General features: G+C 39.3%; 9 protein-coding genes across 12 annotated transcripts; 4 read left to right on the forward strand and 5 right to left on the reverse strand.

Annotated features, from left to right (window-relative positions):
• Positions 1–26545: 26545 nt before the first annotated feature.
• On the reverse strand, positions 26546–74241 carry LOC143732921 (tumor necrosis factor receptor superfamily member 14-like). 2 transcript variants are annotated; one of them, XM_077224395.1, is made up of 7 exons: positions 74157–74241; positions 56559–56652; positions 41337–41519; positions 36765–36890; positions 27521–27673; positions 26997–27078; positions 26546–26841 (listed from the first exon to the last, which is right to left on the reverse strand). In XM_077224395.1, exons 3-7 carry the CDS (start codon positions 41503–41505, stop codon positions 26628–26630), a joined length of 744 nt encoding a protein of 247 aa, XP_077080510.1. In that variant the 5' UTR covers positions 41506–41519; positions 56559–56652; positions 74157–74241; the 3' UTR covers positions 26546–26627. The 2 variants fall into 2 exon arrangements, with proteins under 2 accessions (XP_077080510.1, XP_077080511.1); XM_077224396.1 differs by lacking the exons at positions 56559–56652; positions 74157–74241 and having other exon boundaries at positions 41337–41644.
• On the reverse strand, positions 73686–78583 carry mad2l2 (mitotic arrest deficient 2 like 2). Its single transcript, XM_077224404.1, has 8 exons — positions 78242–78583; positions 78033–78151; positions 77815–77886; positions 77581–77681; positions 77410–77504; positions 77224–77297; positions 74689–74781; positions 73686–74324 (listed from the first exon to the last, which is right to left on the reverse strand). Exons 1-8 carry the CDS (start codon positions 78279–78281, stop codon positions 74286–74288), a joined length of 633 nt encoding a protein of 210 aa, XP_077080519.1. The 5' UTR covers positions 78282–78583; the 3' UTR covers positions 73686–74285.
• Positions 78584–79618: 1035 nt separating this feature from the next.
• On the forward strand, positions 79619–80538 carry smim1 (small integral membrane protein 1). Its single transcript, XM_077224540.1, has 3 exons — positions 79619–79724; positions 80129–80251; positions 80379–80538. Exons 2-3 carry the CDS (start codon positions 80160–80162, stop codon positions 80500–80502), a joined length of 216 nt encoding a protein of 71 aa, XP_077080655.1. The 5' UTR covers positions 79619–79724; positions 80129–80159; the 3' UTR covers positions 80503–80538.
• Positions 80539–83127: 2589 nt separating this feature from the next.
• lrrc47 (leucine rich repeat containing 47) lies at positions 83128–88166 on the reverse strand. The gene is made up of 7 exons (XM_077224539.1): positions 87445–88166; positions 86381–86848; positions 86142–86258; positions 85294–85409; positions 84772–84874; positions 84561–84650; positions 83128–83449 (listed from the first exon to the last, which is right to left on the reverse strand). The coding sequence occupies exons 1-7, from the start codon at positions 88024–88026 to the stop codon at positions 83228–83230; spliced, it is 1698 nt and encodes a 565-aa protein (XP_077080654.1). The 5' UTR covers positions 88027–88166; the 3' UTR covers positions 83128–83227.
• Positions 88167–90123: 1957 nt separating this feature from the next.
• cep104 (centrosomal protein 104) lies at positions 90124–116244 on the forward strand. Of its 2 annotated transcripts, none has more exons than XM_077224390.1 (22): positions 90124–90194; positions 90961–91080; positions 91321–91494; positions 91593–91731; positions 91819–91881; positions 94165–94241; positions 94329–94509; positions 94750–94905; positions 95964–96176; positions 98294–98500; positions 98854–99021; positions 101357–101530; positions 105893–106069; positions 108507–108707; positions 108824–108919; positions 109769–109829; positions 110656–110734; positions 111048–111156; positions 111239–111377; positions 112143–112210; positions 113900–113990; positions 114292–116244. In XM_077224390.1, the coding sequence occupies exons 2-22, from the start codon at positions 90968–90970 to the stop codon at positions 114456–114458; spliced, it is 2853 nt and encodes a 950-aa protein (XP_077080505.1). In that variant the 5' UTR covers positions 90124–90194; positions 90961–90967; the 3' UTR covers positions 114459–116244. The 2 variants fall into 2 exon arrangements, with proteins under 2 accessions (XP_077080505.1, XP_077080506.1); XM_077224391.1 differs by having other exon boundaries at positions 110659–110734.
• A 582-nt stretch (positions 116245–116826) lies between these two features.
• b3gnt7l (UDP-GlcNAc:betaGal beta-1,3-N-acetylglucosaminyltransferase 7, like) lies at positions 116827–118795 on the reverse strand. The gene has a single exon (XM_077224393.1). The coding sequence runs from the start codon at positions 118282–118284 to the stop codon at positions 117028–117030; it is 1257 nt and encodes a 418-aa protein (XP_077080508.1). The 5' UTR covers positions 118285–118795; the 3' UTR covers positions 116827–117027.
• Positions 118796–122623: 3828 nt separating this feature from the next.
• Positions 122624–126559, forward strand: cunh1orf174 (chromosome unknown C1orf174 homolog). Its single transcript, XM_077224406.1, has 4 exons — positions 122624–122934; positions 123777–123854; positions 124027–124413; positions 125365–126559. Exons 1-4 carry the CDS (start codon positions 122920–122922, stop codon positions 125464–125466), a joined length of 582 nt encoding a protein of 193 aa, XP_077080521.1. The 5' UTR covers positions 122624–122919; the 3' UTR covers positions 125467–126559.
• Positions 125572–129670, reverse strand: dffb (DNA fragmentation factor, beta polypeptide (caspase-activated DNase)). The gene is made up of 7 exons (XM_077224394.1): positions 129434–129670; positions 129194–129320; positions 128917–129102; positions 128539–128618; positions 128219–128392; positions 127944–128044; positions 125572–127301 (listed from the first exon to the last, which is right to left on the reverse strand). The coding sequence occupies exons 1-7, from the start codon at positions 129551–129553 to the stop codon at positions 127091–127093; spliced, it is 999 nt and encodes a 332-aa protein (XP_077080509.1). The 5' UTR covers positions 129554–129670; the 3' UTR covers positions 125572–127090.
• An 11347-nt stretch (positions 129671–141017) lies between these two features.
• nphp4 (nephronophthisis 4) lies at positions 141018–363827 on the forward strand. 2 transcript variants are annotated; one of them, XM_077224388.1, is made up of 29 exons: positions 141018–141590; positions 142452–142598; positions 172787–172950; positions 173790–173854; positions 189617–189775; positions 194592–194728; positions 252514–252707; positions 256580–256694; positions 285333–285503; positions 288134–288263; positions 297761–297816; positions 303970–304104; positions 308284–308432; positions 311283–311474; positions 317567–317757; positions 321287–321447; positions 323039–323219; positions 329639–329770; positions 342651–342865; positions 343665–343891; positions 347575–347764; positions 348931–349014; positions 352549–352708; positions 352848–352912; positions 353535–353620; positions 355045–355216; positions 357026–357205; positions 360806–360949; positions 363131–363827. In XM_077224388.1, the coding sequence occupies exons 1-29, from the start codon at positions 141456–141458 to the stop codon at positions 363269–363271; spliced, it is 4278 nt and encodes a 1425-aa protein (XP_077080503.1). In that variant the 5' UTR covers positions 141018–141455; the 3' UTR covers positions 363272–363827. The 2 variants fall into 2 exon arrangements, with proteins under 2 accessions (XP_077080503.1, XP_077080504.1); XM_077224389.1 differs by having other exon boundaries at positions 194595–194728.
• The last annotated feature ends 212889 nt before the right edge of the window (positions 363828–576716 follow it).

The following is a 576716-nucleotide window of genomic DNA, read 5'->3' on the forward strand; positions in this document are numbered from 1 at the left end:
TTACTATAGCTTATTACCATATCTATCTCTGTTTTTTTGGTTGCATTTTTGGCATATTTGTCTGCCATTTCATTTCCTTCTACTCCTATATGAGCTGGAATCCAGATGAATTTTATTACTACTCCTACTCTATTAACTCTATAAACAGCTTGGGCTATTTCCAACAAAATATCATGTCTTGCTTCGGATTGCATGTTCTTAATACTGGTTAACGCACTACTTGAATCTGACCCTATTAACACTTCCCTTGACCTACTATTTTCAACCCACTCAAGGGCTAAGAGAATGGCCAGCATTTCTCCTGTATACACTGACATTTTATCATTTACTCTCTTATTTAACATAACATTCACTTCTGGTATAATGAACGCAGCTCCTACTCTATTATCTTCTGTTTTTGATGCATCTGTATATATCTTAATAAACATATATCTCTATATATCTACTAACCTGACTCCTATCAATACTATTCTCTTTTTTCCACTCTAAAAGGTGCAAATCTACCTCTAACTCCCCTAATAGCCAAGGTGGAACATTAGATAATGGCACAGTTGGACTTACCGTCATATCTCCTATCCCTATCTCATCGACTGCAACCCTTATTATCCAACCAAAGCTCTTAATCTGTCGTCTTTCCCTTTCTTGACATGGTTGTAACACCTTCTGAGTCGGGTGACTTTCCTTATGCCCTTTTAAATTTGCCCAGTACGTTAATGCTATCTGATTTCTTCTAATCTCTAATGGCATCTCATTCATTTCTACTTGTAATGCCGCTACTGGGGTTGTTTTAAAAGCACCACAACAGAGTCTCAACGCCTGACTTTGAATAACATCCAACTTTTTCAGTAAAGTTTTTGAAGCAGACTGGTAAACTGTACATCCATAATCTATAACTGCCCTAATTAATCCAATATAAACTACTTTCAATGAAGTCCTATTTGCTCCCCACTCTACCTCTCAGACATCTTACTACATTCAATATTCTTTTACATTTTTCAACAACTTTCTCAATATGTATTTTCCAGATAAGTTTTTTGTCAAACCATATCCCGAGATATTTAAAACATTCCACTCTCTCTAGATTTTTATCATAAAGTTTAAGTTGAAACTGTTCTTGATTTTTCCTTTGAGAAAAACAGATTACTTTGGTCTTTGCCACTGAAAACCTAAAACCCCATTCCATTCCCCAACTCTCTACCTTCCCAATTGCCTCTTGCATCTTCCTCACTATATAATCTATATTTCTTCCCTTTTTCCACATAACACCGTCATCTGCGAATAAAGCAACCCTTATAGATCTATCAACTCTACTAAACACTTCATTTATCATAATTGAAAACAAAACTGGACTAACTATACTCCCTTGAGGAGTTCCATTTTCCACTAAATACTTTGTACTCAATTCTGTCCCTACTCTTACTGCGATCCACCTATCAGTTAAAACATTTTTAATCCAACTATACATTCTCCCTTTTATTCCCAATTGATAACTCTTAATCAAAAGTCCTTGTTTCCACAACATATCGTACGCCTTCTCAACATCAAAAAATACAGATAATATACTTTCTTTATTAATTTGAGCTTTTCTAATTTCACTCTCTAAACATATAGCCGGATCTATTGTGCTTCGTCCCTTTCTAAACCCACTCTGGTAATCCTTTATCAATTCCTTTGTCTCCAAATAATACTTTAATCTTTCATTTATCATTTTTTCCATAATTTTCCCTACATGTGAAGTTAAAGCAATCGGTCTATAACTTTCTGCCAAACTCGGATCCTTACCTGGTTTACATATAGGTACGATAATTGATTCTTTCCACTGTTTTGGCAAACATCCTACTTCCCATACCTTATTATATAACTTTAATAACGTTTCTTTACTCTCATCATTTAAATTTTTAATCATACAATAACTTATTTGATCAATCCCTGGCGTTGTTCTTCCCTATTTTCTTAAGACATTATTCAACTCACCCATTGTAAACATCACATTTATGGTACTTTCATTTTCCCCACCATCCTGTATTACTTCAACACTATCTCTTATTGTTTTCTCCCTCTGCGTCTTTTCCTCATTACTCAAATTACTATTGCTATGTATTCTAACAAATGTCCTTGCCAGCAACTCTGCTTTCCCTTTGTTCTCTATTATTATTTTCTCAACTTCTTTCATTATAGGATATCCATACTCTCTTTTATTTCCTGACATTCTTTTAATCATACCCCATACTCTATCTAGTGGTGTACTTCTTCCTAGAGATTCACAATACTTCCCCCAAAAGTTTTTCTTAACTCTCTTTATTGTCTTCCTTACTACAGCCTGCTTCCTCTTATAATCAATTAAATTCTGAAAGTTATGTGTTCTTTTCAGGATTTTAAATGCTTTATTTCTCTCTTTAATTACCTTTGTGCATTCTTGTGTCCACCACGGAACAATTTTCTTTCTAATACTGCCTCCTCTTTTTGGTATCGACTCTTTTGCTGCACCTAAAATAATACTACTTATTTTTTCATTAAGATCTTCAACTCCCTGATTTATACAAACCTCCTTTAATTTTTCTTTGGACAATATTCTAAAATTGTTCCAATCTGCTTCCTCAAATTTCCACCTACTTACTCTTTCTTTCTTTTGCATATCCCTTTCTATTCCAATTTCTATATATATAGGATAATGATCACTCCCAATAGTACTTTCCTTTTTCACTTCCCAACTACTTATCCCTCCCAAAGACTGGGACACCAACGTAAGATCAATTGCAGTCTCTATACCCTTACTTAAATTTATTCTTGTACCAGACCCATCATTTAGACATACTAATTCCTTTTCATCCAATATTTCTTCTAAAATTTCTCCATTCAAATCTTCTTTTTCACCCCACACCTTACTATGTGCATTAAAATCCCCGCACCAAATAATTTTTCCTCTCCACTCCTCCAGTATTGACTCTAGTTGCACTCTCTCTAGTTTCTTACATGGGTTATAAAAGTTAATCACTTTGATACTTTCTTTCTTATTCCATATTTCAACAACTATTACCTCTAATTCTTGTATTGTTTTTAACCTCCTATATACTATACCCTCTTTAATAAATATTGCACATCCCCCTCCAATTCCATTTCTTCTATCTTCACGTACGGTATTATATCCCTTAATAATGAAATCCAGATCAGTTTTGAGCCATGTTTCCTGAATGCAAATGATATCAGGTTTCTTTCCTAGTTTATCAATATATCCCTTAAACTCATATCCATTTGCTAACAAACTTCTAGCATTCCATTGAATTACCAACATTAAGTTATGCTTTGAGAAGCTGTATCTCCGTTCCCTTCTCCATGGTTAAGATCAGCATGTATCTTTTCCCATGACAAATCTCTCATGTTTAGGAATTTTGCTGCTGCCTTAACTATGATTTTTATCTTCTCTGTTTTTGTTTTTGCTTGTTCTGAACAATTTATGACATATGCTACAAAAAGCACTATCCTATCCATTGACATTCCTGTATTTTCCTGTTTTGACCCCATTCCTTCTTTATTCGTACCAATGTCTTCTTTTTCTCTTTCATTATTATATATTTTCACAGCCTCTGCATATGTTACTTTCTGATTTGATTTTACTTTTTGAACCTCAACTGCCTTTTTTCGGATTTCACAGCCCCCATATGCTGCTGTGTGGTTCCCTCCACAATTACAACACTTTATTGTAACATTACTCCCACACTCTCCATATGCATGTTCTCCTCCACATCTACCACATCTCTGTTTCCCTTTACATACATTTGCAGTATGTCCATACCGCTGACATTTATAACATCTTAATGGAGGAGGTACATATTCTCTGACGTTAAAGCTCATGTATCCTACCATCACTTTCATAGGAAGTACATCATCTTTAAACTGTAGCAGTACAGACTCACTATCTGTTTTTTCTCCATTTCTGAAAGCCTGCATTCGAGTGATTTCTGTGATCATTCCTCCTTTAATCACTTTCCTTAGTTCTTCCAGATTCTCTTCTACAGGAATTCCTGTTATCACTCCCTTAGTTCCTCTCTTCTCACCAATTATTTTTTTCTCCACTATTTCTTTCTTACATACTGATTGCAGTTTCATAGTTTTATTTTTCTGCTCAATATTTTTGCATTTCACCAATAGGCTCCCATCACGCAACACTTTCGCCATTTCTATTTCCCCAATCGCTTTCTTCAATCCATTTGTAAGAGTGATCGGGCTAACTGATGTAATTTCATTCCCCTCTTTAAATTTAAGAATAATCTTAAACTCTTCCATCATTATCTTTTTCCTTACTTCTAGAATTTCTTCATCCTCTTGTAATGTTCTCTTCTTTGTCATCTGCCTATTTCTATTTTCTTTTTTCCCTCCTCCTTTCCTACTAGTACTCTTTTCCCAACCCATCTGCATATCTTCATCCTCTGAACATCCACTATAGTTTGCCATTCTGATCCAGTCACAAATCAGATTATGCCATGAACCCGCAAACAAAACAAACAAAATAAACCTACAACAACTAAGTAAGAAACAAAACAAAAACTTTCCTATCCAGCAATGTCTCTTCTCCCGGTTCCTCACTTCAGTCAACGCCGGAAGTAGTTTTTGCCGCCCCAGCTAAGAGATAGGATCACCTTATTGGGAAAACCAGCTTTCCTCTCCGACGTGTACTAAGTACATTGATCTCTGCGCAGACGGCTGAGACAGACACGAAGGGACCGTCTGCAAATTGCAAAACCCGAAAATTTTACCTCAAAAAGAGGTCAATAACTTTAATGTTACACATTATACTGTCACCAAATTCAGTTCATACATCACTGCTGTCCTGCTAGTTATACTACAACAGTTTTGATAAATGTATTTTTGTATAGTTCTCTATGATTTTTATTATGAAAAATATTCAATAACTTTACTGTAATACACTGCTTCGTTGCTAAATTCAGTTCACACATCACTTTATACTGCAACACTTTGTTTGGATAAATGTCTTTTTGTATAATTTTATTGTACTGGCCTTATTAGATTTCTCTGGCATCTAACTATCCAGTAAGTTAAACAGTGACTCAAAAACCTCGCTGGACACCACAAGTCGTTTCTGAAGTTTATGATTCAACTGTGAAACTAAAAATATACAAAAGATACAATCACTAAAAATGAAATTGGAAAATTACAGATTGACAATAACGTAAGGATAATTAAACTAAGAAAATATACATCTTAATATCAAATAACCTTCTCAAATGCATTACACAATAAATTTAACACTGTACTTACAGACATTGCGTCTAACAGATGCAGAGAAAGGAGATGCTCAAAGATGTCACATAGCTACCACATTTTGCTGAACTATTGCAGTACTACTAGTACTTCCTGCTTCCTGAACTAAAAGGTTGTCTGTGACTGCTTTTCAAAATTAAAGTCCTCACTAGAATAGACATTTTCAAAATAATAAACCTGAGAATCCTAAATAATTTCAGTCCTGCACACTCCCCGCCTGGGGTTTTTAGAATCCCAAATCAACTTTTAACTTATCTTTGGGAGACAGAAGAAGGACAAGTTCAGAGACAGGACGTGACAGGATTTTCTGAATGCCATCCTTAGTCACTTTAACGTCAACTTTCCTCACCAATCCATCTTTGCTTGGTGATGTTTTCACAACGATTGCCATTGGCCACTCATTTCTGGTGACTTGAATGTTCTTTACCAAGACAATATCCCCTTCTTTCAAATTAGTTTTTTTGTCTTGCCACTTTCGTCGGTGTTGCAAAGTACTGAGGTATTCTTTTTTCCATCTTGTCCAGAAGACATCTGCTAACCTTTGTACTTGTTTCCATTCTTCCTTAAGCAACTCATTATTCCCAAAGTCTCCAGGTGGGGGAGGTGTTGCACCTGTCTTTTGTGTCAAAAGAGTTGCAGGGGTGAGAATAAAGGGAAATTCTGGGTCAGAGGACACTGGGATTAAAGGCCGTGAATTCATCACTGCAGTAACTTACGCCATGACCGTCGTCAAGACCTCATGTGTGAGACGGGAAGATTGGTCTTTAAGTAGCATGCAATCAAGAATTCGACGTGCAATCCCGATCATTCGCTCCCAGTGACCACCCATATGAGAGGCATGAGGTGGATTGAATATCCAGGTGCAATTGTGTTCTCTCAGATATTTCTGCACATTCTCTGAGCTGACACAACAATCGTCCATTTTGAGTTCACGAGAAGCTCCAACGAAATTTGTACCAATGCAGTTGTTTAACTGGCCCTCTGATTGCAAAAAAATCTCCTTAAGGGATTGATGAAACTACTGGAGCTCATTGCTTCGATCACTTCAATGTGGACAGCTCTTGAGCACATACATGAAAACATAACTGCCCACCTTTTGGAATTAGCTTGACCACCTCTGGTCTTACGGGCTGTCACTTCCCATGGTCCGAAAACATCAACACCGACATAGGTAAAGGGTGGAGCTACTGTCAACCGTTCCACTGGCAAATCAGACATCTGCTGATGCTCTGTCTTCCCTCGCAGCTTCTTGCAGATTACACACTTGTAAAGCAAACTGCGTATGCACTTCTTACCTCCTACAAGCCAAAATCCAGCAGCTCTGACAGCACCTTCTGTAAAGTGTCTGCCCTGATGTTTCACAAACTCATGATAATGTCGCACAATGAGTTTTGCCACATGATGTGTACCCGGGATGATAATAGGGTTAACTTCACAAGTTTCCAGACTTGACCTCACAATACGACCCCCTACTCGAAGTAAGCCATTGCTGTCAAGGACAGGAGATAGTTTCCTCAACACACTCTTATGAGGAAGGTTGTGAGATGCAGTGATGCTTTTAATCTCTGTTGGATAACTCTCCTTTTGAGCATTCTTCAACACAAGAATTTTTGCCTTCTCCAGCTCTTCTTCAGAAGGACCTTTGCAGCAGACATGCCATCCTCTGCAACTATCATCTTGCGAGCCTTTGGAGAAAGAGCTGGCAATGTGAATCAGACATGCTATTGCTCTGATGAGAGTGTTAAAGTTAGAGAATCTGCTAAATCTCTCAGAATTCCATGTGACCTTGGGAACTTCAGTAAGGTTTGAAACCACATGTGGGCGTATTTCAGAATCTGAGGTTGGATCCACAAGCACAAATGACTGTTGTGATTCAGACTGAAGCTGAGAAATATGCAAGAAGTGTGGGCCTGTAAGCCATGAACTGGCACCTAGCGATGCTGCAGGTACAGATCTAGACCCGTGGTCTGCTGGGTTAAGGTCTGTGGGAACATATCGCCATTGTGCAGGCAAACTGGATTTATGTATACGTTGAATCCTGTTGTTCACGTATACATAGAACCTCCGTGTTTGATTACAAATGTAGCCTAGTACTACCTTGCTGTCAGTATAATACCAGATATGATCAAAGGTCATGTCCATCTCTTCCACAATCAACTCTGCAATCTCCACTGCTAATACAGCAGCACACAATTCCAGTCTTGGGACAGTAATGTCTGGCTGTGGTGCTAATTTGGATTTCCCAAATAAGAAGTTAACAGCTGTGTGACCATGTTGATCTGTCACCTTCAGGTATCCTACAGCAGCTTTGGCTTTGACAGAAGCATCAGCAAAAACACAAAGTTCTTTACACTGGACATCGTACAGAGGAATGGGTATACAAACACGTGGTATTTGCAGTTCTTTCAAATCTTGAAGAGATTTTTTCCATTTTTTCCACTCTGCCTCCATGTCCTCTGGCAAAGGGGAATCCCAGCCCTCACCTTGTTTGGTAAGTTCCCTCAACAATAACCTTCCTTGTATGGGACCGGAGCAAGGAATCCAAGAGGGTCATACAAGCCATTCACGGTAGATAGGACTCCTCTCCGAGTGAAAGGCTTGTCATCATCCGAAACATGAAACATGAAAGAGTCTGTTGCAACATTCCAGGACACACCAAGACTACGTAGGATGGGAAGGCCATTAGAGAAAAGCTGCAGATCTTTAATGCCCTCAGCACGATCTTCCAAAGGAAAGGCTTCAATCACATTTGGACAGTAAGAGATAATCTTGTGCAGTCTAGGGTTGGACACTGCAAGCATTTCTTGTGTACGTTTGAGGAAGTCAATCGCCTCTGCCTGTGTAGCGCATGATTTCAGCATGTCATCAACATAGAACTCCTTCTCCACTAGCTTTCTGGTGTCACTGCCAAATCTCTCTTCATGTTCTTTGGCTGCTCTCCGTAGGCCATAGATAGCCACTGCTGGTGATGGGCTATTCCCGAAAACATGCACACGCATTCTGTGATCCACAATTTCGCCATCAAGGTCATTGTTTCTGTACCACAGGAACCTAAGATAATCCCTATGATCCTCCCTAACCAGAAAACAATGGAACATGTGCTGTATGTCAGCAGTAATAGCCACAGGCTCTTTACGGAATCTCATCAGGACCCCTAGCAGGCTGTTATTCAAATCAGGGCCTGTGAGAAGTACATTGTTCAGTGAAACTCCCTCATATGGCGCACTTGAATCGAAGACAACTCGAATTTTGCCGGGTTTTTTAGGGTGGTACACCCCAAACAGCGGCAAGTACCACACTTCCTGACCTTGCTGAAGAGGTGGTGCAATTTCTGCATGCTCATTTTTTAACAAGTTGTCCATAAAATCCAGGAAGTGCGCTTTCATCTGTGATCGTTTGTTCAGAGTCTGTCGCAGCGCGAGAAGACGTTTGAATGCATAGTCTTTGTTGTTGGGTAGACTTTGTCTGGGCTCACGAAAGGGTAGCGGAGCAACCCAACTATTGCAGCTGTCTTGAAAAAACTCTTTGTCCATGATCTGAAGAAACCTAGTGTCTTCCACAGATGGAGCAATCTTATGATCATTTGCAGTGTAGGAGAAAACTGAATGACCAACACTTTCACCATCAGGCACTATCAGAATGGAGTCCTCAGATGTGGTTTCTAAAGGTTGTTGCCATTGTGGATTAACGTCCAACTTCTCTTTTACCTTGATTTGACTATAGCATGGACTCAGAAAGCTGTGACGGCCATTATCTAAGATGAAAGTCTTGTAAGTATGAACTGAAGATGGCCTATGAGCTCCTCTGAGACACACATCCCCAACGACAACCCAGCCCAAATCCAGTTTTTGGGCAAAAGGGGCGTTATTTGGACCATTGATTTGTTTGCGTACTTTGTGTACTTGCAGGATGTCTCTGCCCAGTAACATAAGAATCTCAGCATCAGAGTCGAGAGGTGGTATTTCTTGTGCTATTTGTCTCAAGTGGCCGTGATGAAACGCTGCACTAGGAGTTGGAATCTCTGTACGATTGTTTGGAATCTGATTACATTCTAGAAGAGTAGGGAGAGGTAGACTTATCTTTCCATCGATGGACTCCACAATGAAATCAGAAATGCGTCTCCCCGATGTCTCTAAAAGGCCTGCACATGTTTTCAGTGTGTAGGGCAATGGAGTTGTTTTGATGTTAAAGATGTCAAAGAAATCTTTTCTCACCAAAGAGCGGTTGCTTTGCTCATCTAGGATAGCATTCATCCTCTTTGCTTTCTCTTTGTGTCCAGCTGGATAGACGGAAACTAGACACATTTTTGAACAAGACCGTGCACTCAGACCTTCTCCGCAGACTTCCGTGCACTCAGATGTAACCTCATGGCTTTCTGATTTGTATTTCTCCCCGCCATGCTCTGAGGTAGGGGTAGATGCCTGAGATTTCCAGGGGGCAGGGCCTGGATGAAGAGCCGAAGGATGACGGTCACTACCGCACTCTTTGCACTGAACTTCTACAGTGCAGTTTTTCGCAAGATGGTCTGTAGAAGAACAGCAACGGTAACACACAGACCGCTCTTTCAGGAACTGCATTCTATCTTGTAGAGATTTTTCTCTGAACCCTCTGATTTCTTCTCAATGGATGAGGTTTTCCATGTATTGGACAGCTTTTGTTCGGGCTAACTGATCTCTTTTCCTGTTCAGATGGTATTTTAGTTGAAGGATAAATTTGAGTCTTGTGAAGAGATATTGGCATTTGTCTTTGTCTCTCAAATCTTTCTCCTTTCTCGTATTTCACATGAGGAAACGTACTGAAACTCGGATCTGTGCGTGCTTTTGCTTCTGAACGAACAAAATTTGCAAACACTGAGAAAGGTGGAAAAGCAACATGATGTTCTTGCTTATATCTGAATCCAAATGACATCCACTTTTCTTGAATGTTATACGGAAGTTTTTCCACAATAGAATTTACCCCCTTAGAAGTGTCCAAGTATGCCAGACCTGGTAAGTATCCTTCAAGCTTAGCAGCTTCTAGTTCTGAGAGAATGTCTCCTAAATCTCGAAGCTTTTGTGGGTCTTTTTTCGTCACTCTGGGGAAATCTTCTAGTTTGGCAAAAAGAGCATGTTCAATTGCTTCTGGAGAACCTTATATTTCTTCAAGCCTCTGCCATGTCATTATCAGTGCAGCTGACGGATTTCTGATGTGAACCGCTTTCAGTCTCCGTGCATGTTCAGAAGATTCTCTACCCAGGTATTTAATTAAGAGATCAAGCTCTTCTGCTGGGGAAAGACCCAAACCAGAAATAGCACCTTGGAAATATGATTTCCATGCCCAGTAATTAATGGGCTTGTCATCGAAGTAAGTAAGCCCTGCTGTCACAAGTTGCGAACGAGCTAGATACTTTGCGAGGTCATAGGTAATGGACAAGGAATCTCCTTTATCAGGAGGTCTACTCTGCATTTGGTAGTGATAAGGAGGATACTGCATTTTTGTGACATTTTGATTCATGTCTGCTCCAAAGTCCATGTTTTGTGAACTAATCGGTACATTTTTTAAATCTGACTCACTTTTGATTAGACTTACTAAGTGAGAAGCTTGAAGTGGTGGTTGAGTTTCTTTTCCTCCACTAGATGGCAGTGTACCACTACTGACTTCGGATTGTGTTTTCACATAATCCGCTGTTCTGATTCGACTGTCCTCGATGGGAACAGGAACTGATACTCTGCTGGCTGCGCTACATTCTGTTTCTAACAATGCTTCCTCCAATACCTGAGCTTCTACCAAAGCAGCATCCTTTTCTTTTTCCTCTTGCAAAGCCTCCAGTGTTGCTTGAAGTCGTGCCTGTTCAACTTTCCATTCTATTTCTCTTTTAGCATATGCTGCTCTGGCTTGTGAGGCTTCCGCTTTTGCTCTTGCTTTGAAAACCGCTATGCTGGCGCTTGAGTGGCGACTGGATGCCTTTGAAGAACGACTTGATGCTTTTGAGGAATGTGCGCTGACAGAGTGCACATCTTCAGCTGTGCCTTTAAGATCTGCTGAGTCTGTCTGACCTTCTGCCATGTTTATATGCGACTTAATCACATGCAGAAAAATCTGATTGATGTGATAGAGACTTTGGAATGTTTAAATCTTGATTCCACACAGTTCTTGAGCATCTTTCTCAGTCTGTTGTATTGATGTCTTTTCACTGTACTGGCCTTATTAGATTTCTCTGGCATCTAACTATCCAGTAAGTTAAACAGTGGCTCAAAAACCTCGCTGGACACCACAAGTCGTTTCTGAAGTTTATGATTCAACTGTGAAACTGTAAAAATATACAAAAGATACAATCACTAAAAATGAAATTGGAAAATTACAGATTGACAATAACGTAAGGATAATTAAACTAAGAAAATATAAATCTTAATATCAAATAACCTTCTCAAATGCATTACACAATAAATTTAACACTGTGTACTTACAGACATTGCGTCTAACAGATGCAGAGAAAGGAGATGCTCAAAGATGTCACATAGCTACCACATTTTGCTGAACTATTGCAGTACGACTAGTACTTCCTGCTTCCTGAACTAAGAGGTTGTCTGTGACTGCTTTTCAAAAATAAAATTCTCACTAGAATAGACATTTTCAAAATAATAAACCTGAGAATCCTAAATAATTTCAGTCCTGCACATTTATTATGAAAAATATTCAATAACTTCACTGTAATTCACTGTATTGTTGCCAGTTTCAGTTCACACCTCACTGATGTCCTGCTGGTTATACTACAACACTTATTTTGAAGAATATATATATTTTTGCATAGTATTCATGATTTATTTTTATTGTTAAAAATATTAAACAACTTCACTGTAATACACTGCATGATTTTTATTTATGAAAAATAAAAACAGTCAATAACTTCACTAGAAATTACTTTATTGGTGCCAAATTCAGTTCACACATTATTGCTGTCCTGCTGGTTATACAACACTTAGTTTGGATGAATGTCTTTTTGTAAAATAAATTATAATTTGTATTATGAAAAATATTCAATAACTTCACTGCATAGACTGCATTGTTGCCAAATTCAGTTCACACATCACAGGTCTCCTGATATTTATACTACAACACTTTGTTTGTAACTTTTTTAAGTCAGTAAAAACGTTTAATTTGTCTAAATTTAACATAATGGTTTATGCAACTGGCCACTGGGCAATTTTTTGAATTTGTACTTATTAGTTAGGCTAAATGTGTGGCCGGCATGTGTTATGGAAATGGTGCCTATCTTATGAGCAGTTTAAGTGAACTCTGTCCTTTATGAGCTATATTTGAGTATATGGAAGAAAATCAATGGCAAATGTTTTTGAAACAAGAAAGTTTGCTGAATTGCACTACTTGAAAAAATATGCATTGCATTTTAATGCATTGTATTTTTAGGACTTGTATTTTTAAGGGCTGAAATTCAACATGGTTGTATATTTAAGCTGTGAATATTTCAATTCAAAACATTTCACACACATTTTCATTATTAAAAATTCAACAATCTATTATTCACCTTTCAAATTTCATTTACAAAATATTCATTCTGTTTAAAAATACAAGCTATAATATTCAACAGGGAATTTTTAGGTCCATTTTATTTCGCATTACAAATTTGCTTCCAAAAATTCAGTTCAAATTAGACAGAAAATTCAACATTTCACATCCGGGAACTGCAGGAATAGCAATAGATTGCCGATGCATGATATCCTGCGGTTAGTCGTCCTCACCAGCAGGCGGTGCAAGCATGTGTTGATGAAGACCAGTGAAGAGGGTTGAGAGGGTATTTCATTCTTAAATACGGATTTACAAAAATAGAGCAAGCGGTAGGCTAAGGCTACGTTCAGACTGTCAGTCCAAATTTTGATTTTACTGTATATCCAATTTAGCTAATGTGAACAGCAAAAAAAATCACATGAAATGCGACTTTTACAAATCTGTTTCCAGCTTCATCCATATGTGGTTTGAAATCCTATTCAAATCGCATTTCTTGAAAATCCGTTTCAGTCTGTCCTCTCTGATTTTCCTTTTTTTATGTGACTTTCTCACGCCACGTAAAATGTAAATGTCAGACGTTGTTGTGAAAATGCTGAAAGTCGCAGCCGAAACAATGCTGTGTTGTTGCAAAATGCTGGACGAGCAGAAAATATGACTATTGCACCTGTCCCATAAAATATGGAATTTTCCTTTATTTTAATATCTATCTATCTATCTCAGCCCAATTTCACCTGAAAATGAGAGTAGCCTATTACCTCCCAGTCTGACACTGTATGTTGTAAAATTCATAAACATGCTGTTTTGTCTATACATTCAGAAAATCGTTTATAAAAACTCCTAGTTTCCACAGGCCAGTTTCACCTCAGATGGATACACCTTCTCACAGTGTCAACTTCACCATTTCAGGACATTCTGATGTTGTATGTCAAAATAAGAGTCCTCCAAAATTCATAAATACGCTGTTTTGTCTATACATTCAGACGTATCACGTATGAGGTATTGAGAGAAACACTAGTACTGCAGCAAAGCTCTGCAATATAAAGTTAAGAAAACTAAGCGATCGAGAGAAATATATGTCAACCTCAGATTTAATGTTTTGTTTTGTGATCAATATTTTTTATTTTAAGTTAACATACCAGATACAAATCAGAGCTCACTGAACTATATACAAACAGATGCCATGAAAACTCTCCACATATAAGAGTATATATATATATATATATATATATATAAATATATATATATAAATATATATATATATATAGTAATAACAATAATAATAATATATATATATAAATAAGGAATTACAGAGAGAGGGAGATGTAGGATGTCAAAATCTTAGTTCTTCTGACAGAATGTTTGCAATTTTTGTCCAGCTCTGAATAGTATTGTCATTTGCGCCATTGACCTTGGCAGTGGTGCCTTCCAACATTACAATGTCTCTGAAATACGATAACCAGATGAAAGATGTTGGTATGGATGGCTCTATCCATAGCTTTAAAATAGTCTTTTTAGCAGCCGTACTAGCTGACAGTAAGGTCCTTTTTTGATGAGCATTCAGCTGAAGGGCGGAGTCATCTAAAAGTAGAAAAATCAAGGGGTCTTGAGGTATGGACTGCATTTGGTAAATGGACTGCATTTATATAGCGCTTTCACAGACCCAATGGCCACCAAAGCGCTTTACATATATGCCTCTCATTCACCCATTCACTCACTCATTCATACACCGACGGCGGTGTCAGCCATGCAAGGCGCCACTCAGCTCGTCGGGAGCAGCTGGGGTTAGGTGTCTTGCTCATGGACACCTCGACACTTGGTCAGGTGGAACCGGGGATAGAACCACCAACCTTTCGGTTTGTAGACAACCTACATGAACCACTGAGCCACTGTCGCCCAGGTATGTCCAAAAGAAGGATTTTCGAAAGAACAGTATTTACAAAGGTCCAAAAAGGAACCACCTTTGGGCATTCCCAAAACATGTGTAAATAGGAACCTATTGTAGAAGAGTTGCATAAATGACAGTATGGATCAGATCTAACCTTCATCCTAAATAATACACTAGGAGTAATATAAGCCCTATTCATACATTTATAATGAATCATCTGGTGAGCCAGATTCTTAGATGCAGTGAAACATCTGGCCCATACCACATCCCAGTCAGGTTTAGCTAAACCATCCCTTTCCCAGGAGTGGACAGCTGGAATATAAGCTATGAGTATTGCAGAACAAGAATTGAATATAGATCTTAGAAACTAAGCCCTTGGAGGAGGTATTAGGGTCCAGCCATTTCCATAATGGATGAGGTAAAATGTCAGTGGTCCAAGGAACGCCATAAGCTTTCAGAGCTTACCTCATTCTCAAATAAAAAAAAAAGAAAATCCAGGTAAAGAAAATTCTGAACTTAATTCCTGAAACGATCTGATGCCATTTTCACAGAAAATGTCCTTCAAGGTAAAAATTCCAGCATCCGACCAAGCTTTATAGACAAAATGTTTTTTACCAGTACACAGACAAGAGTTGTGCCACAAAGGTGTAACTTTAGTGTATAAGAAGGGGCCTCCCATACTTTTCTCAACCTTTTTCCATACCTCGAGGGAGTACTCTATGATTGGTCCATACATTTTCTTAGAGGATTTAGAAACACTTACAAAGGGTAAATCCTGTAGGCGAACCGGATGGGTGATATTCACTTCTAAATCTCGCCACGGAACCCGGGAATCAGGGTTAACCCAGGTTTGGATTGTTCTTGTTTGGAAGGCTAGATTATAAATCTTAAAATCAGGGAATGAAAGACCTTTGATAGTTAGATTTAGAGATAAGATGAATTGAAGGAGATATAATGATGCCCAAATATGCAAACTGTTTGACTATGGGGATCAAGGGAGGTAAGTTACTGGATTCCTGATTCGCTGCGTCATTAAGGGGCATAAATGCTGATTTATTCCAATTAATTTTGTAACCCGAGAGAGTACCAAATAAATTAAAAAGTTTTAAACATTCAGGAACAGACTCAGAAATATTGGAAACATAGAGCAAGATATCGTCAGCATAAAGAGAAATTTTGTGCGAGGTATCTACACAGATAATGGGATGTATGGTTGATGACTGACGTATTGCTTGAGCCAAGGGCTCCACTGATAAAGTGAAAAGTAAAGGCGATAATGGACAGCCTTGACGAGTACCCCGACTAAGAGCAAAGGGTAAAGACATTAAGGATCCCGTAAGAACACGAGCTGAACAGCTATTGTAAAGAGTTTTAACCGTTTTAATAAATCCTTGTCCAACCACTGCGTATTCAAGGACTGCCCAGAGAAAGCTCCATTCAATTCTATCAAAGGCCCACTCCGCGTCCAGTGAGATAACTGCAGAGGAGGCTGGATAAGAATCGGATCTATGAATGATATGTAAAAGTTGCCTGATATTATCGGACGCCAATCGGCCTTTGAGAAAACGACTCGGTTACTAACGTAACCTCGGTTCCCTGAGAGGAGGGAACGAGTATTGCGTAAGTAGCTTACGCTATGGGAAAACTCCTTTTCTCGAGAATATTGAAGTCTTTATGTAAAACGCATTGCAGCTGCACAGCTGACAGCAATGAACGAAGGCAGCTCGGTCATTGGCTGTGCTGCGGCAACTTGCTCGAACCAATGACGGGGCGACTCTGAATGCGCGACCAATGAGCGCGCTTCGCGCCCGCGCGCGTCAGAGCCCGCCAAGATGGGCGTGGCCAAGAGCTATATATTGGGCGCCCCGTCATGAGAGTTCTTTAGGTTAAAACGACTGAAGCGAACTAACCAAGCACAAGCACGGCAGCTTACGCAATACTCGTTCCCTCCTCTCAGGGAACCGAGGTTACGTTAGTAACCGAGTCGTTCCCTTTCGAGAGGTCTCTCCTATTGCGTAAGTAGCTTACGCTATGGGAACACCATGCAAAACGCCGTGCGTGCTGAACTTCGCCTTATGATAGCCAGAGGCAGGTGCCTGAGCTAAAAAAGCAAAGTTATCATCCAACTAGCCGGCAGAGGCGAGCTTTATATGTGGGAAAGAATACAGAGCGGCTAGAAGGCGCTCAGTGTGACACAAGCACATACATAATCTAGATACGAACTCGTAGTTCAACTAGCATCATGCTGATAGTACATTGGAATGCAGTGTCGGGACCTGTAGGTTGTAGAACCTGATAAATGTGGACGGTGAGGCCCAGCCTGCCGCCGCACAAATATCCTCGATCGGTATCCCGCTCGACCATGCCCAGGAAGAAGCCACACTCCTGGTGGAGTGTGCTTTGACTCCCCAGGGGCATTGAAGTCCCTTAGCTTCATAAGCCAGCGCTATAGCTTCAACTATCCAGTGAGAGATTCTCTGCTTTGAAACGGCGGAACCTTTCGTACGGCCGCCAAAGCATACAAACAGTTGTTCTGTCTGTCTGAATAGGGCAGAACGCTCCAAATACACTCTGAGAGCCCTAACGGGGCAGAGTAGATTAGCGTCGTGTTCGTCTGCTGGGGACGATAGCGCAGTTAGGGAGATAACCTGTGCTCTGAAGGGAGTGGTGAGCACTTTAGGAATATACCCATGTTTCGGTCTAAGGACGACCCTGCAGTCGTTAGGTCCGAATTCTAGGCAGGCAGCGCTTGTCGAAAGCGCGTGCAGGTCGCCCACTCTCTTGACCGAGGCGAGTGCCAGCAAGAGCGCAGTCTTGAGCGAGAGCTGTTTAAGGTGCACGGTTCGGAGTGGTTCGAACGGAGGCCCTTTAAGAGCGTCTAGGACAGTAGCTAGGTCCCAGATCGGCACTGAGGGGGGGCGTGAAGGGTTCATCCTCCTAGCGCCCCTTAGGAAACGAATAATTAGGTCGTTTCTTCCCAATGGACGTTCCATTACAGGGTCGTGTGATGCTGTGATGGCCACCACATATACTTTGAGCGTGGAGGGGGCGCGGCCCGCCTCCAGAAGCCCTTGTAGAAAAGCGAGTACGTTCGTAATCTCGCATGTTTCAGGGTTCAGGCCCTTGGCATTACACCAGACACTGAACAGTTTCCATTTCTGGGCATATAAGCGTCTCGTGGAGGGCGCCCGCGCCTCAGCGATGGTTTTTAGTGCTCCGCTCGTGAGGTTCCTGGGAACCCGTTGAGGGGCCATGCATGAAGGGCCCACAGATCGGGGCGGGGATGAAATATCATCCCGTTGGCCTGACTGAGGAGGTCTGGCCTCAGTGGAATCGGCCGTGGTGCAGATTGCATTTGCATCAGATCTGGAAACCATGTTTGGTTCTTCCAGAGTGGGGCTATCAGCAGCACTGCGTCTTTCTCCTCTCTGACCCGACTGATGACCTGCGGTAGCATCGCGATCGGGGGAAAGGCATATAAGGGACGGCTCGGCCAGCTCTGGGCGAGCGCATCCATGCTTTTCGTGAAGAAAAGAGGGCAGTGCGCGTTCTCCTTGGAGGCGAAGAGGTCGATCTCCGCTTTGCCAAAGGTTTTCCATAACCAGTGAATCGTCAGCGGGTTGAGAGCCCATTCTCCTGGGAGAATTTTGTCTCTGGATAGCATGTCCGCCCCCTGGTTCAGGGCACCTGGCACATGCGCTGCTCTCAGCGAGCGCAAGTTGTGCTGGGACCATAAAATGAGTCTCCTGGCCATTGAATGCATGGAGCTCGACCTGAGTCCACCCTGGCGATTTATGTACGATACTACCGTCATGTTGTCCGTTCGGACCAAGACGTGTTCGTTTCTCAGCTGTGGGAGCAGGGCTCTGAGAGCCAAAGCGACCGCTTTCATTTCCAGACAGTTTATGTGTAGGCGCTTCTCCGGGTTTGACCAAAAGCCGGAGACAGGCCTGCCCTCGTAAAGGGCCCCCCAACCTATTTTGGAGGCATCTGTCGTTATCATCTTTCTCCTTGTGTTCACACCCAGACTCACGCCTGACTGGTACCAGTCGGCGGCTTTCCAGTGCGTCAGGGCTTTTATACAGCCGTGGTTCGCTCTGATTAAAAGGTGGCCCGAACGCCACGCGTGAGTAGGGACGCGGCTCTTGAGCCAGCGTTGGAGAGGGCGCATATGCAACAATCCTAGCTGGAGTACGGCCGATGCTGAGGCCATGAGACCGAGCATCCTCTGAAACCGCTTGACGGGGGCGAGCGCGCCCGCCCTGAATGATGTTGCAAGGCGCCGGATGGTGAGCGCGCGCTCTGATGAGAGACGCGCTGTCATTTGCATCGAGTCTAGAACTATTCCCAGGAAAGAAATCCTCTGGCTGGGAGATAGTATGCTTTTTGCAAAATTGATTCTTAGACCCAGGCATTCTAAATGGCTGATAATCCAAGATCTGTGTGTTATTAACTGACTCTCTGATTGTGCTAGAATCAGCCAATCGTCGAGATAATTCAGTATTCGCACTCCCCTTCGCCTTAGGGGGGAAAGTGCTGCATCCATACATTTCGTGAATGTACGGGGAGCCAGGGACAGGCCGAACGGAAGTACTGTGTACTGGTACGACTGTCCCTCGAAAGCGAATCTCAGAAACGGCCTGTGATGAGGCGCTATTGGAATGTGAAAGTAAGCATCTTTCAGATCCACTGAGAGAAACCAATCTCCTGGGCGTACTTGCGCGAGGATATGCTTGGTTGTTAACATTCTGAACGAGCGAATCATTAGTGCTTTGTTCAGGTGTCTGAGATCTAGGATGGGGCGGAGACCGCCATCCTTTTTCGGGACGAGAAAATAGCGGCTGTAAAAACCTGCCTCGCTCAGAGAGGGGGGAACAGTTTCCACAGCGCCCTTTTCTATTAGTTTGCGCACCTCGGTGCGTAGAACATGTGAGCACTCTTTTCTCACTTTCGTCTCGACCACAGTCGTAAAACGTGGTGGTCTGCGAGCGAACTGGAGCGAGTATCCGTGCTTTACTATATTCAATACCCATTTCGGCATATCTGGAATATTTTCCCATGCCGCTGCGTGTACAGATATGGGCTGAATACAGGCTAGGGGCGGGCCGCTGTGACGCAGGGACCCGGCCAGCGAATCGCCTGAGCTCATAGCTCTCAGAGGCGCGGGCGCGCGCTGAGCAGCTGAGTGAATGGGCGCGTGTGTGATTACGGCAGCGCGCGCTGTGTCTGTAAAACTCGCAGCCTGGGCTGGGGTTGTGTTTGACACTGTAAGGACAGTGTTTATAAGTGGGGGTGCATAAACAGTGGTAGGCACACGCGTCACTTTTATAATGTTTCCCGCTTTTACTGGGGATGAATTTATAACTGTGTGAACAGTGCTTGTGTGTAGTGGTGCGTACATGACCGTAGGCACGTGATCTACATTCATGGGGTGCGCAGCTTGAGCTGGGAATGAATTTGGCACTGTTTTGACAGTATCTGGGAATGCACACCTTGTGGACATGTGAACCCTTAGTGACACAGGCAGAAAAAGACTCTTTTTGTGTTTTCTGTGCGTCGCCGTAAAAACGGCGTTTGTTTGCAGGTGAGCGAGCTCTGTGACTGGCCCATTGACTGCTGTATGAACATATCCAGCCGCCTGTAAGGGGACTGGGTAATGCTTGAGCTTTTGCAGAGAGAGTGGTCCGGCTTTTGCGAGACACGCACTCTCTCTTTTCATTCTTGTGGCTAGGACGGCTTTCGAGGCTCGGGGTTCAGCACAATCTTGGGCCGAGGACCCCGTCGCTCAGAAGGCGGCTTGCGGTTGTGAGAGCGCGAGCGGCGTCGAGCGTCAGCCTGAGGCGCGGGCTGAGAGGCGGTGGGGGCTGTTCTAGCCCGCTGCGGCTGCGGCGGCCTCTGTCTGCTCTGCGATGAGCTGGAGCGCTTGGGCAGGAAATGCCGCATAGCTTGTGAAGCATTCTGGGCCTCAGTGAAGCGTTCGGCGAAACCCTTAACCGCCGGTCCAAACAGCCCGCTGGTGGAGATAGGCGCGTCGAGAAATGGCGCCTTATCCGCGTCCTTCATCTCAGTCAGAGTCAACCACAGATGGCGCTCGAGAACAGTCAAATTAGCCATGGCACGGCCGATAGACTGGGCGGTGGCCTTCGTGGCTCGCAGGGCTATGTCAGTCGCGCTGCGTAGGTCCTTAAAGGCTTCGGGTTCGGGGCCAGACTCGTCCATAGAGCGGAGAAGCTTGGCTTGGAACACTTGAAGTACCGCCATAGAGTGAAGCGCTGATGCAGCTTGGCCGGCGGCGGCGTAGGCGCGACCGGCGAGAGCTGAAGTAGTGCGGCAGGGCTTCGAGGGGTGGGAAGCTTTGGCTTTCCATCCGGTGGTGGAGGGCGGGCAGAGATGATTGGCCACGGCCTCCTCGAGGGGCGGTGTTCCCTCGTAGCCTCTTTCCTTTGCGCCGTCCACAGAGGAGAGCGAGGAAGAAAAAGAAGGCTTTAGGCGCGCAGAGTGGGGGGCTTTCCACGACTTGGTGAGTTCGTCGTGAACTTCCGGGAAGAAGGGAGAAGGCCTTTGCCGAGGGGCCTGCTGGCGCCCCTGCAGAAACCACTCATCCAGTCGGCTCCGGGTTGGTTCTTCGGGAGAAGACCAATCGAGCCCGAGGTCTTCCACGGCCTTAGAGAGAACGCGGATAATCTCGCTATCCATGGTGGAGCCCCCGCTCGCGCTAGCTAGCGTCGACGGGGCGGGGTCGAGAGTGGAGCCCGGCCAGTCGTCCGATGCAGCGTCGATTGACAAGCTGTCATCCATTCCCCCGTCGTCCTCGGACGCGCCGAAAGTCACAAGGCCCACCGCTCTGCTAGAGGGGTGTGGGTCCGGCTGGGTGAACTGAACCGGCGGTGGGGAGGGCAAGAGCGGCGGTGAAGCACGCGGAGACTGGCTCGGCGTGACGTCACTGAGCTCAGGTTCAGGAAGCCTCTGTGAGCGGCGCTTTTTCTTAGTGCGCGGCTCGAACAGAGGGATGGCGGCGATGGGCTCGCTCACGGTGAAAGCGGCGAGGCGAGCCCGCAGTGCGGAGAGACCCAGGTCGTCACATTCGGGGCATCCGCCCTTGGTCAAAGCAGCTTCTGCGTGGTCCCGGCCCAGGCAGCGAGCGCAGATGATGTGACGATCCCCGTCCGGGAGAAGGTCTCTGCACGACGCGCAGGAAGGCATTTGAAACAACGCCTTGGAAAATTTGCTCTTTTACAAGTGTCGCAGAGCGAACAGATGTAAATACTTGCGTGAGCAGTACGCCGGATGGCTCAGTAGGATCGCGTTAGAAGGCGGCTGAAGGTGCCGACGTCCTCGTAGCAAATCCCGCTGGTATGCTTTTCGACGGCGAAGCTTCAATAATCCGGAGGATCCAGCGAAGAAGGTGTTCGCTGAAGGAGATTAAATCTAAAGAACTCTCATGACGGGGCGCCCAATATATAGCTCTTGGCCACGCCCATCTTGGCGGGCTCTGACGCGCGCGGGCGCGAAGCGCGCTCATTGGTCGCGCATTCAGAGTCGCCCCGTCATTGGTTCGAGCAAGTTGCCGCAGCACAGCCAATGACCGAGCTGCCTTCGTTCATTGCTGTCAGCTGTGCAGCTGCAATGCGTTTTACATAAAGACTTCAATATTCTCGAGAAAAGGAGTTTTCCCATAGCGTAAGCTACTTACGCAATAGGAGAGACCTCTCGAAAGGGAACCAGACTGATCAAAGTGAACGATACTGTGTATGCATTTATTCAGTCTGAGAGTTAGAACTTTAGCGAAAAGTTTAGCATCGGTGGTGATTAAACTAATAGGACGGTAGCTAGCACATTCTAAAGGATCCTTTCCTTTTTTAAATAAAAGGGTTACCAGAGCTGTGTTTTGGTCCCTATGTAGGGCTCCGTTTTCAACTGCAAAATTAAATGAGTTTAAAATAAGTGGTGATACTATATCCCAGATAGCAGAGATTAATTCAGGGGGGATTCCATCAATTCCTGGAGATTTTTTCTTGGGCATAGAGTCTAAAGCCAACTTCAATTCTTCAAGAGACAAGGGACAATTTAACATCTCCTGATGATGTTCATCAATTCTAGGAAGATTAAGCTGTTGAAGAAAGGATGTATGTTACTGATAACTTGAAGAATTCAAAGTGTATAGTTGTTCATAATAAGTTTTAAAAGTCTGATTTATATCTTAAGGTTGGGTGCATAAAGTGTCTTTATTCTTTATAGCGTGTATGACTGCTCTATATTCCATTTGTTTGATTCGGAGTGCTAATAATTTACTTGGTCTCTCACCGTTGAAATAATAAGATTGCCTTGTTCGATGCATAATGAATTCAGCTCTATGCGAAAGCAATCCTTTTAGCTCATATTTAATTGCACAAAGTTCTTCCTCCTTCCGTCGACAATGCTTGTTTTTAAGGTCCTGTTCCAATGTCTTAATCTGATCCTCCAACTCATTTATGCGGCCAATTCTAGATTTTTGACGAAAAGAAGAGAAAGAAATGCATTTCCCTCTAATAAAGCATTTTGTTACCTCCCATAAGGATTGCGGGTTGTTTGAAGAACTCCTATTCAAATCAATAAACTCAACTAAGGAGGTGCGCAATTGTGATATACATTTTTGGTCATGAAGTAAGGATGTGTTAAATCTCCAACGTTTACGTCCAGAGGGAGAGGAAAATGGGAAAAGACATAAAGTTACTGGTGAATGATCTGAAAGAAGAAGGGGTAATATATCTGCGTTGTCAATAAATGGAATATATACAGGTGATACCAGCAGATAATCAATGCGTGAGTATGATTTGTGGCGTGCTGAAAAGAATGTATAGTCCTTAGCGCTATCATTCTTTAGTCGCCATATGTCACACACATTGACTTGTTTTATAAAATCATTAAACAACTTTGAGGGGGTTAGATCAGAGTGAGATATTTGGGACCTTTCAAGTAAAGGATTATGCACAGCAATGAAGTCACCACCTAACACAAGATAATAGTCACCAAAACTTAGTATCATTCGAACAAGCTGTTGATAAAACTCACTATCATTTTCATTTGGGGCATAAACTGAAACAAAAGCGCATTTAATATTGGACCATGTACCGAGTATACAAGTAATACGACCTTCTGCATCACTCTTTGAACAGTGAATGGAAAAGGGAACGAGCCGAGCTACCAATATCAAAACCCCATTAGTTTTCTTGGTAGACGAAGAAAAGGAAACTAATTTATAGTGCCTATTCTGAAAACGATGCACGTCACGAACTTACAAATGAGATTCCTTTATTAATACAACCGATGCTTGTTTAGTTCGTAAATAATCCAAGCATTTAGTTCTCTTAATGGCACCGTTTAAACCATTTACATTCCAAGATACTACTTTAAGAGCCATAAACAAGTTCGTCAAGCACAAAAAACTTTAATGTAGCCTACTAGGCTACTATGTTTGGGATGTCATGTTTTCATGGAGATTGACAGGCTGAAAGGTGCTGTTATTATCATTGTTTTTATAAAACATTTACTGCTAACAATATCCACGTGGAGACATTACCCCGCAATGTATACCATGACACGACACGCACGCACGCACGCACGCACGCACGCACGCACGCACACACACACACACACACACACACACACACACACACACACACACACACACACACACACACTCTGGTGCACTATCTTTGTAGTTGTCTTCTTACTATCCTACCCCTAAACCTACCCATCACACAACTTTCTGCATTTTTACATTTACAAAAAAACTAATTATGTATGATTTATGCATGAGTCTGTGTGCATTCAGGTCTCCACCAGGATAGAAAAACATGTACACACTCAAACATTGCATAGATGTTTCATTATTTAGTCACACTGGCTACACAGCAGGTTGTGTTGGCTGTAGTCAGATGAATTGAGCTGGGTTTTTTTTAAAGTACCAGTGGCCACTCTCCTACATTTACAGCTGAAATAAAGTAAACTAGGCATGTTTAACAAGATTTCATCTTTAATATGAATTAGTTTGTCTGAATTTTTCATATTGTTTTCTTGTATACTTTTAAGTTCCATTTATTTGGTGCTTTGTTCAATCTCAAACCATTATTTTATTTTTATTATTAAGATGTCTGCACAAGAGTTAACTGTAATCTGGGAAAACATTAAACTTTGCTGAAATTAAGCGTCTCGTTTTGGTCTACATTGGAAGTGCTCTGTTTTCTCCACTAAACTATAATTACTAGAACTAAAACTGAAACTAAATAAAATAAAAACTGAAAAGAAATGTGTTTGCAAAATAAAAACTAAACAAAAACTAACAAAACCATTAATAAAACTAACTAAAACTAAACTGAAATTTAAAGCAAATTTGAAAACGATATTAAAATAAAAACTGATTTAAAAAAGCAAAACTATAACAACCTTGTTCCAGCCTCGCCATTTTGTCTTGAAGCGTATCAACGGCCAACTTAACTGCAGCCGAATCTTGCTTAACTTTCCGAACTGCCGTCTGAATGTTATCAAAGCTGTTGCTAATCATTCTCATCTCTTTCTCCAGGGAACCAATTCTTTCTGCGATCGGTTGAAATTCCTCCTTAAATATTTCTCGCACGACACCAAGCTGTAGTTTCAAATGACCCGCATTGTGTCGTTATCAGGATCCTTCAATCGTTTTTTCTCGGGAGAGGCTGGTAAAAGTTGACGCTCAGCCATCACCACTGGTAACAGACCTATATGCTGCGATAGAGCCAAAGTTAGAACTTAAACGGATGATTAATTGACGCCGAGTTGGGAGCTCAAGACTCAAGCAACAATCTCTGTCAGAGGGTCACGTGATCCCCTCAGATTTAATGTTTGATCTGTAGGCTACGTCAGCATCGGGAAACAACTACAATCTAGTTCACGGTAGAAAGCTGCTTACATGTAGGCTACACAGGGAAGTAACCGTGAAGACACAGAATTAAACATAAACACAGCTTTTAACCACAGTGTCTTTATCATCTTTTCCGCATATACACTGGCCCTCATAATCATCACATAGCCTAATTACCGCTTGCTCCATTTCTGTAATTCCGTTTTTATGAATGAATGACCCTCATACCACTTGTTCTGGTCCGGTGAATATGGATTATTAAATTTTTAACAATGAAAATGTGTGTGAAATGTTTTGAATTGAAATATTCACAGCTTAAATATACAACCATGTTGAATTTCAGCTGATAAAATTCCAAGCTGTAAAAATGCAATGCATTAAAATGCAAGCACAGTTAATGCATTGAATATTTTTGTCCAAGTAGTGCAATTCAACAAGCTTTTTTGTTTCAAAAACATTTGTCAATTTTCCTTCATATTTGAGTTTCTGTGTGCATATTCATGGAAATCAACTTTCATTTAGAGTAGAGAAGAAAATAACAGTGAACTGGATTGTTTAACATCTGGTTGCAAACTCGCGCTCAGCTTTCAGAGATATGTCATGTGAAAATGCTGGGTTTGTTTTGGGAAAGCCTGTTAATTCCCAAGGGCTTGCTGGAAGTTTTGAGATGAGCTACACTCATGAAAAATTAACAAACTGGTCTGTTAAACACATTTAGTTATACAAACTTCTTTTTTCAGCTGTTTAATAAAACTATTTTAGTCCAAGAAGCTGTTTCAAACAGTATGGATCTGGGCACATCAGTACATGTAAATAATCATGACTGAAGATTATCTGCTTTATTCAGCAGCTGTTAGATTAGCAGTAAGAATATATATAATATATATAATTGCCTAGCAATAAAAGTTTAATCTAAAGAGGGCTTGGTCAGATGGAGGACTTGAAGACATTTCATGGAAAAATATATAGGCTACTAGTAATTACTATTCAAAGACATTAAATTATTGTGGCAGACAAGTAACCAAGACTTTATTAAAACTTTGTCAAATGGACGTCTTTTTACACTGCGTTGGGAAACAGAGTTTAAGCACGCAGATTCAAATCTTGGAGAGAAGTTATATTATATTGATTTTTTGTTTTCTTTATAACAATAATAACAACAACAACAATGATGACAATTAACACCACACACACTATAATCACCGACACCACAACCAGTAAAGGTGTTCCATCACTGCACTCAGCATCAGACGTCTCTGTTCCTGACTTGACTGTTATTTTGCCAAGAGATTCACACCTGTTAGAGTTAGGCGCAAAAGTTAAACTATATATATCTGCGAAAAGAGCTTGATTTAACCACAAAATCTACTGAAGCAAATAAAAAACAACAAATGCACAAATTTCATTTTAAGAAAGTGTGGAAAATCAATGTTGTAAAATAATAATACTTACTTTGTATGTAAATTACAGAGTGTACCATCTGAATATGAACCAACAGGACAGTCATTACAAACTGTATCACTAAATCCAGTTCCTATAGAAACATTCAGAAATATAAAGTACAACTCCAGGAGCAATAAAGGAAGTGACAGGTCTCACATTAGCTAGTGACATCATTATTCAGTAGGCTATAGCATCTGACACACAAAATGAATTATCACAATCATAACTAACTAATAATCTACTTCATCATAATTCAATAGATTTTGTCAGTTGGTTTTGTCAGGTGCTGCTAGAGTCAAAAGCAAACAATATGTCTGTCATAAGGATCTGTAGTAAATCCACATTCATAGAAAGGATTCTCTTTTCCATGTGCGATGAAAAGTTGTCACACGAATTTGGAACAATATGCAAATGTCAATTTTTACAGTTATTTGATATAAATGCAAGCAGAGTTATTGTTCTCAGATGTCATCTTTGCCTATCAGTTTTTGTGGTTGAATAATAAAGCAGCTATCGAATGCTAAAAGACTGACCGGTTTGGTTGACGTATTGTCCAGGTGAGCAGGTTGAATGTTTCACAGCCTTTGGACAGCTTAAGTGCAGATCTATACAGTAATAACCTGGCAAAGGTTCACACACTGTATTTGATTTTAATGTACATGCCTGCTTTACTCTCAGCCCATTACCTTTGTCAAGAAAGGAAACAAATGAGTCAGTTGTAGTAAACCGGCCAATGACAAGTCATTTGGAAAAAGATGATTTGAAAATGTTGCATTATTCCAAATAAATAGATTAAGATTTAATCTATAATCTATAGGAGTTTCACAAAAAATATAAAATTCACAATTAAAAATATTAAGATCCACAAATAAATGTAAAGAGTTTCACAAAAATTAAAAAAATTCACAAATAAAAAAAATGAGATTAGCAAATAAAAAAATATTTACACATTTTTTTTATTTTACAAACACAACTCTGCCTGGCATTTATTTGTGAACCGCTTTCTGTGCCTTTTTAAATCGCTGCACACATTTGTGAATAGCTTCTTGTGCATTTGTAAATCCCCAGACGCATCTATGGATTTTTAAACACATCTAGTGTCAACATGCAGACAAATCCACAAATAAGTGGACTCCACCCACCGTTTACTCAAGCCAATCAGATAACGGCCACATTGAGCTGGCCAATCATAGCACGTTCTCGCTACAACCAATCACGTTTGGGTTTACACTCGGGCGGAAACTGATTCTTGCACCCTTGAAAGGAGCAAGGGGGTAATCCATCAGCCGAAAACTGAAGCCTCCCTGGGGGCCGCCATTGTATCAGACGATCACCTGCTGTTAGTTTTCCATTGACTCCCATTCATTTTGGCATCACTTTGACAGCGAATAACTTTACTGAGACTTCATTTGTCCATTATTTATTTCTAAAGAAACATGACAATGTATAAAAGGCTAAATTACTTTGTATCTTACGTTATGGCCCCGTAGAAGCCATTTTTGTAAAAATAGGCTAACGATTGCGTCATAACCACGCGACTCTCTGTCGCACAGTATTACCGTATAGACAGGAGGAGAAGCTCGCAGGCAATCTTTTACTGTCTATGAGGCAATCGGGGGACATAGAGGCATAAAGTCAAGGGAGAAGCCCATAGATAGAGAGTCCATAAAAGCAACGGGACAAAATATTTCAACAACGTTTTTGAGGAATTAGGTGATTCAGATTTGTCTTGGCACAGCTACTAGAACATTTACAACTGTCAGACAGGTTGCTCATGTCACATCTACGTCGTCAAGCTCAGTTTGAGCCTGCGTAGTACGCTCACCCATCAGGAAGTGAGCGCTTCTAATGGGCTTCACTTTTCTCCGTTGAAATCAAGGGGCTCGCTGCATGTGTCCATTTCTTTTACTGTCTATGGAAAGGAGCAGTAATAATCTTTGGGCGCTTCATTCAAATTGAGGTGAACTGTTTGTGTGGTTAAAACACTCTGTGTTCAAAAGATTTTTGGATTTTAATGCCTCTTTATATTTCCATCAGGATGAACTCAGGGAATTATGATCATCACAGATCCCGAGCATCATGATCAGTAACACCCTCTCTACACCGGCAAGAGGCGCGACACAGCGCGATTTGCACATTTGCTTTGCCCAGTGTAGACAGCCTCGCACGTGATAGACACGATGTAAGAAATTACAGAACATATGATTTTGCCTTTCATAGCTATTTGTCACCGCACAATAGCGGTGACAGATAGCTATAGGACATACATAAATGTCATGTAGAATACCAAATATGAGGCCAAATGACCACCCGCGATGTAACAGTACGAGCCTCAGCATCAGCGTGTGCTGGGGTTGGATGCTGCAAATAAAAATCTTGCAATGGTGAAAAATACATGCATTTAGCCTACTTTAGATGCTGTAAGTAACTTTTACCATAAAAAAACTATTAAGTCTGATTCATATGAAATATTATATGTGTGATTTTTACCTATCAATAAATGCATATCGCTTGTCTGCCGGGCATATTTCACTTTTAAATGCATGATATCTCTTGGATTGCAACAACCTGTCACACGTTTAAAAAGAACCTACCTAAATCTTTTCTACAAACAAAGGGAATTGTAATACAGGTATTTAATATTTAAAATTCCATTTATAATGCTTTATAGATTGTTAGATCCACAGAGCTGATCATATGCGACATTAAAACTCCTTGAATGAAGAAGTGGGAAAAGCTGTTGCTCTGTTGTGTACAGTAAAGTTTTTCATTCTCAAATATTACATGTACACACACGCACAAAAGTAGTTATAAACTTTACATAAGGGATGTTTTGTCGTACAACACAATTTAGTTGTTTTATTTTGTGACTCTTCAAACATGTTCTGCAATATTTTTGTCTTGTTTGCATTAGTAGGCAGAGGACTACTAACAAACAACAGAAACAAACTTTCTCTGTGGAGCACAGTCCTGCAGCATAGAGGTGAAAAACAACTGTATATAATATAGAACAAGAGTGGAGGGCTTTGGGTAACTGGCTGTGCTATGGACCACCTAAGTAAGACCCTGTTCAGTAGGTTAAAGATAGAGAGTGGAGTAGCCTAGGGGTAGGGAGAGTACGATAGAAAATGTGGGGAGAAGAGGTCTAGCTGATAAAACAAATGTCAAAACTGTAAAAACAACAGAAAACAACGTGACATGGTTTATGTCATCCCAAACTCTGTAGCCTTTAATATCCCACTGCACACGTGGTTGCTGAACTCCTCGTAGCTCCTATGTATCGTTAGGCGGAGCATTACGTCACACGTGTTAGCTTCTGGGAAGTTGTGGTCTGTGTGTAAACAGCATCCATTTTGTGGAAACCTGCATTCTAGTGTGGAATTTTTCTACAATATTCACTCATGGCAGTAAAATAGGACATTCTAAGTCAATCTATTGCAATATTTTCTCTCTCAATCAGTAGAAAATGTGGTTGACACCCAGTCATGCTTGGGAAAATATGTATACAGTGAAACCGGTTTAATTTTGATATCAGAACATGAGGACGTGATTCCATCAGAAATCTCTACAGCCTGACAAGGTACAACTGTGGAAACCCAACTCAGATGCTCACTCCAGTGTACCATAGTATGTCAATTTACCCTTATAAGATGATAATTCATATTATGTTCAAGATGAACACATTTCTAACATAGACCTCCTCTGAGAAAACCTAGCAATCAGGTGTTTAAAATCTCATCTGCAGTGTTGGGGGTAATGTAACATGCATAACACAGTCAGATTACTTTTTTATGTTACGAGTAAAGTAATGCGTTACAAGTAACTTGCGTTACTTAATCAGATTTTTTTAATGTTACCAGTAAAGTAATGTATTACAAGTAACATGCATTACTTAAGCAGATTACTCTTTGATCTAACAAGTAATTCATTACAAGTAATGTGCATTATGCAATCAGATTACTTTTTGATGTTACGAGTAAAGCCATGCATTACAAGCAGCATGCATTACGTAAACAGATTACTTTTTGATGCTATGACTAAGGTTATGCATTAAAAGTAAAGCAAAAAAAAAGTCACAGTAAAATACACGTAAAAAAAATGAGGTTGAACGTGTCAGTGTCATTGGCTGCTGATGACTTGGATCCAACCATTTCATAGACTAGGCTACCACCAGTTTACATGCTATAGATCAGCTTATTCAGCCTATTTATTTAGTCCTTTTTTGTATAACCTATAGAAATAATATATTTAAATTGCAGTTTATGAAAATTTTGATAAAAATAAAATTGCCTTGTTTTTCTCCACTCATACCTTTTTGTAAATAAACACATTAGTGGACATTCTAGCTTTAACATCAGAACATTAACATTTGTGTGGCGAAATCATTTACAGTGGAGGTAACCAATCAATGCAGGTTTAAGATACAGACCACTGTAATCAATATCTGTCTTTGGAAAACAACATGAGCTTTTGTTGTGCTTACATTTACAGCTATTGCAAGCAGGTGGCGCTTATTGAAACCTTTTTGCTCTGAGATTGGGCACTCATCAGACAAACCGTAATTAGGTATGCAGGTGATATTATCAATTTAAATGAATTTTGAAAAAGGAATAAATGAAAAAGGAATCTTGCAGCAGCATTTTGCACTAATTGAAGACGAGTAATTTGAGACTTTGAAATCCTGCAGTAAAGTGAATCGCAGTAGTCTAAACGTGAGGTGATAAAAGCATGAACAGACATCTGTAGAGTTCTATGATTAAGGAAAGGTTTGACTTTAGACAGCAGACGAAGTTGATAAAAACTTGAACTTTTAAAATACAAATACAATGTAAAAGCATGTATGTACACAATAAGTGCATTGTATCAAATTATTTTATTATTTCAATGCTAGAAGAACATAATAGTTAAGGACACACTTAATATAAAGTGGGTCCCAGTTTATTTATTTATTTTCAGTATATACTTGTGTGCATCATGTACGCAGCCATATATCAAGGTGGGCCTCACACAGCAGGGGTACATTCACAGTTTCATTACATGGACATTTATCTACTTTGTTCATCATAGAAGGATTTAATAAAATAGCTAACAAAGATACATTGACAGGTGACACTGCACTGACTCCCCTTTTAAATTGCTAATTTTACCCTTTACACTGTTACAGTGGAGGTAACCAATCAATGCAGGTTTAAGATACAGACCACTGTAATCAATATCTCTCTTTGGAAAACAACGCCAGCTTTTGTTGTGTGGTCCCGTCTGGACCAACCACACACACACAAATTATTCATTATATTTAATGAATAGTCCGGCAAACTCACTCTCCAAACAAAGGTCTATGTAACTTCCCCCGAAACTAACATCACAATGAAGCTAACACCACTGGCAGAACTCAGTGTCCTGTTACATTGATAAGAATTTTTACGACCCCAAAAAGGGAATTCCTGAGAGATGCGACACTATTCTTACTGAGGAGAAATAAACCCTGTTAATCCTATATATTCTATATATATAACCACTTGAGAAATGTATAAACATGTATCTCATTATCCCATCTTATGATTTTCCTTTTAAGTAGTTTGGCCTGTTTTCTTGTAAACTCTAATGGGTTAATGTTTCAGACTTCGCATATATGGTTAACCAAAATCATATGTGTGGCATGTTTGGTCTCTATAAACTCCAATCTTCATTCCCCATTTGTTAATTTACATAACATTTTGCAAACTTTGTGACGCATGGGTATTATAAGAATCTTGAAGATTCTTTTTCTTAAACATCCAATGAAATTACAGATTCAAATGTCTTGCTCGAACACAAAGGGTCGTAAAATCTCCCTCCAAAGGGACAACTTCTTATTGGCTCCAGAGGGTGTGACATCTTCACGCTCTACTGCGAACCCTGATAACAAGATCAGGCCTTCTCTTAGCCCTCTTACTCTCTTGGTCCTTCCTGAGAAGTCTCTCTCAAGATGCTGAACTAGAAGTTTTCTCAGGTTTGCTCAAGGCTGTTGATCTGATGAATTTCAAACAATGCTATAACTTCTTGCTTTCCTGTATTCTGCTTCAGCTCTATCTTTACCTTGGTAAACTGTATGCATGTATGTATATGTATGTTAGTTTAAGTGTTTAGTCTAGTTAATAAAATCTTGTTTATGTCACACGTAAAGTTGTCCGTGTATCAAGCTCATATATCTGGAGTCACTAATAATTTAGATTTTGACTACTTGCTATTAGTAGTACTTAGTAAGAAAGACATTTCCCATGCCCCGGAAATTTACATTTCTATTAATTAATTAATAACCAATATTGAGGGTTCACAGGATGAACTGAGTAATTGGTTGTAATGTTAATGTAGCTACATCAAGTTAATCCGATTAACTGACCCAAATATTCATAATCAATTATAACAAGTTATGATTGGTTATTAATATTTCATAGAGCTAATTTGCTACATCAGACAAACAGTAATTAGATACACAGATGATATCATCAATTTAAATTAATTTAATGACTTAAAGTATTTAAATATGGTATTTAAGGCTTTATAAGTATTTAAGACTTTCAGGATTAGAATGAGAGCTTGTGCTCAGGTCAGGTATAAGAACTTGATTTGGCTTTCCTGACAGTAGAAGTATTTTACTGTACTAAAGTCTTAGGCCACCTTGATAATTGGTATTAAAGCAATTTATCTGTAAAAATTATTAGGCAATTTGTTAAAACACCATATAACATTTAGGTAAACATAAAATACTAAGTAGCTTATTATGTTTGTTTTTTTAGAACCACACAGATAATCTGCAAGTAATCTGGATTGTTGCTGAGAATCTTATTGTACACTTCATAACAGCTAGAATTAATTTTACGGCTGCTTTTGTAACAGTTTATATGCTTGTTTAGCAATGTGATGGACTTGATTAGCTTACTGAAAGTATTAAAAAGCTAGGACAGAAGACTAATTATACTGCGTACTGCTCAAGGACCTATACCATGAAGGTAGCTGAACAAACTCAGGGTTAAAGGATTAGTTTTGAGATGACAAAACCAAATCAAAACAATCAGGCTTTGTTGATGCCATGAAGCAGCTCATGAACGGTCTCTGTCAACTTTGATCTTGAAGCTATGAACCAAACCCCTGCAACGACTCAGTGTTATTGGCACCAGAACAAGAGAAAATATAATTCAAATTCAAGTATATTTCATAGCCTTTTTTGATTCATTTTGGGGAAAGTCACCTGCATGTTCTATGTTACACTATATACAGTGACCACGCTAAGGCCATAGTTCATTGTCTGAGTGCTTGTTTTTTAGATATTCCTAAGAACATGTCCAGACAGAGCGAAGCTGATACAATATAGAACAAATCAAGCTGTTTACTGTTTAACTTATTCAAGTAGCAAGTCAGTTGTGTATTTTGCTGAAAATTCTTCATGTGTATATCTGTAATATTTAATGTTATTATTACTCCGCATTTTCTGTTTCTATAGAAAACACTAAATACACCCACAACTAAGGACAACCATTCAATCCTTGATAATAACGGAGTTGTTGTGGTGACAAATAAACAGGTTACTCTCAAATTTCCAACATCTTTTCACCAAGACTCTAACCGGACACCCTGTGGCAAATTTCAAACCTAACCAGCAGTTTACTGAAATGAGACTGTGCTATTAAAGCTAACTCGTTTTTTTCAGTTCCCCACTTACTTTACGTTCCTCAAGCACAGACAGAACACAATCAAGCTTGTGATCATACATTTATACAAATCATCTGCATGATAAAATGTACAGTGGGTCAGTTTGTTAACATATGCATTACTATTTTAAATCAGAATTGATGTCACTGAAAATGTATTACATTTAGAAAAAATTAAATGAAGCTGAACTCTGCAGGGCATATAAGGCATTGACCCTCCAGGACCGTGTTTGCCCAGGACTGCATTAGGAGCATTCCAAGTGAAACCTGCTGATGTGGGGGAAAAAAAGTGTAAAGGGTAAAATTAGCAATTTAAAAGGGGAGTCAGTGCAGTGTCACCTGTCAATGTATCTTTGTTAGCTATTTTATTAAATCCTTCTATGATGAACAAAGTAGATAAATGTCCATGTAATGAAACTGTGAATGTACCCCTGCTGTGTGAGGCCCACCTTGATATATGGCTGCGTACATGATGCACACAAGTATATACTGAAAATAAATAAATAAACTGGGACCCACTTTATATTAAGTGTGTCCTTAACTATTATGTTCTTCTAGCATTGAAATAATAAAATAATTTGATACAATGCACTTATTGTGTACATACATGCTTTTACATTGTATTGGTATTTTAAAAGTTCAAGTTTTTATCAACTTCGTCTGCTGTCTAAAGTCAAACCTTTCCTTAATCATAGAACTCTACAGATGTCTGTTCATGCTTTTATCACCTCACGTTTAGACTACTGCGATTCACTGTACTGCAGGATTTCAAAGTCTCAAATTACTCGTCTTCAATTAGTGCAAAATGCTGCTGCAAGATTCCTTTTTCATTGATTCCTTTTTCAAAATTCATTTAAATTGATAATATCACCTGCATACCTAATTACGGTTTGTCTGATGAGTGCCCAATCTCAGAGCAAAAAGGTTTCAATAAGCGCCACCTGCTTGCAATAGCTGTAAATGTAAGCACAACAAAAGCTCATGTTGTTTTCCAAAGACAGATATTGATTACAGTGGTCTGTATCTTAAACCTGCATTGATTGGTTACCTCCACTGTAAATGATTTCGCCACACAAATGTTAATGCCTTGATGGTTAAAATGGTTAGACCCAAATCTTCAGCAGCCAATGACACTGACCCGTTTAAACTGATTTTTAACATGTATTTCACGCGTATTTAACTGGTTAAATACGCATGATTGATGTGTTAAAATTCACGTGTTTTTGGCCCTCTTGGCTTTCTCCGCTTTTACGGCAAATCGCGCCTATCGAAAAGCATGCTTTTGACGGGTCAGTGTGCAGTCAGACGTCTGACCAGGCATTTATGAATACTTTGGCTTGCCATACTAGAATGAGGCGAAATCGCTTCTATCGCACCACAGGACCTCCAGACGCGAGTCAACGCGTCTTTACATTGACTTAACATGGAAATCACTCGCTCCAGACGCTCAATTCACGTTCGGTGTGAACGCTGTACAATGGTCTAATTCTAACAAAATACAAATTTTAAACATCTTTTAGCAATTTTATGGGCCTTACGTGTACACTTCCTATTTGAGCCAATGCAGATGAATGATGAATGAGCAAAGCTATTTCAGAGCAACATCGCCCAGAGTGTAAACTTAAACGTGATTGGTTGTAGCAAGGACGTGCTACGATTGGCCAGCTCAATGTGGCCGTTATCTGATTGGCTTGAGTAAAGGGTGGGTGGAGTCCACTTATTTGTGGATTTTTCTGCATGTTGACGCTTGAAGTGTTTCAAAATCCACAGATGTGTGAGGGAATTTACAAATGTACAAGAAGCTTTTCACAAATAAATGCCAGGTAGAGTTGTTTGTAAAATAATAAAACATTTGTAAATACTTTTTTATTTGCAAATCTCATTTTATTTATTTGTGAATTTTATAATGTTTTGTGAAACTCCATACATCTATTTGTGGATCTTAATCTATTTTTGTGAATTTGCTAAATTTTTTGTGAATCTCTACATTTATTTGTGAATATTAATCTATTTATTTGGAATAATGCAACAATTCTAACCCCATAAAAAATGACTCACTAAACGAGATAAAGTGATTTTTACTCACTTGGATCACAGACTGAACATGGCATACATTTGGACAATCCATTAGGAATGTTAGTATAGGTCATCACAAGGCACGAATCACATGTAGTGCTTGTGGTCTCATCACAATGCTTATGAACTCGCTTTCCTAGAAACAAATTACCAACAAATTCATTATTGATAGTCCTAAAGCCTTAAATGCTGCATTAATTATATGTCTGTGTATTTCTGTAAATTTTGTAAACAGGGTCAGATATAAACAAGTTAAATGTAAGACTTTTTAAGACCTTTTTATTGCCACCTTGTATGAAAAATGAAATTACATGCGTATATGTAATATTTAAAGGGTAACTAAACCCTAAACCAACTTTTTTTAGTTAATGATCTGTAAGAATTGGGCTTTATTAGTGCTGGTCATTGATTCAAGAAACTTTTTGACATTTGGCTATAAAGTGTTTTAATTCTACAATATATGGTGTAAAAACGTCTGAGTGCTGCCCTCTTCAAGTTGAACGGTGGCTACTGCAGTTGAATTTTCCTATTGGATGTTTTCGGTGGTTCGTGATGTAAGGGGTGGGAGGTATGGTAAGCAGGGACCAGCTCACCACGCCCTTGGTACGAGCTACCACGCCCTTGGCAGTATAAAAACCATCTTGTTTCGTCATAACCACTGTAGCAAGTCAGGAGTTGTAATTGCAAGTATTGAAAACAATCAGGATAGAGTATTTAACTGCCCTTGGTTCGTCCCCTCTATCTCAACTGGGCTCCGCCCACTTTTGTAGCATTTTTCAAAAATTGCCAGTGGGTGGAGTCAGGCTCTGACCAGGGGTTTAGTTACCCTTTAATGTAAAAAGAAAACAAAATATCATTGCTGTCATAAATGCTATTTATTATTATGATATCCTACAGTGAACTTTTCACATCAGTAGATAATATCCCATACAAAAAATCCAACAAAAGCACTGCATCACCGAGATCTTGGTTGTGTAAACCGTTTATTCTGAAGAAATATTTTCATCAGTGTTCTATAAGCTTTTACATACTTAAATCTGCATATTTTTTATCTAATTTCTAATATCATAATTTTTATATCTTTACCTTTATAAAGGCCAATTTTTTAACCTTATTAAATGTATGCGTCATCTTTCATGTCAAATTCTTACATTTGTTAAATGAATTAAATATACAATATAGGGCTGTTACCAATTAAATTAAATAATGTTCACAGCAAAAATCACAACTCCAATAAACAATGTTATGAGATTCATATTTTAAAGACATTTCTGAATATACAATAAAGAAATGTTGGAAGAAATGCATACTTTTAAACAAGAAACTACACAGCCAGTAGGTGGCGGTAAGTCAGTTAAAGGGTAACTAAAGCCCTGGTCAAAGCTTGACTCCACCCACTGGCAATATTTGAAAAATGCAGGAAAAGTGGGCAGAGCCCAGCGGAGGGGGGGCGTGCATCTGAGACGCAGCTCTCTGTAGGCAAGGGGGTGGTTAGCTGGTACCACAACTTCCAATAGGAAAATTCAACTGCAGTAGCCACCGTTCAACCTGAAGAGGGCAGCACTCAGACAATTTTACACCATATATTGTAAAATTAAAACACTTTAAACCCAAATGTCAAAAAAATTTACTCGAATCAATGAACAGCATTTACGAAGCTCCATTCTTACAGATCATTAACTAAAAAAAGTTGTTTTAGTGTTTAGTTACCCTTTAATGAGTGAGTTATTGTCTATAGTTGTTATATTGTTATAGTCTTTCACTCAACTGATTTGTTCAAAAAGGTGAATCATTCAGTAACAAAACACCCCTACTGCTCTGAGATAAGCAATAGTTCTGCTCTGATCTTTCTTTGGAACTATTTTCGTTGGTAAAACAGAACAAAAACAGTCAATATTGTGTCTAAAATGTAAGTAGGCTAATTTAATATTAACTACTTTTTTAATTAACTAAAATCAATGTAACATTTGCAATCAGGGTGGGAAATTAGCACCCGCCACCAGCCAATGGCTGGTACTTTTTCAAAGTGGCGGGTGACTTTGCCTTGTATACCAGCCACAGTGGCGGGTAAATTGTAAAACATATTTTTATTGGTTACTACTTAAAACATTCCTTGTAACGGATTGGACATCTTTTGTCAAAGAATGCTGTTGCTAAGTAAAAATAATGCACTTTTGTCGAGTAACTAATTTGATTGGTTTTCAGCGCTGTGCTTTACGGACACAGCGCACGGACACGGCGCTGAACGGACCGTGACACATATAGCCGAGGTACAGACGGAAGGAAAATTAAAAAAATATACCCGGTGTTAAGAGGCCCGCCGCGGAGTCAGCAGTATATGAATGTACAACCTGTTGAGGGCGAAGTAAATAAAAAGTGAAGGTACTTTTCGAACAAGTGGCGCATTGATGTCGAAGGGAAAACGAGGGTTCGCTTAGTTCGCTTACTGTCGAACCTATGCGTTGTCCGAAAATGCAAACAATTCGTTCGTTAGAGGAACAACTAACCTTAAAATAGAGTCAATGAATATGAGCAATTCTATTCAGAAACATCCATGCGATCGGCAAAAAGGGCAGACCTTCTCGGGACTACGTTTGGATGTGCAAGTAAGTAAATTACTAACTTGAAGTTGTGTTTTGTGATGGCTAGATAGCTATCGTTTTTTTAGTTTAGCGATAGTTTTAGCAGCGGCGAGGATAGGAGCCGATACCGTGGGTGCTCCGGAGCTCGATTACGTGTCAGTTAAACTTTTCATCTCCAATCCTATCTGTATTTGTGAGAAGTGGTGCTGTCCTGAGTTGAAAGATAGCCTACTTTACGGCTTTATTATCGAGTTAACCCTCTGGGGTCGACAAACGCGCGGGCACGTTTTGCTGGATTTTTTTCAAATAGCAGCAAAATACATTTAAATACTCCATCGTTTATGGTCATACAGAGTTAACTAATATTAAAAAATAAACTGTAAAATAACCATGCATAAAACTCTCTCAAAAATACAAACATGTACATACATGTTGCTTACATGTTTGTGCTAATAGTGCTTTTTTTTTTTTTTTTAAAAAGGGGCGTGCGTCCGTGAGCATCCACGGGGGAAAACATAAATTGGCTCCTGAGTGCAGCATAAATCATATTGTTAAATGGATAAAACGAATGACATATTTGTAATGGACGTCAATGTTATCAAAGTCACAGTTCTCATTCATAAATTTGAATTCCAGAAAAAGTGGCTGGTAAAAAATACAAGTGGCTGGTAAAATTGGGCATCCACCAGCCATTGTGGCTTGTCGGCAAAAAAGTAAATTTCCCACCCTGTTTGCAATCGTGAGAATATTCGGCAAATAGCTCCCTTGTCATGTTGTTATTTAACTATGTCATGTTATGAATTAAAAAACTCAACATTCAGAATTTTTATCTCAGGAGCCTACATTTCTTCAGAGTTTCTTTAGGCTATGTGTGCTACTATGCTCATTTGTTTTGATTTCTCCACTGAAGTCTCTCACAGGCAGCAAGAGCCTCAACAGCGTTACCAGAAATCAATTATCAATCGCTGTTTATGTAATAAAATTATAATCATTCTTGATGCTTCACTGGTTATTTGACAGACATTGGGTCCATCAGACTGGAAAAATTTTTAGCAGTAATGTGACCAAAAATATTTAATACCCATCGAATTGAATTTATACAGCTCTGCTTGTCCTGTAGATGTCAGTGTTCTGCTGGTCAGAGTTGTGAATTCTTAAATCAGAACTGAACAGAATGGAATTGATAAATCTATATAACGAAACCCAGCCCTAGACCAGAGTCATGTGTACATGCTACATAATGCAGTGATGCAGGCTAACACACTCAAAACACATTACATTTTTTAAAATAGAACAGGTCTATAGTGATATATAAATTATACTCTACCAGTGGTTCCCAGCCATGTTCATGGAGGCCCTCGAACAGAACACATTTTTGAAGATTCCCTTATCTGAAACAGGTCTTCAAATACTTAATCTAAGCTGATGAAGCTCAGGTGTTTTTGATTAGGGAGAAAAAATGTGTACTTTCTGGGAGCTTCCTGGAACATGGTTGGGAATCAATGACGTATAGATTTTAAAGTCTAGAGATCTAACTAACTAAAATATTATTTGTGACATAAAGGGGTCATATAATTAAAAATCAAATATCTAATGACATTGTGAAATAAATCTATATATACATTGTGAAATAAAACTACATATAAAAAATGGATATAAATAGAATTCACAACAACTTGGCCTGCCCAGTCATGGGAGAAAATTATAATAGTTACTATATTATGACTATGCCAGATGAATGGAAAGTAAAGTACCCAACATGTGTAGTTTCTGCCAATGGGACTGCACCTGCCTGCTTTATATAGCACACTGAAATTACCTGTGTCTGGCTATGACCAGATCAGTCAAAATGTAAAAGATTGTTCATGAGCATATTAGAGTTGTTGGGCTCATCAGTACTGTTGAGACAGTTTAAAGCCTGATAAATCATATGACCCCTTTAAGTATATGACTTCATCCACATCTGTTGTGGCGATAAGATGAAGAACAGTTTGACTTACCTGGATCACACATTGGACAACACTCTCCATTAATTTCATATTCTGCATTATTACAAGTTGCCAAACAAAGCATGATTTTCATGATGAGTAGTGGTAGTAACGTTGAGAGATTATAGTACACATATTGGGGGACTAATAAAGTCATCATCACTGGTCCAGCGGTGATCATTTTGTCTCATGGAGCTGAAAAATAGATTTGTGTTACATGCCTTTCAGAAAAAAAACAGAAATTGTGCCAGACCCTAACATCTCCCCAGTGTTCAATTATTAAACATATCTTCAATATGACCAATAGCGCTTTTGTCTCAATACCCACAAGTCATCTATTTTAAATCCATTTTATAAAAATGTATGGGTCTCAAAACATTATGCTTACATGAATGAACAAGCAAATGTGACCCTGGATCACAAAACCAGTCAAAAATCACACGGGTGTATTTGTGGCAATGGCCAATAATACATTGTATGGGTTAAAATTATCGATTTTTCTTTTATACTAAAAGTTATTAGGATATTAAGTAAAGATTATGCTACATGAATATATTTTGTAAATTTCCTACCGTAAATATATATAAAAAATATTTTTGTGAGCGTATATATAGTTGTATAGAATAGTTGGATCTCGGCCAAATATTATCCGATCGTAACAAACCATACATCAATGGATAGATTATTTATTCAGCGTTAAGATACTGTATACATCACAATTTAAAAAAAATGACCCTTGTGACTGGTTTTGTGGTCCAGGGTCACATATAACATGTCTACTCAGAAAGACAGAGGGAACTGAATTTACAAAATGCCCATCTCTCATATAACATATCCAGGAATGAAAGGTTAAGCATTCATTTTTTAAAATTTTTAATTTTTTAGATGCTAGACAACAGCATTCACTACATTCTCTCAAAAGACAAAACTATTCTATATATAGTTACACTACCTGGTTCAACTAAATTATTGCCTTAAAGCAAGGCTCGAAATTGCGATCATTTTGGTCGCATATGCTCCTGAAATTTAATCTGTGCGACCTATAAATATATTTGGGAGCATTTGTGCGAAAGCAAATAATGGTTGTGGTGCGACCCGTTTTAATTTTTCTACAAAACGTTCGCATATGACTGCACAGTGTGTACCTTATGTGCGCTGATACACCGTGGCCGGACCATCACTTCGTCACATAACCAATCAAGCTTCATCCTTACGCTCTTAACTTTAAAGCAGATTTTAGATTGGTTAAAGGGATAGTTCACCCAAAAATGAAAATTCTTTCAGTAATTACCCCTCAAGACTTTCGTTCATCTTCGGAACACAAATTAAGATATTTGATTAAATCTGAGAGCTGGATCACTCCTCCAAGCCTAAGGTACAACACAGAAGCACTACGCTATTACACTACGTGAATTCACTCGAGGCGCACAGAAAAGGAAATGAATAGTTGAAATAAAGTAGTTATTTTTGTTTGTTTTTTGTGCACAAAAAGTATTCTTGTCGCTTGATAAACTTAAGATTGAGCCACTGTAGTCACTTGGACTATTTTAACGATGTCTTTAATAACTTTTTGGGGTTGGCAAGTTTCAATCCCTTAGAAGCCTATGGAGGAGTGATCCAGCTCTCAGATTTAATCAAAAATATTTTAATTTGTCTTTCGAAGATGAACGAAAATTTACTGAGTAATTACTAAATTTACTGAGTAATTAGAGTAATTACTGACAGAATTGATTTTTGGGTGAACCATCCCTTTAATATTAGCTGTCAATCACTCCCACTCCCTTTCACTGCGCTCCGTTGTCACTTGACAGGGAGCTGACTACCGCGCAAAATTTAAAAGGCTGAATAAGAGAGAAGATGAAACGAAAGCTGACAGATTTCTTTTGTAAGCCGTCACCTAAAGTCACAAATAATCCTGGAGTTAGTGATGTGGTTAATGTGGATCCACCAGCTGAAAAGAAATCGTACAGCTTTCAGAGAGAGTGGCTAAAAGATTTTGAGTGGCTCCGCTATATTGATGGTTCAATGCATCGCATTGCATTCACTATAAAGCCTGTGGGACAGTTTGCAGGTTCATCCAAAAAATGAACATTTTGTCACAATTTACTCACCTCATGTCGTCCCAAACCAGTAAGACTTTCATTTTCATCTTCGAAAGAAGATATTTTAATAAAATCTGAAAAGAATTCTGTCCCTCCATAGACAGCTACACTAGCACCACTTTGACGCTTCAAAAAGTTCATAAAGAGATCGTAAAACTAATCGAAATTTTCTGAAGAAACACAATCACTTAAACAGATTGAATTAAGGCTTTTATTTGTATAAACATTCTCAACATATAACATATAAACATCAGATATGGTAAACGGAAGCTCTAACATGTTTGCCTGATGTGCGAGAACCAATGAGGTTCATTTGTCATGTTTTACACAGCACGTTTGAGCTTGCGCAAAAACCAATAAGCTTTGTTCTCACGTGTCAAGCATGTACGGTTGAGCTTCTGTTTATGATCGCTGATCAATGTTATATATAAATAGAAGAATAAATTCAATCTGTTCATCATATAAAGCGATTGAGTCTCTTCAGAAAATGTGGACTAAACCGCTCGATTCATATGGATTAGTTAAGTTTTACAATCTCTATGAACTTTTTGCAGCGATAAAGTGTTAGTTGCGTGGGCTGTCAACGGAGGGACAGAAATCGCTCAAATTTCTTTTAAAAGATCTTCATTTGTGATTCGAAGATGAACAAGTCTTACGGGTTTGGAATGACATGTGGGTGAGTAATTGATGACAAATTTTTCATTTTCTGGTGAACTTTTAAGTGGGAGGAATAGAAATTAATCTGTCATTTAAATACCAGATGAATCATATGGAAATCTCACAGGTAAACTCCCACATTTATACCAAACAGAAAAGTGGTTGAGTGTTAAAAAAAAAAAAAAAAAAACAGAAAAGTGGTTGAGTGGTGAAAGAACAGAATGATAAGTAATTATTTTGTGTCACATAACTCTCTCTTTTTTATTTGTTTCCCATTATGGGTTGTGTAGTAGAAATTTTACTATTGGCTAATTAATAATAGACATTACATTGAAATATCATATGGTCTCTTTATTTGTATTCCTGAGTTACGAGAACAGAGCCTTGTTTTCTACTATTATGTTTACACAGCTGTGAAGGCATGAGTAAAGAAAATCAGAAGATGGTTGGGTGTCACCTCTGTTTTCACAGGTGAGAAAACCCCTGGGGTTAGGAGATCTAAAGGGCAGTCATAAAGTCCCTTTTGGTCCTCTTGTCTAAACAATTGACGAGATAGCTTTGAAGTGAAACACTACAAGACTGCCAGTTAAATCTTCCTCGGGTGTCTTTCACTCACCCTGCAGCTGGACTGTGTGGCGACTAGCGTCCTATTCTTGCAAGAATAAATACTTTTAAAATACAATTCGGATCAGAATGTCTCTTACGCGGTGATGCTGTTTGTTTAATAATTGTTTTTGCCACAACAATTGGTGGCAGAACGTGGGATCTCAAGGCAGTTTCTTCTGGTCCTGAAGACGATTTGACGACTGATCATCCAGAAGCACCAGGCTTCTGGTCTTACCTCGAAAAATTGAGAGAGAAGAGCCAAACTGCTTTCAGGGCCAGGAGTGACTCGACTGAGATCAGAAAGAACCCGGTGGCAGTAAAGCATCTTGGTTGTTTTGTATGGTGTAATTTGATATGACTGTGAGTGAACCATAGTGGCTGAAATTATCTCTTTGGTACGGGCAGATAAGGTTTTCGAGGGGTGAATTGTAACCTGAGGAAGTCAAGTCAATTATGCCGAAAAATAGCTCGTAAGTGGACGGAAGAGCCACAGAGTGGACGGAAGAGCCACGCCTGATTAATTAAGTGAACCAGAATCAATCGAGCGCTGGAAAGCGCTCACGGAAAGATTTTGAGTAAACCGTAATAATTACAGAGCATATTTGCTAACCTTGCCGAATCGAGGTGACAGAATCGGATCTGTTGAAGACGTTTGACAGATTATTAGACGCGGTGTCGAAGGAAAATCCAGGAAAGATAGAGTTCAGCCAACATGGGGTCATTTTACAGTAGGCCTAAGCTAGATAAAAAATTTTACACACCAGTTTTCGATCAAATGAAAAAGAATTACGGAGATAAATGTATGTTGGACATAGAAAAAAGTTTATCAAATGCATGATTTTCCTGAAGAAGGGACACTGAGCAAAATAAGACTGAATGTTGCTGGGAGTACAGCAACAGTGCTTGCTTATTTAGCCCGGCTTCCAGATGTTAATATTTGCTTGTTTTGTAATCAGTGTTGTTGTTGATAATACTAAATTAGTAAGATGTTAAGACAGTCTGTTTTATAAAGGAAATTCTGTGTCGGGGATCATTTCCCTGGACAAGTATGACTAAAGTTAAACGAAAACTTTGTGAAAACAATTTAAAATATTTTGAGCATTTACGTGCAGCTTATGAAAATTAATGTTCTGCCAATGATAATGATGAAGATTATGATTCAGCTATTGTGATTGAATCCGCCACTGTTGCACTGTAAAAGAATACAGAGAACTGCTTATCAGCTCGGTTTGCATTCCTGATTGGGACACACTGCTTCAAGTTAGAGCCACTGCTGCAGTAAGTTAGAGCCGTTTGCAAGCTTACAGTGATTAAACTATAGGCAAGGGGTCTGACGCTGTAATCGAGGCTGTTGCAGAGAGTGTAAAAGAAAGTGATAATGTGAGTTTGAAACTAGATCAGTGTTCAATATGACGATATGAACATTTTCGTCAGAGAAAGAATAGATAAAAATAAGGTCAAAAGATTGAAGTTGTAAATTATCCTTTTAAAGGAACGATCGATAATAAGTAACGGTTGATGTAAAATTACAGATAATGACTACAAATATGAGTTGTAAGATTGTAAAAGTAACTAAAAGGATGATTTAAAATGATAACTGCAAAAGATGTATGTGTATCAAAATGTATCATAAGCAGAGTGTGATAGCCTCGTAAAAGTTAGTGTGAATCATAATTGGAGATTGATAAACTCCTAGGAAAATTTAAGTCAGATATTAAACTATGGTAATTGAGAAATTGACAACTAAAATTGAGTACAGTAGTACGGTTGCTAAATGTAAAATGTGTAGAAAGGCATTTGATTAAACAAACAGTTTGAAAAATGTTGGCCATGAAAGAACTAGAAGCTGATGTTTTGATTTTAGAAGATAAGCTTGTGATTTGGCTGAAACAGTTTGCTTATCTGAATCTGGTGTGTGATGTGGCTGAAACTGCCAGTGCGACAGAGACTCAATCTGAGTTGAAATTTGTTAATGTCTAATTTCCCTATTTGGGCAAAAGAAAACTATAAAAAATTATGCCTGTATTGAAAATACATGCAATTCATGAAAAAAATGCCTTAAGCTGGGCTAGAGTTAAAAGATGGTAGATAAAGTTTGATGTTAGAAGTTCATGAAAATGCAGTTGTACCAGTCTTGAATGCCTCAGAGTCTCTCTCATTCAATGTCAGCTAAAAGCTGTTATCTGAGCCTGTGTCATAAGTGATAATAAGCTATTGATAGTAAAGCACAGTGTTTCAGTTGACAAATCATAGACATGGAGATGTTAAAAGAAATCATTGCCATTCAGAGGGCAGTTTGTATTTAAATGTTGTAAATGTAAAACTGAATGATTTTAAAGAAGTCTTTAAAATAATGCAGACCTTAAACGATAGAAGTGACATTTTTGATTAATTTATTTTAGGACCAGTAACTTCTTTGTCTCATTTTAGTCTCCACCATTCAGGGCCGATGGCTCCGGCTACAGATGTAGATGTACACCAAATAGACGGTTGTGATAAATAAATTCACTGAGTATAATCTAAGCATTGCGATTTTGCTGAGGATGTTTAATAGATTGATTTGATGAAATACTGCTGTTATTAACCTGTCTCCTTGTGTTAAGACTATTAGGCAGTCCAAATGGCTCTGGTGACTCTTGAATGTGACTTTCCTAAGCTCCAGAAAACAACTGATTATGTTGAAGAGAATGGTCAAAGATTATTGGAAGAGCAGTTACCAGTGAGCACGAAGGTGATTACTCAACGATGGGTAAGATCTTCTTTGGCCTAACAGAAGACAACCTAAGGCAGGGGGTCACCGCAGACACTGGGCATCTCCTGATAGGACGTGTATTATGTGAGATGGGTATGAGAGTTGAGCAAGATGAGCTGTGAGGCCACCAGCTTTCTGATATTGTTAGGGGGGATGAGCTGTAAGGAATTATGGCAGTCTGCCCCATAAATGTAAAGTTCCTCTATACCACTCACCAAAAACCGCATTCAATGTATGACTTGTTTTTCATTGTGACAAGTGTGACAAGTGTTTCAAGAGCCAGCTGAGACCATGTGGTAATCGTCATTATTTGTTGAGGAGACAGTAACAAAAGTTCTTAATTTATATTTGGTTGTCTTATGGGCAAGAAAAAATTATAGAAGTGTTGATTGAGCTAATATGTCTATAACACAGTTTTAATTCCTTAAGGTCGTTAGACATGGTGGCGGCTAAAGATGAAGACAGCTTTTGAAAAAGTCTGGATAAACAAAGGTAAATGATCAATGGTTATATTAATTAAATTAATATTACATTCTGTATAAATGACAGTTTTAGGAGGCTGTTGAAAAGATTATTTGTGTATAGAGAGAGAGACTGTTTGAGTGGAGAAAGGGATGGTACTGTCTGTTTTTCTGTTATCGGCCTGCTAAAGCAAGCTTGAACAAAATAGTGATAATGAATCAAAACAACCCAGTTGACTTTTCTAAAATCAAATGAATAATGAACAGACATGTGTTGTGTAATTCGGGTGCATTCGGGGGAGACAGAGGGGTTGCTTAGCCATAAATGAAGACTTTTGACCTCACGGGTGTGAAGACAGTGAAGCCCAGGGGGGTTAGAAGAGAAACTGTCTAAAGGCAGAGGGGTTATCTGGTCTTTTGACCTCACGGGTGTGAGGACAGTGGAGGCCCAGGAAGGGGGGTTAGAAGGACCATTGTGTTTTCTGGGGCCAGCTGGGTCTGGTTTTGCTGGGTGAGGGGAAAATGACAGAAGAAGGGATTTTTTAGAGATGATGTGAAAGCGAGGATTGAAAATGAGCAGTTAACATATCCGTGTCTAGTATGAGTGTGTGTGATGGTGACTGCACTTTATGTCTTGTATGTGTTAGTTTGGGGTACTAATACTCTGTCTGAATAGTGTGTAAATTGTGTCATTAGCCACTAGAATGTGGCAAGGCAAATAAATTTTAAAGAAGCTGTTAATTCTCTTAGGTCAATCTGATGGGACAAGCTTTAAATGGATTAGTTATCCAGCTCTGTCTGCTACTGGTAATTATGCATTAATCTATGGATTAATCTATGGATTAAAAGCATTTATGTAAATGTGGATATGTAAATGTGGATATGTAAATTTGGATATGTAAATTTGGATTTGTAAAGTTGTTGATGGCAACAACAAAGTGACATTGTGATGAGGGGGGCGTGGTTTTGCGGAGTTTGCAGCGGGAGAGTGAGGGAGGAGCCGAGCGGTAAGTAAGCGGTAAGTAAATTGAGATTTTTTGCAATATCGTCATATTGAACACTGATCTACTTTCAAACTCACATTATCACTTTCTTTTACACTCTCTGCAACAGCCTCAATTACAGCGTCAGACCCCTTGCCTATAGTTTAATCACTGTAAGCTTGCAAACGGCTCTAACTTACTGCAGCAGTGGCTCTAACTTGATGAACACCTGTGTCTGATTGCAGTAATTGGCGTGGGGAGATTGCATAAAAGATGGCTGGTGCAGGAGAGCGAGAGAGAGAGAAGGACTGGGGACTCGTACGAACACTCACGACCTGCTGGCTGACAAATGGAATGAGTTTGCCCATCGGAAAGAGTTTTATGAACGGACTGAGTTTACACATCGGAAGAGTTTGATAAAAGTGGACTGAGAGCTGAGCCCAGCAGGAAAGAGTGTCTTTATATTGTGCTGTAGTTTTACCTACGGTGAACGCGCATGTGGCGCACCTTTTCTTTGTTTTGATGTTTGTTTAATAAATTGTACGAGTCCCCGTTAGGCCGACCCTTGTCTTCTTTCATCCCTCACAAAGAACCCTCGTTACAGACATATTGGCTAAATCAATATCAAATTGTCCAGAGAGTCCTTCACATTTATGATTATTGTGAACAAAGGGGAAGAATGTAGATGACTGACATTGACCAAGTCTGTACAGCATGACCTGACCTGACAGAAACAATATATGACTTTGAAAATTAAGAGACCAAGCAACGGGCCTGGAGGGCAGGATACACTGTAAGACTGAGGGCCGTTGGCCTTCAAATGCTCTGATGAGAGGGCACCATTGTGTTGACTGGGGTCCTATTCTTGCAAGAATAAATACTTTTAAAATACGATTCGGATCAGAATGTCCCAGTCAACAGTTGCCACAGCCATTTGGCAGAGGTTTTATGCCGGATGCCCTTACTGGCACAACCCAGTGCTAAGAGTTCACCAACTCGTGTAACTCCAGTGCTGGGACACTGTTACGTCCAAAGACATATTTGATTGTTTTTCTTTCTTCCTGTTTTTCTCTCTCTCTACTTCCCGTTAACAGAAAATAATGGCTAGCACCTGACTCCAATGATTGTTTCTCTGCTGTGATTGGAGGAGGAGAGAAAGCTTTGGGGATTTAACTAGCAGCATTCTACTGAGTGGTGTGTGGGTTTTGCCATGGAACAGGTTACTAACTGTTTTGTTTTGTACAAATACAGCTAAATTTCATAGGGATTGTTAGAAGTAGGATAGACTAAGTGGAGAGATTATTTTGCGAGAGTATCGGCCGACGGCCTGTATAGGTCCGGTATACGATATAATTGCATGTATTCTCTATCATGGCAGAAAATCAGGAAGATAGTTATTGTAGTATGGATGAATTGGATCAAGAAGATGGGAACTGGCAGATGAGGAGGATAAATAAAGCAAAACGGATTAGAGGAATGAAAGAGAGTGAGGAGAAATGGACTGTTGTTGTGAGGTTTAAGAACCAGGAGTGAAGAGTTTGGATCCATTAAAATTGACGAAAATAATTAAGAATCAAATTAAATAAAATGAAAAGGTTGATAAGTTGGCCAATGAAGCTGCTCAAAAGGAAACAATAGATGTCAACTTAAATCTGTCCAAAGCGGAGGGTAAAAGTATTGTGTGGCAGGGAACAATTTTGAAATGGCAACAGCTCTGGGAGCAAGAAAACAAAGGCAGGCACCTATTCTCTATTTCTAGTAGGGTAACTGATTCAGTTAATGTTTGTAAAGGAGGAGAGATTAGACGTAAGGAAGAGGTTATTATTTCTAGAATGAGGATTGGTCACACGTTTCTGAACAGCACTTTATTTATTTTAGGAAAACACCAGAGTGGCTTGTGTTCATTTCAGGGACCTGAGACAGTGCAACATGTTTTGATTTCTTGTAGAAAGTATGACAACCAAAGAAAAGATCTACCCAGAGAAATGAGAGTAATCGGCTTGGAAGAAAAATCGCTTAAAAATATTTTATAAGTAGGGTCAAGCGCAAGGGGAAAGTGGTGTCTTTTCAAATTTCTAAAAGATACTGGATTGTATAAAAGGGTATAGTGCACTTAGGTGCTAGTACCATAGATGGCAGCAATGCAACTTATTGGATGCCGGCTGCCGTAAAACCCCAAAGAAGAACAAAAAGAAGAAGAAGAGTGGTGTGTGTGGAGGCTGTGTTGTTAGGCTTTTCTTAACCCAAAAGCTTTTAAAGTTGTTTTTGATTTAAACTTTGTTGATTGTGTTTCTTTAGGGTTAACACTCTTGTGGACAAGAAATCCATTTTGTTTTGTAAGTTACTTTTTGTTTGTATATACTTCTGTTATTGTCCATTACCTGCTAAGTTTATAATGTTTATTCTTTGGGAAGGGGTCAGTAGAGAGATGGGTGCCAGAGGTGGGCCATATTTTGTTTTCTCTTGTTTAAGCTAGTTATGGTGTTATTCGATTCTTATTGGACTTTTGTTTTCTTTTCTTTTTTGTACACAACTTAGTTAGTTTCTGCCTAATAGTTAGAGGGTTTATGTTTGTTGTTTTGGCTTTGCTCCCTCTTGAAGCCTTGAAATTCTCCCACATTTGTTAAAGAACTTGTTTTGCTATTGAGTTGTTTTTGGTCATTGTTAGGGCATTGGGGTTGGGAATTGAACCTTGAGGCCTCCACACATCAGACAATTTGTATTGTTACTTGTCTCTCACACTCACACACACCAGTGATGCGCGGGTTGATCCAAAATGACGGGTGCCTGCGGTCACCCGCGGTTACGAGTCATCCAAAAATATTTGTAATGATATTCGGGTCGCGGAAGATTCCAATTAAACCTTTGCAATTTACATAGCCTAGTACTAGACACAATTTTCTATGAAATACATAGGCCTACACTTTATTGGCTGAATAACTGGCACGAAGATGACGCACGAGCTCAGTATGCCTGTTCGTGTTCAGTCAATAGCCGCGTGTGGTGTCCAAGTTTGTAAATAAAGACTAAATGGCAGCGTCTGATATATTTGTATAGCGATTTATTCAGGAGTGCCGAGGCATGATTTCGGCCTCTGTGCTCGCGCTGGCCAGTGGAAAAGCGGTTAATGGGTGAAGATGGCATAAAGAAGACTGTACATTCGCGAGATGGATGTATGCGCATTAGGCTACTCTATTTGTTCTGTGTTTTCTTTCTAAAAAGTTAGGCTATGTTTATGTGGTATTTTTCATGTTTTCATCACATAATCATGTTTTTGATGCGGTGGTGACGCGTTCACATAACAACATGATGAGGATGGCGGCGGCGCTGCCGATAAAACACCTGAAAGCTGTCACAAAGAACCGGCAAAAGCAATGAATGATTATGAATATGTCAAATATAGCAAGGAGACATTTTAATTGTTTATTAATAAAGATGAAGTTGACGTTGCTGCCTCGCGATCTTCGCAGTAGTGAATGCGCCAGAGAGAAATGGACATTTCATACAGATAGGCTAAGCAGAGAGCAGTCCGTCTTTCGTTTTGAATTGTTCTGTTTACAAGTAGACATTTCAATATAGATTGAAATATATTTTTCAGGTCTGTGAAGTAGGCCACCTTATACGCAGAGTTTCGGCGCAGGCGCCTCCGTGTCATGATCTATTGTCTGCTATATTTACTTCTTATTTATTAAATTCAGGCAATTGGTTGATGGAACATTGATTAAAATTAATATACAATTAGTACAAATCGAAATTCACTTTAAAGAAAGGCTTTGTGTCTTCTGTTTGAGGTCTCTGTGAAAGTTTTAAAACAGTATTTTAGTGCCGCTTCAGAGCGGTCACGTCCGTAACTGAGAACTGTCACGTCCTTACATTGTTTTTTCCTCATAAATGCGAATAAATAAAATGAATATTTTATGTTCTGTGGAGAGCCAACCCTTCTTCATCCAGTGGAGTATAGGGATGGCGAAAACTAAAAATTTTCTTGACCGACCACCGAGCCTCATTAGCCGGTTGAAACCGGTTAACCGATTAGTTTAAAATATGCCACGCTATTTGAAATAACAGCCATTTCGAGCCGCGCCTGCAATTTCGCAACTCTGTCGCATCTCTCTCTGCCTCCCGCTCACACACACACACACACACTACCCTGGCGCCGCGCTTCCACACACGTCACTTTTTTAAAATCCCCTACAGCGCGAAACATGAGTCCCGCAAACGCGGAGCCGAGGATCTTGTATGTAATCGGAGGACAAATGGCTCCTTAGTTTCGAAATGGTTTGGGTACAAGGTGATCGCGTTGAAAATAAAGGCGTTGGTCTAGCGTTAGAAGCTCATTTGAAACATTGCAGCGTCTCATTTAACAAAATGACAGCTCCGAAGTAGAGCCCGACCGATATGGATTTTTGGGGGCCGATGCCGATACCGATATTAGGGAGTAAAAAAAGCCCGATACCGATATATCGGCCGATATTATTTATGTGTATATTATAATACAGTAGCAATATTATTTATGTGTATTATAGTACAGTATACCAGTCAAAAGTTTGGACACTTTCCTATTGGTGTGTACAAACTTTTGATGGGTACTTTACACAGTAGCTATAAACAGAATAAATATATTTTATAAACACGTTTTGCAATGATCACTCAAATGTGGTAATCAAACACTTGTGTGACACAGATATGTAATGGAGGCAGGGGGAATGATAGAATGAGAATTATACAGCTGAGCTGTAACCAAACTAGTTTGCATTGCATGTTATATTATATTATATTATAAATACTTTTAATTTAGTCATAACTTGTATCAATAAATATATGAAAAGTGTCACTGACAAAACCTTATTATCTTCTATTTTTACTCTTAATTCCTCTAATCTCTACCAGTGAAGGAAGAACTCAGATCTTTTTCCTAAAGTAAAATGAATAATATCATAATGAAAACGTTTTTAATTACATATGTACAGTACTTTTATACTATTTTAAATAATTAGTAAGCAAAATGTACTAAACGTGAAACTAGGCTACTCTTAATGCAAAATGGCCCTATATAAAGTGTTATAATTATATACATTTTTGGAATATTGCTTGATGTTGTAACGTAGCGTTATCAGGCAGAATGAGCTTTAACACTGTGTCTACACCGGACGCGGCCGTTACTGCTCGCGTCGCAACAGCTGTTTACCCGAGACAAAGCAGAATCAGTTTACTGTCGGAGATCGCTCGCGCCACGCATTTTAATCAATGTTTCATCAACCAATTGCCTTAATAAATAAGAATAAGGCCTAAATATAGCAGACAATATAATCAGGACTTCTCAGCTGCGCGCTTGCAATAGTCACAAGCTCACACAATACGTGACAGAGGCTTGTAGCAGAGAAATCAATTCTGTGAATTACACTGCGCAAATCACAAGTAGGCTACTACCCACCGGATGAAGAAGGGTTGGCTCTCAGTCTCCACAGGCTACATAAAATATTCATTTTATTTTATTTTATTTTATTTTTCGTGTTTGCATTTATGAGGAAAAAACAATGTTACAGACGCGACAGTTCAGCACTACAGACGTGAGCGCTCTGAAAGCGGCACTAATGCTTTGAAACTTTCACATAGACATCAAACAGAAAGCACAAAACCTTTCGTTTCAAAGTGAATTTCGTTTTGTATTAATTGTATCTTAATTTTAATCAATGTTTCATCAGCCATTTGCCTGGATTTAATTTATAAGAAGTAAATTTAGCAGACGATAGATAATCTCGACACGGAGGCGCCTGCGGGTGAACTGGAGCTCGTCTCATGAACCGAAACTCAGCGTATAGACCTGAGAATTGAAATATATCTATATTGAAATGTCTACTTTTAAACAGAACAATTCAAAACGAAAGACAGACAGACTCATGTAATCGTATGAAATGTGCATTTCTCTCTGGCGCGCGCTCACTGAAGATCGCGAGTCAGCATCGTCAACTTCATCTTTGGCTGACACTGACTGAAAACACGTGTTTATTAATAAACAATTAAAATGTCTCCTTGCTATATTTGTTGTATTCATAATCATTATTTTTGCCAGTTCTTGTGACAGCTTTTAGGTGCTTTATTGGCAGCGCCACCCTTACATGAATCACCGTACCCGCATTTTTTAAAATATTCATTTATCGGCCACTATAAATGCCGATACCGATAGTTAGGAAAATGCCTAAAATCGGCCGATAATATCGGCCCGCCGATATATCGGTCGGGCTCTACTCCGAAGAGACTCCACTTAGTTTGAGGTAACATTAGTGCTAACAATAATAAAGAAAGATGATGATCATCATCACCTTATCGGTTACAACTGAAATGTAGATGTAATGTATTTCTACAGTATTACTACTGTATTTAAGCACTGTTTCACACAAGTTGCAACTTACTGTGTCATTCTTTTTGGTGAAATGGTCCCACACACTAACGTTACGTTTCTTTGCACGCTTCATCCTGTCGTCTGCCCTTGCTTTAACCTCCAGTGTTTTAGCCTGTAGTTACTTTTCGCAAACCTTGTGAGTGCGCGAACCCAAACGCTGTGACCTCGCGCCAAATGTTTTTATTGGTTTATTAAGTACAAACAGGCGAGTTATGAAAAATTGAGTGTGAGGGATTTGTTCACTTCACACAAAAATATCTTCGAATAAGATGGCTAACTGTAGTAGCGTTTAGTCCACTGTCTATAATAGCCTAATTTAGAGATCACTTTTTTTTTTTAACCGACTACCGACAACTTTGATCGGTTAACTTTGAGACGGTCAACCATCGGTCAAACGGTCATCGGTTAGCATCCCTAGTGGAGTATTACTTTTGATTTGCGCAGTAGCTAGTGGCTATAGAGAGCCTAAGTCCCTCAGCTTTCGGCTCATGGGACCTTATTTCGGAAAAAAAATGTATGGTAGGCTAGTCAATGGCGAGAGACACCTTATCTTTTTATTCCGTCTGAACTGTGCCCTGAATTACGCATATGATGTTTGTCAATTTAAAAGATAATTATGAAATTCAAGAAAGTCACAGTTTGTCATAAAACAGAAGAGTAACATTTAGTTTTATGTGAAAATCACTCAATGAACTACATCTCTCGTCTCGCACTATGTACGTCACCAAGCTCGTGTGTGTGTACAGTCTGGAACAAAACACACAGGCACGACGGCGTAATGTTACGATTATAACGTTAGACTATAGAAAAAATGACAGACGTTAGCTTCAGTAAAGTTAGCTTCATTCATTGAGCGAAAAGGTAAGACGTCACATGCGCGCCTATTAGGTTTGTAGTCTTTGTAATTACGTATTTTCACAGTCTTATACCTCAACAGTTTTACATCAAACTGCGACTTTCTTGACTTTAAAATGTATCTTTTAAATTGACAAACATCATATGTGTAATTCAGGGCACAATTCAAACGGGATCCAAATATTTGTTGTCTCTCGCAATTGACTAGGCTACAATATTTTTCCGAAATAAGGTCCCATGGTGGTCCACCGGAAGGGGAGGGACTTAGGCTCTCTATAGTATAGTGACTTCCTACGACAAGTCATTAGTCCTATTTTTGGACTTTCCGGCCCGCCATAGGGTTGTTTATACATTGACCCGCGCATCACTGACACACACACACTCACACTCTCACACTTCTAGGGCCAATTCATACCTGCATGTCTTTGGACTGTGGGGTAACCCATGCAGACACAGGGAGAACATCCAAACTCCACAAAGAAAGGCCGCTTGAGATTTGAACCGGTGTCCTGTAAGGAAACAGTCACATATAACTATAAAAAATAAAATACTTTGTGTGCACACCAAACGTGTATTTGATTATTTGTGAGAGTAGATACATGTCCGCGAGTTTGATGATTTGCGGGAGTCGATTAGGCTATATTCAAAGTCATTGCAAAGACCAAAAGGGTCGCAAATGACGTGAATTGGGCGACTCAGTTGCCGTGAATGCTGATTATTTGCCTCAATTGCGTCTTTCGTGAAAATTTTTCAAATTCGAGCGTGAAATTTACACGACGCGTTGCCAATCAGTTAACAAGTCCGTGCAATGGGCACCTGTCATTCAGGCACGGTTCCTGGAGTAGATGGTGATGGTGAAATTCACCGAGTTGTGTGCTCGGATGCTACTGTGAACCCCAGACATCTCGGAGTTTGGGACTTCCACAACAGGTAACTTGCAGAGCAGTTATCTCAAACATGGTTGATGACGGGAAAAATAAAAAACCTGCACTCTAATTTGACGCGCAGTCGGCAACATAAAACGATCACGTGCGTCTATAAAACTCCGAAAAAAAATTGAACTGTGGGCAGAAAAATGCATATATAAACCGGTTCCCGTTTTATGACACTTCTATAGCCTAATAAATATCAACTTGATATTAAAATTCACTTAATACAGCATATTTTCGGTCTTATAATTGCAAAGCACTGCAGAAACATACCTAACTCTCCAGTCACATGCAGGCTGTTCTGAGAGACAGCAGGCGCGACCGGTCCATTACCATTGACATCACTCAGAGAACAAACTCAAAATATTAATTATAAACAAAAATAAATATTTTCCTGTCTTGCAGAGCAAAATAAAGATGATATTAATGATGTAAGTATTTTTTTCAAATTCTATTTAACCAATTTAACACTTTAAACAAAAGTTTGCTGGAACAGTTAATGCAATGCTGGCGCTTGTTTTAAATTTCAGGATTAGGTGTAGAGTGAAAAATGTTCATGTTGAACTAAATTAATCTCTTGTAAATTAATCTCAAGAACTAAATTCTTGGTGCAAAAACTTTGATATAGAGGGAGTGGATTGTAGAGTTTGCACCAAGAACAGACATTAATTTAGTTCAACATGAACATTTTTCACACAGTCTACACCTAAGCCTGAAATTTGAAACAAGCGCCAGTATTATGTAGGCTAAATGAATTCTGTTATAATTATTGAACCTTTTCACTCGTGAAACAAATAATGCAAGGAGGGTAAACACATGGCTACATGTGACAATGACTCATCATTTAAAATTGTATTAACATGCCACAGGGAATTCACAGACAGCTCATATGAATTCTAGAGCTGCCTGTTCTTTTGGTGTTCTTCAATTGAAAGTAAATTATGACAAATGCACCTGCTAAATGAATACATAAACGAAAGAGCTGTTCTAATAAAAGTGGGTGGTCGATTATACTATTTTACAGAGGGATCTTCATCTGCAAATGAGTTCAATATTAAGAAAACGAACTGGAAAAAAGACACCCCATTTGCTAAGAATACAACTTTAGACTCCCCAGTTCACAAAAAATATGTTCTAAGAGCTTCTTGATAACGTTAATTTTGAATGTTCTCTGAATTGAAACTAAAGTTAGCCAAGTTCTTTGCCGACAATAATCGCTCATTCTAATGAGCGAACTCCCTACACCGTTATCAAAGAAACATCCTACACGTCATCAAATTACAATATTTATGTTATATCATCTGCGATAACGTATTTGTCATCTGCTTGTATGTATCCACTATTAATAGCCTATAAGTCTGCTGTTTCGGACCAGGTCCAAATGATGATCAAACATTTAGCCTACTGATGAGTTTAATAAAGTTTATTGTACATAACACAAAAGATGAAGCGTCACTTCAGAAACTCAACGTAAGAGCTGAGTAAACAGTAAGATATAAGAAGTGCGCAAGTACATAAACGAATTTCGGTAGAGTTGAGGGAGCATTTTCTTTAAAAACAAAATAATTCCACCTCGTCTTCAGGGGCTGCCTTAGATTTCGGGAGTAAAGGAGAGAGCTATGTGGATTAATACATCCAGCCACACAACACCTACAATGCTGGGAGACATCTCATCAGTGCAGCAGCTGTGAACTCGATCAGGGCGGGTCTATGGCCCTTTCTCAATATGCGTTCTTGTCTGTACTTGTGTTCTTGTGGACTTGTGAAACGTCATCAGTCGCTGCCCAAGTACTGTCTCAATACACAAGTTTGCATTTTGGCAAGAACGGTTAAAAATCCCGGAAGTGTTCTTGACACGCCCATTTTACCGAGGATGCATCGGTTGGTAACTTGTGTGAACTTGACGGCAGAAATATCCCAGCATTCATTTCGGCATTCAAGGAAGAAGCGGGGAGCAGAAAGGCAGAACAACAGTAAGTCGTTTTTCTTCAATTTCGTATGCTAATTCATCACTAAATGAACTTCTGGAACATTTGATGCGAGAAATCTACTGTGTAGATTTCAAATATTGCCATTTTTACGAAAATTTATGGCGAATCGAAAATATGCTCAAACATTTTCTGTAGTGAAGAATCTCCATAAGCGCACGCGGGTGTAGCTAGCGAGGCAACCGGCCAGTCATGCTAAAAAACGGGCTGTTATCATCTATAATTCTTGTTATGTTTGGGTACTGAAGACGGCGCTGTGCGGGGGTATAGCGCAATGCCAGCAAGAACACATCGCCTCAAACTGTCAGCAGCGTTCTGTGTGCTCGTCACCTTGTAAGTTCATTCTTCCAAGAACAACTAGCAAGAGCGTTCTCCCCAAGAACACAAGTCCGTTCTTTGCATTCTTGGTTTTGAGAAACGGCCTATGTTAGAACGGCAGTGTCGGTCAACACTCGTGGGCGGGGCCTGTACTTAGTGACGTCACTAAGGCTGCGTCCCAATTCGCCTACTTATACTACGACCTAAAAGTATGTACTCTTTTTGTGAAGAAAAAGTAGGCTACATACTTTTGAGTGTGTAGCAAAAGAGTAGGCAAGCTTTGGGACATACTACTTCGTCATCTTTAACGGACAGCTCTGTCGCGTGCGTCCAGCCACCATAAACTGCCCTGTCAATCATCTTGTCACAGTTAAAATCCTCCATTCAATCTAATTTAATTTCCTACCGTTTCGGAGAAATGTTGTGGCACTTTGGTCTGCAGCCGTGGGTCATTAATGCGGTGACTCTCCTCATGTGTTTGCAATTGGAATGTAATGATGCATTTAAAAGTGTATGGCTAAACTTATCTTTACAAAAGTTCACAATGCTGCTGCAGATGCAATATAATGTAGACAACATTGATTAAATAATGTTTTCACTCAAACCCCTTTATCTAAACCTTTCTACATTACCACCGAACTCGCGCGTCCTCCATGTCTGTAGTTTTTTAACACTTTTCACTCGTGTTTGTAGTTCTAATCGAATCCTCGTCCAACGCGCGATGGGTTGTGGGCAATATCATTCGTTAGAGTGCGCATCGATCTGCACTTCGGATTCTGACCGGAAAAAGTAGACCATCCGGGTATCTTTGGAACACTCATTTCAACATACTACGATTTGGGACGTACTAATTCTAATTTCGAATACTATTTAGGACGGATAGTATGCGAATTGGGAAGCAGCATAAAACAGCATTCTGAAAACACGTTGTTAGGAGCATAGACATAATAAATACATAGACGCCCTATTGGCCGCTTTGGAACTTTGCTGCGATACGTCAACGCGTCCGCCATTTTGCGGAGGGCAAGACTGGACTGTAATCAAATGCAAGTAAACGGTGAGCTGCGGTTCCCTTTCGAGAGGTCTCTCCTATTGCGTAATGCTTACGCTATGGGAAAACTCCTTTTCTCGAGAAATATTGAAGTCTTTATGTAAAACGCATTGCAGCTGCACAGCATACAGCAATGAGCGAGGCAGCTCGGTCATTGGCTGTGCTGCGGCAACTTGCACGAACCAATGACGGGGCGACTCTGAACCCGCTTCCAATGAGCGTGCTTCGCGTCCACGCGCGTCAGAGCCCGCCAGGATGGGCGTGGCCAAAGGCTATATATTGGGCGCCCCGTCGTCTGAGTTCTTTAGATTTAATCTCCTTCAGCAAAGAACCTTCTCTTCGCTGATCCTCCGGATTTGTTGGAGTCTTTTCGCCGCCGCCGCCGTCGACAAGCCTACAGCAGGACTGCTTCGAGGACGCCGGCGCCTTCAGCCGCCTTCGATCACCCTTCTGCTAAGCCATCCGGCGCGCATCACTATATCCTTTTCAAAGCTTCAGTGTTCGCCCCGCGACACTTTATTTCTAAAAGAGCAAATTTTCAAGGCGTCAAATGCCTTCCTGCGCTTCGTGTCGAGGCCCTCTTCAAGACGGGGATCGCCACATCATCTGCGCCCTTACAGGCGGCTGGAAATGTCTATACAGCAGTCAATGTGCCAGCTACACAGCTCGCCCACCTGCAAACAAACGCCGTTTTTACGGCAACACACAGAAATCACATAAAGAGCTATTTTCTGCCTGTGTCATTAAAGGGTCACGTGTCCACACAAAAGTGCGCATTCCCACATATCAAAACTGTCAACGCAGTGCCAAATGTTGTCCCAGCTCAGGCTGGACGCCCCATAAATGTAGATTGTGTGCCAACTGTTACGTTTGCACCACTACACACAAGCACTGTTCCCACAGTTATAAACACTTCCCCAGTAAAAGCGGGAAGTTGTATAAGAGTAGCGCGTGTGCCCGCTGTTATGCACGCACCCCAACTCACAAACACTGTTTATATGGCCAAAAACCCCCCGCCACGAGCGGGAAGTTTTATGAAAGTGGCGCGCGTGCCTACCACAGTATATGCACCCCCACCCATAAGCACTATACACACAGTGCTAAACATTTCCCCATCTCACTCTGTGAGCATTACAGCGAGCGTGCCTGTAATCTCACACGCACCCCTGCACTCGGCATTCAGCAGAGCTGCTCAGCGCGCGTCCGCGCCGCTGAGAGCTGTAAGCTCGGTGTTAACACAGAACGATTCGCTGGCGGGAGCCATACGTCACTACGACACGCCCCCAGCCAACCTTCAGCCCATATCTGTGCGAGCGAAAGCTTGGGAAAATATCCCCGACATGCCGAAGTGGGTTTTGAACATAATAAAACACGGTTACTCGCTTCAATTCGCTCGCAGACCGCCCCGCTTCACAGCGGTTGTAGAGACGAAAGTGAGAAAAGATGTTTCACATGTTCTACGCACCGAGATGCTCAAACTGATAGAGAAAGGCGCTATAGAAACAGTCCCCCCCTCTATGAGCGAGGCAGGTTTTTACAGCCGCTATTTTCTCGTCCCGAAAAAGGATGGCGGTCTCCGCCCCATTCTAGATCTCAGACATCTGAACAAAGCTTTAATGATTCGTTCGTTCAGAATGATAACTACCAAGCATATCCTCGCGCAAGTTCGCCCGAGGGATTGGTTTCTGTCAGTGGATCTGAAAGACGCTTACTTTCACATTCCAATAGCGCCTCATCACAGGCCGTTTCTGAGATTCGCTTTCGAGGGACAGTCATACCAGTACACAGTACTACCATTCGGCCTGTCACTGGCACCCCGTACATTTACGAAATGTATGGATGCAGCACTTTCCCCCCTGAGACAGCGGGGAGTGCGAATACTAAATTATCTCGACGATTGGCTAATACTAGCACAATCAGAGAGCCAGTTAGTGACACACAGGTCTTGGATTATCAGTCATCTAGAGTGCCTAGGTCTAAAAATCAATTTTGCAAAGAGCATGCTATCCCCCAGCCAGAATATTTCTTTTCTGGGAATAATGCTAGACTCAGTGCAGATGACGGCGCGCCTCTCATCAGAGCGCGCGCTCACTATCCGGCGCCTTGCAACATCGTTCAGAGCGGGCGGGCGCGCCCCCGTCAAGCGGTTTCAGAGGATGCTCGGTCTCATGGCCTCAGCATCAGCTGTACTCCAGCTAGGATTGTTGCACATGTGTCCTCTCCAACGCTGGCTCAAAAGCCGTGTCCCCACTCGCGCGTGGCGCTCGGGCGACTTTTTAATCAGGGCAAATCACGGCTGCATAAAAGCCCTGACGCCCTGGAAAGCTGTCGACTGGTATCAGTCCGGCGTGAGTTTGGGTGTAAACACAAGGAGAAAAATGATCACGACAGATGCCTCCAAAATAGGTTGGGGGCCCTTTACGAGGGCAGGCCTGTCTCCGGCTTGTGGTCAAACCCGGAGAAGCGCCTACATATAAACTGTCTGGAATTGAAAGCGGTCGCTTTGGCTCTTAGAGCCCTGCTCCCGTACCTGAAGGACGAGCACGTCCTAGTCCGAACGGACAACATGACGGTAGTCTCGCATATAAATCGTCAGGGTGGACTCAGATCGAGCTCCCTGCACTCGATGGCCAGGGAGCTCCTCCTATGGTCCCAGCGCAACCTGCGCTCGCTGAGAGCAGCGCATGTGCCAGGCGTTCTGAACCAGGGAGCGGACATGCGGTCCAGAGACAAAGTTCTCCCAGGAGAATGGTCTCTCCACCCCCTGACGATTCAGTGGTTATGGCAAACCTTTGGCAGAGCAGAGGTCGACCTCTTTGCCTCCAAGGAAAATACGCACTGCCCTCTCTTCTTTTCAAAGAGCACGGACGCGCTCGCCCAAGTCTGGCCGAGCCGCCCGCTGTATGCCTTCCCTCCGGTTGCGATGCTACCTCAGGTCATCAGTCGGATCAGGGAGGAGAAATGTGCAGTGCTCCTGGTAGCCCCACTCTGGAAAAACCAGACGTGGTTTCCAGAACTGATGCAGATGATACAATCTGCCCCATGGCCGATTCCACTGAGGCTAGATCTCCTCAGGCAGGCCAACGGGACGATGCTCCATCCCCGCCCCGATCTGTGGGCCCTCCATGCGTGGCCCCTCAACGGATTCCCGGGAACCTCCCCAGTGGAGTGTTGAGAACCATCACTGAGGCGCGAGCGCCCTCTACGAGGCGCTTATATGCCCAGAAATGGAAGGTGTTCAGTGACTGGTGCAAGTCCAGGAACCTGAATCCTGACACATGCGAAGTACCGAGTGTGCTCGGTTTCTTACAAGAGCTGTTGGAGGCAGGCCGCACCCCCTCCACGCTCAAAGTATATGTGGCTGCCATAGCGGCATCACATGAACCGGTCGAAGGACGCACACTAGGGAAAAACTACCTAGTTGTTCGTTTCCTGAGGGGCGCCAGGAGGATAAATCCCCCACGCCCCCCCTCGGTGCCTATTTGGTACCTGGCCACGGTCCTGGACGCACTTAAGCGTGCCCCGTTCGAACCCCTCCGAACTGTGCACCTTAAACAGCTCTCGCTCAAAACTGCTCTCTTGCTGGCTCTCGCCTCGGTCAAGAGAGTGGGCGACCTGCACGCGCTGTCATCAAGCGCTACCTGCTTGGAGTTTGGACCTAACGACAACAGGGTTGTCCTCAGGCCAAGACACGGGTATATTCCTAAAGTGCTCTCTACTCCTTTCAGAGCACAGGTGATATCTTTGGCCACGCTATCGTCCCCAGCGGACGAAAGTGACGCTAATTTACTCTGCCCGGTCAGGGCACTCAGAGTATATTTGGAACGTTCTGCCCTGTTCAGACAGACAGAGCAGTTGTTTGTATGCTTTGGCGGCCGCACTAAGGGTCTGGCTGTATCGAAGCAAAGAATATTGCGCTGGATAGTTGATGCTATAGCGCTGGCTTATGAAGCCAAGGGCCTTCAGTGCCCCTTGGGCATCAGAGCTCACTCTACGAGAGGCATGGCCTCCTCGTGGGCGTGGTCGAGTGGGATACCCATTCAAGATATTTGTGCGGCTGCAGGCTGGGCCTCACCGTCCACATTTATCAGGTTTTATGACCTACAGGTCCCCTCATTGCACTCTAACATACTGTCGGTCTAACTATGCATAGGCTGGGGTGTGTACATGCTGAGCATTATCTCCTCCCTCATAAAATCACATCTTGCATCTGATGTGGAGGATTTTTCATACATAACAGTACATAAAAATGTGCTTGTGTGTATCTTTGGACGCCCCTTTGGGCCGTTCCACGTTGTCCCTTTATAAAGCCCACCGTCGGCTGGCTCGTTGGATAATTACTTCGCTCAAAAAGCTCAGGCACCGGCCTCCGGCTTAATAGAAGCGAAGTCAGCACGCACGGCGTTTTACATGGCGTTCCCATAGCGTAAGCATTACGCAATAGGAGAGACCTCTCGAAAGGGAACGACTCGGTTACTAACGTAACCTCGGTTCCCTGAGAGGAGGGAACGAGTATTGCGTAATCTGCCCTGCTTGTGCTTGGTCAATTTGCTTCAGTCGATTGAACCTAAAGAACTCAGACGACGGGGCGCCCAATATATAGCCTTTGGCCACGCCATCCTGGCAGGCTCTGACGCGCGTGGACGCGAAGCACGCTCATTGGAAGCGGGTTCAGAGTCGCCCCGTCATTGGTTCGTGCAAGTTGCCGCAGCACAGCCAATGACCGAGCTGCCTCGCTCATTGCTGTATGCTGTGCAGCTGCAATGCGTTTTACATAAAGACTTCAATATTTCTCGAGAAAAAGAGTTTTCCCATAGCGTAAGCATTACGCAATACTCGTTCCCTCCTCTCAGGGAACCGAGGTTACGTTAGTAACCGAGTCGTTTTTCTGGATAAAAACAAAAAAGAAAATTACATTTATCAACTGATTTCAGTGGTTTGGATTTTAATTTGATAAACGTATACGTGGTGTACAAAAAGTTCCATCTCTATTTATTTAAAATCTCGATAGTTAGACAGATTTATAAACCATTTTTTTTAAATAAGGAATTGTCAAAGCTCCGGCTTGTCATGTAGGCTATCTGGCTTTTTATTCTTGGATAAGAATTGTGAAGATATAATTAATTATACTAGAGACATCAGAGCCAGCGGCAAACGTCAGAAGCACTAGCCGAGGTAAGGCTGTTCCAGGCGGGGTACACTAGAGCGCTGAGCGCGCGCTGATCCCTGCATCTCAACTCCGAGACCGTCAGATACAATTTTTAAATAGGCGCTATCTTTATAAATAAACCACATATTTGAGCTTTAAACAACTACATTGTCGCCTGAAATACTATTAAAACTACATTTCGTGACACAATAACAGTAGTATTTTTAAATTTCGCGGCTTTTCTCCTCTGGACGTTACTATTACTAATTATATCATGACCAAATACAACCAGAAACAAATGTTCAGTCTTGCTTGTGAAAGATAATTCCTCGAGACCTGTTTTCAATTGTGTGGCGATTTGTCCAGCCCCAAGCAGCACACGAAACAGGCATTTTTCTCAATTCTCGCTATGAGAAGTATGAGAAAGTTGCCCTCCGCTATATGGTGGCGCCGTTGACGTACGCTCCAGCAGCCAATAGGGCGTCTATGTATGTATTATGTCTATGGTTGGGAGACACTGCTGATGATTTATGGGGATTAATAAAAAAGGAGTGAGTGGATTTTTATCACTATTGGGTGGTTGTGTACACACACTGCCAACACACATTTATGTCCAAACAGCATGCAAAAGTGAATTTTGCATAATATGGGACCTTTAACAGTCACATAAGGATAATAAGCTATTCATTGTGGAGTGTGCATGGTGGGTTATCAGACCAAAACTGTAGGCCTACTGTATGACCCAAATACATGGGTATAACATTCAAATGTTGTATTTCTCTGATATGTGCATTTCAAGACGTTTGAAGACCATAAAAAAAGGATAAGAAATAGCTTTAAAACCATGTCAGCGGGCAGTAAATTATTTGTCAACACCTTCTCTCTCCTGATCTCCATCCTCCTTTCTTTTTTTTCAGTCTTCTCATCTTGCCCTTTCTCTTTCCCTCCTATAAAGCTGAGCTTTTTTAATTTACAAAAGGCTACAATTTGTATTATATTCTCAATATGTACACATTCATAATTAATCATGTGCCTAACATGATAAAAACGGCTATGTTAATGTTTATTGTCCCCTCACAATGACAGTAAACTAATTATTACATTAGGGCAGGCTAACCTTACTTGAGTTACAAAGGCAGTTCATGTGGATGGCGAAATTAAACTAACGTTATATTAGTTTGCCAGATTATTTTTTGTCATTCGTTTAACATTTATAATGACCTAAAAAAACTGTCAAATATGAAATGTTAAGTTTAGCTACTACTTACTTGCATCTTATCTCGCATTTCGTACTTTATCGTACACTGAAGCGTCGAGTTGCTCTGCTAAAATTTGAGGATTTCGCGCTCAGCAGCGTCTGTGAACATAAAGCCCGCCTACTTTGATTTGATTCGTCATCTCAAATATTCTGACATTGACGAGCAGTGACAGACCAATGAGGCTCAGATGAACACACACACACCCTGTCCTCTGTTTCTGACGTGCTCTCTGCTCGGCGCTGCTGCGGATTGAAGATGAAGAATGAGCTGAATCTGATTAACAAGACTGAAGCGAACACAAATTTTTGTATATTAATCGCCAAATTTTTAGCCCTGAAGCCCCCCTAAAAAGGGCCTAGTGACGTCCCTGTTTTTTACAAAGGTTTAAAGGAAATGAAAAAGTTAATATTACTAATAAATAAAAACAGTTGATATTACTCATACATATTGTTTTTTTAAATGTTGTTCCCCAATTAATTCTACTCAATTTTATTTGTTAATGTACCAAATGCAGTTACTCAGATCTACTTAATTTTTTTACTTACATTTACTCAGTTTATACAGTGTATGTAATTTATTTCACTGCTTTAAAATTAAATCAATATTTTTAAGTGTTAAAATGTTTCACCAAAAAAATTGACTAAACCATGGTTAAAGTTTTTAGAGTGTTTGCGCTTGTTTTTCAGGCCCGGTTGGATAGGATCAGTGAAAATGCATATGAACTGATTTCTGCAACCATTTAAATACATAGATTGATAATTATCATGTAATTATCAACTATAATTAGGCCTATCCTTAAATAGAAATATCAATGTATAAGGAGGAACATTCACAAAACAACTTAGTGACTAAAGATCATAGTTTGAATCTATAATGTAAAAGCTGTTTTGGAAATCTTTAGAACTCTACAGCTCTTAACCAAACTCATCTTCACTTTGTAAACGCGTATATGGAACAGTTAAAGAACACAAAATTGTGTTAAAAATAAAACAGGAACATTTGAGTGCAGTGATAAAGCTTAAAATATGAAAAAAATGAAATGGAGGCAAAATATACAGTAAATAGGTAAAAAATAATTCTACTTACTTAACAAGACACACAACTCAGCTTAAAATACTTTGTCAGTATATTGAAAACATTTTAAACAAACCTGATGTGAAAAAAGAAAATTCCAGTTCCACACTGAAACAAGAAGCTGCTTTCATTCATGTGACTCATTGCATCATTACAGACAAAAAACATCATGAATGTTTATTAAAGTGCTTATCCTGAAAATATTATTTTTATAAGATTGCTATAGCTAGAGTCTTAAAGTCCATTAGAGAAAATGTTTTTTTTTCTCCATTAAAAAATAAAATAATTAATGTCCCAACAATAAAGGTGTGTACATTAAAAGTTTCACATAAAAAAAAAAACTAAAAGAGTCAATATCACTATAAAGTGCCTTTGGTGTCCTCATCAGAATCGCTCAGTCATCATGAACATAATGAAAAATAATGAAATTCTGATGTTGTATTATAAATGGCCAAACATTTACAAACATAAAAATACAATGATAAGTCTCTTGAAATGTGTTTTTCTGATTTTATACCATTTTCTTTGATTGGATGTATGTGATTTTGGCATGTCCCACACGCTGCTCAGCTAAGTCAAGTGAGCGTAAAAAGCGGTTAAATTACATAAAATTAAAATACTTTTTGGATGTACGTATTCTTCTCAACAAGTTATTTAATAAAACAAGTCATTTATATTATTTATATTTTATTTCATAATAATATTAAGCATTTTGCATGTGTCCCTGAAATTGCTGTCAACCCTGTCATTATGGGGGTAAAAGCCCTTTAAGAAACCAACTGATGTAGTCAGTGACATCCCCTCCCCCATTTGGTCTTTCTTCAGTGGAGGGTAAAACATCTGCTGCACACAAAATAAGTATCTACACTTATATTTCCTCATTTTCATCATATTGTGTTTGTAGTTGTGTGTTGTCAAGCTTAACATGTCCACCCTATCATTGTGAAATATTAATTAACATAAAAACTTTTCAAAAATTAAATATATATATTTTAAACCGTGAACAGTCAGCTTCCACAGTGAATCACTTTGCTTACTGCAGGTGCACCATATGTTAATTAAATGCTAACTTTAGCCAAAAATGTCCACCCTGTCATTGTCCACCCTGTCACCAAGTCTTCCATGACAGGGTGGACATGGTTCATGACAAGGTTCATGTGCAGTTTTTGCCACATTTTGATTTTTTTTTTACATATTATATATTATAATACATAACAGTAGATTCTATACATGAGTGGACGTGAACTTTTTTGGCAATATCGCTATCAGCAGGTGTTTTGATGATGATGGTTGTTTGATGACAGTTTACAAACCTTTTTTCATGTAATAAAAGATTGACATGGATTTCATTGACTGTTTGAAAAAATACAGCCCGAACAATGTAAATGAATAAGACTAGACAAGCCTAGTTTAACTGTTATTTAACTGCAATTAAAGGGAAATTTGAGGAGGACGGCCTCTTTCAAAATTGGAGCCTCTCCCACCGTCAGGTCTTTTCAGAAGATGCTGGGCCTCATGGCTTCTGCATCTCCAGTACTTCAGCTAGGTCTGCTGAACATGCGGCCCCTTCAGTACTGGTTGAAATCTTGAGTACTAGCCCATGCCTGGTGTCGCGGACGCCTATGTATCAAGGTGAGCCAGGCCTGCGTGTCAGCCCTGGACCCTTAAAGGAATCCTTGTTGGTTCCAGTCTGGCATGACGCTAGAGATGGTTACCAGAAGGAAGGTGGTCTTGACAGATGTGGCAGCATGACAGTGATATCTTAAATAAATCGCCAGGGCAGGCTCACCTCAAAACTTCTGTTCAAGCTGGTGAAACACCTCCTGGTATGGGCACACCACAACCTTCACTCTCTGACAGTAGCGCACGTGCCAGGCAAACTGAACCAAGGGGCAGACATGCTATCTCGAAGCAACGTCCACTCGGAGGGAAATCTCACCAAATATGAGAGATCTTCGGAAAGGCAGAGGTCGACCTCTTTGCCACAGAAGACAACTCTCACTGCCCAACTTATTTCTCAAAAAGCAGGAATGCACTGTCCCACGTTCTCCTATATGCTTTCCCCCTTATCACATAGATCCCTCAGGTCATCAGACGAATCAGGGAATACAAACATACAAATAGTCCTCTTCCTGGCCCCTCTCTGGAGGAACCAACCATGTTTCTCAGAGCTGACGCGGCTCCTCACAGCAGCCCCGTAGCCCATCCCTCTGAGATGGGACCTCCTCTCTCAGGCGAACAGGATGATTTGGCAGCCCCAACCTGAGTTGTGGGCACTGCACTTTTGGCCTCTTGATGGGAGCCTATGCATCTCCCCGAAAGAGAGTTTTAAACACTATTTCCGAGGCTAGAGCCCTGTCTACACGACACCTCTATGTCCTTAAATGGTCTGTGTTCTATGCCTGGTGCACAGCCCGGAGCGCAGACCCTCTCTCTTGCGACATATCTTTGATGTTGTCTTTGCTGCAGGAGCTGCTGGATAAGGGACGTACTCCCTGCACGCTCAAGGTTTATGTGGCAGCCATTGCAGCGTTCCACACCCCTGTGGCTGGCCAAACTGTGGGCAGAAACAACCTTGTGGTTCGTTTCATGAAGGGGTCCATGAGGCTGAACCCACCTCGCCCCCTCACCGAGAGCAGCATTTACTCTGTCCTGTCAGGGCTTTGAGCATATACATAGGGCGCTCCACCTCTTTTAGACACACGGAACAGTTTTTGTATGCTTCGGAGGCCGCACCAAAAGACATCCGGTCACGAAGCAGAGGATATCCAGATGGGTAGTGGATGCAATTGCAGTAGCCTACTCTTCGACGGGCCTACAATGCCCCATCAGATATAAGAGCTCATTCCACTAGAGGCATGGCCTGGGCCTGGTCCAGTGGTGTCTCCATTCGTGATATTCATGCGGCGGCCGGCTGGTCCCCGCCGTCTACATTTACCAGGTTCTACAATCTAGAAGTCTCTGCTCTGCAGGCACAAGTCCTTTCTGTTTAGTGGATTTGGCCTCAGCTGAGCCCAAACCACTATGAACTTTTCCCCCTACTATATGGGGTAACTCTGTGGCTATCGCCTATTGCTATAATAACTTTGTGGCTCCGATCAAGGTCTGGGCCACTGGTAACAGGCTATTGCCTTCTCTTACCCAACCAGCTCTCGGCCCTTCTAGTGCCTAGGCACTACAGGTTTTCTTGGAACGATTGTCTAGGGGAGGATCGATCTCTGTGAGTTTTTCCTGGTTTACGTTCCTAGGTGGCTCCGACTTACATCTGACCCCCTAGCAAAATGAGTATTCCCAATTATGTCTTGGTTCCTCTAGGCTCTGCTGAGGGCTTAAGCCCAAGTATATCATTAGTCATTCCGCAGCCATAGCATGGCGTGATTGTATTGGTTCCCCATAACAGAGTCTAGCCACGCAGTACGAATAAAATATCGAAGGGGACATAACGTAACCTCGGTTCCCTGAGATATGAGAATGAATACTGTGTTTCAGGCCATGCTATTTTGCTGCACGACTCTCAATTCGTCGCTTCAGTCTAATTTAATCTGAGTATGCTATGCCAGATCGCCTGCTTTAAAGCCAGATGTCATGCCCAAATTGGTGCTCTCTGGCTGGCATAGCTCCGTTGCTTTGCCACTGGTTTGTTTTATTAGTCTGTACGAACCAATGGCCGTGCAGTTTCACTGCGTGATTAAAAAGACTTCAGAATTCGGAGTAAAATGAGTTTTCCCACCACATGCTCTGATCAAGCGCTCCCTACAGATTGATCCGTCTGTTTGGAAGTATGTGGAAGATCTAAGAGGATTAAAGTGATGCAGAATATGAATTCCTGAAATCCTTCTTTATATTGCTTTAGGGTTTCATTTTGTTCCTATTGTTTATCTAATGTTCCTGTTTTCTTCTAGTTCACCCATTTGTCCACCCTGTCATGCCAAGTTCCACCCTGTCATCTTTAACTTTTAAGAAAATAAACAAAATATTTTAACAAGTTAACGAAACATTGTGTGTGATTTCTTAATAAACAAATGAGGGCCAGTTAATATTGTTTTAAACTTTGACTAAATATCTTTTGTTGTTGGATTTTATTTAGAAAAGAATGTGCAACTATCGCATATTTTATTGGGCAAAACACATTTAGGCAGTAATTTCATTATTATCAAAAGACTTTTATCATTAACTAAAATGTTTTGTTGGGAAAGGGACACATTATATTTCTGCAGATCTACATTTTATAATAACTATGCAATGAAAATGTATTTATTCTACTTTAGATTTGTCCATGACAGGGTGGATATATTTTATGGTTTGCTCATATATTGTCATCTTGCAGTTAATTTATAAAAAGTGCTGGAGCTTGACCAATATGCATTTCTAACAGCCTAAAGTCTCCTTAATACAACACATATGAAGTTAAATGGAAAATCTCAGATTTTTATTTTATAAATTGTGAAGTCTCAAAGGCACTTTTTGGTGATTTTGACCCAAAAACTACACTCTGGAGATCTATTTTCATGACTGAAAATAGATATTTAATTATTTGAATGATCTATAGCATGACAGACGGGCTACCTTAGTATGCATGCCATGCCACGGCTAAAATTTTGTACTCTAGCATGGAGATTTGCAGGAACACAATACAAGAAATGTCACAATTAATTGCAAAACAGTGTAGCCGTTTTAATTTCCCTTTAAACAGAAATATTCTGTAGAACACAGAAATTTCATTTCCCTCACAGAACTGAAACAACCACTTTCTCTTCTACTTTTTTAACATAGTTCTACTAAATGAACAGGAATTTCTGCTTTTGTGAACTTAAAATACTGTTTACTTTATCTGGATTGAAGATATTTGTTTGTATTAGCACAGAGCTGCAGGTAGAGAGATAAGGAAATTTTAAGGATCTGTGTATGCGTTGACAGATTATTAAACAATGGTTTGGGCAAATAAACAGAACAATCATTTGAATTCATTTAAATTCAGTGGCTTAAATTATGTCTCGAAATAATAATTGGCCTGGATTCCGCATGTCACCGTATTTTGTTTTATGACCTAATGTCATTTTCATACATAAAAAGTTTGCTTTTCTGCAAAATAGTTGTGCATGCTGAAGTAAAATAGATTTAAAATGAACAGCATTCACCAGGTTCAACAATATGAATAAAACAGTATAATCACCTAAACTTAAAACAAATATGGCTTTATATTTAGCCTTTTTAGATTCTAAATGATTATTTACACGTCCCCATCAGTTTTAAAAACATCCAACCATCCAATCAGGCGCAATCAGAATGTGTTTTCAGGTTTGGAAAATTAACTAATAAGAAGTGTGGGAACAATGACAGCATATGCTTACTCTAATTTGGAGACGCTAGTGTTAATGAACATGAACAACAACTGTAGAAGTGAATTGAACAAACCACATAATGATGCAGGACAAGTGATAGTATGAAAGGATCACAAAATAATATCCAGGGTTCCTAAACATTTTCCATTTCAAAATCTATATTTGTCCACTCTGAAGATTTTTCACTATATTTAACATAAATTGTTCAAAGAGTATTATTTTCAGCATTATATTTGTTATATAGTACAGACATCTGTAAATATTATTTACTCATGTTTTCTTCATTGGTTTCCTCAAAGTGATAACATGGCCATTGTGCTTACACGATGAGAAGAAACATAAAACTGCATATATTTACCTCTGACACATCAGTTTTATACTGTAATCGTGGTTTGATGTTGAATGATCACCAAACAGCAAAGTACAGTGTGATTAAGGTGATCATTTGTTGCTTTATTTGTTGCTGGATTGAATGGCACATGCACATTCGATTAGTGAAGTTCAAAAGAGACCCGCTTATGGTAAAAGACAGAGAGCTTTGCGAAATTAAAATGTGCCCCTTGAATTTATTCAATTGTGTTTGACAATCACTAAAGGATCACTAAACTTTTGCCATGAAAACACTCTGCTTGTATGATACATTTATTTTTTAGAAATTCTTAATTCAGAAATTCTTAATCAAAAGCAAAATCTAATAAAAAAAAACATCTCATTTGTAAACATTTATTTATCTCACTTAACAAAATGTAGATGTTGCGCTGTGCAGTTTCAAAACCGTTTTCAAGTCTCATACTTCCCTGTAGCTATAGACAATTTCAGCACAATGACAAATCTTGAGCAAAAAGTGATAAAAATGAAACAGGCAAAGATACAGATATACCGATAAACATTAATTCTACTCACATAAAAAGAAGTAAAGTCCAGCTCAATATATTTCCGTTAAGTTTCTGAGAAATACATAAACATGACTTAAAACCACTTCCTGTGAAACAGAAACTAACAGAATCTTTTATCTGCTCCACTTGCAGTGCATCAAGTTTTCTGTGTCTTTTCTTCTACATAGAGCTGCATCTGTTTACAGGAAAGGAGAAAACACGGTTTGATAAATGTTCCAAGACTGTTACTAGTATAGCCTATACTTTTTTTTCTGACAACACATGTTACTTTCTTTTTTTACAAGAACATGGTGTTCTGTGTCAATGGAGTAGCTTTCTGGCTGCTTTGTAGTGAGATTGCTATGACCCAGAAAATGGAATATGGTCATTCTGAAATAGCCTAATTATTTCGAAGATTTTTTAGATACATGTGCATTTAATTTAATACTATCAACACAAGAATGTGTGAGGCTCAATATTTAATTTGTTCCTTTTTCACTCAGAATGATCCAAGAGCATTTTGTGCCAGCAATGAAATCGGACTGTTAGGAATGTCTCACCTTGAGAATATCAGAAGTCATCGTTTTTAGAGGAATGAGTTTAGCCTCTTCCATGTGAACTTCCTGCTCATCTGCTACAATCCATGGAAAATCCTGTAAAGCAGATAAGACAAGAGATGTCAAGATATGTGCAGAGAGTTTTAAAGGGATAGCTCACCAAAAATGAAAATTGTCATTTACTGTATGCATTAAGTCTGGATTTGAATGTGGCTACTGTTGGAGCACATCTCTTTTGGAAGCTGTTCCCAGCTATGGGTTGCATAATAGCAAAATTATATTTTACAAGATAGCAATATAAAAATACTCAAAAGCAATAATAAAGGGATCAAAAGGTAAAACAAAAACATATGTACACACAATATTGTTATACACATAAGAAACTTTAAAAAGATATGTCTTAACTGGGGATGTGCACAACTAATATTTCATTAACACTTAAACGGAAAATTTGCAACCGACTAGTCTAGCCCATAGACTGTGGTCTAACCCCGTCTGTATAACGTCCTGTATAACGATCCATTTAAAATAGACTACTTAATCTATGAACAGTCAAATCCCATACTGAATACCGCTATAAATAGGTCAGATACATGGGATGTGCTTGCCTTGCATTATGATCATTGTATATTAAACTGCAGCATTCACTTAAACAACGTTAGCCATTATATAGATTAATTCAAATCAACTGGAATCAATAGGCATCGCAGGACCAATAAGTTCAAACCAGTCCAGCTATATAATCAAATTTCCTCAAATAAAAGGTATTCCACATTAGTCAGTTAAGGTATTATTGTTACCATGGCAGCCACTTGCATATCAGAGTTTGAACGCGCTTCTCGTTCACATGACGGGTAGCAAAATCTCAAGTATTTTCTTTGTTAGTTTGTTGATATAGCAGCAGTTTAAGTGTCAATTAATGAATTTCATTCATTCATAATTTTTCTCCTTTAATCCGATAAAAATGTATCGGGATTTCCTCCTTTGGTATAGCCAAGGTACATTGTAAGATAGAGCAGGTGTAAAACAAACTTGAGCCGTCTTTATCTGAAGTACATTCCTGTCATGAATGACATTCCTCTGTCTAGATGTTGATGGCACATTAAAGCAGTGCTCCCGCAGAGTATCCATAACCCGGGAAAGTTTCCAACAAGGTTTTCCGGTCAAATAACTATTACTGCTTCTTCAATAGCCCCTGTTTGTGTATTTCTAAAACGGAAAGTTCATCCTCAATAGCGTATCTCAAGATCTCTTTGTTCTAAAAACTCCCTCCTGCAACGCTGCCACCATGTGGGGAATTATTTTTACTTATTTGCGGACTCGCCTTGCTTTGAGTGAACACTTGATATTTCTAACTGACTTGATTCCTAATGATTTTAGTGATCTGTTGTGTTTATATTTAGTGAGCATATCTGCAATTTATTGAGGTCCTAGGCCATTGAGTGATTTATATATATATATAAAAAAGTAATAGTACTTTAAAGTCAATCCTAAATGTAACTGGAAGCCAGTGTAAAGTCCTGAAGACTTTAGTGTGATGTGTTCATATTTTCTGGTTCTGCTCAGAATCCTCGCAGCAGCGTTCTGTATGAGCTAAAGCTGTCTAATGGTCTTTTTGGTAAGGTCAGTGAGGAGGTCATTACAATAATCCACCCTGCTGGTGATAAAGGCAAGAACAACTTTCTCTAAGTCTTGACTGGATACAAAATATCTAATTCTAGAAATATTTTTAAGATAATAGCATGCTGATTTAAGCTAGTAATTGGTGTGACATGACTACTGTCTGGCTCCAAAATCACACCAAGATTCCTAACTACATTTTTTTTTTTGACCCCTAGAGTCAAGGTATGCATTCACTTTGAGAACTTCATCTTTGTTTCCAAACCCAATGACTTGTTTAACTGAAGAAAGTTTTGCCACATCCAACTGTTAATTTAATCAATATATTAGCACAGGGAATCAATAGGGCTGTAGTCGTTAGGCAAAAGGGCTGAGTAGATCTGTTGTAATCTGCATAGCTGTGGTAAGCAAAGTAAGTCTTAAGTAAGTTAAAATTACTTAAAATTAAGTAAGTTAAAAGTAAGTTAAATTCCAGAAAAGATTGCAAATGTCAATAAAGTTCAGTCCCCTTATGTTGCATGTTTTTGCAGCCATGTATTTAGACCGAGCAATCTTAAAAACATATTAGTTTCTCTTTTTGGGAGTGGTCCACCGTTGAACGACTGAATTTTCACAGCAGGAAATTATACTTCAAGACTGCAAGTGCACATGAAGTGTGCCATTTGGGACAAGGCCTAAGACTTCACATCATTTTTGCATGAAAGCTTGTTTCCACCATGAAATAAAAAAAAAATTAAAGACTTTTTACCCCACAATTCTGACTTAATTAATAAAATGTTTTACTCCGTGGTGCAAACAAGCTTCCATAAGTTTGCATGTAAAGTTTTTGTTTTTGGCTTTCTGGCAAGATTCACTTAGATATCCAGTCAACAGAGTGAACAAAAGAAAAGAAAAGAAAAAAAAGGGGTTTTAACACACCTTGATGACCTGAATTTTTTCCATGTTTCTTGTGGCAGCTTCCCTGGTATGTACTAGTACTGTGAATGTACATCCTGCGGAGCGAAAAAAAAAAAGCATAGTAATGTAAATCTATTAAAACTTTATTCAATAAGTGTAAGGTCATTATCCAGGTAGCTTGGTTTGTGGTGTAGGCTGAGCACCTACCTGGAGGATTGGTGCCTAGAACAGCGTCACACACACTGATTTTTAGAATCACAGCTCTCAGCAGCTGCTCCACGTGGGACAGTAGAGTCTCTGAGCTGACACGGAAAAATCATACGTATGAAAGACATGCACAATGTTTGCTTCAGAAACACTGAACCAACTGTCACTCACCTGATGGACAGCAGTGGAGGCTGTGAGATCTCAAACACAAATCTCTCCACTGGATGATGCTCTTTATCCATAATCACCACTACAACCTTCTCAGCCTCATTCTGCACAAACAACATCAAACATGTCTTATCCACTACCTTATGTTTTGTAAAGATGGAGCGGTTTTATATTACATTGCTTAACCTGTTTTTCTTTCAAATGTGTACATTAATCAAAAATGAAATAAAAACTCACCTTCTCTATCAATGGCTTGACACAATGGAGCGTGTCTTGAATGTACTGATTTAACTCAGGATGGCATGACATCTGTCAAATTAAATATGAGTGGTCAAATCTTTTCTTCCATTCAGCACTAACTTTGTGCTCACTTGTGCGGACTAATGTTATAAGATTTCCAAAAACATTGATTTAAGAGTGCATTACAGAGCTATCATCAATCTTAAAAACATTACCTGCACAGGAACGTTATATTTCTTCCTTTTCTGAAAGATGCCAGAGGGATAAACTTCTCTGACATAGAGGATGAGGTGAATGGCCACTTCCAAAAACTCACACAGAATGTCAGCAACAACTGCAAATGACCAATATAATCAGAACACTCACAATGGTGTTATTTGAAAGCTGTACCGTGCAGTAAATTTATAAATGAACTGCAATTTACCTTGGCCAAAATTAAGGTCTTGCCTTGTCAGAGTGGCCATAATAAAATCGCCAAAAATAGATACAACAACCTTTAAAGAACTGATGATAGTCTCACATGTCAGCGATCATGCATGGTTGCTTCAGAATATCTGTGCATTCAGTAATAAATGCGAGTTCTCTGCGAAAAATCCTAGTGCAATACATTCAGTGCTATCATTTGAAAAACGTCTGTCATGGGCAAATAAACATTAAATGAACAAACATTTAATAAAACAAGGCAGCATCTCCTACATTTTTTTGATTCTTGGATCAGGATGTTTACAATTTTCTTCTGTAATCTGCAGTAGAACAGTAGCGCTATATGGTTTATCTGATTCTGCTGCCACCTACTGGAGTGGATGAACGTGACAAAGCCCCATAGCACTTAAACCTACAGATTTGAACAGGGGAGTGATTTTCTGTATGTATGTGAACCTATTTTTTACAGTCTATGATGTGAACACAAATAAACCGGAGAAGACGTGAATGACAGCTTTATGAGTGATGATTTCTATTCAAAATAACGAACGTTACAGATTAATAATTTTGCACTCCTGTCATAAATTAAGAAATTAATGTCACTGCAAACCAGTTTTATCATAAACAGTGGTCAACTATCGAAGCTGGAGTTTTAAATATTTCTAATGATGCTCAGTTTGTCCAGATCAAATAAGTAAGAGTCTGATGTTTTAACGAATAATGAATGTTGAACAATAACCTGGGGCCGTCTGTGATCTTTGCCGCGAAAGGGGTTAAATGATGAGTGTTTCCGGTGATCCAGTTCGGTAGGTGGCACTGTAACACAAAACTAGGGTCCTGAAACTGCGGTCCTAAAACTGGGGTCCTGAAACTGCAGCCTGCGGTTGTGCAGGAATACCCTTCTCTGATTTTGAGAATCTTTATAGCCTACACTCACTTTTTTGTGTGAATGAAAGGAATATACTAGTGTGATTATTAAATATTATATCTCATAGTAGCCTATGCAGTAAGTAAGCTGGCAGTAAGGCCAGAGTCAGAGATCACATAAAATGCATGGTTAAAGAACTTCTCTGTAAAATACATGGCTGTTTTCACCCCCTAAAGTGAGTAAACTGACAGGTGAATAATGAAAAGTATTAACATCAAGGAAAGACAACTATGATAACTGACAGTGTATTAAATTCTGCATGGATTTCATAAGATTTAACTTGTTTAAAGATTAGTTGATGCTTTTAATGAAATATTTATTTATTTAATCATATGGCACACTAGTTTTTCGCAATAATACGCCTGCTTCAATCAGGAAAACAAGACAAGTTTATTTTTATTAACCAAGACAGCAGTTTAGGGATTTCATTTATGACGGGCTGTGAGCAAAGGTTACCCAAATGTCCTCATGGACCCGCTGCTCTTCGGATTGACACACGTAAGACAGTGTGAGAGACTAAGGATTTGATGACTCCCAGTTGGTGTCCTGAGAACGTGTGAGTATTCAAATTACGCTTTGATCGACAGACAGATTTGCAAATAAAGCAGAATCATTCTATCAATATTTTGATTGTAACATTAATGTGATGCAGTACAAACTTTAGGAACTTGGGGGGAAACAACCACAACTCTTTAAGAGGGAAAGACTGAATATAAATACACAATAGAAGCTGTATACACTTCTTCATGTAATGGACCTCAGTCACTAACATAACATGATTCATATTATTCATTAACTCTTCTTTATCTTACTGAACTGCTGAATGATCCACTTTCCAAGACATAGCCAAGCCCATTACCTGAAAGGAACTTGAAATGATTTTATGTCTAAAAGTAGGGTAAGTTTTTGTTTAACAAGTTTGCTATATAGCTTCTCCTTTTTATTTACTTTATTTTTTAGCTGACTTTGAGGAGAAGAAAGCTGGAAGGAAATGGAGTCCAATGAGGCCAGTGTTCAGTACAACCGCTGGAGTGAAGACAACATGAATATGCCAGTACCGCGGTCACAGTCCAGACTGACTGGGTGAGAATCCATTATATATGATTCTAGTTTCAGAGAACTGAAAAATAAACAGTGTTAAAGCAAAGCTTCATAAGTTGTTATTGAAGTCAATCAGATAACTCATGTCAATCATATCTGTGCCCTATAGACTCTATAACAGTCTGTGCACTGGACGGCTGGGTATCGTGCTGAAAGTGGCAGCATCTTTGACTGTGATGGTAGTTATATACATAGCTGGATACATCACAGGATACTACGTTCACAGATGCTGATGAGGACACTCCACGTATCTCGAAGGAACTGGATATTAAAAACAACAACAATTATGAATTATGTCCATAAAGGAAACATTGTATAAGAGTTTTCCAACAATATTATTTTGGAATGTGTCATTCTGCAACACAGACAAATGCATTACATTTATTTTAACTCAATATATTAACCATTGAAATATATAGCAAATAAACAAAAAACAAATAAATAAAATTCTTCAATCAAAAAAAGACCAGATTTTTTTTGATCTCACCATCTCATATTTAAAAGAACATCAAATGAGTCGCAACAGATATATTCAGGTGTTATGGCAATATAAAAAATTCTTGAGTTTTAAAAAAGAACAGTAAACACTTTCAATTGTTAATACATAGTATGTATTAATCTACAGTAATATTAATTCCTATTCAAAAATTAGAAGCCAGTAAGAAATTTTAAAAGAAATTAATTAGTTTTAGCAAGCATGCATTGAATTGATTGCTGTTCTGTTTAACTTTTATTCATAAAAAAAATCATGAAAAAAATGTTTCCACAAAAAATCTAGCAGCACAACTGTTTTCAACATTGATGATAATAATAATAATAAATGTTTCATGAAATGTTTTTAAAAAATCAGCATATTAGAATGATTTCTGAAGGATCATCTGAAAATTCAGCTCTGCCATCAGTAAATTAAATTTAAAATATATTAAAAAAAGAAATCAGTTATTTCAGATTTTAATACTATCCCACAATATTACCATTTTACTGTATTATTGATCAAATAAATGCATCCTTGTGAAAAGTGAATTTCTTTTCAAAAACACTAAAAAGTCTTACTGACCCCAAACTTTTTTTTAAGCAATACTATAACTTTTCATGTTGAAGTTACTGTTTTAATAATGATCATGACACCTAATGCATTAACTGTTGTTTACTAACTAAACATTATTTTACACTGTTAAGAATTAACATTACACATAGACATCAGTCATGGTCATAGATGATTTTAATAGTATCCACATCCTGCTCTTCTAGTGTTTGATCAATAATCTCATCTTTTAATGGAGAAAACAAGCTTGCATTTACTTTGACGATCCACGCTGTGATCCTTTGGTTAGTATAATACTCGTCCTCCTGATTGTCTATCATTTCATTCACGTCCTTCTCATTTTCCATCTCAATAGCTGAATCTGAGAGCGTCTGCACAGGTTTGCCCTGGGATACACTCGCATAGTCCTTCATCCCTTCTGTCATCGCTTCTCTCTCATTGGCATTGACATTACTGGGCTCTACACCCAGAAATCCATGCAGTAGCTGCCCTGCTGATGGATCAGAAATCTTCAGGCTGTTCTGTCTCGGTTCTTGGTTTTGAACCTGCACTCGCTCATTAAAGACAGCCAGTCCGTTGCAGATCAGCTGACATCCTTGCTTTTGTCTGCTGAACAATGCCTTGTCCATCTTTATGCTGGTGGACAAGATATTGGCTTTCTTCTCCTGACATTCTACCTCCCAGTTTGGCACACAGTTTTTTGTACAAGGCATGGAGATGGTAGACATTCTTGGGCTGTATATTGGAGGCAGTGAGCTACTCTTTGCCAAAGTCTTGCCATCGCTCCCCTTCGGCATTAAAATCTTCAGAGTTTTGCAGGTTTGATCTTTACCATTGCCAGCCAATTTCCCCCCTAATGATAAATGGTTGGATCCCTTCGTTCCAATCAACTCCAGACAAATAGGCACAGATTGGCTAGTGGTCTTCAACGTCTCAAGCTTATTGAAATTCTCTTGGATCCCAATATGAGTTTTGTTATATCCACACTTCCATCTTCTCCTGTGGTCCCAATTGTCATTCCTCTGGGTCATTTTCATTACTTTTTAATAAGGCCGTAGCAAAATAGTCTGCTGTCAATGTCATGTGGCATGATGGACTGTACTGAGACAGAGTCCTGCTTGCATCTCTTATAGACAGCTCAGACTTACTCTCCTCCTCTTTACATTTCCCGAGTCCGCCAGTCATCTGATCTGTAACCAAACCCGGAGCATTCATGTGCTCCACGGGCACAAACAAACACAGGATGAAAACAATGCTAAGTGTTTACTAACAATATCTGAATAAGTGCATTTTTAAAATGGTTAATGCTAACCTTACTTACTAACCAGTTTGATGCAGATGTTTTCCTTCAGAATAAAATTCCATACGGAATGTCAACCTAATTGCATAAACATGATATAGAAAGATTTGTTTCACTGTTTAATTCTATAACTCACCCAATGGAGAAATTCAGTGAAACAAGGGAAGTTGAAAAAAAAGTGATGTTTATTTTATTGTCAAGGGCAAAATAATTCATATTAGAAGTATAAATCTGTGTTCTATAAACACAGAAGCTTGTTGTTTTATGTTTTTTTCTGTTGATATCAGTATATGTATATTTTATTTGCATGAAGTTCAGTGAAACTTAAAAGTATGGAAGCCTGTTTCCACCTCATAGAAGAAAATGTAAATGAAGGATAAAGTGTAAAAAAGGAAATTAAGTCACATTGTGATATATAAAGTCAGAATTGTTTTTATTTTTTCAGTGCTGAGGTGGAAACAGAAATACAAAAGATACCTTAAGGAGTGTAAATGAAAACCACTACATACAATATTTAAATTAATGTTTTAATTTAATTAGAGATAATTATGGAATTTTATGGGTTCAATGCATTACAAAATTACAAAGAAAAAACATCAACAGCTGAATTTAGTTATCGGATGACTGATAAATTGCTGAGGTCAGACATCAGGTCAGTTTTTGATGGATAGACCACTTTAAGGTTTCCCTCTACATCAAAGACCTTCACTTGTAAAACAGTCAGCTCAGGGGAGGCCGGGTTCTCCGCGGGACGATCTGAAATCACATCCGTCTCTTCGTCCGAGCCCACGTCGTCCTTTATGTCAAAGCTTAATTTATTAAGCTCAGCCATTTTCTGAAAAAGAATCAAGAATAGTCAGAGAAAATTCATGATTATTACTTCTGTTTTCCATTGTAAACTTTCATAGCTTGCAAACATGCTACAATGAATGCTTAAAGGAAAATGCTTTTTTAGTGTGCGAGTGCCTTAGGTCCTTTAGAGTAGGAAACTATGTGAAAACAGATGCATTTAATTAGCAGAACACATTTAAACATGCATTTAAACAGCAGAGTATATAGTAATAATACAATTGTTGATGAAAGTCAATTGAATGCAATGACGAAGTTCGATAACTGATTTTATGTCACTAAAAGTGTGTTGATTCAGAGAGTCTTATGTTGCCTTATATTAAAATATTCAGTAGTCATTTGAGCTGTCGTAAAAAAAGAATGTACGAAAGTGGGACAGGTCATTTGTATCATGGAGGAAATCTCACAGCTGCAATCTAAACCAAATCCTTGGTTTTATCTTCCATGTCACGTTTCATGGATTTCCATTAAGTCAGGTAAAAAATTTTTTTTTTACAAATATTGGAAATTTTAAAAAACAAAACTATAAATTAGGAACATGAATTAAACTAATAGGACAACTTTAATAATAAAATCAGCAGCATTCAGGGGCTCTGGAATTGGACTTTGTGATGGTGCAATGCCTCCGAGACACTGTACACCAAGTGTGTGTGTGTGTGTGTGTCTCAGCAGAAAGATGAGCTCATTTCTTCCACAAGGGGTATCAGCATTCAAAAGCTGTGCATTCAAATAGCATAACAGCGCTAATCCAATCCTGCACTCTTACATGGCAGACTCAAATCAGAGCCCTTACTGTAGAGTAGGTCAAATAGTTCATATAAAAATATATATTATTTACAGCAGAGCAATACTAGAATAAATCAATATGAAAATGAAAATCAGACAAAAGAACAAAAACAAAAAAATTGACAATCCTACTCATCTCTATTACAAAGACTGCTGGACTGATATTGATTTTGGATTGATTTAGTTGTGCATATTTGTGATAAAATTTATATTATGTTCATATGTGAATAAAATAATCACAAAATGCTAAATTAAATATATTTTAAAAATATAAAATAATAGATCAAAATAAAACACTAGTGGTATCTTACTATTATCAGTGCATCCATGACATCTTTACAGATCTGCAGACTAGTGGAGCTCGTCACTTCTAAAAACAGCTCCTGTGTGGTTTTCTTTATCTGCAGAGACAGAAGTTTATTAAAAATGCTGTTTGGCAAAAAACAAATTTAATGAAAAATAAACAAACTCTTCTCTTCTTAAATATATTTGCATTGACTAGAATGTATGAACATAAATTACCTTAGTCCTCTCACTGTTTGTGATTGGTGGAAATGAGACCACATGATCATCTGCGTCAACCAAGCAGGGGTAGAGATCTTTTCCATCAAGGAGTTGAAGGTATCTGGGGGTGAAAAATTAAAAGTTGGGAATATGTCCATGAAATGCTGAATAATAAATAACGCTGAATACTGAGCTCAGTATTTGTACTTAGTGTTCTGTGCAGCCAATGCAATTACATGGATGAAATTACACCAATTACCTACGACAACATAATAGGTGTCTGACAAACGAGGGCTATTTTTCAGATCACTTAGAAAGGGCTCAGATAGTAAACAATGCATTTAGGGAGCATAACATAGTCCCTGTTTCCTGCAATTGGAAATAACGTCACATTTATAAGTTTTCCACAAAACCTTCTGCATTCTTTTGCTTGAAAGATTATGCCCCCTAATGTTTCAATCTGTACACAAGACATTATAATATTAAATAATCACAGCAATTAATATGAAATAATCAGGAATGTAATGCACGTCTTCTTACTTGTGGAGTCCAGAAACGTTCTGTCGCTTTTTCTGTTTTCTCTGTTCATCTGCTTCCTGTTGAAGATGCTTCAGCAGCTCAGATGCCTTTATCTCCTTACGACCCAGAGGAACTATCTACACATATTTCCAAAATAAAACAATTCATATATGACAATATTATCAAAGTACTGTGATATAGGCATGTTTACATGTGGTGGTAATGTTTCAATGAAAATTTGTGTCATTAATAATTTCATTATGTAGTAAGTAAACATTTTATAAACCCAAAAGGGATTCGAGGACGTGCTATATTATGAATATAGTCAGCTGAAGGAGTTTCTGATACTCTATTTTTTATTTCTGTCAATATATCTCTTAGCTTATTGCCTAAGCCTGTTCTATCTAGCGTATAAATGAAACCATCAATTATGAGAATGAAGCCACGTAACACATCCTATTGTCCTACTGCCTGTGGCCTCTTAGAGAGGTGCCGAATTCACTGTCAACACAAAAGAAACAACAGCGAGAAAAAGGACTGTTCATTTATTATTAAAAACTGAGGATTATGGGACTTCTCTGTGCCATTAGTCAGCTGGTGGCTTTGAAACCAGATTCCCACCATTCATAAAAACAGTATCGACAACGGTTATCAAATATTCATTGTTCCTTCATTGTTTGACTGTTATGCAACTAGTGGAGATGCTCTGATTGATCAGTTACGCAACAAATTAGAGAGACGTGAAAGATAATGACTGTTAAATTGTGTTGAATTAAAGATTTATTCTAAATGTGAATAAGAATATGAGGTATAAATCATAACTAGTCAAGCAAAAAAAGATACACACAGTGATAAAATGCCTTAGATACCTTTAGTGTATCTGGTGACCTGGCGTCATACGTCAGAGGAGCCTTTAGTAAGCCCAGGTCATGGGTTGCGATGGTTGCCGTTGTCCTTTTGGCACAAATCTCATCATGGAGTTTGGTCTGCAGACAGGATGGTAATACATTCATATTTATAGAAGCTTATATAAAATGAATCAGAAACAGACAGACAGAGAGAATACAATACGTTTGATGGCTGAGATATTTGTTGAAACTTGTGTCACCTGAGCAACTAGAAATCGCTTGAGTGAATTTCCTTGTCTGAGGTTCATGCCTTTCACAATACAGCACACTATGTATGGCCGGACATCCTTAATGCCTGCGGAAACTTTCACCGTAACAGCTGTGGGCGCTTCGGATACGTGCAGAACTCTCACAACCATCCGATTAAGCTCATCCACTTCCTCTGCCTCTTTTTTGCCTTTCTGCTTTGCAGCGCTTTTCTTCTTGGAGACGTTACGGCCAGCGTCGGCCTTCTCGCCCACCTCTCCATCCTGCTGCTTGCCTTTGCCTTTTCCCCTCCCTCCTGCCCTCAGGTAGTCTAAGACTGATTTGGTCTGGCAACCATTCACCATCTTCTCAAGCCTTTTGTCCTTCAACTTGTTCCCTTTAAAATTTGTCTCTTTCAGCTTGGAGCAGTCGGCCAACTCGAACGGAAGCTCTTGGAGCTTGTTGCTGGAGAGATCCAAAACCTGAGATAGGAGAAAGTGGGATACACGAGAAGATGATGGAGACATTCTACCCTGGCATTTGAAATAATATTAATGCATATTAATATACAATAATGACCAAATATTCCAGAGACCACTAGTGAAATGTTTGCATCTTCTATTATTTTCTGTAATTTATTAATTTAGATATTTTTAATGAGTTACAAATTCTAATTCTATTTTATAAAAAAACATCCCCAAAATATGTCTAAATAATAAAACATTTTATTAGATTTTTTTTATCTGAGTATATAATATAGCACCTAAAATCTTTACAATTAGTTTGGGGGTTATTATTAAAAAAAATAATAATAATAAATAATTATAAATAACAAATTATAGGGCTTTATCAGCATAAAAATGGCTACAAATATATTAAAATGTTTCCATAAAAATAAATGCATAATATTAATAATAGGAAGTTGTTTTTTACTTCAGTACATAATACACCACCTTCACTCTTTGGAATTGTTTTCAAAATCACAACTGATTACAACTTGTATTTATTGAACCATTTACATATTCAATTCAAATACAGTATACTTTTCAAGTGGATTTCTCTAATAAATGAAACACACCTTCAATGCAGCCAGCTTATGAACGTCACTGCTCAGCTCCTCTATGGCGTTTTCTGATGCAATAATACTGCTGAGGAGCTCCAGGTTTGAGCACCATAAGTCTTCTGGGAGCCGTGAGAGCGCATTTTTGGACACATTGATGCTGGCGAGCTTCACACACTTGCTCAGACCATCCGGCAGAGCAGTGATGCTATTGCAGCTGACATTTAAAGTGTTGAGCTCGCTCAATGCACAGATCTCCTCGGGCAGAGCCTGCAGCTGGTTGACAGACAAATCCAGGACTTTGATCGCCTTCAGATCACCAATGCTTTTTGGGACTGAAGTGAGCTTGTTCCTGCAAAGGATCAGACTCTGTAGATGAGACAGATGTCTGATGTTCTCGTGGATCTCATGTAAACTGGGACATTGACTGATCTCCAGGTAGTTTAGGAGCGAGAGGGAATAAAGTCGCGGGTGAAGTCCGCAGCTGTCCTGGATCTTTTTATCAACCGCTGAACCTTGAAGCACCAGCTCACGTCTATTCTCCTTTTCTGCTTTTTCTATTTCTGGCCAAATAGCCAAAGAGCAGTTTTCTTCAGCCATGCTGTTCAGTGTAACCCGGAACGTGAATATAACCCGGAAGTAGTGATGTTACGTCTGACACCGACGCTCCGAAGCTTGCTTCAAACTCGAACGGTCCTTGCATCATGATGCTTGCAATGAACCACTGCTTTGGAGCTTGTATCATTACGTCACTAGTCACGTGAAAATGTCGTCTGAAGCAAACCCTCCTGTAGTGAACCATCTGGCTGACTGCTTTGACAGCCCAATCCAGTGTTGACAGGTTTGAAACCTGGCGGCAGTATAAAAATTAAGCCAAACCATGGCAACACCGTGGGTTGTAGTAGTCGGTGTTTGGATTGGCGTTATTATACAAAAAGAAAAAGAAAAAAAGAAATCGCCTTTCACCAAAGACTGGAGAGAATAATATTTCTGAATAAAAACCATACCATTTAATGAACACTTTGTCTAAGCCTTCTGCATGATGTACCCAAAGCACACCGTCTACCAAATGTTTATTTTTATTTTTTATTATTAATTAGAGAACATATGAACATTGTTACATAAAAACATGCATCAAAGACAGAAACTTAAAAAAAACTCTGCTACATTATACAAGTACAACCAGTTACACAAGCACATCCTTTTCAACATACAAAAATATCAGTCCCACCAGTTAACAAGTTATAGAGTTCTGCTTCCCTCAGCTAAATGAAGTTTTATGTAACAAAGTTCAGGGAGGAGCATAGTCAGCTAATCAGCTCAAGCAGAAGCCGGTATAAACAAAGCTTTTCCTCACCTCCTGTCTCACGACAAGTGTCTCAGTATCCCTCCACCACCCCATCACCTCACACTAGGCTGGGTCTACCCCAGTATAGGGGGGAGTACTCTGGGTTCGGGCAAAATCCCCCCGGACAGCAAGCCAAATACGCATTAATACAACTTTAGATTTCATGTACGTGTGAACTCGAGAAACTAGATAAAGCTTTCACACATGATACTGCCCTGCTAAAAAAAACTATAGAAACCATTACAGAAATTCTATTGGATTCAATGTTTTTCATGGGAATTTTATTAGTTGTAATGGGAATTATAGTGGCCTCTGTGGGTCTCTACTGATATGTGTTGGGTTCTATTGGTGGGGGCATTAAATCCTAATGGAATATGTCCCAAACACAATACAAAAAAGAATTCTGTAGTGGTTTAAATGGTAAAAGCCAATGGTTCCTATTGGTATTTTAATAGAAACCATTAGAATTTCTGTGATGGTTTCCAACTTTTTTTAAGCTGGTCTGATCTTCTGTCCTTGTCCAAAGAAATAATTACACACACACATCATGCTTAATGTTTTATTATCAAGGTGAACACATGAAATTCATCAGTATCTGTAAAATTCACCTACATAAATGAGTTTCGAAGCACTAACACTGTTTCAGCTTTGATCGCCTCGGTAAACACGTAATAAACGTGGCGTTAACATATGGGCCTACTTGCATTTTATTGTTGTCAGCTTTGTTGCATTACATTTACTTCACCAGGAGATGGTGCTGCAATTTCTATTTTGAATGAAGCTTCGAGTAATGAACCATTTTCATTTGGCCATCACTATCCGGAAGCGCTCATCTAGGTACCAGTTTTCATACATTTCCTTTTAAAGAAAGTTTCTTTTAAACGTTATAAGTATTTGATTTTTTAAAAAGAAATTTTCATAATTAAATATTTTTTATAGTTAAATCTTACACGCTGTTTTAAGATAACACACCTCCTTCTAGACTCATTCTAAAAGAACTACAAGTAACAGTATCCCGTTCTGCATGACAGCCTGGAGTTTTGATTCAGCCAAGTGAATCGAATTGTTTGAATCTGTTCATATAAAAGATTTGTTCACTGACCTTTCAGGTGACGCCATACTGGAAGTGGATTTTTTTTTGCCTCTGTATGTTTTCGTGTTGGATTGGGTTTTTGTGTTGTTATTTTTTTTACAGTCTATGGTGTTAACACAATAAATACTCCATGGGAAACACGGGTAGACCTTAGTTAACAAAAGTACTGTACATTGAACTGAACCAGCGATAATGATTCATTCACCTAAAAGATTCATTCAGAATCACCAGATTAATTCAAAAACGAAAAACCACTCGCGCATGCGCACAGGTCTCAGTTGTCAAACGGTGGTTATGGAGATGAACGCAGGCAACTTCTATATTTGGGTAAACAGCTTTGAAATTTCTTCCGTCAAATAGTGAATATTAAGACCGCCCATTAAGAGTTGTATGTGGCTAACGTGTGGTTTGTGATAAAGGTCCTTATTGTTGTTTTGGAAGAGTTGAAACCGTAATGTGACTGTTACTGTTTGATTAGCTAGATTGCACGCTAACGCTAAATACTTAAATAACAATCATTGTTATGATTAAGGTCCTTCATAACATGCACCAAAACTCAAAAACATAAGCAATATTTAAGTGTAACTTAGACCCCTTATATTACACTGTTACAACAGATATTTACCAATCAAATGTGGTAACTTAATGGACTATTTTATAGCTACAAATGCGTTAAAATAGATATACATTTCATTGTTATTGTCTAATTAAAAGTTAATTTTATAAATGTTATCTTTGTGTAATTTCTTTTCTCAGCCAAAAGATAGTTTGATTCTATAGATAATTGGTTACTCTAAACTCCTTGCTAAAAAATCCAGCATAAACCAGCAGAAAATTCCATGTTGATCCATGCTGGATGATCCTGGTTAGAGCTGGTGTAGTGCTGGTCTAGCTGGTCCATCAGCACTCCCACTGGTGCATGTAAAATGACCCCATTTTTCAGTAGGGTATACATCAAAATGACATAGTCCTGGAGGAAGGAACTTTGCAAATATTTTATCTTTTGTTAGAGTGCCGGGTGTTATTTCAATGTGTCAGGAGTGCTTTGTGATATTAAACATCATGTTGTGTTCATATCCCGATTGGATCTCAGGAACGGGATGCCTCATAAGATAGGCTTTACTGTGATCAGCTGGTCTGGTCATGAAGGAAACTACAATGCCAAAAAGCTGATGGTCCACGCGCCCACCGTCACTGGCTGGAGATCCACTAGGTTAATGAATTTTGTATTAGTTGTGTATGGATATATTTTATATTTGCATCTATTTTACTTAAGGTTAGAATCAAAGACAAACTATCAAAGTAGGATGGATTACTTTGATACATTAGAACTATCAAGGCTATTTAATAGCTGATAATAATCACTTTATTAGCTGTTTATGGTTGCTATTACAAAAGATTACAGTTCTGAAATGCTCTTTAAAAAATATTTAATTGTAATTATTTTGTGTAGGTTCTGTCCATTCCCTCAGGAAATCATTCTGGAGTTGGTTGAAAGATGTCGCATAAGAAAGCTCCAGCTACTGGCCCATCAGTACCTGGTCCCGTCCAAGATCGAGTTCCACATTGGAGATAGACTACCAGAGTCAAGCTCGCATCAGCAGGCTAATATTCTCCATAGATTGGGGTGAGGAAAGATTTAAACATGTTCTGGTTCTCTGTTCTGGTCACTATCAAAGGATAATGTGATCAATAAGACTGTATTGAATGTGCTGTGTTGTTCAGGTATGTGTCTCTGTCTGACAATGAGAAGACTGGTTTCAAAGCCAGAGAGCTGAAGTCAGTTCATGTTGATGCTGTTGGGACTTACCTGAAGCTCACCTTTCACAGAAACCATGTTAATCAATACAACAACTACAATCAGGTACAAACAGATTAACGTGGGAAATTAGGGTAGATTTGTTTATTGTAATTATGTCATTGTCATGTCATATGATTTCCTAAATTCTAGGTTGCATTGGTGGCTCTAAATATTTTGGGTGACCCTGTGGATGGAAATGACATTGGAACAGCAGTAAGTAACTGTTTGTTTATGGAATTGTTCTCTTCACATCCCCCAGGTGGCGATGGATTACTGTTAATCGTTTATTTGATGTTTCAGCTGGGAATGTTCAGCTTCACTTTTCTCATCTTTTTCTTTTCCTCATATGGCTGCACAACCAAACAAATTTAGCATGAGCTTGATTTTTTTTCTATTTTCTAAACTGTGGCTTGTTCAGTTGTTGTATTCACCAGAGACAAATGTTGCGAATGAATCCTCAATGTTTGGCTAAGCATTTGGATCAGTGTGGGGGTTATCATTCAGAACTGAATCGAGAATACTTTTGAATTCAAGTTCAGCTCCTGATTTAATTTGAGGAAGTATCATTTAAATAGTACAAAATGTTAAATTACTCACAGAGTATTTCCAGAAACATTAATAATGTCAAATAATCAATGTTAAATGTCACCTATAGAAATTCGTATTACATTTTTATATTATATTTTTTTAATTTATATATTATAATTGAATTTTCAAATATATAGCAAAACTATAATATGTTTTGTTTGCGATATAATGTTGACAGTATAAATTCATCAAAAAAAATTTGGTCCAAACCTGTATTAATTTCTTTCTTCTGCTGAACACAAAATAAGATATATTGAAGAATGTCGGTAACATACAGTTTCTGGTCCCCATTTACTTCCTGGGTTTTTTTTCTCTCCATACTATGGAAGTCAATGGGGTCCATCAACTGTTTGGTTACCCATATTATTCTTTTGTGTTCAGCAGAAGAAAGAAATTCATACAGGTTTGGAACAACTTGAGGGTGAGTAAATGACAGAATTTTCATTTTTTGGGTGAACTATCTCTTTAACTTAATAATGATTTGTGTGCTGGTGAAAAGGGTGAAAAGGACTATTGAAATTCCACGGCTTGCAATTGCAAACCATTTGCTGTCATTCCGGTTCGGAATTCAACATACATTGGCCAATTAAATTGAAATTCTACCTTGTGAATTGAAAAGAGAGACAATTAGTAGAAAGTAGAATTAGTAGATTTGGATGCTTCATTACCTCAAACCACTAAATGGATCTGCATTAATATTAATACTCGTATACATCAGTTTTTTTAGGGACTTGAGGATTCAATATTAATTTCACATTTAAATAGTCTTATATCAATAGCACATAACGAGCATTTCTGTATGTGTGTTGTGGTTCTTGAGCAGGTCTAAAGTTTTTTACTCAGTGTTGGAATGTGATTCTGTGTAATCTGAGTCTGAGCTCCATAAGCAGAGCTTCAAATCAGATCACTCATCAATATATCTACATCACTGCGACTCTCAGCACTCCCCCATCTCCTATTCACTCACTCCTGCTCCCCCTTCTTTCTTTCTCATGCTCTCTTTCTCCTCTTACTCTCACCTTGTCCCCCCCACCCCCTTTCCTCTATGACTTCCTCTCTCTCTCGTCCTCTCCCACCTTGCTAACAATCTCTGCATTGTTAATCTTTAATCCCTCTCTCTCTCTGTCCAGGCTGGAGTCTTATTGTGTTATCCAGGACTCTGATGATAATACGTTTTGGTTCACAGGCAGAAATCAAGATTTTTAACCTTTTTTTGTTGGAAAAAGATAATAATAGTTCAAAGACATTGAATGGATCACAGGATCATTCAGAATTTACTTGTATAAGTAAAATGTACATAAACAAACTATCATTTAAAAGTTTGGGATCTGTGAAATTTGTAAAAAACAAAAAACAAATGATGCTCTTATGCTCTCCAAGGCTGCATTTATTTGATCAATAACAGTACTATTGTGAAATATTATTAAAACTTAAAATTACTTTTTTCTAGTTTAATATATTATAAAGATTTATGTATTTTTTTTTATCATGTGATGGCGAAGCTGAACTTTCAGAAGCCATTACTTCAGATTTCAGAGTCACATGCTCCTTCAGAAATAATTGTAATATTCTAATTTATGCTCAAGGAACATTTCTTACTATAAATGTTAAAACAGTTGTGAACCTGTGCTACATAATATTTAGTGGAAACCATTCTACATCCCCCCCCCCCCCCCAGGATTTTTTAACGAATAGAAAGCTCAAAAGAACAGCATTTATTTGAAATTGAAATTGTCTGTAACAATGTAAAAGTCTTTAGTGTCACTTTTGATCAATATGCACCCTGCTGAATATAAGTATTAATTTCTTACAAAATCATTAAAATCTTACTGACCCCAATCTTTTGAAAGATAGTAGAAAGATATTTCTTTTTAATAAAACATTTTATGTTTCTTGTTTTTGTCCCAGCTAAGCAGGGATCAGCTGATTGATCAATATCTAAACAACAGCCAATACAGCTCAGCCTTGGATGGCACATATACTGGGTAAAAATTGAAGTTATATTGCATTACATTCAATTTGTGCATGCGGTCCTCTGTATTTCTCTTGGGTTTACTCTTGTTATCTTGCAGGCTCTCGAGTTATAAATGTGAATCTATCTCGCCCCTTGATGACTTGGCGTTTGACATGTATCAGGACCCTGAGGTGGCACATATCATTCGGCTGCTGGACAAGAAAAAACAGGACATGGTTCGGGAGGAAAGATTTGATCTGGCCAAAAAGCTTAAACAAGCTATTGCAGACCTGCAAAAGGTTATTAGAATTGCCTTCTTTGTCTGACATGTCTTGCACGTGGAGTTTAATAATGATATGTTACACAATGGAGATGTGAACCTGGAGTTGAGAGAGTTGAAATGCATTTCAGGAGAGCAGGGTATTGGACTCCTTAAGCCACGTTAATTGTAGCATGACAGTGCTTACTGGGCAAATCAAAAGGGTTCTCTTCTTCTAGAGTTTAACAACCTCTCTTTTCTTTTCTCTTTTTCTGTTTAGGTGGGCGAACGTTTGGGGCGGTATGATGTGGAGAAACACAGTGCCATAGAACGAGAGGAATATGACATAGCCAAGCAGAAAAAGGAACAAATGGAGGCTTACCGACTTACAGTCTACCAGCATCTGGAGCTCCACAGCCTGCTGGACATCAGTCAAGTAAACATTCATTCGTCCCATCACATTTACTGATACAGTGTACAGTACTGTTCAAAAGTTTGGGGTCAGTAAGTTTTTAGGAAAGAAAATTAATACTTTTTAATTTCAGCAAGGATGCACCAAATTGATCAAAAGTGTCAGTAAAGACATTTTGCCATGTTACGAAAATATATATATTTCAAATAAATTATTTTCTTTTGAACTTTCAATTAATCAAAGAATAATTTAAAAACATTGAAAAATGTATCATGATTTCAACAAAAATATTAAGCAGCATATATTTTACCAACATTGATAATAATAAGAAATGTTTCATGAGCACCAGATTAGCATATTAGAATGATTTCTAATGAATCATGTGACAGTGAAGACTGTACTGCTGAAAATTCAGCTTTACTTTATGGAATACATTAAAATAGAAACAGTTATTTAAAATTGTATTAATATTTCCCAATATTACTGTTTTACTGTATATTTGATTAAATAAACACATATTCGTTGAGCATAAGAGACTACTTTCAAAATCAAATTTATGACCCTAAACTTTTTGAATGGAAGTTTATATCCGTTCATCTATTTTCCATCTGTCCATCCATCCATTACACTTCTCAGAACTCAATGAATGACTTCCATCCATCCATATTCCTCTGTGTCTCTCTTAATTTATTTTTCTGCATTGAATACATGAATAATACAACTCTTGTGTTGTGAGGTCCCCAGCTCCAGTGAGATTAGTTTTCTGATATGGCAGTTTCCCAGCTCAATAGCGATTGTGCTGGTTCTCCTGATATCAGGTGCTTACTGAGGCCAGGAGACTTATACAGCAGACAATGAATGACTTGGAAAGTCATAGAGCGTTTTGTTTGTGTGTGACTTCCGTTTCTGTATTCCGATAGACCTTTATCTGTTCTGTGTGATTGGGTTTTTTTTTTTTTTAAACAATCACTGTCTGAAAGAGTTGTTTTAATTATTTCAGACATATTTATCTTTTTATTCAAGAAGCTTGAATATTGACCAAAATTTAAATAATTAAAATGTTATTTTTGTTGTTGTTTCAGATCCACAGAATTTCTGAACTTTCCAACTCTGAATTTCCCTCTCCACATGCTGGGACACAGAAACACAAACCTCATCCAGCGGACTCACCCACGAAGAGGAGACAGGGACAACATGTGAAGGAGACAAATGAGCAGGACACTTCAAAACCATTCAGCCCCAAACAATCAGTTGCCCCAACACCCCTCTCTCCTCCTCATGCTTCCAAAATTGATGTAAGTCTTGATGTACACTGATAAAACAGCATAAGAGAAAATGAAAATCTCATCTGCTTGCTCTAAATCATTACTTATGTGTCCACCTTCTTTTTTTTCCTCATTCATTAATATATCTTTCCTCAAATACAAGTTTTATGGGTAGTTTCTGCTATAATCCTCAGTCAGATTTATCTGCCTTAATGAAATGCTGCTTCTCTTTATTTCCATCAGTGGAGCTCCTTTTCACCAGTGCCATAGTCCAGCTCCATCTTCCCTGACACAAGGCTCTTTGTAGATTTATTATCTGAGCATGTGTGTGGCTTAACATGCTTGTCAGGGATTTGCGTTTGCTAGAGAGTTTTATGTTTCAACTTTTAATTAAAGGGGTTAAAGGTGAAGTGTGTAATTTCTGTGCTGCTAGCGTAGAACTGTCCCTAACCCTGCCAGAAGTCGAAATATCTGGGTGTGTTTACAAAAAGCTGGAAAAAATATTTTAACCAAAAAATGACACTCATAAAACTACAATTGTCTTTGAAAACCTATTCATTCAGATTGAATTAGCCTTCTCTGAATTTAAGCACTCTATTGATAAATGATCAAGGTTTCCACAAACATATTTAGCCGCACAATTGTTCTGAACCTTGATAAATAAGAAATGTTCATTGAGCACCTAATAAGGATAATTTGACAACTTTGCAATCTCAGAAATAAATTTAAATTTTATCACAACAGAATACAGATATTTTAAATGTAATAATAGTTAATTATATAAGTGTTTTTTTACTGTATTTTTAATCAAATAAATGCAGCCTTGGTGAGCATAAGAGGCTTCTTTCAGAAACATTATAAAGGGTTTATGCGATTATTTGTAAAGTCAGCTGACTAAGCGACGGTTTTTACAGAACGCGTTTTTTTCTGTTATAACGTGAGACGCAGGTCAGCGGAACGACAAAAAGCATTAGTCTAGAGACAAATTTTTTAAAAAGTTTAACTTCTTTTAACTTGAACGCTGCATTTTTAGAACGCTGCAAAATACGCAACAACGGTTAAAGACGCCCGTCTAGGACATGTTTACATAGAATAACAATGGAAAAGTAGCGCAGTGGAATGGAAAAACGTGTTCTGTGTGAACAGCCTTTTGTTAGTGCACCTTTATCACTACATGATCTCAAAGCTGGACAGAGTCACTTTTGCTTTCATTTTCGTTTTCCTGCAGGTCATTCTGTGAATTGGCTTTGAAATAACTTTTAAGATGAGAACACAGTTTGTGATGGGAAATTATGGGATTTACATTTACAATCATGACAGGTGTACAGGGATGACAGGTGCATCTGTTTTTCAAGTGTAATGTAAACCCTCAAGGTCTTTACATCTCAGTAAAGTATTATATTTATCCTTATCATGGAAGTACAAAAATATTTTTAGCATTTTATTTATTTTTGGCATTTCATTCTGTGCTGAACACTGAGCCAATTATTTTTCCTGATTTAAAGGGATAGTTCACTCAAAAATGAAAAGTAGCCCATGATTTACTCACCCTGAAGCCATCCTAGGTGTACATGACATTCTTCTTTCAGACGAATACAATCAGAATTATATTAAATAAATGTCCTGTCTCCTACAAGCTTTAGAATGAGAGTGAACGGCTGGAGAAAATTTGAAGCCCAAAAAAGGGCATCCATCCATTATAAAAGTAATCCATACAGCTCCAGGGGTTAAATAAAGGCCTTTTGAAGCCATGTGTTTGTGTAAGGAAAATACCCATATTTAAAACTTTATAAACTATAATCACTAGCTTCCGACAGATGGCCATACGCATCGATTTACGGTGAAAGACTAAAGCTTCAAATTTTTTCCAGCCATTCACTCCCATTATAAAGCTTGGAAGAGTCAGGACATTTTTTTATATAGCTCCTATTGTATTTGTCTGAAAGAAGAATGTCATGTACACCTAGGATGACTTGAGGGTGAGTAAATCATGGGCTAATTTTCATTTTTGGGTGAACTAATAACCCTTTAATAGCAAATAATTCTGGTAATGTTTTGTATATCTGAATTCAATGAATATTTTCTATGGGGACTTTAAGACCCCACTGTATATGAAACATAATGAGCATGTTCGTGTGTTTTCACAGATCAGCTCCCTTCCTTATGATGAGAGGCCTTTACCTGCTTTTAGGAAGAGGTTGAGTGATCAACCAGTCAGTGAGCTCGACGAGATGCCCCCTCTGACTGACACAAGCTCCCCACGTAGCCCTGAGTCCTCAGGACAACCAGAACCGCTCACAGAGAAAGCTCAGAGAGAGGCCAGTCTGCCCATCGAGATCTATGGAGACTGTCTGGTAAGACACACAACATTTACAGCTTCAAATTGGTTGATTTTATCCGTTTTTATTTTATTTATTTTTTACAAAACAGGGCTAAATTATTAATTCGCAAATTGTTCTGATCAAATTCTCAATCTCAAGTCAAATTGGTTTGGAATAAAATGAGATAAAGTAAATTTTGGCAGGGAGAATTATCTCTTGAAGTATTTAACATCACACTGAGATGTCCATCTATTACTGTTTTTTACAGTCTCACAGCACTGTGCAAACTCCTTACGACAAAGGTCAAAGAGCCAGCTGGTGTTTTCCATTTGTAAGTTTCTGGAATGTGATCCTCATTTATTTCTTTCGTTGTCTGTCTTTCTAAGGTGGCAGCGTCCTACTCTAAGACGTGGTCTTACAGGGAGGATGCTTTGCTGACAGTCTATAAGAAACTGACGGAGGTTCCACCCGGTACGCCAAAAGCAGAACTACGGGGCATGATGAGAGCAGCTGTGGTCCTCTGCAAGAAAGCGCTCACAGATAAACTGTCATCTGTACGAGAGCTCTCTCTCTCTTATCTTTATTTTACCTTTTTCTCTGATTTTATCGCCCTCTTATTTTGTTTCTCAGCCTCTCCTTCTCTCATTCTTTCTCTCACCCTCTCTTTCTAATTTCTCTCATGTTCCCTTCTTTTCAGTCTCATTTCAGGCCAAAGACAGAACGGCACCATCAGCACGACTGATAGTCGTGACTGTTTAGCAGGTGTCGTGTTCTGTCTAGTATTGTGGATTATCTGTTGAAGTGATACAGGCAACAAATGTAGTATAAAGCCTGGCTTGTCTATTCCAAGAGTAAACTGCGATAGAGCTGATTTTCTGCTAACGTTGGGTATGAGCGGGAGGAGATGGAACACTTTTAGAAGAATGAATGGGAGATTTGCTTAAATTGTAATTCTCAATATGGCGGTAATAGGAATGGGATTTCCTTAGTTAAACAGGCTAATAAGAGGAATGGTCTGCTTTTTTCCATTGGAACTTGGACATTCATTACCAGAACCTGCCTGTAAAATGTGTTTACTTTGAAAATTAATCTTGCAGTTTATATTTTTAAAAACTGTTAAATTCTAATAGTGATTTCTGTTAACTATGGCCAAAATGATCACTCAAAATCGATTTACACTGCAAGTCTTAATGCACAGATCCGATCTTTTGACCAGATCCGATTTTTTGGCCCGCCTGTTTACATTCACTGTAGACAGGACTGGTAACCGACATCTGTGTTTACATTAATGCCCTCACAAAATTATTTCCGGTGATAGTTTTACTATGCACATGGTAGACCCCGGTTTTGAATGGCCGTGCTATTAAAATTATTTATATGATTCATGTCGGGTGGTCATGATTATTTTCCAACATGGACAAGATAACAGCTGTCATGCCTCATGAATGTTTTGCAGCTCAAAATCTGACGGAAAAGATATATAGTCCGGAAATACTTGTTTACAGCTCAGATCTAGAATTCTGAAGTGAAGTAAAGTAGCCCTGTAAAATAAATAAATATATATATATATATATATATATATATACATTTTTATAAACCACTTTAACTTTTTTATAAGATTTAAAACCACATTTGGAAGTGGCTCAAATCGGATGCGGAAAAAAAATCGGATTGCAACTAATTCCGTTGTGTCAGATGTGAGTAAAAGATCGGATTTTTTTTTTGTGCCAGTGTAAACCCAGCCTTTGGTGTGTAACTTTATTGGGAACTATAACAATTGTTTAAATTGAATTTTAAGTCTGACAATCTGACCCTTTCTGATACAAGTGAAGGGATTGATTAAAATGAAAGACATATAGACCGTCTACTAAAGAAAATATCTGTCATCACTCATGTGTCTTAGAAAAATCACTGGTAAATTCACTAGTGGTAAATTCAAAATATTCTTTACATTAAGCAACCAAAATGAAAATATGAGGGAAACAATGACAATATTATAATTGTTTTTTATTAATATGCATGGCCAAAACAGTTAAAAATTTGAAAGCAATTTAAAAATAAATAAATAAGCAATTAGCAATTGTTTTGCATCCAGTATATGAGGCTGTTTTAAAAATGTAGTTTTCCTGTTCATTTTTGTACTGACCTCAGGCTAAATGAAATTAAAGGGTTTTGAACAATTTGGCATGAGTAAATTGCATTGAGTTTAACATGTTGATGAACCTTTAGCTTTTTTTGCATGCAAAAGTTCACTCTCTAGGCCTTGGGCATTCTCAAAGAACATGCATGTTTGTGGTTTTGAGGTGACAGCTGTGTTTTACCACCTGTCAGTCCTTGAATAAATCCCTCACGGTAAAAGTCGTGGCCTTAGTTTCAGGGTTTCATTCTAAACAGTTTTAAATGGTTGTACTGAGAGTCTGAACAATGTGCCCATTGAACATTCCAGTGACCCCGTGGTTATTTAGTTAAACTAACACAGCATAGAATTTAACTGTGTGCTTTAGCTAACCTGTTGACGCTACCCTACACCATGCGTTGTTGTAAAGGTCTCAGGCGGTTTCTTACACGGCTTCTGTGTGTATTTACTCCTTAACTGAAATTCTGAGGAAAAATGGTTCCAGATGGCTCTAAAATTAAACATGCAATGTTTCAAAATGTAATATTCAAGATTTTTTTTGGTTAGATGGTCATTTGTAGTGGGTACACAGAGGTGCTTACATTTAGAATCTCTTAAACTCTGTCATGAGGAGTAAAAGTTTTTAAAATAAATGGGAAACCTGATTAAATAAATTACATAAAATAATGTGAAATGTGACAATATTGAAAATAAACCCTGCATGTGAATTTTTGTATGTAAAGTAACAACTGTCTGTTTGTGTCGCATTTTAGGTATTTCTTACATCTATGAATCTGCTTCGAATGATTCTGAGTGAGTTTATTCCCAACCATCAGCTGGGCAAATCTGAGATCAGTCACTGTGTGGAACAGACTTGGAATAATCTGCTCTTTAGGACTGGAGACTCAATCCTGAGACTCAGAACACTTGCTGTCACCTTCATACGGGTCAGTACAGACTTTTGAAATACTTTATCTGTATTCTGTATGAAGTTACTCCTGCAGCTATTCAGGTCATTGGGTGTTGAAAGATAAAATTCCTTGCTCCGTACTGAGAATCTTCATAGATGAGTAGGAGTGGATACTATCTGAAGGAATGCCATACACTGGTGGCCTTGTAAAATGAAGTCACCTGTAAACTGTAATTCAATAAATGTATTTGTGGTTTTCTGTAAGCGCGAATGGAGATCTTGTCTTTTACCGTAACCCTGCTGTAAGATTTCCTCATTTCAATCTACCATTTTTATCTGATACAATTTTATAAACAGGTCTGGCCACAAAACGTCTCAAAAACTCTTAAAAAGAGTTTTATGGCTTTCCATCCAAGTTTATTAGGTCTTCCTCATTCTATAGTACAAAAGTTAAAAGAGTGAAGGACTTTTTAATTAATCATATCTTACATTTATTTCTCTTGCAGGATTAACAATTAATGCTTTTGAAACCTTAATGTTTCCATACACTTTGGTCAAGGTCAGTCAGTGTGTGTCTGAATCATCTCCGAATATAACAAAAGGAGAAACGAAACTAGGCAGATATCTACTAGATTTATAAACTCATGATTTTGAGTAATCAAGAAGTCCAGTTTGCTTCTGCCTAGTAACAGAAGGGTTTGCTGGATTATACATATGAAGAATTGTAGGGAATGATGTAATGAATCATGTCACCTTTGCTATGCTCCTATTCTATAAAAACTCTTGTATTCTTTTTGCTGGTGAGATTCTCTCTGAAATTAGTCTGAGATCCACTGGCCGTGATTAAAGGATATTCAAGGACATTGTCTGGAGTCTGTCTAGTAAATGCTGCGCAGCAGGTTATAGGACACTAGAGATCTTATTCCCGAGTACTAGTGTAAAAAGGGACGAGACGTCCGACTCGAAGCCGGTTCAGTTGTCGACTGTAGACGCAGTACTAGAGTATAAATATTATTAAGTGTCTACTGTAGACGCTTGGGTGTTGACTAGAGAGGCCCCAGGTAAACTTAAGTCAGGTGCATAGGGGAATTTCTACCACAACAGGTATAGCTGCGCATTTAAATTTTAATTTAATTTAACAAAAATATTGAAATATTGCATTGAGTGGCATGTCTGAAATTTTCATCCAAAAAATGCTCTCTAGGATGGGGAAAAGTCACACAAAAAGTTGTAAATTATGGTTACCTGTATTCATTGTGTTTTTAATGTACTTTAAAAGATTTTTGGTTTTGTCTGATAAAAAAGTATTTGTCTTTTTAAAAATGTAATGCAAATGCTGTAGTCTAATTGTTTAGCCCGTCATGTAGTCAATTACACAATTTGTCATGCATACTTGGACACATAGACACTCGTTTATACAAAACCTGCTATATCTCCATTATAAATGTTCATGTAAATGTAATTAGCATTTTATTATTTAGCCACTTACAGATAAACAGATACAATTGTGCACAGTTGGATATGACAAGCTGAAACTGCAGAATGTTTTCCAGGTAGATTGACTTGTTGTTCAAGTATAGATCATCTGAGACAATCCTGAACTACTTTATCTAGTCAGTCATCATGTTATATCTGATAGTTTTCTTGTGAAACTGAAGATGTTTTACCTTTTTGTTGTTCATTAAAATAAAATAAGCAATCCGTTTGGCATTAAAATAAAACAGTGTTTAAGTGACAAAATATTTCTTGTTTGGAAATTACTTTTCATAAAGAGGATTGTTGGTTTCTTCTGATTTGGCCAAGCATGATTATTTCTTGTTTTGTGTTCTCATGACCACAATTAATCCGCTCTCTCTCTCTTAAACAAAAAAAGACAAAAAAAAATCTTTGTTCACATCTTTTAATTGTCGTCTTTCGAAAATCATGCCTTAACCTAGACCATGTAAAAGTACTGGCCCCTCAAGTTGTCTGGCAATGAAAGGAACAATGTGTTTAGTGTCCATCACTTGTGACACTGATGACACTTGAGTTGGTTGTTGATGAACAGGTAATAACACTGTCAGCATTGTGTGGGAAAACTTCATTGTACTTCTGCACAATAGAAGTAAAGACATTTGTGACTAATGCTTCTGGATGGTGGAAACAGTATGTCAAAGGCCACACCTTCTGATGCATAATATAAAACTCTGATACCAGTGCTTCAGAATATTATAAATCATACAATCCAACATTGTTAAATCATATTCACTCATTATTGATTAAAGTTCTTAAAATGTCTTTAACATTCTTAAAATGTCAACTGACCATTTTCTATAAATAACACATTATTATTGCAGTCTCTCTTAGCAATATATATATATACAATACAGGTCCTTCTCAAAAAATTAGCATATTGTGATAAAGTTCATTATTTTCCATAATGTAATGATAAAAATTAAAATTTCATATATTTTAGACTCATTGCACACCAACTGAAATATTTCAGGTCTTTTATTGTTTTAATACTGATGATTTTGGCATACAGCTCATGAAAACCCAAAATTCCTGTCTCAAAAAATTAGCATCTTTCACCCGACCAATAAAAGAAGTGTTTTTAATACAAAAAAAAAAAAGTCAACCTTCAAATAATTATGTTCAGTTATGCACACAATAGTCAATACTTGGTCGGGAATCCTTTTGCAGAAATGACTGCTTCAATGCGGCGTGGCATGGAGGCAATCAGCCTGTGGCACTGCTGAGGTGTTATGGAGGCCCAGGATGCTTCGATAGCGGCCTTAAGCTCATCCAGAGTGTTGGGTCTTGCGTCTCTCAACTTTCTCTTCACAATATCCCACAGATTCTCTATGGGGTTCAGGTCAGGAGAGTTGGCAGGCCAATTGAGCACAGTAATACCATGGTCAGTAAACCATTTACCAGTGGTTTTGGCACTGTGAGCAGGTGCCAGGTCGTGCTGAAAAATGAAATCTTCATCTCCATAAAGCTTTTCAGCAGATGGAAGCATGAAGTGCTCCAAATCTCCTGATAGCTAGCTGCATTGACCCTGCCCTTGATAAAACACAGTGCACTAACACCAGCAGCTGACATGGCACCCCAGACCATCACTGACTGTGGGTACTAGACACTGGACTTCAGGCATTTTGGCATTTCCTTCTCCCCAGTGTTCCTCCAGACTCTGGCACCTTGATTTCCGAATGACATGCAAAACTGAGCAACAGTCCAGTGCTGCTTCTCTGTAGCCCTGGTCAGGCGCTTCTGCCGCTGTTTCTAGTTCAAAAGTGGCTTGACCTGGGGAATGCGGCACCTGTAGCCCATTTCCTGCACACTCCTGTGCACGGTGGCTCTGGATGTTTCTACTCCAGACTCAGTCCACTGCTTCCGCAGGTCCCCCAAGGTCTGGAATCGGTCCTTCTCCACAATCTTCCTCAGGGTCTGGTCACCTCTTCTCGTTGTGCAGCGTTTTTTGCCACACTTTTTCCTTCCCACAGACTTCCCACTGAGGTGCCTTGATACAGCACTCTGGGAACAGCCTATTTGTTCAGAAATTTCTTTCTGTGTCTTACTCTCTTGCTTGAGGGTGTCAATGATGGCCTTCTGGACAGCAGTCAGGTCGGCAGTCTTACCCATGATTGCGGTTTTGAGTAATGAAACAGGCTGGGAGTTTTTAAAAGCCTCAGGAATCTTTTGCAGGTGTTTAGAGTTAATTAGTTGATTCAGATGATTAGGTTAATAGCTCGTTTAGAGACCCTTTTCATGATATGCTCATTTTTTGAGACAGGAATTTTGGGTTTTCATGAGCTGTATGCCAAAATCATCAGTATTAAAACAATAAAAGACCTGAAATATTTCAGTTGGTGTGCAATGAATCTAAAATATATGAAAGTTTAATTTTTATCATTAGATTATGGAAAATAATTAACTTTATCACAATATGCTAATTTTTTGAGAAGGACCTGTACATATCAGTTAATGCCTTGGAAATTTTTATTTTGAGCGTGTCTGATGTGACATTCCAAGCATTCCATGTGGGTGTGCTTGACTATGTGACAGTTTAGTTATAATTATTAGCTTATTTATATCGGCCAGAATTTTAATATTGTTGCATCCCTATAAAATACATGATACACTTTCCTCTCCAGAATACTATTTTTAAGCAGCAACAGAGACAGTGTCAACCTCAAGCAATAAAATGACCTCAGAAAAAAAAAATTAAGAAATGTTAATATAAAATATTTAATGTTTTATAAAAAAAGTTATATATATATTTACAAATTTTTTACACTAGGCAGACTGGCTTTGATTGAAATACCTTTTTGATGATTTATAAATGCTTAAAAAAGAGTTTGTGTTCTGTAACTTCGATGTCGTTGTGTTTAAAGCTGACTTTTGGGTGTGTTTGCAGGAAATGGCTTCTTTTAAAGAGGTAAGAGCTCTGCAGATGGTTCCTTTGGAGCTTGTCAAGCCCTTGCAGAGCAGTGTACCCGCTAGACTGGCGCTGAGCAGACTGGAACTGTTGGAGAAGCTTCTAGAACATCTGGGCACCAAGAACTCTGGCTTCACCCTCGACAACGTCATGCGGGTACTGGCCTTACTTCCCCTCTTTCTGAGGAAATGATCTCACTGGGTGTCAACCCAGTGGCCCTCTTCTCAGTCAAGCTGTGTGCTTAAGTTTTAAAGCTTAAAAAAATCTTCTTTAAAGTAGTAGCTTAAAAACTGCAAATGGCTAGTTAGATTTATCGGCCACTTGATATATGAACGACTATGTGCTAGTCTGAGACCACACACACCCACTGGCTTTAGGTGCCAGCTGTGGTAGTGAATGTTTGTTGTTGGGTGCATGTACAAACCTTAACTGTAAGGTTTGCCTCTAAGAGCACACAGATATTTGATATTTGGGTTTTTTGGGCCAAAATATCACAAATTTAAAGGTTAATTTCATTCTCACAGCTATCAATAAGATTCTTGAGGGTTTCATTAGACTGAAACAAAGTGGCCTTTGTATGACAGAGTGGGTGTATTCTACCCTATGTAATGTCTGTTACGCACAAGGGCTGTTCTGACAGCCAGTTGCATATCCATGGCATAGTTTATGAGATTTATCCAAGCATTTTCTCATTCTCTCTCTGTCCCAGCAGTTAGATTTGGAAAGCTGTTTAGCTGTTAAACTCAGGGTCTCAGTTACAGAGAGAGTATTCTCTTTTAAATTGTTTTTATTTTGGGATTTGTGCACCCTAAAGTATATTTGCAATGCAAACTTGTGGCAGTACTGCAACAGAGACTGTGAAATTTCACAAGGATCTGCAGTGTGCACTGTGAGATTTCTGTCCGTGTTCCAGTTGGGCTTTGTTGTATTAAAACAACGGCTACTGATTCTGTGCTAGCTTGGAAATGTGCCTAGGTGGCCTAAAGTCTAATTTTCCTCCACGTGGTTAAGTAAGGAGGGTAAGGTATTATATGAAATAATAAAATTTATCAGCAAAAGTTATATATATATATATATATATATATATATATATATATATATATATATATTATCATATATTATCATATATTATCATATATTATGATATCATTTTTAGTTTTTTTTTTTATTAAGACAAAATAGTGTCAAATTTTAACATTGGCCATTTATTGTTACCTGCCATAACATGACAATAATTATTAGCTTATTTATATCGGCCAGAATTTTAATATTGTTGCATCCCTATAAAATAACTTATGGACTGGATATTAAAGGGGTAGTTAACCTAAAAAACAGAATTCTCATAATTTTTTCGCCTTCATGTTGTTTCAAACGTTTCAAACCTGTATGACTTTCTTTTTTTTATGTATATAAAAGCTGTTATATAACTTCAAAAGACTTGGAATATAACACATTAGCTGTATGGACCACTTGTGTATTAAAAAAACTTTTTGGTGCTGGACAGATGCTGGTCACTGTCCATGCTTTTGTTGTATAGAAAAAAGCAGCTTATATTTTCTATAGACAAGTCATACAGGTTTGGAACCACCTAAAGAGGAGTAAAAGATTACTCTTTTTTTTTCAAAAACTTCCAATAAATCAGCTCCTAAATCTCTTTTAAATATTTATTGGATCTGTCTGTTAGTTTGGCCCTTTTCATTGGTGATCTCCCACAAAATGGGTTGCTGTAAATTACATGCAGGGATGGCTGCTAAATGCCTTCTGCCTGCTGGTTTCCTGGGAGATGAGATGGGCTTCAGGGCACAGCAGAGAGGCGATTGAGTTTCCTTTAATTAAAATGAGAGACCCAGAGCCTGGGAACACATGAATGGGATCTGTATATGGAAAAGGGGAGAGAGAAAAGTGAGGGACAAATATTTTTAATATAATAACTGGAGTTCATATACAGCCTTTGCTTCACACATTGTAAAACATATTTAGGGAATATTTTATGTTTATTTTTTTTCAGTATGTAAGAATTGGTTGATTTGTTATTGTTGTCATACACTAGTCATTCACTACCTTTCAAAAGTTTAAGGTAGGTACGATAAAAAAAAAATGCTTTTATGCTATCCAAAGCTACATTTATTTAATCAAAAATACAGTAAAAACTGTAACATTAGAAATATTACCATTTAAAATAACCGTTTTCTATTTTAATAATATTTATTCCTGTGATGGCAATGCAGAATTTTTGATGATCCTTCAGAAATCATTCTAATATGCTGATTCGGTGCTTAAGGAAAGAAATTGAAAACATAATAAAATATTAATAGTTTTGTGAAAACTGTAATATGTATTTTTAGGATTCTTTGATGAATATAAAGTTCAAAAGAACTGCATTTATTTTAAATAGATTTTTTTTTAACAATGTAAAAAGTATTTTACTGATCAATTTTACACATTCTTGCTGAATAAGGTCATCAATTTCTTTCAAACAGACAAACATTCTTACTGGCCCCAAACTTTTCAAAGGTAGTGTATCTATTGTACATTTACTTCCTTATATTTAAGTTATTCATTTAATATATTTGTGTGATGTATGTTGTGTTAGTTTCTGTCAGGTGGATTAGAGCACAGCGCTGCCTCAGTGCGTGAACTCTCTGTGAGAGTTGTCCAGGATATGTACCGTCTTCACGGTAAAGCGGTTTTGAATTATCTTCCACCTGATGACATCAGCACACGTAAAAATGTCCTCTACAAGAACCTTTTCGACTCGTTTGCCAAGATAGATGGAAACAACAACAACATGCAGGTAAAATCGGTCTGGAGAGCATTATTAGCCTTGTGTTTCACCATTTAAAAACTTGGAATGTTTGTAAGTGGGATACTGCATTCGGTTTAAAGAGTCTCTCTATGTCTTTACATCAGAAGACAAAAAAAGTGTCAGAACGGGAAGATGGGGAGCGAGAGAAAGAGGAAATCAGGAGTTTGCAGGAGCAGCTTTCAGTGCTGAAGGAGATCAGTGTAGGTATAGTGGTCAAAGGTGGCCTAATCTCTCTTCTGTTTTGTTTTTATGGCCTTTTTTATACCTGGCATTAAAGGTGAAGTATGTAAGATTTTTTCAAATGTGAAAATACATTCTCTTAACCCAGTTTATTGTTCATTGAACACTATTAGTATTCTATTCATGGGTTTATTATCGCCCCCAAAAGTTTAAACGTTGAGCCCTCCAGGCACCATCAAAACATTAAGAGCAATCTGCTCAGATCTGTCGATCTCTGTCCAGCTCAATATATAATGAGAGTTTTGGCCGTGGCTACTGTAGCTGGCTGGTGTGGGACCATTGCTTTGTACACATTAGATGGGAAAAGACTTTCAGCTTCAGTTACAGAAGTGCAAGCCAAAATTTACTTGCACCTTGTGCAGATACGTTTTATGGGTTTATTATAAAGTAAGACGCTCGTGTTCGCTCTAGAAAGTGTTTGCCTACTCAATTGCTTACTCATGAAACATAGCAACACAGTTAAAAGTATTCCTAATATTTAACCTTTTATTAAAAGTACCCCACTTTTACCTGTTGAGACATGCCTTCACAGGCACCTGTAAGAGCTGTATTTGTGATGTTTGAGTTGGGGGAGGCGCAACACGCGAAAGGGGCATTTGCAAGGTTGTTTTAAGATATGGTTTATTTTTGTAATTCCACTAGGTGCCCCTAGTGTTGCAGAAACTACATACTTCACCTTTAACATTTCCGTTTCTGGAAGTTCTTTAGCTGGATTGCATGTGTACCTTGGACTCATTGGGTGAAGAGGCCATCAGATGTACAAATAGATAAATCCATAAGTGCATTAAAGATGTGAATCTGTGTTTTAGGAGAAAGGAAAGGAAAATTCCAAAGTACCTGAGAAAAAATCTGAGAAGGCAGCCAAATCAGGTGTGTGTAAACTGATGTGTGTGCGTGCTGCTGAGTGCATAATGTAACTGTCTTTGTGATCTGTCTTAGTAAAGATCAATTAAAAAAATCAATTTAATTGCAGCAAACACTGCAAATCATGCACAAGCTAGTCTTCCCACCATTCACATGTCAAGAAAATGTTGACAACATCTCGATTTTGTTCTTAATGTTTTTGTTTTGAGGCTTAGAAGCAGGAATGTGTCGCTACGTTAAAGAGTGAGGATCAGACCATCATTCTTACTTCTAGTCTGTCTGAATGCTCGATTCTGAATGACTAGAAGGTGTGAAATAAAATCGTTTAATGCACAGGTAGTTCCAAGTCAGTTTTATCACTATTTATTTTTACATGTACATTACAGAGTTATTGTAAATTATAACTAAAACTATTAAAAATGTGTTGATTAAAATAAAGCTGAAATAAAATAAATAAATAAAACTTAAACTTAACTGTAGAAATGTTGGAAGCTAGCTTTGGCAACTAACTGAAATAAAAGTTTAAGTACTAAAATAAATAATATTGAAAAATGATAATAAATAAAGCACATAACAACATTTCTAAAATTACTCAATATTACTAAATACTATAATAGTATATAAATAATACTAAACTAACACATGTACATTCCTGCAAACCTCGAACGGTGAAGTCAATCTGGGCTGCGTTTCTCAAAAGCAAAGTGAGCTAAGTTGAACTTAGTGACCATTGTTGGCAGTGGTTCTACGATCTACTTAGGCCTACGACGATTTTAAGAAACGCAGCCCTGAACTGAACGTGATGGATTAAATATGTTCCTCTATGTTTCAGCAGTTGTTAAGAAGGTAAACCAGTCTGTCCCCGCTGATGTGAAAGACAGCCAATCATCTGCAGCTAACTACTTAGACAAGTGAGCACCTCTTGTCACTTCTTTAGGGTTGATTCTCAACTGAGCAGTCTAATTCTCCCAGTCAGTGGAATATCCATTTACACAGAGTCTCTGGTTTAGTAGTGCTTTGCAAATGTCAAGTCTTTGTCTTGTATAGTTATTATAAATTTACAATTATAATCACACCAAGACATCTGGAAAATGATAGCATAATGTCAATGGTTTCTCATTTAATGAGTTTGTCTTTATACTGCTGGGAAATAGTCTTGATAGAATGGCGAGTGAGAAATGAAAGATCAGATCAGAGTTGATGCTGGTGCTGTTTTGTGTGTAGTCTGTGTATTTTCTGTGGGGAGAGAGATGCGTCATTCACTGAGGACGGACTCGACCTGCACTACTGGAAACACTGCCCGATGCTGCAGCGCTGCCTTCAGTGCAGACAGGTACATACACACACACACACACACACACACTACTTCTCACTGTCCAGAGTGTGTTAATGTAGTAGGTTTGTGTGTTTATTAGGTAGTGGAGATTGCGAGCCTGACAGAGCACTTGCTGACAGAGTGTGAGCGGAGGGCAGATTTCACCCAGTGTCCTCTCTGCTCCGAAGCCCTTCCCCGAGATAAGCTAACTGAGCACGCTCAGAGCACTGCTTGCGATCGTGAGTCCTTTGTGTGGATGCACATTGTTTTTACTTCATGCTCATCAAGAAACCACACTCAGTTCTTTAACAAATGTAAGTCCAGGGTCCAAAATTAACATTTGGCAGGTGAATTGATGCAATGCCAGTAAATATTTCTTACTGACCATGGAACAGTATTTTGGAGTGTATTTATAAAAACAATCTGTTGTTTTCCTTGCATATTGTGATAAACAGTTTAGCTTATTGAGTCAGTCGCCACATCAAATACTAGATGCTTATCCTCTCTTGTCAAGCACAAACATGCTTTTTTTCCTCATATTTTCTTTTTGGCAGCTTAGCGAGAGAAATAATTTACATGGCACGTCATGGATTCTTTAAGAAAAAATGCTTTCCACTCAAGTGAAAGATTTAAACTGGCGAGTAACTGAACCTTATACACTTGTTAAAGGCAATTTATACTTGCATTTGGTGCTAGCTAGTGTTAATTTTGGTCCCTGTCTAACACTCTAATTATGCATAAAACATTCACTGTCATCAGATCTATTCATCCATGTAAAGTTCACACTTTCACATGACATGACAATGCCAATAGGAATTTACAGTTTGCATAACCTTTCACAACTGCAGACTTATTTCCGAACAATGTTGGGTTATCTCTGTAAGCGGTAAATGTTTTTTTTTTTGACAGCCTGCTTTTTTCTTTTTTTTGTGTGCTGTTTTGGGGAAAAAGTAAGAGCAGTTTTTGTTCCTGGTCATGGATTTATTTTTTTGTCTTTTTGTCAGCACCAACTTCTGGAGAAAATTGTAATCACTGTCCTCTCTGCCATGAAAACTTCGCCTCGGGGGAGGAGGTGAGATCACACACAAACACATGCTACTTTACATCATCAACTAATTAACTTCAAAATCAGCTGTCACTATTTGTTAAGTCTAAATAACACTCGTATTACTTTATAAGAGTATTTAAACACAGGGTTCTTGCAGTCATGCAAAATCTGAATATATATCATGCAAATCATATATGCATTTAATTTAAAATGTGTAAAAAGTCATTTCCAGGCCTGGAAAAGTCATGAAAATTAATAAAACATTAAAATGAATAGAACATTCCTGTTCGGAATTTAAAATTATATTTATTTCTCTTTGAGCATTGTCTTTGACAGACAATGTATTACCCAATCAGTGTTTGACTTGTCCTCTGTATGAAATCGGTTTTAGTAATTTTAGTACTATTTTTTTTTCCATCTTCACTTTTATTGTATTGCAATTTAATTGCAGTTAATGAAAAACATTTTAATAGTTTTAGTTAACACTGGTGCTGGGAATACATTAGTTGTTCTTGATTTAGCTCTTTTGTGCATTACTAACTTCTTTACAATGGCTAGGAAAACACATCATCCTATTTGGTCAAGTAATTTCATTCAATCTGAAATGACAGAACATAGCAGAACATCACAATATATAAAGATATATATAAAACTTTTGAACAGGAAGACGTGTACATCTTATGTGTACAGCATTGTGTTTCCTTCTGGAGCATCAGTGAATGTGTGCACCTTTTGTAACAGTTATGTTTGAGTCTCTCAATTGTCCTCAGTGTACAAAAGATACAAAACATTTCCAAATCATACAGTCACTCCTGGAAAGAGTTTAAATATGCAAAATATGCTGGGAAACTAAAGAATTTGCATGACCTGGAGGATTTTTCTGAAGAACATTGGGCTGTTTAACGGTTTATGACAAACAAGGGACTCAAGAACAACCATCACAAAAACTAAAACAAAAAAACAGTCATGGATCATCCGGTTGCCGACAAAGTTTTAAGAATCAAGTGAATGCAAACTTTTGAACAGGGTCATTTTTTTAAAAACATTTTTGGACTAACATGACTTCTACATGTAGTCTTTTATGTAAAATATCTTATTCAGGACAGTACTAAATAAAAAAAATAACATCAATTTTTATGATGACTCTTATTATGTTAAATATCATTAACACTTTGCAGTTTCTGTAATGTATACAGTTAAGCCCAAAATTATTCATACCAAGGTCATATTTTGAGTTAAAGTGCAAAAAAGTTGTTACCATTATAAAGAAACGTTTGACAGCTGTGAATAAATGCTTTGCCATTGATTATTGAGAAAGGGTATGAATAATTGTGGACAAAAAATAGCCAATATTCTTTGTTAATATCTCTAACACAATGTCTTGCTTTCTGTTGTCTCCTTTTTGTGCCATTTCCAGCCAGAAGATTCCTATTGGTCACTTAAAAATTCACCATAATTAAAAGTTTGGCCTGGGTATGAATCATTTTCAGCTTAGAGAGAGAGAGATGATATTATATCTAAGGTTTGGGAATATAAGAACACTGATATGAAATCAAGTCTGAAACCAACACCATAGGCACAGATTATTTACACAAGCACCCATGATGATAAGTGAATGACTCCAGTATTAAAGTGAGATTTACAGTGTCTCGCTCTCTCTCACACACATGCACCTCATAGAGTAATGTAACAGTGCGTGTCTTGTGTGTGCAGGCCTGGAAATCTCACCTCACGGGACCTAAGGGTTGTAAACAGAACTCACGGAGGAGAGCGGTACAGCAGAGGACTCTCTCACACACACAAGGTGATCATTAATCTCTTTTAGCCTCAATGAGACCTTTACAACACCACACTGTCCCCTACAAGCCCCTATTGACCCACATCGCTTCATAAATCACATATAGATCCAAACTGCCCCATGTGGCCTCCACAATGCCCCAATCTTACCACGTGCACTGGTAATGAATGAACAGTTCAGCATTTAATTTTTTTGTTCTCGTCAAATTAAACATGGTGTTTACTTTGGCTAAACTCTATGCAGCATCACAACAACTAATGTACTCAGGTGTTTGTGTGTTTGCATTTCTCTTACTCTTTGCCCTCAGGAAAGACAGTCAGCACAGGTGTAGCTAGAACAACAATGGTCATTTCTGAGTCCAAGGTTCGAGGGCTGGCCCGAGGTAGTCGAATCCCGGCTCCTGCTTCCAGAAACAACAGACACACCAGAAATCCTCCAGGCAAGGCCTCTACCCTCCGACTACAACAGGCGTGACGCAAAGATTGCATGCTAACTCTAGTAGTATTGCTGGATGGAATCTAATGTAATCTAACACTCAAATCTACTTCATATCAGGATTCAAATAATGCATTATTGCACTCTTATTGCTGTACCGATTTAGGAATATTCATATAAGACACAAATAACAATCAGCATCATTTTCCTGAGCACTCGCTATATCAGGAACACCTCATATACAATTTACCCATAACTGAATGTACAAAATCTGAAATATGCGTTGATTGCTTGTGAACAAATTGAGCAGGTATGCAGTTTGTGTTCTGCCCTGTTTACCTTTCCAGGTCTGTTTGAGAATTTTATTCTTGTATATTGTTTTATACTTGTTTGTTTAGTGTGTGTATGTGTTTTATGTGAATATTGTTATTGTAGCACCTTGATATTTAATGGTTTTTAAAGCATTACTAGCACCACGGCCAATTAGCCTTTGAAAAAAAAAAGTGGTTTCTGTCCAAGAGATTTGTACTTTTGACGGATTATCATTGTATTGGATTCGGAAACATTCTTACATTCTCTGTTTACATTTGCCTTGAAAACAAACAAACAAACAAACAAATATTTCTTGGAAAGGCAGAGGCTAATTCAATTGCCAGAACTGCTTTGATGCTTTTCAGAGAATCATGACATGGAACATAGATTGTGCCAATACATGAGACTAAAGAGCCAAGAGTGATGTCATTGCTATTTGATGATGATATGTTTGGTCTTTGCGTTTGCTTCAGTATTAGAATAACTCTTGGCCTCGTTTGTTATTGTGCAAACTGTTTTGTCTGCTGTGTGTAAATCCCAGGGTATGATATGCATCGAACTATTCTGTTGTATTTATTGCGTTAAAAAGTGAATTATTCGGTCCAGTCATGCTTATAAAATCATCGAGACCGAAGATATGGAACAAAATGAAATATTGTCCGAGTGGAAAAGGCTGATTCTGTACCTGAAAATAAGCCATAATGTCACTTTTAAAAGTGTAGACTGAACACAAGTATGCAGTCTGAGTTTACCTATAGTCAAGGGACTTCAGGGATGGAATATTTAAAAGGTACAACCCCAAAAGTTATTTTTAAGAATGTTTGATGAGTTATATTACTGACATACATCAACTCTTACAGACATGTTTCACTCATGTATAGAGTATTACTGAGATGTCTAATATTTAAAAATCAACTATTTATTGATTTAAATAAGTCAACCTAAGCAATTTTTTCAGTGTAGAGAAAGTGTTCTAAAAGTGATAACTCTATTTGTTGCACAGATGGCGGATGCATACCCAAATAGTATTCATTTTGCAATCAAAAGTCTGAAATTCATTCTATATATAGATAATATAGATTATAATGGTAGAATATCATAGGATATTTTTTTGTGTGTTTGCTTTAATATTTAGATTTTAGTCATAGTACCAGAATTAAGAAGCACAGCACTGGTTCCAGTCAGCAAATGATGCACTAATGTGTATTGTGAGTTCTTAAGGACATGCTTGTGAATTTACAGGTCATTTAGTCTGGCCACTTTCCCTGCATAGCTTTACTATTGTCTGTACAGACTGTCTGCACTTAGATGTGTAACAAGAGTTTGAAGATTTATACTGCTAATTTTAAGTGTAATATTGTTACCATATAGAAATTCTTTATTGTAATTTGAATGGTCACAACACATTAATTATATGCCCCTCAGCTCTTTGTGCATTGATATTATCGGAAGCTAATATCTGCTTTGTAGCTTTATTTGTTTGAAGCCCTTTTAATAAATGTATTTGAATAAAGTTTTCACATTATTTTTTTTTATCTGAAAAATACTCCACGTTTAGCTTTGTAAAAGTTATTTGATTGCGACACACACCAAACCACAATAACACCAAAACACAATATGACAAATGTAAGATTGATGGTGTTGATTAAGTGTCATGGCCATGGGGTATTATTTACACAAAAATTAAAATGATGCATCGCAGATCAATGTAATAATTTACTCAACAGAGTAGCCTACCATAGAGAGCATTTCAATTAAATTATATTAAATTACGTTGAATGGAGCCTAAGATTTTTGACAAAAGCACCATAGGAGTGAACACTGACTTAAATTTCTGTCTGTTCCTCACTCAACGCTCAAGGTTTGACTTCACACATAAAAACACTTTTTATATATGGTGCTTAAAATCTATACTCCATTCTTTCTAAGAGTGACCAGAACATTCAAAATTTATTCTTGTGAACTTCACAATTGACATAAAAAGATAAAGTTTACATTTAAAAAGACATGTGTCTGTAGCTTTTTTCTAACTTTTACCTTTGTAGCCATATGGTAAATTTTACTTAGAAAAATAAATCTACCCTGAGAAACATTCAAATGTGACAACTAACTAGCCCCAGTTTATTTTAGAACAATATTTGTTCCCTGTGACAAGATGATAAAATGTAAGACGATAATAACTTGTGATTTACTACATTTGACAATTGATAACACAAGTCTAGTAACACATGGTTAGATCTGCAAACACGGCGCGTCATTTGAACGAATATCTTCTTTCTGTCTTTGTAAATAGCTACTAGTCTATTACGAATCGTCTGGCGCATCTCAAGTCCTCGTTTTGTACAAGATTCCACATGTGCATCAGCTCCTGCGGGACAAGTTTGTGCACCATGATGAGGTTGCGGAAAAAGCACGGCTCCCGGTTCAGCGGTGTCACTTTGCGCTTTATGATCCCGAATGTCCTGAAGCCCAGATGCAGCTCGGGCACGATCTGCAGTTTCTGAAGACACATGCCCAAAAACACATCATCAATGGGGTAAAGCTCCACGCTCTCCAAAACCATGAAGAGCCTGCGAGCCACCTGAGAGGACATGAGAAATCCTCCCCCACCCAAATAAGGTGGATAGCGCCTGTCATACAACTCTTTGGGAATGAAATATTTACTCTGGTGGTTTCTGATCGGTTTGGCTTCAAAAATAGTGTCCCCTACAATGAGGTTTTCCACCCTGTTCTCCTCCAACCTAAAGCCAATTAGTTCCACGAGGTTCTTGGTGTGGACAAACACATCATCGTCCCCTTTGAAGATGAAGGGAACCCCACTGCAGTAGATGTTGAACCACCTCAGAAAGTTCACCTCCTTTAAAGTGAGATTGAAGAAGGTATCCATGAAGTCCCATTGCAAGATGTCACCGTACGTTCGGTCTTCATATTGGACCAGGGCTTGTAAATTCCGCGCGTCTTTGCCAGTGGCCGGAGTTCCTAAAAGAAACAGCGTTTTAATTTTCAAGCCCTGGATTTCTTGCTCCTTTCCCCAGGTCTGTCGCACGGCCTCTCGTCGGTCATGTTCTTCAATAACCGATTTGACCACGACAAGAACATCCACGTCACCGCTACACTTCTCGGGGTGATTCAGCAACATTGGGAAGTATCTGCAATGTCTGTGTAGGACATATTCGCGGAACCTTGGGTTCAGACGACGAAACCAGGCTTGGGTCTTTATCGTGGAGTTTTCACTACATTTGATTCTAGCCACGTCCCATTGTTTTGGCATCGGTTTTCCCACACGCGCCAAGTCATTCTGAGATGCATCTTCAGCAGCCTCTATGCTTTTTCTTTTGAATGACGGACATTCATGGCCACACCATTTGTTTTTCACTTTGACACCTTTAATATTCGGGTCCACTGTTATTAATTTCTGAAGCATCAGTAAAGTGGCAAAAATCAAAGTAAGGCTGACCGCAGCTCTAACATTCTTTTTCTTTCTACAGAAGAATTCCATTACGCACGCGCTCCTCAGAGAACAGTCTGTTCTGGTGACCAGCGGATTTGTCATGAAAAGATAGTCATGTCACCGGTAATCAATTTCCGTGAATTTGTGTTAAAAAGTGTTATAAAAATATTTAAAAAATCATTTTGATTAAGCAGGAAAGGCTGTCGAAAGGCTGCTTTTCTCCCGTCAGACTGTGTTTTTGTCTGTTGTCCCGTCATATATTGTCGTAACAGGTCCTCTTCGCTTCAAGTCCATCGTTGAACTGCTGAAAATGGGAGGCACTCATCCTGTAAAACAATCGTCCGTCTGCCTTCCTCTCCTCCACCTTCAAGAGTCACGACACCTACCTGCTACAGGCTCTCTGGTTACACACGACAGCTGTGCAAGCGTAGTAAGTTAAATGAGAGTCCCGACGAAGAATTCGAGCGAGGACTATTTACGTATTCAGTGTAGTCCTATGTAAATATTGGAGTTGAAGTAACTTCTTGTTTCTTTAAAGGTTTTAACCCCGTTTTCACATCACTCCCACAAGCACATTGGAAGATGCTTGAATTTAACTTCCCAAGCAGTTTATTAGCACTAAACTTACTGAAATTATTTGAGTATTTAGCTCCCCCGTGTGGTTTCAAAGCGATAGAGCCAATGTCTTTTTGACAGCATTTGAAATAAATAGATGGCCTTACCAAATGTAAGTGTATTTACATTAGTTATATATTATTTCGGCATCATAAAATCCACAAACATGTCTTAAGAGTAATTTTTTTTTCTATTAAAAGTGATACAATAAGTATTTGATCTGTGTCTTAATGCTTGCTACTGCTCCAATAAACCCCATTCAGCTTAAAGGGATAGTTCACCAAAAAAATTAAATTGCCCCATGATTTACTCACCCTCAAGCCATTAGGTGTATATGACTTTCTTCTTTCAGATGAATACAATCGGAGATATATTAAAAAATGCCTGGCCCTTTTTAAGCTTTATAACGGCAGTGAATGGAGGACGAGATTTTGAAGCCCAAAAAAGTGTATCCATCAATCATAAAAGTACTTCACACGGACCACGGCTCTAAGGGTTAATAAAGGCCGTGAATTGGTGTGTTTGTGTAAGAAAAATATCCATTTTAAAACTTTATAAACTAATTCCGACAGACGGGAGTACGCATCGATTTACAGCGAAAGAGCAACCCCTGATGACGCATGACGTATTGACAAACGCTGAAGCGCAGACTCAGAGGATAGAGCAAAACAAAATGCCAGTCACAAATTAGAAGTCTAAAATGGGAATTTTTCAAGAGAAATCTCAGAGGATTTTAAGTTTGTTTTCTAGCCCTGTTTGTTTGACCCGTGAGAGGCGACAAAGCTACTTCTACATTGCATCAGGGGTTACTCTTTAGGCTTAAGTCAACTTGCATCTGCCGGAAGCTGGTTATTTTAGTTTTTAAAGTTTTAAATATAGATATTTTTCTCACAAAAACCCATTGCTTTGCTTCAGAAGGCCTTTATTAATCCCCTGGAGCTGTATGGATTCATTTTATGATGGATGGATGAACTTTTCAGCAGGGTTCCAGCCACATAATAGCTTAATGCTTTTGAAGCCTGTTAATATAAAACAAATAAACACGGCATGCAGTCTTTATTGTTGCTATAAAACTCAGGGCAGGGGTTGATAATAGGCTACTACCTAAAAAATGTTACTACTCTTTTTTATTTTAAATATAGGCATATATATAATTTTCAGAGGACAGAGCAGAAGATACAAGCAGCACACTGACTCTAAAATATATCCAAGTTTCATTTTTATTGTATTGTCCCTTGAGAAGATATAATAAAATGTTTGCTGAAATGTGAGGGGTGTATAGCCTGCCCTACTCACTTTCGTGAGATACTATATATATACATTTGCTTAACATTCTCATTTGTCAGTGAATTCTCCATGTGTGATCAGTTAGGCCTAAATGTTAAAGCTTGTTAATAGTGATGTCCACTATGACGATGTCAGGCAGCAGCCATATTAAAAAAATTTTTTGAATGACAATAACCTTTGAGGAAATTATTTAATGACTGCTAGGTCTACTACATTATAGCCTACATTGTAAAATATGTTTATACAAACTGCGCAATAATTCTTTAACGGATGTGTCATCAGTAGGCTGGTTCTAATATCATATTTTCAGGTCATATTAGTCACAATCACATGTATGACTCATTCGACATATTTCTACAATGAATAACTCGCCTTCATATAGCCTACTTTTAATCGCTTTCACTATGCCAATAACGGCAAACTAAACTTCAGTATTCTGTACAAACAGACTACAGACTACAGAAGCTTTGGCTTTCCATCCGGTGGTGGAGGGCGGGCAGAGATGATTGGCCACGGCCTCCTCGAGGGGCGGTGTTCCCTCGTAGCCTCTTTCCTTCGCGCCGTCCACAGAGGAGAGCGAAGAAGAAAAAGAAGGCTTTAAGCGCGCAGAGTGGGGGGCTTTCCACGACTTGGTGAGTTCGTCGTGAACTTCCGGGAAGAAGGGAGAAGGCCTTTGCCGAGGGGCCTGCTGGCACCCCTGCAGAAACCACTCATCCAATCGGCTCCGGGTTGGTTCTTCGGGAGAAGACCAATCGAGCCCGAGGTCTTCCACGGCCTTAGAGAGGACACGGATAATCTCGGTATCCATGGTGGAGCCCCCGCTCGTGCTAGCTAGCGTTGACGGGGCGGGGTCGAGAGTGGAGCCCGGACAGTCGTCCGATGCAGCGTCGATGGACAAGCTGTCATCTATTCCCCCATCGTCCTCGGACGCGCCGAAAGACACAAGGCCCACCGCTCTGCTAGAGGGGTGTAGGTCCGGCTTGGTGAACTGAACCGGCGGTGGGTAAGGCAAGAGCGGCGGTGAAGCACGCGGAGACTGGCTCGGCGTGACGTCACTGAGCTCAGGTTCAGGAAGCCTCTGTGAGCGGCGCTTTTTCTTGCGCGGCTCAAACAGAGGGGTGGCGGCGATGGGCTCGCTCACGGCGAAAGCGGCGAGGCGAGCCCGCAGTGCGGAGAGACCCAAGTCATCACATTCCGGGCATCCGCCCTTGGTCAAAGCAGCTTCTGCGTGGTCCCGGCCCAGGCAGCGAGCGCAGATGATGTGACGATCCCCGTCCGGGAGAAGGTCTCTGCACGACGCGCAGGAAGGCATTTGAAACAACGCCTCAGAAATTTGCTCTTTTACAAGTGTCGCGGGGCGAACAGATGTAAAGATACTTGCGTGTGTGGCACGCCGGATGGCTCAGTAGGATGGCGTTCGAAGGCGGCTGAAGGTGCGGACGTCCTCGTAGCAATCCCGCTGGTATGCTTTTCGACGGCGGCGAAGGCTTCAATAATCCGGAGGATCCAGCGAAGAAGGTGTTCGCTGAAGGAGATTAAATCTAAAGAACTCTCATGACGGGGCGCCCAATAAATAGCCCTTGGCCACGCCCATCTTGACGGGCTCTGATGCGCGCGGGCGCGAAGCGCGCTCATTGGTTGCGCATTCAGAGTCGCCCCGTCATTGGTTCGAGCAAGTTGCCGCAGCACAGCCAATGACCGAGCTTCCTTCGTTCATTGCTGTCAGCTGTGCAGCTGCAATGCGTTTTACATAAAGACTTCAGTTTTCTCGAGAAAAGGAGTTTTCCCATAGCGTAAGCTACTTACGCAATACTCGTTCACTCCTCTCAGGGAACCGAGGTTACGTTAGTAACCGAGTCGTATTCTGTACAAACAGACTATGCAGCTACTAATTGATGAATATCAGACAGCCGCAGCCTCAGAAAAGCCTGTAATAAAATGTTCAACTCCCATCTCGTGATATTCTGTGTAGCGTAGATTATCGGATGTGGGCGGGGCTTCAACGGTCTCCGGAGATAAACACTCGCAAGACTCAGGCTGCGTCCCAATTCGCCTACTTATACTACAACCTCAAAGTATGTACTCTTTTTGTGAAGAAAAAGTACATACTTTTGAGTGTGTAGCAAAAGAGTAGGCAAGCTTTGGGACATACTACTTCGTCATCTTTAACGGACACAGCTCTGTCGCGTGCGTCCAGCCACTGTAAACTGCCCTGTCAATCATCTTGTCACAGTTAAAATCCTCCATTCAATCTAATATAATTTCCTACCGTTTCGGAGAGAAATGTTGTGGCACCTTGGTCTGCAGCCGTGGGTCATTAATGCGGTGACTCTCCTCATGTGTTTGCAATTTGAATGTAATGATGCATTTAAAAGTTAATGGCGTATCTTTACAAAAGTTCACAATGCTGCTGCAGATGCAATATAATGTAGACAACATTGATTAAATAATTTTTCCACTCAAACCCCTTTATCTAAACCTTTCTACATAATCACCGGACTCGCGCGTCCTCCATGTCTGTAGTTTTTTAACACCTTTCACTCGTGTTTGTAGTTCTAATCGAATCCTCGTCCAACGCGCGATGGGTTGTGGGCAATATCAGCCTTTAGAGTGCGCATCGATCTGCACTTCGGATTCTGACCGGAAAAAGTAGACCATCCGGGTATCTTTGGAACACTAATTTCAACATACTACGATTTGGGACGTACTAATTCTAATTTCGAATACTATTTAGGACGGATAGTATGCGAATTGGGACGCAGCATCAGAGCCAATATCTCTATGGCTCTTGCAAGACTCCAGTCCACATCAGTTTTGGACGCTTAAACTTTTTAAATGAGGACAAAGCAGGTAAGATATAAGCAGAACTTTTGCTTTTAAGCAGTTTTTTCAGTTGTATGAACGTGCACAATTATTTTCGAGTTTATGCAGTTATTTCGACTTGTGAAGTTTACAATGTCAGCTTTCAGTGTGAAATGTAGGAATGTACGTACTAAAATAACGTTCACAGGTTTGGCGCGCAGACTAAGGTGGACCACGCGCTTTGTATTTAGTATGATACTGAAGTTGTTTTTTTATGGGTGGCTTTTTTGTTAAAAGCAAGTTCATCTGTGAACCATTCCCACCTCTTGTAGTTTTTGAGTCACCACTCACCAATGAGTCGAATCTTTTGAATCATTCAGTAAAAAGATCCGTTTACGGATTCATTCAGTGACCCATCGTTGCAAGTAGACGTAGACCGGACCAGTGCGTGTGTTCTTTTTGTGTTATGATTAGAGTCATAAATTTTTTCACTAAGGTCGTTTTAACGGCATGGTCATCTTTTATTTTTACATGTCCATTCCCTTTGCCTTTCTCTCCTCTATACGAACTGGACTGATTCGCACGTTTTGTCCCAGTTCATTCAGTTTGTTCACGAACAGGATCGTTTATTCATTTCGTTCACGAATGATGTCTTGTTTATTGAGTTGCTTATTCGTTGTGATATAAAGATATTGGTCTTTAAAGACTGGAGAGAAGAAAAATGCACCACTGAACAAAAAGTAGAACTATCTGTGCATGGAAGTGAACCGGTGAAAAAGCGGTGTTCGCTCAGATGTACGTTCACGAAACGCTAACGTTAACGTTAGTTATTTCGTTAGTGACGGCGAGGCGGATGCATTATTGAAGTCCTTGATATTGTCTTGTTCCAGACTGCCGTTGGGAACCACAGACACGCATTGTGTGGAGCTGTCTCTTTAAACCCGCCCGGTGTGAAAAGTTCAGTCAAGGTCAGTGTCAGTGTCTACCCAACCATCTCCTCCCCACAGTTTCCGTCTGACGACTACAGTAAAGCGCTATATTATGTAACAAGCTTTCTCACGATGTCTCAACCACGTCTAAAACCGGGCTAATACTGTATTCATTTAACATAAACGGTTACTATTGGTCTTTTATTCGCAGAGGGCGGTGAAGAGGAGAGATCTGCGCGGTTTGGTGCAGGGATCAGCGTCTGTTATCGCGAGCGCAGCGCGGCAGATGGCTGGCGACAGCGGCGAGGCCAAACGTCTCCCAAAGAGACCGTTTCACGGTGAAGTAGAGGAGAGCTCCAGCGCGAACATTGATCAAACTGTCAAGATTCAGCCCGGGAAAAAGACTCCGGGTGAACGGCGCGGTAAAGAGAACTCTGCCGTCAAGTGTACGGGTCTGACAAGCCGCTCTGCAGAGACGAAGATGGACCAGACCGTTCACAATCCCCAGACGCGAGATGACCCGAGCATTTTCTTCGACGAGGACAGCAATCACATTTTCCCAGTGGAGCAGTTCTTTGGGAACCTGGATGTTGTTCAGGTTAGCTAAACCGATTCCGAACGTTTTATTATGATTGGGAATCAGCAGAAATGCAGAGAAATAGCGCTGGATTTAAAAACTGAATTTAATTTTGCCTCGAACATATGTGGGCAACATTTACGTTTGATGGGTCTAAAAGAGTTAATGTTTCACAAATATAAATTCAAGTAAAAACCGTCTTGATTTAATGTGAACATTTTTTACGTGGCTGGTGAAAATTGTCACGTGACCAGAGTTTGACGTCTGTGTAGAGCTCTGTAAAAGGAAGCGTGTAGTACAACGATTCGGTACATAAAGTGTGTTCATATTTCTATTTATTAATGTATCTTTGTGCTCTGTCTGATATAAAATGCAGGAACATTACAAATACTGTATCTGTATAACTTATACAGTACATGTCAGCTTAGAAAGTCGTTGGGAATATTAAAGGAGAAAAAATCAAAGGGAAAATAAGTATAAAGTTGTAAAAAAGTCTATCTGTCTGTCTCTCTATTTGTCTAAATTATTACTTCCCTTTCCCCAACAATTGCCAGATAGTAAAACTTTACTAAAATGTTCAACTTTATATACTATATTTTATATAAGTACATGTGCTGACTTAACTGAGAAAAGATTGGAATTAAAAGGGTTAAATATCAGTTGTGGAGGGCCCATGCAGGATGTAAACTTTAATTTCCCTTTGCCCCAGTAACATAACTCTGGTCTAAGTTAAGCTTTCGAGATAAATAACATGCAGCCAGATGGCTTTGTTTGCACACAGTAATCCTGAAATATTGAGGTTAATACAAGACCATGTAGGATTATTAGAGTGAAGGACTGTGAATTCTCAATTGGGTGTCAAAACACAGCTGGTGTCAGGTTGATTTCATGATGCATTCACTCAATAGCCGGATGTCATTAATACAATTGTATGGCTTTGTTTTAAAACATTCTGACCTGATTTTTTTTCAGGATTACCCACGCAGAACCCCAGGAAGCAAGAGAATGAGTCGGAGAGAGTACAGGAGCATGCATTACTATGCCAAAGAGGACAGTGAAGATGAGCATCTATGAGCACACGAAATCTCTCAAACTGTCTGCCACAGTTTTGACCTGAAGCCTGCAGGAGTTCGACTGACCCGAGAGGAGTTTTACAGTATGCTGGTAAAATGGACTTGATTGTTTTAAAGCAAGCTATTTTATTCCAAGATCCTTCTCAATTATAATGTTTGAGATGCACTGCATTGATATCAGTAATGTGGTAATGTTTTCTTACGAAATTTTAATGAGGTACACAATGGCAAAAATGTTAGTACATCCGTAATTATAAACTTCAGACCATTATACGTGTGCAGCATTAATGGATTGTACAGTAAGAGGGTTTTGTGCTAGGCTAAAACCATCATGTGATTGTGGATGTGCTGAAAGAAAGCTATATAATATATGAAAAAGTCTCTTGACACAGTTTACAATAAGGTTGATCTGGCAGCACTGACCAACACACTGGGTTTTCTACCACTAGTAGAGCTTTAAAAAAATCAACAAACTTAATGTTATCAGAGTCAAGTGCCTCAAGATTGCTTTTCAGACTTTGAAACATTCTGAATTTGCCACTTTTAAACATTCTCTGTTGAGAATGAATAGGTTTGTTTTGGAAAAAAAACTCTTTATACTTCAGATATGGTGCTGTATAATTGAAAATTAAAGCATGTTATTATTTTGACATCTTTTTTTTTATATGCTTGTGATGTAAAGAGTTTTTTTTTATTAAATAGTATCTCAAATTAAGAGGGTTTTATTGTAAGATATGAAAAGTTATAATTTTTAACCAATCAAGCTCTTTTATGCATGTTGCTCCACTAGGAATTTGTCTGTATATGAAGATATTTGTGTCTTATTTGACTGGATTTGCACTAACTTCACTAGTAGCTCAATGATGTAACAATTTAATATGTAGTTTCTTTGCTACTATGTACAAATTCTCTGAGGTTAAAATTGTGATTAAAGTTTATATTTTTCTATTGAAGTGAAAAATCAAGTGCTAAGTTTTGCTACCAAATGCCTTGTATGTACATGACATGTCATTATTAAATCTTCAGTGTATTATCATACAAAAGTACAATACTCCGTCCAGAGAAAATAAACCTCATGAATGACTTCGGAAAAATGACTTTATATGCGTGTTTTTTTTAATTTTTTATATAAAATTAAAAAAAAGTATTACTTTTTTTCATATTTAACCTTGTTTAGTTTACTAAAATATGAAGAGTTTTTTTTCAGGAAGGCTTTATGTATTCTGTACAATAAATAAGACCATTGTTTGTTAATGAAAGGACTACAAACATTTGCTGTACATTTGCTGTGATGATACAAGATTTTGATGATAAATCACTGGCTTCTGGCAGGAACAGGAAAGAAAGATGAACCAAAGACTCTTTTCAAATATCTTTGGTTATTTAAATAAACCAGTAAAAATGCAAATGTACAAATATAAAATCAGTCACTTTTATAAAACCCTGAAGAAGTTCATTGTTTACATAATTTAAACACAAAGTTGCTTTGGTACAAACATTTGTATGGAACTAAAAGTTGTTACAATTAGAAATGCTGAAGCACAATATAACCCAACAATATAATAAATGGCTCTGAGAAGCTCACACTATGCTGCATATTTCATAAGAGTATTATGGATGTCCTTTCATTTCACAGTCCTCCTCACCCGCTTGTAGATTTTGCGGGAGTCACAGCTGAGCTCATGGGCCCCTTTCTTATGGCAGACAATGTGAACCAGCTTGAGATTTTCTCTTGTGAACAACAGTTTGTAGAAATAATCCACGTTTATATCTCCGCACTTACTACCCTTCAGTGCCTCAGCGAGTGCAGGGATCACAGTCCTCTTCTTTTCTATCCTGAACAATACATCAGCTTTTCTCATTTAACTGGATTTCAGAATAATTGATGTGCTTAAATTGCCTTTACCAGAGGACCTAAATACTGAAATTAAAATGTGTATCGGAAGAGAACATTAAGATTCAAGTCTCTTATGTTCACCAAGACCGCATTTATTTGAACAAAAATACAGTAAAATAGTAATATTTACTGTGATTCACAACCATTTAAAAGTTGGTGTAAGTAAGATTGAAAATAATAATAATACTTTTATTTAGCAAAGACATTAAATTGATCAAAAGTGACAGTAAAGACATTTATAATGTAACAAATAATTTTTATTTGAAATAAATGTTCATTTAACTTTCTATTCTTAAAAAAATCCTGAAAAAATGCACCAGCAGTAAATCTGAAGGATCATGTGACACTGAACACTGGAGTAATTGCTGCTGAAAATTCAGCTCTACCATCAGAAAACAGTTATTTTAAACTGTAATAATATTTCACAATATTTCCACAGTATTTTTGATCAAATAAATGCATGATGGTTGAGTATAAGAGACTTCTTTCAAAATACATTAAATAATCTTAATCATTCCAAACTTTTGACCGGCAATGTGATTGTTGGTTATAAACATTTACATGTAAGATGCACTACTCACACATGGTCCAGATTCCAGGTGCTGAAGAGGATTCTGCTCTCGCGGCTCCCATACGGGTTTATTGAGTGGAGAGATGTGCAGTTGTTCTCATCAAAAGCACCCTGTTAGAGTAAAAATCTTTTATAGTCTTATACAAGTAGAAACTTCTGTACCACTGCAACAAAAGCAGGAATTTTACATTTTAATGAAAGATCTTTTATATTATTAGGTTTCATTATTTTCCTTCGATGGACTGAACTGAATGAGACTCATTAGAAATGACTAAACTACAGCACCTGGCAGGAGAACCAGCCCTCTTCAGTGCAGAGCCTGAGGACGTCCTTCTCCGATCTGTCAAAATAGGTGCCGTTGTATCGTGGCGCCTTCAGTTTCTCTGCCAAGATCTCCACCATCTTTTTATACTCACTTTTTGTCTTGGCATTTGGAATAGTCTGCGTATATCCATCAACCTATAGACAGTGAAGAATATATCTCATTCAGAGTGATGGCAGGTCTTTTTTGCTGCATGAAATAAATGATAAACTCCACTACATATAATATCTTTAACATTTCAAAAACTAACATTTAAAGCAGAACTGAATGCAGTTTGTCACACCTCTTTCAAATATCCTCGGACTCTGTTCTCGCAGTTATACTTCATGTATGCAGACTTGGTTTTAAACCGGGTATCAATACCTGATATATAGACATGAGAAAACTGAGCCAATGCTCACAAAAACAACACATTTCAATACATTAAATATATGTATGTGTAACCTGGACATGTTCTTTGCAAGTTATATCCAAAAGCCTCATAACAATTTATATGCCGCATTAAAAAAACACAGAATCAGGATACAACATTCACAAAGGCCAGGTTAAGTTCAGGTCAAATGGAGTACCCCAAAAACGTCAAAACATAAATGTTACCTCAGAAGAAGAGTCAGTTACAGTGAAGAGTAAATGTCTACTTATATTCTTTTCCCTCCTTTACCTTCAAACCATTCCTTATCTTGTTCTCTGCTCTCCACCTCTGAGTTGTCCCTCAGGTTCCTCAGAAGGTCTCCCAGTATTCTGCGCCGTTTGGGAGACTGTTCATCTGACAGAAGGTCTTTTGCTGCACTGATCAGAAGGTCTGTGTGTCTGTCAAATCCCAGGACTTGATTTATTTCATGAACAACTGTAGAGAATGAAAAGCCAAAGCAATATGATTATTTTCAAGCAATGTTTTCCAGTTTCATACCAACTTTCAGTCTATGAAATAAACTCACGCCCATTCCAGCTCTGTCCCTCAGCCAGAAGAACAAGTCCTGTGTTATCGGGAAGATTTTGGAAATATTCTTCGGTAACTATAGTTCCATCCTCGTACAAGCAAACCTGTATTCCGGAGCTGGATACCTGTGCATAAAATATGAACTATGAATGTTTGACTGCTGTATCCAAACGTATTGTACAGTAATGACACTCTCTCCTTAATAAACCACACGAAAACACATTTTACTATAGCCTACCTTTAGTACATGACATCCTTTTTTAATCAGCTCCTTAAGGTTAACAGCCGCAATTCCGTATTTTTTGGACTGGTTAGCACTTCTGATCTTAACCAGCTTGGGTTTTGTTATTTTGTGCATGTTTTGTCCATAGACAGTAAAAGAAAGGTTTTGTCTTCCGCAATGACTAAGTTTCTTTTTCGCCGTATGCCTGCATGGGCGATAAAAACAACGACATGACGCGCGCTGCCATCTTGTGGATACAAAAACAAATAACACGAACACGTTTACAACATAAAGGTTTAAAAAAAAGCAGATCAGCATTTTTTATTTTTTAAAAATAATTTAATTCTGAAAAATGATAATTATAGAGCTTTTCATTTTGTATTACAAAACCCCCAGAATTAGCATTTTGAAGCCAGGATTTTCGCCTTGGGTCTTTTCCACATCATAATTTACAGATGGTCACATGTGAATCCTGAAGCCCAAGGACTACAACTAGCAGCGGCAGTTCTAGGATTTTACCCTCAGGGGGTGTATTACTATCAGCAGCCTACAGGTACTTAATTGGAACCAATTAAATACCAAAAATTTACAAATTATTCTAGTTTTTCTGCAGATATACGCCTAGTTCAAATTGTTAGGCTTAGGCTATAGGCCTACGTGTAGGCTACTGTTTGACTAACTCATCATATCATGGCTGCCAGCAGCCATATCACCCTGTAGCCCAATACTGGTTGCCCTTTGAAGCTAAGCAGGGTTGAGCCTGGTTAGTACCTGGATAGGAGACGTCCTGGGAAATCTATTGTAGGTTGCTGCTGGAAGTGATGTTAGTGAGGGCAGCAGGGGGTGCTCACCCTGTGGTCTGTGTGGGTCCTAACGCCCAAGTATCTGTCACTGTCAAAGAGCACCGTCCTTCGGATGAGACGTTAAACTGAGGTCCTGACTCTCTGTGGTCACAAAAAAATCCCAAGATGTTTTTCGAAAGAGTAGGGGTTTAACCCCAGCATCCTTGCCAAATTTTCCCAGTGGCCTCTGTCCATCATGGCCTCCTAATCATCCCTATATATATATATATATATATACTAATTGACTTTATCACTCTGTGATAAGTCACTCTGTGACTCAATAAGCTGGTGTGTTGTTGGCGTTCTTGCGCAAAATGGCTGCCGTCGCATCATCCAGGAGGATGCTGCACATTTGCACATTGGTGGTTGAGGAGATTCCCCCTTCTATGTAAAGCACTTTGAGTGCAGAGAAAAGCGCTATATAAATTTAAAATGTAATGAATTATAATGATTATTAACAAGCATTAGCCTACTAGCTAAAAAAAATAAAATATTGACTCAAGATACTAAGGATTTTTTTAGGTCAGATTCTTGCCCTGCCAAAACATTTACTGGCCCTGCTTAAATAAATAAATACATTTATTGCTTTTGTTGTTTTTGACCTATGCAACCTAACATTTTAGATAGCAATTGCACAAATAATTAATAAAATAAGAACAAATGAAAAAATTGCTAGCAATTGCACAAATAAATAGGCCTACACAAGAACAAAGATAGGCTACTTGTTAAATAAAAGGTGTTTGTGAAACCATATTAGCTGAAGTAAATATACAGATACCTAAGCTACTGAAGTTATTTGGTTAAGAGCAGTGAGTGATTCTCTCTCTTTCTTTTGATTTTTGATTAATTTTTTGATTAACATTATATGGTAGGCTGAATGTGGCTACTGTCTTTTTTAGATCTAAAGCTTTAAGATCCGTATTTCAAATGCCATCTAGACTGCACATAGGAATGCCGAACTGAAAAAAACATGCTTAATTTAGTATAGAAGCTGACACGATCAACCAATATCCGTGAATGCTTTGTGAAAGAAAAAAATATTATAATACCCGCTGGTAAGTTGTCATTTTTATAGGATTTTTGTTAATGAGTAAACCGCGTGACCTGCAGCTTTATTATATATAACATTATCACGAAAAAGTGTTGTCCGGATTTTGAAGGCAGTTGACAAATATCAACAGGCCTATATAAAGGTTATTACTCCCTTTTCTTGTTCGAATCACTGTTATCTTGTATCCACTGTGATACGTGTTATTTCTTTATTTCCCTAACATTTTTAAGTGAAAGTAATCATTTCCTCCTCCCAAGTTGTTGCTTGGCTTGTTTTCATTGGCTCAAACATTTTACATGAATAGGAGAGTAGGCTATATTTTACCGACTTGCATGCTTCATAAATTCTATGAAAACAATATGAAAATGTACTCGGTTACTAACGTAACCTTGTTCCCTGAGAGTAAGGCAACGAGTATTGCATAGCTATATGCTATGAGAAAACTCCTTTTCTCGAGAATATTGAAGCCTTTCTTCTAAAACGCAGTGCAGCTGCACAGCCAGCACAGCACAGAGCTAACTAGCTTGCTGATTGGCTGGGCTATGGGAACTGCACGAACCTATGGCGAAGCGGCGAGGACATGCAATCCTATCAGAATGGGTGTGGCTACTGACTATATAAGCGGCCTATTTCACCATAGGAATCAGATTAAATCGATTGAATCGACAGTACCCGAATGTGAAGCATAATAGGACAGCTGACTATATAATACTCGTTCCCTTACTCTCAGGGAACCGAGGTTACGTTAGTAACGAGTACGTTCCCTTTCGAGAACAAATCACTTTGTAGTGCGTAGCTATATGCTATGGGAACCCATTTCAATACGCCATACCGTTAGCTGATGACTTCGCTCTGAGCTATCGCCTGGGGCTGAGCAGTCAGAGGCTTATAGTAGAACTAAAGTCAGAGCCCTACGGGGACCAGACAATGTCGGAGCCCACAAAGGGATATCTAGAGGTTTGGGCCCCTCAGGGGACAAGACCTCTTATCAAATAGAAAGAACTCGTGCCTGCAGTGCTGACACTTCTAGATTATAAAATCTTACAAATGTGGACGGCGAAGACCAGCTGGCCGCCGCACAAATGTCTTTAATTTGTACACCACTGGACCAAGCCCACAAAGAGGCCATGCCCCTTGTGGAATGAGCCCTGACGCCTATGGGACATTGAAAGCCCATAGAAGCGTAGGTTAGAGAGATAGAGAGCGCTTGTAAGTTGCCCACTCGCTTGACCGATGCTAGGGCTAGCAGGAGTGCAGTCTTGAGCAAAAAAGGCTTTAAGTCTTTGAGGAGGTTCTTCCTCAGCGGTATCGGCCAGGGAGCTGCGAAAGGGTTAATCTGGCATCCCCAACCCGAGTTGTGGACCCTTCACCTATGGCTTCTCGACTGGAGGCTCCAAGCCTCCCCCAGAGTCATGAACACGATCTTCGGTTACTAACGTAACCTTGGTTCCCTGAAATAATGGGAACGAGTATTGCGTATCATACTGTGCTACAGCACACATGCGCGAGTCGGCATATCGCAGTTCAGTCGAGAAAATCTGACTAGATTGCTGTTTCTGTGCAACTTAGACAGTCGGCTCCGTCCATTCTTGCTGGCTGATAGGCCTTTCAGACGTGAACCAATCATGCTTCAATATTCGGTGAAAACTGAGTTTTCCCATAGCGTACAGAGAAAATCTCTGATGCAATGCTCGTTCCTGTTATTTCAGGGAACCGAGGTTACGTTAGTAAGTGTTTTATTTTTTTGTCTTATAGTTTTTCAAATCAGTATTTTTTTTAATTATTATAATATTAGAAGCAAAGTTTGTGAAAATATATTAGCCTACTTCAGTAAAAGTAATCATTTGTTTGGTTTGAAAAATGAAATTATAAAGTGCTTTTCTAATACTTATATTTCAAAACAGTAATAAAAATAATGTTCAGCTAGAAATCACACAATTTCATTTTTGTGCTGCTATAGGAAATTGTATACTTTGGCACTGCACAGATGAATTCTGTCACAGTGTTGGGTTTGTGTTCCCCTGATGTCCACTAGATGTCCTCCTTTCCCACAGGTGTCCTTCACTTATTAACTACATTTCCCACGATCCTTTGTCTCATCATTGCACTCAGCTGTTCCTTATCACTGATCATTGCACTCAGCCAATTCCCCATTATCATTGTTGATTCCCTGTGTATTTAACCCTGTCTGTTTCAGTATGTGTCACGGAGTCCTTGCATTTATCACGCCACTTCTGATGTCCTGTTTTCCTTGCGTCTTGTTTTGTTTCCTGTGTATGTCGGATTGCCTTTGGATTTTGACCCTTGCTTGGACTTGTTTACGATTTTGGATTACCCTCAAATAAAACTACTGCCTTTGGATTTGCCTTTTGTTTCCTGAGTGTGAATCGTGACAGAAGGACTTCGTCAAAACCCAGATCCAGCGGTATGTTTTCTAATATCTCTTCCCCAGCCACCGAGCGGGAGAGAAGGGAGTTTTTTAAGGGGACCCGGTTGGTCAAGTTTCGCGGGTCCCGTGGAGGTCACAGAGCCGGAGGTAGTCGGGAGATGATCCCCGTTCCGGTGGTCCTGAGTCCGGTGGTCCGGAGGAGAAGGAGGAGACACAGCCCGTCTGCCCAGTCAGAGACTGTTCACGTCCCGTCTGCCCAGTCAGAGACTGTTCACGTCACGTCTGCCCAGCGAGAGACTGTTCACGTCACGTCTGCCCAGCGAGAGACTGTTCACGTCACGTCTGCCCAGCGAGAGACTGTTCACGTCACGTCTGCCCAGCGAGAGACTGTTCACGTCACGTCTGCCCAGCGAGAGACTGTTCACGTCACGTCTGCCCAGCGAGAGACTGTTCACGTCACATCTGCCCAGCGAGAGACTGTTCACGTCACGTCTGCCCAGCGAGAGACTGGTCACGTCTGCCCAGCGAGAGACTGTTCACGTCACGTCTGCCCAGTGAGAGACCGTACACGTCACGTCTGCCCAGCGAGAGACTGTTCACGTTCCTTCTGCCTTCATGGACCTGGACTATATGGAGCGTCTGGCTCGGATCCTGGACATGCCCGTGTCTGCTGTCCCAGAGCCGGAGCCAGTTTCTCCTGTTCCAGAGCCGGAGCCAGTTTCTCCTGTTCCAGAGCCGGAGGCAGAGCCAATGCCCGTTCCAGAGCCGGAGGCAGAGCCAATGCCCGTTCCAGAGCCGGAGGCAGAGCCAATGCCCGTTCCAGAGCCGGGGGCAGAGCCAATGCCCGTTCCAGAGCCGGGGGCAGAGCCAATGCCCGTTCCAGAGCCGGGGGCAGAGCCAGTGCCCGTTCCAGAGCCGGGGGCAGAGCCAGTGCCCGTTCCAGAGCCGGGGGCAGAGCCAGTGCCCGTTCCAGAGCCGGGGGCAGAGCCAGTGCCCGTTCCAGAGCCGGGGGCAGAGCCAGTGCCCGTTCCAGAGCCGGGGGCAGAGCCAGTGCCCGTTCCAGAGCCGGGGGCAGAGCCAGTGCCCGTTCCAGAGCCGGGGGCAGAGCCAGTGCCCGTTCCAGAGCCGGAGGCAGAGCCAGTGCCCGTTCCAGAGCCGGAGGCAGAGCCAGTGCCCGTTCCAGAGCCGGAGGCAGAGCCAGTGCCCGTTCCAGAGCCGGAGGCAGAGCCAGTGCCCGTTCCAGAGCCGGAGGCAGAGCCAGTGCCCGTTCCAGAGCCGGAGGCAGAGCCAGTGCCCGTTCCAGAGCCGGAGGCAGAGCCAGTGCCCGTTCCAGAGCCGGAGGCAGAGCCAGTGCCCGTTCCAGAGCCGGAGGCAGAGCCAGTGCCCGTTCCAGAGCCGGAGGCAGAGCCAGTGCCCGTTCCAGAGCCGGAGGCAGAGCCAGTGCCCGTTCCAGAGCCGGAGGCAGAGCCAGTGCCCGTTCCAGAGCCGGAGGCAGAGCCAGTGCCCGTTCCAGAGCCGGAGGCAGAGCCAGTGCCCGTTCCAGAGCCGGAGGCAGAGCCAGTGCCCGTTCCAGAGCCGGAGGCAGAGCCAGTGCCCGTTCCAGAGCCGGAGGCAGAGCCAGTGCCCGTTCCAGAGCCGGAGGCAGAGCCAGTGCCCGTTCCAGAGCCGGAGGCAGAGCCAGTGCCCGTTCCAGAGCCGGAGGCAGAGCCAGTGCCCGTTCCAGAGCCGGAGGCAGAGCCAGTGCCCGTTCCAGAGCCGGAGGCAGAGCCAGTGCCCGTTCCAGAGCCGGAGGCAGAGCCAGTGCCCGTTCCAGAGCCGGAGGCAGAGCCAGTGCCCGTTCCAGAGCCGGAGGCAGAGCCAGTGCCCGTTCCAGAGCCGGAGGCAGAGCCAGTGCCCGTTCCAGAGCCGGAGGCAGAGCCAGTGCCCGTTCCAGAGCCGGAGGCAGAGCCAGTGCCCGTTCCAGAGCCGGAGGCAGAGCCAGTGCCCGTTCCAGAGCCGGAGGCAGAGCCAGTGCCCGTTCCAGAGCCGGAGGCAGAGCCAGTGCCCGTTCCAGAGCCGGAGGCAGAGCCAGTGCCCGTTCCAGAGCCGGAGGCAGAGCCAGTGCCCGTTCCAGAGCCGGAGGCAGAGCCAGTGCCCGTTCCAGAGCCGGAGGCAGAGCCAGTGCCCGTTCCAGAGCCGGAGGCAGAGCCAGTGCCCGTTCCAGAGCCGGAGGCAGAGCCAGTGCCCGTTCCAGAGCCGGAGGCAGAGCCAGTGCCCGTTCCAGAGCCGGAGGCAGAGCCAGTGCCCGTTCCAGAGCCGGAGGCAGAGCCAGTGCCCGTTCCAGAGCCGGAGGCAGAGCCAGTGCCCGTTCCAGAGCCGGAGGCAGAGCCAGTGCCCGTTCCAGAGCCGTAGGCAGAGCCAGTGCCCGTTCCAGAGCCGTAGGCAGAGCCAGTGCCCGTTCCAGAGCCGGAGGCAGAGCCAGTGCCCGTTCCAGAGCCGGAGGCAGAGCCAGTGCCCGTTCCAGAGCCGGAGGCAGAGCCAGTGCCCGTTCCAGAGCCGGAGGCAGAGCCAGTGCCCGTTCCAGAGCCGGAGGCAGAGCCAGTGCCCGTTCCAGAGCCGGAGGCAGAGCCAGTGCCCGTTCCAGAGCCGGATGCAGAGCCAGTGCCCGTTCCAGAGCCGGAGGCAGAGCCAGTGCCCGTTCCAGAGCCGGAGGCAGAGCCAGTGCCCGTTCCAGAGCCGGGGGCAGAGCCAGTGCCCGTTCCAGAGCCGGGGGCAGAGCCAGTGCCCGTTCCAGAGCCGGGGGCAGAGCCAGTGCCCGTTCCAGAGCCGGGGGCAGAGCCAGTGCCCGTTCCAGAGCCGGGGGCAGAGCCAGTGCCCGTTCCAGAGCCGGAGGCAGAGCCAGTGCCAGTGTTTATTTCTGTGTTTGTGTCTGTTCTTGTGACTGTTACAGTTCTTGTGTCTGTTCCTGTTCCTGAGCCGGAGCCAGTGTCTGTTCCTGAGCCGGAGCCAGTGTCTGTTCCTGAGCCAGTGTCTGTTCCTGAGCCGGAGCCAGTGTCTGTTCCTGAGCCAGTGTCTGTTCCTGAGCCGGAGCCAGTGTCTGTTCCTGAGCCGGAGCCAGTGTCTGTTCCTGAGCCGGAGCCAGTGTCTGTTCCTGAGCCGGAGCCAGTGTCTGTTCCTGAGCCGGAGCCAGTGTCTGTTCCTGAGCCGGAGCCAGTGTCTGTTCCTGAGCCGGAGCCAGTGTCTGTTCCTGAGCCGGAGCCAGTGTCTGTTCCTGAGCCGGAGCCAGTGTCTGTTCCTGAGCCGGAGCCAGTGTCTGTTCCTGAGCCGGAGCCAGTGTCTGTTCCTGAGCCGGAGCCAGTGTCTGTTCCTGAGCCGGAGCCAGTGTCTGTTCCTGAGCCGGAGCCAGTGTCTGTTCCTGAGCCGGAGCCAGTGTCTGTTCCTGAGCCGGAGCCAGTGTCTGTTCCTGAGCCGGAGCCAGTGTCTGTTCCTGAGCCGGAGCCAGTGTCTGTTCCTGAGCCGGAGCCAGTGTCTGTTCCTGAGCCGGAGCCAGTGTCTGTTCCTGAGCCGGAGCCAGTGTCTGTTCCTGAGCCGGAGCCAGTGTCTGTTCCTGAGCCGGAGCCAGTGTCTGTTCCTGAGCCGGAGCCAGTGTCTGTTCCTGAGCCGGAGCCGCCGTCACCGCCCTGGCCTCCCGAGGGGTCTTCACCGCCCTGGCCTCCCGAGGGGTCTTCACCGCCCTGGCCTCCCGAGGGGTCTTCACCGCCCTGGCCTCCCGAGGGGTCTTCACCGCCCTGGCCTCCCGAGGGGTCTTCACCGCCCTGGCCTCCCGAGGGGTCTTCACCGCCCTGGCCGCCCGAGGGGTCTTCACCGCCCTGGCCGCCCGAGGGGTCTTCACCGCCCTGGCCGCCCGAGGGGTCTTCACCGCCCTGGCCGCCCGAGGGGTCTTCACCGCCCTGGCCGCCCGAGGGGTCTTCACCGCCCTGGCCGCCCGAGGGGTCTTCACCGCCCTGGCCGCCCGAGGGGTCTTCACCGCCCTGGCCGCCAGATGGACTTTGCGTCTCGCCCTGCCCTCTCGATGAACTGTGCGTCTCGCCCTGGCCTCCCGATAGATTTTTTGTTTTGCTGTTCCTTATCACTGATCATTGCACTCAGCCAATTCCCCATTATCATTGTTGATTCCCTGTGTATTTAACACTGTCTGTTTCAGTATGTGTCACGGAGTCCTTGCATTTATCACGCCACTTCTGATGTCCTGTTTTCCTTGCGTCTTGTTTTGTTTCCTGTGTATGTCGGATTGCCTTTGGATTTTGACCCTTGCTTGGACTTGTTTACGATTTTGGATTACCCTCAAATAAAACTACTGCCTTTGGATTTGCCTTTTGTTTCCTGAGTGTGGATCGTGACAGAATTCAGCATAACTTGTCTTCCATGCCCTCCATTAACTTTCACTGATGAACCAAATGGCCTCCTGAAATGCTTTCCCTGTTCTGTATGCAATGCAAGTGAGTATTTCAAATGCAAATAGTTGAATAGTTGCAAGTTAGTTGGTCTAGGAAAACTAAAAAATTTAAGTTCCTTAAAATAATATAGTTGTAACTGTAAGTTACTTGTAGTGTAAGTAACTCAGTGCTTTACTGTTTCTACTAACTCATTTCCATCCTAGACCAAGGTTTAAGATTGAATAAAGCATATTCTCAGTCATCAGACACTGTTTGTGGGCCACTGGAAAGATTCTACAGCATTGAAAAAAAAAGAGAAGGAAATCAGCTGCATTTTTGCTGTGCAACACTCTGAACAATATATCAAACAATCAGGTAAATTATAAAAACCTATGATATAAATGTATATGAGCAAAGCGCAACACTGATTATTGGTATCTGCAAAAAAGGGGAAAAAAGGGGAAGTTTTTAAGCAAATTCACATTACACGCAGAAGACAATATTCCTCCGCCCAGGCGAGCAACCACCAAAAAAAGGTGCTAACACCAATTCTCGCCCAGGACAACTGGAAGCTACTAGGGACTGTAAGATGCTGGCTGATCTTGATCAACGGCTTATTTTTCCACCTGAGATTGCCACCACTAACCTACGACCAGATATTGTTTTGTGGTCTGGATCAGCACGCATTGTTCAACTGATAGAGTTAACAGTGCCATGGGAGGATGCGGTAGATGAGGCATATGAGAGGAAGAAACTTCGGTATGCTCATCTGGCCACTGAAGCAGAACAGCGAGGATGGAGAGTCCAGGTTTATCCAGTGGAAGTGGGTTGTCGAGGTTTTGTGGCACACTCTACCCGGTTCCTCAGAGATGTCGGATTAAGTGGCCAAGAGTTGCGTTGCACAGTAAAGAACTTATCTGAAGCAGCAGAAAGGAGCAGCAACTGGCTGTGGTTGAGACGGAAAGATTCTAGCTGGGTGTGTACAGGCCGCCATGCTACGGTTTCGTAGAATTCTTGAAAACTTGAAGAGTCTGTTGGTTTACTTGTATAGGTTGTATAGTATTTACAGTCATTACGTTCCTGTGTATATTGCGTGAATGACGGGTGGTTGGGCAGATATTGTGTTTTGCGGTAGGTGGTATCCCATACGGAACCGTTACCACTGAAACTGCATATTAACGCACCAGTGGGGCTCGACAGCCTTAGTCAAATGGGTTGGCGCGTATGGTTGGGTTGTGGAGAGATTCATTGTGAGATTGTGGTTAGGTCTCAGCAGCAGGAGGGATGTAGAGGTCAGTAAGCTGGGCTGAGTTGAGTGGGGAACGGAGGGGGGTGACTCTGGGATGCCAGAGTCACTGTCGAGCCCTCTTGAGGTGTCATGGGCTAGTCGACGAAACACTGAGGACGGAAGGTGTCCACTTGAAAACCCTAGAGATGTCCCCTACTCCGCTCAATCCAGACGGTTGTCATGGGGGGACCGCACTGTGGTTGCAGCCGTTGTGTTTGCTGACGCGTGTTAACACTAGACAGAAGGAGATTTACATCACCATAAGAAGCGACAAATGGATGGAGAAGCATAGGTTACTGTAAAGCTATGTCTTAGTTGGTGCTTATCTTGGCGAAAGCCGAGTACAAATCAGCATGAAGTTTTAACATCTACTGTCGTGTAATGGAAATCATTAGTGGCTTTATGTTGAAATTCTGTGCAGGTGCTGGCTCCACAGATACTGTGTGTGCAAAACAATTTTTAATACATTAAATGATTATCAGTAATCTATACGTTAATTCAAAATGAATAACTAACTCATTTACATTAGTAATTTTAGGGCTAATGACTGACAAATCAGCACGATCTGTTAAAAAGTGCTGTTGAAGAGTAGGTGGGCTTTAGCTTGGGTTGTTAGGCTGGTAGTAAAAAAAAAAAAAGATACCTAGAGTGAAGTTATCTGTGCCTGTAAATATTTGTAAATTGTTACATATAATTAATATAAACAATTATATATTCTGTAGATATTTTACTGCATTTATTATATTTGAATCTATTTGTATCTCATGTTATTGTCATGGATTCAGGCAGCATGCCATCAGCACAGGCAAAAAAATTAATAAGAGCATATTATGAATGAAATAAATTCGAGATGTTTTTTTTATAGCTTTCTTAGTTAACATACATTGAGATTGTATTTAAATACAAATTACATTTTCGTTTGATGAAGCGGGGTTTACTTTTTGTATATTTACATTTATAAATATAAAACTTTCCAATAAATAAAAGAAGGTTTATACAAAAACGTTCTTTGATTCGATTCTAGTCATTAAACCCCCAAAAGAACGTATCTACAAGATAGGAAAACAAAACACGTTTTGGACAACTCCAGAAAGACTGGGCAAAAGGACACTCCCAAAACATATGGCCTTCAGTAGAAATTTCACAACTGGATGTAACAAAGTAACTTCCAAATTTCTGCAGAAAAATGCTTGACAGGATAAAATCTGTAAACAATTTTATAAGATATTTTTATATTTATTAGCTATTTAACTAGCTATTTCTGAGGAAGTCACCAAATATTGGCTATGTCCTCTTAATATCATCAAAAATGTTGTTCCAATAATATAATGGATGAAAAAGGTTCAAAATTAAACACCTGATTTTGCAATTGGATTTTCGTACAGAGAAACAAACAGAACCAACCACAGTGGATTCAGGGAACCAGAAACAGAAACCACTGAGCCACTATTATTGTTTCTGAAGAAAGACTATAAAAATTTCCAAAGGGATGGCCTGGTATCTCGAAATAACTGCGAGTCAGAGCTTTGATTCACCACCGAGCCACACGGTGGCAATATGCTGCAATCCTCGCACTTCTGTCGTGCAGAAAAGCGCCAAACCGCTCTTTAATTCACCCTGGCAACGGCAGACAGACGCTATGGCAACCACTTCAGAGAGAATCCCTTCCTGACAAATAGCTAAGCCCAGTATTTTTATGATGTAGTATGATTATGAAAATAACAGGGTGTAGAGCGTGTGTAAAAAATGTCAGAACTATTTAGTCTGTAAAATTAGCCAAATGACTTGCGTTTGAAGCATTAGCAGGAGAAAAGAAAGAGACTGAGTCAAACTGCTACAAAAAGTGTCTCTGTGTCATTGAGCGTCGAATTTTGTCAATATCTCGCATTTTATTTGAATTAGGTTTAACAAGTACTCCACTTCAACTGCGGGGATGATTTAAAAACCCGTGAAGCTTTTAGACGTTTTCAGGGATGTTAGTTCACTGACCAACAGCCTCTAAAGTAACGTTCCCTGGTAACTTAGATTGTTAGTAGTGAAGAAACTTCGCACATGTCTGACTGGAAAAACGCTTTCGAGAGAAACCGAGTGATCCCACCTCACAGTCAAACCGCCAGACAAGCTTCAGGATCTTCTCAAGGTCTACAGCTGCTCTTCAAACAGATCGATGGATTTCACATAAGACAGGTGGGAGTTTCATTCAGATAACGTTAGGCCTAACTTACATATTATGTAAAAGTTAAGATGTATTGTTAGATCACGTTGCTAGTCATAATTTCTCATATTTTCTATATTTTAAGCACCTTATTTTAAAGTACAAATATTCAATATCCAGGGGTATTCTTAAAGGCTCAGTTCACCCAAAAATGTAAATTCTGTCAGCATTTACTCACCCTCAAGTTGTTCTAAATCTGCATTCTTCTGCGTTCTTTCTTATGTTGAACATAAAGGACGATAATTTGAAAAAAAAAAAGTGTTCCCTGTTCTGGAGTATTCTCTGTCTAGAGCGCACAACTGCATGAGCTTGTAACGTTATGGACAGAAGCACATGCCTGAGCTTGTATTTTGGGTTAAGCTGCGTTGCTCTGACATTGTGGAAAATAGAATAATAGAAACAAAATGTATTAGCCTTTTTACCCGTTATTATCAATCTAAATTAATCTACTGCGAAATATAGGAGTTTGTTAAAACTCAAACATGAGATTTTACTGTTGCGTCACATGCCCAAGTAAAATCGTCCATGAGTGAATGTCATGAATGTCATAATTCAGTTTATCTGGAAGAGAAGACAAAAATGCCGAAGACCTCAGTTGTGATTTTGTTTGTCAGAAAAATGTTAGGCTACCTTATTAAAATTTATGCTCTTAACAGACCTGTGTGTTTTGTATCAATAGTGCAGTGTCCATATATATATATATATATATATATATATGTGTGTGTGTGTGTTAAAAAAGGCAAAGAATGACTATATACAGTATTTTCTTGATTACAGAGATTGATATTTTCTCCTTTTTTCTCCTTTTCTTCTTGTGGTTGGTATGACAACAGTCAGAGTTGCCACAATCACTTCAGTATCATCTGCGCGTGACCCTGTTTGACTCGGGTCACCAGCACTTCTTCGGCCGCACATGGAAGAGCAGCTCACACTCTCTCAGTGGCACGTCAGGTCAGAGCAGTCGAGTGCTTTTCAATGAGGTAGGGTGACTCATTTCACACTGAATTATGATATTTAGTGTTATTTCATGATGCAAAACCTTTTCATGCTTAACAAAGGGTGCTATTTATTCTGAAGTCGTGTTATCTTCTTGCCCTATTACATGTAGAGATGTGACCTCTTTTAAGTAACCGCTCAGAATGAACACATTAATTGCAGAATTACAGTAGCTTGAGCTATGCATCTGTAAAATAAATCTGTTTTAGACTTGTTTTCCAGTATACTTGTTGAGTAGGAAGTTGCTCTTAGGCCCCTGTCTAGCTTTTGTCCAGTGTCAATCTTGTCTTGCTCTGTAGAGGAAATATTTACAGAATCAAGGGCCTCAGAAAGTCTGGGGATCAACAAAAGGGACCAGTTTAGATTTTTTCTTGCCGTGTCATTTCCCACATAAAATGTAAAAAACATTAAAAGGTGTAATAGCTATATAGTAAAAAAAAGGCCTATTATATATTAGAAATAAAGTGTAATAAAGAAAATCATGATTTTTTAGACACAATATTGCCAGTTTCTTTATCTGTTTTGACTTCATCAGTGAAATCAAATCAGTTGAGTGAACGATTCAGTGACTCAATGATAGAGACAGTTACACTTTGTCTACACTGGATGCGAGCGGCACAATGCAATGTGACAAAAGTCAATTAGAATCCATTATAATCAGTGATGTTGTCTGCGCGATGGGACACGACAAATCCCCGAAAGTAAACTGATGCCTCATTCTATTTATGACGTACTCCAAGCACTCGCGATACCTCTCATATGAAGGACAAATGGATATTCTACAGAGCCATTCCACCGAAAGGGTGACATTTCTGTCCCCAGGACATTATATGTATAAAATTGCATGACAATTAACTCTAAAATACATTTTATTAGTAAGCAAAATGTCCTGCGCATTAAGCTAACTACAAATTTAAAATGTATAATTAAAAACTTTAATAAAAACTACATAGAACACTAAAAATTTGCATTTTCTGCATGTCCCCACTCTCCATCTCTAAACTTTAAAATGAAATATAAAGATTCAAATCCTTCAGAAATCTGATTTTTTTTGCATTGTTGTGTGACTTTATATCCAATCTGCTTTAAAACAAAAAAAAAACAAAAAACATTTGATCTAATATTTTAGATAAAATACACATTTTAGTCATGTCCCCGGGTTTTCACTCAGTCCTGTTACCCTAACACATTACCCCCTCTGATATTCCACAAGACACATTTTCAACAGTAAGTTGCATCATCTGGATCTTCTGAAGGCAATGGGAAGACCATAAGTTAGTCTTCTCATTTTAATTTCTGTATATTTGATGAAATTGTAACTACGACTGAGAAGGTCAATCTCAACATATTGTCCTGTTACCTAAACTTTTTTGTAGATTTTTTTATTTTTTTATTTTTTTTTTTAAAAATATTAACTTTTGGTAAGGCACTAGAAATGGCTCAGTGTCCTCATGCTATTAGCATGTACTATGTGGCCATATGCCATGTATTTGATAACTGTTTGCTTAAAAACTCAATCCTGTTACTTTCAGTCCTGTTACTATTTTTTTAATTTTTCTAAAAAAAAAAATTAAATCACTGTTTTTATCAGTTTTGTTTGGCCAATCATTTATACAATTATTTAATAAATTAAATTATTTAAAAAATATATAAACTTGAGGCTTCGGTCTTCTTTAAAATGAAAAAAATGGCTTTGTGTTTTTTTTTAAATACACCTTGCCTTAATAGTGATTTTATTGTCACAAATATAAATTTTTGGAACATATAACCAACAATTTCTTTAAAATAAACACTTTCTTGTGGGAAAACAAAGGAATTAATTAACATGCTTTTAAACTTGCTTTTTAAATGGCATATGGTTTTCAGTAACAGGATTGAGAAAACATGCGCCCATCTTCTGCTTAAACCTTTTAAAAAAATAAAGTTGCCTGAGATTGACCAATACACATTTTGAATAATGTACTATGTGTAGTATTAGATTCAATGTTGAAAAAGATAAAAAATACAGCTTAATTTTGAAGACTTACAACAAGCAAATGTCACCCATTTGGTGGAATGGCCCTACAGTTGCTTTGTCACATCCAGTGTAGACAGCTTCTCGCTGTTGTGGCGCGTTGCGCGACGCGTCAACGGTCGCGTCCGGTGTAGACACAGTGTAAGTTCCTGAATGAACCAGTGTTTTTGAACCAATCATTTGAGGGAATGACTCACTCCTAACCGCACTTGTCGTCACTTACTGGTTTCGATGTAACCTGCATTAAAAGTGTTTATTGAGCCTTGTTTTAGTGGTAAGGTGTACCAAAGTTCCTGTAGGGAAGGTCATTTCACTCTGCTGCCATCTTTGAAATGCCTCTCAGGCTGCTATTTCAGTCATGCAAGTACAGCTTTTATCTCTTAGTTTGAATGGGAAACATCAAATTCTTCAGAGCTGTTCACCAAGCTTACGATTACATTTCATATTTGAAATCACCAATGAAATCTGACAAAAACTGTCTCACTAGATTATGTTTCTAAACGGTCAAAGTCAAACCATAACAAACAACTGCATTTTTCAGGCTGGACCAGCCAATGCACATGTGCAGTCATAAGGCCAATTTACACTGCACCAACAGACGACAACAGACACTTCATCGTGTTTTTGTTGGATCAGTCGGAGTCTGTTGGCATCTCTCTGAGCTTGTTTTCACCAAATGAAAATGGTGAATTGGGGTTTGAATGTCTGAAAAGTGTCATTCTGTAATCTGGTGGCTGTCAGCGTTGGTCTGCCTCTGTCAGACGCCTACAATCACACGTCTCAGAATACTGACTTTCCATAGCAATCAGAGCTTATAAAGGCAGCTACAGTGACGTGATGATTTTACAAATTTTATAAACTTTTATTTAGAAGGCGGGGCTAATTCCGCCATATTGTGCTGTGCACTTTCTCCCATTTATAATAATATGAGGGCACCATCTTTATAAATTCTTTGGGTATACGTACACCACCTCCACCCCCAGATTTTCCATTATGTCTTTGAGGCAATGCATTTAAAAAAAAGCAGTCATACTTACCCTGGGTGCACATTTATGAACAGGCTCTTTGTCACAGCTCAACTTCTAAGTTGTGCTGAAACTCTCAGGTTTGAGAGTGCTGGCTGTACACAGCACACTCAAACCAAACCCAGCAGAGTTTATTGGAGATGCTGAGAGAGGCCAGAACACGTCCATCAAGCACAATAAAGGCCCATCTGAAGCTGTGAATTTATTGTCCAGCTGTCCAGAAGACCACACGCACACACACTTCTGTCTGCATGCCTGGCACCACTGTGATTCACTTAAATCTTCCATTATGGGCTCTTAGATCCACCGAGTGGAAATAAAAGTTCTTGAAAATGTCCACTCTGAGTCACAGACCATGGAGAGCATGGTTAATGTCTGCAGTACGCTCCATTTCCAGCTACCCACTGTGCCTTTGTTTTATTTTTATTTATTTAATCAGGGACAGTACACATTAATAGTACGTATAACATCATGGAAAATACGCCAGATTTAGCCAACACTGGCTAATTTTCATCCGTTGTCCCTTTTGCACGTTGATGTTAAGGACATACACAAACAACACAAAAATAATACAAAACACTACCATACCAGAATATCTATAAATGTTCACAATTTTTGTTCAACATTAGCCATATTTTCAGCTTTTTTGAGATGCAACAATGACCTGTTATTTGTTTTAATTCTTTCAAATCCGTTGGAAGTCTATTCCACTCATGTGCTCCTCTAAAAGCCAAAGCTGACCAAAGGTAGTTCTTCTCAATGGTACCTTACAATCACCCATAATACCAGCTTGTGTATACCGTCCTCCTGTTATCTGATCAATCCACAGTATTCCTACGCCCCATGACGCTTTGCGCAAATTATGGGTGTAACTTCTGTTAAGCTGTAAACAATCTGTGAAGGACTAGCTGTATGGACACAATAATATATTTTAAACTTACTGTACAATGACATTACATTATTCTACTCACCCTTCAAACATTGAACATTTAAAAGGACATTTAAAAGTGTAAAAGCATAAACAAGGTACTTTCAACAGACCATGAATAACCCCAAAAGAGGGAATCTTTCCACAGCAAAATCGTATATCACTGTGGTAATCGTATTATGTAACATACGTTGCCTTAATAAAAATAAAAATATTTACTTCAGCATTGTGTGATACTATTTCAAAGTGATTTCAGTCATTTTGAAAGATAATAAATTGTATTTACCTGTGAAAACAAACCTGGAAAGAGACGTGAGGATTTGGAGAGGAAAAAAAGAGAGATTCTTCGTGCATTCCAGTGAATTATTAATGGCATATCGTAAATTAAATCGGGAGAACAGACCACAAATGTGCAGTATATGTTGACCTTTTTCATTACAGCGGAATGCAAAAGGAAAAAGGAAAATAGTCATGAGCAAAAGAATGCAGTGCTTGAAAAGAGCTTTTGCCATAGATATTCTTATGTCACGTTAAAATACCAAGTGTTATGTTATTCTCATGTTATTCTTAAATAAAACATGAAAGAAAACTGATAGCTCATTGAGTCAAACTGACAGATAAGCTTTATTTGTTGGGCAACCTTATGATTTGAAACGATTCTTTGTCTTTTTAAATGGAAGTTCCCCAAACCTGAAGTGCCACCCATAATTCAAAACACAGTAAGATCGTCAGGAATAAGTTGGATATAATCCTTAAAAACAGGAGGAGCAAGGCCATTTAGAATCTTAAAGACAAGTACCAAATCAGCATATTGAATCAAATGTTCCCAACTTAAAAGGGAATACTTGGCTAAAATACTACAATGATGAAAACTATTTGGCTTTTTGTCGAGAACCTTGAGAGTTTGTTTATATATGATTTCAACCGGTTTAAGAAATTACTTACATGTTTTTGTCCAGGTAGTCATACAGTATGTAATATGTGGAAAAATCATCGAGTTCATAAATAATACTGCTGCTTCTGTAGTCAAGCAATTCTAATAAATCTAAAATTTGCTAAATTAAATTTCACTGTGTTTATCACTTTCTTCACATGTTTTTTAAAAGAAAGCTGAGAATCTATTATTGTTCCTAAATATTTAAATTCATGTACTACCTCAAGTTTCTATCCCTGGGTGAATACTTCTGCTTTTGCGTCATGATCTGGCCTTTTAGTAAAAAACATACAAACATTTTGTTTTATATTAAGATGTAAACATGATTTAACGAGCCATTGTGAAACCAAATCCATGGTATCAGTCAATTTCTCTGCCGCCTGTTTTTGACTTTTTGCATGTACCTATACATACAGGACAACATCATCAGCATACATTTGACAAATAATATCTGGAGGACAAACATTTGGTAAATCATTTACATACATACTAAACAACAATGGACCCAAAATAGAACCTTGTGGAACTCCAATATTATAATCTCAATATTCTGATGTTGCATTTATAACTCTTACACACTGTTTTCTATTTTTTAAATAGGTTTTGAACCACATAATGGCCTCAGTCAAAAAAATGTAATTAAATAACCTAGAGAGTAGAATGTCATGATTTACAGTTTCAAAAGCTTTCTTAAAATCCAAGAACACAGCACCAACTACACCTCCTTTGTCCATCATAGATTTTATATTTTCCAGCATAAAACAGTTTGCAGTTTCTGTAGAGTATCTTTTTCTAAAACCAAATTGCATAGGGTGAAGAGAATGCACACTATTATTGAGGGATGTAATTACTTGCTCTGCTACCCATTTTTCAGCAACTTTAGACATAACAGGAAGAATACGTATTGGTCTATAATTACTAATTTCTACAAGATTTCCAGATTTATAAATTGGTGTAATTACTCCATATTTCCATGCAGAGGGACAAATTCCTTGCATTACTGATAAATGAATAACCTGAGTTAGTGGTCCTATGAGTAATTCTTTGAGTTAAAAAAAAAAGGAATCTAATCCATATTTATCTCTAGCTCTAGAAATTTTAAGAGAACTTATTATTCTGTATAAAATTCAACTTTTGTGCTAGACACCTGCTTAAGAGTGAGCAGTATCCACCACTGTAATACCTGGAATCTGTGGACAAACGGGACTTAGAGAGAACACTTATTGTGTCCACAAAATAATTGTTATAAGTATTTGCTATCATACCATGATCATTAATGCATTTTCCTTTTAACTCAAGTTCTATATTTCGCACTGATCTTTTATAATTTCCTATTAAATTCTCAGATTTTGTCATATGCATTTTGTATTACCTTTTCCTTCCTCTTTTATAGAAATATACAATTTTGCTTTTGCTTTTTTAATTTCACTTATTACTTTATTCCTTAATTTATTAAAATTTCGCTTCTCCTATTCCATCCTAGATTTAAGAAACTGCTTGCATAATCTCTCTGTTTCATAAGTGACCAGATATTTTCATTTAACCATTTGTGTTGCTATTTCTCCTCAAACAGCTGTGTGGCTCTGCATATAGAATTGAAAATTGTCTCCCTCTTGCCTTCCTGTCAACCAGTTTGATTTTTTTTGTCATGCAATCACCGGTTCACGATGGCATTGCCCTGTTTTTGGGACAGCTGTTTGTGGCAAGCAAATCAAGAAAATTTGCCCACCACAAAACTGCAATATTTTTATTAACAAGGATAAATTCAGTTTTCCCACTCTTTTTAACGTATGAATTTTAATGACTTTTCTAGTCATTTGGGATTTACTAGATAAGCATTATAAAAATCAGTTTGATTCAGACCAATTTGCTAATAAGTCATTCAGACCATTGGCCTGTTCCATGAAACCGGTTTCATTATATTAAACTTACTATTCATCAATGAATCCTTATTTTAATCCGTATATTAATCAGCACAACTGTTTTCAACAATGATAATACTAATAAATGTTACTTGATTACAAAAGTTTCCTATTAGAATGATTTCTGAAGGATCATGTGACACTGGAGTAATGGCTTCTGAAAATTCTGCTTTGCTTTAATGATTTTTTTGTATAATTGTATTAATATTAAACTTTTTAATGAAATGTAACAATTTTAATGATACTGAATAAAAAAAAATACAAGCCAATAAAATAAAATAACCACAGTTTTATTGAAAGTAACACTAAAATATAAAAGAATATACAGTATATTCATTTTCAATATCAATATATTATTCTTTATTCAGTTCTATATGCAACAGAATCAGATTTAACAGATTTATTTTTTGACCAATTATCCAAATAATGTATAGTCCTACAAAGCTATTATTATCAGAGCATATGAGGGTAGCGGGGAGCGTGTCAGTGAACATGAGGGTAGTGTCATTTTACCAGCATTGCCCAGCTTGTCTGCATGTTACTCGAGCAGACTTTGCTTGAGCTGTACATGAATGGAGCGTTTGCATGGGCCATGAGCAACTGATCCGAGCGCACGTGCATAGAGCGGAATATTGAGCGGAGCGTCACATAACGCAGTGATAATGGCTATATGAGAGTGAAACCTGAAAACCGCATTTTCTGTGCATTCCTATTTGCCACATAGGGTTCTAGGGAGAAAATGTTTTCAGACCTAGAAAAAACTGATGTGGTAAAAGAAGATTATTAGAAGATGCAAAAGTCAAGATGACCAATGTTTTCTTAAGTAAACAGTATGTCTTTGTTTTGAATCACGTGCTTCACTTACATAAGTATTATTATTATTATTTGTTTTGAGGCATTTATGATGTTGTAGTTCCTCATAAAGATACCTGAGGAAATACAATCCATAAAGATACGTAATTATTTACTTCCCAAAGCCAAAATGCTTGCTGAGAGTTAATTTTGATCTTGCTTATACCCCTATGTTATTCACTAATTAGCCTGGCTAATTCATTTTCTGCTGTCTAACACAGAGCGAGAGGTTCTTGTTTATGAAATTGTGATGAGCTAATTTCCACCGTTGTCAGTGTTAAAGCCGAATAAAACGACTGCTCTTTTGTGAAACCCCAGGAGCAGCAGCAGCACAGAAGAGGACTGCGAGATCACATAAGGTCTGTCAGACATGATGGATCTGTTTTAATATACGCCGCAGAAAAAGACTCCAAACAGGGGGAGTGATTATAGAGGAATGAAGATAGAATTAAAGTGTGGCTCTCCCTCTGGCCCGACTCTAATGAAGGGGTGTTATGACAAAACCCATGTTTGTGTGGAGACGTAGGAATCGATAGATCTAATTTGATCAGTGACCTTGAGTTTGAGGGTCGAACATTTGAATGCCTGTGTTGAATTAAGTGAAAAGGAAGCTATTTGTTGGATTAAGCCTAATTTATTATGAATTTTCAATTGGGAACCACGATCAGCCTGAGAGATGATGAGATGATACTTGGCTCCTTTAAGGAGCCCTAAAGAGTCAATTTTGTTGTACAGCTAATCATAAAGAGTCAATTTTGTTGTACAGCTAATCATATGTTTCTCTTCTAAGGATGATTTAGAAGTGATTTAAAAACTTATGTTTTTAAAAGTTCGGCCTTTTCGAACCCTATAAATCACAATTTGTGTCTGAGGAACATGGTTTATTCATGGTGGCTGACATAAAGCTCATTATCCTGTAGAGGGCAGTGCTGTCACACAGTTGAGTGGAAGTGTGGTTGGCAGACTTTTTCCATTATCTCCCCCTGTGTGATGTTAACCTGTCTCTCCTCACTGGCTGTATGATGGGCAAGTACAAAACGGCAGTGTCAATAGGGAGCCATGCTATCTATAGAGCCATAGCAGATATGTTCAGGTCATATTTCACCCCCAGATTAAAAGAAAAAAAACAAGAAATTACATTTTGCATTAACAAAATGAAGCCTGTTATGAAGGGCCATTAAGATATTGCCTTGTGATATTAGTTTCAGGACAATTAAACAATCTTTTACATCCAAATTCTCATTACTGAAATGCAGTGAATTATTTAATTAATCTAATTCTCATTACTGGGAATGTGGACAAAAAGATCATGCTTATTACTTTTTGGATACAGTTATAATGTTAATTTATTTATTCTTTATTTTTTTTTACCCCAAATCAAAAGAAAAGAATAAGAAATGTATTAAAAAAAATGACCTTTTAATATTTTTTTTATTTGTTTGTTTGTTTTTACATGACAATTGAGGACATTTTACTCTATCTATCTATCTATCTATCTATCTATCTATCTATCTATCTATCTATCTATCTATCTATCTATCTATCTATCTATCTATCTATCTATCTATCTATCTATCTATCTATCTATCATCAAAGTGAGTACACACCTCACATTTCAACAAATTTTTTGGTATATGTTCTCAAGGGACAATACTATAGAAATGAAACTTGGATATATTTTAGAGTAGTCAATGTGCTGCTTGTATAGCAGTATATAGTTACTGTCCTCTGAAAATAACTCAACATACAGGCATTATTGTCAAAATAGCTGGCAACAAAAGTGAATACACCCTAAGTGAACATGTCAAAACTGTGTCCAAAATGTCAATATTTTGTGTGAGCACCATTGTTATCTAGCACTGCCTTAATCCAATATTCCCCCAGTATCAGCACTGGAACCGTTTCACCGTCTATATCACTCCGCTTGCGGCGACTGTCACGGCAGTCGAGCAAATCCATTATTTTTTACAATTACTACTGTTGTTGTGTCACGAAATGTTGTTTTAAAGTAACCCTGTGGTGAAAATCAGGTTTTTAATGTTGTTTATATATGTCTTGTGGTGTTTTTAATATTCTTTAAGACAAACCATGTGGAAATTCACAAGCCAATACCATTGCGGAGTATTTTCTCTTTTAAAACGGCGGTAAACCAAAGACCGTCTCAAAAACGCGTTTTGAAATCGCTAGTGTTTCTGACATCACAAACTACCTTGTAATCACGACAGCTTTAGCATATCATTAACAGCGAACTAGCTGGGGAGACTCAAGAGATGCCAGGTTATCCCGGTATATTTGTCTGTAAATATGAAAAATTAGGTAGATTTAGCAATATAGTGGGTGTATGATATTTATTACGATGTTATGATTAACTATATGCCTTTTTTCAATGACATTCTGAGTTGTTCAAAGCATTTCTGATGATTGTTAGAAGGCAGCTGCCTGACTTTGAGATGGCGAACAGGAACATGGTTTGTGCAACATTAGCAACACATTATTAGCTGTCTGATAACATATAGTCAAGCAGATTTTTGAATCTAATTATATTAATTACCATTATGTGTCAGACATTGTAAAGAGCGATACCATGATTGTGCAGCGTTTACCTCAGTAAGTTGGCTGAGTGAATCTGTGAGCTGGTGTGAGTGGAGGCGGAGCTAATTAGCATATTCATGGCTGGACTACAGGGGTACTTTAAGAGCTTTTTTTTAAGCAAGAATATAGTTATTTAGATCTCAAATATGTTACTCATATATAAACAGCACCTATTTTACAATTTGTTTAGAATCTTTCACAGATGTGAGCTCCAGGCCGTCAGCAGCCGTTCAACGCTCATGTACCCGCAGAGAACAGCGTAATTTTGGCCAGTCCTTCGGGAATTTGCCGGGGAGGGGGGTTAGATTAAAAACCGTTAGATTAAAAAACGTTAGATTAATTAGCTGCCCAGTACTTGGTAGCCTTGTCCGCCTAAATGGATTATAAATAAACATACAAAACTAGTAGGCTATTTGCAGTACAGTATATTAAATCGTTTTTGACCCAACGTTAATTATTTTGCACTGAAATGACACACTCTGTCGACTCTGACAGCGTTGCATCACGTGCACCTGCGCAATATCATAGCCTATGATTTCCAAAAATAGTACTGTCAACTAGTGATATCAGCACAAGAACTGTTGAGGAATATGCAACATAATTTAGACAATTGTTTTTGTCATATGTTATAATAACTGACAGACATCATTTCAGCCGCTCTGTGCATGTCCTCGCACAGAGAGAGGCTGAAGCTCAGCTTCGCGGCTGAGACACGAATAGACTATTAACTTAACGCTTTTACTCTTAAACACACAAGGCACGTCCACTTCAATCAAAAAAGTCGACAATTCCTTCCGTGATACTATTTTTGCGCTTGGATGATAGAGGATGCTTAACATCCAGCGTTGTCTGGGGGATGCTACCGTCGTTGCGGACGGGTGCGCCTGCAGTTATAAAACGAGTATTAGAGAAAAACATGTGGCATATTCTAATATGTTCATATAGCCTACTCAAAACAGACAGGGCAACCTAACGCAGACAAGTTAGCTTACCGTTTTTAGGTGATATGCCATGTCTGTAGTCGAGCTGTGATATGCAAACTGTTGCTTGCAAACTTTGCATTCGACTTTTTTTCCGTAATCTATTTTTGTAAAATGCTGCTGCCTGCCACACGGCCGATGTCTTCGACATGGTGAGGAGGACTGATTGTAAATTAAACACTCACAGTTAAATAAATATTCAGCAAACCACCAGACCAAGGCCTTCTAGTACTTTCTTCAATCTGTCTCCAATGGGTTGGGCTAATCCCAAAAAAGTGAAAACAAGGGGGGTGTTCTGAAGACAGACTGTTACCTGTGAAACAGGGGTGCTGTGAAAACACCCCCATTAGCAATTAGTGCTTTCCACCTGATGAGATTAACATGGCAAAAAATCGAACAATCAGAATTTTGGTCGATCATGAACGTATCGACCAATAAATCGACTAGTCGACTGGGAGTTTACAGCCCTAATATTTAGGCTATATTTAACTTAATCCTGTAGGGCCTACTAGAGCGCTGCTTTTGCATGTTTGACTGAATTGTTTGCTCGTGTTTATTTTTATTGTCTTTTATAAGGGCTATTGTTGTTGTTAATATGACGCATTTGGTATTAAGCAAGGGTCCTTTAGTCATTTGGATTTCGACTTCAGTGACAGTTACATTGCACCATTAGAGGGCTGCAAAGATTGTCTTTATAAGTAGCTGTTTGTAAACAAGGAAGTATGTTTTAGCTCTGTCATGGGAAATCTTTTAAAAGGACAAAGACAAAGATATCGCTTTCCTCAGCGGACATTAGGGTTGTGAATCTTTGGGTAGGGAGTGAATCGATTCGATTCACGATTCATAGGTTTTAGATTCGATTCAAGAATGATTTTTGCAAATTCAGAAAGATTCGATTCGATGCGATTCGAATAATTCGATTCTTATTTTTTTATATGCATTCATAGGTTTATTTAAATGCTTCCCCCAATGGGTCTTAGTCAGGGTGTGAATTATACAGCTGCCTTCGGGGGTCAGAGTAAAAAAAAGAAAAAAAAGAATTAACGACATTTTGTCTATTGTTAACGTTAGTTCATGTTAGTTTTTAATGAATCTATTATTATACAAAATATTTCCAAAAAATGTAAACCAAGATGTAAAAAGTCTTTAAAAGTATAGTTAGTTCATCATGCAAACTATTTTGTAGGAACACTACCTTAAAGTGTTCCTGGTACATTAAACATCCTTCCATTGTGAGATTAAAAATACCATGAACTTTCCCAACTAAACCTTAACTAACGTTTCCTCATGGAATAGCCACTCTTTCTCTTTATCCGACTGAACATTTTCCTTGTGGTTCTGAAAGAAAACGCGCCGGGTGTCTACTTGTGCTATAGTAACGATTACGAATGCAACTTAAATGCGCATCTGATTGATGGATAAACCACGCGCTCTTATTTCAGTGTAATTAATGTTGTAGTTATTTCATCAGTTCAGTTTAACGACATTAAGTTACATTTCATTCATCATTCATGATTAATCGGAAGCGTGTGCATTTTAGACACCTATTATACGTTTTCTCTTTCCATGTAATAAATGCGCACCCTTGAATAAGTGGGGTTTTACTTTAACTGCTCAGGACGGGTATGACCCATTTCCGTAAAACTTCAGTATCTTATCTTAAAGAAAATGACGGTGACGTTTCCACGCAACGAGCGCGTTGTTTCATAGCAGTGCCCGCGCAAATATATGGCAGCTTTATCAATGGCTTGCTTTCTCGATAGAGAGCTGTCATCTGCTCATGTGAACACCAATGGCTGTCCTGAGGAGAGCTCAAACATGGACTGCTCAAAAATCTGTAGATGAGAGCTATATGGGACCGAGCGCGAGCGAAATCCAGTGAAAGATGGTAAGAGTGCAGCGAGTATCTGATAGCTGTGAGGACGCGAAATGACGCCGCACAACGTCTCAATTCGCGCATGTAGTCATTTAATGTTTTTATGTTTAAAAGCACTGAATCGATATAGAATCGCAAATTATTCGATTCTTAGCATTTTAAATCGAATATTGACCGAAATAAACGATTCACGATTCGAAATACATGTTTCAAGATCGATGCATATGCATCGTCAGGATTTGTAATCGATGCATCGAGAAAACGAATGAATCGTTACACCCCTAGCGGACATTCAAACTGAATTTTTATAATGGATATAATATTATGGACATCAACCTGAAGAATGAATGTTATATCAGATTCAGGTAATACTCGTTTAGTCGATCTCTCTCTTCTCTCTCTCTCTCTCTCTCTCTCTCTCTCTCTCTCTCTCTCTCTCTCTCTCTCTCTCTCTCTCTCTCTCTCTCTCATAATACCATATTACTGTCTCTACATAATACAATAATCTTCAATGAAGCGACTCAACGTTCCTTCACTGCTAGTTCTGAAGTGACGTTTTAGAATTAGTAATGGAGATTGGGCTCAACTGTCAAACTGAGATTTGAATCAGTGACGGAAGGAAGTAGTTCTGCAGAAAGAGTGTTTTTATAGACACTCTGTTGTTGTTCCTTATTTATTTACTCACGTGTGCCATTGAACTGTTGTATCAACACAACATCATATATCAATAATTCTCAGCTTTTGTGAGCTTTCATTGTTAGTAGGTGCTTCTAATCTAGGTCACACAATGGTTAAAAGCTTGATTCACACCTAATTGATCTTAGAAGCCGTTGACATATCTGTCCACCCAATTAGCACAACATTTTATGACATGCAACTGCACTCTGTAGAGAACTTTTAGCTCTTATTAGTGCTTATTTAGTTTGCTATGCTCACAGTCTGGACTCTAAATTAGAAATCCTTTATGGATAGCCAAGAGTTCATTAAATTCTGTAATTAGTTGAGGGAAAAAAGTGTTTTTAAATGCGCTGTGATGTAGCGTTCGGGGACGTCCATTCATTCCTCTGGGTTGGTCTGATTTTCATCCACGAGAGCCTCTCGGTAAACGTGCTGCCAGCGCCGTGCCAGGTGCTTCATCTCTTATTCAACTTTCACGGCGTTCAATAGGCTGGACCATAAGGCCTACTGATCTCCCTCTTTCAGTGTGATTCATATTCTCAGCCTCTAAGAGCCTTGTGGATGTTTCAATACTCCTTTTAACTCTTCCACCCAATCTGACACAAGCCTAGAGATTCATTTCAATTATATATGTGGTTCACCAGCTGCCCAGGAAATTATCAATATTTCAGCTCATGGAGAAGCAAACATGCCTGAGAGCATCCAGTCCTTAAAGGCACTTACACCCTTCAGAAGAACAGGGCAGCTCTTGATTAAGAGGAGGGTGTCACAGTTATGTTCAGTTAGTTTGTTGTGTTCCTTTGTTTGATTTTTCCTGCCAGTCATCAGTTATCATGGACACTCATCTAATCATCCCACCTGTTCATCATTTCACTATCTCTGTGTATTTAGTTCCTCTGTTTTCAGTCGTTGGTTGTCGGTTGATGTTTGCGTGTTGTGTGTGTCTACCCCATGTTTCAAACATGCACTGTTAAACCTTCTGTCTGTTAATGTGTTTGCTGTAATATTAAAATCACTTCGTATTGGTTCCTGTCTACCTTTGTCTTCATCTTCTTCGTCTTGTTAAAGAGGGATTGTGAGGATTATTATTATTATTTGAAAATGCATACATTTGACAGGCACTGTTATTTTAGTATTATTTATTTATTATTTATTAATATTGAATTAACTTTTATTTTATATTTTATATTTTCAGTTTTTACTTTTTTATTTTTTTATTTTTTATTTCTATACAGCTTTAATAATTTATTTCAATGGGAACTGATTTTACTTCAGTAAGTTGCTTGGGCAACATTCCTTATTTTCTTTTTTTTTAAGTTAAGTTTATTTTTTTCATCTGATATTTGTTTTTATTTGAATTTATTTCTATTAAAAAAACACAATTCTTAATACTATTAGTTTTAGTTAAACAATTATTATTAACATTATTCAACAGTATTGTTAACTATTTAGTTAACAATAATTTTGACAGATGGTTTTATGCTAAGTAACTTATATGGGTTAGAAAGTGTATTTTTTTAAAACAAATGCACTACTGTCTCATTTTGTCACCCTTTAATCAGTGTTTTGCTCACATTTTTAAGATGACATGCATTAGGCAGACTGTTGTGATGCATCTCGCTGTGTTTTTAGTCCTGCATGCTGTGAGCGCTCCGTCTTTAAGATGTTGTGTAAAGGTCAAAAAAGTAAAACTTTTAAAAAGCTTCTCAAGACGCCTGCATTCTGTTCCATTCTTTTGTGTTATCTGTTGTTGAGTGCAAAAACATTTATTTAGCTGTTTTTGAATGAACTGAATGTGTACATTTAAGCATTGGAAATCAAGCCCTTGACCTTTTGGATTTGTTATCGCCATTCTCAGTTCTTGTTGAAAAAGAGTCAATTTGTGCTTAGAAACCGGGAAAGGTGCGAAGGTACCCATCAAATGAGAGGTGGCAACCGAAAAAGATATCTTTGAAGCGAATGAATGTGATGAAGAGAGAGAAGGCGAGGGCGAGAAGAATGGTTTTGTCTCCGCAGTGTGTGGTGTGAAAATAATTCTGCAATCAGCACTCCCCATGGCTTCATCTGCTGCACTCCACTCCATTCCTTCTCATTTTAACGTCTCCACTCCTCTTCTTTATTCTCATCTGCTCTGTCTACTCAGACTCTCAAAGACACAAGAGCAGCCGGTGTCTTTGTTACTGCATTGTTCCTTCTTTTGAGTTTAAGAGCTGCTCTTAAATTGTGTTTTTTTTTTAGACGAGAGCGCATGCAGGGAGTTTTTATGAAGTTTGATATTATGGATTTAATGGATCTATATGACCAACTGCTGCAAGAGCTTGCAGCCGTACACTGTAATGACTTATTTAGCAGCCGTACGCCACTTAAATCTTGTGCGTGTTACAGTATTTTCACAGGAACATAGAGGGTGTTGACATATATTCACTCAGGTGAATGAATGCGAAGGCAGAACAATTGTGTTTTATACTTTAATGTCATTAGGAGAATTCATCATCCAGTAGTGTTTCAAATGGGTATAACTGTTATGCTTTTCGAGATATAGTAAGGATTAGTTAACCTAGAATGAAGATTTGGTCAATATTTACTCAATATTTTGGATATTTAAACCACTTTTATGATACTTTCATTGTGCCATTTTGGTGTTTTAGAGTTAGTAAGCTCTATTCTGTATTCCCTTTCATTCGTTATATTGAAAACAGTGGCAAATGCACAGAGGTTCTCAACCAGGAGCCTTGAGCAAACTTCCAAGGGGGCCCAAAGATGATTTAAAATTATTTCAAATGCGATCAAACAAGCATTATATTAAACCAAAACAATTACAAATCTTTACTGTTACTTTTGATTTATTTATTGCATCCTTGCTTAAAGTATTAATATACTGTAGTGAATAGTTTTCTATTCATGCTAACCTCTAAACTAATTTATGGAATAGATTAGATTTTTCACAAATCCTTTTCCAGTGAGTACAAAAAACCCTCCCCCCCGAAAAGTCATGGGGCCGAATATTGTTGTTGACATTAGGGGGCCGTAGGGTCAAAAAGGACCACTGAGAACCACTAGCAGTTGATGCATGTTATGCTTTTATATGGTCTTCTTCACTATTGTTTCCAGTCCTCACTGTATTATGACGACAGACTAAGAAGGATGTACAGTAAATGCGAACGGGTATGTTTAACACCCAGTCAACAATAAAGCAAGTGACGTAATTAAAAAAACAAAACATTGCTCAGAATAATCAACAGCTTTGGATGTCACACTGACAGCTTTGTTGATTATGGTGGGAAAAATCTATTTTTACTGTTGATGTAGCATTTCTAATAGTGGTTGACCAATATAATATTTTTTTGATGGACTATGCCGATATCTTAAAGAGCAGGGTGGTCCTTGGTCAATTTGTTTAACAGTTCTGTCTAATAACGTATTGGAGAGGACTGTTAAACCGAGACTGTAAACTATAATGAAGATGGAGAATTGGAGTGCTGTGTGTGGAGTGCACTTCATACAAACTTTTTAGCATTGTTAGAAGAATGTACTGTGAGTGGCAATTTTTTTATTTGCCAAGGCTATTGTGTACAATTTTCTTTTTTTCAGGTTAGTTTTTTTGACGATGCTAAAACTTGTTCCTTGCTTGCATCCTTGAGAGCAGCTGGTCTGTAAAACCTCTTTTTTGTTAACTGTCTGTGTATGTAGTTTGTTTGAAGGTGAGGAATGAGTCAATCTAGTTTCAAGCTCTTGAACACAAACAAGGGACAGCTGGATTGTTAGCGGCCCCTTACCGTGATGTTTCCCTTTGAAATGCTACAAAGAAACAACTTTATCAGGTCTAATTGCTTCTCTGCTCAAGGAGCGCTCTGAGCCAAGAAAGTCTCGCCTCTGTGAGCGAGTGCAAACAGCAGATCTATCCACACACAACTGTGGACATTACATCCTTGCCATTCTCCCCCAGTAGGCTTTTAGAGAGACTGGTTTAATCTAGCTTGTGTTATTCCTGAAATATGAAAATAGTTGCAACTCCAGCGGCACTTATGCCAATGTTTTGAGAGATTTTGTGTATTTAGCAAGCTGACAGAGACATATGCCCTTCTCTTCACAGAGGAAGGAGCTGGTGTGTGCGTGCATACAAGCATGTACGTTCTCAGAAACATTGCTGCCGCCTTTCTTCAATCCTGTGGCGAGTGCAGGCTGTCAGCAAATTTTCTAAGTCATTAAAGTAGGGCTTCATCATGATTTTTTTTGGTGGAAATGCAGACTGGGGCTATTTTTAGATAAATAATGGCCCACAGATTATTGCTTAGAACATGCAGGCTACCTGTTGCTTTAGAGGCTACTGGTGCAAGTAATGATTTTATAAATTGACTTGGTCTAAAAAGGATCCTGTCTTTGGATCAGAAGTTCTGAAAAGTATAATAAAGGAAGAAAGTGTTTTCTTTTAATTTGAGGATGGACCATGATTTGCAGCAAGAACATTACACATTTGTTATGGTATCATTTGCGAATACACCAATAACATGAGAATACCGCTGAATGGGGATTGGGGATGCAATAAAATATTTGGTTAAAAAAAAAAAAGAATTCTGGCTTTTTTACCTTTTCAGTATCTATTTCATGCACACACAACGTAAATGATCTACAACAGGTAAACATGTCATGAGTGTGTATTGTACTTCACTGTAACCAAAAAGGATGCTTAAGTAGCAATATGCAAACTGAAATGTTCGGCTGAAATATCGAGGAATAGGTTGCTTTACCCAAATTTCATTATCCAAACTTTGTTTTCGGTTTTGGTTTTCAGGTAAATTAATTTTAATTTTGGCTTCGGTGTTTTTAGGGATCTACTTCTGTAAAGTCCCCCCCCCCCCCCCCCCCGATTTTTTAACATGACCTTCCAATATTTTCACTAAACCCACCATAAAAGAAGTATCATCGCATTACTAGCTTTGTTGTAAAATGTTCCTTAAAGTTTTCTTTAAAATGTTTGTCATTCACAGTTATTATATTTTTTTCTTTACAAAGAAAATGTTCTGTAATTTCTTTTCTAGATTTTTTTTTTAAAAGCTTGAAACTATACAGCTATAATGTAACTCTGTAAATTCACGAATAAGCTTTGATTGTATGGTACTTTTAACAAAATTTTGCAATACATCAAATTTGTTTTTACATAGGACCAAAAATCTAACTTTTTTGAGGGTGGTGGGCGGAAGGTAAATGGTGTCCAAAAATTTACTATCAAAATCACATTCTCTACATTTCAATGCAAAAATAAAACAAAAAATGTTAAAACAAAAATATATGCTTCAATGGCATGTTTTTTCCTTATTTTTCCAACTCTTATGATGTGGCTTATAGTGGGCTAAATCAAAGGTCATCACAGGTCAATAGATCACAAGATGCAAAGAGTGCTACTGGGGTATAAAGTCCGTATCTTGGTGCTCCTAGGATGCGGGATAGTTCAATTTGCAAAAATCAAGGCACTTGAGTCTCAAAAATTTTGAAAAAAATATGGACCATGGACCACTTCTGACTGGCTCACCCAAGAACACTGCTAATTAATTCTAGGTGTAAACTGGGCTTGTGATTCTAAACTTCTAAGTTAAATGTCTCAAGGAGGATGATGCAAACTTTAGTATTTGCATTTACTTATCGTGTCAGTGCTCATTAAAATACTCATTAAACTTGTTTGTTATTGAGTTTGCGTGACTTGTCTGTGTGTTCGACACAATGGGAAGAATCTGATCTTCATCCTCCCCGGCATGTCAGGGCCAGGGGTTTTTAATTTGGGTGCTGTGAGCAGAGCTTCTCCAATTCCCACCTAAATAAACAAACCATGGCCTGGGCATCATGCCTGAGGGGCAGAGCTGCAGAAACAACACAGCCAAAGTAAATAGAGTCCTGCAGCAGTCAAACAAAGCAGCTGACAGACCTAACAGACTCTGCTCCATCAAATCACTACACGCAGACACGCACATGCATACTCACGCTCACCTCCATACAAAAAACATTCAAAACTCACATATGTTTGCAGCATACTGATTTTTTTTTTTTTTTGGTATGATGTTGCATTTTAGAATAATGAGAGACTAGAGTGGGTGACGACGAGTTCAAAGTCAGATTCATTTTATTGATTCGGTTTGTTTGTTTCATTTAACCATTTTAAGGATCAGCTTATAAAATGTATCCATGTTCTGATCTATTCTCAATTCCTCTTTGCATCTTAAAGGCCTCTGTGCACCACCCTAATAAGCCCCGATTTCCTTTTAATGCTTCAAAAGGAACCATTCTCCACTCATTATGCTTGACTCATCTTTCAGAGCTACAAAATTTTAATAAATCAGTTCTGTAACGCATTGATCATATTAATCCACTGTAAAATGACTAGGTCGTCTCATGCTGGCTCTATAGGCACCGTACTGTGTAATTTCCACACGTGTGACTGTGAGCGAGGGAAGTGGTGGGTGATCAGAGGAAGTTAACCCAGTTTATCCCGCCAGGAATACGGTATTGATCGGCGAGGTCAGTGAAGTTTACCTGTGGGATACAGATGTCCCTTAAACGGAATAAACTGCTCCCTGTTCCTCCCTTTTGCACATCCTGCTCAACTTAATTGAGTTGTTTGTATTGATTTGCGACACCTTCTGTCTGTTTGGGACACTCGTGGTCCATTGAGGCATTGTGTATTGATGGCTGGCTTCTAAGACTTCTTATTCTTTGCGTAAATGTCCAATACGGTACCACAGAGCACAAAGAAGGCTGATTTGTTGTTATGACCAAACATGGCCAAATAATGCTCAGCTGGTGCCATTTTGAAGGATGATTCACATTGTTATTAACAGAAATCCAGTCAACACATGAATTGTAGTGTTGAGAAGATAGTTTGTAACTGTAGCCTGGCAAGCTACACATAGTTTACTATAAATAGATGCTGCAGTCAAGCTATTTTTTTGAAAAAGTGGGAAGTTTATTTTTAGTCTATTGAATCTACACTTCAAGGGGTATTATCCCTTTACTCTTTTTTTTTCAAAATACAGTAAAAACAGTACTTATATTGTGAAATATTATCACAATTTACAATAACTGTTTTCTATTTTAATATTTAAAACTTATTAACTTATGTTGATAACTTATTTTTGTAATGGTAAAGCTGATTTTTTTATATTTGTACCTCAATTATATGAAACGATTTGAGTTCTTTGTTTGCCCAATATAACATAATTTAACATTTTATTTACAAAATATTAATCTCCAACGTGCTTTCACGCAACAAAGTTTGCTTTTGCGTCAACACAACGAGCACACATCGTGGTGCTCTCACGTCGGAAATTAATGCTTAATCTACCCCCCCCCCCCCCGAACCCTTTAATTAGTTAAACAAAATCTTATTGACCCCAAAATTATTAATGGTAGTACATAATAATGTTCACAAGTTGCTGCCCTGAAATTAACAATGATGAATTGAAAGGCATGTATAAAAATAATAATAATAATAATAATAATAATAATAATAATAATCCTCATTCTATAGAGCGCCTTTAAAAGCATTTTCTTAAATCGCTGCACACAAAATAAGCAGTACATAGCACAATAAATAAATAAATTAATTCATTAATAAAAATAAACATCAAGCAAAAGCTAGTTTAAAAAAGTATGTCTTGAGTTGAGCTTTTAAAAAAGTGAGATAAAGTGGGTAAAACCATCCAACTTCAATCTTAAATCACATAAAATCTTTCAAAGACATCAAAAGCCAAGTCTGCTGTAGTGCTGGAGTGTCCATAGATAACTACCACTAACAAGCAAGGTTTTCTTTCATTTGCCGTAGAACGGGAACCGTCAAATTACTGAATCCTATTCCTTTGACGCACCACATATGATTTGCAGCAAAATACATTTGTAACAGTGAACACCATGCAGCAATATTCAACCTAAGTCACTAGCAGAAGAGTACAGTTTGTGATACCAGCGTCTCTAACAACTCACACAGGGGTTTCGTTAAATGTAGCATTGCTCAGACATTTTGTCAACTTTAGTCAATATAGCAGTGTCTGTTTTGGCTTTAATTGTTGTTTTACCTGAAAAATGTCTGCAGTATCACTGTCCATGAGCTCCGATACCTGCAGAAACAGCCAATCAATTGACCTAAACTGCTGTGTATTATTTACAAATTTGTGACTAACAGATATTGTTTTTCTTTCATAAGACTTGTATTTATTGAAGTACAGTACTTGCTTTCCTCTTCATTGCTGTTTAGAATGTCAGGGCTGTTGGATTTCGACTTAAGCTTTAAGCTTTCCGCCATTTGTGGTTCCCTATGGGTTTATAACTGAGAAATTTTGTCTCTAATTTAAATGGGTCGCACTACTCATGCTGTGCTTTCCCTCTGGTTTGTGAAGCTTTGTACAAATTGGCCTGGTTTCTATAGTCGAAACCGGTTTGCACAGTGCTGTCTGTTGGGCCAGCAGATAATTGGCCTGCACTGCGTGGTTCAGTTGGGTAGCGCTGTTTCATCCCGCTTTTGGAGTGTTTGCCATTTACGCAACAGAATACTGCAGCACTGTGGAGCAATTTTGTAGTTGCCATAATTTAGTCACATCAACAGGAAAAGTGGTCACTTTTAATGTCAGTCTTGGAACCCGGAGACATGTTGTTTGATCAGAAATACCGTAAAAATGTGATATTCGTTCGGTTCACATGACGTCACTGTAGCTTTGCGCCGCCATCTTGACGACCGACGGTCTCAGTAATGCCTGCAATATGTTGTGCAGTTGGCTGCAACAGCAGCCGAAAGAGGAGCCCCGAACTGGTATTTTATTCTATACAAAAAGAAAAGGATAGAAGAAATGTCTCATATTGTATGAATGTCTAATATTGTATCATGTCTCATCTTTCTGTGCGCACACACCCGACCAGAAGCGTGCAGCCATAGAGCCCTATAACGTTACAGCGCGCGAGTAATGAATTGAGCTCTTTCGTGTCTGAATGGACAAATACACACAACATTATGTTTAAATGTCCGTTTTGGAGAGTATTCACGTAAAATATGTCGGTTATGTCCTAAACAGAGTTGTCATCCAGTCTCTTTGGTAGAGAGAGAGAGAGACGAGGAAAACTAAGCATGCAAATGGAAATTATCGCAGCCGGAAAAACTATCGAGCTCATTTTTTCCCTGTGCGATTAATTGATTTATTGACTATCGCGACAGGCCTAATCCCGATTAATGACAGCTAACCGTGAGCCGTGGCTAACAGCTGGCAAGCTTCCAGCTGAGCCACTTAGCTAGCTAACAACTCACTACCTAGTCAGAGCAAACTACCACCACAATCATACATTTGTATTTATTTTATAATACCAACATTTCCCATGATTAAATTTAAATCCTTGGTGGCCAGGTGCCGCTCTTTTACGGCTTTTACCCATCCAGCAAACAGCATATTGATAAGCGTCTGTACTCTTGAAAGCCTTCAAGCGATCCCCACTGTATGGGGAGGGGTTATGCACAAGATAAATATATATATCATGGAAGGCAAATTGGGGCAAGTCTGGGGCAGATAATAAAGGACAAAAGAAAACTGGGGGTAACAAATAAGGATCGGGGCCTAAAATTAAAATTTTATCCATGTATCGCTGTCTTTCTCTCTCATTCAAATGGGCAGTTTGGGCGGCCATACCGGGCGAGATCGGTCGTCAATATGGCGGCGTTCTATTTCTAGTGACGTAGGTGGCATCTATGAATATTATTTAAATTAAAGAAAATGTTTTCTGATTTAACGTGCCCCTATTTTGCTATTTTAAAGTTTACTAATTTTTTTGAAGGTCTCCTACAATAGGTTTACATGCATCAAAGGTCAAAAAACACTTTCATTTTCTCATAATATACATTGCGCATCACCATGACCATTTTTCAAAGATTCTCAAACGACTCGTCCGAAGATTCAGTCTCTCTAAACCCCTCCTTTCCGAGAGCACTGACTCTTACCACTGACTCTTCACATCCTCATCCTTTGAAAGCGTTTACTAAGAGAATTTATTTTTTTTTAGCGCAGAAAATAGTGTCTTCTCGACATGTATACAACCTGAACCAGCTACAGTGTTTGAGCGCAGGTCAAAGTAGACGTTGCTCACGGGCAGCCAATGAAGACCATATGGCATAATGTAAATTTGTTATGCATGTATATTACGAACAAGAGACTGTGATTACTGATAACTTGTTTCAGCAGTTCGGAATCGGTTCCTTTTTTTGGAGACAATAACTTTGATCTTTAAAACTTTGCAGACCTTTTACATTCACAAGCAGTTATGTTACACACTGCTTGAAAGGTAATATCTGAAAAAGCATAATATAGGGGCACTTTAATACATTTTAAAATATAATTTATTCGTGTTATGGCAAAGCTGAATTTTCAGCAGCCATTACTCCAGTCTTCAGTCACATGATCCTTCGGAAGTCAGTCTAATATGCTGATTTGCTGCTCAAGAAACATTTCTTATTACAGTGAATGTTGAAAACTAGTTGTTCTGCTTATTATTTTTGTTGAAACCATGATACATTTTGAGGATTGTTTAATGAATAGAAAGTTCAAAAGAACATAATAAAAGAAAGAAAGAATTGTTTTGTAACAATGTAAAAGTCTTTACTGTCACTTTGATCAGTTTAATGCATTCTCTCTGAGTAAAAATAATCTTAATACACCCTACACTTGAAAGGTTGTGTTATTTTATAGATTTATAAATTCAATATTGTTTAAAATGGTTTTATGTAAAACGTGCACATTTTTTCTACTAGCGTTTGATTTTTGTTTTATATGTGACCATGTATCACAAAACCAGTCACAAGTAGCAAGGGTATATTTGTGGCTATAGCCAACAATACATTGTATGGGTCAAAATTATAGATTTTTCTTTTATGCCAAAAATCATTAGGATATTAAGTAAAGATCATGTTCCATGAATATTTTTTGTAAATTTCGTAAATATATAAAACATTTTTGTGAGTGAATGCAGCACAATCAAGAACATAAATGGACAACTTTAAAGGAGATTTTCTAAATGTTTTGATTTTTTTTTTTTTTTGCACCCTCTGATTCCAGAATTTCAAATAGTTGTATATCGGCCAAATATTGTCTTATCCTAACAAACCATACATCAATGGAAAGCTTATTTATTCAGGATTCAGATGATGTATCTCAATGTGATCTCAATTTAAAAAAAAGACCCATGTGACTGGTTTTGTGGTCCAGGGTCACACACACACACACACACACACACACACACACACACACACACACACACACACACACACACACACACACACACACACACACACACACACACACACACACACACACACACACACACACACACACACACATATACAGTATTAATCTCAGGAGTTAACATATTAAACTTGACAGCCCTAGTACCTGGTATTTCCTGGTACCTGGTACCATAAAGAGCCTGGCCTTCATGGTTTTCATCTGCTGGACTGCAGCAGCAGACAGCATGAGCCCCTCAGCAAGAGCCATGCGCTCTGATTCACTTTCACAAGGTTAGTTAGAGTCTCTAGAGTCTGTGTTTGATATCTGCTTTCTGCTGCTTGCTTATACATTTTATATTCTCTCTTTCACTCACTTATATGCAGGGCGACTTACACAGTTCTAATGCAAGATTTTCACAGTCTTGAACTCGGTGCTTAAGAAGGTCCCTTTTTAGTTAATGAGCCCATAACAACAAAACAGCCTCACAATAATCCTCCTTGCAATCTCAAACCTGCCCTCAGCCTGCACTGGATCACAGTATAATACTACTTTACTAGGACTTGGTGCCCTTGTGAATTTTCAGGGATATTTCACAACTCTCAGCCTGACTAATGATTTGTTGACTGCATTTTTGGCGTCTGAACGAGTGCAAACTATTTCTGGCAGAGTGGATCAGAGGCCGTACTCTGATTGGCTTGTGAAGAGCGGGAGAGGGGAGATCTGTGTATTGATAATCAAAGCATCTCCTCCTGAATTTCTAAAGCCCATTTATTTTTATGTGGGTTTATGGAGTTGGCAAAGGATTAGGAGTCTTGATTGTGTCATGAGTGTTTGTGTTTTTGAAATATCCTGTCCTGTCTTTTAGCTAATGTTCTCGCCTCGCAATCGAATGGATTCACAGTTTACAGATTATTAACTGCTAATGAAAGTCAGGGGTTCAGAAAATTGGACGTGCTCAAAAATTCTGGCCTGTGACTCACCATTTGAATATGATCACATGCGATTTCTTGGCAGTCATTTTTAGATATTTGGTATTTATTGTGAAAGATCATGGTCTAAGGTAATGAAAATATGTATAATTTAATATTGCAGTTGAATGTAAATTTTAGGTCTCAAAATTAATATCTGAATTTTATTTTTATACTGTACGTTATAATGTTATGATGCATAGATTCACTTGTAGAATTTATCAGTTATAGGTTCATTTTTTAAATGTATTCAGACAAAATACTATAGAATTTAAATATTGGCCATTTATTCATTCTTGGCCTAACAAGAAAATAATGATTGTTATTTAAATATTGGCCGAATTTTTAATATCCTTGCATTCCTATCTGTGACACGGTGATTTGATCCACACACTTGTATTGGCTCTTTAAAAATGAGACAGTTATTTATTTCAGAACTAAAGGCAGAATGAATCCTAACTCATGTGCATTTAGGAGAAACAAAGAAACTATTCTTCAAAACTTAATCAACAGTCCACTGTGTGTCGAGAATATTCTAAAGCTATTTGGTCTCTCATGATGGTGTGCATCGCAGAATAATGGATTTAAAAGACATGATGATGTATCATTGATGCTATTCTCTTTATCTGTATCTATTGCACTTAGGAGGGGAAAGCAGTCTGAAAGAATGAGTAAAAAAGAGGAGACCCTGCCTTTTTAAATTGGAAATATGTATTCAGAGCTCTGACGTAACTAGTCCCACTGGTGAGCTGAGGGAATCATCTCAACCATACAATGCAAATCATTATTTCCACTAGAGAGAAAACACTCGGAGTACAAATTTTATCTAAGAATGTTTATTCCGCTCACTGCGGTTCATTTAAAGTTCAGAGTAAGACCAAAACAAGAGCATGTCACACAGGTTATGAGCAGAAGACAGGGAAAATGATGAAAGGAGCCATTTTGGAAAAGTTAGCTTTGTTTTAGATTTTACACGACCCTCGTTTCATGCTGAAAAACAGTGCTTGACCTGAAGTGACCTTCTGTTGCAGAAATGTAAAGGTTGTTTAAATAATACATTTATTACTAGGTGATTAGTCTCAGCCCCAGACGTCATGCCCACGGACCGTCGGCTTAAAGTCTGATGCATATGGTGCACAAAATTAAAAACATTTCGGGAGTTTCAAAGTCATCATCTGATTTTTTGAATTCTCCAGGATTTCCTGAAGACGTGTGTTTTGTGTTCTTTAACTGTCCACTTGGAAACAAAGCTGTTGTGAAGCCAAACCCCATCATGGAAGAGGAAAGCCATCAAGTTTACAACTGTGACAATAAGCACATCAGGATCAACTACCTAAATAATGGATTTTCAAAAACATGTGAAGTTCACAGCACCACTGTTGCAGTAAACTTGCATGACGTTCTTGAATGAATTGCACACTGGTCTCACGCCCCGAAACATTACGCTAAACAAAACAAACTGTGATTGGTTGCTTTACATGCCGGTGAGACGTCCTCTTGGGAGGTCCTTAGCCAATGAAAGCTGCTATGGAGTCCAGTACTTCTGCCGTCAGTCTGAAGATCTGGCTACATGAGACTACTAGGCGCTAGCTATAGCTTAAAATTATATCTAATATTTTTTTGTCTTTTATTGACATGTATCTTAATGTGTATTTGCGCTGGAATGCCTTAAAGGAGGTTTTTATTCTGATAGACCATTTTCTTATCAAGTTGGTATTTGATCAAGTTTTCTTTTTCTAAATTCCCAAAATATTTAGTGATAGGATTTTTTTTAATTAATGAGTGGACTAATAAAACACTTTCAAGGATGAATGAAGGACAAAATTATAAAGGGTCTCTAATCAACCCACTCTGTGAGCACTTCTTTCATGGTTGTATCATATGTCATTGTTTTTGCTGGGATTCTGATCTGTGTGAACCTATACTTTATTCTCTGCTACTTTACTGTCTGTAAGTAGTGTAAATTCAATCAATGGCACAACCTCTGCTCTGCATTTCAACTAACCTCAAGTTTAAAACCCTTTCAACCCACACAACCCAAAATTAGCAGGAGCTCTTGTGGTCTGATTTTAAGAATCAAGCACCATCGACCCACGTAGCCAGAAAAATCAGCCAGAGCACTTCTCCATGCTATTAAATCACTTGTTAACGGACACATTTAAATCTTTGTTGGCTTGGTATTTCAGGAACATGAGTTTGCCATGCAGAAAAACTACAGGCTCCATTAAAGATTAATGATCTGAATTTTGCAAGTATCTCTAATAATTATGCTGTGGAAATATTGCAGCCTGTCTTGTATTTGCAGTTACATGGACAAGGAGAGGGTCATCTTATTGGTTTTCAAATGTGAGATCTTGTTCGGATTATGCATACAAATGACCTAAGTAAATATGACTCGCTGTGCTGCGTGTGCAGGGGGCTAGTATTGATTGTGCTCTGCTCTTCTGCAGATATCTCAGAATTCTTTGCTTTGATGTTTGTGTAGATTGTTTTATCCCCCCCCCCCCCCCCCCCAAAAGCCCCTTCTGCATAATCAAAGCTGCTATTGCTGCTATTGATTGGTGTGGTGTAAGTAGGTGTTTCTTATAATTGTTAAACTGGTTGAGTGGTTGCTAGACTTTAATGGGGGCCGCATCTCTCATTTGGCTTCAAAGCTAAAGTAAGAAAACATTGTTATTCTGGGAATTGAATATTTCCTTGGGCTAAACATTGAACTTGCAGTCTGTGAGAGAATTTGTGAGTGTGAGAGATATTTTTATTTGCTGTAGAAGACAGTTTGAGGCTGGTGGAAACTGGAAATGGTAGGTGAGGGCCTGCGTTTTCTCATACATCCCTAGTGAGATTCTTTCAAGAACCACAGGATGCCAGACCAAGACTCTGTGCTCTTTTTAAGTTTCACTTTCCACTCATAAAGTTATGTTACAGGTTTAATATCCTCCTAAACAAATTTCTCTCTTTTCGCCACAATTTTTCATGTCCCTAACCTTGTGTTTCTCTCACTGCTTTCTCACCCTCTCACCTCAGATTCCTTTGTTTACTGTTTTATTAGTGGTGTTTGCTGAAGCTTGTAGCACTGTTATTATTGCTTGTATGTAAGGTTAGGAGTTTTTCTTATTAACCCCTATCCTTACATATAAGGCATACACTTTGATGGGTGATAATAACTCATCCCTCAGTGTTTGTGCCAGGGATAACAATAATACCTCAAATGATGTGGCTTGTGCAACATTAAATTACCAACACACATGTCTGGTTCACTATCTTTGTGGGGAATCTCCATAGGCGTAATGTTTTTTATACTGTACAAACTGTAATCCCTTTACAATAACCCTACCCCTAAACCTACCCATCACAGAAAACGTTCTGAGCTTTAAAAAAAAAAAAAAAAAAAAACCCTTCTGGATGATTTATAAGCATGATTCCTCACCTCCTCCTTGTTGTCCCCACTGTGACACGAGTCCCCATGAGTGCATGCATTCAGGTTGAAGTAGAAAAACATAAAGACACACACACACACACACACACACACACACACACACACACACACACACACACACACACACACACACACACACACACACACACACACACACACACACACACACACACACACACACACACACACACACACACACACACACACACACACACACACTCTCTCTCTCTCTTTTATATTTTTAAAAGAAGTCTCTTGTACTCACCAAGTCTGCATTTATTTGATCAAAAACACAGTAAAAACAATAATATTGTAAAATATTATTACAATTTAAAATAGCTGTTTTGTATTTTGAAATGTAATTGATTCCTGTGATGGCAAATCTGAATTTTCAGCATCATTACTCCAGTCTCAGAGTCACATGATCCTTCAGAAATCATTCTATTATGCTGATTTGCTTCTCAAGAAACATTTCTTATTATTATCAATGTTCAAAACATTTGCGCTGTTTAATATTTTGGTTGCATTTTATTCTACAGTACGTGCTAGGGGTGTAACAATTTTCAAACTGAACTGAAAAAACCTGATACACTACACACTAAAGTACCGCGATACTCTCATGGCATACCAAACGTGTATTTTGAAAAGTGCAATACAAATAAATTTGAATTAATTTTGCATGAGCAAACAACATAAAATCTTGTCTATTTTTTCTTTCTAGGTGGTTTACTTCCACACTTCCCTGTGTTTGAACACTGTGGTGGCAGTGGTGGAGTTGGTGTGTACCAGGGCAGACGGTTCCCAGGATGCAGTGGGGTCAGGGTTTGGACTCCTCCAGCTCTTCACAGGTCGTGCAGACTCCAGCATCTCTCAGGGAGAGGGCAGGTAACAGTTAACATCTCAGAGCGGTGCAGAATTTCCAGGGCATTTCCAAGAATCAGAAAAATGACACTCCTTTAGATTCCTTTAGACTGCAAAGCACAGTCATGAAATCCTGAAACCTGTAATGAGTGAATAAAGTGATTTTATAATAATTGTCCTACTATTCAGCAGAAGAAACGTGGGCCTCTTTTAATGAGTCTGTAATTTCATATTCTCAGTGTCATACAGAAAAAATGAAACATTTCCGTACAACACCGGAGTGTGTTGGACTTCTGAAATGAGTTGGAAGGGTCTTTATGCCTTATTTAAATTCATGCTGCCAAACACATTCCTTTCCTTTCACATGTTTGAAATCTTTAAAAAAAGTCAGTGCTTTATACAGTATTTTTATTTTATTTTATGTTTTTAAAAGAAATCTCTTATGTGCACCAAGGCTCTATTTATTTGATCAAAATGATAAAAAAAGTAATATTACAAATTAAAATAAATGTTTTTTTTTCTTTAAATGTATTTTAAAATGATCGCAAAATGATTTTCAATCATCATCAGTCATCATTAATTATTACATAATATTTTTTAAATTAGTTGTAAAATTCTGTTTTGGTGCGCAAGAAACATTTCTTAATAATTATGACAGTTGAAAACTTGTGCTGCTTAATATTTGATTATTTTGAACAATTTAATACAACCTTGCTGAATAAAATAATGTATTTATTTAATAAAATGAAAAATCATACTGACCCCAAACATATATTCGGTCCATAACATAATCAACATTTATGCATTTTCAAGTATTTTGACTTATTTATTATTTTCACTTTTAACCACCATGTTTTTCTCAGGTTGAGTCTTTTCAACGGAACCCCCAGAGCCCTCCTTCACCCAACGCTGAAAGACCCTCTGCAGTGTGAGTGCAACCCTGAGCTTCACATTCAGTCAATAGTTCACAGTCCACACTGTTAGCACCTCAGTTCTGCTATATGAATAGTGGATTCAGTCAAAGTTTATCCAGATGAAATCAAAATAGACCCGAATTATTTTTTACAATTCAATGCCATAAATTTCATAAACATTAAGTCGATGTATTCAGATTTATGGCAATAAGAGTAATTGACGATATATTTGGGGGAAGAAAAAGTGACACCATGGCCAATCCTTCTGTCTCCATGTTCTAGTCAAAAAGACTCAAAAATCGGTACTAGAGGCATTTTGGGAGGAATTCAAGCGTGACTGTTCTCATATCTAATGCCCTATTGTAGTAATCCAATTAAGTCTCTAATTTTTTTCCCTCATTGAATAACCTGTCATACCCAAATGCATCACATTGCTGATTTGTTTCAGGTTGACTTAGATCAGTCAGTATGAATGTGGTTTTTAAAAGATGAGATCATTCTCAGTTTTCTTCTAGGCAGTTCTTCGTGAGTTTTTTAGTTTGTTACAGTAGATGGATGTTTCATTGACGAGATTACCCCAGCAGCACAGCAGGTATTTGAAGGCTTGACTGAACTGGCCCTATTTCTGGGAAAGCGCATGTAGTGAAAATTGACACAAGATAACATATTCAACTTATGGTCTCAAAGGAGTCAAAGTGAGCTAGAGACAACAGCAAGAGCTTAGTAATAAATAGTTGATAAATAGCACTTTATGCTTTCTGACGCTAGTGATGAGAAACTATTTGCATGTGTGTGCATTTGCCTCATTTTTCAAATGCTTTCAATATTTAACCTGTCAGTTTGCCTTGACTTTCCCCATTTAGATTTGTTTCCACTTTTTTTTGCAGTGCTGTTCTAAGCAAACAATCTCCATCATGACGTTTCAGATCTTATTTTCCTGTCTTTTCTGACACTAAAAGGTGAACAGGCTGCTTCTGTTTGAGGAGAATCTTAAATGTGCAAATTTAAGAAAATAGTTGGGACTCACCTATAAATAATTGAAGAGATTCTTGAAACAGATTGAAAAAGTAGTGTTAATTGCGGAATGTTCTTTAATGTATATATATATATATATTTGTATATATTGTTTTAATGTAGTATTAAAATTTGAAGTACACTAAAGTATGCATTCAATACAATCTTTTTCACAACAAATAATTGAATAAGATATTGGTTGAAAGAAATCAAAGAAAATCAGGAATAATCAGAATTTTTTTTCATTCAGATATTTGCCTTAAACTAGTGGTTCTCAAACCTTTTTGGTCACGCCCCCATTTCAACCTTTAAAGGCAAGTCAACCGTCTGAGGGAGAACAATTCAGAGAAATTGGCATTAGGTGCCACTTTATAAAGGTAGAGCACCAACCGCTGTTGAAACGGCTGTTTTCTTTTTTCTTTTTCTGCTGATCGCCCCACACTTTGAGAACCACTGGCTTAAACAATGGTGTTTCTATTATCACGAATGACAAAACTAAACCAAGAAATGTTGTTTATAACGGGAGTGATGTAGATTTGTTGTTGTCCCATCATACTGCTTGCTTTGTAGATGTGTTAATCTAGAAACTGAGCGCACCATATATGACAGTGACTCATGGATGTGGTGTATCTGCAGGGTGTCCAGCTGTTGAAGTGTAGAGGGAGCAGCGCTGATCTAAAATTCTCTCTGAATCCAGCCTCTCCTTCTAGCTGTGTTTCTGTGCTACCTGCCATTCTGTCTCAATTATGCCTCTGCATGCTGGAGGGAGGAGATGCCCTGCTGTCTCTCTGAGAGTCTGAACCTCCTAGGGCCTCTCAGATCACACCCAAACTTGCTGTCAAACACTCACAAACATAGGTGCATCATTTTCCCATATGACTTATACATCAGTGCACAGACATCCAGCCATTCTGTGCTCATTAATGCCACTGATGCCACCGTCTGGATGGTGGAGAAACATTGGGAAAGTGGGAGGATGAGGGCAGTGCTTATCAACTGGTTTTATCAACTCAGGATGCAGATTTTACGTTAAACATCACACGATGACCCAGTTCAGTTCTGTTTAACCCTTCAGAGTCTTGGGCTATTTTGGCCGTTTTTGAGTGCTTTTTTTATTTTTTTATTTTGCCACATAAACAAATGTTTACCATACCAATGTTTGGTATTATTTTTTCCAGCACAACATCACCTATATGACCAGACAATTAGTTTTTCACTTTGATGTACTGTGTCAACATACTGGACCCAAAATCACACAAAAAACACAAAATCCGAATAGAAAAATGATTTTCTTTTCTACTACAAAAAACACAAGCATGCTCAATAAAAGGTTTCAAATGTAAACACAAGTTGTAAATGTCAACATATACAGGCACAATTCAGATATAATCAAGCTATATACAAAAAAAATATGATTTACAAAAAAAAGAGCGGGTGTAGCCATAGGCTTTTTTTCTTTCTTTTTTAGCTCAGCCACTTTTTAAAAAATGTTGTGCACACAATTATTCAGAGAGCTATATTTAAGGCCTTGCATTCCCAGAGTATGAGGGTTACCAAATAGTGCAAATACAAAATAAAAAATGTAAAATTGAGATGAAATGAAACTATATATATCACAAAAAGGAGGTGTGGCAATAGGCGTTTTTTCTTTACTTTTTTGCTTAGAAACTCTACAAAACACTTCATGTACAATTACACAGATAGCTAAATTACAGGGCTTTCATTCCTTGAGTAAGAGGGGTTCCTCAATAGTGCAAATATACCATACAAAAGGTAAAATTAAAACAAAATCAAACTATACATACAAGTATTTACAACAAACATCAGGTGTTTTTTATTTAATTTTATTTTTTCTCTGTGCCACTCCTCAAAACAGTTTATCTAAATCTACTCCTAAACTACCTAAACTACTCCTAAACTACCTAAACTATCTACACTACTCCTAAACTACTCTCAGAATCTACTCAAACTCTTCCAAAAACTAGCAATAATATCTCTCTATACATGATATATATAACCGTATATATGTCTCTCTTTGTCAACTCCGTAAATCCTCTGCCTTTCAATTTCGCTTCTTTGCTCAGTTGGCTCCTCCTCCATTCCCTAAAACGTGCATCCTGAAGAGCAGAGTCAGCAGATTCACACATTTTTCTCCGTTTTGTTTTATGACAAAAAACGACGAAGTTATTAGAATAAATGCAACGCCTGTCGCATCACATCTGGCGTTCTTTTACGGTCTATCAACACAAAACAAAAAGTAACATAGAATTTCAAGCCAGCACTTTCGACAGAAGTGGACGGCAGCGCTCAACGTGACTTTGTTTTTATGCTTCAACGTCTTAAACTGGTCATGTAACTTGATCACGCCGGCGTGATCGGCGACCCCGAAGAGTTAAACTGGTCATGTAACTTGATCACGCCGGCGTGATCGGCGACCCCAAAGAGTTAAATCAATTTAGTTTGATATTATTTAATTCAAATCTGTTTTATCGATTCAGTTTTAAGTTTGGAATCCAGTTCCATTTGATTAATTTTGATTTGATTTAAACTTCAACTTAGATTCAACTTAAAACTTGATTCAAATTAAACTTAATAAACTTGATTTTCATTTTATTTGGCTCAGTTCAGTTCGTCAATTGAACTCAATTAATTTAGAATAAAATTAGTTCAATTCTAATTTGATTCAAATAAGTCTGTTTTGGTTTAATTTGAGTTTACCTCAGTTTAATTATTAATCTGTTTTCATTAATTAAAATGAATTCAGGTTATTTTGGTTGCCTTCAAATAAATGTAATTCAGTTTAGTTTAGTTTAGTTCAGTTCAGTTTGAATTGCTTTAAACTTTTCACAATACAAATTTATTCGAAGCAGCTTTACAAAGAATAGTTGACAAGCCAAATTAACCACACGAACTTGGAAAAAACCCTTAACAGATGATTAGGAAGAACCATGGGAGAATTCAAGATATTTTCTTTTACCATGTATAGTTTTGAAGTTTTTCTAGGATGAGGGCATTCCATATAACCTACCCATGTTTCCCTAATTTAACATGTTTCTACCGTTTGACAGATTTTGATTGGATGCTCGACCTGTGATGTCCCCAAAAAAAGACATTTATTTTGCTATACTTAAATTTTCAATTATTTGCATGGTTGGTAAAAAAATGTTTTTCTATCCTGCATTGATTTTCTCCTGCTTTTTGCAGAAGAACATTTTGGGATGACAACCCACAAGTTGAGAACTAATGGCATAAAGGACGTGTAAACAGCACTGGCAAAGCCTAATAATTCTGGCTCATTGAAATCTGTGCTTTATTTGATGTGTTTGTCTGGCGCATGTGTTTGTGTGTGTGAGTAGAAGAGAGACACGGAGAGCTGTGAGAATGAATGAGCAGTTTTTCATCTCAGAAGATTAGAATGCCTATTTTGACACACTTCAGTGTTTGTAGATGGCTGATTTTGACACTCCTTCAGAATATAGGCAAATAGATGCAAAGCCATGTTGATGTTGTTACATCTGCTGTCCTTTCACCCATGAAAGAAATGCAAAATAACCTCGAAAGGCCAAAAAAACAGGTAATGTAAAATGAATTGTTAAATTATAGGTTTAATTATGAAGTATTCACTGGGAATCAGTGACAAAGCTGGTGGACAGAAAGCTGAAGGTTCTGGTACACTGATTGCTATTTTATATTTTAATGTTAACAATTATAGTACTGTTTTTGAAGCAGTGGCCTAGTGGCGTGTGCGTATGCTTCACACATGTTGAGCCTATATGGAGATACAAGTTTGAATCTACACTGCGATGTGTCCTGATCACTTTCTCCAAAAAAAGAACCCCCCCCAAAAAACGTACTCGGTTACTAACGTAACCTCGGTTCTCTCTAGAGAGGGAACGAGTACTGCGTAATATCTTACGCTATGGGGAAAACCTCTTTTCCACGAGATATTGAAGCCAAAAATTATCCTTTAATTTTGATTAATGTAAAACGCTGTGCGGCAGCGTGCAGACATAGGCAAGACGGCTCGCGCGCCTATTGGCTGCCCTGCGGCCACAGCAGCAAGCCTATCGAGAGAGGCCCTGCGTGACGTGACGTCCAATGGGGGTACTTCGCGCCCATTTCGTCGCGTCCCGCCAGAATAGGCGTGGCCTTGGCCTATAAATACGCTCGACAGGCTGATACAAACTGGTTTTCAACGTTGAAGCGAACCAGCGCTGTTGTATGCACGGCAAGATACGCAGTACTCGTTCCCTCTCTAGAGAGAACCGAGGTTACGTTAGTAACCGAGTACGTTCTCTTACGAGAGTATCTCTCGTACTGCGTAATATCTTACGCTATGGGGAACACAATGTAAGACGCCGTGCGTACTGGGATCCGACACCAAAGTCCCAAGGGCAGTAGCCCGGGGCTCATATAGTGCATAATCACCGTAGACTCACAGAGAGTCGGAGAAGAGAGGCTACCAGCATCATTCCCCACGTAATAGCATCCCATAGGAGCTAGTTATGTCAACAATATATCCCGCAGACAGGGTGAACGCGTTCAGCCTGAACTGGGCAAAAATACGGGCCATTCAACACCCATGGAGGTGTTCCATCGATCAGTGAGTGATACTCAATCAAAACTCAGCATTTTGCGCCGGCGCAGCGGGACAGATAGTACTGAATTCTAGACCGACAGCAGCTTGGCCTGTAAGGCGGGAACTTCTAGGTTATAGAACCTTATAAATGTAGACGGCGAGGCCCAGCCTGCCGCCATACAGATATCATGCAAGGAAATCCCACTAGACCACGCCCACGAAGAGGCCACGCCTCTCGTGGAGTGCGCTCTGACACCCAAAGGACACTGCAGGCCCTTAGAGGTGTAAGCCAGCGCTATGGCATCGACTATCCATCTGGATAGGCTCTGTTTTGATGCGGCCAGTCCCTTGGAGCGTCCGCCAAACAAAACAAAGAGCTGCTCGGTCTGCCTGAAGACAGACGAGCGGGACACATAAGCTCTCAGCACCCTGACGGGGCAAAGGAGATTAGCATCCGCTTCCTCATTGTTCACCGGGAGGGCGCACAGGGAAATAACCTGGGCCCTGAACGGTGTGTTGAGGGATTTTGGCACGTACCCGTGCCTTGGTTTGAGTATGACTTTTGAGTCATTAGGCCCAAACTCAATACAGGACGCGCTTACTGAAAGCGCTTGCAAGTCCCCCACGCGCTTCATTGAAGCAAGAGCCACAAGAAATACCGTTTTGAAAGACAGGTGCTTCATGTCTGACAAATGGATTGGCTCGAATGGGGCACCTTTCAGGGCTTCCAGAACCGTAGAAAGGTCCCACATAGGGACTGAGGGAGGTCTGGAAGGATTCAGCCTCCGCGCTCCCCTGAGGAATCGCACGACAAGGTCGTTCTTCCCCAGTGACTGGCCAGACGTCGGTTTTGCAAACGCCGCTATGGCCGCCACGTATACTTTGAGCGTGGACGGGGTTCTACCCTTATCCAGCAGCTCCTGAAGGAAGGAGAGCACTTCCGTAACCCCGCAGTCTACGGGTGTAAAGCCCTGAGCTTGACACCAGGTAGAGAACACTGACCATTTCGAGGAGTAGAGCCGTCTAGTAGACGGGGCCCTAGCCTGCGTGATCGTGTTTAACACTCCCTCCGGGAGGTTAGCGGGTACCCGTTGATGGCCCACACATGTAGGGACCATAACTCCGGGCGAGGATGCCAAATCGAGCCCTTTGCCTGAGAGAGGAGGTCTCTCCTCACCGGTATCGGCCACGGGGCAGTGCTGGCCAGCTGCATCAGGACTGGGAACCAGGTTTGGTTCGTCCATAGCGGAGCCACGAGCAGCACTGGGCATCCATTTTCCCTGATTCGTTCCAGCACTTGGGGCAGGAGCGAAACGGGGGGAAAAGCATAGAGGGGGCGTCGGGGCCATACGTGGGCCAGCGCGTCCCTGCTCTTGGAGAAAAAGTCCGGACAGTGAGCGTTTTCCTGGGACGCGAACAGGTCCACCTGCGCTCTGCCGAATGTCTCCCACAGCAGTTGGATCGTCTGCGGGTGCAGCGACCATTCCCCTGCTGGGACATTGTTTCTGGACAGTCTGTCTGGTCCCAGATTCAGGTGACCAGGCACATGCGCTGCTTTCAGTGAAAGCAGGTTGTGCTGAGCCCAGCCCAGGAGGCGTTTCGTCAGCCTGTAAAGGCTTCGGGACCTGGTGCCGCCCTGGTGATTTATGTATGCCACCACTGACATGTTGTCCGACCGGACTAAGACGTGGCGGCCTTTTATCTGGGGACAAAAACGCCTTAGCGCGTTGTCTACTGCCAGCATTTCTAGACAGTTTATGTGTAGGAGCTTCTCCCGTTCTGACCACTGGCCAAAGAACGGTCTGCCCTCGAGCAGTGCTCCCCACCCCGAGGTGGAGGCGTCCGTGGACACCACCATCACACTCGAGGGAGTCCCCAGACTCACGCCTGACTGGTACCAGTCGGCTTTTTTCCAAGGTTTCAGAGCCGAGACGCATTTCCTGTCGACCCTGAGGCGAAACAGACCAGCGGCCCAAGCCCCGGGCGGAACTCGTGCTTTCAGCCATAACTGCAGTGGGCGCATGCGAAGCAGGCCCAGCTGAAGTACTGAAGATGCTGAGGCCATAAGGCCCAGCATTTTCTGAAACCGTTTGAGCTGGACTATAGAGCCGCGGCGGAAGGATTTCACGGCGCGCTGAATGTTCAGTCCTCGCTCCGGCGACAGACGTGCTGTCATAGACAGGGAGTCCATCACTGTTCCCAGGAAGGAGATTTCCTGGCTGGGAGACAGCGAACTCTTCGCCCAATTGACTGTGAGACCCAAATTCTCGAGATGCTCGAGTAATGCGGTCTTGTGTTCTATGAGCTCTGATCGTGATCGAGCTAGAATCAACCAGTCGTCCAAGTAGTTCAAAACTCGCATGCCCTGAAGTCTCAGGGGTGCGAGAGCCGCGTCCATGCACTTCGTGAATATACGGGGTGCTGGAGACAGGCCGAACGGTAGGACTGTGTATTGATATGCCTGGCCCTCGAAGGCGAATCTCAAGAATCGCCTGTGACGTGACGCAATCTGTATTTGGAAATAGGCGTCTTTCAGATCTATTGACATGAACCAGTCTCCCTGGCGCACGTGCGCGAGGATTTTGCTGGTTGTCAGCATTTTGAACTTGCGTTTCAGAAGCGCTTTGTTCAATTGTCGCAGATCTAGAATGGGTCTGAGACCCCCGTCTTTTTTCGGTACCAGAAAATATCTGCTGTATACACCCCCTTCGCTCTGAGCCTGAGATAAAGGTTCTATGGCCCCTTTGCTCAGTAGTTTCGCTATTTCGGTTCGAAGTAGATGAGATACTTCGTTGTCCACCGTGGTTTCGACACGCGCCGTGCAACGGCGGGGACGTCGAGCGAACTGTAGCGAATAGCCTCTCTTTATAGTGTTCAACACCCATTCTGATACCCCGGGAAGCATTGCCCATGCATTCGCGTGGATAGCTAGAGGCAGAATGATATCCGGGCTCTGGCCGCGGCACAGCGGCGGCTGCAGAGCTTCGGTGTGCTGAGACATGAACACTGCGTTTAGAGTGCGCGAGGCGGGGGGCGCGCCGATCACGGCGGGCAGGCTGTTCGCACTCGCTTTCTCTATGACACATTGTGGAGAGAGAACGAGCGGGACAAGCCCCGTAGGGTTCAGCGTGTCTGTGAGTGAATGTGGGCGCGGGACAGCGGGCACATTTACTGCACTGAAAACACCGTCGGCTTGCGCTGACTGAATATGTGTTGGTTTCGTTTTTACAGAAACCGTGGGACACGCACTGTGTAGTGTTTGTGGGCACTGTGTCGTGGGCACATTCACTACGTTTGCACAATCGACATGAGTCGATTTTATTTGTGCTAGCCCTGAACTGTGGCGGGCTGTGTCTGTGTGTGGGAATGGGCACTGTGACGTGGGCATTCTTACAACACTCATAACACCATCGGCTATGGCCGGGACACCAGAAAATACACTCTTTATTGGATTTATCTGGGTAGCCGTAAAAACGGCTGTTGTGTGCAGGCAAGCGGGCAAATGAACCGACTTGTTGACTGCTAAATACACTGGAACAGTCACATCGCATGGAACTGGACGAGCGAAATGTTTCGGTGAAAATCCGGCCGCAGCGAGATTTGAACACCGTCGCTTTCCTAGGATGGCTAGGAAGGCTTTGAGACCTCGGGCTTGATCTCAATCCTCGGCCGGGGCCCGCGCTGAGGGGGGCGGCGTCCAGCAGAGCGAGAGCGCGGTCTCTGTTCTCGGGCCTGGCGGCGCTGAGAAGCGGCGGCCGGTGGTGCAGGCTGTGGCTGTGAGCTGCGGGCAGACGGCTGTTTCGAGCGACCTGCTGCGGAGCTAGAGCGCTTCGGGAGGAAGTGCTTCATAGCCTGCGATGTCTTCTGAACCTCCTGGAATCTGTCCGCGAAATCTTTGACGGCAGATCCGAAGAGGCCCACTGGCGAAATGGGCGCGTCGAGAAACACAGAGCGCTCCGAATCCGTCATTTCAGACAGCGTTAGCCATAGGTGTCTCTCAGCCACGGTGAGAGAGGCCATGTTCCGCCCAACGGCCTGTGCAGCAGATTTAGCGGCGCGAAGAGCCAGGTCTGTAGCGCTCCTTAAATCCGCAACGCTGATCGATCCCACGCCTTCCTCGTCCATTTTTCGGAGAAGGTCGGCCTGGAAGATCTGCAGGATGGCCATTGTGTGTAGCGCCGACACAGCTTGCCCGGCGGCGGTGTAAGCGCGACCGTGCATGGCTGACGTCACTCGGCAGGCTTTAGATGGCAACACCGTCTGTGCTCGCCGTCCAGCAGAGGGCGGGCAGAGATGTGATGCTACCGCTGCTTCCACAGGAGGAAGAGAAAGGTACCCTCTGTCTTTCGCACCGTCTACAGTGGAGAATGCAGCAGAGACAGATGTACGCATTCTGGCCGAGAAGGGGGCGTTCCAAGACCTCGCGACTTCTTCGTGAAGCTCAGGAAGAAAAGGCGCGGGTCTGGACTGTGATGGGGCGTGGTCCTTCTTGAGGAAACATCCATCCAGTCGGTTGCGCGGGGGTTGCGCGGGCGCCTCCCAGTCGAGGCCGAGGTTGTCGACGGCTTGAGAGAGCAGACGCATCAACTCAGACTCAATGCCCGCTCTTTTCCCGGAAGGCTCGCGAACAGCGGAGGGGAGGTCCACAGAGCTCGCCCAATCTTCGCTGTCCGACGCCAGGATAGAACAAGCCTCGGCTGTTTCGTCGATCTCAATGGCGGAAGCGGTGGCAGACGGCGGCCGCTGTCCATCGGTGAGTGACTCGAGCGATGCCGGCGAAGCTAGCAAGCGAACCGGCGAGCTTAGGCGGGCAGGAGAGGGCTCGGGAACGCGCTGAGCGCGGCGCTTTTTACGGCGCGGCGTCACAGCGGGTTGAAGTGCAGGCTCTGAGAAGGATGCCAGGCGAGTCCTCAGAGTCACCATAGGCTTTAGCTCGCAATGAGGGCATCCGCCTTCGACGAGAGCGAGAGCCGCATGATCCTCACCCAGGCAGGAAGCGCAGATGACATGACGGTCCCCGTCGCTGAGTGTGGCTCGGCACGAGCCGCAGGATCTTTGCATCTTTAAAAAGACGCTTGCTCTTTTAGAACAGATAGAAAACAGAGATAGAGTGTGAGTCGCAGCGGCGAACACACACTCAGCAGTGAAAAGGATATGAACGCCGGAAAGCGTAGCAGGTACGGCGGCTGAAGGCGGCGAGGTGCAGGCCAGCGACTTCAGGCTCGAAGGCTCGTCCCGCAGAAGGCTTACAATCAGACGGCGCGGCTTCTCACTCCGGATCCAGCGATGCAGTAGTGCTTCGCTGAAGAGTTGAAAATCAGTTTGTATCAGCCTGTCGAGCGTATTTATAGGCCAAGGCCACGCCTATTCTGGCGGGACGCGACGAAATGGGCGCGAAGTACCCCCATTGGACGTCACGTCACGCAGGGCCTCTCTCGATAGGCTTGCTGCTGTGGCCGCAGGGCAGCCAATAGGCGCGCGAGCCGTCTTGCCTATGTCTGCACGCTGCCGCACAGCGTTTTACATTAATCAAAATTAAAGGATAATTTTTGGCTTCAATATCTCGTGGAAAAGAGGTTTTCCCCATAGCGTAAGATATTACGCAGTACGAGAGAAACTCTGCTTTTTATGTTATTAAAATAAAAAATAAAAAAAAATACACAAACTTCCTTTCAGGAATATGTTTTTTTTCAAAGAAATGAATACTTTTAAGATTGATCAGACATTCGTAATTTTCCACAAGATTTATTTTTCAAATGCTGTTCTTTTGAACTTTCTATTCAACAAATGACATTTCAAAATATAATGAAATATTACACAATATTACTCTTTTTTTTTTTTATCAACCTTGGTGCGCATAAGAAACTTCTTTCATAAACTTACCGACCCCAAACTTTTGAACAGTAGTGTAATTGCAGTAATATTACACCTTAGCAGGTATCTCTTTTATACAGATATAGTGAAACAGGAAAATGCACACATATTTTTAAAATGCATAGTGCTGCATAATAAAGCAGCAGATGATTAACTTTGCTACACAGGCAAGAAATATGCCGGCCCACACTAAATCTGTTAACAGATTGGGGCTTCCATCACACATCATTCAGGTTGTCCACCAAAATCAGTGTAGAGAATAGAAAATGTGGGCTGATTCTTTTTGGGCCTGCTAATACGTAATCATTAGAACAGCATGCTTATTTGCTACTAAGTGGATGTTTTTTAATCCAATTTGTTGTACTATAATTGTACAGATTGGTCCATTAGATAAGTAATCTCAGCAATTTTGTCACCCTACTTGTGATTGAACCTGTAACCTTTCCTTTAAAAACCCTGATCCTTAATCATTAGGCAAGCTGCACTCAGAGCCGTTATTGAGAGTGAACAGAATGACATACTGCAGCTCAGTGATTTGCACAGTGGCACAGAGTAAGCAAAGTGCGATTGTGACCAATTAAAATGAGTTTGTCTGATAAAGTTACTGTGCTTGCTCTCGTGCAATGGCATTGTTCCAGAATGTGTGTGGGCCTTTAGAAGGATGTCTTTTTTCTTCGTCTTTCCTTTTCTTGCTTTTTGGAGTTTGTCTGGTAATGTTTAGTACATTTTAAATCCATCGCACAGATTTCCCTCCCCCAAAATCGACAGAAAATCCAAAATAAGTCAGCATATTCCGTCGTGACCTGCTCGTTTGGTATGTGAATGAAAATATGTGTGGTGTCACCTGGCTCCAGGTGTATGCAGGTGTCACCGACATCCATTTCCTCAAGTCAGATAGGTGTGCGCACACATGTTTGTTCCATTCAGAACCAGCCGGTGTTTTTCCGAGTGAGCGGCAGTGATGCACGGTTCTGTGTAATATGGCTTTGAAGTAATGGAGCGTAATGTGTGCGTGCGTGTATCCATGTCTGGGATAAATGGCCTAATGAAAAATGGAGAGCTCTGCTGAAATGTAATGACGCAGACTGGCTTGAGTGGGCCTGTCTTTCAGCGGTTTCACACCAGCCTTCTCTTTCTTTCACACAGATGTGCACAACAAAGAATAGCACATAAGCAATAAATCTGAAAATATATGGAACCATGTCCAGTTGTGTTGTGGAAAACTTTTCTTTGGCCTTGTGGACACATCTAAAAGCCTTATGGAAGGGGTTACCAATGTCTATCAGATCCTCTACCTCTGTAAACATGTTTAAAACTCGTCTTAAGATATATTTGATTAATAAGGCTTTTTCAACTTTGTAAGGACCTTTAGGCTTTGATTTGATGTTTATATTAGTATTATAACTATTATTTTTTATTTTTATATTGTATTATTTCTTTCCTTGTATTTTAATGTTTCATCTAATCCGTTTGAAATTGTACAGCACTTTGGTACACACTGTTTTTTAAGCTGCTTTATAAATAAACTTTGATTTGATTTAGATTTTATATAAGTTCTCTTACGTGTACTGCCTTTGTGAGATTTCAATATCTAAGCTTTAGGGGTGTAACGATACACAAAACTGAAGGTTCGGTTCTTCCCACGGTTTTGACGTCTCGGTTCGGTTCGGTTTCGGTTCGGTGGGATAGGGTTTAGAAAGCTAAAATTGCTTCTTTTTTTTTAAATTGTCTTTTTCTTTAAATTAATTAAATTACAATTAAACGTTTCGGATTAAAACGCAAGGATTAAAAAAAAAATCTCCTAATGCTGTAAACTAGGAGCCCGCAGATTACTATAACATTAAGGTTAACAACAGAGCCTAGACTTTTAGCCTAAATTCAGATGCTTTATTTTTTAACACCCAACACATTGTATGAAAACATGTAAACTGAACATAAGGTAGTTTTTGCACAACTTATTTTACTCTAATTTGTTATTGAAATATAATAATTTACACAGTTGCTGTCATTTTCATGAATGATATTTTAAACATACATTAAATAATCAAGATATCTAACAGGTTATGTAAAATATAGGCTAATGTAGTGCATTTATTTAGTGCAAGAGTTCATTTGGATGACTTGCCTGCTGAGGTAAATATATGCTATGTGAAAAACTAAGCTGTTTTATTGACGTCTTTCCGCTGCTGAAACACTGATTGAGCTATTACATGAGTTGTGATGCCTTATACTGTATCTTTCAACATACCTTCAGGTGTCCATTTATGTTTATTTTGTAACTGAGGAAGAAATGAGGGGCTAGTACAGCGATCTGTCACGCCACATCAAAGAGCGCCAAAACGGCATTTATTGTTTGAATTTCGTGTTCAAATAGACAGAATTTGAAAGACTACACCTTGCTTATTATCGAAAGTAACACAACATGGGGCTTGCTATTATATGGTGTTAATGGTGGTTAGGCTACAAAACTGACTTCGTTGTGTACACATAAGACATGAGAGGTCCAGTGAACCAGGGCTGGGCGGGGTAGCAGGGGGCGGGGCGGGGCGTGTTCGGTACGCCATGAGAGAATCGCGATTCGTAACGTGGGTTCTGTATCGCGGTTTTTCGGTTCGGTTTGAATATCGTAACACCTCTACTAAGCTTTAACTTCACTCATTGGTGTTGTTTTGCATGAGAACATAAGACATAAAGTGCCTGTTTTAAAAGTACATAAGATTTAGCAACTCAAATGGGGTTCATGTGGATATTTTTCCTTTGCTGTGAATGTGTCTGACAGTAAAAGTATTCTCAATATAATGTAGAGTGGGAAAAAATGTGGTGAAATTAAATTAAAGTGGAGATTGCTAGCATAGAAAATAGTTGTTGATTCTAGCATGAAATGAAACTCTCCGCTTGTGCCCTTGCATGTTGTCCCATTTCTATAAAAATCGTTTTTTGTAATATTTTATGATGGTGAGTTCCATTGGGTGCAGTCAACAGCACAGATTTGACAGGGGTGTTTTTCTTAGTATAGGACACAGTGGTTTAACAATGACGTGTAAACCTTGGGATCATATAAATCTAGATTTTTCTGTGCTGTGGTTTTTGACAGTATCCCGCTTTTGATCTGTTTATAGATATTAGTGGTGCTTGCTAAGACAAGCACCATTATTATTATTGCTCATATTTGAGGTTAGACGTTAACTTAAGTGTGTAATTTGTCCTACACTGTTTGAGCAACAGACATAGAAAATACCTCGAACCGTGTGGCTTGTGGAGAGACGTGATATTACTTTTTAGACTTATTAGCTGAAAAGATGTATGATAAACTGGGCAATAAATTCCCATAAACTAACACTGAAGGAGGGGCTGGAAAAAGCATATAGGTACTACTTTGACATCTGGTATGACATCAGAATCCAAACTTTACTTTTTAGCACACCTGCCAATGATGATTGAATTAAAATTTCTAACATGAATAATTATATAATTGCATATTTATTTGTTTTTATTAATATTTTTTAAATCAAACGTTTGGGGTCACTATGATATTTTTTTTGTAAATAAATGAATTGCTTTATTTAGCAAGGGTGCATTAAATTTAATAAATGTGACGGTAAAGACAGTAAAACATTTTTTATTTCAAATAAATACTGTCGTTTTGAGCTTTCTGTTCGTCAAGGAATCTATCACGGTTTCAACTAAAACCAGCACAACTGTTTTCAATATTGATAATAATGAGTACCAATTCAGCATATTAGAATGATTTCTTAAGGATAATGTGACACTGAAGACTGGAGTAATGGCTGCTGAAAATGTAGCTTTTCGATCACTGGAATTAATTACATTTTAAAATATGTTAAAACATAAAACAGTTATTTTAAATATTAATAACAATTCACAATATTACTGTTTTACTATATCTTTGATAAGAAAAAAATCTTACCACCCCCAAACCTTTAAACTGTAGTATGCATTTTTACTTTAATAAAAACATTTTTTGCGTGTTTTATTTTTTTAAATGGCTAATTGGAGTGAATTAGAATGAATTCCAGTTGGAATTAATGAGTAACTGGCAACAGTGATTTATTTCACTATTCTATGATGCTTTGCCGATTGTATCTATTACAGTAAGTAACACCTAGCAACCACCCAGAATACCCTAGCAATCATTAAGCGAAACCCAGAACATCTTATGAGCCACTTGGCAACTCTTTTACATTGTGGTGGTGAGTTTTGCACTCTAAGAAGATATGAAAATCTAGAATTGTGGCATATTCCTGTGAAGTTCAACAGTAATCATGACACTCTCTTTCTCTCTCTGTAGTGAATGCTGTATTATCAGTGATTGAGGGCTCTCAGCTGCTCTACTCCATACAGCCACACCCAGCTCTCACTCCCATCATGCACCTGCTCCCACCAAACATTCTAGTGTCTGGACATGACCGCATCCCTGGCGTTGTATTCTCCACGGACACAGGCACAGGTAGGCTTATCCACAATGCCCCTTTTCAGTTTATCATTTGAATGAGAATAAAGAGAAAAGGCTAGATGTGCTAGATGTTCACTACAGTTATACAACAATCAAATGGCATTTGATGACTGCTCATCTGTAATGAGAGAATGTGTTGCCATGGAGACAGCAGAAGGAACTCTAGAAGCCTCATGAAAGAGCACTCCCCGTTTCTCAGGACATTCCCTTGATTATCATCAGAATCGCTTCATGCCAAACCAGGTCATAAATGAGACTCTGAAGCCGAAGCATTTGAGCCTTTTCGCAAGTTTTCCGACTCGCAGCACTGTGCTCATGACTCGCCTCTTTTTGGATTTTTTGTTCTGAGCTGCTTTCAGGGCTGGGTAAAGACAGACTTTATGAGCGGTATTAATGAACCGTGGTGGGTTTCACAGAGGAGAAGGGATTGGAAGTTGAGCAAAATGTCACGCTAATCCTCTAGCACTCCAAATATCTCACAGGGAGCGTGACCCACGACCGCAGTTTAGATCCGCAGAGCGACGCAGGAAATTAGAGATTTATTCCACAGTGATATTTCTATCTCCCTCTCTCTCTCACCCTCATTATAACCGATGAGCAGATGTAGGAATGGGATTCCTCTGGAGCAGGTTTCTCTTTGAACTGCATCTGAAATGCAGTGAGTGCTATATTCTGCATCCTCCTGGGCCTCCACACAGACTGAAAGAAGAGAAAGAGAGATGTTTTCCCCCGATTGTTAATACGGTTAATAAGACATGATTCGAAGCAGTTCATTCCAAGATCCAAAAGCAATATATTCTGTCTAATAATGATTCTTATAAACTTTTCTTGAGTGGGTGTTATAAAAGCCAAATTTCACGAGCCGCCTCTTGATTTTATTGCTGTAATTGTATCTAAGTGAAAAACCACCTTCAATTTCCCATTAGTCTCAGCACAACATTGATCATCACTGGTTTGTGACACACCCACCAGTTTTGTGTAGGTTAACAGACATCAGTGTTTCCCACAGGATTATTTTAAAACTTTGGTGGGTCTGGGGGCATGCATTTTTTGTACTTTTTAAATTTAAATTCATATATCTGGTGCAACTCCAACCCATATTCAGTGTGCAAATTGAACAAAGAATATAGTATGCCCCAAAGCTTGTGCACTCTTTTGCTACACACTCAAAAGTATCTACTTTTTCTTAACAAAAAGAGTACATACTTTTAGGTCATAGTATAAGTAGGTGAATTGAGACACAGCATGAGCCTTATTGCTCTTTCGATTTTAGTTTGTTTGACAGCAGTGGTGCAAAACACGATATTAAAGACTTCTTATGTTATTAAGAAGTTTAACTAGACTGTGGCGGCCCGAAAATATATTTAATAAACGGGAAGCACAAATCTATTTGTGGCGGTCAATGTTGATATTGTGGTGGGACGCCACCGATATATCAATGTATGGGTAACACATGCTTAATGCCTGAGAAAGGTTCTGTTGCTCTGTAGAGAAGAGGGTTTCCCAGGGGATGTTCAGATTAATTAAATATGATGAGCAGTGTTAAAATAATTATTTAGTATTTAATTTAATATTGATATTTATTACCATCAATAATTAATTTGAAATAATTATTACCTACTGACAGCCATAATAAAAATCTGTAATATGTAATTGGGCTGTAACAGTAGAGTCAGTGGGAAAGTATTACATATATTATTTAGCTATTTTATCAATAGGTAATAATTAGCCATTCTGAAAGAAGTCTTCTTTTTGAAGTCTGAAAGACTTCATGGTGTATTTTTACTTTTTTTTTTTATTCATTTGTCACACTTCAGGACTATTTAATTGGGCTTCAGAAAATATAAAAGGTGAATATACACATGAATGTACACATTTATTATCTACCTCATTAAAGATGTATAGTTCAAGCTGCGAAAAATAACAATAGAATGATTGAGAATGCAAAAATGTGAAGTTGTGAAATACATTGTATTTATGGAAAGGTTAGCGTTACTTAAAATCTCAGGTGGTATTTTAAGTAAATTAATTTAGGTCTAGGAGTTTGGTTAGGAGGTCCCATAACTTTGAAAACAATAGGAAAACAATAGCAAACATGAGATGTTTAAGAGGCGCATTAAATGTCCTTAATTCTCCTATGAGACCTTCGGTAGCGCATCCATCTTCCTCTGCAGTGGTGGAGTGTTTGTGTGCTGTAATGTCCTGACGATGCTGCACTTGTTTGGCTGTCAGGCCTCAGTGCTGCTGTACAGATAAGCCTGGTTTGGTTTGTGTGGTTGAGTGTAGAGTGATTGTGCAGTGTGTTTGAGGTAACAGACTGTGTGTACAGTAAATGTCTGAGTGCGTCGGAGCTCTCCGGGCCTGGCTTTGATAGTGGCAGTCTGTGTGTGTGTGAGTGTGTTAAAGCTAAACAGTGATAGACTGTGTTTGTGTATGGCTGAGTGATCCGTGAAAGTGAAACTCTCCTGGTTGTGACTCATTCAAACCAGCGGGTCTGCTGTCTGCTGCCACAGCAACCTGTGTATCTACACACACACGCGTGCATGCACACACACACCATATGATAACATTTTGTGATAAACAGACCCAAATGTAGGTTGTTGTTCACTTAAAATCTTGTTATCGGTCCGAGCTCTGCTTGGTGAGAAAATATATAAATGAATAAATATCCAGCAAATACTTATGTTCAACTCACTTGACTTAAGTAATGGCTTAAAACCCAATGTCTTTTTCAGTCTGTTTCTCACACAAAGCAGTTGTATGGCGTCAGAAGAATTTTGAATTTTTATTTGCTTTTATTATATTGAAAAAGTGTTTAAGACGCACTGTTTTTGAATTAAATTCATTTATATATATATATATATATATATATATATATATATATATATATATATATATATATATATATATATATATATAATAAAAGTGTATATATATATAATAAAAGTGTATATATATATATTTTTAATAAAATAAATAAAAGGTAAGTGCAAGAGAGGTGTATTTCTTTGTAATTTGTAATGAGAGGTGTAATTTAGTTGTATCATATATATATATATATATATATATATATATATAATAAGAGAGGTGTATAAGAGAGGTGTAAGAGAGGTGTATTTCTTTGTAATTTGTAATGAGAGGTGTAATTTAGTTGTATCATATATATGATACAACTAAATTACACCTCTCATTACAAATTACAAAGAAATACACCTCTCTTGCACTTACCTTTTATTTATTTTATTTAAAAAAAAAATATATATATATACTTTTATTCAGTAAAGATGCATTAAATCGATCAAAGGTGACAGTAAAGACATTTAGGCCTGGCCTGGTTTCACAGACAGGATTAGACCGTAGTTCAATTAGGACATTTAAGTAGCTTTTATAAACGTGCCCTTGAAAAAACATTACTGGTGTGCATCTTGAGATAAAACAATTTTAAGATATATTATAAGATATAGATTAGGTTTAAGGCTCATCTGTGAAAATGGGGCTTATAATGTTACAAATGTTTTTTTTTTTCAAATAAATCTTTTTATTTATAAATTTTTTAGTTTTATTCATCAAAGAATTCTGAAAATGTTTTATTATGGTTTCCACAAAATTGAGTAGAACAACTATTTTCAACATTGATAGGAATAAATTAAATTTTCACTATATTACTTTTTTTTTTAAATCAAATATATTACTGTTTTTTTTATCAAATATTTTTGTAGCTTTGGTGAGCATAAAAGACTTGTTTCAAAAACATAAAAAAGTAAAGTTTACCTCACAAAATGTTGTTAAAAATTCTTCCTAAATTCCAGGTTAGATTTCTCTCCAAAAATCATTGAGCTTTGAAATGAATCCTCATGTATCATGTAAATATTTAAGTCCAATACTTCTAAGAAGAATCTGATTTATAGACAACTTTCACTGGGGAATGCACACCAATTATAGGAACCACAGTTAGCTTAGGGTTTAATGCTGTATAACAAATGTTTATCTTTAAATGAATTATGGAGGGTGATTCACTTAACCTGTCTCTACGTGAAGGGTTTATTTTATTGCATTCTTATTTTTCGGCATATTTCTCTGAGATGTCTAAATAAAACATCAAGAAGGAGTTTTTTTCAAAGAGCAAGTTATCTTCGCCGTAAGTTGAGCGTGTTTGGATGTGACCATTTTCATATCACTCAAATGATTTTTTAATCGGTTATAGAGTTGCTTAGACCCCTGTGGGTACATGAGCTAGATTTTTGTTTTTACCAAAAGAAACAAAAATGGCTTGGATATGCAGGAGAATTTCTCAATAGACAAAGAAACGCTCGTCAGCGAGCCCCCCACTGAGAGCAGAAATGGGGCCAGCCAAAGATCTCAGCTGGAGGAAATGTGTCTGTGGTGCTGCAGCCAGACACATACTCCAAATGACAAATTATCATTGGTCCTAATTCTTTTTTAAATCAGAAGAGGAATTTGGGCCACATGGAGCTCCATTACGTTGGCCCTACACTCCATGGATTTTTCACTACTTCTGGAACACGTTGAGCTCTCTTGTGCATTGCTCAGTAGTTTGTTATCCCATGCACTTGTTCTGTTTTTTATTCATATTTGAATTGATTGCCATGAGTAAGAGGATCTTGGCATCCTGAAGTGTGCTGATAAATTAAATTTTAATGTCTAATTAATTCCTTTGTTGCTGCAATGTTGTAAAAAATGAATAGCCATTAAATATAAAGGAAAATAATAAAATGGCTGGATGGAATTGGCTATGCATGCAGGAAATTAGTACAATGTTAATGTTATATTCACTCCATCTCTGTTGTAGCAGATGCACTGCGGAAGCCTCGTCTGTTGAAGAGCTTCGCGTGTGTGTTGGAGGGCCTACGTGTGGCACTCTTCCCCTCCGTGGAGGTCTTCGAATCTGACCTGGTCCAGCTGCTCAACAGAGACTGCCAGAATACAGTAAGCTATGACTCCAACCAAACGTTTAGGCAATTCAATAATGTATATTCAGTAAGTATATTTTTTTACAGAAGTTATGATGTGACTTCATCTTAAAGGGGTCATATCATGTGTGTACAATCTTTAAATGATTGTTTTTGTATTTTAAGGTACACATGTTCTAAGTAAAGGTTTATTAGGTCCTATTTTGACCATAAAATAATCTGTGCAGAAATGTGTTGCACCAACTGTTGTAATCAGACTGAAGTTGGGAGTATTGTAAATCAAGCATAACATAAACGTTTCCTTTTGTCATTGTAGAACTTCCCTATTTGCACACATTTTCATCACCCATAATTATTTATTTATTCAAGAATCTAAAGTTTCCATTAATAGGAGGGGTAATGAGATTAAGGGAGTTGTATTTGGATGACTGAAACAAATCACTCGATTTACCCTTCCTGACATCAGAGAAACAATGGCGTCAAGGGCATCGGTCGGTTTTGACGTTCGGCCCATTATCTTTTAATGTGAGGCGTTTTACAGATCAAATCTTAAACCTCCCAATCTGCCGCCCCGGCAATGTCAAACATATTTGATATTTAGGATTTTAAATCGGGATGATTACGTCAGTACTTCCACAATAGCCAATGAGAGAAGTATACAAGGAGACGGAAGTAATGGAACTTTTGAAATGGCGATCGCGAAACAACAAGCAGCTGTACAGGTCCGTTGGATAAAGGAGATGAAGGAACAGCTGGTCGAAATGTGGCAACAACACGACAGCCTTTATAGTGTCTCCTCATATAATGTCTACAGCAAAATGCCGCGACACGGTATCCATTTTGTTTACATTCGCTTCCCCTTGAGATCACGTGAGGTGCTAAATCTGGCATGATAATCTTAAGAATATCTTGTAGTGTGATGCGCCGCGATTTTCAAATCTTGTAGTTTGTGCAGGTTTGAGATTTGAAAGAAGAAAATCTGTGAAGATTCTCCTTATGTGTGTGATGCAACCAGATCTCCGTCCACACTACACGACATGAGCGGAAATGCATGTCCGGTGACCATTCATGCACACTGGGCATGTTCTTATTGTAAACAGTTGCCTATTGCTCTAATAATAGCTTGCCTCTTTGTCAAGCAAGCAAGCAGTATTACAAAATGCAGAGTTTAACTGCACAATGGCTCCTAAAAAGTCTCTGTTTTGGTCCATTTACACTGAAACGCAACCATGGAGTTTTCAAACTAAAACGAGGTCTGCAGCATTTCCAAAAGTCTTCATTTTAGAGGGTCGAAACTCTGTAGTGTAGACGGCAGGTGTAACCGTAGCAAAAGTTATGCATTTTAAAACGAAAATGCAATAGTGTAAAGAGAGCCTTAAAAACTCCTGTAGTCCGAGCTGGGCTTTAGTCTCTTGTATGGTGAAATATTTTTTTTTAAATGTGCTTTGTAGAGCATTGCCTTCAGTGCTTCAGCAAATGCACAGGTGGTCTGAACCAGTGTTGGGGGTAACTCATTACAAGTAACTTGAGTTACGTAGTCAGATTACTTTTTCAAGTAACTAGTAAAGTAGCGCATTACTTTTTCTATTTGCAAAAAAAATCTAACGCTAGTTACTTTTTCACATGCATTGACTGACAACTCTCCTGTCCTCGTGTTGAGAGAAGTGAGGAGGTGTTGTGCGCTGTGTAAACATGATGGCTATTGTAGTTCTAGACTAAATATGAACATGCATTTACTCCTCTCACTTTCACAAAAACATTCAGCATTGCATGAAATGCAATCTCAGAATTTTACGTAAAATTTTTATAATTAACTATATTAAATTACACAAATATATTTTATGTATTTAATCTCAATTTATTAACCAATGCTGCTAACCTTCAATGATCTAATTCAACTATACTAATAAGCAAAAATTTAGAAATAAGAGCTGTTATTGTTCTTTAATCCAGAATGGCTGAAAGGTTTGTTTGAGCGGCACCCTCTACTGTACAGGAGTAAACATGCATTTCCTGTGTAGGGCCTTAACATTTGCCAAAAATATAACTTTTTTTGTTGTTATTAAAAAACAAACAAGAAAGCCCAGCCCAGGTGAGAAAAAATAATGCAAAAGTAATTTAATGCATTCATTTTCATAAAAACTAACTAAGCAATTAGTTACTTTTTTGGGAGTAACGCAATATTGTAATTAGAGCTGGACGATATGGCCAAATTTTATATCACGATATATTTCTTAATTTCGGTCGATATTATATAATTCGGATATCGATATGAACAATATAAAATCCTCAGAAAAACTGCCAAGAACGCCCACAACAGATGTCTGTACATACAATCTTCTGAAAAATGAATTTACCAAGTCTATGAAGCCTGTTTGAGTCTTTTGGTACTGCACCATAACAAACTACATGAACCAATGCAATAACCCATCGTAACAATAACATTCTCTTCTCAATCCCTGCTACAAGACTATGAAAGCATATGGGTAGCAATATTCAATTTGAAATGTAATATGCAAAATGACAATGCTATATGTAAAATTGCAATGCATTTCTGTTTTTAAATTTACATTTGCCATTACATTTTTGCAACGTTTGGTGCAAAATTAAAATTCAATTATATAATTTACATTTGCCATTTAATACACTAGTTTTAATATGCCAATTGAATACATATTTTAACGTTTTATAAGTTGCAAAATTAAAATGTATTACAGATATGATTAGATATGTTTAACATGTTCAAGCAAAAACTATAGCAAACTGATCATTTAAATGTTATTTTTCTTAATTGCATTTACACAGTTAAGACACTTGCGATTGAATTTTCATTAAATGTCCCACAATGAATGTAGCAAAATTTAATGCATTCCGAGCCGAACATGCCCCCTCCCGCCCTGTCAATCACTGTATGAAGTTTCGTTTTCTTAGATATTACAATCATATGTATTGGTCATTCTGAGGTCACTCAGCATCCCCACATGCTCCAAATTCACGCAAAAAGTCTTGTTTGTTTGTGCTTCGTTTGTGCCGGATAAAGTTGTGTTCTATCGGGTCAGGTGGGAACCATTTTTTTACAGTCTATGGTGGGAACAGGTTTGATGTGTTCCCGCTGCTAGTCGGCTGTCACTCTCCGGCACATTTTAAAGCACGCTGAAAAACCGAAACACCGCTGAATTTATACCACTGAATTCGTCTTTCCTCTCTTATCAACTATTTTGTCTGCTTTCTCCTCACTTGTGGAAGCTCGTTCAGTCACATTTGTATTGCGGTCAGGGGCGCTCATTCTGTAGCTGAAACTTGCCGTGTTGGAGATCAGCCTACATCATACTGTGCTGAGCACTGGTTGCGTGTCTGTGGTGTACGTCATCACGAAAGTAGCCAATTGTGTTCTGCTCTTTCTGACGGCTGCGCGCCTAACATCAGTTATAGTGAAATATCGAAAATGTGTTTAAAAATCATATCACTGTTATCGAAAAAAAAAATTGCGATATATATTGATATTGAATTATTGTCCAGCCCTAATTTTAATGCATTACTTTTGAAAGTATCTTTCCCCAACACTGGTCTGAACACAGTCTGAATAAAGTAGTCTGTAATGGAAATCATTGTTTACAAACATCATTGTTTGTAATGGAATTTCATTGGCACAGTGTAATGGGTTTTGTATTAGAATGTAGACTGTTCTACAGACATGTGTGTTCGAGATTTCTGTGATTAGAGTTGCATTGTCTCTCTCTGAACAGCCTCATATATACATTATAAATCCACCAAAATTCTCGACAGTCACAAACACCATCTGCTCCTGTTTTTCCATAATAAAGATCTAAATGATCAAAGTGAGTGCTCAAAAACTTCAGATGAGGTTAGGGTTGGCTACTGCACGTGTTAAGTGTATTATTTACATTGCAATACCCATAAATGAAAACATAACTTTTATTTTAACTTATTAATATTTCTTTCGAATTTTTTATTTGTAAATAGATGTTAGTAAGCATGTGATGAGGTCAAATGTCCAGTTTGGGACATAATAACTTGTAATAAGGGATATGAATAATGTTACCCAATCTCAATGCTAAAATGTTGCACAGCAACATTTTGCAAAACGTCACCTGCCATCATGTCTATCGGCTCGCTTTCGGGTTAAACTTTCCGCGACTGCGCAACTGGGTTATAGGTTGCCAGGTTGAGGTGACGAACGGGTTGAAATTGTAAATGGTCTGTGGATTGTGTGAATATAATGCATTTAATACAATCTGGCAACTGGTCAATATTAGACAAACATATTAGTCCGATTATTCATAAAGGAGTTTGGGCCATGCAAATTACGGGAGTTTCCCGGGAAAAATAACAAACCGGGAGGGGTCCAGGAGATAGGGCTAAAAAACGGGAGAAACCCGGGAAAAACGGGAGTGTTGACAGGTAAGAGCTACAGTACCATTCAAAAGTTTGGAGTCAATAAGATTTTTTTTCCCCAAAGAAATTAATACTTTTATTCAGCAAGGATGCATTACATTTATCAAAAGCGATAGGTAAGGCTTTTTATACATATTTTAATAATAATATTAAATTATTATGATAATAATAAGAAATGTTTCTTGAGCACCAAATATTAGAATGATTTCTGGAGGATCATGTAAGACTGGAGTAACGGCTGCTGAAAATTGTGGAACACGTAATGTACTGAATAAGAGTGACATTTACATCATTATTCACTGAAAGTCTTGCTTAAAGAGATGTTATTTACCTCTGAAATAGATTTATTGCACACAGACATGTTGTTTATCACTTGATGCTTTGTGTCTCGCTTAAATAAGACATGATATAAGTCACTTTGGAAGGAAAGTGTCAGCAAATGAGCACAAATTAGTAATTAGTTTGATTTGGAGCCATGGTCCATGGCTTCTCCATGAGCACCTCGAGTGAGAAGCTTTATTATGGAAATTTCTTCTCCCCTCCCTTCAAATCTTCCAGGGACAATTTGGATTGTGGGAGGTTGCAGTGCAGTTTTTAAAAGATGGTCTGTATTCCAGTGTGGTTGTGTTTCAGGCTGGTTGGATCTGTAAAGGCTGTCTGCAGTCTTGTGTGTGCTGCTGTATGGAGCCTGAACCCCGGTAACCATGTTTGACAGATGCACTCATGCGTTTGCAATTATTTACACACTGCAGACACACCGCTTTGAGAGAGAGAGAGAGAGAGAGAGAGAGAGAGAGAGAGAGAGAGAGTGCGCGCGCACTTTCTCACTTCGGAGCCAGACGACTTCACCATCTCCACACTAAGCACTGTCTTGCTCTGTGTTTAAAGCAGAGTAAAATTGAATGCTTGGTGGTGGTGCTTTTCTGTGTGTATATGGTGTGAGGCAGAAAAAACTTTCAGTATTCTTTAATCTAGTGTCCCAAACACAGCTTTAGAAACCTAGACAGACAAATGCACCTACAGTACTTTACACAAGAGCCTGTTTTAATTGTACTCAGGTTGTGTCACTTTCCCTGCGGTGTCAGCGAAATGTCAGATGAACTATTTTAGCCGAGCTAAAATCAGCTTCTAGGACGTCACTTGTTGTCATGTTGAAGTAAGCCTCTTTTTGTTTTTCTTGGTGTATTTACAGTAATTTAACAGAGCTTGCAATTTATTTTAGTACTTTTTATAATAGTGCTTACAAGGCAGTACTCTATTGATATTCGTCAGACGTTCTGAGTTGTGTTTCTTTAAATTCTTAATCTCAGGTACTGTATTAAACTTCTGCTATTGATTCACCCTGAACCGCTTACAGTATAGACTCCAAACTTTGTTGTGTAGAACACCTTCAGCCTTAGGTGTTCTATATATCTATTAACTTTATACTTAAATTTAAAGATTAAATTAAAGATTAAAACTCTCCCATTGACCTACACAGTTGCTTAATGTTCAGCATTCACAATCTTTACCTATGCAAAAATGTTAACTCTATTCTTTTGCTGCTTAGAAACACTGGTATTTCCTTCCTTATTCCTTCCTAATTAAAACATTTCTACAATAAATAAATAAAAATCAGTGTAAATTACAGTGTTTGCTAATATTAAAAATTAGTGGTGGGCCGTTATCAGCGTTAACGTGCTGCGTTAACGTGAGACTCTTATCGGTCGATAAGAAAAATATCGCCGTCAGGGTTCCAGACTGCGACCAAATTGGTCGCATATGCGACCATTTTTTGAGAATGTGCGAGTTAAAATATTATGTGGTCGCATTTGTGCGAGTGGACGCTTGAGCAACAGAACGCCGTTGTATCAGCTGCTGCAGTCCGTAACTTATGTTCAAAATGAACGAGTAGGCTACATCATGAATTCATTTTCCAAACCGTGTTTTTCACTTATTCTGAATCACTACGGTACGCATATAATAAGTGTTTATATTCGGACTATTTTATCCCGGGGTCGTCTCGGCTGCGGAGTAGCCCAGTGCCTGCGTGACTCGCCATAGACATTAACGGAGAGAAGTTCCGTCTACAATTCTTCCGCAAGACACGTGCAGTTTATTTATTGACGAACGTAGACGTCACACGCATTGCACATTGATGTTGAAACGAGGCAATTAGGAATTCACGAATTAAGGCATATAAAAATGATAAAAAATGGTCTCACGAAACACAGAGCCCCTTCCTCCTACGTCTTTTCAGCGGTTTTATTTTCCTCTGTCGAGCGATCATGAGAGTAAAAGGAAAAGAAAAATATTATAAAATGCAGAAAGTAAGGAGTGTGAGATTTAGATTTATACAACTATAAACTTTGATAACGAAAAATCTGTATCAGTTACTCTAATCTTTCAAAATGTAATGCATACATTTGAATGTTTAATGATTTTTAAAAGATAGAAAGATGATAATAGACATATAGATAGATAGATAGATAGATAGATAGATAGATAGATAGATAGATAGATAGATAGATAGATAGATGGATAGAATATTATTCAAATGTAAATAGATAGATTGTATATAATTCAAATGTAAAATGCTTAAAATTACAGATTAAAATTACTGTCCAAAATCCATGAAAATCCTGAAATTTGGCAATGATAATTAATATATTACAGGTATTTCTGCTGCAACCCAGAAAGCCTTTGCTAGCCTTGGTCCATTAAAACCACTATTCATCAGCATGCATTGATTAATCCCATGGCATGTAGCAAAAAAAAGAAAAAAAGGTGCGACCAAATCATATGCTGGTGCGACCAACTGAGAAAGTTGGTAGAACCAGTGCAACCAGTGGAAAAGTTAGTCTGGGGCCCTGGCCGTTAATCTATTCTCAAAAGTTTGGTTGGGAGCTGGGTCTATACTACGCAAGCTATGATGACTTTCACCTTGATATTTTAGCGCGGATGTATACCTAGCCGAATTGCACTGAAGGGGGTAGGGATGGGAATTGAAAACAGGTTCCACTCGAGAACCGGTTGTAAGTTTTATGAACCATCGATATTGTATGCCCTCGACGTTAATGATTCCTCTTTTCGATGCTCCTGCTCCGTGTCCCAGCCATAATATACAGACCGTGAACTCACAACTTTCCCTTTTGTCCTTTATCGGGCACCATAGCGCGATGTCCTATACGCAACTCTGCGTCATTCATGATTTCAAAGCGATTTGAGCAGAGGAGGTAAACACGGAGGGGTGGAAAAGACGATCTAAATCTTGGCTTTATTTTACTAAACGAGACAAATTATGTTTGTTTCCTGTTTGCAATAACAGGGTTTTTCCTGCATTGAATTTTTTTTAGTGCCCGCCAAAGCGAATTTTTGTCCCGCCAAAGTCTTATTTGATCGGTGAGTAATGTAGATGAACTACTGCACTTGTGACAGGGCACATGTTTAACTGAAAGAACGAGCAGAGAGAGAGAGAGAGAGGAGAGAGAGAGAGAGAGAGAGAGAGAGAGAGAGAGAGAGAGAGAGAGAGAGAGAGAGAGAGAGAGAGAGAGAGAGAGAGTGAGAGTGAGAGTGAGTGAGAGTGAGAGTGAGAGTGAGAGTGAGAGTGAGAGTGAGAGTGAGAGTGAGAGTGAGAGTGAGAGTGAGAGTGAGAGTGAGAGTGAGAGTGAGAGTGAGAGAGAGAGAGACCCGGTCGCGCGCGTGCGCACGCACTTTCTCACTTCGGAGCCAGACGACTTCACCATCTCCACACTAAGCACTGTCTTGCTCTCTCTCCCTCACACATATTAACCAAAATAAATCGACACAATGTTTAAAGGTCGGAAGACCAAAGTTTCATGTGGAGCATTCTGAGATTTTGTTTTCCTGAATTACCGATGGGTGTGAAATGTGCTAAAATAAGTTACCTTATCTTCTCTGAAAAGCGTTCCACACATTCAGCTGACAGTCTCAAGTACCACCTAAACGCAAAGCATCCCTTAGCTAATGCTGTAGATGCCAGGCCAAGCACTGATGAAGCACAGGGGAAGAGTCGTCGTCAAACTACTATGTTTGAGTGCAACCGAGGCAAGCCCGTCAGCACAGCTCTATCAGTTAGTAAACCCAAATACATCTGATTGAAAATGATTTATTTTCATCACCAATTATCATAGTAGAACAGCTTTCTCAAGCAGTTTGATGCATTTTGGAAACAGGAGATGAGCCCCTGGTCTAAAGTAAGTCTTTGAGAACGGGTTTCTCAAGCCAGGTGGGCTTGAGAAACCCGTTCTCAAAGACTTACTTTTAGTCATTATTTGGGTAGCGCACATATTCTGAATACCTTCGGCAGAGTTCAGATGAGCCATTTTAATCTAGATTAATTCCAAGATTCCAGTGAGATTAATCTAGATTAAAAAAATTAATCTATGCCCACCACTAATATATATATATATACACTGTACATTTATTACTTATTAAATTTTAGGTTTTTTCATCATATTTTAGCAAATTTTAAATTTACATTTAGTCATTTAGCAGACGCTTTTATCCAAAGCGACTTACATCTGAGGACTAAAGCAAGCGAGTCATCGTGAAGAGGGAAGAACGACGTTGCACGAGTGCTCAAAATACAAAGTTCAGGCATTGCTCAGAGTAGCAAAAGCCAGACAAGGGAAGATTTAAAAGGGAAGGAAATATTTAAAAGAGAAGAATCTTTTTATTTTTTATTTTAATTTTATTTTTTTATATTTTTTTTATGTTAAGTACTCACGGAAGAGATGAGTTTTCAGTTGTCTTTTGAATGCTGTCAGGGATTCTGCATTACGGACGAGGGTGGGGAGATCATTCCACCAGCATGGAACCGTGAATGAGAATGTTCTGGAGAGTGATTTAGTGCCTCGCTTTGATGGCACCACGAGCCGCCGCTCCTTGGCCGATCGAAGGCTTCTGGTAGGGACATAGACTTGTAGTAGGGAGTGAAAGTAGGACGGAGCTGAGTCTGTGGTAGATATGTAAGCAAGCGTCAAAGGTTTGAATTTGATGTGAGCAGCGAGTGGTAGCCAATGCACAGAGATGAACAGAGGAGTGACGTGAGCCCTTTTGGGCTCGTTGAAGACAAGGCGGGCTGCAGCATTCTGGATCATTTGTAGAGGTTTAGTAACACATGATGGAAGTCCAGCTAGAAGAGCATTGCAGTAATCAAGCCTAGAAATAACCAGGGCCTGGACGAGAGGTTGTGTTGCATGCTCAGTTAGGAAAGGCCTGATCTTCCTGATGTTATACATTGCAAACCTGCATGATCGAGCTGTCTTTGTAATGTGGTCTGTGAAGGTCAGCTGGTCATCAAATATTACTCCAAGATTTCTGACCGACCTTGATGGGGTGATTGAGGATGACTCTAGCTGGATAGTGAAGTCGTGCTGTAGAGATGGATTGGCAGGGAGGACGAGAAGCTCAGTCTTTGCCAGGTTGAGCTGCAGGTGATGTTCCTTCATCCATGCCGAGATGTCCGCCAGACAGCTTGAGATACGTGCAGCTACTGAGGGATCGTCTGGTTGAAATGAAAGGTGGAGCTGTTTGTCATCAGCATAGCAATGGTAGGAGAAACCATGTGCCTGTATGATGGGTCCCAATGATGTGGTGTAGATGGAGAAGATAAGCGGTCCAAGAACTGAACCCTGAGGAATCCCTGTGTTCAGTTGATGTGCTTTGGATACCTCGCCTCTCCATGTAACCCAGAAGGACCTACCTGTGAGATAGAACTCAAACCAGTGGAGGGAAGTTCCTTTGATGCCCAGTGATGAGAGGGTGGACAGAAGGATCTGATGATTCACAGTGTCGAAGGCAGCAGAAAGATCCAGCAGAATGAGAACGCAGCTTTTGCGATCCGCAGGGCTTCTGTGACCGACAGTAGTGCAGTCTCGGTTGAATGGCCTTTCTTGAAGCCAGATTGGTTGACATCTAGCTGGTTGGTCAGAGACAGGAAAGATGACACTTGGTTGAAAGCAACTCGTTCAAGTGTTTTCCCAATGAATGGTAGGAGAGAGACAGGTCTGTAATTCTCTAAAAGTGATGTGTCTAATGTTGTTTTTTTAAGCAGTGGAGTTACCCGAGCCTACTTGAGTGCTGTAGGGAAAATGCCAGTGTGGAGGGATGAGTTTATGATGTGTGTGAGTGCTGGTAGAAGTGTGGGAGAGATGGCTTGTAGAAGGTGTGAGGGGATGGGGTCTAGAGGGCAGATGGTAGGATGACTGGAGAGGAGAAGTTTAGATACTTCTTCCTCGGTTAGCGGAGAGAAGGTAAAGAGAAGGTTTCTGGTAGTGGGAGAGGATGGTTTGGGTTCCTGTGTGTGTGGAGTTGAGAACTGACTGCTGATAGAGGTTGTTTTGTTGGTAGGAAGTTAGCAAAGTCATCAGCAGTTAAAGAGGAGGTGGGTGATGGTCGAGGTGGACAGAGGAGAGAGTTGAATGTCTTGAAAAGTGTTCGTGTTTTAGAGGCGCTGTTGATCTTGCTGTGGAAATATGAAGATTTTGCAGCGTGAGCATCAGCAGAAAAGGAAGAGAGCAGAGATTGATACATACTCGCGTCAGACATGTCTTTCGATTTGCGCCATTTCCTCTCCATTGCCCTGAGTTAGGTCCGGTGTTCTCGAAGAACCTCAGATAACCAGGGGTTAGAGGGAGTAGCGCGTGCTGGCCTGGAGGAGAGAGGGCAGATATTGTCTAAAGAAGAAGTTAAAGTGTAGCATAAAGTATCTGTTGCGGTATTCACATCTAGAGATGAGAATTGTAAGGGTGAGGGAAGTGAAGATGACACAGCAGAGGAAAGATTGGGAAGGAGAAAGTGCACGCAGGTTACGTCTGAAAGTAACTGGTAGGGGAGTTGGTGGAGCATGGGTAGTGAGTTGTAGATTGAAAGTAATGAGGAAATGATCTGAAACATGGAGAGGTTTCACCAAAATGTTGTCCGGGATGCAGTTGCGTGTGTAAACCAGGTCCAGTTGGTTGCCTGATTTGTGAGTACCTGTGGTGATGAGCCGTTTGAGATCGAATGAGGCTAGAAGAGAGATGAAGTCTGTTGAATACGCCTTTTCTAGATGAATGTTGAAATCACCAAAGACTACGAGTGGGGTGCCATCCTCAGGGAAAGAGGACAGCAGCACATCCAGCTCCTCAACAAAGCTTCCCAGTTGACCTGGGGGGCGATAAATAACTACAATATGGATCCTAATGGGAGTTGTCAGTGTAATTGCATGATATTCAAACGAGTTGTTATTGCATAGAGAAGAGAGAGTTGAGTATATCCAGTTGTTTGAAATGAGAAGACCAGTATCCTCCCAGACTGGCGAGGGGTGTGTGAGAAAGAGAAGTTGTTAAAAAGAGCAGCAGGGGTTGCTGAGTCTTCTGGACGGATCCAAGTCTCAGTAAAGCCCAACATATTAAGAGTAGAATGAGATGCAAAGGCTGGAATGAAGTCAGCTTTATTGACTGCTGACTGACAATTCCATAGACCCATAGAAAGAGAGAGAGGTGTTTGTGTGGTTGAGAGAATAGGACGCAGATTAGCAGTATTGCGTTGCCTTCTGTGCTGATGAGTGCACGTTGTCGAGAGACAACAGGAATGTATTGAAAGCACATGTTGAGAAAGGGGAATACGATAGAAGTGGGAAAGGAAAAGGAGAAAAGACGAGACTTAAGTGCCTTGCCGGAGTCCTTGCTCGGTGGAGTCGCACAGGTAGAGTCGACAGCACGCGCACTACATAGATATAATGCGTACTAACGCCTGAGTGAGGACAGCTGTTTCTGCACAGCAATTACACAGCAAACGCAAATTACTGGAATAATGGGAGAAATCGAAACTAGCTGTTGGACAGCGCTCACTTAAGTGCTATAAAATTTAAACTGCAATACTATTCAGAGCGGCTGTTATATAAAGTGGGAGCGCGTCTAATTAAAATACAAATTTGTGAGAAGGCAAAAAAAGAAAATAACCAGAGAATCGAAAACAACCTTACCTTGTGGTAGATACTACACTGAAACAACAGGAGAACTGGATATTCAGAAAAACGACTTGCGCACTCTTGTCTTGTTCACGGACAGACCGCTTGATTAAACCTGATTAAATTAAAATACATATTTGTGCGAAGGCAAAAAAAGAAAATAACCAGAGAAATATTAATTTTCTTTAAAAGCAAATATTATGTTTTCTTTAAAACAACTATTTGAATAATAGATGAAAATTACACAGTTATTATAATTATACAGGAAACTCCAACCATTCAAAGTTAATCTTACAATTTTGACAAAACCTCATCTTTAACAGTGTACATTAATGTCCCATTAGTTAAAGTTAGTTAATGCATTAACTAACATTCACAAACAATGAGCAATACATTTGTTATATTAATTAGCCTTTATTATCATAAGTAAAAAAAAAAAAAAGAAAAAGATTGTTCATTAATAGTTCATGTAACCAAGTCTATTAAATTATATTAAGAGATATAATATATGATTTTAATAATGTATTAATATTTAAGATGAAACTCTGGGTTCACACTATGAGTATCAATCCTGTTAAAAACAACAATCCCCTCCTTTTTCCTTCACCTGCCCAGATATACACACTTCTGCCAGTTGGGGGTTTCATACATCTTTCACAGAATGAGAGATGTGTTCAGAGCATCAACAATATCGTGATGACAATGCATTGAGAGTCACACTCTCTAAAGGTCAACCACCCACAAGAGGGCCAATTAGAGCCTGCTGTCAACTGCTATCACATGTGAATAATCACCTCAGAGCTGCAGAGAAGTGACGTCAGGTGATGAGAGTGCACAGATTTTGATGAATATTCCCTCATCCATTCTCTCATACTATTTATCTTGATTTCTCTTTTTGTTTTCTGTCACCATTGTCTCCATCTTTCTTGTTAACACAATGAAGAAAGTGCACTTTTTTTATTCAAAGCTGCTTGCCAATCACAGATGATGGATTCCTCTAATCACCTCAGACCCTGCTAAAGATCCTCTGCTGTACAGTAAATCTTTGAGCTGGAGGTCACCTGTATTTCATCACATTTGTTGAGCAGGAGAACCCTTGAACCGCAATGAGGACAAAAACAAAAACATAATGAATTATTGATTGATCTAAGATTAGAAATTACCTTACTATGAAATCCCACATATCTCTGTCAGTGTTTGTATTTCATTGACAAAGGAATTTAAATACAACAGTACTTCAAAAAGAAATTACAGCAAAAATATTAATTTGAAGATATTTTATAATAATTATATAATATAATTATGCATATATATATATATATATATATATATATATATATATATATATATATATATATATATATATATATGAAGATACTGTTTATCTAAAGTTATGTAGTTAATTTTGCTGCACATTTGCATGCATTTTTTTTATACCAAAAGCAGGTTTGCTGGTTTATTTAGTACACCACATTGAATATACCACTTAGTACTGTCAGACTTTGAATATTAAAGTGCAAAATAAGACCTGGCCACTCTTGTGGTTTTGCTACTGTTAAAATTTGAAACCGTATAAGGGTAAAAACATGCCAGGCAGACAATGATGTAGCAACACAGCTACGACTACAACCCCAAATCAGAAAAAGTTGGGACATTTTGTAAAATGCAATAAAATCAAGAATTTGTGATTTGTTCATTCTATTTAACCTTTTATTAGCTGACAAAAGTACAAAGAAACGTTTTCCAATGTTTTTTAATGATCAACATAATTGTATTTTGTAAATATGAACAAATTTTGATTTTGATGGCTGCAACACACCCCAAAAAAGTTGGGACAGAGACCAAATAAAAGTGAAAAGATTTTCCAAATTAGATTATCCAACTATTTTGATACAGTCCACAATGAGCAGGTGAATTAGTAATAGTTGAGGGAATCATGTTTGGGTGTAAAAGTGCTTGTCAGTCTTTTTAAGCAAAGATGTGTCATGGCTCATCACTTTGTGCCAAATATCATGAGATAATTGTCAAACAATTAAAAAAAAATCACATTTCTCAATGCAAGATTGCAAAAAATGTATGTCTTTTATCATTTTCCATACATAATATTGTCACAAGATTCAGGGAATCCAGAGAAATCTCAGTCTGTGTTGGGTAAGGCTGTATACCTCTGTTGAATGTGCGTGACCTTTGAGCCCTCAGATGGCATTGCACGAGATACCATCATGCTACTCTGTCAAATACAGCCACATGTGCTCAGGAGTAATTTGGAAAACCATTTTCACTGAACACAGTCTGACGCTGCATCAAGAAATGCCACTTGAATATCTGTTACGCAAGGAGAAAGCATTACATCAGTTCTATGTGGAGATGCCGGCGAGTTCTCTGGGCCTGAGCTCATCTCAGATGGCCAAGAAGAAAGTGGAAATGTCTGCTGTGGTCAGATGAGTCCATGTTTCAGCTTGTTTTTGGGAGAAAATGGACATTGAGTTCTCAGTCCCAAAGACGAAAGGGACCAACCAGACTTTCACCATTGACAGGTGCAAAAGCAAACATCTGTCCTGGTATTGAGGTGCATCATTGCAAATGGTATGGGTAACTTGCATTATTGTGAAGGTACCATTGACATGGAGGCATATATTTGGATTGTACAGAGACATAAACTGCCATCAAGATGACTTCTTTCCTGGGAAGCAAGACAATGGCAGGCCTCAATCTGCAAGTGCTACAACTGAGTGGTTTCTAGACACTCTGCACCATAGAAGGGATATGGTTGACTGTTTACTGCAGTCCAGATATGTCTCTTATGGGAAATGTATGACCCATCATGAAAAGGAGAATCAGGCAACGATGACCACAGACTGTTGAGCGGCTGTCTTGTATCAGACAAGATTGGGCAAATATTCCACTAGCAAAACTCCAACAATTAGTATCCTCAACTCCCAAATGATTAAAAAGTGTAATTAAAAGGAAAGGTGATATGACACAGTGGTAAACATGTCTCTGTCCCAACTTTTTTGGGGTCTGTTGCAGCCATCAAAGTCAAAATTTGTTCATATTTACAAAATACAATTATGTTGGTCAGTGAAACTTTGTGAAACTTTTCTTTGTACTTTTGTCAGTTAAAAAAAGGTTAAAAAGAATGAACAAATAACAGATTCTTGATTTTATTGCATTTTACAAATGTCCCAACTTTTTCTGATTAGGGGTTGTAATAAAATTGATAATGGGTGTGTTTTGTAGTCTGCAAATAATCAAGTATTGACAATAGTCAATCATATTGGCGGCACCATGGGCCCCCAAATAAAATTCTGCTTGGGCCGGCCCTGCATGTGATGGTCCTTCATCAGATCTGGATATGGCCTGGATCCGGCGGACTGCGGTAAAGCTCGGGATAAACAGAGAGACTAATATTAGTGTAGACGCAATCCTTCTTATGATGTACCAAGTACATCAGGATTTATGGGAAATGTTCCTGGTTCCGGCTGATCTAAACTATGCAGCCTAACATTGAATTATAGAAGTCTATAATGTGTTATGTGTATACTAAGCCAAAGAGATGTTTTAGTCTAGATTTGAACTGACAGACTGTGTCTGCTTCCCAGATAATGTTAGGAAGATTGTTCCAAAGTTTTGGTGCTAAATAGGAAAAGGATCTACCGCCAGCAGTCGATTTTGATATTCTAGGTATTATCAATTGGACAGAATTTTGAGATCGCAATAGACGTGAAGGACTATAATGGGTTAAGAGCTGCTCAAGTACTGGGGAGCTAAACCATTTAGTGTTTTTTGAGTAATCAGCAATATTTTAAGATTGACACAATGTTTAATAGGGAGCCAATGCAGTGTTGACAGAACAGGGCTAATATGGAACATACTTCCTTGTTCTGGTAAGAACTCTAGCAGCTGCATTTTGGACCAGCTGTAGTTTATTTATTAAACATGCTGGGCAACCACCCATTAGAGCATTACAATAATCTTGCCTTGATATCATGAACACATTTTTAATTGAGAGCATATGATATAATTTAGATATATTTATAAGATGAAAAATGCGGTTTTACAGATACTAGACACTAGGGATGCTAACCGATGACCGTTTGACCGATGGTTGACCTTATCAACGTTAACCGATCAAAGTTGTCGGTTAAAAAAAAAAGTCATCTCTAAATCAGCCAATTATAGACAGTGGACTAAACGCTACTACAGTTAGCCATTTCATTCCAATATATTTTTGTGTGAAGTGAACAAATCCCTCACCCTCAATTTTTCATAACTCGCCTGTTTGTACTTTAATAAACCAATAAAAAAATTTGGCGCGAGGTCACAGCGTTTGGGTTCGCGCGCTCACAAGGTTTGCGAAAAGTAAAGGCTACAGGCTAAAACACTCGAGGTTAGAGCCAGGGCAGACGACAGGATGAAGCGTGCAAAGAAAAGTAGTGTGTGGGACCATTTTACCAAAAAGAATGACACAGATGTAAGTTGCAACTTGTGTGATACAGTGCTTAAATACAGTAGGCCTACATCATCTCTGATGCATCACCTGAAAACGCGACTTGTTCTGTCCAGTATTAGAAGGCACACAGTGAGTTAGACCTGCCTTGGCCGGTGCATCTTTTACGCATTCTGAAGGTGCCTGTTTTATCCATTGGTTTTATCGTGTTGCAGTCTATTAGGCAACATTCCGCATAAGATGGGCTTAGATTTGGAAATACATTACATCTACATTTCAGTGGTTACAGATAAGGTGATGATGATAATCATCTTTCTTTATTATTGTTAGCACTAACGTTACCTCAAACTAAAGCGGCGTCTCTTCGGAACTGTCATTTTCTTAAATGAGCCGCTGCAATGTTTCAAATCAGCTTCTAACGCTAGACTAACGCCTTTATTTTCAACGCGATCACCTTGTACCCAAACCATTTCGAAACTAAGGAGCCATTTGTCCTCCGATTACATACAAGCTCCTCGGCGCCGCGTACTTTGCGGGATTAATGTTTCGCGCTGTAGGGGATTTAAAAAAAGTGACGTGAGTGGAAGGGCGGCCCCGGGGCAGTGTGTGTGTGAGCGGGAGGCAGAGAGAGAACGGACAGAGTTGCGAAATTGCAGGTGCAGCACGAAATGGGTGTTATTTCAAATAGCGTAGAATATTTCAAACTAAACGGTTAACCGGTTTCAACCGGCTAATGAGGCTCGGTGGTCGGTCAAGAAAATTTTTAGTTTTCCGAATTAAGTAGTAGGAAATTACTAGTCATCCATGTTTTTATATCAGCTATGCATTCCGTTAATTTTGTGGATTGGTAAGTTTCGTCAGGGCGTGAAGAAATATAGAGCTGAGTATCATCAGCATAACAGTGAAAACTAATGCCGTATTTCCTAATGATATCTCCTAAGAGTAGCATGTACAGAGTGAATAGCAACGGTCCTACTACTGAGCCTTGTGGTACACCATACTGAACTTTTGATCGATAAGACATCTCTTCATTTACTGATACAAACTGAAAACGGTCAGATAAGTATGATTTAAACCATGCTAGTGCAATTCCACTAATGCCAACATCATTTTCGAGTCTATTTAAAAGAAGGTTGTGGTTGATAGTGTCAAATGCAGCACTAAGATCGAGTAACACTAATAGAGAGATACAACCACGATCAGATGATAAGAGCAAATAATTTGTGACACAAATGAGAGCTGTCTCAGTACTAGGCTTGGGCGGTATCCAAATTTTGATACCGTCAAACCTCCTCCCTATTTTACCGGGGTATACGGTATTACCGTGACTAATTAAAAATTATGACATAAGGCTCAGACAGCGTCACCAAACTGTTGGCTTGTGTCTACACCGTTCAGAAACTGAATACCAGATCGGGCATAAAAACAGGGTTCGCACAAGGTGCTTAAAGTGCTTGAAGTACTTGAATTTGACTTTTTGAAATTTAAGTCCTGGAAAACCCTTGAAAACAGACATATTTTTGAAGAGGAACTTGAAAAGTGCTTGAATTATTAAAAATAGGGATGCACCGATACCGAGCTCATGTAAAAATACTCCGAATCCAACAACCGATAGGCCTACCAGGCAGCGTGTGTATAGTAACACATAGCTGTGGTGCGCAAGCTGATCAGAGGAAACCGCGCAGTGGATTGAGCGCGCAGGGCACAGACGCGCGAGCTGGTCGAGCACATCCCTTTAAACAGACATCAGTGGAAGGTGTGTAGTTCATTCGGATGTCAATGGCAAAGAAAATAAAACGAGGCATGTAGCTTATTATTAACGTTAACTGACGAGAGAGAGCGCAGTTCTGTTGAATGCTCTTGATTGCTGATCGTTCACTCAGCACGTATTATTTGGATGAAAACTAACTCGTATATGTAAGTAAAGTAAAACATGAACTGTTATCTGATTTGTGTATAACGAGTGATTACCTACATTATTACTGGACGTTTGCAGTCAAGAAGTTCCATGAACGCAAACATCAGCGCGCGCCCCCGCAAACCGGCGTCTCCGCGCGCGAATACTGAATTAAATTGTCTTTCACGTCTTGCGCTTGTACAACTTTTGTGTTGTAATTCACACAAAATTATGTAAAAACGGCCATCTTGGCGAGTATCCTAGTAAACAAAGTCAGTTATATCTCAAGTGAAGTAGCCATGTTCAAATGGGGTCCGTGCGTTCGGTCTTAAAGGGGCAGTTTAACAAACCCACTGCTGTTTTAATGTTAATCAAACAATGGACAAATAAATTACTCACTGCTCTTGACTAAATAGGCTGCACTTTTCAGCTTTACAAAAAGATACATCTACGTATATTTAATTTATCCAGTAATGAATATGCAATTTTTTCACATTTTATTACTTGATTCAAATTTCTGTACTAGATCTACCCGAAAAACTCAAAAAACACTGTTTATTTCATTTGTAGCCTATCTTTGTTCTATTGTATTTATTTTTAAGTTGATTATTCGTTCTTATTTTGTTGCTGACTGCTTAATAATGTTTTAAATTCACATTAATTAGGCTGGCAGTTTTTGTTGTAGTATTAAAATTAGATTAAATAATTGATATTTCACTGGTGTCTAAACATTTGTACCACTGACCCAATCCTTTGCTAAGTATGTGCTGTGCTATTCAATGAAAGATACAATATGATAGAGCAATAGAATGTACAGTAACTGAAGCTCATACAATGCCTCTTAACAGGCTTAATTAAGCATGAAAATAATTGAAAGAAATATATATTTGATGAACAAATTAAGCCAACTAATATGATTTATATTCTTTTGGTTTATCTACTAATACATTTAAAATTTGTTGAAAAAATAAAATAGTTTCACGCTAAATCAATGCTGCAGCCCGTCTGAGATATAGAGCTATTTCTTATGGCTATGAGCATGATATCAAGTATATAATACAACTTTCATTCTTCAGGTCAATCATATATATTAATGGAAAAAAATTCAGTTTCAATATCCTTTCAATGGTTAAGGGGATTTCCCATGCCTGACAGCGCTGGTCAATGGATTGACCTCTATGAAGTGAAACATCAGATACCATATGTTTAATTTGAGTAAAAAAATAAAATGAAATAAATAAAAATAATAATAAAGATATTGTTTGATAAGTGCCGATTGAAGTCCTTGAAATCCAAAAAAGTAGTGCTTGAAAAGTCCTTGAAAGTCCTGGAATTTCATTTGACAGAATCTGTACGAACCCTGTAAAAAACACACACAAAAAAATCAAGGCCAACCCGTGCACGTTGTGTCTGATCCCAGCTGACGGAATTAAATGTAATATGAGCCGTAGCCCTATTTAGACTCGACTATCTTTAATACGTGGGCCGTTATAATATGGTGGCAATTGTATTCATTTTATTAGTTCATTTAAATTAAATTAACAAGCAACAAGCAAGAAGTGCATTTGTAAATCCGGTGACACGCGTCCATTGATTTTTATTAATACAACTTTTCTGTCAGTGCTGCAAAGATTAAGTTGACGATCGCCATCTCCTAGTGAACGCGCATATATATAGAGAAATCCAAATCATGGATTACATAATCAGAAGGTATAGGCTAGCCTTTTTCTTTTCGTTTTGAATTGTTTCGTTCAAAGAAATTGACGAATCGCCATCTCCATAGTGAACGATAGAGAGAAATGCACATCATGGATTAAATAATCAGAGAGTGGCCTATTTCTTTTCGTTTTTAATTGTTTCGTTTAATGAAATTTCAAACTTTATTTAGATATAGGCCTATCTGTCATGTCTGTGAGACATACACTGAGTTTCGGTTAATTTATGATGAGATTTCAATGCAAGTGATTTAGTATTTCAGTATTTACCGCCTCTCCCTTCTCTCTTTCTCTCTCTTTCTCCTCCACACTGTCACTTGATGACAACTACATAAGCATTTTTAGACATTGAATAAATTATATTTATTTATTATATATAAGTGCCGGTAATGACGGTATTGAAACTGATACCGTTGCTATTTTAAGACCCCGCGGTATACGATATTACCGTAATACCGCCCAACCCTACTCAGTACTATGATACGGTCTAAATCCTGATTGAAAATCCTTCCATTCTACCATTCTTTCTAAAAAGGAACATGGTTATGAAGATACTGCCTTTTCTGGTATCTTTGACAGAAAAGGTAGATTGGCCTGTAATTGACTAATTCTGTAGGATCAAGTTGCGTTTTTTTAAACAAGCAGTTTAATCATAGCCAGCTTAAAATGTTTTGTTACGTATCCTAATGACAAAGATGAATTAATGAGATTAAAAAGAGGATCTATCACCTCTGGAAGTATCTCTTTCAGTAGTTTAGTCGGTATAGGGTCTAACATACATGTTGTCGATTTAGAGGATTTAACAAGTTTATAAAATTCACCCTCTCCTATAGCAATGAAGGAATCGAATTTTTCGTCAGGGAGACTACAGTGCACTGTCTGATATAGGGCTGTAATCTCCCAGTCGACTAGTCGATTTTTTGGTCGATACGTTCTGGCTCACCAAAATTCTGATTGGTCAATTTTTTGCCGTGTTAATTTCATCAGGTGGAAAGCACTAATTGCTAATGGGGGTGTTTTCACAGCACCCCTGTTTCACAGGTAACAGTCTGTCTTCAGAACACCCCACTTGTTTTCACTTTTTTGGGATTAGCCCAACCCATTGGAGACAGATTGAAGAAAGTACTAGAAGGCCTTGGTCTGGTGGTTTGCTGAATATTTATTTAACTCTGAGTGTTTAATTTACAATCAGTCCTCCTCACCATGTCGAAGACATCGGCCGTGTGGCAGGCAGCAGCATTTTACAAAAATAGATTACGGAAAAAAAGTAGAATGCAAAGTTTGCAAGCAACAGTTTGCATATCACAGCTCGACTACAGACATGGCATATCACCTAAAAACGGTAAGCTAACTTGTCTGCGTTAGGTTTCCCTGTCTGTTTTTAGTAGGCTATATGAACATATTAGAATATGCCACATGTTTTTCTCTAATACTCGTTTTATAACGGCAGGCGCACCCGGCCGCAACGATGGTAGCTTCCCCCAGACACACCCAGACCATGCTGGATGTTAAGCATCCTCTATCATCCAGGCGAAAAAATAATATCACGGAAGGAATTGTCGACTTTTTTTATTGAAGTGGACGTCCCTTGTGTGTTTAAGAGTAAAAGCGTTAAGTTAATAGTCTATTCGTGTCTCAGCCGCGAAGCTGAGCTTCAGCCTCGCTCGGTTCGAGGACATGCACAGAGCGGCTGAAATTATGTCTGTCAGTTATTATAACATATGACAAAAACTATTGTCTAAATTATGTTGCATATTCCTCAACAGTTCTTGTGCTGATATCACTAGTTGACATAGTACTATTTTTGGAAATCATAGGCTATGATATTGCGCAGGTGCACGTGATGCAACGCTGTCAGAGCCGACCAGGCACGTGCACACATAGACATCAAAAGGGGCTTGAGCACCTGCCCTTTTTATTCCTGGAGAGAAAGTGTCCTTTTTTCTGGGGTGCTTTTTTTTAATTTTTGAAAACAATATTCCTGTTTGCGCACAGCTTCCCTGTCAAACAAATATATTTATTGAATAGTGTATCTAAATATCAGGTCAGGAGTTCTGAAGCGCTCCCTCTTCCTCTCTCTCTCTCTCTCCCCCCTGCGTCTCTGCGCGGCGGCACACTTGTATATTTTTACGTTTCTGTCAGTCTGAGGTGTCGTTACCATAACGCATTGCTATGGGTTACATCACTTGCATGTGATTGTCTTGCTTCGGACTTGACTGAAGAGGTCAGTCTCCCTTCGGGGGTCGAAAACTCCGGAGTAGTGTGTGGACAGCAGGTGCAACCGTAGCGAAGGTTATGCGTTTTAAAATGAAAATGCACTGTGTAAAACGAATTCCACAGACTGGTTGGGAACCGACACTCGAGCCAAATATGGTTCTTTCAGTGAGTAGGCCTATATGGCACGACGGTAATTTTTAAACTATTTTAAAATATTACATAATTCATTGAAGCCTGTTTGTCATGTATAATACACCGACCAATCGTCATCTGGCACATGCAGGGCACAAGAAGTTCAAATTTCTTAGGACAATGTGAAGTGGAGCGGTCATTTTGTGGTCATTCATAAATCATTTGAAAATTACATTTATGAAGCGATCTGAATCTGCGTCGTTGAAACAGTGGATGCTAATTGACTACAAAGCACTGCACAAAACAGCACCAAAAGTAGCATTAATGGTAAGTAGTAAAAATGACTTCAATTTTAAAAAAATATTACAATTAAAAAAAAATATTTCAATTAAAAAAATATTTCAATTTAAAATAATAGTTTTCTATTTTAATATACTTTAATATACTCAATGTTGGAAACAGTTTTTTTATTGAACTTGTGATACTTTTATCAGGATTCATTGATGTTCAGGATTCAAAGTTAAATGGAACAACATTAAATAAAAATAGAAATTCCTTTATAAGTCTTAATTGTCACTTTTTTATATTAATTTAACACATCCTTGTTGAATAAAAGTATTAATTTCTTTTATAAAAAAAACAAATAAAATATCTGACCCCAAACTTTTGAACGGTAGTGTATTTTGGTGCAAAATCCTGCCCCTGAGGAACTCTCTGCACGTCCCTGGAGCCGACAGAGTGTGTCATTTCAGTGTAAAATAATTAAGGTTAGGTCAAAAACGATTTAATATACTGCAAATAGCTTCCTAGTTTTTTATGTTAATTTATAATTAATTTAGGCGGACAAGGCTACCAAGTACTGCGCAGCTAATTAATCTAACGTTTTTTTAATCTGTCCGTGTCCATGTCCGAGATCGCACAAGAAAGACCAAGTGTGTCTGCGCGCGAGAGTGACAGTGTGTCTGAGCATTAGTAAATTGGTACATACTACATAGTAATATATATAGAAGAGGAAGTTGGAAGTTCGATAAATGGACAACAACATAAATAAAAACAACAATTAAATTCTTACCACTGAATTAGCAGACTGTGATTTGAATCAGATAGACAGAAGATGAAAACACTTTCTTGTCTGTCCCAAGTACCACTACAAGGGGAATATTTTTTCCACAATTTGGAGCACTACATTTTTCAATCTTTACTCTAAATGACTCAGAGAAACTTCAGTATATGCTCGGAAAGTATGAGCTGCAAAATACCTTACACACCATAGGAGGTGGTCAATCCATTGTATTTGTTTTTTTATATTATTTTATATTGTATTTATATTTTATATACATTGTATTTATAATTAATATTAGGATAGACTAGAGATATTATCTTCTGCTATTATTATTATTATTGCTATTATTATTACCTATTATCCATGCAAAAGTCCAAAAAATACTTTTTTGTGCATTTGCTTGTCAAATAATGTCAAACATTTTGTTAAAGATTATAACATCTTTGACAAAAAAACAAACAAAACACAAGTTTGTGAGTGTGTGCATCTGTGAGTGTGAGAGTTTGTGAGTGTGTGCAAGTGTAGTGTAGAGAACAAGTTCTGACGTTCAAACCAATCCTGTTAAGTTTTCTGATTTGTATTTTTCTTTATTTTTTTATAAATGATTTATTGTTCTGACAGCTCAGGTCCCTTTAAACAAAAATATACATATTTTTGTGCACTTTATTTTTAAAAAGCCTATATATTTGGCAGATGTAAAGCATACATGTGTATGTTTTTTGTGTTAGTCCATTGTTTTATTATTTAACAGCTCAGGGATGTTCAAGGAGCAACCTGTTTGTGCACTTTCTGAAGATTTCTTGCACTGTGAATTTGCACTGTCAGTTCTGTTTGTGAATAAAGGGTTGGAAATTAATGCTTTTTGAAAAAATTTTTTTATCCGATTCATCGATTAATCAAAAAATAATCGACAGATTAATCGATTATTAAAATAATCATTAGTTGCAGCCCTAGGGACTTAATCTGCAGCCAGTACTAAGTCTGATAAAAAGTCAGCAAATTCTTTGATTAACCCTCTGGGGTCTGAGGTATTTTTGGGCCCTGGTGGTGTTCTGACATGCTCTGTCATTTGTGCTTATTTCTGTTGCTTATGACATTTTCATGGCTAAAGTATGATTACATTGTATTCAGCACAAACTCTGCTACAGTAATATGTAGTTTTAAGATAATGACGTTTATGCGTGGTTTGTGAAAAAACTAAAAAATATTGTCACTGAAATAAGGTCAAGAAACCAATACTGATTATTTCTTCACAATACTTTAGACAATTGTATCACGTAGCCTAGAATATTTGCTCCAAAACTATGTGAAAATTATCGTGCATACTCATTCAGATAAAACAATAAACTGATTTAAAATTTGCAAGACATGTTTTGTTTGAGAAAGCTTTATGCGAATGGGCGTGAATCTCTCACTAATGTGAATGCATTTTACACCTGAGAAAGACAAAGACCCTCCCTAATGGCCCTATTAGGTGCTATAAGGCCCAATCATTATGAGAAGCCCTGCACAAAGAATGAGGAGATTTAAAAAATAATGGCTTTTTGATTGTTTGGATTTATTTACAACACAACATAATCCAAAGATACACAACAAATGACAAAAAACATTTTTGAACACACTTACTGCGACTTGAACAGTCACACACCTTTGTGCCATTCCTGAAACATAGTACCTGTCATTTCCAAGGTGTTTGAATTTTCATTTTACCATGTTCATGTACACAGTCTCATGTGAATGTTGAAGTCAGCAGGACTCAACCGTGGGGCATCTGGTCCCTGTAAAAAAACAACAAAAAAAACCACTGTGAACATGCTGATATTAAGAGAAACTATATTGCTGCACGGCTTTGGGCATACATTGTAGATTTTTCTGGTTAAAATTGCGATTTAATTAAATCAATTAAAAAAATTAGGAAAACTCCAACCTTTAGGGACACCAATTTTCTTTGTGAATGAATAATGTATCGCAAATAAATCAATGTTTTTCCTTAAAATACAGGGTGCATAAGTAAGGACACCCCTATGTTAAATTCCCATAGAGGCAGGCAGAATTTTTTATTTTTAAAGGCCAGTTATTTCATGGATCCCAGGATATGCTTCCTGATAAAGTTCTCTTGGCCTTTGGAATTAAAATATCCCACATCATCACATTCCCTTCACCATACTGAGTGATTGGCTTGGTTTTATTTCAGTTAGCCTAATTGCTGGTTTGATTTGCATTGAGAGATGATCTTATGGAAAGTACCCCATGCAAATCTCTAGGTATGGTGAAGGGAATGTGATGATGTGGGATATTTTAATTCCAAATAATAAAAAAATAGACAATAGGCCTATAAATCTTTAAAAAAGAACACTTCAGTACATACACTAGAGAAAAATATATGGATATGTTCCGCGTTAATCTGCTCCTCTACCCTGTTGGTTAATTCCTTCTTAAATATTGGTTTTGAACGGGTACAAAACCTCCATATTTATAGTTAAACTAAGGGTAATGCAGTTGTCACAGAAGAAAGTCGGTCAGGGGCGGAATAAAATCCTTCAAGCTAAATTATCTGACTTTACGAGAGCTAACGTTAACGTTAGCAAGAAATCCACGGCTAACCTCGAAGTCATGGACTCCGACGAGGCTAGCTCGACTCCTGAGGAAAAATCGTCGGACAAAAGTAATGATACGGCGGAGGGAGGGTCCGGTCATATGGCAGCTTCCATTCTGACTGCTATAAAGACATGAAAACGGAGTTTTCCACCAGGTTTGATGGCATATTGTCCGCGATTGAAAGTGTCAGGAAAGATATCACTGATTGTGCAGAGCGTGTCACCGAGGCAAAAACAAGGATTTCGACCACTGAAGATAACGTCACCTCGCTCCAAACAAAAGTTTGTGTCCTAGAAAATAAAAACAAGGACATGGAGGACAAACTTCTGGACCTGGAAACGAGATCAAGGCGCTCCAATTTGAGGCTGGTCAATTTGCCTGAGGGAGCGGAGGGGGACGACGTGTGTGCCTTTTTGAGAGCTGGCTACCGGACGCACTGGAACTGCCGTTGGGGCGCACCAAACTAACAGAATTGGACCAGGAACACACAACAACCCCTCACCCCGAACGCTGATAATGAAGTTTTTGGACTTCAGGGATAAAGAACTGGTGACGAAAGCAGCCAAGACAAAAAAAGAGAGGTGCGTTACAAGAACCATACAGTGAGATTTTACCAAGACGTGGTGGCAGGTGTTCACAAGAAGCAAAAGCAGTTTGACCAGGTGAGATGGCAGCTCCGTTTAATGGGTCTCCGATACGGCATCATCCCTCCTGCCCGACTGCTGGTGACTTATAAAGAACGGCCTCACATCTTTAACAACCATGTCGAGGCGGAGGACTTCATCAAATGGATCAGGTCAGAAGGGGGACCGGACTGAATTATGAGTAGACGACTTGGAATGTCGCGGCTTACAAAGTAGAAGGTATCATAGGATGTGTAGTTAATGGCACATGACTGAGCCGAGCTAACACAAACTACAAGGTTAAATATATATCTTTGTTTAGTATGTTTAAGGCTTTTTCTCAGAGTTTATAGTTACTGTTAAGTTATGTTTCTCTCCTTTCTCTGTGCACTTTAAGTCTAAGCGCTTTAGGTATTTCCTTTTTATTTATTTTTCTCCTCTTTATAAACAATATCAAGAGGTAAAATGTATCTCTTACTCAATGTTAAGGTAATTAAGATTATACTACCGTATTTCTTTTGGGTTCGGATTCTCTTAGAACAATATGGTGCCTTCACAGAGTTAAATTTGATTTAGTTTATGGTAAAAGGAGGTTTACGAAAGAAATTTGTAATGTTAAATTATGGTAGCATGGAGCGTAAGATTAATGTTATTAGTTGTTTATCTTCTGCTAGCCTAGTGATACTGTCTTAACCTCAGGTTAACAGTTAACAGCTATCTGGAAGTCTTAAGATTATAAGGGGAGGGTTTCAGGCTAAGTGTCCTGAATATGGGCGTTGGTCTGAGTATAGTGTTCATCAGTAGTATTATTTATTTTAGTTTTTTGTTTGTTTCAATTTTTATTTTTTACAAGCATCTTAAAGGTTTGGGGAGTACAATTATACAAACCATGCAAAATGTCTAGTGAGATAAAAATTAAAATTACATCATGTAACTGCAGGGGGTTACGAAAACTTGAGAAAACTAAACAAGTCATGAACAGGATAAAGTTAATGCAGTCTAATATTGTGTTTCTTCAAGAAACACACCTGATGTACAACAAGGATTTGAGAATCAGGAGGAGATGGAGAGGCAAGGTTTTTTCTGCATCGTTTAACTCTCAGGCTAGGGGTGTCACTATTTTGGTGCATGAGTCAATACCACTCCAGGTGACTAAGGTTATCAAGAATTGACAAATTTGGACGATACCTTATTATTCAAGGAATTATACTAAAAGAGCAAATTATCTTGGCGAACATCTATGCACCATATATAGATGATCCCAACTTTTTGCAAAACTTTTTTCTTATTTTATCCAATCTTCCTGGTAAATGTGTGGTGGCGGGCGATTTTAATTGTGCATTAGATCCGGCAAAGGATAGGAGCTCTGGAGTGGTAGATTCTCACAGTCGTAGCAGGGTAACTATATATCCCTTTATGAAATAATTGAATCTAATAGATATCTGGAGGGAAGATAATCCTGACGATTTAAAGTTTTCATGTTACTCCGGTACACACAAGTCCTATTCAAGAATTGATTTCTTATTGATATCTGCAGAGTTAAGGCACAAAATCAAGGAATGTACTTATGATGCTATCCTAATTTCAGATCATGCTCCCAATTCATTGGTATATCAAGACTCAAAGCTAGTTAAAGATGCTGGGATTTGGCGTTCCAAACAAAAGTGGCTGACTGACTTCAGCAAGTACAAGATGGGAGGCTTTTAAGGCTTATATTAGAGGTCAAATAATTAGCATCACAAGCTCTAAAGCTAGATCGACTTTTGAAAAGGCAAAAAATTTGGAGACTAATATAACGGAAATGGAAAATGAATATTATCAAACAAGGTCAACAGAATCTCATCAAAAGCTATTGCTGCTTAGAGCACAATATAACGAATTATCTGCATCAAGAGCGGTGGCCAGTCTGTTGCGACTTAAGCAATCTTTCTACGATCAGGGTGGAAAACCCGGGAAAGTTCTTGCTTGGCGTCTTAAGCAGCTACAGAGCGAAAAAGTTATAATCTCACTGCTGAGCGATCAAGGGAACCCATTGTAGATCCAATAGAGATTAATGAAACCTTCAAGACATTTTATGATGGTCTTTATAGTTCCGAAATGATTAATGTCAATTCTGAACTTAAAGCATTTTTAAATAGTATAAATATACCCAAGATACCAGAAATTCTTAAGGCAAATTTGGAAAAAGATATCACTGTAGAGGAAATTTCTTTAGCAATTGATAGCATTAAAGCAGGGAAAACTCCCGGACCTGATGGTCTCCCAATTGAAATCTATAAAAAAATTTAAAATAAATTGTTAACTCCAATTTTTGAAATGTTTACAGAGTCCTTCCGAAATGGTACCTTGCCGTCATCATTAAGAGGAGCATTAATTACTCTGCTCCCGAAGGCAGGTAAACCAACTAACAAATGTGAAAACTGGAGACCTTTTAGCCTGCTAAATGCAGATTTGAAAATACTTTGTAAGATTTTAGCAAAAAGAATCGAAGACATAATAACTACAATAATTGGGAGGGACCAGAACGGGTTTATTCGTGGCAGACAAGGCTTCCATAATGTCAGAAGGATCTTAAATATTCTTTATCATCAGAAGGAGGCCCCAGATACTGCTTTACTGTCACTCGATGCTGAAAAAGCATTTGACAGAGTGGAATGGTCTTATTTGTTTGAGGTTTTGGCTCGCTTTGGTTTGGGGGAGACGTTTTGTAATTGGATAAGATTACTTTATAAGGAACCATATGCACAAATTTTAACTAACAGTAATATTAAAAAAATTATAAAAATAAAGAGAGGGTGTAGACAAGGGGACCCTTTGTCTCCATTGCTGTTCATTATGGCAATTGAACCCCTTGCAATTGCAGTGAGGTCACATGATAGCATTTCTGGAATAACTATAGGACGGACGGAGCATCGTTTAGCTTTATATGCAGACGACATAATTGTTTTTCTCAAAAATACCAACAAATCCATCCCGGCTTTGCTAGATTTGATTAGGAAGTTCGGCAAGATCTCAGGTTATAAGATTAATAAGTCTAAAACATCCATTATGCTATTAAACCAAGTAGACAGGGAAAATCTAACTAATGTAGTATCACAATTTGAGGTCGTCAATTGCTTCTCTTATTTAGGCATTCAAATTGTCCCATTGCTTAACAATATCATAGAAAGTAATTATAGACCAGTTATGCAAGGGATCTCAACCTCTTTAGATAGATGGGCTGCTTTACCAATGTCGTTAATGGTGAAGATAAATACTCTCAAAATGAATCAACTTCCTTAACTGTTGTACTTGTTTCAAAATTTGCCTTTGCCTCCACCATGCATCTTATTTTCTCAGCTGAAGACACTTTTCATTAAGTTTCTATGGAACAATAGATGCTCCAGACAGTGCCTTTCATTGTTGTACTTGCCTTATGATAGAGGTGGGCTTAAATGCCCAAATCCACTTTGGTACTACTGGGCGGCGCAACTAAGAACAATGATGTTCTACTATTCTGAGGAGAATGTGCCACTTTGGAGAGAAATGGAAAGCGATACATTGAGGTTGCCTTTCCCCATTTACCTCTACTCAGCTAAGTTTAAGAAACTTAAAAATATCACCAAGAATCCTATGGCTAAAAATATGATAAGCGTGTGCCAACAGGTCAAGAAATATCTCCAAGTAGCTGACTCGCTCTCAATATTTAGTCCGATATGGGGGAATGATCTCTTCCCCCCAGGAGGGGGGGAGGGGGGGTTTAAAATTTGGGCTGATCAGGGGTTACAAAAAATAGGAGATCTTTATAGTCCTGACGATACACATCTGATGTCTTTTGACGAAATTGTTGTCAAGCACGACATAGCTCGCAGCCAGTTTTTCAGATATTTACAACTGAGAGATTTTATTAGAACTCAACAAAATCAGTCCTTGTCCATTCCTAGCTTATCAAAGTTCGAAGAAATGATGGTGAGGGACTGCCAGGGAGGGGGCGTGATTTCCAAAATATATAATGAACTGGTTGGTGAATCCTCAGAATCATAAGTACATAAACTTGAGTCCTGGAGAGAGGACCTACAGGAGAATATCCCCATTGAGGAGTGAGAAAGGGCGTGTATCAAGGCACAAAGACAAACTGTGAACTCACGTTTAAAACTTTTGCTGTACAACTGGTTAATGCGTTCTTATATGACCCCAGTTAAACTTAACAAATTTAATAACGACATACCGGATGTTTGCATAAAATGTGACAAGGAGAAGGGCACGATCTTCCATTGTTTGTGGCAATGTTCTCAAATAAAAGAATTTTGGGGAGAAGTTAAACAGTGTATTGAGGAAATTTTAGAGATAAAATTACATTTAGAACCCAAAATGTTTCTATTGGGTATTTATCCAGCTAACTGTAACATAAGAAAGAAGCATAGAATATTTTTAGATATAGGTTTGTTGCTGGCCAAAAGAGTTATTGCTATTTCCTGGAAAGAGGTGGCTAGACCAAGGATAGGCAGATGGCTTTCAGAATTAATAGCAACGCTGCCCTTAGAAAAGATCACATATGCAATCAGAGGAAAGTTACCAATTTTTGATTGCATCTGGGGCCCCTTTATTAACTTTCTGGCTAATAATGACTTATCTGGTTTGGTGTAGATGTCTGGGGACGATCCATAACCTGCAGTTCACTTGGAAAATGTTTACTAATTCATGTGTAGTGCACACTGGTGAGAACTGTGCATGCTAGGTTTTGTACTTAGTCACTCCATTAAATAATTATTTTTATTTATATATCTTGTTTTATTTTTTATTTATTTTTTATTTATTTTTTATTTATTTTTTATAATTTTTATGTAGCATTTGTTTTACTATTTTATTGTATATTTATGTTTCCTTTGTTTTTAGTTATTCATTTGTATTAGTTATTTGTGTTATGAGGTCATGTTTTGGATAGTCTGATGGACAAAGTTCTGTGGGTTGTGGGGCAAGAGTTTTTTTTTTTTTTTTGAGTTTATGTAATGTTATTATGTTTGAAAATAAAGATATTGTTGGAAAAAAATGATTACATTCGTTACAAACACATTATTTAACAGTAAACATGGTTCTAAATAAACATTATAATATTCACCATATTAGAGTAAACACTGATACTAGCCTAACATTACTTCTATATCATGCTGTGTTTTATTATCAAACATAAAAAAAATCCTTTTGTCGTACATGTATATAAATTTCACATTGAAAGGTAGCCTGCCTGTCTATAGTTCATATTTCAACATTTTTCCGTCGATTTCATAAATTTTTGTCTAGCAACAGTTCAACTGCAATGTTAAGTTTATGCAACAATAACGCTAACTAATATAATTCATAATACATTTCTTACCTTAAATCTTTCTTGTCTTCTCGCGTTGTTCTTCTTCTTCTGAGGTAAATCCAATGTAAGCTCACAGCGTGTCTTCCAAACTCGATGAAAAGCAGAGGACTGGTGAAGTTTGGTACTTTGTTTTTGAGGTAATAAGCGCGTTCGCATTCCTTCACGTGGAGATTTGCATATCAATCTCTTTTGTGCTTGTGGGCGTGGTCAAATTAAAACTAATGAGCAAGCGTTTGAGAAACTGGATATCTTGTTGGTTTTATACAAATTACTTAAACCGAGAAAATTTGTTTTCGTTTTGAATCAGATCATTTAAAAGTACACACATAAACGATTATAAAGATGTATTGCTCATGCCTGGGTGAATAGTATTCGCTGAGTTTTGTTTCAGTTTATAGACGTGCTCAAGAAAAAAAAGTTCACAGAGACGGAGAGGCAGAAAGCACACCCTGTATATGTTTTTATATTTTACAAAAGCACAATGTTGTGTTTTGATTGTAAGTGGACACATACAAAAGTAGACCTATCACAGATAATTTTTTCATATTTATTTTTTCTGTAATGCCTTAAATGACAGAGTAATTTAAGTCTATTGTGCTACTATGTGAAGAAAATCCAGCAAAAGGCACCAGCGTGTTTTCAGACCCCAGAGGGTTAAAGTCTGTATGGTGGCCTGCATACAGTAGCCAGCACAAATCTCAAATGTGATTTATCATTTACACTAGATATTGTTACATTAAGCACCAACACTTCAAAAGAAATATATTTGAAACTAGACTTCTTAGTAATTCTGAAAATATTACTATAAATTATAGCACCACCTCCCCCTTTGCCTTTCATAACAAGGTTCATGTTTATAACCGTAATCTTGGGGAGTGGACTCATTTAAAGTAATGTAATTGTTTGGTTTTAGCCTGGTTTCTGTCAAACACAGCACATCTATGTTATAGTCTGTAATAATATCATTAACAATAAGTGCTTTTGAAGTAAGGGATCAAATATTCAGCAACCCAAGCTTTATCATTTGTTCATTTGTATTATATCTGTTTTTCATTTGTTGAACATCAATTACATTTTTACCCTTAGATGGGTTTGGAAGTTTTTTGTATTTCCTAATTCGGGTAACAGACACAGTCTCTATATGATGATATCTAGGTGAAAGAGTCTCTATGTGATGGGATTTATCTGACGTGAGACAGCTAGCAGACGGTCCGGTTAGCCTGTTTGTCTGCTTCCTGACCTGAGCCCCAGATTGTCATGTTTGAGCTCTAAGACTATGTGCCACATTACTAGAGAGAAGAGCAGCACCATCCCAGGAGGGATGAATACCATCTCTTTTACACAGGTCAGGGCTGCCCCAAAAATTCTAATTCTATATTGTTTTGAATTCTATATTGTTTTGCAGACACCACTTAGACAGCCAGCCATTGAGTGAGGACAGTCTACTGACTATCTCATCACTCCTTCGAACAGGAAGGAGTGACTTGCAGTCTTCAAGTTATTCCGCAGATTTTCATTGGGTTTAAGTCTGTGCCCTGACTAGGCCATGCAAGGACATTCACCTTTTTCTCCTTCAACCACTGTGTGGTCCGTTTTGCTGTGTGCTTTGGGTCATTGTCATGTTGGAAGGTAAACCTTCTTCCCATCAACAACTTTCTGGCTGAGGGCAGCAGATATTCCTCAAGAATTTGACGGTATTTTGCCCCATCCATTTTTCCTTCCACCCTGAAAAGTGTTCCAGTTCTTGCTGCAAAGAAACACCCACATAACAGGATATTACCACCTCCATGCTTTACTGTAGGAATGATGTTATTTGGATGGTGAGCTGTATTGCATTTCTGCTAAGCATATTGTTTGGTGTTGAGGTTGAATAATTCAGTTTTAGTCTCATCTGACCATAACACCTTTTTCCATGTGGGCTCAGAGTCTTCAAGGTGTGTTTTGGGAAAGCTCAGTCATGACTGCATGTAGCTTTTCTTGAGGAGTGTTTTTTTTCTTGCAGCCCTCCCATACATGCCACATTTGTGAAGAAATTGTGATATTGTTATCACATGAACACTGGCGATCCTGCTCGCCACACACCATGACCACTCTTTGTCATAAATTCCTGCAACTGTTTCAGTGTTGCTGTAGGCCTCTTGGTATTCTCTCTGACCAGTTTTCTGCTGGCTCTTTAACTATTCAGGATTTAAGTCTCCAGCTTTCATAGTTGACCACTTTTTATGATAAAACTTGGATCCAAGAAAAATCCTCATTGTTAAGTCCTGTCCTTGTCCTGATTTTCATCCTTCTCCTCATAATTCTCCTCACCTCATCCTTGACCTTATCTTTCTCCTCATCCACATCTTTGCACTCATCTTTGTCTTTATCCTTATCCTGATTGAGACACTGCTTGCTAGCAGCTGCATAAAATAAGCCTTGGCCCAAAGCTTGAATACTCAATTATCATTGCTATTTTTGCTCACTGTTTGGCAAAGCCTGGTGAATCTGGGCTGTTTGTCTAGATCTTTATTTTCAGACCTGCCTCAAAAAACCTTAAAGAACCTATGTAAATTCAAATTGTACATAAAAATATAAGCACAGAAGAACCATACGAACTTAGTCACAGCAGAGGTAGTTGCATATACACGCCATTGATCTGACAGCTTTGACAGTGAGTTTTGTCCAAGGATTGGATTCTAGGTAATGTGAAATATCCAAAAGTTTTCCCCATATTAAAATGTTCAATAATTCCTTCATACAGTCTTTCAAGATTTTATCTTTTTAATTTCACTTCTGTTTCATTTCATACAGAGCGTTGATTAAACTTTGATTTAGCTTAATGACTAGATGTATTGAAAATACTTTTTTACATTAAGAGCTGCACACAGTTATTCAATTAGATATGAGTGACATGCAAAGACGGTCTAAAAGAACACAATAAACTAAATTGAATCTAACTGTCTAAAGTGCAGTGCTCAATAAATGGCTACACTTGTCTCAGAATTAATCATTGCTGATGTTTGATTACTTTTTTCAATGTTCAGAGAATAAAATGTGAAAAGTTACCATAGTGCTTTTCCATTTATGAATTTTCAATTTAGGACACTACTTGGCACAACGCTATGTAACCCAAATATGGACATTTCCTTTCTATCAGTAACCAATCGTGAATGTCCAAATGGGGATTTAAAGCTAATGATGAAATCTCATTGGCTACTGCTGGTTTCTGCTAACGTGATTCGTTCAGACGCATCATGTGGTGTACTCTGCCAATGTTAATTCATTTAGTTACTGCAGTTTTAGGCCTTATAGGCCTGCTATGTTATTAAATAATTAGTTTTCATGAGCTTGAAATATTATATATTATTATTACTAAATGCCTGAGCATTTATTCTGTTTTTGAGCATTTTTTTCCAATAGAAATGTATTAAATTCCCCTATTTAAATCTTTAAATGCAGTTTTCTCAAAATTAGGTTTTTTTGTCATTCTCCAGTACAAACATCTCAGCCTATGTAGCACCTATGTACAACTTTCCAGTAATACACTTATTCTGCAGTATTCTGAAGATATTTTCAGAGAGAATTTATAATAAATCATTCCTGGACTGATTTATGTGACATTTTAATAAATAAAAAAAATGGGAAAAATATATTTTTTTAAGGCTATGGACAGTATATTTTGATTTCCTAGGTAATGAAAGCATATATCCTGACATCTCTCTTAATTTGTTTTTCATCTTGTGTGTAAACAAAATGAAAACAGAATTTTGCACCTGGCTTTATCATATGTTCAGATCTATCTACCGAAAATATATGCAAAATTGTGCATATTTAATGACATAATGCCTAATTTGCATAATTAAACATACCAATTTTTTAAAACTTGTAATGCATTGTTTTTAAATACTTGTGTAAGTAATCAACTGAGGAAGTTTCATGATGATATCTATTATTTTAAAATTTTACACTATTCACCTGTAGTGTCTCAACTTAAAGTAACAGAGATTGTTTTGGCTTTACAGCAGCTCTAGAATAAAGTTATTGTCTAGCTAAAGTTAGTTTTGATTGATTCACTTCCGTCGCAACGATCATTAGTTATGTACGCGTGCATCGATATTGACTTCCAGCTATATACAGTGTGCTAACCTCGAAAATCCAGCTGCATTCTAAAAATAACTTAGCTCTCCTTATTAGCTAGGCTCCTTGCAGGCTGGCTAATAACTTTTTTTAAAGCTGGGTCTCCAATATTGACAGCGCTGTGTTGGACATATTTGTGCAGCGGTGTTCCATAAGGGAGAGAGAGCGCGAGAGGTACGGGTGAGTGAGAGAGAGAGAGAGAGGGACGAGCGAGAGGTAGTGCTGCGCGAATGCGCTATGGCGCTCTGCAATCAAATAAGATTTTAAATAGAAAATTTAAAAAAAACAACCGAAAATCAATGTGTGGCGGTCAGCGTTGATATTGTGGCGGGAAACGGGAAACGTATGGGAAACACTGAATGTTTAATAGGGACCCAATTAGTTAATTTTGTGAGTCGGTAGGCTTCGTCAGGGCGTGAGGAAATATAGAGCTGAGTAGGGCTGCACAATTATGGCCAAAATGATAATCACGATTATTTTTATCAATATTGAGATCACGATTAATTATCACGATTATTTGTTGATTTTAACTAAAACAAATTTTATTGTCAACATAGGCTAATTATAACTGTTTTTACATCCATATTGTGCTACATTCATGCTAATGTACAAATATGTGCATCAAAATAAAACAGGTCCTCTTATTTACCAAAATTCAGTGCATTTCCTTAAAGAATAAACATGAATAAATAAAACAATAAAGAAAATGTAGCAAAACTTCAACAGGCACTATTTTACATTTTACATTGTGTAAATATATTTTAAGAAGCAAAATATAAACTTGCATTGTACCTGCATAATTGATGTGAATAAAACTCAAAATTTACAATCAATAAAAAACAAATATTCCATAACAGAATGTAACCAAATGAGAACATTTCAAGGCAGAACTATGGAAGTTCGATTAATGGAGTCATTATTTGGCGCTTAAGAAACTTAAAACCTGGTTGTGGTACAGTGTCAGTGATTAGTTGTGAATCTTACTGGATAAATTGAATCTTATTTAATCCTCTATATGAAAGTTTATGTGCTTGAATTATTTATATTTATTAAACAATAGTCCAAAACAAGACGTTTGTAGTATTGATTATTGGAGTCCATTAATCGAACTTCCATGCCTCTTATATAGTAATTATATATTACTATGTAGTATGTACCAATTTACTAATGCAATTTACTAATGCTCACACTTGGTCTCTCTCGCGCGCAGACACTCGGTCTCTCTCTCGCGCGCTGTCGCTTGCACGAACACACTCGCGCACTGTCAAGCACGCTCTTGGACACTCGGGCCGTTTCTCAATACCAAGTACGCAAACTTCGGACTTGCGTCCTTGGTTGTTCAGACTTGCCAAGTTCGACTCAGGAGAATGAACTACCGAGGACGAGAGGACGCGAGTCCGGTTATTCTGCAAATTGAACAGCTGCGTTCTTGATCGCGTCACTCAGCACGCTCTGGCTACTCCGGTTATCTCTTTATGTATATTTTAGGCAACAATAAAACGAAATATGGTATAAAATAGGCTACAACTCTGCCTCTTTTCATCAACAATAAAACAAAATATGTAATAAAACACCACTCTGCCTCTTTTCATAAAAAAAAATCTTAAACATATTAATGGCCACACAAATGTGGTTCAGGCAACGCACATTGATTATCTTCACTGCATATATTTATAGCAACACGAAATATAAAACACAACCCTGTTTCTTTTTGTTTTCATTTAAAAATGTGAAAAATTTTTGATCATTAAAACTGACATTTAACAAACAAAGACAGGGTTGTGTCATTTTATTTTATTATACAGCCAAAACGATTTGCCATGGAACAAACTATAGATTAATGAGACCCAAAATCAACTTATACACAAGACATATTATATCTCATGTTTAACCACTAGACTATAGACATCAGAGCCAGCGGCAAACATGAGAAGGACTAGCCGAGGAAAAGCTGTTCCAATCGGGGTTAATGAGCTCCCGGTGATCGTCTGGATTCACAACTCTGAAAACATCAGATACATTTTTCAAATAGGTGCTATCTTTATAAATAAACCACAGATTTGAGCTTTAAACAACTACATTCTCGCCTGAAACACTATTAAAATTACATTTCGTGATACAATAACAGTAGTATTTTTATATTACGTGGGTTTTCTCCTCTGCTATTGACGCTTGCTGGTTGGTGCGAGATACATTCTGGGATACCTGGCTGTCTCAAGTCCGCACAAGTCACCTCTCTATGCATCCTCGGTAAAAGGGGCGGATCAAGAACACATCCGGGGATTTGAACTGGACTTGGCTAGATGTGAACTTTGAATTGGAACAGTACTTGGGCAGCGACTGATGACGTTTCACAAGTCCACAAGAACACAAGTACAGACTAGAACGCATGTTGAGAAACGGCCTCGGTCTCTCTCGTGCTCTGTCGCTCGCGCGCAGACACACTCGGTCTATCTCGCGCACTGTGGCTCATGAAGGCACGTGATCAGACAGTGGTTTAGGGAGTGCTAGATTGGCTTTGCAAAAAAAAAAAAAAAAAAACTTTGATACGGAGCGTTCTGTGAACGGAATGACGTATTTTAAATATCGCTCGATCACGCGAATTTGATCGTGGGAAGCCAAAATCGTGATCGTGATTAAAATTCGATTAATCATGCAGCCCTACAGCTGAGTATCATCAGCATAACAGTGAAAACCAATGCCATGCTTCCTAATGATATCTCCTAAGGGTGGCTTGTTGGGATGTGACAGTGAGGATATTTTCCCACCGGTTAATCGACGTGTGACAACACCGGTAAATACCGGTATCACCGGCGGGGGCTTTTAAATCACTAATTTAAAGGCAAACGTAAAATGCGCGCGTTTGCACGGGCATGCATAATTGGTGGTTGTGCGGAGCAACAACGAAAACGAAACAATTTTTTTTACATCGCTTATAAAAAGCTGGTGCAGCAGTGTGCACTTCACTTTTAAATTAGCATCAATTCATCCTTCGCATGGAGTTTGATGCGATCTGACAAATCAAAATCCACCATATTTTGTCAGACAAAGCAGTCAGGAGAGTTAGTAGATTAACGTCGGTGGATTTGAACTTGGCTTTAACTGAGGCAATCTCTCACGTCACGACGCATTAGAGCCACAAAACGGTAGGCCTATTTATTGTTTCATTTTCTTTGACTGACCAAATTTGAAAGTTGAGACTTTATTTCATATTAAATATTACCTGCTCGGTCCTTTCTGTCAGCGCGTTGACAGTGTCCTTGTAGACTACGTGAGTTGCACGTATAAAATGAAGTTAACGAACAAACATGATCCATCAGGAAACGCCATAGATCGCTGATTTTCACTGTACTTCATGAAGAGTTTTTCTTTTGCGTGAAGAAGCCGCTCGCCAGAGATGTGTTAAAAGAGCGCGGAGTGCATTCATGATTATCAGGCTACTGGTATAATAATCATCCTGGCTCCGTGTCTGAGTAAGTAATTTACTCTCTTACCTTTGTTCTTTGATTAACATTTGTGACACTTTAACGGTACTGATCCACTTGTCTGTGCGACACCTCAGTCGCGCCGCACTCCACTTTATTCCTATGGGTGACGTCACGCGACTTTAACGCGCCCGCAAAGCATCTCGGGAAGGCGGCGCTTCATTTGGAAAAATGCGGATCAGCATGACAATCGTCTGGATTGAGCTGAGTACGGTACATCTCTGGGGTCTTCAAGTGGGCACCTTCCATCCTCAGTGTTTCGTCGACTAGCCCACGACACCTCAAGAGGGCTCGACAGTGATTCTGGCGTCCCAGAGTCACCACCCTCCATCCCTCACTCAACTCAGCTCAGCTTACTTACCTGTACATCAGCGTTTCTTTCTTTCTATTGTGCTTGAGATCCCTCCTGCTGCTGAGGTTGCTCGCCAACCCGTTTGACTAAGGCTGTCGAAGCCCCACTGTCGTCGTTAATAGAGGTTCAGTGGCAACGGTTCCGCATGACGTACTACCTACCGCAAAACAACAACATCTGTCCAACACAAATCCTCATTCACGCAAAATACAGTACACGGGATTGTAATAACTATGAGAAGTATGCAAACTATACAAATAATCCTACAGACTCTTCAAGTTTTTCAAGAATTCTTCGAAACCGTAGTGTGGTGGCCTGTACACAGCCAGCCAGAGTCTTTCCGTCTCAACCACAGCCAGTTGAAATCTGACGTCTCTGAGGAACCGGGTTGTAGAGTGTGCCACAAATCCTCGACAACCCACTTCCAATGGAGAAACCCGGACTCTCCATCCTCGCTGTTCTGCTTCAGTGGCTAGATGAGCATACCGCAGTTTCTTAATCTCATACACCTCATCTTCAGCATCCTCCCATGGCACTGTTAATTCTATCAGGTAAACAAGATGTGCTGATCCAGACTACAAGACAATATCTGGTCGAAGGTTAGTGGTGGCAATCTCAGGTGGAAAAGTAAGCCATTGATCAACATCTGCCAGCATTTTCCAGTCTCTAGCATCTTCCAGTTGTCCTGGGTGGTTTAAACCCTTTTCTTGGTGGTTGCTCTCCTGGGTGGATGAATATTGTCTCCTGTGTGTAATGTTTTCCTTGGCAACTTATTGGTCATGTTTCGCTTGTCTTCCAATGCTTAAGGCAAACATTGCAGTACCTGGTCATGGCGCCAAGTAAACCTTGGCTAAGAGCCACCTTACATCTTGTCAAAATGTGCCTTAATGTGGCAGGTGATGAACACAAAGAACATGAGGGATCCTCTCCTACCCAGAGGTTTAGCTTCTGTGGTGATGGAAGAACATAATGGGCCCCTATTAACGTTCTGAAACGCAAGTGTCAAAGCGCAAAGCGTAAGTAACTTTGTGGCGGATCCCGGCGCTGTTGCTATTTTCCCGGCGGGATAAATGCCTCTTGCGCCTGGCGCAAATCTAAAAGGGGTTGGACTGAAGTCGCTTCATTATTCATAGGTGTGGTTTGGGCGTAGCGGGAAACAAACCAATAAGAGCTTTATATCACATTCCCTTTAAGAGCATGATGAACGAGGTGCGCTTGTTCCATGGCGCAATATTATTATAACGGCGCATTTACCAGGCGCGCTTCAAAATCGGTTCACAGCCGAGGAGATCAATGTTCTCGTCAGGGCCGTAAAAGAAAGAGAAGTGACATTGGGGAATGGACAAACCCACCCAAATTAGCTTCGGTTAAACATGCATATAATTATTTGGGTAAATGTGTAAGCTTTATGACTATTTTCCCCATCGTCATGGATACAACAATGATTTCCCTCGTGTTTTAATATTTTTCCTTATAATAATGTATCATTTGCAAAAAGTTAAATGCATCTGATTAGATGAGAGAATCATCTACAGTGTATGCGCGTTGTTCACACTCTGTATTACGGCCAAGCATGCGTGCTTAAAATAGCATCTGAATGTACGCGCAACGCGCAATTAACTTTAGACTAGTTTTTTTCTGGTCAGTGGCGCAATTGTTTTATAGAACAGCAAAATAGCATGAGGGAAAGTTTGTGCCGGAACACGCCTCCTCTTTGCGCTGAACCGCCCCGGGGAGCGCAAGTGTATTTCTTAGTTAACCGATATGTGTCTGTGGAGGGAAAAGTCCGCTTTGCGCGGGTGCAAAATAGGAATGATACATGCGTCAGGGTACAAAGTCATTTGCGCCGGGTGCAAGATAGGGCCACATATGTTGGCCTGATAACGAAACTGATCCTACTCTGTTCCATTGACCATAGGTCTTACCAGCCCATCTTGCATTGTTCCAGACCCTCCCATCTCATCCATTCTCCCTGTCTGGCCTGGGAATTGGCATTTACACACCTCATCCTCTCCTCCTGCTTTCACACCTTGTTGACTACCAGCTTCCTCCTTTGAGCTGGGGCTGCCTTGTGCCATTTAGGAGGAGCTAAACTGAGCCAAAAACCCAAAAGTATGATAACAACGAGTAGGTCCTGACACGTGTTGTCTAACTCCAATAGGACTTTATCTGCAGCCAGTACTAACTCTGATAGAAAATCAGCAAATTCTTTGATAAAGTCTCTATGGTACCCTGGTGGCCTGTATACAGTAGCCAGCACAAATCTCAAACGTGATTGATAATTTACCCTAGATAGTGTTACATTAAGCAACAACACTTCAGAAGAATTATGTTTAAAACTAGACTTCTCAGTAATTCTGAAGAAATTACAATAAATTACAGCAACACCTCTCCCTTTGCCTTTCAGATGAGGCTCATGTTTATAGCAGTAATCTTGCGGGGCGGATTTATTTAAAGTACGTATAAGTCAAATTTAGCAAATAAGAACAGCAAGGAATGATGGTAAAATAGAGATTCAAACAGAAAACTATACGGAGCTTATAGACGCAGACCAGCAACAAGGCAGACAGGAGCAATCGATCAAACAGGAGCCATCGATTGCTCGATTGCACCAACCAATTAAAAAAGGTTGGTAGCTGGAGGTTTGAACTATTTTGTCACATTGGTGCAGAACAATTTTGTGTTTGGCATCTGCGTTTGTATATTTTGTACATCTCTGGAATTGTGTCTTTTGTTGATGTACTGCTTAGCAGAGGGCAATGATTAGCATCATCAATGAGAGGTGTTTGTCAGCTGCAACAATTGAAAGCTGTGTGTGTGTGTGTGTGTGTGTGTGTATGTGTGTGTGTATGTGTGTGTGTGTGTGTGTGTGTGTGAGAGAGAGAGAGAGAGAGAGAGAGAGGCTGAGTGGGCGGATGTGGATAACATGCTAATGATACTGCTGTTACACTTCCTGCATGACTCATCACAGTTTGAGCCAGCACACTCTCTCAGTGTGGGACACACACACACACACACACACACACACACACACACACACACACACACACACACACACACACACACACACACACACACACACACACACACACACACACACACACACACACACACAATCTTTTAAAGCCTGAGATATGGTATATAACTGCATTTATTCGGCTCTTTCTGAAGGCATGCTGGTATGCTCATAAGCATCATATGGAACATACAGTTTGTGATAAAACCGCTTTTCAAGCGCTACTAAACTTTAAGATGTGCACTGAAATCACAAAACCTCATCTGAGCACTTAGGTGTGGTATAAACTAATATAATTTCACCATGTTATTAAATTATTTGTCACAGTTTTAAGTCAATATGAAATCCAAATATACAATTCTTGTTTTTCAGTGTTTATTATCCAATATGTTTAAAATTCATGTGACCTCGTAATCTTCCCCTCCCTCTGGCAACAATATCTCTTCACTAATGACGTGTTTTTCAGTACAAATCATTACTTGCACCTTTAAGGGTTAATGGTAATTGTTTCTTGGTTATTTGAGCATTTACAGATTTTGTCAATGTTTATACCCTAAATAATTACTTCTTTATTCCCGGCTCTTTCACAAGTCATTTGTCAATAAATCCCAATAAATTTTATTGTACATTTTATGAAATCCATTAAAAGTCTATTATGCGGGAAGAGCTGGGGTGCAGATTCAAATTAATATAAGGAAGCTTGTCTTTGTTCTCTGACTTACCCTTGACTCTGAGTTCTTTCGACCACATTGCCATTTCGCAGAAGTCAATAGCTTAGTGAGACTCTTTTATGATTTTCAAAGAACTGAGGACTTGCTGACCAAAGATTTTTTTTGTGTCAGAGTTATGTAAATTGTTCATGCTCCCCGTCAACTCCACAAGTATAGTTTGCTGCCACTATAATGCAATTGAGTATTGATTAAAGAAACTAACGGCTGCGTCATTATGTGATGTGTTTTTGATAGTTAATAAGTTTTCAATTAAAATGTCATTTTAATTTATAAGTAATTCTTTATTTTTGAAATCATCTAAACAAAAAAATCTATTTTATGTAATCTTTTTAAAATACGCATATCTGGCATTAGAGTAGGGTTGTAACGGTATACCGGTATGGCGGTTTATCGCGATATTGACTTGTACGATTATCATATCGTGAACATTTGCTTATCCACGGTTTTGGAAAAAAAATTAAAGCAGATCTCAAATGCGCATATGCAACTTATTTCCACTTGACTACTCCACCTATACATGTGCACTGGAGAAAATGTCTGAGACTGAGGCTGCGAATTCTTCGAAAAAAAAAGTTAAAATCTGCAGTGTGGGAATATTTTGGGTATCCGAAAAACGAACGTGGGTTTTTCCTTGAAGATTGATATCCAGTTGTGTCCAGAAATATGGACGAAGAGTGGCTGCAAAATGAGGAAATATGTCAAATATGTTCTCCCATATTCGCGAACACCTTCCCTCCCTGCAGATAAAGTTCCATTTATAACTTAAGGCCGTATTATTTACGTGTTGCTGAGGGAATTTACAATATAACGCAGATGTCACGTAAAATGCGCGATTTGATAGATGGATGAATAAATCTAAAATATAGCTGTGCAATAAATAAAATCGCTATATGAGTGTGTCTATTAAACAGCGCAAAAAACTGTAAATCTATATTCTGCTTGTTCACCGTGTCTGTGTGAATGAGCAGCACCGTTTCACCTAGTATATACTCAAGTATGTGGGACGCTCATGGTATTTAAAGCGTCTGCCGTCTCACTCACTATATAAGGACGTGAACACATGAACATATCCAGAGCTGCTCTGAGAGAACTAAATGAGCATTTCATAATTTTGTTGAAAATAATCATTGTCAAATACACTCTGACTGAAACTCATAGGAGTTTAGTACAACCTGTCAAAATTAAAATTATCTTAAATAATAATTAATAAATTAAGAATTTTATTAATTCAATTGATCAAACATGTTTGTTCAAATGGGAGATCTGCAGGTTTATTTTTTCTTTCTTATTTTTTCAAAAGGTAGATTAAAAAAGTTTGTTTTAATAAACAATATGTTCAACATAAAAACCCTATCAGTTTTCATTAATTTAAGGTTCATTGCAGCTGATAATAATAATCATTGTTTAATACCGTAAACCGTGAAACCGTGATATTTTCTGAGACTATTATCATACCGTGAAAATCTCATACCGTTACAACCCTACATTAGAGGGGACCGGGGTGTCACGGGTGGTTGTAGGAAGGCAGACGAAGATGAAGAATAAAGTTCCAATACGAAGTTTAATGAGGGTAATACAAATAGTACTAGGACAGGAAGGGCAACAGTCTACGTTTACATGCAACCAAATAAGCCGTTAGTAATCGGATTGACCGCTCAATCGGACTGAAAAGCCTTCATGTAAAAACCTCAATCAATCCGATTTAGCTCGATACGAATGGAATTTCGCTCGGATTGAAAGGGGTGGTTTATTGCTTTTCTAATCCGATCGAGAGAACATGTAAACACTTGATCGGATTGAAAACCAAATCTGAAAGGAGTGGACTGTGCATGTGCAATGACTTAGAAATGGCGCAGTGACGTAATGATGTATGATGCGTGGAACGAGCTGTTCAGTGCAGGAAAAGGAACAACTGAAGTAGTGAACACAACCGAGGTTGATTAATTACACACAGCTGACACATATGAACTAATAAGGATGGTCACCAAGGAGACAGATGAGTGGCGGGAATCTGAACAAGGAAATACATGACAATGAACAAACTGAAAGTCCATGAACAAAACTAAACATAATGGTGACACAGGCATACTGTTCTGTTCTTGAAAATAATAATTTGGTGTATAATTGCTTTCTTTAAAAAACTAATTTTTATTTGGTGTATAATTTTGCATTAATAAAATTAGTCACTCCTCAACGGATGAAACTATGAAACCTCTTCCCTCGATCATCAGCCCACTGGTATTAAATAAATGCTGATGACACTCCAGTCACGCCCCCTCCTCCCCAAAATAACAGACATTCTATTCATTTAATCTGCTCACTACAGAGAAATAACCTTCAGAAACCAATTTTATTTTTCAGGGGAAAAAAAACTTCTTCAATTTTTGAGTCTGAATGGGACGGTGACCCTCACCCCTCTAGAGCTTGTCTTTTCTTGCTACTATTATTCCTATATTTGGTTTAAATGACCTTCCCAATCACTCGCCTGAACCAGAGTATTCAACATAGAATATTCTTTAAAATCAACTTGCTGAGCCAGATTTAATCATCTATACTTATTGTTAATGGAGTTGTTAGTGCTTTTGTTCATATTGGTGACAGTTAATCGTGAGTATTGTCAAAGTGAAAGTGGTACTTGCGAAAGTCCTACCTTTTTATTTGAATGACCTTTGTAACAACCTTTATTTAAAAAATACTGTCTATCAAGACTGAGGTGAAATAAGAGAAAAGTCGGTTGTCATTTTACGGCATGACATTGTGATCCAACCCACACATGAGTTAAATAAGTTATATTCTTTTAGAAAGCATTGAAGTCTTTCATGGAGATTCAAACGCAACTGTTTCTATTTTTAAGTCTTCTGTTCTGATTCCACCATCAAAAACATCAAAGACATTTTGGTTTGAGGCTGAATTTGCTGCTTGTGATGCCAATGGGAGCACGTATATTCCCTGCAAACTAAAATACCCCCCCAAAAACCAAGAAATAAATACAGAACTTTGAGTGAGGGGACTTAACCAGCTCTCTTTTTTTGCGTGCAAACTTGATCTTCCAAAGAGAAATGCCTTAGTGTGAGACAACCAGATAAACAGATGGAAAATAAAAACAGCCATTATGTTTTTTTTCTTCTACTTTGGTACTAAGTCTTAGAATAAACTTTTGCTTTAAACCTTTCGATTTAAACCTCTCATCTTTTGTGCTTTTTGTTCAATTCACAGTAATATTCCTCCATCCTTGTTGCTGGCCTTGTTTTTTAAAGGGCCTGTTGTCGCGGACGTTGGGCTAGATGATGCATGACCTGCAGAGTCCAGAAATTTCACAGATGAGAAACAGAGGCCAATGAAAGAGGATAAGCGTTGTCATTACTGTGAGATACACTGCGCTGTATTCATCACTCAGAAAAGATTCTCCTCCCTCGCTTTCCTTCTCCTTCAGTCTCTCTCTCACTCAGCCACACGCTTTTGCTCTGTGAAGCTGGAAATGGGGTATGATTTAACTTCAGGCCATTTCATTGTTCCCTTTAAGCTTCTTAGCTCTAAAATATTCATATTTTGGGCACAGGAAGCAAAATCTGTGACAGCACAGAGAGCAGACAAAAAAGGAGAGTGAGAGGAAAAAAAGGACAAGAGTATGAAACAGAAATAAGATATTTCTGTAGCCGATGTGTTAAGATAAGCTACAGACAGGCTCGTTTTCCATGCTTATCTTATTCGCTTTATCCTTTGCCTTTCTGTCTAGTTCCTGACTTTCTGTCCATCCAACATATCTTTTTAAAAGTAGTAGGTAAAAATGAAAATACTGTCGTTATTTACTCACCCTCATGTCTTTCCAAACTTGTGTGGCACACTTTTTTTCTTCTGTCAAACTTTCTATATAATGGGAGTGAATGAGGATTGGACTTTTCAATCTTCATTATGACTGAAAAGTATCATCAAAGTGAACAAAAGTGTCATTGAAGGTACTACATTGGTAAAGTTTTGCCCTTACTCACCCAAAATAATATTTAAAAAAATGTTGGTTACCAGACTTCCTAAAAAAACTATGGAAGTCAATGGGTGCTGTCTACTGTCTGGTTACCAAGATTCTTTAAAATAAATTTTTGGGTTAAACGGAAGAAAGAAACTCATACAGGTTTGGAACAACTTGAGGGTGAGTAAATTACGACAAAATTTACGTGTCAAAAAACTATCTCTTTAAGTACTTGGGATGCACCGATACCACTTTTTCACGAGCTAGGCCTGTACTTTCATTTTTGATACTCGCCGATACTGATACTTCTGTTTTCATTGCATTTGTCATTTTTAAATATAAATTAGGTATAGAAACCATAAAAGTATCATATTCAATGATTTAAATTGTTTGGCATATATATTTCCTTATTTTCATGCTTAATTATGCCTGTTAATATGTATTTGACAAGCTTCGGTTACTCTATTATATTTTATCTTTGATTTATTAGCGGCACAGCACATATTTTAGGATGTATTACACAAGGATGAGTAAAAACAATTGTGTGGGGGGTGAGCTATCTCTTAAAATCTGTAACACAGTACACTCATGCAGTACACAAACTGCCTGTTTGTGTTTAAAGTAGAGTGTGTTGTTAGGTTCAGCGTCAAAGCATATTGGACTAATTATATATCATTATATTGTTATCAACTTGTTGCAGTGAGCAGAGTGTATGCTGCTTCTGACACACATACGTCACTCCCTATCATTCCCTAGGGAGTAAATTGGCAGTGATATACATTCACACTCATACACAAAGCTCATTTGATAGGATTTAAGCCATGGTGACATATACTTGTCTCATCACTGTGTGGTTAGTGGCTCAGCTTCTTGTTTGTTACTGCTAATTTGGTTTTTAATGGAAAGGATTGACACAGATAACAAAGTGATGAAAAATACTAATAAGAACCCATGGATAAAGAGAGAAGTAAACCTACTGAAGGCACATGGTGCTGCTTTGAGGCCTGGAGAATGTGAAGTCAGTACTCTATTTAAAAAAAAAAAAATCATTAAAGAACCATTTTGTTTATTATTTTTTTTTTTTTGAATATTTACTATTTACATTATGATTAAAATATACACTTAAATGTTTGGGGTCAGTAATATTTTATTTTTAGTTTCTTAAAACTAATTAAAGATGGATTAAAGACTTTTACGTTGTTACAATTCTATTTGTCTTTTAAACTTTAGATTCGTCAAAGAATAAGGAAAAAAGGTATCACAGTTTCTATAAGGATGTCAAGCAACACAACTGTTTTGAGTATTAAGGCAATCAAAGAATAAGGAAAAAAGGTATCACAGTTTCTATAAGGATGTTAAGCAACACAACTGTTTTGAGTATTAAGGCAATAGATTCCATGACCTGAAGTTTTAATCCCTGTGTTCCTCAAAGTGGGACTGTTAATTCCCACATTAAGGTGTGCTGTCTGTCCTGCAGAGCCTGTAAGCCATCCCACCGACCTTCCGCTGTCACGCAAGCGAACGTTGCGCTGGGCTGCATCACCTTAGGGCTTCGTGTTACATGTATTTGCTAAAAACAGGCACATCGCTAAGTGATTTAATTACTTAATTATCTCTCTCGACTGAGAACACTGAAATAAATAATTGCTGAATATAGTGTCCCTGGAGTACTCTATTTCTCTCTGCTTGTTGCACCAAAGCGATTCACAGTGTTCTTCCAGATAATTGGACCTCAGATTTGTCATATCTCCCACAGGTGATTTGAGACTGTTGACCAAAAGTAAGCCTTAGAAGGCATCAAAAACGGCTGTACCTTACAGGGCCACAACCACCAACAAGTCAGAAATTCATTGATCAATATAGGCTTTTCCATAACAAGTGTTTGGTTTGGTACGTATTGAATGATTTGGTGCTTTACCGTATCGTGAATATTATTGTTATATCCCTGGTAGCTCACGAAACTACTGAATGCTCTCCTCCTCTGGGTTCTTGCTAGTGATATAAATGTGAATAATTACATTATAGACCAACGCTACTTTTGCGTCATCGAAGGGTAACGCCCCTTTTTTGGGGAAAACAAACGGATTCCTCTGAGAACAGAACTCGCTCTAGATCTGCAAAGTTTCTTGATAGCAAAAATGGCACAACATACACACTCTCTTTGCCGGACTATTCAGACATCTACCACTATCTCGTGGAATCACCAAGTAAGTAGTCTATTTCTTTGTCATTAACACACTCACAGTATGACAAACTAGAAGATGAGGCCATGAGGGATGTTCCATTGTGGCGTTTTTTTATTTTGGTGAAGAATTTTTTTTTTATCTGACGGATATTTTCTTCATCTTCCGAGAATTCAACACCAGTAAATACACTATTATCTCAGACCATGCCTCTGTTCGTTCAACATAGCTTTTGAAATGATTAAAGATGTTAACCAAACCTAAAGTGATGGGAAAAGATGAGATGCCAGGAAAGATTAGGCCATAATAGGTTTTGCGTTTACTTGCATAACTTTTGTGTTGATATAGGCTATATATTTCCTCCCAGCTCTTTATTTTCATTCTCCAAAGTTTCTCAGGGAAATTTTTCATAGGAATTTTATGACCAAATAAAACTTTCTCGGGCAATTCAAAAGTTTTGCAAGTGAACGCAGAATAGAGAAATAATTTGTTAGGATCATATAGACCAACGCAACATTTTTTGCCGTACACTGTAAACCTTTTTACAACTTTCAAAGTCCTAGCACTTTCTAGACACAAGCAGAAACCAGCCAAGTCCACTTTAGTCCTAGCCTGCCACTATTTCAACAGTAAAATCAGTTAACAGCCAAGGTAGTGTGCCTAGTGAGAGCAGCTTCGTCTTTCTAACTAGTATAGCTAACTTAGTCGACAACAAAACTATGTTAATAGCTTAAATCAAGTTGAATATGATCCAAGTGACATGGCCTCATCGTCTAGTAGTTTGTCATACTGTGAGTGTGTTAATGACAAAAAAATAGATTCCACGAGATAGTAATAGATGTCTGAATAGTCCATATTTGGCCACCGCGTGGGGTCATTAATCCAGTTTTCGACCATTTCAAAGGGACACCACTGTAACCCCATATCCAGTAGCTTCTTTAATTACCGCTCACGGTCCTCGGCCAGCAAAGTGCTTTTGTGCCAGCAAAGTGCTTTTGTGCCAGCAAAGTATTTTTGTGCCATTTTTGCTATCAAGAAACTTTGCAGATCTAGAGCGAGTTCTGTTCTCAGAGGAATCCGGTTGCTTTCCCCCAAAAAGGGGCGTTGCCCTTCGATGATGCAAAAGTAGCGTTGGTCTATTGTTCAAAAGTTGGGGTCAGTAAATTTTTTTTCTAATGTTAAAGTAAAGTCAGTAAAGACAGTAATATTGTGAAATGATATTACAAATCAGAAGAGCAGCATGAACTTTCCACTAAACTTCTCCTTTTGTGTTCTACGGAAAAAAGAAAGTCATACATGTTTGGAACGACATGAGGGTGAGTAAATGATAACAGAATGTTAATTTTTGGTTAAGCTATCCATTTTTTGGGTTTAGCTTTGTGTTTAAATAGTTGCTGACATTTTACAGAAATATATTTAGTCTCAATTTATTTATCGTACTAAAATATCAAATGAAATGTCCCTCTCGAGTCATCATTCACATCTATATCACTGGCAAGAACCCATCAGACTCATGGAAATGGGCAGATCTTACCTATTAGGCCGTGAACGGGGCACAAATTGCATTACGTCCACTTAAAGGAAGGATTTTAGAGGTACTCTGATGGTCGCCGCAGTATCTGTGTGATTCATGGCGTAAAGTGGGATACATGCGAACTGCTTCTTTTAGGCCTGCATATAAAACGCTGCACACAATTGATATGCTAATTGGAGGAGCGGTGAATGGGAGGCCTGAGCAGATAGATGCGACTCTCACCCTGAGGAGAAGTGTGAGAGAAAAGCTGTTAGTCCCATACCTTCTTTTACAGATCCTCTGTAATGCTGTAATTAATAACATCTGACTGCTGCTGCCACACCGTCTCAGAGCCGATATACCCGGTGTCTGCCAAGAGTCTTCACACAATGGCAGCAGGCTGTCATTTAATTGATGCATGGACACTGACTTACAAAGACAGCCGCTGGTCATGGAGTTGCATCCCCAATATTTAGATACTGGTGACAGTTTTCAGAGACTGGGGTGCACGTATCTGTGATGGTTTATTACGTAACTGTAAGGGGCATTGACAACTTGTGTTACAACTTTCAGACCTTTTCTGGATTTTGCTTGGACAGTTTTGAAGTCGTTACTTCAGTGCTGGGGGAAAACTAACTGAAACTATTAACGTACTTGGTTACTCACATAACCTTGGTTCCCTGAGAATAACGGGAACGAGTATTGCGTCTGCTAGACACTATGGGAAAACTCCTTTTCTCGAGAATATTGAAGCCTTTATTTTAAGACGCAGTGCAGCTCTAAAGCCAGCTTAGTGCAGAGCTATAAGCGTGCTGATTGGCTGGGCTGTGGGAACTGCACGAACCTATGGCGAGGCGGCGTGGCTGCGCAAACCTATCAGGGCACGTCCCGCCACCAGCAAGCTGAGCCCACCAAAATGGGTGGAGCTACTGACTATAAAAGCGGCCCATTTCGCCATAGACAATACATGGATGTGAAGCTTAATAGCACTGACGTCTACGCAATACTTGTTCCCGTTATTCTCAGGGTACCGAGGTTAGGTGAGTAACCGAGTACGTTCCCTGTCGCAAACGGTTCACTCGTATTGCGTCTGCAAGACGCTATGGGAGCCCAAATTCAATCATGCCGTGCTATTTTAGATGACGACTTCACTCTGAACTCCCGTCTGAGCCTGCAAGGCCTGAGTCTTAGAGTAGAACTTTAAGTCAGAAGTCCAACGGGGCCAAAGAGATAGCGTCTACTATCCAATGTGACAATCTTTGCTTCTTGACCGGGAGCCCCCTGGTGCGGCCGCCGAAGCATACAAAGATCTGTTCCGACTGCATGAACGGGGCAGAACTTAATTTTGCTATCGTCTTCCGAAAGGGGATGGGCAGATAGTGAAATGACCTGGGCTCTGAACGGAGTTGAGAGCACCTTGGGTACTCAGTTTGAGGACGACTTTGGAGTCGTTGGGCCCAAACTCAAGGCATCAAGGCAAAGCGCCATCCTTTTTCGGGACGGGGAAGTAACGGCTGTAGAAGCCTGCCTCGCTCTGTGAAGGGGGAACTGTTTCCACAGCCCCTTTTGTTAGCAGGTTTAACACTTCGGTGCGGAGGACGTGACCCATGTTGCTCCTAACCGATGTGCTGACCACGGCATGAAAGCGCGGAGGTCTGCGAGCGAATTAGAGCGAGTAACTTCGTTTTATTGTGTTCAGCACCCATTTTGACACATGGGAGATGGCTTCCCAGGCCTTGGCCCGAGCGACTAGGGGCTGAGTAAAATCTGGGGGCGGGCCCAGCCACCCAGGTGTTTTGAAAAGGATAAGTGCTCTTTTTCTGAGAATTTTTGTGCTTTATTTTTGCCGCTGTTAAAACAACGTTTGTTTGCAAGGGTGCGTGAGTCAGAACAAGCCTTTTGACTGCAATCACATTTCCAGCCACCTGAACACATTTCCACCCCTGAAAAGGGGGCTGGGGAAGCATGTGAGCTCTTTTCAAGGGTGGTCCGGCCGCAGCAAGTTTTGACCCCCTCCTCTTCCTTTCTGTCCTTGGACTAGAATGGCTTCCGAGGCTCAGGGTCCAGCGTCATTCTAGGCCGGGGGCCCTGGTGTTGTTTAGCTGGTTGTGAGTGCCGCTTGGTTTCAGCCGCTGGGCGGGGCTGAGAGACCGACGGCGCTGGTCTGGCTGGCTGTTGGGTTGGCGCGTTCCTTGGGCGACCTGAAGCCAAACTGGAGCGTTTAGGCATGAAGTGTCGCATGGCCTGCGAAGACTTCTGTGCTTCAGTGAAACGCTCAGCGAAGTCGCAACCCTTCACCGCGGGGAGAGTCCAGGAAAGCAGTCTTGTCTGCGTCCTTTATCTCCGCTAGGTTAAACCACAGGTGGCGCTCTAAAACTACCAGGCTGGCCATGCTTCTTCCAATGGCCTGGGCTTCGGTCTTTGTGGCGCGCAGGGCCAGGTCAGTGGCGCTGCGCAGTAGTTTGCTAGTTGTTTAGCTGTTTTCAAAACCGTGCAATTTTTTTTACAAGCTACTTTTTCCAACAAGTAGCAATGTACATTAAAAGTCAAAGGTTTTGCAAAGAAACTTTCAGTGAACTGTTCTTAAAGAACTCCAACATTTTTTATAGCACTAGTTTCATTTCAAAAAATGTTCTCTTGGGCCAACAGAATATTTGAAATGAAATCGTCAAATTACATCTCCATAAACTGCATACAATAACAAACTAAAATGCAACATTACAACTCCCCATAACACTCAATCAGTCGGAGCCCTTGTCTTGTTTCCCTGCAATAATACGATCCCAATGAGGAGGGATGTGTGAAAGTGTGACTCGAAGTGTGTTGCAAATGTCCAGTCTGCTCCGTAACTTTGTTTTAATGGCTGTCAGTGCAGAAAACATTTAACAGCCATATTTGTGTTTAATCCAGAAGCTTGCAATGGAGGATATCTGAAACATACTTTTCAGCCCATTGTGATTTGCAATCTCAATGAGTTAATGCTCTTCATGCACTGACATTGATGCTTGTTTCACACTCATGTTAATATTAGCTAAACTTGTAATTGTTGAGCCAATGTTTTCTGAAATCATCCCCTGTGTAAATGTGGATAGTGGCTCTTTAAGGGGAAACGCACAAAAAATAATACAGTGGCATAGCTACAGGTCCTTCTCAAAAAATTAGCATATTCTGATAAAGTTCATTATTTTCCATAATGTAATGATAAAAATTAAACTTTCATATATTTTAGATTCATTGCACACCAACTGAAATATTTCAGGTCTTTTATTGTTTTAATACTGATGATTTTGGCATACAGCTCATGAAAACCCCAAATTCCTGTCTCAAAAAATTAGCATATTTCATCCGACCAATAAAAGAAGTGTTTTTAATACAAAAAAAAGTCAACCTTCAAATAATTATGTTCAGTTATGCACTCAATACTTGGTCGGGAATCCTTTTGCAGAAATGACTGCTTCAATGCGGCGTGGCATGGAGGCAATCAGCCTGTGGCACTGCTGAGGTGTTATGGAGGCCCAGGATGCTTCGATAGCGGCCTTAAGCTCATCCAGAGTGTTGGGTCTTGCGTCTCTCAACTTTCTCTTCACAATATCCCACAGATTCTCTATGGGGTTCAGGTCAGGAGAGTTGGCAGGCCAATTGAGCACAGTAATACCATGGTCAGTAAACCATTTACCAGTGGTTTTGGCACTGTGAGCAGGTGCCAGGTCGTGCTGAAAAATTAAATCTTCATCTCCATAAAGCTTTTCAGCAGATGGAAGCATGAGGTGCTCCAAAATCTCCTGCTAGCTAGCTGCATTGACCCTGCCCTTGATAAAACACAGTGGACCAACACCAGCAGCTGACATGGCACCCCAGACCATCACTGACTGTGGGTACTTGACACTGGACTTCAGGCATTTTGGCATTTCCTTCTCCCCAGTCTTCCTCCAGACTCTGGCACCTTGATTTCCGAATGACATGCAAAACTGAGCAACAGTCCAGTGCTGCTTCTCTGTAGCCCAGGTCAGGCGCTTCTGCCGCTGTTTCTGGTTCAAAAGTGGCTTGACCTGGGGAATGCGGCACCTGTAGCCCATTTCCTGCACACGGCTGTGCACGGTGGCTCTGGATGTTTCTACTCCAGACTCAGTCCACTGCTTCCGCAGGTCCCCCAAGGTCTGGAATCGGTCCTTCTCCACAATCTTCCTCAGGGTCCGGTCACCTCTTCTCGTTGTGCAGCGTTTTTTGCCACACTTTTTCCTTCCCACAGACTTCCCACTGAGGTGCCTTGATACAGCACTCTGGGAACAGCCTATTTGTTCAGAAATTTCTTTCTGTGTCTTACCCTCTTGCTTGAGGGTGTCAATGATGGCCTTATGGACAGCAGTCAGGTCGCAGTCTTACCCATGATTGCGGTTTTGAGTAATGAAACAGGCTGGGAGTTTTTAAAAGCCTCAGGAATCTTTTGCAGGTGTTTAGAGTTAATTAGTTGATTCAGATTATTAGGTTAATAGCTCGTTTAGAGACCCTTTTCATGATATGCTAATTTTTTGAGACAGGGATTTTGGGTTTTTATGAGCTGTATGCCAAAATCATCAGTATTAAAACAATAAAAGACCTGAAATATTTCAGTTGGTGTGCAATGAATCTAAAATATATGAAAGTTTAATTTTTATCATTACATTATGGAAAATAATGAACTTTATCACAATATGCTAATTTTTTGAGAAGGACCTGTATATATAAATGTTTTCCAGAATGTTCTTGTGACCGAGTTGCAACTCTTCCACGGCCCGCTACTGGGTCGCGACCTGGGGGTTGGGGACCTCTGATCTAAAGAACCTTTCTTGTACAATGGAAAAATTCCATGGATGTTAAAAGGTTCTTCATAGATCTGTAGATGCCAGTAAAGCACCTAGCATAAAAAATGCTATATTATTGTTTTTTGTTTGGGGACCACTGTTTTTTTTATATACAGCTGCATTAACTGTTCATTCTAGAGAATCTGTTCACATAATTTCTATAAACGAACTGGTTAAAAAAAGATTTACAGATTCAAGTCCCTGCACAAAATTTAAAAAACTAAAATGTTAAGTTAAATAGTGCTATTCTTCACTGTTATATAAACTGTAACTAACTTATTAGTTATATATGCAGTATAAAATAATTTGTTTATCTGTTTAAGTTTAAGGCTGTTACTGTTGAGACGTACTGTAATTTGGTCACCTATTTCAGTGGTTTTCCATCCTAATCTTGGAAAATCTTAACACTGAACATTTTAGATGTCTCGCTTATTTAACACAAGCGCATCAGTAGGAGCTTTACGATTGAACTGTGTATAAAAGTGACGATATACTGTAAGGGTGACATCCAAAAGGAACAGTGCTGGGTTCCCCCAGCACCAGGAGTAAGTAACACTGCCCTAATTGTAATTTAATTGCTTTCAGTTATAAGAAGTTGTTTGGGTAGCTACAGTTTCAAAGAAGCTTCCCCAGTACCAATCACAATCTAAAATACTGTTTTGTTTAGGCTTTACAGTGCGTCTAAACTAGGGGTGAATAATTTTTCCAGCATCAAATCATTTTTCTAGCATCAAATCATTTTTCTGTGCAAAAGTGAAATGGTACACAAAATGTCAAAACAACAGTGAATCAGAACATATATTTACAAAAAAAAATTTTAAAAATTTTTTTTCTTTGAGTCAGTATGTTTTATTCTTTGCATATTTTCTCTCTGCAAGTTCTACACTCTCTGCTTACAAGAGAAATGCCATTCAGATTCAGTCCCAAGGATATAACGGATCAATAGAGCATACATGCCCCTCTCACTTTCAAACGCAATCCGCATGTTCCATTCCCATTCCTCCTCTAAGGATTAAATGTTAACAGAGCTTGCCAGACATACTCCCTTCTATGGCAAAATATACATGGAATTCCTCTTACGTGTCTGTGTACAAAAACACATGTCCCTGTAATTATGCATAAATGTCTCCTGATCAGAACGGCTGAATTGAATTCCCATCATGTGTGTGCTTTCCTGATCAGAACAGAGGTGCGGAGGGACGCTCGGTTGTGGTGCAGGAGCGCAGGCTGCTGGTTGGGGTCCATAACGGCTGGGGTTGGGTTGAGAAGCCTCATGTGTTGGTGCTGGAACGTGAGGCCACAGGCAGCGGAGCAGCCAGGGCTCGTGGAGCCAGCGCAGGCGGAGGCTTCAGGCAGAACTCCACGGACAAACTCAGGTGGGTAGATTCCATCTGGTCTACTAACTTCCCATAACTCTGAGAAATGTTGCCATACTTCCATGCACCTCACTTCTAGTTGCATCCACTTTTATTGAAATTCTTTTTTACCAGCTATCCTGGATCTTTAATGATCTGTTTTTGAACTACAATGCTCATAATTCTCATACTACTGTCTATGAAGAGATCAATGATTGGTACTCAAAAAGAGAACTTTTGAAGGAAATTCACACTGTTTTCCTTCACACAATAAAATCAAGCAGTGGCCAGGTGATGTCAGGCTTCGAAACTGACATAAATCACATACAAGTTTTCTTAAGTCATACAGCAGCTTTGTTTGAGGAACAAACTTTTAACTTATATAACAAATAAATCATAATATTTTTATTTAATTAAATATTTAAAATCTCCAACTGCTCTATAATTTTCAAATCTCATTTGCGCATGCACATTTTCAAACTGATCTCATCAACACGCATCATCACCAATGCTGCATTTAGTAGATCGCACAATCAAAATAATAATAATAAAATAAAGATGAATAAATTAGTGTAAATGATATTATTAATTTTTTTTGCAGCTTTTACTCCAGTTCTCGGTATGTCATTATCTGTCAGAAATCATTTCTAATATGCTGATTTACTGCTCAAGTAACATTTATTATTATCAATGTTGAAAACAGGTGCTCAATATTTTTGTGCAAACATGATACCAAATAGTATAGAAGTAACAAGAGGCGAAACGCCGTTGCAGTTTTGGTAACAATCGCTAGATGGCGCTGCTGTCGCGCTGACGCCATTTTGGACTGAACCAACGGTTTTACCGTTAGCACAACTGTACAGCATTATGTCTGGAAATAATTGGAAACAAAGAAAACAGTGTTCTGCCATCAACTGCAACAACTACCAGTGTACAACCAATCAACTAGCATTTCATAGATTCCCCAAAGATCCAGAGAGGTAAAGTAGAAAAGGTTTTTATTAACGTTAAAGTGTGCAGCGTACGTACGTCTCCATACGTAAATGGCGGCATGGAGGTGTAACTTTAGAACAGTGAGTGCAGGGAAGTTGTGTGTGACAAGGAAAAGTGCAAAAACACTCTTGTATACATGGTGAAACTATTCAATAGAGTCAGAATTCATCATATATTATGGATCCAAAATCGACCTCTCTCACAGCCCAAAACAGAAGCGCAACAGAATTTTTTTTAAAGCTAAGTCATCTGTAAATCTGTACATTAACTCTCTTTCTGTATCAAATGTAACATGTGTTGTACAAAGTTTAAATTATAATAAAACTAAAGACTAAAACATATAGAACAGCTAATATACTTACCATTCTATTTGTAGTAAATGTGTACACTTTACTTGCACAATGTTTGATTTGTGGTGTGTAATGCAGCCAGAAATTATGTGATCTACTTACCACCACCAATTTTATTACTGTTCATTTTGTGATAATCTTCTATTACTATTACATATTCTCTCTTGACTAATGTGTTGTCCCTTTCACCTACTCACTGTTCATTGTGTTTTGGCTTTTTCAATGAATTTGTCAATCATTTCTTGAGGATGTGCTGTTGTTACTGGTGTTGTAAAATTGTGCTGTGTATGAAAAAGGGAGTTATCCCCAAAAGTTATTGGGGTAAATAAATAGCCTATTTGACAGCTTCATGCTCTATGACGAAATTGTTTAATTATAAACCCATCCATAAGCATTATTTTGTTGTAAATTTTTCAACACGCCGTTTTAGTTTAGGCTATAGAGATATTAAAAACTAGAAACTACTATTTAGTTCCCTTAACCGCTTTTGAATTGGAACCGGTAACGTTATGACAGCTGTGTTGCGTTTAGTCCAAGATGGCGGAGCTGCAGCTCTGCGCATGGGCGTGTTTGTTGCGGAACGTTCTATTGAGTTTCGCTTCTTGGTACTTCTATACGCTTTGATGATTTATTTAACATAGAAATGTTTTGTAACATTATACATGTCTTTACAGTAATTTTAAAACCGTTTAATACATCCTTGCAGAACAGAAGTATTAATTTCTTTATTTTTTTCAAAGTTGTGAATGGCAGTGTATCCAATTTTTTGTTCATTCCACACATAAAGCTATTTTATTCATACCACTTCAAGAACACAAGCGTTTCTGTTCTGGAACGACATCAGGGTGCTCAAATGAGCTCAGTATTTTCATTTTTAAATGCATCATTCCTTAACACCCTATTGTCAGAAAACTCCAGTGTCTGTCTATGGCCTCCTCCAGTCTAATGCTCCATCGGTCCTGTTTCAATAAATTTAATTCTCAATCCCTCATTGGTTCTCCTCCCTAGTGCTTACCAAGAAGAAATCCCTGTGTCCTCGCCTCATCCCATGGTTTTCATCCCAGTTCCATGTCTTATTCAACACAGTCCTTATCAAATATGGATTTTAGGGTGATTTACACACTTTGTCTCTGCAGAAAGTATTAAAAACAGTTCTACTTTCTAAATTAAGAATTCTAAAGTGAGTATTTGCATTCTTCGTTTAATTAAAATGCTGATAAGCTGTTGCAGTACAACGCAAATGAGAAATGAGGGTTTGATTGTTTATGTCTCTTTTACTCTATCTGCTGCTCCTGCTGCAAAAAAATCCCCAGCCCCCACTGCCATGTTAGATCTCGCAGAACAAGTCACAAGCACCATTCGTTTGCGATGAGAGAAAGAGGTCTATAATTACCCAATGAGGTAATTAAGTGTCTAAGAGAGTGGAGCATCACATTCTGCCCTTTATAAGAGAGAGAAATTGGGTGTAATTATGGAGACGTTAGCACTAAAAACTTTTACTGCACGTTCTCAACAACACTGCTGTGATGACGGCAGCGAATGTGTCTATGAGAGTGTGTGAAAACACGTCAAGGATGATGCAAACGATCTGACGCCAACCTTCCAGATTGTAGATGAGAGTTTAAACATGAGATTTGGGAATTTCAACACCTTGTAGTAACGCTGCCTGAAACAAACTTTTTTTGAGTCCTGGTTCAATTTCATCACTTTTTTTTGTCTTCCTGTATGGAAAAAAGTGATGTTAACCTCATTCTGACATTTGCTACTTCAACTTCAACTTTTATTTATTTATGTAGCACATTTAATAGCAATTTTGTTGCCCAGAAAAACTGTACATTTTAGAGTGGCCTTTTATTGTGGCCAGCCTAAGGCACACCTGTGCAACAATCATGCTGTCTAATCAGCATCTTGACATGCCACACCTGTGAGGTGGATGGATTATCTCGGGAAAGGAGAAGGGCTCTCTAACACAGATTTAGACAGATTTGTGAACATTATTTGAGAAAATTGGGCCTTTTGTGTACATAGAAAAAATCTTAGATCTTTGAGTTCAGCTTATGAAAAATGGGGGCAAAAACAAAATTGTTGCGTTTATAATTTTGTTCAGTGTATTATCACAATTAAAAATTGTTGTTTTCTATTATAATATAATATTTCAGCTGTCATTACTCCAGTCTAATATTTTTCTGAAAACTGTAATACGTTCAAAAGAACAGCATTTATTTGAAATAGAAATCTTTTTTTAATATTATACATGCTTTTGCTGTCACTTGTTATCAATTTAATGTGCTCTTGCCTCAATAAAAGTTTTCATTACTTTATAGCCTTATAAAGAAATAGCCTGCTAAAATCTATAATAGTCTTTAGATTCAGCAATGCGTTGTTGCGCTATCCCAACTCAAAAACAGTGAACTGTGACACCTGTGTTAATATATGTCACTTGACTGGTTGTGTTTCTGGATCAGTGTGGGTGAGAGGTTCATTACACAAGATTCCATGCCGAGCTCTGATATTTCCATGATCTCAAACTCTGCTTTCTCCCTCCTGCAGTGATGGACTGTCTCTTTGTGGCAGTGTGGAGCTGAAGATGATGAGGGACGGGGTTTACAGCATCGTCTTCCAGCTCCAGTATGTTTTCTCTTGTCCACTGGTTGGAGATGGGCAGGTGAGTCATATGCTAACGATGTGCCTCTCAAAATTTCGTTCTCAACTTCAATCAGGTGAACATGATACGAGTATGAATCGCTTGTTTAATGGCACTTTTACTATCTTTTTTTTCTTTCAAACTAGACATTTTAGGAGTTTTGCTTATGAAACAGTTCTAAAAATAATTTGGGAGGACCAGACTGTTTAATTGTGTTTACCTGCAGTCTGCAGGAACAGCATCACTAACAGCTTCTGAAATATGTGGGAGAAAGTTTCCCCAAATTGATCTGAAATAAACTTTTTGTTTTTTGAGACCCCTGGCCCTGACCTTGATATGTCTGAAAATTTCGGCCGGGATTCTTGGGATGGTATTGCATCAGTCAAGCACACCAAAATGTAATTTTTATTTCCTGACCTGCCTCAGAGAAACTGCACTAGTGAGTCCTGAGATGCCTCTGTATTTCATATTATGAACATAATCATCATCATTTCCATGTTCATGCACGTTCGTCATAATATTAAATGGAAATGTATCTTTTCAGGCTGTTTATATGATGTGATGAGGTCAGGAAGTTTGTTGTGGTTGGTCAGTTTGTGTTGCTCCTCTGGTTGTGTACTTGAAAGGAAAAGGGGATTGTGACTTTGCTGAGTAGATGTAGCCATTTTTGGTGACACAAAGACATACTACATGTAACGTGTGTATATATATATACACACATAAAATTTGGGCACTTATGCTCAACAATGCTGCATTTATTTGATCAAAATACTGTAAAAACAGTTATACTGTGAAATATTATTTAAATTTAAAACAATTGTTTTCTATTTTCATGTATTTTTTAAAATGTAGTTTATTCCTATAATGGCAAAGCTGAATTTTCAGCAGCCATTTACTCCAGTCTTCACTGTTACATGATCCTTCAGAAACCCTTCTAAATATACTGATTTGGTGCTCAATAATCATTTCTTATTATCAATGTTGAAACAGTTGTGCTGTTTAATATTTTTGTGGAAACCATTATACATTTTTTTTCAGGATTTTTGGATGAATAGAAAACTTTTTTAGCTTCTTTGGTAACTTTATAAATCTTTTTGATAATTTAATGTATCCTTCCTGAATAAAATATAAACAATGTAAAAAAGAAAAAAAAACTTTCCCCAAACTTTTAAATGGTAGTGTATTTATACATGTGTATATATTAGGGGTGTAGTGGTTCAAATTGCTCACAGTTCAGTTTTTGTCACGGCTTTATGGTCAGGGTTTTGTTATGGTTTGGTATGTGCTATGTTCAGGGAAAAAGGAGTCGGACTACTGACAAATAGAAATAAAAAAAATAAGAACAAATGATCAAACTTCAAGCAACAGCACAAATAAATACAAAGATACGAATATAAAACTATGCTTTTCAGATTATTAAGGTATCTAACAGTAGTTTTCCGTTACAGAAATTTAATAAAGTAATCAAATGTAAAATAAGATTGCATATAATCTTCACTGTATAAATTAAATAAGTTCTATTCAGTCAATAGCAGTGACTGATTTCTCTGTCTTTTGTTGTTTGATTAACATAACAGACAGCAGGAGTATTAGGCTGCTGTCACTTTAAGACATATTGCACGGATCCAAAATACTGATACACTTTTGCTTTCCTGTAAGACATAACCTACTATGTTTGCTAGGATACTTGCCAAGATGGGCATGTTGACGTCATTTTTGCATGAATTTGTCTGTTCAAGCGTGTTACGTGGTACACACACACAAAGCAACTGAACGTAACATAGAGGGCGACGCTTGTTAGAGTGTCGCCCCGAATTCCGTCTCCTGCTCCCACAAACACATCACAATGCAACGAAGTTGCAAATAGATGACATTTGTTTTAAATAAGGGTTTGTTTTCTCTTTTAGTGAAAGGAAATAAGTAGTTCAGACCCAGTGGGTTTAGTCGGCCAAAACAACAAACAGAAGAGGTTGTCGAACTCATTTTTAGTCATCTTCCCTATAAGAAAATAATAAACTAAAAGATTCAATTCTTACCTCCCTGCTGACCAATAAAAACGAGAAAAACGTATAATTAAACAAAAAAGACCTCCCACTTCTCCCACAATCAGTCCGTTTAAAAGGATAATTGCAACACCTGTGCCACCATATTGAAAATGTTATATTCAGCATTTTAGATGTGACTTTTCCAAATAATAGTCTTAAACATGGGCTAACAATTGCAGTCAGTGATCACGTTATTGCATCAAAACCTCTGCTTCACGTCTTTGCTGTTATATAGAGTAGTTCATTAAGTTTGAGACCTCTAGTCCAGTGGAGTCCAGTGAACTTCTGTGAAAAGACCCAACTACTGTAACTCTGAGTCTGTAGGGATAGAGGCGAGTTTGCCTTTTCTGTTTACAGCTCTTTCTAATTGAGAATGGATCTAAGAGATAACTCTTACTGTCACACTATCACTTTCACTTTTTCCCGCCCTTATCTCACTCCCTCTCTCGAGTATTGCCATGTCTCTCTTTCCCTCTCCCTGAGGAAATTAAACAGCCATCCTTGACCAGACAGCCTCAGTAAATAAGCATATTGGGAGGGGGGCAAAATAGAGGAGGAGGGGGGTGGATCTCAGGTTCCAGGCAGCAAGCACAGAAGCAATCCAATCAGGCTTTATGCATCCTCCCGGACCCCCATCCTCCCATTTCTTTGCTCAGGGCTCTGGTTCAATCTTAACACCCTCAGGATTAGCCCCCTCTAATGAAATGACACAAATGTGCCTCTTTAGTCTATCTAGAACAGTCTCAGAACACACACACACACACACACACACACACACACACACACACACACACACACACACACACACACACACACACACACACACAAACACAAACACACAAACACAAACACAGTTGTCTGAGAACCCAATACGTCTCCAGGGTGCTTGTTTTTCTCTGCCAGGCAACACAGAAGGTTTTTAAAAACACTTGTCTCTACAGTTAAGTCACAAGAGATATTCCGCCAATTACACGTGTGGGTGGAATCACCATAATGCTCTATGGAATGGACGCTCTTCGTGACCCGCAATGTAATTTTCCACCTGCAAGGGTTAAAGAGTCGGCCAATTAAAGCCTGTCAGAAAACAAGACGCAGTTCTGTCGGCCTGCTAAATGCTAACTTAACGCTTGCTATCTGGACTGAAATGCTCATTTTTAAAATGCTGGCTTAATTGGAACCGAGAACTCCTCGGCATTTCAAATTGTTCACGAAGATGAAAGTGCGATTTTTTTTTGGAAACCGAGAATTTCTCGAGCTGTCAAGGCTTCTGGTTGAAGAGACAGGCAGAAGTGTTGGACAAGTGTAGCCTCACACAAACTGCAGTCACAAACTGTGCTGAGTTTGAGGTTAAAAAAGGAAATTTGAGTGTGTGTGTGTAAATTCCTAATGACGTGTGTGAGCTAGAGAGGGGAGACAGACAGGGAGAGAGAGGGAGACAGACAGAGAGGGATGGAGTAATTGCGTTATAGGTGTATTTATAGAGCGTGTTGAAGGAAGGTGTCTGGAAAGTCATCATAGTGACTAATAAAGGTGGGACGAAACTCGACCTCCTGAAGATAGAATGACCTCCCTTGCAGCGGCGTTAGAGAGAGAGAGAGAGAGAGAGAGAGAGAGAGAGAGAGACAGAGAGAGAGAGAGAGAGAGAGAGAGAGAGAGAGAGAGAGAGAGAGAGAGGTTTTTCTTTACATTTTAACAGCTAATGGGTTGAAAACACAGGCTTTTCTCACCGCTGGTGTGTCCTAGATTGTTTTTAATTATTACAAAACTTTCTGGAATACTTGATTCTGATTGGTCAGTTGCTACCTACAGACATATTTTTGTAAACTGACTGTGACCTTTGCTCCCCTTACCTCAAATTGATAGTATAGTTCATGAATCAAAAAAATTGCAAAATACCTTTTCATTAGTCAGCTTATACATACATATAACATAACATAACATAACATATGTGACCCTGGACCACAAAACCAGTCATTAGTAGCACGGTTATAATTGTGGCAATAGCCAACATTACATTGTATGGGTCAAAATTATCGATTTTTCTTTTTTTACCAAAAATCATTAGGATGAGATCTTAAGTAAAGATCATGTTCCATGAAAATATTTAGTAAATTTCCTACCGTAAATGTATAAAACGTTTATTTTTGTGAGTGAATGCAGCACAATCACGAACGTAAATGGACAACTTTAGAGGCGATTTTCTCAATGTTTGGATTTTTTTGCACCCTCAGATTCCAGATTTTCATAACATAACAATATAATAACGTGTAATATATATGGGTGTATTTTTTAGCAAACATTTTAGTATATCTTCTCAAGGGACAATACTATAGAAATTAAACTTGGATAGATTCTAGAGTAGTCAATTTGCTGCTTGTATAGCAGTATATAGTTACTGTCCTCTAATAATAACTCAACATACAGACATTATTGTCAAAACAGCTGGCAACAAAAGTGAGTACACCCTAAGTGAACAAGTCAAAATGGTTTCCAAAGTGTCAATATTTTGTGTGAGCACCATTGTTATCTAGCACTGCCTTAATCCTCCTAGGCATGGAATTCACCAGAGCTACACAGGATGTTGCTGGGATCCTTTTCCACTCCTCCATAATGACATCACAGAGCTGCTGGATGTTAGACACATGGTTCTTCTCCACCTTCCGCTTGAGGGCGCCCCACAGGTGCTCAATAGGGTTCAGGTCTGGAGACATACTTGGCCACTCCATTCACCTTCACCTTCAGCTTCCTCAGCAAGGCAGTTGTCATGTCATCTTGGCGGTGTGTTTGGGGTCGTTGTCATGCCGTTTGGCCCAGTTTCTGAAGGGAAGGCATCATGTACATTCAGAATGTCACAGTACATGTTGGAATCCATGTTTCCCTCAATGAAGCGCAGCTCCCCAGTACCAGCAGCACTCATGCAGCCCCAGACCATGATGCTACCACCACCATGCTTGACTGTAGGCAAGACACAATTTCTTGGTACTCCTTACCAGGGCATCGACACTCATGCGTGACATCATCTGAGTTTATCATCTAAGTTTATCTTAGTCTCATCAGACCACAGGATATGGTTCCAGTAATTCATGCTCTTGGACAGGTTGCTTTCAGCAAACTGTTTGCGGGCTTTCTTGTGAGCCAGCTTCAGAAGAGGCTTCCTTCTGAGACATGCAAACCGACTTGTTGTAGTGTGCGGTGTATGGTCTGAGCACTGACAAGCTGATCTTCCGCTTCTGCAACGTCTAAAGCAATGCTGGCAGGACTCATGCGTCTGTTTTTTGAAGCCAGCTTCTGCACTTGATCACAGCATGAGGACTCAACTTCTTTGATTGACCCTTGCGAGGCCTGTTCCAAGTGGAACCTGTCTTGGAAAACCTCTGTATGACCCTGGCCTGTACTGTAACTCTATTTTAGGGTGTTACCTATCTTCTTATAGCCTAGGCTATCTTTGTGGAGAACAATTCTAATTTTCAAATCCTTAGAGAGTTCTTTGCCATGAGGTGCCATGTTGAACATCCAGTGGTCAGTATGAGAGAATTGCACTAAAAGCACAAATTTGAATTGCTCTAATACAAGATACACACATTTGTATGGTCCTGTCAATCAGACAAAACATGAAAATGTTGAATAGGACATGTGGCTTTGCATGGTTAAACGACGTACAACTATTATCACTTAGGGTGTATTCACTTTTGTTGCCAGCTATTTTGACAATAATGCATGTCGAGTTATTTGCAGAGGACATTAAATATATATTGCTATAAAAGCAGCACATTGACTGCTCTAAAATCTATCCAAGTTTAATTTATTTCATTTTCATTTCTTATACATACTGTATACATATACACATACATACACTCACATATATATAAAAATGAAATATGCTCAAAGTACAATGCAAAAATAAATGTCCATCTTATTTTTCATTAAACCATCTAATACCAAAAGGAATGGTAAAACTAGCATAATGTTTTGTCCTTGCTTTGATTGATGCCATATTACTTTGCCTCCTAAAGGGGCTTTCACACAGGATGCGCTGCGCTCCGCTGGCCGCTGGGTTTAGCGTTGCCCTTCAGATACAACGCGATTTGCGCTGCGCTATGCCAGAGCAAAGTAGGCGGAGTTTTCAAAACCCTTTTTTTGAGCGGGAGTTCTATGTCAGTATAATAAGGTTAGTTATTTTGATTGTTGTTCCTCCTTTCGGTCAGCAGTAAATTATGTATCTGTCCATCGCTTTTTACACTCATCCTCTAAATAAGTTGGAAATTTTTTTATCTTTTTTAATAACACATTTGAAAACTATACCTCTCCCCCACATGAGAAACTTGAACAGGTGTAACGTTAGGTGTCATGGGGGACGTGCATATGTTCTATGTATAGCCTAACAGTTGTATTAGACAGGTATATTAAACAGATCGTAAACTAATAAACACAGAGAATGCAAGCACTAGTATAACTTATGTGTTCAGGCTCTCTGGCGTTCTCAGCGCGTCAACAATTAAAGGTCTGCCTATATATATATAATATATAGTATATATATAATATATATATATATATATATATATATATATATATATATATATATATATACACACACACACACATACATATAACATCGAAATCAACACACGAATCATGAGCTCAGTTCTCTTTTAGAATGAAATATTTATTCAAACATTAAAGCTGACGCAAAGGAACAAATTATATTAAAACACACCTGACATGCCAACTTGAAAGGAGATTTGTCTCCATGACACAGCTTTTCTGCCGATGTCCCTATACGACCTCAAACTTGTATCATTCATAGAGCTCAGGAAATTCCGTCTTTGCGCGGCGCAAGCCATTGAAATGAATGGGTTTCATAGCGCAGCACAGTGCATTCCGCGTCCTGTGTGAAAGGCCCTTAAGAAGCTGACCAGTTTTTTCACCCCTAGTTGGTGGAAAAAGATAGTGAAGTGGATGATAATTTTGAGCCATCTCTTGTATTAATTTGATGGTGGCTTGCTCTGTCTGAGCTTGCAGGACTGATGTATCTGGAGATCTCTCATTAATGAATTGTGCTTTCTTCTGTATGCTTTTCAATAAAGCTGCTTGCTTTCTTGTGTAACCAACTAACAGCACATTTGCATACTCAAGACAGGGTCTTATCAGGTGTTCATAGATATGAATTATTTATATACTGTATATTATTTAGGCATTTTTAAAGCATGCAAGTTAGATAAGTTTAGAGTTTCTAACTAATTAATAATTCATTTGAATTTGTCCTCAATGTAAAATTCTCTCCTTCCTCTGTTATCTACAGGTGTGCTACTTTTCTGCATGGGTGCACTGTAATTCCCTATTATTCGGTTTATAATTGATCATGATGGCCTCAGTGGTGTTTACTTTTTTCCTTACTCCTGAAATCACAAGACATGATATGTCCTGCAATTACTGTTTCACCAGTTGGTGGAGCTGTGTAACTCATGAACAGGCTGAGAAAGAGAGAGCTGAGTGTACATAGTGTTGCACTCAAACTGTGTGGACCGCTATTTACTGCTCCTCATTTCTGTCCGATTGCTCTTGTAATATGGTCTGATAGATTTGCTGAATGGAGGAACATAAAGTCAGCGAGTAATTAGCAAATCGAACACAAAACAGACTGCAGTACCACACTTTCAAAGGATGTTTCCTAGAACTCCAAAACTTTGTCTGACAGGCTTAAGTTCTTTGACTCCTTCCTTCATGTGAGAAAGATTCTTTGGCAAGTAGAAAAGGAAAGTTGAAATGTGTATGTGAGAGGGATATAAACGCAAGCAGCTCTGGGAAACTGAGAGACTCAGGGCCAAATTCACAGTTGTGCATGGGTATTTCAAAACCCTGAACCTCCCACAGCGCATTATAAACAGACACAGAATGTGCTGAAAATGTACTGCGCCTTGAGCATTTAAATGAAGTTATTGTCACTGTTATCTTTGCAGAAGATACATGGCAGTGTGTGGCATCCTTCACACACTAGCACTCAAAACCAGCCTGCAATTTTTGTTTTATGTGTATTTGTGCTGTTTTATCTGTGCAATTCCTTTAGTGAATCAAATGCCAAAACAGTGTTGACGTAGCATGTGCAAAAAAAAATTGCGCTAACAGAGGACACAGTTCAACCCTAGAGAATTCCCCACTCAGAGACTTTGGTGTAGTGTATGGGAGAGACACACACACACGTCTGGTTCGCTATCTTTTTTGGGAATCTCCATAGGCGTATTGGCGTAATGGTTTTTATACTGTATATTCTATCCCTTTACACTAATCCTGCTCCTAAACCTACCCATTACCGAAAACTTTCTGCATTTTTACATTTTCAGAAAAACTCATTCTGTATGATCTATAAGTTTGTTCCCTCATGCAGGAAACAAGTGACAGTGACACGAGTCCCCATGAGTCAGTGTGCATTCAGGTTGAACTCCCCACCTATTTTTCCCTTAAACTGCTCTCTGTACTTATTTTGAATTTTTATTTATTTATTTGTATTGTGATTTATTCATGATAGAGAGAGAGAGAGAGAGAGAGAGAGAGAGAGAGAGAGAGAGAGAGAGAGAGAAATATGACCTGCTCACTTGGCATGATCAGGTTTGACTCAGCACAAAGAGACTTGTAGTACTAAATCTTAAGCACAGAGAATCTCAATCAGCAAAAACTCTGACCCAAAAACTTCTGCATTCTGCATCACTCTGATCACATTTTTCTGTGCTTTATTAACCCACATATAAAATTCCTATCTAGAAACCTCATCAAGATCATCAGCTGATTGACACCAGAGGTGGTAAATTCATTTAGTACAGGCTTGGGCTGTCACAATCATGACATTTTTGACTGATGATTAAATAATTGTGATTTTAATAATTGTATTTATTTATTTAATTGTCATATTTATCATGGTTTGACATTTGTTAATTTCAAGTATGAAAGTAAAAACGAGCTTTTGAAATATTTTATTTTAGGATACATTTTATGGAACCCAGTCAACCATTATTTTATTATATATATTATATTATGCATAATATATTATATTAACTAAAAAAAAAATAATAATAAAAAAATATTTATGGTATTGTCAAATATGAACATTTATTTAAATATGTATTAAATATTATTAATAAATAAATAAAACCCTTAATGTTGTCAACATTTTATTTAGGGATCATTTTATTTACTTTATTTATACTGAAGATGTGCTCTGACTGAGAATTGTTTGATCTAAGTCTGTGTTTTGAATCGCTTAAATACACAGTTGATTGCATTTCTATATTCTCTTATTATATATGTGATTTATGGGAATTTAATATGCACAATGATTGTCGTTATCTCAAATAACCACGGTCAGGCGATAATTTAGTAATTGTGACAGCCTCAGCACAGGCTTTTGTCTCAGTCATTACCATAAATTCTTAAATTCTGCTCTCCATTTTTTTCTTTTGCTCTGTCTGTCGTTCCCCGCTTGAGTTGTAGCTGTACAAGTCTGACAACTGATCCCCTGCACAGATAGCTCCTAATGCTTGTCTGTCAACACCAATTTTCCAACGAGGCAGCCTGAACAAGACCTGTTCTCGGACTGAAATGCTTTTTTTACGTTATGGATCAGCCTCTGCCAGTTAAGCCATGCTAATGTAATAACATTGCGAGGGACGGAGGGACAGGCCAGCTTCCGGGTGATGTGGGGTTTTGTTGCTGGTCCACCGCTATCTGTGACTCATGGATAATGCAGAATGAGCCAGAGACTGAGACTTCCCCACTCCTGTCCCGCGGCCAGTAGATAATTTGTGTTACAGCAGCTTTAATGCGAAGACACGGATGCTGGCGTGAAAAGGGGCTTCTCCTCTGAGGCCTGGAGGAAGGGTGAGCAGAGCCGGTCACATAATTGTGATTTGTAGTTGCGAATGCAATGGCAACAAGTCTTGCCACGCTCACAGACATAGTAATGGTTTCTGCTGCAGTCCTGAGTGAGTATCCTATCTGGTGGTCTGTAACAGATGACAAGATTATTGGTGAATTATGATTTAAAAAGGACCTATTATGCTTTTTTTACAATTTCAACGTTCTTTAGTGTGTAATGTTGCTGTTTGAGCTTGAAAATGGTCTGCAAAGTTACAAAGCACACTCCACTCCAAAGGGAGCTATTCTCTATATCAGTAAGCACTGTTTCTGAACTCCCTTAAATGCCTTGATTGTAGTCTTGAGTTTTCTTTTTAGGAATGTACACATCACAATATTCCTCATTTAAATAATTCCTGCCTAAGGCATATGCAAAATAAAGGGAATTGGTTGAGTTGCGTTAGTAGTGTGTTGAAACTTGCTGTAAGCGGTTGACACACTGTTCCAGCTGACCAATCAGAGCACATTACGCTTTTCAGAAGGAGGGGCTTCATCAAGACAGGAACTAAACACATTTTTTGTCAGGTTAATAGCTGACAGATGTGGTTATTGCATGAACAAGAGCTTGTGAACAATCTCTCTTTTTGTGTTCCTTGGAAAACATAACAGCATGTGGGTTTGGAACAACAAAAGGCAGAGTAAATGGCTGAACTATCCCTTTAACCTCACTGGCATTTGCAAAAGACTCCAAAAGAACTATGGAGGAAGTGTGAAGTGCTTAGTCAGATTAGATTCACTGGAATTCTCACTATACAGCATGAAGACCAACTGGAATTGGGCCGTGAGCACACCTGGAGAGTTTTGCAGGGATAATGACCCATTTCAGATTTGACAGCCATTTCACACCATTTTATTAGCAGAGGAGTGCCGTGGAGGAGGATGTTCAGACTGAGTAAAAACAATTTTTTTTAATTAGCTCTGAAAAAGATCACATAACTGAACAAAGCACTTAAAAATCAAATAGACCACAATGACCATGTGGGTTGTAAATTGCAGGAGGCGGAAGCAAGAACAATTCAAAAGAACAGCTCTTTGACATCTTCTGAGAATTCATATCGATACATATTGAACACATTTTGAAACAAGGAGGTCTATGACACCTGGAGAAAGCTATTCATTAGCATTCCCATTCATTTCAGTGGAAGTTGCTTGTCTGGCACAGGCTCTCTTGGAAGTATGCAGTTTGAAATCTGACATTTGCTTATGAACACAATTGTTTTTGAGCCAAGCTCATTTTCTTATCTGAGCGAATTATTCAGTCACATAACTTTAGGGAATGTCAGGTGACTTTTTTTTCTTTAACCACATCTAAAAATGTTTTTGGTTGTCAGCGCCGATAGCCTCGTGGGCAGCAATCCACCACATAATGCTGTTGCTCTTCAGGCGACCCATGGTTAACCCCCATCTTGTGGCCCTTTCCTGTACTGTTGTGTATGAATTAGGGCTTTAGCTATCGATTATTTTAGTAATCGAGTATTCTACGGATTATTCCATCGATTAATTGAGTAATCGGACAAAAATTGTGTGGTAAAAAATAGATCCAAGTTAACAACAGCCTTTAAAATGACTTAAAATACAAATGTATAATAACAAGCAATAATAATTGGTTCAAATAAAGTATCAAAGTAAGTAATTATATGGTTTTATTGAACAACGCTGTTAAAATATGCCCATGTAAAATAAATGATATAAACGAATATAAACATAACTTATGTAAATAACAAATACCTGCAGAGGGCGCCAGCAGCCTGGTGTTAGTTGTTGTTACACTAAAGCATGATCAAATCCTTGTTTAATATTGGCCAAACAACATTTAATTCAAATGTCAACTTAACCTTTAATATTTGGTCACTTCGGTACGATAGAAATGCTACAGCCCATGTGATTTCTTGAACAAGAACATGTGCACATCAAAACATGCAAACTCAGAGCAAGAGTTTAAACTTTTATTTTGAAATCGCGATGAACAACAATTTGCATATTTAGAAACATATTTCTGTATTCGCCTGTGATGGCGTAGATTCATAAATTAGTTATGTTACAAATATTGTGAGATGGCACACACTGCGTTTCCAGATGAAAATTACAAGCCACACAAACTCACATCATGCAGAGATGGAGTTTGAGGAACATGTCACACTCTCCACGCATATAAATGATAACAGGGCAACTATGAAACACAAACTGCGTCCGACTTGCGTTCACAAATGCACGTTATTGGAAACCTAAACAAACAGCACTGCAGAGACTGAGTTTGCAAGAAAACGGTGTAATAATGTGGTTCATGGATTCTCGTCTGTGGAACGCGCCACTTCCGGTATTTTGCCGGTTACTCGACACGGTAAATTGCAATCCAGATTTTTTTTTTAAAATGGAGTACTCGACTTTAATTGAGGAATCGTTACAGCCTATGAGTGAAAGCAAAAATAACAAAAATGAAAAAAAGAAAAAAAAAAACGTTTTTGGTAGATGTTTTTCTATTGTAAATTGTTTTTATTATAAATCTTTATTTTGTTTAAATTATAAATTAAAACAATACCAGACAGCTACTTTTGAATGGCCTTAAATGTAGAAACACATTTTGCCCTCAAAATGGTGAAGTTATGGCATCTGCCAACAGGGGCTATCTGGAGCATTCTAACCGTTCAAACCTTGTACCCTTGCTATGGGTAAGTTAATGTTCCAGATCACACAATTCTAGATTAAGAGCTTAACCTACACTCTAAGAGCATTGAAACTACTGGAACAGAAATCGATGGAGCCTCTACAATTGATTTACCACTAACGTTCAGCTCTTTTACAATAGCACTGCTACATGCTTTGGTAAGTAGCATGATTTATTTTTGCAGCTGAACCTTGCTGATTAAATTTCAGCCTCCATGTTTCACCTAAGAAGATACTTTTCCTGTTAGTGAGTGTGGCCTACAACTCTGTCAAAGAGCTTGGTGAAGCTCTATTAACCCTAAATTTTGTGTTGAGAAAAATTGAAGCTAACTTGCTGCTCACATGGCTTATAAATTATGTAATGGTGTTGAGCAGTTGCATAACCATAATGGCTTAGATTTAAGCATGCTCCTTCACATCTGTGGCAAAACACAAACAAACAGCATTTCTGTTTTTTTAAAGTGTTGCCGATGTTGTTTTAATTGGGATCAAGTCATGCGTTTTGTTTTTTTAAAACTCTCTGTCTCCCTCTCTTTTTTCTGTGTACCATGTTCATTCAGTTCCTCATTAAGGCCTGATTTCCTACAGGCTGTCTGGCTGCACTCCGTCAGTTTTGCGATAAAAAAGATGATTGCTGAGCAATAATTGATATTTATAAATTTTTCCTTTATTTGTATTTGTCCCATTCTGTCGGAAATGTCACACAAATGTTAATTAAATGTTAATCAAACATCACACAGTAAGATAGCCCGTGCTTCTGCCATTGTACAGCTATATTTAGAAGTACAGAGAGGTCAGTCTACGCCGGGGTCTGATGCCTTCGCTCCAGGGGTTTGCATGGGAGAGCGGGAACAGGAGAAACAATGGTCGACTAATTAGTATGAATGCCAATTTTTCCCACTGAGAAGTTCATAAATCTCCTGGCCAGCCTACTGGGAGTTCACCCTGTCACATTGAGCCTCACTTTCCAGACCTCTCCTGTGCATCTGCCTGCATTGATCCCATCACAGACTTCTAAGTGTGTGGGAGTATGAACAAGGTTCTCTTGGGAAGTGCTCTAAGGCAAAAGGTAAATCGAGGTAAGCTGAAGCAGTGGTTCTCAAGTGGTTATGCTTCAGGCATTTCTCAGAACTAATGCTCACTAAGGCTGTTTAATCTGTTTTTTTTTTATTAGCATCAATGCTGAAAACAGTTTAATGTTTTTGAGGAAACCATGAACTTTTTCCCCCCAGGATGATAAATAAAATGTTTAATAGAACAGCAATTATTTAAAATAGAAATCAAAATCTAAATTGTTCTATCATATTTGATCAATTTATTGCATCCTTCTTGAATTAAAGTATTAATTTCTCACTGATCCCAAATTTCTGAATGGTAGTGTAATTTGCAGACTCTAATTTGAACAAAACTATCAAACTTAGTCAGAAAACAGCTTTAAAATATGTCACATACACTTTGCAAAGTTTTGGAATGGACAACCGCATTCAAATTCTGGAGTGGCACCCATAAATGAACTATGTGTAATGAATACAGGAGTCACACCTGAAATTGATACTCATTTTGATTTCAGTGAATGGATGGAGAAGCATAGGTTACTGTAAAGCTATGTCTTAGTTGGTGCTTATCTTGGGGAAAGCAGAGTACAAATCAGCATGAAGTTTTAACATCTACTCTCGTGTAATGGAAATCAGCATGAATGTCAGCAAAAACCTGTTTGATTTCAGCTATTTTTGATGAAGGAAATGTAAAGAGACATATTTACCCCTGACAATTGTTGTGAAAAAATTCGTTAAATTTACGGGAAAAACTGGCATCTGTGGTTACCAGAGTTATCCTGTTAAAAATACGGTAGCAACATTTTAGGTTTTACAGACTTTTAACCGTATATAATTTTACAGCAATGAACCGTATTTCATTATCTGATACAATATCAATTTACTGATCTTTAGGAGTATTAAAATCGGTTTTGTTCCATTGTACACTGACAGCCAACAATCACAGCAGTAATGAGAGTCAAATGATCAATCAAAGCTCATCATAAGCAGCTATACCACATAAAAGTTAATACTGTGTCATTCACACAAACATTAAACACCATCATGGTAACATGTTGAAATTTAAATAATGCAATAAGCTTTAATTTAACAACATTATATGTAACATAAAACCCTAATGTACATAACTGATTAGAAAAAAACTAAGAAAATTATGAAGAAACAGTTATTTTAAAAAAAAAATACATTAAATGTGAAGTGTCACGCAAGGAATTGTGGGAATGTCAATTTACATTTTTCACTGTAAATTATACAATGACTTTTTCTTTTTCACTTCCAAAAACTGTAAATTTAACGGTATTTAACAGTAAAATTACATTAAATGTACTATTATATATATCACAGTTATTTACCGTATATAGAAAGGAAACTTTCTATTAACCAATTAACAGTTTTTCACTGTAGCATTTTTACAGTCTTTTACCGTTAAAATCACGATAATTTTTTACAGTGTACCACTCTTCTGATGAGCTGTCAGAGTTCCAAAAAGGTCACTTCATGAACAACTTTAAAATTCTGTGTCACTACTTAAAAAGTAGACAGCGTTTAGCTGCAGTGTATAAATCAGAAATCAACTGATCAGCATTTATTAGGGTGTAACATTGGCTTATCAAATCTTGGTGTGTTACTCTGTCAAAAACTGTTCCTTTTCATTATTTAAAACAAGAATTCTGACATGGCCCCCTGGTAAGAACATATGACACATTCATTTCTGTTCCTTCTGAGAGTTTTTAAACAAAGACATTAGACAGTTCTGCGTTAGTGATCCGAGAGTGTGCTGAGCTAAAGACTCGACACAGCATGTGCAGGGAAGGCCTAGCATCAGCTTCTCGCCATGACAGCGCTGTGAGCCAACAATGCATCGCCTTCTCCCTGCCGCCCGCCACATGGTTAAGCCGTCCCTCAGGAATATGCCAGCCAAATGTCTGAGAACACCATTTCATTCATCAGTATGCTGCTGTCTCTGCCATCGAGTTTCCTGACTACAACAGTTAACACTGTATATTTGTATTGACTTTGGGATTTAAGAGTTATTTCGGAGAGAGAAAGTAGATGAAAAAGTGAGGTGGACTGATTGATTGATTGTCAGACCTAATTGTGTGTGTAGTTGTTTTGCTTTTTTGTAATCCAATCTGCCTCGACATAATTGTTCTGGTTTCTTCTCCGCACTCCGGCTCTGTGGATCTCAATGTTATTATTAGTTTTGGATTTCTGTAATCTTTCATTGTGTCTCTGATGTCCTACTTTATGAATTATGGATATTCATCTGTCTGATGGCTGTGAAATCGCCAGTAGCCATCTGTAAAAGATGTTTGATCTTTCACCTTGATTGGTATATGCATTTATACAGTTTTTGTTGTTGTGAGGATTTAATCAGTTTCTAATGATGAATTCAGTCTTAATTCACTCTGTGTAGAGTTTCTGTCTACTTTCTAATTCTTCGGTATGCTTATAAACAAGAGCAGCTTAATTTCTGCCTCTGGCAATTTCCTATTTCTTATAATTGTATTCTTGTGTGGCAAAGTTTTGCTTGTTTTCTCTTTAAATTCACTTTAACATCTTTGTTCTCCAGACAGAGCCGCAATGTCGTGACTTTGATGTGGAATTCCTGTTAGTTATGTGCTTCAGTTAATCTCATCTGCGGTTTCTTTGATTCGATTTCGCTTTGAAGCTTTGCTCTGTTTTTAGAGGCTCATTGTTTAAAATGACGTAGCTAGGGCTTCATATGTATCTTGCAAAATGCAAAAAAATTTCAGACATAATCTTCTTTATTGGTGTCTTTCATTCAACTGATTTTGTGTTTATTAAGACAAATTAAATGCCATGACATGCTCATTTGGAGACTTTCAGGTATTCGGTTGGATCCATGGTGTCTATTGCAGCAAGACTTTTTTTTAAGCCAATCACACAAGCCGTAAATGTCATGTGACTAATCACTCTTGAGCTGCTGAAAAAATGACTTCCTGACGATGCTGATTAGTCAACTATGCATGTTGAATTTTTCCCTATGGATTTGTTTTATTTTCCAAATTAGGACTCCCACAGTGCTACTCCAACTTGCACCAGAATGCTTTTTGTATAGCATTGATAAGGTTTGAACTTCAGAACAATTCTACTGTAGATTCAGCTTGAATGTTTTATTCAGTTGCTTTAAAGCAGGCTTTTGTGTGTTTGCAGCACAGTTCTGACTGAAGTTTTGCTTCACGAGTGGACTTAAGGATTGATACCTCCTTACTATTCCGCCTTTTCACCCCCTTCCCATCAGTCCTGCTGGCAGGCCCAATGTAGCATAGCGCACACCCGCTGACAGTTCTTCACGCTGGGCTGCAGCTCACGGAAGCCTTGCACCCCTGTCCAGAGCCTCGCTCCAACCTCACCACCACCAGCCACTTTAATAGCTCAGCTTGTTACCAAAACCACCAGTTATCAATGTGTTCTCAGAGCTGGCTGTGACTCTGCACTGCTTTGATTTATTGTGTGGAAGCTGAGGGTAAAGGACATTATGCTGTTTTATGATCATTGCTGACTTGGGTGCCATGTCATTCCTTTGTTGCTGCCTGGGCACATTTGAGTTTTCTGCCATTTTAAATGGTTACTTATGATGGCTTGTGTTCATAGGGTTTGTTCTGAGAAGTGTTCAAATCATGTGCAATACCTCTTTGTTTTACTACTGAAGTTGTGAGGGTTTCATCACTGTGAATTTCAAAGTCCACAGCTTCAGCTCTATTGCTTTATATATGATAATTATTTGATTGATTGTAATTTGTTCTTGATTTTTCATCTCACGGGTCTCTTAAGTTATAACTTAAGTTACATGCAAATAAGTTTGAAAACCTCCTGAATCTTATTAAGATTGAGGTCATTTTCATATTGCTGGTTTTGTTTGCTCTGAATTACCACACTCTGCATTGCATTCCAACTTCTGTAGTTTTAAAGTTGGCGTGAAATAAAATTCACCCTATCAATAATGCATCTTATCTTGAACAATAAATCTGTGCATCTTATTTGAACAATGTACTTTTTTTGTTTTGACATAATGTTTAATCAAAATGACAGACTTCTCGCTGGTGACGTATGCAGGACTTTTTCAGTCATTTGGTCAAACCTGCCCCTGCAAGCTCAAGTTCATCTGCCTCCACTTTTGAGTGCAACTCCCTCATCTTAAAATCCAATCAGCAACCTGTGTACAGAACCCCACCCTACATTTTTTTCCACTTTTTCGATAATCTGCTACACTCGGATGTACGTATTGTGACTTAAAATAGAATATGTATTGTAATGTGTATATAAATTATGTATTTAATACAGACTTCCCTGAGCCTTGATGTTGCGGCTGTATATCCATGCCATTCTTGTTTTTCGATCAATGGCCAGGAATGATAGCAATTAATGTGTTATATAGAAGACATAATTCTAATCAGAGTCATCTCCAGAGAGAGATTCAGCATCAATCTCCTCAAAAGCTCTCTCAGAGCGGGAAACGCTCCAGAATGAAATTGTGTTGACTCCAGCGAGAGGGGAGCTTGGAAGCTGACAAGGAGGATTCTGGGTAAATTATGTAGCAGCGATTATTTCCATCTTCAGACCATGTTAGGTTGAACAAAAGCTGGGGAACTTCAGTTTAAATATCGGAACTGTTCTAAGGATTATGTAAAGATTTGAAAGAATTGTCTCCTTAGTGGAAAATGAGCTCCGTGCGGAGTCTACACCTTTATGAATAGAACACTATTAGAAAGAGTTTCCTGGAGTTGGTGCTTTACTTAGAAATATAGTTACCAGTTAATATCCCAGCATATGTTATGTACCACACCAGATGTCAGTAATGTAAGAGTGCATATCAGTTCATTTTGCTTTAATTAAAGCAGCACTCGAGCTACGTGGAGTTCACATGAATATAAATATCACAAATCTGTTTGAAAAATCTTAAATATTTCTTATTCTTTATACATCATAATTCAAAATTAGATGTTTGAATCTCAGATTTTCACTAATATATTATATTATATCGTATTATTATATAATATATATACTAATTAAATGTATTAAATATAATTATGAGCCGCAGCCCTATTTAGACTCGACTTTTTTTTATAGGCTGTTATAATATGGTGGCGCCAAATAATTTTTTAACCCAGGTGCTGAGGGGGTGGTAGATATAAATACTGTTTATAAATGAGCAAAAATGGGACACTTAATAATATTTAATTATTTTAATTATGACAAGTAAAGTATTCATTTTATTAATTAATTTAAATTAAATTAACAAGCAACAAGTGCATTTGTAAATCCGGTGACACGCGTCCATTGATTTTTATTAATACAACTTTTCTGTCAGTGCTGCAAAGATTAAGTTGATGATCCCCATCTCCTAGTGAACGCGCATATATAGAGAGAAATGCAAATCATGGATTACATAATCAGAAGGTATAGGCTAGCCTTTTTCTTTTCGTTTTGAATAGTTTCGTTTAAAGAAATTGACGATTGATATCTCCGTAGTGAACGCGCATAGAGAGAAATGCACATCATGGATTAAATAATCAGCGAGTTGCCTATTTCTTTTCGTTTTGAATTGTTTTGTTTAATGAAATTTCAAGCTTTATTTAGATATAGGCCTATCTGTCATGTCTGTGAGACATACACTGAGTTTCGGTTAATTTATGATGAGATTTCAATGCAAGTGACTAGGGCTGCAACTAACGATTATTTTAATAATCGATTAATCTGTCGATAATTTTTTCGACTAATCGATTAATCGGATAAAAAAACTGAAGGAAAAAAAGCATTAATTTCCAACCCTTTATTCAAAAACAGAACTGACAGTGCAAATTCACAGTGCAAAAGATCTTCAGAAAGTGCACAAACAGGTCACTCCTTGAACATCCCTGGCTGTTAAAGTAATAATAATAATAAAAAAAATGGACTAACACAAAAAACATACACATGTATGCTTTACATCTGCCAAATATATAGGCTTTTTTAAAATAGTGAACAAAAAGATGTATATTTTTGTAAAAAGGGACCTGAGCTGTTAGAACAATAAATAATTTGATTTTAAAATGATTTGTTTGAACGTCAGAACTTGCTCTCTACACTACACTCACAGACGCACACACTCACAAAGTCTCACACTCACAGACGCACACAATCACAAACTCTCACACTCACAGACGCACACATTCACAAACTCTCACACTCACAGACGCACACACTCAAACTCTCACACTCACAGACGCACACACTCAAACTCTCACACTCACAGACTCTCACACTCACAGATGCACACACTCACAAACTCTCACACTCACAAACTCACACTCACAGACGCACACACTCACAAACTTGTGTGTTGTTTGTTTTTTGTCAAATATGTTGTAATCTAACAAAATGTTTGACATTATTTGACAAGCACATGCACACAAAAGACAAGTCTCGTGCAGTCGGATAATAGGTAATAATAATAGCAACAATAATAATTACAACAGAAGATAATATCTCTAGTCTATCCTAATATTAATTATAAATACAATGTATATAAAATATATACAATGGATTGACCACCTCATATGGTGTGTAAGGCCTATTTTGCAGCTCATCCATTCGGAGCATATAGTGAAGTTTCTCGGAGTCATTTAGAATGAAAAATTCAGTGCTGCAAATTGTGGAAAAAATATTCCTCTTGAAGTGGTACTTGGGACAGACAAGAAAGTGTTTTCATCTTCTGCCTATCTGATTGAAATCACAGTATGCTAATTCAGTGGTAAAAATGTAATTGGTTTTATTTATTGTTGTCCATTTATCGAACTTCCATGCCTCTTAATAATTACATTCCTATGTACCAATTTACTAATGCTCGGACACACTCGGTCTCTCTCACGCGCAGACACACTCGGTATCTTTTGCACACTGTTGCTCGCGCGCTGACACACTCGGTCTCTCTCGCGCGCAAACACACTCGGTATCTTTTGCACACTGTTTGCTCGCGCGCTGACACACTCGGTCTCTCTCGCGCGCAAACACACTCGGTATCTTTTGCACACTGTCGCTCGCGAGCTGACACACTCGGTATCTCTCGCGCGCAGACACACTCGGTATCTTTCGCACACTGTTGCTCGCGCGCTGACACACCCGGTCTCTCTCGCGCGCACAACCAGTCCGGCGCCTCATAGCTCTGCTCCGCGCTGAACACATTTTTTTATACTCAAACATCTCCGCGACTTATTGATAGTCGCGCGACACAACGAATCGATAATGAAATTCGTTGCCAACTATTTTAATAATCGATTTTAATCGATTTAATCGATTCGTTGTTGCAGCCCTACAAGTGACTGCGGCGCGCCAGCGCACGATCATGTCATGATTATGTTGTCTGCTATATTTGATTCTTATTTATTAAATCCAGGCAATTGGTTGATAAAAAATTTATTAAAATTAAGATACAATTTATACAAAACGAAATTCACTTCAAAGAAAGGCCTTTTACAAAATGAAACTTAATTAAGTGGTCAATGTCTGACTCCCGATGCATCTCATCTTACTCGTGCTGTTCAGTTTTCATTATCAACGTAAAAAAAAAAACATTATAATATTTTAACAAATATAAACTAATGCGCTTATTTAATGAACTCGGGGCAAAATGCATCCTCGCACCACTGAGTGTGTGGTTGTTTCGGAGATGTGACATTAGGTTAGAGGTGTTTCCATCTCTTGCGGTCACCTTTTTTATTGCAACATTTACAAATTGCCTCGTCAGTATTTACCGCCTCTCCCTTCTCTCTCTCTCTCTCTCTCTTTCCTCTCTTCCTTCACACTGTCACTTGATGACAACTACATAAGCATTTTAGGCATTGAATAAATTATATTTATATATTATATATATAAGTACCAGTAATGCGGTATTGAAACTGATACCGTTGCTATTTTAAGACCCGCGGTATACGATATTACCGTAATACCGCCCAACCCTAATATATATATATATATATATATATATATATATATATATATATATATATATGTGTGTGTGTGTGTATATATATATGTGTGTATTTATATGAATGTATGTATGTATGTATGTAGTTTATGTTTTTAATAATACCTGTACATATTTAAATTAATTAAATTATTGTATTGTGTATTATACTACTGGATTATGTTACAATCATAGAACAGTATTTGCATTTGACAATATTACATTTAAATATTCAAAATGTTATTTTAAAATGTAATAAAATAGATACATTCTAATACAATGGAATTTTAATATTAAAATTAAATATATCAAGTCTATTCAATTTTATTTTGTATTTTGTCTGCAGGAAATGACAGTGCTTTGTCTGAGAACAAGGTTTCTTTTGAATGATCATAATTAAGTTTGTGAATTTGTGACATTTGTACACAAGGACGATTGTGCCATAGTGGGTCTGAGACATAGACTGTAAAAAAATATGGACGTAGTGTCCGTGACGTCACCCGTAGGTTTCTGAAGAGTGCTTTTGAAGCCTAAAGTAGGCGGGGCCAACCGTCGCCATCTTGGCATCGCGTCAGCTCTCGTCACTTCCGGATAAAAGAAAATGGGCAAAGAGGCGGAGCGTGGGTGGAGCTGAGGTACTAATGCTATGCTAATGCTATGCTAATGTGGGGCAGTCATGGCCTAATGGTAGCAGAGTTGGACTGGTGACCCAAAGGTTGCTGGTTCAATTCCAGTACCGGCAGGAATATGACTGAGGTGTCCTTGAGCAAGGCACCTAACCCCCAATCGCTCCCCGGGCGCCACTCAAGGCTGCCCGCTGCTCCGGGTGTGTGTATCCACGTTTGCAGTGTGTGTGTTCACTACTCACTATTCTGCTCCTAATGTGTGTGCACTTACTTGGATGGGTTAAATGCAGAGGTCAAATTCCAAGTATGGGTTACCATACTTGGCCATCACGTGTCACTTTCACTTTCACTTTCACTACTGGCCTCGTGCTAAAGTGACAGCTGAATGTAGAAGTAAAGCCAATAGTTAAAGTTCATGTTTTTGCCCTTCAAAATACTATAATAATTAAAAGACGTAACTAAAAGTGAGACTATGTGTATCGGGATGCATTATTATTCTGCTAGTTAAAAATGTATTATCATGCAGTAACTTACAATATTGCTCTGAGCTTGTGCGTGTGACAGTGATTCATGCGCATACATGTCAGTCAGTGCGGCATCGCACGTCAAGTTCATCAAGAGCTTTATTCAGTTCAGTTGATTTTAAAATCTGATTTTGGCCGCTTCTCAATTTCTCAAATGGGTTAAACCAAAAATATTACCTCAGAAGTTCAAGTAAATGCACTAGAAATCCGCGCTCATTCAAGGGTGTGTATCTATTGCATGGACGGAGAGAAAGCACTGACACCTGCAGGATTTTCTCACGATACTTTTTATTTAACACTTAAAAGTTTGAGAGCAACGGTACCGCATAACGAGTGTAGCCTGTACAGTATACTCCAAAAAGCAACGAAATTGTCAGACATCCATTAGTGCATGCGAGGAAAACAACTGGAAATACAACGCTGGTTGTTCTCTTCATACTCGACACCGACGGAATCCAACGGCGTGGGCAAAGGTATAATGCGTGTATTAAATTGTATGAAATAATCCCGAAAAAAGCACAAACACTGCAGAGATGGCAAGTACAGCAGCTGAGGGTGACGTTAACAGAGACAAACGTCGGCTAGCAGTTATAGCAGCCTCAATCCACCAGTCACGCAAGTGGCCACGCCCTTAATTATGCAGAACTTTAAGGCTTAATATAATTTAAACGGATGAGGTGTAAAAAAATTCACCCCCCTCACAGTTGTCATGAAGGGCAAAATTAGCTATATAGACCAAAACCACTTTTTGCTCCAGGCTGTAAACATATTTTTTTCTGCTGTAAAGTTGGCAATTTTAACATGGGGGAGATACAGATTTGACTCACTTTTGCAGCCTGCCTCAAGCGGTCAGTCGATGAATTGCAGTTTAATTCACTTCCGTGTTGGTTTCAAGAGAGAGACGGGGAGGTTGCCGCTTGGTCTGAGACTGAGGGACTGTTGTCCCTATCGCTAAAGCTAATGGTAAATCTCTCACTATCTCTCTCTCTCATCCTGTGAAGTGTGAAATACATCTCTGTGAGAGAGATAAAGCTCTTGTATTAAGGCTCTTTGCTGAACTGGAGAGTATTTACCATACAGCCTATATATCACTGGCCACATACATCAAACCTCAGAGGGAGGTGGGAGGGAGAGAAAGGGGGGCTGAATAATTCCTTCTCTCTCTCGCTCTTTTTCTATCATGATTAATTATGGTGAGCTGAGCCTGACCAGCTCATTTATTGATTGACTTTAATGCCTGATCTCAAGGGATTGTAGCTAAGCCGAGAGGAGGCTAAGTTCTCCCGTTTTTCTCTCTCTTTATCATCTTTATTTTAGTTTATTTCAATCTATCTACTTAGTTTGTGTACTTGTCAGATGTGTACATGTTGTGAGATAAAAGGATGACATGTTCTCATCTGTGTGATTATGGCTGCTAATGTTTCATTCTGGAAATTGTTTCAGGCAGCACAGTTTCCAAATAAGAAATCACTGTCCAATTGGTTGTCTGTTTATTTGGTAAAAAATTAATACCAGTGATAATTGAATTAAGTTTTATATAAATATATTTTAATGTTTGTTATTTATTTGTTGTTAATATTGTTGTTATTATTATTACAAATACAATTAAATGTGTTTATTTTTATTATGAGTGTACAGTGTTTCCCCTAGGATTCTTTTTTGGGGGGGGGGGGGGGGGGGGGTGTACTGCTAGTGTTGCGGAGCGGGCGTGTTACGGATACGTGGTGTAATTTTTTTGCAATCAAAAAGCATGTCTAATTAATTGAAATCATGTATTATGAATCATTAAACAATACTTTTTTTTAAAATATATGAAAAAAAATGTCACACTAATTAATTCTGCGCTAATTCGCACTAACACTAATTCTGTGTTGTGTTTTTTCTGGTAATAAAATGAAGACATAAAACAAAAATTGTATCATTTTTCATCAATTTTAATCACGTGAAATTAAATAAACTTTTTGTCAAATAACTTGCTGCACAATGAGCTTTACTGTTAAAATTAAAACATGGATTATTCCTTAAAAATTTCAGTTTTGATGATAATTTATTTGGATTAGTGTTAGTGTATTATTACATTGGGACATATCTAAATTCTAATGTACAACAGTAATATATTTCTGTCAAGTTAAACCGAACTTTTATTTTGACGGGTTGCCGTGAAGACCTTTTGAGTTTCTGTGTGTTTATGTCATGATGATAGTTGTTCTCAAATGAAGCGGTTAAATGATCACGAAGTAGGGTTGGGAACATACTGGCCGTTTCTCAATATGCGTTCTTGTCTGTACTTGTGTTCTTGTGGACTTGTGAAACGTCATCAGTCGCTGCCCAAGTACTGTCCCAATTCAAAGTTCACATCTAGCCAAGTCCAGTTCAAATCCCCGGATGTGTTCTTGATCCGCCCCGTTTACCGAGGATGCATCGAGAGGTGACTTGTGCGCGTGATTTTTTTTCCCAAACCACTTCAGTGGAAATCCCGCCCTGCAGCCGATTTAAAAGTTTTCATTGGTCATGTCAATCACTGTACTGATTGCCTACACCAAACACTGATCCCTAAACCTACCCGTCACTGTAACCTAAACCAATGAAATCGGCTGCAGGGCGAGATTTCCACTGAAGTGGTTTGGGAAAAAAAATCACGCGACTTGTGCGGACTTGAGACAGCCAGGTATCCCAGAATGCATCTCGCACCAACCAGCAAGCGTCAATAGCAGAGGAGAAAACCCGCGTAATATCAAAATACTATTGTTATTGTGTAATGAAATGTAATTTTAAGAGTGTTTCAGGAGAGAATGTAGTTGTTTAAAGCTCAAATCTGTGGTTTATTTATAAAGATAGCGCCTATTTGAAAAATGTATCTGACGCTTTCGGAGTTGTGAGATCCAGGTGATCACCGGGTGTTCAACGCCCATCAACCCCGACTGGAACAGCTTTGCCTCGGCTAGTGCGTCTGACGTGTGCCGCTGGCTCTGGTGTCTCTAAACATGACGGATATTCGTCGTGTCGATCTTTGGTCTCACACTCATTAATCTATATTTGTTCCATGGCAAATCGTTTTGGCTGAGGGCAAAGTGAAGTTTCATAACTTTATATATTTAGGCTATTTAACTTTGTAGCCTAATTGTTTGCTTAATTTCTCATTGTAAGTTAGCTTCTTATACCTTTATACTGGATATTATTGATCAGTAAAAATTACATTTAACAAAAAGAGACAGGGTTGTTTTTTTATTTTATATACTTTAAAATAGATATATATTTTTATATTTATTTTAACATTCTCTTCACTATATGTAAAATCAAAATGACACAACCCTGTCTCTCTTTGACAAATGGCAATACAAATCAAGAATGTTTCATATTTTTAAAATAAAATAAAAAAAGAAGCAGGGTTGTGTTTTAATATTTCATGTTGTTATAAATATGCAGTGAAGATAATTAATGTACACGTTGCCTGAACCACAATTGTGTGGCCATTTAGGCTAATATGTTTAAGTTTTTTTTTTGTTTTTTTTTATGAAAAGAGGCAGTGGTGTTTTCTAAAATATTTCGTTTTATTGTTGACGAAAAGAGGCAGAGTTGTAGCATATTTCGTTTGATGCCTAAAATATACAATTTCGTATGCTATTTCATCACTCAATTCACTTCTGAGAACATTGGATGCGAGAAATCAACTGAAGATTTCAGATATTGGCATTTTTACGAAAATGTATGGCGAGTCGTAAATGTTTGAGTTCTGTATGAGGGTATTGCGCAATAACCGCAAGAACACATCGTCTCAAACTGTCAGCAGCGTTCTGTGTGCTCGTCACCTTGCAAGTTCATTCTTCCAAGAACAACTAGCAAGAGCGTTCTCCCCAAGAACACAAGTCCGTTCTTTGCATTCTTGGTTTTGAGAAACACCCATTGTCTATGGTTGGGAATCGTAAGAAATTTTTCGGTTCCGATTCCGGTTCCGCCAAACGATTCCGGTTCCGGTTCCCATTCAATAAAAATTATTAAAACTAATACAAATAGTAGTACGGGGAAAATACACAATCCTTTTTGTGTTTTATTTCTGATAGGCCCTACTTGTCAAATGAGTTTAACAGACTGGCAATGTCAACAAATGCAACATATTATTTAGCAATATTTTTTTCTGAAGGAAAATAAAAAATGTTGCATTCTCAAGGATAATTTGGGACCTCTCCTATATCTTATTGTATATCCAGCAGTGGAATACCCTCTCAGAAGGGGTAGAATATGCTTGAACACACATGTAAGATCCAGACAGGTGAAACATAATATTTTTTAAATCGGTTTGAATGATTGATTTCTGTGAAACTTCACTTGTTTCCTTACTGGATTAAAGTGCTCTAGCAGTTAATAAACAGAAATGCATGCGTCTTGCGGAAGAACATTGTAGCCGGAGCTACTTCTCTATGTTTATGTCAATGACGCGAGTGAGTCACGCAGGCACTGGGCTACTCCGCAGCAGTGCCGAACCGACCAGTGTAAAGTAGTCTGAGTCTAAACGCTTATTACAGCCTTACCGTAGTGATTCAGGATAAGACAAAAACAAACACGTTTTGAAAAAAGGCATTCATGATGTAATCGCTCATTATATACATTTTGTAAATTCTGAAGCGAATTTTCGTTATTTGAAGCGACTTTCAAAAGGTGATTAACTGTTTTAACATCAGTGTTTATTCTCGAACTATAAACTTTTATCTCAGTACTTCTGTGATCATTTGAATATTTTTAACACAGAAATATCGATACTGTGTTGTTGAAAAGACAGAAAGTAAAGCTAACGTTAGATGTTTCATGTCAGCGACAGCGCAAACAGATTTGAATGTCCCGGTGTGAAGTTTTTGTCATTTAGGAATAAGATCGCGTGGGTGTTTGAATCGAGATCGTTTAAAGATTAATGGTGCAGCTCTACTGTCTTATTCTCTCTCTCTGCGTTGATATCTGACGCAATTTTTTTTAACTTGTTATACGAATAGCGCGAGGGACAGTGCATTCATTACAATTTTAATATTTATGTGGTGAGACGTCGCTATTAAAGGATAAGCTCCCAGCACTTCGTCCACACATCGCATCAGAACCAAAAACACTACCGGTTCTGCATAAGAACCGGTTCTCGGTTCCCAACCCTATTACGAAGTGACTTTCAGAGTGGATCTAGAGCCTGAGAGGAAGTTCATGCGTTTGTGTCTTCATATAGGCCAAAAAATAGCGCAAGCGTCACACGTGCTTCAGTGTGTGTGTGTGTGTGTGTGGTAAATGAAACTGCGCGTCGGCGGCACCATTCATTCACACAGAACATGCAGGATTCGTATTTAAATAGTCTTTGTGTTTTAATATTCACACACACTAGTCTACATCGCGATTTGATTTCAAGTGTACTGAACTGCTTTCTATTTTTTCCTCAAATTTACAAATTCCGTGAAATTCCGCGTTATACACTAAATTCCTTTTTTATGACTGGATTTCGTCAGCATTTTAGGGGGGGCGGGGGTCGTTTTGGGGGGGCGGGGCGCCCCCCCAAAACAATGGTAGGGGAAACACTGAGTGTATACAATATATGAATGATAATAAAATTTAAGAATATAAAATCTAATAATAATATATAAAATAATGTTTTATATTTAAGTGATTTAATTGACATTTTCCTAATAATAGTGATAAAAGCCCCCCCAAAAAAGAATGCTTAATCTTGGTTTATGTCAAGCAATCATGACTTTAATATATCTCTCTAACCAAGTAAGTCATGTTCAAAGAGTGACACCCTGTTCTGATGATTTGAAACATCAGACGGTGCTATTCGAGGACAAACTGAAAGAAAAAAATTTCTCTTTCTTTGTTTCTTTCTCTCTTTTTTCTCGCTAGTTGACATCCACAGCTGTGCACAGAGCAGCGTTTATGCAGTGTGTGCGCTGGTGTGCTTGGAGTCTGTTTTCGGATCCTGAGGGCCCCGGAGAGAACGTGTGCCTCAACTTGCAGGGCGGTGCACTCCCCAACCCTTGGGGTGTCATGGTCTACTCTGGAAGCACACAGCAGGTAATGATTGAACACATACAAACACACATTGGAATAATAGTAATATCACACAATGTGCCACTCCCATGCAGGCTGTTTTCGAGTCCTTATGCAATGCCTCTAAACAGAAGGTTGCAATTAAATTAATGGTGGCAGACTAATTATGTAATTATACATTAAGAGTATAGTGCTTAAAGAAATACGACTCTGTTGTGGCTTAAAGAAATACGACTCTATTATGGCATTAATGGTACTGATTAAGAAGGAAGACAAAGTGAGAATATTTGGCTTATATGAGGACAACATTTGTGGAAACTCATGCAAGTCATAGTTCTAAGATCAGAGGTCAGTAATAATTGTCACGTGAGTGATAAAAGAGAGATTTTATGAGTCATTTAAACACACACACACACACACACACACACACACACACACACACACACACACACACACACACACACACACACACACACACACACACACACACACGTCTGGTTCGCTATCTTTGTGGGGACTCTCCATAGGCATAATGGTTTTTATACTGTACAAACTGTATATTCTCTCCCCTTACAGTAATCCTACCCCTAAACCTACACATCACAGAAAACTTTATGCATTTTTACATTTTCACAATTAAAAGATTAATTTATTAAACCATTTCCCTCGTGGGGTCTGCTGGCTGGTCCACACAATGTAGGTGATCTCAGGTTTTACTATCCTTGTGGGGACAATTGGTCCTCGCAATGTAATATAAACAAAGGCACACACACACACACACACTACCTTCATATATATATATATATATATATATATATATATATATATATATATATATATATATATAACATATACATATACATACATATACATATACAAATATATATACTACCGTTCAACTGTATTGGGTCAGTCGGTCAGTAATAATATTATCATTATCTTAATTTAATTCTGCTTTTGTTTTACATGTTTGTAATATTTAAAACTGTTTTCTTTTTTAAATGGTATTTTATTCTTGTGATGGCAAAGCTGAATTTTTAGCAGCCATTACTCCAGTCGGCAGTGTCACAAGATCCTTCAGAAATCATTCTAATATGCTGTTTTTGTGCTCAAGTAACATATCTTATCATCATCAATGTTGAAAACATTTGTGTTGGCTCATATATTTGTGGAAACCTGTGATATTTGTTCAGGATTCTTTGGTAAAAAAAAAAGAAAGCTCAAAAGAACAGCATTTATTTAAAATATAAATCTTTTGTAATTTTCTAAATGCCTTTACTGTCATTTTTTATCAATTCAATGTGTCCTTGATGAGTAAAGGCATTAATTTCTTTAAAACAAACTTCTGACCCCAAACTTTTGAACAATAGTGTATATGTTTGTTTCACTGGGATCTGCATGCCAAGCTACCTCTTGCAGTAATCCTTCAGCGTCACACAGATTGTTTTGTTTTATTCAGTCATAAGCTGAATGGGAAGCTAAACACTGTAAAAGTGTGACGAAATGTGCCAAGCGGAAAGCGCTGCATGATTGAGCTGAAATGTTTAATTTGGTCTACTTTTCTTGATGCATTTTGCTTTCAGAATAAAACGTTTTATAGAAGAGCAACATTGTGAAAAATAAGAAAAAATCCAATAGATTGAGCTATTATTAGTTATTGTGTTTTACAGTTTAAATAAAGCATAAATCCAGAACTAATCCAACACTGACCTCAGTGAATACAATCTATCATAAGATAACTGATAAATAATAAATGCATGTTGTAATATAATAACTAAATATAATATACTAATAAATAATACATTTGCATCTCAAATTTTTATTGTACATAGTAACATAGTAATTATTATAATTTGAAATTGGCACTTTTAAATAAAAAATGTTGAGACCTACTAGACCCTGGCAACTAGATCTTAATATCGAGCTCATTTCAGCACTTAGAAATTATTACATGATATTCTTCATTATCTGAAACTAACCCAGACACCCAGGCAGCTCAACAGTGTGTCCATGTTGTCCTCACTGAGACTAACCACTAGAACCATCATAACCGTTTTATTAGCCTGTTAGCTGTCTCCTCAATTGTACTAATATCATATTAAAGTCGATTAACATGATTAGGAAAATGTGGGCTGCAGCTCTTTCACCATGGCAACTTTCCCAGGCCATATAGTTACACAAAGTGCTCCATCAGTGATGATGAATAAATTTGGACTGAATTTGTGAGTATTTCACACTCTAGAGGTCATACTACCTGCTTGCTTAGGTTTGTGTGGAAGTATAAAGACCAATTACATTGAGCTGAAGGTTATGTTTAAGTCATACATTAGCAAAGAGATTATTTTAAGGTCAAGTGTGTGACCTTTAAAATACCCTCCTCCCCAAACTAACGCCATTGGATGAGCGCATTTTGCTGTGTTGGGCTGGTTGGGAGCAATCAATCTTCAGATGGCTTATTTATAGTTATGAAGAAAGTATTTAAATGTCGAAAAAAATGACACACTTAGGTTTTAATTAGAAATAAAAGAGATTGAATTGTTTAAACGAGGCAAAACTAGGTTGAACAGTTGAGAGAAAATAAACAAAGTACTTAACATCTGGTAAACATTCATGAGTACAGTCCCTTGAAAGAAAGTTTTGCAATTTTCTCACAGACAAATTCAGGAAAATGTGTCATCAAGTTCAAGTTTTCATCTAGTGTGGAAGGAGCTTCTTGCAGCACGACATTAAAAGTGAGCCACCGGGAAACGTCACCACCTAAGAAGTTACTTTCAGCATCCCAAGGTGAGTTACGGTTTATTGTTGTTTTTCTGCTCAGATTTGAGACCTTTCATTTGCGTCTTGTGCGAATATACAAGGCTGTGTGATGCCCCAACCTGAGAGGTAATCAAAGAGACTACACAGAAATTAAACATTGCTCTCAGTGGAAGGTCTGCATTCAGTGCAGCTACATATCCAGACAATTGTCTTGCATTAGTCACAGAAATACAGGCGTTTTAAAGTTATTTGCAAGTATATACTTTTTTCTTGTCTCTTTACTGACTATTTAAATGTGCAGTATAAATAAGCAAGTAAAACTTCAGATTGCTCAGCTGTGTTGGTTGAGTTGTTGTCAAAAAAATCCTTTGCACTGTCATACCTGTCCATTTAATGATGTACAAAACAGGTTGTTTCCTGGCTTTATGTACATGTAAATAGGAGGTTAACAATAAGAAGATCCTCCAAAAGTTCTTAAATTTAGATTATTCACCGGGCATACAATACTATTCAAAATTCTGGAGTCAGCAAGATTTTTTTTTTATTCAACAAGGATGCATTAAAAGAAATAGTTCACCCAAAAATGAAAATGAAATATGGATACCTGGAAAAATCCATCGTTTCGCTTCAGAAGGCCTTTATTAACCCATTACTTTCATGATGGATGGATGGATGTGCTTTTTGGAGCTTCAAAAACTCCAATGACATTCAATGCACTATTCAATGACATTATAAAGCTTGGAAGAGCCAGAATATTTTCTAGTATAACTCTGATTGTGTTTGGCTGAAAAAAGAAAGTCATACCTAGGATGGCTTGAGGGTCAGTAAATTATCGGATCATTTTTATTTTGGGGTGAACTATTCCTTTAAATTGATGAAAAGTGACAGCAAAGACATATATAAAAAATATATTTAAAAATTAAAAATATATTTAAAAAAAATTTATACTGTCTTTTTTAACTTTCTATTCATCAAATAATCCTGAAAACAAATATATATATATCATGAGCAGCAAATCATTTCTGAAGGATCATGTGACACTGAAGACTGGAGTAATGGCAGCTTTGCCATCACAGGAATAAAATACATGTACATTCTGCACAAAAGCCCTAAAATATGTCTACTCAGACTCGAAAGAGTTTATTTTCAATGTTGTAAATAGAGTAGACATATATTAAGTAATATTTTATTAAAAAAGTATTATATTATATATATTTAAACATATTTTAATAAAGCTTATTCAGTCTTTTTGTCCTTGACTGTCAAGTATTATGTACTGGTTTCCCATAAACAGAATTGTGAATAATGTAAAATTTCTGTAATGAATTGTTGTGGATTTGATCCTGAATAGTTTGAAAAATAATTGTCCATGCCCAAGTGAATCACCCCTAATATGTTATGGGCAAATAATTACAAGATTAATTACTACTAATTACTTCTCCATCACAATATCTGCCTTCCAATTAAAAGGAGTTTTTGCATATCACTCATTTCACAGTTTCAGATAGAAATCAGCTCATTGTGGGTGAGATGTTTGGAGGTTGGGGAACTGACCCACCAGCACGACTTCTGCAGTGCTGTGCGGGTGAAGTGTGCTCTGGTCAATTTGAATCTCTCAGGTTTTGCCACCTCATATAGTCAAGGGCAGAATGAAAGAAGACAGCAATATATGCTTGCTGTCTTCTTTCGCTCTTGCTTTTTTTTAACTCCTCTTCACTTGAGCTGTACCTTCTTGGGTAAAGAGGGCTGAAGCTTGTGGCCTGAGGGCCAGGCACTCTGCCAAGTCTGTCATTTCTCTATCTCTCTTTTCTGAGGCATGGATTCCCTACATGCATGAATCTTCAAATGCCTTACCATCTTTCTATCTCTTTTACTGTCTATGAGATTTCTTCATTAATATTAACATAGCGTAGAACAAAGCAGAATTAAATTGAGCCAAATAATGACATTTGGACTTCTTTAGAGCTGCTTCATAGCTGAATCAAATTTGTTTCATAATTGATGAATTGACTGCAACATGTCAATTCAATTGAATCAACATTGAAGTGACCTGAGCTGAATATCGACACTGTTGTCTTTTGTAGAGCAACTTATTGCTGATCAGTCCACGAACTTTGCACTATTATTGAACTGAACTGAATCAACACTGAACTGAACACAGACATTATTGTCGTCTATAGAGCTGCTTTATATACTGAACAAAATTATAAACGCAACACTTTTGTTTTCGTCCCCATTTTTCATGAGCTGAACTCAAAGATCTAAGACTTTTACTATGTACACAAAAGGCCTATTTCTCTCAAATATTGTTCACAAATCTGTCTAAATCTGTGTTAGTGAGCACTTCTCCTCTGCCGAGATAATCCATCCACCTCACAGGAATGGCATATCAAGATGCTGATAAGACAGCATGATTATTGCACACGTGTGCCTTAGGCTGGCCACAATAAATTACCACTCTAAAATGTGCAGTTTTATCACACAGCACAATGCCACAGATGTCTCAAGTTTTGAAGGAGTGTGCAATTGGCAAGCTGACTGCAGGAATGTCCACCAGAATTGTTGCCTGTGAATTGAATGTTAATTTCTCTACCATAAGCCGTCTCCAAAAGCGTTTCAGAGAATTTGGCAGTACATCCAAGTGGCCTCACAACTGCAGACCACGTGTAACCACACCAGCCAAGGACCAGCTCATAAAAAATGGGGGCAAAAACAAAAGTGTTGCGTTTATAATTTTGTTCAGTGTAGTTGAACTGAGTTTGTTTAATGACTGATGAACTTTGCAACATTGAATTTATTTAACTATTAACTAAATAACTCAACACTGAACCAAATTGAGTTGAATGACACAATTGTCTTTTAAGAGCTACATTACAACTGAAATTCTATTCATTTCATAATTGAAGAACTCTTGAATTGAAGAAACCCTAAACCAAATTTTCTGAGATTTTAACTGAGTTTTGTGTGTTGAACATCATAAAAGTCAATGTTTCCATCTGTTAGTTTTGATTCTCACAAGTTCTTTTCAATAGATCCTGAGTCTTTGACACAAACGCGATCCACACTGTGAGTGTAACTGGTCATTATAGCCCTTTAGCCAATCAAACGGCTTTAAAAAGCCAAATAAGACTCAAAAGTTAACAGCATGTTCGTATATATATATATATATATATATATATATATATATATATATATATTCAATGCAGATAACAAATGCTGAAACGGGGTTTTATGACTCTATAACGCTGGTATTTTTCTGTTTATTGAATTGAAGCTGCTTTGAAACAATCTGTTTTGAATGAAGCGCAATGTAATTAAAGGTTACTTGACTTGACTTGACGTTAACATAACCACCCCAACTTTACCAGTTACCATTCAGATGGCTTATTCATTTATTTATTTGCTTATTAATATAGTATTTAAAATGTCAAAAAGACTCAAAGGGTTTGCCTTTAAATGATTAAAAACAAATCTGTTAATATTTCATGAAGTCAGCATCTACCTTATCAACTTCTCTCATTGCTTTACAGCAGAAATGTACATTGTTTTGATGTGTTGACTGTCAAAGAGCTGGATCTCAAGAAAAGGGTGCAGAGTGCGGGCAGCGATGATCAGAATGTGTTCATTTCTCTCTTCATTCTGTCTACTACCAATGAACACTGATAATACGCAAAAAGGTCGCCTGTGATTCTGCCCTTTAGCCAATCGTGCACAGTCTTTACAAATGCATGATCTATAATGAATGCATGGCAGTGAGAACACCCATGCGTATTTATGAGGGCTGTTTTCGTAGTGCACATGTCAGCAGTTCGATTAGCCTGTGTGAATCACTGCCGAAGTGGTAGCCTGTCCGTCCGTATTACGCAGGAAGTCAATCAAGATTTGATTGGTTCTGTCTCAGAAGATCTCATTTCTGTTTCTAATAACTTAGAAGTAGCTGATGCTGCCGATCAAACTGCAAATATGTGTAATTTTTTTAATGCAGTGTTTGATTTTATTTGTGATGTGATTTCTGAATGCATTTAGCTGTCAGAAAGAGAGCAAGATATGAGATAATTGTTCATCACTTGTCTTTCTCTTCTCTGTTCTGTTATTTGAGGATTAATGAGAAGAAATATATTGCAGAGTTTGAAAAAACTCAAAATTTGATTAAAAAGGTGAGAGTGAAAGTTATACATGCAGAGGGGTGTGAAGAAAGGAGAGGAAGTGTAAATGAGAGGGGAGGGTGTAGGAAAGTGAGTGAGATAGAGAGAAAGAGTGTTGGATGGGGTGAGGAGTTCACACATGCAGCAGAAACAGATTGAGCATCAGACAGAGTCATGACTGAGAGACTTGTTGTCACTCAACAGTGTGGTCACCTTCACTCAGCAAGGAAATGCCACCACACACTCAGACACATCTCTGAATGTCCTCGGTGACTGTTCCAGTACAGAGACTGTAAATAATGTAAAATCATGTATGTAGATGTTATTTTAGTGTCGTTCAGAGAACGCATGCCATTCATTTCTGAATATTTAAGAATATTCTGTAGCTTGTCAAGTCAAATCAAGTCACCTTTATTTATATAGCACTTTATATGATACATATTGTTTCAAAGCAGCTTTATAGTGATAAACAGGAAAATAATGATCAAAAAGTCTAGTATGGATACTTAAACAAGTATCTATACAAGTATCTATTTTTGAAATAGATATTGTTCTTTTGAACTTTCGATTCATCAAAAATATCCTGAAAAAATTAATCACGGTTTCCACAAAAATGTTTAGGAACTGTTTGCCACTGTGATAATAAACATAATAATGTTTCTTGTTTACCAAATGTTAACTTAAGACATAACAGATAAGGTTTGTGTGAATACTCGCCAAGACGTTGGCATTTAGCGTGAGACTCACGCAATTGACACATTTCACACGCTTTCTTGCCACACATCCATTTTCTCACACAGCGGAAAATTGCGAAGCAAAGAGGACATTGACACCGACAGACAAGACAGAGAAGGTTACTTTTGATATGAAACAAATTCTTAGGTCTTAGATTCTGTCAATTTTATTTAGAAATTCATACAATAAATACTTTTTTTGCACTTGTAAATGTGACGTGACAGGTCGTTGTAGCACCTCAGTTTAAGCAGCACGTGAACCGATCATCTAGTAAATAAACACAAATGAACAATAGGTATGTTTAAAGACAGACAATCTTACTGAAATGTATCCCATAATATCAATCAATCAATCAGTGTTTTTCAACTGTGGAAAGAGGTCACATAATGTTACATTTACCGGGTGGTGATGGCGCAGTGGATAAGACACATGCCTTTGGTGTGAGAGACCTGGGTTCGAATCCACTGTGAGACACCAATGTGTCCCTGAGCAAGACACTTAACCCCTAGTTGCTTCAGAGGCGCGCGACGTCTGACATATATAGCAATTGTAAGTCGCTTTGGATAAAAGCGTCTGCTAAATGAATAAATGTAAATATAAATGTAAATTTAGCCTACCTCAGGAAATATTTAATGACCATATATAGCACATTAGTTGGCTAGAAAAATGTAAAATTAGCTATGGAGAGGAGTACTTTGCTAAATATGTGTACTATATTACATATTTATTGTATTTTACTTATTTCATTAAAACATTATACCGTTGTTATTATAATAAAAAACGCATTATATTTAAATGAGTTTTAATTTTTAGTCTTAAATAATAATACCAGCTGACAGTGCTCTCTGTATAGCATTAAATGAGATTTTCTTTCTTGGGAAAAATGTACATGTATCTACTGTACCTATTATGCATCCAAATGAATCGATATTTAATCAAGATCGGAATCAAATCACAACAATTGAATTGAAATTGTGAAATTTGTGTCAAGGAATAATAAAAACAGTAGCCTACCAGTCATTGTAACATGTAAACATTGTAACATCTTGTCACTAAACTTAGTACAATTATGTTTAGTAACCAAATGTTTTGACAATCACAATACATTTATTGTAATGTAAAAAAAAAAAAAAAAAAAAAAAAACTTGCATCCCCCAATCCAAAATTCTCACTCTAAGCTAAACTCAAAAGTTGGCAGCCCTGCAACTTTAATTCTGTGTATGTGTGTATAACGGGATCGCGCTGTCTGTGCCGTCTTTGTGCGCACGCTTCGGATCTGTCAGTTAGCAAGAGTAAGATGTAAGTTGTTTACATCAGCATGAGTTTAAAAATCACATTTCACTGGTTCAGACTCATGTCATCGAGAATTTGCTATGAATATTCACAAAGTTAGAATGCTGCACTTCAAAACGATACCAAACTTGTGCTGAGGGGAAGGACCAGTCTTCGATAAGCGAGCAGAGTAAAATGACAATTTTCAGGCACAAGGGAAAGGTACTCATGTCAGAAAACTTAAAAATACTTTAAGATGTTTAATTGCTATTTTTAGCACTGAGATCGCTAGACGAGGGCTTAATTAACTCATTTTTGTGAAAACCTCAAATTCAACCAAAATTTTAATTTTTTTCACTTGTTTTGTCTGTAGCTCATGATCAGCCCGTGTGCATTTCCGACTCATTTTGCTAGCATGACACACACACACACACACACACACACACACACACACACACACACACACACACACACACACACACACACACACACACACACACACACACACACACACACACACACACACACACACACAAACACACACACACACACACACACATATATACGGTATCTCATAAAAGTGAGTACACCCTCACATTTCAGCAAACATTTTAGTATATCTTCTCATGGTACAATACTATAGAAATGAAACTTGGAGTAGTCAATGTGCTGCTTGTATAGCAGTATATATTTACTGTCCTCTGAAAATAACAACATGCAGCCATTATTGTCAAAATAGCTGGCAACAAAAGTGAGTACAAGTGTAAAATGTTTGCTAAAATGTGAGGGGTGTACTCACTTTTGTGAGATACTATGTATATAAATATATAGATAGATAGATAGATAGATAGATAGATAGATAGATAGATAGATAGATAGATAGATAGATATATGTGTATATGTTGCATTTGAAAAAAAGTATCCTTAAGGAGGTTAATTAGAGTCTCTCATTAGATCCCTCTGATTAATAGAGAGATTAATTATTAATGTTCCCTTCACAAACTCAGAAAACCATCAGGTAGGTTTGATATCTGTTGTTCCAGACAGGAAGGTGTTCTCCTTAAATAAAAATCCATCCAGAACATTTACTCAGTCAGGGTTTTGGGAAGTCACAATACCCTAAAGCGCAAGCCCCCTCAGGCCAGTTAACCAGGGGTTTCACACTAAATGGATGGACATGTCAAGAGTCTCACATTCAATAAAAAGTCAGAACATTAGAGAGATACTCCTTGGAAATGGAAACCATATAATATGTATATTTTAAAACGGATATGGACTTTTGTGATAGGTTATGGCTTTACTTTAAATTTTAAAGGAGGACTGATTTATGTGCACTTATTTGTTCCCCTATGTTCTATGTTGAGCACAAATGGTTTAGCACATTCTGTCAGTTGCATCATTTCTGTTGGTGTCAAATCCCGAGAGTCTAATTTCAAACTCTCACAGAATTTCACTGTTGTCAGGCGCTTATCTTATAAAAATCAGTTACCAAAAACAAGAGTGAGTCATAAAAGGTGTCTGGTTTAGAGGCAGCTTATGACCTTCTCATCCAAGCATCTGGTAATTGTGTTTGAAGAAGTTTAGATCAGATGAAGGAGCACAAATGCGCAGCAGTCATTGCAAATGAGAATTTGTCATTGAGCTTCCTCACACTCTGACCCTGTTTAAACCCACTATTAACATCCGCCTGGGGTGATCCGATCACAGGTGTTCAGATGAGATGATTGGCAGTTACACCTGTTTAGTAATGTGTGTCTCTTGTGACACATTAAATTAATGATAAGGGTCAGTAAAGACTTTACATTTTTACAAATAAATGTTCTTTTGAACTTTTTATTCATCATAGAAATAAATTACAAAATATAGAACCGATATTTTAAATGGTAATATTTCACAGTTTTACTGTATTTGGCCAAATAGATGCAGCCTTGTATTAGCAAAAGACACGTCCTTCAAAAATGAAAAAAAAAATGAAAAAACCTCTACATAACCCTAACCTTTGTACGTTGGTGTACATCACTTATTAAAAAAGTCTTCTTCCGTCTTAATAAAGCACATCATCAGAAGAGGTAAAAAAATCACCCTATTTTTCTCAAATAAGCTTGATTTTTAATCTAACGGCAAACAATATTTTATTTTACTTGTTCCTGCAGTCGCTACATCACATAATTTGTTGTCCTTTCAAAGCCTTAAGCTTAAAGCCCATGTTTTTGGGGGTTTTGAGGTGAGTAGGTGGCCAATTAAAGCTGTACGTGACAAATACTGGTACAATTTGGTCATGTGCATTTTTAATAACCTGAATCATAAGATAAAAACAATTCTTTAGATGCTTTTTAGAGACTGATGTTAATTCTAGGTAAAATTAGGGTCTTTTTTTATAGTGGCATATAGAGCTGACTTCATTATGTGAACGAGGGAATGATGTTCTGTTCACTGAGACTCTGACCTCATCTCTCGCCCAGCCCAGGACCTTCTATCGCTGCCTGGCTTACGTGACAAATGTGATTCATTCAGTGGGTCATTCAGGCTGTCTTTACACCATGAATGCAAATGAGCAGTCATTGGCCAGATAGCCAAAGGCCCTGTCACAAATGCCACCCTGAGTCCTAGCAGTCCACATTTTGGTGACATAATGCAGTGTAGACTGGAATAGTAATCTGCTATGGACAAATGGGACTCATGTTCTCATGGTCTTCACTGACACATGGGCTTCACAGCCATTCTAGGATTAAGGAATGTAATGAAAAAGAGAGAAAATGTGTAGTTGCATGGTTTTGAGTTTTAATTTTTAAAATAGGCACGAAACGGAAGTTGCACTTGCAATAGTCTTTTCTTCCCTTTTGTGATCTAAATGAAGTGGCTTCTCGAACAAGAAAAAATGTTGGGCGGGATTTGATTTCATACATCTGGAATACATTGGATGGTTGTGGTTTGCTATTGCTGGGATGTCATGTGAGTGGCAGGTTGTCCCGCCGTTGCGCCAGTAAACACGTCATCAGGGAAGAGAAGAGATGTTGTTGCAAGATAAAGGGGAAGTTACTTTTATTAAAGAATATGAGGGCAAACGTATTTTTAAAAAATAATTATGTGCATGCATAAACCATTTATAATAAATACTGCTATATTCCAAAACAAAAGAAAGAAAAAAGAATTGTCATTTTGATTTTATGGTGACTTTAACCTTGAATCATTTAATAATGTTTATCTATTGCCATATGAGTCATTTAGCAATAACTCAACTCAACGTGACATCATTTAACAATTTGAAACCTGTTGTGAAGGAGATATTTTGGTTTATGCAAATATGAACAATTGAGGAGCAATTGAGTGTTTGAAGTTCTCTCATTTTTATTTTATTTACTTGACTTTCAGATGAACACATCTTGGAGCCGACGGCTTCGACACTGCAGTCTTCACGCGGCCCAGCGGTAAGTCACTCGAAATCTTCACACTCTAAAATTCTCCTGGTCTCTCCCAGGGTGCAGTTTGCTTCCTTGTTACCATAATGGCAGCCATTTTAGAACAAACTCTGCTGTACCCCAACTGTGGTTTTGTAACATCTCTGAGAAACTGCGCTGGGTAGAATCAGAGCGGCCTTATTGCCGTGTTCTGCTGACCCAAGCACATGGGCGCTGGTTTCTGGGAGTTACGGCAGCATTGCACCATGAAAGCTTGAGAAGTCATAGGGAGGGTTTGCAAACTGAAGACAGACGTATTGAAGGCCAGGATGGAGAGTGTTCCACTATTCTTCAGATAGCACACTGTGTTAATTTTTATCACTTCCAACAGACACACAAGCGGTTCACGACCCCTGTTCAACTGCCGATCTACAGCATGAGGTGTACAAATATACCAAGCCAACTACCAGTTAACATTTTTGGTCTGTTCGTTTTAAAGGATAGGGCTTGATATGATTTGATTTCATTCAGTGCGATGCAAGTTGATTCAGTTTGATACGGTTTTGATTTGAAATTAATTTGATCCGATTGTATATTGATTTGGTTCTTTTATTTTATATGAATTTGATTCGATTTTAATTTTGATTAGATTCTATTTAGCTTTGATTTGATTCAGTGCAATTCAATTAGATTCCAGTTTGATTTGATTAAGTGCAATGCAATTTGATCCCATTCTAATTTGATTCGATTCAATTCAATGTCATTTCGATTTGACTTGATATGATATAATTTTGAAAATTCAGTTTGGATTTGATTTGATTCAGTTCATTTTTGCTTTGTTTCGATCCAAATGTGATTCGATTTGATTCAATTTTGATTTTGATTTTGACCTGATCTGATCTGATTTTGTTTTCATGAAATAGGATACATTGGTTGCTATGTATGTTTTTGATTCCCTAAAAAGATCCAGTTCATAAAAATCTTTTTTTAAAATTGGATTACACCGTTTTTGTTTGTTTGGTTTGTTTGTTTGTTTGTTTGTTTGTTTTGTTTTGTTTTGTATGCAACCCACAAGGTAAATCCAATATAAAGATGTTTCTTTGCATCATTCTGCAGAACAGTCGTATCACAGCCAGTACAGATTGCTAATTTGCATTATTTTGACCAGTGCTTCACAAGTAGAAACATGTAAAAAAAAATATATATATATTAAAATGACAAGACTACATACACACACTAATCTTTAAGAGTTGCTGCATATGCAAAGTGCAATCAAAATCAGAACAAATATATTAACTGCTCAAGATTCCCCCAATTCAAATGCCAGGGTGAAAATGTTTTTTTAAAGATCTTCACTGATGGGGCTGAGTTACAAGAGAAGTAAAAAAAGTAAAAGAGTAAAAAAAGAGAGAAAAAAATTGTTTACTTATAGTCACAATACTGTGTCAATGCAGTCGGGTTTTTATTTGCACTTTAATACCTGTATAAACTCCCTCCATTTTAAGATAGTGTATTGAAAGTGTCTCTGTCCGTAAAAAACGATTTTGTTAGCTCGCAAACAGAAATATGTTGTATCTAAATTGCTCTGGCTTTCTCTCTCTTCAGTAAAGCCTGATTTAACACTTCTGCAAAACAAAAGAAAACAAAGCAGATGCTGTCAGACCTTTAAGACCCTTTAAAATATCCAGTGACACTTCCTAGGCTCCACAGCACAGAAGGATGGATCTGGTCTGCATCGATTTTGGTATGGCACTAATTTAGAGGGACACCAATTTGGAAAGGTTGATTCAAGTGCTTTTTTCAGCGACCCTGCTGCCTGTGTTTGTTCAATAAAGCCTGAGTCCCTCACTTTGTCTGAAAATGTTGTCAGGGCTGTGGCACATCTCTGTGATTGATGGGCTTCTCCGTCTCGTTCTCAAATTTTCTCTCTCTCTCTCATACATGGATTCAGAGGAGCATGTGCAGACTGGTTTAGTCATTCTGCATCCCAAAAAGGAAAGATAATGGATCAGAACTTGTGGCATGCTTTGTTCTCTGATATCAAACACAGATTGGCCTTCATAAATGTTTGACACACATTTAATGTGATGACATATCATACACATAACTTAGTGTGCTTCCTTACTCATTAGGCTTCTTAAGTCAAGTCAAGTCACCTTTATTTATATAGTGCTTTTAAAAATGATGGTCTGTTTCAAAGCAGCTTTACAGTGATAATAGGAAATTAACGGAACAGAGATTGTTTTTGCTTTACAGCAGCTCTAGAGTTAAGTTATTGTCCAGCTAAAGTTAGTTTTGATCGATTCACTTCCATTGCAAAGATCATTAGTTATTAACTTAGGGGGCGCTTACACGACACCGTTCTAACAGAAAACCCTAAATGCGCTCCAGCCCGCTCATTTGCACAACAAAAGTGCCTGGTGGCTCGAGAACGCAAACCTTAAAATAGGTGCAAGCCTTGAAGAAAAAGATATATAAATTTCTCTGCGCAAGCTTTAAAAACTCAAACCTGTGAAAACGCTGACGGCGTGCACATGCGTATTACATGTTTAGTCTATAGGTATGCGTGTTTGAATATATATGTGCGCAGCCGTGTAGTCTTTCTTTACAAATTGACCTCAACAAATTACTTGTCTGGCCATAAAAATGTATAATACAGAATTATTTATCGCTTCTGAGTAGCCATGTGAACCGGAACTATTTTGATAACGTTTTATTTGTACAGAGGTAAAGGGAAGGAGGCCTTCACAGGGGAGAGACTAGTTGACACTTCAGGACTGCATTGTCGTCGTGTCCAGGCGCAGGTCCTTCATCAGATCTAGATCCGGCGGACTGCGGTACACCTCGGATAAACAGAGAGACTAATATTAGCGTAGACACCATCGTTCTTATGATGTAACGAGTACATCAGGATTTATGGGAAGTGTTCACGGTTCCGGCTGAGCTAATCTATGCAGCCTAACATTGAATTATAGAAGTCTATAATGCGTTATGTGTATGTTAGGTCAAAGAGATGTGTTTTTAGTCAAGATTTAAACTGACAGAGCGTGTCTGGTTCCCGAACAATGTTAGGAAGATTGTTCCAGAGTTTTGGTGCTAAATAGGAAAAGGATCTACAGCTAGCAGTCGATTTTGATATTCTAGGTATTATCAACTGGCCAGAATTTTGAGATCGCAATAGACGTGAAGGACTATAATGCGTTAAGAGCTTGCTCAAGTACTGGGGAGCTAAACCATTTAGTGCTTTGTGAGTATCAGCAATATTTTAAAATTTATAAGATGTTTAATGCAGTGTTAATAGAACCGAGCTGATATGGTCATACTTCCTGGTTCTAGTAAGAACTCTAGCTGATGCGTTTTGGACCAGCTGTAGTTTATTTATTAAGCGTGTAGGGCAACTGGGCCATCTGTTTATCTACATACATGTATTTGAATATTTTGCATTACAGTTTTGCAAAACTGTCTTTAATGTTGCGATTTATCTTGGGACTGGCATATCTGGTTGATAACTTGTTTGATCTCTCTATATTGAGTAATATTTTGAAATCCTCATGGGGAAAAATGAATGGACAAAATACTGGAACCAAGGCTGGAAAAAGTAGGCAATAACTGTTCTGCTTTATTAATGCTTATAGTTTCGAAATAAAACCTTCAACAAGCACATTTGGATGTGATGTTCAGGTGTACAGTACCTTGTTGCTTTTCTGACTTATTGTGCTCTAATGCACAAGTCCTGAATAATGCCGTCCAGCGATTTTTCGTACATCCCATATTTCAGAGTTAGTTCATTAAAATAATCACTTTAGATGCATGCTCTCACCCTCTATTTATAGTTAGTGCTTTTTAAAAAGGGCCCTTCTCTCTATCTGTTTCTCTCTCTCTCTCTTTCAGACACCACTATGCCTCCATTATTGATTTCATGTTTTTTAGTATGCATGAAAGTGAGCGTATGTCAAACAAGAGCTGGCTTTGTGAATATCGACGTTCGTGATTTTTATTCTGGCCTTGTGCCTTTTCTGTTGGCAGTGTGTCTTTCAGTAGTTCTGCTATCATGTGGATCTGTCTGTCTTTCCTCTCCCTCTGTTTTCTTACTTGTCTTTTCTTAGTGATGGGTGTAATTCATTGAGTCACTGTAGTGAGAGTCATTTGTTTTTGTGTCTGCTGTCAGTTCAGGAACACTAATATTGTTGATCTCCATCAAGGCAGCACAATAGTGAACTCGTTGAACACGTGGGGTCAAATATGATGCATTTAAAAAATATTATATTATAAAACGTAATCATTTAATTTGCCCTGAATTGGGCAACTGCAATTTAAGAGTAACATGTTATGTTGTGATTTGTTTTAATTTTACACATTCAAATTTTAAATTTTAATTTTCCATTGGGATCAGTTCCATCATGAACATTTCAATTTCTTTATATAAAAGATCCTTATTCAAAGTGATGTACAATGCAACGTAAGTGACTTAAATAGACTGTAACATGAGAAGCGCTGCATTGCAAAGTTTCAAGGGATTCAAAAACCCGCTATTGGAAAGTCGCGGTCTAAATTCATGTTATGTGTTCACAGTGATTTTTCAGCTGATCGGGGCTCACTGTAGTCATGCGTTTAGGCATTATTGGGGTCAGTGAGCCATGAATTTATGTTGTATTGGGGTCAGTGGAGAAATGCTTTTAGGCTGTACTGGCTGTCTGTGATTTAGGCTGTATTGGAGGCAGTTGAGTCATGAGTTTAACACCAGTGACCCCGTCACAGTTATCCAGTCCTGTGCTATACAGATCACATCACACAGCCTAGGAATCCATCAGCCTTTCTTAAGGGCAGAGGAGTGCTCTACTTCAGCAAATGATGCAAACTAAAGTCTGTACAGATCTCTGAGCATTAGCACGGCAGGAAGACTTTTAAACAGTAATATCTGACTAAATCTGATTAAAAGCGGCACAGTTACATCACAACTGCCTTAATGTCTTCATTTAGATAAGTATTGAAGAGCTTTTTATAATTCTGATATGATTTCTTGTTGCTAGCTGTAGAACAGGGATGCAGACTTATAATGTGCATTTGAAAATGTATCTATTTCCCAAATTTGTAATGAGTATCATTTATAAATCTGTTGTCAGCAAAAAGGTCTTATCCACCAAAATAAGATAAAAGGTTTAACATTTAAAAGCAAAGAGATTAAGATGCGATCAATTTTAGTTTTGTAATTTTACTGTTGGTCTGAAATAAAGTTAATTTATTATTATTTTTAAAATCTATTTTTTATTTTACAGTACAGTAGTATAATAACTATAGTTATACAGTATGTCTTTATTGGTTCATTTTAAAATGTAATAAAATAAGAATATTTTTTGATTATATTACATATTATTATGTTTAATATAATGTATTTAATAATAATATTAATAATAATGAATGAGTACCATAAAAACAACAGTGTGAATGTTTAAAATGTTTTAAAACCACATTTTAAATCTGATATTTCATACTTTTTTTTAAATTAAAACATAAACTACACTACAAGATATTAACCCTTTTTTGAAAAAGAAGAAAAATTTAGGTTTTCACTACAAGGACAGTTCGCACAAGACTCTTTCTTCTACTAAAATGAAATGCTGTTTTAGTCAGAGTAAAACAAAACAAAAATCAATATGACATCAAAATTTAAAGGATACTTTTGTCCAAAGACAAAAACTTTAAACGAAAAAATTCATATGAAAAATCTGATATTTAGTTGGTAATGAAGTCAGAATCTTAAAGATGCAGAAATTGATGACTGTGTCAGAAAACATTCATACAAGTTATAATGTTACTTTTGTTAACCTTTTTTTTTGTTAACTTTTTTTTAACTTTTTGATAAACTTACTTTTGTTATTTTGACTACAACAGAGACTCAAGTTAGGAGCTTGAGGCAAACATGAACGGTGTAACATTCACAGTGAAATTAGGGCTTGTATGAAAATATGTGCGTAGCTGCACCCAAAGCTGGATTTGTCACATTATACCTAAACAGGTTTCTAATTTCATCCTTCTTTTGTGTTGGCTGGATGTTGGCATTATATAGATGCCAGCTGCGGGGGATTGCCACACCGTCAGATGCTTTTGCCCATTGTTTTGTGTGATAAATATGTATTAATTTTTTTCTTCTTTTTTCCTCTTTTCTCTGTTTCTGTTCTTCAGCTGTCTCTCTCTCAGCTGGTTGCGACTTCACGCTACCCGACCATGAGCCACACGGTGGGGTCTCCATGGCAACAACAGCTCCCCTCTCAGCTCTCTCCCTCCCTGATGGCATCGGCCCACCAGCTGTCACATGTCGTAAGCTTTCCACCCACATACACACACACACACACACACACACACACACACACACACACACACACACACACACACACACACTCAGACCAATACAGAAATATATATATGCTCTTTTAAAACAAAGCACAGAGAGATACATTCATGCAAAGGAATAAAACACCTACACTCAAAACATATGTGGCTTTGATGCTTTAAAGAAAACACACATACGATTCCTCAGTAAACACACCTATACACCACAAAAACCTCACCAAACTTGTCGATAGCAGCAGGAATTTCGTATTAAAATGTTTTTTACATGATGGGCTGCAATTGTTCACTACCATTTTGCAGGTTAAAAACTTTGGTGAATCAAACTGCAAAATAAAACTTTCCCATCTAAGAGCACCATTAACTGTTCCATCAGTTGGACTAAATAAGCTGCTTCAGGATCTGGTCAGGTTCAGTGGGTATATGTCACTAAATTGGAAAATCATGTTACTGAGAAATTTATCTCATAATATATCCATCAGTGATCCACCAAGTTGGTTCACTTCAGCTCTGAAATACCTTCATATGATTCTTGATTAACATAATAAGTCAAGTCTTTAGTGTGACATGACCAATCAGAAATCATTCAAATATACTGATTTGATGATTAATTGTTTATAAATGTTGAAAGCAGTTGTGCTGCTTAATATTTTTGTGAAAAGGTTTTTTCTTCTTTTTTTCTTTTTCTTTTTTTACTGTCGCTTTAAGATTTTTACGCACTGTAAGACTTTTTTCACCATCGGGCCGAATGGTTATTGTTGTGAAATTGTACCTAAGGATTAGACTACATTTCCTTCGTAGATAAATGTAGAAGCTGGCGACAACGTGATACTGCTTCTTTAGGTAAACTATTGAGTGAGCACATTATAGAGGAGGATTGTTTAACATAGAAAGGTAAAAGTTCCCAGGCTAGCTACAAAGAAAATGTATACGAATATTATGATATGAATTTTAACTAGTTTAATGTACCTCGTGTAAAAATATCCTGTTTGAGATGTATTTGCACATCATTACAGGTGTTCCAAATCATTGTTAGCTAATCCTGCTGAGAAATCTGGGATGAGAACAGTTTGTAATGGTAATGTGCTTGTGTTATTTTAATGGAAATATAGTGTGTTTAGATACAGCCTGTATAGAGTGGGAGCATATCACATATTTTGCATGAGGATATCCACAGATATTATGCTAATCATGTGTGGGAGCTTGTATGTTTATGCTGTTGCCTGTAGTCATGCAGTGCATTTAACTATACAATGCTTTGTTACCTCCTCCACAGTTGTTCTAGGCTGTTTGTGCCACACATGGGGTATTATGACAGCGATTAGGGAGGAAATTTCTGCTATGCTCAACTTCCTCCATGCTAGTCATATCATTTCTAGGTAAAGGACTCGCTGATTTTGTGATTGTGTTAAATAAATAATTTTTTTCTTTTAATTGATTAAAAGAAAAATCAATTCTTCCTATCTTCAAGTTAGAGATTCAAATCCTTCTCTGGTTTCAGATGGACAGATTCATAAATATCACAAAGCATTGTGAACATCCTGTGCTGTATACTGATTTAAAACAAATGCAGAATTTTGAAATTCACGTGCAATTTTCTTTTTAAAGGTCCCATATTGTACAAATTTCTAAAGTTTTATTTTAGGTTTTGATGTCCTTAAGAATATATATTTGTGGTACCAAAAACCACCTCAATATATTTTTACAGCTCCTTTCTCAGGAGCTCTGCTAAGAACGGGTTTTTGGCCTGTCTACTTAATATTCATGAGCCTCTCTTCTGATTGGCCTGTTGTTTCTGAGTGACCCACCATTTGTGGGGGTGGTGACTGAAGGCAAGTAGTTCTGACATCACATTTATACGGAAATCACAACAGCTATTGAAAAGGCATCACCTACTTTGTGCAGGCTGTATGCATTTGTCTGTGGATCGACTGTTTTGAAACTTATATGGTAGTTTCATAGCCTCTAGCCCTCTGTTATCATGAAAAAATCCAGGAAATTTCAGTTTTGACAATATGGGACCTTTAAGTAGACCGCTTAATATACAGTATGTCTCTGTGTGTGTGTGTGTGTGTGTGTGTGTGTGTGTGTGTGTGTGTGTGTGTGTGTGTGTGTGTGTGTGTGTGTGTGTGTGTGTGTGTGTGTGTGTGTGTGTGTGTGTGTGTGTGTGTGTGTGTGTGTGTGTGTGTGTGTGTGTGTGTGTGTGTGTGTGTGGTGTGCATGCTTGGATGTGATTTTGGATGCATATACCAGCATGCCACATCTACACCTAGGCCTACATTTATTCATTTTGCAGACACAAATGCAGATGAGGATTGCTACCACACAAGCAATTCATCAAAAGTGGGCAGTGACATTAAAAGTGCAATACAAGCTAAAGTTTGCCAGCAAAAAAACAAGGTAATTGATTAGTATAATATACAGTGCACTGCTGTTGAAACGTTTGGGGTCTGTAAGATTTTTTTCATGTTTTTAAAACAAGTCTCTTATGCTCACCAAGCCTGCATTTATTTGATCAAAAATAAAGTACAAACAGTATTATTGTGAGATATTAATACAATTTAAAGTTTTGTTTTTTTGTGGTTGAAATATTTAGAAATGTAATTTATTATTGTGATGGCAAAGCGGAATTTTGTAGGGGAAAAACTGTGTACCTTGACTCCCAGGAATTGTGTAAAGCCAGCCAATCAGATTAAAGCTAGTCTGATCGAGAAAATAATTGCCACTTTTTCAGCAATATAAATCAGATGGCCAATGAACAGATTTCCGTGGGTTCCAGATTTCAGGTGGCCCATATGTGTTTTGCCTGATGATAGGTACTGTTAGGAGAATATAAAATGCTGTATTTAGTCTTTGATACAGTCCTTGTGCAAGAGTTGTCTTCAGGCATTTCATAAAGTTCTTGTAGTGTGTTTGGGTTTCTGTTGGCTGTGGAGTGTCATTTTTTTGTGAAACATTCCAATACTAAATAGTCCTGACAGAGTTTGTCTTTGAACTGTTGACCTCTCTGTTGTCTTGACTTATGCCAGTTTCACACATACTCCGTGTGCAGTGCATATGTGGTGTGTGTTGCGGTGCGTATGCGGCGCAGGAGCAGCACGCGCTATTGTGCTTTCACATATGCTGCGTTTGCAGTGCTCAACTGATCTACGGCTGTACCACAAACACAACATTAATTCTCTATTATTTATTTCAATCACTATTTTCATTATCAGCGTCTTTTATAAAATTATATAAAAACGTTTCAGCATTGCAATTCTATTTATGCACAGTAGTTATAGGTCTAAATTATTTCACAGGCTTAGGCTATTTACTTTTAAACTCAATACACTTAAAAAACGTATTATTATTATTACTTCTATATAGATTTATATATTAAGTTGCTTAAGCAAGTGGCAAAACATTTAAACATTTAAGCCTTATGTTAACATCACAAACATTTTAAATTAAAACAAAAACAGCTCTCTCATACCTTTTCTTTTGCATTTAAATCTTTTTTACAAGAAATATTGTGGGTCACAAAGAACTTGTTTTTCCACCTCCACGAAGAGACGAGTAGGCTACATCCATTATGTCGCGTTGTTGAGGTACTGTGTAGTTTTCCTTGCTTAAAATTAAAAAGAAAATGACTGTGAAAAATAGTAGTATAATTTAAGTAAATGCATTTATGGTGAGATTACTATATTTTCATGTCAATCCGTGTTCATTTTGACTACGAACCAATGCGCTGTCACTTTAATTCAGCGCGTGCAGCACAGCAGAAATAAACTCGGTGCAGAAACGATCGCTACACTGCTGTATCCGCACTGCACCTGAAACGCACTGCCGGACTGAATCCGCGAGCAGTGTGAAAGCTCTAACCTGTTAACATAGTTATGGAAAAAAATACGCACTGCAAATGGAGTATGTGTGAAACGGGCGTTACTTTTTTACACATTTTAGGAGGTCGTTTTAGATTTGCTAATGAAATATTCTCAGTATGTTCTCAAAGAGAGAGACAAGATAGATGAGTCAAAACTTCATCAAGACGTCTCTGGGTTTTTGTTTCACAAAATTTCAAAATCTGTTCCTGAATTTCAGTCCAAAATGACTTCTGAAATTGTCTGTTTTTCTCTTTCCACGCATGTGTGTTGTTTTAAATGGAATCAGGAGCGTCCAGTTGCCAGCAGCATAGCTCACCTGGAGCTGAGTGTGCAGGAGAGAGAGGGAGACAGAAGTGAGGAAGAGGATGAGATGCAGGAGCTGACCTTCACCCCAGTGCATGCCCCTGTCATCACGCTTGGAACACACTCTGCCGGGTGAGAAACAGATAGACACACTAACAATTCAGCTGTACAGGAGCCATATTCTTCACTCAAGTTAATGAAGCAAATCTGCATTTGCTTCTGTACCTTTTAATACTTTTGTATGCACATACTGTATGCATATGCAAATGCTCGTACAGACATTGTGCTAATTATGGCAGTATGGCAAATTTTAGTTTTAATATATAACATAGATTGATGAATGGATGGACGGACAAATGGAATTAGACAGACAGATAAACAGACATCAGTCTATTTCCCCATCATGCATGAATTTGCTGCTTTCTCTAATTCCAATTTGTCTCTCAATATCCCTTTCTGTCACCATTGCTCCATTTTCAATACACCAACACATTTGTATGTCATGTTTATTTTAGCAGGCCTTGTCTTTGTTAATATGTGGACTTGTGCTGTCCTTTAAAAGTGGAAACAGTTTTGCTGAAACTGAGTTGAGATGGCCATTTAAAATCTCAGGGAGTACGGAGTTGTCATTCAAGAGCTGTTCGTTGTCACATCATCATCTAATTCTGACCAAAGACAGTTAACAGGCCAACATTATCTTCATCTGGCCCTGCAGATTCACAGAGCGCAGGGGACCAATGTGTGTCATTTAAAACTTTATTTAAAATAAGAGCTCTAATTTGAGTCAGTTGTCATATCTGATTGAACCCTTTAAAATTAAATTTGAAGTCTGAATACTAAACCAGGTGGAATGAATAAAGCTCTTTCATTTGGACTGGAGGTGAATTTAAATAATATTTTTTCCTATGTGAGGGACTTTAATTGGTTAGATTTATATGTATGTGTTTTCTGAAGAGCTCAGACCCTCACGGACAAGGACAGAAGTGCTTTTGATTTCCCTAGGATATTATAATAAAACATTTACATAATAACAAAATCTCTTTTCTTTTATTCAGGGGGTTTTAAATGAGTTGCTGGTTATGAGGACAAATCCCACTGGTCTGTTGTCATTACGAGAAACCAATAGTCCAATAGAAACTAAAAAGAACACAATAAAAAAAATCATTTTTATAATAATTAATAACATTTTTGTAATTTAATCATGCTGACCAAACTCAATTGTGAAATGTATTGCTGTGGACTGTATAGGCCAGTTATAGGATAATGTTTAATCAATTAATAAATCCCCTTTGAGTAATGTTTGTGTAGTACTCTCGTCTACCCCAATACTATGTAACTGTGATTTGTTTTAGTTTCTTAATCAGCATATCATGTAATTAATTAAATAGTTTTAACCGATTATATATTAATAATGCATTTGAATTAAGTTAAAGAAATTATTACCCAAACATGACAGTTTCTCTTTCAGTCTCTATCTGGCCTCATCTTTCTTCATGTCTGTCTCCCTCTATATCTTTCTTTCTTTGTCTTTTTTTTCTGTTTGTGTCCTGGTAAGAATATATTGGGCGGACGTGTGTGAAAATAATAAGCAAGGACTATTAATGTGTAATTCAGCAGAAAATTACATGATCCATAGGTAATATTAAATTCTTCTTTGACTGTGGCAATTAAAAGCCTCTGGTATAAGTGTAGGCCTAATTACTATACCTCCTAATTAGTTTTTAGTCACTGGAAGAACATATTAAAGTCCTTCTGTCATTACGCTCACACATATTTTCGCTGTTCTGTAATGTTGGAAAAACCCTCGTTAGGGATTCCTAAACATAAGTCCTAAATAAACAGCTTCAGTACAGGGGAAATATTCTTACTGTGAGCCAGATTGCTCATAGAGATTACATACAGTACTGTGTTTACAGGGATGGAAACATGTTTTATGTATATGTGAATGTTTGTGTGTGTGTGTGTGTGTGTGTGTGTGTGTGTGTGTGTGTGTGTGTGTGTGTGTGTGTGTGTGTGTGTGTGTGTGTGTGTGTGTGTGTGTGTGTGTGTGTGTGTGTGCGCGCACTGCGCATGCATGAGGTTTTTTATATGTTGATTAAAAATGATGATGGTTGGTTACAGTTTATGATAGATTATGAGATTATTAATGTTTATTTGGAATAATATGCATCAAATATTAATTCGCAATTAGACATGCAGTAAGGAAGTAAATAGTCAATTTTGACATCATGTTGGCTTTATTTGTTTTATTTGCTATCTATGAGATTGTGCATATATACTGTATCAACCATTTAAAATTTTACATTGTGCTGTACAGTTCTGCCCGACAGCGGTTTTACCACCCACATTTTATTTTATTTGCTGTTGTTTGCTTTCTTTTGGTGCAATTTTCTTTCCATGTCTAACGGGACATATTTCAAATGCTTTTATCTTTGAGCGACAATGCAAGTCTTTCAAGAAAGTAGACATTTCTGACATCTTTAAGAAACTGCTTGATGCAAGCCTCTCAAAACCATGTATCTCATCTCATGTGTGAGATCCCATTTAAGATATCACAGCAGGACATATTACCAGATCCCACCAGATGATTTTATAGTACCCTTTAACATTTGACACAGATCATGCTGTTGATAAAAGGGTTTTTACAACGTTGTGCATGTGATATATTGTGAAGAGATACAGAATGTACCTGATAATGCACAGTAGGCTGCCTGCCACGTGTTGTCTTGACAGCACTTGGCAGCTTCAGGTGTGTGTGCAGGTACAGTATTGTGACTGAAGATCAATGAAGCACAAAGAACTGAAAAAGGCTCATTAAGGCAGATGTTCAGTAAGTAAATGAAATGCTTAGGTGATTGAATGTACTGGAAAAAGCTACTACATTATGTAATGCTTAACATATCATTAGAAATGTCACGTGTATACTGTATATTCTACTGACAGCCAATTTTTAGCTGTGCAAATGCGATTTCTCTATCTCAGCTCTTCCAGATCGACCTCCCGGAGATCTTTGGCCCAGCTCTTCTCCTCTGGTTTTCCTCAGATCCTGGACCATCAGAACCAGGTGGCTGAGGTTTTGGATCCTTCGGAGCCTGTCAACTTTGACCTCCAGAGAGAAGAAGCAGATCATCTGCAGGCCAACACTCTCATCCTGCAGTTCCTGGCCTTTACCAGGTACGTTTGATGTCTGGACATCTTATCTGCACTGTTTTGTTGTTGAACTCTTCTTTTGTTTGTACTGCTGTGTTCTTTTATCTGTGTGCATTAATATCTGTGATGTTTTTTTTTTATTTAATTGACTGCATCTTTTAATGAAAAATGGTTCATTAAAAGTTTGGCTGCGTGTTGAAAACATTGTCACAGTGCATGCAATCTTTTAAATGGTAAGGCCAATTCACACAGCACAGACAAACACCAACAATCACGTTTGTTGGGTTTTGTCTGATCAGTGTGTTACCCCTTTTGGTGTCTGTTGGCATTGGTCAGAGTTAGACATACTGGAAATGAATGCGAATCTCTCTGTAATAATGTAATTTATTCAAGTACTCTATTAAAATAAATTGTTTATTTCAGTTGGTAATTTGTGTATTCCAGGAAAAAGTATTTAAAACAATGTTTGGGAAAAAAAGCCAAAAGTTATATTGAAAATGTAATAAAACTGTATAATAGTATTATGTTGTGATATAATATAGTAATTTTAGTAATGAATTGCAATATGAATTAATCTACTTAGAAAGATTCACTGGCAGGTCTGTTATGGAGCAGTATGTTCTAGTCTACAGCCTTTACGAGCAGTGCTGAAACACTAGCTATCAAACAGGAGATGTCAGGGTCCTTTATTTCAATAGTAATGCAGCTCTTCAAGTGCTGGTTCAGGGCCAAGCATCTCTGGCTAACTTCTCTCTGCCCCCAATCAGCCAATGTCCATATATCACGCAAGTATTGATGCTAACTTGTCCACATAAGAAATGGCACTTGTCAAGTGTGGTTGTGACAGATTCGGGCACCTCTCTGTTCTCAAATCAGGCATTGATAGATTTAAAGTACACTCTCCCTCTCTTTCTCTTGTATTTTCTCTGCATCCCTCTTACTGTCAGGTTGTTGTATTTTTCAAATGGGAGGAGAAGGTGATAATTCTTTTCAGCCCTTTAAAGCCTTGAGATCCATTTATTAATTTTTTTATTAGGGTTTTAGGTCTATTCATTTAACGCATTTAATACAATGAAATATGATTCATTGCACAAAAATGAATCTTAAATCCTTGTATGAATGAATTTATCATAGGGTTCCCAAACAGGGGTTTGTGAGTTGATTAAAAACGCTAAAAATTAATTTTAATTTATTAACATAAATAAATAAATAAATAGGGATAATTAATTAAGAATATAAAATTGAAATAGTTATATGGCTTAATGCTATAAGTAAATTGGAAAAGGGTACAATTTAGTCTATCACAATATATATATTTTTTAAATCGTACAGCCCAATACTTTTTTTTCATGAGGTTCTCTTACAATGCTAGTAAAGTTTTTTGCACAAAAAGGATATATGAGGATTTTTTTTTTATTTTCAACCCTCATGTTTGAAATTATCTGCTTTTAAGCGATGCTTCCTTTAAGGCTTTTTATTAAGCAGCCACTTTTATGATTGGCTAATGTCATTGCATGGAAAAAGTATCAACACCCTCTTGCTATTGCATGTGAGTATGTGTTTTGAAAAAAAATAACCAAATAAAACTGTCAATTACAGACAAAGCATTATGAAATTCTTTACTTGCAGTTGGCATTGTAGTTGCGTCCAATCCAATGCAGTTGGCTGCTTTATGTTTATACAAAAGTTTCTTTGCAAAATCTCCATTGCACTGTCTTGTTTATGAAACAAAATGCTCAGAGCTAAACATATAATCCTCCAACGCGATCCGGGACGCCATTAAAAATGAATCCTGACCTTATGAGGTCTGTACAGAGATGCATACGAGCTGTTTAAACAGGACACGTCGAGGCACGTTCTTTTACTCTTCCATTTGTCCTTTTATCAGCTGACACAAGCGCGTGGAGTATGTTAGAAATTGAATGGGCATCCAGTTTAGACAGCATCAGTGATTATAATGGGCTCTCTTTGCTTTTGACGTGACAGTCGTGTCTGGAGTAGACAATTATCAGCCATTAAGCGACTTAACACAAGTGAGTGGGGCCTGTGGTGTGATGATGTAAAAATATTTGTTGATATTTTGCTCTAGAAGCAATCATATGCAAATATATTTGCTCGTGTGACATCACAGATATTAAAATACCCAAACAAGCTGAATTTGGAGCTTGATTTAATAAATTATTTGTTTATAATGGGGAGGACGTTTTAGGTTACGGAACTTGCAGGATGTTTTGATGGTACATAGATCAAGGGAAATTTGGTGTGATGTCATGACCCCTTTAAAGCGGCAAATGTAATAACTGCAGCTTGTGCTTAGAATAAACAGAACATTGTCACTTTGATAGGTCAGTAGATTTTTAAATTCTCTTGACTGGAATGCTGTTGGAAACTTCTTTTTTTCTTAACACACAGTAAGAAAGCTGGTGAGTCAACCGACATGACTTATTTGACCCATTGGGTTTTAAAGGTAGATGGAAAACCTGAATACATTTTCTCTTTTGTAAAGGAAGAAAACTGTGGTTTATCTGCTAAATTAATCTCCCTTCTAAAATATGTAGTTATTGTGTATTTGTGTGTCTTTTAGAAATCTCAGTTTTCCCACTCACCATGCGGAGCTGTCCATCCCTTTGTTTACCAGATGAATATTGATGTGAAATCCTCGCATAGCTGTAAGGCATATTCTTTTAATTGAAGAAATCAAGTCATTTGATTGGCTTTGAGGTCAGAACTGACATTTTGAGTGAATAGCACTTAAACTCTAGAATTGTGATGTGATCGCTCTCAGTGGGCCTGCCAATTGTCCGCACTCTAAATAGTTTCTATCCTTATCTAATTCTGAGTGATTGATTGCTAATCTTCCTCACAAAGAGAAAAGAAAGCAATCATCCCTCCCTAATCTGTCCCTCCATTTTAATTCATTCTGCTGAGGATGGAGACGAACTCTTCACATTGCCCTGCCAGCTCTCAAATGTCACCTAGGACTTTGATTAATTCATTTATATCCTTTCATTTAATTATTTATATCTTTTGTTTATCCTCTTGCTCGTCTAACAGCATGAAGTTGGTTTTTAGACTTTCAGGTTTGAATGTGTGAACCCATCGCCCCTGAGCTGCTAGCGTTTTCTCAGGTTCAGTGATGGATGATTATTGCTTACATAAAATGTAGTGGACCATTACTGGCTAATTTAATTGATTTAAAATATCATGATTTTAAGGAAGTTGTTTCTCACCAAAAGTCCTGCCTTACCAAATAAAAAATAAATAAAACAGTAATAATGATTTTTTTCTTCAGTTGCAGGAGTTATTGATTTTGCTTTCAAGAAATGAAGTTCCACATGATTAAATAGGAAGTTTTGTTTTATGATTTACCTGCTCTTTTTCTGACTTCAAGAGACCTTCAAGCATTATTATTTCAAGCTCTGGTACAATGATACTGTTTTATTGTCTTTAATTAAGTGAGCAGTTTCATTCAGACAGGTGTTCACCATTAACTTTATTAATGGCAGTGTTAGAATGTGTTAGTGTAGAGCGGTGATTGCATGTAAGGTTTAGGGTTATAACTTTTCCCCCCATTGAGGTCCATTTTTATTTTATTGCCATATTATTTTTACATTTATTCCATTGAGGTCCACATTTAGCTTTGTTCTACCATAAAAAGTAGGGGTGTATTCATTCGTTTTCTCGATGCATCGATTACAAATCCTGACGATGCATATGCATCGATCTTGAAACATGTATTTCGAATCGTGAATCGTTTATTTCGGTCAATATTCGATTTAAAATGCTAAGAATCGAATAATTTCCGATTCTAAATCGATTCAGTGCTTTAAAACATATAAACATTAAATGACTACATATGCGAATTGAGACGTTGTGCGGCGTCATTTCGCGTCCTCACTGCTCTCACATCCTCGCTGCACTATTACCATCTTTCACTGGATTTCGCCCGCGCTCGGTCCCATATAGCTCTCATCTACAGATTTTTGAGCAGTGCATGTTTGAGCTCTCCTCAGGACAGCCATTGGTGTTCACATGAGCAGATGACAGCTCTCTATCGAGAAAGCAAGCCATTGATAAAGCTGCCATATCATTGCGCGGGCACTGCTATGAAACAACGCGCTCGTTGCGTGGAAACGTCACCGTTATTTTCTTTAAGATAAGATACTGAAGTTTTACGGAAATGGGTCATACCCGTCCTGAGCAGTTAAAGTAAAACCCCACTTATTCAAGGGTGCGCATTTATTACATGGAAAGAGAAAACGTATAATAGGTGTCTAAAATGCACACGCTTCCGATTAATCATGAATGATGAATGAAATGTAACTTAATGTCGTTAAACTGAACTGATGAAATAACTACAACATTAATTACACTGAAATAAGAGCGCGTGGTTTATCCATCAATCAGATGCGCATTTAAGTTGCATTCGTAATCGTTACTATAGCACAAGTAGACACCCGGCGCGTTTTCTTTCAGAACCACAAGGAAAATGTTCAGTCGGATAAAGAGAAAGAGTAGCTATTCCATGAGGAAACGTTAGTTAAGGTTTAGTTGGGAAAGTTCATGGTATTTTTAATCTCACAATGGAAGGATGTTTAATGTACCAGGAACACTTTAAGGTAGTGTTCCTACAAAATAGTTAGCATGATGAACTAACTATACTTTTAAAGCCTTTTTACATCTTGGTTTACATTTTTTGGAAATATTTTGTATAATAATAGATTCATTAAAAACTAACATGAACTAACGTTAACAATAGACAAAATGTCGTTAATTCTTTTTTTTTTTTCACTCTGACCCCGAAAGGCAGCTGTATAATTCACACCCTGACTAAGGGTGTACTCACACTAGGCACGGTTGCCATGAACCGGGCCCGAGTACGATTGTCCCCCCTCCCCACTCCCCCTCTGGCCTGCACTCACATAGGGTTTCAGCATTCGTGCCGGAGCACGCTTACGTCATTATGGTGCGACGGTTTCGGGATAAACAAGAAGAGCGGCGCTCTCTGAACACAATGGAGTCCATTGCTCTGTTTTCTTTTTGGATAAATTTGTATCGTTTGGTCCACGGTGGTCCACAGCCCTTACGGACTACAGTTCCCGTACATCACGCGTCCTGTTCCGTGCTCCAGCACGGTTAGCGCTCACACTGCATGCGAACCGCCCCCGAGTCCAACTGAACCGTGCTCTGGCCCACCTCTTCCAAGCGGGCCAGGGCCGGCTAATCGAGCCGCGCCCGGGCACGGTTCGGAGCACTCACACTAGTCAAACGAACCGCGCTTTGGTGGTCAAACGCACTCGGGCACGGTTCAAACTGGCTAGTGTGAGTACACCCTAAGACCCATTGGGTGAAGCATTTAAATAATCCTATGAATGCATATAAAAAAATAAGAATCGAATCGAATTATTCGAATCGCATCGAATTTTAATGTGAATCGCATTGAATCAAATCTTTCTGAATTTTCAAAAATCGTTCTTGAATCGAATCGAAAACCTGTGAATCGAATCGATTCGCTGCCTACCCAAAGATTCACAGCCCTAATAAAAAGTAATTCATTTAGTTTTTGTTTGAGTAAATTCATCTGACTGATGACAGAAGTATAAAATAGCACATTTTTACAGCGAATTTTAATGAGTGAGAGGGAGTTTTTAGTTTTGCAAGTTACAGTATGCTTTCATAGGACACTTATCTTTATTTTGATTCATCGTCATATGATCTCTAGCCATTTAAAAAAAAAACTTTAAATCAGTTACTATTGATCTGGTTGAAAGGAGTTTGTCATGCTGTGATTCTTCATCATAGTGTGCCTTGAACTGACTCTTCATCATTGCATCGCTGATAGTGGTTCTTTATGAAGGAGTCACTCAGACTGGCTCTTTATCATCCAGTCACTGAGACTTGTTCATCATTGTGGAGTCACTCAGATTGATTCTTCATAACAAAGTGCCACCAAGTGACTCCAAATAATGGGGTACTTAGACCGACTCCACACATAATATTTCTTCCAAGTCATTTACAATGTCCTCACTGATCCAATCTTATCTTAACGTATGTCATCATTGCTTTTCAATAATGCCACATTCCTCAATGCCAATTAGTTGTCTGTCTCTTCATAGGGTCCCTCAAACTGGTGTGAATTCAGACTGGCCCAGCTCTGTCCATTTCAGTTTCCAGCTTTACCGCTTCCACCCTGTCACCACAGAGCGTCTGAAGCTGCTTGAGCCGGAGAGGAACAGCAAGCTCAAATCCAATCCTCATTTCCCCTGTGTCCTCTCCCTTATCAACAAGGACGGCACACTTAAATCTGGTATGATTTCCATCCTCCTACAAATGCTTTATGATTCTGCTCAACACTTTTTATTTCACTTGTTGTCTTTTGTTTCAAAAGAATCTTTGCTAATCATCTGAAAACAAAGGCATTTTTACTGCACTCATCAAAATTGCTTTTTTTCCCTTTTTTTTTGCTCTCATGAATTTGATTAATGTCTGTAAACATTTATAGCGTTTTTTTTACTGCAACACATGCAGTGTTTTAGTGAATAAAACTCTAAAAAATGAGCAATTATAGTTTTACAGCTTTTGGTCAAAGTCCAGTAATTGCTTTTAAGGAGGAGTCTTCATACATAGCAGCCTGCTGAGGAGAAGTGTAGAAACGGCGTGACTTTGTGATGAACTTGGTAGTGCTGAGAAAACAGTTTTGGCTCTGTCGGTTCATATGGCTGCCAAAAATACTTATTACCTGCCTCTGATGTGAGTTATTTTTATCAATAGTTTCTCACAGACTGGCGAAGGCCGATAATTTAAAGGACCTTAAAATGTTGAGCTAAGAGGACCTCAAGTGCACTTTTCCCATTGCCAGATTGGGGCTTCTTGCTATCATGTTATACCATGAAAATCTTGGCTAAAACTTATTTGTTGAGAGCACCTCCTTGACTGAAAAAAAGGTCCCAATCCGAGGGAAAATCTGTGTAGCAATTTTACCACTTGTTGCAATTCGTATAAAACGGTCTCTACTGATTGGTTAGATAAAGTATCCGATGAGGTGGAACATACATACATGACATAAGGATGTGTCTTTCTCATGTTAAGTAGGGAACCTCTCATTTGCCTGCAGCGTACACCTGAGAAGAACGAAGGAATAGACTATGAAGGTAGAACAAAGGTTGAAGAGTAAGATAGATAGGGTGGTGGAGGAAGAGAACAGAAGAAATGAGACAGATAATGAGAGAATGACAGAGCGAGAGAGCATGATGGAGAGATGCAGGGGTACAAGAGGATCAGCTCTAACAGCCTGCTTTCAGCCTTTTTATTTCAGAAGAGACGTAATATCATACATGAAAAATACATCTAGGGTGAATGTGCAAACCTTTAGCAGGAACCCCCTGTTACACATTGTATAAAACTTGAGTGTTGCATTTTAAGCCTGGCCTATAATATCATTCTGTCTGTCTGTCTTTTTGTCTGTTGTTTTATCTATCTATCTATCCATCTATCAGTCTATCCGTCTGGCTGTCTGTCTGTCTGTCTCCATCCATCCTCATTGTAATTCTCTATCCTTTTTGTTACCTCAATTCAATGTAAATTTTAATTCAGGAATCGATGCAGAATTTAAAAGACATTCAGTTTAGTTCTCAGCCCTGATATAGAATACATGTAGAACCACATTAATGTATTTACATACTTTGTATTGATGCTTACAATGCAAAACTATTAAAATAATGACCAATTATGTACAGTGTACATTGCATGTAAATTTTAGTTAATTTTAATGGGGGACAAACAATAAAACATTTACTTCTCCTTTATCTTTCTTTTTTTCACAAAAATTAGTTTGAGTAAAAATGATAATTGTCTGTAACTCCAGGGGTTGCAGACCCCCTATTGAAGACCCCAGCTATAAGGCGTTAAAGCATTATGCCACAGTGCACAGAACTCAGCCCTTAGACGCACTTCTGGCCCAACTATACAAAACAATGAGCCATACAGTGCCATAAAGATTACAGGCTGAATGATGATGATATTTTGCGGAAGGCCTTTTGATGTCTGTGGAGGGAACATCTGTATCCTGTGGGATATGATGCTGTTATTGTGCAATTACTTGTTGTTGCTTAACATCTCATCCCAGATCCTCAGCTGAGCATTGCACTTCACTTCAATGAAGAAATTATATTTTTGGCTCTCTGCCTGAAGTAGCACAATGTAAAAGCAACATCCAGTTTAACATTTTGACTTCATTAAGCATTAGTGTTGCATTTGTTTGTTTTGCTTTGCCACGAATGAAAATGCATCCAGGGTTTGTTGTGTTTATTGGTGTTCAATTTCGACTGTGCTCAACCTGCTTGACCCCATAAATCAGGCTTCAAATCCAGTCAGTCTACTCAAACTGCTGTTGTTCCCATAAACACACAGCGTGTCCTTGCTTAACTCCATACTGTTTGTTCTGGATCTTTTGGCAGCATTTGATGCTGCAAACAACAAACTATTGATCTCTAAGATGGTAGAAATGCTCATTTATAAGTCAGTACTTTTCTGGTTTATATTTTACCTGGATGACAGTAGGTACCAAGTCAACTGGAAAGGCTTACACGCCTTGCTCCACTGGGGTCCCACAGGGATTGGTGCTTGGACCTTTACCACTTTTCTTTTACACTAGGCTATATGGATACACTTTAAGGATGCATTAAATTGATAAACAATTACAGTAAATACATTAATAATTGAAAGAAAACAAATATTTTTACACTTCATTAAAGTCCCCCTGTGATGAAAATCAAGCTTTTGATGTTGTTTATATGTCTATGTGGTGTTTTTAATTCCATTAGTCAATACCATTGCTGAGTATTTTCTCTTAAAACTGCAGTGAATCAAAGACAGTCTCAAAAACATTTTCGAGGAAAAAACTTTTAAATATGTCATTTTGGTGATCAAAGATGATTTTTAAGGGGTACAATTACTGGCTACAGGGGGACTTGTAGCAACACATCCACTTTCAAGTAATAAAAAATAAAGGTTTCTTAAGTACCAATTGATTCAAATATTGAACTGCTTAATATTTTTGTGGATTGTGTATTTTTCGTCACAGATATTTTTCAGTTTTGTTTTTTGATGAATAGACAGTTAAAATAACACAATTTACTTGAAATATAAATCTTTTATTCAATTATAAATGGCTTTCCTGTTACATCTATTTAATGCATCCTTGCTGTGGCCAAAGGTTGTACTTAATATTTTTGTCCTTTTTCTCATCCAGACTACAGACATTTCATGGTTAAACTACTGCACTTCCCTTGTTGCTAGTCTGCCAACATCTCCACCATACATCAAAAAGCAGCCTTGCACCTCTTTACTTCTTTACACATGTTCCTTCCTCTCTGGCCTACCAGCATCTACCAAACATCCCTTTGAGAACATCAATAATGCTTCCTTACAATATTTTACACTTGTTTTTCCTGACTTTAAATCACTGCTCAGGTCTATACTAGCAGGCAATATTTGCTTGCCCCGTTCACATGAAGTACAGGTACATTTCTCCAGCTTTGCATAAACACATAAATGTAACTACAATGTTACAGCATACAGGTTTGGGGTTAAACCCAAGCACTTTCAGAACTGATTACTGTCATCACTTTAGACACGTGGAAATGAGTGGGAACATATAGAAAACATTGGCACTGCCAGTGTTTGATATTCATCACTGCCAGGATGTGGTGCGTGCAAGAGGATTGTAGCTCAGAAATGTTTATGTAAATTTTCCACACATTTTGCTTGGTGGCTAAACAGATGGTTTATGGAGGTATGGTTATTTCCGGTTGTACTTTTATTTTCCTCATACTCAGGTTTTCCTGGTCTGCAGTTGCAGTACCGAGTTGACCCGCAGTTCCTCAAGCCAGGTGAACGGAGGTGGTTCCTGCGATACCTGGCGCTCCACTCCCTGCAGATTGATGTCTGGGACAGTGAATCCTTAATGCTGATTGGCTCAGCTGCTGTGGAGCTGAAGGTAAAATTACCTATTAGGATCATTTACGCCATTATAATTAAGTTCCAGCCATAAAAATTTTAAGCAGCCATGAAACTGCATTTTGCAATGAACGTGTCTGTGGGTGATTACTGTATTAATTTACTTTAGTGCACGGAGCACTACCTTCCAAAAGTTTGGGGTCAGTAATTAAGTAGTAATTAAGTCAAGTAAATTAATACTTTTAATAAGCATGGATGCATTAAATTGATCAAAAGCGACAGTAAAGAAATTTATAACGTTACAAAATATATCTATTCAATTGCACATAGATGCTGTTCTCAAAAGAACATTCAAAGAACCTTAAAAAAATGCATCACCTTTTCCACAAAAATATTTTGCAGCACAACCATTTTAAACTGTGATGATAAATAATAAATGTTAAATGTAAAATTCTTGTTTGCACCAAATCAGCATATTAGAAGGATTTTTGTAGAATTATACTGTATGAGACTGAAAACTGGAGAATTGGCTGATGACAATTTAGCTTTGTCAGGAATTACAATTTAAAATATATTCAAATTAAATATAGTTATTTTGAAATGTAATTTCAATCTTCCCTGTATTTTTAATTAAACAAATGCAGCCTTGGTGTGCATAAGAGAAACTTTTAATTTTCAGGGTTACTTGGAAGAAAACCATGATTTTGATATTATCTTGATGTCAAAACTGTTGCTAAGTCAGACATGTGCTCACTGAATACGCTGACAGAATGCCAATAAATGCATTTACATGACCTTACATGTTGTCAACATATTTTCCATAAGGTCATGCATGTAAACAAACAAAGACTCATTGTACTGCACACCAAAAGAAATCTTACACTAACCCGACACACCCCACACAAACCATGAAAAAACAATGATACAACACAACTCCAAATACTCTGCTTGACAACAGCCTTTCAAGTCCTCAACTTGCCATGTTGGTAATAACCCCACAAGCCATACTTAGAATTTTGACACAGGTACAAGTACTGCCCTCATTAATAGCCAGACAGAGCTCTCACAGCTGTTTCACTCAGACAGACAGTCACCCTGCACATCGAAACCTTTCTGCGGTATTCATTATTTAGTTTGCTCAGATGGGAGTGTCATGTCGAAATTATGAAATATGCATGCCATACTTCAGGACACCTGCGTCTGTTAGATCCCGCCACCACAGGTCTCTTGGCTAGAGCTCTCATCGATGTCAGCTGTTGAATAAAGGTTAAAACAAAACAACACCAGAAATAGATACAATCACATCAACATAATTGGACTGTTCCCATTTAGCATGGATTCTGACCTTTTCAGAATGAACAAAAGGTCCATTTGGGTTTCAAACACAACCACAAGGTCGTCAGAAGTTGGCATTTGTCAGTAGCCTGCAACATATGTCTTTGTTGCTGGTTATTTTTGTTTATCTTTTTGTTTTACATGGTTAGATCAATCAAATTGATTCAGGGACCATGAAGAATTGCCATTTTGTTTTGCACATTTCTAAACATTAAAAATGTTTAGCACATTTCTTTTTATAATTAAAACATCAAATTGACAGCTTTAATATTAATATTTGTTGTTTACTTCTGTAGCATATGCTGCGTCAAAGCCGTGCGGCCGTCCAGGTGAGCCATGAGCTGGAAGTGATCACTACTGAGTACCTGCAGGATGCCAGCTTTGCCAGCAGGCATGACAGCAAGCACAGCGCCTCTCCAGCCATCAATGTCTACACTACTGTAAAAGGAATTCTGCATTTGCGGCTTGGAAACGTTGGTAAGGATAATGTGCTAACCAGCTGTAATGTGTAATTTTTTGATAGCTCTAATATTATTCTACTATTCTAGTTTGATATGCAGAGACTGTTATAAGAAAGCCATTTGTAAGATTATTTCCCTACAAAGTTTAAATATTGGTTTGTGGTGATATCAAAACATTTCTCTGCTTGTCAGGGTTGTTTGCCATTGGGAATCTAATTGAAAATGCCTTACAATTAGATTCCTGAATTGTAAGTAATGTAGCAAATTGGAATTCAAATTTGAATATTAGAAAGTAGAAGTAAAATAAGGTTTTGGATGGATGGATGGATGGATGGAGGGAGGGACAGACAGACAGACAGACAGACAGATAGACAAACTCTGTTTTAGTGATACTAGTAGTGCAGAAATTACTCCCTTTGTCTTTAACTTTCCTCTGAAAATTTCAAGAAAGCAGCTCTCTTAGACGTCACTATGACATAAGAAGCATCTGTCATTAGTGACCTTAAACATTTGAGTTGTTTTCCATTCCGAGACGAATCAAAGCTATTCTCAGGCTATCTTCATTTTTATCTGCTTAAGCTCCTTCTTAGAGGCCCAGTTAAAATGCAAGTGTTTCTTGCAAAATTACCCAACAGTCAGATACCAATCAGCTTTCCTCTCTCTCTTTCTCTCAGTGGTCGGAATCAATTAACTCATCCAAAACAGGCAAATCAAGGCAAGCTCAAAAGCTGCTCAACGCCATATCTCAATCTGAGATTAGTGCCTTGTCCATTTATTTGAATCCTAATGAGTGGTCGCCATTAACAAGAGATTGAGGTTTACTCACTCTCTAAGGCTTACAGAGATGTTTATCCATCAAAAGCACCTCAGAGGATCAAGTAGGTGAAAGCAAAGACAATTATTGGTCAGAGGAAAGAGGGATTGGGGAAAAAAGGCTGTTATTATGTACATGCAAATGTCTTTTGAATAGTTTGATCGGTCCATTGAATACATTCAGTCAAGTTTTGATAAGGTGGGACATTGTGAGTCTCCCGCTCTGGGTAATGCACATGGATTGATGTCTTACTTCATGATCCCACACTGTTTCGAAATGTTCTGCTCAGATAGGACATGTCACGTCGTTTGGAATTAATGAAGCTTCTATGTAATTGGACTCGTGATGATTGGCATTGGAAAAAGCTTTTCAGCTTGATGCGAACAGACAAGTGAATAATTGAACACAGCAAATCCACATAAAAGAAACCGATAACTTAATAGAACAGGTTAAACATCATCTCTAAATTCAGAGAGTTTTGGTGCATCTATCAAAAGCTTCTCACAGTAGCAACAGGCTGTATCACCTCCGGATTCTTTATGCCTTTATACCGAGCAGAGATGCCTTTATCTCTCTCTCAGAGAGAGAGAGAGACGCAGGGCCAGGTGGAGGGGAGAAAAGATTAGGATTTTATAATTTGCCTGCCTCTGGCCCCCACGCTGCTCATCTGCAAACGTTTGATAAGCGTGGTGAAGATTTCAGCAGAGAAAAAGAGAGATGGGGAACAGGAGAGAGGAAAAGAAGGAAAGAAAATCGCATTTCCTCAACAATTATTTTCAAGCGAGTCCCCTATCTCTCCTTTCATGGTAAGAAATACAAAAAACAATAGTATACATTTGCAACAGGGACCAAAGTAGACTTCTCCTCTCAAACATAGCTACATTTAGAAGATAAGAGAAAGTGCATCCTAATGGAAATCCTATCATGTGCTCCACTACAGATAAATGAGCTCCATGTTTGCATGATTTCTAAAGCTAAAGAAATGTATTCTGCAGGGTAAATATGGGTCTAATGGAGGCATCTAAAGATAATAAAACGCCCAACCAGCAGGTATAAAGTTATCGGATTCACTCAGGAAGAACTGAGTGATATTTCAGATGCTTTGAAGGATTAAACTTGTTAAAGTTTTGGACGCTCAACAGTCCTCTTATGGATTTGTAGGGCTGTAGGGCTCACTTTGGATCACAATATTGAACAAAATTGTTCTGGGTTGTGTATGTACAGTATATGCATGAAAGGCTCTTTGAAAAGTTTGCAGGGATGAACTTTAGAAATCAACTCTTTTGGTTTAAGAGCAAACTTCTAGACACTACATTTCTTAAGATGTAAATTCTTTGAAATTGACTTTCTTTAATATTAATGCTGTTTTCTCTCAGAACAATCCAGCAAACCACTCATTTGTTCAGCTAATGCTGATGTGATTTAATGCAGTGTTTTGATTGTGTAACAGTCGCCTACAGTATGTGAGGGATTGGTGAGAATTACTATGTATTTTCTGCAAAAATTGGCCATAATACTTGATCTGATCATTAACTAAATAAAACAATAGACAACAAGAATGTTTAAGTAATAAATCATCTTCATTTCATCTCATTCTTGTATAGCATTTTATGTGCCGTAGACACGTCAAGAGAGATGTTCCATAGATTTCTATAGACTTTTAACAGATATTTTTGTACTCTTCGTAACATCATTGAATCTTTGCCAGACGCCCACTCTTATGGAGAGTAGCAACAGTGCTGACCTTTTCCATTTGTTGATAGTTTCTCTAACTGTGTACTGACGTACTGACAAACTTCACAGCTTTTAAAGATACCTTTATAACCATTTCTTTAACTTTATGCTTAGACTTAGGCATTCTGAGATCTCTTTCATCTAAGGGCATGGTTTACACTCAATGCTTCTTGTGAATAGCAAACTTTGTGTGTTTTTTGTAGGGCAGCTCTATCTCATCTTATTGTTCAGTCTCCAGGTTAACTGACTTCTGACTCCAATTAGCCTTTAGAGAATTCATTAGCCTACAGATTCACCCTTTTTCCCACCCTGCACTGTGAATGTTTACACGTTGTGCTCAGTAAAGACATGAAAACATAGTAGACTGTGTTTGTTTGCTTGATGATGTGTATAGATCACATCATTTAACCAATTTATGCAGAAGTTTATGGTAAATTCAAATTTTCACATGACTGTCACTGTTAAATATCTAGCAATATGTACGTGCCGTGTGAGAGGTTCCACAGGTCAGAAGGTGTAGTCTGGACTCTCTACTTTGCAGGATTTATTTGATGTTTTATTCATTGGTTAATATGTTATGTATTCAAATAGTGTAAAAGTCATAAAGGTTAGTGTTGATGTAAAAATTTGGAGCACGTTTTCTACTGTTTTTCTGCTAACTTGGGCCTCCACTGAGAAATCCAAGCCTGTCTGGGAAGGACTATCTCTGAATATATATATATATATATATATATATATATATATATATATATATATATATAATTTTTTTTAGCTTCTCATTTTTATTTTACTTGAATTGAATAAATGTCTCATTGTGCTAATTTTTGCCAGCTTCCTAAGTACAATAATAGTTGGTGGTTCAGGTGCTGCTGGTATTCCATTCTACTTAAAAATAATAACAACAACAACAGTCTGAACATCCAAATGTAGTAGCAGCATCAGGTAGGATATAAATAAAATATTTTATACATTTTGTTTTAATTTATAGGTACGCATTTGTTATTTATTTTATTATTTTACCCTGTTCTAGGCATGAAATTCTGATGTGCCATAAAAATATTATTTACATAATATTACAATAAGATCACACATAAAAGTATGAAGTTAATTTCAATGGTTTTTTTGATGATAAATAATCACTTATTACTGCCTGGGATCAAATGCAGTGTTCTTTGGTGTAACACACACTCGCTCAATCACCGCCTCAAACCACCATTATGCTCTTAAATTAAATACTCTTCTTTAAATGCTGAATGGAAACATTTGTCTCTGTTTGTTTTGTTATTGACAAAAGAAGTGTGTGCTTAATGTGTAGATGTCTGACTTATGTATCTATCTATTACTGTTTTCATTTAAGTTTCAATCAATCACAGGCAGTGTCCTGAAACACGCACCCACTCCCACCTTCAATCACCCTGTTCTGTGCCTGACCTGTCTCAGACTTGTAATTATAGCTCTCACCTGTCAGTAATCACAGGTAAAGCCCATTGAATGTTTGGGGCGGTTGATGCTTGTTGTGAAACCCATGGGTGCAAAGCACTTATACTGCAGTTTAGACAATTCTCTGCCTCTCAGTGCACAGCAATCACAGTTGAGAGATAGAGAACCTGGAAGATAAGGGTCATTGGCCAAGGAGAATGCACCTAAACCAAGATTTCAGTTGTTCTGCATAAGTATTGTTTTTGTTGTTTTCCTTTTCACTCCTCCGCCTATCCTACTATTTCTCCCTGTTTAACATTCCTGCCTGTCCTCTTTGAACAGAGAACGTTTCTCATTGCAAAGCACCAATCAATGCATTTTCTTTGTAGCATTGTGTCGGTCGTCATCAATGCAACTGAATGACATGAGTGCCAGTCTCTCTGTGTGAATGTAATACGTTCTGTGTTCAAATCAGCTAAATCAGCCCAGTTACAAGCAGAATAAACACTTCTCTATTGCTAAATCTAGCTCCTCAAAGTCTGTCTTTATAAAATACAGTAAATATGTATTCAATACATTTGTTTGAAGAATATTCAGTTAATCATTTCTGATTATATCACATTGTAAAAGTTGTTGTTTTCAAAAATAATGGCTGCATCTCTGTAGCGAATTAGCTCTATGAAATATTAATAACCAATCATAACTTGTTATAATTGATTATGAATATTTGGGTCAGTTAATCGGATTAACTTGATGTAGCTACATTAACATTACAACCAATTACTCAGTTCATCCTGTGAACCCTCAATATTGGTTATTAATTAATTAATAGAAATGTACATTTCTGGGGCATGGGAAATGTCTTTCTTACTAACTACTACTAAGAGTAAGTAGTCAAGATCAGTATGATTAGTGACTCCAGATATGAGCTTAAGACACGGACAACTTTACGTGTGACATAAACAAGATTTTATTAACTAGACTAAACATTTAAAGTACTCTAACATACACATACATACATGCATACAGTTTACCAAGGTAAAGATAGAGCTGAAGCAGAATACAGGAAAGCAAGAAGTTATAGCATTGTTTGAAGTTCAGCAGATCAACAGCCTTGAGCAAACCATCAGTTTAGTTCCAACACGCCCTCTTTTAAAAGGGGTAAGGATACTTAATGTGTCAAATAATGAAACTAATTTTGATACTTGCATGTCTCGCCCATTTAAATTAAACTGTCCTGATGCAATTTGTTGAGGCTCCAGTTGATCTTTGCTGATGTTGTCTTGATGAGAAAGAACCAGTTGGAGTCAGAGGATTTTTGGTGAATGGAAAGACAAGGCCGCAGTCTGGCACAAGCTTGGGGGTCCTTAGAAAACTTCTAGTTTAGCATCACCTTCACATCAGGACTTCTCAGGAAGGAGTAAGAGAGAGAGCAAAGAGAGCAAAGAAATCAAATAGAAGGGCTGATCTTGATCAGTGATTTTTAAAGTGTGAAGATGTCACACTCTCTGGAGGTGTGTGAGCCAATAAGAAGTTGTCCCTTTGGAGGGAGATTTTACGACCCTTTGTGTTCGAGCAAGACATCTGAATCTGTAATTTGATTGGGTGTTTAAGCAAAAGAATCTTCAAGATTCTTATAATACCCATGTGTCACAAAGTTAGCCAAATTTAATGTAAATTAACTAATGGGGAACGAAGATTGGAGTTTATAGAGACCAAACATGCCACACATATGATTTTGGTTAACCATAGTATGCAAAGTCTGAAACATTAACCCATTAAAGTTTACAGAAAAAACATAGGCCAAGCAACATAAAAGGGAAAATCATGAGATGGGAAAATTAGATACACGTTTATACCTTTCTCAAGTGGTTATATATATAGAATAGGCTTAACTGGGTTTATTCTCAGTAAAAATCTAGTAAGAGTCACATCTCTCAGGAATTCCCTTTTTGGGGTCGTAAAAATTCTTATCAATGTAACAGGACACTGAGCTTCATTGTGATGTTAGTTTTGGGGGAAGTTACACAGATCTTTGTTGGGAGAGTGAGTTTGCCGGACTATTCATTAAATATAATGAATAGTGTGTGTGTGTGTGTGTGTGTGTGTGTGTGTGTGTGTGTGTGTGTGTGTGTGTGTGTGTGTGTGTGTGTGTGTGTGTTGTGTGTGTGTTGTGTGTGTGTTGTGTGTGTGTTGTGTGTGTGTTGTGTGTGTGTTGTGTGTGTGTTGTGTGTGTGTTGTGTGTGTGTGTTGTGTGTGTGTGTGTGATTGGTCCAGACGCTACATCTCTGAATAATCAGTAATCTAGATCATGTAATCACCTAGAATGTTAGGAACTAAGAAAATTAAAGGCAACAAACCCATGTTTTGAAAAGTTCTTTGTTTACGTTGACGTGAATTGAATTTAACCAAACAAAACTGATTTGGAATGAATACAATTCAATTTCTCGGATTCTTTTTTCCAACAGGTGGCAGTGTGTCGAGTTCCCAGAGTTCTTTGGCTCTGCCTCCATCACTCTCCCATGTGGTCCAGCCCAGTGATGCCTCTCGGGGTTTTGCGGGAGGAAGTGTCCCTGCTTTAGCGGTTCTCCAGCTTAACGGTATAGCACATCATCTCTCTAAAGCACCAGAGCTTGACTTCATATCCCCAGAACTCAAGAGCTCTGCAATTCTAGAGCTGTAGAGAATTTATAAAAGTATATCATATGGGATTTGCTGATAATTCCAGAAGAGGATTTAACTTAGAATTCCCTTATCTAGTTGTAGTGGCCATTTTTTATTTATCTTCTCTCTATTTCTCTCTTATTACTGCTTCATTTTAATGACAGCATTGCTAGGATTAGTCTTTTTGTTCTGATCAATAGAGGATCCACAGTACAATGACATATGGAAATGTAGAATGCAAAAGTCTTTGGAGAAGACAATATTAGTCTTTTCATTACCTTGTTATGTAAGACAAGGCCTGAAACTTGACTTTCATTATCCTCAGGCCTGAAACATGAGAATAGCCACTGAATTGCATATGGGTGATGCTGTCTTACCTAGTAAATGTGTGATCTTGCACTATTGTTGCGGAAACGAACCTGATAGACCTTCAAATACCCAAAGATAGACCTACTTTTACCCAAAGCGACTTACAATTGCTATATTTCAGATGTTGCACGCCTCTGGAGCAACTAGGAGTTAAGTGTCTTGCTCAGGGACACATTGGTGTCTCGCAGTGGATTCGAACCCGGGTCTCTCACACCAAAGGCATGTGTCTTATCCACTGCGCCATCACCACCCCTCATACAAACTAACTATCCTGCTTCACAAGATTGTCTTCAAAGTTCTTCTGTCATGACAGTATAGTTGAAAAGAAATGAATTAGACATTACAAGATAACTATTTACGTGAATGCCCATTATAGAATATCTTTCAGCAATACTGAGAATGCTAAATGTATTTATGCATTTATGATGCATTGTGAATTGCATTCTGACACATTTTAGAATGCAGCGATGTGTGAAATCAAACTTGCATAGCTAGAAGCATTTGTGTTCAAGTACTTGCGTAGAGCTGTGGTTATGACCCCAAAAAACTGATCTTTTCTGATTGGAAAAACTGTATAATCATGCATAGTTAGGCTACAATAATAATTACACTGGTTTTTGATAGAAACGAGATAACATTCTTGTATTTTTTGTCGATGACATCACAGACCGTACTTCAACTCACACTGCAGCTACTGTAAATATTCAGTGAATTTGTGGATCTATAAATGTAATTAGTGTGAAAAAATAGATATTTATAATATTTATATTAGATTATTTTTCCTATTTTGTTGTTGTTGCCTTTTGTTAAACTACTTTAAATTACTTTTTTCACATTAATCTACAGTTCATACACCATAATGACAAAGCAAAAAACAGATTTGTGACAACTTTTCAAATGTATTAAAAATAAAAAAACTTAAATAATTACATTGCATAAGTATTCGTACCCTTTTCTGGGAATTTAGAAATCACTTTTAGTGGAGTTAACCTGTGGCAAATTCAATTGAATGGGTATGATTAAGGAAGGCACACACCTCTCAATAAAAGGCCTAGCAGAGCAAAAACCAAACCATGAGGTCAAAAGAACTACCTGTAGAGCTCAGAGACAGGATTGTGTCACGACACAGAACTGGGGAAGACTACAAAAAAATTCTGCTGAATTTAAGGTTTACAGAAGCATGTAGCCTCTATAATCCTTAATGGAAGAAGTCCATTCCTAGAACTGGCCTCCTGAGCAATCAATGGCGAAGGGCCTTGGTTAGAGTGGTGACCACAAAGCTGATGGTCACTCCAGTTGAGCATCATCATATATGGAGATGGGAGAAACTTACAGAAGGATAAACGTAACTGCAACATCCCACTTATCTGGGCTTTATGGCAGAGTGGCCAGACTTAAGCCTCTCCTTAGTGAAGGCACATGAAAACCTTGGAATTTGCACACAAAAAAGCACCTAAAGGACAAGATTCTCTGGTCTGATGAACCTCAGTTCCAAGAATTATGTATAGATTAAACCAGGCACTTCTCATCTGAGGAGAAGAATAGCTATTTCCAAATGCAGATGTGCAAAGCTTGTCGCATCATACCCCTAAAGACATGAGGCTGTAAAGTAGCATCAATTAAGTACCGGGGTAAGGGTACAGATACTTCTGCAATGTGCTTATTTCAGTTTTCCGACAGGCATCCGACCAGCACGGAAGGTCTTTACGTGTTACTGTCTTTTCTCACGGGCAAAGTATTTTTGCTTAAATTCAATACATTTTCTTATATGTATTAACTCGTTATTTTATCTGACTCCATAAATGAAAAAGGTTTTAATGATATCCGTGCATCATTAAATGTGAGCGAATGTTTGACTATTCCTTTCAACTCTAATGACAATAATGTCAAAGTCAGTTAGAATAATCAAATGTAACAATTTATTATGTCAGGTAAATGTATCATTACAATTTCATAATCAGTTCTTCGATAATCAATACAAAATATCAAAAACTCTGGAATAAAGCGGAGAAATGTAAAACCCGACATTAGGAAATACATGAATGCTGAGAGTCTCGTTGACTCTCAGCCTTCACGGACTCATCTGAGGTACAGAAAGGCCCTGAGCTCTAGTTGCGTTTCATTATTTAGACAGACCTCATTTCAAATGTAAACATGAGTTCACAGTGGAAATTCACCTTAATCACTGTCCCAGACTTACTGGGGGCAGAAATTGATCTACATGGAACCATTTGCTAACAGTGGGACACTGTTAACACCTTCTGAGAGCAGGGGACCATTTGCCTGGTAGACACACCCTTCTGTGTGCAAGATATTTCTAAACTCTTAATAACTTTATTACCTTTTGGTTTACTTCTTTGGGAATGAGACATTTGTACCAGTTGCACAGAGACATTTCAAATGATACCAAACATGTATAAAACTATAAATAATTGTTCACATTAAACTCTATGGATTCTTGGGTGAATTTCAGATGATTTCGGCATGAGGGAAAAGAAGTGGGAGAAGAATGGGGGTCAGGGTAAAAGATGTAGATTAGGATGAGGGAGGTGAGACCTTTGTCTCAATAGTGCACGAGGGGGAGTTCAAATGTTAATTTTTAGCAGGGTCCATTGTCCACTCGAGGAGTGGTCGTTCCTCAACTAGTTTTTTAAACTAGAAATTACAGTTTATTATTGAGTCACCAAGAATTTACAAACAATGCAAAATTTACGTTAATTGCAATGTTCTTTCACAGAACTCGGCCTAACATAAAGCGGTCTTGCCTCTTGGATGCGCGCGCATCCGGTATTGTTTGTATACAAGAAACCTGTGTATACATGATGTCTTGATTTCACCTTTCTTTCAGGATTAGTTACATGATATTGTCATGAGTTTTAACACATGCTTCATTTATATGCTTCAAGACTATTTATTTTCAAGACCACATTAACATACATTAATCACAGTCTTTATATTAATGTATCGTAAGCAGAGCAACTATGAAATGTGCATCAGCAACAATACTACTACTAATGTTTTAACAAAAAAAAAATGCTGTGCATATTTATAGATTTTAAGATGATGATGATGACAGGAGCATGTGTGAGTGAATGAGATAAAATATCATTGAGAGATGACAGAAGTGTTGCCGTTTATGATAGATATATCCAGAAACGTACGCGTCCAGGGTGTGAACAGTCCTGCTTCTCATTATGAATCAGAGGATCAGATCTTTGTGAGAAAGGAGCTGCCATCCGATGAATTTCCCAGCATATCGCGAAAAAACGCTGCTTGAAGTGTGATAATGCACAGCCTCACCAAAGAGACATGGAGAATGATATAACCAAGTTAAGCGCTGTCGTTTCAAATTAGTTCTTAAATTTAGCTCTTAATTAGAGCTTTCTAGTCACACCAATAAATCACCAAGACAGTTCAAACATTTTCCTGATATTTAATTTGTACTAAGACTTTGATTTCCGAACTGGTTTTGTTAGGCTCAGCCATCGCCGTCACCAGAAAAAAAAAACGTTTTCCCAGCGTGGGCCAATCTGGAGGCCAAAAACCCGTAAGTGTGAAATTGACCTATCCCACCATATGCCAGCAAATCAATATGAACGCTGAACAATGATGACGATGCATAACAACATTTTATTATATAAGCTTTATTTTACACCTCAAATGACAAGGAATTTATAGTGTTAATTCATTACAGAGTCCATGAACTCATTCTCTCGAATGCAGTGGCGGGCCGTGCATTTCACACCTAGGCCTTCAGTGGTGTCTTACCTGAATTAATAACTTTAAATAGTGTAGCAGCGCACAGACTCTCTATAATTGTTGTGAAATTGCTGTTTCTATTTTGCACTGGCAGTTATTGGGTAAATGCGGTGAGTTCGGAAAAGGCCGGGTAGAGAGAAACGAGCGAGTGAGTTTGGCTTGTGCGTTAGTGTACAGCGGTTCTTGCGTTCCGATTATAAGTTCAGAAGCGGAGCCTCCCTTGTCTTGTCCTTCAAGGGTTAAAATAGTCCCTTTGTCAGACGTTATAATAGTATGAATGTTTGAATTTTTCTTTTTAGTATCGATCATAAATTTCCTAGAAAAATGTAAGAAAATCATATTCACCACGGGAAAAAGTGTGCAAAAAAAGCATTATACTCACCAAAACTACTGATTTTTTTTTACACAAAATCCATCCTAATTTCTTTCCTCAAAAATACTTAAATTACTCTGTTGTACAGGTTATGTGTGCGTTTCAGTTCCAACAACCTTTTCTATCGTCATCGAGCGGTTAATGCTGAAAGTCGAGTCTGTCCCGTCGTATTTCTGGCATACGTTTTACTTCGCTTTAGGTCTGAGAGTGTCTGCTCGACAGAAGCAGTGGACACAGGGACAGTCACCGCAAAACATGACGATGTGTACAGCTGCCCCATGCTCTCATGCAGATTTTTGAAGGAAATCAATGAGATGGGAAAAGATGGCGCCAGTGTGTGGGGCATGCCGTCTGTTTGGCGTTCTGTTTGTCCTCGTTTATATTGTGTCTCTTTTCATTCGTCACTGTTCCTCCTTATTGGTTTATGATCGCTCACAACTTTTGGACAATTTACACTCAACTGAACAGTTACCAAGAAATGGACTGGGAGGGTCCGGTTATCATTCAACCAAATGTTTGGCGAATATACCTGCCTACCTGTAACGCTTTCCTTGCGCCTTGTCGAGGAAGGGCCGAAATCGCTGGAGGCGTGGGAAGCGAGGAGGAGTTGCCCTTAGGCTCAAATTTCAGCTAGTGCTCCAGCGGGCAGCCGATGGACGTTTGTTGTTTCCGGTGGAACGTGGCTGGCGTGTTTCGTGGTGTTCACCTGAGCGAATGAATCGGTGGATTCGTCCTCTGTGGTCAGTTAGTGGCTGTCGACCTTACTTTGATGTTTCGCCTCGGCTGCGATGCAGAAGAATGAACCCTAATAATCTTCGACAACTTCGTCAATCACTGTGGAGCTTAGAGCAGGTTCTGTCCAGGATGGCACTGATAAATGCCCGATTACTGGTAAATTAGACCTTTATTTTAAATGACTTATTTGTTGTTTCAAATGATTTGGACGTGTTATTAGTTACTGAAACATGGCTGTAACCTGGAGATTTGGCGCCATTGACTGAACTGTTACCTCAGGACTATTTATTTTTAAACTCTCGTTGGACTTCTGGACGGGGCGAGGGACTAGCTTCTGTTTTTAAAAACAAACTCTCCTGCCAGTTACTATCCACCAATGCACTAAAAAGCTTTGTATCACAGCTATTCAAATTAACTACTGAAAATGCGGGTTGTGGTGGCACTTATTTACCGCCCTAAATCTACAACAGATTTTATCGATGAATTTGCTGAACTTCTAATTGAACTAGTAACACAATATGACAGACTGTTAATCCTTGGCGATTTTAATATTCACGTTTGCTGTGGTGCTGTAATGATGGCGCAAACGCTGAGGAATCCATTTGCAGCTTTATTAAGAATAGTCAACAGCCAGGGTAAATCGACAGCAGACAGAATCAACGAAGAGATCAAAGTGCAAAACGAGGTCACAGGCAAGGGTCGGGGCAGGCAGCAAAAGGTAAAGACAAAAGAGCAATCCGGGTCAAGGCAGGCAGAGAACGATCAGAGGTCGGGGTTAGGGTTGTGCCGATAGACGATAGTATATCGTATATCGACGATAGTCAGAGATATCGCCGATGGCAGACCTTTGACGATATCAATACACTAAGTGGCTCGTTTTACCATTAATGTATTAAATTATTATTATTATTATTATAAAGCTAGTATTGTTATTAAATTAATATTAGGAATTACAATTAATTTGCCTTGCCTAAATTCATAACGGCATCACCATAACACTTGCGACATCACCGACAAGTGCTTTTTAGGGCTCCTCTAAGATTTTTTTTAAAACAAACTAAAAAACTACATCCCACATCAAAATTGAATTGCAAGGTGATCCATTCACAAATTGGCAAGAGTGCTTGTTTTAACAGACGCATCATTCTTAGACAGATCCAAGATGAAAACGGCATTGTTGTTCGTCAGTAGGCTATTTTGTTTCCATAGCACATTAACAAAACGTTTAATGACACTAATAACACTAAAACAATACAATTACTTAATAATAATAATAATAATAATATCACTCAAATGATATAGGCCTAATAACAGTCTTTATTTGACGAACATAGCATAACTCTGCCATCTGTGAAAATCAAAAGCAGCTTAAACACTTGTTTAACAAGAAATATTCTTCCAATATTTTTACTGTCATTAATGTAGGTCCACAAGAGAAATATTAATTCAGTAAATTAAGATAGTCGCTATAGCCTACTGTTATTTATCCATCGTCGTGTCTGAGGGAACGTGCCCGTTAATGCAGCGACAGATGCTGAAAGCTTATCCATTTCTGCTTTCACTTTCAGTTAATGAGCGCGTTTACATGTACGCTCTTAACCCGATTATGCTGAACAAACTGACAATGCATGTGGTCATGTAAACGCATTAACCCGTCTTCCTTTATCAGAGTCAAGACATAAGTTTAAATATAAACCGATCGACTTTTGCCCCTTACTCTGATTTCTCCCGGCATTTAAAACACATTAACCCGAGTTCTTTGGGCTTGAAGTGCGCATATGTGAAGTGCATCCAGACAGATATCGCAAACTCTGACTCTTTCTTGACCCAAGAAATTATTAAAACGTATTCTCATCTCGTGCAGAATTAGTATACTGTCAAAATGTTGCATCTGTGCAACGGCATGGGAGGATAATGTGTGTCCGTAAATTTCCCGCTGAAATACTCTGAGTCAGATACAAAAACTTTATTTACCTCACTATACCAGGAAATTAATAAACACTCCACCTTTGCCAGCAAAATAGAAAAAGATTCTCATATATAAAACGAAGTAATAAAACAAGCAAATGAATGAGTAAATAAGCAAGTTAATAATCAAATAAGTAAGCCCCGCCCCCCTCACGATAATATCGTGTATCGACAATCTCACAGGCTGAAGATAGGACAATATGAAAATGGAGCATATCGTCCAACACTAGTCGGGGTACACAGTCCTGGGCAGTGCTTTAAGTGGATGCACAATGCACAAGCCAGTACATTGCTCTAGGACACTAAACCCTACCTCAATCACTAACTTCTCTCAGATGTATAAAAACATCTGTGACAGTGACTACGTTTACATGCAGCCAAATTTCGGGTTATGGTCGGGTTAAGGTCACTATTCGGGTTTCTGAAACATTAGGGATAACCCGTTTACATGCGTGAGCAGAGAGAGTTACTCCTGTATACATGGAATTGCAATATCCCCATGTAAACGCGACGCGCGGTTAGCGTCTGGATGTACGGACAACCTTAAGACGCAATATGCGTCATTTCCGATTCTTCTTCCTGTATCCAAAGACAACAACAACAGCAGCACGCGGATAATGAATAGTTCGGGGCAGATAGCTATCGCCTTTGTTTGCGCTTTGGTGCTGGTTACGTTACTGACCTCGCTCCAAAAGTATGCTGTGCTGCGTCTCGCCATGTTTACTTCCGGTATACTGCACGCGGGGTTTTGTATGCGCCGAGAAGTTTCTCTACTCAAAAGACCAAGATTCCTTGCGAATAGAACATGCGCAGAACACACATCACTATGGGGATATGCCGATGCGCGTTTACATGACCAAAAATTCGGGTTAGAAAAGGGGTACCCCAGGTATAATATCCCGGTTTTTAAAATCCGGGATATGAGCATATTCGGGTTTTTGCCGGTGTTTACATGGCCGTTCAAAACCGGGTTATTGGCTGCATGTAAACGTAGTCAATGAATTTTTAGAAAGCTCTCTTCCTAATATTGACTTGGATGAACATTTCAACCGTTAAGAAAACGCTTAACGCTTAAAAGCGTTGTCTTATAACGGTTTTCTATAGGAGGAAAACGCTTAATGTGTAATTAAACGCGTTGCGTTCATATTCTTGGCTCATCTGATTTTTTTATACATAGTATGGTTTATTAATATGATGTGTACCGAGTTTGGTCTTTCAATATCACTGTCTTAGTACAGTAAGCCACGTTAAGCGTTTTTCACGTTAAGCGTTTTAGAATGTCCCCCTCTCGGGACCACATTGGTTGACACTGACAGCGGCAAAAGCGACGCATGCGCTTTTCACTTGTAAAACTCAAGGGTGTATGGGTAATGTAGTCTCTGCTCTCGGTGGGACGAATTAGGAAGCGTGCATTGTGAAGGGCGCTCTGAAAAGCGGCAGCGCAGCCAAAGGATTAAAACAGATGTGCAAATGAGCGTACCGGTACGCTAAAAGCACGTTCTGGGTGCATGGAGAGGTGGCGGTACGCTCAAGAGCTATATTTGGAAGTGGCGGTACTGAGTACCGACGCGTACCGGCCCACTTAAAGCACTGGTCCTGGGTCAGTAATCAGATCAGAAAACACAGAGATAAACACTTGGAATTGAAAGCCGGGGCAATGCAATACTTTGCAGAGAAGAGGTGTGTGGAAGTGGCTTTTATGTGTGTGTGTGTAGATGAGGTGCAGGTGTGTGTGCAATCAGTGCAGTGCAGGTGTGTCGCGCAATCAGTCCCAGGTAAGAGGCATGATGGGAAATTGAGTTCCTGAAGGTGGTTAATATTCCGGGGACGTATCCCTCCGGTGGCGGAGAGGGAGCGGTACGAGAGCCTGCTCCGTTACAGGTACTGACTCTGTCAAAGGAAATTAAAAATTTTATGGAATCCTTTGAACTTTCTCAATGGGTGGATGGCCCCTCTCATGTACAGGGCCACACATTAGATCTGATTTTAATGCACGGAATATCTGTCTCTGATACAACAATCTGTGAACTTAATTTTTCTGACCATAAGCCAATTATTTTTTTCTGTACCTTTGGTTTCTCACTCAATTCCAATGCACAAGCCAGTACATTGCTCTAGGACACTAAACCCTACCTCAATCACTAACTTCTCTCAGATGTATAAAAACATCTGTGACAGTGAATTTTTAGAAAGCTCTCTTCCTAATATTGACTTGGATGAACATTTCAACCGTTTCAGATCAACCTGTATCAGTGTTTTAGATTCTGTTGCTCCATTAAAACCTAAATGCCTTAAAAGGAAAATTGAGCTGTGGTTGAAAGAGACTGTACACAATTTTAGTCAGCTGTACAGACAAGCTGAGCGAAGATGGAGAAAATATAGACTTTAGGTGAACTATGAAGTCCTGAGAGATGCCTTGTCTATTTTCAAAAAGCAGTTAAGAAAGCAAAATGTCAATATTTTTCACAAATCACTGAAAAATATAGACAAAATCCAAATATACTTTTTGCTACCATAAACTCAGCTTTAAATCCTCCTTCTAAAGCTTATCCGGTACCCTCTCACTTAAATTGTGATGACTTTCTTAAATTTTCTCTAATAAGATAGCAAATCAGAGGCCATGTACTGTTGAAACTCATAACACTCAGTTTATACCTTCTCCATCCTCCTCTGTTTGTCACGAATTAGAATCTATTTCTATTTCATCTCTACAAGAAACTATTGCCCATCTCAGGCCTACAATCTGTACACTGGACATTATTCCACCTCATATCTTTATACAACTTTTTGACACACTAGGGCCAAGCTTACTTACCATTGTCAATAAATCACTTAGTCTAGGGATTTTCAGCCGACCTCAAACATGCTGTGGTAGTCCTTTCAATCAAGAAACCAAATCTTGATCTTGCTGTTTTTAATAATTACAGGCTGATCTCTAACTTGCCTTTTATTTCAAAAATTTTAGAAAAAGTTGTATCAAATCAACTTCACTCCTATTTAAACCTTCATTCTATATATGAGATGTTTCGATCTGGTTTTCGTGCCCTCCACAGTACTGAATCAGCACTATTGAAGGTTCTCAATGACAACAAATGCTGGAGATTCTGCTATTTTAATGCTTTTAGATCTTAGCTCTGCTTTTGACATGGTGGATCATGATATTCTTTTATCTAGACTCAAAACATGATGTGGGGCTGAAAGGAACTGTACTAAATTGGTTTAGTTCTTATTTAAAAGATCTAAAATTTTCTGTCTGTTCTGGCTCCTTTGTGTCCTCTTATGCCCACCTTCGATGGGGGGTCCCTCATGGCTCCATCTAAGCCCCTAAGCTTAGATGGAGCCTGTGTATGCTCCCTTTGGGGTCCATTTTCATGAAAGATGATGTGTCATTTCATTGTTACTCAGGTAATATTCAGATTTACGTTTCTATTAAACGGGCAGGAAAAAATTCACTCGAGCCCCTGCTGGTGTGCCTAGATGTCATTAAGATGTGGATGTCTGCTAATTTTTTATAATTAAATGAAAACAAAACTGAGCTAATACTCTTTGGCCCTTCTAAAAGTAGTTTAAGCCACCATCCTCAAGTAGGCCTACATACACTTTTCTCGTCAGTGAACACCTGTGTAATAAATCTTGGTGTTTTTGTAGATAGTGACCTGAAACTAGATAAGCAAGTAAATTCTGTTGTCAGGTCGTATTTTTTCCATCTTCGTCTGCTGACCAAAGTTAAGCCTTTTCTTTGTCCCCAACCCTTTTGAATGGGTGATCCATGCATTTTTATCATCTCGATTAGATTTTTGTAATTCCTTATACTATGGAATAAACTCCACTACTCTAGCACGTCTTCAGGTAGGCCTTTGCCATTGCGGGCCCTACATTATGGAATAGTTTGCCTTTTCATGTTAGATCTACATTTGACCTGTCAATCTTCAAGTCACGTCTGAAAACCTATTTTTACTCAATTGCTTTTAATAATCTGTAATTTGTATTTTAATTTTAATTTGTTTTGTTTGTCTGTTGTGTACTTTTATGCTGTTATGTAAAGCACATTGGTCAGGTTGCCTGTATAAATTGTGCTATATAAATAAATTACCCGGGCAGATCGAATAGAGTTCCGTGACTCTGTCGTTTGAACCTGGGGTCGAGGAGGGAAAGAAACATTATCTTGTGGGTTAAAAAACTATTAAATCTACAGGAATATATTTTAGTTTATGCAGTTCGCTACAGATGCGGTTAGCTAGCTCAGCCTCTGACTACCAGTAATAGTACACGCTCTGACCATCCAATCAAAGGACGTGAAAATGCCGACGTTATTGTACGCCTGCTAGATGGCCCCAATGCAGTCAAATCGAAATCTGATTGGCTGTTTAAATCTGACTGATTATCTTATTGGTTAAAGCAACAGTTTCATTGCCATTCCCTTTAAGCTACAGGCACCCGCACTATTGATTCTGAAGGCCTCAAGGCAGATTTCTTTGGCCATGGCAACACATGATGGCCCATGATGAAATATAATTGGATAAAAGCTCTAACATAAACATACACTACTGAAAGCAGCACAACCAAGAGAAACGCTATTAAATTAAGAGAATGGACTATTGGGAATAATTTAACACTCATTCTTGGAAAAAAAATTAAAATGCAAGTGATTCTGATAGTGTTTAGGCCAGCAGAGAAGGCCTTGCTGGCCCGGACGGCCCACCACTGCTCAAAAGGCTTGCGTATGCAGAACGTTCGCAGCTTATATAGACGGCATGCCTCTGATTTATGTATGTGTTTGACTGTAAGGAACTTTTTCACTTAACGTCCCATATAAAATCTCCAACCTAAAGCAAATCTTGTTGAATATAGAGTATGTTTCAGGCCTCCTTGCTTTTGTTTGAAATGTGTTTGCATGTGTGTATCACTATCCATTCTGGTTTATCTGTACACTGAAGAGCAGGCTTCCTGTGACTGTGGCAGACATCAATGCCACACAATGTCACATCCTGCAAAGATAGCTGAGACACAGCCAGAGAAAAATAACACAGTGGCTCCAACATTTCTCTGGGCCACGAGTGGGCAGTTGCATGAGGGGTGTATGCATGTCAGCCTGGTGAGATGGAGATAAACAGAGTGCTTCAACATGTTCTTTTTCATCACAGAGAGGCCTTATTGTCTCCAGTGCTATGTCGATCTCCCTCCCTTCTCTCTCTCTCTCTCTCTCTCTCTCTCTCTCTCTCTCTCTCTCTCTCTCTCTCTCTCTCTCTCTCTCTCTCTCTCTCTCTCTCTCTGTAGGAAGGAATACAGTGGGAATTTAGGTTTAGGGAAAAAACACTGGCGGGCTCTTTTTTATCCTGAGTCTTTTGATCCTCTGTCATTCTGTCTTCATTGGCGTTAAATCACAGGATTATGTTAGTTGTGATGTTGAATCGCATTGAAGCGTGAATCTCAGAGCAGGTATATTTGAAAGCGGGTCTCATTGGGTGGGAGGGATAACTGGAAAAGACGAAGATGGATTCGAGGCCAAATGTAGGTTGAAAAGTGGCCCCTGAGGAAGTGAGGAAAGAGAGCATGTGTCTCTTGTGGGGCGAAAGACGTTGTTTAAGTGTGTGTATATGCGTGTTTTGCAGCGAGCAATGCCAGACGAGCCCGCCGATTGCCAGAAATTGACAGCGAGCTGGCAAGACTGCTACAAAGCACCATGAGGGAAGTGGGTGGAGCCCCACTGCATCAGCAGGACGAAGTGAAGGAAGTGCGCCAGAGGAAGATTGACAGAATGGCAGCTGTCCGTCAACATGAGCAGCAGAAAGCCACGCCCCCTTTTCAGGACCACGCAAACATGACGGTAAGAAAGAAGGACAGTTTTCTGTTGAGCTGAATTGAAAAGCTGACAGCATGAGCTGAGTGACGTTCTCTACAGCTGTGCACCATGTGATCCTGACATTCGCTCCAAAGTCAATATTAAAGGGATATTTCAACCAGAAAAAAATATTTACTCATTTCCATGTCATTTCAAACCTATTAGTCTTTGTTTCTTTCATGAACACATTATTCAGGAAGGTTCTTGATCATCTGATTCATTGATTCAGCTCGGATGAGTCATTTGTTCACTAATCTGAAATCCTGAATGTGCCAAAGTGAACTAGGGCAGATATTATAATTTTCAATGAATAATGAGTAAAATTTTTACCTGTTCCTCTCACAAGGGTCACATGGGGCATGTTTGTGATACTTCTATTGTGTTTTTTGACATTTTAAAGCTTGAAAATTCGAGTCCTCCTTCATTTTCATTATTTGGAAAATAGTGCCCATGATTATCTTCAGAAATTCAACTTTTATGAAAGTCATATGGTTTTGAAATAGATTAGGGTGAGTAAAAAATGACGAAAATTAATTTTTTGTGTGATCTATTGTGTTTCTGTCGATGCATGAACTTTATTTTAGCTTAAAAAAGGAAACAGCTGAAACTGTACTGCATTATTCACCAGTTCCTCCCACCAGAATGATGAAACCCATTTTCACTCTTTCTTTCACTCTACAGCCGGGCACGGTCTTGCCAGGCTTCAGGCGAATCACTTTTATTAGTTTCTATGTCTTTTTGATGCAGTTTTTCAATGTGTGAATTTCTTTTAAAACTGTTTTAGAGGCATCGGACCGATCGGGTGCAGCATTCCCGTGATCTGCGTGTGATCGAGGCTTATCGTGAACGCTGTAAAGCACAGGAGATCACCAACATGCTCTCTCAAGCCATCACTACCAAACACACTCTATACGCCACACTCGGAACAGCCGAGTTCTTCGAATTTGTGCTCAAGAATCCATTCAACGTTTCTCAGACAGTCACCATTGAATGCGATAACCCAGAGCTCAGGTGAGATATGCCTTTGAATGCAGTAGATCAGTGGATGTCAACCTTTTCAGGCCAAGCAACCTTTAATCAAATCAGAACACTGAAATACCATCTAGTCAAATAGCACATTCACATCTCTTTTCTCAAAAGCTTAAAGACTGTGGGAGCCACTTCATGTCATATTTTGATAATTCATGTAGTTAAATTATGGTGAAATAAGACCCTTAACTGGTTTTTTTTTCAGATCTGTGGATCAGATCTATTAGAGGAAATGTCTGGAAAAACTTATCTTTTAGACTGGTTAGATTATCGATATAGTGCTCAAGCCAGAGTGCTAAATCCAAAGTCAAAAGCAGGTCACTTTTAAAGCTCACCTTATGCCAGTATCTAGATTCCACTCGCAGACTTTAAGGGCAAACAGAATAATATCTTGCCTTTTTGTTGAATATTTAACTTTTTTGCTACTCTCTTTTCGCATGCATTGGACTAAACCAACACTTCGGTAAATGGATATTCACCCAAAAAATGTAATTCAAATCTTATTTAAATCTTATCTTAGTCAAATTTAAATTTAAATATACAGTACTTAGCATCAAGACCTTCCAAATATTTATGACTTTCTTTCGTATGTGAAACATAAAAAAAGAAGATATTTTGAAGAATACTTCAACTGTTTTTGTCCATACAATCAAAATTAGTGAAGTTGAAAAAAAACAACAACATTGGACAAAACATTTATTTTATAGACAAAAAAAGAGACGTTTTGTTTGTAAACATCTTATTCTGTGTTATGTTTTGCTTCATTAGTTAATGTTTTGCATATTTTCATTTCTCATTGCCAAATTAAGAATGTGGGTTATTTAATTTAATTTAACTTCTGACTCTTAATTAGAGAGATAAAAGAAACTGAAATTTGTATTTACTGTAATTTTATCAGAATAACATTGTGATGGCACTTTTATTAATACTTCTGTGATGAGAGTGATGTGACTGAGTTTTTGTCTGAGATTTGTGGACACTACAGTACAGTAATTTGACCACTATGTGCCAAAAATAATAATTTAATTTGTTCTCAGTACAGTATGCATATACTCAAATAAAACCACTTTGATGTTAATATCTACATAATGTAGTAAGCCTATACTTTAATCATGCACAGCAGGCACTGTGTCCATTCAAAGTTCAAATAAAGCCTTTGCCTCTGGCTTTACAGCCCTGAAATAAAAAATATTATGCGTAGATCAATGTTTAGTTCACGTATAAACAGCCTTGTCTGAAATGAACATCTGAATGAATGAGTTTTCCTCAGCAGGGTGTTTCAGGGGCCAAGAACTTCCCAGGGGGTAGGAAAACAAAACTGAATAAATAATCAATTCCCCCCCTTCAATCTTATTTTAATTGCCGCATGATGTTAAATATCTTCCCCCATCCATATTTTCTGTGTGCACATTCAGGATTATACCACACATAATATGAGTTTTCTGTAGGCTATAGGCTAAGTCCACACACTCCAGCTTGATAAGCAAAAGAAAGTGAGACAGAAGTTGAGAGGATGAGGTGGAATAAATTACGGCATTAACACCTCTGCATCTCTCAGCCTTTAATTAGGAAAGACATTAGTAGCCTAAACTCCACAAACTCACACTATGCTTTAGGACAAGATAAATATTATTAGCCTACCATCTTTCTCTGTAAAGTAAGTTTGCTTGATAAACGTCTTCCCAGCTTGCATTGTGTTGTGGCATAAAACCTAAGCACTTTGTGATGTGTCATGGATTTAGCTGCTCGCCCAGGAGCAGTGTGTTTGTGCTTGAACCCTGTGAGTCAGTCCAAAACACTAGTGTGTGCACAGAGCTGTGCCAGGGAAACAAATACCTGAGATCTGGAGTTTGCATTTGTATATTTGTGTTGAATTGATGCTTCTCTCTTTCTGTGCAAAGGATGTGTCAGGCCTGTGTTTGTATTGCTGATGTATGCCACAAAGCAAACCTTATAATGTCACCTCTCTCTCTCTCTCTCTCTCTCTCTCTCTCTCTCTCTCTCTCTCTCTCTCTCTCTCTCTCTCTCTCTCTCTCATTTTTACTGAAGAGATTGCTTCTCACCTGCACTCGCACATTATATATGGACTAGCTGAACCAAAGGAGCGGCAGGTTAAAGGATACACCATATTTTAGCAGAGCAGCTCCATTCTTTCTGCCCATTTCATTTCATTCTCATAGGCCAGGTCCTGTAGCTTGTAATTTGCTTTTTTCTGACGCTTTTTTTTAAAGTTATACTTCAGATGAATTTTATTATCTCTCTCTCTTTTTCTCAAATTTAAAGTACTTGACTGGAATTATTGTTAAGCATATACTATTGCCAAATTGATCCAAGTGACAGTAGACATTTATGTTACAAAATATTTCTATTACAATGCTGTTCTTTTGAACTTTATCTAAAATTCCTGATAAAGGGTTTTGCACACACAAAAAAAATAGCACTACTGTTTCTAACATTTCCCACAAGGATTATGTTACACTGAAGTCTGGAGTAATGGCTGCTGAAAATTCAGCTTTGTCATCAAAGGATCAAATTATATTTTAAAAATATATTAAAATAGAATATATCAGCTATTTTAACTTGTAATCCAACAATATTACAATTTGTTACTGAATTTTTAGATTAAATAAATGCAGCCTTGGTGAGCAAAAGAGATCTTACCACCCCCAAACTTTTAATTTGATTTTTCCCTTCAATTTTGTACATGCAAGTTAGTTTGTATATATTTTGTCCAACAACAAAAAATTGTTTCAAAAGAAGCCAAAGCTTCAAGATGGAGTATGTGAGTGGAGCAACAGCGATTTAATCTCATAGCATTCTGTAATCACTCCACTCCTGGTTTTCCATTTACCACAAGGGAAGTCATTTAAATAAAATTATATAAACTAAACGTTTAGCATTTCATTGTCAGCCTCACCAGAAGCCATGTTTGTTTGTGTCTATCTGTTTACATGGCTAGACTGATCTGTCTCTGCTTTGTATCTCTTACTGTGAAGAGATATTCTGTAAGGTTATACTCCCTATTTAGGCCTGTTAACATTTCAATTAACTTTTTTCTCTTTATTACCCTCGTTTTGACCCCTATTTAGCAATGCCCTTACAAAATAGCTCCTTACCTACTGTATATGTGTCTATATAAAAGAAAAGGAAATGGGCTTTGCTTTTGTTCACGTCAGCATACTTCACTTTGTATCACCTGCCTGGCTCTTTGTTATTAAAGAGAGAATGTGATTGAATTTTCCGATACTTGGTTTCGCATCTAATGTAGTGTATAAAGTACAAAAGAGTTTTTACACCTCGAAATTCTTTATTTTCCTTATTTTTTTTTCATTTATGGAGAATGATCCCTTCTCGGGCCCAGAGGTGCTGCCTTTGATGTTTCAAATGCCCTTTTCCTTCATATATTTGTGCATGAAATTTGTCTCTATGAAACAGAAAGTAATATTCCACACCCCAGTGTGTGTTATCTTTAATCCGTACCCTCCCAGGAGTTTCAGTTCTGTGAGGGCTTATGTTTGACTGTATCATGCATACTCAAATACGCTCTTTTTCATTGCCAATAAAATACTGCTGGCAAGGCAAAGAAAGTCCTCAAGCTGTTCTTTTCTTTTCCTCTCTTTCTCTCTCTTTGCCTTTTTTCATCTCCCTCTCTTTTTATCCCTCAGTGTAATCGTGAAGAGCGAGGAGTGGAGATATTTTAAGGAATTGACGAAGACTCTGACTCCTCTAGAGGAGGATATGTTTCACCTAAAGGAGAGCACACTGACACCACAGGTTTACCTGCGACCCAAAGAAAGCGTCCACATCCCCTTCAAGTTCCAGACCTTCCTCTGTGGTCACACCTTCCCTCTTCAGGTAGTTCTAGAGGAAACTTTTGCTGTTGTTTTTAAATTTACTTCTCACCCATTTTATTGATAATTGATTGACTATTTTTCCATGTTATTTTAATTTGCTTTGTTTTTGTTATATATATAATTTTATTTTTAGTTTAATTGTCACCCCAACGTTTTATTGGTGGTAATAATAATAATAAAGTATTATTATAACTTGTATACATGGGCCACCACAGACAAAAAAAAAAAAAGTCAAGTGACTCAAGTGAATCTTCCCATCAGTAAAGCAATCAAAATGGGCTTTCACACTGGAGGGACGTTTTCATAGTTCCTACTATTAGCAATAGTACCCACTTTTTGGTGTGTTCGTACCGCAATAATTGGGAACGAATTTAATTATAGGAACTCCTTTTGAGGGAACTAAATGAGCTCCTGCTTCAGAGTAGGGTCTATCCCAGCACAATAGGAACTACCAGTGACGTAAGTGTTTGTTATTTGGCCGAACAGTTGCCATACGAAACACAACACCTTCCATTTTTGGAAAGCTGTGTAAGCATAAAGTTTACATATACTCCACAAACTAACATATAGAAAGCTAATGTTAATGGCATTTACCTCTTGCCTTTGTCTGTGCTGTTTTGTTCTTCTGCAACCTAGAAAATGGCCCTAAGGGAAAAGGCCGCACTGGTTCCTATAACTGATTTCCTATTACTACCCAGTGCGAAAGCCCCTAAACAGGAGTCTATGAACTGTCCGCTGAACTGCTGATGCTGGTAAACAACATCATCAGGAGAAAATGTGGACTATTTCATTGTTTTTCTCTGTTGTACTGTAGTGTAAATAAACCATGAATGATTTGCCATCTGAGCAACTGCATTTGTTTCCTCATTTCACTTTTCCACTGATGAGACTTGGATTAGTTCACATGTTTCCGGATTAATTGGTTTTGGGTTTGTTTATAATCTGTAGTATCACAGAGGCACCCACAACTGAAGCAGTGAGGTTAAATTGACTCAAAGCATCAGCAATAATAAAATGGATTAGAAACAGCCTCATCCAGACAGTCTAAACAGACCTGTCCAAACAATGTTTTCCCATCCCGTAATGACATTATTTCAATTATTTCAATGTGATTGTTCTCTCACTGAATAGTGCACTGTTTATGATGACTCTGCTGTCATATTCCAGGATACAAAGAGCTTAAAGATTTCAAGAAGTCCACAGATGGCTCAGAAACATCTGTCCAATACAATTCAAGCCAAATCCATCAAGGTAAGAGCTTAGCGCTCACTGTACTGCTGAGCACACACAGGAACACACACTCTTTCTATACAGTCTGATTAGTAGTTGTTCAGACAGAGAAGTGGGCCGGCACTCCTGCAGTGGCTTCAACAATCCAGACTGAAAACACGACTTGGTCAACAACAGTAAAGCTGAATATAACTGATGCACTCTTACAAAAACCAGTCTGAAGTTACTTGTTTTTGTGTTGCTTTATGTATTTTTAGGCAAGTACAGCACCTGTCTACTTGATTATGAAATACTGAAATCTCCAAATGATTAAATCTGCTTTTTTTTCAAGAGTAACCTGCTTAATTGAGATAAAGTGATGACTCTTGATCACATCTTACATTTAGTTATCCCATTAATAAGCTTTTAATTTTTAACTGTGTGTTTGAGATTTGACCTGAAGAAGCAAACACATTTCATATTAACCTGCCAATAATATTACTTACATTTGATTAATATCATAAGTCTGTTAATGAGAAACATTGATCAACTCCTTTGATTCATATTTCATAATCAGGTCCACACCGATTCTTCGCACCCGCCTTGCAGATTTTCACAAAATTTGCGCATCATTCTCATATTTCTACACTTCCGCCACACCTACATGTTGTATTAAATATTTTGGTGAATCAATGCTTTGAGATACCAGTACTCTCAGTTCTGCATAGGCCTGTCACAGTTATTTGATCTAACTGTGATTATTGTGCCCTTCAAATTCCAATCATTTTTGACACCCAAATAAAAGATATTTAACAAAATTTAGAAAATGCACATTTTATCTCTCTGTTTCTGAGATGTGTGCACACACTGTTTGTGATGACTTACGTCACACTCACATGAAAGCATTAACAAGGATAAACAGTGCATAGTGAACACAAAGAGCTCCAGTTTCAATTTGATTTAGCGTTCATGTAATTGCAAATTTTTTTGGTAGTTTTGTCCAACATTTGACACACAGTATTACAGACAAGGAGATTAACTGCTTATTCCATTTCTGTGGAAGTAGAATAAAAGTAATACAGTGTGTGTGTGTGTGTGTGTGTGTGTGTGTGTGTGTGTGTGTGTGTGTGTGTGTGTGTGTGTGTGTGTGTGTGTGTGTGTGTGTGTGTGTGTGTGTGTGTGTGTGTGTGTGTGTGTGTGTGTGTGTGTGTGTGTGTGTGTATATATATATATATTATTGTATGCACAGTATATTATCTTAAAGTATGGAGTCTGTACATTTTAAAAAAATGATTTTGAAAGAAGTCTCTTCTCCCTTAGGGAGAATATGCTCCCTAAGGCTGCATTTATTTGCTCAAAAATATAGTAAATCAGTAATATTGTGGAATATTATTAATTTAAAATAATATAGTTTTGTATTTAAGTATATTTTAAAACGTCATTTATTCCTGTGATGGCAGAGCTGAATTACTTCAGCCATTACTCCAGTCTTCAGAGTCACATGATCTTTCAGAAATCATTCTAATATGCTGATTTGGTGTCCAAGAAACATTTATAATTATTATTATTAATGTTGAAAACAGTTTACTGTGATAATTTTAAAAAGAAAAAAAACAGCATTTATTTGAAATACATAGTCTTTATATAGACTATATATAAGTCTTTACTGTTACATTTCAATTGAATTCATTCATCCTTGTAGAGGAAAGAATTAATTCTTTCAAACAATCCTATTGACACCAACCTTTTGAACATTATATTATATTATATTATATTATATTAATAAAATACAAAAAAGATTTCATCTGATTCTATTCATTACCTGTCTTTACATTTGAACGTTTATGCGTATTTTGGATGGACAGTGAATGGTTGTGTGAGACCATCCTATCTTACTCAAATGGTTAAAGGTACGGTAGGCAATTTCAAAGCTGCTAGCTTTGAAAGATTTAGATCCTACCCTCCCTTCAGAGTGTCTCCAAAGCCACTCCTCCAAAACACATTCCAGAGCAGATTCAGCAAAGTGTCATAAGAGACGTGTTAAATTACCTCATGTTTCAAAGCACATAAAATTACAATAATAATGAACGTAAACAACTTACAAACCTCTTATTTGTACCACCTGACTGCTGCAGATTATTTTTGCCGTTGATAGTGTTGACTTTGAAACGCATAAATCCAAGTCTGAGGATGTGAACAGTTCAACTGACAGGCAGGTAGGATATCGTATCATTGCATTCGGACTGAAAAAAAATGTTGGTCCTCAGACTTCGACAGATGATATATGTAAAAAAAAATTAATGTTTAAAACACTTCTATCATTGATTGCTATAAGGATGTGAAGAGAGTTTCAAAAAGAAAAACAAAAAGTGTTTATGAAAAAAAAAAGTCTACTCTGCCTTTAAATTGTGAAGCGAGTTAATGTGTGGGTTGATGAGCTATTCTATGCCATTATGGTTTTTTGTGATGCCATATGTAGCCTAAAGAGACTGATGCCCTGCAGTATTGCTGGCACACACACACACACACACACACACACACACACACACACACACACACACACACACACACACACACACACACACACACAAAACTCCCATATCATTTTTAGGTCAGTCGGGGTCAAACATTGCTGTGCACAAACTGACATCACCTCCAGAGGAGTGTCAATGGGTTGTCTTGGGCTGTGAATCTGACAGCCAGCTTGACTGTATCTCACGCGAGAGAGGTTATGCACTCAGACTGCAGATGACTCAAGGTACTTGATATCACAGTACATACTGTCAGTGCTGTTCATTCAGTGTGGAATGATTTCAGATAGGTCTGTCACTTACTGGTGGACCTTGACCACCTCTGCTGAAAAGAGCAGCTTAGATCATCATATTGGTTCAGGGTGGTTTATGCTGGTTTGGTGCTATACTACAAAGAAATCTCACGAGTTGCAAGTTCAATTTCGTTCGTTAGTTAGAACAGTCAACTTTATATATATATATATATAACGCTTTATACAATACAGATTTCAAGGCAGCTTCACAACAATAAACAAGAAAATAACAGAATCAATCATTCTGGATGATGCTGAATTATGAACGATGAACTGAATGATGCTGAATGATGAACTTCATCAATTCTACTGTAAAGCAGCACTAAAAAGACAATAGTGTCATTCAGCTCAAGTCAGCGTTGGCTAAGTTCAGTTCAATAACTAAGCAAAGTTCAACAATTATAAAACTAGTTCAATCTATAAGCAGCCCTACAGAAGACAATAGTGTTGTAATTTAACTCAATTCAGTTCAAGTTTTGTTCTCATCTGATATTGTCAGTGCAGTCAGTTTAAAACAATGTTAGATACACATTTATGCTTTTAGACCATCTACAATGCCTTGCCCCATAGACATCCATTGTAAGTGCATTACTGTACATGCAATTTTTTTTTTACAAACTGGGGGAGAAAATAACTCTGTTTAACTTGTTGTGAACCCAGAACATTCCAATAGACTTAGTTCTCCTGTTAACGTTTTGCAGGAATACCATTCAAAGTGCGTTTAGCTTGCAACCGATCTGCTTGTCTTACAGGTGTTGTTCCGTGGGGAAGACAGAAAGCCTCTGGCGATCTGCCAGGTGGATGTTGAACCGACGCCACATGTGGTGGACCAGACCTTCCGTTTCTACCATCCTGAACTCACCTTCCTAAAGAAGGCCATTCGCCTGCCTGCAGCCTGGGACGACACAGCAGGTGCTGCTCATTACAAACATCTCTGCCGCTGTGTACGCACATACATAAACAAACACGCACAAACACACTTCAGTGTCTGCTATTAGTCCTGAACTAAAGACCTCATTTGTGCTCTGTCTCCTTTTGTACTTACTCACAGATGGTTCCACCACCCTTCATGTGCGTTGCAGCGACCCCAATGTCATCTGCCACACCACCAGCCTGGTGAGCCAATCAGGAGTCACTCCTAATAGCAGCCGGTCAATCAGAATGGGGCTGAGTTATTAGTTAATGTCTGAGGCTTTGTGCTGACTCATTGTGACGTCAAGGCTGCACACCTGTTACAAGACTATTATCTATGTTTCATACAAGATTATTATTTTTATTATTATGTTTAATACAATACTATTTATTTTATAATTAGTCATACAATTTTTATGTTTAAGTTTTATCATAAAAGACTATAATATATATTAAAATTTTTACATTAGTAACTGTTAAAATTAATCAGGTATTCATTTATTTTGTATTATATTTTATTTCATTTTCTATTATTTTTATTATGTTTCATCGAGACTTATTTTCATATTTATTTTTCATAAAATACTTATTTGTATATTTTCATAAAATATTATTTTATATTTATTTTTTCATGCAATTGTTTATTGTTCATAAAATATTTATTTTTATATTATTTACATTTTTAATAAAATATTAAGTTTTTCTTTAAAAAACTTTAATATTGTTTTTTTATTTTTCTTAAGTAATCAATAAAATGAGTGAGTTAATTATTACTGATTAAGCATTATAGATTTATCTTTCATTTTCTTACATTTTGAAACTTTAGACTCCAGAAGAACCACAGGATGTTTACCTGAAAGTACCTGGAAGCCCAAGTCCACAGATAAGGAAATTCTTCATTACCATTTTCACGTATGTACACCTCCTTTTGCACCATCTCCCTTATGTGTGTGTGCATAAAAGTTCACTCGTCTTTTTTTTTTAATAGGAGGGTGAGAACCTGTTAATTTTCACTCTTCCAGATGCACAGAGAGGTGTGTGTGTGCGAACCTCTGTTTTTGGCTGCGTGTGTGTGAAAGCCTGGTCCCTGATTAATCCCTTCATGTGTGATTAATGACATTTGCTTAATCAGGATGTCTCATTTACTGTCTGATTGCATCAGATCATAATATTCATTTATTCATCAAAGTCTGTGACATCTCTGAGTTCATAATCAGTAAACATGAATAAAAACACAATTTTAGAACCTGCATATCTCACTGGAACTGGAACCAATGAAAGTTACAGCAACACATATTAATTAAAAGCAGACAGTTCACTTGCTTATATTCTGAACACAATATTATAACTTATGTAATATTATATAATTATATAACATTTTAATTATGATATTCCCAAACCCCTTTGACCTAAAATATTTTACTTGACGGACCCTCCTATTTCAATAATTTACCAACACATCCACATATCTATGGTTCTCTGATGTTGCTTAATGATCAAATGACATGAAGGTAAACAAATAAAATATATATATTTTATTTTTTTTATTTAAGGAGTTTTTATTTTAGAATATTCATTTATTTTAATTAGTTTATTTTAATTAATTTATCAGCCCGAAAACCATCTGCAAGTCCCTCACAATTGTTTTAATTTTTGTAATCTACTATGATAAATATTATAATAATCTAATATTTCCTGATCACTGAACAATGAAAATGTAGTTTGTCAGCGGAGCAAATGCATTGGTATCCACTCTTATTAGCGAGTTCGTAATGGACTTAATGGTTTTAAATGATTGCACAACAGACAAGCTCAACAGACACACAGTAACTCATCAAAACTGAGATTTTGAGAAATTTGAATAACCAGGAAATCAATCAGCTGTAGTTTTTCCACTCCAACAACAGCTGGTGCTAAGGACAACTCACCAGCCAAGGACGGTAGTAAAGTTCTCGAAATTTTTTCCCTTGAGTTTGAGCCCCCTCAGGCAGGGTGAAGAGCTCATGCACAAAGTCCTTTATTTTTAATATAGTCAAACTCAAGAAACCCTGCCAGGCAGAATAACATCAACATCTGGAAACCTCCTGCGGGAACACGACTGCCGCTGACACGTGGGATGCTCTTAAAGAAAGAGTGAATGAATGAATTTTTAAAAAACGGTGACATTTGGGTCTCTCTGAACATCTCTCTTTTAAAGATTTGAGATATGTGTGTGTCTGTCTCAGGGGGAGTGCGGCCTGTCAGCCCTGTCCTGCTATTGTGTCAGTGTATATGAAGAGGAAAGTGATGAAGTGTCTTTTGTGTCTCCTTTTTCTGTGTCAATCTCTCTATGGCAGTGACCCTTGGCTGGCCTCCCCTGCACAGATCTGGCAGGTATACGTGCATTACCTGCAAAGGATGGACCTGAGCTGTGTGTGCGGCACTCTCAGCTGGCATTCGCTGGTTCTGCGTGGCACGCAAGCTATTCGCAGGGTCAAGTGCTACACTTCGCCTCCCCTCGAGCTTCAGGTACGCATAGCTGGGTCAAAGTAAAACACACTGATCGGGGTACAGAGCTTTGATGGGGATTATGTGGCCTTTTTTCCTAAAATGGGAGAATGATGAAAATTAATGAGATGGTAAGTAAGATGGCTAGGTTATGTAGTGTTACAAATTTATTGAATGTTTAATTGAGGTTCCAATACAATAGTATAGTTTCGTATACTGAATTTAGCATTTAAGGTTATGATGGTGATGATATTTGCTGTGAAACAGTTTTCCAGCAAGAGAGTCCGGCAAATCCTGTTTTCTGTTTCTGTCAGTTTACTGCTCGCTATCGAACCTGCTATTCCTGTTTCTCTCTATTGTAAGCAGATTACTGAAACTTTGGTAGTCTCACTGTTTGAATAGTTATGCTGATTGGATTGGAATTGGAAACACTACATGTATAGGACAGGTTCCTAAACCGGTATACATCATTTACATGCTTTGTTCATCACAATGTTAAGCCCTGCCCCTAAATGTGTATAAATTGCAAGGGAACGTTTCCCTATGTTAGACTTGGGTAAGATTTTGGACAAAGCAGACTACAGCAAATAAAGTATCCTGCTTAAAAGATACAACCCCGAGTCTCCTGGTTTTCGCTTCTGAGTTCCTAAACTTTAGAAGAAAATAGTTCACAACAGTTTTCTAGATTTTTTATTTTTCAAATTTGTGTTTTATTTGAGAGCTTTCAAAATTATTTAAAAGTTTAACTAAATAATTGCACATATTTCTGCGATTTTGTAATTTGTAATCATAAATCACACATTGAATCCCCAAGTTCAATGTACAATTGACAAGGGGAAATTCAAATAATGTTTCTTTAATGTCAACTTTTTACCAATCAAGGCCAGTATTTGAAGATAAACGTAAATAATTATAGCCAGTTGACATTTCATTTCAAAGCCATAATCTTTTAGCATTTAATAATCCTAAACTACAAATTCCCAGTGCTGTTTTTGTATTTATTGTTTTTAACAATTACAGAACAAAATCAATCTGATAATAACTTTTATTTGAAATAAACTTACAATAAAAGTTATGTAAACCCATTATAATTTTTTATTTAAAATTAATTACATTCTTTTTTATATACATTAAACAGCCTATATTAATCGCAGAAAGTAATGTTATTTTTACATTTGACGTATTTAGCATCAGTGATTTTACAGGTTATGGATTTAGAGACGGTTTTAGTATGCCGTATGGCAGTTTAATTGTTTAGTCTCTCTTAGCCTATACGTTTGTTGAATTTCTGTCAGTTACCACATCAAAGAACTTCAGGGCAACTAGTATGAAAATATGTAGGTTTAGATCTCATGAAATAATTAAATAGCATGGAGTCAGATGCTGTTGGGTCGCAGCAGTATCAATAACCTGTGTTCAGCACATTGCAGCAAAGAAAGTAGAGCTTTAATGCAAATAATGAAAGGTGGATTATACGAGCATCATAAATCTCAAAATGTGTATTTCCTGTTATTCGAAATATGCAAGCAGAGCAAATACAGCAGCTCCCTTGTCAACAGTGCACTGTGTGCTCGTAGCAACCTTATTGTTGGTTTAATTGGCCGTGTGCTAATGTTATACAGCAGGTGCCAAGAAAAGATGATGAAGCAAAGTAGCTATACATTATGAGCTTCAGGTGCAGCCTCATGTTTTCTAAAGTTCTGCAGAGGAGTGTTCCCTGAAGTTTCTTTTTGCCGTGTGGGTTTTCGTGTTTTTTTGTTCGTTTTTGTTTTTTGTGGTTGATGTCAGAAACTCTATGAGCATAAGATCTCCTCTGTTTGTGTGTTCTAGGTGGATCCAGTTGATGTTTTTGCTCTTCCTGCTCAGGGAATTCAAGATATCCATGTAGGGCTGAGGGCTCTGCGCCCTGGAAGCCGTTTCTTTTACCTCAATGTAGTCGATGTGGACACACGGCAGCTAGTCGCCTCCTGGTTGCTGTGCATAACATGCCGACAGCCTGTAATCTCCAAGGTAAGCAAAATGCATTAATAGAGAGCAACAGTAGGGTTCAAACCACATTCACTAAATTAAATTGATTTGTGACAACTTATTAACTATATACCATGAGCTCGAATGTAGTTTAGTGTATTTATGTGTATCGTGTATCGTACATGTATATCATCCTCAATAAGAGACATGCATATTTGTGTACACTACTGTTCTTTTGAACTTTCTATTCATTAAAGAATGCTGAAAAATATCACAGTTTCCACAAAAATATCAAGCAGCACAACTGTTTTGAGAATGATTTCTGAAGGATCATGTGACACTGAAGTAATGGCTGCTGAAAATTCAGCTTTGCCATCATAGGATTAATTACATTTTAAATATATGAAAAGTTATTTAAAATGGTAATATTTCACAATATTACTGTTGTACTATATTTTAATAAAATAATTACTGCCTAAGTAAGAACTTAACTTGCTGTTGTTGGGAAAAAACCGATATCTCCTCATCTTCCGCCTTGTGTTTCACGTAACGTGGCTGTGTGAATCTATACCGGACTCTGCGCTTCAGTTGCCTGGTTTCTCAATCTTCCGGGCGGATCGCGACTCAGAACTCTCAGGCAAACAAAGGGAGGAGGAATATGTTTCTACATCAACAACGACTGGGGCAATGTTACTATCATACTTGCGCCATTGTTCTCCTGACTTGGAATCTTTTTTTATTAACTGCAAGCCATTTTACAGCCCGAGGGAATTCTCCTCATTTATCCTGATCGGTGTTTACATTCCACCGCAAGCCAACGTGCTGGAGTCGCAACGTCAGCTAGCCGAACAGATACTTAGGGCGGAACGGTCATACCCGGACTCCTTAGTTATTGTGCTTGGTGACTTTAACAAAGGTAATCTAAGCCACAAACTCCCGAAATACAAACAGTTGATTAAATTCCTGACCAGAGAGGCAAACACTCATCAACAATGCCTACCACTCTGTGCCACGTGCGCTCGGTCTATCTGATCACGCCATGGTCTGTCTAATACCAACATACAGGCAAAAACTCTCCAAGCCTGTTGTACCAAGGTCAAAGAAGTGGAGCAGTGAAGCTACAGAGTCTCTGCGTGGGTGTCTGGAATGCACCTATTGGGACATGTTCAAGTCAGCCACAAATAGTCTGGATGAGTACAGTGATGCTGTGACTTCATACTTTAGCTTTTGCGAGGATAACTGCATACCATCACAGACCAGGGTGAGCTATAATAATAATAAACCCTGGTTCAAAGCTAAACTCAGACAGCTGCGGTTGGACAAGGAGGAGGCGTTCAGGAGGGATAGGTTCAGAGAGGCAAAATACAGCTTAGGTAAGGCAGTGAAGGAAGCTAAGGGCCAGTATGGAGAGAAATTAAAACAGCAGCTCTCAGCCAACGATTCTGCTTCGGTTTGGAAGGGCCTTCAAAAGATCACCTGCTATAAACCTAAATCTCCCCAATCCACTAACAACCTGTGACTTCCTATTGACCTGAATGAGTTCTATTGCAGATTTGAAAGAAAAAAGGGAAGTCCTTTTTTGGGTGTTTTCAGCCAAAGACAACAGCCCCCCATCATTGAGGCCCATTCACAATGACACATCTCAATTATCACAACCCCTGCCAACACAATGGCACTTTCAATCCTGGAAGGGGATGTCAATAGTCTATTCAAGAGACAGAGTCCCTGAAAAGCTGCAGGGCCTGATGGTGTCATCCCATCAACTCTGAAGCACTGTACAGATCTGCTGTGTTTACTGACATTTTTAACACCTCACTGGAGACATGCCGTGTTCCAGTCTGCTTCAAATTCTCCACCATCATCCCAGTCCCCAAGAAGTCTAAGATCACTGGACTAAATTATTATAGACCGTCGCTCTGACCTCAGTAGTTATGAAGTCATTTGAGCACCTTGTGTTGTCCCACCTCAAGTCCATCACTGACCCACTACTAGACTCACTGCAGTTTGCCTACAGAGCCAACATGTCTTTAGATGATGTGGTCAACATGGCTCTCCACTGCATCCTCCAACATCTTGAATCCCCTGGAACCTATGCCAGAATATTATTTGTGGACTTCAGCTCCGCATTTAACACCATAATTCCTGCTCTGTTCTAAGTCAAGCTCACCCAACTGAGAGTGCCCGAGTCCACATGCAGGTGGATCACAGACTTCCTGACCAACAGGAGGCAGCACGTGAGGCTGGGGAAGCACTTGTCGAAACCCCTGACCATCAGCACCGGCTCTCCTCAAGGCTGTGTCCTGTCCCCCCTAATTTTTTTCCTGTATACCAACAGCTGCACTTCCAGTCACCACACTGTCAAGCTTTTGAAGTTTGCAGATGACATCACCCTCATTGGACTTATCTCTGATGGAGACGAGTCCACCTACAGGGAGTAGATTGATCAACTAGTGTCCTGGTGCAGTCTGAACAACTTGGAGCTCAACGCACAAAAGACAGTGGAGATGATAGTAGACTTAGGAGAAGCCCAGCAGTCCTTTGTCAAATCGTAGAGGGGGGAACTCTGTGCAGTCCTTTTGCTTCCTGGGCATCACCATCACCCAGGACCTCAAGTAGGAGCTGAACATCACCTCTCTCACAAAGAAAGCACAACAGAGGCAGACACTTCTTGCGGCAGCTTAAAAAGTTTGACCTGCCAAAGACTATGCTGGTGCACTTCTACACTGCCATTATTGAGTCCATCCTGACCTCCTCCATCACCGTCTGGTATGATGCAGTCACTGTCAAGGACAAGGGAAGGCTGCAGCGCATCATCCACTCTGTAGAGCGGGTCATTGGCTGCAATCTGACGTCTCTTTGTGACCTACACACCTCCAGGTCGCTGAGGCGAGCAGCAAAGATCAAGGCTGATCCCTCTCACCCTGGAAATGGACTATTCAGAACTCTCCCCTCTGGCAGAAGGTTGAGGTCTATCAGGGCCACAAGAACAGCTTCTTTCCAACAGCAGTAGGCCTCAGGAACATGCCCCTGGAACCAAACAGACTATAGCCTGCTCCCCGCACTCACACAGAACCCTCACATATTTTTACACCTCTTTAGTAATTTATCGTAGGTATTGTTTGTATTGTTTATGACTTATGTATAAATCGTTGCATTAATGGGCCAGAACAAATTCCTTGTTTGTTGTAAACTTACTTGGCAATAAAGCTTTCTGATTCTGATAAGAGACTTCTTTCAAAGGCATAAAAAATTCTTACCAATCTCAAATATTTGATCTGTTGTCTATATATAAATAAATACATTTGGTTAATATTACTGTTAATATATAATAATTTATGAAACTAAATAATATTTGTTTTTTAAATTTTATGGAATCAATAAAAAAAATAAAAAAATTTTCACCAACACTTTTTTTCTCAAAAGTTGTGCTTTTAGCTTAGAAAAGGCACTGTGAGGCACGGTTTACAGTGACAGCACACATAGAGTTTTAGCAGAGGAATGGCAAGAACTGAATGGGTCGTTAAATTTCCGCTCTGTGACAGAGGATGTAGTGCATGAAGTCAGTGCCATTGATTTAAACCTGATGTTTTTACTTCAGTTATTTTACAGTATTTATCTCGGTATGTGCTTTAATCTCCCCAGGCATTTGAAATCAACGTTCCTGTAGACGGAGGGAAGGGCAGCAATAAGAAAATCAGTTTCACAAACCCCTACTCTTCCTCTAGGGTATTCAATCTCCGCACAGACCACCCAGACCTGCTTCGGTTTAAAGAGGAGCAATTTCAGGTAAGAGAATCCAAAGCTAATTCTTGTTCTATCAACTTTATTAGGAGGCTTTGCTGTGTAACATTGAATAAGAACCATATCGTCAAAGCCCCATCCACCAGAAAGGTGTCTAGAGCCCAGAGGAGAAGGATCTTGACATGTCTCTGTCTAGGAATCAATTTCTGTCTCTCTAAACTGTCATTCTTAGACACGTTTCACAGTATGTGAAGTTCTCTGTATATTGGGGAACTCAATTTGTGCCCTGGCCACTCTCACAATGCCGGTCCCCTGAGGAAACCATAAAGCTGCAGTCCAAAAAAATAGGACGAAAAGAGAGATTGTCACAGTCAGGCCAGGAACTTCAATATCTCTTACATTTAGGGCCCACAATTATGCGTGTAGGACTTACAGCTCTATGCTATACTTCAATTAAAAGCTGTTAATTGATTAGGTGATCAATACACAACCGTTGGCTATTACTCCAGATGGAGACAGAGAACATTAGTTAGCCACAGGGACAGTGTCTCGGATATATTAGTGTGGCTTTGGGGGGCACAAAGTCATTTTTCCTGATCATCATTTTGCACAGAAACTCTGTAAAACAGAACAGGCTAAAATGTTAATTTCATCATTCAGTGCCCTCATTGATCGCGGTAAGGTTTAGTGAGTTTCACACCCCATATCTGGGCAATAAATAGCGAAACAGTGTGAAATATGCAAGTGACAGTATTGAACAGAACGGATTAATGATACCTCAGCGTCAAATAAAAGCTGTAAAGCTCATAAAGAAAGGAAATGGCCTGTTCCATTTTCTTGCTAGTCAACACGGCTTCAATTATCTTCTCTCGCGCTGGATTTATGGGGGTCTATATTTTTGAAAAATGTGACTGGAGATGTTCCTTTTTTTCCTCTTCAAGAAATAACAACTGTGTCATCGTAAAATAGGCGCAGAGCCAAAAGACAACAGAACAATCGATACATGCATGCTTTTGAGGAGATTATGAACTAAATCCTCGCCTGTGTTCCATATGTCTTAGTCAGCCATTAGAGATAATGTATAAAGACAAAGAGAGAGAAATTTCTCTCATCTTTCTCTAAATACTGGAGTGCAACCAATTTCTGACACAATTGAGCTCAGGAAAAGCAATGGGAATAGTAAGGAATTTAACGATTTTCGTTTCGTTTACAATTCTACTTAAAGAATTAGTTCACCCAAAACACATAATTCACTCACCCTCATGTCGTTCTAAACCCATATGGCTTTATTTCTTCTGTGGAAGACCATCCTGGCCAGTCTTTTCAATGAAATGAAAGTGAATGAGGACGGGGCTGTAAAGCTCCAAAATGACAAACATAAAATAATCAGAAGCCGTTCACAGCACTAAATTTACAAAAAGCTATCATATGACAACATAATATAGTTGTATGGACTACTTTTCTACTTCTAAGTTACTTTGATATACTTCTTGAGACTTATTCCATTGAGAGAAAAAAATCGATGGATTCCATGAAAAAAAAATTCCATGGATGTCTTTTAGTGTTCTATGGAAAAAACAATGTGATACGGGTTTAGAATGACATAAGGGTAAGTAAATGATGACAGAAGTTGAACTTTTATTTTGATGATTCTTTTAAAACATGATTTGCATACTCAAAAGCTGATTCAGGTGCACAGTAAACAGAAAATAAAATGAGTACTGATCTTGTATTTTATTATTTCCATCTTTGACTGAAGAATGCAGACATTATGGAATAAGTGTTATTTTTGTTAACTAAAACATTTTCAGTAATTGAGCTGTAATAAAATAAAATATACATATCAGATGAAAAAAGTTGACTTGCCAACTAACTGAAATAAATTTAAGTTGAAGTATAAAAATTACTAAAATTGAAATAGAAATAAACAGAACTATTTAAAAATAACAGAACTATTTAAAAATAATAAAATGACAAACACAAAGAACAAAATTACTAAAAGTAAAAATTAAAAATAAAAGCTTAATAAAATATGAATGAATTCTGCAATAGTATATAAATAACACTGTATAAAATCAGCAAAATTATAAATAAACGTATACCTGTTTGACCTGATACTGGTTGATTTTGCAATTCTTTGCTGCTTTGTTTTTACATACCTGTAAGTTTTTTTGTGTGTACATATATGCAAATACATACGTATTAATGTGCGTGTGTGTGTTGTAGATTGGGGGAGGGGAACCCTACACCATCGGCCTGCGCTTTGCTCCAAGTCAGAACCCCGGCATGGAAGAGATCCTCATCTTTATCAATGACAAACAGGATAAGAACGAGGATACTTACTGTGTTAGGGTTCAGTACAGATAACACAACACCATCACACTGCATTATAGCTGTTGCTTTTGCCCACAAACGGACCTTTAACCAGTGGATCGATGTGGATTTACTCACATCATGGACATGTATTTTTGCTTAAACAGTGTGATAAGTTAATCTACATAACATGAGATGTATTGAAGTACAGAGCAAACGTACTCTATATATAAGCAGACAAAGCTCATTGAGTAGATGGAATCTCTCACGTGCGCTTGAGTAAAGCCACCCTGTGGTGCTGAAGGCTGAAACAGAAGAGATTTTCTGTAGAGCTGATGCTCATATCGGCGCTCTTGATTTGTGTGTTTATGGTTTATGCTGAACCCCTGCTGTGATGTGTCATTAGCAGTGGAGAGCTGATGGCCTCTTGCCCAGGACTTCAGCTCTAGATCTTCAAAAAGCAAGACGTGTATGTAAGACCAATCATTTTATTTTATTAAGTGTTTACGTTTGCACTCACTGAGAATAGTGTGCTTCATTTTGGGGAAGAAAATGCAGCCATCCTTTTACTGTATTTTTTTGTACAAGCATCAATAAAAAAAGGATCTGATTTTTGAGTGAGATTCTTTGCATCAATGACAACATTTTATGCCAAACAGCATTTGTGTTCGTGTGTATGTGTGTTTGCAGTAGCTGTGAAGGGGTTTCTATTAACATCCGTGGACTAATCTCCTGGCTCCTATTAGAGCTACAGCTGCCTGAGTCTGACAACAACCAAATAACCTGCCAACTAACCAGTCCAGATATAGAAGACAGGTGGAAAACACAGAAAGGACCATAAAAGAGAGAACATACTGCAAATATACAGTGGGATGCAATCTAGAATTTGTGTTTATTTTAATTTATATTCTTTTGTTAGCAATAAAAATGAAAGTTAAATGAAACTGGCTAGGAATTGGCCAATTTTGCCTAAATTAAACTGTCATTCAGTAGGAGCTAGCTAGCTATTTGTGGGTATTTATAAATGTACAGTAGTGCTTTTATTTGGGAAGGATGCATTAATTTAGTCTACTTAAAACAGTTAATACTTGAGCACCAAATCAGCATATTAGAATGATTTATGAAGGATCATATGACACAAGACTGGAAATTCAGCTTTGCCATCACAAGGATAATTTACATTTCAAAATATAAATATTTTACATTTCAAAATAGAAATACAGAATATACAGAAACAGCTATTTTAAATTGTAATAATATTACTGTATAAATGCACCCTTGATGAGGAAAAGAGCCTTCTTTCAAAAACATATTTTTTTTGCCATATATATATATATATATATATATATATATATATATATATATATATATAAAAATATATACATAGATGGCTCAATAGCAGATGTTTCTATGGGTAACTGCGTAATCCGTCCACCATATTGGAACAGTCAAAGCTGGCCCGTCAACACTCAAGAGACTGGGTCTGCAACCAAAGTTATAGGCATGTATGAATCTCTATATCTGCAGTAGACTTCAGCAAATAATTTTGATAAGCTAACACAATACATGACGAAGGCGTCAGCCAACACGACATTAAAAAGTTAGTTTAAAAGCCTGTAATATTATTGGGTTAATCCATAGTAAAACAAAAAAAAACTACAGGTCCTTCTAAAAAAAATTGCATATTGTGATAAAGTTTATTATTTTCCATAATGTAATGATAAAAATTTTACTTTCATATATTTTAGATTCATTGCACACCAACTGAAATATTTCAGGTCTTTTATTGTTTTAATACTGATGATTTTGGCATACAGCACATGAAAACCCAAAATTCCTATCTCAAAAAATTAGCATATCATGAAAAGGGTCTCTAAACAAGCTATTAACCTAATCATCTGAATCAATTAACTCTAAACACCTGCAAAAGATTCCTGAGGCTTTTAAAAACTCCCAGCCTGTTTCATTACTCAAAACAGCAATCATGGGTAAGACTGCCGACCTGACTGCTGTCCAGAAGGCCATCATTGACACCCTCAAGCAAGAGGGTAAGACACAGAAAGAAATTTCTGAACAAATAGGCTGTTCCCAGAGTGCTGTATCAAGGCACCTCAGTGGGAAGTCTGTGGGAAGGAAAAAGTGTGGCAAAAAAACGCTGCACAACGAGAAGAGATGACCGGACCCTGAGGAAGATTGTGGAGAAGGACCGATTCCAGACCTTGGGGGACCTGCGGAAGCAGTGGACTGAGTCTGGAGTAGAAACATCCAGAGCCACCGTGCACAGGCCGGTGCAGGAAATGGGCTACAGGTGCCGCATTCCCCAGGTCAAGCCACTTTTGAACCAGAAACAGCGGCAGAAGCGCCTGACCTGGGCTACAGAAAAGCAGCACTGGACTGTTGCTCAGTGGTCCAAAGTACTTTTTTCGGATGAAAGCAAATTTTGCATGTCATTCGGAAATAAAGGTGCCAGAGTCTGAAGGAAGACTGGGGAGAAGGAAATGCCAAAATGCCTGAAGTCCAGTGTCAAGTACCCATAGTCAGTGATGGTCTGGGGTGCCATGTCAGCTGCTGGTGTTGGTCCACTGTGTTTTATCAAGGGCAGGGTCAATGCAGCTAGCTATCAGGAGATTTTGGAGCACTTCATGCTTCCATCTGCTGAAAAGCTTTATGGAGATGAAGATTTCATTTTTCAGCACGACCTGGCACCTGCTCACAGTGCCAAAACCACTGGTAAATGGTTTACTGACCATGGTATTACTTTGCTCAATTGGCCTGCCAACTCTCCTGACCTGAACCCCATAGAGAATCTGTGGGATATTGTGAAGAGAAAGTTGAGAGACGCAAGACCCAACACTCTGGATGAGCTTAAGGCCGCTATCGAAGCATCCTGGGCCTCCATAACACCTCAGCAGTGCCACAGGCTGATTGCCTCCATGCCACGCCACATTGAAGCGGTCATTTATGCAAAAGGATTCCCGACCAAGTATTGAGTGCATAACTGAACATAATTATTTGAAGGTTGACTTTTTTTGTAATAAAAACACTTCTTTTATTGGTCGGATGAAATATGCTAATTTTTTTAGATAGGAATTTTGGGTTTTCATGAGCTGTATGCCAAAATCATCAGTATTAAAACAATAAAAGACCTGAAATATTTCAGTTGGTGTGCAATGAATCTAAAATATACGAAAGTTTAATTTTAATCATTACATTATGGAAAATAATTAACTTTATCACAATATGCACATTTTTTGAGAAGGACCTGTATACATTCACACCTGTGAAAGGTTATCCAATTTCTGTGTGGTTTTTCTGTGCAATGTTGTGGCATCTTGGGAAAACGAATTGATTTCTGTGAGTGACGACAGTAGCTGAAATGTTGACTGTTCCAAGATGACGGACGCGTCGAGGTGTCTGGAGCGGTCGAATGGGGAATCTATGTATATATACTAGCTATGATCTTACTGACCCCAAACTTTTAACAGTAGTGTCTGCCTACTATAAATTTAAATAAAAAATACTTGTTCTTAAAATAACTTGGGTAATAGGGCTTCATTTTACAAAAATCAAGAGGTAACAAGTTGCAATGTAAAAAGCATGCAAAAGTTGGTATATGGCTAAATGCGTTTTGTGGAGTTCCGGCAGCTCAAGGCAAAAGAGGTCAAACCAAATAAGAAATTCTGAAATTCATGATAATTTTTTCTATTCAGCTTTTAATTCTTCTTTCACTCAAACAGTTAGGCTGATAATATAATTTGGAAAAAGAAAATATGAAATTACAAAAAATACAGAAAAAACATTTTCATTAGTGCTTTCATACTTTTGGACCCCACGTTTACATTCCAGAATTTTTCTCCTACACTCCCCCCATAATTTACAATGACAAATGAGCAAATGTCAGCAATCACTCTCAAGGCCATTTAATTTTCTCCAAACACCCTTCACTTACCTTGGCACATCCAATGAAACAATTCACGGCCGAATTTGGTGAAGTGCAGTGTGAAGGGATGAAGATTTCCCTCTGATATTATTCAGAGAGGACTGCGCTGTCCACAGACTGTTGACAAGCTTTTTTGGAGAGCTTTTGTTTTTCAGTGTATATGCATGCTTCCTCTGACACGCACACGCAGAAAGCACAGTCTCTGCAGAGACAGCGCCTTGATGTTGTTAGGTGCTGCTCGGAAAAGCTTTGCTGCCGCTTGTGTGTGCGAGCAGTAGGAGTAGGAAACGCTATCAAAGACACAATGAAAATGTATCATCTTCCTCCGAGGTGCGTCACGAGGGCTTAACCAGCTCCGAGAGTCAGGCAGATTTTTGTGTACATATATCTCTGAGTGCTGGTGTGAAATAGTTTTTTTTTTTTTTTGGTGGTGGTGGTGGGTGAGAATGAGAGAGAGAGCGGATTTGAGAGTGTGAGTTTGGTAAGACTTGAATGGAGGGAGAGAGAGCGAGGTTGATGGAGAGGTGTTGAGACGAAGGTTAAAGGGAGCAGCTCACTGGTAGAGCGTAGGATTAAACTCTCCGTCTCTCTCTCTCTCTCTCTCGTAGAGAATAGATTATCTCAGCAGCAGTTAACACAGTGGTGTCTTAATGAGCAGATCTGGGTGAACATATGGAGCGTGTTTGTAACACGCATCAATTTCCTCCTGTCGTCTTTTTCATCGGCATCATCTTCCTCCTCTTCCTCGTGATACTTACCGGCCTGTAGAGGGCACTCCTCACCATGATGGATGAGAAAGAGAGAGCAATAGAGGGGAAAGCAATAAAAGAGAATGCCTGGAAACCACATATCTGTAGCTGTGTGTGTGTTCAAACAACTGTCTTTTCTATGACACATGCTGTCCCTCACTCTCTTTTTCATTTGGGCTCTCTGAGGTTTTAGCTGTGTTTGAGCTTATTTGTAGCCCTTTGAGCTTTAGATCTGTACTATTTTGATTCAGGATCAGTACATTCAAGGATATATTGTGGCCTGGGCCGTAGGGATCAGTGCCTGGGGCCTGTGACTGCCTGAGGCCTCAAGTCCTGCGAATGCAAATGTTTAAGTTTGTTATTAATGGTTTTGCCATTGTTGCAATGCATTAATGTAGTGTGTGTGTGTACGTACAATAATTCAGTAACACTTTATTTTAGGGTCCAGTTCTCACTAGTAACTAGTTACCTATTACTAGCATGCAGGCCCCTGTCCATCATGGCTTCCTAATCATCCCCATATATACTGATTGGCTTCATCACTCTGTCTCTCCACCAGTAAGCTGGTGTGTGTTGGGCGTTCTGCCACAATACGGCTGTCGTCGCATCATCCAGGAAGATGCTGCACATTGGTGGTGGTTGAGGAGATTCCCCCTCATGTAAAGCGCTTTGAGTGCCGAGAATATAAACATTACAAATTATTATTATTGTTAATAAAATTATTGTTATTATTACATCCCTTTATCCTGCCCATACCTAAACTTAACAACTACCTTACTAACTATAATAAACTAGCATTAATTAGGAGTTTGGTTGAGGCAAAAGTTGTTGTTGGACCCTAAGATAAAGTGTAAAAGCGAATTATTGTCTGACTTTTCTACTTTCCTATGTTTGAGATATTTTTCATAAATTAGACGAGTCACATTTGTCAAACAAAGTTTGAACAGTGAGTTGTAATTAAGCCATTTAAGTGACAAATATGAGATAAAAACGTAAGTGAATAAAATATCTGATTTTATGTTGTAATCACAAGTTGCAATTACAAGATTAAGATTCCTTTAAAAAATAGATAGGATCATTTTTAAAAGATAAAAAACAGTTGATAACTGAGAGGTCAGTTTTATGAATTATATTTGTGCTTATTTAAAATCTAAAGCTTTACAGGAAGTGCTTATTATATACCTTTTTTTCTTTTCTTTTTTTTACAAAATAGAATTTTTTTAATTTATTTTTTACAAGTGAAACATGCTCTTTATGTCCGTTGTACTTTGTTCAGGTTATTTTTCTCAGGTAAAATATAATTTGTTATATATAAAAAAACATTGAAATCTTGTTCTATAGCAGAACTGGCGTGTGTAGTTGTCTATTTTAAAACTGAATCACAACCCATGTTAGTAATTTACCTTGAACATATTGGAAATATGACACAAAAAACATGCAAGTAATTGAATTTTCAGGTGGTATCAGTTGATGAATGTTCTCAAAACCCAATTTTCTCAACATATCAGTGAAACCTGGAGTAATAGTTCACCTTGAGAAAAGTCTTGTTTAGAAGATCACTCATTAAATAATATTCAGAGGCCGCAGACTGGCTTTATTTCATTTATTTATTTATTTATTGAAGCTGCAACACCATTTAAAAAAAACTATTCATAATTGTGCTGCTGCTCAATTTACGAGTTTTGATTATATTTTCAGTATTTTGTCCTTGGTTATAGATGGCTTGGGAGAATAGGAAAGGTACATTCTTGGTACAAAATAGTACATTCTTGGCGGTTTCTTGAGTTTGCTGGAGGTTGAAAAGGCATTGCTTGGATGTAGAGACAGGTCAGAATTCAACTCTGTCTGGTCACACATATCTCTTGATAATGACACGCAGGTGAATATGAGCTGTACTGTAGTACATTATGCAACAATAGATATAGTAGAGCAAATCTATACTTGTAGGAAGTGTTCTGTACTGCCAACAGTACTTTAAATGCTGCTGTTTTAAGAAGTGTATTTAAGTTTTAAAGCTTTTAAATGGTATATTACATCATATCATCTGAAGCCAGGCTTTCAGAGGCCTTAGTATATGAATAATTTAAAAGGACCAACACCAAATGAAATATCTCTGTTCGTGTACAAATCCGATTTGAGCTTTCACATCTTTAGAAAAGTTTCTGGCCTTGGTGATTTTCTGCCTAAAGCTTCACACAGCTATAAGATGTGCACAGAAAGAAAACAATGCTGAATACATATCTCTTTTTATTCTTTCCCAGCAGTATCCACTGACAACAGCTTGTCATTTCTGTCATAGAGTCTCCGGCACAAAGGCAGAAACACATCACTATTCCTATTGTAAAGATGCTGATGTCACCACTCGTCAGACAATCTGTATGCATTTTGTTTGTTTGCTCTCTTTGAGAAGCACTCAGATAATTGCTAGTAAGTGCATGATAGTATGGGCAGTTACCAAATAAGAAAGTCACAACATCATAAACAGGCAGCTACATATAGTTTTTTTGGAAATGTACTCTAATTCACCTATAATCAAATAAGTCTGGGCTCAGACAGAGAGGTGACCACCATATAGTCCTAATTATAGCTCATAGCACTAATTACAGTTACTGCTTATTGACTGTAGTAAGACTTCTATTTGCATAATGGTGATATTACCAAACCTTATTTTCTAAAACATTTCGTGTTGATTAAGCACTTAAGGTTATATGGAAACCTGTTTCAGCACCAGAGTGAAAAATAAAAAGCTATCAGATAAAGTTTAAACTAGGAAATCTAAAGAAAATAGATCTAAAGTAGCACTGTGAGATATAAAGTCAAAAGTGCTCCTTTGTTTCTCATAAATGTGACTTTATAGCTCACAATGTGTGAGATATAAAGTTAAAACTATGAGAAAGTTGCAATTAAGGAATCACACACTGGAATCAGTGTGTGAATGTGTGTGGAATCAGTCAGTGTGGAATCAGTCACACTGACACACTAATGAGAATGACAAGAAATTAGGTTGCAGTTATCAGAAATACATGAATTCTCCAGTCATTTTAGAGTTGTGGCATGGCAACTTAGCCTGGCTCCGCCCTCCTACGTACTTCCGCTCAATTTTCATTTTCCTTCAGTACTACGTCTGGGATTGTGCTGTAGTCTTTGGTTTTCCCCTGATCAATTTTTACCGGGCCAATCAGCGAACAGAGGGAATGGCTGAGAACGATGACGTTGATGTCGTGCGTTATTTTGATTTGTTGTTCTGTAATGGCAGCGGAGAAAGATGCAAGCGAAGCCATTCGGTCCGTTGTGGCAACGCTGCCGAATATCAAGAACTTAAAGCCGGAGCAAGAACCTCTCCACGGGGTTCGGTAAAAGTTTGATTTTCCAGCTCGCTCCGTTAGTGATGAATGAGTTGGCTAAGGCGAACACTAGGCATACATCACGACCAAGCGTTAGCGATTGGTTATGGCAGATCCAGAGTGACTCTGGGCAGATCCAATAGTTTTAGACTTCAATAGAGTACCCGCCTACAAGAATGTAAGAGAGTCTGGTGGGACCAGCCTATTGGCAACTGGTCATGGCAACAAAATTGTTAAATTGCATATAACTTTACACAGAAAAAGTTAGAGTGAATTTTTTTTCACACTATCGTGTAAGTACAGAGTGTGTGTGTGTGTGTGTGTGTGTGTGTGAACATGATGATTATTGTAGTTCAAGTGTTGAACTCTCTTCACCTGTGTCCTATTCTTCTGCAATCCAAAATGGCAGCATGAAAGGTTTGTTTGAGCTGCACCTTCTGCTGTACAGGCGTTAATTTGCATATCCTTCAGCCTGAGGCTTCTTCATTTCACTTTTGGTGTAAAGGGCCTTTACATGTGCAAAAAATAGAACTTTATTACAAAACAAACTAGCAAACCTAGCCCAGGGTAGAAAAATAAATGCTAAAGTAACGTAACACATTAATTTGCATAAGTAGCGCAATTAGTTACTTTTTTTTTTTTTTAGAGTAACGCAATATTGTAATGCATTACTTTTAAAAGTAACTTTGCCCATTGCTGTTGAAACAGCAGGTATTTGGATGTGTATGGATTATGGACTCATTCTCTTCCAGTTTAAGTGCCTTGCAGATTTTTGTGCTAATCAACATCATGCCACAAATGTTGTTGATTTTAAATTGTACTGAACCCAAAATATTAATTTAAGTCGTCCCCTTGTAGTTGAAACACTCTTTCTCTTGAACTTCTCAGTATCTCATAGGTTCTCCGTATATAAAGGCTTTGGTTATCCAGCTTCAGGTGTTTGCCCAAGGCTTTTGCTGAATCTTAAACATACTGAGCTTCATAAAAAGGCATACAAACTATCTTTAATTAGGCCTCTGTATTAATCAGGCTCAAGCCTAATTAGAGAAGCGCTGGTATTCCATTACTTCAAGCAATGGGCCTGAAGCATAGTCTACATATTAACTTGAACAAAAGAGCATTCAGTGAGCACATGGTAATAAGTGGGATTGTTTGTATATATCTACAGCTGACAGTGTTGTCTCCTTTTACAATAGACATATGCACTGGAATGATAGTTTTGTGATAACTAATATCTCTGATTGCCCAAGAGCAAATTGTAATTCTCATTTATTTTAATGCATACATTTATTAGAAAGAGACTGCGCTTGGATTAAGGAAGCAAATATATTATTTTTACTTAGCAAAATGGCACAAGGAAAGTTTTTAATTTTGTGTATAACCTTGAACAAAAGCTGGTGAACGTTTGATGTGCCACAAAGTTAATAAAAAAACGTTCTGAATTTTCTTCAGCAAGATGAATCTTAGGAGCAAAGATTGAACATCAAAGCAAATCCAAACTGAAATATCAGGTGATGCAAGCTTTTTCACATACTGTACACTTCTTCTTAACAGTCGTACATGAATATGATTTCAGAAGGCTAAGATTGATTTTAATTCAGATTATTGTTTGAACTTAAAGCCTATTTTTTTCATATTAGAAACTGGCAGCTTTAAAACAATAATTGCATCTGATTCAAGGATGTTTATACTGGGATATGTTTTAGTTGAGTAAATCATGTTGTGCAGTGATGCTGAAAACATTAGGATACATTTTTATTAGGGTTAAAAACAGCGTTCAAAAATATTTACTCATTAGTAAGGTCTATTTTAAATGGCTTAGATCTCCATTAAAAGGTTCATGGTACTCTGTTGTCCACAAATATGAGTGAGACGATCCTCACATCCACCTCCATGTAGTTCATGACCCACATTTAGAATCACATTTATTCATTTTGTTCCATCTCTCTCAGCCACGTGAGCAGCACTCTAGATCAGATTCTGTTGCGCAGTGAAACCGTGTTTGATCTTTAGATGATCATTACATGATATTTTCATCTTTGCTCAGCTGTATATAATGACCTCAAAAACACCTTTCAGGTTCCAACCCCCCAGCTTCTGTTTTCCTGTTTTCATTTCCAAAAAACTCCTAGTTAGATTTTAACAATGTCTTTGTTTCTTTTGTTTTTAGAAACAACTGATCCACACAAGACAAAATGATATTTTATGCTAATAATGCTCAGCTAGTGTGTTACTAAGACTGATTATTGATATGTGACAAGCAGGTGTTCAGGAGGAAAGTCAGAGGAAATGAAAAAAGAAGTCTATAAATCTCAGGTTGAAGGCTAAAATGTCTCAGGAGCATTGCGTCAACATGCAGTTGAAGTCATTGTATATTGCATGTTTCCCCATAGCATTTCATTGTCGCTCTCAAACACACATACTGTATCTCTGCATCTCTTTATATTTTTCCTGTAGCTTAGGTTGTATGTAAAGGTAGCATTTTGGTCAAGGACATTTTAGGATTCCAATAAAAAGACTCAATGTACAAAAGTCTGAGACCACTCTGAAAATTGAAATTTGAAAAAATTGAAAATAAATAAAGTTAGGATTCAAATTATATATTATTTAATTTAAGATACACTATAACTGATAAGTAAAATGATTGGATTTGGAAATCAGGTCATATTTTAAGATTGCATGTTCCCCTTAGAATTTTATTTTACACAAGCCGTTTTTCAGGTGAGACTGTTTGTGTGTGTATTTCTCAGGGCAGAAATTGGGCTATAAAAGGAAGGACTGGAAACAAAAGCAAAAATATATTCATCCACTTAGACAGTAAATTAATCCTGTTAGGAAAGAGCACGTTTTAAATGAGAAGCTATTCTAAAAGAAAGCACTCATAAACGCAAATACATTTTACATTGTCATGCCTGATAATGTATTCAAATATGAAAGTAAAAGAAAAGTATACTGTAGATAAGGTAGTTATTTTCATATGTTTCCATTAACCAGTGAACCAGTATAAAAGAGATTCGCTGCCTCTCATTATTAATGCTGTGTATTGGACACACGGGTGGGGGAAATGAGGTGGGCGAGTGGGTGTACGTGCAAGCGCTGGCAACTGTGGGTGCAAACTGTCTGTGCATTATTCCAGCATAATTACAGCTCGAGTCCTTTCATGTTTGCTGTACTGTATGTGTGATTATTATACAGATGCAGATGTTCCTCCTGACCCTGACCCACACAAACAGACTTTTGTGGAACGGCATTCATCCACCACAGCAGCCAAGGTGAAGTCAAAGGTCTGCGTTTTAATTAGCGATGGGTCATTCATGAACGATTCGTTCAATGCGTCTGTCACATGACAAATTAACAAAAAATGCAGGAGGTGAACTAATCATTTGTGTTTCCTCATCTCTTATCTCATATCTTGAGGCTACATTATAATGAATCCCTACTTTGGAATATGATCAAAGATTGTGTGTGACGTGTACAGGGGATTTGGCTATTGAAAATATAACATTTAAAAAAAAGAGTCAGTAAAAATCTTCCCATCGGTAGTTTTAATGTTTTTATCTAGATTTAAGTTTTTAGTCAGAATTTTTAACCAGACATCTGAACGGATATATTTTGTGTGGTTAGTTGGACAAGTGACCATCTCGCTGTACATTTTAATCATATAGTAATGCTTAGATGCAGATACTCATCATTACTCAGACATGCTAATTACAACAAATTCAAATAAATTTTGTATTGGTGGCTGTGACCATTGTATATGTGTGTTTAAATGTGATTGGACTTAAAATCTCATCTCATACTTGTATTTGAAGAGGTACCAAAGCCATATAGAGATCACAATACCACAAAGACTTTGGGATGGTCTCTTTTGACCTGGACCAGTATAGGAAACCTCATAGAAACCACCAGAACAGCCTAGCAACTACATAGCAATGTGCTAACAGGACCCTTTAGAAACCACAACCACACAAAACAGAGGTTTTGTATATAAGCACAGCTCACATTTTTCTTCAGAAAAAGCTTTCTTTTAAAATGCATGTTTTTGAATGAGTCATGCTTTGCAGTGTTGTGGGCCTCAGGTGTAATTATCTCTCCAAATATAGATGGTAAAATGTGCCTTTGCTGTAAACATCCAGAATAATCAGGACATGAGACAGCAGAGTTACCCTGTGGATGATGACAGACCTTTGACTGCTGGCAAGTGGCAAATGTTATTGTCTTCCTCTCTCTGTCTGTTGAGATAATTCTAAATAAATGATTATTAATGCAGCTTAGACATTATATATCTAAAGGAGGCCAGAATGTAAGAGCTGTGTGAGTAAACCTCACTCCCCTGGCCTCAAGAGGTGCACTAGGGTAGGGACTGATGCGGTCTTTACCATCCTTGTTAGTGCACCCGCTTGCCATGTCGGAGACGCTGGTTTCGAATCCTGCTAGTTGGGTCGGTTATATTATGTCCCGTAACCCAGATGGGAGTGAGATTCAGGTGGGTGAGTGGAACGGAAGCCAGCTAGTAAGAGCTGTGCGAAATAAAAGGGCCTTAAAGGTGACATATTATGTCCCTTTTCACATGATGTAATATCAATCCATGGTGTCCCTGAATGTGTCTGTGAAATTCAGCTTAAAACACCCGGTAGATCATTTATTATAGCTTGTCAAATTTTCCCCTTTTTGGGTGTGAGCAAAAATGCGCTGTTTTTGTGCGTGTCCCTTTAAATGCAAATGAGCTGCTGCTCCCCGCCTCCGTTCAGAAGACGTCCGTTCCTTTACACGAGTTTCGGATTCAATAACAAAACACACAAATAATCTCACTCATCCAAAATCTCAGATATAATCAGTAGCGGAGTGAAGCCTTATGGAGAATCTCAGGAAGAGATGAACGTTTCGGAATGGTTTGTGGATACATTTATGTAGTTGTTGTGCAGTCTTCAAGCTGACACCTGAGTTCCCTGAGGTCGTTATAAGACAGCTGTGACATTTTTTTTGTCAAATAGTGCTGTGTGCTAGTCTGTGGAGTCAATGACACCACAGTTTGCATGCTTTGCTCAACTTTTGGCATTGTGTTAGAACTGGTTAAGGCTGATTTATACTTCTGCGTCGGACCAATGCCGGAGCCTCTACGCTATAGGCTACGCGTTGGTTTTCATTTATACTTTCTGCGTTGACGTGCAATTGCACATGCAGAGGGAGCATGTGAAACCCGAGGGAGGGGTTCTAGCAGACCAATCACAATGCTTGCGGTCCGTGTAGAATTGACGCGTTGTTACATATTTGAAGAGGTGCGCGTCAGGGTACGCCGAAGGGTACATGTGCTACACACAGCCTATGACTTAGCTACGTCGTGAGTGTAGATGTGTGTATACAAACTTAGTGACACCTCGTGTAAAACTCAGGTCTGCTCTTTATTATTATTATTAATTCACTTCTGCCTTATTTCCACGTTTCCGCTTTTTACTCTTTTTTTTTGGACCTCCTATGTCATCTTCCATGTCATAAACATAATCTACATCCCCTATCTTAATGATGAGTATGTATGTGTGTGTATATATATGTAGGGTCTGGACCAATCAGACACACACTAATTATTCATATTCACTATATTTAATGAATATAAAGGTCTATGAAACTCTCCCCCAAAACTAACCTCACAAATGAAGTTACTTTGTCAGCCGGGTGTCCGGTTACAGAACACTTTAAGACTGATAACAGACTTTACGACCTCAAAGGAATGTGGCCACATGCGCCACATGCTTAAGAGAGAGAGACCATCTTTAATTAAATAAACTTTGCGGTGTTACTCTGATCTATGAAGGAACATGCCTCACAGAAACTGTGATGATTTACTGTCTCGTGTACTATTAGGTATAACAACATGGTATGTTTGATTGGGGTGTATGTGGTTGAACAACCACCCAACGGTCAATATAACCTCACCTGTATCATGCTTCCTAGCAAATTAATCCTCATTTAATGACACACACTTTGATGTACATCACCTTCTCTTAGAATGCAATGTGAATTTGTTATGTCTATTTGAGCTTGAATGAACAGTCTAAGCATGCTGGGGACAAAGACCATAAACCAACTAAGAGCCACCCTCCCTCTCAGACATGTCCCCTTTCTGATTGGTCGAGTTCAACCCTTAGGGGAGGATCTTCTCCAGGCCTTATTAGAGACAGTCCACATGTGACCTCCCTCTCTTAGTTTTTTCATCCAGCCGCAACACTGTTCTGGTGAGACTGGGGAGCCCCCTCCCCCTCCACGGGGGCCCCAGGGCCCAGCAGGCCTCGATTCCAACCAGATCCGGCCTCATGGAAAAGAGAGAAGACTCTCTCACAAAGAACCAAGGACAATCTCAGGAGTTTTGGAACAAAGACTCCAACCAACAACGACTCCAATCACCCATCCTTTTGACTTCCTCACTTCCAATCATGCGTTCCTGGAGAAAGAGAACGCTCAACCAACTTCCACTTGACGCTGCCGGAACCATCAACGACTTCAATTTTCAACAACTTCAAGAATTGTTCCCATTACAAATGCAAGTATTCAATTCAATGAAATGTGAAAATGAAATTCTGATGGTTCTTCTCATAGACCCTCTTCCGGTTTCCAATTTCATCCTATCACTAACCTATTTATGTATTCATGTGTGTATGTTGTTTAGTTTATTTATATTCATATAAATATCTATATTTAGTTAATAAAACTTGTACATAATATGTATTTGGTTCTGTTTTGTTTGCAATACAAGTCACTTTACGATCACGGTTTTTGCTACTGGCTCAAAGTACGGTACAGGCGAAGAAATAATTATTCTTCGGTGGCCATGGAAGATACCCTTTATTAGAATAAATTAATAATCAAAATAGTTCGTTGGAAGAACTGATTAATTGATTGTAATATTAATTCAGCCACATCAAGTTAATCCAATTAACTGACCCAAATATTTATAATTAATAATAACAAGATATTATTGATTATTAATATTTCCAAAAAGCTGAGTTCCTTTATATATATATTCCATATATATATATAACAATTAGACCTTAGCTTTATCTGCTAAATAAATGCAGTAAAACTGGAAAACACAGTGTACAACCTGACACGCATACCAAAAGTAGGATACAACATGGCAAAACAGAATACAACATTTAACATTGCAAAACAGAATACATCATTTCACATTGCAAAACAAAATACAACATTGTTCCAACCTCTATTTTTGTTTTGTTTTCAGCCAAAAAGATCAGGGCTGCTGCAATAGAGGTAGAGGGAACTCTCTAAGCTTATGTAGAGTAGTATTTATTCATTTTACATTTATTCATTTTAGCTGACGCTTTTATCCAAAGCGACTTACAATTGCTATATATGTCAGAGGTCGCACGCCTCTGGAGCAACTAGGGGTTAAGTGTCTTGCTCAGGGACACATTGGTGTCTCACAGTGGATTCGAACCCGGGTCTCTCACACCAAAGCCATGTGTCTTATCCACTGCGCCATCACCACCCCGACAGTAGTATTTGTACCGGGGGTTGAGGTTTGATATCCTTCCTGAACGGATGACAACTAAGGGTGGTTCCTGCACCTGTTCTGTTTGTGGCTGTTCGACTTAGGCTGGGGTTCTGCCAGAGGTTTACTGTTGGTGTTGAGTGGGGCTTCTGTTGTTGTGGGCGGGGTGTATTGTTCAGGTGTGTGTAGGAGGTGGCGCCTATTTCTCACATATGTCGCATCTCCGGACTGGACCTGGTAGCTGTTTGGCTGCGGTGCTCTTCCTATTACCGTCGGCAATCTGTCATATCCCCTACTCGTCTGTAGGGTCTGGCTGATCTGTCATAATGTGTCTTTCCTCTCTGTCTGGTCCGTGTCAGAGCTGCCCGGACCTTTGTTTCTACCTTTGGCACATACATAACCTTGGTCATGGGAATGAGAGTCTAAGTGCGCCGAGAAAGTAGCCGCTGGGCTTGTGAGGGCAGCCCATCTCTTGGTATGTTCCATAAATTGAGCAGTGCCCCATATACATCTGTACCATCACATGCAAATTTTTGTAGCAGGTGTTTGGCTAAGCCTACAGCCCTCTCAGCTAGCCCATTTGATTGGGGGTAGTGGGGGCTGCTGGTGACATGACGAATGTCCCATATGTGGGCAAATTCTTGGAACTCCCTGCTTGTGAAATATGCTGCGTTGTCAGTCATTAGCTGTTGAGGAGCTCCATGGGTGGCAAAGTGGCGCATTGGCCTGGTTATAATGGTCACGCTGGTCACATTTGGGAGTTGGTCTATTTCAAACCAGCCGGAGTACGAGTCGACGAGCACCAGGTGTCCTCAGTGGAGGGCAGGTGTGCACGCGAGAGCGCGTCTGCTAGGTATAGCTCTTTGCCTCTCTTGTAAATGACATTGAGGTTGTAGCGCTGCAGCTTAAGCGTCATCCTCTGAAGGCGTGCAGCAGCTGAGTGTAGTGTTTTTTTTAGAATAGTGATGAGAGGCTGATGATCAGTTTCTACAGTCACTGGACGGCCATATGTGTAGTCGTGGAATTTCTAACAAGCGTAGACAAGGGCCAACAGCTTCTTTTCTATCTGAGCATAGCATGACTCAGTCTCTGTAAGTGCTCTCGAGGCAAACGCTACCGGTTTGTTTTTCTGGAGGCAAACAGCATCCAGGCCATGCTGCGAGGCATCTGCAGATAACACCACCGGCTGGTGCACGTCAAAGTACTGAAGTACAGGAGGACTTGTGAGTAGTTCTTTAAGTCTGGTGAATGCTGCCATGTGGTGCTCCTGCCAGCACCACTCTACATCCTGAAGCAGGAGTTGACGCAGGGGTGCTGTGGTTTCGCTATAGCCCGGGATGAATTTCGACAAATAGTTTGTCATACCCAAGAAGCTTTGGACTCGATGCTTGTCTGCTGGGGTTGGCATAGAACGGACTGCATTTGTCTTTGTAGGGTCGAGCTTTATGCCCTGGTCAGTTAGAAGGTGACCCACATACGACACCTCAGACACCCAAAAACGGTACTTGTCAGGGTTAAGCTTAAGGTTTACGGCACGTATTCTGTCCATGGCCTGGTGGAGGCGCAGATCATGCTCTTCTCTTGTGCTGCCCCAGACGAGGATGTCATCAACAACGATTGCACATGGTTGTCCTTCAAAGAGCTGCTCCATACACCTTTGGAAAACTTCACTACCCGTGGATATCCCATAAGGCATTCGGAGGAAGGTAATCGGCTCACTGGGGTCATGAAGGTTGTCAGCTTTGATGACTCTTCACTGAGTGGCACCTGCCAGAACCCACACTTAGCATCAAGGATACTGAACACCTTGGCTCCTGGCATGTAAGCTTCACCTGTTCCATTGTTTTCATGGGGTGATGTGGCCTGAGGAGGGCTTTGTTGAGGTGGACAGGGTCAATACACAGTCTTACAGCACCATTTTTTTTTATGTGCAGCCACCATAGACGAGACCCACTCAGTGGGGTCCTGAACTGACTTAATGACTCCCAGTTCAGTCATTCTGTTGAGTTCATTGATTATTTTGTCTTTCATTGACAATGGCACTCATCTGGGAGCACATATTGTAGGGTGCACAAAGGGGTGAGAGCACATGTGATACACTACAGGCAGTTTGCCTATGGTGCTGCAGTCAAAGAGATCCTTATACTCTGTGAGCTCGGGGTCCCCTTGTTGGAGATTGTGCACATTCAGGCCAAGATGCACAATGCCTAATTTGACATTGTCTCTGAGGCCCAATAGAGGTTTTACATCATTGTCAACAACATGGAACTGTAGTGTCCCGCATGTGAAGTTTACATTAGTGACACCTAAAGTCCTTATGATCTGACTGCCATAGGACACAAGGTTGACTACATGGCTGTGGTCGACATGAGTGCCTGGGTCGATGTGCTGGAGAACGCCTCTGGACAGTACATTGACAGTACATCTTCACCTCAAGTTGTTACTTGCAAGTTGCTATGTTGGAAGTGGACAGGATGGTAAATATCTCTCCCTTATCAGGTAGCACCTCTACACTTTCACATTAAAACAGATCTGCTGGTTCATATGCAATTTGTGCATCAAGTTCACTAATTCTATGTGTCTGTCCTCCTCTGCGTATGGTGTGGGGTGCTCTGTTTGACTGAGATGAACCTTGTTCTGATCTGTTGTTGATGCGTATTTTGCTTGATCTTCAGCATTTAGAGAAGTGGTTCCACTTCCCACACATTGCAGTGCTTGTTGAAGGCTGGACAGCTGCTGCTGTCAGATGAATGCTGGCCACCACAGTTCGAACACGTAAAATATTGCACTGCACAAACTTCACTTTCCTTCTTTAGTTCTTTGGTACCTGCTTCTTTTTTATTTCTTTGTTTCCTTTTTCAGACTGCTCATGTAGCATGCATATTTCGATAGCTGAGTTTAAAGTTAGATTTCTTTCTATCAGCAGCTGTGTGCGGATCTTGTCATTGTGAATGCCACATACCAATCGATCTCTTATCAGTTTTTTCGTGCAGCGTGCCAGATTCACATTTTCTGGCTAGTGTTTTTAACGTGGCAACGTAGGACTGGATTGTTTCATGTGGATTGTGGTTCGTTGTATTAAATGCATATCTGTCCATAGCTACATTCTTTACAGGCAGGCCAATATCTTCTAATTTCTTTACCTGTACCTCTGAATCCACCGGATCTTCCCCCTCCTCGAAAGTGAACGTGTCATATTTATTTTGGGCATCGGGACCAACGAGGTTGAGAAACGTTTATGCTCGCACTTTTTCAGTTGCTGCTGAGAGACCTGCGTTGCTGTATATGCGCCATTCGCGCTTCAACTTAGTCCAATGGTCCGCAATGGACAGTCAAAGACGAGGGGGTCATTCTTACGAAGTCCCTGTGCCATCGTCACTAGGCTAGCTTCTGACACCATGTAGATGTGTGTATACAAACTTACTGACACCTCGTGTAGAACTCAGGTCTGCTCATTATTATTATTAATCACTTCTGCCTTATTTCCACATTTCTGCTTTTTACTCTTTTTTTTTCAGACCTCCTACGGCATCTTCCACGTCATCACTATAATCTACAGTGAGTTCACCCGGCTTAACCAACTTGCCAACTCTTGCCATTTCTTCGCTGATTTTCACTTTTGTTGTCACATGTTTTATCAACGAGCTCCCCCTACAGCTGTGGGGCGTATATCTCATAACATTGTTGTAAAAAAACTCACTTGCGGCACCCTCCTCCCCCTTGCTATCGCTGCTCATGTGCATTTGTTATTATCAGAGCCGGCCAACTTTATCGTGTGGAGCTATGTCTACCGAGGTGGATAATACATCATACACATTGAGGACCCCCCATTGAGGGTGTGTGTTTATGTCGAATTGCCGTTAAGCATTTTGTGTTTCTCGCTCGTTCTCGCTTCTCACGAGACTTCCTATTTCCAACTTATCGGGACGTTAGTCCCCATATTGCAAGGTTGGTTTTCCACCTGGGAACTTTGGGGGGAGAGGGGAAAGTCACCATTTTTACCACCGGAACAGGTTATTTAACCATTCAAATGATTTTTAAATGGTTTTAAGTTGAAATAGTTTCCAAGTTTCCCTTTAACTGTTGACGCTTGCGAAAAAAACAAATGGCGGCGCCATGGCTGGAAACGTGCAGATTAATTGGCGGTAATATTATAATAAAATTCTCTTCCTACGTCAGAAGGGGAGCGAAAACTGACCGGCTTATTTTTTGACATGCTTGCAGAGAAAGGCTTACCAAAACAAAGTTACGAAGTTGTCACTTTTGACGTTTTCTGGGTTGGTAGATGCCCTTTAAGAGACACACTAGCGACTGATGCCAGAGAGTGTGGCTGTTTTGCATGTCTGAGTCAGATACTAGCAGGTCACACACCTGTCTTTTAAAGGGGCTCCACTGCCAATTCAGAGTCACTTGATGCCCTAAAAATGTTTGTCCTACATGAAATGTAATTACCAAAGAAATATACTTTTTTGTTGTCTATTTTGCAAGTTGTATTAAAAATCCACTAGGCTCAATAATCATTTTGAATAGGCATGACACTTCTGAGGATCAGACGTATGTTGCTTCTGAGGTCCAGAGGACTCCGTTGTTTCACGAACAAAGAATGGCACTTTGTAAAATGGTAGACAACAGAGACTAGGTCATGCTTCCACAAACCTCTACACCCATGCTATCATGCTATGCCTCATTTTCCCCTCTGAGAGACAGAAAAAAGCTTTTTCCAGCACTTTTCTTTCATCGCGTTTTGGTGTCCTGACAGTAATTGCGTAATCACTGATAAAAGGCTGCAGCATATTGTTGTAGAGCATAGACAGGGCAAGTTTTGACGTCCCCTCGGATTTCAGAGTTGCTCTCTGAGTGTAATGAAATCTGACAGCTATTTCTCAGCACTGCTCTGACACTGTTTTACATGGAAATAATTCTAGAACAATCAGATCCGACCCTTCATGCTCTCTCCCAGGACCACCTAATACATGGCTTTTCACTTTCCTCTCTTTAACAAAAGTCTCACCTCCGCGTGTGTGTGTGTGTGTGTGTGTGTGTGTGTGTGTGTGTGTGTGTGTGTGTGTGTGTGTGTGTGTGTGTGTGTGTGTGTGTGTGTGTGTGTGTGTGTGTGTGTGTGCGTGTGTGCGTGTGTGCGGGTGGCGAGGCAGCAGAGGAGGGGGAAGGGATATGTGGCTGTCATATGTTTAAGCGGTGGTGTTTTTTAATCATCGTTTAGATTAGTGTAATTAAGGAAGCATATGGATGTACACCTGCTCTGGAGCTTCGTGAGTCACAGCTCTGCATAAAGATCCCTCGCTCTCCCTCAGGTCTTCACTTTAACACTTTCCTAAAACTGACTTAACACTGATGCAAGCCTGATGACGAACAACCACTTTTTAAAAAATCAATGACATAATTTATATAATTCCAACACTAGAAGGCAAGAAGAAAAATCTCTTAATCCTAATTTTGTGCAAAGAGGAAGTGCTGACGCTATTTTAGCTGTTGTTCTTACCCAACTAGACCAAACTATACAAAGTAATGTGTTATACTTGACTCCCAAGCAACTATAGTTCTAGTTCTAAAATCATTGTTGCTTAGCAACTGTAAATATCCTTCACTAAATGACCAGCAAAACTCATTTTTTATTAACAAATGTAATTATTTATTTAACTTTGCTGGGACATTTATATTTATGTTTTGTATTTATTTCCTACCATTGTATAAATATGTCTTTAGAGGCTGTGGAGTACTGAGATTAGATTATAATTGAGGGGGGTTTAATTTTTCAGGAACACCCCTTAGTGCTAAAATCAGCATAATGCTTTGCAAACTCTTATGGCTTGTTACTGTATTTAATCACACACTAACATTTATTGTTTAACCATCTAAAATGGCATACAAATAATGACCATGGTTGGACAAAATTCTGAATTGAAATATAGATCAAATTTGCCACATTTATTCACAGGAAATTCAATTGGGATTAAAAGATACCGAAGTTTTAAAATCCTTTAATGTTTTAGCTTATTTTGTCTACTTTTTGTTCTAGTTAAAAGGTACACTTATTGTATTGCACTTTTATCTGGAGGTTTTTATTTATTTATTTATGTTATTGGTGTGTTAATGACTTTCATGATGTAATGTAATGGCTAACATAATTCAGAATATTGCTGAATGTGATCTCCAGATGTTGTGAATGTCACTGCATGATTTGTTTCTTAAGTGTGATGCCTCATTTGACACATGCTGTGAAGACACAGATGTGTACAAAAGCCTTTGAAATAGGCTAATACTGTTTAACTGAGTTTGATGTTGTGCATCACAAAGAAAAGAAATTGCTTTTAATAAAAAACAAGCCATATTTGACTCCACTAATAGATTGGATGGATCAATAGTTGTTTTTCAAATGAAACAGTTACGGAAGATTCTGCTACTTGTAGTTTATGTGTCTCCATTTGTTGCAATCGTTACAAACACAAGTTGATTCAGCGGCTCTATGTGGTTCTATCATTATTAGCAGAGCTGACACTAAGAGACAAATAAATTAATTGAATGGCTGTCATATGCTGTTACAGAAAAAAAAATAAGATTTGTGCAAACAATTAGCAGTTTATTAGGCTCAATCCATATAGTGCTCTTGGAATGTGAGTATGTGGCTTTCGGTGAAATATTCTGTTTCATTTTAAATATTGAACCCCCACACACGCACCACAGTGAGACTTTGTCATAGAAATGCGTGCTTTTGACATCACAGCCTGAGGATGTGACCACACTAAATCAAATAAAGCTTTATAATCCAGTGTGTGAAGAGGCTGAGCTTAGAGCTGAGGAGAGGAAACCGGATCCTGAGCGCATTAATTCACCATCTCGGCTCTGATGAAATCATATGACTGCAGGCAGGGAGCGTTATTTTGCGACAGGAAGTCATAGGTGTCATTGGCGCAGCTTGCGTGTCACTTTATTTATTCAGTACTGGCCTCGCTATGGCAGATGCGTGCTGTTTTAATTAGGACAAATGCCACCTAACACAAACCTCTGTTTGAGAGGATCTACAACATGACGTTGTTACAGAGGCTGATATGAATCAGGCAACACACACACACACATACACAGACAAGCAGTGCAGTGTGTGTTTATGATCTGCGCTTTGTATTGCTACAGATCTGGATGGCACTGATAAAACTAAGCCCACGAATCTCATTTAAGCTGCAATCCCAGGCCTGCTAAGGAGCCGCAGATATTCTGAGGGCACAAGCTCTTTGGGCCTGAAGGTGTTGTGAGTCTCAGCTGAAGAATGCTGATCTGGGATCAGCTTTCTCATGTGCATATAATCCTATTAAGCAGGAAGTTAAAAGTCAAACCGATCTAAGACCAGTTCAAAGCATTTCGTGTGCATAATTAACAATAATAGGTACTTATAATATCTAGGACTAATTAAGCAGATAATGTTTATCAGAATGGAAGGTGACGTCACCAATCGCAATGCAATCCCTGAATGGTCTGTACTATAAGGCAATTAGCAAATCAAAAGACTGATTTCTAATCATGAACGCTTAAAATATTTCATTTTATTTATATTATATTTTAGACATGCTTATATATATATATATATATATATATATATATATATATATATATATATATATATATATATGTATATACCGTTTTATGCAGTATGTATTATATGTAAGCAATAAGGTATGTGAAGCTGTGCTTTACTGTGAATACAGTCAAGGCTGAATGCAGTTGATAGCTATTGTTATGTGTTGACATAACACACATGACCTTCAGAATGAAGGACTGAAACTATTTTTTACTATATTATAATAATATAGTAATACATATGTACATATAATTAATAATACATTCATGTGTTTGTAATACACATAAAACAAAAAAATTCACAATGAATATCCACTTTTTATACTTTACATTTGAAACGAGGCCTTTAAGCATTTAACATTTTTATTATATATATATATATGTATGTATAAATATATATGTATGTATAAATATATATATATATATATATATATATATATATATATATATATATATATATATATATATATATGTGTATGTATTTCAACAAAATAGTGTGCAATTTAATTAGTAGCGGTTTATAAGTCATAGCATAATCATCAGTTTATCAGATATTATTTTAATATCATTGTATATTGCATAAGTCATGGCAGTCTAAGAACAATTCTAAAAAAATCCAGTCCAGGCTACCTAATGAAAAGACCCTCAGGAGAGCTCAATATCTTTTCTGGCCCGAGCTCAATCATGCCACATAGGCTCCACAAAGAGCATTTTTCATCACTCGTGTTCCTGAAATTCACTGCTGGAGGTATTTAATCAATTAAAAGTTTGAGTTTAATGAATTCTGCGCTAAAGTTTGAATTTAAGTAGCAACTGTGAGTCTCACTGTTAGCTGTGAAAACAGGTGCTGTGGAGGCTTCACACATTCAATGCTTGTGACAGATTTCAAAAGTCTGACAGAGCATTTTAATATCTCATCTCATGCGTTTGACAAAACAATGGTAAAGTTTTAATGCCGCAAATTGGTGTCCAAATGAGGGGGGCTCTTATTATACAAACTCAAAACTGACAGAAATAGAGGTAGAGAGTGATTGTGTGCAAGAGAATGCATGGCCTTGCATAAAACAAGATAATAGTTTTTGTTATTCCTTAGTAAAAGAACAATGAATAAGTATAACAGCTTAGCGTGGAGTAATAAATCAACCTAAGACAGATTTAGTGACACATGGTATTAGATTGAATGTAATGTGACAAATTTAATGCAATTACTGCTTTAATTTCTCAAATTAAGGCAGCAAATGTGAACCTGCAATGCTGAAATAAACAAAAACAGTGATGAAAATAAATCCAATTTAAAGTCACCATGAAATCAAAATATATTTTATTGAATATAGCAGTATTTGTTATAAATGATTTATCCATGCACATCTTTTTTAAATTCATATGCCCTCATAATCTATAATAAAAATAATTTCCCCTCCTTCATGCAACGACATCAGTACTCTTCTCTGATGACGTGTTTATTGGTGATTGCGGACAACCTGTCACTCGAATGAGATCAGAGCAATAGCAAACCACAACAATCCACTGAAATCCCAATGGACAAAATCAAACTCCGCCCTACATTTCTTCTTGTTCGAGAAGCCATTTCACTCAGATGTGCGTCCCAATAAGAAAGAAAGGAATATTCGCAAATTCCGTTTCATGCCGACTTTAAGCTTTGTGTGTCTTTTCTTGAAGTCATAAGCATGCTGGTTTGTTTCCCAAATGTTTTGATTCATTTCTCACTGCGCACACCATTTAACTGGGTTATGAAACATCTCTTTTAAGGGATTAGCTACTAAACATAAGGAAATGTAAATCTGCTCAGTGCTTTTCTTATGATATTTAAGGATAATGCACACCAAAATGAAAATTGTCATAATTTACTCACTCTCATGTCATTCCAAACCGTATGACTGTCTTTTTTTGCATAGAACACAAAAGAAGTTTTGCAGAAAGTACAAACTGTTCTTTTCAATAAGATGAAACTGAATGGTGACCAATTTCATTCTATGGAATAAGTAGCTTAACATTCTGCTTAATAGGTCCTTTAGAAAGAAAGTCCATAGAAAATTATGAAAGAATTTTCATTTTTGAGTGAACTGTCCCTTTAATGGTGAGATGTGGATTGAAGAGACAATCACCCTGTCAATTTCAGTGTACTCAACTACTATTCTCTCTCTCTCTCTCTCTCTCTCTCTCTCTCTCTCTCTCTCTCTCTCTCTCTCTCTCTCTCTCTCTCTCTCTCTCTCTCTCTTCATTGTCTCTGAAGTCAGCTATGCCTCTGATTACTTCATCGATATCTTTCTTGTGGTTCATTCTGTTAATCATTATCATTCCTCTGTCTCTAATGAATCCATGTATCACAGAGAACCAAGGCCGAAAACAGCCATGTCTTGCTATCACTCACTCCACATATAGACCTCACTGTGACCAAAAATGCATTCACCCTCATGTTATTCTAAATCTGTAGGACTTTATTGCTTCTGTGAAACACAAATTTTCTGCAGAATGTCAGTAGTATTTTAAATGATGTCCATGGTTCTCAAGATTTTCAGTCTGTCCCCTCACATTATACAGTATGTAAGCTATCATACTGAATATATTCAGAAGACTTGGAATAGCACATAATTTATATGGATCACAATTATGATGCTTTAACTGTGCTAGTGTGGGCCTTTTGGATCTTAACAGTCCCTGGTACTGTAGCATTGTATGGAAGAAAAAGAAAAGCATGAACATTCTTCAAAACTTCTCCTTTTGTGCTCCAAAGTCAACCTGAGGGTGAGTAAATGACAGAACCATCATTATTGTGTGTGAACTATGCATTTAAAACCGTTAATGTTTATTTATCTCCCTTTGTGTCGCTTTTGTCTGATCTCTTTATCTCTCTCCTCTCTCCCCTCTTCTCCTATCTGACAAGATGCTGCGAGAGCAGACGTACACAGTCTGTCCGATAGTATGACAGGTTCATATTTCTCCCATGTTTGGCTTGGCAGGCAGCTGGTGAATCTGGCAGGGGAAGATAGTGGGGTTCTTGAGTGTGGGTCTCCTGACTCCTGTAGACGATGCCTGCCTTCTCTTTTCTAAGTGGTGAGAACAGACAGCTCCTTAATGCTGCCTGTGATATCCGCTGACACCACCTCGATAGACCTTTACCTGTAAACCTCATAGGTACAAGTGACACATGCAAACGTGTGACAAAGAGCTCAATCTTAATATAGACGCTTTACTTCAGGAAGTTTTTATTTCAACTTTCACAATGAAGTAATTTTTTTGGGCCTTTTCCTTAAGTCGGCATGAAATGGTAAATCACCCAGTCTATTTTGTAAATGCATGTTATTGATTTAATTGTGAACGATTCATCCATGCATGTTTTTTATTATTATTATGGTTTTTTGACCTTGTAGTTTTTAATTAAAATGTCATAACTTGATATTTCAGTGAAACAACAGACTTCTCTCTCTGTATGGAGAATTTTTCCTATCATTTAGTCCGCTTAAACCCTGCCCTTTCTTACAATCGATTGAAAGCTTGCATTCAGATCTGCATCCATCCACAACTGACAGATACAACCAAGACCTTGTCCTACATTTTTCCAATAAACCGTTTCACTCAGATGTACGTCAAAACACGGAAGAAATGATCTGGTGCTTCAACCTTTGCATCGCAACTTTAAGAAAGTCTTTGCAAAACGCACTACTATGATACTTGGGCAGCAATGGCAAATTAGGTCCTGGAGGGCCACTGTTCTGCAGAGTTTAGCTCAAACCCTTATACAACTCACCTGCCTTCATCTCACCTGTAGCCTTCTAGTAAGCTTGAAGACATTGACTAGCTGGTTCAGGTGTGTTTGATTCGGGTTGGAGCTAAACTCAGCAGGACAGTGGCCCTCCAGGACCGAGTTTGCCCATCCCTGTACTAAGGTGTTTTAATTGGTTGCCAGGGTGTTGCTAAGATGTTCACCCCAAGTCTCAAAGATGTATCATATTTTTTATATATGATCAGATCTCTCATTTATTTTAAATCTATGTAATATCTTCCCACTTGTTTGTATATCCACAGGTAACTGTCGTTAATCTGATTGCTCAGAAAACGAACAACACACCTTCTCAATAAGCCGCATGATTTGAGCTATCATTCATGTGCGTGCAGGTGTGACGTTCAAATCCCTTTACCCTAAGTATGAGCAATAATAAGTGATGATTGCCTTAGCAAGAGCCTCAAACTAATAATCATCATTCCCATCACAGCTTAGTGTTCTCAAGCGTGTAATACCAGTTTTCTCTTAGCTAGAGTATTATTCAAATGTTGCTCTACAACTAAATATAATTAATACAGCTTGACCGAAAGGAAAAAAAAAACCTTCATAAGTATAACAAGCCTCAGTTCTCTGAAAGAAGGATCTGAAAGAAAAGTGTTATGGTACGGTAGTTTTAAGTATCGCCATTTTAAAGTGTGACTTTCATTTCCTTCTCAATGTCCCTCCTGTGGTTTAATTCAACAAAGAGTGTCTGCAATTCCAGACTGACCATTAGTGCTAGACTTAAAGGGTCTGTGTTGCATTAGTATTCAAATCTGTAATCCAATGTTCAGCCCATGTTTAATCAAGTTACTAAAGTGAAAACTTCAGGCTTTAAAACCGACTTTTAAAACACCTTTTCAAACTTTATCTATGATATTTGTAGTTTAAAATGTTGTTGTTCTGTTTTTGTGTTTTTTATTTAAAGTCTAAAAGCTTCCATCTGAGATGCATTAAGATGTTTGGTAAAGGTCACGTTCATGGCTGATTTTGATTGATTCTTGGGGATAATTACTCCTAGAAGAGGCCCTGCGTGGCATTTTTATCTCCATTATGCAAGAAAATCAAGGCCCACACACACTAAAACTCATTGCTTGAGTCATAGATTAAGCATGTAAGAGTGCCTCGTGTGGAGCTCTCCAGGGTGCTGAAATCAGGATGAAGGCTGAAATGTCAATGGTACCAATCGGAGCGCAGAGAAGCTGAGCTGTCCGTGGTCCTGAATTTAACAGGAGGCTTTACTCAGGGCTGTGTGATGATGGTGCTGTCCGTGGTGCCTATGAGAACCATTGATGTGGCACTGCACGATATTCTTTCCAATTTGTCCCAGGTGTGGGTGGAACTTAAAAGCATACTTTAAACATACACAAACACACATAAATATTAATAATATGACTTGCTCCAAACATGAAAGCTGCATGTATTTATATTGAAGCTAATATTAACGGCATATAGTAGCTTTTCAGAATTGTAGGTGCAAGCTGAGTTTCAGTGCTGAACCTATTTGGTTGCACGTTATTTCATTAGTCCACTTTAGACATTATACTAACTATAAGTAACTTTGATAAGTATAAGTAACTATACATGTCAACTCTCATTAATTTGCATCAACATGTCAACTAACTCTCATTAGTGTATAACTTTAGAGTTAGTAAAATAAATTGACATTTACTTGCAAATGTACTTATAGCCAGTAGAATGTCTGTTGGGGAGCATCAAAATAAAGTTTAGCGGATATTAAGCAGGCAGTCTACTAATACTCTAATAACTGGTAGTTTACATTTAGTTGCATAGTGTGAGTTACTTATAATTAAATGTCTAAAGTGGAATATCAAAATAAAGTGTTAACCCTATTTTGGCAATGCATAATATGCAGAAATATGGTAAAATTATACTGTATACCTATTCATCAACAAAATATTTAGCCAAATGGGCTTTTATGTAGCAAAATAAAGTACTAGAGTGAATTGAGAATGACATTTAAATTCAGCAAACAGAATTACAATTCACTTTGGAATGTAAAACATGTAAATCTTTTTTATTTAATTTAGTAAACTAAACTTAGTGTACTGTGTTTATCCAGTTGATTTGTCCAGTCTATTTGAACTGACAACATTTTGGGAGTAAGTAAAACTCAAACAAGCCCGTGCAAAACAAAATGTAACAAGTTGAGATTTTTACAGTTTAGAATTAAAATGAAATGAAATTTCAAATTTGAATTATAACATTTTTAATTAGAATAGCAATGTTTGTTAAGACGAACTTTGAAAGTTGGTTTGACAAAAGCCTTGTTTGAAAGTTTTGAATTGTTTTTAAAAAGCTTGGAATAGATAGACAGACATATTTTCATTACAGAGCTGTGGCTCTGCTACGTGGCATAAATACCTTCAGGGTAAAATCTTCTGCAGTTGCACTGTTTCTTGGACGTAATCCCCTGTTTGTGTGTGCACTGTAAAACAACCATTAGTCCATGCATTACAACAGTATGCATCAGTATGTCCTCTTATTTAGTCTAAAAGCTGGCATAACCAGACGCAGTTTGTTTGCATCCTGTAAGAGTAAACACCTCTGCTCTTCACTGTTTATCAGCTCCCTATGCCTTTCTGCTCATAGTTTATATTGTGAAAATGGAGACCACAGAGCTTCTGTCTATCAGAGCTTATATAATTACATTCTGACCTTGAGGCTATAGTTATTTCTCTTTCTTCCTTTCTCTCTCTCCGCCTCGCTCTCATATAAAGGAATCTGATAAACAACTCCTAGTCTGCCGGTTTTTGAAGACTGACCTCATCAAGCAACACTTTCACTCTGTTTTGTAAGTCTTGAGCGCATACTCTGTGGGTGGATGCAAAGTGCTGACAAACATTCCTCTGATTGACTGAATCATTAAAAACTGTGTGTGAGTGCTGCCTGCCTCTTTGGGTTGAATTAATGAACTCTACTTTCTGCTCATCCTCATTTTTAAAGGTATAGTTCACCCCAAAATTAAGATTTTGTCATTGTTTACATGTCATTCCAAATCCGTATGACTTTATCGTTTGTTCCTTTCAGATTTGGAATATAGTGCAGCAGAGTTGTGTAGACTGCGTTTATGATACTTTTATAGTACTTTGCTTATAAACCTACTTTTTATGATACTTCTTTTTAATAGTTAATAATTAGTTGTTATTGCATAGAGGGGAAAAAACACAGTAAATTCTTCAAAACGTCTGTTTTTGTGTTCAACAGAAAAAAAAGAGACAAACATGGGTTTAGAACGACATGAGGGTGAGCAAATGATGACAATGTTCATTTCTATGTTTTTGTTTTCCTTCATACAGACACAGATCTGGTTTTGGTTGATGGTGAAAGATGACAAGATATTTCAACACTAAGGGTTCTTCAGATCAATTTAGTTCAGAACAAAGAGCAAGATGGAGACAACGGCAGAAAAAGATGCTGCACATCAGGCTAATTTGATGTCAGGTCAGTTTGATATCTGGTGTCTGGTGAGACTCACCTCACCATGAAAGTTTGACAACACTTAATACAATGAGATTCCACCCATCTTAATGGAACCTTTTGAGTTTTGCAGACATGTGTTAATCCTCATATTAAAATTGATGAATTTTGGAAGACTGGGTTACTTTGAAACGTTGCTGTAAGAACAAAATGAGAAATTGCCCCCCCCAAAAAGAGTTTAGAATGGTCTTTTTTTTTTTTTTTGACCCAACTATTACTTTATATAGGCCCGGTTTCACAGACAGGACTTAGATTAAGCCTGGATTAGGCCTTAGTTCAGTTAGGGCATTTAAGTAGCTCTTATAAAAGTGCTTTAGAAAAAAAGATTACTGGTGCGCTTCTTGAGACAAAACAATGGCACTAATATATTTTAAGATGTGTCACTGCAAGTTGCTTTCAGTTAAAACAGCTCAAACACGAGGAACTAGATTTAAGCCTCGTCTGTGAAACCGGGGGATGATGTTTTAAATACACACTCCATGATGTACTATGATAGTTTGCTTGACCAGTTTAAATTTACTGGGTGAACAGCTGTCTTTGTGATCAGCTGTGACACATTCAGTGCTTGAAAGGAACTCCCATTTATTTGTCAAGGTAAATGGAGTAAAAAAGCTTTTTATTTCATTCCTTAATTCTCAAGGATGTTAAGTCTCAAAGTCTCAAATCCAGACTTACTCAATAAAACACCAAATTTTTGCCTTTTATTGTACATTTAAAAAGTTGTGTAGTGAACCTCTTTTTCCACAGTGTTGTCATAGTAACAGGTGAAAGGCACATCAAGGTCTGTTAAGCACAGCGATTTAAAACTTTTGAATTGTGCTCATGAATGATGCACTTGCATTGCATTTTAAATTTAGATGTTTCTTTTGAATGTTCACAGGCAATTTACACATTTAATGGGACTTTGAGTTATGAAAATTGTTTCAAAAATAGTTCCATATATGCGAGCATTATTTGGTGTGTGTGTGTGTGTGTGTGTGTGTGTGTGTGTGTGGGGGGGGGGGGGGGGGGGGGGAGTGGGAGTAGTTTATTCTTTCTGCCTGACCTGCTTTTTAAGGACAGAGAGAGATTGAGAGAAAGAAAATGAGAGGACGATTTATCATTGTGGAAGCCGTACTTTACATATTAAACATATTACAAGAAAATCCTGACAGGTACACCCAGACTGGAGAATTGTTTGACAGCAAATATTTATGTAGTTGTAAGCTCGAACCTGGATATTTCTGTCAAATTAAGTCACAGATACTGCGAGAACACTGCATAACTTCATGAGACCCAGGGCAATGCAGTCACTTAACATTATCCAGCCACTACTAATAAATCTACTAATCTAGTCATATTGCTGTAATACAAAACATTCCATTGTGCTTATTCAAGTAAATGAAACATATCTGCGGTCTCTTTGGCTGCAGAGTGACTTTATGATTGAAGTCACTCTCCTTCTGCAGATGCTCAAAGACAAGAGTCAGACAGGGCTTAGAGACTCCATGGAGACCCGTTCCAGTGTCTGAAATGGGGGTAAAGGAGGGCACAGAAAGTTCAACCTATCTATAATATCCCCATGTCTTTAATGCAGAGCAGTGATAGTGATATAAGCCAGGCCGATTAATCATGTATTATCTAGACATGTTGAAACTATTACGTAGTTCTTTTTGCCTATAACAGGTTTGTCAGTTGCAAGATATTTACCGCTTTTTATAATAATTTGCAAGTTTTCTTTTTTTCAAATAGATTGACACTGGGCCAGTGACATTTATAAAATGTCTCTCTGGAATATTCAACATATACTCATTGGGAAAACATGCCTCTAACTACATTTTTGCAAAACTCCAAAAAACATACTTGTACATGAAATGCACTGCAGTTTCCAGCTAAAATGACCACTAGTGGAAGTAAACTGCTAACAACTATATATTGTTTTTCACACAAATTAAGATTATCGATTATCACTAATAAAGATTTATTTTGACACAGTTACTTGCACAATACTGTATCATGACCTCAAACACTTTTACCATGGAGTGCATATTTTGTAAACTAATACATTTTAAGATTTGCATCACATATTTAGCTCCATATGTATGGCTCACTGATGCAATAAACTTATTCTGGCGTACCCCTGCAGACCCCTCTGCGTCGCCGCGAACCCCTCCGCCGTAGCTCGACGTGCACCTCCAAAAAATTTTAACTACGCGTCGAGGCGATGCAGACCACAAGGGCTGTGATTGGTCAGATGCACCGCGATGCAACTCAACCTGACGCAGAACCATAAAACGGCCACGACGCCGTAGGAGTGAAGGCGTAGCTACGCCGTGGAGTTGATGCAGAGCCATAATGAGGCCTTAATCTCTCTTGCAGTTTTCATCTTTTGTCTATTGGTCTATTTTGTACATTGTAACAGGCTATTTTTTCTTAGCAGAAGACTTAAAGAGAGTTCTAAGAATCCAAAAATGAAAATTCTGTCATCATTTACTCGAGTTGTTCCAAACCTATGAATTTCGTTCTTCTGCTAAACAAAATATATTTAGAAGAATATGGGTAGCCAAACTCCAAATTCCATAGTATTTTTTTCCCTCCATAATATGGAAGTCAATTGGGCCCTGGGCCTGTTTGGTTACCCACATTCTTCTAAATACCTCTTTTGTGTTCAGAAGAAGACAAATATTCATACAGGTTTGGAACAACTTGAGGGTGAGTAGATTTTTTCTTTTTGGGTGAACTATCACTTTAAGTTAATATACAAGATAATAAAATACCTTCAATTGAAACCTATATTTCATGTACATGTTTTTATTTAATTGGTGAGTAGACAAATGTACAGTTATTTAATGTACAGCCAGCCAGGCATTTTTACAAAAATAAACGTAATCACGTTAAGTTGTCCACAGGGTTTTATTTTACAAAAATGAGCGGTAATTACTGTACAATATTCCATACTGCACATGTTCGGGCCTTTTAGTTATACATTATATTGTGCTTTAGCTATTTGTGGATATAATAGTTGTTGTTTTTCCACAGACATTAGTTTTGTTATTCTGGGTTAAAAAAGGTTGCTTGACTTCAGGTTTTGTAAACACATTTAGCCAATAGACAACACAGTTTAAGAGATCATAAATAAGAACTTACATAACCCGCTCCTCATTAAACATCTTTTTCATGCTCAAGAAAAGATTTAACAGATTCCAGTATGTTTTTTTTTTAAGTCTTGGCCTGTAGGTTAATGATTCTTGTTTGTCTGTAGGGTTATCGCTTTTCTTCGCTGCTGACTGCATCTATATTGTTAAGCGTGAACTGGAGACAGAGCTGAAGACCTTAATTAACTCAGCTCTAATTGTAGTGATTATCGGGTCCTCAGGATGAAGAGAATAAAAAAAGGGAAAGAAACAAAAGCTCGAAATATTAATCTGAAATGAAAAACGCCATATTGATAAATTAGTGAGAACTTTCACATTAGCAGAAACATGAAAGTAATTTTAAACAGATTCATATAGTCTACGTGCTATTTTTTTTAATCAATAACGTGACAAATATGATAAAACCCTGATAATGATAATGTATATTAAAGGGGCTATACTGTATGTAGAATTCAGAAACCCTTGTTATTATTGACACCGGTGGCCGTTAAGTGAACTGCAGCCGGAAACTTATTGCCTGTACTCGCACACATAATGTACAAGAGACTGAATGTGATTTAAAGCAACACCAAGGAACTTTTCCTCTGCGGTCGCCCTACAGGTTGGAAGCGGAATTGTCCATTACCGCTGTCGTAAATAATTTAGCCTACCGCAGCCTACTGTCACACGCGCACGCTCGCTGTTTATCCAGCACTTGCTTTGGAATCAACAATGGCCACAGACAAGGTAGAGTATGATGCATGATTTTATGAAAGACATCACAAACGAAGAAAAACTATGTATGCCGTAAAGCAGTCGAATTTGGTAGTTCTTATGTGCTCCGGTTACTAACCGAAACCGAAGTTACATAGTGCCAGTAAAAGCGATACAGACCACGTCAGGCTATGGCAGACGTGTCATTTAACCTATTGTAAGTCGATGTACCATCACAAGGGTCTTGGAAATATATTATGAAGGTTGAAAAACTACATAGTGTTACTTTAAAGCCCCAATATACACACGGCGAAGTTTATTCTTTGCTTAGAAGTAAAAAAGAAGTTTGAAATACATTTGCAGGGATATAAGAAGGTTAGATGAATATGTAAATATGTGCAGCACACTTTCCTCTCAGTGACAAAATAAACACAAAATAAATCCACAACAAATAATACAAAAACAGCGGTGAGAAAACAGCAGTTAAGAAAGCATCTGATCATAGCGATGTGGATATGTTTGCACAAGCTCTGCAATTCACCAGCATCATGTCGACAGATGAGGTAAAAAAAAATGACACTGCTATGAAAGTTTGATTCTAAAGAATATTTGAGACTACAGACTAGATTTGTCTATGTGAGACTATAGTTTGAATAAATCCCTTTACTTTGCATGACACATTGACAGTACAGTACAGATTGTCTCTTTCACCATTATCCTGAACATTGTACAAGCATTCATTTCATGTGTCATTGAACGGCATAGAGGCTCTCGGGAGCGTGTGTAAACATACTTTTGATTTCACTGGCAAAAACGTGTTTCACGTAAATATCAATCTACAGGCTTTCAAAAACAATTATATGAAGTTGGGGAAAGTCTCATTTTTTTAAGTTTTGTTGCAAGCTGTTAAATAAAAAGTTCTTACATATAGCCCCTTTAATATTTATTTATTTAGTACATGGTTTTTATCCAATATGACTTATTCATATATTTTATGATTTTAGTTTTTCATGATTGTTTCAGTAAATAAGTCCCACATGACATTTCTCCATATAATGTGCAGTCTACAAGGTTTGTCCGCTGTATCCACTATAGCGGCAGATTGATTCCATGACCTGATAAAAGCTCTATCTTCTATTGTGTCTGCTATGCCTTTAATGAGTCTCATATATCTATATCAGGTTGGCCTTTCCCTCTTGGATATGTGTGATCTTCTGTCCAGCCGTGTGTGTGTGTGTGTGTGTGTGTGTGTGTGTCTCTCACTGAACCCTGTTGATCTTTAACTCAGAGAGGCTTGAGTAGCAGCCTGATCAATTTAGAGCATGCTGTGCATATCAGAGGAGTGAGAGAGAGAACAATAGAAATAAAGAGGGGAAGAAAATGGTGAGATTAGGAGACAATTTGCTTTAAAAGTTGAAGAATGTCTGTAATTAATTAGTGCCTGTTATATAATAGGATTCACAATGTAGGTGACAACTAAATTTAACCTCAATTAAATCCACACTGTAAGAAAGTGAATAGTTTGGAATAAGTGTGTCAACATAAAATGGCATTTGAAACCAATTTTACTTCTTTAATGTGACATTTCTGAGAAAGCCACAATATCCAGCAATAATATATATTATATAAAAAGATGAGATTTTATCTACACAAATTGACTTTTGAAGAGGCCTTTTGATCTGAATTTGTAGACTGAAATTTAAGTCCACTCTTGAGAGCAACATAATTTTGTTTGGTGATCCAAGTGGTCATAAATGACACACTTCAACTTTAAGTGATCTAGTCTACATGGACATCCTTGTTATCAATCCGTTTGACTGTGATAATCCATTCTCTCTCACCAACACACCTAAGCTTTATTTTGAGCATGACTGAGCATCTGCTTGACCTGACTTAAACTCCGGAGATTTGCATTAATCTTCTCTCTCGTAATTTTTAATAACCCTTGCGATTACATTCTCTCTCTGCTCATTAATGATCTAATATTTCTAAATATTATGCTGCGAAATGTAAACTGTGGCTGGAAGACATGTTTTTATTGCGTGTAGATTTACTGTTGCCTCCGTTCTGTGGTCATTACCCTTTGTTTGTTTATATGAAATAAAGGGAGCCGTTCTGCTGGTTTCCATGGAAACACCATTTGGAAATGGAAAGTTATTGTAATTTTTTTCAATTGAAGAATTTCGTTAAATCACCTACAATCACTTGTCACAAATTACAAGCTTGTCAGATTCTAACTTGTTTTTTCCCCCACAAACCCAAATTGTCGAAAGGGACTGGAAATGAGTCACCACCATAAAAAGCCCTGGAGTGATAAGGGTAAACTGAACACATGGGAAACTGGTGATTGTGTGCAAATGTGTGTGTATATTAGTTGAAATGTCCACAGGGTCATGTGAAATGCATGTAGCACAGAAGCAGACAGACAGTTGTTTGCTTTTAGGCTTGCGTTACATCAAACGTAGCTCTCGCTGCTTTGAAGTGTCAGACTTTAACCAATGGCACCCTTCTGCCCTTAAACATTCAGACAGCAGCACTTTGCAGTCTCTTCCTCCTCCCATTCTCTTCATCCTTTCGCTCCCTCTATCTTCTTTTTTGCGTTTCATAATTTCGTGTCACTCACATAAATGGACCATCACTCTTTACAGATGTTTTATGTATGAGTAGGCCGATACCATCACAGGATGGTGCACTTTTACAGTCTCAACTCTTGTCAGGCAGAACCGTTTACATTTATGCATGTGAAAGAGGCTTTTATTCAAAGTGACTAACAGTACAGTATATCTTTCAGTTTATGCAGTAAAGCTATGGAGTCTGAAGATGTTGATTATAGGGCATAAAGTCATATTTTATGGTACTTTTTATATTTTTTGTCCTTTGGAGCTTGACTGGTCACTATACGCTTTCACTGTATAGAATGAAAAGATTTTTCTTTGTGTTCCACTGAGAAAGAAAATCATGGTTTGTAAGGAGGGTGAGAAAATGATGACAGAATGTTAATTTTGGGTCTTAAATAAAGCTTAAACCCACGAACCCCTTCAGAGTGAGGTGAATAGGACCTCCCTGGAAATGCAATGGCTCGATATCAGTATTCCTACCCACCTTTTCACAAGTCACAGAATGGACTACAGACAAATGAACTAAGCTGTGTAAGAACTGACCTCTTTTTGTAGATACCTACAATGAGACTGTTCTCTGAATAGTCTATTTATTCTACCAGGCCATACAGAAGAGAATGGGTCTCCCGTTTTGAATTTTTGTTTTTGCAAGGTCTTTTCTTTGCACTTGAAAAGTATTTCCTTGCATTGGGAATTATTAAGGCAACCTGTTAAAACGTTGTATAGTCAGGTAAAGTATAACTGAATAATGTTAATGCACAGATTTCTCCCTCTGTTTTCTCCTGACAACTGCTATCTCTTTCTTAAGAGGAATTCCACTGTGAATCATCTCTACTGACATTAACAGGTAAGTGAATAGACATTTGACTCTTTCTAAGTCTCACGAAATCTTGTTATTTTGCAGGATGTTTTATTGAATTATTCTCAGTTATAATGCAGGGCTCCTTAACCTTTTTCTGGCCCACAACCCTTTTAGGACTCACTGTAATTATGTAATTGGCTAATTAAATTCTAATGAATGACAACATATTTTATAGACAGTATTGCTATTTATGCTATTTTATTGGTATTGACTCTATTGGTAGAAACCAAACGAATGCAATGATCGAACAAACATTTTTCTGGTCCCGAGACATCCACAGAAGATGTACATGTATGTAATTTTTTTTCTTCTTTTCTTTTATCTTCTATTATTGATTGCTATCAGGATGTGAAGAGAGTGTCAACCAGTATAACAAAAAGTGTATATAAAAATAATTGTCTACCTTTAACAAGCCAGCAGTTTTATTCACCTTTTACCACAAACCAGGAATCCTCCAGGGATGCAGTGGAATGGATATATAAACACAGTATATACATATATAAATATACATAATTTATACATGGATTTTATTTACTATAAAGGTTGAGAACCTTCTGCTGTTCTTAGAAGGAAACTCTATAGATCCCACCCAGATCTCTGACCAATGAATACTTAAGCTAATCTCGCTCAGCATTCAGGGGTGGCCAACTGATGTACACAGCCTCATTAATTACTCTAACCAGCTGGGTAATTACCACGGCCATAAAGCCATCCGTCATTCCTAAACAGTACTTAATGCAGAGAACTACACATTCAGACAGACACAAGCCTATATCTACACACCACGGATGTGGGCAGAACTTCATGCATTATTTAAAGTGTCCAAGAGATATTTAAGATACCACTGAAGATTTTACACTTAGGTTAAAGGCGGTGAAATAGAATTTAAAAAGCTCAACCATAATTGAATGCATAATTATGTATCAGCCCTTATAAAATGGTGAAAATCAGTCACATATTTGACATTCTGAGCATGCCACACTGCAGGCATGCCAGCAAACTCTGGCCTACCAAAATTGCTGACAAGTTCTCAGTATGGACTTCTGTGAGAAGTTTTGGATGCGCATTTGCAGTGGAGAGAAACGATCGTATTAATGATGCTTATAATTTATGAATCTGTTTACTGACAGAACCCCTTTAGGAGAGAAAGAGAGAGAGATAGAGAGAGCTTAAGTCAAAACACGGAACACATTTGTTACAAATTAGCAGAAAACATCAAACATGCATCATCAGCAGAGTTGTCCCCTGCTTTAGGCCAAAACTTAAAGCTCACTCAACCTATTCCGCACAGGAATATCATTTATGAAACCGCTACGTGTGGCATATTAATTGAAAATAGAGGATGAATTACTGTATTTGTATAGAAGTGTATCCACCTTATTCTGCTCTAAACAATGCGCACCGCCATAAACGACTCCGGTTGCCTACTTCCGGTTCGTACTGTATTAGCAGTGAGAGAATGAGTTCAGTGTGGTGCTGTTGGTTGTTTTAACAATTCAAAGAAGATAAAAATGTTTTTTAGAAACTGGGTGCTTTGAGCATAAGATAAAAAGGAGAGAATGCCTATGTCCGGTTCTGTATCAGCTACATTCAATGCCAGAGAGTAGACGTTTTTGGTTAGCCGCGCTAAAACTGAAGCATCCAACGAAAAAGGTGTAATACGTTACCAGTAGGGATGGGCATTTCAAGCAAAAATAATATTCGAAGATCGCTGGGTATTATTCAATTAATATTCGAGAATCGCACCCCTCCATCACATCACGCACACATGCATGTAAAGGCTAGGCTACACACCAGAGCATGTGAGCAAAGTGGAGCAGTGTGATGCTTAAATATAAGTTAAACAAAAAAAAACTAAACATACGTTTTATATTTAAGTTTCACAATATAATGGTTTTTTATTTATTTCATCTATGTTGATTATATGAAAATGGAACCGCATGAGATGAGTCAGATATGATCATAAAATGCCCAATATATCAGAAAACATTTGGAATGGCTCATGATTTTGACCGCTTATAAAGTTTTGTTTTGTAGAAAGCCTTTCTTTTAAGTGAATTTCGTTTAGTATAAATTGTATCTTCATTTTTAATCAATGTTTTATCAACAAATTGCCTGGAGTAATAAATAAGAAGCAAATATAGTAGATATACAGGACAAGGAGGCGCAGGCGCGTGAACTGGAGCGCGTCTTATTAATCAACGAAACTCAGCGTATAAGTTACTTGCCTCACATACACGAGAAGTATAGGCCTATCTATAGAAAGCTTGAAATGTGTACTTTTAAACAAAATAATTAAAAACGAGCAGAAATGGGCTGCTCTCTGCTAAATTCGTATGAAGTGTGCATTTCTCTCTATAGGCACATTCACTACTGCGAAGATGGCGAGTCAGCATCGTCAAATGTATCTTTGCAGTCGACACTTACAGAAAACACTAGTTATTAATAAACAATTCAAATGTTTAATGCATAATCATTACTTTTGCCGTTTTTTTCTGGCAAGCTTATGCGTGCGTTGAGATGCAGAATAGGCAATATATTACGAAAACGCTCATTGTGGTTTAGCATTCTCTCCCGTATAGAATACATAACTTCCAACCCAACTTCAGTCGTGCACGGGCAGGGCCAGCATTTCACATATTTTCTAACCAGCAGATCACTGCGGCGTTCTGAGCAAGCGCTGCTTAATCTTCATAAAGCTTCGAACCGGAAAAGGACAACCGGCTTCCGGTTCAAACCCGCTATGGATCATGGGTAAATTCACTAACCAGGAAAAATGTGGATAGGAAAGACAGAGGAATTATACATTTTTAGGCTATTTCTAATAATCCTCCATGTTCCTAGCTCAGTCCATCTATACTGTAGCCTATGTAATATTCTCAGATGTGAAAAAAACATTTTCACTGTTTACAGCATATACAGCCACAGGGCTTTTTGTTTTTATTTTTCATAAGCATAGGGAGTTACATCAACTAATTACTTTTATTAAAATATAGTAAAGTGAAGGGATTAAACTAGATCTTTCCTTTCACAGCAGAAGTATTTCGATATGGTGGCCTAATTTCAGTTACAGCCAGGGAAATGACTTATCAAATATCAATGAAACAACAAAAATAGGAGAACATTATCTAAAATTGTCTCTCTTCGGAGAAATTTAGGTATTGTGCGTCATTGCTGGCTTTATGTTATGGGGTGTTTTTTCTAAAACTTATTGGGACTTTACGATGCAGTATTAACCCTTGTGCTCTGTTGGAAACCCTGTAACACCTTTTGTGTTCCCGGTCAAATATGACCAGCCTTTTACAAATTGCTTGTAAATTGCTTGCTATGCTATCACCAAATATTGAATTCAGTCATTTTGACAACTTGTATTCTTTTAATTAACACATGTTTTGTCATTCTTGGTTTTGTCTATCCTCATTGATCTGAGGATAAAGTTCATCTCTGTGAAAAAGAAAGCATGTAATACTCAAAATAATTTCTCAAGACAAAAGCATTTCAAAACAAACTTCCTGGTTAAACATTAAAGTACTCGAGTGTGATAAATTGTAGAGAATATTTTGTAATTATAATCAATATTGCTCAAATTACTCCGAGGCCTACGATCAATCAGATCCGAAAATAAATACAAAACCGTTCGAACTGAAAGAAAACAAGTTGTCAAAAAGATTGTATAATTTCTGATAATAGAGTAACGAGAGACTTAAAAGCAATATTTTTGTAGGCCGGTAATTTTTGACCAGGAACACCACAAGTGTAACAAAGTGGGGGTGGGAAATCACAAAGAAATTGGGGAAGGAGTTACCCTGGGTGAGTAAAGTCAGTATGACTAAGGTTTAGCCCAATGTGTTAATGTTAACCAGCATTTTCGGAAAATCCTCAGGGTCAAGATGACCCGAACACAACATGAACGTGAGGGTTAAACATGAACAATATTTATTCATTGAAGGATGCGTCAGACCGAATGTGGAAAGTTTTTTTTTTATTCACTAAAAAGAAACAAATAATTTAGTCATGAATCAGACTATGCTACGCAGTTTGTTTTTGATTCTCTAAAAGGGAGAACTGATGCAAATATTTGCTCGTGAATTAGACTAGCTACGCTGTGTTTGCTGTGGCGTGCGATGAAAACTCAATAGATCAAGAGACGTTTCATTAACATTGTTTTTTAGTGACTGTCTTGTATCCTGATATGACACTAAATTCACACTGCCAGCTCGTTCGATCAGTGAAAGATAACGAGTGACCGTCTGAGTAACAGTGCGCATGCGCGAGTACTCTAATATTTAACATAACACAGCTCAGGAAGAAGAGAGCACATTTGGAAACGTGTACACTGGGCGATAATGCGGTTTTCATGAAAAACCTTTTTTCTCACGTGATTGCCAGGATATATTTACTTTATATCAAAACCACTTTGCTCTTTAGTCATTAGTGCCAGAGCTCAAAGGTTCAATACGTCTTTCTCTTCTGGATATGCCCTCAGGTACGTTATTGCTGTCACTATTCTAATTTTTAGCAATCTTTTGAACCCAAACATGCTCGCAAATTTAGATTTGAAGCCGGAGGACTCTGACCTTGTGTTTCTAAATCAGGATTCCAAAAATCTGCAGTGCTCTGAGGCCCAATGCTGCCATGAAACACTCCACAAAACACCTGCCAGACCTGTTCCTGTTCAAACACCTGCTGCAGGAATCACAGCCTACTGTCAGGGTAAGGGCACGCGCGCACTTCTGTATGGCACTGCTTTATATGGAGAATTGCAATCGTAAAATAAAGTAGTTATGAAATTGGAAACAGTAGAAGAAAAGCATCGCTGCAAGACAGAAATATAAGTGGAATAATGTGTGTGCATGTATGAGCTGGAGTACATGTTAGGTGCTTAAAAAACAACATTTCTTTCTCATCGCATTTGCCACATAACTTAAATCTAAATGGCATCTATTAAGCTTTTTCACTCTCAGGCATTAGTCATTTCAGCTGTTAGTCCCGTACAAATGTAAATTCTATCTGCTGAAAAGACCAACTTAGACCTAGAAACGTTTTAGCTAGTTAGTGCTGATTTTGTTCTTGATCTAGCTTCGGGATCTGCATAGCTTTGTTAAGCTAGTTGCACAATTGCTAGTTAAGCCAGATATAATACCTGATAGGAACACCAGCATGCGATGTCCGGAACAGCAACATATGCGGTTCATGGAGGCGTCATAGATCTTTTTGTTCTAATGTATAACCAGGCTCCTCCAAATCTCACTTAAGCACTGAGAGGTCAAAGGTCAGTTCCCCTGTAAGTAGATATGGCATTTAAGAGTTAAATGACAGGTAAATAATTCATGCAACATGCCATGGTTCCTGGGCGTGCTCTGGGGGAACATGTCTACTGTATAATTTAAATGGTGAGGCCTTTTATCAGGAGAAATATCAAATATTCATCTTTGCTAGAGACCACACCACCCCAGAGTTTCTGATCAGAGCTGCAGCACCACATAGATTCTGACAGCTTCTAGAACACCAACATGTATTAAAAGACACATCAGCCACTGGATTATTGATGTTTAACAGGGAGGAAAGTAGCAGCCGTTTGGGAATTCAAATGGTAATACCCTTTTAAAGGCTGTGTTCCCTTTTGCTGAATGGATAAATAATGCTTTCACAGACCTCATAAATATCTGGGATTACTCACGTTACGCTGAACTTCTCCCAAAGTCCCAATTTTAAAGTATCAGAATATATGAGGACAAATTGGTTATGTCTGTATTATGATCTGGTCAGGTAATTGAAAATGAGTATCATTTATTGTATAGCCCTGATTTATTTATTATAATAAATGGCTGAAACGTATAAAAATGGCTGCCCACTGCTCCGGGTGTGTGTGTCCACGGTTTGCAGTGTGTGTGTGTGTGTGTTCACTACTCACTACTCCTAAACTGTGTGCACTAACTTGGATGGGTTAAATGCAGAGGACAAATTATTACAGATAATTATAATTATAAATCATTAATTATAAATATAGGTTACCATACTTGGCCTTCACTTGGGCTTCATTTAAGCTGTATTTACTTTTCATGAACTATGGTTACCTAATTGTAAGGGCTGTCAATACATACTTAGTCAATACATTAGTCAATACGTAATATTAAAAAGGTTGAAGAAGGCATTTTAATGACCCATATAATCCTATTACTGTTTTTGTTGTTGCAGTGTCTATTTCATGCTTTACTCATCTTCCACAATAATGCCTTTGAAATATTTTTATTTGAATGATTTTCTTCAGCAAATATCAAAATGATTAATTTGATAACTTAATCAGCACATATAATCGATTTGATTGTTAATTAATAACTGCAGTAAGTTATTAATTAATGTTATCCATTATTTTTAAGTATAATTATATTTAATTTTATATAAAAGTTTGACTTTTTCACAACTTATTAACATAGATAACTTCGACATATCGTGCAGCTCCACATAGCAGTCTCCATCAGTCCACAGACTGACTGTTTCAAGTATGAATGAATGAGCCATTTATATAGCGCTTTCATTGGTACTACTGTACACCCAAAGCGCTTTACAATCATATCAGGGGATCTCTCCTCAACCAACACCACTGTGCAGCATCCACTTGGATGATGCGACGGCAGCCACAGTACAACGGCGCCAGTGCGCTCACCACACACCAGCTACAGTATGAGGAGAGGAGAGAGAGTGATCGAGCCAATTCAGTTGATGGGGATTATTAGGAGGCCGTGATTGGTAAGGGCCATGGGATTTTTATTGACCACAGTCCCCATCACTACACTGGGGTGTTAGGACCCACACAGACCACAGGGTGAGCACCCCCTACTGCCCTCACTAACACCTCTTCCAGCAGCAACCTAGTTTTCCCAGGAGGTCTCCTATCCAGGTACTGACCAGGCTCAACCCTGCTTGGCTTCAGTGGGCAACCAGTCTTGGGCTACATGGTGAAATGGCTGAGTAAGTTGAAAGTAGGTGTTGTTGTTGTTCAATACTGAGAGATGTGATTTTAGTAGATACAGTGCTGTATGCTAAACAGCTCTTTCCACACAGCAGGGTTTCAGAAAGGTGTTCAGAAACAAATTTTCAAGAGATCACACACTCCTGCAGGGAGCCCAATACGCTGTCCGATAGCAGAACAAGAATAGGGCATAGGGAAGTGTTTCTTGCACATTGGGATTGGGACAGATTTAGGCTAGTCTTAATGATGACCTCTGAGTTAAGCTGAGTCATAGCTATTGTTTAAGGTGTGGACTTTTGGGGGCTTTTGCCCTGGCAATTGTTGAGGAGTTGTCAATACATTAGGATGTGTTATAATGAGAGGTGATTCTACTCTAGAAATTGTTATTGTTGTGTGGTCATTGCAGTTGCTATCAGTGCCGCAAAGTAACAGCACACGGCTCCAGTGTTTTCCACAGCTGGCAAAAAATTTAGGTTTATTCATTTGTTTTGGTTTAATAAAATAATACATATACACATACAGGGCCTGAAATTAACACCTGACCACGCGCCAAATGCGGGTGAATTTTGCAATTGGCGGGTAAAACTGTCAATCTACCTGCCACATTGGCGGGTAGCCAATGAGAATTGAGTGATTCATTATTATTATTATTATTTCCGTCTGTCCAATAACATCAACCATTTTCATTCAAGCAGCTGATTTCTGTGAATGCATGTAAAACTAAATGTATATTGCATTACAGGGTGAAGTCAGTATATACATTAACGATGATTTGAGACAAATAAATGTACATTTAATGTAAAACTATGTAAACAGCGCTCGGTGGCGCGGCAGGATTTTGAACAAGGTCCTGAGCCGTTGCTGGGCGCCGCGGACAGACGCCGAGTGGTGCATCCGGTGTGCAACCCCCTTAAGAGTTATTATTTCTTATAATGATTTTGTTAATTACTTGACAGCACTTAAATGTGAATTCTTACAAGTTAAAGAACAATGTTTGTGTGATTTCTATTTTTCACCTTTATCAGGCAAAAAAACAAAACAAACAAAAAAATTGGCTGGTAAAAAGTTACTGTGGCAGGTGGTCAAAAAAGTTAACTTCAGGCCCTGTACACACACACACACACACACACACACACACACACACACACACACACACACACACACACACACACACACACACACACACACACACACACACACACACACACACACACACACACACACACACATATATATATATATATCATGTTAAGGGTGTTACCAGAATATAGAAAGTAAATTATTACTGTAAGATCTGATTGGTGGCTTCTGTCAGCTGGGTAACTTGACTGCCAATGATACCGAACAGGCAGGCTGAACACCTTTCAAACTGCTACAAGAGCATGTTTGAAAGTGATATGCACCCTCTATCTCTCCTTAGCACCCAAAAAGTAAAGTGGAGAACATGTCCATGTTGGAATGGATCTTTATTGATTGCAATAAGCATGGCAAATGACCCCTTAGGTATTTTTAGACGCCGACCATATGACTGAGAAGGAAGCAGCCACTGATTTCCATGAATGAAGAACGAGTGGCTTTTTAAAGCCTTAAGATGGATGTGTGCTTCAGGGTGGGTTGGTAATTACTTCTGCAAAGGGTCTGGACTGAAGGGCTCAGTGATTGAATTGTTTGCTGACGGAACGGCCTCTGCCATCTTTAACTTAAAGAGCAAAATGCCATAAATCATGTGCACACATCCCAGTCGCCACCCACGTCATTCCTAATTTCGTTTGCCTCGCTTTTATTTTCTTTAAAAATTTCTCACTGCATAAATTGACATGCACGTGAAGGAGATGAGAGGAACGGTAACGGTCGTTTTAGGCATTTGCCAATACTTAGCTAAAGAATAATGGCATTCGATCTTTTTGTTCTTGCCAATACGGTGCCGTCTTAAAATATTATTTAAATAATCACGCTGTGACTAAATTGATAATGTAAGTCATGAGCTTAGCTGATACACGTGGGCTGTGAGTGATGGACCCTCAGGCCTCACGTGGATAGTTTGCTTTTGATGGAAAGCTCTTAGAAGACCAAGGCCATTACAGTAGTTCCTAATTTAAACGGAAAGGCTTTGAATAAATGTACTATGAGTTTTTCATATTTTATTGATTTTTCTCACAGATGCTACAACAACACAGAGAGTAGAATGTGCTGTAGTAGGAGTGGGTTGTCAACGAGAGCACTTAGAGTCATGATCTCAATGAATGTGGAATAACTGCAGGGACCTCGTGATGGAATTCCTCACACCAGGAAACCATATAAAAAGTTAAGTTCAAGACTAATGAAGTGCAATAACTGTAGTCAGAAAAATAGTTATTTAGTGCAGAATATATTGGAGGAGCATACAGTATGTCATTATTTAATTAAGAAAATATTTAGCATATAAACCAATATTACATTAGTAAGTTTATGAATTATGTGATACATTTGAAGAGTTGGATTGTAGATTTCATCGTTCAAATTAAAGTGATGTCACCAATAAAAGTGTAGTTCACCCAACATTTATTGACCGTCTTGTTGTTCCAAACCTGTATGAATGGAAGTTTAAATTGAGCAAATGTCTCTGTGTATATTGCCTCTACAATGCAAGTCAATGGGTCTCATATTTTGTTTTGTCTTAATTTTTGTTTAGTTTTATTTTGGACCCTGTTTACTTTCATTGTGTGGACAAACATTCTTCAAAATTCTTTTTTTTTGTTCCACAGAAGAAAGACAGTCATACAGGTTTGGAATGACTTGAAGATGAGTAAATTATGACAGAATTTTCAGTTTAGGGTAAACTGTCCCTTTAATCAACTTTAATCAACAAGCATATTTAAAAAAAATATCCTATTACACAGTAAATGTGGAGCAGAATGCCACGCAAAGCAAATCAAATATATCTTAGTTTCATTTTTTTTTTTTTTGAGCCTATAAACAAAACCACAGAACTACAGTAGCATGCAAAATTACACATTATCAAAACCTCTCAATGCCCTAAAGGATCATGAAACCCCGTTTCAGCAGCAGTCAGTTCTCACCACATTTTTTTAAAATGCGTTTTTTCAAACCGGAATGAAGGGGGGTGAGGGGAGACTGACAACACAGTAACAACTTTTGAGACAGAGTTTTATTTCACTCTCATTAAAAGCATCAAAGCTTCCCACAAATGCATGCTGCAAATTACCATTACACGCAACACAATATGCACATGGTTTTGTAAGCCCAATTACACAAATACATACACTTGTACACACATCCTGTGACAGCTATAATTGAATGCACAAATGAATGCACAACCATTCACATGTGTTCTCTGTGTTAAAGAATATATTTGAACACGCTGCTGCATCTTTGATAACTTTTGAGACTTATTCTTTGATACATTTTGAGACTTATTATTTTGCTGCGTTTTTATAAGCTGTTTGATCGGTTAAAGGGCCGTAAAGACCGGTTACACTCACAGTGTGGATCGTGTTTGTGTTGAAGACTCAGGATCTATTGAAGCGAACTTATGCAATGCAGAAACTCTTACAAAGCAAAAACAAACACTTGTTTTTGATCCATTAATGCATCTCTCACTTATATGCAATCTCACTGTTTGAAACGCATGTGAATCAACGCGTCCTTACGTGAATAATTAAACGAGGCGTCTTCTCATAGGATAAGGATACACAGTCTCATGAATAATTATGAGACACCGATGAGTCATCGCTGTACTATAGTACAAGAAAACATCGCATCCTGTGACGTTGATGCAAAGACAAATTTAAACCCGGAAGTTAAAAATAGTGCAAAAAGATTTAAAATTATCTAGTTTTCTCCAACAATCAAAACTAACGGATGGTAACATTGACTTCTGTGATGTTCAACTCTCATAACTCTGATAAAATCTCAGAAAATTTGGTTTAGGGTTTGGTTTTTGGTTTTGTAATTTGGTTTCATGACCCTTTAAAACTATGTAAATCTGTATGCAATGCAAACCTGTGCAGGCCGCGCTACTGCTAGCATGTGAACGTTGCTTTTAGCTTGCTCGCAGGCCTCTCTCCTATTTCTGCATAACTACAGTGACTAAAATAAACTCCAGTTCCCTCTGGCATGAACTGGGACAGAGCCAGCCTCTTCCTTTTTCACTGCACTGAACATTAATCTACACAGCCGTGTCAGGCGCTAACTTACACTCCCTTCAGCCACACGGGTTTGGAGAGGATGCCCACTCTCTGGCCTCAAGGCGTTTAAAAGTTTACAAAGGAATACAGCTGAATTATTTAGCCCTCGTTTGTCAGTAAAAATGGAAACAGATGTTAACCATCTAACTTAAAAGCTGTTTCGTTCAAAGCGGGAGTGTCACTTTGTGGTGTGTAAACACTTTTTGAAGGGTGTTGGGTGGAGCAAGCATGCTTTGTGATGTCATAACATGGATTAGATCATGAAAATGTATTAGGTAATTTGCTATTCATTTCTTGTTTATTGAACTGTTGTTTAAAGTCAATATCACATTTACAATTGTGCAGATATTTGGAAAAAACAGCACTCTTGCTCGTGTTATACTGATAAACTATATAATATAATAAATATGACAAAACCCCTATTTTGTCCTCATATCTTGAATTTTAATGCCATTTGAACTGCATTCTAATAGGTTAAGTACAAAGTATTGAAAATAAAAATGTGTAAATAAAGCTCTGTAAAACCTTTTTCTATATGTTGTAAATGTGTCCCATCTAGGGTGACCACCATCAAACAAACCAAATGTGGGACGATTATAAGTTTGTGTGGGACAATGTGGGACATGTTACCAACACTAAAACATAACCTGAAACTGTTATATAATGTTTATCTAACTTAATAAAAACATTCGTATTCTGCCTTTCAGCTGATAATAATTCTTTGTTCTTTAGTCCCTTCCAGAAAACACCATTACATCACAATGTAACATAACATGTCTTCATTTTACATGACATTTAAATTCAACATCACTGAGCAAGGCAGCAGGCATCATGCAGATAACTATTTTGAAACAGTTCTGACCAAGTCCAACTAAAATCCAACAAAATAAATAATGAACAAATAAAATATAAACCAACAGGAATTTAGATCATTGACAGTCTTATACAGTGTTTCCCCTAGGATTCTTTTTTAGGGGGGGGGGGGGGGGGGGGGTGTACTGCTAGTGTTGCGGAGCGGGCGTGTTACGGATACGTGGTGTGATTTTTTTGCAATCAAAAAGCATGTCTAATTAATTGAAATCATGTATTATGAATCATTAAACAATACTTTTTTTTAAAATATATGAAAAAAAATGTCACACTAATTAATTCTGCGCTAATTCACACTAACACTAATTCTGTGTTGTGTTTTTTCTGGTAATAAAATGAAGACATAAAACAAAAATTGTATCATTTATCATCAATTTTAATCATGTGAAATTAAATAAACTTTTTGTCAAATAACTTGCTGCACAATGAGCTTTACTGTTAAAATTAAAACATGGATTATTCCTTAAAAATTTCAGTTTTGATGATAATTTATTTGGATTAGTGTTAGTGTATTATTACATTGGGACATATCTAAATTCTAATGTACAACAGTAATATATTTCTGTCAAGTTAAACCGAACTTTTATTTTGACGGGTTGCCGTGAAGACCTTTTGAGTTTCTGTGTGTTTATGTCATGATGATAGTTGTTCTCAAATGAAGCGGTTAAATGATCACGAAGTAGGGTTGGGAACATACTGTCTATGGTTGGGAATCGTAAGAAATTTTTCGGTTCCGATTCCGGTTCCGCCAAACGATTCCGGTTCCGGTTCCCATTCAATAAAAATTATTAAAACTAATACAAATAGTACGGGGAAAATACACAATCCTTTTTGTGTTTTATTTCTGATAGGCCCTACTTGTCAAATGAGTTTAACAGACTGGCAATGTCAACAAATGCAACATATTATTTAGCAATATTTTTTTCTGAAGGAAAATAAAAAATGTTGCATTCTCAAGGATAATTTGGGACCTCTCCTATATCTTATTGTATATCCAGCAGTGGAATACCCTCTCAGAAGGGGTAGAATATGCTTGAACACACATGTAAGATCCAGACAGGTGAAACATAATATTTTTTTAAATCGGTTTGAATGATTGATTTCTGTGAAACTTCACTTGTTTCCTTACTGGATTAAAGTGCTCTAGCAGTTAATAAACAGAAATGCATGCGTCTTGCGGAAGAACATTGTAGCCGGAGCTACTTCTCTATGTTTATGTCAATGACGCGAGTGAGTCACGCAGGCACTGGGCTACTCCGCAGCAGTGCCGAACCGACCAGTGTAAGGTAGTCTGAGTCTAAACGCTTATTACAGCCTTACCGTAGTGATTCAGGATAAGACAAAAACACGTTTTGAAAAAAGGCATTCATGATGTAATCGCTCATTATATACATTTTGTAAATTCTGAAGCGAATTTTCGTTATTTGAAGCGACTTTCAAAAGGTGATTAACTTTTTTAACATCAGTGTTTATTCTCGAACTATAAACTTTTATCTCAGTACTTCTGAGATCATTTGAATATTTTTAACACAGAAATATCGATACTGTGTTGTTGAAAAGACAGAAAGTAAAGCTAACGTTAGATGTTTCATGTCAGCGACAGCGCAAACAGATGTCCCGGTGTGAAGTTTTTGTCATTTAGGAATAAGATCGCGTGGGTGTTTGAATCGAGATCGTTTAAAGATTAATGGTGCAGCTCTACTGTCTTATTCTCTCTCTCTGCGTTGATATCTGACGCAATTTTTTTTAACTTGTTATACGAATAGCGCGAGGGACAGTGCATTCATTACAATTTTAATATTTATGTGGTGAGACGTCGCTATTAAAGGATAAGCTCCCAGCACTTCGTCCACACATCGCATCAGAACCAAAAACACTACCGGTTCTGCATAAGAACCGGTTCTCGGTTCCCAACCCTATTACGAAGTGACTTTCAGAGTGGATCTAGAGCCTGGAGAGGAAGTTCATGCGTTTGTGTCTTCATATAGGCCAAAAAAATAGCGCAAGCGTCACACGTGCTTCAGTGTGTGTGTGTGTGTGTGTGTGGTAAATGAAACTGCGCGTCGGCGGCACCATTCATTCACACAGAACATGCAGGATTCGTATTTAAATAGTCTTTGTGTTTTAATATTCACACACACTAGTCTACATCGCGATTTGATTTCAAGTGTACTGAACTGCTTTCTATTTTTTCCTCAAATTTACAAATTCCGTGAAATTCCGCGTTATACACTAAATTCCTTTTTTATGACTGGATTTCGTCAGCATTTTAGGGGGGGCGGTCGTTTTGGGGGGGCGGGGCGCCCCCCCAAAACAATGGTAGGGGAAACACTGTTATATATTAAAAATATATTAAACCAAAAACATTCATATTTTTTAGAAAGGATGTGAATTAAAACAACCACGGCAGGCAACAAGTTGATACATTTTGTTAAATTTAAAATGTAATTTACCGAATTATACATTTGTTTTCTGACAGGGAACCTACTACCTACAACCTACAAGTGACCGTGTGTATTCCTTTGCTTTCAACCATTGGATAGAATTTTAAAAACGGCTGTTGTATTTGTACTTCTGACGAAGCACTGTAAAAAAGCATAAATAAAATGCTTTCTTAAAAAGGCAAAAGAACGGATGCACATTTTCTAAATATGATAATAGTTTAGTAGATAATTAAAAACCAACAGACTGATGAAAATGCGGGACATTTTCTCAATATGCGACGTGCTGGATAAGGGGTGAAAATGCTGTGCGGTACAACGCAAAGCGGGACGGGTGGTCACCCTAGTCCCATCGGAAGTTCTATGGACGCACATGGACTTGGACATTCAAATACAGTAAATATGTCATGTAAATAGACAAGTGGTCTAGTGCAAAATCTGCAAATCTGCCTGCTCACAAAAGAAGATATTTTTGAAGAATGTTGGTAACCAGATAGTTGATGGACCCCATTGACTTCCATAGTACTTTCTTTCCTACTACTATGGAAGTCAGTGGGATCCATCAACTGTCTGGTTACCGACATTCTTCATCTAACAACATGAGGGTGAGTAAATGATAACGGTTTTCATTTTTGGGTAAACTATCACTTTAATTTTGACTTAATATATTTATGTCCAAACAACACTTAAATTACAGATATTTTATTATTACCAGTGATAGATTTGTTAGGGTGCTCATAAAAGTATTTCCTATCTGCTGACTGATGATTGCCAAAATAAACAAATAATAACAAAAATAACAAATTCCCGCATCCCCAAAAGAAATGAAAACTCATGCCTAATTTGAGTTCTTTGTATTGCATATCCTAGTCCCAAGCTATTTCATGGAGTGGTGGGGACCAAATCATCCATGGCGAAAAAGTCTGTAAATGATGCCTATGATTCACAGTTAAAATGGTTGAGAACGCTTGCACTTTCCTCTTCTGTTTGACACTTTCATGTCAGTCAGTGTGTGAGAGGACTTGAGTGAGTCCACACTCTCAAAATGCAATGGATACTGATTCTGCAGCTCTCAGAGGCTGACAGCCCGTGGAGATGGAATATAGTCCTGTAAGCTCATTCAGTTGAGGGAAATGGAGACTCGGAGGTTGCATTACTGTGTGTCAGCGTTACGTAAGACTTGATTATCACATCTGCGTCTTTGCCTGCCAAGTTTTCCAATCACTGCACACACTAGTCTCAACCATTTAGTACTGTTACACAAGGGATGGAATGCCAAAACTGTATCTCTTCAATAAAAAACACTTTAATATTGTGTACAACACACACATATATCAGTGAGATAACTGATGAAATTGAAATGTTAGATGTCAAATACACACTAAAGAGTGTGTATTGGGATGTTCGAAAATACACTGTGCTTTGATTTCCTCTCTCCTGTCGCAGTTTTCCAGCTTACGGAGTGTGTGTGTGGGTGAGAGCATGTATGCGTATGTATCACATGCCTATGTGCGGGCGCACAAGCACCAGAACGAAGCGATTTCCGTAGAGAGAGAGAGAGAGAGAGAGACTCAGAGGAAGCAGTACGGGTCTGCAGTCACATATGGGCCTTCTTAAGGGATTTTCCTTTTCCTTCCCCTGACTGCGCGGGCTCTGCCTGTCTCTGAAAAGCCTGCTTAAAGTCTTTAATTATATTATATAAGCCAAAAGATCAAGGAAGCGTATTGAGAGTGTCCTCTGGAGCACATCACTTTGTGTGGGGGGATTTTGGAGCTCTCGTTCTCAGCCCTCCATCATGAGCTCAAACTTGCTTTATTCGTTCTGCCTCTCCTGCCATTATGTCTCCCACCTCCAAATGAGCATGTGTCAGTCTCTCTTCAAACCCAAGATATACCGTACAGATTACAAGAATCAATGATCTGGGGACCACTGAATCTTTGTACTTAATGCTCAGTGTCATGTTGGATCAGATCTCCCAAAATTCTGACATCTTGGCTCAAGCTCTAAAAGGGAAACGGAGAAACAAAGCCTTGTACCATGAGAGGCTTTGTATATTATACAACTTGACATTTTCTGCCTTGATCTGACGGCATCAGTACATAGGGTTATGCTGCCCAGTAAATAAAATATAGGTCTGCCATAAGTTATTTCAGAATTAACTCTTGTGTTCTGTTTGAGGTCTGAGAGATCCCAAGGCCATTTAAATACCTTGAAGAATATTCTTGTACTTGAAGATTATCTAATAATCAGGTAAATATTTTCAGTCTTACGGTAACTCATTATAAACTTAATAAAACCCTTCAAGGGAGAAGGATTGTGTTTTTAATGGTAAAAGACTGTAAATGCTACAGTGCAAAACCGTTAATTGGTTAACAGAAAGTTACCTTACTATATACGGTAAATAACTGTGATAGATCTAATGGTAGGGTAGAGCCGGGACGATTGAAACGCGGGACGGATGAAACATTGAGATTTCCTTGAAAACCACTCACGTTATGTAAGTCAAATTTCGTCAGCACGTACAGCACGCAATGCATATCAGACCCGCGAAAACATTTCTTCTTTACGTCTTGCCGTTTTAAGGTTCGAGCCGGAAAGCTGTTTGATTGTGGTTAGTGAAATCTTTTGTGCGGTACTTTTTTTTGACTGACAAGTTGTATTTATTGTTTCATGTGCCATTGTAATAATAATATGGCAGGTGTATTAGTACTGCATCACACCCTTAAGTGTATGATATCAGAGTTTTTTAGTTTACGGACAAAACAGGTTTAAATGGCTGGAGGCGCTGTCGGGACGGTTGAAACAGCGACTCGTGCCAGTTAATCCTGGTCATAGGAAAACACTCAATATGACTAAATCACTCAATATGACTCAAGGAATAAATGTAAGAATTAATTGTAAACGGATTTGTCTGTCTTCTTCAAAATAGCCTATTAGAAAGATTACGCAAAATGCACAAAGGCTTATCGCCGATTGTTTATTGGGCGACAAAACAAAATGTTAATATGAACTTTAAAATGAAAATAAATGACAAAATATGTTTGTAACAATATGTACATAAGTTACTTGTCAGGTATTGTTCATAAAAACAAGAATTAGATGAATAGTTACAGTTTAAACTGTTATGTTTCATCCGTCCCACCCCTGTGTTTAAATCGTCCCGCTGTGGAGGGGCGATTGAAACAAAACCCAACTCCCGTTCAAAGTAAATTTTTACTTAAATCATTCTATGTTTCTACCGAATAACTAACGCATTCTCATCCTTTGGCGTCATATGTGACGCCATATGACAAAACGGCGAAATACTACGCACATGGCACCCTTTATCGTCAATATAACACGCACTGTGATGGGTAGGTTTAGGTGTGGGGTAGGGTCTGCGTCTCATATTCACGCTAAAGGATGCCAGTCAACTTTATGACGCCTTGGGTTCGCGTGTTATATTCACGCTAAAGGGTGCCATGTGCGTAGTATTTCGCCGTTTTGTCATATGGCGTCACATATGCCGCCAAAGGATGACAACGGGCTCGAATAACACATGATACTAAGAGAACACATATGTGAGTTGTTGATCACATACACAAAAAAAATATCTATCTGTAACCTTATATTAGAAAACGACGTTTATCTGAAAAGTGTTTCAACCGTCCCGGCTCTCCCCTACATTTAATGTAATTTTACTGAAAAACACCGCTACATTTACAGTTTTTTAAAGTGAAGAAGAAAACTCATTGTATAATTTACAGTGAAAAAACTTAAATTGACATTCCCACAAATCCCTGCGTGACACTTCACATTTGAAGTATTTTTGTTGAAATAACTGTTTCTTCATAGTTTTCTTCTAATCAGTTATGTACATTAGGGTTTTATGTTACATTTACTGTTGTTGAATTAATGTTTATTGCATTTTTAAAATTTCATGTGTGTTACCATGATGGTGTTTAATAGGGGTGGGCGATATAGCCTCAAAATTGTATCAATATATTTCAAGAATATTTGCGATAATGATATTTATGACGATATAGACATTTTTTTTGTTGTTGTTGAAAATTTTCTTATTATGTTTATCTCGCCTAAATGTTTGCTCACTCATTGCGTTTTTACAATGTGGTAATTTTGTTGTTGAGAGTTTACACAACACAAGGAAGCTTGATTTCAATCTTTGAATTAAATGTTAAATGTGTGTAGGTCTAACACCAGTATTCAGAAATACTACAGAAACATAATAAAGTAATCAAATGTAAAATAACACATAGTCTTTTAGTTCTGTTTCCTGATTAAATACATATGCTAATAATTCTCATTCATTAAAATCAAAGCTATCTTTTGTTGTTTTGACGACAACATTAATGACAGACTCATAGCCTATGGCTGCTGTCACTTTTACAGCTAGTGCACGGATCCATTGCTGTTTTCATTATACTGTCTGTCACACTGTCACATGCGTTTTATACTTAACCCACTGTGTTTATGAGTATACTTACCAAGACTGGAAGTTTTACACAATTTTGCGTTTTTCCCCCCATTAAAGCGATATAATCCGCAAAAAAATAACTTTAGTTTCTCGCGAGCTGTAGCCTACTCTATGTATGCACGCAGTGCAACTCTCTCAGAGCAAGTATCTCACTGGATAGTTTAAAACCGCTTGAATGTTTAAACTGATAAGAATTAAGAAGACTTGAAAATTATAAACTTTAGTTACGATGCACTGATGGCTAGATTGTGCAAGAGACCATTCAGTCATGTCCCAACTCCTAAAGAAGACGCGCGTCGGCAGCCCCGCTGAACACTCAAGCTGTTTGTGAAATTGCTAAATCGTCATCGGAGCCTGACAGGCTGCTCTCGCGCTCAGACAGGTGTTGTTGTTGTGCGTGCTAGGGAATGTAAATGCGCCATACGTCATTGCGTCGCTATATCATTGATATTGCGATATGACACTTTTTTATCATGTAAAAATGTATACCGGTATTATCGTGGACGGTATGATACGGCACACCCCTAGTGTTTAATGTTTGTGCGAATGACACTGTGCAGCTTCTATATAGTAGGCCTAGTATTAATTTTCTTATGGAAGATTGCTTGTGATTTAGCATGTGACTCTCATCACTACTGTGATGATTGTTGGTTGTCAGTGTATTACAATGTTACAAAACAGAAATTAATACTTCAATAGGTCCATAATTTAACATTATATCAGATAATAAAATATGGTTTATTACTGTAAATTTTAAGTTTAAAGGTATTGTAGGTAGAAATCCCCAAAAATACTTTTTTCCAAATTTGTTTAAACTGTCTTTATATATCAATGCATAATTAAAATGTAAGTACTCTGGAAAAGAAATTATAAAAATCGAGTTTCTGTAGTTCTCTCAGGAGGACTGTAATAAACACAGCTCATTATTCCATTCGGGACGAAAGAAATGATTGGCTGGGGCGACTGTCACTCTCCCTCACTACCATGGATACCACCTCTGCTGTTACAGGAGCAGCCCAAATGCGCGCACCTGTTTGAAGAGGCACGGAAGCTAGTAATAACAATTATGGCAGAGAAAGAACAGTCAAAATTCTCAGTAACGTTACCTGCATATAGAGGCAGCGAAGTCAAACAAGTTAAAAAAGGAAGACAGTATTTGAAAAGGCTATGAACAAAAAGTCTTTGGATAAATAAAGAAATCATACGAGAGTCAATATCGGCGTGGCTTTCCAGCGGTGGCGACAACTGAGTGATCTCAAGGGGCTGAAGCATGAAGCATTTTTTCATGAAGCATGTATCACTAGCACACGTAGCTACCTAATATAGCTACCTAACGTTACGTAGCATAACAAACGGTACTGGCTTAGCTATGACAGTTAACTTTGGTGTCGATTGGTATAACGTTAGTGAGCCAGGGTTGAGACGATAAATAAGCAATAGGCCTATCTGCAGTTGAAAGCTGTTTTGTTTAATTTCGCCAAATCTAACTTAAGGTTAAAAAGTTTAGGGGATCTATTTTTATACCTTAACCTAGCTTTACCCTCTGCCTAAACTTTGTTCCTATTTTCAACGTGAACTCTACCTGCTCCGTTTTTTCACGTTTGGTTTGTTGTTATATGCTCTACATATGTTTACCTATGTTCTTTATGTTGTATCTGTACGTGCTATACAATATATGTTGTGTGTGTGTGTGTTATATTATCTTGGGTCTGCAATGCAGTTGTGAGAAGGTGTTTGAGTGTATGTCAGTTTATCTGTAAACAATCTTATTTTATGAATCTTACAAATTCACCTTCATCATAGTGTAACTGATAGTAACGGCAAACGTGTATCAATGAAGCTATTTATAGCTTTGCCTTATATTGAGTTTGATTCCGTTACGAGCTAGTAAAATATTTTAAACTTTACCAGTATCGATATGCAAGCTTGATAGTGAGTACTAACAGCCATGTTAATTGTTTATATTCATACTGATAAAGTTAGTTATTTTATTACTTGTGATTTTGACATGATGTCACTACATCTGGTAAAGCTGGTAAACGCGTCCGACTCTTCCAGCTGAGCGAACGGCCGGGATCGCGTGTTCATGTGTTTTGGGGGCGTGGCTTTGGAAGGAGCCGAGAAGGGAGGGGGTGGGAGTTAATGAAATAATGAGCTGTGTTTATTGCAGTCCTGAGAGGACTACAGACACTCGATTTTTATAATTTTTTTCCCAGAGTACTTACATTTTAATTATGCATTGATATATAAAGACAGTTTAAACAAATTTGGACAAAAAGTATTTTTGTGGATTTCTACCTACAATACCTTTAAGTCTGTAAAACCAATAACGTTGCTTAAAAAAAGTTCTTGCAACCACAGCTGCCGGTTTTTTACCGTAAAAATGAGGGTTTTATTTTTTACAGTGTACATTATCACATTTAATGTCACATGAGGGTCTCGGAGACCCCAGATTTAGAATATTAATTAATGTAATGAATTTCATCATTTGATTCTTTGATAGGTGTACACGCTTGAAGTAGCTACTTTGAAGTACTAGTTAAATAAATTAAATTTTAAATACTACTATTACTAAATACTAAAACTAAAACTGAAATAAAAATAGATTAAATCTAAATAGAAATATTTAAAGACTAATACAAAAAACAACTAATAATATGACAAAAGCACATAACAAAATGACTAAAAGTAAAATAAAAATATAAGCAAATAATATCAAAATATTTATAAATACTATAATATTATATAAATGCCACTAAAATAACGCTGCCCCGAACAGAAACAAGTTGACATAGGTAGTATACGTTTCTGAAGCATTTCTGCGTTGAGGTAAAAAAAATAAAAAAGATCATCTTTCTGGCCTGAATAGGAAAGTCAACAAAAAATATTGTGGCCTTGAGTTTCCCATAGAACTGATAGACGATGTTTACTAATAATAGTTCATCATCTGATAATAAGTGGTACTTGTGATGTAATATTGCTTATAATTAGGGATTACATATTACACTTTGATATGTAAATTGTCCCGGACCAGTGTAAATCTCCTTCTAGAGGAGAGTTAACTTAGTGCTATTTCTTTTCTAACTCATCAGAATTTTGCATGGCATTTATAGGGACCAGATACTTTTAATCAGTAAGTAGTACAAAAAACAAAAAAAAATACTTTTGAATATCTAACTATTGCTTAATACATGCATACTCTTGCAGAAATATTTAAGCTAAATCTAAATATTCTAAAAGCCAAAAAACTTTTCTCTGTCCACCAGGCCCAAACATTATGTCTTAAACTCACTGGACTCAGATCAGAGTGTCATTGTTTAGAGAGAGTCTGGGATTGAAGTGTGGTAAACGAAGCTGTCTGGGTTGATAGTGCTGATTTTATGGATGGCTAGCGGGAACTCTAGGAGGATGAATCAAGCTTTGAACAGCATAAAACAGAATATTGATTACTTTAATTATAAATACAAACACATTTGCATCACAAAAGAAAGGAAGAGGAAGTTAAAGTTCATCTGTGGTTGTCTGGCTATAAGTCGGATGGCAGATTAAATGTGCCAATACTTCAAATACCACAGTCTGTTTATTTTAAATATTTAGATGAATTGGATATAAGTTGGCAATCATTTGTGAACAGCATTTTTCATTTTAAATTCACACTTTTTATGAAAATTATTTATTGTTAATTTCATTATTGTACATCCCTCTTCTATGGATTGTTAATGCAGTTGCTGATGCTGGACATTTTTTGGACATTATTTGTGTTAAAAATAGAGATCACAATTTTCCCGTGACTCTGAATAAATAACTAAACAAAATAGTAATTTATTAGAGGTTCTGACAAAATGTTAATGGTTGCAGTCTATTTAAAAAAAAAATCTAATTAATTTGAATGAATTTCTTTTTAAATCAGTCTCTATGAATGATTCAATGACTCGTTCATAAAAAACTTCACTTGTTTCATTATTGGAAGAATCAGCGTTTTTGAATAATTCAATGACAAATACATTTTTTAACAGTCACTTGATGCCACCTACTGGTGTAACGCCATAATTGATACAATCATAATTTGAAGCTTCAAGTTAAAAGGTGGCTTAGTTAATTTTTATCACTATTATAGACATCATTGTTTATATCAGAACTATAAACTTTTATCCTAGTACTTTTTTGTTAATTTGATTGTTTGTAACATAAATAACGATACTGTGTGGACGAAAAGATGGTTTGAGAAGCCGTTTCATACGTATGCATGACAACCGCTCTCTCTGGCTCAGAGGCCATGTTCACTGTGATCGTACTTGTTAAAGTTTTAATAGACACAGGTAAATAATTATCATTTAGGAATACGATTTTTGAATCGAGAGCGCAATCTTTTAACGATTAATTGTGCATTTCTACTACATAGCATATTGAAGTTCAAGTTTAATTTGACTAATCATATTTAAAGTGCAAACAATTTAGTTTTCCACTGACTTCTAGAAGATAGGTAAATCTAAATGAATCTATATCTAATCTGTTCTGGATGCCTGCAGATGTTATGTGATTATTGACCTTCACCTTCAAACTCCCTCACATGTGCTGGTCATTCTGAGTTAAACACTGTCCAAAGACCGTGAACTCTAGTGCTCTCTTGAAAGTTAAAAATAAACACAGGGCATTGTCAGCTGGGAAGGGTTTTTTCCTCTAGCTCTGTAAGTCTTACAAGTCAGCTGAACAATAATTACATCTCCTGAGAATCTGGGATGAGAAAGTTTCCATATTGAAGAGTTTTTGGAGCACATTCGATTCAGCGGGAGAGTTCTCCACTGTGGAAAGGGAATAATTGCTTGTTATCAAAGAAGAAAAGATTCTGATTTCTATTTGTCATCAGCATATCCTGGGGCGAAAGCTTTTGTTGGAGTGAAATTTAGCTCTGTTGAATAACCGTCTTTGACCAAAACATTCAGACACATTTCTTTTACAATTGTGAACTGAGACAAAAGTCCAGATTTAGGTCAATGTTAAGGACAGATTAGTGTTTAAACTGCTTGCAAATTGGTCAAATATGTTTTCAGCTGCCTCTGAATGAGTTTAGGGCTGAACAATTTATCAAAATAAGACAGAAATCGCGATATGGAGCAATTACCAAATCGCAAAGATTTTGATTTAATTTAGTAAATATAGGTGTTTCAGAGAAAACGCGATAGAAGCCTAATGTTACTATGTCAACATGCTTGTGATCGGCTACAATGCTCATTCACTGCAACCTCTCATGCCACAATCTAAATATGATGCTATATAGTCAACATTTTTCACGATTGGTAAACCTTGAGAACTGTAATGGTAAAAACGTGCTAAAAGTTTTCGAGAGAATTCCACATTTCCCTATTTCCATATGCAAAGATGTTAGCCAATCACAGCAGTGGGCGTTTACACTGAAGTCTCACAGCAGACACGCCCCTTCAAACAGAGCGTTCAAATCAGAGGGCTAAAATCTGGGTAGGAAAAATGCCTTTTATTTCTAAATGATGATGTAAAATCATACTAACATTATAAGTGCACCCCAGGAAACATTATAAAATAATAAATTAATGCAGTTCATGACCCCTTTAAAAGATATAACCCGTTTAGATGCAAAGGATCTCAAGATGACTAGCTAAAGAAGTTACTGTACACTGTCAGAAAAAAAAGTTAAAAACTGTAGCTTTTAGGGTACAAGTAGTCACTGGGGTGGTACCCCAGGGTACCTTTTTGTACTTTTAATGAGAGGTACCTTATAAAATTGTACTTTATAACTTTGTAAGGTGTAATTTTGTACAATTGTGCATACTGAAATGAAAGCACAAAATTGTACCTTATTAAAAGAATCCCCAGGGTATGTCCCAATGACAAAGCAGTTTTGATCCTATGGTGCGTAAAAACAAAATATCTTAAAGAAACTGGCTTAGATATGCAGATTTTACAGATATTTAATTTTAAAAAGAATTACTTCAAATATATTACATCATCTCACAGCAGCAGGTGTGAGTCGAGACAATTGATTGTTCATCGCACATCATAACTCATCAAACATTACTCAACAAATATAATCAGATGTATAAAGCAGTTTCATTTAAAACTGTAACGCCTAAAAAAAAGGTAACAGGAGTACAATAAATTGTCTATACTGTAGAATACTTACAAATCAAATCAGAAAAAAATGATAATTGTTATACATTGATAAACAGCTAATTAGCTATATCATGTCCTGCATATTGAGGTTTAGCATAGGGCAGTTCTTCAACAAGAATACCTTGTGTTAATAAATAATTTGTCATTGACATTGAAGGTATCTAGTGCCTGGTAATCATCCTCCTCACCTGGTGAGAGGACAGTCAATTTATTCTCATATTTCACAGTATGAATATTAACAAAAGGATTCAGGAATTAACAGCTTCCTACACAATAACCAGACTGTGTCCATGTTAGGAATGTATTTAATCTGAAAAAAAAAAAATGGAACTTCTTCTGCATGCAGATGACCCACAGTAAACACATCTTTAACACAATATTTGACATCATTAATCTCTACTTCTGTTACTCTTCAAATTAGACAACGCTGTACTTCTTGAATGCTATAGAGCCGAAGGTAAAGACTTAAATGGTGTGGGGGAACTATATGACTGAAGTTCTGGACATGCAGCAAGATCAAATCCATTTTTTTAGATGATATGCAAGAAATGCATCACAGTTCTCTTTGAAAAAACTGAGGCAGGTGATTTTTTTTTCCCTCTGAATTTCAGAACAAAGGCAAATAGGTTCTCTCTAAATTGCTGAAACAACTCCTTCATGTTTGGGTCAACGTCCTCAAACAGGCAGAGGAACATCAGTCGTAGTCTGTTGTAACATCGTATGTTTAAGCTTTTGGTAAACATGACATCTAAAGGACTCCCACTTTGAAAACGTTCTTTGACAGTCATTAAGATTAAGTTATTGAAAAATTTGCCTCATGTGCATGAATGAGACCAATGTGCTGGTTTTCTTTGACAATTGTTATTGTTCTGCAAGAGCATTTAGGACAACAGAACAGGCAAGGGATTTTGCAGATGTTACTGTAAGAGGATGATTACTCTGGTAACCGGGGATATACCCATTCATGAACGAGGCATCTATATAGCACTTTCATATGTACTACTGTACACCCAAAGCGCTTTACAATCATGTCGGGATCTCTCCTCAACCAACACCAGTGTGCAGCATCCACTTGCATGATGCGACGGCAGCCACAGTACAACGGTGCCAGTGCGCTCACCACACACCAGCTATAGGTGGAGAAGAGAGAGAGTGATAGATTAATAGACACAGTAGCTACTTCCTTGAAAATAAATTCCAGCACAGCACAACAACCATAATGAAATTGCCCTCCTCGATAGATAATGCTTTACAATTGAACTCTGTTGGACCCCGTTCACACCGCAAGTCTTAATGCTCACTTCGAATTTTTTGCTCAGATCCGATTTTTTGTTTGGGTGTTCACATTACCTTTTAAAATGTGGCCTATATCAGATTCCAGTGTGAACTGTTTGCGGTTTCGAACTGACCCGCATGCGCAAAATAACAATAACAATGACATCAGACGCAGCACGCTGTTGCACTGAAGTTGTGGAGTTTATGGAGGAAGTAAGCATTTTCGCTTTTATTTCAAAATGTTTGTGTAATGCCAGCCGTATTTTTAATGAGCAGGTGCTGAGGAAGAGAAGAATGAAGAGAAAGTGAGCAAAATTGGCTATTTTGGCCTTTTGCAGGGTTATGGCTGCAAATTCACTACAGAGGTCTGTGTGGATGTGGAGACGAAGCCAGGAATGGTGGAAATGTGATGTGAATAGCTTCACAGAGACGCTGTTTTTTGAAAACTTTCGGATGTCACTGTCTGTGTCTAGGGCTAAATTGCCGGCCCATAATTTGTGACAAATGTTGATGTAGATTGACGTAAAAGTCGCATCAAAATCCCCCTTGGTTGTTCACACTGCGGCCGCATTAAAAAAAATCAGACCTGGGTCTGATTCAGGACCACATAATAAGTGGTCTAAATCTAATTTGAAAAAATCAGATCTGGGCAAGATATGAGTATTCACACTACTTCTAAAGAAGTCTGACCTGGTCACTTGACCCCCAAAAAATCGGATTTGGGCCACTTTTGCCTGCAGTCTGAACGGGGTCTTAGAGAGCTACATATGGTGATTCATCTGTTCAATAAAAACTGCATCTCCGTGTCACTTTTACAACATTTCGAATCCCTCAGTTCTCACCATCTCCGAAAGCCAAGCCAATGTTGATTCTCATTTTATTACGTCCTGCAGACTCTCCTCAATTCTGTTTTTTAAAACAGGTAAAAAACAGGATATTTAGAGTCCTCCATGTCAACTTTTCTCTATTTATGGATAAGACAAGATACGCACAGGCGAGTGAGTTAGGTATGCAATGTTCAGCGAAAACTGTCCCGACAGGCGGGGCCGGTTCTAGGCATTGGCAGGGGTGGGCTGAGCCCACCCAAATGTCTGCCTTGCCCACCCAATCAGAATTTAGGAACAGATAGTGTTGATTTGTTGTATTTTTCTTTAATTAACTGAAAGTAACGGCGTGGCACGTTAAAGGCTACTCACACGCTTCAGTCTGTAGCAGAAAAGTAGAGACTGACAAACATGAAAATGGGCAGAAATGTTTGCCTGCTATCATGGTGTAAATTACGATGAGCTGTATCTTTGTGAATATATCTTCATATTTACTTGTAAATATTAAAACACAGCTTTAAAAACACAGTTCGTTTTTGATTCATACAAAGTTGAAATTAGCTAGAAAACCACTCTCATTTAAGAACGTGCATTTATTGCATGGACGGAGCAAGAACACAATGTAAGTGTTTAAAATGCATATGCATTGTTCAGTTGAAACCTTGCCCTCTGTGGCTTGTTAATGCTGTTAAACGGAATGTACGAGGCAAACTGTCTGCTTAAATAACAGCGCAATAAGAATGCACTGTTCATCTTTCAGTCAGTTAGGGGTCATTCACATTGGACACGTTTTTGTGGTTAAAAATGCAAGACACAGGTCAGTGCAGGTCTGGAGTCTAATTTTTAAATGTTGTTTTAACTTGAGTGCCTGGCTTTAGAAAGCCGCGTCATGCACGATAGTCTACTCTTTAAAAGTATATGGAAGCGAGATGAGAACGCAACAGTCAATCATGTGTAGGGTGATGTTTACATTAAAAAGGATGGAAAAGTAGTGAAATGGAATAAAAAAAACCCATTCTGTGAGGCATTTAATTGCCCCTTTCCACACAATTAAAGTTGCATTCATTGTAGTAATATTTCTTATTTTGTTTAATATTTTTATAATAATAATGTTTTTATATTATGTTTGTTAGAAGTATTAAACTAAATAAGAAATATTACTATTGTTGTACTGTTTCACTGTAAAAAAAAATTGTATTTAAGAAAAAAAAATAGTGCTGCACGATTAATCAAATCAAAATGAAACCGCACATGTTTTGGCAAAGGCCATTAATTATTTTATGTGCAGCTTGTCAGTGCAGAAGAGGGCGGTCTCGCGCAGAAACTACAAATATGCCCCGCCGCAGAAGTAGATAGGTCGTTCCAGGAAATCCTTATGGGCATCATACTATCACTGTAGCTGAATAATTTGATTGATTTATTAAATGTTGTCTTTTGTTGAACAAGAGATGCTTCTCATGTTTGGAAAGATGTTTGACACGTGTTGCTTTTTCAAATGCACGTTATAAGCAACTCAATATCGCAGTGCTTTCTGACAGAGTAGCATTTTCTACTGATCACAGAGCTGTACGTCACTGACAAGCTGTGCATAAAAAATAATCGCAGCCTTTGTGATTTCATAATCGCAATAAGCCAAATCGGTTTAAGCCTGATTTCATTTTAATTGCTATTAATAGTGCAGCCCTAATAATAATAATAATAATAATAATTTTAATTGTAATACAACTGATAAATTTACTATACTAATATTAAATACTATTACTACGTGTGAAGCCCTATGGTTTAAGTGAACAGAAATGGTTTTGAACTGTCTTTACATCTGCATTTAGCACTGGCTTCTTGTGATCGGATCACTCTGGTGTAAACGGGCTCTTAGTTGCTATTCAGCATATGCTTCTCATCCAAAGCAATTTGTGGTTCTAATTGCAACCTGTGGTTTGGAGCCTTGATTAAAGGCACCCTGGTGACAGAGCAGGTCTGTGATCTCAATATAACTTCCCTTTCAGGGTCACCCCATTTGAGATTCTCCAAATCATGTTAATAAGCTTTGATTAAATAAGAATAATATACAGCTGAAATGAAAAAGCTAGTAATTGCAATTTGCACGGTTATTGTAATGACCAGATTCTCATCTAGGTTTGAAGTGGCGTATCTGTCCATTCAGGACTAAAGAAAAACAACTCTGTGGGGAACCAAGCATGTGCCATAACTGCTGCAAATACATATTGTGACAGAATGTGTTGACACAGGAAGGTTCCTTGTACTAAATGATGGGGTATATTGGAGCCCACAAAGCTTTTCAGCTTAGTCTCAAAGTCTTTGCACAGGGAACACAATGAAAGCATCAGCCGTTTTCAGCTCTGTGCATTCAGATCAAACTCTGGCAAGAGACTTGACAGCAAACGTACCCATCAAATATTAATGTCACAGTTGAAGAAATGGTGCTTGTGCAGATCGACAAACTCCGCTGAAAGTGTCTGAATCTGCTTTCCTGTTGGATAAAGCATCATTCCTCAAACCATTGACAGGCAGACCAAGTAGTACCCGCTGTAGACAACCCAACAAACACTTTTCACCATTCTCCTCATCTTCCTCATCCCTGCCTTCTCTGACAACACCAACTATTATGAGCATACTGGCCAAATGTTGTCAATATACAATTTGGGGTCAAGTTCTTTTTTCCCCTCTTTTTTTTTAATAATACTTTTATTCAGCAAGGATTAATTAAATGGTTCAAACAAATTTTGACTTTTACATTGTTACAAAAGATTTCTATTTCAATTAAATGCACTCTTTAAATTGTTTAATCTTTAAAGACAGAGGTGTAAAGAGTAGCCTACCTGAAAACCATACTTGAGGAAAAGGACAGATAAATTACAGTGAAAAAGACTCCATTACATGTTACAAGTCATCAATTCCAATACGACTAAAAGGTGTGATACACAGGCCAACTTTTTGAGCAATGTTGCTGGGCAATGTTGCAGTCACGGGCAACCAGATGAGACACAGGGCCTACAACCGATCTAAATTATCCAGATAGAAATGTATTACCCATTTTCAATGGAAAAGTGCCCAAGCAACAATCGCTCGGCAAGATTGCCCAGCAACATTGCTCAAGTTGCCCTGTGTATCATCACCTTTAGAGTATCTGAATTAAATAGTACTTAAGTATTTTACTCATACTGAATGTAGGCTCAAAATGGTGTAGACCTTAACAATTAAGAGACATACCTGTGAAAAAACAAGAAAAAGTTGATATGTGAGGTGAGGATCACGTTTATTTTCTATAATTAAAATAAAACTGAACACTTCATTATTGCAATAAATCAAGGTTGACACAACAGCCTCTTAAACATCTACATCTGTGATTCAGAAACTACCTAATAATGCACTCGCATTCATGTAAAGTAGCCCTGTTGACAAGTTTGGGTGAGTAAGGGCAAAACGCACAAGATATAGTACCTTCAATGCCCTGTAGATGGCGATATCACTTCTTTTGTAGCAGCTATAAACTGCTGCAGAAAGTTAGGTGCCATGCAAAATTTAACAAGTAATTAAATTACTCATCACACATGTATTGGAGTAGCCGACACATACTTATTCAAAAATGTAGTCGAGTAGACAGTAAAAGTTGCTACTATTTTTTGACTACAAAGTAGTCTTGTTGTTAAATATTAAAACAACAAGATGGCGGCACGGACAGCTGCCTCGGTGTGTTGCTGCACAGCTGTTTTATTTTTTTTTTTTGTTAGTGTGTCCTGTCTTTAGTTACACCCCTACAATCAGTTTTACCAGGGACAACACGATATTTCACGGGTTTTCGAATATTCTGACGATTTGCTGGACTTTCCAGTTGGAGGGGCAGAGGCGCTGCTGATGCGCTCGAGGAAGCCAAGCGTGTGAACCGAGCTGGTGCGCTAGTCAAGCTCAGACAGCGCAGCTTTAGAACAGCGCTACCAAATATCTATCTGCCGAATCTCAACTGCCTACCCAACAAAATGGACGGATTTCTTCTGCTGTCTTTAACAAATAAGGACTCTTTAAACCCTGCTACTCTGTTTCACTGAAACCTGGCTGAAACCTGGCAGACCTAGAAATGCTTTTCATCAACTGTAAGCCTTTGTTTCTGCCATTTTAGTTTTCCCTGTTCATTCTCGTGAGTGTTTACATTCCACCACAAGTGTGCGTAAGTGAAGCACTACAACAGCTTGCTGATCAGATCACAGACACAGAGCAACAACACCCAGACTCTGTTATAATCATTCTTGGGGACTTTAATGAAGCAAATCTCTCCCGTGAACTGCCAAAATACAGACAGCACGTTACATGTCCCACCAGAGACAGTAATACACTGGACCACTGTTACACTACAATAAAGGATACATATCACTCTATCCCACAGGCAGCATTGGGGCTCTCTGATCACTGTCTGGTTCATCTTATACTGACCTACAGGTAGAAACTGAAATCAGCTAAACCTGTATTAAGGACTGTACAAAGATGGACTAATGAAGCGGAAGGAGGATTTACAAACCTGCTTTGAGTGCACCGATTGGAGTGTTTTTGAGGCTGCTGCCACCGACCTGGACGAGCTCACGAATTCTGTAAAATCAAATGTCAGTTTCTGTGGGCATATATGCATCTCTACTATGACTCATTTAACTTACAACAATGAAAAACCGTGGTTCACTTGAAAACTCAGACAAGTTTGTCATGCCAAAGAAGATGCTTACGGGGACAGTTTTTTTTTTTAAATGGGCCAAATACACAATGACAAAAGAAATCAGAGTGGCTAAGAGCTAAGAAATCAGTTTTGATTCAACTACCCTACATCAGTGTGGAAAGTCCTGAAAGACAAAACTAACTACAAGACATCACCCCCCAGCACTGTGTCGAATCAACAACTGGCCGACCATTTGAATGAGTTTTATTGCAGACTTGGAAAAAAAAAACCTGTCTCACACCCCACACCCATTCTGACCTTCTCTCCATACACCCATCAACACCTCCAGTCCCCGAATTCAAGTCTGTGAAGAAGATGTGTGGTGGTCTTCCGGAAACAGAATTCAGGGAAAGCACCATGTCCAGGCGGTGTTTCAACAGCCTGTCTGACATTCTGTTCTGACCACCAGGCCCATATCTTAAAAGATATCTTCAGCAGATCACTGGAGCTGTGTAAAGTTCCTTCTTTAAATGCTCCACTACCATCCCCATCCCAAAGAAATCCAAAATCACAGGACTGAATGACTACAGGACTGAATGACTACAGACCCGTTGCCTTAACATCTGTGGTCATCAAGTAATTTGATAGGCTGGTGCTGCCCTACCTGAAGGACATTACTGGACCCCTGCAGTTTGATTATAACAGGTCTGTGGATGATGCAGTCAACATGGTACTGTATTATATTAGGGCTGCAACAACGAATCGATTAAATCGATTAAAATCGATTATTAAAATAGTTGGCAACGAATTTCATTATCGATTCGTTGTGTCGCGCGACTATCAATAAGTCGCGGAGATGTTTGAGTATTAAAAAAATGTGTTCAGCGCGGAGCAGAGCTATGAGGCGCCGGACTGGACGCTGCACGCGAAAGAGACCGTGTGTGTCAGCGCGCGAGCGACAGTGTGCGAAAGATACCGAGTGTGTCTGCGCGCGAGAGATACCGATAGGGCTGCACGATGTGTCGTTTTAGCATCGATATCGCGATGTGCGCATCCACGATAGTCACATCGCAGGATGTTGCGATGTAGGCCTAAGTCGTACAGTAGTTGATCCGTGATTCATGATCTGTACGGGCCAGCAGCTCCGGATTAATTGCAAAGTTTAACCATCATATAGTGAAAGTTTATCATTTGCATGTGTTTTTAAGTCCTGTCAGTTTAAACATCAAGCGTAAGAAGACTGGAACTTGCGCGTTGTTTTCTGTGAGCCGGGCAGATCAGTGGTCTTTCTCTTATTTCTGAGCTTGAACGAACACGAGAATTCAAAATAAAGTCAGAATGCCCTTCCTCCATTGAACAATTTTTGGCGACCGCCAAAGCGTATTTTTGTCCCGCCAAAGCCTTATTTGACCGGTGAGTGATAGATGAGTGATAGACTGCTGCGCAAAACTGAGAGAACGAGCAGAGAGAGAGAGCCCCGGTCGCGCGCGCACTCTCACCGTTTTCAAACTGTCTTGCTCTCTCACCCTCCCTCGCGCATATTAATGAATTGAGTTGACTGAATATCTTTGAGAATACACAATGGTAAAAGGTCAGAAGACCGAAGTTTCAGGTGAAGCATTCGGATATATTTTTTTCCTGAACTACCGCTGGTTGTGAATTGTGCTAAAAAAAATATTCTCTGAAAAGCGTTCCACACATTCAGATAAACCACACTTTCAATAAACAAAACAAAAAAATCTATCCAGTGATGAAATGTTTTCTGTGTTGAGACCAATCTTGTGCGATGTCCTAACTGCCGGGATAATCACACAACGTGTGCCGTGGTCCGTTAATGACACCTCCAATTCGCGAACTAATGATTCATTTGAACCGATTCACTTTAATGAATGGTTAAAACAACTTATCTGTCCAACACTGAACTCACGAGATATAACAAATCGGAAACACTTTACAATAAGGTTCCATTTATTAAACTCTAGTTAACTACATTAGTTAATAGAATCTATGCAGATTTACTCCTTTACAAAATCACCCCAGTCATTCAGATGATTCATTCTTTCCAAAGAAAGCTATTTAAGTCATTGGGTGAAATTGTTTTCATATCGCAATATATATCGCAGAAAAATAAAATATCGCAATGTAATTTTTTCCCAATATCGTGCAGCCCTAGATACCGAGTGTGTCTGCGCGCGAGAGAGACCGAGTGTGTCAGCACACGAGTGACAGTGTGCAAAAGATACCGAGTGTGTCTGCCCGCGAGAGAGACCGAGTGTGTAAGCGCGCGAGCAACAGTGTGCAAAAGATACCTATGTGTGTCTGCGCGTGAGAGAGATCGAGTGTGTCCGAGCATTAGTAAATTGGTACATAGGAATGTAATTATTAAGAGGCATGGAAGTTCGATAAATGGACAACAATAAATAAAACCAATTACATTTTTACCACTGAATTAGCATACTGTGATTTCAATCAGATAGGCAGAAGATGAAAACACTTTCTTGTCTGTCCCAAGTACCACTTCAAGAGGAATATTTTTTCCACAATTTGCAGCACTGAATTTTTCATTCTAAATGACTCTGAGAAACTTCACTATATGCTCCGAATGGATGAGCTGCAAAATAGGCCTTACACACCATATGAGGTGGTCAATCCATTGTATTTATATTTTATATACATTGTATTTATAATTAATATTAGGATAGACTAGAGATATTATCTTCTGTTGTAATTATTATTGTTGCTATTATTATTACCTATTATCCGACTGCACGAGACTTGTCTTTTGTGTGCATGTGCTTGTCAAATAATGTCAAACATTTTGTTAAAGATTACAACATATTTGACAAAAAACAAAACAACACACAAGTTTGTGAGTGTGTGCGTCTGTGAGTGTGAGAGTTTGAGTGTGTGCGTCTGTGAGTGTGAGAGTTTGTGAGTGTGTGCGTCTGTGAGTGTGAGAGTTTGTGAGTGTGTGCGTTTGTGAGTGTGTGCGTCTGTGAGTGTGAGAGTTTGTGAGTGTGTGCGTCTGTGAGTGTGAGAGTTTGTGAGTGTGTGCGTTTGTGAGTGTGTGCATCTGTGAGTGTGAGAGATTGTGAGTGTGTGCATCTGTGAGTGTGAGAGTCTGTGAGTGTGTGCGTCTGTGAGTGTGAGAGTTTGAGTGTGTGCGTCTGTGGGTGTGAGTTTGTGAGTGTGTGCGTCTGTGAGTGTGAGAGTTTGTGAGTGTGTGCGTTTGTGAGTGTGCGTCTGTGAGTGTGAGAGTTTGTGAGTGTGTGCGTTTGTGAGTGTGCGTCTGTGAGTGTGAGAGTTTGTGAGTGTGTGCGTTTGTGAGTGTGCGTCTGTGAGTGTGAGAGTTTGTGAGTGTGTGCGTTTGTGAGTGTGCGTCTGTGAGTGTGAGAGTTTGTGAGTGTGTGCGTCTGTGAGTGTGAGAGTTTGTGAGTGTGTGCGTTTGTGAGTGTGTGCATCTGTGAGTGTGAGAGTTTGTGAGTGTGTGCATCTGTGAGTGTGAGCGTCTGTGAGTGTGAGAGTTTGAGTGTGTGCGTCTGTGAGTGTGAGTTTGTGAGTGTGTGCGTCTGTGAGTGTGTGGGTCTGTGACTGTGAGAGTTGAGTGTGTGCGTCTGTGAGTGTGAGACTTTGTGAGTGTGTGCGTCTGTGAGTGTAGTGTAGAGAACAAGTTCTGACGTTCAAACAAATCATTTTAAAATCAAATTATTTATTGTTCTAACAGCTCAGGTCCCTTTTAAAAAAATATACATCTTTTTATTCACTATTTTAAAGCCTATATATTTGGCAGATGTAAAGCATACATGTGTATGTTTTTTTGTGTTAGTCCATTTTTGTATTATTATTATTACTTTAACAGCTCAGGGATGTTCAAGGAGTGACCTGTTTGTGCACTTTCTGTAGATCTTTTGCACTGTGAATTTGCACTGTCAGTTCTGTTTTTGAATAAAGGGTTGGAAATTAATGCTTTTTTTCCTTCTGTTTTTGTTTATCCGATTCAGCGAAAAAATAATCGACAGATTAATCGATTATTAAAATAATCGTTAGTTGCAGCCCAAATTATATCCTTCAACATCTGGACAAACCAGGGACTTATGTGAGGATCCTGTTTGTGGACTTCAGGACAGCCTTCAAACAACATCCTCCCATACCTCCTCCTGTCCAAATTAACCCAGCTCTCTGTGCCCACCTCCATCTGTCAGTGGATCACCAACTTCCTGACCATCATCCAGCACCCACACGATTAGTACTGGCGCTCCCCAGGGGTGCGTTCTCTCCCCACTGCTCTTCTCCCTGTAGACCAACGACTGCACTGCAAAAGACCCCTCTGTCAAGCTCCTGAAGTTTGCAGACAACACCACACTTGTTGGCCTGAAGATGATTGTGGACTTTAGGAGAAACACCCCAGCACTCCCCCGACTCACAATCATGAACAGCATGAACAGCTGTGGCAGCAGTGGAGTCATTCAGGTTCCTGGGCACCACCATCTCTCAGGGCCTGAAGTGGGAGTTCCACATAGACTCCATTGCAGTGGCGGTGGTGATAATTATTATTTTTGGGGGGGTGGGGCAAAAATAAATACAAATAAATTTCAGATAGATGTTTGAGGTCTCTTACCCCCGTTGTTTTCCACAAAACATCAGTGCCAACACTTTGAAATAAAAGACAGAGAAAGCAAAAAAGGGCATTGCTAACATCACATCCAGTGAGCCATCCTCCGTTTCTCATAACAAGCGCAGGTGAAGCTTCGGGTGTAGCTTCGTTCTCTGTCACTGGCCTGCTCCTGGATTTGTAAATCGGGTTGGTCCGGTCCGAGATCCTTTATCCTTTTTTTTCTTCCAGCGAACGCCTTGTGAAAGGTTTTTTTTGTAAATCAATGACAGAATTTGGTTTAACTGCTGCGAAAGAGATCTACGAAAGTGATCAGCATAGCAAGGTTTTGGCGGAGTCGCCTGCGCACTCGCAGTAGTGGCCAAGAGCGTAAAGTTGAATGACAGGTGACGAGAACCAATCAGATTGGATAAAATAACATGTATCCAATTCTGATTCGCCAGGGATGCAGCGACCTGCGTCCGGAGGAGAATCTTTAAGAAACCAATTAGAGACCAGCTTCAGGTCACATGCTGCCTGAAAATCTAAGGACTTAGATAGACATCCCTTTGTCTGGCGTCCCTCGCCCATGAAACCGCATGAAACATTGAAAAACATAGAAATTAGTTAACCGATTAAAGCTAGTTTTTATTAAATGCTGAGGCTCTTACTACCAGCCTGCTCATCGTATGAGTAAACTATTTTATTTTTTATTTTTATTTCATTTTTATATCTTTTTTGTATACAAGTATATTTCTGGAATTATCTGGAGCGCCCTCTATTGACAAGCCGCCACTACTCCATTGTCAAAAAGGCCAAGGAGAGACTGTACTTCCTTCGCCAACTGAGGAAGTTCAACCTGCCACAGCAGCTGCTGATACAGTTCTACTCTGCAGTCGTTGAATCCGTCCCTGCACTTCTATAACTGTCTGGTTCAGCTCAGCTATCAAATCAGACCTTAGAAGATTACAGAGGATAGTCCGTACTACTGAGCGAGTCACTGGTACAACCCTTCCCACTCTCCAAGAACTGTTTACATCCAGAGTGAGTAGAAGGGCTGGCAAAATCATCCTGGACCCCTTACACCCAGGCCACTTCCTCTTTGAACTATTGCCATCTGGTCGACACTACAGAGCACTGATCACCAGAACGCCCAGGCATAGAAACAGTTTCTTCCCCTCGGTCAATCCATCTCATGAACAGTTAATGCCACCACTTGGCAATAAATATGTGCAATACACAACACTATTTATACATTTATTGCGTTTGTACATAACATACCTGTACACACATATACTGTCCATTAACTATTTTTGTAAATTGTGCATTTTTTAAAATATGTTTTGTATATTGTTATTTCCTATTTACTCATTCTATTTTCATTCTTTGTATTATCTGTGTCTTGTCTTTCTGTTTGTGCTGTGGAAGCTTCTGTCACCAAAACAAATTCATACAAATGTAAACATACCTGGCAATAAAGCTCTTTCTGATTTTTCAAAATTCTAAAAAAGATACTAAAGTACATTAACTAATTACATTTACTAAAATACTTTACACCTCTAATTAAAAAATCAAATTAAAAAATAAATAAAAAATCCACAAAAAAATATTAAGCACCACTACTGTTTGCAAAATTTCCACCAAATATTTATTGAGCAGCAAATCAGCATATTAAAATGATTTCTGAAATATCATGTGATTTTGAAGACTGGAGTAATGGCTGCTGACATCACAGATAAATTGCATTTTAAAATATTACTGTTTTTACAGTATATTTTGATCAGCCTTTGTGAGTATAAGAGACTTCTTTCGAAAAGCATTAAAAATTCTTACCTCCTCAAACCTTTGAATGGAACGTTGATATGTTTTTCTCAGATGGCAATCTAACTTTTGGCAACACCTGGTATGTACAAGCTAAAAATATTCAGACTCATTGTCATCATTTGCATTTTAATAGACGAACATCAATAATGATGTACACAGAAGGAGGGAGTCTTCTGCTTCACACTGTTATCTGATTAGTATACAAGCTTTTTATAATGCATGAACTGATGCCATTTTTTTCCCTCCGGAAATTAAGTGGCCTGCTCTGGGAATCCTGACCATGCTGGCTGAAGAGTCCCTGAGGATGCAAAGTGGACTACAGTGTTCTGAAAAAATAAAAACACTACTGTTCAGAAGACTTTATCAGTAACTAAATGACATTTCACTGTCACAGTGCATTATCATACACTATCGAGGCATTATTATCTACAGTATTTCATCAACTAATAATATACATAATACGCTCAAGATCTTTCAAATTAATCTTGAGGATGAAACGTCATTGACCAAGGTTATCATAATCTTCTTATCTTACAAATAAGCACGGTCTACGTGAGTCGCTAGAGTCATTTTGGTGAGACGACATCTTTACAGTCACTGGATGACAAATGGTGATGGGGAGAGAGCTGGCACGGCTGTAATGACGGTCTGGATTCATGTTCTCTAAAACACTCTATTAACCATCTGTTTAGCTTACAAAGTGATTCATAACAAATAATTGCCATGGCTCATTAGAGTTCCTTAAATGACAGTAATTAGCTGGCATATCCAATGGCACGAGACTGTTAAGTAAAGAGCTAGGTACTGTTCTCCATGCGGGCATCTGGTCAATCTTACGTAACATCTTATATTTAATGTTCTTGGCTTGGAAGTGCTTTACCTGTACAGGTCCTAAGAGTGAGTCTGGACCAGCAAAAGCTGAATCTCCACATTTAATATTCAAAAGGATCTGAGGTCAGTCTGTAACAGATTTCCTTCTGGAACCAGGCTGCTTTGTTTGGGACCTTTTCAGCTATCTGGAAATGTTCTCAGAATTTCTGGCTAACTTTCGTTAAGTACTGGAACGGAACATTCACAAAACGTTATTATTTCTTGATGTGAAGCCTTGTTTATATCTGTCTATACTGAAAACACACACACACACACACACACGCACGCACGCACGCACGCACGCACGCACGCACGCACGCACGCACGCACGCACGCACACACACACACACACACACACACACACACACACACACACACACACACACACACACACACACACACACACACACACACACACACACACACACACACACACGATTTGGACCAGTAGCTTTATTAAAAGAAACAGTTCATGACAACCATTTGATTGTGAATCGGACTACACTGGCTGCACTGTATGTTTTTATTCATCAAAAGATCCAACTCAGAGTAATTTGTTTGTTAAAAACAAAAACAAATCTTTCAGAGTTTAAGTTTTGAAACAATTCACAGAAATGCACTGAACTTTCCAAAGGTAATTTGGTGATTGAGCTCAAATCAGAGATACTATTTTGACATATGTCCTAACACTTTCATAAGGAAGGGAATTTAATCCCTTCTGCAAATTCTTTACAAATATATCTTGATTTCTTGCTATGTCACCTAGCGTTGCTCATTCTGAATAAACACAATATTTATAAACAAAGAGTTCTGCTAACATGCCAGCATATCATTTGCATGCAGCCAAACCATAACCCCGCTTCAACTATTCTTTGATCTCAAGACTGATTCATTAGATTTCACCTCTTAGCAAAAAATAACATTCACCTTCATTTAAAAATGCAATTATTTGCTAAACCTAAGTGAAGTTATCTCTTCATTCTTTGGTATGATTGGCCTCAGAGGGGCTGGCTTTCATTTAAAGGGAATTTGTTTACTACAGATCTAAGAGCGACTGGGTAATGTGTTGGGATCGCTTATAACATCTCTCCCTTTTCTCCTTTTCCCTTTGCACCTGCCTTCCATTAATTGGCAATTATGTTACCCTTGCTTTGCAAAAAGTGTGTAGGTATGAGGGCATCCAGATTTTTGTCTTTCAGCTGTGAACTTTGCAGGTTTTGAACATGAATATATTGCAAATAAGTATTTTAAAAGCACGGTAATGTTAAGAAAACTGTAAGATTTTTAATGATCAATTAGTATGAAAAGAATATGCCTACACTTACTTGGATACATTTGAAAATTCATATTTTTCTCTAAGTTGTTGACATTGTTTTTGTCATGTGAAAATTGAGCTTTTTGAAGACGCTCTTCCAATGCAGTTTTTGCGTTGTAGAGTGGACTAAGAGAAGGAGAGGTGTTTAAAAAGATAACGCATGTTAAGTCGTGATATATTGTACCCATAGATATCTCTGTTTATACTGGCATTGTTATGCCTGCTATTCATTTTCTTATTGTTGTTAAAAATAAATGTTACTTTGTGCAATCTTTATGTTATGTTATTCTGCATGTGCCTTACATTCCTGCAAAGATAACAGATTATTTACTCGCAATTGATGTTTTGCGTCAAAACACGAGGGCAATTGTGTTCAGACCTCACCTGACTTGACATTCACTTCACTTCCCATTTACACTTCACTTCACCATCACATCTCAATTCATATTCACCTCACTTCACATTCGCACTTCACATTCTCGCTTCCCTTCACATTATACCTCACTTTCACACTCCACTTCCCTTCGCATTCACACTTCACATTTACACTTCACTTCACATGCACTGCATTTCACATGCACACAACTTCATTTCACATTCACACTTCACATCCACTTAATTTCACATTTACATTTACATTTCTTCATTTAGCTGACGCTTTTATCCAAAGCGACTTACAATTACTATGTATGTCAGAGGTCGCACGCCTCTGGAGCAACTAGGGGTTAAGTGTCTTCCTCAGGGACACATTGGTGTCTCACAGTGGATTCGAATCCGGGTCTCTCACACCAAAGGCATGTGTCTTATCCACTTCACTTCACATTCATATTCACATTCATATTCACATTCACATTCACATTCACGTACACGTACACGTACACATACACATACACATACACATACACATACACATACACATACACATTCACTTACACATACACATACACTTTCACTTCACACTCACCTTCACTTCATTTCACATACATATACACTTTTACTTCACACTCGCTTTCACTTCACTTTACAATTCACAATTTACTTCACAATTCACTGTACTTTTAACATTTCGTTTCATTGCATAAAAGAGAGATTAAAAGCATGTACATGCATCCTTGTAAGATGTGCATGTGTGTTTGTTAGTTCAGATACTCTCCTGTTAATAGAAAGGAAGACCTTTTCCCAATATCAGTCCTCTAGTTCATTAAGCACATCTCTCTTTGGAATCACAGAGGTGGTTCGGCCATTTCCTCTTATCTCCCTACAATATTAATGTTGGCAGGTGTGCCGTTTGCTGTAATGGAAAAGCACAATCATTAATATACAATTAAGCCCAGCTAATGACTCAGCAACAGGAGCCACCAGGCCAAGCAATCCGTCTCTTTCGTGGCCTGCATACTGTTTTCAATAAAACAAGAAAGAACAGCACCATCCCGACACTGAATGCAGCTTCCGTATTATCATACAATTAATGCTTGTTGTTCACAGAACTGATCAGGGGTAGAGGACAAGTGCTTTGGAGAGAGGGGTGTGCTGAAGATGCCGTGATGCAGGACTGCTGGGGCTTAAGGTGAAGGGTTGTTGTGGAGTGTCTTGGGACAGCTTATTAAACCTGCCTGCCAGAACCGGCTTGTTTCCATTCTCCAAGATGGGCTTTGCAGGAACACTCTGGCATTGCAGAAAATTCTTCAATAAATCTTTCCTTCGGTATGTTTCTATAGCAACTGTTTTGGAAAATAGGACAGGGAAAAAAAGCTTACAGATAAACATACAACTGAATTAGGCACAAATAACAATGAATGTATAAATAAACATTAGGATGACTGACGACGAGCTTGTTTTGAGCGTATCATTATTTGAACTAAAGAGGGCTGTTTTTGCTCCAAGATGTTCCTGAGTTTGGGGAGGAAACTGCAACCAGAGCCACATGGATGATAACCAAAGAATCCGTATGATTAGATAGAGGCAGTTGCTGATGATTCAAACCGGCGTAAGGATAACCATCAAAGTCAGATCACACACTCAAGTGAAGAAACCGTGGCTTTCTGAAAGGCCTTTGAAGTTGCTCGCTCTGTTTGTGGAACACACCTCCTCGTCACCTGTGTGATTCAGAGCTGATTCAATCATGTGCAATTAAGAAAAACAAATGATTCTTTCTGGTTGGTATAAGCACACGACAAAGTGATTCAATAGAGTGTCATTGTGCTGTCAGTCACAATAAATATGAAACTATAGAAAAAATCTTTACACAACTGATATGTTTAATCATTATGCAGCAGAGCCGGCCCGAGCCTTTTGGGGGCCCTAAGCAGAATTTGATTTGGGGGCCCCCTCCCGCTACCAGGGGGCCCCAAGCAGCTGCTTAGTTCGCTTATGCCTCGGGCCGGCCCTGTTATGCAGTCTTGCACATGTTGTTTCCTGTAAAAACAAAATGTAATGTTTGGATACAGTATACTAAAGTAGATCCTAGGGCAGTGGTTCTCAACCTTTTTGACTCAAGGCTGTTTTGCATTCCCCCAAGAAACTTTGCGTCTGCTCGCAAAGAACTCAAAAGTCTGCAGTTTCCCGGGGGAATGCAAAACATTTTCGAGAGAACGCAAAAGTATTGACATATAATTTTTCCTCCCATCTAATTTTTTTTCATCACTATGTCCCTTTAGGTGCTCTGTATTAATTAAACAGCTTTTTTTCTTTTTCTTTTAGATCAGATTTGTGTAATGGCAAATAAAGTACATTTTCTGCATCTTTTACTTCTCATATTCAGTGTTTTAAACACACTTGGGGAACACAAAAATTCCTAACATTATTGTAATGGATTTGAAACATATCTGGGAATGGAGCCTTCTGCATGTGCCTAGCATGCTTCTCTGTGGTGCCATTTCTCATTATGTCTCTCCCTCTTGATCAAAGGCCTGTATTTAGCATTGCTACTTTCCCTTCACTCTACCTCTTTTTACATACAGCCAGTGTGTGTGAAAGAGGGCAATCGGTATAGAAGGTTGGAAGTGGAGAGACAGAGTATGAGGCAGTGCTATAGATTTTATTTGAACTTTGAGTGCACTGAACAAAAAAGAGAAGTCTGAACTCTTTGTTCTGAATACTTTAAGAATGGTACAATTGTGAAGGATTATGCAACATGCTCTGGAAAACTAGCTACTTACTAATGTTCAAAACTATACAGCCTGTACAATGGGCTCAGGAGAGAAAGGGGGCCATTATATTAGTCTATATTTTGAATATTAGTGACAGCTTTGCATGTGGGTATGTAAGTAAAGATAAATAGTGTAAAGACAAATATTTGTACTTTACACCTTCACATTACATTAATGTTGACTCATTTGTGTAGTGTTCAGAAAGTTGAGTGACTCACTTTATTGATTTCATTTAAATTTTGTTAATTAAAAAAAAATTTGAACCGTTAATATGAAATTATTATTATTGACTATTATTTCATGTTTTTCATATTTGTTTATTTATGTTTGATGGTAATTTATTATAACTTTTTGCATTTGAAATCTATAAATAATTTGTATTGATTATTTTCTTTTCATAAAGTAAACTTTTCATTTTATAGAATGATGACTAATAATTTGTGGGGGAATTATTTGTGTTATTTTTAAACCTTACCCTTGCACACTATTAAAATTCAACATCACATTCATGACTCATGAGTTCTCCAACAAGAACCCTGTAGCAGTCAATGCTTAATTTACCAGCATGTCAAACTAAATTCTTTTCAACATTATGAAAAAAAAAAAAAAAACTGTACAAAAAACGAATCTACGCCCATGGTGTGAGGTAGGAAAAATAGGGAGAGTAGGGAGACGTATGGCAAAGAACATGTAACAAAATGTTCCTAAATAATCTACTTTATTTAATGCTGAAAATTCTCATTTTCTTTGTTTCATATATCAGAGAAGAAGAAAAAATTGCATACTGTAGAAACAGATGGATAAAAGTCAAGCCATTTTTCACAAGATATTAAACCTTTACACCCGGTTTACAATTAGGATGCATTTTGGTCCATTGGATCAAATGGAAGTGAAGTGCCGGACAACGCTAATTACAGTTGCAAAACGTCTCTAAAACGCTTTGAGCTTGTCTGCTTTCGATCACTTCCAGAGGTAGTCGAAAACGCATTTGACTGTATTGCTTTCGTAGTGTAGAAGCTCATGTGGTCAAATTTGTTCAAACAGCCTCCTAAGATCCAATGCGTAAACATTATTGGAAGCGTGCTAGCCAGACGTGATTTAAACTTTGTTGGTTGGAGACCCAAGTTTGGTTTGAAGATGAAAATCATACCAAGCACATAGTCTCTCACCATTTCTGATTTCTAACACGCAGCATTCAACAGCGTTCAACGTAATCGTGTGGCTATCAGAGCAGAAACGAAAGCTGATGCTTTCTGTATGTTTTTCTTTTGTCTCTGGGTGCGTTCATATGTGAATTGTGCAATCTTATTGTATCCATTAGATCGAAAGATCTGAAAAAACCTGTACATTTACCTGTCCATAGACCCTCCCCTCATAAAAATCAGGACAGAAGGGGTTGAAAGTGGACAAAAGAGACGGTTTAAAACACCAGGTGTAAACGGGTATGTGTCTCCCTCGTCTACTTGGGATCTGATTGACCAAAACGCAGCTTAATATCAGGTGTAGACAGGGCCTTAGATTACTCTCCAACACCTCGGTTTGAACATATGAATGCAGAACAGTGAATTTCCATTGGACTGGTTGTTCAGTTATTATTCAGATATTCAACTGAAATGTTCAACCAAACCTTTGTGGTTCCATTTCAACCCTCTGTAAAAAAAATTATATTCTTTGTTTTACATATTTATAGAAACATACATATTAGCATTGGTGAAAACAAAAAGCATTACTCTACATCAAACTAAATCTCATTAAATGTAATGTAAGTGCTGATAATATGATGTTTCCAGCCCATCGTTAAAAAAATGCAAGCCTATTTAAAAAAAAAACATTTAGCGTTTACCCAAAATATATTTTGTGTTTGACCTTAAAGTACATTCTGTAATATATTCTGCTATCTGAAGGTTTAAATTAAATAAATAAAACATTTCAAGCTGTTAGCACCATATTTTTTTCATACATTTAAAATATATGTGTGTAAGATCTATAATTTTGAAGGAGAATGTGAAAATGATTACAGTGAGTTCAGTGACTTTAATACATGTCACACAGTATGCAGCCAAAACAATTAAATACGGAATAATCAATTTGACCTTTCCAGGACAGTGTTATCAGCAAGGAGTAATATATGCCAATTTGTTCATCAGTTTGCAGCAAAGTTGTATGAGTTCAGGTGTAGGCTTTTGTCCATGTCAGGATGATTAAGCATTGGTGAAGGTATATAACGATAGGGCTGTTTTCATTCCAGAGCTGGATTCATCCATCTCTTCAGTTCATTCTCTTGGGGTAAAGCCAGGCAGATCTCCTTTGAGAGTATCGTTAAGAGGTTTAGCAATCTCGAAGCGCTCAGAAACATTGCAGCATTATAATTTAGCAAACCTATAATAGAGCTGAAACTTGTTTCAGAGGATGACTCTGGCTCGTCTATGGGCACCAATGTTTTGCCCAAAGGAAGTGATTTAAGTCTAAACAACCTGGTCTTGTTTGGTCTTAATAGGACACATTTTTCTCAGTGCAGACAGAAACCTCATAAAGCGTATGGGTTTAATATTGACTCTTACTTGAAGTGGCAGTAAAAATGTGGAAGGAAGCATGAGAGCTTGGCTGAGTGATAGTCTAGAGGGCTACAACACCATGGAAAACATTGGGAGAATAACAATTACTCCATGACCGTTTGAATTGGTATTACTTGCAGTGACCATCAGAGATGCTCTGCTCTGTTCCTCTAAACCAGGTGGTTAAGGGGTTCTTCGGACCAAATGGTCCCGAAGAATTTAAATAAAAAAATGTGTAAAATCATAGCTTCATCGGAATGGTCCGAAATTTGGTGACTTTGTTGGTACTTGGTATATGAACACCCCAAAAAATTGGGGACAGGATTTGAATAGTCTAAGTGGTTGTAAAAAAAATGGTCACACTCAGGGCCTTCGGGTCCAAATGGTCCCGCCATAGGAAATGAGTGGGAAATTGGCAAAAATGTGACAGTACAGAGTTTTTTTTGTGCGTACAATCTACAAATCAGCCACGATCCAGAAAAAAAGCACACAACAGTGAAGGGGTGAATCTATAAAACATCAAGAGTGCAAAACAGACACATCCACACACACACACAGACACACACACACAAACACACTTTTATACATAAACAAACGAATAAATTCAGATTACTAATGTGTTTTGCATTTTTAAAATGCTCAGTTTGTCCACCAGATGGCATCCATCTAATTTCAAAAATTGCTTTTATGAGGTCTAGGCTTGACTCTAAAATGAAATACAGCTTTAAAAAAAATAAAAAAAAATATTTTTTTATTTTTTTATTTTCTATTATATTCAATGGGGGGAAAATGGGGGGGAAATGGGTCATATTTATTGCATAAATATTAATTATAAATCTTAAATTATATCAAAACACCAAAAAAGAAAAGAAAAAATATTATAAAAAACAAGTAAAAAAAAAAAATATGATTTTCTTTTAATAAATATGAATCAAACCCTTCCGGACCATTTGGTCCCGAAGACCCTGAGTGTGGCCCTGAAATGAAGGACCCCAGAGGGTTAAAAACCATTGATCCCCTTAGAAAAGTAAATTTAGTTCTGAGAAAAGCACCAGTATCATTTGTTTGCAGATGCTACTTTTGTTCGATATTATATCGGAAGCATTTTAGATATTTTGTGTCCAAATACTTTTTATGGCACTTGTATACCATTTAAAAGTTTGGGGTCAGTAAGATGTGTTTTTTTAAAGCAATTAATACATTCATAATGTTACAAGCTATTTCTATCAATTTGAAAATGCTGTTCTTTTGAACTTTCTATTTATCAAAGAATCCTGTTGTTTTCCACATTTATGATTTTAATAAATGTTTCTTGAGCACCAAATCAGCATATTAAAATGTGACACTGAAATCTGGGGAAGTTAAAATTTAGCTGTCACCACAGGAATAAATTACATTTTAACATATTTTTAAATAGATTACGGTTGTTTAAAAAAAAAAAAAAAAAAAAAAAAAAAAAAAAATATATATATATATATATATATATATATATATATATATATATATATATATATATATATATATATATATATATATATATTTCACAGTGTTACAGTTTTTACTGTAATAAATGCAGCCTTGGTGAGAATAAGAACCTCCTTTCAAAAATACTTTTAAACAACTTGTACCGGCCCCAAACTTTTAAACAGTAGTTCATGTACGCCTTTATGGTTTTGAAAGATACGACAGATTGTCATTGCATGTACAACTACATCCTTTCATCCTTTCTTTTTTCAGAGCAAGTGCTTTGTGTTTTATACACATTAGCAAAACTGAAAAGTGATGTCTGTTTCAGAAGAGTGCAGTGAATCCTCTTAATGGTGAAGAAGAGTGACTACAAAGGAGAGAAACTGATGAAACTGAACATGTCAACACGTCTTTAGGATGTAAAACAGACATCATTCTTCATAAAAGACTGTAGAGTCACGTTGACATCTCAGCGGTTATGGTGAGAGATAGATAAACTGTAATGCTTTGTGCTGTATGTTAAAGGGATAGTTCATCTGAAAAAAATGAAAATTAATGCCTTTATTGTTGTTGTTCAAAGTCAATGATATTTTGGACCACATTAACTTTCATTGTATAGACAAAAACAGTTGAACCATTTTCCAAAATATATTCGACATGAGTAAATGATTAGAATAAATATTGTAGTTTGCATTCTGCCCATATACAATAGACCAAAACCTTTAAACCATTCAGGAGCAATGTTTAGAATATAAGTAATAAGGTCTATCTTGTTTGTCGCTTGCCACAAAGGTGATGTCGAGTTTATCGGCTTGTTAAACTTAAGACGGCTTCTGATGGATGATGCTTATTCCAGCCATTGATATTGAAGCCATTAAGCCTCATAGAACCTTTCATTTGCGTTAATGGAACTGCACGCTAATTACAGCCGAGCGGCGAGGTGCTGAAACCATGTGAGAGATCACTATAGATCTCTAGATAAGTCTGAGATAAAGGAGTGATGTTACAGAGACGGGGTCCAGTGGTGGAGGGGTGTTGTTGTTTCAGACTGAAAGAGCTTACATGTTTGTGACCCATCTGAATTTCCTCAGGGAGAAGGAGGAGTGGGGACAGGACAGGTTAGAGCCCTTATTTCCTCAGGATGTGCTGCCACTATCTATCGAGTGAGCTGAATGTGGCTTCCAGGGCACAATTTAATTGCCAAGACCTCAATTAAACCATACAGACCTGAGAGAATGGAGGGAGGGAGAGAGAGAGAGAGAGAGAGAGAGAGAGAGAGAGAGAGAGAGAGAGAGAGAGAGAGAGAGAGAGAGAGAGAGAGAGAGAGAGAGAGAGCGAGCGAGCGAGCGAGAGAGAGAGAGAGAGAGAGAGAGAGAGAGAGAGAGAGAGAGAGAGAGAGAGAGAGAGAGAGAGAGAGAGAGCGAGCGAGCGAGCGAGCGAGAGAGAGAGAGAGAGAGAGAGAGAGAGAGAGAGAGAGAGAGAGAGAGAGAGAGAGGAAGAGAGAGCGTGCTGTTAAGAGTGCACTAAAGTGCCACAACAGGGTTGGTGAGAGGATCCATTAGAATTCTTATATCCATGTAGTTCAGCTCTCATGCCAGCCGCACTGTACACTGTACACGATTGTTCTTGTATTGCATATTATCTCTAATTGAATGTGATTTTACCTCAAAATTTCTACCTGAGGTTTGTGCCCTTGGTGGTAGTGATTCGATGAGAAGACTTTGTGTTAAAAGAGAAAATGAGAAAGTCAAGCATGGGATCCCCACTGTCACTGTGTAGTGAGTAGGGCTGTGTATTGACACAAATTTCATGAGAATCACATGCTTGCGATTCAATGCTGATATTGATTCATTTGGATATACAGATATAGATAGGTATATCAGATATAGCACATATATTTTTTTCTCAATGAAAAAAATTCCCTACTAATGCTTTATGTTTATACTCTGATTAATAAAATAAATAAATAAAGATGAACATTTTAAAAGGGGCTGTCATTACTTGTTTTGGTCGCACTTTGGTGTCCTTAACTATATAGTTATGCCAAAAAATAAGTAAATTGTTTTTATTGTGTTCTTTATTACAACTATAATTACATGCATGTATTGTTTTAAACTACAAGTTTAATGTAAAAACATAAATGTACACAATATAAGTGCATTTTATCAAATGATTAATTCAAATGTTAGTACATAGCAGTTAAAGACACCTGTGGAACCCTTGTTTTCCTTAAGGATTTATTCAAACATACATTAACTATGGAAGAACAGGTTAGGGTTAGTGCATATATTTAGCAAAATGCTCCTTTAGAGTTGCTTTCTAGTTGACCAACAAGCTATGGTCATTGAATGGCTTAACCGAGGTAAATGTAATGCTAAGTGGCATTGTTAACAAGCTTTTTTATTGACATCTCATGCTTATTGCGATTATTGGATAGGAGGCATGCTACAAATAATGTTTAATGAAGATAATGTTTAATTGTTCACGCATTAACTGAAAACAGCATAGACTAAAAGATTGATTCTTAGGATTTAAGAATTAATATCGTTTCTTCAAAATTGAGAACTGATTAAAATCGAGAAATCAATCATTTCCACCCATCCCTAGTAGTGAGATACACATGTAGGTCAGTGGAATGAAACCCACAATGAAGAGGGAAGTGGGCATCTGTGTCAAACCTTGTGTATTTAATTTGCACAGTAGACTGAAAAGGAACAAGTCCAGAGAGAGAGAGAGCAGGGGGCTTCTGGCTGGTCCAACAGCTCAGTCATACTCAGCTGGCTCAAATGAAAGCGAAGAAAAGTAGTGACATTGAAGCCTGGAGATGTAGAGCAGATGGTCCAGGGAGAGGCCAAGATGAGGAACTCATGTCCAGGATGTGGAATGATGATGTTATCGCATTATATAAGTCTAGTGAACAGGGAAGTGCCTCTAAAACCTGAATTTGACTTTACAAGAGCTGTTGTTCATTCTTTAATCGTCGTATCAGCACCATTTGGCTAATACATCACTACCCGAGGGCCTTCACAGGCTCACACTCTCTGCAAGGTCCGGCAGAATCTCTGTCCCAGGCCAGATCCATTTACTCTCTCCTCTCCTCGCAGATCTGTTTAACACAGCAGCACACGCGGGGCTCTGACGGATACTAATGACTGCAGTATACATAGACATTGCAACCTAAATGCCCTAAAATATATCTAATACAGGTTGACAAATACAGCTTTTAAGATGAATCCACCACTGGGAGGATAGAGCACCATCTGCAGTCTTGAATACAGATGACATCAAACAAAGTTTGGGTGTGAAATGACCAATACTAAAGCAGTTAGACTTTAGTAATCCCAATTGATTAGGTAAACTAGCATTATTAAGGAAACTGTATAGGCAGTTTACACAATGGATGAAAAAGAGAAATGGTTTGAATTGGTGATGCTCTGTGGGTCATTGGCATTTGATTGGAGCAGCAGGCTGTTTGAATCATTGGCCACTTAACATAGGATCAGAAAGGAATCGGTTTGCTCTGTCTGTCTCTGATGTTAATGTATCTTACTGTTTTTTTTCTGGGATCTTGGTGTCAACTTCGTTTCTCACAGCATGAAAAAGATGAAAGACTTATTATGTAAATTAGCACCATTCTGAAACAAAGTGAACATAAACAGTCGCCCTATATGCATAATGTTCAGAAGAATACTTTACATGTGAAGCAAGTGCCATTTCATTTCCAGCGCTTAAGACAGAAACTGAAGTAAATGAAAATAAATATTTAATAATTCACAGCACTTTAAATAAATTAGGCTAAGTTAAGAATTTTTCCATAAGACATGATAAGCAAAATAAGTGACATATCTGTTTACTTGTTCAGAAAACATAACTAACAGATGGGGACTTCACAGATCAAAAGAGACAACCTTAATCATGGATTATAAAAAAACTTGATTCCAGTCCCTAGCAACACGTGATTTCCTCATGTGAGACAGGATCAATGAAGCTGTATGGAAGAATGCATTGTTAGTTATTCATAATTGTGTTGTTTATTTACTTTCTTACAAATAACAAGGGCAGAAAGATGAAAAAGAAAACAACAGAAGTCACATTGGTGCCTGAAATGCTTGTTCTGTATTTAACAATTCTTCTCTGCTTTTTAATACTAAAAGAGTATTTCAACTTTGATATAACATTCAGAGAACGGGAGAAGTACTTCCTGAATCACAGAAACGTGCTCACAGCATTGCAGTGAGGGAATTCAAATGTTTCCAAAAGCATGACCCACCACCCTGCCTGCTAGGTTTTACATAATCATCCTGACACCCCTGTTCTTCATCCACCTTTCATTTATATAATCTCATAAAAATATATATTTAAACTCATATACCCCTCCCTACAGCTATCCTGGAATGCACTGTTGCCTTGGAAACTAAATTCTCCACAAGTATTACATGTCTAGAGCCAGAGTTGTTATGACATCTTTTATCATTTATTTAAAAAGACTTTATTTATTTATTTATTTATTTATTTCATGCTATAGTATTTTTGTTTTCTTGACTTTAAAATGTCAGACCTCTTTTTACAAGCTTACACCAAACTTTGATTTTGCTCTTAACAGCATCTTGGAAACTTCAAAGCTGTTGGATCAGAAGTGAGAAAATACTATCTCTCTATTCACCTATACTGTAACTTTCCGATACATTTAAATCTACATCAATGTGTTAACAGTTATGAAACCAAGAATTAACGTTTTAAAGAAGCTTGTAAACCGGAGACTAGCTATAATTCTTTTGTTGTGAGGTTTTCAGTACAGTGATATAGATGAATGATGTCGATTTGCAGTATGAAGCAGAGGGCTTTACTCTCAGCATGCCTTGGGCGCAGGGGGCAGACTGGGATAAGATCAGCCTCAGGCGCAGGGGCAGGCTGGCATGAGGTGATTTCGGCAATGTGGTTTAATGAGGTCGCACTGAGATATTGTGAAATAATATCCCCCTTGACAGAGCTAAGACTTTAACTCAATCCCTGAACATTTAGGGCAGCACACTGACTGTTTAACTTTCGGTTTTTGTAAGCACATGTATTGTGGATGTCCATAGGGAGTTAGTTCTAATGCATGATTACTTTTCAACTTTCTAGCCATCAAAGATTCCTGGTATCCACAAAAATAAGCAGCACAACAGTTTTCAACTTTGATAATAATAAGAAATGCTACTTAACCAGGGAATCGACATATTAGAATGATTTAAAAAGGATCACGTGACACTGAAGACTGGAGTGCATGGCTGCTGAAAATTCAGCTTTGGCATCACAGGAATAAATTTGATTTTAAAATATTTTAAAATAGAAAACAGTTATTTTAACTTTTAATACGCTCTCTCTCTCTCTCTCTCTCTCTCTCTCTCTCTCTCTCTCTCTCTCTCTCTCTCTCTCTCTCTCTCTCTCTCTCTCTCTCTCTCACAAAAAAAAATGCAGCTGTGTTGAGCCTAGTAAAAAATAAATATACCAAAATGTATTTGAAATACATATGTTTTATGCCAAGTATACCACAAATACATTTACATATTTATGTACTTAATATATTGCAATATACTGCAATTGTACTGTTGGTATACTAAATTGATATACTTCAAGTCTGCTAAATTGGAACAACTAAATTTGAACTAAATGCACTTTAGTTATCCAGAAGTAGTGCTCAGGTCCAACTAAAGATATACTTAAGTATAGTTGATTGAATGAAAGAATGAATGAATGAAAGAATGAATGAATGAGGCATTTATATAGCGCTTTCATATGTACTACTGTACACCCAAAGCACTTTTACAATCATATCAGGGAATCTCTTCTCAACCAACACCAGTGTGCAGCATCACCTTGGATTGTGCTAAAATTGAACTACAATTTTCTTGGCCGATTCCGATTTCCGATTTTTCATGATTTTGGCCTGCCGATACCGATTTTAGCCGATTCCGATTTCATTTTTTCTAACGACTTTACAGCAAACACAAATATTAATTTTCTATATTTTCTTTAATAGAACATTTTACATAGAACATAGAACATCTTTGAACAAATTAAATAAAATAGAACTATATAAATTATTACTCCTGGTGTGGGAAATCCATACATATCTGAGTGCAGTGTTATGGTATGGAAGAACCATTTTCCTTTCCATATATTCAACTAAAAAAATAAAAGTGATATTTACTTATTTAGGAAACTAAACTTCTGCATGAAAACAGTTAATGGCAATAAAATATTATATAAATAGCAAATAAAAATAAAATAAATATAGCCTTGCAGTATAAAGATGTTTCTCAAACACACACACACACACACACACACACACACACACACACACACACACACACACACACAGGCCTATTGCAATCACTTGTACATCAATGACAAGTTTTATTTCGCAAACAGTTGTTCTCTCGTCTGCCACATGTCCAGCCAGGCTAAACATTCACTTTAATTGAGCGCGAGCAGGGCATCAAAAACAGACTCTGCGCCGAAACCCCACTTCACTGCTGTTCACGCGACGCTCCTGCTCAACGCTCACGCGCTGCTCCTGCTCTCGGTGTGAATGCACTCATTGATTAACATACACGGCGGGAAAAAAACCCCGCGTTGCTCACGCTTGCGGTGTGAAACGGCCGTAATTCACAAGGTTTCCTACATGTGCACGTTGCAAAAAAATCGGAATATGTCAGTCAGACTGACCGGCCGGTCGCCGGTCATGGCCGATCACGTGAAAATCGGCCAATTCCGGTCACCAGCCGATCAATCGGTGCCTCTCTAATTGCAAGTAGCTACACTACATTTAAAGACTGATATTCTACTGAAGTGTTCATGCTATGGTTACTAATACTATAGTGATATTAAAACACATTTTAGGCTTAATATTAAGAAATGTGCATTGAGCAATAAAGAAGCACTCCAAATAAATTTTAATTATAATATTTATATCAGTACGTCTCAAGCTATGTCAGTAAATATGTTTATGGATTTGTAGCAAACTTATTTTAAATACATTTTGGTATACTTTTTTTTCATTAGGGAAGATACTTTTTTTCAACGATTGCTGTATTGATGGCAACTAAAATGTAAGCATTCATGTATGAACAACTTTACAGACGTACAAATGTTTATGAATCCTTGGATGTAACAATTTTTTTATATTTATATATAAATATGAATATAATAATATATTTATACACATATTTTCACTGTGCATGTATTTTTTTAATCAAAGTCATTCATTTTTATTTAGATGCACTGTTTTAGATGCCATCAATACTGCACATCCATAGTGTACATTTCAGTGCATATCCCAAAATGTACATAAACTTTACATATGAATACTAATTAGATCAGGCTGAGAGTTCATATAGTAATTATGGGCACCACAATATATCTATAGTCATTACACATCTGTTGTAATTTCCAATATGTGGTCTGTGTCAAGAATTGCATTATACCAAGCTCTTTAAGCTATTGGATCCATGGCATCCTGAGGAGTGAGCAAAGTAATGGACTCTCATTTGTGAAAGTATTCACCGTGGAAACAACTGCACCTGACCAGTTCTATCATCTGTCTGTTTGTTCCCTAACAATTTTCATCTGCCACAAGTGTTTTGTCATTCCAATGCAAAGGTTTTCTTTAAATCTACGCAGGGGTTGTTGACATTTCCATCAGAGACGGTGAGACCCGTAGAAAACAAACTTGTTTTTGTTGACAGATGACGTGTAATTGAGATCATTATGATTTTCACAGTGGAAAAAGTGCACGCAAGAACACTCCATCTTGAACTGACTGCACCTCTCTGTCTGACAAAATCATCACAGAATTGTTTCATTTCTCTGTGAGTCCATAAAATGAATTTACGCTAATAATTATTTTCCATCTCCGTCGCTCCACACCTTTTCGCTTATTACAGCTCTATCTCTTCTATTTGTGCTCATGCCCTTCCTCATACAATTTAATATTTTCTGAAATGCATTAAGGAAACAACATCGAAGTTTAATCTAAATAAATTGCTCCCAGTTGGAACGCAGTCATAATGGCAGGCAATAATCTCGCTGTCTGTAGAGAGAAAATGAAGAATGTAAATACCCTCTCTGCTCCATGTTCTTCTTTTTTTTGTCATCACAAAACAATGTGCTTGGCTCAAGCTCCTCTACAACTGAACCTGCTGAGAGTTCGCAAACCATATTACTTTCATGAATGGCAAATGTACCCTGCCAGGGCACACTTAGAGATGCACCAGTATTATTGCCGCCGGCTTCCAGATGAGCTTACTAACACGACAACCCCACAGAATGCCATATTGTTGTTACTTAACAGACTCCAATCCCATAATATCCTCAGTTATTCAGGGTGCAGCATCCAAGTTCTGCGTCTCTGATGTTCTTCTTAGAAGTCTGCCCTGGATTTAAAAGGCTATGGTTAAAATCATCTTTTGGTGCAATTATGCAGAGGATTTGCACGGTTTAAAAATACACTCGGATTTGTACTTGTGTTTTTTTTCCCCTACGGAGACTTTTAATTGTACTCATGAATATTTCTGATGCTCACTTACAAAGCATTTGGCTGTTTAAGCGAAAATTTGTTTTTTGAGTTTGTTTTAAGCAAAAGAGGTCACATTTAAAAACAGGGTCTCTCTGCAGAAATGCTTTGTAATTATATATAAATATAATATATACACCACTTTAAGACACCTGTCAGGTCAAGTCAAGTCACCTTTATTTATATAGTGCTTTTTACAATACAGATTGTTTCAAAGCAGCTTTACAGTGATAACAGGAAAATAATGCAACAAAGTTTGTTTCTAGACAAAGACTTTTGAGTAAGATGTCTGCTTTTGTTTTCAGTGATTTTGTTTGCCCAGTGGCTGAAGTTACAGTTTAGTGCACCTCAAAAGTTCAATTTTTTTTATCCCAAAGCCTGCTTAAAAGTTTCCCAATATGTTCAAGTGAGGTTTCCAGAACTGAGCCGGCACAAGTTTGTTTTGACACTTTCCACCAAACCTTCAAAACACTGATAAGTTCGGCCTTGTTAGTTTGATCATGTCAGTGCTACAAATTAAGGTCAAAAAGGCTCTGAGAACAAAATCGCATCTGATTCATCGTTTTTGGACATGACACATCACTTCCTGGATTTTGCAGCCTAACTTTTTATGTGTGTTTATTAACAATTCCATTTCTTATCTGTTTTGGCTTTGTAGCATTTTTTCTGTGCACACACAGTGTGCATATCAGAGTGTTACTCTAGCTGTCTCACCATCTCACGACCTGCTGCGTTTCCTGCAGGGCAGACTACTGTGTTTCAAACCAGGTATAAACACACAGATGTCAAACTGTTCAGCTTTCCCTTCTCAAGCTGCAATTGACTTACACTTAATGAGACTCATGCTGAGGCTTATGCAAGATCCGCAAACAGTCAAAATGCCAAACCAGGTAAAGACTATTGTATGTGTATTGCTAGGCACTTGTTGCTAAGCAACTGTGATAGCTGTATTGTACCGTGTTACTGTTGAAAAGTGTGTTAATGTGATAGTGGGTTGAAGTTCCCAACCTTTTGCCTTCCATCATAAGGTGCCTGTGTCCAAAACTAATGGCCACAGTTTGTTCAAAACACCTGGCAAAAACACACCACTCTCCCTCTACAATTTCAAACAGCGGGCTGCAACCACAGATCAGCTAAATAGTTTATAAGAGTGGGAAAGAGCACAAATTTTGAGCAGATACTGAGAGTGCAGGGTTAGAGTTGGCTGCTCTGATCTTTAGTTGACCACAGAGCTCACTGCTACTTACATGCTCAATTTGTCCTCCATTATAGCTTTTCTGGGTCTCGCCAGAGCTGCGGTGGATCTCTCAGCTGCCCTTTGGGCCAGTTCAGATTCAGCTCCCACTCTCAGTCTTCAACAGTCGAGTCTTTATAAACCATTTTTCTTACACAACGAAGAAGAAGAAGAATGCACATTTTTGTGAAACAAAAACTTTTGTGACTGAACACATGAGCTTCAGGACTTGCCTGGGCATATGATATGCCATATCTATCTGAACCTGCCCACCTACAGTTTGAAGTTCAAAAACGTTTGATTGTATCTGGATCAACTTTACCTTTACCTACCAAAATGTAATTATGTTGGCCATTAATTTGATTGCTCTAAAGATGATAAGTAAGAAGTCAAGTTCATGCTCTATTAAAGCATTTTTTTTTTCTATTGTATTATCAATGTACGCATTGCTTTTATTGGCTTGTTCCAATGAGGAAATACAATTTGTTTTTGTGACATTTTCTGTTTGCTCTGTAGTTCTGTTGCTTGGGTAATTGTGAAGATGATTTGACACTTACATTTTGTGAAATTGTTATATTGTCATCAGTTGGTGATGTGTGGGTCACATGGCATTGCAGGGATACAATAACAGCTATTAACTCAATAAATATGTGTCACTGCTGAAACACTGTCACTGTCTTTTGTTCAATTCTGTGAGAATATTAAAGCCCTGACATTTCCCTCTGTTTATTTAGAAATGGCACATTTAAAAAACATAAATGGTTAAAATAAATCTAATTTGCAGCTGAGAGGAGAAAGAAATATGCATTTTACAAAACTAACTTCTCCATGATCCAGTCCTGATGTGCTGCATCCGAAATCGAAAAGTGTTTGGTGGCACTGGGAGGAACCTTGTGCATCTGCTTCCTGTTTTTTTTTTCATTACTCAGCAATTCTGCAGTTAAACGTCTGGAAATTCAATGCATCAGTGTGTAGATCTCTGAATGCTGTTGGCTGTTGTGTGAATGATGTCAAGCCATTTGTAAAATTACCATTTTAGGTCAGATAAACATGACGGTTGTAAGCAAGTCAATGACCTCGGGTAATAATTGCAGATTAAAAGTTTGAAACCTATTTGCAGTCTCAGTAGGAACATAAGTTTCATGGGTATAATGATCTAGAGCTTATGTTAGTATCTTTTTGTGAATAGTCTTCTACTCGGTTCATATATTCAAACAGCTTTAAGATGAGTATTTCTGGTTGTCTTGGTTTGGACAATCATAAAGGAAATAACAGGTTTTACGTGTTGTCATTTAGCCAAAGGGAATGTATGTACCGTGGAATTCAAATGCAGAGAAGATTAAGCAAAGCCAAAATATATCACAATGGCTGAATGACTCAGAAGATATGAGAGCAAACCATGACATGCTGACAGATTCTAACTTAACTAATCAGTTTAAGATCTCTTTTAGAGTCCTCCAAAGGAAAATCTAGAGAAAGATGATTTAGCTGACGAGCTTTACAATTACGACTCTTATAAAAAAATGCAGCCACTGAACATCAAACACTGTGAAGTGACAAATCTGAGCTACTGGAGGAATTTGAGAGCAGATTGTGCATATTCAAGCGATCAGTTTTGAACTACTTCTTGTGACTCAGCCCTCTGTGAGTCAATGTCACTCCCCCTTCTTTAAGTTTCTCTAGCTCTGATATTCTAATATCACAAGTAAAAGGTCCTAATTGCTTGTGCAATCTAAGAATTTGCATGTATGCTGCATAGGCGTGTTGCAGTTCATTTACTTTATTAATAATATTTGTGAAAATAGGGATACATGAAAATATGATGGACGTCCAATTTTAAGGTTTTGTATATGGTACTTGCACTGTTAGCCAGCAATACTTAGTTAATAATTAGATTAAAGTTATTTTTTATAAAATGTGAATATGAGCAGGCCTAAATTTAAATGATATACACAATTGTTGTATACAGTAATATGCATGTTACATGCCCCCAATATTATATTCAATAAGTGAAACTTGACAAGGTGTGTGTTGTGTTCCTTGTCTGGAAGACAATCCTCAACAGACTCCATAGTAGATCAGATTGCACATTTCTTTCCTTGTTATCAATTTTCACATATGTTTTATACACACACACTTTTGAGTAAACCAGGGCCTCTGTTTTTCTCTCTTCCTATTTCTTACATGGTAAGGCTGCACGAATGATGAGATCTTTGAAAGCCCTGAGTCATTGATATTCTAGTCTCTGAGGGCGAATTCGGTTTGATTGGCAGGCCAGAGCTGTCTTTTGCAGCATAGGAGTAGAAAAAGCGGAGCTGAGTCAGGGCTGTCCTCTCACAGGACTTCACAGGGTTGACTGACACTGACAGTAGTAACCTCTGCAGCAGAATCTTAATACCACTCACTGTGCTCAACTAAAGCCCACATATGTTTTTTTTAGTGTAGAAAGCCCTTTTAAATAATAATAATAATAATAATAATAATAATAATAATGACACCTAAACACTATCAGAACTTATGTTGCTTCTGCAAAATATCATCTGTAGGTCTTGCTCTGCATTTTTTTAAGAAACCGTTTCATTCAGCAATCTGGTGTTTGTTTGTATACTTGTTGGTTTGTTGGAATATATTTGTGGGTGTGTAATTTGCTGGTTCGTGTTCAGTTTTTTTAAAGTCTAGTTTTGCTTTGTTCTGACAAATTGCTAACATGTTTTCTTTTTTCTTAGCACTCTGGTAACTGCCTCCATTAAAGTGATGGCACATAAAAAAATATTTTTCCCTCAATACCTGTTTGTACCCAAGACACTCGAAGAAACCGGCTCTACTTTGAGATTGTAGCATCTCGCAAAGGTATTAGGTGTCGCCCAGCCCGCAGCTCTGCAGATGTATGTCAAAGAGGCACCGTGTACTAATGCCCAGGAGGAGGCACAACTCAGAGTGGAGTGAGCCCTCACTCCAAGGGGGCACGGCTCACCGTGGGATTGGTATACCAAGGTGATGGCATCCACTATCTATTGGGCCAACCTCTGCTTGAACACAGACTTTACCTTCTGCTGACCTCCAAAGCAGACAAAAAGCTGCTCAGAGCTTCCGAAGCTCTGTGTGTGGTTCATGTTAACACTCAGGGCATGAACGGGACACAACAACGCAAGTGCTGGGTCCCGAAAAGAAGTAATGGGAACTTTGGGCACGTATCAGGCCAGGGTTTCAGCATCACGTGAGAAGAGGCCGGACCAAACTCAAAGCATGAGTCTGGCATCTTTTCTGACTGAAAATGCCTGCAGGTCCCCAACCCACTTAAAGGGGTGGTAAAACACATAATTTCAAAGGCTTGATTGTGTTTTTGGGGTGCACTGTAACATGCGTTTTTAAAAAATTGCATTATTTTGCATATATTTTACCTTTATTCTACACTGCTCGGTCCCTCCTTGTAAAAACGGTCTGATGGTTTTATTGGTTAGCTGGCCCAGTGTGTTGTGATTCGCTAACCGACTAGTGCACGTTTTCCGGAAATGTCACACCCCGTACCTTTACCGGTAGCCAGTTTGTGCTTTGGTGTATTAAACGATGGCGTCAATAAAACCATACCAATTTGACCATTTACCAATCAGAACCATTTACCAATCAGACCCAGAGAATGTTAGTGAAGATGATCGAGCAGAACCTGTTCAAGAATGGCTGTTAAACGACGTTTCAGAAAGGTTTTTTTTTGTTTGTCTCATTACCTTTTAGATACGCTGTTATTTAATTGTACTAATTATTATAGTATTACAAAAAAATAAGCTTCATAAACAAGAATTTCATATAATCGTTCTAACAAATTATACTACAGTCCTCAAAGGGATTTTTTTGAGTAAAGACTGCGGATATATAGTGATCGTTACTGACTGTATGGCACGGTTACTTTTGTATATTTAGAACGATTGTAGCCAAATATCTGTCGACAGAACTATTAACCCAAAACGAACACTAAACATTGGATTTACTACAGTAGCCAAATCAAACACAGAACCATGTTTAGCATGCCTGTAGATAAACAAGCGATAAACAATACATAAAAGCTCTAATCAAAGAATAATTTACTCTAATTCCAAGTTCGCTGTTGAGATTTAAAAAAAGTTTGTAACGTTAGGTGTTTGTCGGATAAAGTTAAGTATGAATGAGCATTTAACAAGCTGGTTTGCAGAGCCAAACAGCGTTGCCATTTGTTTACTTCCTTGCTACAACGTACAATTAACAATACAAACTATTACTGGAACACATCGACGAAAATAAATCATACTAACAGATTCTGGCCCGTAAACAACAACTTCTGTTCTTAAAGTTGGAATTGCTCCATCTTTCAGCACAAGCCTTTGCATTGAACTCGACAAGATTGTGGAAGCTTTCCTCCGTAAAATGTGCCGCACAGAGAGCGAGATTTGGGTAATAATTAACCATTGATCCCTAACTCCCGTGACCCTAGGAAGGCTGAACAAAGTGGACCCTACAATCCGGGCACTGATGAAAATAACAGCGTTTCGACGACATTGCGGCAGCAACAACACTCCTATACCACAATAACTCTTCTCCAACGCAATATAAAATGGCCTTGCCCCCATTATTTCGTATTCTCGGAGGAGGGGTTTATTTGGGGTTTGCTGACGTCAAAAACCCTGGAGGAATGTTGTGTAGTCTAAAACCGTCTGTTTGCTGTAGTCCTTAGAAATTGATTTCTTTAAAAGCAAATATCTCCGTTTGCTTTGAACTTTGAGCGCTGTAACTTTGCAAATGTTGTTTATGCTCAAACAGCAATGTTACACACTAACTAAAGTTAGAAAAGTGAAATCGTGTTTTACCACCCCTTTAATGGAAGTGAGCACGATCAGGAACGTCCTGGTTGCGTATGCAACCCACCGTTCCCTGAAGGAGGGAACGGAAGACGTAGTCGACGTCGACTGAATGGGGATCACGTCAGAGAGCCTATCATCTTCGAGTAATATTGAACGAGCCAATGTAATTGGCGTGCGTGATTCGCATCACACACTCCGCCCCCGTGGCGCGGGTATAAATACGGAAGTGGATGCAAGAACTAGTTGCTTTTTCGCTGAGGAGCCGAGCGTAACCCGGAGTCAGTGGTGGTCCAGCGGTAGTGGCAAGGGGACTACGTCCTCCGTTCCCTCTTTCAGGGAACGGTGGGTTGCATAAGCAACCAGGACGTTCCTTTTCAGTCAATAACGTCGGACGTAATCGACGTCGACTGAATGGGGATAACCTTTGAAAGCGCCACTAAAGCTGCCACCTTCCAGTGCCTAGACAAAAGCCTCCTGATGCCCCCGCAATTTTTGAGGCGGGGAAGGACAGGGCTTAGGCCAGGGAAGTCACTGCTGTTCCTACAGGACCACTGGGAAAGCGTTCCCATACATTGGAAGGAAGGGAAGCACATCCTACCCGAAGGGAGGTAAATGTGGAAAATACACATATGAACTGGGCGGATGACCGGGTAGTATAACATATGGAATAACACTGGGGTGGCTCCAGCCTAAGACGGGGGGAGACTCACCGGACAGTGACGGTAGAGAGACTCTGCCAAGGGAAGACACGGGCTCGCCGTAGGGAGCCGTATCGTGGAAGAATACACATATGGGGTCGCCGTAGGGACCGCAACATATGGACCCAGCCTAACACAGGTTCCACACTGCTTACAAGTGGTAGGCCTAACACCAGACGTTCCGCACGTCTGAAGTCGGAGGGGTGTGGAGGAACTAACAGGGTTCAATTTTTAAGGGAACTCAACTGGAGTAGGAAGGCGCACGTATCCAGTCCATAGGAGGGGAATGGCGCAGCAAGCCGACACTTGAACCGGGCTCACAGTGATACTGGCTTCATGAGAAGGGAGCCCACGGGAAGTAGCGGTTCAACTAGGTGTCGTCCAGCCCCCAACTCTAGAATCTGTTTAGCAAAGCATATCGTCAACGCCCAGGCGGAGCACTTTACACTCATCATAGAGGAGCTAATCCCCTAAGTGGACATGTTGCATCTCGGAATTTTTACCGAAATGAAAGCAAGCACTAAGTGGCCAACTTTGCTTGGAAACAGCCTTCCCACAATCCGAGCCGGGGTCTCAGCTTGTGAGAGTTAGCTGGCCCGAACTCCAGGCACAATACGTTGACCGAAAGCGAGCAAGTCCCTACCCTCTAGTAGAGACCACGCGAGCAGGAGAACTGATATAACAGAATTTTTAACTCACTGCCTGCAGTGGCTCAGGGGCGGTCTCTGCAGTGCAGTTGCACCAGAGATAAGGCCCAGGAGGATAAAGAGGGACGCAAGGATTTACATTACCTTGCTCCTCAGGAACCTGACGATCAGGACGTGCTTCTCCATACTTCTGCATCACAATGAGCGTTGTTTAAACACCGAGGCAACATCATTTTGAGGGTGAAGGAAAACAGCCTACTCCAACCCATCTTGCAGGAAAGAGAGCACTGAAGTGATCGAAAGCTTTCAGGATCTCCTCTGGAGAGAAGATGCACTCAACGACTAGGTTCCACTTCTAAAGGCGTAAGCACGCTACCCATTTCTAGGGGGTGCTCGCAGAAGTGATGGTAACTATCACATGTCCCTGTGATAGCCACCTGAACCTCCGCGTTCAGAAGTAAGACCGCCCGGAATCTCCAGGGGTAGAACGCGGGTGCCATCGTGCCCCATCCCTGAAAAAGTGTTCAGGGGCAGTCAGGTAGGCTGTCGATGGGAACCAGGTCTAGTTGGGCCAATAAGGGGCAACTATGAAGACCTGCTCCCTCCTGACTTGGCACCGTAGGTGCAAGCGACGGCCGCAAAAAGACAGGAGCATTGCTCAACACAACATGTTAAGATCACTGAGCTTCAGGAGCATTTTCTGCTCAGCACTTGAGTGTGATAAACTCACTGAGCTACAGGAGCATTTCTGCTCAACACTTGAGTGCGAAGAACTTCACTGAGTAACAGGAGCATTTCTGCTCAATACTGAGTGTGAAATGATTCACTGAGCTTCAGGAGCATTTCTGCTCAACACCTGAGTGTGATAAACTCACTGAGCTACAGGAGCATCTCTGCTCAACACTTGAGTGCAAAGAACTTCACTGAGCAACAGGAGCATTTCTGCTCAACACTGAGTGTGAAAGGATTCACTGAACTTCAGGAGCATTTCTGCTCAACACCTGAGTGTGATGAATTCACTGAGATACAGGAGCATTGCTGCTCAACACCTGAGTGCGATGAACTTCACTGAGTTTCAGGAGCATTTCTGCTCAACATGACGTGTGTAGAATTCACTGACTTGAGCAGGCGCCAGACGACCCTGAGTCGCAGTCGCTTTTAGGAGTCTCACTGGGGAAACGCATTTCTGCAGGCCCCTGGGGCAGCTGAGAGCTAGTGTCTGTCCAAGGGTAGACCACTCGGACAACACTGGCAAGGAGACGAAACCGGAAGGGCAACTGGGCGGCTCCGGAGTGGTCATGACCCGGCTGGACCCCAGGGGATGGAGTCTCCACTCACCCTGGCTCTAACTGTCATGAGGCTCGTCGGTGGCACGACTGAGTAGAGCGGAAATAGTGGAACAAAGCGTCCTCAGAAGCTTCAGACTCCAAGGAGGAGGTGACGGGTGAGTCGTGACATGCGAGTGAAGCTTAAGCAACGGTCTCAATCTCCAACAACTCAAGGCACATATGCCCGTGTAGTCGAGGGTCGCCCAGGCCCCCGTTAAAACACACCCTTTATACATGACCCCTCAGTTGAAGAGGGTTTGGCAGCAGACCGGGATGACTATAGTCACACAGGGTGAGCTGCTCTGCCACGGTCACCTCAGGACTCGATCATGAAGCTAGCGCTGAAGCGGTCATATATGGAGGAAGCCAATGGCTGCATCTACCCTTTACCCCAGGAGCCTCTGAAAGTTCTTTCAGTGGGACCCTTTCTCACTTCAACACCAGCTGAACACATTCTCATTGGAAAGACGTGTTAGACCGAGTCCAACTCCAAAACTGAAAAAGAGATACTCAGCCCGTGGGAGAGATTAGTTTCTCCCAGTTGACCTGAAGATCCAACGGGCTCTGGAGCACTCGAAGGGAAGGACTCTGTACTGATACTCCAACCCTCACACGCAACACACAGGATGCCCTGCGGTCCGGAAGGTACAGATCTGAAGCACATGTCTTTCAGGTCGGAGCTGCAGACCAATCTTGGGCCAAGATGGTCAAGACCCACCACCTAGTAGCACAAAGAATGAGTTTACAACTGGCCTTCGTACCGGCTGGAGGAGCGGCTATATCAAATCCTTCGGCAGCAGGATAAGATAAGCACGCACAAGTCAGGAGCACTGCTCAACACTCGGTGTGATGAATATCACTGGATTTTCAGGAGCACGTCTGCTCAACACCTAATGTGATGATTATCACTGACTTGAGCGGGATAGCCGAGCCTGAGGTGGGGCAACAAAGTAGAGAGAGTGGTGTTAGTGTGCTGTGCAACACTTACCTGTCTCCACTAGCGGGGGCGTATGAGAAGGCGGATGACCGGGTCCTCGAACGCACCAAGCTGCCTGCTGGCGACCAAGGGGGAGCTGAGGGGTGTAAGGCTATACAGGGTCATCCTGCCATCCAACCTCAGCTTAAGGTCTGTGTGGAGGACGTGAGCAGAGTCTTCAAAAAACAGAAGACTAGGAAAGCCCGGTCTTCACGCAGATCTTCAATAGATCATTGGAGCAGTGTGAAGTTCCCTGCTGCTTCAAATGCTCCACTATCATTCCTGTCCCCAAAAAACCCAAAATCACTGGACTTAATGACTACAGACCTGTCGCTCTCACGTCTGTGGTCATGAAGTCGTTTGAAAGACTGGTGCTGGCCCACCTGAAGGACATCACCGGACCCCTGCTGGATCCATTTCAGTTTGCTTACAGAGCAAACAGGTCTGTGGATGATGCAGTCAACATGGGACTGCATTATATCCTGCAACATCTCGACAGACCAGGGACTTATGCAAGGATCCTCTTTGTGGACTTCAGTTCGGCCTTCAATACCATCATGCCTGGTCTTCTCACAGCCAAACTGACCCAGCTTTCCATGCCATCCTCGATCTGTCAGTGGATCACCAGCTTCCTGACGGACCGGCAGCAGCGAGTGAGACTGGGGAAACACATATCCAAGACACTCACAATCAGCACTGGCGCTCCCTAAGGGTGCGTTCTCTCCCCACTGCTCTTCTCCCTGTACACTAATGACTGCACTTCTAAAGACCCCACTGTCAAGCTCCTGAAATTTGCAGACGACACCACTGTCATGGGTCTCATCCAAAACGGTGACGAGTCTGCTTACAGACTGGAGGTTGAACAGCTGGCTGTCTGGTGCAGTTATAACAACCTGAGCTGAACACGCTCAAAACAGTGGAGATGATCGTGGACTTCAGGAGGAACAGCGCAGCACTCCCCCCACTCACCATCATTAACAGCACTGTGGAAGCAGTGGAGTCATTCAGGTTCCTGGGCACTATCATCTCTCAGGACCTGAAGTGGGACAATCACATTGAGTCCACTGTGAAAAAGGCCCAGCAGAGACTGTACTTCCTTTGCCAGCTGAGGAAGTTCAACTTGCCACAGGAGCTGCTTATTCAGTTTTACTCAGCCGTTATTGAGTCTGTCTTATGCACTTCCATCACTGTCTGGTTTGGTTCAGCTACCAAATCAGACATCAGGAGACTACAACGGACAGTCCGGACTGCGGAGAGGATTATTGGTGCCCCCCTGCCATCCCTCCAGGACCTGTACTCTTCCAGAGTGAGGAAGAGAGCAGGTAAAATCATCACAGACTCCACTCACCCTGGACACCTCCTGTTTGAACTGTTACCGTCAAGACGGCGACTCAGATCACTGGCCACTAGAACATCTCGGCACAGGAACAGTTTCTTCCCACAGGCCATCTCCCTTCTGAACAGTTAACAAATCTCCCAAGGCATATGCCTGTAAGTGCAATACTCCCACTGTTTAGTGCAATATCTTAAAAATTCAGGTGATATTTATATTTATTCATATTATACAAAATACTGTAAATATGTTCATTATCTGTAAATGTTTATTCTGACAAAACCCAACTGTGACCATATATTTTTATAGTATTTTCATATTTTTTATAATTTTATTTGTAGAATTTGTATTACTATTTGTATTACTATTACTTGTTGTATCTATATTTGTATATGTGCACTGGAAGCCTCAGTACCAAGGAAAATTCCTTGTGTGTGCAAGCACACTTGGCAATAAAGCTCTTTCTGATTCTGAATCTGATTCTGAAGTGTGGGTACCGCTTGCTCCGCTTTTTTTTTTTTTTTTGGGGAGCCAGTGGCGGAACAGACACACACATACACAAACAAAGACTCCACCCGGCCCTCACCCGGGGGGGAGAGAGTGACCGTGCCAGCTCCAAGAGCATCCCGCTCCGGAATGCTTTCGCTGTCGCTTGCCACCTGGTTTGGCAGCGCCTGGAGCGGGCTGGGCGTCTCTACTGCGGCCGGCTCCATGCTGAGGCCTGGGTGGAAGCTGCTGCGGAGGCCCAGCAGGAGCGGCGGCCGGAGAATGCCCTCGGCGACGAGCAGGCAGAGGAGCTGCCACCGGCGGCGGGTGGAGGCAACAGCTGGCCGCTGGGGCAGGATGTGCCGGATGACCTCCGTCTGCGCTTGAGCGGCAGAGAACTGTTGGATGCAGTTCTCCACCGCGTCGCCGACCAGCCCAACCTGGGAAATTGGTCGAATGGGCGAGGTCGAATGCAGTGCGGTGCTCACCTATGAGAGCACGGTCTGGATTACCCTCGTGCATGCCATGGGTGCCCTGGCCTGACAGACCTGAAGCCAGGCCATGGCATGCAAGAGGAAGCGGCTTGCCCACAGGCTTTGTAAGCTCTGCCCGTCGGAACGGACGAAAACTCACAGGCCTTAGGGGGGAGACGAGGATCCCCCCAAAAGGCAGCGGCCGCCGGACACAGGTGCATCTGTGTCGACAGACCACTCCAATGGAGGGACACCTCGCAACCCTTCACCGTTCCTCCATCAAGGGTAGTAAGGGGGAAAAGCTATTCAGGCAGTTTCTGGCAGAGAAAGATGCTGTTCACCACCTGATAAGCTCTCCATGCATTTCGGGAAAGAAAGGCACTGGGGCGGCGAGCTGAGAACCAGCGCGGCCCGCCCCAAGATACCAAACTCCAGATGCTGCTATCGACATCTTATCCTCAGGTGGAACCCCCATTGAAACAGCTGATCAGTCCATTACAGACAGACCAGTATGCTCAACAGGAATTCCATCGGCTGGGGTGTGATGCAGGAGTGAGGAGCCCACAGGGAATGGTTACCGGGCGAGACATCCATCACTATCTTCCGATCACACATCCCACACGGCACCCGGGGGTGGGGCATGGCAATGGGGACTCGCAATTCGCGGACGAAGGAGAGTCTTGATCTCAACACCGCGACAGTCATATTTCCGCAATGAGAACATGAACCGTCCACAAAAGCTGCCTCAGCAAGCTGAGCATATAAGCACATATGCATACATATTTATATACATATAAACATATAGCCCAAACACGTGATGCAACAATTGTGACCGTCAGAGAGGAAAAGGGAACGATCGCATTCAGAAACGCACAAGTGGAATGACATCTTTAAAAAGACGCAAACGCACCCGTGTTGCTCTTTCAGAAAATAGGACCGTCACCAGTGCCGGAGCACACAGGGGAATGACCGCGACAACACTGAACAGAGAACTGAAACAGTGAAGCACTCACTTTTCCACCCTCTAACCAGCCGTCAACACACACAAACATTTAGAAATTTGTTGCTGTTAAAACAGCAGTTGAGAGCTCAAAGCTCGCGATCACCACTGCACTCGCGCTTGTAGAACACCAGCACTGGGAGAGTCTTCCTGAAGAACACTGACACACTCGCTCGTTGTAAACAACAGCACTCTCAGAGACATCAAACCATCGGCTCCGAAGTGAAAGGCAACTAGTGCGTGCATCCACTTCCGTATTTATACCCGCACCCGGGGGCGGAGTGTGTGATGCGAATCATGCACGCCAATTACATTGGCACGTTCAATAGTACTCGAAGATGATAGGCTCTATGACGTGACCCCCATTCAGTCGACGTCGACTACGTCCGACGTTATCGATTGAAAGGGAACGCTGTCTTTAGAGACAGGATCTTAAGCTCGACTGACCAAAGTGGCTCAAATGAAGCTATCTGCAGACCAGAAAGGACCACAGAGAGATCCCAGGTGGTCCTACTGTCCTAGTGACTTACCCTCAACTGCAACCTAGACACAATGGCGGCAACATACACCTTCAAGTTGGAGGGGGACAGCATTAGCCAGGCTCAGTGCGAGAGGCACCAAGGAGACAACCAACGTATGGAGAGGAGCGCTGGGGCCCAAGCCTGGAAGTGCAGTGTCCTGAAGTAGAGGAAGTCGGCCTGAGAAAAAGGTCCTTCCTCAGGGTAATCCGCAGCAAGGAGCATCAGGCCCAAACAACAGGTCTGGGTGGGCCAGTAAGGCTCAGCCAGGAAGTAAAATAGCTGGAAAATCAAAAAACTCCAAATCAGCTGGACCACCTGAGGATGGAGTCTACATTCTCCTGTGAGCGCGTCGGTCACACAATTGAGGTCGGCCGAAATGTAAATGAAGTGGAGTGACCGGAGCTGCTGCTTACTCCAGAGGAGGAGATGGCGGGTGGGTTGAGACATGTGATGTGAGCGCACACTACCGTGGCTATATACGCAACCCTCGCTACCCTGAAGCAACGGGCGAAACTGGCACAGGGCGAGCAGCAGCAGGTCAGTGTGATGGTCACATGGAGTGTGCCGTGGTGCCATGCCCATCTCTGGACTCGTCTGTGTCGCCAATGTTGTAGCTGTCTCATATGCATCAAACCAAGCTGCGTGACTGTGGCTGCAGATGACATATGCCCCAGAAGCCTCTGACATTGTTTCAGTAGAACTGCTGTTTCCCCCTGAATGTATTCAGGCAGTTCAGCACTGACTGTGTGCACTCGTTCGTGAGACATGCATTCATGTTGACTGAGTCCAACTTAATACAGAGAAAAGAGATGCTCTGCAGAGGGGAGAGCTTGCTCTTTTCCCAGTTGACCTGAAGCCCCAGATGGCTGAGGTGCCTGAACACCAGGTCCCTGTTTTCGCACAACAGATCTCGAGAGTGAGCTAGAATGATCCAGTCATCGAGATAGTTGACAATGCGAATGCCTACTTCACTTCGAAGTAATCTTGGCAACGAATACACACAAAAATGCTTTTCTGCATTAGCATTTTGAACTGGAGCTTGTGAAGGCCCTGGTTCAAAACACACAGATCCAAGAGGAGAGAGATCCAGCTGGAGGGACTGGCTCTATTGCATCCTTTCCCATCAGGACCCCAATCTCCACGCGCAGGACAGCGGCGTCTTTGCCTGCCACCGAGATAAAAAAGACGCCGCTGAACCTGGGGGGATGCCTAGCGAACTGAATCGCGAGTCTGCTTGTCCGCAAGAGCCAGCAAGATGGGCAGGGATGCATTAGGAATGCAGGCTCAGTGTGAGTGGCACCAATGAGACAATCAGCGTACCCATGCAGGGGCAGCACTGGGGCCCAAGCCGGGAAGTGTAACGTCCTGAAGTAGAGGCAGTAAGTGTGGTCTGACACTTACCTGGCTCACGGGATCCCCTAAAGGGGTGGCCAGAGACGCGTGAGGAGGCAAAATGTCCTTGAACCATGACATCTTGATTTGTGCTGAATGTGGAAGGGCATGCTGGGAATGAGGAAGCATAGCATCGCTCAGTGCCAGACCATGCCCTCTTTGGCCCAGAGATTGATGAAACTGCTGTTATATTGCCAATGTGGGAACATTGTCGGAACAGAGAGAAAAACAAAATAGTCTCCCATCATCGCTGGCCGCCTGTGTCATGCTTCGATGGACCGCCTGTGTCATGCTTCGATGGACATTTGGAGGGTTTAAAGCCTTCCTGTCGGAAGCTCGACGGCCCCACCATCGAGGGTAGTGAGAGTGGAGGAGGCTGCAAAGCGGCTTTGGGCAGTAAAAGGTGAATTCCATGACTTCTTAACCTCCTGGGGCATTGGGGCACCGCACCCAGGAACCAATCATCCAACTGCGAAAGCTCAGGACAAGGTGGAGCGTTCCACTCGAGTCTGCTGCCCTCAGCAGCCTGGGCAAGCATGTCTGTCAACTCTGCATCAGACTCAGCATGAGTGACCGAGTCAGAAGTGGGAAGCTTAGCTTCATCTTCCTCTGCAGAGGACAATATCCTGCTCTCCAATGCAGTTATCGCCATGCTGGGTTCCCCGTAAAAAGGACCTGCACCATCACTCGGCAGCTTGACACACACACACGAATCTGCAGAGGAGCTGGAGGTCCGTGGGAACTGTCCCAGCGGAAACACTTCCTCCGAATGGCGAAACACTGAATGTGCCCTCTCCACCAGCGAAAGAGATCTCCATTGCATTCTTATTTTTCCTTTGGTGACTGGAAGAGTGATTACTGTTTGCAACCACTCAGCTCTGAAGCAAAAACCTGAATGAGTGGATGCGTGCTGCCTTATATATATCCGCATTGGCTCGGCATGCAAATTCCACTCGCTAATTCCATTGGCCATTTTTCTTAAACACAGAGGGGATTTGGACTCCAAGGCAAGGCCCCATTTGTCAGTCGACATAACGTTGTAGTGACTGACAGATAGGTAACTAATATTTATTAGCATGTCTCAGTACATAAAAACATTGGTGGGAAACCTCAAACATTTAATATTGCTTATTTAATATTGTCATTGCTTGTTAGTTAATATTGCTTGACAATTAATGTGAAAAATACTTAAAAAGTGGCTTGCAAAGTAAACCCAATGATTTGTTTTAATAGTGTACATAGAACACATCTCAGAGTGAGTGATTACATGTAAAACTGAAGCATTATTTTTAGGCTCAGGGGCTTTCCTTTCGGCAGTTCTCAGTTGCCCAAGATCTCTCTTTGCATCCCAATCGCTTAATCACGCATCAGATTCAGCGCAAGAAGGTCATGTGGGTTTCTTACGGCAGACGAAACTGTAATTAGAGTGCGGGTATCCCACAAGACCTTGGGCCAGGTACACAGTGCAAAACCAAATTAGTATTTGTCCGTCGCTAGGGATGCAGGTCACACTTCTGTGTGCCCGACAAACACTCTGATAACTTAAAACTGCACACAAAGCTATAGATTAGAGGCTTAAATTTTTTGATTCTGAAAGCTTCACCTCAGCCTCGTCACCTGTGTTGCCAGCTACTAGTGCTTTTATTTAAAATGTAAAAGGTCAGATTTTGGTCAACGTATATTAAATTAAAACCCGGAGACTAAACAGAGGCATGTAGCCTGGAGAGGTCATAGCCTACGGAAATTTTAATAAGAAAAGTTTAGAACATGTTCTCAAAAAAGTGTCATATATTGCATGTGGATACATCCTTGTTTTTAATATTTTATATGCATCTATACAGTTTTACATATTTGTTCTAAATAATAGTTTCATTGCAGATTCCTGTTTTATATTGAATGTATGTCACTGGAACAATATGTAGATTTAGTAACTCTGTGTTTTGGAAATGGTGAGTTTCCATGCAGAGTAATAATAAAAGGATAGTTCACCCAAAAATGAAAATTCTTAAATTGTTTACTTGTCTTTATTTTGTAATAAAATTAAGAATGTTGTGTTTGGCACTATATTTAAAACTAATGGCAAATTATCAGGATGTTTCTTACTTTAAATGTCAAAAATAATCAGTTTAATAAAAACAGTTCAGACACTGAATTCTGATTGAAGGATCAGTTTGAAGCTGTGACTGAACATTTTTGTATCAATGCCTTGAACTTGACGCACAACAGAATGACAATGACGGTTGCCCAGTCCTGTTTGTATGAACCGCGAGAAGCGTCATTTGCCGTCATTACGTTTTGTGTCAAGTTCAAGGGTTACTCTTTTGGCAAAAATCATCTGCCGGAAGCTAGTTATTTTTGTCGAAAAAGTTTTAAATATGGATATTTTTCTTACACGTACGCATCGCTTCACTTCAGAAGGCCTTTATTAACCCCCGGAGACACGTGGAGCACTTTAATCATGAATAGATGCACTTTGATGGATTTCCACAGACATACAGCCATTCAGCCATTATAAAGCTTGGAAGAGCCGTGACATTTTTTCATATAACTCCAATTGTATTCATCTGAAAGAAGAATGTCATATACACCTAGGATGGCTTCAGGGTGAGTAAATCATGGGCTAATTTTCATTTTTTTGGCTAAAATATACCTTTAACAACATGGTGCAGGACGTGAAAAGGATAACTGCGTTGGGTTGAAACCAGCAAAAAACGCTTGGCGCTGCATTGCGCCGGGTGTATGATAGGGCCCTATTTCTTGCTAGAAGTTCAGATGTTAACTATCATTAATCATTTTATTATTAATCATTTGTATGTTTTTATTATATTGCTGTTGCTGCAGTTTTATAAAAGCAAAAAAACACTTGAGACTAGGACTGCACGATTTGGGTGGAAAAATAATTGCAATTTTACTGGTTACAATATTGATTTAAAATGCAATTTTTAAAACAAATGAAATATATTTATAATAAAATAAATACAAATTATATATATATATATATATATATTGTAAGGGGTGTACAGTTAAAGACCCAGAACCAGATATGAAGAATGAAGACCCAGAGTCTGAATTATAAAAAATTAAAGAAAATATTTACTGAAGATAGTTTGCAGTTTCATCAGCAGAAGTCAGCTTCAATACTCGCACAGGAGTTCGTAGGCCGCCCCGCTTACAGTTACAAAGATCACAGCAGTTATACCATTTCCAAGGTCTAAGCTATGTCATTGCTTACAGGTTGAATGATTCTCATTGGCTAAGAAACATTAAGAGCCTAAACAATTTAACACATGTGAGGAGATTGGGGTGCCTATCCCCATTAGTCAAGATAGTTGTCGTCCACTCATTAGATTTAGGTCTGTGGTGGCCTCGCAGGTTAGAGAAGGGCGCCGGGGTGTCTGGTCCGAACGTCCAGAACCTACATAGAATGTCATACGCACACACACACACACACACACACACACATAACAGACACTAGCAAATAACAGCTCCCATCAAGGCTGAAGAGAGTCTGAGCTCCTTATTATCAGTTAAGTATACCAAAACATAATGCTAAAACATTCACTCATTTGGGAGAAAAACAGATCACTGGCATTTACTCCGAAGGAAGGAAATATACTGGAAAGAATACATTTTAATACAACAATTAAAGTTCGATATAGTAACGCTCAATATAGCTTTACCATATGTCCAGCGAAGAATCATATGTGTCCACGCTGCCTTTAGGACCCTCTACTGATACCAGAGAAAGAGACAAACGGCCTTGTGGGTTACGTGGCCTTCGTGTCCTGCGTGTACTGCATGCAATCTCAAAGTAAGATTGGAATGCACCTAAAAGAAACTGGTTACTTACATCACATGCATTTAAGACAATATAATTTCACAAGCAAAAAGAATATAAAAATTATTATGTGATAATGAATATATTTGATTATTGATTTTTATAAAGGAAGTATATACATTCAAAAGGATATGATTATAGATGTATTTGAAGAGGCAAGGGATTTTGACCAACCCTTCAATATATATATATATATATATATATATATATATATATATATATATATATATATATACACTCACCTAAAGGATTATTAGGAACACCTGTTCAATTTCTCATTAATGGAATTATCTAATCAACCAATCACATGGCAGTTGCTTCAATGCATTTAGGGGTGTGGTCCTGGTCAAGACAATCTCCTGAACTCCAAACTGAATGTCAGAATGGGAAAGAAAGATGCTAGAGGTCAGAGGAGAATGGGCCGACTGATTCAAGCTGATAGAAGAGCAATTTTGACTGAAATAACCACTCGTTACAACCGAGGTATGCAACAAAGCATTTGTGAAGCCACAACACGCACAACCTTGAGGCGGATGGGCTACAACAGCAGAAGACCCCACCGGGTACCACTCATCTCCACTACAAATAGGAAAAAGAGGCTACAATTTGCAAGAGCTCACCAAAATTGGACAGTTGAAGACTGGAAAAATGTTGCCTGGTCTGATGAGCCTCGATTTCTGTTGAGACATTCAGATGGTAGAGTCAGAATTTGGCGTAAACAGAATGAGAACATGGATCCATCATGCCTTGTTACCACTGTGCAGGCTGGTGGTGATGGTGTAATGGTGTGGGGGATGTTTTCTTGGCACTCTTTAGGCCCCTTAGTGCCAATTGGGGATCGTTTAAATGCCACGGCCTACCTGAGCATTGTTTCTGACCATGTCCATCCCTTTATGGCCACCATGTACCCATCCTCTGATGGCTACTTCCAGCAGGATAATGCACCATGTCACAAAGCTCGAATCATTTCAAATTGGTTTCTTGAACATGACAATGAGTTCACTGTAAGAAAATGGCCCCCACAGTCACTAGATCTCAACCCAATAGAGCATCTTTGGGATGTGGTGGAACGGGTGCTTCGTGCCCTGCATGTGGATCCCACAAATCTCCATCAACTGCAAGATGCTATCGTATCAATATGGGCCAACATTTCTAAAGAATGTTTTCAGCACCTTGTTGAATCAAATCCACGTAGAATTAAGGCAGTTCTGAAGGCGAAAGGGGGTCAAACACAGTATTAGTATGGTGTTCCTAATAATCCTTTAGGTGAGTGTATATATAAAGAACACCAGCTAGGAAATCGCTAATATGAACGAAGGCATACAGCTATCGCTGTAGGTAGCTGAATAAAAAAAGGTATAGAAATGCTTTGACTTATTAAACATAAAGACAATAAACACACGACTGTGACACTATATGATTTATCTGTGTTCAAGCTATCTCGGGTTTTTCATAAGAACAAAGTATATTTATAATGCAATGCTAATCGACATAGCATTAATTGCAGTATAGAATACTACAAGATAATATATTTCTGCCTCATTCTGTGATAAGAAATGGAAGTTATTTCAAACTCTCAACTGACATCAGTGAGTTTGGAGCAAAAACAACACGCCGTGCATATATTCATTTAATTAATAAGCACAGCCTTTACGATATCATAATTACACTAAGCCAAATCACTGTTTTTGTTTTTATCTCGATTAATTGTGCAGCCCTACTTGAGACTGTGTGTTACAGTGACGGGTGAGAGAGTTTTAGGCCCTTCACTCTTAGCATTCACTCTGAGAGATGTAACTCTGTGCACAGTACTCAATATCAATCCCCTCTCAAATCTCCTCAATATTTTGCCGCACAAAACAGAATGACTTCTCCCCCGACTCGTCTCTCTCTTTGATTTGCTCTTATCGGTTCTGTGGAATCGTGAAAGACAGCCAATGGAAAAAAGGAGAGAGAGTAGGAGGGAAATAAAACACTTTTATTCGTCCTTAAATCCTCAGAGAAATGAGAGAGGGGGAGATGTCACAGTGGGACTGTAATGAAGAACGAGTGCTAGAACATGCTCCATTGGATGAGTGTATCCCTTCTTTATTGAGTGTATCTCCTTGGGGGAAATGGAGTGAGTGAGGGGGTAAGACCTTTGAAAGTGGCACCAACTGGGACACACACACACACACACATAGACACAGCTTCAGTCCCAAAAAGCATAGGTATCAGAAATGGGATGGAGCAGAGGGCAAAAGGCACCTTAATGTGGGATGTACAGTTACAGCTGCAGTGAAGTCCAGTCGCTGAACTGCTGAATTGAGGCTCTGTTGGCTTTTTCACTACACTGTCCCCAGAAATGTCAAGGGTCTCTGTTCTGTGGACGCAATTCTGTTTTTAGGTCAGTGTGGGTTTAGAGGGCAGCTCATATTTACACAAGAGAGTTTGTTCAGGAGGAACAAACTGTTATGTTTAAAGGATCATGTGACACTGAAGACTGGACTTATGATGCTGGAAATTCAGTTAAGAATAAATTACTTTTTAAAATATATTGCAATAGAAAACAGTTAAAAAGCATCTAAAAAGCAACAATCGAAGAACAGAAAAAAAAATGCTTTGAGCAAACCTGTTTTGTTTTTTTACAATTCTTGCTAGTGGTTCAGAAATCGCTTATCACTAAATACGTTTATTAACATAGTCATTTAATACGTTCAGTATTTTATAGTGAATTTTACTATTCATAAATCATTTGAGTAAATGAATACGATTTTACAGTATACAGCTGACTGTTCTTTGCCCAACTAGTGTTTATATAGGCATTAACATGAAAACGAAATGCGTTCCTTATTCACAGCAGACAGGGCTTCTGCACAGGAGGAGCTGTCACACAGATTGTCAAAACAAAGCTGGGCGTGAAAATTGTCCCACATTCATGCAGTCTTTCCCCTGCCATACCACTGCATGCGCACGGCAATCAGGAGGGAGCAGAGAAACCCCTCTCGACCCTACTAGGTGTTTGGGGAGCATAAAGAAAGTAAAGCTGGAGAAAGAACTAGAAAAAGAAGCAAAGACTGTACGGAAGGTGGATGAAAAGGTGGTTTTTGCCTGTCATAGGTCTGGCTGATAGAAAGCCTCAGGCCTGCCTGTCCTCTCTCCCCAGATGCATAGCAACTGACAGCCTTCTTTAGCGACACAGGATGCTGTTCTCCATCTACAACTCAGAACATATTGACACTCACTCCATTCATCTGCCAGTGTGCCACAGGCTACATGTAGGATCAGTTTTCTTCAATATCCATTGCTGACTTGTGAGTTCTCTCTCTCTCTCTCTCTCTCTCTCTCTCTCTCTCTCTCTCTCTCTCTCTCTCTCTCTCTCTCTCTCTCTCTCTACTAATATGTATATGCATTTAGATAAAATTACTGTTTACAAACAAATGCTCAGAGGCAACACTTCAGAGTTCTTGAGGCAGCTGGAAAAGAGCTGTTTTAGATTAGCATTTCATTTAACTTCATCTAAAAATGACCAAACGTGTTAAAACACCACATTTCTAAAAGATGACGGAGATGCAGTGAACAGCACATTGCAGGGCCCAGTCTATGGCCGGGCCCATCTCTGTCTGTAACAATGGATAATGGAAAAGTTTGCGATCTTTTGATGACTAACGCAAATAAACTGTCTAACGCCATCAGATAAAGATGCTAGGACAACAGCCAGACTGCTCTTTGAGGGCAAGAAAAAGACCTTTAGTACCAAGCCTGGAAAGGACAGGACTTATCATTGGTCAATATGCAGTTTCTGCCCTGCACCCATCATGAGACTAATCCCTAAGATTTAAGTCAACCAGCATAAAAATTCTTTAGGACTTTTTGGAGGCAAGAGCAGTGGCCGAAACAAAGGGAGATCGCAATGATCCACACAAATCCATTCATTACTATGTTTGGAAACCTTAAAACAGATGTAAACTACACACATCCATTTCATACTTATACAGAGAAATAAATATATTCTCAGTGACAGCTATTTGTAGTGCAACATCTTACAGAAATGCAGCTGTTCATGTACAAATTAATGAATGCATGATAGTTTAATCTTTTTCCATCTTGTTTGGTCTCTATTTGTGTAGAATATTGCCAAATGTATTCTGGTGGTGGTTCGGAAAGTGAGAAATGCATTGGTAAACTTTAAAGACACATTAAAGACTTCTAACTGTGTGCTTTATGGAAAGGAGTTTCACAGGGGAAAGAAGGATGGGCCACACTGTGTTTCTCTCTTCTGATACCAGCAGCCAATCACAGCACTGGAATGGAGAAGCACCACATTGCAGTCTCCTCAATTGAAAAAGATAAAGGTACCCTTTCAACAGACACTCCTTGTTCCGAGTCTCAGCTTGCAAAGCTGAAACATAACAGATATACCATTCTGAGTCTGGTCCTATAAGGATATAGACAGAAACAGATAAACAAAGTTCTGGGTCTCAGACCTGAAAGGGGAAGGACATTAACAGATACATTCTTGTTCTGAGCCTGTGGCCCATTACTTGGAAGGCAGGAACAGATACAAGTTTTGAGTCTCCCATTGGGTGAGACATAACAGACACTGTTCTGAGACTGGTTCTTCCATAGAGACAACAACAGATTCTGTGATCTGAGTCTACAGCTTGTGAGGCAGCAACAGATACTACAAAGTTTTGAGCCTACACTCTGTTAGGAAAGAGACATTGATAAATACTACTTTTCTCTTCAAGCGAGACAACAGATGCAGCACGTTCCGAGTCTCCGTGTCAGAAAGATAAAACTAGATTGACCAAGTTCTGAGTGTTTGGCCCAGAGAGGCAGAAGACACACAGAGACATTTGAAATGAGGTTAAACTCAGGAGAGCAAACCTTCACTTTTCATTTTACATTCATTCTAAATGATTGAACAGCCCCCTGTTGGGCGTGTTCTCATACTGCCAAGGTAAAATAACTTGACTGGTGCCCTAAACTAAGAGGGGGGAGGTGGTCATCTGATGTACTCATAGCCACACCTTAAGTGTTGAGTGATCCAAAAATCACAATGTCAGCGTTGCAAGAGTACCGATCACTACAATACTCCGCATCCTAGGATGGGCAAAAGTAAAATCACTACAGAGATTTGGGCTTCTTTAATTGATTTGAACCTACATTTATTCACACATTTTTTGCTCTAATAAGACCTGTCTGACTTGACTTTAATATGGTTTTGGTACAGAGAAACATACGATCGGACAGAGAAAGGCAGGGCTGGGTCTGCCTCCTCCGGGGCAGCGCTTGCAGGCTCACCACATAGTCCCATTTAAGGGAGAGGTAGGAATACTTGGGCACATATCCAGGCCAGTGTCTCAGTTCGTGAGAGTTAGCCGGCCCAAATTCCAGGCACAACTCGTTGACCGAAAGTGAGCAAGACCCTACCCTCTAGTAGAGACCAGGCGAGCAGGAGAACTGTTTAAAAACAGAATTTTTAACTCAGTGCCTGCAGTGGCTCAGGGGTGGTCTCTGAAGTGGTGGTAACTACCACATGAACCTCCGCGTCCAGTTAGGACCGGCCTGGCATCTCTCCAGGGGTCTGAACACGGGTGCCATTATGCCCCGTCCCTGAAATGTATTAAAGGGAGTCAGGAGGGCTGTCGAGGGGAGCTAGGTCTGGTTGGGCCAATAAGGGGCAACTGTCAAGACCTGCTCTGCTCCTGACCTAGCACAATAGGTGCAAGCGGCATGCGCACACAAGACAGGAGGACTGCTAAACACTACATGTGAAGAAATTCACTGAGCTTCAGGAGCATCTCTGCTCAACAAATGAGTGTGATGAATTTCACTGAGTTTCAGGAGCATTTCTGCTCAACATGAGTGTGATGAAAATCACTGAATTTGAGCAAGTACCAAACGACAATGAATCGTATAACCGCTTTTTTTTTTTTTTTTTTTTTTTTAGAAGGCTCACTGGGGAATGCATTTCTGCGGAGCCCGGGGCCAGATGAGCCAGTGTCTGTCTAAGGGTTTTCCCACTCAGACAGAAATAACACAACTGGCAGAGGGAGGCCTCCGGAGAGGCAAACTGATGTAACTGTATGGCCTCGAAGTGCACCCTGCCCAGCTGGACTGCCAGGGGATGGAATATCCACTCTACCTGGCCATAACTGTCATGAGGCTCGTTGGCGGCACGATTGAGCAGGCCGGAAGAACTAGTGGAATGAAGCGACCTCAGAAGCTTCTGAGTCCAAGGAGGAGGTGACGGGCGAGTTGTGACATGCGAGGGAAGCTTAGCGCAATGATCGCGATGTTCAGACCAGTACCAGCTCGCTGAGCAGCGGTGGCTTGAAGCGAGGTGAACTACAACAACTCGAGGCACAAATGCCAATGCAGTCGGATGTCGCCCAGGCCTCCGTTAAAGCATGCCCTTTGTACATGGCCCCTCAGACGGTGTTAGTGGACCTCGTTCAAGGAGCGTATTGGCCCGGAGAAGCGAAAGGTCTAATCACGGACTGAGGGTTTGGCGGCAGGCCGGGGTGATCTGTTGTAACACAGGGCATGCCGCTCTGCCACGGTCACCTTGGGACTCGATCATGAAGCTAGTGCTGAAGCGGTCTACATGTGGATGAAGCCGAGCGGCTGCGTCTGCCATATGCCCCAGGAGCCTCTGAAAGTTCTTTCAGTGGGATCCTTACTCACTTCTATATAGCACCATCCGAACATACTCTTTTCTTGAAGAGACGTGTTGGACCGAGTCCTTCTCCAAACTGAAAAAAGAGATACTCAACCCATGGGCGAGATTACACTCTTCCAGTTGACCTGAAGACCCAACTGGCTATGGAGCACTCGAAGGGTAGAACCTTATACTGATACTTCGCACCTTCGAACGCAAGAACACAGAATGATCTGTGGAGTGGAGGGATCGAGATCTGAAGTACTGTCCTTGAGGTCGAACGCTGCAGGCCAACCTTGGGGACGGAGCATTTGGAAATGCATCTGTGTTAGCAACTTGAACGGAGGCTTTCGAAAAAGGGTCCGTTTCAATTGACACAGGTCCAAGATGGTCATCACCCACCACTCTAGGGTACAATGAAAATGGGTTTATAGTAACCGGTCTTCATATCGGCTGGAGGAGGAGGCTACATCGCGTCCTTCGCCAGTAGGACTGCGACGTGCGCACACAGGACAGAAGCAATGCTCAACACCTAGGTGTGATGAATATCACTAATCTTAGGAGCATCTTAGCTCAACACCTAGGTATGATTAATATCACTGAGTCAGGGCGGAAGCCAAGCGAAATGAATCGCATGCCGAGTCTGATGGCAGACGTACCCGAGGTGGGGCAGCGAAGTGGAGGACAGGGACCCGGCTCGGAAGGCCCGGAAGCGGCCAAAAGACGGGTCTGAGTGTGGTGCACGACACTTAACCTGTCTCCACGAGACGGCCAGGGATGCGTGAGAAGGCGGATGACTGGGTCCTCAAACCGCAACCAGCTTCGGTGCTGGCGAACAAGAGGGGCTGAAGGGTGCAAGGCTTTACAGGGTCGCACACCACCAGACTTGCCCTCTTGGGACCCAGGAACAGAGGAACTTGCTCTTTCTTTGAAGTGTGGGTACCACTTGCTCCACTTCTTTTGGGAGCCAGCGGAGGAACAGACACACACACAAACGAAGACTCCAACCCTTCTCATCCAGGGGGAGGGAGTGGATCAGTGACCAACTCCAAGAGCATCCTCCTCCATGCCTGGGCGGCCCGCTCCGGAATGCTTTCGCTGTCACTTGCCACCTGGCTTGGCAGCGCCTGGAGCGGGATGAGCATTCCTACTGCGGCCGGCTTCATGCTGAGGCCTGGCTGGAGGCTGCTCGCGATCACCGCTGCACTCACGCTGTAGAAACCACTAGCACTGGGAGAGTCTTCCAGAAGAACACAGACACACTCGCTCATTGTAAACAACAGCAGTCTTCAGAGACATCAAACGATCGGCTCCGAAGTAAAAGGCTACTAGTGCGTGCAACCACTTCCGTATTTATACCCGCACCATGGGGGCGGAGTGTGTAATGTGAATCACGCACGCCAATTACATTGGCTCGTTCAATAGTACTCGAAGACGATTGGCTCCCTAGTGTGATCCCCATTTAGTCGACGTCGACTACGTCCGACGTTATCGACTGAAAGGGAACCATGGTTCCCTGAGGAGGGGAACGAGACACTGCGTACTAGGACGCTTATGGGGAATGCCTCCAGCATGACCGGTGTCTGAATCACGTGTCTAAACACGACAATAACATTGGCTTGCGACAGCCTATGGCGTCACTACTGTTCAATGTTCAATTTATTTATAAAAGCGCATATTAATACACAACAGCTGACCACAGTGCTGTACATGGGACAAAGAAAAATAATCATAAAATCACACTCAAATTCTATTTCATTACAACACGGACACAGATAAAAACCAGAAAAACGAGACTTAAATAAAAACCTGTTATACCACTAGCACAACACTCATGTATGATCAAACGCTAGAATAAAAATAATACTATTTTAAAATCATAAAAATCGATTCTTAGATGCATCGTGATGCAGACGTGGACGTTTCTAAATCGATTCACAAATGTCAAAAATCGATTTTTTTTAAAAATGTTTTTAAAGTAAAATTCTGTTCTTTTGAACTTTGTATTCAATAACGATTCCTGAAATATATCACTATTTCTATAAAAACTGTGTGTAGACAGTTTGTGGCATGCACATAACAGAGACTCATGTTGGCTGAGCTCCTAATCTGAACGAAATCCGAACCCTGTTCGTTAAAAGCTAACGTATAGAAAATTGGCAATTTTATTGTGACCTATTTTGTATTTTTTGTATGAGAGCTGCTTTCTGTATTGTTTAGTTTTCACATCAATATGCTGTAAACAGATCTGTTATATGGACGTTAAACGTAGGTTTACTGTACTGCCCTCCATAGGCACAGTGTGTATCAGTGCAATGCCAGTCACAAAAAGTTACATTCTGACTGTGCTCTCTACAGATGTTCATTTACTTTTTTTGTAAGCTGTTTTTGATTGTGGTATACAGCAAACAGTTCAAGTCATAACTCTTCATTATTTAGTTGTGTATAAGAGCAGCTTTGTATATTACTAATTATTCAGAATATGCGTAAGTCCACAAGTATTATTTTTGTATGAAAGCTGCTGGTACATAATTCTATATTTTTTAATTTAAGCTGTTTGTGATTTTGCTACCGTAACATGATTATTTGTTATTTTGTCTGAAGGATTATATTGCTCATTGCACATAACAGGAGGATGTTGGTTAGAAGTATATTATTAAATGTTAGAGATTCAGAATATGCTGAAGTTTGTATTAATTTACTACAAGTATGTTGCTAGTTGTCACAGTGTGGGTTTTGTCTTGTCTGTCACGTGATTCCCTGTTTGTCATGTGATCCTGCCATGTGTCTTGTCATTTTGTTAATTGTTTGCTTATTGTACACAGGTGTTCCTTGTCTTGTTGATTTGTCTCCCCAGGTGTCTTGGATTAACCCCGCCCCTTGTTATCTTGTTTAGCTTGTCTGCTTGTGTATTTATACCTCTTGTGTTTCAGTTGTTGTTTGTTGCTAGTTGCTTGCTTTTCCTTGTTCCTGTCCCGAGTTCCACGTACTGTTGTTCGCTCTGGATTACCTGTTAGTTGATTAAAGTAGTGCTTGCAATTGGATTCTCTCGCCGCTTCATTCCTGCCTCATCGTTACAGAAGTACAGGTTTCTTTTCCTGTTGATTCTTTGCAATGCTGGGACATATGCTGGCAAATGTAACCTTACAGTTGACTTGCCAAATCACTTCCAATTGTTTTATTAATAAAAGATATTGGAAGTAAATTCTTTGAGTCATTATAAATACTTTGCTTTAAATGTACCAAGTATGCATCAATAATCTTTTTAGCATCGCAGCCCTCTGAATCGTAATCGAATCGAATCGTGAGGTGCCTGAGATTCCCACCCCTAGAAACCTATGGGTCCGAGAACGTTGCCAGCTGTGCTGGGAAAAATGCACGTTCTTTATAGAAAATGAATGGTTCTGCAACTTTCGGATGCGAAGGCAAACATTTCAGTATATTTGCGATGTACTTCGCACTCGACTGTATCGCAAAACCGCTTTGTGCAGCAATTCTTGGAGAGAGGAGGGGGAATAATGACAGTGGGCGGGGTTTTGTGTGATGTCCACCTGTGAATGCAGACACGATAGCTGGATTGCGTTTACATTACATTGAGATCGGAATCACAATGCGTCCTCGACTACCTCCGAACCTGGACACGCTGATCGGATAACATTCCGATCAGTAGCATGTTTACACTAGTCTTTTCAATGTGTACGTGGACAACATCCGGATACAGGTCACATGTTAATGCCAACTGTAAATGCAGCCATTTTCTGGTAGCTACGTCCGCGGGACCACTTAGAGGTTTAATGACTCGGAGTGTAACGCTCTCTTTGGTTTCTTCACCTGGATCAGATCAGCTATATATGTTGGAGCAGTACCATGTAAGGCTTTAAAAACAAATAAGAGTATATTAAAATCAATCCTATAGGAAACCGGCAGCCAACGTAGTTCTCTTAATACAGGAGTAATATGTTAATTTTTCCGAGTGCCTGTCAGAAGTCTTGCGGACGCATTTTGTAATCTTACGGTGAACACCATTGTACAGTGCATTACCATATAGTCTAATCTTGAGGAAAGAAAAGCATGAATTACCTCATCTAGCTATGTTGTACACTATAAGGACAGTTTACCAAGTTAAACCAGTTTACTGGTGCCCCAAATATCCTGTGGGATACTCAAGAGACTTCAAAATGTAATTTAAGTGCCTCAAAACTCTTTCTCCTATAGTAGGGTTACTGGTGGAGCATTGACAATCGTTGCGGTTCTTGCTTGAACTTATCCTTTAAGCACTTTGTATTCAGTTTAGAGGTTCTGGAGTCACCTTTTCACTACCATGAGACCTCGAAGTGCTTTGGGGGAAATTAGAGGAACTTGAATGTTATAAAAGGGTTATTGTACAATCTTTTAACATTTAAGTGGTTCCTGGAAGATCTCTTATGTTAAAGCCAGCATCTGGAGCAACCCAATTGTTCTTTGAGGCCAGAATCCTATTATTATTATTTTTATACTTAATGATTCAGTATACATAGGCTTACATTTATTTAGTATAGGCCTATTTTATTTATTAATTTAAACTTTAAACAACAACAACAATAAATAAATAATAATAATATTATGAAGAAGTAGAAGAATCAAGAGGAGAAAATTTGTATTCTGTCACGAAACTGTTGCTATTCCTCTGCTGTCATCGCTTCAGTGATCCTCGCGCTGCTCGCGCGCAACAAAGCTCAGCTGATCATCATCGGATTTGAAAGTAACGGCTCCCCTCATCATCACAACTTCAGCCGTTTGTTCGGCTCTCCCTTACAAGGTTTGTAAACTCGCCAAAGAAATATAAGTGCAGAGTCTAACCTTGCTCACTATATATTCAAACACATACTGTTATATAGTGAGCTTTTGTAGATTGACCTATAGGGGGCAATCTAATGCCTTTTGACTTTGGCTTAAGAGTAGCAAAGAATAAACTGATAGACAGAGATGGATTCCACCTGGACTGTGATCAACATAGATATCATGTCTATGGTGATCAAGTGTACTGCTGGCTTGGATGTTCCTTGAGTAAATTAACTTCCTTGAACGGATTTGTCTCCTGCAAGTTATTAAACATACATAGCCTATATAAACTTATATATAAATATATAAATTTATTATACATGACTACGTTTTTACCGTGTTTACCACTCGTTTATTACACAGTATGTGGTATGAATGTTTTAGCCGCGATGCTAACTAATCTAATGAACAAATGGAAATCATTCACTTATTGTCTTAGATAGTTTTAGTCATTCAATTAAACGTATTCTGTACAACTGTGTCTTCAAATTGCTGATATAACTAATTAATAGCTGGTTCCTGCTGTTGGCGTTTGTTATAATAACACAAGTGGTTAATATAGTTTGGTTTGTTTTTGTTTTATTCCGGACGTCACGGTATTCCGGACACTTGACCTTTTCCGCAAATTCTATAAATAAACACTTTCAGGTCATGGCATCTATACTGTATATTGATACACAGTTAATGGTCTAACTCTAACGAAATCCTAATTGTAAACATATTTTACTGAAGCAATACTGGTATTATGGATTTATAGCCTTACACTTCCTATTTGAGCCAATGCAGATGAACGAGCAAAGTTATTTCAGGGCAAGACCAGTCTGATTGTACAGCCTAACGTGATTGGTTGTAGCGAGAACGTGCTACGATTGGTCAGCTCAATGTGGCCGTTATCTGATTGTCTTCGGTAAAGGGTGGGTGGAGTCCACTTATTTGTGGATTTGTCTGCACGCCGACGCTAGAAGTGTTTCAAAATCCACAAATGTGTGAGGGGATTTACAAATGCACAGGAACCGATTCACAAATGTGTGAGGGGATTTACAAATGCACAGGAACCGATTCACAAATGCGTGAGGAGATTTACAAATGCACAGGAACCGATTCACAAATGCGTGAGAGGGTTTACAAATGCACAAAAAACGGTTCACAAATAAATGCCAGGCAGAGTCGTGTTTGTGGCATAAACAACATTGTAAATATATTTTTATTTGCAAATCTCATTTTATTTTTTGTGAGGTTTATTATTATTTGTGAAACTCTTTACATTTATTTGTGGATCTTAATCTATTTATTTGTGAATTTGATATATTTTTGTGAATCTCTTTACATTTATTTGTGGATCATAATCTATTTATTTGGAATAATGCAACAATTCTACCCCCATAGAATATAGACTTAAAACACAACTCATAACACGAGATGTTGACTTTTTTTTTTTTTCATTTTTCATACATTTAGGATCTTTTCTGGGACATTATTGGAGCTTAACAGAATATTTATCAATTTTTTACATAAATTGTTGCATTGAATTGAACTAGACAAGTGTACATAAGAATGGTTTCATAAATGATTTACACAATTTTTTTCTGCTTGTGTTTCAGGCAGTGAAAGCGAAAGGTGACTGGGGTTGCATTTTGCCTGAGATCTGATTTTGGGTTCCACAGACAGAAAGTCAAACAGGTTTGGAATGTCATAAGGCTAAGGAAATTATTTTAAGTTCACAACTATCACTTTAATAACATTACTAACAGTAATATTTGTTCTTTGCAGGTCCCCCCTGTAAGCTGACATACAAGTTTGAACAAGAATAAAAATCCTCCTGTAGACCTGAAAATCATTGAAGTGCCTGGACCATCCACCAGAAAAGAGGAAAAACAAACGGAAAATGAAGGTGCTGCACCTTTTCACTTTTCTAACTTGTTAAGTACCTCACATGTCCCTTGTGAAGATTTTATTATTGATTGCATTTAATGTTGCAGCGAGTAAAGGTGTGGTGACATTTGTGAATTTCGTGAAATTACACAGGCAAAAAAGTCCATTGACCATTGTCAGCAGTGTAGCGACGTAATGTATGAAGCACAGCTCACACAGGAGTCACTTTCAAGCAGCTTTCTGTTGGTCAAATCCAGCGAACTTGGTCCCATAGTGAAAGTTTAGACCACACACGAAATTGCTGATCGTTTGGATTCTTACTGAAATGACTGGAATTCACCAGTGAAAATTCACAGAACAACTCTGTTAAAATGGAAAATGTTTTCTGCTTGTTGTGACATAAGGAATACTGTTTCCGGGTCGAAGCCTCTACTTCTACTTCCTCTATCTTGTTTCTAGTGAGAATATGCAACAACCATTTATGAGCACTGTCGATTCAATTCACACATTTACGCTTTCAAAAGCCATGGTGTACATTACAGTCACAAGACATCCCAGACTTCAACATTTTATAATTCAAAATAGCTGAATAACTAACCATCTGAGATTTAGGTATTGTCACGGTGGGACCGGGAATAATTCCGTGGATTCAAGTGCAGAGAAGAAGTGTTTTAATAGGACAAAACATAAAATAAACAAACCAAAACTAAATCCCAAAACAGACAAGGCAATCCAAAAACAGACAACGCAGGGCAGGAACAGGCACATCATACAAAACGCGTAACAAATACAACGAACGAGCACAGGACAGCAAACACAGGAAGACTAAATAGGGAGGCAAACAAAGGAGGGTAACGAGACAGACAGGTGGAGCAATTAAACCAATAATCAGATAACAAAGGGGAGGAATTAAACAATGACAAGAGCACATGGCTCAAAATAACAAAACACCCATGTGCATAACAAGACAGGACAGACATGTGACATAACCCCCTCCCTACGGAGCGGCTACCAGACGCTCCATCCGACCCGGGCGAGACAGGAGGGACAGGCCAGGGGGGGAACAGGAGAGACAGACCAGGGCAAAACACACAACACAAGAGTTCAGGAGGGAGGTGGAATGGTGGAGGATCAGGGGGAGGGATGGGGGGCCAGGTCCATGAAAGGGAACAGAAACAGGGGGTGATGGTTTAGCCGGGGGCCAGGGCGAAGCAGACAGTCCATCGTGCGGCCAGGGCGAAGCAGACAGTCCATCGGGCGGCCAGGGCGAAGCAGACAGTCCATCGGACGGCCAGGGTGGTGAAGACCCCTCGGGCGGCCAGGGCGGTGAAGACCCCTCGGGCGGCCAGGGCGGTGATGACCAGGGCGAGGGCGACCATAGCACAGGAACAGCAACAGACACAGGCTCATGAACAGACCCCGGCTCATGCACTGGAACAGGCACTGGCTTTGGAACAGACATTGGCTCCAGCTCTGGAACAGGCACTGGCTCTGCCCTCCGGCTCTGGAACAGACACTGACTCTGCCTCCGGCTCTGGAACAGACACTGGCTCTGCCTCCGGCTCTGGAACAGACACTGGCTCTGCCTCCGGCTCTGGAACAGACACTGGCTCTGGAACGGCACTGGCTCTGTCTCTGTCTCTGGAACAGGCACTGGCTCTGCCTCTGGAGCAGCAGCCACCGGCTCAGGAACAGACACCGGCTCAGGAACAGACACCGGCTCAGGAACAGACACCGGCCCAGGAACAGACACCGGCCCAGGAACAGACACCGGCCCAGGAACAGACACCGGCTCAGGAACAGACACCGGCTCAGGAACAGACACCGGCTCAGGAACAGACACCGGCTCAGGAACAGACACCGGCTCAGGAACAGACACCGGCCCAGGAACACCGGCTCAGGAACAGACACCGGCTCAGGAACAGACACCGGCTCAGGAACAGACACCAAAACTGTAACAGCCACAAGAACAGACACAAACCCAGAAACAAACACTGGCTCTGGCGCTGGAACAGGCACTGGCTCTGGAACAGACATTGGCTCCAGCTCTGGAACAGGCACTGGCTCGGCCTCCGGCTCTGGAACGGGCACTGGCTCTGCCTCCAGCTCACACACTGGCTCTGCCTCCGGCTCTGGAACACGCACTGGCTCTGCCTCCGGGTCTGGAACACGCACTGGCTCTGCCTCCGGCTCAGGAACGGTCACTGGCTCTGCCTCCGGCTCACGCACTGGCTCTGCCTCCGGCTCTGGAACGGTAACTGGCTCTGCCTCCGGCTCTGGAACAGCAGACACGGGCATGTCCAGGATCCGAGCCAGACGCTCCAGATAGTCCGTAACTGCCTTGGCCGCCACACAAATGGGCATTTCCGGATCTGTCTCAGACTGGGCAGACTGGACGTGCTCAGTCTCAGACTGGGCAGACTGGACGTGCTCAGTCTCTTACTGGGCAGACTGGACGTGCTCAGTCTCTGACTGGGCAGACTGGACGTGCTCAGTCTCTGACTGGGCAGACAGAGCGTGTACTGTCTCTCGCTGGGCAGACGTGACGTGAACAGTCTCTCGCTGGGCAGACGTGACGTGAACAGTCTCTCGCTGGGCAGACGTGACGTGAACAGTCTCTCGCTGGGCAGACGTGACGTGAACAGTCTCTCGCTGGGCAGACGTGACGTGAACAGTCTCTCGCTGGGCAGACGTGACGTGAACAGTCTCTCGCTGGGCAGACGTGACGTGAACAGTCTCTCGCTGGGCAGACGTGACGTGAACAGTCTCTCGCTGGGCAGACGTGACGTGAACAGTCTCTCGCTGGGCAGACGTGACGTGAACAGTCTCTCGCTGGGCAGACGTGACGTGAACCGTCTCTCGCTGGGCAGACGGGACGTGAACGGTCTCTCGCTGGGCAGACGGGACGTGAACGGTCTCCCGCTGGGCAGACGGGACGTGAACGGTCTCCCGCTGGGCAGACGGGACGTGAACGGTCTCCCGCTGGGCAGACGGGACGTGAACGGTCTCCCGCTGGGCAGACGGGACGTGAACAGTCTCCGGCTGGGCAGCCGGAACGTGAACAGTCTCTGACTGGGCAGACGCAGGTCTCTTTCTCCTCCTCCGTCTTTTCTGATGGATGTGTGCAAACACGAGGCTGGCTAAAACCATCGATGAAGTCCCCCCGCTTGACGGATCCAGAGATGATGACTTCATTCCTGATGAGACCCGTGAGGAAGACTCTGCTGCCCTCCTCTCCTCATTCCTTTGAGTGCACATGGAGAGGTACTTAAACAAAGACATCCCATTCTCTCTCTCCTCAGGAGAGAGTTCGCTCCGCTGAATCCACATGGGCTCGTTCGTTCTGTCACGGTGGGACCGGGAATAATTCCGTGGATTCAAGTGCAGAGAAGAAGTGTTTTAATAGGACAAAACATAAAATAAACAAACCAAAACTAAATCCCAAAACAGACAAGGCAATCCAAAAACAGACAAGGCAGGGCAGGAACAGGCACAGCAAACAAAACGCGTAACAAATACAACGAACGAGCACAGGACAGCAAACACAGGAAGACTAAATAGGGAGTCAAACAAAGGAGGGTAACGAGACAGACAGGTGGAGCAATTAAACCAATAATCAGATAACAAGGGGGAGGGATTAAACAATGACAAGAGCACATGGCTCAAAATAACAAAACACCCATGTGCATAACAAGACAGGACAGACATGTGACAGGTATAGAGATACAGATCAGGATCATAATTTTCAGGAATATTACAGCACAATGAGTGTATATTAGCACAGTTTGTTGTTTGTTTTTGGTATCTGATAGAGCATTTGGACTTGGAAACAGTGACGTCAGACTTAACAAGCGGACTGAAACACAAATGTTTTAAAGATAAATGAAGATGGACATTTTAATTAGTCAAAATTTTAATTTTTTACATTGATTTATTACATGGAACATGTGTTTCCATGCATTTTGTTGAGATATTTTCTTGTATAGCCTATTGTATATTCGTTCGGTTCACATGACGTCATGACTACGTTTACATGCAGCCAATTTTCGGGTTATGGTCACTATTCGGGTTTCTGAAACATTAGAATAACCCGTTTACATTCGTGAGCAGAGAGAGTTACTCCTGTATACATGTAATTTGCAATATCCCTATGTAAACGGCAACGCACGGTTAGCGTTTGGACGTACGGACATCCTTAAGACGCAATATGCGTCATTTCCGATTCTTCTTCCTGTATATTATATATCCTGTATCCAAAGACAACAACAACAGCACGCGGATAATGAATAGTTCGGGGCAGATAGCCCCGAATTAAAATTTTATCCATGTATCTCTTTCTTTCTCTCTCATTCAAATGGGCAGTTTGGGCGGCCATACCGGGCGAGATCGGTCGTCAATATGGCGGCGTTCTATTTCTAGTGACGTAGGTGGCATCTATGAATACATGGTTGATTGTTTTTTTTTTGTGTATTCATTGATATTAATCTAGTACTAGTTTTTTCCCCAAGTGCATGGAAGTGTATGTATTAAAATGGATCTAAAATATATAATAAACAATTCTTATTTTGTATTTGGTTCAGTTTGTTTATTATAATAGAAATTAATGGTAACAATAGTAACAACATGAAATTAAATAATAATAAAAGAATTGCAAATTGGTTCCTGGAGGCACCCAAAGCAGTTCCACACAGTGCCCAATTTAAGAGTTCCTCAGGAAACCTGTGTGGTTCCTCAGAGAACCACCCCTTTTTAAAGGGTGCCTAGAGGATCTACAGATTGTTCCTCCGGTGTGGCAAAGTGAAGAACCCCAAAAGGTTCCTCCAGGCACCTTTTATTAGCAATGCCCCCCCTCAAAGACAGTTATCCAAGGAGGCTCACAGAGAGCCTACAACTTAGGTCCACTGTCTATACGGAACTCTTAAGAGTGGAGGCCTCAGCTTGATGACCCTCTATAGCAAGAGGAAGCCTAACAATACTCCAAGCTAAAAGACCATATCGCCAAGGAGGCTCAAAGAGAGCCGTACGACTTGGTCAGTCATCTTAAGCTGAGCTTTGGGGAGCGGAGTTCTCACTATGACAACTCTCTAAATCAGGAGGAAACCTAGCAACGCTTCCTTTAAGTTAGTTTCGCCAATAAGCTCACAGATAGCCATACACACCAGTGTAGGATATGGACCAATCAGACATACACTAATTATTCATTATACACAAAGGTTTATGAAACTCCAAAACTAACAGCCCAAATGAACGAACACAAGGGCAGAAACAGTGTCATGTTACAGGGCTAATAAGGAGATTTTACGACCTCCGAGGAATGTGGCCACATGCACAAGAGAGAGACAATGGGAAAACAGAAACCCTCTATAAAACAGACCTTGCTGCATTAATCATAGACTAACTGATCTAAAAATGAACATGCATAAAACTGTGAAAGTTTGGCTGTGAAACAGTGTAAATGGTGTACTGTCTCGTGTACTATTAGGTATATATTATGGTATGTACCCTGGTATACAACCAACTAACGATCAATGTAACCTCACCTGTATCAGGCCTCCTACCTAATTAATCCTCATTTAATGACTCACACTTTGATGTACATCACCTTCTTCTAGAATGCAGTGTGGATGTGTTATAGCTATCTGAGCATGAATGAAGGTATAACCACGTTTGGGACAAAGACTCGTAAATCAAATAAGAGCCACTTTCCCTGTCAGACATGTTACTTTTCTTATTGGTCGAGTTCAACCCTTAGGGGTGCATATTTTCCAGGCTTTATAAGAGACAGTCCACATGTGATCTCTCTTAGTTCTTTCATCCAGCCGCAACACTGTGTCTGTTGTTACTGGGGAACCCCCTCCCCCTCCACGGGGGGCCCAGCGCCCAGCAGGCCTCGATCCAACCAGATATGGGATCACGCAGGAGAGAGGAGACTCTCTCACAAAGAACCAAGGACAATCTCAGGAGTTTTGGAACAAAGACTCCAACCATCAACGACTTCAATTTTCAACAACTTCAAGAATTGTTCCCACTACAAATGTAAGTATTCAATTCAATGAAATGTGAAAATGAAATTCTGATGGTTCTTCTCATAGCCCCTCTTCCGGTTTCCAATTTCATCCTATCACTAACCTATTTCTGTATTTCTGTATATATGTGTGTTTAGTTTATTTATGTTTATGATTTAGTTAATAAAACGTATGCACTTTATGTATTTGGTTTTGATTTGCTTGCAATACGAAGTCCCTTTACGGTTTTTGATCTTGCTACATGCTCGAAACGCTGTACATGCTAAGAAATAATTATTCTTCTGTGGCCAGGGAAGATACCATTTTCTTAGAATAAATTAATAATCAAAAGATTTGGTTTGACGAACTGATTAATTGATTGTAATATTAATTTAGCCATGTCAAGTTAATCCAATTAACTGACCCAAATATTCATAATTAATCATAACAAGTTATTATTGATTATTAATATTTCATATAGCTAAGTTACTTACACCAGCGTGGCCACCCAGGTGGAGCTCTAAGAGCAGAGGCTTCAGCAAGACGACTCTCTAAAATCAGAGGAGGCTTAACTACATTCTATGCTAATGACTGCTCACCATGGAAGGCTCACCAACTCAAGCCTGACAACTCAATACTGCTATCCAGGTGGAGCTCTGGGGCCAGAGGCCTTAGCATAGCAACGTCCACCTTGAAGACAGTTAACCAGGGAGGCTCAAAAGAGATCCTACAACCTAGCCCACCGCCTACATGGAGCTCTCAGAGCGGAGGCTTTGGCATAATGACCCTCTATAGCATGAGGAAGCCTAACTATTCTCTACGCTAAAAGACCATCTCAAGAAGGAGGCTCACAGGGAGCCACACAACTTGAATATGTTATCTTAAGCGCCTACAGGCACCCTTTGATACTCTGGTCACACCGGTAGTGTCATCATAGGGCCAATGTTATTGCCATGTTTAGACACGTGATTCAGACACTGGTCATGCTGGAGGAATTCCCCATAAGTGTCCTAGGATGCAGTGCGAATTCCCATTTAAAAGGGAACTGCAGTCACAAAAAGGCTAAATACTTGGCAATTAATTATTCTCATGGCCCCAGATACGTACTGATTCTTTGTGAGTGATATGCAAATAAAAAACATTGAAATAGTGAACAAATCACTTTTTAACTGAAATGGTAACTTGTTCGTTAGTGTGCAGGAAGTTATCTGCACCACTAGAATTATGTCTTATACAGTTTCCTTCCAATGGAGTGTTTGGGAATTTCAGACTACTAGTCATTTAAGTAGTCAAAGCAGTCGATACAGAGACAGCATTCCAGTCACTAGAAAGGAAAACAGCAAAGGCGAGTATTAGGGCTGTGACAAAAACCCAGACACCACATGCCTTAGTGTGTGTGTGGAACAAAACCACACAAATGGGTGATATTGACGTCTCACTGTGCTCCACTCCAGTCCTTGTTCAGGCAAACAGCAGTAAGAGTTGTAACTCTTAGGATCAGACCGTGTTGTGTTGAAAAGTGTTAAAGGCATATATTTATACACTCACCTAAAGGGATTATTAGGAAGACCATACTAATACTGTGTTTGACCCCTTTTCGCCTTCAGAACTGCCTTAATTCTACGTGGCATTGATTCAACAAGGTGCTGAAAGCATTCTTTAGAAATGTTGGCCCATATTGATAGGATAGCATCTTGCAGTTGATGGAGATTTGTGGGATGCACATCCAGGGCCCGAAGCTCCCGTTCCACCACATCCCAAAGATGCTCTATTGGGTTGAGATCTGGTGACTGTGGGGACCATTTTAGTACAGTAGAACATTGTCATGTTCAAGAAACCAATTTGAAATGTTTCGAGCTTTGTGACATGGTGCATTATCCTGCTGGAAGTAGCCATCAGAGGATGGGTACATGGTGTCCATAAAGGAATGGACATGGTGAGAAACAATGCTCAGGTAGGCCGTGGCATCAGGTAGGCCCAATTGGCACTAAGGGGACTAAAGTGTGCCAAGAAAACATCCCCCACACCATTACACCAACACCACCAGCCTGCACAGTGGTAACAAGGCATGATGGATCCATGTTCTCATTTTGTTTACGCCAAATTCTGACTCTACCATCTGAATGTCTCAACAGAAATCGAGACTCATCAGACCAGGCAACTTTTTTCCAGTCTTCAACTGTCCAATTTTGGTGAGCTCTTGCAAATTGTAGCCTCTTTTTCCTATTTGTAGTGGAGATGAGTGGTACCCGGTGGGGTCTTCTGCTGTTGTAGCCCATCCGCCTCAAGGTTGTGTTTGTTGTGGCTTCACAAATGCTTTGCTGCATACCTCGGTTGTAACGAGTGGTTATTTCAGTCAAAGTTGCTCTTCTATCAGCTTGAATCAGTCGGTCCATACTCCTCTGACCTCTATCATCAACAAGGCATTTTCGCCCACAGGACTGCCGCATACTGGATGTTTTTCCCTTTTCACACAATTCTTTGTAAACCCTAGAAATGGTTGTGCTTGAAAATCCCAGTAACTGAACAGATTGTGAAATACTCAGACCGGGCCGTCTGGCACCAACAACCATGCCACGCTCAAAATTGCCTAAATCACCTTTCTTTCCCATTCTGACATTCAGTTTGGAGTTCAGGAGATTGTCTTGACCAGGACCACACCCCGAAATGCATTGAAGCAACTGCCATGTGATTGGTTGATTAGATAATTGCATTAATGAGAAATTGAACAGGTGTTCCTAATAATCCATTAGGAGAGTGTTAGGGTTGGGTACCGAAACGCGGTGCCAATAGGGAACCGGTTCCGACGTAAACGGTAGTAACCAGACCGAATAAGAACGAAAATGTCGGTGCCTGATTTCGGTGCCTGACTCTCTGTGTCATGAGGCGTACACACGCAAGGTCTCTCGCGCTCTCTCTCTCTCCCTCTCCGCCGTGCGCGCACAATACTGTTTGAAGCACAGTCTGTTCTGTCTCGCATGCGCGCTCTTGCTCGCTCGCTCTAGATTCCAGGAGATTGCTAATTTGCGGACATCAGGGAGCCATTATCAATATGCGGGAGACTCCCGGAACGTCTGCTGATTGCGAGGGGATTAATGAAGATGCCGAAGACAAAACGCTTAAAGGTTTGTCTGCATTTCACGTGTAAAATTACGCGTCAGAACGCCCTCTGGGTGTGCCGATTGTCTGAAGCCCATATAGAATCACGCCAATCCATTGGCTGACGGCGCGGGCGCCGCCTCGACGCTCACGTCGTCTTATTATATTAGCGCGCGCATCATGTGCTCCTCAGATTTCTCTGCCGAAAAAGGAAGCTTGTCGGCAGCGCGAGGATCTTGGCAGCGAACTTAGCGTCTCGTTCCCTTTTCAGAGAACATAGGTTACATCAGTAACCAGAGACGTTCTCTTTCATAGGTTCACTCACTGCGTAGCTAAGATGCAGTGAGAATGAAATACTAAACTCGCCAAGCGCTGCCATTCTAGTGCAACGACCAGATAACTTACATGACTGGTTCAAGCAGACAAAACATGGGAACCTGTAGCCATGTCGAGATTAGATTACCCTGGTAGTAATCTCTATTCATCTCCAGTATTATTACATTGTTTGATACAATATTGTTTTATTTGATATTATGTAAATGTGAATTTTTATTTTCTATTGGTGTATTTATTATTACCATATATGTTACTTGTATTTATATATTTTTTAAAATATTTAAGTTAATATTGTGTTCAGTTTGGCCCTGTAAATAAAAGGGTATTATTTTTTGACAAAGTGTGTGCGGTTTCGTTTTCTTAAAGGGATAGTTCACCCAAACATGAAAATTCTGTCAGTAATTACTCACCCTCATGTTGTTCAACCCCGTAAGACCTTCGTATCTTAATTTGTGTTCTGAAGATGAATGAAGGTCTCACGGGGATTGAACAACATGAGGGAGAGTAATTACTGACATAATTTTCATTTTTGGTTGAACTATCCCTTTAAGTACCGTTTCAAGAACCGTTTAAGCACCGGAACGGTTTAAAAAATACCGAGTAGGTACTGGTATCGGATAAAACCCAACCGATACCCAACCCTTGTGAATGTATATAGATTATACCTTAACATATATATTCTTCAGAATGATGATGCAAAGATTTCTTAATTATTGTACAGAAGTTCCCAGGAAAGAAATCTAACAGATTCCCAGAGATGTTGAGATTGAGTAAATTAAGACAAAAATCTACATAAATGTTTGAAATTAGAAATCATATCAATGAAAGTATAATCATCATTAAATGCAAGCAGAGTCAAAATGTTAGCAAGAATTAAGAAATGAATTATACGTTGTATATATATATATATATATATATATATATATATATATATATATATATACATATGTGTATGTGTGATGCGTGTGTGTGTGTAGAATGTAATATTTCATTTTTATTTTTTATATCATCTTTATCTCTCTGGAAGCGAAATGCAGAGACGAAACGAAGGCCTAATGAATGATGTTCACTGTTCTTGTCTCTTGAATCGAGCCAAACTTGAAATCACTCTCAGATAAGGAATATAAATGCACAGGTGGTTTTACAAAAGAATCCATCAGAACCTTCCTTTTTCAGCAACAGAGCTTAATGCACGATCATTAATCAAAATAATGAGAATATGACTATAAAGAAAAGAGGGTTTTTACATTTTCTGAAGAAGAGTTCTGGTAACACATACAAAACTGCTACCGTATGTGGTTGCTAGGTGTTCTGGGGGGTTGCTAGGAGGTTGCTGGGGTGCTGGAACTTATTCGTGCCAAAAGAGGCCAACCCAAGCCTTAATGATATTTTCACTCCCAAGATTTTGTGGCAAATAAAACACAGGCAGGATGATTGTTGGGGAGAAAAAAGAAAAGAAAAAAATTTATATATATATATATATATATATATATATATATATAAACAAGTTATGCAACACTGCCTTTATTACAGTTTTGTCTATTCAACTTCATTTCAGTTTAATCTCAAACAATCACCTGTGCACGATATTCTAGTATGTGGTCTGATTCTAAAACAATATCCCAACGATCCATAAATGTAATTTCCTGGTGATGGAGCGATTTGAGGCATATACGCAAACTGGAGAACTTTGCTCCAGGCCAATTGAGTACTATGAAGGTGGGAGGCGAGTTTGGTATACATAAGTATTTGCTATTTCGTTTTATGAGTCCCAAAGGAGGGATATCAAAGAGAGGAGAAGAACAGAGGAAAGCAGAGCAAATAAAAGAAGGGTGCAGAGATATTGTATCGACTCTGCTGGGGCACATTATGGAAATGAATAAACTTACATCTTGTTAGGAAAACAAAAACCTACTATAAAGAGACAAATTAGAAGAAAGAAAATATTTTAAAGATGTTTACGGGAGTAACGATATAAGGTGATGTAATAGGCATCTTTAAATCAGTCCTTGCGTTTAAACATGCTGGCTGAAGTGAAGACTAGACTATTAGGTTATCTATTCCAAACTAATCATAATTTCTAAGTTATATTTTTCATGATAAATGACATAGTAAGGAAATACTTCCTGCTCTTCCACTCTCCTTTCCTCTGTTTTGTTTCTATGCACAATGACATGAACCTATGAGAACATTGCCATACAGTACTCTCCTTCAGATTCGAGACCAGATTGAATCAGCCCGGGATACATCCGAGACTTACTCATGCCTTTGTTTGTAAGAACTTTACACACAGTATAGGGTCCAAAAGTCTGAGACCACATATAAAGTTCAGATACATATTTTTGATTTATTTTTTATCATTAGGGTTTCTGGAGGAATATTATATGTTTTGACATGTATTAAATAGGGCTAAACGATTAATTGCATTTGCGATAATATCACGATATGATAAAACGCAATTCTTTTTTAACCGCAAAGGCTGCGATTACACCCTGGTCACGTGACACACGAGAGTAAAACAGTCTACAGAGGAAACATCAACTTGGCACTCTACGCATATAGGCCTACAGGAAAGAACAGTGTATGTTTAATCTATCTAATACTGTGTTGGTCATACTATATATTAGGGGTGGGAGAAAATATTCTCTCCCCAACGATTCTGGATCGATTCTGAGCTTGCTATCAATTCTGAGCCACAAATGCTATGACCAGATCAGATCAAGGAGTCTCTTCTAACGAGCTGGTGATCTGAATCAGGTGTGTTAAATAAAGAGACATAAAAAATGTGCAGAGCAGTGGGTCCCGAGGACTGGAGTTGAGAACCACCGTTTTAGAAACACCCTTTTTCTGCTTGCTTCCCACCCACACCCACACCCACACCCACACCCCCCACACACCCACACCCCCCACACACCCACACCCCCCACACCCCCACACCCCCACACCCCCACACACCCACACACACACACACACACACACACACACACACACACACACACACACACACACACACACACACACACACACACACACACACACACAGACACACAGAGACACACACACACACACACACACACACACACACACACACACACACACACACTTAAAGAGGACCAAGAGTCTCAACTGCTCAAGACAAAATTATATCTTCATGAAAGCCATCTTCCTTATTCTGGAATTAAAATATTCCCACCTAGATTTAACATTGCATCTTTGTTCCCAATCTTGTGTTCTCATAATGGCAGATGTAGCCAGCAAAAACCCCACTCTACTTCCAATGGAAGTCACATCACTGTTTCAATAGGCTGATGTTGGCATAGCAACAGTGGAACTGAAGATATTCTGCTTCAATTGTTTTATTACCCAGCCTTCCTTTGGCAGACTCTTTGCAGGCATGACAGTTACCATAATGAACCAGCAAGAGAAGTTTGAACTTTAGTTGATGCAAAGAAAAAATATATTTTAATGTTTTACTCTTTAATCAGAAATATTTCAAAATGATGTGTACACTGTGTTTCATCTTTTTAAATGGTTTAGAGAATATTATGATACAATTTTAACATGACTAAAATGGGAAACAAGTTCAGATTAGATTTTCACAAAGTAATAATTATGGTGAAATTACGTAGGTGACATTGAAAATGTGTCTGCTGTGCTGATATAAATATTTCCTCAGTAGACTGGATCAAATTTAATCTAATCTGTTTAGAAATGGCCCCTTGTCTGGGGATGAGTTGTCACAGTAACACTCCTTTAAGTGCTGTTGGCTCTTTAAGTGTGACAGACTTGTGGTTTTAAGCAATAAATGGATTTTAAATGGTTTTAAGTTCGGAGTGCTAATTAAAGTACTGCCTGCACAGCCACTCAAAATAAACTTTTAAGAATCTGGACACGTTCACTCAGCGTGCGTGTGTGTGTGTGTGTGTGTGTGTATGTGGTGTGGTGTGGTGTGGTGTGGTGTGTAGGGGGGGGGGGGGGGGGGGGACTTGCACACACTCATGGTGACTCGTGTCACTGTGGGGACCTAAATTGAGGTCCCCATGGGGAAACAAGCTTATAAATTATACAGAATGTGTTTTTTGAAAATTTAAAAAAGCAGAAAGATTTCTGTGATGGGTAGGTTTAGGGGTAGGGTGAGTGTAAGGGGATAGAATATACAGTTTGATAAATAAAGAAATAAAGGCCTTCTGACATGAAACGATGCATTCGTGCAAGGAAAATATCCATATTTAAAACTTTATTGACTAAAATAACTAGCTTCCGGCAGACAAACGTAAGTTGACTTGCGCCACAAGAGTAACCCGTGACACATTTATGATGTAGGATGTAGGAGTAGTGTAAGCTTTGACGTCTGTCGCAGTTCAAACAAACAGGGCTGTGCAACAAATTCAAGCTCCTCCAACATTTCTCTTTAAAAATTCTCGTTTTAGACTTCTAATTAGCCCCTGAATATGTATACTAACTCCTATTAAAACCACTAATGCCATGTAGCCTAATGAGTGAGTAGAAATGAGTAAGAGTTAATAGATGAAATAACTACTAATTGTAAAATACAATCGAACTACTCCACAATGATGAATCATAAAACAAGCTATAAGCTGCACTGGCATAGCAATACCAGTGTCTGACACAGATCACAGAAAAATCACAGATTTTTGGTAAATCTCTGGTGAGTGGACCTCTGTCCCTTTAGAGGGGTTCGGGGGAGCCCCCCGTAAGAAAAAATTGTGCTTTTTAATGTTAAATTCATCAATCGGTGCACTTTGAGAGTTACAAATTAAGAGCTCCAACCCATAATCAGTGTGCAAATTGAACAAAGAAAAACTCAAAACTCTTTTAGCTGTGATATAGTGTCTGTCTGCATTACACTACTACATAATACTATTTATAATATTAATCCCATGACAGTAATACCCATATATTGTAAAACAAATGCACTGAACACAATCTTCAGTCGCACTGAAAAATAAAAGCAACTTTCATAATTAGTTTTGTACTAATTTCTATGCTTGAAAGAGATAAACACATTATCTTTTATTTTGGCGGAAAACATGGTTTACAAACGCGTCTCATTACAATTCTAGTAAAATGCGTAATCTTCAACTATGCAGATGTGTAAATAATGGGTAATGGGTTCCTACACTCATCGCCTCAGTGTTCTGAAAGTAGCCTAGTTCTGCTTACCACAGTTCTCTACACTCACTCATTCTTTCCTGATCCTCCTCACTATCTTCATCAGACACTTGAAGGGCCCGTTTCTTTTTTTCGTGCTATTTCTCTGCACATTCCTTGCGTTTCTTATCCATCTCTGACTATTTTGACAGATACACACTGACACTGCAAGCTCGCTCAGAGCCCAAAGGGGGAGGAGTTTAAAGATGTGATTGGACTAGCCCAGTGCCAATCAAGAAAAGAACCAATGGGCCGCTGATCTACGTGTTTCATGGGCTGGTCTGTGAAAAAAACAACCTACGCTGACTTTTTTTGTCCAATGCATTACACCGGCACAAAGATCCCAGCGCCGCCAATTAAGCACAACTAAACGAATGGGCCGCCGATGTACAAGTATTATGGGCCGTTTAGACAAAAACATTTTTTTTCTTTTATTTAAAGAATGATCTGTATCGGCCCAAAAAGCACGTCGGCCCACCGGGAAAATGCCCGTTATACCCGATGGCCAGTCCAGCCCTGTATAACTCCGATTGTATTTTTCTGAAAGAAGAATGTCATGTACACCTATTGGATGACTTGAGGGTGAGTAAATCATGGGATAATTTTCATTTTTGGGTGAACTATCCCTTTAATTTACAATAAATTAGAGTAATGTACCATAATAAATAACATTCCATAATATTTGCTACAATTTGCAATTCTATATATATTACTTGTTATATAGATTTTTTACTTCTAAAGCCACTTTTTGTAATAATAATGTAATGTATTTGAATTAACCTAATTTGGGTTTCTTCAGCAAATATCGATAATATCCGATTAATTTGATAAATGTTTGGCATATCAATTAATTAAAGGGGGCAAATCATGCTTTTAAATCGTTTCTTTTTACATATACATCATACATTTGTGGTCTATATAAAGCGGAACTGCAATGCTTGGGTCTGAATTCCTCATTATTATAGCTCCACAGGCCCCCTTTCTACCCCTTTTCTGATGTGCGTCTGAGAGCAACTCGTTTTGGTGCGGTCTCTTTAAATGCAAATGAGACACTTCATACCCCGCCCCCTCTCCAGGTTGCAGACGTGACACTCGTTTCAACTCCAGCCCGTTCGGCCATTTTTGTAGTTTGATAGCAGAGATACGATTATCTAGCGGAGCGGCACAGAAATTTTTATTCACACGTTATTAACAAAATGTCAACAACGGAAGACTTGTCCATCAAGCCTTACATGTTCGAGCAGAGCCAGAGCCGGACCCAGAGCGAGATGAAAATGAAGACGACGAACCTGCAGAACAACGTCTTCATATGGATGTATCGCAATGGTATGTTACTGTATTTACAGTAACTTCTCCATCCATGCCCACTACTACAATACTGCATGTTTTACAACGACTATTTAACACTCACAAAACAAATTATAAGTTATATTATAAACAATTACAGAAAAGCACGTAAAAACGTTATTTACAGCTTACCGAAGTCCTCTGTTCGTCGTCACCAAAGATAGAAGGAATTGACCCCTCAATCAGACGAAGTCTATCGGCAAATCCTTCTTTATACTGGCGGCGGTTGCTGAAGTAGTTATCCTTGAAGTGCTTCGTTCGTGCAGACAAAAATTCCTTATTTGGCAGTTCCGCTGCAAATACTGTGACGTAATTGTTCAAAAAACATCATAGAGAATAGAAAAATCGGAACAGGTTGCAAAATATGACCAAAACAAATATAAAGATATCAATGAAGCACCTGAAGAGACTAATTTCAACTTTTCTGTACTTATAAACACTCCAAATATACAACAAAATGCATTTACGGGCTAAAAAAGTGGATTTAGCATGATATGTTTAAATGTTAAACATTTAAGGTTTAAATGTTAATGTACAGCAGGTACTGAAGTCTAAATCACTTTAATTTACAATAAATTAGGGCTATGTATAATAATAAGTAACATAACACTCCATAATATTTGCTACAATTTCTAATTCTTGTTATATAGATTTTTGACTTCTAAAGCCACTTTTTGTAATGATTTGTACAATGTATTTGAATTAACTTTATTTGGGTTTCTTCAGCAAATATTGATAATATCCGATTAATTTGGTTAATATTTGGCATATATCAATTAATTAAAGTTAAAATTTTAATTTATCAGACCTTTAGCCATTGTTTGGGGATTAGTTAACCAGATGGGTAAACATATTGATTTTCTAGTGCATACAAACCCTCATTTCACAGTCTGGGGGTCGCATGATAGAGTGGAAAAACTGATCAATTCACTCCGGAAGGAAACATTAGGCCTGCCTTAGATTTAAATTCAGACCTACCTGCACTCCTCCCTCTCTGTCACGTTTTTTCCACGCTTTGTTCCATTCTCAGCCTCACTGTCTGGAAATGCCTTAGAAGGAAATGAGGTGAAAAGTTGGCTTTAATGGAATAAATGTCTGCAGTGAGCTCATACCAGTTCTGTATCAGGAACGCACGGGGGGTCACAGCATATTAACCCGCTCTGGTATTCACTTTGACTAAAGGTTGAGAAAAAATCTGCAGTGCTCCTCACGGATCATCGCTGCTGTTGTGCTCACCTGAACCATGCTGTTGGCAAATTTTGCTGTTTCTCTTGCCTAAGAGGTTCCTGCAGTGTGGATTGGTTGAAAGAGTAAATGGACTCAAAGGCGAGCACGTCTTCTCAAGAACTCAGATGTTGTTTTTGTAGCCGGTGTGCTTTGATGTGTCTCTTTGTGTGCGCCTTTGCCCTCCTTTGACTGTCCCCTATCTGCTTTCCTGATGTAAACGCCTACACAAGCTGATGTGTCACATTAGTTTCAAACAAAAACAAGTGAAAACCTTTTGGAAATGGCTGGTGGCTCATAATACAGGGCCTGAAAGAGACATCCTAGAAGTCTTCACATCCTTATTTTCAATTGCGTTATGGTAGTTTTGATGCTTCATGTAAATACACACTGGACAATGTTATTGTTTTTTCATTCCATTTAGTTTTCCTCATGTAGCATTGCCTAAAGTGTTTAGGTTCTTCTCACCGGCATCATGGGTTCCCTTGTTCAAGAGCAGTTTCGAGGTCTGTTTAGAAAAAAAATATTTGGACATCCATCCAAGATTTCTTTTTCTTTCTTTTTTTTTTGCATGGAAAAGCACAGCCCGGTTCCAGATTGGGCACCAGCTTCAGTGGAAAAGCAGTATGTTTCAAGATACTTTTATTATCTGTCTCTCATAGGCATTGCCAGGCCATATTTGGGACTTCAACTGCCATCTTTCATCTCAGCCCCTCTAAAAATCTATTTACTCTGCTGTCTGCACTTTTAAAATCAGTGATTATGTGATCTTTCTTTGTCAGCAGCTGCAGTAAGCTATCTGAGGTTATTTCACTCTGAATCCTCTCTTTGCCAGACATTAAAAAACCCTTTAAGTCATTGGTAGAACCGGTTTAAGGTGGCAATGCACATAGCGGTCACAGACATGATCCATTTCTCAGTCTCGTCTGAATGTGCTTTCTTGCATTTAAAGCAGTAAATCAATCAAATCTGCGGCTATAAGCTACTGAAATACATATAGGTTTTACACTGACAAATGGAAGCAATTGTAAATTAGCCTATATAAATTATATAAAACCAAACTTGCAACCAATTACTTTAAAAAGAGACAATTCGTTACTATTTGGCAGTATACAATGGCTGGGCATAGTTACTCACTTTTACGCTTAATAAAGTACCCAACAGTGTCAGCACAAAAGTACATGGTTCACTGATCATTTTCTAGGTGCGCTGACTGGTTTTACTGAGAAACAACCTGATATTTAAGAATTATACAGTAAAACGGAGGCTCCTATTGCTCTCCTGTGCGCGGTCTCGCAATTTGCTTTTTGATGACACACTTGAGCATTTTATCAAGTGTTAAAGTCAGTCACAATGTACTGCCATTGTATTAAATTCAAGCAATCATATATTGATTAAATTATCTCCTTTTGTTCTGCAGAAAAACGAAAGCCAGACAGGTTTGGAATGACAGGGTGTCTTTTACTCTCTCTCTGTCTGTTAGTTCTGAGACATACATGTGTATGCTAGTGTCCTCAAAAATATTGAATTAATTCGCTCTTGGCTAATATATAGTCACTCAATGTACAAACTAAAAATAACATACAAAAAAATATAACCAACTAAAAATATTAATGACTCAAATATTGATGCATTAAATAGATTTTTAGATCTAGATCCTTCCCCCTGGTAACATTAGCAACCAAGAAACTATGGTTCATGGCTGTGACATTCACAAATATTCAAAAGTTTGGTTGGTATTACATTTTTTTTAATGCTCAGCAAGGCTGCATGTATTTGATCACAAATACTGTAAAAAAAATAATATTATGAAATAATTGTAAATCTCGTTACATTACACATGTATTTACTGTTACTTTCGACAGTAAATAATCAATGTAATGCGTCCTTGCTAAGTAAAAGTATTAATTTCTTTAAAAAAAAAAAACACTCTGCCTATTTAGAAAGAAAAGACTGAAACTAAGAAAAAAGGACAAGCACTTCGATGGGAGCACATATTCTTTCCTTCCCGTCATTGAATTCCCACTCAGGATCAACTCCACTAGATAAGATCTCATCTCAGCTTACTCTTCTTACACACAATCACACACACACACTCACTAACACTCACTCACTAACACTCACTCACTAACACTCACTCACTAACACTCACTCACTAACACTCACTCACTAACACTCACTCACTAACACTCACTCACTAACACTCACACACCCCCAATCACGCCTCAAGCCACCTCTCTCATCCTTTTTTCCAGAGCATTCAGCCAAACTCCAGCAGGCTCTCTGATAAAGCACACCATCAGAACTGTTATCCAGAAAATGGTGATATTAGGCTACAACACTGCAAAGAACAATGTCAGTCTCTAATAAAATAAATATTATGCTCGATTACTCTTCAGAATGTTGCTTCAGAACAAGTCGTCCATATGTCCTATTTATTTTCTCCCAGTCATCATACAGATGGGGATCATTCATCGTCAACACCAGCCTTGTTTTTAGGAGAGTGTTTAGACCGTTCACACAAAAAGCAGCCATTTCGTAATTCCCAACTAGCAGAGGGCATCACTGACTGACAGACAATACCTTGACCTAAATTGACCTGTGTAGTTTTTAAGATAAATGTCTGTAAATTAATAGCTCCTGCAAATGTCTAAGGCCACATTTACACATAGCCGGGTATTTAGAGAAACGAATATTTCCCCCCCTCCGTTTTCAATAATAACACCGTGCACACAACATCGTTTTCAAAAAGTTGTCATTTACATCAACCCGCATAAATACGACGTTGAGTGCCATCATAACTATGCCAAACAGGGCGCTCACATGACATTAAGCATTTTCTGGCGCAGAATGTGATGTTTGAGTACCTAAAACCCCGTTTCTCCCAGTTGACACGGCAACACATAACGGCGTTATCAGAAATCTCCACTTTGGCCGGAGTTTTTAGAAATAATCGTTTTCTGTGATAAAATGGGGTTTTCGTGTAAATGAGAGGCCAAACCGCAGGGTGTGATAGCCAGTATTTAAGCCACACAACTTTTATCTATTCATATTTGCATTTGATCTATAAATAAAAGGACACTACTATGGTTTGGTTTAAGATCTTTATTTGTCATTGTACTTGTAGTCAGTGCACAGGCTTAGTTATATGGTTTAAGATTAAAACCAGCTAAAATTCCTCTTTGTCTAAAATGTGATTTATAAAAACATAGCTCAGATTGTTAGTTCATTCTGTAATTAAGATGACTTGAAATGTTTAGTACCTGTTGTGTTGTGGTATGGACCAGCCTGGTGACAAAGAGATTCAAACAGGAAGTTGATCTGTTTTATGGGAGTTCTAAAGGAAATGAAACTGTACCAACTTTGATGTATTAGAGGGGACATAGGAAAATGTGATGTCTTGATCAATGTGATGTTTGTTTAATATGATTCTTTTGCATTAACTAAAATGTATCCATGGCTCTAAATTTAGTTAAATGTATTGTCTTTATTCCAGGGTTTGTGTTGTTATTGTTGTGAAAATTTGTATGGTAATGTTTCCCCTTCTTTGTTTTTATGGTGCTGGCCACCTCTTATAAATTCAGTGTATGTTCTGTCTAGAGAGAGTGGTTACTTATTGTATCCTTGGAAAGGTGGTGTTGAATTTTGTCTTCTGTCAGTTTGAGAGGCTCAAGCCCAATTATATCCTTTTTGAATACTGGATTTTTCCTGTGATGTAATCTGAGTGGAGTGCAATTTTTGGATCTTCTTGTTTTTGACTGTTGCAGTTTTTTTGCCTTTTCCCTCTCTGATGAGTAGTGATTGCGAGATGAAGCTTCATAAAGCATTGAAGCGTTCCATCCAATTGGTTCACTCATGTACCAAAGCTTCATGGTGCTTCATTTGCTCTATTGTGCCATCAAGTGGACAAATGTAAAACGTGCAGTGTGATTATAATGACATCGCATGGTTCCATCGCAAAAAAAAGAAGCTTGAATAGATCGCTAACAAACTCGCAAAGTCACATGTCCACAAAATGTGAGGGGGAATCCATTGCATTTTGCTTTCCCTTATATTTCAAATAGACCGCCAAACCGCGAACCACTTCCTGAAGCAGTCACGTGGTACAGGCGGCTCACGAGGCTTCAAACGTCACCACATACGTCACCGACACAAGCCTCAATACACGCTTCACAGAAATCATCCCAGATTACTCGACACACGCTTCGAAGCCTCGATACGGGAGGACACATCACTAATGATGAGGCTTGATCACTTTTTGTCTTGTGTGAGCAAGATTTAATACAACATCACAATTAAAGACTACTTTGCTCCCTGTTTTGTGGCGATGGATTAATTTTTTAGATGTGATTTGCCAAGGCACATGGCAGATCCATCACAACTGGTGGCAGCGGTGAGATTGCTATTAGGGGCAGTAGTGAGTTTGTTTTTTTTTTGCCCTGTGACTACACATCTGTATTTTTTTGTTGTCCTGCCCTTATTCAAGGGTGGGGCCAAAGAGAGCTCTGGCGGGGCAAGCTAAGGAAGTTACTGAGGGAGTCGCAGGAGGACGGGACAGTGCTGAGATGGAGATGGGTAACCTTTCTCAAGATGTTTCTCTCCAAGAGCTAAAAGATTTGTTCCAGACACATATTACCATGCAACAAGCGCGAGACAGCTGAATGGAGCAAGAAGCAGCTCGTCAGGTAGAGCGATGGAAGGCCCTGCACCATCAGTTCAGCCAGCTTCAACAAGTGCATGTCCGCACTACTCCTGTACCTAATCCAGGACTCGGCACTAGTACTCATGATGGCCCTACTTCTCCTCCTTCCATCCGGTAAACTTCTCAAGACTTCCTGCAGAGTTCTAGTAGCGGACAGCCAGCAGCATCACCAATTCCTCATCAGAATGTCTACTCCGGGTTAGGACATTCAGCGGTACAAAAGCAGCCACACCTGCAACAGCTGTCAGAGGTAGATGACATAGAGCACTATCTCACCCCATTTGAAAGGATAGCTGTGGCTCGTCGGTGGCCGACAACTGACTGGGCAGTTAGACTAGTGCCCCTACTGACAGGTAAAGCTAGAATTACCCGCTGGAACCTTTCTATGGAGCCTTATAAGTTTAACATTCAGCATGTGCCCGGGAAAAGTAATACAACCGCTGACTTCCTCTCCCGCTTACCAGCGTGAGATCTTAGGTGGGGGGGATGTGTGATGGCCAGTATTTAAGCCACAACTTTTATCTATTCATATTTGCATTTGATCTATAAATAAAAGGACATTACCATGGTTTGGTTTAAGATCTTTATTTGTCATTGTACTGAGTCAGTGCACAGGCTTAGTTATTTGGCTTAAGATTAAAAGATTAAAACCAGCTAAAATTCCTCTTTGGCTAAAATGTTATTTATAAAAACATAGCTCAAATTCTTAGTTCATTCTGTAATTAAGATGACTTGAAATGTTTAGTACCTGTTGTGTTGTGGTATGGACCAGCCTGGTGACAAAGAGATTCAAACAGGAAGTTGATCTGTTTTATGGGAGATCTAAAGGAAATGAAACTGTACCAACTTTGATGTATTAGAGGGGACATAGGAAAATGTGATGTCTTGATCAATGTGATGTTTGTTTAATATGATTCTTTTGCATTAACTAAAATTTATCCATGGCTCTAAATTTAGTTGAATATATTGTCTTTATTCCAGGGTTTGTGTTATTGTTGTGAAAATTTGTATGGTAATGTTTCCCCTTTGTTTTTATGGTTTTATTTCGAGTTTGTATTACGGTTTTATTCAAGTCGTTTTATTACGACTTGAACCAGCACTGCACAGACCGATCGATGAATAACATCAAAGTACCGCGAGAGGAACGGCTCCGTATGCTTTTCAATCACTCCCTCGGTACTTTGATGTCATAAACCGATCGGTCTGTGCAGCGCCGGTTCAAGTCGAACAAGCCTACAGTAAAAGTGGAGTATGGAGTGCTGCAGGTGTCGTCACATATAGAAATGGCAAGTGGGAGATATAAGGAAGGCTAACCGGAGTTGGAGGATGCGCCAGCGTCGTATAAGTCCGGTGTGTGGGAACATTTTGGATTTCATGTTACCTATGATATTTAAATATATACAGTGACACCAAGTTTCGATAAGAACTCCAGTCATATGTTTTCAAATACTGCACTTTAATTTCAAGTGAAAAAAATGTGGGGAATAGAAGCATTGTTGATACTGTTTTTGTGTTGAGGTTTAACTTATGTTTCACTTTATGATTATGCCTTTGCTATTGTTATAGCCTCATTATAGGCAATTATGTGTAACATATTTTGACTTATTTAAAAGATAGTACTTTAAGAGTTTCTCTCTTTTTCTTTTAAAAGATAAACATTTTGTAAGAGCTACACTGACGTTGACAGTTTGATAAATGCAAGTTAATTTTAATCTTTGTGTGCTAAAAATGCACATAAGTCCCTGTAGAGATAGCAATACACATTCTCCTTTTTTGCCAAATAAACAAAAGCATTTCATCAATGTTTTCTCTCTTGCTGTATCAAAATGTCACCTAGCTTTCCTCAGAGATGGTCTCAATAATGTGCTTAAAGTCAAATCAAATTCAGTTTGTGCATGATTACATGATATACTTTTTTTTAAATACTGTATCCTGAATTGTGGATAATTAAGCTATAGCCTATAGCATATGCTGAAGTACATTTCTGGAGTATTAAAGATTAAAAGAAAAAATAACAACAAGAACCGTACAGAACCGAAAACCGTGACCCTAAAACCGTGATACGAACCGAACCGTGGGTTTTGTGAACCGTGCCACCCTTAATATACACACTGAAAAAAATAGTTTTCACAGGGAGGAACCGAATTAGCCAACTATTTGGTTTGCCTCTTCAATCTGGTTAACCTCTTGTTTTCAGTCGGAAGTTCAGCTGAAGCCTCAATATTGATTCTTTAACCTCTATGAAAATATCAATGGAACACGATCACCTCAGAGCAAATCTGGCATGTGGATGCACTGATCAGCTGTCAGTGCCTGGGGTGGAACACCCGTTATGATCATTATGAGCATGCTATTAAGAAATTGACATCCGGCATGTGGCTGACACAGTGATGAATGAGCTTTAGACCCAGGAAATGCAGCCAGCTTGACACAACAGAAAAAGACAAAGGCAAACACAAAGTGACTTGCAGTAAATCTATACTGTGCTCGCATCGGTTCAAATGCAACACATAGCTGTAATCAAACAGAATCATATGTGTTAAGACCTGTGCTTTGAAAGATACAATGCTAATAAGGCTGGGCATACTCTGTGCAATTTTTGCCTGATTTTGAGCCGGAATCTGACTCGTGCGGCTCTTTTTTTAAATCGGGCCGATTTTCAGCTTTGTCGTGCATCGTTTATCGTGCTGTGTACAGAATGCAACAAGATGTGATAAACCTCTACCGACCAGCAATCGGATGAATTTCTGGCATGTCCCTTGAGGATATCGCACTGTTGAAGCTACGAACCGATTGTCCTAAACTCAGTGTTTTTTCCCCTCACTGCGCCTGCGTGAAAACAGAAGTTAAACCATTTCACCTCTAAAGCACCTAGAAATAAATCAAATAGAGGGAGATCTTTAATTTCTGTAGCTACCAAACTAGCTGCAATTTAGCAAACTGTTGCTTACCTCCAGTTCAAAATGGATCAACCACCTGAGTCTTCCAAGCCACCTGCGTAGCCTACGTGTACACCGGCGCCTCTTTAGTATTTTTAGTAGCCTAGTTGATCATTAATTTACTTCTTTCAATTTTCACTTTCCCTTTCTTTGCTAATTTATTTAATATTTACTTTATCATGGGAAATGTGTACCATTGTCTATCATTTGGCAATTGGTGATAAAGAAAAAATATCACGTCGCATGGAAATAATTCCCTTTTAAACCATAAAGCTAGGTCAGTGGATATTGTCACAGGCAGGGGGCGCTATTCACCACTGACACTTCCTTCTCCCCAGAGGAACAACACGTATCCCACCCAACAAATACCAAGGCAAAAGGATGTCGTTTAAAACAATGAGATGTTATTTATTAAATAGCTTTGTTAAAAGAAAGTCTAGGGGGAGTTGTGGGAAAGTGGAGCAATAAGGGCTGTCGACCTGTAGTCGGATGAGGCTTTGGGTCTTGCAGGGGTGAGACACCATGCAAGTTGGCTTGATGTGATAGCCGGTCCGCTGGGCCCCGCTAATGCAGGACAACAATGGTCAGATAGCTTGGTATAATAGGAGGGCCGACCGGACTCCGCTAGGGTGAGGCAGCAGTGGACAGGTGGGCTCGATGCGGCAGGCTTCTCTCTAGGCTCCACTAGTACAGGGCGGCAATGCGCAGGTGAACAGGCCAATTTGATGCGACAGGAAGACTCACCAAACTGCTGGGGCGTAACTGCAATGGGAAGGTCGGCTGGATGCAACGGCGGCTCTCCGGGCGCTGCTGGTACAGGGCAGCAATGCCCAGGTTAACAGGTAAATTTGATGTAGCAAGCAGACTCACCAGACCACTGGGACGTAACAGCAATGGGAAGGTCAGCTGGATGCACCGGTGACTCTCTAGGCTCTACTGGTACAGGGCGGCAATGCGCAGGTTAACAGGTCAATTTGGTGTAAGAAGCAGACTCAAACCACTTGGCGCAACAGCAATGAGAAGGTTCGGCTGGATACATCGGTGGCTCTCTAGACTCTGCTAGTACAGGGCGACAATGCGCGGGTTAACAGGTCAATTTGGTGTAACAAGCAGACTCAAACCACTGGGCGTAACAGCAATGAGAAGGTCGGCTGGATTCAGCGGCGGCTTAATGCACAGGTTAGCAGGTCAATTTGATGTAACAAGCAGACTCACCAAACCACTGGGGCATAACAATGGGAAGGTTGGCTGGATGCAACGGCGGCTCTCTAGGCTCTGCTGGTACAGGGCAGCAATGCGCAGGTTAACAGGTCAATTTGGTGTGACCTAATTAACAGTTAACAGGGATGGCTACTAGCCTATGCTCTCCTTCCAATATGGGCTCGCTAATGGAGATAACCAGGATGGCTACTAGACAATGCTTACTTTAATAATTACTCCAGGGTATGTGACTCAAGCTAGTGCACTGTGGGGGAAAACTACTCAAGTTAAATGTCACTCGTGAAGAAACTGCACTCGGGGTGTTCATTTAAGGTGGGCACTCCAACCGAACGTGTACAGCGTATAACCACTACAAACAAAGCTCAATGCGATAACACACAGTGTAAACAACGTAGGGAGCAATTTCTCACACAGGGTGGAGTCACGTGGCTATCCTGTCGTGTAACCAGGTAGACATAGGGTATCCCGGCAGACTGCCACACAGGGGCAGCTTTAATCAAAAGTTGGGAGAGCCAGAGAACAAGGAGAAGACAAGTTGTAGAACAACGTTCAGAGGAATAATAGCTTTCTAGCGTGGTCTAACAGTCACATCAGTATAAAGCAAGCACTTATCTGGTGGGGGCGCGCATCCTCAGCCTCCCGACGTCCACAGGACAGGTCGGATTTTTTGATCAATGACATAAAACACATGTCATTGATCAATGACATAAAACACACCAGTTATAACCTGCTTGTGGTTTTTTAAACTTTCTTGTGTCTGCTTGTGGTTTTTTAAACTTTATACAGACTTCAAAATGTATACATTTTGGATTAACTTGTAAAGATTATCTTGATAAACAAAACGTTTAAGGGTCACAACTCTTTGTTGAACATCTTATTTTTTGCGATTTTCCAAAAGTCTATGGGGAAAATGCATAGCTTTTTGATCGAGGGAACCCATGCGCCGCTAACTTCCGAGTTGTCCTACAGAGAGTGACGTCATAACTTCGGCACTCCATATTGTTTCCATAATGGTGTAAATCTCACAATATTATGACATCGTTATTTCATTTAAATCAGGGTAAGTGTATGGGGAGCATATTTTGATATTTTAAATGAACTAGCAATTACCACATTTGATATGACAAGTAAAAACATTATTATATGAAATACAATTATAATAAAATTCAAAGTTATGAGTACAGTGTACTGTACTGTTTTTAAAACGGTGTGAAAAGTAACAATTATCATCAAATATTCATCTTTGACCTGTCAAAGTTTCCTACAAGTCTCCACAGCAAGGATGCATAGATTTATGGGTGTGGTAAGCAGAAGAAAAATGAGTGTGCACATGCACATAACACGTAAGTAGCACATCTCGATGGGTAGCATGAATCGTCAGAACACCGGCTATGTTTATGCCAAACCGTTCCCCCCAAGGGCACTCGCCGTCTACATCATGGTTCCACCCCCACTGAACATAGTCACCCCGTGACACTATCACACAAGCGATGTGCAAATATTACGCGAGAGTTATGCCGGTGAAGAAGTCACAGACCCCAGTCAATTATTACAGAAAGGGAAAGTAAAAACTGACGTGCTTTCGGCGCATATTCTCTCAGAGACAACAAGATTTAAATCTTCAATGCTGATAATGGTAGGGTATATAGCCTAACTGTCTTAATTTATTTTCTTAAAGGAATAGTTCACTTTACCCTCTACTGCATGCATTTTGATGGGACGTGATAAAAATGATTCCACATAATTTCTTGGCTCATTTGGGAACATTTTTTATTGATTTATTTAAAATTTTCCCTCCCCTGACCCCCCCACCCCAAAATATTTTTTCCTTGCCTCGGGCAACGTTGTGCAAGAATGGTAAAGAACCATAGAGAAAATTATCATTATACAATTCTCAGAGAGCAATACAAAAATCTAAATTCTTTTTAAAAAATTTCAAGAAATCATTTAAGTAAAAAGGGAAAAACACTTGAAACACATTGATATATTTGATTTGATACATGCATAGGTTTGTATCATGTAGTGCGTCGTCATACCATGCACTTTATGTATCCTAATCATCCCCATATAAACTATATTGCCAAAAGTATTGGGACACCCCTCCAAATCATTGATTTTGAATCACTACTAAATATTCCACAGTCAACTGTAAGTGGTATTATAAGAAAGTGGAAGCAATTGGGAACAACAGCAACTCAGCCACAGAAAATCCCAGAGCGGGGTCAGCGCATACTGAGGCGCACAGAAGTCGCCAACTTCCTGCAGAGTCAATAGCTACAGACCTCCAAACTTCGTGTGGCCTTCAGATTAGCTCAAGAACAGTGCGTAGAGCTTCATGGTATGGGTTTCCATGGCCGAGCAGCTGCATCCAAGCCTTACATCACCAAGTGCAATGAAAAGCATCGGATGCAGTGGTGTAAAGCACGCCGCCACTGGACTATAGAGCAGTCGAGACGTGTTCTCTGGAGTGAACAATCAAGCCTCTCTGTCTGGAAATCCGATGGAGGAGTCTGGGTTTGGCGGTTGCCAGGACAACGGTACTTGTGAAGAATGGGCGCCCAAGAAGAAACGACAACCCTATTGGATTGGGCTCTCAACCCGGGCGGGAAAGGCACGCTTTGGGCTTCGTAAGCCAAGGCGATGGCATCCACTATCCAGTGGGCCATCCCTCTGCTTGTAGACAGCCTTTCCCTTCTGCTGGCCTCCGTAACAGATGAAGAGCTGATCTGAGGTCCTGAGGCTTTGCATTCTTTCCACGTATAGGCGCAGAGTACAGACGGGACAGAGAAAAGCCAGAGCTGGGTCTGCCTTCTCCGAAGGCAGCACTTGAAGGTTCACCACCTGGTCTCGGAAGGTAGTGGTGGGAACCTCGGGCAGGTATCCGGTCCGGGGTCTCAGGATCACGTGAGGGACGGAGTTAGTCTGATGGTACGGATGAGCCAGCGAGACGGGCTGGAAAGCGCTAGCCAGGCCCCCAGACACCGTACAAACGGGACCAATGGCATGACAGATGTACCCGAGGTGGGGCAGCACGGCGGAATGCAGGGACCCGACTTGGACGGCATAGCGGCCTGAAGTGGGGTCTGAGTGTGCAACACTAACCTGACTCCACCAATCGGTCGGGGATGAGTGAGATGGCATAGGCGCGGCCTCGAGAACATCAGGCTACCGCTGGCGACGCAAGAGGGGGCAGAGGGTGGCAAGGCATAGCGTAAGAGCAGGAAAGAGCAGCTGCCTCTCGATCGCCCGTCTCAGGGCTGTTGAGAAGGGTGGTGCCGTATTCCTGCGAAAGCTCAACGTCACAGTAGAGATGGCTGTGGCGGAGGTTTTTTTTTTTTTTTGCAGGGGACTGACACCCTTGGTGACAGCTCACCAGTGACTCAGGGAGCACATTGTGGCAAGTTTTTGGTTTACCTCAGCCTGCTTTTGAACTGCGGAGAACCGCTAGGCACAGTCACCGACAGTGTTGCCGAAAGGCCACCTCATAAGATGGTAGCATCGAGAAAGCGAACTTTGGCGTTGTCTCACACCTCTGCAAGATTTAGCCCGGGGGTGCATCGTCTGGCCGAGGGCCAGCGCTGTGATTTTAAACACGGTCAGTCACCAGGTGCAGCTCAACCCCAACTCAGAACTACCCTCATGCATTATGACTGTTTTCTTTTTGCAAGGTGGCTGTCACATGCAGGGAAAAGGCGGTCTGCAGTAGCACTGCCACCCCAACATTGAGGGTAGTGAGAGAGGGAAACTTTTTGCAGGTTTTGGTATGTTTTGCTTGCCATATTGGCACCAAAATGCTTCCATACTGCAAAAAGTTTTACACACACATCCGGGAAGGCACGGGGGTGGGGTGAGGCAATTACGCCTGGAAAGCATGGCTGTCAAGTCTGAATCTGATTCAGCATGAGCACGCACACCATTATAGTGGGAGCTCAGCATCATCTTCATTTCCAGAGCGTAACAAACCTCTCTCTGATTCAATGATCAACGTCTAATCCTCCCCTGGAGCCCCAAATGAAATGCTAGGTCCATCATGAGAATGACCAGCATCCCATCCAGAAGCTGCCAGGCATGCAAGACAGTGAATGTGGCCATCAACTCGACGGCACATAACATGGTGATCGCTTAACCTTAATGAAAAAGGCAAGACGAATAACGTGCTGACGTGGTCACGTTCTCATAAGATAATATAACCACCCACAAACAGAGTCTCAACATGTTTGCGATGCGATAGAGGAGTGAGGGGCCCACACGGATTGGTTACTGGGTGGGGAAGCCCTCAATAATCCTCTGTCACCCTGGCTATAGGCAGAAGTAGCCCTTTTCTGGAGCACCAGATGAAGAACTAGATTGGGGCATAGGCGGGGGGACTCCACCTCGTTTGAGGCACTTGAGTCTCGACCGCGCATCTAGAGCGCCGGCAGCCGGCAGCTCGACGGCACACGGCACGCTGAACACTTACCTTAATAAGAAAGGCAAGGCGAACAACGTGCCGACATGGTCATACTCTCAGAGAGAACATAAACCATCCACGAGCACAGTTTCAGCACACTTAAGCCCAGGCATGTGAACAGTGATCGTGGCCGTCAGATGAGGACAGGAAACGACCGAATGCAGAATCACACAGTTTAAATGACATCTTGAAAAAGACGCAGTGTCAAACCGTGTATGCTTTTTCAGGAAAAGCTGCTCTCTCTGGTGCTGAAGCACCCAGGGATGACCGCAGCAACACAACAGGACGATAGTGCAAGCCTGATAGTGCAAGCACTAACATTCTCATTGAAGGCGCAACATTCTGAGCAGTGAAAACAGCTGTTTTGCCGGCTCTCTGTGAGATCGCGGCCAGCGCTGTCTGCGCTGTAACACCAACACAAGCTTTTAAGAGGCGTTCTCTTGAAGAGCAGACTCGTTTTCTTCTTTTGAAGTTTAAAACTCTCAGAAGATTGTAGAGCAGGAACAGCAGAACCACTCGGCTGAAGCGAAAGACAATATGCGATGCACCTGCTGCTCGTTATATGCTCGCGCTGCAAGCATAGCAGCTGATGCAATTATCGCATGCCAATGTGAATTGGCTGGTTTTAATACTCTCAAAGTAGATTGGTCTCTCAAGGCGATCCCTATTACGTTGTCACGTCGACGTTACGTCGAACGTGAGCGACTGAAAGGGAACTTCATAAAACCTGCCAAAAGGTTCTCTACACCTTCATACACACACACATATTTTTTTTTATGTACAGTTCATGTAATTTTAAATACGATTACTAAAGCAAATAATCTTGCTTTCAACTCACACCATGTGCTCCTGTGACCATGTGTCAGAAAAGGACATCCCACCTTCAAATGGTGCTTGATGGTGACTCCCAAACCTTATTGGACTGTTATTTGATACTTTTTCAAATATTCTAATTGGTTGCAATCATTTAAAGAAAAATTTACTGAACATAGGGCTTAAGAAAACTTTCCGTTGCCTAAGGGCAACACTGTGCTATAGAGGTTAAAAATGGAAATTCTGTCATAATTTACTAACCCTCAAGTTGTTTCAAACCTGTATGAATTTCTTTCTTCTGCTGAACACAAAAGAAGATATTTTGAAGAATGTCGGTAACCAAACAGTTGATGTACCCCTATTGATTTTCCGTAGTATTTGTTTGACATTCTTCAAAATATCTTCCTTTGTGTTCAGCAAAAGAAAGAAATTCATACAGGTTTGAAACAACTTGAGGGTTAATAAATTATGACACAATTATCTTGTGGCCCATATAGGCTACAGTAGGTAGTGAAAAAAAATTAGGAGAAGTATTTTGTGTTAAACAAGTTGTTTTTGAAATAAGGCTGCGCTTAATTTTCATTGATGACTGATTTTTGCAGTGTTCGAACATATAGACTAATATATAATAATAATTTTAATTATAGGCCTATCCTAAATTCATTGTACAATCAACCTAAATGTATTTAAATCATTTTCAATGAGGAGTAAGATAATCTATCTAATCTTTTATTATCCTCGCAGTCCGTTATGCGGTGATGTGCTATGAAATTATTGCCGGGCAAATGCATTATAATATCAATTTAATAGGCCTACCATAATAATACGGAAATGCTAAATCCTCTTGATATCAATAGCTGATGCTTTTGACAATATTTCTGGATACACAATATCATGGTCTATCGGCACAAATAGGGGTCTTATCGTGCATGTTTCGTAGTGTGAGCAGTCAAGTCGCAGCTCGGTTATCAGATCATATAGTGTGAGCACATAAATCATGTGCTTTGGCTTTACATTGCATGCAATCTACTCATACAGTGTGAGTTGGTAACCTTGCTGAAGTCGCACAGTGTGTGTCCACCTTAAGTGAAAGAGATTGACATACCCATTGGATAATTTAAGTATGCATGACAGTGCTGCCCTTTTTAAATCAATGATCGAAGAGCCCCGAGAGCCCTACAATATGTTAATCAAACTAAGATAAGTCTGCATCTTGGATTCCATTCAGAAATTTCCCAAGCTTTCACTGTATATCTCATGCTTGGCAAAGATGCACAGATAAATCAATTAAAAAGGCCCACATGAGTCAAAGCAATCATTTCCTTTAAACCGTGTGAGTAAACTCGGCTATTAAGATTATTTTACGGTGCTGTGGCTATTGCTTCGTCTGCATGTTGAATTGAGCTTGGCTGGCCAGGTGTGTCTCTCTCCATGTACTGTAAGTGAGGGGTGCTGGGGTCTGATCTGGTCTGGTCTGGCTCGGCTTCTTTCTCACAGTAATGGATGCTGGCTGTGGCGAGCTGTCGTCTCAGCCCAGCCAAGCAAGAGAATTATTAGAAATGCAGTAATGCAGGTTGACAGATCTGTGAAATCAAGACTGTGCTGGTCACAGTTCAAGACTGCCATTAAAAGAGTTTATTGGCAAGAGTCTAGACAAGCTTGGAATAATAAAGCAGATTTTTTCACAACCAACCATACCAAGGGTTGATGGATGGGCATAATTTTTGTTTTAGTTTGATGAGAAATTTAACTTTATTGATGAGCGTTCATAGTGACGGTCAGCATGCTTCACGCTCGTTTTTGTACCATTCCACAATGGCACCACGTTTATGTACCACTGCAGTCCTCATCAGCATGGAAAAGCTGGAGTGTGTTCCTGCTGACACTGCACAGATTCACACTTTAATCACTCCCATCAGCTCAATCAGCACATCTATTTAACTCACCCTTCTGGGGATGAAAGGGGGAATATCCAGGTCTAAATATGATCTGGGTATCCCAGGGTGCTTGCTAGAGAAATAACAAAGCTGATTATTCTGAGGTAAATATGTCTGTCCACAGCATTCAACCTTCTGTGTAAAGCCAGCCATGGTAATTGGAAAGAAAGGCTGTTATACTTTAAGCTAAGAAATTAGATAGTATGACATTAGTTTCTTTCCATTGATTATTGAGATTGACTCTGTCTATGTCGGTCAGTTTTTCCTCAAGGCTGTAAGTAACACTTTATTTCTTCTGCTTTCTGCTGCTTCTACACTTGTCTGTACTTTATCTGGTACATCTAAGAAGCATTTCACTTCTTTAGGCTGGTTTACTTGGAATTAAGATCCATCTCTTGTGATCCAACTACATATGTTGAGGTGTGCCTCATTGGTGCATCTCAAATGCCTCTTACTTGTGATTGGACATTGCGTGGAAGGTCTTTGATTTAATGACTACATACAGTGTCCACAAAAAATGTGGAAATGCCTTAGGCAACACTTTGGTTTTGGGGTTTAGACAGTAGAAATCTTAAAAGTGTTTTATAGTTTGCAATTAAAATTAAACGGGAAGAAGATTCAGAACATAGAAAAATACTTAATATTTAAATACTGAATTCTAATTTGTCTGATTTGTTAGTCAATATATAAAAGAATAAAGGTGTTCTAGCCCAATAATCTTCAGATAAATTCATTTTGAGTACAGTTATTAACATTTAAAGGTATACTAGGTAAAAAAGTATAATATTTATATAATGAGTGAGTACATAATGAATCTATCCTCCAAACCGTGTTTTTGTCTTATCCTGAATTACTATGGTACGCCAATAATAAGTGTTTATTTTCTGATAATTTTATGCCGAGCGGGACGACAACCGCTGCGGAGTATCCATATCCACGGAGTATGAGCCGTGACTCGTCATAGACATAAACAGAGAAGTAGCTCTGGCTACAATGAGAGTCTCTTGTTTTGTTCTAAATTCAACAGATGCATCCGAAATCACATACTTCCCTATATATATATATATATATATATATATTAGTAGCTGAAAAACAGTATGTGACAAAAGGAGGATGTCTGAACTCACAGTACTCAAAAGAGTAGGCAAAAAGTACTCGGATGACCTACTTCTTCTGGTGAAATTCTGAAGTGTGGATATGATGGACACTTTACCATACCATAAAGCCAAGGGAGATGCTTTCTGAATGGCGGGGACGTGACGCAGGAATGTCAGGTGATAAGGCCAACATGGCAAATGTAGTACGTCCAGATTACATTCATACTACACACATTCATTCTGTAATGAAGTGGTTGAAACAGGAGGAAGCAGGATCCATATGCAGCACACTTTATTACATAGTCAAAACTCAGAACTAGACAAACTCAGGCTAGGGAAACGGGACATGGGAATCAAATAACACAACATAACAAGAACTCACAAAGACTGAACTAGACACAGGGCTTAAATACAAAGGCAAACAAGCTAAACAAGATAACAAGGGGACGTGGATAATCAGAAACACCTGGGGAGACTAATAAACAAGAAAACTACAAAGGACTACAAAATATGGCACAGAACAGGAAATAACAAAAGTCCACACAAGACAAAGGGAACACAAGACTGAAATCACAACACATACTATTTACAATGTATTTTTTTAGTAATGTGAAGTAATTATCTATTCAAAATAAGTACCTACTCAAGATTGGTTATGATTCCGGATCTAGCCCACATTTTTTTAATGAATCACTTGTGTGAATGAGTCATGATTCATTAGTAAAGACAGTCACTTGTCGTCACCTATAGGTAGCTCAACAAAAGTTTGGAAATGCCCCAGGCAAAGTGAGTTTTGGACAATAGCATAAATCCTAATAATTTTCTGATAACTGCATTGAAAGCAAATTATTCAAAAAATATTAAACTAAAAATGAATTAATGGAGAACTTAGAAAAACAAATAGGCCTATTTAAAAACAAACATATATTTTATTGCAACAATTGCAATTTTATTTAATGCATTTACATACAGAAATCATTTATTGATTTATGCTTCTGTTGTTCAAGGATTTATGCACATATTGTCAAAACCCCCACTATGCCTAGTGCATGTACAGTCTTTTGGAGGGCACAGTACATCCCTCATTACGTCAGTGTGTTACTGTGTGTTGATGAAGTGCGTAATTTTATTTTTAGAATGAAAATAGTCCGAATTCTGCGTGAGCTTAATTCATTCATTGATAATTGTTAATCTCCATAAACAATGTCAGTGAACAGAATTTCATCTAATTTTCACAAGCAATACATTTAATTTTTGATTAGATTTTAAAAAGCTACGGTCAGTTATGCAGCTGTTAATAAATGTAGAGTATCTAGCTGTAGAAACACCCATCAGTGACCAACAGCAGCGAACTACCAACCTTCAGCTGTAAAAATTTTGAACGGCAGACCAGTAACAGTAAAGTATTGCACACACACACACACGCACACGCACACACACACGCACACATATATATACAATATATATAAAAAAATAAGAGACATACAATTTAAGCCTCCCTATGGATATGTTGCAAGAAAATTGGCCAGAGGTGACTCGTGAAAGATGCACCAGTCATCAGTCATAACATCTGAACAATTCCTACCGTTTTACAGTACCAAACGTATATGATTAATTACAAGGAAATCCCAGCAAATGAGATGAATGCTTGTGTTGCTTTGTTAACAGAGTGAACCGATACGATGGGTCCAGAGTGACAGTGCTTAACAGCTGCATGTCATAATTACCAAACCCTATGGGACTCCACCAACACATTCACCATCAATTAAGTCAAGCAGCAGTAATGTGATTTATATCACAGAGCATCTCTGTCACTCTCAGGCGAAAGCAAATCCATCTTCTCACGGAGGAGAGGTAGCCTACACAAGAGCAAACGAATCACGATTCCGTCAGCCTCCTCCCTTTTGTCTATGGAAACTTCTACACATAATTCGTTTTCAGCTTGACTGCCCCAGTTAGTGTCGAACAAGAGAGAGGAAGTGGAGAGAAAAAGAGGGGAAAGAGAGAGAGAGAAAGAAAGAGAGATAAAGGTTCGGAGGAAGGTTCGCAGCTTTTCAGTGGGACAACGCCTCAGGAGACCCACAGCAGAAGGCCTGGGCTGAAATGAATGAGACTCACCAGCATGGAACAAATGCAAAGAATTGTGGGTCTTCGGCGGTCGCTGATGAAAAAGGGTATCCCACGAGACGCCGTACACTCCAGGAACACACCAGGAAAATGTGTCCCGTAACATCATCTCTCTTTTGATGCTCCGCAGCAACGAAAACTGTAATCATTTGCCAATCTAATTGTGGAAGGTGGAAGAACTAATGTGCTCCGTCATGGAAAATTAAAATGGGTGGAGATCATTTTGGAGCTAATTTTTGTGGAGGTCTGAGAACGTGGCGTTGATTGATAATGCTGGAAATGTTGCTCTACATTTAGATGTAATCAGGACATTCTTATCAGCCAAGATGAAAGAGCTCTATTCTCAGTCTCAACCCCATTTACACTGACGAACTGAGTGAGCTGCTCAATTTATCAGTACTGCACCACATCATTGTGAGCCGCTGTCAGAACCGTGGGAATGTTTAACTGTAGCACATAATTGCAATTTAGCAAAAAGTCACTTTTTAGCATAAAATATTGGCATTATTATATTGCTACAGTTACATGGAATCTTGTGTCTTTAACACAAGGAGATACAGTACAGAACAACAATTTACTAATGAATCGGCCAACAGACTAACTTATTTTCTTTGTTTCTCACCTTTCTTGATGTCATCTGCTTTGCTCTAATCAGCCTAATATGGATAAATATCCTTAATTTTCTGCCTCATGTAGCATATAACATGTAATTCTCATTCATACCTGTGTAATTTCATATAAAAAATAATCCTAACATGACAAGGGCATAAGCCACCGCACTAGCACCATGGCCAAATCAAGTGGACCCAACAAAAAAAAGCTGTTTTTTTCCCCACACCACAACTTTTCATCATTGCAATTATATATAATTGCAAAACATTTTTTTGGCATGTCTGTTTTTTCATTGTTTTGGTTGGTCAAATTCCATGAGATGGTTCTGAACAGTAAATAAAAAAAATGTATAAACATGCATGCAAGTGGTGGATGCTTTGTAGAACCTTTGTGAAAGATGGGTGAGGATCTGAGGATCTCTCTGTGGGCAATGATTTTGTATGGACCCGGTCATGTCACATCTCGCCTTAGGCATCAAGTGAGGCAGAACAGCCACTGATGACCCCTTAATTTTTTTATCCATGACACCCCATGGGAAGAGGGTGGGTATGTGTCAAAAAGAAGTGCTCCCGTTTGCCCTGTGCCACATTCTCAGCACTCACTTGTGCAAAGCAAGCCAAAGTATTTCTCTCATGCTGTTCTTTCCAATGGCGTGAGATGTCACGACATACCAAATCTCGCTCCTTGAACTATATATGTCACACAAGCAGATTGTTCCACACCCCCTGATGCTCACAATAAGAGTAGGACATCCAGTATACTAAATATTTGAAAATCTGGTATCAAGAGTTTACTGTAAAACAAATCCTGTCTCAGATCTCGTCTTAATTAGCAATCTTTCCTTAAATTGTGCATAGCTGCTGCATCATCATGGCGTTTCAGGAAAAATGCCTCTAATTAATTCTGATTACACATGAGCAAACAGTATAAATCAATTCAAACGCTGATGTGAAACTCCAAACATTCATCATTACTAGCTTCTCTCTCTCTCTCTCTCTCTCTCTCTCTCTCTCTCTCTCTCTCTCTCTCTCTCTCTCTCTCTCTCTCTCTCTCTCTCTCTCTCTCCAGTGCTCAAACACAACCTTTCACCATCATTAAACTGACAAATTGTGTTTAGTAGGTAAATTAACCACAGGGGAATTTGAATCTCCTACTGGCTGATGTCAAAGAAAGAGAAAACCTCACATACAGCAGAATATTACCGCTCTGTGGGCTAAAAGTCAGCCCCACTTACAATAGTGATTTAAGATTTTTGCACAGGGGTTGGGACTGATGCTAAAGGTGTAATCTGTTCTCGCTGTATCAGTGGCCAGAAACCCCAAGAGTCAGACTCATATCTAAGAACATACATATAGGGGGCACTTTACAAGCATAAAGTGGTGGTGGTGTTATATGGTTGAATGGTGTTTTGTTTATGTCAGACTTACTTGTGGTCAGCCACCATTTTATGAGAATATGTTCCTGAAAGTCCTGGAAAACGTCCAACGATTTTGTTAAATCAGGTCCTTAGTTTTCAGTGAATTTAAATGCAAATCGATGTACCCATTCATTTTTCCTTGTCATTGACATCTTTTTTTCTTTTTTTGTGCAAACATTTAACAATATTTAGTGAAGTTTAGGCTCATAACAAGAAAAAAAAATGTCTGTGTTGTTAGAAAAATAACCTTAAAGAGATATCCCTTTAATTGCAATGATATTTTCTACCCAGCTCACATTCTCAGAACTTTGGCTAACATTCTGGCAAGGTTATTTCAAAGTTATGTACAAGCATTTTTCCAGCAATGTTAATAGAATATTTGTTTAAAGTTATCTTTGATGGCCTTTGATGACGATCTCAAAATATTAGCACAAAATGTTATTTATACTTTGTTCATGGAAAGTTTTTTTTTTCTGAAATGTTTTAGTTTGACGTTCGTCTAAGTTCTTTTTTTTAATGTGACTACTTGTTTCAGAACCAACACTGTTATAAGTAACTTTTCAAGTGCATGTCAACATGCAATCTAACTAATTCAAGTAATTAGTATCAAGTCCACTGATACTCTAATGAGAGTTAGTTTACATGTAGTTGCAAAGTTACTTATAATTAAAATGTCTAAGGTGGACTATTGAAATAAAGTGGAACCTTAACGTTGTCATAACTTAATTGGAACGTTAGAAAAAGTTCTTAGAACATATTTGTGTAAGCTGTGTGAATCTTAGTGCTGTTTAATTTCTCAGTTTTAACCCAATGTGTAGATATTTTACAGAAAAACAAGATACATGATTAAGAACAATGATTTTTTTTTTAAAGATAAAAGCTCTTGTTAATAAGTGACAATAAGAATACAAAGCAAGTGAGCTTTGCATTGAGTACAGGGCAATGTCACTAGAGAGTGCATTTAAAAAAACTGTAACAAGAAGACCTTCCTTGTTCCTATGTATAGCTTGTCTCATAAAAGGGAGTTTAGACAGATTGCTGCAAAAATAAAGGTTGTACTGATTAATGCAAGTTCTCATTAATTAAATGTTTGTTATGTATGTCCAGATTGTACTTCTAAATGTGAGTGTAAATCTAACATTAATTTGAATGAGGGTTTTCATATCAGTGTATCTCGAATTTGGTCTTAGACAATAACTGAAGGATTTATGCAAGCTTACATTTACTCATTAAGCTTTACTGAATGACTCACTTGACATTCATAAATGTGGGAGTGCTTCTCAAACATGTTCCTCTCCAGTCTGGTCCGAAAGCTCTCTTATCCAAAGTGCGCCATCGTCGGGTCACTCGTAACAAAAGCCGTTTAACCCACTGCGGAGATCAACAGTGACAAAAGCATAATGCTGCCACTGCCTGAATACCACCGCGGTAACATAAATAACAGCAGCTGCCAGGGCCGCTAAGCAAAATGGACCTGCATTTTCAGATAGAGCCATTTCCACAGACAGATGAGTCTGGAAACAAATCTTTTGCCGTTTGTTTACAAGAGTATGATACAAAGCAGGCCTGGCGCGCATTTTCATGCTAACTTAAGATAGGATATAGTTTAAACTGGGTATGATGCATAGCCCAAAAGTGAGACACACTGCTTTTTAATGCACAGGAATTACTGTAGGTGGAATATATTAAATGGCTCTATGAAAAGAGGAAACTGGAATAAAATTACAGTTCTTGGAGGATGCTGCAAAATTATACTAGATTGACTGTCGTGGGTGTATAGGGTGTGTAGTTCCTGAAAACGTTTGTAAAAAAGCATGTGCAAATATGGTAAGCATCATGAGATAATCATATTAATATGACACTTTTATGAATGCTCCTGCGAATTTCTAAATTTGAAGCACTTAAAATGGCACCATATCAGTGAAGGGATAATTTAAAATTCTTTTGCTGCCCACTTGCTTTAGTTAAACATGCAAGTACAAATAGTCTCTGGTAGACAAATCAGGACGTTTATATGCCCCCATACTGTAGTCTACTGTAAGTGAAATGTACTATTTAAAATAAACATTTTCAGAAGATTTTAAGCACAAGCTGGTGTTTACATAAACACACTGTTACAATATCCATAACCCAATGCTTTGTTATACATTACAGTAAACAGAGTCATTGCTTTGCTAAAAATATCCTGACAGTCATGTTTAAAGCCACCAAACTCTTGCCTCCAGCATCTTTGTGTAATCTCAAGGGAAAAAGACTTTATTCCGCTTGAAGTTTTTGTATTACCTGATGGTGTACTTGGTGGTTAGAGTATTAGTACCCTCTGATCATATTTTACCATCGAAAAATCGGGAGGTTTTTCACCCTTTCCAAAAAGCAGGAAATTAAACCATCCAATTAAACCATTGTTGTTGATCAATGTTACACTGTCCATTCCAGAAGCCCTGTCTGCATAGGGAACTTTATCGAATTGTTTCTAATAAAGCACCCCTATTTTGCTATATTAAAGGTTTTTAATTTTGTATTGGAGGTGTCCTACAATTGGTTTACATGCATCCAAGGTCAAAAACTTAAAAAATATACATTGCAGCATCACCTCTTTTCTCAAAGAGTCTGAAGAGTCCTTTCCGATTGCCTACTCTGCTCTGATTGGTCAGATGACTCAGTCTTTTTTGATTGATCTACCACTTACAGCTCATGATGGAAACAAAATATACCATATCTGAATTTCAATCGATTCTTTCTTTTAGGAGATCATAACTTTATTTCTCATGCACTTTGATATTTTAAACTTTAAACTTTGCAGACCTTTTACATTCTCAAACAGCTGTATTACACACTGCATGAGAGATAATATTTGAAAAAAACACAGTAGGGGCACTTTAATCAAACCACCTACACAGGTATACTCACTGTAAAGTGTATTTGGAGCACCTCAAAGGATGATGACAAGAGACTGTTCATAAGTAAACTAATGAATCATTCACTGAAATAAAGTCATTACAAAACACTGAATTATTCAGAAACTAAACAAGTGACAATCTTTATGTCATTGATTCATTCACTCAACCTGCTTCTTTCAAAAACAGATTCATTCATGAATGAAACAAGTGACTATTTTCGTTGGTAGAAGAAACACAAAGTAACAGGTAAAATTGTGCAGTAAATAACTCAATTTCTTGTTTATTGAACTGTTATAGAAAAGCAATATCACACAATCATACATTCTCCTTGTTAAAGTTTAATTACATTAGTGAAAACAAAAACGGTGCATTGTAGTGTAGTGACGCATGAAGCACCTCTCGCGTCACTTTTAAACTAAGCAGCTTTCCGCTGGTCAACGCGGTGACCAAATTTAGCTCAAGCAAATCTGTGTGGAGAACTTTTTTGCGATCCTGATTTCGTGGATTCCAATTGAAATGACTGGATTTCGCTTGCAAATATTTGCTGAGCAACAGTAAATGTGCCTGCACCTTTACTCAAATAACTAGCCCAAGCCATTGTTGCTACATTAGTACTAATATGCCATTTTCAAAATGATAAACGAAGTTGGGACACATCTTTCGAAATAGCAACAACAGTTCCTAAATTCATGTCCTATAAGAAGGCCTTTTGGCCTTTTGGGACAATTCTCCTGTTTAAATACTTTCTCATGTGATATTGCTTCAGTTTACTCAAGAAACATCCACGTACCTCAAAGACTTTATCTTATGATGGTGTTACTGAAGGAACTTTCAGTCTTTAGAGTTCTTATGGGTTCCATTTTTGTTCCTCAGAGAGCTTTTTTGAAAGCTGCCTTTTAGTTCTCAAGAGGGTTCCGACTGTGGCTACCCAAATGGTTCCTCAAGTACTCTAATGGTTCTTCATCTTCACAGTACTTTAGACCTTATTCACAGCATCACCTTTGATTTTTAACAGGAATGAAAGTGAGGCTGTGAGGGATAGACATCTCTTCAGTGGGCTGTACTGTTATTTAATGTGTTTTTGGATTATTCTGCTGATGAAACACTGCAAAAATATCTTTCTGAGAAATTTCAGTAGACAATATGAGCTGTGAAATATTACAAGTGATCTAGGAGCTTTATACAGCTTTTTACAGTAGATGCCATTGAAAACACAGTAAATCTATCCCTCAAAGCCTCGCTTTCATACCTGTCATGGCGCTGCTCTGAATAAGGTATTCAGTATATATCTATACTGGTATTTATGTTACTAGCATGCATAAATAAATAATCCATTTGAAATTATAGCCTGTTATTATATATAAACTTGAGATTTTTTTATCTAAAATTTTATGGCTAATTATCTTATTGTCATCATTGTTGTGCATGCCTGGTTGTCAACACATAATTAAAGTTCACTCGAGATAACAACCACTCATCTCACCACAATAAGTATCGCAAACACTCCACCCCCTTAATTGTTTGTAAAATAAGCTTTTATTTCTGTACTTTGAAGTACAATATTGGTTTATAAATTAAAGTCATGATTACGTGTAAGAGTCAGTCACTCAGTTTAATTTCATAAACAGGTTCCAATTAATTTTCTTGTTTAATGCCAACTACCAACTGCCAGAAAAATAATTAAAATTAAATATTAAGATTATGGCAATTGTTTACAGAAAAAGCTAAAATACTGCTTTTACAGTAAACCAACGTAAAACTTTAAGTTCAGTTCATAGTGTATGTTCATATTGCATGTTGAGATTAAGGCACTAACACCAGATGTGGGTGAAAACCTTTGTCAGATCTATAATACCGTACATAAGGCTTAAGGGCAAAAAGCAATGTGCTCATGTTGCTGTGCAGAGCTTTTCTCATTGTTCCCTGTGGAGACGAGGTTCACTTGAGGCCCTTCAGCCAATGGCTAATTACGATAAATTTTGTTGAATGACCTTATTGACTAAGTGTTGCTCAGAGCAGGGAGCTGTGTTCTGATACTTTGGGTCATTGGAGAGCTCATTATATAGTCGCTTGTCTTAATGGCATGGCCTCTGGGTATAACTCTAAGGAAGACATTTTTTATTATAAGGGTTCATATTGGCAGATTAAGTTTGATGTATCTAAACTTTTGACATGGCAGTCAAAGACATGTTTTTTAAAATATGCCTAGAGCTTTGTGATTTCTAAAGTAGCAAACTACTTTTGGTGTAATTGGAGAACTTTTTTGATTCAACTGAGAGCAGTTCATCTGTCTGGTTAACTTGCCTCTGACTTTTCCAACTGTTCTCACACTCCTGTAATTCAACTCTCAGACGTTGTCCATTTAACAGTCCTGCTTGAGATACTGTAGATGAATTTGGGGTTGTTAACAGGGGCAATTGTTATGCTTTTGTACTTCACAGGACCTGCAATCACTCTGTAAATGACCCAAAAGGGCTGAACGTGTTTTGGCCTTTGTTGATGTGGTTCAACTTACATCCCAGAGCGATTGATTGAAGACACAGACTCTTTCCAATCAATAGGCTGGAGCTTTACAGCCTTTGCAACTGCATTGCAATTTCATTGATTCCTCTTGGATTCCACAAAATGTAAAGGAGAAGAGAATCGTTCTCTAGTCAAAAGGTGGCCATGCAGTTGCATCTAATAAGCAATTTTTGCAGGTGACTTTGGGGTGGCCTGATGTCTGTCATAAGCACTTCAAAAGATGAGCATTGTCATGATTATCGCAATCAAGCAATCTCAATCTGAGCTTTCAGAACTGTCACATCATTACAGAGATAGAGGTTGACTCTAAATGCGCTTAGATCACTCCAGCTCAATATACTGTGAAGAGACTTCAGCATATTTCAAGAGATCTTTGATTTTTTCCTCCCTCATCTGAGCTCACAAATAAATCATTCAGATGGAACATCCTTTGTAAACTTTTGTGAAAATTTGAAGTGGATGACAGAAAATCTGACAACATTGATGTCAGGTATTGCTTCCCATCTGTCACTGGTTCCTCATGAATTGGTGTTTTCTTTTAGAATTTTTTGTTTGTTGACACTGGTGTACTGTATCTGGTTTTACATCCCTACTTGAGGTGCTTTGTTTTCTATTTGACATTCATTACCAAAATCCAATCCATTCTATCTGTGCAGCTCATGTAGGCATAAATCCAAGTGCTTTGCTAACTCACACAGTTCCCTGCCTCACAATTGCTACTTTTTCTTTTTGTGGATTTGTCATTTTCTAGAATAGGTAACAGGATTGCAAATAGGACCAAATTTTGGTTTGGAGTTTATCAAACACCCACTCAATCTCATTCCTTAATGACAATGATTCGGCCATGTCTATTAAACCTTTGACAAAATCACACCGGAACATTCAAATTTGCATTTGCGCTGCTGCTGACCCAGAGAGAGAGCAGTTTCTATAGGTATGAAAAAGCTTCTTTCCAACCACACAGTGCCGTTATAACTGTGTTGCAAAATTTCATATTATCACAGAAGTACTGGGATAAAAGGTTATAGTTCAGATGTAAACACTGATTTCTCGGAAGTTATCAAAATAGAGCAAATCATCTTTTGAAAGTTACTTGGCGCTTCAAATAACGATTGTATAGTTAATGAAACAAGTGAGTGAGTCATTGAATCATTCAATCAAACAGTTATTTTTTAAATTATTAATTCAAACGAATTAAACATTTTAAATAGACTTCAGCATTTAACATTTTGTCAGAACCCTTAGTAAATTACATTTTAATTTTGTTTAGTTGCCTGTTCAGAATCATTTGAGAATCATCTCTATATGAAACAAAAAATTGTGATTCTCGATTTCATGCAGAATCATGCAGCTCTACTTTGATGCACTATAAACTAGCTACTTTTCACTTTGGTAATCCTTTTATGTTAAATATTAGTTTAGTAAACATAAATCTAACAGTTCTCTCAATATGAAAACATAGGATTTGTGCCTCTTTAAAAAATATTCATGGGATACCAAAGTAGTCATGGAATGTGCCAGTTATGTCAAATGAATCATCCTCAGCCGGGACTAAAAACATGGTCAAACTGCTGCTATGTCTGTCACCTGTATGCTGGACATGATGGGGGGGTGAAAGGGAGAGTGGTTTTATAGTCAGATCATACCGTGATCACGCCGGGCAGAACAGACGTTTGGCGAAGGAGGCCCGTAATGAGGCTGCCAAAGGTGCAGGTGTATAATGAGAGCTTCTTCATGCCAGACCTGTGCAGAGAACGCCAGGCAAGAAAGGCAATTAGAGAAAGACAGTCCAGCGCTATCTTTTCTCTGCAGCAGTATAGGATTTCCGTCCATTTCCATTTCATCCCTCTCTCTCTCACCTACTCTCTCCCTTTCTACCTTTTTGGAGTCTCTTTTTTCACACAAGTCTCATGTAGCCAGACCTTTGAACTAACTGTATAAATTCTGGTTCCCAATGCAGTTTATTCTGGCCAAGGACCGCTTACTTAGACAGAAAGGATCCAGCTGATCAACATGGCAATTGGCCAACAAGTTTGTTTTGTTTTTACATTTACATTACTTTTTTTTTTACACCATTTGATGAATCAATAGAAAATGTACACAAACACCTTTTTGTCAAAGATTTTTTCTGCTTTTGTTTAACTCGTATTTCATTTAGTGCCTATAGTTAAACTTGAATTGAGCTCATTTTGCACTGAGATACTGCGTAAGTGGTGTGCAACCCAGCTTTAACAACATTTTAGTGAGTATCTCTCAAAGATCCGATGCCACTAACCTGACAAATTTGGCAAATTCAGTGCATCCACATATAGATAGTAGTCTACGCATAAATCTGTAAGATATCTGTTAAATATCAATTTAAATACTGTGTACTTAATAAACATACATTCTAAATCATAAACATCTTAAAGACATTTTCTAAATGTCTATTTGACATCTGACTGGAAACGTCCAATAGTAGTATTGCAGATGAGCAAACATTCTAAGAAATGTGTCTTGATGTATACACGCACATCATATAGACCAGCAATTCCCAAACTGTGGTCCGTGAGGGTACTGCAGGTGGTCCGTGGAAAGGCAAAATAAAATAATATTTTTTTTGCCTTCATTTTACCAGAAAATTCCCATACAAAATATAAAATAAAAATAATATGTATGCCTATATTGATATAACATTTAAATTAAATTGTCAAGTTATTGTGATTACAAATAGGCTAGTGGCGCTCGGCAGTGACGTGCCAGTTCAAGTTCAGTGCCGTTAGAACCACAACATGGATCGGTGGATAGCAACAGGTTCTCTGAAGAGAAAAGACTGAGGCAGAGGTAACGAAATGTTTAAAAATGGAATGAATAAGGCCTGTTATTATTTTAATTTCCAGTTAGTTTCTTGATCTTGCGTTTCTGAAATGTTTTGCGGATGTGCTGTTAAGTGGACAAACTCAAGCCTACTTTTTGAGGACTTGTAAAACTCTGAAGATTAATAGCAGCTAATCCCCTAAAATCGCCAAAGGTTTTGAAATGTTGACTATATCCAGCTGTTCTTATTACTGTATAGATTTCATACTCCATTGCTATGGAAATAAGCCTGTTGATCAAATGAACATGATTATGCCATCGGGAGCTTGAGTAAATAAATAAATCAAATATGTGGTAGCCGTTGTGTGCAGTAAACTTTCTTTTAACAAGTAGCCTATGTTGTACTGATGTGATGACCAGTTATAGTTTTAGTGCTAGTAAGCCTATTTAGAGTTGCGGATTGATTCAGGTAGGACTGTGTGTATACATAATTTATTATGTGTATTATGACGTGGTCCGCGAAAATTCTTGATTTCAAATAGTGGTCCACACACACAAAAAGTTTGAAAACCCTTGATATAGACATCTCCGTGATATGTGTGCTATGACAAAACTATATGTTCATATATATTTTAAAACATATTTAAAAATATACAAAATTGGCACAAATATGTATTGCTAAAATAGATTTTAAAATAGGCCTATATTTACATTATAGGCTACAGTATGTTTTCACTAAGTTTCAATCTCTTTTGTTTTGTAAAAATACATTTTGTAGTTAGCCAAAACAACACATTTTGGTTTTGTCTCAAATATTAAAAAAATAATTAGGTTAGATTAATCTTTTTTGTTACACAAGCAACATACACATCTCTGCTACAAATGAACATTTACATTTTTTTCCTAGGACCTACCATTTTCGTACAGTTGCACTGAAAGTGACAGAAGTTCAAATGTTACAACTTCCCATGTGCGGGGTTAATTGTAACAGACAGAGGGTTAGTTTTAACACTTGTGTGTAACACACATAATTCAGTACTATTTTATCTGTATAGTTTTATATTGTGTGTACATCTGTATAGATATCCATACATCCATCCTTCATCCAAACATCCTTCTAGTATGGATCAATATCATGGATCGAGATACATGAAAGGACTGCACAGTTTAGCAATAAATAAATAAATAAATAAAATCATCAAATATTGTAATTGCTATTGAATTAAATTTGTGAGTGGCAGCTGCATGCAAAATTATTATTATTATTAATAATAACAGTAATTAATAATAAAAATGAGCTAAAAATCAAATTTTAAAGGATTTATTGCATGAAAAACAGGCTTTCTAATAACAAAACAACTGATCAATGCATGAAACAAAATGTGGAAAAAAAATCATACTTTGACATTTAAATTCCAACATTGTTTGTGAAAGTCCAACAAAGTTAAATGTGGCTAAATTAATATATAAATAAATAAATACTCAAACCTTGTGTGGCTCCCTGTTTTCATTTCATTATCATTGTACACTTGGCGGCTTAGTTGTAACACTGTGCTACAACTAACCCCGCTGTGTAAAAAATATTTTAAGCCTAGCTAACAGTTGCCAAGAGTTGCTGATATGTTTCAAAATGGTGCTATGTTTTAGCCAACAAGAAAATGATTAACTTAAGGTAATATAAAGTTAGATTTGGTGATGTACACACCCAAACCAGAAACCGGAAAAAAACTTATGAAGAGAAAATTTGCTTGCACGGTGTCTTCTTTACGAAATCTTATCAAAACATTCCACAAATCCGCGGGAGACCGTCTTCTGGCAGTGAGAGAAAAAGAACGGAAACACAACCTGCTTGATCCTGAGTAACTATGTAAAAGGTCCGTGTTACATTTAACCCCCGCGTTAGGTTGTGCCCCGCACTCCTCTACACTTTGTGAGATATTTGGGCATTCTAAGGTTTTAACAAAAATACTTTTAATTTGAAAATATACTTAAGCCATTCTGTTTGCAACATATTTAGTATATTTGCTACGATTGGTCATGTTCTACAAGTTGGCCTCTTAATTCTCACGTTTTGTTCCAGCATTGATTTTACCATCTTTCGACTTTTTCCTGTTTTTGTCTTTTTCACACAAACACCATAAAAATGCAAAAAAAAAACACCAATATCACACTCCCCTCTGCAGTACAACTACACATTCACACGCACAGCATTACTTGTCTTTAAAAGATTCCTTCACCTCTAGTTCTTTTGGAGGAGAGGTCCTGTCTTACCCTAATGAGCTGTGACAGGCCTTCACCTCTCTACTATAGGTCAGTGTATGCTCATGTTTCTCGCCTCCATTCTCACCTTGCTCTCCAAACAGCAGTCAGCTGAACCTAGCACAGGCGCTGTCGAGACTCTCTCATTAGCACCAGGTATTTGTGCAGCATGCAGCAGATCCCAGGTCAGTGGAATCCTGCTGTTCAGTCTGACAGCTCCATTGATTATTCTCTTTGCTCAGCGCCTCTGCTTTAGCCACATGTCATGATGGAAAATGTCTTAATGCATCGTTCTCTAATTTGGAATGTGAGGACACTCATGCTATGGTTATACAACATGTACGAAGGTCTGCTGCTATTCTGAATTTGTTTAAGTGCACAGTAATTTGTGTAGGCTAAGTAGCACTTTCAAATGGAACCACCTGGTGTGATTAGAGCTTGTCAGAGTGTGCATTGTTGTGCTGAACCTGACAAAATCTCTACACTGCAGTTTTATTATATATCTGGAACTGTGAACATTGCATGTACATATAGTGAATGAACACAGCTGTGGGTTGCCAGATATATTTTCAGAAAACATTGCCTAGTAAAGCGTGATGTTGTTTGGACAAATAGCAGATGCAATACAACTGCATAGAAACAAGCAAGCCTGAAGTTTAATCGCCATCATTCTTACTTCATTGACATTCTTTAATTGGCAGGGGGCCTACACAGCTGTCTGGGATACAGACTGACACATAATAATGGTGATAGTAAAGTAAAAATGACAAAAAATATTGATTGCCAGTTACAAAAATATTCAGCCATTTAAAAAAAAAAAATATTTATTACCAATAAAAAAATATAAAGCATCCTTAAAACAAAATAAAATCTGTAAAACTGCAAGTCCCAAGTTTTGCTATTATATGCAACTTTATTTCAAAAGTAACTTTATCTTGTTTTAAGGATGTTTAGATATTTTTAACAATAAAAACAATAAAAAATACTGATATACTACTACTACTTTTTTTTTTTTTTTACTACTTCTACTACTACTAATAATAATTATCTACTATTTATCAATTAGTCAATTAGGTCAATTAGTTATTCTGTCCTTCTTTATGTCTAATCTCTGTAATATTCTCCCGGAACTAAGAGAGGAATGGTCCTCATTTCTGAAATCACACAAACTTCAAAACTGTCAGAGAGATATTAACTCAAACTGCAATGAGACGTTTTTTTGGTGTTCAAATGTTGCATTTGTGGTTTTGACTTCATGCTACATTTTCCAAAGAATCTAAAAATACTATGAGAAAATACAATTTCCTGCCTGAATCCAAATCCCACACACCACTAGGTAATTTGACATTCACCTGCAGCTGTCATTTCCACATTATCACTAACTAACACTACAGAAAGCATGCATCTGTTTCCCAAGCTAATAACAATACAGAAGAATGGAGTCAGTGGACATATTGCCGGCTGTCGGCTGGCAGGTGAAGTCCATTGAGTTGGCATCAGGGGTCCTGACAGCCGAATACAAGTGCATCTGCCCACTCTGTGTCTGGAACTGGAGCTTGTCAGTGGGAATCAGGGTAAACACCTCACTTAGTCTCAAACACAGATGCTGTAAAATCCTCTAGATAGTTGGTCTGTTTCAAAAAAGTAAGACAATGAACTGCTTTTGATACAGTAGGGCTTAGATAGCCTATCTGTGTACATTAGTTTAATTAGTCATTCACATGTTACTTTTATTAACATTCAATAATGAAATGACACCTTACCTGTATGTATGTCACAGTATAATTAAGTGAATCTGTTAGCATTATATCTTTGTGATTGCTATTGATTACAAATATCAGAAACAGGACATAATGAGATTTTGCTGTAATCTAGCTGCCAGTTAATGATGCAATGCTGAAGGAAAACCTGTGATTCAAGGTGAGCAATATGTTGTTCTTTCCATCTGGCACCTTTATTTCCCCTTAAACGCTCTCTTTTATTTCAGATTTCCCTGCTCTTTAACCCTCTTTTCAAACCGATTGAGGCAAAAGGGAAATCCTTGGGTTGGTTCAGGCCCCTCTGGTCCAGTTGACCAGTGGTGAGGTGGGAAGTCCTCCAGTTTGGATTGATAGATACGTGGCAGGTTCAGTAGGTGTTCTCTGGGCTCAGGTGCATGCAGTCGCAGGAGCAGCTGTTCCAGGCTTTGTTACAGCTCTCACCGCTACAATTCTCCCCTCCCAAGCTGAGCCAACTGCCTGTTGTCTGTAAAGAGTGTCTGGGCTATATTTAACACCTATGGGGTTAATTAATAGGCTTCTATTAATAAAAATGAGAGCAGTTCCAGATCCTCCTCTCTCATTTCTTCTTTCTCCCTTTCTAAATGAGCAACAGCTTTGCTAGTGCCCTATGGCCATTCCTGTATCTATTATTGATGTGGCCAATGCCTCTTACTCGCTCCGTCTCTCAAAGAACTTTATCGCTCTCTTGGTTTTGTGCACACTCTGCCTTTGAGTCATTCTACAAAATGGGTGCCATTTATGTTCATTTTATGTGTAAGTGTAAAAATTACTTTAAAGGGTTAGTTCAGCCGAAAATTTTAATTCTGTCATCATTTACTATGAGTTTCTGATGTGAAACAGAAAATAATACATTTTGAGGATTTCTAATGGTTGCTGTTTGTCAAGTAATTGCAATGAAAGGGAACAGGAGCTTTCAAGCTTCTTAAATGGATAGCATAATAGCATTAAAGGGATAGATTTTCATTGACTTAAAAGAAGATATTTTGAAGAATGTTGGTAACTAAATAGTTTTGGTGGCTTTGACTACCATTGGATGGACTGAGACATTTCTCTAAATATTTTATATGTTCTACAGAAGAAAGGACCATACAGGATTGGAACAACATGGGGGTGAGTAAATGAATGATGACAGAATTAAAAATTTTGGGTGATCTATCCTTTTGAAGGGACACACACAAAGAAAAAATTACTGTCCAAATGTGTCCAAATTACTCAAGTGCCAAATTCAAGTCTTCTAAAGACATACATTAGTTTTGTGTAACGAAAAGACTGTTCTTTAATTCATAATTCACTGAATGGTTTTGTGAAAAGATTTTACTCAAAAGAATGATTCAGTCCTGATTCTGTCACTGCTACCTCTCTCATGACCCCCCCCCCCAACTTACTCACACAAATCTGTTGTATGGCTTGAGAGAAGACTTGAAATATAGCGCACAAGTCATATGGACCTCTAACTTGCATTGTTTGCTTTCTTGTCAGTTTCTAAGAAGCACCTGAATTATAATGTCAAATTTATGTTAAAGGTATCAGCCCTGTTATCTTTCTGAAGGCATCATTTTATTCTGAAAATAAATTAAAAGGTATTAGCCTGAGATGGCACAATGCAATTATCTACCCGAATGAATGTTTAAAATCTTAGAAAAATTTGACCTTATTTGGAAACTGGAAAAGGCGGCTGTTTTATATAAGGTATCCTAAAGGGGTCATTCTTTCTCTGAACCACCTCTCTCATCCAATACTAAATGTGTATACATTGGCTCATGCACAAAGCAAACAAAGGTTAAAATGAATGAAAGCCAAGCTTTGGTGTGCCAGGTATCCTGTGGAGTCCTTCGAACCATGTAACAAACAACACAAAAGAGGAGCCATAGAGCCAGAAATGTAATCCAGCAGAAGGGCTATACATCAAATAAAATAAAAATGCTGATTATTGAGCTACAATATGAGTCATAAGTTTAAGCTACATAAAAATCTTTTTAAGGCTTTTAATGGAATTCACAGTCACTTCTTTGACAGCACTGATATACTGAAAGAAATTTCAAACTAATTTCTAGCTTGGTGTGAAGTCAATGAAAATCGTTCTGAGAGAGACAAAGTGCAATATACTGTTTATTGTGGCATTATTCTTCCACAGCAATTGGTCCGGTGTGGAAAAGGCATTCGAATCAGAAGATATGAAACAACATAAACTGAGACATTTACATAGTGGAGAAAAACACTCACCTTAGTGCTATTGTGCTGTTCTTTCTTTATTTTCTTATTGAAATACAGTGCTACAATGACATGAAGAAAGGTAGAATTGCTCATAGCGTCACACTGTGAAAATGAATAATTTTCACAATACTTTGGACATCCAATGCCATTGACAAATTGTGCAAGCAAAGCAGCAGATTATAAACAGGACTCCCTGTGTACTGGGATCTTGAATGGAAAATTTCCGCTGTGTTCGAGGAAGAGTGAATGCATGACTTAACCTCAGCGCTCGTTTAAACTCCCCAGGAGATAAAACCAAGCCTTTCTCAACGGTTTGAGGAACCATCAATAAACTGCCTGCAGCCTGCTGAACTGCTGTAGCAGAACGCCAAAGTATACTCTTAAGTTTTCTCGTGCTTTGACAAATATGCCCCCCTTCCTTTTCGGTACTGGGTAAAAATGGCACATGCACAGTTCATATTGAGTTACACAGTCTGCGAGTCACTCTAATGATTATTACAGGAATAAATTTGTTGTCAGCAACATTTTGAAATGAATGGTGCTCATTTAAGTTAATTGGTCGAGCTAAAGGTTAGAACAGCATATATATATATTCATTCACATTCATGTGATTTTGACCTCATTTCCCACTTGGTTTGGCCAAATTAGTTAAATGGCCAATTTTGCATTGATGCAATCCCTCAAGACAGCAATGAAAATTATAGAATGGCAAAACTGGGAAATCATTATCTATGCAATAAATGCACTTCCAGTTCCTCAGGGAGTTCTACAGAGTGCAGCTTAACCTTTAAAAATGTTAGGTACAGTATTTCATGCTGTTGTTTTTTTTTTTTTTTTTTGACATTTGCGTATGAATGTCAAATACCATTTGTTTTGGCCATAATTGAGACAGAACATCTAATATTCTGCACTATAAAGAAATGTGAATAACTTATGTGTGTTCTGGGGTCTTTCAAGAGAGTTCAGATGTATTTTCGCACCATCTGTACCTTTTGCTACAAAAGTTTGATGTAAAATTGATTCTCTTTATCCATATTTTTGTCTTGTTTCCCACTAAACACATCAAAACATGCCTAAAAGAAGATCAATTTATCTGAGAAAAAAAGTATAGAAGATATTAAGACTTTAGAAAGTGTATCTTATAAAGTTTTTTTTTTTCTGGATTTAGACAAATCTAACCAAAGCTTGTGAGACCATGCTAATTATGTGCTAATGGTATCAAAATAATCTTAATATTCTGAAAAAAATTCCATTCTTTCGATGTTTTACTGCAAAACAAGGCTAAATAGCCTACTGATCAAAGATGTTGTTGACATGATTATGTTAGGTTTAGAGTAACATTAGAGTAATGTTGAGAACATTAATATTGTCCTGTTAACTTGCACCATCCTCCTGAACCTAAACCCAAGAAATGGCATACCCTAAAATTGTTTATGAATCGTTTTGAAAATTGTTGATAAAGTGTTTTGAAATAGAGCATAATTGTGGTCTCATTTCACATGGCAGTTTGTTGTCATCAAGTCAGAGAATTTTATATTAAAATGAATTTCTTTATATAATTTCCTTATGTTTTTGAATATAAACAATTAAAGCTAATGAGACATTTTGTTCTTGCAAAACATCTCGGGTTACTTGAATGTAACCCTGTTCCCTGAAAAAGAATGAAAGAATGAGATGCTGTGCGAATAGCTCTATGGGGGGAAAACATCTTCGTTTGACCGGTTGTAATCACGTGTGGCAAACACGCTAAAGAATTTGGCTTAAATAAACTCTGGTGGTGTCGTCATTGGAATGCGCACGTCAGAGGCTATAAATAGACACGTGGCAGGTGCGCTCATCGGGTCCTGAACATGCCCTCAGTGTGGCAATGAAGAGCAGCATCTCATTCCTGCTTTTTCAGGGAACAGGGTGACAGTCAAGTAACACGAGACATTCCTTTTCAAAAGCTACACTCAATGCTGCGTGAACAGCGCTATGGGGAACGAGAATACCAATGCAGCCGCACTGGAAGTGTCTGGACCTCTCAAGGTTGTGTAGTGTGTGCGCACAAACACGAGGAGGGCCTCAGACATGAACTTGGGATGTCGACTCAAGGAGGTGAGAGCCCGGAGTAACATGAACATCCAAACTAGAATCTAATAAATGTGTGCGGAAAGGACCAGCCTGTCACATCACATACTTGCATCACATACTAAAAAACTTTATTAATTAAATACAATAATAATAACGTCTCGGTGACTAACGTAACCTCGGTTTCATTTCGAGAGGTCTCTTGTATTGCGTAAGTTAGCTTACGCAATGATAAAACTCCTTTTCTCGAGAATATTGAAGCAAATTTTTTAAAACTTGCGGCAACTGCACGGACCTATGGCGAGTCGGCTAGGATGCGCGAACCAATCAGGGTGCTTTGCGCCCACTCGCGTCACAGCCAACCAGAATGGGCGTGGCTTATACTTATATAAGTCCTCATTTCGCCATAGAATTCAGATTAAATCAACTGAAGCGATCCCCTGATCAAAGCACAATAGCACGGCGAGATACGCAATACTTTTTCCGTATGCTCTCAGGGAACCGAGGTTACGTTAGTAACCGAGACAATCCCTTTCGAGAGGTCTCTGGTATTGCTTAAGTTAGCTTCCGCTATGGGAACCCCATTCAAAACGCCGTGCGTGCTTTAAAACTTCGCCCCATACTATAGCCTAGGGCCAAGCGCCCGAGGTTTATAGAAGAGTAAAGTTAGAGTCCTAATATGGCCAGATCAGTAATGAGCTTATATAGGAAAAGAATAGGAATGGGGCTTATAAGGGGCCATTCTCCTTCTTACATGGTATATAGAACCGCAGTTCTAGTTTACCCAGGACCAGACAGACGTTGGGCCTTATAATTGTGAAAATGTGCTTCACACAAACAGAAAGAACCCTCGCTTGCAAAGCGGGAACTTCCATATTATAAAACCTCATAAATGTGGACGGTGAGGCCCATCCTGCTGCCGCACAAATATCTTCAATTGGTATTCCACTCGACCATGCCCACGACGAGGCCATGCCTCACATGGAATGAGCTTTGATCCCTATGGGAGTACGGAGGCCCTTAGACTCATAAGCCAGCGAAATAGCATCAACTACCCAGCTTGACAGTCTCTGCTTCGTGACCGCAAAACCTCCAAAGCATACGAATAGCTGTTCTGACTGCTTGAAGGAGGCATAATGCTCCAAATAGACTCTGAGAGCCCTCAGAGGGCAGAGTAGGTTTGCGTCTATTTCTCCTTCTGACGAAGGAAGAGCTGACGAAATGACCTGCGCTCTGAATGGAGTCGAGAGCACTTTAGGAACATACCCGTGCCTTGGCTTAAGGACGACTCTGGAGTCGTTGGGCCCGAATTTAAGGCAGGAAGCGCTCACTGACAGTGCTTGCAAATCACCCACTCGCTTGACTGATGCCAGTGCTAGCAAGAGGGCAGTTTTGAGTGAAAGCGGCTTCAGGTCAGCAGACTGAAGGGGCTGGAAAGGGGCAGCTTTCATGGCCTCCAGGACCGTGGAAAGGTCCTAAATAGGTATAACCTTCTGGCCCCCTTGAGGAAGCGTACGACTAGTCGTTTCTTCCCAGTGATTGCCCGGCCACGTGAGTGTGAAATGCTGCTATGGCCGCCGCATATACTTTGAGCGCGGAGGGGGTGCGACCCGCATCCAAAAGCTCTTGTAGAAAGGAAAGTACCCTTGTTACTCAAGTAGGGGTGCGAAGGAGATTAAATCTGAATTCTATGGTGAAATGGGGGCTTTTATAGCTATAAGCCATGCCCATTCTGGTGGGCTCTGACGCGTGCGGGCGTGAAGCGCCCTGATTGGTTCGCGTATCCTAGCCGATTCCCCATAGGTTTGTGCAGTTGCTGCAGCACAAGCCAATGAGCGAGGTAAGGCTCTCAGCTGTATGTCTGCTGTGCAGCTGCACTGCGTTTAAACAAAATTGCTTTAATATTCTCGAGAAAAGGAGTTTTCCCATAGCATAAACTAATTTACACAATACGAGAGACCTCTCGAAAGGGAACTTGTATCCACATCCTATTAAATTTGCATAGCAGCAGTAAATTTGCATTTATGAATATACAAAATCTAAATATGTCAAGGCTAATTAGCCTTGTGCATATGATTGTATAATATCATATATCAATACTTTCTGTTTTTCAAAAGGGTACCTTTAGTTTAACTACATGCAAATTATATGAATCTTATAAAAACAGTTTAGAATAGCTTAATTAGTCCAGTGTTATTTTAGTATTATTTATTTATATACAGGCTATTAGTAATATTTGATTTACGCTACTGTTTATATTTATGTTTTTATTTGAGAATGTTTCTGGATGTCATGACGTTTTGTCAATAACTTCTGTGAATTCTATCTTCATAGAAAACATATACATTACACACTCAATTTAATTTGAGACTCATATTGTTCACTTTGCTTGACACAAAATTCAAGAAATTAGCCAGATTGTGCCACACAACAAACTAAAACAAATTGCAAAACTACAAGATATTTGACACCATCTATTTTATGTTTCAGACAGCAAGGAAACTCAACATCAAATATCTTCATAATGTCTAGATATTATGAGAAATTATCCATAAGAGACAGTTACACACCGGTTGCAAATTGTGCATACACCAAATTTGTTTTTATGAATATGGTCCATTTCGAAGTGTTTAAATCCAAACAAACAATATTCGTAGATTCTCTTCTTCTCCTGTATTGTTTTGTGCCTGCACAGCGTCATGCAGCACGTAGACTCAGCACCTGGTTCCTTGGCTTGCAGTTTGTATATTAGCTAATGTCGCAATCATTTTTTTATTGTTTTTATTGTAAGTTTAATTACAATTCTTATAAAGTCATTATCAAGTCATGCGGTATGACACTGATTTAATTTAGAGTAATCGTTCTCAATTCAAAGTCAAGTAATTTTCTTAATTTATTAGAAATCTTTAATTTCGCGTGCAGTCACGTAACTCAAGAACTCCACCTCTGATATTTACAGCTTTAAAGTTTGGAACGTGAGATAAACATCATTCGATTTGCTTCGGCATCTGACATGCAATATCAGTTGTGTATCGGCCGAAAAAAATCACAACACAGGAAAACTCTGATTGTGTTATTATGTATTACATTCATTCAGCCACAGAGCATTGTAATGACACTGAACCTGGTCTGTCCTAAAACTGGAAGACTATACCAAAATCTAGCGCTGCAACAACTCGCCAGTGCCCCCAGAGACCGAAACCGACAGAGCCTAGAGAATAGCAGGACATGTTCCTGCTGACAGCTTTTCCTGCAGAACCTCCAGCACTTCAATCTGGCAGTGGACTGGGTCTGCATGATGTATGGTATACAACCTTTCAAAGATGCGCCACTTAAGGGCGTACATTCTTCTAGTGGAGGGAGCCCTAGCACTCAGAATGGTCTTCATTACGTCCACTGAAAGTCCAGCATCTCTTAGCCAGTCCCCCTCAGGGGCCAAACATGAAGATTCCATAAATCGGGCCGGGGATGAAATAACGTCCCCTGCGCCAGAGACAGGAGATCTCTACTGTTCGGTATTGCCCATGGCGAGCCGCCGATAAGAGATTTTATTCTGAGAACCAGACTCTGGTCAGCCAACAAGGCGCTATCAGCAAGAGGCATGACCCTTGTTGACCGACCTTCGCAAGGAATCCCGGGAGAAGAACGATTGGTAGAAACGCATATAGACGCATATAGGGGGCTGGAGCATCAGGATGGAGCTTCCAATCCCCGTTTGCGGCCTCCCGTTTGGACAATAAATCTGCTCCCACATTCATGCTTCCGGGAATGTGAACCGCCCTGAGGGACAGGAACTTGTTCTGAGCCCAAAGCAGAGCCTGGTGCGCTAGTTTGTTCAAACAGCATGGAAGCGATTTATATAAGTGACCTTGCAATGTTGTCCACCCACACCAGGACATGGTAGCCCCTTAACTGCCGGAGAAAGTATTCCATGGCCAGAAATACAGCCATCAGTTTGAGGCAACTGATGTGCCGAACGAGATGATGGCCTCTCCAGACCCCTTGGGCTGGGCGGCCATCTAAGATCACTCCCCAGCCCGTCAGCATCCTGTGACGACAACATGCACCTAGAGTGGGACCCAAGGTGAGGAACCGGGGTCTGAACCACATAGAAAGGGTACTAAGCCCGCAGCGTGTGACCCTTACCATAAACATGAATTTTAGTAAGGGCACAAAGCACTCGCCCTGCGGTGCGGGTATAAATACGGAAGTGTATGCACGTACCAGTTGCCTTTCTCTTCGGAGCCGATCGTTTGATGTGTCTGAAGAGTGCTATTGTTTACAACGAGCGAGTGTGTCGGTGTTCTTCTGGAATACTCTCCCAGTGCTGGCGGTTTCTACAGCACGAGTCCAGCGGTGATCGCGAGCCTTGAGCTCTCAACTGCAATTTCAACATATTTCTAAATGTTTGTGTTTATTGATGGCTGGTTAGAGGGCGGAAAGGTGAGTGCTTCATTGTTTCAGTTCACTGTTCACTGTTGCCGCGGTCATTACCCTGTGTGCTCCGGCACTGGTGATGGGTCCTATTTCCTGAAAGAGCAACACGGGTGGGTTTGCGTCTTTTTCAAGATGTCAATCCCCCCGTGCATTTCTTGATGCGGTCGTTCCCTGTTCCTCTCTGATGGTCACAATTGTTGCATCATGTGTTTGGGATTACAGCACACTGAAGCAGCTTTTGTGGACGGTTCATGCTCCCATTGCAGGAATATGACTGTCGCGGTGTTGAGATCGAGACTCGCCTTCGTCCGCGAAGCTGGAGTCCCCATTACTATGCCCCACCCCCGGGTGCCGTGTGGGATGGGTGATCTGAGGATAGTGATGGATGTCTTACACGCTAACTATTCCTTGTGTGTTCCTCACTCCTCCAGCCGGTGGTGGTCCCTCTGAAATGGATTGATCAGCCGTTTCAATTGGGGTTCCCCCAGAGGATTTGATGTCGATAGCAGCATCGGAGGGTGAGCTGGCCTCTGGAGATGACGACACAGCTGCGTTATCTCCCTCTGGGAGTGTAACATTGCCCGAGCCGGATCCGGAGTTGTCAGCTATGCTGAAAAGGGCCGCAGAGGCTGCCGGGCTCGAGTGGAATTCTCCACCGTTTAGGTGGAATTCTCGGTTTGAGGATTGGTATCTCGGGGCGGGCCGCTCTGGTTCTCAGCTCGCTGCCCCAGTGCCTTTCTTTCCCGGAGTGCATGGAGAACTTACCAGGTTGTGGACGGCACCTTTCTCTGCCAGAAACTGACTGAAAAGCTTTTACCCCCTCACTACCCTTGACGGAGGAGCGGTGAGGGGTTGCAAGGCTATCTCTTCAGTGGAGCGGAAGTTCCTCCGCCTGCTCATCGCCAAGGGCGTTCCCCTGCCGCTGCTCCCACTGGGCCTCCACAGCAGCCTCCAGCCAGGCCTCAGCATTGAGCCAGCCACAGTAGGGATGCCCAGCCCGCTCCAGGCGCTGCCAAGCCAGGTGTCAAGTGACAGCGAAAGCATGGAAGATGGATGAGGATGCTCTTGGAGTTGGTCACCGATCCACTCCCTCCCCCGGGTGAGGGCTGGGTGGAGTCTTCATTTGTCTGTGTGTCTGTTCCACCGCTGGCTCCCAAAAAAGCGGAGCAAGCGGTACCCACACTTCAATGAAAGAGCAAATTCCTGTTCCTGGGCCCAAGAGGGCAAGTCTGGCAGTTGGCGACCCTGTAAAGCCTTGCACCACTCAGCCCCCTCTTGTTCGCCAGCACGGCAGCTGGGTGCGGTTCGAGTACCTGGTTATCAGCCTTCTCACGCATCCCTACATGTGGTTGCCTTCATCTTGGTGAGAACGTTTTCCCAAGATGCACGTGCCCACCTGGGTGGTGAGCTTCTATTAGTGAGAGTATTGCTCCCTCCTAGGCGTTGACACAGAGTGCCGCGATGAACAGATGTTAAATAGAGTTGGGGGCTGGGCGACACCTATCACGTTTGCTAGAGAACTAGCCTATGTGTCGAACCACTGCTTTCCGTGGGCTCCCTTCACTTGAAGCCAGTTTCACTGTAAGCCCAGTTCGAAGTGTCGGCTTGCTGCACCATTCCCCTCCTATTGACTGGATAAGTGTGCAATTTTTGCTCCAGTAGAGTTCCCCTTATTAGCCAAACCCTGTCCAGTTCCTCCATAGCCTTCAACAACGGACCCGGTGGAACATATGATGCCAGGCCTATCACTTGTATGCACTGATGGAACCTGTGTTAAGCTGGGTCCATATGTTGTGATCCCTACGCCGATCCCATATGTGTATTCTTCCATGGTACTGCTCTCTGTGGCGAGCCCGTGTCTTCCCTTGGCAGAGCCTGCTCTTTCGTCACTGTCCGGTTGAGTCCCCCCCTGTCATAGGCTGGAGCCACCCCAGTGACGTTCAATATGTTTTACTGAACAGTCATCCACCCAGTCCATATGTGCATTCTCCATTCTCCTCCCTTCGTTCAGTCCCGTTGCCACTATTGCTGGACCACCGCTGACTCCGGGCTCTGCTCGGCTCCTCAGCGAAAAACAACTGGTGCGTGCATCCACTTCCGTATTTATAACCGCCCCTTCGGGCGGAGTGTTAGATGCAGATCTCGCACGCCAATGTGCGTTGGCTCATTTTAACAGTACTCGAAGATGGCAGGCTCCTTGGCGCGATCCCAATCAGCCGACACATCGACTACGTCTCCGTTCACTCCTTCAGGGAACAAGGGTTACATACGTAACCAAGACGTTCTCTGGGCCAGAGAGAGAACAGTTTTCTTGTAGGAAGAACTGAGTCTCAACCTCAGATACACAAGATGAGCGATGACGACATCCGATGTCAAAGTGCACGCTTTTGATACTGGGCCAAAATTATTCAGTCGTCTATGTAATTTAAAATGCGGATGCCCTGGAGTCGCAACGGAGCAAGAGACGTATCTATGCATTTTGTGTATGTGCGGGGGGATAAGTCTAGGCCGAAGGAGAAAACCTGATTTTGGTAAGCTTTTCCCCCGAAAGCAAACCTCAGAAATTTCCTGTATTGTGGCAAAATTTCTATTTGAAAATAAGCGTCTTTGAGGATCGATTGTGACGAACCAATCTTTGTGTTGAATTTGCGACAATAATTTTGCCTGTCAACATTTTGAACTTAAATGTTCTGAGAGAATGGTTCAAACTGCGAAAGTCTACAATTGTTTCAATTCTATGGCCTCGGTGTCCAGCAGAGTTTGCAGTTCTTGTATCAGAAACAGGTGGAGGTGGCGGGGATGGATCAGCTGTGTCGTGAAGGTGCTACTTAATAATTATATGTTTTATATGCCCTGTCCCGGGGGTTATTTTTTTCAGCAGGTCAGCTTGGTGCATCTGCCATAATCTGCAGAGCAGCACCAGCATGACCTGATGACTGAAACACCTTCCCAATCAGTGTGAATGTTGTTCTGCATGGCTTGGTGGGGAGAGATGACTTTTTGAGTACTTTGGAGTTCTTGCTCTTTCTCCTGTGGCCAGTCTAGCTGTAATCTGGCCACTGCATGAGTGACCACCTTGAGTAAGTCGTCATGTGCTTCATCATCGCGGGAGAAGCGCTCGGAGGTGGTGTCCATCTCCAGGTGGCTATTTTGCCATTTAATTCCTCAGAATTAAATGTAGCCAAAGAACAGCCAGACAAGATCTAACTTTTCAAATCAGATGAGTATTAAATAATTTCTCAGCATTAAATGCAGCCAGAAATCAACCAGACAAGTAAAAACGGTCTGGATGAAAGGCTGAATATAGTTATTTTCATATTAGAGCAGTTTCAACAAAGAATCATAAAATCATAGCTTGCACACACTTAATTCATTTGTACACGATCATAGGACCAAGAAAGAAATGGAGTCTCCCGTCTGCTTAGTTCCCTCGCATTATATACGTACATATATAGCAAACCCGTAATCCGACCCTTGCCTCGGCAGACGCAAGATCCGAGCCACTAGATTCTTTATTGACGAGAACAAGAAGGTTTGAATAGCACACACACAGGATACAATGCGGTTCTGAAGAGAAAAGAACATAATGAGCGCACCTGTCACAGGTCTATTTATAGCCTCTGACATGCGCATTCTGATGATGTCATCATCAGAGGTTATTTAAGCCAAATTCTTTGGTGCTGTTCGTGTAGCATTAAGTGTAGCTTTTGAAAGGGAACATGCTATGTAACAGACTGTTAAAATGCTTTTTGGGTTTTCATGCTTGCTAATGGAATACTCAATAGGGATCACTTTAGTTGTCTTTTAATACAATGAATATACAAGATGGCAATCTTATAGTAGAGTCTGGAAAAAAAATCTGAATACATCTTATGGCAATACACAGAACACAAGTACAGTCTAATGAAATATGGTCTTACATGTGTTTTATCAACACTGGAGACATATCGATGCAATTACAGCACAGTCAACCATATCTGGAGAATTTCTTCTAATAAACACTGGAGGTGTCGATTGGCAGCCAGCATGTGAAATATTAATTGAATGGAGCTGAGGGTCGTAGATGTAGAAGGCTGAATATTAACTGAGACTGAAGCCTTGATGATGATCAACATTATCATCATCTCGGAAAACGAAGCCATTCGCTCATTAGTGATGCGTGATAAAGTTCCCAATCAATATGCAGATGAGAGGCACTTCAAATTGCATGGCTCTCTGCTGTCATACCCTCCCCTCCCACTTTGAGAGATGGGATGGCTCAAGCCGCTGTCAGTCGCTGAGATGCATATCTGTGGCACAGTCACTTCTCTCATTACAGTACTTCCTGTCAACTCCGCTTAAAAGAGTCTGTGGAAGCTCCTCACGGTGCCTGCCACCGCAATCCTTAGGGGACTTGGGCAAGATTCTGGATACTTGATTTTGATTCCCACATTTCAAAAAGCCTGTCACTAACGATAATATTGACTTGTGAGAAGAGATTAGAGGGTCGTGGAGAGATTTGTGTAGTTTTAGAAGTTTTGGTTCCACTCTCAAGAAGAAACAAATTATCTATCGAATTAATTATCAGCAGGATAATAGTCGGATAGAGCTCTTTTTAATTATGATAGTGGATGGGATTTAGATAAGAAAGATGATTTTAAGCCACGCCCCTATCCGCAGCATAAAAATAAGTCTATCTAGATAGGTCATCTACTGTACATTTAGATGAAGACTGTGTCTATTTCATGTGTTACTATGACTGGGAAATAAAGCAGCATAATCTTTGTCCTTTAGGCAAAGTTGAGACCTTACTTACCAAGGACTCGCTGTAGACCATTATAAACGATGTGATATCACATATAGACCCCCTCTCCTGTGCTTATTTGACCCTGGCATACAGTAGAAGTGTACCTTCTGTACTGTTGAGTGATGACCGATGTGGACTACACTGGTTAAAATCACTGACAAGGACACTCCAATGGAAGCATCTGCCAGTAAATCTGCTGGAGTCACCCTGTGAGTGAAATAAATTGTGTAATTACTCTTTCTGACTGCTGTCATGTTATTTTTTAATTAGTGATATGAATAATTTATTTTCATTTAAACTCTCTTAAACCCATTTTGAGACCATACAAGCAATACCTCAAAAGCTCTGGGAAGCACATTGTTTACTTTTCATAACAGTTTTTAACAATCGTTATAGGACACATTTCTCAATACTTAGGTCACTTTTTTAAAACTCTTCAGACAGTGATCACAACATCAGTCTACGTGAGCTAAACTGTGGATCATTTATCATTGCTTTTGCACAAAATGCATTCAATGACGGACAAATTAATTATTTTCTCACTCAGACACAAACACCACCAACACTTTATTTACTTTACATATACTATGTACTGTGTATATACAGGCCAATTTCCACATGTTTACTTACATAAAAAATCAAATACTATCAAAGCAATTACTGTAGAGGTAACTGAACACCTACACAAGTGTAGTCTTTTAATTCCATTACCATCTATTCAAAAGGGGAAATTTAGGAATAATTTTGTATTGTAATGTAAACATGGACCATGTAATGCATACTGCAATGAATTATAAGCAACAATTTTACAAATGAAAATATGTTACCGATCACGGAAACTAGAGACACAAGTCGGTTCTGGGGCATTTTGAGTTAAAGTGTAGTCTCCAAGCTTTCCAACGATGTGTAACACATGGAAATCTGATAATATTTGGAGAAGTTGTGGCCATTTGAAGGTAGGCACTCAAAAAAGCTAAAAGGTTAGATAACGGCCTCTAAAGTTTGTGCAGTTCTCACCTCTCTCTGCTGCTAGGAGTAACAATAGGGCTCATTTACATCTCATTTAGATAAGCCTTACCCCCTGTAAAGCTTCCCCCTGTGCTTTACAGCTTTTTTTCTTCTAAAAAAAGGTCTAAACGTGAAGGTATAAACATGGACTAAACATAACGTGTACGTGTTCTTCGAATGACCACAAAACGACAAACTTTGATGTTTATGGAAACTCACCCCCAGGACCATCGAATGCACTTATGCCGCTCTAGGCGAAAAAACAATTGTGCCGCCCCTCTATTTGCAACGTATACCAGCAACAACACACAAAGACCAATATGCCATATACATAACGCAAAACCAGCAACAACACACAAAGACCAATATGCCATACATATAACGCAAAACCAGCAACAACACACAAAGACCAATAAGCCATAGGCCTACATATAACGCAAATAGTGCGCAACGCGCGTGTGCCCAAAATGTCAACAATATCAAAGTTTATGCAGGAGGCAAATGCCTGCTGGCATTTTTCGTTAAGCGGTTATGACAGGATTTTTCCAAATAATCAGATTTCACCTCCTCAAATTACTGTTGCAAATCTCTTTACACCACTTTCTTATATACGTAATGTAGCCCCATGGGAAAAAAAAAGTATTTCCATAAGCCAATATTTTATTTTGGTTATTTTCATTGTAATATATTCCACCTTGGATACAAGTGTTTACGTTATGTTTATATGTGTTAATATATTAAGTTTGTTTGAAAATGCACTTACCTGTGAGAGATCCAATCAGGAGTCAGGGTGAGAGGTCGAGAGGAAGCGGTAGAGGAACGCGACGGGATGGAACTGAAAAATGAGAAGGATTTGAAAATGAGATTAATTAATAACAGAAAGAGAGATCTTTCGCCAAATAGGAATTCGAGGAGCGCATTTCTATAAAATAGCTAAGACACGCTAAGGGGGCGCTACATAAAATGGGGGCTCGTCCGGGATGTTTAATTAATGAAAGTAATTAATTAGTGATTTTTGCTAATAGTGTTAGCAAACAGCGAGAAGTTGTTAGTCTTCAAGAGAAATTAAACACTAATTACTGAAAAGCTAAAAACCTAATAGAAAATGCAAGCTAAGTGTAGTGCAGTGGTGTTAGTCCAAGAGCTCAAAGACTGGTGCAGAAGAGAAGATTTGGATGATGCGCATGCTCTCATGGTACTGATACCAGAAGATGTTGCAAATGCCCAGGTCGAAGACGCTCTTGGAACCATCAAAGCATTAGGGCGAGTACGAGTGAGAGGACGGACAATCAGTCTGAAGCTGGATAGCCACAGAGTGCTATGCGAGTCCAAAGAGATGGTGGATCCCACCAAAGTCCCTCCTGAGCTGTTGCTTGAAGGTAAAACAAAAAGTTGGAGGATTGTCGTTGCTTCTGAAAGTCATAGTCCTCCCAGCCCGTTGAAGAGCTTGTTGGAGGAAACACAAGAGAGTGGCTCGGCTGAGTCTATTATTCGTGCAGTAGGTGATTTGCTTACCAATATGGGGAAACCGTCAGGGGAAAACAGCAGTTACCGTCGACTGAGAGTGTTCTCAGGAACTGTGCCAACGCCAGTGGGAGAAGAGTCTCTTGACCATTGGCTGGAACATGCACACCTAATGGTCGAGGAGGGCGAGTGTTCAAATAAGGAGCAACGACGACGCATCATGGAAAGTCTGAAAGGCCCTGCGCTAGCGGTTGTAAAGGCTGTGCGGAATGCTGATCCAGATGTTTGTCCTGCTGTGTGCTTAGAAGCCATCGAGCGTGCTTTTAGTTCTGCTGAGACTGGCGAAGACCTGTATTTTGCCTTTAGATTGCTACAGCAGCAGGCAAAGGAGAAGATGTCTGACTTTCTAAGGCGCATAGAACTGTCATTGACCAAAGTAGTTCGTCGGGGAGGTTTACCCACCAGTCGTACTGACCGTGCCCGAGTGGAGCAGCTGCTAAGAGGAGCTATCCACGCAGATATGATGCTTGTTCAGCTCAAACTCAGATAGAGAAAGGAAAACCCTCCAGCATTCTTGGAACTGCTGAGTGAGATCAGAATATGAGTCATCAAGGATGAAGTTGAACACCTCTGTCCGAAGTGTCCACACAACTACAGACAGTAGGCAGGATGATATCGAGCGATTGAGGACAGAAATTCAGGAACTCAAGTCAATGTTCACTGCCATGAGTACCTTGCCTAGCCAGGTAGTAGCAGACCGCAAAAGACCTGAGGCTATGACAAAGATGCACACTCCAGAGATAAGTAACGAGAGTGAAGTAGCTGGGTTGAGAAAACAAGTGAACGACCTGCAAAAGCAACTACCTGGCCGGAAACATGAGAACTCTGAATCCCCTATTTCAGTACTTAAAGTGGAGTCATCAAGACCAGCACCTAGTGATAGTAGAAGACAGTCCTATAACGACTCGGAGGGGAACTTCTGTTATCGCTGTGGTGAGAGCGGCCATTACTCTGTCAAATGCCAGAACGCAGAGAATCAGGCCAAAGTGATACAAAAGCGTATACACGCTCTAAAGAGAGCTAAACAGAGTGATCCATCGTTGGAAACAGCAGGAGGTCGGCACACAATATGTTCAGCTAAGAAGAGCGAAGTAATCACCCTTGAAAGAAGCATTCCTCAAGGATTGATCGGCCCTTGTTCAATCATACCAGTGAAGATAAATGGCCAGTACTGTGAAGCACTTCTGGATAGTGGCTCTCAAATCACCATCATCTTCGAGACCTAGTACAAACAGCACTTACCTGATATCCCAATTCAGCCAGTGTCAGGGCTGGCGATATGGGGGCTAAGCGACACAAGTTACCCTTACTTGGGATATGTAGAAGTGGAAATGGAGTTTCCAGAGAAGATCACGGGCGCAAAGGAGACACTATCCGTCCTTGCTCTGATTTGTCCAAGTTCCAAAAGCCCTGAAAAGACACCTGTGATTCTAGGCACCAATGCCAATCTGTTCCAGCGATTGTCTATGCTCTGCCAAGAGACCACAGGAGTAGACCTGGCACAGACCCTTGGCATAAGAACCAAGAACTCCCATGTTCGGACCGACGCACCAATCACCGAGAGTGATGAGGGTGAAGTGGCATCCGTGAAGTGGATGGGCCCAGGCTCACTAACCTTACCTCCAGGGGGTGAATGCTGCGCTATCTGTGACGTGCAGTTGAAGAAACCGCTGGGTAAAGACATGTGGATGGTGGATGCATCACCCGCTACAGCATTACCAGCCAGAGTACTGTTGCGGCCTATGGTGGTACATGGCACTGTCGTGGATGGTCACATCACTGTACTTGTTCAAAATGAGTCTCGGAGAGAAACATCATTCCAGTTGGAACTGTCTTAGGTCAACTGTGTCACGCTGATCCAGTCATTCTATCCAGGAAGGTTGAAACTGAAACAGTGACTGTACCAGCAGAGTTAGACCCTCATCTGATCCAGTTTGGCGATTCACCCATATCACCACAATGGAAAGCGCGACTCTGCCAAAAGCCTATGTGAGCGAACAAACGTTTTCTCGTTGCATGAGTGGGATGTCGGCCTGGCAAAGGATGTAGAACATCATATCAGGATGACCGACGAAAAGCCATTCAGAGAGCGGTCAAGACGCTTAGCACCAGCAGACATAGATGATGTTCGTCAGCACTTGCAAGAGTTATTAAAGGCTGGGATCATTAAGGAGTCAGTAAGCTTTTAAATATACCAATACTGCTATCTCGAACATGGAGAGGCTTCTTCGTGATTTTAACTAACAGATTCTGCAAAAAATTGAAATTCACCAATTTTGAAAAAAAAAAACGCTTCTTTCTCATTTTGCTCGAAAGTTGTGCTGCCGACTTGTGTCTTTAGTTTCCGTGATCGGTCACATATTGTATTATGCTATACCCGATGTTAGTGTTTTTTTAGGTATGTGTTGTATGATTAACGTCTCAGGTTACGTATGTAACCCTGGTTCCCTGAGAGGGAACGAGACGCTGCGTTGAGATGCGGTTGGAACGCTCTGCGTGATTGCGTTGTGAAGCACGTGTAAAATCAGTCCAATGGAAAGACGAGACGTCAGGGATGACGTCATAGACCAGGAAGCTATAAAGCACCCCTGAAAACAGACCGCGTCAGCTTCTGGAAAGGCTGAAGCAAGTCGATCAGGGCATGCAGGAAGTATGGCAGGAGAATGCAGCATCTCGTTCCCTCTCAGGGAACCAGGGTTACATATGTAACCTGAGACATTCCCTTTCAAGGAAACTCGAGCTGCGTTGAGACGCGGTGGGAACCCCATACCCACTACGCCATAATGAAAAATGCCCATACTGAGTGAAGTCCTTGTGCACCCTAAGAAGCGAGCAACCTAGCCCCAGGAGTGGAGAGGTCTAGGTCATAAAACCTGACAATTGTATGTGGCGAGGACCAGCCTGCCATATTACAAATATCTTGATGGGAAACAACCGAAATTAAAGCCTTAAAGGGAGGCAGCACCAGACAGTGACGAATGAGCGGACTCTGCCAAGGGAAAGACATGTTCACCGCAGGGAGCTGATCGTGGAAAAATAGGGAAGGGATCACCACATATGGAACCCAGCCTAGCACAAGTTACACAAGCATACGAGCACTAGGCCTGGCGTCAGACGCTCCGCAACGTCTGACTGCCGAAGGGATGCGGAGGAACTCTACAGGGTTCGTCTGAGTGGGGAACTCGACTGGAGCAAGAAGCGCACATATCCGCTCCATATGGAGGGGAGTGGCGTAGCAAGCCGACACTAGAGCGGGAACTTCGGTGTTGCTGGCTGGATGAAGCGAGCACACAGGAAGAAACCGGCTCAACACGTAAGCTATAAAACCTAGCAAACGTGTTAGCTGTCGCCCAGCCTGCAGCTCTACAGATGTCTGTCAGTGAGGCGCCGTGTGCCAGCGCCCAAGAAGAAGCGACACCCCTAGTGGAGTGGGCTCTCAACCCGGGCGGGCAAGGGACGCCTTGGGCTTCGTAAGCCAAGGCGATGGCATCCACTATCCAGTGGGCCATCTTCTGCTTGGAGACAGCCTTTCCCTTCAGTTAGCGCTTGCAGGTTCACCACCTAGTCCCGGAAGGGAGTGGTGGGAACCTTGGGCACGTATCTGGGCCGGGGTCTCAGGATCACCTGAGAGTTGGCTGGGCCGAATTCTAGGCACGATTCGTCGACCGAAAATGCATGCAGGTCCCCTACCCTCTTGATTGAGGCCAATGCAACCAGGAGTACTGTTTTACATGACAGAATTTTTAACTCTGCTGACTGCAAAGCCTCAAAGGGTGGTCTCTGAAGTGCCGAAAGGACCAGAGACAAATCCCAAGATGGTATAGAGAGTGGGCGAGGAGGATTTAGTCTCCTCGCTCCCCTCAGGAACCTGACGATCAGATCGTGCTTTTCCAGCGACTTACCTTCAACTGCATCGTGATGTGCGGCGATAGCTGCAACATACACTTTAAGGGTGGAGGGAGACAGCCTTCGCTCCAACCCATCTTGCAAGAAGGAAAACACAGCTCTGATTGAGCAAGTTTCGGGGTTCTCCTCGTGAGAAGAACACCAGTCAACGAACAGGTTCCACTTCAACGCATAGAGGTGCCTCTTAGAGGGAGCTCAAGCAGAAGTGATGGGTCAACTACCGAGGGGGGTAGGTCAACTAGAACCTCCGCGTCCTGTCCAGGGACCAGACCTGGAGTTTCCAGAGGTCTTGACATGGGTGCCACGGGGTGCCCCGTCTCTTAGAGAGCAGGTCCTCACTCCGAGTATTGGGCCAGGGAGGGGCTGTCGCGAGGATTACTAGTTCCGGGAACCAGGTCCGGGTGGGCCAATACGGTGCAGCTAACAAGACCTGCTCCTCGTCCTACCTGACCTTGCACAAGGTCTGTGCAAGAAGGCTCACTGGGGGAAACGCATACTTGCTTAGGCCCGGGGGTCTCGGTCAGGGAATAGAACAACTGTCAGTGAGACGTGTCCGGGGCGGCAAACAGATCTACCTGTGTGGTCCCGAAGCACCTGAAAATCAGCTGGACCACCTGGGGATGGAGTCGCCATTCTCCCGGTAGCACCCGCTGCCGCGAGAGCTCGTCTGCTGCACGGTTGAGCAGGCTCGGAATATGAACGGCACGAAGCGACCTCAGATGCTTCTGACTCCAACGGACGAGATGGCGGGCGAGTTGTGACATGCGGCGGGAGCGTAGACCACCTTGACGGTTGATGTACACAACGGTCGCAGTGCTGTCCGTACGGACCAGGACATGCTTGTCTAGTAGCGGCATTTTGAAGCGGCCCAGCGCAAGATGTACTGCTAACAACTCGAGGCAGTTGATTTGCCAATGCAGTTGAGGCCCCGTCCACAGACCTGAAGCTTCATGCCCGTTGTACGTGGCCCCCCAGCTGGTGGCAGAGGCATCCGTGGTTACCACAGAGTGCCTGGACACTTGTTCTAGGGGAACACCTGCCCGCAGGAACGAAGGGTCCGACCACAAGCTGAGAGTTTGGCGACAGTGCGGAGTCACTTGGAACCGGCACGAGCCGCTGTGCCACGCCCATCTTGGGACTCGATCGTGGAGCCAGTGTTGGAGAGGCCTCATATGAAGCAATCCTAGCGGCATGACCGCGGCCGCAGATGCTATATGCCCCAGGAGCCTCTGAAACAGTTTCAGCGGTGCCGATGTTCTGCGTCTGAGCGTGCTCACGCAGTTCAACACTGACTGGACCGCGGGCCTCGGTGAGGCGCGCTGTCATGTTGATCGAGTCCATCTCCATACCGAGAAAAGAGATCCCCTGCCCGGGGCTGAGTTTGCTCTTTTCCCTGTTGACCCGAAGCCCTAGGTGGCTGAGGTGATTGAGCACCATGTCCCTGTGTTCTCACAACTGCTCTCTCGACTGGGCGAGAATAAGCCAGTCGTCGAGGTAGTTGAGAATGCGAACACCACGCTCGCACATGGTAGCAATGTCCGCCTCCGCGACTTTCGTGAAGACACGGGGCGACAGGGCCATACCGAAGGGTAAGACTTTGTACTGATATGCCCGTCCCTCGAACGCAAAGCGAAGAAACGGTCTGTGTTGAGGGACAATCGAGACATGAAAGTACGCGTCCTTCAGGTCGATCGCTGCAAACCAATCTTTGGGACGGATACATTTGAAAATGCGTTTCTGCGTAAGCATCTTGAACGGCAGCCTGTGAAGGGACAGGTTTAGGACAAGCTGGTCCAAAATTGGCCGTAACCCACTGCCTTTCTTGGGTACAATGAAGTACGGGCTGTAGAAGCCGGCCTTCATATTGGCTGGAGGGACCGGCTCGATCGCGTCCTTTGCCAGTAGGACTGCGATCTCTGCCCTGAGCACAGGGGCACTGTCCGCCAGAACACCTGTGAACAGAATGCCCATGAACACAGGGGGACGCCGGGCGAACTGAATTGCATAGCCGAGTCTGACAGTACGGAAGAGCCAGGCTCCCAGACACCGCCCAAGCGGGACCAATGGCACCACAGACGTACCCTGGGTGGGTCAGCGCGGCAGAATGCAGGGACCCAACCCAGACGGCATAGCGGCCCGGAGTGGGGTCTGAGTGTGTAGTGTAATACGTACCTGTTTCCGTAGTAGGGCAGAGTGAGTGTGCGGAGGTGTCAGTGCGTCCGGAACACAGCCACTGCTGCTCGCTGGCGATGAAAGAGGGGCTTGAGGGTGACAAGGCATAGCATCGTCGACCGCCAAGCACGCCCTCTTGGGACCCAGAGGTTTCAGAAATTGCTCTTTTGTTAAAAATGTGGGTACCACTGGCCCGTGGGTCAGTGGCGGAACAAAAAGAAAAGGAAACAAAGGATTCTCCGCCCGGCCCTCCACCGTGCCTTCACCACCTCCTGAAGAGCAACTTGATCTACCTCTGGGTCGCCCGTCTCAGGGTCGTTTGCACATGCGCTTGCCTCCTGGTTTGGCAGCCTGCTCCACGCTGAGGCCTGGATGGTGGCTGCTGCTGCTGAGGCTTAGCGGGAGCGAAGGGCGCCGTAGAAGGTCGGCTTCGGCTACGAGTGGACGGAGGGTCTGCGGCCGGCGGACGGGTGGGAGCAGCAGCAGTCCGCCGGGGCAGGATGTGTCGGATAGCCCTCCGTCTGCTTCTGGGCGGCCGAGAACTTTTGGGCAAAGCTCTCAACTGCGTCGCCGAATAACCTGGGAAAGAGGGGCATCCAGGAACCGATATTTATCGGTGTCCCTCATATCCGCCAGGTTGAGCAAGAGGTGGCGCTCCTGGACCACCAAGGCGGACATCGTCTGACCGACTGAACGTGTGGTTTCCTTCGTCGCTCGGAGAGCGAAGTCGGTTGCCACACGGAGCTCCCGGAGGAGCTCTGGGTCAGAACCACCCTCGTTCAAGTCCATGAGCGCCTGGGCCTGGTGGACCTGCAGAAGCGTCATGGCATGGAGGGCGGAAGCAGCCTGTCCACAGGTTCTGCAAGCCCTCGCCGTGAGACCGGACGAAAACTTACATGCCTTGGACGGGAGGCGTGGATTGCCCTGCCAGGAGGAAGCGGACGCCGGACACAATTGCATCGCGACGGCACGCTCCACCGGGGGGACATCCACATACCCCTTAGCCGCCCCGCCATCAAGGGTGGTGAGAGGGGAGGAGCCACTAGCATGGCTTCTGGCACTATACGGCGCCGTCCATGTCCTAGTACGCTCCTCATGCACTTCTGGAAAGAATGGTACCGGGGCAGCGCGCTGAGAACCAGCATGGCCCGCCGCGAGATACCAATCGTCCAACCGAGAAGGTTCGGGACGTGGTGGAGGGTTCCACGCAAGCCCGACCTTCTCGGCGGCCCGGGATAGCATAGCCGCCCATTCTGGATCTGACTCGGGCAACGCTACACTCCCGGAAGGGGGCAACGCAGCCGAGTCTTCATCTCCAGAGGACTGAAGCTCCCCCTCCGATGCTGCGATCGACATCTGATCATCAGGTGGGGCCCCAAAGGACAAAGCTGGTCGTCCATGAGAAGGACCAGCGCGTTCCTTTGGAAGCTCTAACGGCGGCAGCGTTTGAGAGGTGTGAGGGGCCCGCGGAGATTGCCTCGGCGGGGAAGCCCTCACGGTAATCTTCAGATCACCCTGACCATGCGCAAAAGTAGGTTTATTCTGAGGTCCAGAATAAGCACTAGATCTGGGCATTGGCGAGGGGACTGCACCTCCCTTGAGGTAAGCGAGTCTTGATCTTAGCGCTGCCATAGTCATATTCCCGCAATGAGAACATGAGCTATTCACAAAAGCTGAACGCCCAAACACGAGAGGCAACAATTTTGGCCGTCTGCTGGCACCAGGGAACGACCACATCCAGAAACGCACAAGTGGAATGACATCCTGAAAAGGATGCAGGGTCACGCTTGTGTTGCTCTTTTAGTTGAAAACAAAATATATAGAAAAGAAAAAATAACTCTTTTAGTGCTGAAGCACCCAGGGATAGCTGTAATCAGGGTACACACTCAAAGAGGAACGCCCACCGAGACCGACACATACACATACACAGACACACATAAACAATGCTGTGAAAACAGCAGTTGTGAGCTGTAATGCTCGCGGCCACGGCTGATCACGCCTTCACACCAGCAGCACTGGAACAGAGTATTTTCCTTTTGAAGCAGTCTTCAACGTTGCAGCATTCTGCAGAAACTCAGAGTCAAAACGAAAGCTCGGCTCCGAAGAGAAAGACAATAAGTGCGTGTGCCCGCTTCCTGTTTATACCCGCGCTGCGGGGCGGGGCGTGTGACGCTTTTCACGCACGCCAACGTTCATTGGCTCGTTCTGTAGACACTCGAAGTTGATAGGGCTCCCTGAAGTGATCCCAATTACGTCGAACGTGAGCGACTGAAAGGGAACTAGGCCGAAGGGAAGAACCCGATACTGGTATGCTTCGCCCCCGAAAGCAAACCTCAGGAACTTCCTGTGATGAGGATGGATAGATACATGGAAGTACCCGTCCTTCTAGTCTATTGTGACAAACCAGTCCTCGGACTGAATCTGTGATACAATCTGTTTGAGTAGGCAGCCCTCCATCCTTCTTTGGGACAATGAAGTAACGGCTCTAAAACCCTAACCCTTTCTATAGCCCCTTTTTGCAGAAGTGTCAGTACTTCCTGCTCCATAACCAGAGCCTGCTTGGAGTCCACCACTGTGGGAAGGACCCCTTGAAATCTGGGCGGACGAGAACCGAACTGAATTCTGGTACCCTTTTCTATTAAATGCAGGACCCATAGAGAAATATTTGGTAGAAGTTTCCATGCTGCCAGAAATTCTGATAAGGGAACCTGTGTCTCGAGACTGGCCTCTGGATTTGGTTGAACAATCATTTCGGTGCCCTGAAGCGGCGAACCGGCAGGGAACAACCGAACTGATCGCTCTACGACCCTCCTCGGAGGATCGTATGGGGACGCTGACCCCTTGGTGCCCTGAAACGGCGAACCGGCAGGGAACAACCGAAGTGGCAGCGTCGGGACTCTCCTCGGAGAATCGCCCCCCAGAGGGCGCCATGGAGGAACAATTTCTCGAAACCGTCCCTCACTGGAGTGGACCACCCTGAGAAGTCTGACGGGCTGAGCATCAGGACTTCTTCTTAGTCCAAGCTCTCTTGGTGATGACAGTCCTCAGATCTTGTCTTCCCCTAGAGGGCTTGGACTGCGACCGCCACCCAGGATCCCCAGATTGAGGGGGTACCCGAGTGGCGATGCTCTGTTTCTGCTGCACTCTGTGCTGCTGTGAGGAGCTGGTAGACGGTCGAGACTGCTCGACCTTTATAACACGAGCAGTCTCGGGACATAGGATCAGCGAGGAAGAAACCTCTGGAACGCCGCAGATTGCTTTTTAGTTTCTTGAAACCTATCAACGACACAATTTATAGCATCGCCGAACAGACTTGTAGGTGAAAGCGGAGCATCCAGAAGAACAGACCTATCTCTATCTTTAATATCAGAAAGATTTAACCAAAGATGGCGTTCCGTATCCACCAGGGCTGCCATAGAACGGCCTACAGATTTGGCTGTCTCCTTGGTGGCCCGGAGAGATAGATCTGTCGTGCAACGCAATTTCCGATTTGCGTCAGCACTAACTTCCTCACAACTGTCAATGTCCCTCAGCCGGTCAGCCTGGTATGCTTGAAGAATAGACATAGTATGTAAGCATGCTGCGGCTTGACCTGCTGCCGAATATACTTCACCCACCAGTAAAAATGTATTTTTAAAGGCTTGGTGGGTAACGTCGGGACTTTCAGTGATGACGCTGACTCGGGGGGGAGATAACTCGCAAGCATCTCTTCAGCACGAGGCATTGTCAAATAACCATAGTTTGAAATACCTTTAATATTACTATAGTTGTGTGTTTGTGAATTATGCACTCTGAAAGATACCGGTTTATTCCACGATCTAGACACCTCAGTGTGGACGGGAGTTCCCGACGAGGAGGTCGTGATTTAGATGGTAAATAACGTTCATCTAAAATACTCTTTCTAGATTCAGTATCAACATCATCAGCTGGCCATTAAATATTTAATTTATCTACAGCACGATTCAAGACCTCCATAAGCTCCTCATCAACGGGGGTATGAGCTGGCGAAGGCTCATAATCCCCCATATCAATACTGATGACATCCAGTTCCTCAGAACTGGATAGCCTCAGCATTGGTGCTTCAACCTGGGAAGGAGAAACCGCAGCGCAGGCTCCTTCCTGGGAAGAGGCACTGGATCCAGCAGGTAAGGGCTGAGAAAGGGCTGGGCCCGTCTCTAGCCCCGCTAATAGATACATATGCGAACCCCAAGATGAAAGCCGCCATTGTGCCTCGGCAGCAGTGGGACCCGCACCTCAGGGAGCGCGAACCGAACCATCCTCCTCGAAGAACGCCGGTGGGAGCGGAGCGTCCTCCCAGACAGCTTCTCGCAATGCTCACAGTCAGCCCCCTCGAGGACTGACTGGACATGCTCCACTCCCAAACAAGCAACACAAAGCTGATGTGTGTCCTCACTCGTGATGTAACGAGGGCAGGGAACAACACAGCGCTTAAAATCTTGCTTGCTCGCCATAATAGATAATGATATATATATATTGAGCTTGACAGACAACAATAAATATGACAAGGCTTTATACAGAGAGCGCTTGCTGAAGACACAAAAGCTGATACGGTCTTTTTTCAGGGGTGCTTTATCCAAAGTATTCCAGCGCCCCATGACGCTCTGCGCGAATCATAGGTGTAACTTCCGGTAAGCTGTAAACAATCAGTGAAAGACTATCTCTATGGACGCAATCATATATATATATATTTAAACCGTGCACGATGACATTACATTATTCTACTCACCCTTCAACCATTGACCATTAAAAGGACATTTGAAAGTGTAAAAGCATCAACAAGGTACTTTCAACAGACCATGAATAATCCCAAAAGCATCTTTCCACAGCAAAATCGGTCGGTTAAATATCACTGTGGTAATCTGTATTATGTAACATACATTGCCTTAATAATAAAAAAATGCTTTACTTCAGGATTGCGTGATACTATTTTAAAGTGATTTCAGTCATTCAGACAGATAATAAATTGTATTTACCTGTGAAACCAAACCTAAAAAGAGACGTGAGGATTTGGGGAGGAAAAAAAAAGGGATTCTTCGTGCATTCCAGTGAATTATTAATGGTATACATCGTAAATTAAATCAGGAGAACAGACCACAAATGTGCAGTATATGTTGACATTTATCATACTATTACAGCGGAATTCAAAAGGAAAAAAGAAAATAATCATGAGGAAAAGAATGCAGAGCTCTTACTATAGATATTCTTGTTATAACATGTCACGTTAAAATACCAAGTGTTACGTTATTCTCATGTTATTCTTAGATAAAACATGAAAGAAAACTGATAGCTCATTAAGTCAAACTGACGGATCAGCTTTATTTGTTGGGCAACCTTATGATTTGAAATGATTCGTTTCAGTCTTTTTGAATGGAAGTTCCCCAAACCGGAAGTGCCACCCATAATTCAAATCGCAGGAATCTCTGAGCTCTTAAGCTTGTCAGGAATAAGGTGGATAGCTTCCTGGTCTATGACGTCATCCCTGACGTCTCGTCTTTCCATTGGACTGATTTTACACGTGCTTCACGACGCAATCACGCAGAGCGTTCCCACCACTTCTCAACGCAGCTTGGGAGACGGAGACGGACTTTTGACTTGAGCTCGGCGTCTTCTAAGGGCCCCCCCCCCCCCCCCCTGCCTTTTCCCCCCCGCTACCACGCCCCTGTGTATGGTATGTACCCTGGTATAACACCAACTAACGATCAATCTAACCTCACTTGTATCATGCCTCCTACCTAATTAATCCTCATTTAATGACTCACACTTTGATCTACATCACCCTCTTCTAGAATGCAGTGTGGATGTGTTATAGCTATCTGAGCATTAAAGAAGGTATAAACATGCTTGAGACAAAGACTTCACTTCAAAGACAATCAACTAAGAGCCACTTTTCCCTCTCAGACATGTCACCGATCTCATTGGTCGAGTTCAACCCTTGGGGGTGGATCCTTTCCAGCCTTTATTAGAGACAGTCCACATGTGACCTCCCTCTCTTAGTTCTTTCATCCAGCCGCAACACTGTTCTGGTGATACTGGGGAACCCCCTCCCCCTCCACGGGGGCCCCAGGGCCCAGCAGGCCTCGATCCAACCAGATATGGGCTTAGGCCGGAGAGAGAAGACTCTCTCACAAAGAACCAAGGACAATCTCAGGAGTTTTAGAACAAAGACTCCAACCAACAACGAACTCCAATCACCCTCTCTTCCGACTTCCTCACTTCTCCTGGGTGCTCGGCGTGGCCTCAACAGGGCCTCAGGCCTTGAACAAACCAGCCATGCGTTCCTGGAGAAAGAGAACTCTCAACCAACTTCCACTTGACACTGCCGGAACCATCAACGACTTAAATTTTCAACAACTTCAAGGATTGTTCCCACTACAAATGCAAGTATTCAATTCAATGAAATGTGAAAATGAAATTCTGATGGTTCTTCTCATAGTCCCTTTTTCCGGTTTCCAATTTAATCCTATCACTAACCTATTTCTGTATTTATGTGTGTTTAGTTTAAGTTTATGATTTAGTTAATAAAACTTATGCACTTTATGTATTTGGTTCTGATTTGCTTGCAATACGAAGTCCCTTTACGGTTTTTGTTCTTGCTACAGGCTCAAAACGCTGTACATACTAAGAAATAATTATTCTTCTGTGGCCGGGGAAGATACCCTTTTCTTAGGATACATTAATAATCAAAAGAGTTCGTTGGACGAACTGATTAATTGATTGTAATATTAATTTAGCCATGTCAAGTTAATCCAATTAACTAACCCAAATATTCATAATTAATCATAACAAGTTATTATTGATTATTAATATTTCATATAGCTAGGTTCCTTACAGGAACAGTGTGTTTGTTGGGTGAAAACCTTTGTTATGGCAGAATAAGGTGATTTGATACATAACTATTTTTTTTTTATTGCTTACAATTTCTGAAACTATGGCTCCATTTCTCAAAAAAAAAAAAAACACAAAACCACACAACACGCATACAAGATGCAAAATGTCACACATCTCTTGCAAAAGCAAACACTTAAATAAAAACTGATTTAACTCTTCTAAAAATGGTTTTTTAGTAACACACAAACCATTAAGATTAGCCACATACATGCCAACTTCACTGTGAAAAATGTAAAACAGTACTCTCTTGTGTCTTTTGCTTGTTCAGGGTGCAGTAGAGTGTACAGGAGTTTATTGTAGCACTCACACGTAAATGTGCGTTCACTAATACAGTGCATATACAGTATGTATGCACAATTGATAAACTCTACAGTTATTGAACTGAACTGAATCAACACTGAACTGACTTGAGCTGAATAGTGACACTATTAGCTTGTTAGAACTGCTTTACAGCAGAATTTGAATATGTTGCTATTGTGAAGCTGCTTTGAAACAACCTGTATTGTGTAGTGCTACAGAACAGATATAAAGGTGCTTGACTTGCATATTCAGTATATTTACGCTATACACAGTAATGCAAGAGGGTAAAAATTATTAATTTCTGAAAACATCGAGTTTTGATTTCATGTGACCAATGTATGTATAAGTGTTTTCACACATGATCATTGGGTGTAGGTAATTAGGTAAGGATTGTGGTATTTAAATGGCTGTGTTTTCTAAATGATACACAAGCTGTTAGATTTGAATGATGTGTCTAATGTGCTTGGAGTTTTCCATACTACGTCCGAAGATTAAGTAAGTCAATGGTTTCTCTGAGTGGGCCTCAAGTACCACTTTTAGTGTGTAAGTTACCTAAATGTTAGTTACCTAAATGTTTTGGTAGTTTTAGTGCATTTTGAATGTGAAATTAAGTTTTTGCATGCTTATTCGGTGGGTTGTCACATGTTGTTGTGATATTTGGTACATCATATACCTTTGCATGTCCTTTCATAATTTTCTGCTTTATAATAGTTTTACTCTTTACATTTAGCTGAAAATGTAACAAATAGTGATATTTGGCATCAGCTTTCTATTGTGATAAGATGCCCTGCTACTGGCACATGCTGTCATAAGAAATTAGTGTGTGTTAGATAAACTTTCTAGAGAATAAACCTATATGATAAACCTAACAGAGAATAGGACTGTAAAAACCAGAGAGAAATTAATAAATTACATATAGAAAAAACTATGGAGAACTAGAAGTGTGTGTTTGTGTTTGTGTTTGTGTTTGTGTGTGTGTGTGTGTGTGTGTGTGTGTGTGTGTGTGTGTGTGTGTGTGTGTGTGTGTGTGTGTGTGTGTGTGTGTGTGTGTGTGTGTGTGTGTGTGTGTGTGTGTGTGTCGGCAGTGTGTCGCTGCACAGGCCGGCAGTACTACAATAGTGCCTCTCCACGGTTCTCAGTTCCCACTGATCTGCTGGATCAGGGCCTCTAAAGTGAAGTTGTCCAGGGGGTATGGAGTGCTTCCCAGTTTCATTTGAGGCAGGATCTGGGGAGAGAATAATGTCACATTTCTACTAACTGAGCAAGGCCATGAGGGGAAAGGTTAGTAGACACCGAACCTTGCTCTCCCAGTCTCTCCAGCAGCGTTGGCAGTCTGTCAGCGGAAAATCACCCCTGTGTCCTTCACATTACAACAACGAAGCCAAAAAAACAAAAAAGAGAGATGTGGCCTACATTAGTGAAGACCCTATAAGTAACTTGGCACATCCAAGACATGCTCCATATTGCATACATTAATTTTTCCCTGTGTCATTGAGCTCCATTACGAACAGAAATCTGGGCTCATATATCATAGCAGGTGTTCTGACTGATAGGATCATAGTGGAAAATGCCATTTACATGAAAGATGTGTTTTTTATGCGTGCATTATCCTTAATTAGCATTAGTCAGCAATATATTGCAGAATGACTAGAGTGTCTTTGTATGATTTAAAAATGGTGCCAACCAACCAAGAGGACATTTAGCAACTATTAAGCTAATTTCCAAAGTGGCAAAATATATATATTTTCAGATACATTTTTTATATATATCATAATGTAAGTAAAATAAAATAAATGCCAACAACATGGCTTTGTCAGTTATGTTCAGTTTGTTTTCATTAGTCACATGTCTTCCATTGTTTAATTTTTCCCGCCACTCTTTATTACCATGGTCACGTCATTATGAGTTTGTTCTGTTCAGCTGTGTTTGATGAATTATCTCGTTTGAGTTCCTATTTAAGTTGTACATTCTCAGTCACTCATTGTCTGGTCACTCGTATGTCTAGTGTGTGTTGCTCTGCATATTTGCCTGCTTTATTATTATTATTATTAGAACTTCATGTTGCAACCTGCATGGACTGTTATTTTCACTGTGATCCTGTCAAGTTTCATGTTATCACCACAGAGCTCAGCTAGTCCTACAGCCCCGCTGCTGCTGGAGGATTACAGCCCTGTGGGGTCTCCGGGTATGCCCTGCTGTGACGTCGATCTGCAGGTCGTGCAACAACCAGCAGCGCTAGTGCAAGAGACTCCTCCTCTGCCTTGGCTCCTCCCACCTTTGGCTCCATCGGAGACCCTCTGCCTTGTGGCTCCACCGGGTTCCCCTTGGTCAGTCGTCATTGTACTTCCTTTTCGGTGTAGGCGTAATGTCACAGTTATGTTCAGTTTGTATTAGTTTTCATGGACATTGTTTGTTTTTTCCCACTACTCCTTTGTTACCATGGTCACATCATCATTAGTTTTTTGACAGGCGCTTTTTGCAACATTTAGAAAAAACATATTCTAAATGTATTTTTGCCAAGAGAGAATTTTTATTTCGTTTAAAATGCCCCATAAAACAGCTCAGTATTGTTGCTATCAACCATCATAACAGTTTAAATAACTCTGGAGCTGAGTGTCCTTTGGTCAATTCAGGTTAATGTGAATCATTAAAAAAGCATCTTTTTAATTGCCAGAATAAATCGAGTTCTTTAGTCTTAATAGCCAAAACAGGTGTGACAGAATAAATGCAGATGGTACATACCTATAGTAATAAAAAGATAAACAAATAAAAGAACAAAGCGAACCTAATTAGAGAATAATTTGACTCTTCAAGAACTTCTATTTTTGTATTGTAAACTTCTAGCCTTTCTCCAAAATATCTTCGACAAAATAAGTTGCGCTATAAAATGGAGGTCAGTTTAAGTTGATCAGTGGCATAAAAGCAAATAAATTAGCTTCATAATTTGCAGTTAAAAGAACTTTGAAAAGTCTATCATTGACAAAAACCATCTTCAAACTACAGCTTAGTGTCTTAGCTTCATTTGTTCATTTTCTTTTTTTTTATACACTCCTGGCAGAGGCCTGCCGTGCTGTATTGGATTACCATCCCAGTGATGCTAATCAGCGTGCTAGCAAAACAGCTGATTCACTGAATTGTACATAAGTATGTGATATACCCATTATACTGTATATTTGCACATCTACAGAGCCAATCCTCAGGCGACAAGGTTTTTTTTTTTTTTGACTTCGAGGTTACACATTGCTGGAGGAAATTAAAGGAATTATACAAGAGGGCAGATGACCTCAACATGCACATTTAGGCCTACAAGTAAATATGCAAACACATAGGCATTTCACTCGAGAATTCACAAGAAAGGGCCATCTGAGGAACTCTGCTGTGGTTGGAAAATGAAAACGTCTCGGTTACGTATGTAACCCTCGTTCCCTGAGTAGGGAACGGAGACGTTACGTCGGATGACAACGAATGGGTATGAGGTGCCCCTAGGGACATTATTCAGAATTGCATGCACATACATGTACTTTTCCTCTCACATACACATATGAAACCAAATTCATTCACATACTATAGTGAAATGCTTTTACAAACACAACTGAAACGCTCTCATACATACAACTGAAAATATTACGCTCACACACACACAACTGAAATGCATACACACACACAACTGAAACACTCACACACACAACTGAAATGCTCTCATACATACAACTGAAAATATTACGCTCATACACACAACTGAAACACTCACACACACACAACTGAAATGCTCACACACACACAACTGAAATGCTCTCACATACACAACTGAAATGCTCTCATACATACAACTGAAAATATTACGCTCATACACACAACTGAAACACTCACACACACACAACTGAAATGCTCACACACACACAACTGAAATGCTCTCACATACACAACTGAAATGCTCACACACACACAACTGAAATGCTCTCACACACACAACTGAAATGCTCACACACACACAACTGAAATGCTCACACACATTCAAGTGAAATGCTTTTACAAACACAACTGAAACGCTCTCACTCACACAACTGAAAAGCATTTCAGTATGTTGTATGCAAGCATTTCAGTATGTTGTATGCAAGCATTTCAGTATGTTGTATGCAAGCATTTCAGTATGTTGTATGCATGCATTTCAGTTGAAACGGAAGGTGGTTAAAGTCCCCACTCCAGTCCAGTTGGTGGCAGTAGTGCACCTCAAGACGAAGAACTAGAAGCTGTTGAAAGAAGGCATAGTACAAAAGCGCGCCTTTCACAATACAAGCGACCGAAGTTGACCGTTCGTTCCTATGGTTCGTTCGCCCGCCAATCGCGCTACACCAGCGGTTCTCGAAGTGTGTGGCGCGCCCCACTGGTGGGGAATAGAGACGTGACAGGTGGCGCGCACCAAACGGGAGGAAATTTTCCTTTATATGCTCTTTATTCGTTGATGGCGAGTCCGCATAGTCAACTTCATCTTTGCAGCAACACAGAAAACACCAGTTTATTAATAAACAATTAAATGTCTCCTTGCTATTTTGTATACATTCATAATCATTACTTTTGCCGGTTCTTTGTGGCAAGCTTTATGCGTGAGCTTGAGTGCGGCAATATAACGCTCATTATCCTGTATAGCCTATTTAAGTAATTAAATTAATATAATGGGGCGATTTGTCCACTAACGGCTTAAATGAACAGCTACTAGTCGACTAGAAAAAAACTTTAGTCGGAGACAGCCCTTATTCCACATATTTTCGAGCCAGCAGAACATTCTGGGTTGCGCGCGCGACCCTGAGCGGAATGAGCGAGCGGAGGAATATTCAGAAATGCGCTCTCTCTCTCCGCTCACATGCTCTAATCGGAACAAAGGAATATTAAAATAATTAATTATTAGTTTATATCTTATACACTGCCCATCATTTTAATCCCATTTTAATATGTGTAATATATACTTTTTTTTTTATTTCACGTTTTTAAGTAGCCTACAATATTATGTTAGTCCACATCCCCCAACCACGGGATGCTATGACGAGTGGCACTTTTATTTATTTTCTATTTTTGAACTTGATACAAATTTTGACACAGCTGCACTTTTATTTTCTTTATTTTTGAACTTGCTGTTATTTGATGTAGATAGTTAATTTGTATTTAGATACAACTTGTTACTATACTGATACTACTTGTTACTTCAATAAATTTAAACATTTTAAGATTGTTGCTTATTTCATTATCATTGGGGCGGAACAATTTCAGTTGTGTGTGTGAGAGCATTTCAGTTGTGTGTGAGAGCATTTCAGTTGTGTGTGTGTGAGCATTTCAGTTGTGTGTGTGAGAGCATTTCAGTTGTGTGTGTGAGAGCATTTCAGTTGTGTGTGTGAGAGCATTTCAGTTGTGTGTGTGAGCATTTCAGTTGTATGTGTGAGAGCATTTCAGTTGTGTGTGTGAGAGCATGTCAGTTGTGTGTGTGTGAGCATTTCAGTTGTGTGTGTGAGAGCATGTCAGTTGTGTGTGTGAGCATTTCAGTTGTGTGTGAGAGCATTTTCAGTTGTGTGTGAGAGCATTTCAGTTGTGTGTGTGTGAGCATTTCAGTTGTGTATGTGAGAGCATTTCAGTTGTGTGTGTGAGCATTTCAGTTGTGTGTGTGTGAGTGTTTCAGTTGTGTGTGTGAGCGTAATATTTTCAGTTGTATGTATGAGAGCATTTCAGTTGTGTGTGTGTGAGCGTTTCAGTTGTGTGTGTGTGAGCATTTCAGTTGTGTGTGTGCGCGTAATAATTTCAGTTGTATGTATGAGAGCGTTTCAGTTGTGTTTGTAAAAGCATTTCACTTGTATGTGTGTGAGCATTTCACTATAGTATGTGAATGAATTTGGTTTCATATGTGTATGTGAGAGGAAAAGTACATGTATGTGCATGCAATTCTGAATAATGTCCCTCGGGGCACCTCATAAATGGGGGTTTCGCTTAGAACACCTATCGACTTCGAGTATTACAAAACGAGCCAATGGCGATGAAATGCCATGGGTCTGCGGAATTTGCATAGCGTATCTCCGCCCCACCGCGTGGGTATAAAGGAAGACGCCGGCAACATGCAGGTATGTCTTCGCTGAGGAGCCGAGACTGAACTCAGGCGTCTGCCCAGCGGTACAGCGGAAGTGGCAGGGAGACGTAACGTCTCCGTTCCCTACTCAGGGAACGAGGGTTACATACGTAACCGAGACGTTCCCTTTCGTAGTCACTCCGAGTTACGTCGGATGACGACGAATGGGGGTCCCCGTGAAATCACGCCACCTTCACAGCTGTCTTCCAGTGCCCTGCGAAAGTCTGATCCCCCTGTCGTGAAACTGGCACAGACGAAGGAGTCCTACTTAACACAGGAATACCAAGGTACACTGGGAAGCATATCTCAGAGGAGATATGCCGCAGCATGCCTACCCGTAGGGAGGACTTAAGATACACATATGGCCGGAGGGCTACATATGGAGGAACACTGAAGTGACCAGCCCGAGGGGTGGCAACTTTCAACTCCAGGAGGGCAAGATGGCTTGCCAAGGGAAAGACACATGCTCAAGGAGGCTTACAGTGGAAATACACATGTGGGGGTTACTCAGGGAGGAACCATGCACACGGAGGCACCTAGCCGACGCCCAGGCAATAGACACTGGCGCCAGCGTCAACAGTGCAGGAGGAACTCAGGGCTTCAAGAGGAAGGCTCACCTGAGGAATAATCGCACGTATCCAGTCCGTGGAGTGGAATGGCGAGCAAGCGAAGACACCTGAGCGGGTCCAGCACGAGAGGACACAGGCTCCACTCGGAGATTATAGAATCTGGCGAAGGTGTTGGGTGTCGCCCAGCCTGCAGCTCTACAAATGTCTGCCAGCGAGGCGCCATGTGCTAGAGCCCAAGAGGAAGCCACACTCCGAGTGGAGTGGGCTGTCACACCAAGGGGGCACGGCCGGCCTTGCTGTTGGTAAGCCAAAGCAATGGCGTCCACTATCCAGTGAGACAACCTCTGCTTTGAGAGAGCCTTTCCCTTCAGTCTCCCACCATAACAGACAAAGAGCTGGTCTGAGGTCCTGAAACACTGCGTTCTGTCTACGTAAGCGCGGAGAGCGCGTACTGGACAGAGCAGTGCCAAGGCTGGGTCTGCCTCCTCCCGGGGAAGCGCTTGCAGGTCCACCACCTGGTCCCGGAAGGGAGTGGTGGGAACCTTGGGCACATATCCAGGCCGGGGTCTCAGGATCACGTGAGAGTGACCGGGCCCGAATTCCAGGCACGCTTCGTCAACGGAGAATGCGTGCAGGTCCCCTACCCTCTTGATGGAGGCCAATGCAACCAGGAGCGCTGTCTTCATAGACAGGAACTTAAGCTCAACTGGTTGCAGAGGCTCAAAGGGAGCCCTCTG

This window comes from Siphateles boraxobius, unplaced genomic scaffold (genome assembly GCF_051911475.1).
Source record: "Siphateles boraxobius isolate OS27281-9 unplaced genomic scaffold, OSU_SipBor_1 9, whole genome shotgun sequence".
NCBI classification, from domain to species: Eukaryota; Metazoa; Chordata; class Actinopteri; order Cypriniformes; family Leuciscidae; genus Siphateles; species Siphateles boraxobius.

Coding starts and splice junctions, on each gene's coding strand:
- LOC143732921 (XM_077224395.1), bottom strand. CDS start 41,505: ATGATCACCGCTGGACCAGTGATGATGACTTTATTAGTCCCCCAATAT. Junction 27,674..36,764: donor ATGTTCAGTCTGTGATCCAA/GTGAGTAAAAAT, acceptor TTCTTGACAAAG/GTAATGGGCTGAGAGTAAAG. Junction 26,842..26,996: donor CTCTGTAATTTACATACAAA/GTAAGTATTATT, acceptor TAACTCTAACAG/GTGTGAATCTCTTGGCAAAA.
- mad2l2 (XM_077224404.1), bottom strand. CDS start 78,281: ATGGCCACTCTGACAAGGCAAGACCTTAATTTTGGCCAAG. Junction 77,887..78,032: donor AATATAACGTTCCTGTGCAG/GTAATGTTTTTA, acceptor TTAATTTGACAG/ATGTCATGCCATCCTGAGTT. Junction 74,325..74,688: donor TGACTTCTGATATTCTCAAG/GTGAGACATTCC, acceptor TCCTGTAAACAG/ATGCAGCTCTATGTAGAAGA.
- smim1 (XM_077224540.1), top strand. CDS start 80,160: ATGGAGTCCAATGAGGCCAGTGTTCAGTACAACCGCTGGAGTGAAGAC. Junction 80,252..80,378: donor TCACAGTCCAGACTGACTGG/GTGAGAATCCAT, acceptor TGTGCCCTATAG/ACTCTATAACAGTCTGTGCA.
- lrrc47 (XM_077224539.1), bottom strand. CDS start 88,026: ATGGCTGAAGAAAACTGCTCTTTGGCTATTTGGCCAGAAATAGAAAAA. Junction 86,259..86,380: donor AGCGATTTCTAGTTGCTCAG/GTGACACAAGTT, acceptor TCCTGTCTGCAG/ACCAAACTCCATGATGAGAT. Junction 83,450..84,560: donor TCATGGATGCACTGATAATA/GTAAGATACCAC, acceptor ATTCTTTTTCAG/AAAATGGCTGAGCTTAATAA.
- cep104 (XM_077224390.1), top strand. CDS start 90,968: ATGCCTCATAAGATAGGCTTTACTGTGATCAGCTGGTCTGGTCATGAA. Junction 94,242..94,328: donor TTGGATGGCACATATACTGG/GTAAAAATTGAA, acceptor GTTATCTTGCAG/GCTCTCGAGTTATAAATGTG. Junction 101,531..105,892: donor TTGCTGTCACCTTCATACGG/GTCAGTACAGAC, acceptor GTGTGTTTGCAG/GAAATGGCTTCTTTTAAAGA.
- b3gnt7l (XM_077224393.1), bottom strand. CDS start 118,284: ATGACAAATCCGCTGGTCACCAGAACAGACTGTTCTCTGAGGAGCGCG.
- cunh1orf174 (XM_077224406.1), top strand. Junction 123,855..124,026: donor GTGTGAAAAGTTCAGTCAAG/GTCAGTGTCAGT, acceptor TTTTATTCGCAG/AGGGCGGTGAAGAGGAGAGA. Junction 124,414..125,364: donor GGAACCTGGATGTTGTTCAG/GTTAGCTAAACC, acceptor ATTTTTTTTCAG/GATTACCCACGCAGAACCCC.
- dffb (XM_077224394.1), bottom strand. CDS start 129,553: ATGCACAAAATAACAAAACCCAAGCTGGTTAAGATCAGAAGTGCTAAC. Junction 128,045..128,218: donor AGGGCTGGTTCTCCTGCCAG/GTGCTGTAGTTT, acceptor TTACTCTAACAG/GGTGCTTTTGATGAGAACAA. Junction 127,302..127,943: donor ACCTGGAATCTGGACCATGT/GTGAGTAGTGCA, acceptor TGTATTGTTCAG/GATAGAAAAGAAGAGGACTG.
- nphp4 (XM_077224388.1), top strand. CDS start 141,456: ATGTCTGACTGGAAAAACGCTTTCGAGAGAAACCGAGTGATCCCACCT. Junction 297,817..303,969: donor AGTCTTCACGCGGCCCAGCG/GTAAGTCACTCG, acceptor TCTGTTCTTCAG/CTGTCTCTCTCTCAGCTGGT. Junction 360,950..363,130: donor TTAAAGAGGAGCAATTTCAG/GTAAGAGAATCC, acceptor TGTGTGTTGTAG/ATTGGGGGAGGGGAACCCTA.